This window comes from Betta splendens, chromosome 24, assembly GCF_900634795.4.
Source record: "Betta splendens chromosome 24, fBetSpl5.4, whole genome shotgun sequence".
NCBI lineage: Eukaryota > Metazoa > Chordata > Actinopteri > Anabantiformes > Osphronemidae > Betta > Betta splendens.
The window spans coordinates 5,907,857-6,471,691 of record NC_040901.2 but is presented as its reverse complement, the minus strand read 5'-3'; the positions used below and the strand labels follow the sequence as shown (position 1 = coordinate 6,471,691).

Sequence of the window (563,835 nt, the reverse complement as noted above, 5' to 3'; positions counted from 1 at the left end):
TGTACTGAAGATGGTGCGTCTCACCAAAAATCAAAAGCGCGTTTCAACGTTTCCTTCAGCTTTTCCTTTTTTTCCTTCCCGTCACTGTTAATAACTGCGTGATTAGAATTCGGCTTCCGTGATGCTGAATTTCCAGCCGTGTGTAAATCAAACCCGCTGGTTTATGAAGGAGAAGCAACAACAATTTTGAAAGCAATATGCAATATTCATTGTTCATAAATAATGGATTTGTTTGCGGGCATCTCAGCCTAAAGTGATTGTGGTCCTTTTTCATTTGGGTCCATATCTACATGTATGGCAGACCCAGTGCTGCCTAACCAGTGGCATTTGGATTTCATTCACACACTCCACCCGGACTTTGTTGCGTCTTGTCTTTGCCCCTGGCTCCGCTGTGGTTTTGGGGGAAGCGCTCTGATTCCAAACGAGGCTTTCCCAGAGAATCTGGCCCAGGATCTGCTTTGCATAAAGAAAATAATTATGCTGTAATGGTGTTTTTTCTCATGAAACACCCAATTATATGCATCTGTTTGCACACTCAGCCAGGTACAAACGCTCATTACTAATGGCCTTTAGAGTGGCAGAGGTCGCACCAGCGTGTAATTCCGTTCGCCTCCGAGGCCAGTTAGGAGCGAAACCAGTGGCAGAAGTTTACTTTTGAATGAGCATTTCCTTTGTCACACTTTACCTCCAATTTTAAGTGGAGTTACTAATGTAATTTACTGTCTGTCAAATGCAATGTGGAGTGTAATGAATGTACCTCGAATCAGATCTGTTCTCAAGATTTATTTTCCTGCTCCTGCAGCCAAGGACACGGAAGCCAACATGGGCTTCACTTTGCCTTCTTTACCGAGATAATTACATTCTCAGACACTGAGCCCAGTAGAGCTGCATACTAAACCAGGCCCCGCATTTGCTATGCAGCTGAAAGGATTGAAATTGGGAACCTGATTGTATTTGCTCAGATCACTGTATTTGAGATAAGCATTACCTCTGCCGTGCGTGAATGAAAAACACAAATCAAGGTGATTCTAGTCACCTCCCTGATTACTGTGCTTCTCTGATTGGATAATTGTGGCCGTCCAGGGTGGATGTAGTGATGTAATGCGTTCCCTAGAAACATAACGGACTAAACCTGAGACTGAAAGGTTCAATGCCGTGTGAATATGGACAGAGGGACGCTCGCGAGCGAGGCAAACCTCGCCCGGCCACGTATGATGTCGGAGATGGTGCCTTAATTAGAGCGCCACTTCAACTCTGTGCTGGCTCGCCAAAACAGCCGGGACAGAATCAATCTGGTGAGTTGGGATGAATCACTTGGGAGCCCGAGGTGATCAATAGGCCGATAGGAAGTCCTCCTGCGTTATAATGGATAGCTGCTGTGTCGCTAAATTAAAGGAGACATAAAAGGCTTTCTTAATCACCACGCAGCCAGATGGACGCATTGATTTGTGGAGATTTTACAGAAATTAAGATACTAAATCACTTAGCATGTTTAAGGGGCACAGGTGACTTTGCATCGCTTCCCTACAGATTCTGGATTCTGTCACCGTCTGGACTCCGGAGGCCATGAAGCATTGGGCCTCTCTTCACCACAGTTACACGCGTACAGTAAATAGCGCCGACAGGCCTCCCCGCTGCCTTGGGAAAACGGCGTCTGAGGGAACATTTGTGAATGGAAAAACGCATCATGCCTTGTCAGATGTGCCTTTTTGTTTTTATCTCATGCTAAGGCCACCGGGATCCCAGGCTAGACAGCTCCAAACGCGAATGGAAACGTAGCCAGCTCGTGGATTCCATTAGCGCCAAAGCTCTCGTTTGTACAGTCGGGGATCCGCAGTCTACTCATCAGGAGTAAAACTTTAATGGAGAGACATCTACAGAGGGGAAGTGAGTCATGTGTGTGAACGCTTAGCCTCCAGCTGGTAGCGAATGATCCGCACGCAAGGTCTCACTATAGACGACTGGCAGCGTGGAGAAACCACATCGCGCGCCCACCTCCAGTAGAATATTCGTCACTTCCCAGACTCTTTCCGGCAGCTTGGAGGTGACCTATTTTTCGCAGTCAAACATTTGTCAGCGGCGGCTCACAGGGCGACGCTGGCTTGTGTTTTGTGCGCGTGTGTGTGTGGAGCAGTTGAGATGCATTTGGCAGCAAGGTTTTTGAGAGCTGACCAAAACTGAACACTAACACTATCCTGAGTATTTACTCCTGCGGGTGTGTTTGATTTTGACAGGACAGCTATCGAGTCTTCTGTTGGTGAACGGATATAAATTAGACGTTTAAAGTAATGCAATGCTGACAGTAACTGAACAACCTGAACTCCCGGTTGACCCTTGCATCCAACGGTGACGTCATATTCCTCCTACTAAATGCGAGGTCCATCGTCATTTCTCAGCCCGTATCCAACACCTTACGTGTCGTATGACTGAACGCATTCAGCCAAGTATCACACAGCTCCAACTACAACAGAAGCGAGGGCATATTATATTTATGAAGCCCCCCTGATGCTAAATGGAGACTCTGTACTCACAGTGGGCTTCATAATTGCAATGCTTCCATCGCCAGCGCAGTGTTATACTATTAGACAACCTGGATATAAAAGGTTGCATTATGCTCCAGCAGCAGAGGGGACGGAGGCAGAGGGAAAAAAGGCTGAGAGCTGACTTATCCGCAGACAGATGGGGAGTTAAAGTCTAAGCTTCCTTTGTGGTCTCCCACTCCAGCCCATATTGGACGGGCGAAGCTGAGGTATAGTAATAAACAGCCTGATTAGCAGCAGGCAGATGGGGGATAAACGACAATACGCGCATCACCATATGACAAATCGGACATTCAGCTGACTTATATTCATGTCCAGCCCGTGTGACTGTTGCCAGATTGAACATGAGGTTGTTTAATGTTTGATCACATAAAAAATAAATTTAAAAAAATGCAATAACTCCGACCAACATGTTGCATCAAGCAAATCTGAGCTGAAGTGAACACTAAATATTAAATGACTTGGAGATTAGTTCGAGGATTTTTGATTTATTCATCAGTGGCAATGAAAGGACCTCGTGCTCTCACAGGACGAGAACGGAAAAGAAAGGCCACAACAGATGAAGTTAAACGCCTTGAATTAATTATAGCGCCGGCGATTCAGCACAGCCAGCAATCGGTGGGAAATAAGATCTGGAAATGCTTTTAAATAATTGCGGTTGCTATGACTTCTGCTTTGCTCTGGTGTGTCAAGGGCATCAACCGACGGCGTAGATGCACAAGATTTATCATTTAGATCGGACAATTAAATTTAGAGTAGCATTTATTAAATAATAACTTTACAGAATGCATTTTATCATCTGGCCCACTTTGAGGCCCTCAACACCGAGCTGTAAATCAATGACAACCTTAAAATCATCTTTAGTTCTATTTGAAACAGTAAGCATTCGCAGTCAAAGTTATGGTCTGGCCACAAACTGGATGTAACATTTAATGACTGCCTGCTTATGGATTCACTTTGTTGAGTCCTGTAGAGGGCACCAAACCACCCACCGGCGCCTCAGCAGCCACTTCCCCAGCTGATCCCTCAGCTGACTGCACAGAGGAGGCCTTATAAAGACCCAGTCTGTGCTGGAAATAGTATCTGTGTGCTGTCATAAATGGAATGAAGTGTTTTAGTTCGAGGGGAACAGCTACTCTTGATCATCCGATGCTGCAGTCGCCCAATGGTTTTATTATAAGCTCAAAATATGCCAGAAATCAATCAGGATGTTGTGTGTGTCGTGTGCGGCTTGCGTGTGTTTTGCGTTTTCATTCCTGCCACATTAGCCTCATTAAGAACACCGTTGCATCTGCTCAGTAACTGAAATGAATCGCTAACTGATAACTGATTCACGGCCGTGTTCAATCAGGCGTCAAAGTGTGACTCCTGACATTCATGCTCTGTTCAACTCCGACATTAACTATTTGCTTTTCCGCTGGAAATTATATACTACTTAAAAATCTCATTATAGAAATTGTGTTGCTTGGAAAGGCCCTTACTCCAGCATTTGGGTCCCGCCAGTTGTAGAACAGGGAAGTAACTCCAACCATTTGGTCTGTGTGACCATTATTTGGTATTGTTGAATGTAGTCAGTATTGTATTCACTAAATATGTGAACACTGGCTATAATGAGGTCCCTGAAGGGGCCAACAGGGCCCCCTGGGGTCCACTGTGATCTCATTGAGGAACCATTTAGTTTAACCTTTAAAAAGAACTTATGTGTTGCTAATAGGTCACCGGCACATTTGTGGACGCGTCGCAGCTGGTTGCACTTGCATAACCCAAAGGATACCTCGGCGTTTGTAATACAGCGCGGATGCTTCGGCGCTTGACAGGCGGCACTCACGCTCCCCGCGTGATAACGACGAGCGGGCTGGAGACCGGTGCGCGTGTCTGGCGTTGACCGCGAACGGTCCGCCGACGCTGGATCTGCTGAATTCCAATGGTCTCGCCCGCCCCCCCCCCCCCCCCCCCCCCCCCCCAGCATCCAGCAGCTGCACCTCTCATGCCTTTTCCTGACGCCGAGCGAAGCCTCCCATACAGATGAGCGCCGAAAGCCACGCACCTCCTGACGTAGCCACGGACCAGTTGCGGTGCCACTCGGTCTCCGTAGCACGTATTGCGCAGCGTGACTGATGCTCGACTGGCTCCACGGCGGCCACATCCGGCTCCCACCGTCGCAGGAATTCATTAGAAAGTGGTATCATAGCGGCGACGCAACGACGGACATCGCGGAGGGGGGAGGAAGCTACGGAGAAGCCGTCGACCGCTCCTCGCCGAACTGGACCCTCCCCTCGTCATTGCCACCGGGAAAGATGAGTCGCGTCGAGCGCGCGGCGTCTGGGTGCAGTCGTGATATGACTGCGTGAGCGCACGAGCCTCCGCCGAATCGGTAACCGCGACTTCACTGCCCAGAAAGGTGAACGCGGCTTCTTTTTTTTTTTTTTCCTCTTTGCGGTTTTTGCGCAAATGGCTTCGCACGGCGGCGCGCGGGCAACGTAGCAGCATCAGCGTCAGCGGAACAGCTGGAGCACAGGAGCTATGTCCGTGGCTCGCCCGCGTGCGTGTCCGTCTCCAGCGTCGCGCCTCGGGGTCTTCTAAAGTCCAGAGACTCGGATCTTCGCACGAGGAGCCGAGGCGAGGTTGCGGTGCGGTGCGGTGCGCTCCGAGGCCGGGCTTCCCGCAGCCCTGCCTCCCCGCATCCTCCGCGGCGCCTCTGCGCCGCGAGCGCTCAGCCTCTTCGACTACATGGCAGTGGACATCACAGCCGTCGCTAACCCACCCGAGTGCGTTCGCCGCCTGAAATACCGAAGCACCGAGACTGAGATAATCGACGCGTGGATCAGCGCCGTGTCTATGCACCTCACTTACGCCGCCCCGGAAAGGACTTCTTGCCATTGAGCGCTGGATATGCAGAGATTAACGTGAAGGGATGGATCTAATTATCTGTGTTGTGGGGCTTCTGGCGCTGATCGTGGAGGGCATCCGTTGCCAAGGAGTGTATGGTGAGTGTGCGCGTTGCGCTGAAACCACGTCCGACGGAGATGACCTTAACGCGGCGATCGCCCGCGAATCGCCGCGTTTTCCGGTTGGATCCACGCTGTCCCCTAATTATAAAACAAACCGGAAAAAAAAAAAACAGAGCGGCCACGTCAGTTTGCTTAAGGGCGACAGTTCAGGTGTGAATGTCACGTTTGAGTGACAGGCTCCAAATGTTCTCAGCAGCCCCGAGGTTATACAGCAAATAGCTTATGTAGCCAATCATGTGCAGCCCCCTTTTCCACCCGGGCTAAATTTAGGCGCATTCATAGGTTCTGGAATCTGTTTTACAGCCTGTGGCTCCTGATCACCTGCATGTACACACGCGTGTGTCATACGTGACCAAATGTAACGGCAGCAATCCATTAAGCAGAGTGGCTGAATATGCAAATGCTCCCCATGTGTCGTGGATCTATCTGCTCAGCCCATCCTCATGTATCTGTCAGCACCCCCCCCCCCCCATAAGAAGCACCCACTCACTCAACAACGAGCACACATTTGTGCGTCTCACCCCGTCTGCCTCTGCAACCAGTGGCACAGATGATGTCTGGTATGAGTCGTCGCCCTCGCGGCGGCGGCAGCGGCACTGGGAGGAAACAATGATTCATGCGCGCTAGCGGGCGCCGCGGCCCTGACCTGTCGGCAGGGACGCCGCCTGGCGCCAAAGCCGGGCTCTCAGAGCCGGGTCAAGCGTAGGAACGTGGCCGGCGGTGAGTTTGGGGGAAGCATTAAATCGCTGCGCGCGGATGATCGCGGGTCGTGACGCTGCACCTGCCCAATGACATAATGCGTCTTTGCTCATGGACTCACACCTGTTGCTGACATTTTGAAGAACACTTCTTGGTTTGACGTCATCCCGGCTCCCTGGGTGCTCATTAGGCAGCGCGAGCTCTCTACGTACGCGTTGTTAAGCTTGAGTAAATTCCTTCTGTTACGCTTTAGGCCCGAGGCCGTAGGCCCTCATCAAACATTAACGTCTCCAGAAATCCCTGTTGTTGCTCGATTCGAGATCCATATGTACTGAATCTGAAGCCACGGGAAGATGCTACGCACACGCGTGACGCTAGCGGTCTTAGCTCGCCGCGCGGCCGCCGGATCAAAGCCGTCCGCGCGCTAGCGTTAGCGAGGCTCATTAGAACGAATGATATCCCATAATGCTTAGTGTGCTGGTGTGTTTGGACTGCTAGGCTTCAAGCGGTAGCAGAAGAAGAAGAGGAAGAGGCGCAGACATGGAGCAGATGGAACTGTTTGGGCATTGTGCGTCTGTGTACGCTTGTGGTTGTGCACTGTGACAACATCCCTCATAAGTAACACAACACCGCAGCATTTCAGCTTTTTTTTACCAACTGTACTTCTCTGAGGATTTTTTTTCCTCTAGTACAGATGCTCATGCCCTGAAACCTGCATATACATTCTGCTGGGGTCCTGCCTACAACCCAAATGTGCGATTTACATTTGGTACAGAGCATCACACCTCCGGGGATGTGGCCCGAATGAAAACGTGTGTAAGACTCAACATGTTTTATTGATGGCGGGCGAAACATTAGCATGCGTTTAGCGCCGCCTCGCACTGTATTCAGCCGAGGCGCTTTGACGCGCGAAGCGGGGGTCAGTGAAATGGAGTGTTGTGCAGCAGAGGCGAAAAGCGGGCGGCGACGTGACTGAAGGAAGCGGACGGGCTGCAGAGTTCTACAGCAGGTTTTATTGGGGGCAAGCCTCGCATCGCTAATGTCTCTGGGAGCGGGGGCGTCGAACCCCATAATAACCTTTTCACGCCGCCAGATTCCATCGCGCTCTTTCGGTTCAACTTCACGGCTTCAACTCATCCTTTTCTCCGAGAATTCCCAAAAGTCACGCGCTGTTGGATGAATGGGACCGAGAAAAAAAAAAACAGACTTCGGATGATTATTTTTATCTGGGAGCATTAGTGTACGTCACTGGCGCCGACTAAATGGTGGAATCATGATGTAGTAATGAAGAAATTGCATACTAGTGCGTTAAGTGGTGTTGCCAGAGTCATTAAAGAGGATTGATGAAGGCTAGTCATGCCTCCATGACTCCAGGCCACAGAGGGAAGAGGAGAGACACTAGTAAAGTACAACATCTGCTCAGCTCTTTTTCTCCTCAACTCGTCCTCCTTCTTCCTCCTTCTTTCCTCCAAGTGGAAATCCCACCCCCCCACACACACCCATCGGCAGGAGATTGCTCTATTATCTCACCCCTGCTCATCTCTGAGCCGCTCTCAGGGCTCCAATAGGCCACTAGCCGTTCATCTATCATCGCGAACGGAGCTGCTCCACAACATTTCTACAAACCTGCTAACCGCTCGCTAATTTCATCTGGATGTAATACCGCCGTCAAGCGAACGGTACCCAATAAAAATATCAAACGGCCACAATGGAACACGACTCTTATATTAGCACGAAAATGCCCCCCCCCCCTCGCTTTATCTGGAGATGCACCGCCTTCAGTGTGTTCCCTTTGCATCAAAGTCAGCCGGCGACACCCTCCATGGGACGTGCAGATGTTCCCGAACTCGTTTTCTGTTATGCTGCTGATGCGGGAGAGAAGTTGCCACTGCTCTTTCCTCCCACCTCACTTCTTCCTCTCTCACTCCCTCTCGTTTGCATTGAAGTCCAAGCAATTGCTGGGGTTTCTTTTCATGAGCCCCGGTTCAGACGCTCTGGCTTCTAAGCTATGCAAATGCATTCTGCCAGTGAAACTAAAGCCGTCTTTGTTGGTTCTCAGAGGCCTCCTCCACAGAGTCCTTCATCATTCCCTTGGATCGGGACCCTCACATTTCCCACCGTAATGAGACCAAGGATAACGCTAAACCCCCCCTGGCTCTCGGCCTCCATCTTGGTACCTGTGTCCATCCTCTGCTTTTCCCTCTCCATCCAAAAGCCAATGGACGTCCAAAAGGATATATTCCCTTCAGTCAAAGCAAACTGGAATGTTCAGCGGGGTGAAGCTTAGAAGAAGTAATTTGATGTAGTGGAAGGATCCGCGTTGGGGATTGCTACGTCCCCCTGGGTGGGGCTCCGTATAGCACCAACTTAATCATACCGGATGTCAGTTCTCCTTGGACCCGGTCCTCTGAGACTGAACGTACACTATGGAGACAATGTTTGAACTTGCCCCTGTGTTCTCCCAGTACTCACTAGATAATGTTTGACACTTTTAATTTACTACTCCAATACAATGTGAAACAGATAAATGTATCTAAACCTCATGACACAAATAATAAACAGGTTGTTTTTTTATATTTGCTAATATGCTTTTTTATTATTTATTATTTTATATAATTTGTCTCATCTTAATTTGTTAAATTGTTTTATTTTTTAAGCTAAAGAACACGTCTGCTGTATCTTTTGGCTACTTTACACACATGGTGAACTACTGAACTACTGAACTACAGTGCTACTTTGCCACCCCTGCTGTGAGGATTTGGATCAGTTTAGGATCACAGTTTACCTCGGGATCATTTAGGGCCAAATCCCCACCGCGGACCAAAGAAGCTTATTGTAACCTGGCTGGCTGCTCCTACTGTTAAGCCCACATCCCCAAACCCTGAGCTACTTGTGCCGCTCTGTACGGAACGGTGGCGAGGACAGAAAGCTGCTGCTAATGATCTTGTAGTCACTCATTCATTAGGAACGGCTCTGGTGCGTGTCCAGAACCAGCCTCGTATCTGGGTTTATTTATAATTAAAAGTAATTCTGTACTTTTAATGAAGTCTAGTTTGGCCTCTGACCTGCGGGGAGGCCGGATATTTTCCCCCTTGTCTCCTGAAACTCTAATGAAAGAGTCGTTTATCATCTAGACCATTAAAAAACAAGATTGAACTCTTGGTTTTGCTAATATTGCTTTTGTGGAGTAACAAAGCTTTTATCTGTAGCAATTTAATTTCTTGTAGTGGTGTTAATTTCCTCATGTTGAAAGACACAAAGTCCAACTCTCCCTCTGCAAAGCCACACTGGTCAAGGGCGCCGGTGCAGCTATTACTCACGACAGATGTAGATTCCCGAGATAAAGCCCCCAATCGTTGTAGTGTTGTGCTTTCTTCTCATTGTCCTTCATTGTTTCCGTTTGTACTCGCTGCTCAGGCCGTTGCCCTTATGGGAGTACTTGTTCTCCCTGTGTTTGTGTGGGTGCGAGGACATTGCCTCTTTCTGTGATATGCTGGCGAACCTAATGAGGAGAGCGGGTTATGATCAAGGACGGGACCTGTTTAGACACAGTAGGCATGTTTGTAAGTGCCTTATTGAAAGACTGTCTTTCAATAAAAAAGTAAAGTTGTACAGAGATGTATGCACAACACTTACAGTACATATAGACTAGTGTTAAGGCAGGTCTACCGTTGATCACTCAGGTGTTAAACAAATTCTTTATTAATATTGCGTTAGTGTTATATAAGCTATTAATACACGCATAGATGATGAGTCAGTAGTTTTGCATATAAAACACCCTCTAAAGTGCTACAGATATCCCTTATTGAACAGGATTAGCTGTTAAGATGGATCCTTTTTATTGCCTGTGGTGTGTTTCCGTATCTGAAGTTAATCATGTCCATGACTGGCATCAAGTCAAATCACAGAGAATTATACATGCTTTCCAGCTTCAAAGTGACGCAAATGATGAAAGGCCTGCGCTGAATGCGAACGTCTCCTCCTGTCTTTCCTTGCAAATTTCAATCAGCGGAATTGTCCTTGTTAAGTCAAACTGGCAGGGCCCAACGTTTACATGCATAAAGTACAAATCACTCAGCGAGCCCGATAGGTAGCTGACAAGAGCGACGGGGCACCTTTTAGCAGCGCCGCGGAGGAGACGCGGCGAGGAAAAGCGGAGCCGGGAGAGGATTGGTACGTTGTGGCACCCACAAGAGGCTAATGCCAACCTTCAACTATGTCACTTCAGCCCACACAAGCATCCTAAGTGCTGCTCCTGTGAAGTGATGTCTGTTGTCATGGTGACAGTTTGTGAGCCTGGCATTGCACATCCTCTGACTTTCCCGTTCTCCTTCCCCTCACATGCCAGGAAATCAATCGCTGAAACAAATGTGAAGTGATTGCAGAAACGAAAGCTTCTCGCAGCAGCCTTGCAATTGTGCACGAGTGCAGATGAGATTGGCGCGATGGGAGAGGAGGAGGGCGTCGGGGAGGGGGGGGGGGGGGTGCGGCGGTGAAGGACTCGGGGAGAGGCTAAATGCGTCTCTTCAAAAATCACCACCATTTCATTGCTGTGAGGCAACTGCAGGAAAGGGGCCTACTTAGCTTTGTGGAGACTGACGCTTAAGCTCCTCCGACAAAACCCGGAGCCGCGGCGAAGCAAATGTGTTGACAAAGACACCTTTAGTAGTCTCCACCTTCAAAACCAAGAAGAGAGAGCCACGCGGCGGGGGGAGTCGCACAGATAGACGCCCCGGCATGAAGCTGCCGCCCTCCCAGCGTCGCCACATCACACACACGCGTAGCCACGCTGTGCTTTTTTTTCCGCTCCCTCTCCCTCCTCAAATCCCGTAATTTCCCTGCCGGCGAACGGAGCCGGAGCCCGTGGAGCTCGCCGTGGCACTGTGAAATTCCAGCACAGACGAACCGGCAGTTCCGCGCGAGTGTGTGCGCGTGCGAGCGAATGCGTGCAGCGATTTTCTCCCCGCCCCCTCCCATTTATCTGGGGCGGTTTTTTGCCGAGATCCTAATTTGTGAATTATCACCGCATCGGCCCGTTTCTGAGCACGGGCTCGTCATCGAGGCCCCGTTACGTTGTACGGCGCGTTCACACTAGCGTTTATGCTAGCGTTTACGCGTAGCTTCTTAAAACGGATCCCCGGCTGTCGGCTGAGCTCGCTTGCGTATTGTTTGGCTTCCTGTGTGTCTCCATAAACCTTATTCTTCTAACAGGAATCCACAGTGTAGTAGCTAATCTCTTTAGTGTCACGCTCTCTTCATCTCCCCCGCCAGACGCGGTATATCCCAGAGGCTGTTCCACTCATGGGGATAACCTCAAGCCGCGTGCTGTCAGTTAATGGTTTCCCGTGGCAAAGCAAGCAGAGTTATCTGCAGTGTCGTCGGCAAAGCGCTTCCCCAATGAGAGGAGAGAAGTCTCAGAGGGAGCCGCGATGCAGATGTTAGAGTTCTTGCCGGCTGCGGCGACTTCCTCCTCCTCTGGTCACAGTTTTTACTGGGACTGCGGCGTTTAGCGTTAGCCGCTAACGACGCATTTAAGCGGCTTAGCTCGTCCCGCGCCTTCTTCGCAGACCGCCACCAGGTCCGCGGCGCAAGGTGTGCCCACTCGCCGCACGCGGCGGAGGAACATGCCCGCGCTCGGCGCCACCGGCGAAAGCGGACTTCGTTCGGTTCATCCTCGCGAGGCCTCTTCCGATCCTCGCATCGGCTCGAGCGCCTCCCCAAATCAAGGGTTGCCGAGGCGACCGTGTCCACACGTCGGTCGGACCACGGTCCCGGGCCCGCGTGCCTTTAAATGTGCATCCGGAGAAGCGCACACTTGGCAGTGCGGACGCGTTTACTCATCTTTGCATCTGAAGATGCCTGACGCCTGAAGGGGGGCCTCCTCAAATGCCACATTCACATCTCTGACCTTCCGCCCTTTTTTTCCCCATCATTCCTCCTGCTCCCTGTTTCCCACCATTTTAACTCCCCGCTCCATTACATCGGCTTCGCTCTTCTCTCCGGGATGCGGCGTTATTACGGCTTCTTTTTCAGATGCAGCCTCTCTGAGCAGCTAGTGTCTTAATAAGGAGGCATGGGTTGCTTAGGCCTCTTCACTGACCCTTCATCACTATGATTAGAAAGAAAGTTAGAAAGTTCTTAAAATATATGTTGCAGAGTTTATGTTTGTCTGCTGCTGAGCTGTAATCAGCGCTCTCTGTGCTTCCATGGACTTTTCTTTAGCCAACATCATGCCATGCTCACAAACGAGCTCAACTGGGCGTTTGCTTGATTGTGTGAAATTTCGGGTCAATGGCCGGTCAATCCCAAACAATCACGCGACTGCATCAGATCTCAAGAAGAGCATACGTGCTTGTTAAAAGCCTATACTTTATAAGAATCAGTCGCAGAAGTTTCCAAGGATAAAATGTCTCACATGCTTCTCTAACGGTTCATTCCCACACTCACCTTTTGTGCCTAATAGCTCACATGGCAGCTAGTTATCAAATGTACCATCTCCCCTTTAATTAATATCACAGGTGATTATTGGTGATTTATCAGCTTCAATAAAGTAGCGACGGTGCTCCAGGCCGTTTCAAGACTCTCTTTACAGAAATGACGAATCGCGTATAATTAAAAAAACATGCCACAAAATTGATTTTGTTTGTGGAAACATCCGGTGAAGTGTGATTTCCCCACTGGTCGCTCACATGTTTAATGGGAGGTGGAAATATTGAAATGATCAACCTGTGAGTCTGAACGCATTAATCCCAGGTTGTTGTGTCCTGAATTAAAAGTTTGCCTTCGCCTCACAACAGAGATCTTCTAAAGAGCTTTGAAATGCAGCGAGAAAACCTCAACGTCCTCGCGGCTCCGCGGGCTCGTCACATGCAAATCCTGCAGTGGCTTATCTGAATGCATTAATAATGCGGTGGAAAGGGGTGGAAACATGATGGTGTTTTCAAATTACTGCTCATGTTTGTAGACGTATCGACACATCCTGGTAACTGCATCCTGTGCGTGTGTGTGTGTGTGTGTGTGTGTGTGTGTGTGTGTGTGTGTGTGTGTGTGTGTGTGTGTGTGTGTGTGTGTGTGTTCCCTTGGATTTCTGCCATGCTACCGAGGTAATTGGATGTGCGACGCCCACCAAAAAAAAAGAAAAAAATCCCCTTTAGCCCTGTGCAAGCGCTCTTTCAATCCCAGCATGCCTCAGTGGAAAGCGCAACCCAAAGGAAGGCTTATTCTTTCAACTGGCAAACATCAAATGGTTCCCTGTTCTCTCCATCACAGCTTCCGTGTCCGGGCTCCACTGTAGAGTCGGAGGGAAGCCCATTAACATGTAATGACGCGGTGACGGTCGCCGGGGGGCGAGGGTATTATTGTGCGCGCGCGACGACGGCGGCGGCGAAGACGCGCAGCCGAGGACGCGCAGCCGAGGACGCGCGCCCGCCCGCAGCTCGCCGCGGCTTCCCCCGTTCAACCGGGTGATTTTCCGGTGACAATTATTGTATGATTAGGATTTGAGACGAGATTGTTCTGTCATGGCGCTAATACATCTCTGAGGCAGGTGCTCAAAAGTATTAAGACTGTTAAATTATTCCTGGCGGATGAATCCTGGCGCAGCGTTGACTCTTTTCTCATCCGGAATTTAATTAGTGATTGTTCTGTTTGCGAATAACAAACAGCTTCTGTGAGCTTAGCGAACTTTTCATTATACATTAAGAATATTATATTGTCTTCTTATGATGCCAATTAGTCTCTTGTGATGTCTGCTGTGTTTTTATCTCTAAAAAGCACCTGGTGTAAACATCAAATCTGTTTTCTTCCTGGTGAAAACCTGGTGAGGTCTAGATCTAAATTTTGCTAATATACGCACTGAATAAAGACTTTTCAGGCTTCCTCACTTCCTGCGCCGCTCTTTTCTTCATCATTAATTTGATCGTCTACTTGGTGAAACATTTTATGCTCATTAGGCTAATGTGGGGCCTGTGCAGCTGGAACTGCGTGTCAGTGTAACGCCTTTTGTGCCGCATTGTGAATAAAGCTGCGGAATCGGTGTGTTTTAAAAATCTTTCCGTCCCGGGGAATTTTCTCACCACTTTAATTAGCTTCCAAAGCACGTTCAGCCTCGAAAATGCCGACTTGGCCCTTGTTTATGTAGAATTGCTGCATTAATTGTTTGAGGCCAGCTGTGGATGGAAATCCGAACCATTTCCAAATGACTCCTTGACTCGGGTCTCATTGTTGACATTGTTTTGCTGTGTCTCTGCCCCTGTTTGCTGCTTCTTACCTTCCCATCCGGGTGTTTGCGTTTTCCCCTTGATTTGCTCTGACATATGTCAGCGACGTGACTCACCGCTGAGTCTTTTAGGATGACTGCGGCAGAATTCCCCCGCGATCCACGCGCACGTGACATAAAAGCAGCACAGACGTTCTGATGGAAAATCAATCATTGTTCCTCTTGCCACGGTAATTATGAAGATTGTTTTATTCCTTGATCTTTCCTCATGGCTTTTCGGAAGCAAAATAAACTTTAAAATGTCTAAAATATTTTTACAAGGTGTCATGGAGTAGAAGTAAATCTTCCTTTGACTTTCTTCTGCTTTGTAATAGTTTGTATTGTTAATCCCTGTGCAGTGTGATGCCTGGCAGGTTTTTCTAACTGCACGCCTTATTAATAATTCATGACAAAGACAGGGTCAGAATGAGGTTTCTTACTCAAGAGGATGCCTTGTTTAGGAGATTTGATCTTAACTGCGGGTGAGTATTAGTCTTCGCAGCAAAACACCTCTCTGCATGCGTCCGGGTGACTCACGCGCTCGCACGGACGCGGGAACACGGCGGCCCGTGTCTTGTTGGAGCTATCGCGGCCTCTCCGGCTGCCAGCGTCTGGCGCGTGTGCATGTGTCAGTGTTGTGTTTGTATCGGCGCATGTGTAAATGTGTGTCTGCAGGCATTTGTATGCGTTAAATGCCGCCGGCGCTCTCATTCCAGTGGTCTGTGGTCTGACCTCCCGCTGAATCACACTCGGCGCTGGGCAGAGCCAGAGGGAGGAGGAGGAGGAGGAGGTTCCTCCTTTGCTTTTTCTTCGCCCTCTATTTTATGTGCTTTGATTCTTCGCTGGATATTTATGTGACCTTGTTTTTTTGGAGGTTGCGTAATACGCTGCTGGAGGTCTGGGTGGAGGGCAAGGGGTGTGGGATGCGGCAGGAGTCGAGGCAGGACGCTGATCTGAACAGCGGTGACAGCTGAGGCTTCCTCCTTCTAAAGCCCCCCCCCCCCCCCCCCGCTCTGTTGGGCGGAGGTGAGAATGACAGAGGCGCAAACAGCCAGGGATCTCGTCATCGCCACAAATGGAGAACCGACGGGTGCAGTTCATTCACACATGGATCGGAAGGATGCCACTTCCACGGGTTTGTAGGTTTTACTCCTCTCTCCGTCTTAGTCACCTTCACAATCACACCGCGCCTCTTGGATCTTGGTCCAGTCCAACGTACACAAGTTTCATGAGGCCTGAATGATACTGGGGACTTTCACTTTTCACCTCTTTTCACTTCAAGTACAAGTACAAGTAAGTCAGTGAAGCGGGATTCTGCTCTCCTTCTGTGATTAAAGTCTAAAACTGGGCTTCTTGTGTCAATCTGAATCAGATTAATCCTGTTTAGGTGTTTGTCAATAAGCTTGTATAAAACAACAGTAGATGATGAATGTGTCCACAAAACCCGATACAGTGGCGCTCTATTCATCCCGGGCCTGGGCCGATGTGACTGTAAGCCCTCATTAGCCTTGACTGTAGCCCTGACTGACTCACAGCAGTCTCCACAGTTGCCCCTGGAGTAAAAAAAAAAATAGGTGGTGTGTCAAAGAAGATCCATCACCGAGGTTGTGTAACGTTTGGCTGTGCTTGATTTTTCACTGTACTGTGGTGACACCTCTGGCTGATGGAGGGCATGCGACGCACTGGAGCCACCACACAGGCCATTAGCCAGCCGGCTCCGGCGGACGCTTAAGATAAATCAGATTTACTACACTATATTCTCCTTTTCAGGCCCCATTGAATATATGTAGATATTGTAGCCGCGCCTGCTGGTGGTAATAGCGCCGTTTGTGGGAGGCAGCTTCTAAGTCATTGTCTAATATTTGCAAAGCTTTCTTCATATTTTCTCAGCTGTTTTTCTTCTTTTTTTTGCCAGACTGCCAAATTGCTGTACAGACACTTTTTTTTTACCAGAAATTCATAACATACAGTTAAGTGCTGCTCTCCTCAGATATGGGACCCCCCCCCCCCCCCCCCTCCCCTCCAGATGTATTAGCACCGCCAATACAAGCTCCAAATGCTGCAAAAGGATAAAGTAGGAGAGTAATAGACTGAATTGTTAACTTGAATAAATAAGCAGCCAGTTGGTATTTTCAAGGAAACAGTGGTCGTACTGTGAAGCTTTTAAACCCTCTGAGGACACGCCTCTTCGATGGGCACTCAGGTTTACAAGTCTACTTAATGCACAGACATCATCATCATCATCATCATCACGTGTCCGGTTGCTTCACTGCATCGTATCTACGTGACGGCGGCTTCCATCGGCGATAACTCCCCTTGGAGGGAGGTTAATTGGATCTTTGTCTCCAGCAGGATGACGTTTAAGGTTGTTCCACGTCAGCTTTGGTTTTACATGGCGTCATCGGACCGCGTGGCATTTCGTGTCACGGCGGAGGTTGTTTTTTTTTTATTCTCTACGCTCGAAAAAAATGAGCATCAGCTCTTGCTTTGACGACGCGTCCCATAAACAAGTCCGGGATCCAACAATGCTCTCCTCATTTGTCGGCTCCACCGCAGGGCTCCGGCTCTGTAAAGAGAGAACGGCGTCGCTCTGCGAGATAAAGGGCACGTGGAGCTCGCTTTAAGAGCGCCCGGCCTCGTTCTGCAGGCTCACAGTGCAAGAACGGGGACAGGAGGGAAAGAAAGAGCACAGCAGGCTGGTAATTTTTAATGAGGGATGATGTTTTTTTAGCGGCGGCACATGAATCTCATCAGCTGGGAGATAATGCAGAAAGGTAAAAAGTCAACTACCCCCTTGACGACATTATTTCACCGCTCGATTTCCATGCGTAAAGAGCAGAAAAGAGACCTTCCATCAACTCTGTGTTTATCTTCCCGGCCGCGTTCTGAATCTGGGGCTCATTTCTTCCTTGTGGCTAGCCTCCCCTCCTCTGTCATTTCCTGTTTCTTCTTTGTTATTATCCTGAAGCCGAGGTGCGATGTAAATGATGGCTCCTCTGACTGCTATTCTGAGGGAAAGTATCAAGGGGGGAGGTGGGGTGGAGGCGGCTCAGTGGGGAGAAGATTAAATTATCTCCTTTGAAGGTGTGCTCTTTCATGAGACAGAGGCCATTATTAATATGCAGTGACACATGCATACATCCAAAATGATCCCGGACGCTTCGTCATGGATCATAAAATTCCCCAAGGTGCCTTTCGCTCATCGCGCACTGAGAGCCGCCACTAAAGCGCTTATGAATGGCCGGTTGGGCCGGGGAATATGGAGGCAGGGGCGGAAGACGCCGGAAGCGGGGGAGAGCGCTTCTCGTGCGTTATTAGATTGCCCCGACTAAATTCTATTAGTTGGGAGCGGTCTGAGTCGGCGGCGGGCTGCTGCGGCGCTCCGTCCACGGGTGACGGGAAGGCCTATGAACAGATTGTGGGGTTTGCGCGGAGGCTAAACGGGTCGCGGCGGCCGACGCCGGTCCAGGCCACGGCCCCCTCTTTCTGGTCCCTCTGGACCTGGTGCAGTGTATTGCTTCAGACGTCTCGGCATCTGACGAGATTCCGTGTCGTTCCCTAATGGTTCCAACCATCTAAACGTAGTCTGGGTCAACCTGCTATGTGGGATAATGAGCTTCTCACATGTGACAGCGTGATTACACCCGTCCTGTCTGCTCCATAGGAGCGTCTTCACTTACTCCCTCCTTCTGATATTACCTCTATTGATTAGGTTACACCCACAGAGAGCTTATTAGAAATCTGGATGCGCCGGCAGCAGAAGCCAGCGGCTCCACGTATGCACGGAGCAGGCGGCCATTGTTCGCGTAATTGGAATTTCTACCCTATTATTCAGTCTCCGCCGGGTTGATAGCCCGAATGAGCTGTCGTTCGGGATTGATTTTCACATTTCAGAGAGGCCGGCTCCGACTAAACACGCACCCTGTTGCGCCTGTTGTGCCTCGTGATACGCAGCCGCATCCGCGTTTCCTCGTCTCTATGCAGATTCCACCGTCGTTGACATACGTGGTGCTCTTTATGCATTCGCGTATGTCACAGCACATAGGTGACTCAGTTCCTCCAGCCTGTTCTCTCAGTAGACCCATTCCAGGCTTGATCGAGTGTGGCAGCCAATTCCTTCATTCAAATACGATTGGGTGATATTCAAACACTTCACACAATATTCGATAATTCAATTCATACAAGTCTGGAGGGAAAGGCATGTTGTTGCGATTACACATTTTGTGTCCACATATGTTGTTTCCCCCTTAAACCATCAGTCTCGACTGATTTGTCAGCCAGCAGCCACTGTAGGTTCTCAGCTTCCTTTAACTGGTAGCACAACACCAGACTTGACCTTTGACCCTTTGGTCCCACTGTGTGTTGTGGCTGAGTGATCTGGCGGAATGATTCCTGTGCGTGCGAAGCGGGAAAACGGCACGACACACAGACCCAAGCGGGCTGATGTGATGCTTGTTGTAAATAGGTAACTCGTGATTTGTGAGTGTTTTCTCCAATTAGTCAAAGTAGGTGCAACACACACACAAACACACACACACACACAGTAAATATGCGTCGCTGCCTCTGTACGTATGGGACTGTAACGCTCATCATAAATAATCTTTAACCTGGGAGAATGTCAAAGAGTCAGATCCTCCAGCTCCAGGCTACCGGCTTCCCGGAGCCCCTGCGCCTGTCATGCCCTCCAGGTCCTGTATTATAAATGCAAGAGCGGAGGTCACAGACAACGAATCGCAATTCTGCTCGCCAGCAGGGACCCCGAGGGTCCGCTTTAATGATAATGTAGTGATGGTTAGAGGCCATGAGGCAAAACCAGCTTCTGTTCGTAAGAGGTGGCGTGTGGTCCTGGGGGGGGGGGGGTGAAGGCTCAGCGATTAGCGCGTGAAGGAATATGGCCGTTCCTCAAGCACCACCTGGAGGATTTAATAAAATTAAGACCATCCTGATGACGCCCCCTTTGCTTAAAACAAATTTGTTCAGAGATGCGTCGCATATGGTTCATATCCTGCAAATTTAAATGGGTTCTGGGCTCTGATGGGTTAATTTGGCACACAAGCGATTCAGCATCCCCTCCTTGGTCTTCTGTCACTGATTTAGCTGCTCCATAAGGTCTTTGCCAGAAATAAAATGTAATTGAAGCATATGAATCATTTCAAGGTTGTGATCCTGCGTCCCTGCAAGGCCCCCCTGTCATTTGTAATACGGAGAGCCAGGTACAATGAGGGGACTGCTTTATCCTTCCCATTGTTGTTTGTCTGGAGTTCTCCATCATGTCGTTTTGCCTCTTTTTCCTGATGTTTAGATTAATAATGAATCGACACAGAGAACAATGTAGATCAGAGCTGGCTTAAGCAGATAATTACAGAGGATCTGCGTTTGTGTGGAAATGCCAACGGAAGCTTGCTATTTTCCTCTAATCACATCATGTGAGTGTAACGCAGATTTGATAGCAAATCAGATTCCCTTCCGGCTAATTATTAGCCGCATTGTGTTCAGGCGGCATTAACGGCACCTGCTGCAATCCATCGCTCACTCACACTCACCTCACTTTCTGTCACAGCTGCCAGAAATGAAACAGCTGGATGAGCGATCGCTCCCGCTACCGCTCCGTGTTGCCGCTGGACTGATGGGACTTCCGCCGGTTCTGCTTTGCACTCGGCCCGGCGAGCCGAGGTTCCCCGGGCCTGCGAGGAGACGTTATAGGTTGCTGTGCTCTGACAGGTATCTATAGACGCCATTGACTTTAAATTAAAGTGGAGTGTGAGGCGATCGATCATGGCAGCGCGCTCCGGACGCGGCCGCACCGTGATGCATGGGCTTCCCCCCTCGCCGCGCTCCACCGTGGTGCACTGCCATCAGAGCTAAATTACCCCCTGCGACCCGTTTCCTTCTCCTCTTCCCCGCCGTCCTCCCATTTTACACTCCACGGAGCAACACAGTTCACTTTGCCGTAGCACCGCGCCCCCGACGCTGCCACTTCCCAAAAACGATCAACTTCCCAATACGCCGGAGCTCCAGGAGACGTGCGCTACTTGCTGAAGAGGAGGTTTATTAGTCCGCACGGGTCCGGTTCAGGCCCGACACCAGAACGCTGCTTTAAGAGCTTCCTTCATGTTCAGATTGAAAAGGCTGCCAGAGTGTGTGACACAGGCCTCATTCAGGCCTCGGATACTGTTGCTATGCTAGTGCACGTAGCTTCTAGCCCGGCAGAGTGCAGGTTAGGAAGCTCCCTCCTTTTAAGTGTGATTGAAGGACCGCACCGATGCGTTTGATCATTTATCACACTGGCTTAGCGGTGCTGCCAAACAGCCCAACACGCGGCGCCATCAAACGCACCATAATATACCAGAGGCTGCTGGATTGGATTGGCCTTTTGGCAGACGCTCGCTTCCTCTTGTTCTGATGTGGCGTAAATCAGACGTAGGGTGGATTTGCTTCCTGGAGAAGTTACCTCCCGGTCGCGCGGTGATCTCAGACCACTTAAAACGTGTGTTCAGCACCGTCTTTTATTCAAGAAGCAGCCAAATTGTTTTTGTCACTGCATGAATTCTTTATCATTGTTTCCTTATGACAGTAGAGCAGTGTATTGCAGTGCTGAAAGTACTGTAGGACCTTGAAAGCATCATCTTTTTTGCACACTAATGATACAGTATGTGAATAAATAGCTGCTACTTGTTTTGTTACTGCAGTATGATGTGTGTTTCTCAACTCAGATGCACAAACTGTGCGACAGCTTGTTGAGGCTGCAGATCACTTTCCTCTGATCCTCTTTGCTAAGCACATGTTACCAAGTCTGTCCTTCTTTTCTTCCTCCATCTTCCTCCGTTTCCTCTGCTTTGGCTTTGCAGGTTCTCTTAACTAGTTGAGACGCTTAAATGGGGCTGACAACTATGATGGTGGGTTTCAGTGTTTGGTAATGGGCCTTGTGTGAACTTCAGGTCAAGGTGGGACTTCTCGTCTTTCCCTTTCTATTGCTTCATTTTCCTGTTTACAATTCTTCAAAATCTTATAGACAAGGTAAGGTTGCTCAATTTCACGGTCTGTTGAGCCTCTCATTGCATGAGGCTTCATACTGGCACACAACATGCCATGTTAGTTATGGGATGAGGGGTGGGAACTTCATTTCAATTAGCTCCTTGTACTAACTGGTGTGGAAGACTGCTCCCTTCAAACACTTACCTGAGGACGAGCCTCCAAAGCTGCCTGTCGCACGCTGCGGCTGTGGGCCCCTTTTATTTCGCTGTGACGCGCCACGCACGCCGTTTACCTGCTTTTAGCGAATCCCTCACTTGAGCAAACTCATCCCGGGTCATTTTCGCACGTGCACACGTGAGAACGCACATTGTGAGTAGAAGTAATCCTAATTACAACCGGTGAACTGAAGAAAGGGGCTTAATGTGGTGTTTTTCAGAGCATGGCGCGCTGGAAAGCGAAGCGTGTGCCTCACGTGCTCGCCCGCCTCCGTTTACTGCATATTTATGAAACCCCGATGTTAGACGTTGCTGGGAGAGTGGCGCAGTCCTTTGTCCCCTCCTTTCCCGGTTTGCATCAGACGCGGTGAACCGAGAGCACTGCACTTCTCTGTACACTGTTTCTTATTTTGGATTCAGTGGTTTCTGAAACAGCTCATGGCCTTTTGTGATAACAACTGGGAAACTACCCATATTATAGGAACAGGAAGCTTCTCCAGTTGCTATTAAAACTCAGTGATAAAGAGGACAGATGGCAGAACCCGTTTGCAGTCAGCATTTGCAACGTGAACTAAAAAGGAACAAAAGAGCAAACGCAATCTCTGCTGTCTTATTGTTTTCATCTCTCGCCTCTCCACGTCCTGCGCGCTCCCTGACCTTTCCGCTGATTCCCGCGTCTTCTCGGACAGTGCGGCTCTCGCTTTGTGGAGCGAGGCGCCCGGGTGGACACTGCCGCGCTCTCTCCAGCCCGTTCGCTCAACGAGAAGAAATCACATTTTGCAATTGTCTCCGCAGCGAGATGATGGAAGCGCATCAGGGGCACGGGCACGCGTGTGGAAACGCAATCAGGACAGATGAGAGGCCGCAAACGTGCCTTTGAATGAAATTCAGAGAGATCGGAAACTTCTGACCTTTGTGCTTTTATTTTGGATTTTGATCCCGGGCTGCTTATTTATCACGTTTATCATAACGTCACATTTTCCTCGAAGCACAAGCTGCTGCATTAATTACAGCTTTAATTGGATGTTATACAAGTATACGAAGTTAAAAATATCTTAAACGTGCAACACATCTCTGCGGGGACAATGTGTCCTCCCAGGAACATTATGTTGTAAACAAAGAAAAAAAGAAACATTTAGATTAAAGCGGAACATAATTTGCCATTATTGGCTGTAACCGCGAGGCGACGAGTCTAAGAGCATATTTGTTGTTCTAGTAATCATCGCGCCTTTGGGGATCGCTCTCCAATGCTGCTGGGGATTAACTCGTCATGTTGCCGACTCATCGTTTGTCCGTTTGTCTTTGAGTTGTCGCCTCAACTCCCGATGCAGCCGCGCCGTGATTAAACCACAGTTTGATTGCAACTGACGATCCAATTTATTGACTTAAAAGTAATTTGGGAGCCGTCACTGAAAACCTAATTAAGCTCATTCTCCCAAAAAAAAAAAAAAAAAAAGTATAATCAGCTGAAAATCATAAACAGCTGTTGGATGATCACAGGCTACCTGGGCTTATTGGCAAGTCCACCAAGGACAAAAAGTGTGACGAACGTCCTCAAGCTGCAGTAATTAGCGAGAAAACAGTAAGACTAGACGTCCTGCCTGTGATTAATGGCCTTAGAAGACTTCACGGGGATCGGCTGTCATCTCTTATGGAAGCCACATTCATTTAACCTGTGTAACAGCCACATGCTGTACATGTGGAGCCTGATTGCTACATATGGTCTAGTGTCTCATACGGTCTGTTCTCCTGCTCTGCTCCTGTAACTGTGTGACATCAGCACAGAAGCTGAACCTCCAGGGGCTCAAAGGCCCCAAATCTGTACCACTGTTTGAAGATATGCACCATAAAATCTCAAGTAAAAGCAGAAATGAAACCTTAGAGCACCTGTGCAATTAGTATTAAATTAATAATTAATAATGAATTCAATTTGTTTAGATTAATATGAATTTTAACCTAATTAATGTGGCCCGGGTCTGAGAGGCCCGTCGTCATCAGCCTGTTCCTACGTGTGGACACCAGAGCTGCTTCTCAGGCTGCGGCCTCCTCTGCAGGACTCTCACCGTCCCGCTGTGACGCACGGGCTCCGAGGTGAAACCATCTGCCCAGAATAAACCTGCCAGTCTCTCGGAGACTCTCGCTCCGCTCGCCGGCTCCGGGCTCCGCTTTGATTCTGCCGCCGTCCCCTGATTGCTGCGCTAGTCACTCCCCCTCGCTCCTCAGTTCATTGTCCCCTTCTCTATTTGTCTCATCTTATCTCCCCCTATCCCGTCTCCTCCCCTCCCTCCTCATCTTAACCCCTCCATCTCCTCCTCGGCCCCCCCTGCTCATCAGAGTGATGCACCAACACCATCCCTCACATCTCCAATGAGCACCTTGTTATCATCTTGTCCCCACAGCGGCTTTCTGTCTGGCTCCGTCTCAGCTTGGATTCCCTCACTAATGGGACCGCATCATTTTCGACAGCTGCAATTCCTCAGCGCTGACAAACAGAGACGCGGTGCAGTTCCGCGAACACAGCTCAGAGGGATTGTCGACTAATGCCTCGGTCTGATTTACACATTCACAAAGGCCCTTTTAAAGCATTTCTCTTTGACACAGACGTGCCGGTGCAGGATCGCTGCGTGACCTGCGCGGAGCTCAGACGCTCGTCACCTCATCTGGCTGTCGTCTAAAGTGTCCTTTTGTATTTAAAGCACTGCCAACCACGGGCTGCGCGTGGGGGAGCGGGACGCCTGCAATATTTATGAGGTTTGAGAATGCAGTGACAACAGACAGCGGCTCGTCAGCGCGCTATTCTAGGTTTAGACATCTTAGAAGTTCGGCGCGGGCTCCTCGGGCTCCTCAGATCCGCAGCGGAGGAGCTAAGTGAAACTTCATCAAAGCTTCAGCGGCGACACATGTTCCCGTCTGCGAGCGTGATCCCTCAGCCAGCTAATCGTCTCCACCGGGCCCCGCAGGGCGTCCAACAAAGCCTCCCAGAGTTTGTACGCCAATCTGTTCCCCCGTTTGATTGCGTCCCTAACTAAATTTACTTGTTCATTTCTTTCTTTCTTTTTTTTTTTTTTTTTTTTTTCGACGCGAGCGACGCTTTCATGTCGCTCGAAAAGGGGCACTTAACAGATGACACGCTCGTGACCCAGCGCAGCCTTTGAAAGCAGACGGCGAACGAATCAAACGGCCGTCTCTGCTCCTCTGTGTTATTTGTGTGCTTAATTATGTTCAAGGGGAAGCTGGCGTTTGTGTGCGTTAGCTCCGCTGCAGTCTATCCATGTCTCCTTACTTGAATTTCAGGCGCACAGGCCCTTTTTACACTTTAAGCTGCTGGTGACGTTGGCTGCAGTCGGAGGAGCCGCCGTCTCCGCTGGAGCCTTTTCAAGGCCCATGTGTAGAGTCAGCTTTAACATCACTGTCTCCAGCAGATACTGGGGATGGATGGAGGGCTCAAAGCGGAGCGCAGGACGTCGCCCTTCGTTTCAGTCACTTTGTCTTAGTGCTTTGATGAGCTACTCTTTTTGCTCGTGCAGTTGCTTTAACTGGGCTGAAATTTACAGACCGCGCAGCTCGACTTCCAAGTGGCCGTTCGACGACGGCCGACTGTTTCTAACGCGCCCATCATTCGCCGTTTAAGTTGCCTCCATGGTTGTAAGTGTCACTCAGTGGCGCCGAACCCTCAAACTGTCCAGGAGGCGGGGCCGGCCGGTGGCGGAGCATATTTGGATCCCCTCAGTGAAGCTGAGCAAGCTGTGTGTTGAGGCTTATCGTGTTTGAAGAGAGACAGGTACACTGATCTGTGTTAATACCGTTGGCGGCGGGAGCCGGCGGTTACGGGCTATCGGCGATGCTACAGTGTGTGTGTGTGTGTGTGTGTGTGTGTGTGTGTGTGTGTGTGTGTGTGTGTGTGTGTGTGTGTCACCAGACGTCCCCCTGTACGCGAGTGAGACCCCCCGGTCAATGGACACGGCCGGTGATTCTGAATGCTGTTTAATTTACAGCGTAGGCGTGAAAGTCATATTTGTTTGATTCATATTTTCGTGTTTTTACATCTTCAGTAGATCTAAAACCAAGGGAACGTCTGTGAATAATCAAAGCAAGATACAATATCATACCATCAAAGGTGCTTTGGATTGAAGTCACATTATTCCACTTCAGACAGACTCCCTGCTTTTATTTCAATCTGGGTTTGCAGAAATTCTTTAATTTATATCTGGCCAGCAGTCTCTCGGTGCTTCTTGGAGCATTAACAGAGCTGCAGCATTAAATATTTCAATAAACAAGTAGATTTTGAATAATTCATAGGCAGAACGATTGATATGAACTGAAACTGCTTTATGAAACATTTACGGCCCCGCGGTCGTCCGAACTCCACAGATTCGCCGGGTTCCTCGCGGCGCCGCTCGTGCCATGATACTGTAGCGTCAGCCGGAGAGATGCATGCGATGCTGCCGTGGATGTCAGCGCCTTCATACATCGCAGGGGGAGGCAAATTAGCCTGGTTTCTCCTTTCTCCTCTCCCCTTATCTCACCCCGGACCCCCCCCCCTCCTCCTCCTCCTCGCTACTCCTTTCTCGCTCTGTCTCGCAGGGGTGAACGCAGAAGAATAAGACTGCGTAGGATTTCAAAGGGTGAAGAAGAGAACGCATCTAACAGCGTGGGATGTGGCTACGGGGTGGGGGATGGGGGGTGGGGGTCTAATTCTGCAGGGGTGGGGAGTAGTAGGAGAAGGGTTTATCTTGCATCCTGCCGCATCTCTGCCTTTCCACAGAGACGCAGCCCTTCAAAGTTTGGCTTGCTGATAAAACATTCTCCTCTTCACTAGTGTACAAATCCCAAACTTAATTACTATGAGCAGAAATGGAAGTGAACTCAATTATGAAGATATTGCTGCATATTTGCCCTTCAGTCATTTTGTGTGTAATTAAATTTCTAGATTTTTTTTGTCTTTCCGTATATTTCTGCAGTCCCCCCCCCCACAAAGAAAATGGAGAAAGAAACCGGAAAAATACATGAATATTAGACACAAACATCCTTCATCCATTTCATTGTCTGCTCCTTTGGGAACATCGATGGGAATCAGTGGCTGTTGGCGCCGTTGTAGTTAGCGTAAGTGTGTTAGCGCTTGCTAACGCCGGATGATGCTCTGTGTACGGCTGCGGTGACAGCCCCTAATTGTCTCCAATATAACCCAGAGACAGACGGGTAATTAATGTGCAACATGTAACTTGACATTTAATTAATAAATTCATGTACATGACATTCTCAGCACCTGCGTGTACATGCGGCTATAATTAGCTTTCTGACCACGGTGCCTTTTTCTTTGCTCTGGATCGTGATCCTGCCGTAACTGCTAGGAGGCGTTCGGGGTCCCTGCAAAGTTTGGGCTTCGGTGCGTTTGGCCACAGCTGACGGGAGCGTCCGCTGCCTCCACACGGAGATAATCCCATTCTCGGGGGATTACCGCGGCCCCAGGCTGCTGTCGCCTCGCTTGGCATCAGATTTCAGATGGCCTTTTTAACCAGCAGGGGGTCCGCACATGAGATTTGGGGCTGTCCTGAAGTTTTTATTCCAAAAATAACACACGTGCCGCTTGATACAGTACAAACAATACGTTGCTTCAATTACACATTTGCAGCATTGCAGAAGTTTAAACAGCAGCAGCAATTAATACATGATTACTCATCAAACAGACTAAAGATTAAATCAGTCCTGTTCATTACCTTATCGAGGGATAAGTCCTGACTGACTGATTTGCGGCCACCAGGCACAGGAACAGGCTCCTTAAAACTCTGAAAGTCTGAGATTGCTGGTTTTGCGAGCTGAGTATTCAGATTTATTAGACGCCCCCGGTGATAAATCACCTCGTTCCGGTGGATTGTTTACAGGGGAAGCGGGCGTTGTCTGGCTCCACAGCGCCATAAAGCGCTTTAGGATCTGATCTCGCATGTCAAGGCCGACAGCTTTAACCTGAGATTCCTTCATGGCACATGTTTATAAGACGCGGACCTCCGCGGTACATCACCGTAATGTGTCATTTATTGCCAGGGAGCCGTGGTCGCGCCCATTCCCTTTGTGTGGGCGTGGACCTGGTGAAAATGCAAAGGGCTGCTCCTGCATGTATGCACAGTGGGTCCCTGAACGCCACACGGCACCTGTGTCCTGCAGTACCCTGTAACCGTAGCCCTCCGCTGCACCGGAGTCCATCTCTGACACTACGTGGGCAGCCAAGGACAACAGTCAATGAGCAATATCAATTTACGTAATGGACTATTAAACTATGTGCTTAACATTTGGAATGGCTGCGCTGGCGTTCAGTGGGAGTGTGTGCCAGGAAGCCCATCGCTAGGTTGACGACCAGCAGAAGGAGACATTCGCTTCTGTAGCAGCGTCTTCCATTACTCACATGTGCTCCACCTCCCTTCATTCTGGGTATGACGTTCCCTCGTCTCCGGCTCCTCGTAGCGCAGTCGGTCTGAGCTGGTAAACATCTTGTTCAAACTAATTGACATTCAGACAAAAAGGAACAAATATAATAAATATGAACAGCGTCTTAATTGGTGTGAATTACCCGGCTTGTAAATGCCGCGCGAACCGTAAATTAAATCAAGTGTATTGTTGTAGCAATGCAATTGATTAAGCTGCGATCCAGCTGCGCCGACCATTCGGGGAATAATTGCGCGTGATAGATGAAGTGTCAAGTGCTTTATGAGGTAGATTTGAGAGTGATACGAAGGTGGCGAGAGGAGCGGCCTGGAGGGTAGAAGACAGATTATATGTAAGTTTGACGAGGCGGAAATCTATCGCTGCCTGTGAGACGTTGGGTCTGAACCAGTGAACGTGGATCCATTCCTCACCTGCGCTCACAGACTGCTTACATTTCAACAACCCTCTCGCTCCTCGTTCTTTTTTTTTTTTTTTTATACAGTGCCCGCTGAGCCAATGTAATGGAGCAGTTGCCGGATATGCCTTGCTCAAGGGTATGTCAAAACTGATTTTGAGGGAGGGAAGTGTGTGACTCATTCATTCAGCCACCCATGATTCTCCATCCTGTCTAGAACTGATGATGTTAGAGGAACCCAGTTCCCTTCCTCCGGGCTACAGCCGCTGATATAACCGTGTTCTGCTGCCGTGCCTGTGCAGATAGAATCCAGTTTTGAAGTTGTAAACCGCTAAAAATATCAGGAATGAAAAATAATACTGAGACTGTCATTTCATATCAGTATCGTGATGCTGCCGCTCTCAGACCTTCCAGCTGCAAAAGAAGAATCCTGTTGTGTGTTTACATGTGGATGGCTTCTATTAAAAATAATAGTACATATTCAAAATGGTATTTGAGTAGGATTTCACATATATTAAAGGAGTTTCTTCTTCGTTTGTTCTTGTTATTCAACCCCAGTCACTTCACATGAGTTCTCTTTTTTAATTTTCCACCCAAATGTAGAAAATCCCCTAATGAGGCTTTAGGCGTTGCTATTTTTCATCTTCGTCGTTTTGCTGAGCTGTATTTAACATCACGTGGAACGAGCTCTTACTGTATGTGCTGAGCTAACAAGACTCTGTGGAGGAGTTCGAATGAATTAAAATCTCAAAAAAACAACAAAAAAAACGTCCTAGATCTGAATTCAAATGTGGACGAGTGTAACAGTTTGTGTTTTGTGATGCTGCAGTGGTGTGTGCTGCTGACACCGGTAGACCTGTGGCTCTGGCTTCCAGAAGCATAGCTCAGTGAGAGATCTCTAAAACCCATTTCCTGCTTGGCTTTGAATAATGAGGTGTTAGAGCCTGCTGGCACAGCTTAGCTGCACACCTCCCCAGTGAAAAAGTTATGGATGGTCCATACACACACTCACTCACGCTCGCACACAAACACCCACACACGCACACAATCAAAGACATGGACGTGTGCCCCCTGGAGGTGTTATGGATAGCTGCACGCTGCAAAGGCCGCCAGCAGGCAGCACCGTCAGCCGCTCTGCACTGTGGGCATTGATAGGACAATCAGTTCACTCTGGAGTCGCCGCAGCCAATCACGGGACAGCTTCTTGGCGGCCGGCACCCAATCTTCAGAGGCTTGCCAGATACTCTATCCTCGGTGAGCTGCTGCTGGCGCGCCGCTAGCCGCCCGTAAAGAAAGCTGCCGCCTTGCGTCAGCCAGTCGTGTGAGTGTTGGCCAGAGTTGGGCCTATCGACAGAGACCTGCTGCGCGGCTACAGCCAATCTGGGCTTTATCCTTCCCTACAGATGTCCGATTAGTGTTGTTTAGGGAAATCAAACTGCCACAACAGGGCCGCTCTGCCAGCGTGGCACCGTGGACGGGAAAAACGAGCGAAGCGCAAACGCTTATTTAACCGCGATACTCTGTGAGTCGCCGCTAAAGGTACAGTCAACTCGGTGACCTTTCTTAATAATAGCATCTGTCGACGGATGCTAAATTTAATAGCACGCATTTGTAAAGGCCAGCAAGTTTATTCTTCATAAACCTGCACTGGCTTACACGAGTCAAGGACATGTTCAATGAACTCTGGTCATGTTCGGTTTAATAGCCCTATAACACATGCCTCGCTTCGGCTTGATGCAGGCATTAGATCTAATGATAGTGCAGGGCTTTTATTACTGCCCAAGCTTTCTGTTTCCACAGAAACCTGCTTGGTGATGTACTGTAGGTGTGTGTAAGTGCACACTTGGTCGTATATTATGCTGCTGGGTAAAGCCACTATAGTAGTTTTCAGCTGAATGGACAACATTTCCATTATTTTTCTTGCTTTGCCTCAACTCTGTATTGCTTCACGGCAAATACTGATATCATGAATGTTCGCAGGCCAAATGAAACCCCAGCGCTTCGTCAGCTCGCGCTGTTCTGCCAGATGCGATGCTTGCATTGTGCGAAGGCCGCGTCCCTCGCTGTGTTTGTGCAGTGGGCTCCCCCTGCATGGCCGCAGGAACAACCGCTCAGCATTTCAGCACCACGGACAGCGGCGCAGCACCGCTCCCGCGTGGATCTCCACCATTCCACTCGGAGTGAAAGCCCGGCGTCTGCTAATCGGCTTTAAGTAATACATCAGATTGAGCCGGGCTCGTTTGTGTCACTGCTTCGAGATGGCTTGACATAAAGCCTGCGTGAACATAATGGATGCAGCTGTATGCAGTCAGGCTCCATATCCCCTGCTGCGGAGCGCCGTAATGTGGGAGCAAAGATGAATCTGTCCTCTAAATCTTCCCACCTTCACCCTCCACAGTCATCTCTCTTTCCCCTTTACATCTCAGCAGGGCTGTGGCAGGTTCACGCTGGCCTAATTTCACATGAGCCCCGTGTGTGTCAGCGTATGTGTGCACAGGCATGTGAGTTGTGTATTTATTTGTTGGCATCTCACGTCCCTTGGATGGCTGAAAGATAAACTCCCATGTTGTTTAAATGAGCTGTCATTTAAATGTGGTATAATATTACAGTACATATATTGCTTTTGATTTTAATATCCCCACCGTTTTCTTTCTGCTGAGCTGGACAAACATGCTGTTGTGTTGCCTGCGAGGCTGCAGCTGTGGTCTGAGCGTCTGAGCAAGACGCTCGGTGTGATAGATGATCTGTGCTGATAGTGTGAAGCTGGATCCATACAGAGTCTCATTTACAATAACAGTGTAGGCTGAGGAGTATGTTTGAGTGCATTACAGTGTGTAATCAATACGCTCTGACAACCCGTGATGTAATAATATGCATGTGCTGTCCACAAACCATTTCGGGGCCCTACACACATGGTTGACCTCATGTATGAGCTGCTTCTCAATTATATTGTTGGAGGGGTTGGATGTGCAAGGCGTGAGGGTGTGCATGTAAAATAATTGGATTTGTTTTGTGATACTTGGCCAGTGGGCTGCTTCTACGCGCTTTAAAGGGGGAAAATCCATCAAATTCAAACTGGTGTAATCAGGTGCAATGTTCTGCAACAACCTAGTGGAGACGCAAACATATACAGTATGAATGCATGAAATGAATCAATATATCTCCACAGACTGGTGATGTTAATTAGAATTTAGTTTAACAATAATATGGAATTGTTGCAAACAATATATATAATATAATATAATATAATATAATATAATATAATATAATATAATATAATATAATATAATATAATATAATATAATATAATATAATTATATTATATTATATTATATTATATTATATTATATTATATTATATTATATTATATTATATTATATTATATTATATTATATATATAATAATATATATCAAAAGAATCTTTCACATGATATGTTCAATTCATTATTTTTAATATATTCATAATCCCACCCATAGTTTAAGACTCTCATGTCTTTGGGGATAGAATTAGACTTTTGCTCCCCACATCTTTGATTTGCTTTACTCTCACTGCTCCCATCAACCTGCTTTGCAGCAGAGCAGCCTGTGCGAACTAAGGATCCGGAAACGTACTAGTTAAGATAAGATGCTATCAAATCTGGCCAAAAGTGCGAGAGAACTTATTTATTATTCCTTGTCAAATCTAAGAAGTAAATGTGAAAACAGTTGCTGTCATGATTCTTAATCTCACCACGAGTGGACTTTTTTTCTCCGCACTCGTTTGTCTGTCAAATTTAGAACCTTTACTATTGCCAAGAACCCCCTCTGCCACTCAGGCACTCCAGAACTGTGGTGACAGGGCTGCTTTTAGCCAAATCCAATTTAATATCCATTGGCGGTGCTGGATGAAGCTGTCTCCGTGTCTCCCAGCTGAGGCCAAAGAAGGCTGGGCACTCCCCCGGGAGCTGCCCATGCAACACACACACACACACACACACACACACACACACACACACACACACACACACACACACACACACACACACACACACACACACACACACACATGCATGATTGTGTGTTCTCCCTTTCTCTCTCTATTGTCTTCAGACTGGTACATGATGTCACTGTCACGGAAATGAGATGCTAAAATAAAAAAAGAAAAGCACAGAGGCGCATCTGAGGCTCCTGCTTTTAGCCCGAAGCGCCTCCACTTCATTTTTTTGTTTTTATTCTCTGCTATCAGGAAGCTGTTTACGTGAGTGTGCGTTTGGGTGCGATAGAATCTGCAACAACGCTTGTGAAGCTGTTGCGTCTCACCGTCCAGTGAAAACTGGCATTGATTTCCAGTTTAACATTTCTCCCATCACTGCTGCGAGTGGCAGATGTGCTTCTTATGCCAATGCTCCAAACTCCAACCAGTAAAAGCAGCTCATTAACGTCCAAATGCTCCAGCAGCAAAATCCTTCGCTTTCAGTCCAGTGCTCCCAAATGACCTCCGCATCTTGCACTGTGCATGTCCACTCAGTTAAGTTGCTGCAGCTTGTGATGACAGAGGTGTTAGAACATGTATCTCATACACCACGACCTAACGAGGCAATAAAAAGCCTGTGAATCAAAGTCAAATATGTGAACTGAAACTTTAGTTGGTCTCAGACGTTCACGTGGCTCAAATGTAAAATAATATATAAATGATTATATCTTTTTCAGTTAAGCTGCAGCGAAACAATTGTCACAATTTTATACATTGCTGCTTTTAACACCACTGGGTATTGTATGAATTCAAATCAAATCACTGAAGGGAAAAATTAAGGCTTGTAGCGTATTATTGATCCGTGAAAGGATTCGATGTACGTTCGGGGCCCAAAATAAACAAATGAGATTTTTACTTCACCATTAAATGAACAGAGTGTGTGAAGGTAGACTCCCAGCCCGCATAATGAACTCATGTGGGATGAAGCTGAGCTGTCGGGGGGTGAAGTCCCCGCTGACGTGGATTCAAAGCTCTGTCCGTCATCAGTATCCTCTGCCAGGATATCTCTGATCTCACACCTGTCAGCGCGGCGACATCTCACTTCAACCCTGATCCCCACGGGCCCCCGCGCCTCCTTCTCCCCTCTCTCATATCCGTCGTGCATTCGCTATGAGTAGTTAACGTCACCGGCGTCTGGCAGCTTCGCGGAGGCTAAACAACCAGGAAATTACGCCGTAATGGCCGCGGCTCAGCTCCGCGCTTTGGGCCAAATGATCTACAGTGGGCCGGCCTCCGCTGCCACTGCGAGGACATTACTGCGCTCATTATGCGTGTGTGCCTAAGAGAGGCTTGTTTGCTCGCGTCGCCGCGTAAAGACCGAGCGTGTGTTTGTTTGTGTGTGTGTGTGTGTGTGTGTGTGTGTGTGTGTGTGTGTGTGTGTGTGTGTGTGTGTGTGTGTGTGTGTGTGTGTGTGTGTGTGTGTGTGTGTGTGTGTTGCTGTGGCGGAAGATCATTAATTACGGGTGTTTCCCCACTTTCCTCCAGGACCGATAGCGTGCTGCAGAGATACTGGCTCATTGGAGTAAATGGCATTAGTACTTTGTTCGCCTTGTGCCCTGGGGTCTTGTTCCTAAGCCTTTTTTGTTTTAAGTGGCAGCCTTGCGTGAAGCTCCCCTACGCTGAGCCCATTTCTCAAGCCCCTTATCCTCCCCCCATGGACTGCACCAGCGACGTATGCTCCAAATGCAGAGAAGCAGAGAAGAGTAGGTTAGGCTCTCTATCGCCGCCCTTCAGTTCGTGTTGATAACGAGCCGAGCGACACAACCAGCGTGGCTGAAGATCCGCTCCCAGCGCAGCACCGGGGTGGAGCGTGGAGCGTCTCATTAGCACCGGGCCGAGGTAGAGCCGGGTCTGTGGAGACGGGCCCCACACAGGAAGCGGCGCCTGCAGCATGAATGGCGCTTCGCAGCACAGTCCTTGTGACTCCCCCCCTCCCCAATTTGTCCTCCTCCTCCTAATCAGGCCTCGCATCCGCTCTCTAAATCATCCCATCCCCAAACCTCTTGGCTAATCACGTAAGTTGGAGAGGAGTAAATGCTTAACAGATGCCAGTATTGTCAGGGGTCGGTTACACGTTACCGCGCGCTCACAGCTCAGTGCAACTGAGCGTCTCAGGCAGTTTACCTGCGCTTCCTCACTCCCTCCCCCCACGTGCGCAGACTGAGGCGTCCTCTCCGTCCGCCCGTGCCTTTTTAACACCGTGCAGCGAGTGCGTCCGCGGGGAGCGCTGAGTGCTTCTCCCCTGAACTGTGCTGCAAAAGAGTTCCTTTAATTTCCCTCCAGTCACAGTTCGGGGTATTTTTACATCCCTAATTGAATTACGGTTTTATTATGCTAAAACGGCAGCTTCTGTTCAAAAGTGATGATATCCCGCAGTTTGTAAATGCACAGAGTCCGACAAGGATAAGATTATAACTTTGTGGAACGAATACATGACAGAAGATGCTGTTACATATCTGTTTTTTGTGTGTGAGATTATTTACTAACGTGCCGTTATGTGATAAATTGTTAAGTCATTCTGATATTTTCCCACTGCAAAGACGGGAGGAGATTAAGGACGAACCCTGACTGTAATTACTTGTCTTCTGGCCGACATCAATTATTAACAGCTGGTCATCTACTTTGGGCTGCGTTTGAATCATTGCACTGTACGCCGGCTAACTTGGTTAAGACACAAGCCGGGTGTCACTTTGAAAGTGGACTAATATCGATTTGTAATTACTCCCGCTGCAATCACTGCACCAAATCTATTTCCCCCGATTCTTCTTGGAAGGTTAGCACAGCGCTGTGTCTTCTTTGGGCATCGGGGAGAGGCTGCGAGCTCCTCAGTGACTTATATCTGAAAAATAAATAATAATAGAAGCTGGAAACATAGTTCTGTTATTAGTCAACTCTGTCAACTTTCAAGGTTAATTGAAAAAGATGCGTGAAACATATTTTCAAAATTGTCTGTCTAAGAAAGAAATAATTGCTATAAAGATAAGGAATATGGCTTCATTACACAAGCGGTTTTATTCTAGGCTGCAACGCTAACGCGCTGTGTGCGCTTTTCCTCCGCAGCACCTCCGACCGTCAGGATCATACACTCAGGACATGCCTGTAACGTTGAGGAGGAGAGGCACACGGAGAGAGTCTACACCATCAGGGAGGGGGAGACGCTGGAGCTCACCTGTCTGGTGACGGGGCATCCTCGACCGCAGGTAAGGAGCCGAGGGCCCTCCCCTCACAGCGGGGGGGCTCCTCTCCGGCGCTTCATGAAGTGGCAGAGCTCAGCGCTAAACCGGCTTAAAAGTTTAATCCTTCAATTATTGATGGTTCAGGTTGCATTGTGCACCTGCATGTTGATAGTGGAGGCTTCCGGGGCTAATGAGGACGCGGGAGGAAAACAGCTGCAAACATCTGCCAGCGCCCGAACGTAATGAGCGAGGGACGGGCCGGAGCGTCGCTACGGGTCACGTCAATACACGCCGCTCCTCTGCATCCGAAATACAGCGTTTCCAAGGGATGTGATCTAGTTAATAAACCTTCGTATTGCGTCTCTCATTCAACTCCAAAAAAGAAAAAAACCCTTCTACATACTTAGGCTAAATACCGACCGTTGTACGTGTAAATGTCAGCTCTGCCATAAATTACCAAACCATCACATTTAGTCCCTGCATTAATCTGGACAGGATTTGCACGCGCTAACCTTTTGAGCATTTATCGAATGTTGTTTCGAATTTGCTTGATAACACAAATTGCGCTGGATTCAGCTCTATCTGCAGGCGGGACCCAGCTCATTTGCATTCATTACTATAATTCCCCCTTTGATTGCCAGACAGGACCACTGGTTTGTACACCTTCCCCTCTGACTTGCCAAAACCGAGGCGCGCATTGATTTGTATATTTCCCCTTGAAAAAAGGTGAGGCCTCTTAAATTAGCAAGCGGCTCGTACGCGGCGTTCAGCCCCTTCTGTCGTCAGGGGGGGGGGCAACTTTGCACTCATCATCCGCGTCGCTCCTCCTAGTTAGAATTTTCGGAAAAACAGCGCCGAGCGAGAGGGGAGAGAGCGGCGGATCAAAAGCCCCGCTCGGCAGCGGCGCGAGAGGCAGGCTCTGCTTTGAAAGCCAGTCATTACAGGAGTCACGCAGGTCCCCCGGCGCCGCGGGCCCCGGCACGCGAGCCTCTCCGGACCTGGGTCTGTCAGCCCCCCACCCACCCCCCCACTGGTGGCGGGGGGTCTGCGTGGGTGATCTCGAGTGGCACCCGGCTGCTTTCAGAAACACACAAACTTTTCTCACCTTATCAGAAAGACACTCACTGCAGCCACAACAGCTCATCTTTTCAGTGGAATTAAATATTAAACCTTCTTTATGTCTGTTTTATGCAAGAGTTCCGCATTTTAATAGAGCTGAGATTCATCTTTTCGGTGTATGTGGGAGAAAAAGTAATTAGTGTTTGCAAAGGTTATAGTGCACTTTTATATTGTTCCGTCTTGATTAATGACATGGCCAAAGGTTGGAATACAGCTCCTGTTAAATATTTTAATAATGAATATTACTTTTTCCTGTGTTTTATACAGTGTTCATAATGTGCTGATTTACCTCTACACCCATTATGGTCTCTGTTTTAACGTGGTCCTCGGCAGCGGGACCTGAAGCCACACTCACCATCTGGACAAAGGGGGGACAAGCCGCTGTAAATGGCTTCAATTAGTTCTGCGTTAGCAAATCACCAAATTGCTTTTTTCATCATCCGCCGTCCGGATTTCCATTTCCCTGCCGGAGTCTGAGATTCTACTTGCTCCCGCGATACCGCGTAGACCGCGGGCTTTTGTGCCAAGTATAACATCAGCGCCACAAAAGACCCACTGCGGAGCAACGGGGGCCACGCTGGGCAATTTTGCCACAGCTTAATTCTTTACATGTCTATCAATATGCCCACTCCTTAAATTACACAGACGCCCCCCAGGCCTTCCTGGAGAGGATGTCTCTGGATTCTTTCCAGCCAGGCAGCAGCTTCCCCACAATGGGCCAGTCTGTCAGCTCCGTGTGCACATCCACCCTTCCACCTCTGAGAAAAACACAGGCTTTCTAATAATAAAATCATACTCGCATTCAACCACGCACACACACATACTGCACTCTGCAGCAGTAACACTTGCCTGCCTGCACGTTTAATTGTCAAATAAATGTATGTTCCCGTCAGTCAGCCACACGCCATATCATGTTGGCGTGTGGCTGACGCTGCCGCCTCGTGGGTTTGGCATTTGAAGGTGTTACTAGAGGCCGCGCTGGAAAGCTGTGACTGTTGGCATCTGGCAGACCTGGAGGAAAATAAAGTCACATTCTCGTAGATGTTCGGTGCAGAGGCCGCTGAAAGGATTTGAGCGACTTGGCTCGATGTGGAGAAGGACAGGACACAAAGTCTTAGCTGCTGCCAGTCCCTTACTTTGTGCTCTTGGAAAATAATAGGAGTAATATACAATTAGAGCAAGGTCCCTCATTAAACACAGTAGCAGCTTCTTCAATGTTAGAATTGTTTTCTACTTGAATGACATAGAATGTCATGCAAGGTTTTCAGAAATGTGTGATGAGCAATTCTTCACAATATTTTCTCTATGTGATATTTTACGCTTTAAAGGACTTATAATTTCACAAATTCCAGAGAAGTTGAAACCTTGTTTTAAAAACTACAATCTCTGATTTGTCAGGATGCTAGAGCATATACTGTACAGTATTGTGTTAAAATACACAATAGTAATATTGCAATATGAAATATTACAGTATTTTATTCAGTACATCAGCTTTTGCAAGCGAACATCAGACACACCACTTTCCAGGCTTTTCCTGTGACCTGAGGTGCTCTGATGCACACAACATCTGTGAAGGTGCGGGCGCGCACCAGTGCACAGTCCACGGCCGATTTGCATGAACATATTATATTAGCAACAAATCTGTGGATTTCAACTGGATAATTCCAGGCTTTGTTCTGCACCTCCGCACCCGTGGTCAATATTAGCCTCTTTCAAAAAAGAGTGAAGCACATGATGAAGAGGTGAGTACAGTGGCCACAGACTGTTGGGTATCTAAATGGGTAAATATTGTATTTGGAGGAATGCAACAATCAGAGGCAATAAAAACATGTAATTAATTAATTAACAAATGGGTTGTAAAATTGCTTATGTCCCAATTTTAGCCGTACAGTATGCATCAAACTCACTTTGGCCTTTCAAGGTTATAATTGATTTTGGGAGAAGTCCCAACGTTTCTGGGAATTTGGTTTACAATAGAAAACTAAAAACATGTTTATGTGTAACATCGATTAAATATAAAGACTCCTAAATCCCTTCCTTCCTTCTTTGTCCCTATATCTAAACACAACACATATTCAGCTTCATCCGTTCCCACTTTTATGGTCGCTGTTGTCCGGTGTTGCTCATTGCGCTTAATGCTGTGAACGTACTTCAAAGAGTCCCTGATGATGAAGCCATCTGCCCACATCTCTCGTGCCCTGGCCCCCATCCAGTGTGTCCACACGCTATGTTTGAGTACCAGGTTCCAATAGCCAGCAACACCACTCTGCAAACACTTCTTTTTGTTTCAGTTATTGGCTGGTCAGATTCAATTCACAGCAACATAGGTCAGCGAGTACAAATGAAGCGACCTCAGGCCTTGGGACATTTTGCTTTATACAAACCAACTGGAGTATGTGATGTGTTTTGGTTGCTCTCGTGACAGTTAGCCTAGAGTGTTGGTCTTTAGCAGATGCTTTTTGAAAAAAATGATTCAACCTTCACTATCCTGTTGGTTTGTTTATACTATGTCCACACTTTGTTAATGTCTGCAGGGATATGAGTGTAGGAGACTCAATTTTCAATAACATAACCTTTCTTGATAAAATAGCTTAAATATCCTAAATTTGGAATAGTCATTGAATGCACCGTTGTTCGTGTTTCATTGCCGGTATTGGAGTAGACAGGTGTCAGTCTGGTCTTTCGGCCAATTAGTGACGGAAAGAGGCGGGTCAATAGCGAGACGGCAAAACGGTGAAACAAAAGTGCAACAGAGGTGAGAAATTAATTAGGTATAATATTTGAGGAGGCTGTAAAAAAATTACTGGCATCCACGAAGGCTTTTGCTGTTTGATAAATCGTTTAAACAAGAGCGTTATCAGTAAACCCGTGTATTTGCTACTTAGCCGTGGTGCTAGTTAGCTTTGCATGCTAGCTTGACTGTTACAGGTGGCCAGGTCAAAAGCGCATGTGACTTTTACTCAAACTGCACAGTAACGGAAAGTTTGGAGACCAAAAATAAATGAGCACAAATGTTCTGTTTATTTATTACAGTATATCAGTCTATTAAAGTGTTTATGTCTGAGTGCTGAGGGCTGCAGCGTTACATAGTGAGCAATTTAGCGGACGCCATGTTGTAAGTTTGACATTAAAAGCATCACCGTGACTTGATCGTGTGCTCATTAGTATTTTAATTGTTTTATTTGGACCTGCACTTTGCTGGCGCAGACCTGTAGAGCCGGCGCACTCTCGGCTTGTGATTCGGACTGACCCCCCGCTGCTTCTTCTGATCACTTGATTGTCATGCTCAGCCACACTTGGCTGCACCACTGAGTGGCACCGACCACCACCGGTGCCTAAAAAAGAAAACATGGCAGGCAATTAGAAACCAGTGTGTAGTTGGGGAGAGGGGAAACGCCACAGCAGGCTTTATGGGAGAATCACCAAAGATGCGTGATGCAGCATATGATTGCTGCATAACAACAGACACTGGGCGCATTTTAATTAGGTCTTGCCGTGACATCGCAGCGTGTGTGGTCTTCTACTGCTGCGGTTTTCAGTAGGATGCTAATCTAGACAAGTTCCTACTGTCCATGTAAGCAAATGTTGATCTTTATATCGGGATGTCTAATTTAGGAAGGAAGTGTGGCATTATTGTGTTGGCTTTGCATTTTTTTTTGTGGAACTAAGCGGTGGAATATGTAAAATGTGAATGTGTTGCTTTTCTTCTTACTATGCAAGGGGAAACATAAAAGCCAGACTCCATTTACATCTCATGGTAATTTAATATGCATGCAATTGCAAGTCACAAGGAGAAATAATGCATTTCTGCTTTAAAATAGCAGTTGGGTGGCACATCTTAGGTAGTTTGACTTATTCCCCGGTGTATACTTGTAAGCACTTTTACAAGTTTTAACTGAAAAATGAGCAAGCAGGAGGCAAGAAAGTAGTCTAAAACCTCAGCCAGACTGTCAGTGGGCAAGGAGGAGCAATTATCTTATCGCTCAAATCCACCAGCTCCTCTCAGATCAAGAGTATTTACATTGCACTAAGGAGAGTGAAGAGGGTCAAATTGTTCTCGCCAGGCATACTTCAGGACTCCCCCTGTGAGCACTGGTGCTCAGATGTTAAAAGAATCAGAGACGGGGAGGAATGAATACAGCTCCAGGGCACAGGACGAGTTGAAAGCTCACCGATGATGTGGTGAAACAAACAGGAGATTCCTTATGGAAATACGAGGCGTTATTTGAATACTCTCCTCTTAGTGTCACGCTGTCAATGCGTGTATTGATATTGCTCTTTCCTGAAACTCAAAGCTCTTTACACAAAAGGCAGAGGAAAAAACTTGGGGTATAGGCTGGAAGAACATTGGATTTTGCTGAGGTCGCCATGTTGCCTAACGGGATTCAGAAAACTGTGGGAGAGTGACACAGAATTCAAAACCTTTGCTTCAGCTAATTTATGCTCATAATTTATTTAAATTTAGTGCTTGTTTTGCTGAACACATGATGTCCCTAACCGTAGTAATAGCGGCCCCGGATTTTCCAGCAGTGGAGCTTGAGCATCAATTGCTGAGTTTGTTTTTTCTAATGGAGTGCTTTCTTTCAATGTTTCTTGATGCATTCGAAATGGTGCATACAAGAGCTTTTCTGGGCAGTTTATTCATTTAGAAGCATTTATTTTTAATGCTAATATATCCACTTAAAGCTTGTATAAAGGCATAGGAAGGCAGCCTGGTCGGGCTATAGACAGAGGAGCAGAGTGGTTAAAAGGCGAGGCACTGCACCCACACAGCCTTTCGGTTTCAGCTTAAGCTAATTCATTTCTGCCGCTGTGAACAGTAACGCCAGAATCGAGACAGAGAATCTGAAACTCCTCCGATAAACGTCAACTTTTTCTGCCTGCGAATTCCTCTCCTTGTCATCCTTTTGCCCCAAGCTCTGCACAAAGCCACTGGAAAACTGTGCCGTTATCAGGTTTTGGCCCACCCACCCTTCCTTTTCCTTTTTTTCCCACCCATCAGCTTCAAGCTGCCGTTCCCGTAGGCTGGAGTCATCACGGGTAAAAACCCCACAGCTAGAGCGGCACAACAGCAATCTCCCAAGGTGGCACCCAATCCCCATTCCCGCATACTGTGATATCCTTTTTCCATCTGATGCTATCTCTGTAAAATGGGATGTTATCAGTATTCAAGATGATGCTATCACCACACACTGTGGAGATATTAGTTTCTAATTCATAGCATTCCCTCCCTCGACACAGATATGTGAGGCATAGCCAGTCCATCTGTGGCTTAGGAGAGGGAGATGACAGTGTGGGAGAGCAGCTCCGTTGCACCATTCATTCCACCTCTATGCCACAGGCTAAGTAGGGCTCATCAGTTACAGAAAGGTACTGGTGCTCAGGTCAGTCTTGTGGGGAAGGACAGAAGTAAGGAGACGTTTAGCTTTTGTGTCCTCCTTTGCACAGTGACATTGCAGAATAGTAAAACAAACACAGACGAGACGCAAACTTTAAGAGGGTTTGCTGTTTTATTTGAGCCATATTGAAACAAGAGTCTCACCTGGTCAGAGATGCTGGTTGAAAGATACATGTAATAGCTTAGTTCCCAGTCTATTCTCAGCCTTTATGTTATGTTGGTATTCAGGTGGAGGCTTTAATGCCAAACTTACTGTTACTACATACTAACCTGTAACCTCTGCCCTTTTGTGCTGTTTCCAGATTCGATGGACCAAGACAGCCGGCAGCGTGTCCGATCGCTTCCAGGACTCCAGCGTGTTCAATGAAACATTGCACATAGCAAAGATCCTGAGGACCCAGGGAGGTCGCTACTACTGCAAGGCAGAGAACGGGCTTGGCTCGCCTGCCATCAAATCCATCAGGGTGGACGTGTACTGTAAGTGTGATTCCATTTTGTAGCCAGACATTTGTGAGAACTGAACATGGACCGCTGTAGCACAACTGATTGGCGCTGCTCACTGTGAACTCTCAGTAGCAACACTCCTATAAATAAATTACACTTATTCGGTGCCTGTGCTTTTTCTTAGAATAGTAATTAGGTGAAATGAGTTTAATATTCTCACAGAGACGTTGACTCTAAGTGTAGCTTCTCTATTTTTAAAGTACCTTTGCAGCAAATGGAGGAAGTTAGTATTCATCAAAGACAACAGTTGTGTATTGTTTGTTTGTACTGACTTGACATTGATTGTCCTGTTTCACCTTGTGTGGTTCTGAGCCTTGAGCCTCTATCCTTTCATCATAGGACTTTTAGTTTATCTCCATCCCACCTCTTTTCGACTGTTTGTGAAGCTGTGTTAAAGGCAGATTTTATTTATCCTATCTCTCACTGTTTTAGCTTCTCAAAATTCTCCCAAGATACATTTAAAACCGCATGTCTGAGTCTTAGAAAGGTCTCTAAGCTGCTTCTATTGCTTTAGTTTTGGCTCCCTCACGAGTACTAAATCCTTACTCTCCTTTTAATGCCAAGCTGCAGAGTAAAAAGTGCTATATCTTTGAAAATTTATGACCCTCTGTCCTTAATTTTTTGCCAAACATCCAATTTTCAGTCACAAAGGAATAAAAAAGGCAGTAGAGCAGAACATTTTTGTGCTAAATAAGATGCCCTTTCCAGTCAATAGCACCTTCTCGCTAAAACATTTTTTCGTTTGTTTTGAGGATTGGCTTCGCCACCTCTCCTCTCTCCCTCCCGGCCTCTCCCGTCTCCGTCTTATTCTTGGCCGTCAGAGTGTGAGCCTCATCCTTGTACCTGTTTATTTGCACTGACACGGGCAGAGGTTAGTGGAATTGAAACTTGTTTAGAAAGCCCGTGGAAGGCCTTAGCGGAGCAGAGTAGCCGCTGAACGCGTCTCAGCAGCTGACAGCCGGAGACTTGTTCCCTCTGTGCACCATTTCACCTTGGCTGCACTAAAGAGCTGGAGGAGCAGACGTGGAAATGAAGCCAAGATAGCGCGCAAGAGACAGAACCTGTGGGCAATCGGAGAGCCGGGTTCCTCAGCGAGCGTCATCATATGACATTTTGAGGTCACAGTTGCTGTCAAAGGCAAACTAATGTGTGCTTGGTGAATGAAGTTTCAAATGAACCATCTACATCTAGTGCAGTGTAGTTTAATGAAGAATCCACAGACCTACTGGTACATTTGAACATTTGATGAGAATCACAAAGTGATGGCAGATTGCTGTTGCTCATTGCTCTGGCAAAGCTTAATTATCATACTATTGAATATGAAACCTGTTATTTATAGACAACAAAGTAAACAACCTTTGGCTTTTCGTGCTGGCTTGGGTCAGACCACATGAAATCCTTTGGCTTTTTCTCGATGATTGTTGTTCTTAGTCGTTTTTGTTCTTCTCTGTTTGTGTTCCCTCCATTGCTAAATTGAAAATGTAGCCCATTTTATGCTGCTTGTGTTAATAATAGCAACACTGTGTTTAACCTTTGTTGCCTCCTGTCCACTATTGTGCACAGTGTGCATCAACATGTTCTAGGCTCCATTACGTCCAAATACTGTGTGTAGCTGAGTAAATATTTAAGGTTTTGCAAAGTGAGTGATTGATTTGAAAGTGAGTATGGCAGAAAAAACTATTAAAACGATTTAGTTCCCTTGGTTAAAGTAGACGGAGGATGTAGGAACATTTAAAACATGGTTGACACAATAAAACATGATTAGCAGACTTTGTTACACAGCAGCATTTCAAATCGTTATCCTGACGACGTCCTTGCATCTGGCCTCGTACCACACCATGTGTGTACTTCATTAGTTGGCATTGTGTTATGTTGCACATCCAGCAAAATCACATCATTCCTCTAGAGCAATGTTACGGCTGTCCCCTGAGGGTGAATTTAATTGATGAGCCTCTGCAGTACACGCTATTTTTAGTGGATTGCAGCCACAATTTTAATAAGTATTAAAATTGGTGTTTTAGAGCTCTACCTCTCAACAACACCACCTTGAATTACAATATGTTTGCATGTCCTATGTTTATGGTCTGTTCATGTCAAGTAGTTTAACTTTTAAGTAACACTACTGTATCACGCACTGAGGGTCGATACTGTTGCTAATCACTGGTCTTTGCATGTTTTTATTAAGTGGCCTAAACCTATCTAATTAATTTCTGTTATCAGGTTATTCTCTTAGTTATCTTTTGAGGCTTCTGCTTCCAGTAAACAAAAAGTAGTCTTTCACTTTTCTAAAATAACAAGAATTCTTATTCATATTACAAGCAGTGAGATTAAAGTGTGCTTTCCTGGCATTACCCAGTTTTAAATAAATAGCAAACTCTTACTGTAAGTAGACAAATATATTAAGAGAAGGCAGGAATAGTAAATGTTTTCCTCAGTGCTGTCTGTGCAGCCGATGAAAACAGGAAGAGATAAGTAATAACTGACCTATGTTGCCCACAGGAGCTGATGGTCGCTATATGGCCAGCTCAAAGCTAACGTATTTACAAAGCTCCGAAGTCCATCTAAGCACATTTTATACCTGCTGACACCTCAGTTGTGTTTGTCTGCAGTTAGGTCTGTGGGGGAAGGTCCTCTGCAAAGTTAATAAAGAACCTTGCCCAACTCCTACACTGATCGATTTTAAGCTTAAGATGCTACTTCTTTTTCCTACAGGGGAGATTTTTCACTGTTTTCATTTAATTTCAGCTGCATTCATTTTACTGCAGCATCTAATGTTTCTTTGAGTGACTGATCAAGGAGGACTTAAGGGTTGTTCAGGGGCAGCTTATTGCAGGTTTAAAGAATCCACTGACTGTTGCCAGCACAATATAAATGGAAGAAGAAAAGCATGCATCACTGTCCTAAAGTAAAATACAATTAGGGATACTTTACTTTAAATTTTTGAAATAAGCTTTAATAATATTTATATTAATAGAGGCCTCAGGTGAGACAAAACAGACCTTGGTCTTTCGGATTAGGCTTTTACATTAAATTCATTAAAAAGATTTGATTGGCACAGTAACTGACACTTTAATCAATGGTAAAAATAATAGCTACTGGAGCTGCACTGCACTAGAGATAAACACTCCAGTACAATAGAGTTCAAGTCAATTACCGGGACCCAAACATACAGGTTGTCAATTACGTCCAAGAGAATTGAACTAAATGATTTCACCTCACGGAAAAATGTGGAAAAATGTGTTCTGCCTTAAACCTGCTCAGCCCAGGTCAGCATTCACTGTACAGTTTGTGATAAAGGACCACTTTAAATGTCTTTAATGGAACACATTTCAAATGCGCACCGACCAAGAAAAAAGAAGCAGGCAGCCAGGATTTTAGGAGTGCTGTAATATGTGACAGGCTTCCTGCGAATGACTGAGCTATAAAATCAGCTCGTACATGGATGATATTAATGATTCAGCCAGCCTCGGTTTATCAGTGACTGTGAAATAGTATCAGGTGGGGCATATTGTGAGGAGCAAGACAGTGTACGGAAGATATCGTCTTACCAAAGCTTTCACTCACATCTTCGGTCTTGACTGATATTCCTCCCTACGTTCCTTCAAAGAGCGGATTAGAATAAGACAATGGTCTGTTTCCCTGCGTTATCTTTGGAGGGACTTATCCAGAACTTGCTCCACTGCTGGTGCACCAGACATAGGGTTTTAATGAGGCGAGTGTTTGTTTGTCTGTCAGCACATAGACAGGGGTCTGTGCTTGAATCATTCTCTGGCAACAGCAGCATTGAAGATTTGAGATGTGCGAACGCGTGTGTCTGTTTCTTTGTGTACTTATGCATGTGGGAGGAAACAAAAATAGACGCTGCCCGTTGGGTTTAAGCACATGCTTATGCATGAACACACTCGCTACCAGTTAGGTCCTGACTCAAACGCACATGTCACGGGCTTAACTTGTCTTGGCATATGCCTCCTCAGCACTGCAACTCTGTGCAGAAGTGTGCAGTGCGAGGCCAAGTTGGGGAAGTGTGTCTGGTTTATGTTTGCCTTCTATCGATAGAGTTTATAAAGGAGCTCCGAGTCCAAATAGCTCCTGATGGTGTTTACTTAGCCGCCGTACTGGCTTTGCCTCATTCAGTCAGGATAACTTCCTATCTCATCAGGTGTCCAGTTTGTGTGGCCCTGCTGAGTAAATGTATGAACACTGTCATAAAATTCAGTTCCTAATACTCAAAACGTTTATTTGCACTTAGTCTTTGTATTTTTATGCCCTAGAGGAAGTGACTAGGTAGTATTTTTGGCTGCATGGGGAGGTCAGTGCGTAGGATGGTGATCTCAGAGGAGCCTATCCATTAGTGGGTGCAGCTGGATGAAGCAGGTGCTGCGCGTCGGTTCAATAAGTTGAGTTATGACTCACACTGGAAGAAGATATGAGTATTAAATGGTGGGCTTTGCTTTGGCCTCATAGGGCTTTTATTTTGACATCCTGACGCCTGTTAAAGTTATCCTTGGTTGCTCTGTGTCTGGGATCCGTCTATTTCAAATGGCCACATTTGCATACAGTACTGTAGGGATCAGCCCTGACCTCTTATTTACTGTATGATCTCCATTAACTTTGCCATGTAGCCTTTACAGGACACTTCCAAACTCTCCCCGGTGGGGGGTGACGTGTGCTAACAGTGCTGCCTGCCGGGATGCTTTGATGCTGCAGACTGGGAGGCATCCTGTCAGCCATATGGTGAGGACAGTGATGGCCTGACAGACTGCATCACAGATTGCATCAATTTCTGTGTGGACACAGGACGTACCACCGAAAACAATCTGGTTCCTCCCAAACAAGAACCCCTGCGTCACCCAGGACATCAAAGCCATCCGGAAGGAGAAAAAGCTGGTGGCTCTTGAGTCTGTAGTCCCCAGAGTCACCTTCTATGGCGTGGTCTGCTGGACAGGCCAATCAAGGGGGCTGGTTTTGGTTTCATCAAGACGCTCAACCCGTCTGCACGTCTTGGCCGGGGGAAGATGCTGTCTAAACTTATTTCACTCCTAGATATTCCCTTCCACCCTCCACACAGTTTGCTGTCTGGACAGAGGAGCTCTCTCAGATGGAGGCTCATCAGTGATAAGTGCTCCACCGAGTGCCACAGGAGATCCTTCCTCCCAGTGTCCATTCAACTGTAGCACTCCTGCCCCCTGATGTAAAGGGGAGGTGAACTGTAATTGAAACTGGAGTAAGAACCTGTGACTGCACCTCTCACATCCTCTCATCCAGTTTAGCCTAAGTATAATGATTATTTATAGCGTCAAAGACACAATTTCAGCGCTACCAAAACTCACTTGGCATATTTGTTATAAACTTTGGAAGTATATGCCAGAAATGACAGAAGAATGCCATTTTAATATTTCAGTGTGATGTGATCTGATAATAAGTAGTGATGTATTATACAATCTTCTGAAAAGATCCTATAATGTATTGAGACAAAGATATATGTGCCGCACCTCTTAAGTGCTTTTGGATGTAAATGACCTGGCGTGATGAATGGTGCGATACACACGCTGTGAGTTATCTGAGCCTTGTTTGAATCAGGACAGAATGAATCAGCACATTATGTGTACATTATGTAAATGTTTGCTGGTGTGGTTAATGGAGGTAAAGCCGGTTCACGACTGCCCATTACTCTTTCAAGGACTTGCTTTTGGGAGGGGCCCTTTAATCAGGGTAGTGGAGTCGGCGTCATCCCCCGCCTCTGTTTTTATCACCAGGAGCAGCTTGAAACGTTTTAGTGTGTGTTTGTGTTGTGTATGCTAATGTTATTATCTCTGGTGGAGTTTCATCCTTATCTCCTCCTCAGTTTCTAACATTTTCTCTGTGGACGAGGAAAGGCCACAGATGATGTGCTGACAGCTGGTTATTATTTATCTTGTCGCCAGTATTTTTGGATATGGACAACAATATCCTCATTAAAAGACCTGAATATACAGAGTAAATTATGACAAATAATGATAATATTGATCTCAAGTTCTGCTTATTTTTAAAAACGGAAGAAAAACAATGTTTAATGACTGGCGGAGAATAAAACGTTTGAAGACGTCTCTTGAGGATAGAAGTCTTGAAATGTTCTAAGGCAAAACAGCATTTGAATAGTATTTAAACAAAAATCATGCAGCACTTTAGTCTGCGAGAAGTCAAAGAAGACAATAAGTTCTGTAGCGTAGTTATTTGCTGAATTCGAGCATCAATTCAGCTATTGTGGAGATTTTAGTAAGAATCAATAACAAATATATTAGAAAAGGCATCAGACATAAAAGAATATTAGTTATGACTGTATGCCTATGTATACACTGATGGTTAGGTTTAATTTCTAATCCTACTCATTTAGTATGAGATCATTGTTGGCAATTCACTTTTTGGCCAGATTTTTAACAGCACACAAAAAAAAAACATGGTGTGCGGTTTTACAGTACAACAGACGTTACGTCAGTGGTTAGTCAGCCAGCTGGAGGCCAGCCTGCTGTAAAGCCTCCACAACTGGAGGTCATGCACTGACACACACACACACACACACACACACACCAGTATATCCCTCATCAGCCGCTACAATGCAGCTCATTAGTTTTAGATGCTTTTAATAATAATATTGGATTAAGAACTGGAAAAAGTTTTTTGGCATCAGCGTAAATATATACAATATACTGTCGTCACCTTTTTATTGAAAACTTTAAATTGTCATTCGATAAACGTCTCCCGTCCTTTGATTCTTTTCCTCCTGGCCAAACAAAGGAGGATGTCATTAGTCTGAAACTAGAAAAGAAGTCCATCATGTCACTGGTGCTTTGCCTCCAACTCTAATGGTGGGTTTTCTTGGTGGTTTGTGTTGTTTAGATCGGTGGTGTGTGGCTGGCTTGTTTTCTAGGGAGATGAATTAGAGAGGAGATGGGCTGAGGCAGAAGACGCTGTCTAAGGGAGAGGATGAAGAGCAGCTTCATTACTCCTCACCCCCTAACTCCCTCACAAACACACACACACAGCAGACCTGGGCCTCATTATTTCCTCATCTCCATCACCAGGAGGAAGTGAGAGTTTGCAGACTGTTCTGTGAGGCTGCTGACGTCTGCCCCTCTCCCCCATTTATCACATGCGGTTGTCCACGTCTGCAAGCTCATTGGCACATTGGTCTTCTCCACACACCTACACGCGTGCAGTATTCCTCCCAAGACAGCATAATTGGAAAAGCACTGTCACTGAAGATGGAGCTGCAGCACTTTTACTGCATCTTCAGGAGCAGTTTCAGGATCTAGCTAAAGGAAGCTATTATCCACTCGGCAAACATAAACATCACCGTCATGTATTTGCATTTATGACTTTTGCATTTATTTGCATTCATAAAGAAAGAGAGCAATGAAAAGTTTATGCAGATGCACTGGAAGTTTGTTTATAGCGCTAATAAATGCACTGTTTAAATTCGGTCTAAATATCAAAATCTTTTATTTCACACATCAGTATTCAGAAGCCACTTTACTATATATATTAAAGATTCACTGCAAGAGCACTGTCCTGTATTTGTATGGACGCTACTATTAGCAACAGTGTGGCTCACTTATTGTTCAGCATCGCTCAACTGACTCCATTTTATTTCTTATTTAATTGGCAGTGATTACACATAATCTGGCCTGATGTCTGCGGCCTCGCAGAGGTACTTGGTTACCATTACCATAATGCTCTATGCATATCTTATGATAGCCCGAGAGGGAGAGGTGTGTGTGTGTGTGTGTGTGTGTGTGTGTGTGTGTGTGTGTGTGTGTGTGTGTGTGTGTGTGTGTGTGTGTGTGTGTGTGTGTGTGTGTGTGTGTGTGTGTGTGTGTGTGTGTGTGTGTGTGTGTGTGTGTTTAAGGTGCTGGGGACATCAAGTGAAGGAGATTTTATAGCGAGGGAGAGTGAAGCAGCTTTCTTCCCCCTCCCCCTTCGGAGATTCAAGTTAACTCAGGGATGTGGAAATGCCTAATGAATAATTCAGCACTTGTTACACAGTACCACGGAGGCATGCTAAGCAGCTGCTGAAGCAGGGATGGGATGCTGCCCTTTACAAGCCGTAACCCAACTCGCCCACTGTCCAACGTCCACTCTCCTCCACCCCGCTGAGTCTCCAGAAAACACCAGCCACGAGTAGCCTTCACAACCTTCACATACTGAAGGTTTGCACCTTTTACAGTAAAACATCTGGCAATTGACCCACAGGTTAAACCTCAGTTCAGGGCTTTGACTAGAGCTTGTATGTGTAGTTATGTAATAAGCTGTTAAAGAAGTACACGTACCCAGGAATTTTACCTGCAGGATTCTTTGCACTGTAAAACTCATATTCATCATTGATGCAGAAATAAATATATTGAATAAAAACATCCATGAATTTTTCAGTGTGTTATGCAGGCAGGCAACATAGTAGCTAGTAAAGTAATTTACTACACATCACACAAATGAAAAAACTCACATTAAATTAGTTCAGAACATTATTAAAACATTTAATTAAGCACACAAATTCAAAGTCTACTCTCCCAGGCAAGAATAGCCCCCTAGTGGTGAGCAGGGTTTGGTGCTCTTTCCTGGATTTTGTTGTCTCCCTCCAGCACTAAGTGAACATGAGTCCACGAAGCAGCCTGCACTCACATCACGGCATTGAGGAAGTACCATACTGTAACAGCTGACTCTATATTGATAGCTGGCAGCAGCTCATCGAGTGCAGCCACGAGTCGGAGGTCACTGTTGCCAACGGCTTGTGAAATGGAGGGAAAGGAAATGTACTAACAGTAAATTACATCCTGGCCTCATACATTCCATGAGAGGTCTTAATATGAGATGGATGTAATGCTGTATATCACCAATCTGGCTTATTAAACCTTTGACCCACATATGTATGAGATGCATTCAGCAAACTGAATTCACACGCCATATACAATTTCATGTTTTCTGTCTGATTAGTTTACAAATACACTATCCTACTAATATTAAATACAGATGCAATTTTAGGTAATATAGTACCATTCTTCACTGCCCATGATGAGGTTAAAGTCCCAACTGAAGGACTATTGGCATGATGAGACTCCTTTTGACTGACTACTGTAGCTACTGTAGCTAAAGAACCTCAATATATGTGCACATCTTATTGATTCCGGGCTTTTTGTATGGAGGTGGCTCTGCCTTTTTTAGGATTTGCTTTTAGACTCCAGCTTCTAAGAAAGAGACTTGAAGGCAAGGTCCTTCCCAGGGCAGGCTGCCAGGTAATAACTTCTTTAATCGCTTCTGCCTCATGCCCATATTTCTGTGCAAAAATTCCTCTATGAAATGAACAAGTCACCCTTTGGAATGAGTTTAGGAGACGTTGGCAGTGAAATATCATCACCTCATTAACCCAATGTCAGGATGGCAGCAGTGGGCAGTTTTCTACATACAGAAACCACACATACACTGTACTTTTAACCCTTTTTTTACTTTTATCTTACCCTGATCTTTCCCTCATGCTCTCTCTTGCTGTCCCCTGGATCCAAATAAAAACTATTTCCTTATAGTTGACATAACAGCACTGTTTCCGCTCAAAAGACCAATGTCATTCAGGGCAGCTGCTCCCGCTGGTAATCAATTCGGGACGTGATCAGTTGAAATTAATCGTGGGTCTCCGCCGCTCGTGGCTGGCAGCCTGGGAGCCCGATGAGGTGCTCTCTTTCCAGGTGATGAGGCGGCTCAGGCAGAGAGTGAAAGACATCAAAGCTGGGGAAAAAATAGAAAAACTTGCATTAGATTAACACCCGAGAGACAGGCTCCAAAAGGGGGTCTGCGCGAGGTGTCTGTGTGTGTTTGCGGGTGGGTGGCTGGTATGAAGGGAAGGGGAGGTAATGTGTGTGAGTGTTCATGCGGGTTTCTGAGGAGAGGTGGGGGTGACATGAAAAGAAGCAGCCAAGGTTTGATGTGATAATGATGCCGCTTCTTTAGTCTTCATTCTCCCTTTTATCCGAACCACTCACTCTTGCCTATTTGTCCAACAAATGTTTTCGTAGTAGACATCAGCTTTCTGCTATCCCGCAGGGAATTCTGTGATCTTCACGTTTGAATTTTTTTTTTCTCACTTGAGGAAAGAAGCAAGATTGGTGATAAACTGAATGTTATACTTTCAGTTTTTTTCTGGAACTCTTGGGAGACCTCCATCGCACACATGACGCCTCTATTGTCTTGATATCAGAGCAACCCAGAGCTTTTTGAGACCTGTCGTGCTTGGTGGGAATGAGCTGGAGCGATGCTAAGGTTAGCTCGCTGGAGCGTTTAGCTGTACACGGGCAGATTTACCGGCCTGTAAACCCATAAACCTGCAATTACAAACCCTAACAACTCTGGCGCGGGCGGCCTGTGCACCGTGGTTTTCCTCGGGGCCCGGGGATTTAAGCTTCACCATCAGTCAAGCGTGACTTCGGAAGCTAATTGCACAAGAGTGACACACACATGCACACAACATCCTTATGGGAGGAAAAAACTGATGGTGGAGGTGGAAATTTGTTTGAAATTCATCAAATTTTAATCCAGTACGTACATTTCCATATTTCCATATTTATCTCGTTGCGCTGCTAGCATCCACTTCTTCCCTGCATATCATTTCGGCCCTAATAATAGCTCACACTGCTCCTTACCTAATGCACAAACACACAGGAAGACACACTTGCACTCTTGTCACCGCAAGGAAAATTAAAAATAAGGGCTCCTCCTATCGGGCTCGGCACTCGTATCCCAAAGTAGATAGGGCTGTCAATGAATCGCTCCGTGTCTGTTATAGTTGGCAGCAAATTGACTGTAGCGTCACAGATGAGGCATTCATACTGTCCCTCTCCCCTCCGTAATGAATCGCTGTATTTACTTAGTGCAATCGGCTCCTGTAAAATGGCCCTGCAGTTGCTCTGTGGTCACTGCGGTGTTGCCCCCCCACCTCTCCAAAAAACCCCAAAAGGTAATTGCTCTTACCTGAGACACTGTAATGGATCCTGGATGAAGTATTGACCGCTGCTAGATTTTGATTAAGAGGCTGTAGGGCAGAACATGTCTTTAATGAAACTGAGGAATCAGCATTCTCTGGCTGGGATGCGGTGCACTGTGGCCCACAGCCACCTTGATTAGGACCTGATCCTCAGCAAATCCAGGAGCAGGCTACAGCTACTGAATTAAAACAGATGAATCCATCCATTAATAATACCTCGCAGGCGCGTGTAGTTTTTCTCTGGAGGCTTATAATCGTTATGGATTGGGGTCTTCATTTACTATTAGCTGTTTGTGCTCGGTCTCTCGCATTCGTTCACAAACTACTCAATCACTCAATCACCCACCTAGTTACTCGCTCACTGAGAGACCAAGTCGCATCTTAGTACACGCTCCATCACTTTCCCCTTCATATGCAAAAGGTCAGCCTTTATCAGTTTGAATTTTAGCGCGAGGGATAACTTGAATTACCCCCCCCCTTCTCCCCCTTCCTTTAAATTGCCTTTTTTGCTCATGTTAAATTGCATCTCAGACGGAGATGAAAGGGAAACAGCGAGCTGCCCACATTCTTTGAGCGTGCAAATGGACATAATCTAAAAGGCGAGTATTAGCATGCTAAAAGACACCACAGCTATGATGAACACCATTTGCCAAGGCTTAATGCGATAGCCGGGTAAGATGATTAACTCTGAATCCATTTAATCAACCACAAGCGCTTTCCGAAATAACCAACTGTCTAGCGTTGGGGTAAAACTTCCCTCAGATCTGCTGGGAAATGGATAGAGTAACAGATGTGTCAAATCAGAGCAGGGGCCAGCCAAATGTTGTGTCTTTGAAGTGATGGACATCAAACATCATTTTGTGCACAGTATTTGTCATCCTCATTCATGTTTGAAGCTCACAATAGAGTGGGACTTGGTGCACACAGCAGCCTGCTCATTGACTGTGAAGTCAATGTGCCCTTGGGCTGCATCCTATTGACTTAAGTAGTTCAAGCAGCCAGCCTCTCACCTCCTTTCAGGCATCGACCCCTACTGTACGTGCCGATAACTGGCCTTCCTTGTCCGACAAGGGCTCTGACCCCTTTGATCGGAGCCCTAACCACAACACAAGGAGCTCCTAAATTTCAGTTTGCTTATGAATTTTTTTGTACATGACTTGCCTTCACTTTCTTACTGTAGCGGCACAAATAATAGAATGTGATCAGCATGGACTGAGCCAGGAAATCATTGACGTATTTGTCATAAGTGTTAATAAATATTTTCTCCTCTGTTCCCTTTACAGACCTTGATGACCCGGTGGTGACGGTTCACCAGAGTATAGGAGAAGCTAAGGAGCAGTTCTACTATGAAAGGACGGTGTTTTTGCGCTGCGTGGCCAATTCCAACCCGCCCGTCCGCTACAGTTGGCATCGCGGGAGAGAGATCCTGACGCAGGGCTCTGATAAGGGCGTGGAGATCTACGAGCCTTTTTTCACACAGGTAACAGGCAATGTGGAGTGATACTGTATTTACTAGTGTGAAACAGCTACTGTAAATAATGAATGAATGTACTGAACTTGAATGAACTTTCCTAGTTCAAAGTTCAACAAAGCAGCTGTGGTTGGGAAGAGAATAGTATAATTAATCAAATCTAGAACTGGACTGAATGGAAATCTCAGAGAATGAGGGGGAAAAGACACGTTTGAGAGGGAAAAGAGGCTTAAGGAAGGGGGAGGAATGAAAAAGGAAGTGAAATTGATGTTTGGACAAGTGGAGGACCATGACTGGGACCTAACAAAGCAGGTTAATGGTGCTGATGAAGCCAAACAACTGGGCCTCATCAGACACTCCTCCCTCATTCATCCTCCTCTTCATACCTCTTTGCGCCGCTCCTCGCTCCTTCATCTTGCCCTCTATTAACGCTGTAATTGGGTCCGTTTCCAGAAAATTTCTAGCGCAACCCAGACCCAGAGATTAGCTTTGTGCGAGTCCAACCCCAAGTAAATCCCAACTAAACTCCTCGTAATGTGCTAATATAAATGGCTAATAGTCTTATTTTCAACAATATATGTAAATGGTCTAAAATATCCACACATAATTTCATCCAGCTTTATAACTGGTCCATATTAATCCTGCAGGGTCAAATCAAGTCCACTGGAGTCCAGTCGCTGTAGAATATGTGTTAAGACACTGCTGTTTCCCGGTTTATTATTCTTTATTCCTGTTTTATTCCACTTTGCCCTGCACCTTTTCCTGCCTACAAAATGTTTTTATATTCCCACTGATGCCCTAAAAATGCAAAGATGGCATTTCAACCTCTGTATAAAGAACTGGATCATAATTAAGCAGCCGCTGCTGCACTTTTACTGTACAGCGGGAACCCGGACCTTTCTGCTGTCTGTTGCATTCATAACAATTCCCTCAAAGAGCGTCGGAACAGCACAATTATCAGGGATACACGGGTGACAACCCTCCTTTCTCGTGACATTCTCACCTCAGTAAAATAGCTGTTACGTTCTGATGCTTATGACAGGGTGTGAGCTTGTCATTTTTTGCCTAGTGTTGTTTTTCCATACAGTAGCCAGATTAAAGGGAGGTAAACATTTAAAGCCCATTGATGAACTTAATGAGCATGCATTGCATGTACAGTATGTTAATTAGGACATTTTACACTGCAGTATCTTCTTTTGGCTTTCTCACTATAATAATTCCTGCTATTATCATTTCCATCATTGTGAAGGCTCAGCTCCAAATGGTTTGATGAGCATTTAATTCCTTCCATGAATTGAAAACATGAAACTTGATGGAGGAGAAAATATATTTTCACCTGAAAGCGACTGTGACATTAATCTATATATTTTTTGCCCTTTACCAGCAGCCGTAAGTCCCACGGCTGAAGCTTTTGTGTACTTCAGTGTTCAATCTTTCTATCAATAGGACCATCAGTCCCCTCTGTCCAATTCAGTTTTATGCGTTTGTTCTTTCCATCCGTTCCTCTGCCCTTCGCATTTTCCAAATAGATTTTCCTTCCAGGCTGCCCACCCCTGCTGGGTCTAAAGCTTGCACTCTATGGACCTCATCTCCTGATATCTGCACCAAAGCAGAGGAGGTGACGGAGAACAAAAGCGGGTGTAAAGCGGAGTGCGAGGTCCATGGCTAATCTAATACAATTAACTCATCCATAAGCCTCATTGGCTATGAAAGGTTTTCACGGATGTGAGTGATTGCCATGTTATTTCGTGGCCGCCTCGTGCCTTAATCTCCCTCCCACTCCTCCGACCCAACGCCCACACAGTGGAATGAGCCAGATCAAAGGTCCGCATCTTCGTCATATCCTTGTGAATGAGGCTCATGGCTCTGCTGGGATCAAGCACAGTGAGATAGCTGCTCCTGTGGTGGGCCCCCCCGCTGAGCCCATCCATATTTCTCAGCTGAATGGTGAAAAGCCCGCATGGCCATTGACCCGAGGGCAATTCCACATGTTGGTATTGAACAAGTTGACACATTAATTTTCCTGAAGTACACCAGCATCATTTCAGCAGTTTTGCAGTAATATTCTGAAGCTCTTTGGTTGCTTTTTACTTTTGGCTGCCTTTAAATTTGATACATATTCATACCATTGACCTTTCTTTGGAGCTTTCTGGCCTTTGTTGTCTTAGTTTTCTGCATTACTTTCCCTTGATTATGTTGATAGTTTTGCACACATTTGCATACCAGTGTTGGTTTGGTCTGAGCTGCAGGGGGAAACGAAGATATTGAAGCTGAAGAACCTGCGTCCTCAGGACTACGCCAACTACAGCTGCATTGCCTCTGTCAGGAATGTGTGTGGGATTCCCGACCGCAGCGTCATCTTTAGACTCACCAATAAGACAGGTAACCCAGGAATATTGACTTGTGAGCAAACTAAGCAGAGTTTACCCAAATTTACAGTTTTTCAGAAAGCATGTTGATTATGAAATCCACAAATATTATTAAGTACACACCGAATTGACTTGGAAACAGACAGATGAAGTGATGCACTTTCTCAGCTGAGTTATTCTGTGACTGTCATAACTGCCAAAGTCGTGGATCTGCTGCCAATCACTGTCTTCCTCCGCAGCCTCCCCATCCATCAAGCTGCTCGTGGAGGATCCCATCGTGGTGAATCCTGGCCAGACTGTCTCGTTGGTGTGCATCACTACAGGTGGGGAGCCTCCTCCCCTGCTCACCTGGGTCAGCACGAATGACAGCCTGCCTCAGAGGAGCGTGGTGAAGGGGGGCACGCTCACGCTGCCGGCCATCACCTCGGACGAGGCAGGCGTGTACAGCTGTGTGGCCAGCAACAATGTGGGAAACCCGGCTAAGAAGTCCACTACCATAGTGGTGCGAGGTGAGAGAACTTATTGTACCCGTTGCAAACATAACAGAGAAATTCTTATTTATATTGTAAAAATGTTATTGTAAGATATTCGGAATTTTATCTCCTCTTCACTTAAGCAACACAAGAGACAGAGCGTTTGATCTTCTGTAGCTCACGAAAGAAATAACAGTTGTCAAAGTGCCTCTTTTTGCACGCTTGTCATAGTGACAGTTCACTGTCAAAGGTGACACGCAGCAGGTGAATGAACCTGGCTGGCGATGAGTAAAGTGAAATGCTGGGGAAAATGACTTTGAAGGTTAATACTCAAGTCAGGCAGTTTCCACATCTGTAAAGAAAGCCTGCTGTATGGTGAGACCTGCAAAGATGCCACGTGATGCTCACTTTCATTCTCTTAAACTGACGGCTCTTACTAAGCTTGAGCTTTAAAGGATGTGGGTGACTAGTCTTTCATCTGTGACATAGCGGAGGATCCCAATGCCCTTTGTTTAAAACCGCAAGAACCTCATGCTGATACAGGTATATATACATGAATATACATTAATTAGGTTAATGGCACAGCTCCATCACCATGTTTTGTCTATGCTTGGCCTATTCGGATGCACATCTGTAGGCATGTACTCCCTGCAAGTAACACATCAAATCACTTGTGATTCTCCCTGACAGTTGGGGAATGAGTGAGATAACCACAACCAGCCTGACAGTACAGACGCAATAAATCAACAGACATTTCCTCTTACAACTGTGGAAACATTAAGTCAAGACAGTCACTTAAGAACAGGAGATTTAAAAGACTTCTAATGAACAATTAAACACTTTTCTGAGACTGGCAAACCATCACTGAGTGCCAATTCTTGATCAGCGTGCTGAAATGACATCTCAATTCAGCTTGGACAGACATTAATTATCAAAGTGAAGCAGGAAGGTAGACAAACCTAAACATCAGTATTTAATGAGAAAGCCTTGTTAGTCCAGTAAAACATCAGTGATGTCAAAATGAATTTGTACTAAGTACCACATATGCTGTAAAAGATCTAAAGCTAAAAGCATTACTGTTTTTAATTCATTTATGTGGCAGGCGGATAGACGATGAAAAACAGTCTGTTGGAAAGAAGGAGGGGACGTCACTAATTGACAGGAGATGAGTTCGGCATGTTATCACACATCTCAGGATCATTCTCCTGAGTCTGAAGAGCTGTCACTGATGCAAATGAAGCTCTGGGATCAACATGCACCTCATGATGAGGCTCGGCACAAATATGTCCGTATGCATAACATGGATTTTACTATGCATACACTATATGCATATGTATAAATTGGAGCATGCTGGTGAATTTAATGGTTTTGTAAATTGCTTCTCAACCATATTTGAATTCAAGGACTTGTTTCGTGAGGAGATGAAAACAGATTCTGCAGTGCCTCAGAATTAAACACAGGTTGTTGTATTGTGTGGAAAAACCAAACCATGTCCGTGGGGCTGGACAAACCTCAAATGGGAAAGAAATCGGGTTCTGTTTCTGTTTATCGGCTCTGAAGCGCAGAAGTGATACCCAAGCCTGTGTGTCCGTGTGAAGAAGCTGTCACTGGAATGTTTTCTCCTGCTGGCTTACGCCTTCGCTGTATGATTATGGCTCTTCCTCAGACAAATTGTGCTACTAAGTGCGCCATTGTATAAAAACAGTCCTACTGCATATTTCTGTATCATTATAGAGAAGTTGTTGAATTTCAAATAGCTTCCTATGGTTTTAGTATATAGTAGTATCTCCAGTGTATGAATCTAATTAAACCCCTTCCATATTTAAATATTTCTTTGCTTCTATTTCAAAAACAAGGATGATATCCAGATTTAGGATTATATCTACTGTAACTATAATAAAATTACAATCATACAGGGATTTAAAATAGAACGTTGTGCTTCTCTCTCTTTCTTCTTCTCTATCTCCAGTATCTATCTATCCATCCATCTATCCGTCCATCTATCCAAATATATATATATATATATATATCTATATATATATATATATATATTATATATATATATATAATATATATATATATATATATATATATATAATATATATATATATTATACCATGAGTTAGTGTTCAGACCAGACACTACAGTCGCTTTGCTGGCAAGTTATTACTGATGTGATACTTTGAAATGAGGAGAAAGGGAAAATTGAAAGAGGATAAGCCAGGCTTGAGGCTAGAGCCAGGCAGACCTTTAGATGCTCTTTGTTTGTGTGTGCAATAAAGACACACACAGAAGCAGTCTGTGTCTTCACAGCTTATTCATTTTTTTCTTTTGCTTTATTGATTTTCAGTTTCAGTCATCATAATATGCAGATATGTTTAGTATTTGACATATTTGGGGAGAAATGCTGCTCATAACCCTCTCTGTGCATGCTGTTGATTATGAGCCCACAGTAAATCATTTGTACATGAAACACCAACCATGCAGTTCCTCTACAAATAGTTCATCATGCATGTTTGCGGGATCACCCTGTGGCCTCACTGTTGCTATCTCAGCTTGTTCAAACTCCTCTCCAGTCCTTGAGAAGCCCTTTGTAACTGCTGTTGCCAAAGGGGGCTATGTGTGTGAAAACACACATCTCTCCCCAGCAGATGGTCGTTTCTCCGGCCATACTGTCCTTCCAGGGCCTGGCCATTCCCACCGCCAGCCTAGCAAGCCACTGGCATCACATCACCCCCATGACAAGATCCTTTTGTGGACTGAGGCAACATGTCGTCAAATACAGGTCAATAACCGGCTTCCTGCAACCATTCCAGTTTCTGTCTGTCGTCTGAAGAGACACCTGTTTGTGATAAATCTGCTGTGGCATAGCAAAAATACTCTGTGCTGGTTTCTTTTTTTCCCTTTGGTTATGCATCACATATGAGTAGGCAGCTATCGAACTGAGACTTGGTGAATTGAGACAGAACTGTAGACGATGTTGCCGAAATGGGCAGTCGGCCTGCCATTTTATCTTTGTGTCCCAGCGCTCGCACGGCCGACTTTTCTGTCTTCCCGTTAAAGCGAGAAGTGTTTTCCCTCCGTGTGATGCAGAGAAATGAGCATTGTTGTAGCTATCAAAGATTCACAATCAAACGCAGCTGCCTTGTTGGACGCTCTTAGCAATTCCTCCAGGAGCTACCTGACAAATTCAGGTACGAGGCTTTTTACACCCAATACATTCATCATTTCAACTTGCTAACAAAAACAAATATTTCCACCCCCACCCCCCTTTCTACCAATTCAACACTACACACACTAGCTTCCATCCACACTTTGTACCTCTGATTGGAGGCTTGCTGTTATTTACTGAGAAGCAGAAATGCCATCTTTTTCAGAGTGAGCTTCACGCTGTTTATATTTAGACTGCAGAAAACAATCATGACATGCCTTGTAAAAACCTGGCTGTCAGCATGTGAATCAACATGTGAATGACCCTTATCAAATTTGCTTTGGAATAAATTCTGGTTCGAAAGCTGAATATATTTCCATTCATGAATGCCAGATTTAATGGCTGGCCGGCCAGAGCTGGCACAGGCGCGCCAGTCTCTTGGGCTGCGGCCCTAAGGACTGTGTCTGTGTGTTTGTATGTGCCTGTACATGTGCTTGTGTCGATTTTTGTTTTCGCATTTGGCGCCTGCGTGCGAATTAAAGCCGGCGATCAGCCTGGCTGCTTCAGAGCACCATTTAAAGCGCCTTGTTTTTTTTTCTCAACAGACCTGTGAGCGTCCATGATACAGTAAGGCCTCTGCTGCGTGTGGCGCTAATGTGAAGATGCGTGTAGTGATAATGGGAAAATGGAAGGTGTTTGCATGTTGTTCCATTGTGGGTATGTGAGGACTCGTGAGCGCCGGGCGTTTTTAGCAATGCTAATGTCTGTTGTCCTGTTTTTCAATGTTTAACCTTGAGCGGAGCAGATGAGGCAGAGGAGAGCGGCGGCCAGAGACACATCCATCTGGCTTTGAGAGATGAGATCAGCCTCACACGCTGATATTCTCTGCAAGAATGAGCGTGGCGCACCGTATGATGTCCACTGATGGACGGACAGGACAGGCTATAGAATGAGACGGATCGACAGAAACGTAATGAATCACAGAACGGGACTAGAGGCAGACACGCCTGTCATTTCTAGCAGAAAGAAGGAGGATGTCTCTTCATCACTGTGCCTTAGCCATCATGCCATGCTATAAAACGTGCACATCATAGTCAGTATGTCAGACCAGTGTGCACTTTTGTCTTGTAAAGGAGATCCCCTGTGGTGGTGCTACAGTATAATCCAGCCGTGTGACACCAGCTCTCAGTGGAAGAAGGACTCAAGCAGGGCTTTTTCTCTTTTCGTGATTATCTATGCTATTCATGTACAGGCCACCCATTATTCCCACTGGCTATTAAAGCTATGGAGAATAGTACAGTGGGCAAAAGCATTTTGGTTTTAGGCAAAAAAAAGCAGGAAAGATACTGTAGCAACACTGTATGTATAGTAATAATATGAAAAGCCCAGCTTGAATGGCCACTTCTTTACCAGTGAGCTGCATGCAGTCTCTGAAGCTAAATAGGATATAGGAGACATGCAATGCAAATGTAAGCTCAAGCAGAACCTCCATTTCTTCCCTTGATATTGGGTGAGGACAGCAGCCGCTGTGAGCAGTACAGTACAGTAAGTGTCCCTGTGTTTATGCTTTGGCGTGTTTCCACAGTCAAAGTTCAATGACAGGAAGCTTTGATGATGATAAAAGGGAAGCAGCTTCCAAAATTCATTAATGATGCATGTAGCGTTTGTTTGTGTGTATGTTGGCTGGCGTTTTGTTCCCCGGTACTCGTGATACTGGCTGTGATTATTGAAATCAAGCCGGGTTTACTGCGCTGCTCCCTGAGACGTGTGTGACGTTTTACTGTACATATTACGCTCCTCGGCCACACAGGTCACATTAAAGCTGTCCCACAGTGATTCTGAGCATGTAGCTTTTAGCACAGTGGGGGCTTTTTTATTAGCCACGTCACTGATTATGTACTGATTAAATGTGGGTGTCGTTTACAATTTCTGACATGACTTGACATGGTATCGATCGTTTAATCAGTAAGGAGGAAATAATAACATTTTATTGTCATTTAATGTCTCGTACACAAACATTGAATTATGACTGAGCAGATCGATGGGACAATGGAGTAATAGACCATTATCGCAATTGTTTGTTTCAGTTCGTAGACTTTGTCTTGGTATGTGTCAAGACATTTAATCGGGAAAATAAAACCCCTACTCTGTTGCCATAGAGATTCAGAACCATCCCTATGACAACTGAGCAAGCTCAGTCCACTAATGAAGACAGTATTACACCACAGAAAGCCCTGAAAGACTGCTAGCAAGTGAACTTGAGTTGATTGTTTTTCTCAAAGGGCTTGTTCATTATTTTGTAGTGTTTTTAGTCTTGGCTGTGATTTATGTCCACCAATCAGAGCACTTACAGTATTTACACGTACATCCTGTCTCCAAATCAGACAGTAATATCTTATGTACAGTATCAGTAGTAGGGGGCAGTTCACAGAGGCCATCATTAGATTCACATGACTTTTACTGTGACTTGGTGCAAAGAAGAGTGACAGCACAGTCGCCTAATACAGTCTCTCAACTGGGCACCTCTCACCTCACACTCTCACCACAGCCCGTTTTTTAAAAAATCTCCACTTCCATATTATTTCCCATGCATAACTGAACAGGAACCATTTTAGTCCCTGCTGCTGTCCAGCAAAATTGACTACAACCTGGAGAAGTAATGCCCACTTATCTCTGTTGTCTACAAATGTAGAGGGTTTGCAGGAAGGCTATTCAATATTTAAGGTCAGATAAAATGACAGGGAAGGAAGTGTGAGCGTGGAGGAGGCAGCGAGGCGACCGATTCACAAATATGCATGAGTGCACACATGTGGCACTGCAGCTCTGTGCGGAAATGAGGGATGGCTGAGTTACCGTGACAGGATGTGTGGCAAAAGCAGGGGACAGAACAGTGAGCAGGCTTTTATTAGACGTTTCTACTCCTGGTGTGGCTTGTGGTTAAGATCTGTTGGCTGTGAAATTTGAATCTGAGGTCATTTTCAGACTTTCTATTTCTTAACTTAGCTGATATGTCTTGCGGTATGTTGCAGAGTTTTTTGACAGATTCTCCACAAATTACTTTTTAAAACAGCTTAATGTAGGTGGACATTTTATATATAACACATGAAGCATCACATGGCTTCAGATCATTTTTTTTTTCTTTCAGGGGAGGTACATAAAAAATATAATTGAAAATGCAGAGTCTATCAATAGTAATAGTAAATTTAACGGTGTAATGCTACATCCAGGTAGAGAGGTGCAGTCTGTACATTTTATTTGCCTGTTCAATCATGTCTGGATCTGGTCTGTGATAGCTGCCTATTGTGTTCCCCTCATCTCAGAAAGCATATGTTGGATGAAGCAAACGATGTGTAGTACAGTAACAACATTGATTTGTTTGACAGGAAACAAAAGGGAAAATGTTTCAGTAATATCGCTAATTATTTTAAATACAATTTATAATTATATGTAATTCAAGTAAAACTACAGTATATGTACACATGTACTCAGGAGTCAGAGGTCTTTCAAAGTTGGTCACTGAATTCTGCTGAACCAACCAATCAAGACTATAAACACAGTAGTTTATTTGTCCAAGTGTTGTATAATAGCATTTATAATAGCACACTGTTTCTAAAGATTCTGTTGTCATGGAAGAGCCCTAATTGCTGTGTAGAGCACTTTACCCAGCCTTAGAATACAAACATTTTCCCAGAGCACCTGCAGTTATTGGCTGTGACCATTCACAACATGTACTGCAGTAAGGGAGCATAATTAAGTGCAGAGACTGACCTAGGTTCAGACGTGTGAAGGACAGCTTCACGAACCAGATTAAATCTGGCCTTACAGTAGAGCTGGGTCGCCGACTGTTAAATGCCTTTTTGTGTTGGGGAAAGAATGGAAAACGGTAGAGGGCAGTTAATCCAAATGTTTATCCGCTGTCACCTGTGACAGCACGATGACTCACGCCTGTGTGTGCGTGCGTGCGTGTGTGTGTGAGATAATACTTTCTTAAGATGCAGCTACTGCCGCTGCAGAGGATGTTCAGAGACACAAAAGCCTTTTCAAACTGTCAAGATACTGCTACAAGTCTGTCTCAAGATATTTTCACTGCCTGACACATATGATTGAAAGCAATCAGCGTTTCTTTACAGATAAGCTCAGCTGAAGGCTTCCAACAGTGTCTGGGCTTGGTCTCATTAGATGCACTGTATACATACTGTACAGTAAGTTAGCTTTAGGGAAAGACACGCACTGTTTGTTTCCCCTAAGTCCCAGTTTTCCTCTCATTTCTTCTGATTTACATGCAGGATGATTGATAGGCAGTGCCTTGAAGAAAAGGAATATATAGGATGCGTCTTGCAGTGAGCGTGTTGACATGATTGTAATATTGGCATCCAGCGTGCGTCAGAAATAGGATTCTCTGCCTGCCGACACTGATTTTCAGCGCGAGGAGTAAGATCATGTCAAGGCGGCATGTGTCACCCGTCTCCGTCCTCGACGTGCACCTCGGCAAACATCACAGTGTTTTGCGCATTCAATTTCCTGTGTTTAAACGTGATACGCGGATTTTGTTTTCGTTTTCCCTTTACCAAACTGAATATGATAATGTCACTTGGGAATTGCTAGATGAAAAGATTTCCATGGTGCCGTCAGCTTTTTTTTTTTTTTTTTTTGCTGAGGAGATGAATTGAACAGTAGGCACAAGGTTTGGAACCAATACAGCATGCATTATAATGAAATCATCTTCTTTTTCCATTCAGAGGAGCTCTGCTTTGAAAATGGAGTTTGCAAACCAAATTGGATTAGAAATGGTGGATATTTTGTTAGGTGCCTCTCCAATTTCACAGTGTGTGTGTGTTTGCGCCAGTTAGTGTCTGTGCGCGTTTGTGTGAATCTGCTCGAATGCAGGAGAATTCTCCGGTCCGCAGCCATCAATATTAATGCTGCTTCAAAACTTTGGTCTTCACAGCAAACACGCGCCTTTGCTTCATGTGTTAAATTCCCTGTTTGAAGCTTCCGCTACCATAGAAGCTAATCGCTCAAAGGTTGTTTAATAAGAACAGTTGCAGCTGTCATTTCACTCTCTACTCCTCTACTTTCAGGTTCAAAGCGTGGCCTAGCCACTGACCTATCACTTCTACAGTTAGCTCTCCATTTTTAGCCCTCTGTATGAAATCAAACAAATACATGTACACACACTAAAAGTATGAATGAAAATACTGTAATGTGTTAAAAATCTTTCTTTTGAAAAGTTGATGGTTTTATTTTGTTTCATAAAAGGGGCTTATAATTCTGTTACTCCTACACAAGAATTCTGCTTGTTTACACTCAAGGGTTATTTCAGTTTAAGGTTGAGACATTAGTGCATTGAAACTGTCTGTAATGTGTGTGTAAAGACTAAGCAGGTGTAATGAATGCAGCACATTCACTGGAGATGCATAAAAGCAATTTACGGCCCGATTGTGGACAATGAGCAAAGCAAAAACACTAAAAAAATCAATTTAAAAATCCATAAAATCCCATCTTTGGGATAACATCTCAGAAGTCACATCAATACGACAAACAGAAGCCTTACATGTACCTACAGTACAGCAGATGTGTCACTTTCTGTTTTAGCAGCACATTTTAAATCAAATGGATTTTCTCTTCACAGCCTTGAAAAAGGGGCGATTCTGGATCACTCCTGACCCGTACCACAACGATGACAACATCCAGATCGGACGTGAAGTCAAAATATCTTGTCAGGTACAGAAAGGATCTGTGCACGCACGCACGCATGCACGCACGCACGCACGCACGCACGCACGCACACACACACACACACACACACACACACACACACACACACACACACACACACTCTGATCCGTACGATGCGAATTAGACTTGTGCGAAGTAGACTTGTACTTGTTCCAGGTGGAGGCGACCCCTCCGGAGGAGCTGACGTTTAGCTGGCTGAAGAATGGCCGGGCCCTGCGCAGCTCGGAGCGCATGGTCATCACCCAGACGGACCCTGACATCTCCCCCGGGACCACCAACCTGGACATCATAGACCTCAAGTTCACCGACTTCGGCACGTACACGTGTGTCGCCGCGCTCAAGGGCGGAGGGATCCCTGAGATCAGTATCGACGTCAACATCTCTTCCACAACTGGTGAGCCTCACACCCCGATGAGTCAGTGACCCATCTACACATCTTTCCCAACACACTGACCTAACCGCTAATAAGCATCTAAGACCTAGAACGGCTTCAGTGCCTGCATGTTTTATTTCCTTTTTACTGTAGGACATTAAATTCAGGGTTACTGAGAAAAGTAGATTTTATACGTGAGATTTTGTGGAGACAAAATATCTGAAAGTCCTTTTGATAGTTCTCCAACGAATAGAAACGTTTGTGCAGTAATAACTACGTTAATGTGCTCTTCACCGCCCGTGAAGCACAGTCTTCTATTCTTCTTCTGTTTCTTAAGATCGTCTTTCAGTCAACACCCCCGATATGCTGTGACTGTGAATCAAAGCTGATTCCATCAGTCCAACTAATCCAAAACTAAACATCCATCGTCCTCCCATCTAACTGGCTGCTAACGTCTGCATATTTATCCACAGCATGTTATTAACACAGCAAATCAGTCCATCTTGCTACTAGGCTGTATCGTTATAGTTTCAGTCATGGCATTTTGTGGTAACCCAGGTTTTTATTGTTGATCAGTGGGCGCTTCGATGTAGAGATTTGTAACATCAGCTGTCAAACATCTGCTTTTTGTTACTGCGGTTTGAGAATTTACCATCAATCAACCATCTGTCTGTGTTTTAGGCAACAAAAGACTCAAAAACGGTAAATTGTAGTGGCTATAGACAAACTGATAACACAAATAAAGGGGTCAAGAATGGTCTTTATCTGTAATCTCCAGCGTGGTCAATCGATAAGTGGTGTCACCATGCGTTACCTCAGAGGAATGTGTCCCAGTCATCTTCCTTCAGTGACCCCACAATTGGGAGCCTTCTGTCTTCTGCGCACTGATGCCAGATTTTGAGACAGATTCATCCCCTGTTTTGAATTGAACGGCATGCATTTGCGGCTCATAAGTAATTTTGGGGCTTTGTAATGCTTTGTGACTTGTCATTGCGAGCTTTATTTCCACTTTTCCCCGTGCACGCACGTCTGGCGAGGCCTGCGGTCACGCACCCTAACCCCCCTTTCACCGCGGCAGTGTTTCCAGTGCACAAACACCTTACTGCCACTCACAGCAGGAACATGAAAGCAGCGCGTCGACCTTGGGTGCATAATTATTGTTAGATAATCCTTTGATAATCCCTGCGCTAAAAAGCTGTGGGATCAATCATACCTGCCAAGATTGTTTCCTCATTATCTTTTAAGTAGTGCGGTCTCGTCTTTTGGAGTGCCTGGGCGATGCTAATGCATTAACACAGACCCTTTAATGTGAGGAAAAAAACGCGCTGTCAGACAAATAAGGAGGGAAATGACTGACTCTATTGTGATCATATGAAATGAAAGGTTTTCTTAAGGCTCCGATGTGATTGCTTCTTAAGCTTTTATTGTTCCAGTCAGATGTGCTGGTATGAAATACTATGAAAGTGTTGCGTTGTCATGGAGCTGTTCCTGTCATGGCAATAATAATCTGAATTTTGCCTGTGCCACTTACAATTTCTGCTGCTCTACCTGAATGTGGCTGTACTGTTTGCCTGTACAACGTGGGTTGTGTGGTGTTTGTGGCCCCCCCCCCCCCCCCCCCCCCCCCCCCCCCCCCCCCCCAATCATACAGATGCAGTGGATTTGTGGTACGGCACCCTCTGCCTGCAGCTTGTTTTGGGGTGAGCAAGACGCGTTTTTGTTCCTCTGCCTGTTCTCCTGAAGGGGGAAAGCCCAAGATGCAATTAGAAGTCGTAATAAAGGCGTTTAAAGGAGATTACCCTGCAGGTCTGCCAGGGTTTTGTGCTGGCAAAGTGGCTGGAACCCGCTTGAGCGTCGCTAGACTGAACACTTTGGCGCCTTCTGGCTCCCCCAGCATTGGCACCGGCTCCAGGTTATAAACCCGAGCTTAGGCCGAGCCTGCAGCGCATTATATAAATAAAGATTTATTACGTCCGACTCTTTAATTCTGAAGGAAATTCTGATAAACACAGCAGTAATATTAATTGAACAATGGATTCAATGCTGTTGCAAGAAAGGACTGAAAGTCACCTCTCTCTCCTTGTGATGGAGATAAATCCCTCCATGATGCCTTGTGAAATTGACATCCTGCTCACACCTGAAACTCTGGCACCACCCAGTGTTTCTGTCAATCTCAAGAATCACCGCAGTTAATGAATTAAGCAAATCAATTAAGTGCTCCGATGATTAAAAATGAGCTCGTTTGATAAACACAATATGCTATGTTCTGTTAATTAAATGGATCTGATTGGTCGAAACCTGGAGCCGGGCCTGCTTGTTTCTGTGTGTTCTCTCTTTGACCGCCCTGTTCCCGTGTGACGCTGATTCATTATGAGATGCCATCATCCGAGTGACCGTGCAACGTGTGACTCTAATGGGGACGCCATGACCGCTGGCTGTTGTGGTGATGTGCTTGTTTCAGCAGCGAAAAACCACTGACCCTGATAAAGAGGAATCTGGTCTAAATCCTGATTCACCTTCAGGGTGAGAGCTGAACCGCTGTTTGGCCACAGCGAGTGGAAACGAGTCGTTTACTGTTTTCTGCTTTGTGTCCAGAGATGTGGAGGCTTGGGGGTTTCTGTCGAGGTCTTGAGACTTGAGCTGGCTTGTTGACATGGGCTTGATGGTACAGAAACAAGATGGTCCAGGCAGGAAGTTGTTGACGTTGATATCAGCTGATGATAAATGCATGCAAACGAGCAGAATCATTGTGATAGAACATGTACAAACCTACACTACGATGCTGTAATATGTGCAAATAAGTTGCGAATTGAAAACCAGTTTCTTGCAACAATTTCTGCAATTGTAGCAGTAAATCTATAGAAGCAGGCCCAGTGCGGTGTGAACTGGGATGAAGGGGCTTAGCAGCTGTCCCACAGCTGGGATGCTGACAACAGTAGACACAACAACACACTACTTCAGAGTCATAGGCATCCAACCACCTGGCAGCATATGTCAGCGCAGCACCTGTGATGTTTACGAGGTAAGCTGTCAGGGGGAGAGCCTGGTCTACGCTCCGTGAACACAAACATATATGTGCACCTGTAGGGGTCATATGTGTAGGCAGAAGTCATACCTGCATTGGTTAAGTTCATAAAATAAAGGAGCCGATGAGCCTGCACGCTATGTCCAGCGTACCTGCATGAAGCCTCCACTGCACTGACTGCAGTCATGCTTTGTGGAGGCGGCCATCTGGGAAATCACCTCCCCTGTCCAGCTGGGAAAATCTGAATAAGAAACAGTCTCCCTCCCTCATTAAATACCATCAGTGCCTCTTGAGCAATGTACATAAACGGTGGTCCTCCAGGGGAGGCGCTCCGCCGCTAAACTGCTGAACGTCGGCGATGCAGAGGTGTATGTTTAGGCTTTCATTCTGTCTGGCTGGGTAAATGTTAAAAAACAGACGGGCGCCGTTACATTACAGAGATCGGCCCATGAGCGCGTGGCTGCTGAAGGGCTGCTGCTCTACAATCAGAGCCACGTGCACACTGAGGAGATCTGCGTGATTGATCGTGAGATACAGTAACGTCTCAGGGGAACAGTGTAACATCTCAAACACACACACACACACTAGTATTCCTGCAGTACATCAGTGCACTAAGCCAAATTTAACACATCTGTAGACATCCAGTTCACTTCAGCAGCTTCATGTCGCCTCCTGGCATGCAGTGGACCTGCGGGACTCCCGTCGCCGGCCCCGGAGGTCCGGGACCCAGAGGAGCAGAGCGTTCTGTCACACTTGTGACCAAGTCGTTGACCTGGAGCTGTAGGAACACACGCTCACGCACGCAGACACACACTCTGCAGGAGCTACAGTAGTGGAGGGCGATGTTGCTATGGTGACGGCGAGTGAAGTCACAGCACTTACCTGAAAAAGGGGGCAGCGGGATGTTGTTTATTTCTCAAAGACATTGCTGTAAGTACATGCAACATGTCAACATTTCCCTGTTTTACTGTCGCTGCACGTTTGCATCGTCTCTGCTGATTCCAGCTGATGCCCTCAGGACACATAGGATTATTTAGGCATTTAAAGAAAGTCCAGTCCTAATTTAACGCAAAGCCATACATGCAGACGTTGCTATTAGTCAGCTACCGCAGCAAGAAGCATCCCATGGTGGAACGAGGCAGGATCACAGCGCGTTGTCACCCACGGGCGAGAGGAGAAACACTACAGTATGTAGACTCGCACACAGAGACGCTACATGAGCATACGCACACAGTGGGCATGCCCTGCAGGCATCGCTGGCAATTGGACGGCTTTGGCACAATGAGAGCACAGTGACGACCCGTGGCAGGCTCTCTGCCACGCCGAGCCTCCCAGTGGTCAGCGAGCACGGAGAGATGGGCGAATGTCTGTTTGCATTGCCGCGATGGTGCAGACGGAGACAACGGCAGCTGATAGCCAGTGTTTGTGCTGCCAGGCCCAATAGGCAGACAACAGGTGCTGGCTGTGGAGAGTCCAGGTGTAATGATGGCAACTCAGCGAATGCACCTCTTCTGCACTCGCTAATGGACGGCTTGCTGCCCCCCCCCCCCCCCCCCCCCCTTCTTATCCTGCTGCTGTCAGTTCACCATTTCACTGTTTGCACCCAAGGAAATGTTGGGAAAAGTGGAGAAAATATGCTGAGGAGAAAAAAAAAAAAGAACAAATCTGTCAGTTCTTGACACCTGGCTCGCTCAGTCGAGACACCGTGCGAATACCAACCCGCAACTGTGTGAGAATGGAATGAGCGCCCGCTGTCATCGTCTCGGCGGAGATCGTTTTTGCTGCTCTTTTATTGCCAGACGGCATTGCCAAGACTGAGCTGTCAATGACCGGGCTTCATTATCCCGGGCTAATGACACCAACATGTTTATGGATTACGCCCTTGTCAAGTTCTAGATAAATGGTGAAATAGATGATGGGAAGCCAAATATGTGGTAGAATGGCTGCAAACCTGTATCTTCCTACAGTATGTTGCGACTAGTCAGAAGTCTTTACTGTTGTTTTTATATGAGCAGTGGACGCTCTGTGGGTAGAAACACATTTACTTTGGGAATATTGCACCATATCTACTGAATTTTTAAAATGGCAGCTGTTCGGTGATCAGTTGGCAATATTGACTTAAAAGGGGGGTAATCTTTACAGCACGGTGTTAGTACGTTCATAGAGAGTGAAAGATCAAGCGAAACATGCATGTTGGGCTTTCCTTCTTTTGGAGTGGGTTGTGGACTCAGGAATGCCCTCGCTGCATGGGCGTGATTGTTACCTCTCGCCCGGGCAGAAAGAGGGTCATAAGAGATGTAGCCAGACCGGCTTTCATTTTCTGGAGATTGCTGGTGATTTCATCACTGTGGAATTTCAGCGTGGCCTGACCTCATTCCAGCTGTAACATTGTTTGGGCAGTAATTCAAAAATCATCGGGGTAGTACGAGTCCGTTTCATCAGCGGTGGGAAGATTCGCTCGTCTCCAATCTCCCACTGTTGACTATTTTTGGGCGCGCTGGTGCAGAATAGCCTTGGAGTCGTCTCGCATAAAACCACACGCTAACACCAGCGCGCACACAAACACACACCGCACGCTAGGAGCTGGTGCAATTTGCCAGGTTTACTAATTAAACAAATTTACTTGGCCAGCAGGCTTGATGAGGAACCAGACTGTGTGATCCAACCTACTAGTATTTGTGCTTTCCAAACCTAAAGCGCACACACAAACACACACACAAACACACACACACCTACTGCTTATTGCACTTAGTGCACTTCTTTTATTATTCATTATTCACTTTTAGCCAGGATCTAAAATGGCCATTAAACAAAGGCGAAAAATATTTATTGGGTCATATTTTCCTACACAGCCAGTAATACTTGTATATCACCTTTGGGAGGGTTCTGTTTGCTGTGGACGAGACTAAGTAGCTGCATGAGGGGGAGGAGGAGGAGGAGGAGGGCAGGAAACCTAAAACTGTGGTGAGTCTGGGCAATGTGAGTGTTAAAAAACTATCTAAAAAAATCATTTTGTGATAAAAATGCGAGTGCAAAGAGTGATGAGCCTCTTCATTAGCTGAGAGCCAGAACAGGAAGCGGAAGTGGATCAAGTGAACCTGAGTTAGACTGAGATTTCTCTGTACAGTAGATTAGTTTTCATACACTAATAATACACAATGCACATTTGCGTTACAGTCTTGTCTTTGTGACTTCTTCCTGCCTGGATCTTTTTTTGTTGAATCATACTTGCATTGCTTCTTTTCTTGGTTGTCCCGGTCACATGATTTGCGTCTGGGCTCCTCATCGCATCGTCCTCATCGCTTGATAATACCTGACTTCTTCACCGCTGCCTGCCATGGCGGTTTTTTTCAAAGCTGTGAGCGCTGCTGATATCCGCATGGTCGTTCCATACAAAGCTGTGTGTGTGACTGAGTCAGCTCCATTGCCATTTGCAAGCTGGATGCTCCTTGGCTCCCCCCATGACCCCCCTCCACGCCACCTCCCCTCCATTCGACCATTTTCTCGTACTCGCCGGCTGACTTTCTAGAGCCCCATATCAGTCCCTCCTCTGTTTTTCTCTTTCTTAGTTCCTCCCAGCTTGACAGTCCCCCGGGGCAAGTCCCCCCTGGTGGCCCGCGAGGGTGACACAGTGGAGCTGGAGTGCCTTGTTTCAGGGAAGCCCAAGCCCATCATCCTGTGGTCACGCTCAGATAAGGAGGTGCCCATGCCGGACGGGAACATGCAGATGGAGAGCTACGACGGTGTGCTGCGTATTGTTAATGTGTCCAGGGAGATGACGGGCTCGTACCGCTGCCAGACCAGCCAGTATAACGGGTTCAACGTCAAGCCCCGGGAGGCGGTGGTGGAGCTGATTGTCCAATGTGAGTAGACATACTGTGGGTGTTTATGTATGTGTGTGTCTAATTGTCTGTTTCTTCCCACATTGCCGCAGTGACATAATGTGTGTGTTACTGTGATACGTTCACATACTGTACAGCCTAATTAATCTTTATATATTTCAGTCCGGTGTGACCACATCTTTTGACTTTATTTCTTTATTCCATGCCCATCCAATTTCTTCTAAAGGGTGTGAAATTAAACCAGTCCCCTGGTGCCCTAAGTCAGGACTGGGAGGAAGCAGCTGTAAGCTCCACCTCCTACTCTGAGGGGAGGACTTTCTCTGCTGAGCATGAACTGAGCAGAACTAATTTCACCAGAAGAACAAAGCTCTAGATACCGATGTCCACATTTGTTAGGGTCTGCATGTGTTTGCGCATGCTCAGATCAGACCTGACCCAAAGACTGTGCCACATCTCCAGGCCTTAACCACCCCCCCACCCACCACTGCTGCTCATTGAGAAACCCTTCCTCTCTGACATTCAGTGATGGCTTAACAGCTAATTAGCGAGCGCCTAATTTCTTCCCACTAGTATTCATTTTGCATTCATTTATGGAGATCTGAATGGGAGATTTCAAACGAACGATTCAAAGCGGTGTCACTCATCCCGGGCTTCGGGTCGATTTTTTTCCGCCGAATAAGAACGGAAGATGGATAGGAAGGAAATGAAAGCAATCCATGTAGGGTGCTCGCCATTCTCTGCCAAGTGATTACAGGAAATGGAAAAGCTGAGACCCATAACCACTGTTTCATTGTTTTCCTCATGGCCTACTTAGTTAATCCATATATTCTTTTTCACCCTAATCTAGAAAGAACCTGTGCAGTAGCAGAAGAAACTACTGCGAAATGGCAGTTGTCACGGCACGTGTCCTCAGCCAATCTACAAGTCCACAAAAAATATTCGACAGCCTCCTAAGTGTGACTAATAAAACAGAATAATGGATGCAACATAACCAGCGTTCGGATTCGAGGCGAACTTTCCACACCCACTACCAATCTTCCAATTGAGGCGAAGCGAGAGCGGTCCCCGTTCTGTTCTCAGTGACAGGGATTAGCACATAATGCTGCCCTCGTTTCTGAAGGAGTTTTATTGTGCTGTTTGCCATGACGTGCACGTTTCAGCTTAGCTGGAACCCACTGTGCTGTGTTAAGAGAATTAATGAAGTTTTGATGTGCTTTGAAGAAGGCTGTGTTGAATTTTTGGCTGAATTGATTATGATTACGCAGCGATGACGTCTCATATCAGAGGTTATTGGCTCCGACGTGCACGGGTGCTGACACCAAAAAGTAAACAAAGGATTTAGACTGGAAGATGTCCTTCATTAATAAGCAACGCTGTGTGGATCTGCTGTGTGTGGAGGTCATAGTTGTTGAATGCATAATGACATTGATGTTTACGGCCCTATTGGAGCCTTAAAATTTAAAAAGCCTGAAAAAATGTTGCTGGGAATTCACAAAGCACCTTCATGCTGAACATGCCCCATCGCCCTACTTTAAAACCACAGTTACACAGAAATGTCTGCAGCGTGCACTTGAAATATTAACACGCCGAGTCGGCCGCGTTGTTTAAAACCAGCTGGAGAATGAGCAGCGGCGCTTCCCCCCCCCCTCAGCGGAGGGCACTTTGCCGCCACACACAACAGTGGGTCACAGTGGGCCCGTTGTTGTTTGGAGAGTGGCAGGGGGACGTGCCGGAAGAAAAATGCACACGAATGCGGATTGTTCAGTTTGTTAAACCGCTCCAATTACAGCACCAGGTCTAAAAAGACCCCTTTTTCCTTTTTTCGTCCTGAATGTGGAGCAAAATCACATCTCAGAGCTGCCTTGCTTTATTTTGTTCCCTTTTATTTGTAATCGCTATTATATTTAAATAGCGATGCAGATGCACCTGTGATTGGTGCTGGTAAAGGCATCCAGGGCCGTCCCCACAGTGTTTACATAGACGGCGTGGCATCAGCAGAACATTAGCAAGGCAGCTATTATTATAATGGCATTAATCATATTTATTCATTGTATAAATCTACTTTTGTTCCCGTCTGCACAGCATGGTTAACAGCACTGAAATTGAAAGATCTGGCGTAACGGAAATTGCAACCAATGTGCACCAAGATGCGTCTACGAAGGAGTAGGAGTCAGGATTCACGCTCTGTCTGCTCTAATAACAGCCCAAATATACAGGGGATAAAAATACGAGTTTCGTTGCACATTTTATGGAATCAGCGAGTGCCTCATTGTCTGGTACAGCAGACGGTCTCAGAGGGGCCACGGGAGGATTAGGACCTTCAGAATATAAACTTGTGTAGCCTTAACTAGCGACTGAGGTACAGTGAATAATGACAAGTCGAAGCCAAGGATTAAAAATTCATTATGTACTTTAATTCTGTAAGTACTGTATGATATAGTGAGAAGGGGAAATCTTGTGGTGGAGCAAGAGGCTGGCGTCATAGTGACACACATGCGCTCCTGCTTTTAACACAGTTTATTACTAGGATGCACTTTTTCTGATTATTTTAAGAACGTGCGTCATCTTCAAAGCGTGCCACATTACGAAGGGACTTATGAGGGCTTTGCTATTGATGAATCAGACGTTCTCGCCTCAGAGCCAGCTCTGCTCATCAGATTTTTGTTTTCTTACTCACAGCTTTCATCAAAGCCCGTGTTTCAGAAGGCACCACTTGCTAAATCCTGTGGACACAGTTAAAGCATATTGAAGAAATAACCCGCTGGCTGATACTTTTGCCAAGTGCTCCGACGGGCCTCTCCTGAGGAATGGCTTTATTAACACGGCCTGGCCCCTGCTTTTGTCATCTGCGCCCCACACCTGTCTGCGGGCCACCCTCCCGTCCTCCCCTCGGCCCGTCTCGCGGCGCGCAGGCACACGCCGGTCCCTCGGAGACGCTTTCCTCGCCTGCATTTCCAGGCCCCAGCGTGAGCCCCATCCGCCTTTGGTGGCGAGCCATGTGCAAAGCCGCGTTTAGTAACTTGATCAAGGGACCGAGGTGCAGTCCTCTGAAGAGCATTAGAGGCGTGAAAGAACGACTCTGGCAAGTTAGCAGCTTTGATATGTAAAAACCTGCATCTGCCGGCTGACAGAGGCGACGCCAGGAGGAGAGGTAGAGGGAATGGAAGACGTCTGCCTTTAGAGGCGTCGCTCTAATAGAATTGCGCGCGCCAAATCCCAAGCTGTGACATCCTAATGTTCTTAGTGAGACTGAGTTGGCGTAGTCCACGGGCTTGAGAGAGCGAGGGAGTGAAGGAATCGAAGGAAGGAGGAGGCACAAAGTGGTCTTCTGTCCTAGATACCGCTGTCTGTCACAGTGAGACTTATCAAGCTCTACTTGAGCCCAGATGCACGGGAAGCTTTTATCCACACTTCCCTTCTGTTCCCCCTCACATCTTTCATGACACCTGCCTGATGCAACGGCGCCACTGTCCCCCTGAGCGGGCACCTCGCTATCTGATAAACATTAAAGAGACAAACCCGAATTAAAGGCTACTGCCTGGGCAGAAGTAATGAGCAGAATTACACGATTATTGTTTTTAATTAATTTTTCCTTTCTGCATCAAGCCAGGCCTGCAACGCTGGCCCCCGAGGCCCACTCTAATGTGAATCATATTAGAGCGATTTACATTAGTCCAACGCCAGTGAATTAATCTTTTACATTACAGTGGGGCTCACACACTGCATAGGGGGATAAAATTTTAATAACCTTTTTTTTTATGGAATAATATTGAATTGATCAGCCGCATCACATCCGCACCAGGAAAGGTCAGCAGAAATTTTAGTCGTAAACAAAAGCCCGCGCACGCCTTCGACAGAATAATTCATAACTTGGTCAATGACTGCGCTAAACCTATTAGTGCATCACAGCCCACTTATCACACTGTACAGTCCCCATTGATTATCATTACATGTGTATTTAGGTTCATAAATTATCCCTGCGTTTTAATAACAGTATGATAATGCGTGCAGTGCTTAAGGTTCATTGTTTGAATGCAGCGGCTGCTCACCGACGGAGGGAGGGTCTGCACTGTAGATGTGGAGCAGCACTTCCCTACATTATTCAACACAGGGACTCGTAAATCAGTGGAATCAGGCCTATCATTTCATATTCTTCTTGTATCTGTTTGACATCCTAATGAATGTTATTTTCTCTATCAAGACTCGATTATGAGGCTTATAACGCAACAAAGGTACGATTGCGACGCGGCTGTTTCTCATCCGTCCTCATGCATGATAATGTAATGAAGCGGGATCCTCTCGGAACATTTAAATAGAGGGGAATAAAATGGTTTAAAGTGGGTAAACTTCAACCACAGATGACGCTAAACTGCTGCCAACACGCTTCTGCCTCAATGTGGAACCTTCCTCTGTACTGTATTTATGCCTGTTCACAGGCAAAGCTACTAATTCCTGTTAAATCACAGTGTTGACTACAAGTGTACTGTACATGTAGGTGCAGTGTGAGTCGTGGATGCGCTACAGGTAAAAGGATGATGAAAATATAAAAATATGCCATATGGTTATTTAACCCAATTGTGTTTAAGGTTAATGGAAAGGAAAATTCAAACGTATTCATTAAAGAGAAAGGTCTTCACATCTCAAGCCTTGAGTTTAGCACTTAGAATATATTCAACCAACACATTTTAATCTCAAAGTCTCAAATATTTTTTCATTAATGTGAAGGACATTGTGTCCAACAGCTCAAGATTTCTGCCTTATACTGTAACATGGATGAGGCTTAGTTCCAGCCTCTGTCTAGGCTGCACTGAAAGTCAGAAGATTATCGAGGCTTTCTGCAGAAATCAGTCCCACTGTTTTATTCCACACCCGAGTTTATTTCTAATTCAACCTGTTCCCCAGCCTTCAAACATCATGTTTACTTGTCTTGATGACTCCCTTCAGTGCAATGAATCACGTCCTTTCTTGTGAATATTGTTGAAAGCTACCAGAGGGGGAGTTGCACTTCCCTTAATATACTGAAGTTTACTGGGAACCACTCAAGTGATTCAAGTGATATATTTTTCTTAGAAATCCAAGCGCATGCACACACGTTCTCCTCACACACACCTCTCCTCCTCAGCCACGTCCGGCTCCTCCTCCCTGTAGATGTCTCTCCATATGGACAGCGGGGAGAAGTTGTCTGTCCTCCTAAATGTTGTTTTTCCTTGCGTTACTGTCAAGGTATCCACCAGTGGCTCATGATGAATTACATCTCAGCCACTGCTCAGGGTTTTTCCCTCTTAACAACAACTCCGAGCGCCGAACAGAGAAAATCACAGCGGCCCATTTTGCTACGTTCTCCTCACGTTTGTGGAGCAACAGACTTACAGAGGGAAGAGGGGTCACATGGCCTTGTTTAAAGGATATTTTGTGTATATAGGGGTTTTGTTGTTTTTTTTTTTCTCCGACTCAAACTCTGCTGTGATTCGTCTTTCTGTCTTAATGAAAATGCACTTACTTCAATTTGGTCTTGTGCCACTCAGGGAGGCTGTGGAGATGGGCTGTAATTTAGCGCCGCACAAAAACCTACAATTTTAAAGTGATAAGTAGAGTTTCAGACCCTTCTTTTAGAGTCAGAGATAAACTATTGGGTTTGGATAAAAGCCCAGGCAAAGGCTCATTTGAAGGAGGAACTGATTGCTCTTTCATTTAGGGGAGATGAAAGCCACTTTATGCTCCACCTTGTGAAGAGCATCCATTGAAGCAGGCAAACTTTTTTTTTCCCCAATTTCTTTTCAGTGTGAAGCTCGTTTGAGAGATTTGTGTTTGCCTTTTCTCCCGTCCAGTCTGTTATGACTTACCTTTCACATTTCAGCAACTCATTATCCAATCTAAAGGTGCGTCCTTACTCCCTGTATTTGCTGCGCAGCGTCTGGTTGTGTAGCAATAAGAATCAAGAGAAATCAAATACAATCCAAGGGGTTTTCTATATTAATTTATATGTGCCAATTCCACCCTGCTCTGCTGGCTGGGCCACATTTAACTTGGTTATATTTGGAATATGGCAAAAGAAAAGTAGAAATAGAGAAGAATAGAAATGCAGCCATTTAAAAGAATTTACATTAAAACCCCAATTCCTTAAAAAGATTTAGCTTCGACCTCTTTAAAAAGTGGCTCATTAATAGATAATGCCATTAATAGTGATAGCAAATGACATGCTTTATATTTAAATAAACTGTTCATTTAATTGCATATCCTATTAAGTTATGGGGACTCAGTAATTAGATTATATTACAAAGTGTGAATAATGTGGAAGATTATGTTGCAGATTACAGTTTGAATCAGGTAATCAGTGATCTGTAACAGATTACATTTTTGAGAAGTAACAACCCCCAGTCCTGGCTTTAGCTCTCCGCCTCTCAGATGCTCTGCCAGGAATTATGCGGATGCAAATTCCAGGCAATTAAGGGGCTCTGTGTCATTCTGTCGCTTCTCCTCAGCGTTCGTGGTTGTTTCTTAAGCCCCGCTGTGACTTTTGTCAAGCGTCTGTACGAGCGTGTCAAGAGCACAGATGCTTAAGATGTGGAAATTATTCATAACTGTTGAATGCTCGCATGCACAAGCACATTTCAGCCTCGCAAGAACCTACAGACGCACTTTTGTTGCCTTGCACATAATTTAGCAAACATTTAGCATATGTTAGCTTTTTTCCCAACGTCTGGTCATATCCAGCTGTTGAGACAAGGGGTTAAATAATTCACTGCCACGTTTGTCTGTATGAGGAGAGGTGACGGCTGTCAGATACTCAAATAAGTTATTAATTTTCCATTTCGGGAGCTTGAGATGCCCTTCATCATCCTGTTTCCAATTCTTCGCGAAGCGGGACTGATTATGTTCAGGACATTGTTCAAGTTTTTCTGCAAAATTGATCTTCCTGCACCAATTTTCGCTCCCTCCGCAATTGTTTTCACTTGTCATCTTTCTTTTATCGCTGAGATGTATTGACTCCTCCAAGCTGATTGTTTCTGGTGCTTAACGTTTTCCATTTTGTCTGGTTTAGCTGTCACCACTGTACAGTATGTTTAATATTAAGCGGTCGTCTAAAATGCTCTGATTTGAATGTGTCATTGTCATTTAAGACACGGTTGTTTTCCTTCATTTTCTCTAATCCTCAGGTACATTGCTCAAACATTTTTACATTACTCCGAGTCCTTGTTTAGCTTTTATGTGTTTCTATTCACTCACCTCATACCTGCTTCATCTACACACATTCAACGTTGTGTTTTTTTTCTTCGTGAATACTTTTAGAGATCACAGACAAGCTAGTCTGACTAAGAGGATCTGCCTAGTGTTTGTACTAGCATCAATGCTCCCTCTGCCTCATTTTCTTTTGTTGCCCTCTTCATTCAACGCCTTTTTTCACAGTTTTGCGCATCATGCACTTTTCCGTCCCTGTAAATTGTCGTCTGAACTCGTCTGAGGCTTTCTGTGTCCCACTCAGACCCCCCGACAGTGGAGCCGGTGTACATGGAGAAGCGCCAGGGCCTCGGCAGGCCGGTGGTGATGACGTGCAAGGTGCTGCGGGCGCACCCGTCCCGCGTGCTGCGCTTCGAGTGGCTTCTGTCCAACAGGCTGCTTCACGCCGGGGCCTTCGACGCCCAGAGAGACGAGACGGAGTACACCATTCGCAGTCTGAACCGAGACGGCTGGGGGGAGTACACCTGCAACGTCATCAACGAGGCTGGAGCAGGCAAATGCACCTTCCAGGTCACCGGTAGGTTGAATCTAAACCTAGCGTTTAAACTTGTACAGTTATATTAGAGGACTGGGACTGTTATAGTTGCTTGTACAGCATGAGTGTCACTACCATCCGCCCATGAAGTATAAAATGGACTCTCTGTTTATTTCATCACCCTAAGGCAGCACTTGATGGCAGACATTTTGCTTTCATATTGTTTTAGGGCACATCTGCATGTCCGCGACATGTTCTTCAGGATTCTTTCCGCATGGTAATTAGAGTGTTGTTGAAAGCTGAAATTGGCTCTTCAAACACATAACAGCTCTTGTCATACTGCGTTTTAGAGGCACAGAGGCCCCAGTTTGTGATGGACAATTCATTTAAAAGTAAAGTGAAAAACACTTCATAAATAGTCAAAGTGACTGGGACACATCAGTCATCTCAGCTGTCTTTTACCACACATACAGCAGTAAGCTTAGTATTTTGTATAATACACCTACTTCCTGCTGGATTTTAGTTTGACTCCATATTTTTGTCATCAGAAGCACCCAGTGTCCATCTTCTGGGCGGCTGTTATGACAGAACGAAATTAGTTTGTCGGTGCTGAGTGACCGCAGGAACTCTGGCCAAGGTTTCAATCTCCCAGACCTCACATTAGAAACGGGAGCTGCAGGGTCACAGGAGGAGTATTTGTCACTTTGATCCTCTCCTACTTAGGTTGGTCTCTCCTTCAATATTGTCCATTACGCTCCATCTGTCGCAGTCTTTCACCTTTTCTGCAGGTTTTTTTTTTTTTTGGTTTCCTTTTGTTTCGCTCATCGTTCACTTTCTCCATCCCTCATTTTTTATTTTTCACATTTCTAATTTTTTTCCTCTATTCGCCATCTTCTCAGCTTGCCTGAAGATGGCAGGAATGGTCACCCCCCCCCCTCCCTCCTAGTGTGTCATAAATCAGTCTCCCCTAGTGAAACAGGTAGAGCGTAGAGACAGAAGCAGATCGTCCCCTCCAGCCGTTTGTTTTTCTCAACAGGGCTGGGATTTCGCCTGCTATGGCTCACGCTCCCTCCCTGCCTCTTTTTGCCTCCACCCCCCCTTCCTTCCCTTTCATCCTCGATCTCTCCTTCCCTCCCTCTCCCGCCATCACTCCATTCCTCCCGCTCAATGCTCCAGATTCCCACCATCTGGACTCGGTGGTTGCCAAAGGTATGGAGGCTCTTTTAGTAACCTCCTGAGTGCAGGAGCATGATGCAGAAAATCCGCTTTGGTTCCTCCCATCATCTATAAAATCTGCTGTGCCATAACTCCAGCTCTTTTTTTATTTTACCCCAGTACTCACTAGCTGCAATATTAGGTCTACAATACTAGCATGGTTCAAATAAATTATCTACTGGTGAGACAGTGGATATCAGCTCATCTCTACAACATGAAAGCATGTTTCAGGATAAAGCGTATGAAATATTTGTTGTAGCTTATGAAGTTAGGTTGTGTCTTTGCTTAGTTTACAGAGTGGCATATAGTCTCTTTGACTTCTCTCAGTCGGTTTTGATGCGCAATAAAAATATCAGTCGGAGGTTTTAGCCTGAAGCCAGAGCAACTGAATTAAACTTACAGATCCGTTCCAAAAAAGCATGGAAAACATGGGCCGATAAGGCAAACACATGCATACACACCAGGCAGCAGGCTGCTCAAAGGACTATATAAACGCGGTTGCCTCAAAGAATCTTGTGCCAAAGGACAGCGTGTGTGCATGTGCATGGATGCCCATGTGCCAAGCCAACGGGACATCATCAATGGGACACAGTGAGTTGGCTGTAATGACCAAGTTGGCCGTATTGTACCAGGGGAGAGGCCCCTCAGAGGGATGTAATGTGTATCATTGAGCCTTGGCTCAGCCTCTCCGAGCCCCGGGTTTAATCAAGGTGAGTGGAGATTTGGAAATTAGGGGAAAACATTCCGTGTTTGCGTCGTCAGGCTGCTTTCCTTCTTTGATTTTCTTCCAGTCTAATTCAGTCAGTGAGTTATGTGCAAGCCTGCGTTTAGTGTACTTCCTGTCCTCGGGCTGCAGATGTGTACCGATGAAACGGTGATAAGGTGAAACACAGTTCACAGGCATGAGATTTAAAGGGCTCAACCAAATAAAGGGGGGAGGGGGGGCTGATAAGCAACAAGAAAAAAATCCACCCACACATTCCTGAAATTTAACATGATGGATGTTTAGTTTATCTCCAAGATTTTCACCAGAGCCACAAACAGCGGTTCTCACAGGCTGAGCAGCGCTTTGAGGCGTATTAACCTTCATTTGTACAGTTTAATATATAATTATAATAAACCAAATCATTTACAGCTACTCCTTCCTCATATTTCTCCTCAATGAGCCATCCCCCCAAACACTGCGTATTGTAGCGTTGCTGCGATTCAGAAATTTGCAGAGAAAGAGCAAACAGTGTTTCTCATTTCTTGCTTAATCCCTGTTTTTGGCAGTTCACTGTGGACCAGAAGAAAAGAACAACACAGTTCTCTGCAGATAGTCTTTGTCTGCGTTCGTGAGTTTGCTCATGAAATCAATTCAGATTTTACATAATAATGGTTCCAGCTCCCTTTTTATTGGAGCTATTGTCCTTATGTTGCAGAAACACGTAGTGGAGCATGGTGCCCGAACTTAGCAGCATGAGATATTAGCATTTTAAGAGGAAATTTCTTTAAAAATGAATCTGCACAATGATACTTTTTAATTTTTATTATGTCATTGACATCGTTTCTGTCTGTTCCCCTTTATGTATTTCTTCTTCCTTTTTTAGTCAGTGCCTTCTGTTTTTTAGTGTTTATCTTTTAATCATGACTTTTAAACCTGCAGCCAACGCATCCGCTGTGGTCTCAAATGGAAATCTGAGCCTTATAGCTTTGAGTTGCAGGCGTGGATTTATGTAACCCAGCTATCTGCCTTTCTAGTCTGTGCCCCAATTCATCTGGCTTGAACTTCTCCTCTGTGGTAAATGGAGAATGATGTTGAATCCTTTCTGCAACTCAAAGACACACGCTGACATTGATGGATCCTGTAGGTAGTAATGACTGACATTACACGGTGAGACTAGAAAGGCTGAATAATCTTTTGTTAAGTCTGTCAGGCTTGAAGGACAGACACAACGCGTTCTCCCATGTTACTGTCCTCTCCTATCTTTATTTTTCTGACCCGTTTTTGTGGTTCTGCCTTTTTATATCAGGACAATATATCAAGATTAGTCAGAGCAGCCTCTGTTTGTGTTAACTAACAGGCCATGTAGGGGCCGAGCAAACAGAATTCACAGTGGTCCCAGTGAATCGAACTCATACTGAGGCAAGGTTCAGCATATGGTGGGACGTGCTTTCCTGAAGAAGGAACCGTGTACATAAACTGCTTTAAATGAAAGGGAAGTCTGCAAACAAGGTCAGCTTTTAGCCCGAAGGGGTTTTTACTGAGCTGTTATGAATCATTGCATTGGTTCTGCTGTTATAAACAGGACTTTGAAAAAAATCAATTAAGCTTTCTGTACTTTGTTTGATGTCTTCCACCCAGGGTTATGTGGTCCAAGCAGTGTAAGTAGGTTAGGTAATGAGCTTCACCACACATTACATGTCATTAGGAGCCAGGGCTATTTTACTTCATTACGCTGAATGTTTGAACAGGCAACAATTCATCAGTGAGTTTCTGATGGTGTTTCTGCCTCGATTGGGAAACAGTTCAGAGAATTAAGTAAGAGATACAAATTGACATCAGGAATTGGCATAAACAGCAGACTGTGCATTTGTATGAATGCATTCATCACAGTCTCTGTGGGAATCTTTAATGTCGCCCTATGACAACGCACAATGAAAGGCGTCCGTTTAATTAACCTTTGTCGGCTTTGCTCGGCTGCAAATTGCAGCCTCTTCTTTTCATTATCAGCCTCACTGTACGGCACAGAGTGCATGAACCGAGCTAACACTGTCTGGCTGGCTGCCTTATGTAACATTTGGTGTACAGTATGCTGTAAACACAGCTGCGTCTATGCAGCCAAACGCTGCCAAGCCAAGTGCAAGGCAGTAATTATCCTGGCATCTTTTTGTGTGTGGGGGAATAAATATATATATTATTCTGTCTTGCATCTTAGCAAGACAGTTTCCCTTTTTAAAATTTTTTGAGATGCATTTATCTTAAAATGGAAATACAAAATTCTGAAGTTTCAATTGTTATGGTTTTCTTGAAATATTCCATAGTTGTTCATCAAAATGAGGCCTTTAAAAGCGGTGCTGCATGAGGAGCAGGGCGGTGCAGGTTTTCCTGGCACGGAAATAGCTGAACTGCAGCTTTTAGTTAACTGTATAGAAACAGCTGCAGGTTCACACTTTACCACTGCTCTTTCCTGGTCTCATCGTGCGTCATTTGCTTTCGAATCAGCTGACAAAGCACTGAAACTGCCATTTTATTGATGCTAATAACATCATTATAATTAGCTCATGGCGTTAACTAATTTGACAGGTTTATCCAGTTGCCTGATGTACTTCAACTACTCGCTGGATCAGTGTGTGGGTACATCAAATCCCAGTGCTCTATTTGTTTGAGCTACAATAGCCGTCTATTGTTTTTTCCATGGCTATTAACAACTGCGTGCCTTGGGTATTGTCACACTTCAATAAACAAGACAAAAAGGGAGAGATACAGTACCAGCACAAGCACGTGTCACGGAGGTAAATTGTGATTCTTTGCCTGGAAGGTCGTCCCGTAAGCTCGTTTCTGCGTCTTTTAATAAAACGCACTGCTCTGCCAGTTCCGTCTTCCGCTCGCAGACATCAGCGCGTCGGCCGAGACGGCAAAGCTGAAAACTTGAAAGAGTTTCTCAGTTCGGGCCGGGATTCTCTGGAAATCAATTCCTCCGAGATCGAAGTAAAGCATGTAGAGAATTATTGTAAAGAAAAAAAAAACCTTTGAGAGGATCCGCGTTGGTCCATGCATGAAATCATTCTCACTGACAATGCAGAGCTGAGGCAGATATGATCTGCTATCGCTGGGCACATACAGCAGTTACATATAGGAGACATACTACAGCCTGGTTCATGCTATATAGTCATGTATTCAGAATCCTTGAATGGACTCTGTCCCATCAGTGAACATACACTTATCATCCTTAAAGAGAGTTGGATCACAGCAGCAATGAGGACTATCACATAGACTAGAAGCAAAACAAACACGACACTTAGGATAAGAGTTACCGTTCATCCCTTTCATGCTTATTCAGCACTCTCTTCTGCCGTAAAGAACTTGCACCCTGTTAACAAATGACACATTTAACTTGAATTTAGAGCAGGCCAGCACATTTTAGTTATATCCTGCACCTACTATAGAGCCTCTAATGTTCATTCAGATCTGCTGTACAAGTACATAGTAAGATGGGTTTAAGAATATTCCGTCCATGTGCTCTCTCTCTCTCTCTCTCTCTCTCTCTCCCTCTTCCTGTTCCCAGGCAAGGCCTACCCCCCAGAGTTCTACTATGATACCTACAACCCTCTGTGGCAGAACAGGCCCAGAGTCTACGGCTTCAAGCTCCAGTGGACCCAGATGAACCCCGGGGCCGTGGACCGCATCGTGGCCTACAGACTCGGCATCAGACAGGTGGGATGCTACATTGAAGTCCTATCGTCAATGAGCTTAAAAACGACCATTGCAGTCAGTGTGAGTTTTAAGAGTCTGAAATGTTGGTCGTAATGCAGAGTCACTGGAACGGGTCATTGTCTTTTCAACACTTCACACATGAATTAGAGGCTTCGTGCCCCAGGGCAGCGAAAGCCTTTGTTACTGCCAGTTTAAGCATGTGATAGAAGTCTTTGCTCCTCCTTGTTGTATTCCAGCCAACGGTGCCGAATCTTCCGCTCCGATTCATTGCCTGTGTTATCCTGTAGTTTTTGAGGATGTGAATGAGCCTCTGTGGGCCCGGCAAAACCACTAAGAACCTGTCAGGGGCAGTCATTTGAGCGAGTTCTGTGGTTTCCTTGAATTGCTTCTCTTTTTTTTTTTTTTCGGCTCCATCAGAAGCTCAGTCGGAGGAGTGGATGGGAATCCCGCAGAGAGACCGAGCAAGCGTAGCTCCTGTTTTCCCTGCTCCTCAAGTAAACTCCACAGATGACAGGCAGGCGGTATTGATGGATAGCATGGCTGCATTCTTCTTTCTTGGGCAATCAATGCGTCCCTCTCGCGTTCTCGCTCGCCTGGCGCCGCGCTCGCAGTTGATCGCTCCTCGCTTGCGACGGCGGGGGGGGGGGGGCGTGGAGAGCGACTTTGGAACAGCGAACTAACTCGCAGGTTAACGACGCCGGCTTTCAGGTTAATGTCGTCTTTGTGCCGCAAAACCGTGCTGCAATTCAGGGAAACAGATTAAAAAAAGAAGAATGTAGCGTGTGCCCGCAATGTTAAATCCATCTCGGTTCTGCTCCGAATTTGCCAAGCATAGCCTGACAGTTGTGTTTGCAATGAATAATATAATTTCATGTTTGTTTCACACTACACCCTCAAGGAATCGCGGCTTGGAAAAAAAAAAAACCACCCTATACCCGCCGTGTCTGTGCAGAGCAGTGATTTTTCTGTCAACTACCTCCGTTGGCCTGTTGGCTGGTAAACTGTGTTGCGCTAGCGGAGCTCGTGTTTGCGCTTGCCAGGCGTTCGTCTGAAAACTTGCCAGGTATATATATATGCATTTGCTTTTAATATTTTCAGCTCTTCCCACTTACAGATTTTCCTTATTAAAGCAACTATGACATTTGCATCCGTGCTCGAACAGACCCAGGGTAAGTTAGACATCGCGTCCACATTTCCGGCTCCTTTGCCTGTGCCTATTAAAAAAAGATCACTGCACTGGTATATTTTATGTATAAGGGATTGGCTAAATTAATTTTTTTCCAAGGGGGGACTTTGTATGACCATTACTTCTTTCCTCTGAGGCAGAACAACCAATCCTCCACTGTCTTAGATGAAAGCAGATCTTTGCTGTGGGGAAATTGGCTGCAACACTCACTCAGTAGTACACACTTTGCGATTGGTTGAATCCAGACATTATTGATTTAAATTCTAATAAGATTTCGTTGATTCAAGATGTTAAGAGCAAAGAGAAACGAGAAGAACCTGAGGCTTCCTTTGTAAATAAATAACTTTGGAGACGGGCTGTGAGAGTGGTGCAGTGAGCGAAGCGCGTGAACCGCACCGCTTTGGTCTATTTATAGATCCAGAAACCTCTCCCCTGCCAATCCCTGAGAATTATTATAATTTTCTCCCACTACTTTTAAATTACCGCTCTGTAATATATTGCTCTGTGTTATCTCACGACGCCCCTTGGAGAGACAGGCAGGCCTGGTGAGGAAGTGCGTATGGAAGTGGAGCTGTAAGGCATGCATGGGCGAGAATCGCGAAACACAAATCACTGCACCTGTCAAGAATGCTATGGAAAGGTGTGACACCTGGCCTTGTTTTGACACTGTAGCCTTCTCTGTTGTCCAGAGGCTTGATTGCCTGACTCCAACCCCTCTAAGATAACTTTTTCCAAACTCATTTTCCTATTCTTTCCTTCTTTTCCTTCTCCTCCCCTTTCGCTTTGGTCTTTTTTTCAGTTGATCTGTCAGATCGTGCAAGCGGATCAACAGGAGCCATACTAATTATACACAGGCAATCTACAGTAGACGGTCTAATGTTACACTCTCACTTTGATTATTGCCGTGTTTCCATTTGGCTCTTGCTATTGCTTTGATCACTTCTGCTGTTTTAAAGTCGCCATAAAAACCCCATGAACTGCCGTCCGCAATCAAATGAAAATAAAATCAATGTTGCGCTCTCCCTCAGTGGGGAAAAGGTGGAGAATGAAAGGTAATGGGATGTAAACAGAAACTTTAATTGGGCACGGACGCAGAGATTCATTGAACATTAATGGGAATCAAAACAAAGGGGCAAAATCCATAAGCCGATGTGTATGATTCAAAGCATTTGAAAAGTTAAATGTTTTTCTCAGTCAACATTCAAGTTGTATTTGCACATTTAAGCACAATTCCTTGTTGGTGTAGGGAACAAAAAATTCAACTATTTTGCCTTAATTTGTCCATTTGAAGTTTGAGGCAGCATTTGCCAAGAATAGCATTTAAGGGCTCCATCTGTCTGGAGCTTTGGGACACACACACACAAGGACACGGAGCAACACACCAATCCCTAATTAAATGTTTTTTAAATCTGACACAGCCCCAGAACTGATTTACAGCCACACACTTTTGTATTGATACTGTTATTTATGCTCACAGTAGTCGACAATTATCTGAACATAAGCGAACAGTGAGGTGCGTGCGAATTGGGATGTTTAATGAGCTAATGTGGAGGCCTCCGAGGCTTTGCCATCATAAAGTGAATTGACAAAGTGCCCACATTACAATCTACTATCAGATCTATTCCAAATGAAACATTTCTGAGAACTACAGTCCTTTCTGTAACAAGCTGTAGCGTTTTAATAAAATTGTAAAGTCGTTAGACTTAATTGGTTTAGTCACACAGATGCACTAGTTCACTGGCAAACGCCATATATTTCACATGTACAGTATCCTACTGTTTATACAGGCATGTTCATTTACTGTGTTGGTTTTAAATAACTGGAAACTGGCCATTTTTAAACAGGCACTAAACACAATGAGGATAAAACATTTCTTTTAAATCAATAGTTAAAAGATAACACAGGGATAAGAGTTTAATGGTGCAAGGGAGTATGTCGTTAAACTGACCAACCGAAAACAAACACACTAATGTATTATGCACAGATTATATAGGACCAACTAAGCCACTGAAAAGCAAGGCAGTGAACCTTATCTGCACAGACTGGAGTTTCACTACAGTCTAATTTATGATGTAGTAAAGGAGATTTAGGATTGTAGCTTATGCCAAAACTGATTCTCTGAATGCTGCATTTCTAAAACTTTGATGTCGCTCCTTATCCTTGACATTCACACAGTTTAGGAATGGAAGGGCACTTGATGTAATGAATTAAAGCCACATAATGTTTACTGAATGTTGACTTTTAAAACGTCTTTAAAGAACTGCTTCACGTATGAAATAATAAGTCCTTCCAGACCAAATTTGTGATTCAACATGGCCGCATCACACTTTAAAACTAATGCACCAGGTCTGTTGCTAAATACGTCTTCCACGCTGGCACATGTTGGTTTTCATGTTCAAAACAGCTTGTGGGCACAGATTGACTGCTCGGCATCAGCTGGTTCCAGTCAGGCGCGTTAGCACCCGCGCTAATGTGCTGATGTTTAATAGACAGTATATGTTTTGTCATTCGTACAAGTACCAGTTTATAGATAACTCCTTGCAACTGTCTGTCACTGCGCAGACTGTAAACTGCTCACAAACCGCCTGCAGACTTTACCCAACCTGCCAAACGCTGTCATTCTGAATGCACCTCTGTGTACACTTGTGTGCTTTTTCACAATAAAGTCTCTCTTTTCACTCTTAAAAATAGCGAATGTGAGCTCACACGCATAAATATGTGCTCTTCCCGAACACCACTATGTCATTCATAGCAATTAACCGCTTTGCTTTTTGTCCTTAAGAGAAAAGCTAAATGCTAAAAGGAAAGGACAAATGCACCATCTGCAATTACCAGTGACAGACACAACACTATTTACCTGCAAACTAATAGTGATGAAAAGTCTCTCCCTGTAATTGTGGCTCATCCAGGCTCTAAGTAATTACTTAATTGGTATTGTTTTCACACACACTGCCTCGCTGCTATCACACCTTCATTCATCGTCTCTCCCCCTCTGCTAGAAACGCACTTCCCCGTCCGCGTTGACTGAGAAGGGCACGTATAGTTGCTAATTGTGATGCAGGAGCTGCAACTTGTCTTAGTGCAAATGTTCACCTTAAACCGATTCTCAAGGATAAAGCTTAGCCCTCGTTCTCGTTTGCCCCCCAGCGAATGCAGCAACACACTCTCGTTTTGTTGCTTTGATTCTCGGGCCGGGCTGCGCGGTGTCACCAGGCGGTGAGAGCGAAACGCGGAAGGTAATTTTGATGTGATGCTCGAGCTTAGTCGGCTAAAGACGTAATCTAAACCGGGCCAAGTGAGATTTAAAAATGAGGGTTTTTAGCAAAACAAAGAGGCACTGGATTAAGGAAGGAGTCTCAAATAAATGTGCTGACTGTACAGTGCAGACTGAGGCCTACGTGTGCTGAGGAAGATGAACCTGCCACTTGTTAATAGCAGCTTTTGAATGTAGAGGATGTGAATTGCAAAGTAAATGTGACTAATGAGGAGCGAGCTGTCAACAGCTTGCAGAAGAAAAAGGTGTTTCTGTTGTATAGAGCATATTGTTAATGGATGATACAAATGCCTGTAGACAAGGTTAATTGGCAGATTAGCGGCGACATCCTTGTGAAGAGTGAGAAGTGGTCGTGCAGCGTGCTCCCACACAGCAGCGGCGTCTAAAGCGTGACCTTGGTGCTGTGCAGCCTTCTCCTCTTTGTCGCCCGCCGATAGAAGTCGCGATGAGTGCTGTACAGTATGTACAGTGTTCCTGCAAAAATGTTCTCTCTGCTTAGCGTTTCCAAGAACGGGGAGTGTGACGGAGACCGCGAAGGATTAAAGTTCGTGGCCATTTTGGTGCAGAGTTTGTGGGATCGTCGTGAGCCGGTGGGTTCGAGCCCCGAGCAACTCTGACCTACTTGAGAGATCTGAGGTGTTTTTCACAGAATCCAGATTAAAGATTCACATCTCCTCAAAACCTGAGATGCTGCCAAAACAAGAGTTGTTTTACTAACTCAAGTTCGGTTGTCTCCACTGGTTTGACCAAAAAATCCTTTTTTTAGCTGGGATTTCACTCTATGTGCTGCTGAATACCTCTTTTATTTTGCATCGTCCTCAGTGTGTTTAGTTAGTGGCAAAGAGATTTTGACTGCTGTGCTTCTTCTTGCGCGTGTTAAGATGGGGCTGCAGCGCTGGTGGGAGCAGGAGATCCCTGTGGACGGCCAAATCAACAAAGGGGAGCTGATGACGCACAACCTGACGGAGCTGATCAAGCCCGAGTCCTATGAAGTGCGCCTCACCCCCATCACGCGCTTCGGAGAGGGTGACTCCACCATCCGGATTGTCACCTACAGCGGTGAGTGCGACAGCCTGACTCCTTCTCCCGATATCATGTTTATATCTGCAGCTCAAGTCTGTGCTTCACTGTGGTATCAGTAATCATACCAATGATCACAGTGATGTATTATGTATGATATGTGTGAGGCAGAAGCAGCACAAAGCGCGTTCATTAAAATAATTTGAATTGCACCTAGCACATCTAGTCATTAGGGGACGGCTTGGAATGAGCTTGCTTTGCTTCCTTGCCAGTTTGAGGCTAACAAATGCTGATCAGCTGATTAATCATCACTTCCTCATGGCCGCGTGTTGCTCCAGTCAGGTCTGTCCTGGTCTGGGGCAGAGGCTGAGATCATCTTGACATGACTCAGTGTGCGGTTTGGTTGACGAGACCAAACAGAACTGGTCGAAGATGAGTCATGTTTTGCATCGCTCAGTTTCTTTGACATTATCTTCATAATTTTCAAAAATAAATGCAGACAAAAGTAAATATTTTGAAAGCTAGAAAGCCCCAGGATGATCCGCATGACACCAGACAACAGACTTAAACCTAACTTTAGCATCACCTAAATAGGGCAATAATGTAGATCTGGAATCAGAACTACAATGAGACAGTAGCAGCCAATAGGATAATATGAAGCTGATACGCACAATATGGCACGGCAGCCAGTGAGAATACACACCGTGTTTCGGTACAGATGAAACAGCGGCATGCAAATTGAGGCAGAGTCTTCAGCCAGGAGGGCAGAATGCTGGCTGCAGTACAAAAGCTACAGTAGTATCCACAGTTGCCCTAGCAGTGCCAGTGAACAGATGCACAGGTATTCCAGAATTTTCAGAAACAAACTGGCCAAGTGTTCTCTGTCTATCACCGGCTGCTCCGCTTCTCCTGAGTGCTGCTGCAGTTGTGAATTATTCAGTTTTACTGCGGCTCCAAAGAGAATTCTGAAAGAGAGGACGAGAGACAGGCTCACAGATAAACTTTCTCTGCTGTTATTTGGTTTTAGTCCGTGATACCCTGTGATGTCTGCTGAAGACTGAATCCAATTCAGCTGAATTGAGTCGAATTGGATCAATCAAAAGTGAAGGAAGGAGAACTGAGGCTAATTAAGAAAGAGGAAGGCACAGTGGGGAGGGATAGAGGGAATGTAGAGAGAAGGGACACGCAGAAGAACAAAGTGGGGGGAAAGGGAAGGAGGCAGCCAGTGCTGATGTGCGAATCGCTTGCTCAACGAGAGACTGGACTAATTATCACTCTAGGGCTGCTCTGTTCTTCTACACACAGCGTAGCGTCACCGTAGCAGGCTAAAATGTGGGGCTGAGCAAAACCCACCGCGCTCCCTTAAGACGGCCCGGCTGACGTGTGAAAACCAGTCTGGGACCGTCTCCATTATCCCTTTCACCCTCGCCGGGGAACTGGGACCTGTGGGATGTTTGTTTATGAGCTACAGCATCAGCTGATGCTCTCTCCATTTAATGGCAAACAGAGACGAGCATTACTGTACACAGTCTACATCTTCAACATTTGTGCCTCATATGGCGTAATATAATAATAATAATAATATAATATAATGTGTTATTTATGCAGCGTTCAATTACATTTCGCGTTTTCACTTCACAGACAAACGTCTGAGCCAGAGGCACGAAGAAAGTGAGCGTTTATAGCAAATGATAATGCAGTTATATTTATATGTGATAGAAAAAGCTGCAGCGCCCGAGGCCCCCGGGACGGTTCAGGTACACGAGCGTCACATCTTAGTGAAATAAACAATGCAATAAGCCACAGTCCAGTCAGCTGTGTGTGAGGGTGTGCTGGTCCCTGTGTTTAACGAGCAGTGGCACAGCCTTCAGTACCTGGAGCTACTGTACAGTACAATAAGTGTGACACATTATCCGTCAGGACAAACACCGCTGTTTACATTGGTCGTCCTTTTTGTTTATTTTTTTTTGTTTGTTTTTTAATAGAAGGCCTCTAAATTGCGACCGTGTTTCTCTCATCATTGCCCAATAGACCAAGCAATCATTCTTATGTACATAGAGGCGCTGGGAGCGTCTTCTCTGAGTTGGCAAGAAAGCACAAAAGCGGTTATACTGTCCCCAGATGTGAGATGAAGGATGGTTATGTCACCGGGCTCCAAAGACACACTTTCAAATTTTGCTGCAGTGACAAACTCGGCATCTGTTTGGTGCTTCTCAGCAGCCGCGTCTCCTCCTCGCTCCGGTTTGCTCCAACGCTGAGGATTTACTGTTTAAGCCTGTCACAGCGGCTCGGCGAGACTGCTGCTATTTCTTAATATTCCATTTTTATGCAGCTCATAGTGACAGCTAGATGCCTCTCCTAAAGTGAAAAACACTAAATCTTACATCAAATACATTCCCATGCTCCTGATGATTCCGGCTGCTGAGGTGTCGCGGTGTTATTATTCTGCAAGGTTGTGGCGGGTGGTGTAATCCCTGGCTGAGCTTTTTGTTCAGTCATGGTCTCATGGTCCCTGGATTCAGTGAAGCACACAGCTGGTGCAAAGTATAAATTATTTTTATAAGTTTTTAAACTGCATTCCCTTTAAAGCGAGTGGGAAATACGCTTTGAGGTGAAGATGAATGCAGAACTGCAGCTAGCACTCCATTAGTGCGGCGTAAAGACAGGAAGCAGCTGCTCAGGTGGGTTGAGTCGGGCAGCTTGGAATCTCCACATTAAGCCAGACTTACTGCTTACCGCTGCTATGGAACGCCTCACAGCGTGTTTATATGCTCTAGTCTCCATTTCAAATGACCTGACTCCAGGTTAATGTTGTGGCATCTTGAATTTCTATACTGGAACCACACCCGCGCCGCTTCCCTTCCCTGTTTTTAGCAGCAGCAGCCTTTTCTCCTTCCTGTAGCTGCAGGGCATGTTCACTGCTGCTGAACACAATGATGATGTAAATACATCAACACGTTAGAATATCATTAATATTGTGCTCTGACAAATTTCGTCACATTAAGAATGATAGCTGTATTATTGTGAGCAATATATTAGTGACACCCCACCTTTTCCCTCCCTGGGCGATTTTCCCCCTTTGTTTGTCTTTTAAGGCTTCACCCCACCATGATGATGCAAGAGGAACATAACCCAAAAGAAATCTACACGAGATCCCTACTGTACTGTATGTTTGGGTGTGTCTGGTTGGGATTTAGAATCCAGGTCTGCTGCTGCGATGTTGTCATTTTGCTAAATTACCTTCACGCAGCCTGTTGGTGACAGCTGTGATGCCATCACACGGCGTCATGGCACCGGCCCAGACCCTCTAACCATGATGAATGGGAACCAGGCAGATGAGGCACCGGCGTGGCTGCTGTGTGTAGGTTGGGGACACTTGGCTGCAGCGCGTGGAATTGTCTTCTTGCTGCGTACTACAGCCGCAGGCCAGTGAGCAGGGAGCCACGCCGAGACGAAGCCAGAGTTTGTGCCGCCAACGACCTCTGTGAACCGCCGTCCTTGAGCTCGCCGGCGCTTCAATCAACATTAAACTGTAGCGGGGGGAAGGCACTCGTGCATCCAGCAGCAGTTTATTTTGTCCCCCGAGCTGGAAAAGTAGAAACCACGAATTTCAAACACCTCACGCCCTTAATGGAAGTTGAGACTGTTTTTGGTCAAAACTATTACAATGACGCCTCACAACGTTTTTGAAGCTTTAGGGGCAAACATAGTGGTCAAACATTAAGACGTAATGTTTTTAAAGCCGTGTACTTGAGGTCTTTTCACACCTCTGCTGTAACAACAGTCCATTTAGAGAGAGCATCTGAGGTCTGCACACATTTTAACAGGCTCAAGTAGTTAAAGTAAAAGCTGTATTCTTTTATAAAAAGACTGTTGATTTATGAAGTATGTACAAAACAGACCTCAGCCTCAATTTATTTTATTCCTTGTTTGTTTTCCCATATCCAATAGAGTCATTAAAATTGGAAGTTAAATGATCTGTTATTCTGTTTGTGTATGCATGCACAGCGGTAGCGAAGTAGCCTGTGGGCCTGCGCTGTGCTCAGCTTGATTTCCTCAGTGGGGGCAGAGACAGCGCTCGAGCAGACGTATTCATTTAGACCGGAGCGCAGCGAGTCGGCCCGGGGACGCTGCAGGTGAGAGGAGGGAACCGACCAGGAAACGTGTTTTCATAACCGCGGACGCGGAGGAGGCGCCCGGGAAGGAGGAGGCTGGGAGAAAAAGGAGGCGGAGACGGGAGGAGTAGAGGGCTGTCGGAGAACGGCGCATCCGCTTCCTTTAAGGCCCGAGGCTGCGGGTTGTCATTTAAATGGCTTCTCCCGCTCCGCGGGCGCCTTCGTGGGAGCCACGCCACTTTGCGCTGCCCGGAGGAGCGTTTCCCCCAGAACGAGGGGCGCAATGAGCGTCGCAGCTCACTGGATGTTTCATTCAATTTGGAGCACAATGGGGCCGCCCTCCGTCGCGTTCGCCCTCCGCCTCCGTCTTTGTGCTCGCGTCCCGCTCTCCTCCACCACCAGCGAACAAGTGGACGTACACTTCCACGAACCATAAAGCAATAAACAGAAATCACTACTCGAGCTGGCGCTTTGAAGAAGACTAATTCCGCCATCTGCACAGTGCTTCGCCCCGTCTTCACTACATGTTTTCCTTTGTGGGGAATGATTTGTTATTACTCACTTTAATTGGCTGGATTAAAATCAATTCCCCTCATGAACAGCGCGGTTTCATAAATCACGCTGCAACATAGTTTTGTAGTAAAGCTGATGTATCGCGTCTATTCAGCCGGTCAGCAATCGATCATGAAAACGCCCATGAATCTTCTTGACAGGTTAAATGGTATTTACTCTGCAAAAAGTGAAGTGCAGACTAACTGGCTCGTTGCAACTCTGCGTGATACCCTTGACCTTTCTGTGTTTGCTGCAGCGCTAACCTCTTAAATTATCAATGAGGGAGGCACTGGACCGCGTTCAGGTGGACAGAATGCATAAGGAGCCGCGTATTTCAATGCGGCCGCCTCATCAGGGTTTGATCAGAAAAGTTCCCGTGGAAACATCCGAAAAGCGCTACGCAAACGCGATTATCAGACACGCTCGTGATTATTACTCATTTTTATAATTTATTGGCTCCTTAATGGAAGTATTAAATGGGCTTAGTGTGCAAATGGAAGTCACCTTGGACAAGAACATCAGCGATGCCTCTAAATGGCAGTAATGATAAGCAGTTGTGCTGTAAGCGTATTAATGTGGTCATGCTGCTTCTCCTAATCCCTCTGTCCTCGGCGTCTGATAACAGGCTGAGAACGACTGCTGTCACCTTTCTCTCTTCAAATGCCAGTAATGAACGTGGACTGTTCCCCTTTAAACCGCGCCGCCTAACTCTCCGCCCTCCTTCCTTTTCTGCTCCATGATACCACTGTATACTGTATGTGAGAGCTTGTATCAGCTGTGCTCCGAGACGCCAGCAGACAGCGGAGCCCAAGGTTAATAGCTACAGCTACAGCTACTGTCTACGCGCTTGTGTTCGTCCGGCGCGCAACCTGTAGCGCAGCTACACAAAACAGCCAAAGTCCATTTTAAAGTGTGACACTTAGAGTGCTTGTAGCGCTCTGCGTGCCTCCGCGCGCACAAAGGCGGAGCGGCTGAGATATTTTGTACTAATGCCTCTTTCTGGCCTTTCTCCTCCGCAGCTCCCATCAACCCTCACCTGAGTAAGTACCTCACTAAGTGTGTCTTGTCAGAGTGCGAGAGTCTGAGAACAGCGGAGCGGCTCAGAGCAAGCGCACGTCCCGCCGAGATCTGACTCTCAACATGTCACGCCGCACTGGAAGGTATTTTCCACAGGCCGACGAAGTGGAGTGGGATAAGTGGGATTGGGTGAACCTGCATCAGGCCGCTGGGCGTGTTCAGGGCTCCGGATCTCTGCAGGACACTGCGTCTTGCTGCATCTGCATAAGAGATGTGGATGTGTTTGTGTCCGTGAGTGTGTTTGCTCGCATTACTTATGTATGCTTCTGCTGCCTTTTTATATTCTTTAATGTTTAGTCCCATTTATGCTGCATTTCATTGCCGGAGCAAATTCACATTATTCACGCCTTGAGAATCCGCACGTAATCGCTGTTTGCTGTGGCGAAGTGCGCTGTTGTGGCTTATTTATTCATATGGATGCGCTGTATATATTGGTAGGTGCTGGCGCAAACATTGGCAACATAATAACAAACATCCTAATCACCGACATCATTATCCAAATCCCCGAAGGAGGCTGTCGTACCTGCACGCCCCCTCTTCCTCCCACCCTCCAAATCCTCCGTCTCTTCTGGGCTCAGGATGAGAAAACATTTAGCTGAGCTCAGAGCGGACGGGGGCGTCGGTGACTGTTGCGATCTGCATGGCTGCGGGGAGGCGATCCAGCAGCGCCTGCAACCTCCACCACCACCTCTTCCCGTCCCTCGGCCCCTCCACCCACACTTCACCTCCGCCCGTGTTACCTCCGTTACCTGAGCAAAAGCTGCAGCTTCTGCTCCTCTCAAGGTCACCACTCCAAACTGCTCCCAGCTATGTTTTAATAAATCAATGAATATTTATCAGAACACACGCCTGCATCCTGAATTTAAATGCTCTTTTTTTTTTTTTTTTGCTCTCTTTGAGGACCCCGCGTGTCCTCTGGCTAGATGTTTTGCTTTGTTTGTTACATGATTTAAATGGAGGTTTTGACACAGTCGATCTTGTCACTACCCCGCAATTTAAGTGCCGGTCACTTTCTCACTATCTGGATTGGAATGATTTATCAGTCCACTGTAGTCATTTCTACACCTTCCCCTCCAGCACACGTGACCTATTGTGACCTTTCCCTCAAAGGGTGACACCTCCCACTCAGCACGCAGTCCCTCTCTGCACACTTCGCCAGTTCAAAGTATCGCAGTCAGAGCTCAGACAGCAGCAGAGGCGAGGTGGGGGGGAGGAGGGGAGGGGAGTGCCCAATACCTCCGCCTACACCCACTACAGAGACGATGGAGAGGGATAGAGGAGGATGGAGGTGGTTCTCAATTTTAAAAACTGATTACACCGAGTCCTACAAGTGAGACAAAAAAAAAAAAACATTCAAGGACAATCACCTCATTTTTACTTTTAATCACGAAAAAGAGCATTTGAAATTATTATCACCTGAAAACACTGATGCATTCAGAAAAAAAATCACGATTCGGTTTCTAACCTTTCACATGTGATTTGTATTTAGTTTAATATTATTTTCCTGAGGTTGTGTGTTGGTGTGGGCGGGTGTTTATTGAATGCCATCCATCACACTTCAGCGGTGGGCTTGCATGGTAGCCTCTAATAGGCTGCTTTGACACATACACACACACACACACACACACACACACACGCTCTAGGGAATTTTCTATGTGTAAGTATTATCTTGATCTTTCTGTGTGAGACTTGGGTCCTGCTCTGTCGCACACCAGGAGAGTTCCACTGCAGCTTCGAGGAGGAGCCCATCTGCATGTTCACGCAGGACAAGAACGATGACTTCGACTGGACGCGGCACAGCGCCGCCACCCGTGACACCAAGTACACGCCAAACACAGGCCCCAGTGGGGACCGCAGCGGGTCCAAGCAGGGTGAGTGTGGCCAAACCCCTCTACTGAAACGTGAATCCGAATGCAGCTGTGAAAACACAGATCAAGCACACGGCATCAGCGAAGGTGCCACTTTTCACAATGCTAAAATAAGTTGGAAAGATTGAAGCGCTCCCACATGCATAATAGATGATCTCAGCTGTACTCATTGTGTCACCAGTTGCTTGATGCGGCACAGTGTAACAATACGCAGCCTTGATCATTTTATTTCAATATAATCTGGTCACTGTCTGTCGCTGTTTCCATGGGCACCGAAACCAATCTGCATAGTGTTTAGTATTCAGTATGTTACTTATTTGTGCAGGTATTTCATATTCAAGAACTTTATAAATGACAAAGTAACAAAATTGGATTTGTAGGGATCCATCTGAGGATTTTATTTGAATTCACTAATGAAAGCTATCTGTGGTGGATTATAAGTGCCTGTTATGGTGCCGCTACAGCAGCGGCAGCAGCTGAAGCAGTAAATAATGCATTGGCTTTAATCACCTAATGGTTTCAAAATGTCCAGCATTTCATTACCAGGCCCATTCCTCTTTGCGTGTAATTATCTGATATGAGATTCAGCGGAGGAAGATATTTCATTTGGTTTTGGCTACAGGGCAGCTCGCTAGCTAGCGTCCCGCTGCCTGCGGCAAGGCGGAGGCGGCCGCAGACCATTCTACTCGGCCCGGTCGGCATCGCAGCTGTCAGAGCGAGAGGCCGTGAGCGTAACCCCATTGTTATTGACTCGACTCGCCCCTGGTTACTGCCGTTAGTAAATGGAGAACTGTCCTTATCTGAGATACGGACAGTTTCTATCGCAGACGGGCTGAAAAAGCAGCTGAGCATGACCAGAGATGCACCTTCTCTGCCCAGTGTGTACAGTGACAAATGACATGTGGGTGCATCAGAAAGCAGCGAAGAACTATGTGTTTACATCACATTCATGCACACAGTGTGCGTGGCCACGTCATTCACTGCAGATTCCTCCTTGAGCGGATAACAACTCTGCGCTCACACGCCTTAATTGCAACATCTGGGAATGTGTTGACCTGGAAAACAACACAAGAAGTCAAGTAATCAGACAAACAAATAAGACAGACCTCGTTTGAAAGACAGAGCTGAGGCAAATGCAAAAACCCCAGCACGTTATATTTGCAGGGATGCATTATTACCAACACATGGAGCACTGACCTTCCTCTATACTCCTGGATAAGTCGTTTACATAATGTATTCTGTTTGTTTCTTCAATAAGGTTAAAGTTAAATTGATTGATTTAAATTGATTCCACCGCACATCCAGTAAAGAAAGCTGCTACTTCAGAATCAAATTTTTTTTATTCCCCGTTCTTCCAGGATTCTACATGTACATTGAAACCTCGAGGCCACGGAAGGAAGGGGACCAGGCGCGGCTCGTCAGCCCGTTCTTCAACGTGGCGCCCAAGAACCCCTACGGCATCACCAACCCGCCCGCCTACTGCTTCGGCTTCTTCTACCACATGTACGGGAAACACATAGGTAAGCTGCGTCCGTGCCGGCGTTTCTCGCTCATTATAACCGCGTAGTTGCTCTGATTCTTCTGAATAATTTGTCGCGGTTCTGGACTCCGCTTGCTAAAGTGAAAGCGTTTTAATGTAGCTCAAACTTGCAGCGGTTTTCTGCCAAGCGAAGTGGATGCAGTCTCATCTGTGCAGACCTAACGTGAGTCCACGAGGGGAAACCCACAAAGCAAAATTAATTTACAACAAAGAAAACATTCATCAAAGTGTCTTTGAGGCAGAAATTGAGAGATGAGAATCTAGAATGTGCTCGTCGCCACCTACATGCTTCACGGTGGGCCTTTCGTTTCGTCTGTGTTGCCGCTTGCGAAAGAAGAAATGCACCGAGAGAGCCCTGCGCTTTCTCCTATAAGCAACAGAACTTGAGTTCTTCCAAAGAGTTTGTCCCTGTGGTGGGTGAAGCGGGGAGTTTTGTGCTTTCATGCAAAAAAATTTTTTTTTTTTTTGCTGGTGCAGTTGTCAGATCTTCCAAGCGAAAGATATCTCATTTTTGCAACAACCCTCTTCAAAGGTGTGTACACAAATCCCGGGCATTAGCTCTTACGCTCCTCTCTGAATGCAGATAACAACCTTGCGTGGCCTATTTGAAGATGGCGGAGCAGCTGAAGGAGCGCTCGGTGCCGTGCGTCCTTCACCGGGGACCCAATCAGCCGACCGCGAGCGCCGCGGCTCTGCCTTCGTGTTGTTTGTAGGAAAGAAACATAAAGCGAGAGCGGCTGTGGAGCTCGCGAGCCGCGTAGTGGTGATTTCAGCAGATCATTAGGTGATGCACAGCTTCGTGAGGTCACGTGATGCAGGTTATCTTACTGGCACAGGGGAATGAGGGCAACAACATCAAAGCGCCGTGAGAAGTCACGCACTAGCGCCGCTGTCAGCATTTCACACGACCCAGCAGCTTTTAAAACCTCTGGTCTCTTCTGACACTGAAGCCTCCATTTCCGGGTGCGAAGGCCCTTGAAGGCACTGTTTCTAATGGCCACCGTTGCCAGATGTCTGGCTGTGACCTCCCCCCGGCAGGACTCCTAGCTGTCGCCATCACCTTTCACATTTGGATTTTAAAAAAAGGCCGACGGCTCTTCGGTTCTGTGTGGCTCGTACAAACAGAGTCACGACGCGCGGCCTCCGTGGTTTGTTAACATGCGAGGCAAGCGTGGACACAGATTACTGGTGCACTGGCCTTAAAGCGCAGTTCTCATGGCATTTCAGGCTGACACGCACAGTGACGGGCAAAGAGTGCCAGGAAACGTGCGTCATGATAATTCGTGGTGGAGCTTAGACACTAGAACCTCATTTTCGGAACTCCTTCATTGACTTTTAGTTCCATACAAACAGGCGGCTCCACTTTGCTAACTCAGCACTACTTACAGCATCTTCAAACACCACTGGGGTTAAATATGTGTAATTATATAATATCTGTGAGCCGACTAGTGCACAGCAGGACTCCATAGAGTTGCTGCTGAAATTAAGCCAGGCTGTGTTTCAGCTGTCCTGTAGAAAGGCAGAGTGGGGTGTCCATGGACCCAACTTCTGGAGCGGTGGAGGCGAGGGCGCCGAGGGAGGATGTAAGGATAGAGGTGTTGGAGGGCGACTCGGTTGGAGATGAGAGCTCCTCCGGCTCCCTGCCGAGGTTGAGTAGGCCGTGACATTTCCAATTTGCTCAAATTGATCGCCAGCCAGACCCTCTCTTTCCTGCCCTCCCCGTCTGTGGCGGAGCCCAGGCCCAGACTGTGGCATGTTATGATGAATGGGCTAAATGTCAAGGACTTGAAACCCGGCTCAGATCCTCTATGGCCACGCTCCATTTAGTATTCTGCCTCTCCGGTTGCGGGAGAGTTACGCCCGTGAGCTCAGGAACGCCGGTCCGGTGTCGTTCCCCCGCGTGGGGAAGTGACGGCTCGTGATGAATGCTCAAAATAACGCACGTTCAAACACTTTCTCCCAAAGAGCGTTGTGGTTCCGAGTAGGTCCTGCTGTTTGCGATGGGAAGCGGGACGCTAAGCTGAGCCTCAGTCAGGTGACTGCGCGGCAGAGCTGACGGCCGCAATCAGTCGATAAGGGGCCTCGCCTACACAGCGATGGGAACAGTGGCACAGGCTCAAAGGAACTCCTCCGTCGTTAGCTGGCGGGGGACACCTGCCACCGGGTCACGCTTAATTACTGAGGCGCACATCAAAGTTTGCCTTTGGAGCCCGTGCCGCATTTGTTTATAGGATTAAGTCTCCGGCGCGGCGCGCGGAGCGAGGCGGTTTCGAGCCTGACCTTGTGCGCGGCGCTGGAGTCGTCCTTTCATTAGCGAGGAGGGTGGCATCGCCGCTCCGTGCCGCTTCTCTCTCGCCTCTCGCCACGTAATTGAAAATTTCCAGGAGCTACTTCTCACTTTTTCGCGCGGCTTTTTCACATCCTCTCAAAGTGCACGAGTGGCCGCCGCGGGTACTGCTCGGTACCGCGGAACATATGCAGCGCGCGGCTTCGCCCGGGATGCGATGACACCGACATAAGGACCTCCGCACGCGGCGATGAGTTCAAAGAACATGGCGGTCGGCTCAGCGAGGAGCCCCCTCCGCTCGGAGCACTTGAGCGGGAGATGAGACCGCGGGTCATGTTCTGTACGAGAAGCTCATCTCTCGCTGGAGATCGTGCTGTCTGCGATGGGGGGGCGACGCTGTTGAGAGGATGCGAACGCGCGCGTGTAGTGCAGCCTCCTCGCAGAGATGCTGTTTGAAGTGGGATGGACAGTAATGAGGCACCTCGCTGAGGCGAGGATGCATCAAACGCGGCGTTGCGGCGCTTCTCGCTTCGCAGCCTCGTCGGCGCTGAAGTGCAGCTTTCCATACAGATTCTGCCTGACGCTCCGGTCCGGCTCAGATCCGCTACGGTGTCACTGCCGAGCAGATCCGGGTCTCCAGACGCTGGCCCCCGTCTCTCTCTCCTCCCCGTCTTCCCACATGACAAATACACAACTGGTGCGTTTGGTGAGGAGGCTGAAGCGGTTGCACTCGGTGTCATCATCTGACAGTTTTTTTATCAAAGCCCAGGGCCAGACAAGAGGCCTCACTGAGGGGAGTCTTCACTTCAGACCTAATACATTCTGCCTCAATAACAGCTGCTGTTTTTGTGTTATTGCGGGGTCATATATGAAAACAGTTGAAATGGATATGTCATATTGCATTTTCAAAACAATCACATCCTGTGGATTCGCTCATGCTGCTTTATTGGAAATCCAGGTGAGACGTAACGAGGAACTGGCAGAAGTCAGACAGAGTTTGGTGCAAATCATAAGTTCTGAAGAAAAATTGTTTATACTCAAAAAGAATTTCAGAATCACATATTGCCCATTGGTGATAATTATTTTGTCTTATAATGAGCTGGAGAATAATTTAGCATCACTTTCAGGACGTCTCTTTAATAAACCTATCAGTGACTTGGGTTTAACCTTTGAATGAAGAGGAATACATCAATTTAAAATGCATGGAGCTGGAGGTGATGTTAAGCCTAAGAGTGAAAACTGAATATCACTTTTAAACTTTAATCCACAGTAGTGTCATGTATTATTATTAATGCTCCGCTTAGATGTGCAGATCTCGACCTCTGGTGTTTTTTTGCCTGTGTTTCCTGCATGCACAGTGTCTCGGCGCATCCTTCGAACCACCAGGAAGCTTCGACTCGAGTCGAAGACAGCACACGGGAGAGGGAGTGGGCGAGCGCAAAAACAAGCCAAACATATGCTGGGGTTTTATTTTACTTACCGACAACTCAGTCGTACCTACGTTCACACCTCAGTGCTGAGAGTCTGTCACTCCTGGTTCACAATATCAAACAGAGCTCAGGCTGAAAACACATGCACACACTTACACAATTACCATCAAAAGTACATAGATTGAGCAGAGTGAGCTTAAAATAAACGGGGCATCAGTGTTTCATCTACATGTCATATATTTTGCCTCGTACAGAGCAATTACATTTCCTCCTTCTACCTCATGCTGGATGCATCATTTAAATATTCACGGTGTATCTGCAGCACTAGCCCCAGTCGTGGGCACCCAGCTGAGGAGAGTCACACCACATTCACCAGTCTCATCCACTCGCCCCTCCGTGCTGTACAACAGTCACATTAAGGCCGCTCTCGCTGATTTGCCCCTATTTCCGCTCTCCTCTTCCGGCGTCACGTCCTCGCAGACTTGCAGACGTGGCTGCTGATTGCTGCGAAGCGGCGACGGCTGCTTACCTTGAGTACCGGTGACCTACTTTGGTTAAACAGAAGTGCATTGTTGTTTGGGATGGGGGGGGGGCTTGCACGGCAGGGAGGGAACATGCAGGCGAGATTGCAGTTTAAAGTAATTACCATCAGCTTATATAATATAATAGCTATTCTGAGTGTTTGTGAGTGAGTGCGCTGACCCGCGTGTAATCGTCTCCTCCACGCGCAGGAACACTGAACGCCTTTCTGAAGCAGAAGGGCCAGTCAGCGTCGGAGGCGCCTGTGTGGTCGCTGAGCGGTAACCAAGGCAACCACTGGAAGCAGGCCAAAGTCAGCGTGCACCCAACGTCGTCTTTCCAGGTAGGACCGACGAGGCTCCATCAGTCCAGCGCGCGGCCGCGCTGCCCCGACTGGCCTCCATCCTCTGCGCTCTCTGTATTAGTTTCCATAGGGTGCCGCATATTGATGCACCGCTTTACAAGCCCCGATATTAAACAGAAAGGAGTTCACAGGCGTTGTTGGGCGAGGAGAGAGCAATATCACTCATGGCTCGCCATCAGGAGGCCTAATGTTTGCGAGGAGTGAATATAGACCTGCAATATTCTTCATCATTTTTATGGCCGCAGTTGTGGAAAGTAATTATAGTTTCAGCTGCACCTCTGAGTCTGGTTTTGTTCCCACTCTCTCTTCTGTCTGCTCCAACACCACGAGAACACTTGGTTTTTAAAATGTTCTGACAATAAAAACTGAAACAAGCGCTCACCACCAGCTGTTATTTTTTATTAGGGACAATTTTGCTGAATTACACTCTGTGCTTACTTCGAGATCGTATCTCGCGGCGGCGTTTCATGGTTTGCGTGGCGCGTCGCAGCTCGCAGCCAGACAGTCACGCGCAGGCGCGGCCCTTTTTCTCTTTCAGGTGGTGCTGGAAGGCGTGCGGGGATCGGGCATCGAGGGCGACATCGCCATCGATGACGTCACGCTGGAGGAAGGGGAGTGTCGAGACCCCCCGCCGGGTGAGTGGCCCCTCCGGATTCATGGGGGGGGGTCTAATCTTAGACAGTTGCCAGCACTGAACTACTGGCTCATGTGGAACGAAGCAGTTGCCATGGCAGCCGTGTTGTAATCACATAAATGATAGCTACGCTGGCTGAGTGGAGCCGTAATTGTTCTGCAGGAAAAAACAGAAGGTAAACACAGAAAAACGGGCTGCAGTTGACAAGGTTATATTGGCCGACAGACAAACGCTGCTTCTTCCATTTCACTCCTGGTATTTATTATTGGAGGATCATTATTTCAAATTAAACATCCCTTTAACGTAACATAAATGAATCATGGTAATCTAGTTCTCATTTTTCATGTCATTAGCAGAAAACACTGCGAGGCATCTACAAGACAATCAGAGTTGGGACGATCGGTCTGCAAGATGTAATCTTTTTATTACTGGAAAGTTATTACTTGGCTTATTTTTCATTTGGATGCTTTATGATTCAAAGAGACAACATTAATTCGTCTGGAGCTATAGGAGTGGCCGTCCAGGCTGAGGACGGAGTAATGTTATGAATTATGCAATTCAATCCCGCATGATGAATCTTACATGACTTTGAGTTGTAAGAGGGAGGAAAATGAGAAGTATCCCACCAGGGCCGAGCGGAGGCGACTCCTGATTGATGATTGGTCCAGAGCGGTTCCGAGTAGCTATTTATGACCCGGTCTCGCAGGTTAGTCAAGAGTCGCCCAACTTCCGGGTCGAAGCGCTCGTCCGCTTGGAGAGGAGGCGATCGATAGCGCTCTCACGTCTGTGTTTCTTGACGTTTCACCTTTTTTGTTGAAGGAGATCCGACAGAAGCCCTAAAGCGCACCAATTAGCAGCGGAGACAGTGTGTTGGCTGTTTCCCGGGTCCAAATGTCAACCAAACGTTTGTTTCACTGAGGAGCGCTTGCCTCGCAGGCTGCTGTCAAGCAAACGCGCACAGACTCCGTTGAGCGGAAATAGTCAGAACTGTCAAAAGCTTGATTCTTCCTCTGTACACCATGGTTTTGTGTCTTTGGACAGAAGCCAGGCTCCTGTTATCAGCCTTTATGCTAGGCTAAGATACCAGGAAGCCAGCTGGAGTAGTGTGTAAGCGAGGTGACATCCATTCAACGATGTAAAGAGTAAAGTAACGAGTAAAGTTTTCGAAATGTCGACTATTCATCAAGTAATGTGATTTGTGCCAATCTGTCTTTTCCTCCGGGGGCGTCTCTCGTTCCCCGTTTCTACTTCTCTCTTTCTCTCTCATCTGTTTAGATCTCCGTACCAAGGCTGCGTCCACGTCCTCCCATATATGGCTATTAAGCATCACCTTAGTGATGACCCTGCTGGAAGGTCAGAGGTGACCCTCCTCCTCACCTCAGAGGCAAACATTCAGACCCGCCGTCTGTGAGCTGTACCCTCGACATCCAATCACCAAAGATTCATGTAACCCGATGGCCGCGGCGCTCCCCTGACGAGTCGCATAGGGGCTGAGATGAACGGAAGAGAGAAAAAAATAGCAATTAAAAAAACAAAAAAGGAAACGTCATGAAGAAGTCGCGCTCCTGCTTTTTTTAAAGAGACCTCTTTTGCAGAAAACTCTCCTCGGTGCGGAACTCGGGACGTCTTCATGAGCACAAAGACAGGTGGGCGATGAACTAGCCTGGACTTTGGCAAAAGACTTCACAGGCGTCGAGGGAGGACTGTTTGTAAAGCACAAGAACTATTTTATGAAGTTCTGAAAAAAATCTTTGGGAGGCGGTGGGATATAGACACTGCTGACTTTTTGAAGATGAAATAACATTTCCCCGCGTACAAATACATGGAATCAGACCTTTCTCTGTGTAACTTTATCTTCATTTTCTTGCACCAGATGCCAATCACTGACACTCGTTTTTCACTCTAGCCCAGCCATCACACCTTGGCATTTCCTTATCTGCTTGGTGCTGTACTGTAGAAAACAAGGAACCCTGGCGACGTTTAGTTCTGTCTGCGTATTCCCCTGTAGCTGCCTATGTGTCATTTAACACTGTGCTCACGCGTCCAAGCGGCCAGCGGACGGTGCGGTGGCGCCGGCGACGGAGGTGCGGGCAGCCGGACCGGAGGGCAGACATGTTGGAGGGCTGGAAAGTGGCGGGGGGGCAGGCAGAGGGTGGAGGAAGGTCCGATTAGAATATCCAATCAGTGGTCCGTCTGTGGAACAGAAGCCACTTTACTTTCTGCCATGAAACAAAGTGCCTTCAGATTACAAACCGAACCGTGAGCCTGGGTGTTGAGCAACATCAAACACATCTGTTCATGTTTCCTCTGATGGGCTATTTTCTATGTTTCTTTTGCCCCACAAGTGCTGATGGAAGGGCAGGATGTGTTCAGGGTCAGTACGGGCTTGTGTTGATATGACTCCAGATGGGACCGTCCCCTCCGTGTGTGTGTGTGTGTGTGTGTGTGTGTGTGTGTGTGTGTGTGTGTGTGTGTGTGTGTGTGTGTGTGTGTGTGTGTGTGTGTGTGTGTGTGTTAGCTATCCCAGGCGCTGCTAGTAGACCCTGAGCACAGGTTTGGAAACAATCTGGATAAAAACAGCGGCAATGGTGAAAGTGAGTGAGGCTCTGGATGATTTTTTTTTTTCTCGCAGAGACAGTTTAAGATCACACAGGAGGATAAAGACACTTCGGAATGAATTCTCCCCGCTCTCGCTTTCCATAATTTCCCTTCCCCGTGGGCGAGTGTTTTTTTTTTGTTTGTTTGTTTTTTTTTAAACAAAAGAAAAGAACAACTGCTGAATAAAACATGGCGTTGTACAGGGAGGAGAGTAGGAACTTTGGGACTGCAGGCTCACCCTTATCCTCCACCATTTATATGGAACAATATGAGAATAAAAGATAATAATGACCATAATAATAGTCATGATATTTTATTACTCTAGCGAGAATGTTTCTCTGCTTTTACACAAACTGTGAAGACTGACTGTGGAAGATCTACCTGAGACCATAACCTTAACCAGCGGGGTTTTTAAAAAAATGTATTGTAAAAAGGAGAAAATAAGAAAATGAGAAAATTCCGTTCATTGTTGGTTATGACAAATGTTTTTGAGGAATTGTGTCTTGTTTCTTTTTTTTCTTCTGTTCAAGATGACTTAACTTCCTTTCTCTTCTTGTGTCTCCCTTTGCGTTGCTGAAGTACCACAGCTGACGGAAGCATAAGGAGTAAACCAATTTGGTAACTGTATAACTTGTAAATGTTAAAGAAGCTCTATTCAGAGGTTTATGATAAATGTTTTATGTTGGAGTACAGGAAGCACAACATACAGTATAAGGTCTCAACATATGAAATCCATTTTATATTTCTCCACACATACAGTACATGACCTACTCCCACAAAGTCAGGCTTATCCACGCTCTGAAACAAAACCACCTTTAAATGCAAGCTTTTTTTTTTTTTTTTTGTACTTATTCGTATTTATGCCGCAGCCACAGCGCGAAGGCTGAGCGCAGGCCGGTGGCGTTGTGGCCGCTCAGCAGATGTAGCCTCCTCAGCGGAAGCCTGGGTTTAGTCTCAGTGGGTCGTGTACATGCGTGAGGAGCCGACAGGGACGCCGGGCAAAGCGGAGCAGAAGCACGAGCATTTCAGGGCGTCCTCTCTAGATCATCACCAACGCTGTTGCAGAGTCTGTCGTCTCTTTCTGTTTCCCTCTTCTTCCCATCAGGCCCAGATCACAATGAATGTAAATGGAGCTCTGGGGGGGGGGTGCTTTATTACAGTCTTACTAGATGTAATATTTTACTAAACCATGTGTTTTTCGGGGTGTGTGTGTGCTTTTGATCATGACAACGTGTTATGGACACACTGAGAACATGACGTTTGTCTGGCTCTGACACAGATGTGAACACCATTTTCCAAAAATATAAGCTCAAATAAAAAACGTCTTCATTTCCTTGTTGCTATATCCTCCTGTGGTATAGTAGGTAACAATAAGTGCCCCATGTGCTCGTCACAGACACCAATTCTAGATATGAGTCAATAGCATTTAGAATTTAATATTACTTTGGTGTCGCTGTCAAAAATTTAAGATGTTTTTGCTTTTTGGTCAAAGGTTCAGTAAGAAAGTTGATACGAGTCTGTAAACAATAGGTTAATTATACGTATGAGCTGCACCTCTAAAGAAAGTTGAATCAAGCCTTTGACCTCCAAAATGTTTCAACATACTGAAAATGTTTCATACTTTCACATTCGCTTTCTTCTGCTGGTTCTATGGTGTAAATGAGCAAATACTGGGTGCATTCAGTCAATGTGATCGATCGTATGCGCTCATCAAGTCTTGTCTAATTTCCCCACTGCTTCAAGTGAAACTGGAGGAGGCACATTTCCTGGTGTCACCTCACCTCCATTTATTGATAAAAGTCCTCTAACATACTTGTACTTCATAGTACAATTGCAGGGGATTAACGCTTTTTCAATATGTTTTGTGGTCGCGTTTGCAGCCTATGACGCTGGAGCTAAATGCGTCCATGTGCAGTGTTTTATTTTTACATCAGGACATTTTGCGCGCGTACAAGTATCAGATAGTTCGAGGCTCGCTTCATCATCGCATCGTGCCGGACCGACCAGCTCCTCAATCATCGCTCCCTGATACTGATATTGCCCAGTAGCAATAACATATGAAAGCGGCGTCTTGCGTTTGATGTCACGAGCATCTTTTAGGTCATGAAAAACAAGAGAGGGATGAAAAGATGTGCATGAATGTACCCAGTGCTTAGAGCGGCACCATAGAACAGAGCCCCCTCCCCATTCACACCACGCGTGTGTGCCAGTGTATGAATGTAATGCTACACTGGACACACCCCCTTCCGGTTGGTCTCTACTAGGAACGTCCTCTTTCCGGGTGGAAACGTTCCGACTAAGAAGGGCTTTTGCCGCAGTGTGCCGTTGCGCCCCCCGTCGCACCGCCCCCTCACCCCAGCGGTGCGGCTGCAGCCGGTGGCCCTCGTTACGGCTTATTTCTGGCCTTGAGGGCGGAGAGGCTGCGTTGCGTTCAGGCGCCGCCGGTCGCATCGCCGCTTAGTGAATGTGGCAGGCGGAGGCGCCGGGGCCTCTTTCTTTAGAGCACAATCGGCGTCTTAACGCGGATGCCTGTGTTTGCTCGCGGCCCGTGGCAGTGGGGAGCGACTCCTCCGCGGGAGGCTGACTGCAGCCGCGCTAAATAACAGGGGGAAGGCAGACACGTTCCACAGATCTCATTTTACTCTGTCAGGGAAGACGCAGTGTGTCGCCTTCTGAGGGCGGCGTGTGACAACCACACCGGTGGGAAAACCGCCGCCTCTCGGTACCGACTCTGTCTGGAGTCAGAGTGAAGCGTGGCTGCTTCTCTCTCTCTCTCTCGCTCGCCCTCTCTCTCACCTGCAAGGCAGACTGCCGCCCCGGCCTCCGTTCACACTCGTCCGGTTATTTACCATCGGCGCGGCCCGACTGCGCGCGGGATGAAGCGATGTTGGGGGAAATTGCAAAACCCGCGCTCTCTGGGAAAAAAAAGACCCCTGGAAGTGATTCTATTTGATGCTGTAATACCAAGGTGGAGGAAGCTGTGTTTCAGTGATGTTATTTATCTTGTTCTGTGCCGACACCCTGTAATGATGACCTGTCACTCTTCTCTGGTTTGTGCTCTATATTTATATATGATCAGGCTTTTTTTTATCACTGTATTTCTTTGGAGTTATCACCCATTTTTGTGCCATATCTGCAACTAATGAAAAAATAAAGAAAAGGAGTATATTACCTATTGTGTCACATACAATGCCTCATGCTACAGGCTTAGTGCTGGAACACAAATCCTCTTGTTTCTGGGGCCCTGTGCTCCTCGCCTCTACTTGACACCGCTGTCCCCGTAGTGTTTCAAAAGGAAAGCAAAGTTATTCCCACAGCGGCCACCTGCCCCGACTCAAAGGGCCGGCAACAAAAGCTTTTGTGTGGTGAAAATTGTTCTTTTGGCAGCGCTCCCCAGTCCGAGGTTCTTCTGAGGAGCCCGGATTCCTGCTCTCCTCGGCGAGTCGAGAGCGCGTGAGTGATTGTAGCGAGAGGAGGACATCAGAGAGCGAGAGAGAGAGAGGAATAACAATAGGGTGTGGGGGGACTTGAAAGTCATCCAGAGGTTAGCCAGCAGGGGCTTCCTGGCTGAGAGGAGCTCGCTGAGTAACAACCGGAGCCCAAGTTACAGCGCATAGGCTGACTTCTATTTTAATTTGGCCCCAGGTTTCCATCCGTCCACTTCCTGCTGCATTATCAGGGTCCGGGTCGCGCCCGTAAAGAGCCCCAGACGTCCCGGTCTCTGGGCTGGGAACACCTTGGGATCCGGCCCGGAAGTGCAGGAGGCGCCCAGAGAGGCCAGATCTGCTGACGATGCAGAAGCAGCAACGGAAGCGGTGCGTTGGCAGCTCGTCCAGATGATGGATGTGTGATTTATGAGTGTTTATTAATATGCTCTGTCCTTGTTCTTTCCTTTAGTCTCATGCACAAGAATGATGCCATACGAGTGTATGTGGATATATTTACAGCATATGGAAAGCTATAACTACACTAAACAAGCTGCTAATAGTTACTTCTTACAACTGTATGTACAACACTCGCTCAATTACCTTGATAGCGAAAATATGAAGAAGTATGAGATTTTATCACCTAATTACCAGATCACCATCTCATAATTATGTGATAAGAAGTCATAATTACAAGAGGGTCTGCTTTATCTGGAGTTACCTCAGCATTGTTCCTAGAAGCCGTTTCCAGACTTTAAACCAACCTGCAGCCTCCTCACACTGTTGTGACGGGTCGTAATCGCCATCTTTGCTCTTCCCGTCACGTGGTGGAGGCGCGATCTTGCTAACGGCGCTAACAGTCGCTTAACAGTCGCCTCGAAGCGCCTCCGAAGTTCCCCCGCGACCTCGTTTCACTCTGCGTGCCCTCCGCGAGGCGCCACCAACCTCCCTTTTTTGTCCGCGTAATAAGTTCCGTCCATAAAAAACTGCGATTGTTTCTGCGGCCGATAACCCCGCGCAGCATTTGGCCTTTGAAATCCCCGGCGCTTTCAATTACCCCGCCGCATGTCCCGCTCGTCCGCGCTCTTATCGGCTCCCTCCTCGGTTCCAGCCGCCAGAGGTTGCCCTGCGGATCTGCATTAGAATGCGCACCTGGCGTCCCGGCCGCGGAACAATGCCATTTTACATTACGTTCTATTCCCCTTTCTCCTTGCCATGCAGCACAACAGCACTTTGTTTACAGGGCCACCGCAGCTTTGTGGATGGATGGGAAAATGTCATGGAATGCTAATGGTCCGCTAATGTTCCTCCGACAGGGCTCCCCGTGTCAGTCAAGCAATATCTATTCAGCCAGCTTTGTCAAAGTCACGGAGACGAAGACAAAGCCGACCCGAAAAAAAACAAAACAACAGAGAGAGCCTTAGATGACCACGTCTGTATCCGGCGCAGCGCTGACACGCTATCAATAAAAACACTCCTCATTTATTTTCCCGGAAGCCGCTGAGATTAAAGTTGACTGCTTGTGAGAATGAAGTACAACCGCTGAACTGAAGCTGCCACACTGTTGAGATTCGATCCGGTTTATTCGCTGCCACAATATTGGACGGTCTCCGTGCAGCTTTTTCCCGACGCAATAAACCCAACTTATTGTTTTTAAATATGATTCAGAAGTTTTCCCGCAGCAGGATAATCTGCGAAACTGAACACGTCCCATCAACAAGGACGTGGGGCAGACTCTCCACACTTTTCTCCATCGTCTGCATCTCGGATGCGTTTTGAATATCATCGTCTTACAGTAATTCTCCCACCACCACTTGCGTCCTTTTCGGGGGTCTCGCATAAACGAATCCCTCTCGCGCCGCCGTTGTCTGAGCCGCGCTGCCGTGAGACGTCAGGCTGAATAATTGATCCCCTCTGCCCTTCGGAAGCCCTCGCTCGCCCTCGCGCTCTCTCCCTCGCTCGCCCTCTCGCTCACTCCCTCACTTGCTGGGGATTCTCCTCCCAGGCCCGAGCCTGGAGTTAGACAGCTGCAGTGCATGATGGGAGCTCGCGTCAGACGTGTCCCTAATAAAGCGGCTCCACATCTGCAGCGTCCTCTCACTGTCGTCCTCCAGGCAATTTAACAATAGCTTCTCCCTTTTAAATGTTGTAACGCGGCCTCCTGCGCTTTACACAAGACATCGACTGCACCACAGGTTCAGTGTGTAGAGTGATTCAGCCATGACCTGGTATGAAGCTGCGATGGGGTGAGGATAAAGACAATGCCTCATTTTCTCACATCACGTTCATCACAGTGTTTTTTTTTTAGATCGTTCCTCCAAGAGCTAATAGACAAAGTGATTTCATAAGCTTTGTTTACTGCTGGGGTATGAGCATAATGCTCATGAGCTAGCTTAGATAATGATTACTGCTCCTGTGCATATCAAGTAGGTGATTCATTTGCTCGGTATGAATTGTGTGTTTATCCGAGCGGCATCTCGGAACCGTGAGGCTTTTCATTATCGCTCAAGTTGCTGACGCAGATCAAAAGAGCGTAAATCTGCTCCCGGGCGTCTCCGGCGCGAGCCCTAAACGATGCAGATTGCCTCCACCCCCAGGTTGTCCATCACGCGGATGAGCCCGCGCCGGGTGTGCGTCCGCCCACCCGTCGAGCCGCTCGCTTTCCTGCTCTGTGATGGAGGGCGGCGGCCGCATCCGTTTCCGCCTCAAGGTCGACCCCGGCGACCTTTGGATCGTCCATCGACGCCGGCGTCTTCCTGGCGCTGTAAGAAACGTAGCATTAGCACCGGTGACCTTATCCTCATCACCACCGCCAATCAGCATGAATTATCATTTAGAACGACTCCAAATGCGCACAAACGACTGAAATCTGGACCCACATATGAGAAGCTGTGGATGGAACCACACTACATCCACTGTACATCCGCCCAAACAGAGACCATGTGAAAAGTGTACCGTTGCCAAGTCTTTGACAAGTTCTGCTCAACAGGTCGCGCTTTTTTCCGATGCCTCGCCGAAATCCGCCCACGACACCGCTGGATACTTTTTATCGCCTGACGACTGGGATTTTTTCAATTTGTTTGTTTGTGTCACAGCTTCGGATGCCAACTACACAGACTGATTACTTTCCGACTCTTTCTCCACCTTGAGAAGAACATTTTGAGTTTTTAGTGAAATAGCCGTTATGTTTTCATCATAATGAATTGTAATAATGGTTCTCCAATATTCTCTTAAGAGCTGCAAAGCTAATGACGTGTCAGCGGTATTGACTGCTAACAAATGATAGCGTGTCATCCAACGGGTCTTTGACTCACTCTTATCCATGAATATTGATTTAGGTGAGCGATGTGTTTGCTCAGTAAAAGTAAAGTAAATAATAATCTATTGCCTCTTGTATTTCTAAAAGTCTTTGTAAGGCGTAACTTTGTTGACGTGAACGTGTTAGCTTAGCTTCTCTTTGACACATCGGCTCTCGTTCCTTCGCCGCTTTCTTTTCTTACAAGTTATTGGTCCCCTTTAACTTCATGTTTACTGCGAACTTCGCTGTTATTCATTTTCCCAATATTGACAGTCGGTGGAACGCAGTCAAGTGTGAAATTTTAATTATGCGCCGAGATCCATCTCCAGCTCCCTGGGGTGCGGGGTGGATGTAGATCTGGTTCAGCGAGGTTTTCGCCGCCCCTGTGCCTATTGATCAGAGGAGAACTGTAAATAGCGGGGCGTGTGGACAGACGCTAACCCTTTCTGCAAACACGGCCTCGCTGGTTGGGAGACGGCCTCTCGCTCGTCCCACTTTGCGAGCTGACAGCGCTTCAACCTACATTACTGAAAATCATGGTTCACTAAGAGAGAACCCAGGGAGCGCTTAAAACCAGGAGTGCGGGAAGAACGAGAGAGCGGGTGGGCGGGAGGAAGCAGCGTTCCATGGCCGGCGCTCTCACTTAAGAACAAACTATCGCTCCTCTGAAGGAATTAATCCTTGTATTGTATTAAAAATTCCCCCCGAATGAGCTGCGCTGAACCAAATTCAGGGCAAGTGGTCTGGCGCGGAAGATTTGCGCCGACGTTAGTGCGTGCTCGAGAATTTACAAAGACACCGAAAAGCACTTGTAATCCCATTTTGCTCTCAGGAACACGAGGTGGATTTGTATTTGGGCGGCGCAGAGGGGGCCGCGCGATCAGACGCGAGCCGCGAAGCAGCCTGAGCCTAACGAAGGCTAACGATGGCACTCCGGCTGTTCGCTCCTCGCTCCCGTGTAAACACCCACAGCTATTTTTTGCTGCTCCTTGGGTGCAGGTGTCCAATTATATTTCATGCTCCCGTGAAGGTGCGCCGAGAGGCTGCCGCCTCATCTTACTGCCCGGCAGCGGAGCTCGCGGCCCTGGGAAAAAATCAGGAGAGGAGGGAACGGGACGGATCCGGAAAAGAATGGAAGATTCCGGTTTTGTATTAGTCTCACTCTTGACAGCTAATACACTCCACATCTTTAGCATTAAGCTCTCTCTCTCTGCTGGTGACCTTTGACCCCTGAGGCCTCCGCATTTGCTTACAGATCCAAAAGCCACTGCTGGGGCACCTTTTGATGTGGGCCGAAGGCCGGCCCAGGGTTTAAGCGTGAGCAGAATGTCTAAGCATCTGATAACAGCTTGCTGAGACTCCAAGGTTTGTTCCTTGGTTATTTGTTTACAGCCGGTAGACATTTTCCAGTCCACATGATTTCAGATCCTCCGGGCTTCGTCTCAGGGCTTTCTTCCTCGCTGGGAGAGAAGGTGTCGGTGGGTGGAGACGGGAATTCGAGAGGTTTTGTACCTGTAGGTGCTTAAACGTGTTCCACATTTTGGAGGAAGAGCGTTCTTTAAATCAATAGGCACGTCTGCTGGAGCGCGGCTGCTCCGCCTCACAGGCGCATTTGTATGTTCGGCTGCACCACGCCTCGGCCAAGGGAGGGAAATGGAAACTTTTGCCTTGTTCTTCTTCTCCGACTTGAATCGGGGTATGACCCGAGGAGGCCGATATAATCGGAAAAGCAGCCATTCGCCGAGATGAATTGTCACATGCGGCGAAAGGCTGGAGTATATCACCCAAATAAACGCTCCTCCGGCGCCCGGGCGGTGACAAGCCCAATACCAACGGTGCTCGAAGGCATCGGCGGAGGTGACAGAACCGGCAATCAAACACCACGTGTTTCTGCTGGACTGTCCTCCATTTGTGGGTTGTACTTATTTATTGTACTTACTTACAGCAGAGGAGTAAAAGGATCATCCTGACGATTCAAACAAAGATCTCAGTGGTCGTTTATTTACACATTAGTATTTCTGTGTCAGTTTTATTCCTACAAAATAAAGTGCTCTCATCCATTGATCCCTTTTTCTGTTTCTATGTGTTGTGGTCAGAGCCAACATCAGGATGAAATAACATATATAATACATATATAATGATAAATGATTTCTATTTTTGGCTTAGTTTCAGTTCAGACTTTTATTTTTAGCTAATGTACAGTTACACAATGTGTAGAATGGGACTTTCAGGTTACAGCCCTTCTTTCGTTGACCATCCAGCAATCGAAGATTCTGAAATAGGACTTTTAAAGTAATTATTTCACCCAGTGACAGTGGATCCTGGCTCTTATTTCTGCTCTGTCAATCAATCCCCTGAAGCTGTCGGCACAATCGCTGCTTCTCTCCTCTAAACCCGGTCGCCTCGGGGCCGACTTCTCCCGTCCTTTCGCTCTGTTTTTGCCTCTTTCATTAACCTAATCACTCACCGTCTGATTTTCCAACGCCTCTCCCCTTCCCCAGTCCTCTGCCCCACCCCCACGGGGGGGGGGGAGGGGGCGTCGTGAAGGTGAGTCAGCCGATTAGTGCCCGGCTGATGTACCGTCCCCTTCCTGGAATGACCTCCGTGGCGTCCCCCCGGACCGGCCCACCGCGCCGCAGCACCATCGGTCAAAGCGGATGGATGATGCTCAGGACACAGCGCACGGAACCACTGAAATTAGGTAAAGCAAAGTAAATAGCAAATAATTAATGAATCGCTAATTAAAAGCTAAATAATACATTTGGAGGCAACTTTAATAATAAATATGTAAAGATTGTTTCTGAGACATTAATGAATCTACGTATTGACCGTTTACTTAATGAATCATCTCTGATCAGCTGACTCAGATGCTAAACTACCAACTGCAGCGTTTCTCATTACAGCTGCTGTTTTCAACCATTAGAATATGGGAACTGTTATACGTCTGCTTTCTTTACAACTTAGCATCATGCTCTATTAGACCTTTAGGATTAGGTCATCACAAGCCTGTGTAACGAATGAGCCAATCATAGAAACAGTCAACGTCGGCCCATCCTGCCTTCAGGAGACACTATAATAGATAAAATAATAATAGATTATTTATTCTCATGACATCATCAGCAAAGAGGTTACACTCCACATCTAAAATGGTTCCTAGTGAAGTGGACGAAGTGTCAGCCTGTGCTCGGTTGCCCACTTATTAGTGAGAGGCCCTCACTGGCCCTCTGTCAAAAAACAGAGGGATTAAACTTGGAACGCAGATGAAGGAATCTGTGGGCACAGGTGACTTCATTTGTGCCGTCAATTTAGTCAAATGTGCTTTCAGTTTGGTCATTTATGTTCAATTTGGTAATCGTTCTGAGCAATTAGGTGTTTTCCACCTGTGGCACCTCCCGGGTTGTTTCCTACACACTCACCCGGTCGTCTGTGGACATCTTCAACACACTTATAGGACAGGTTTAACATTACTGATGGCTGTGAACCACTGGATCAAAGTGGAAAAGAAGTCACGAGAGTCAGGGGTCTGAATGTGCAGCGACTGTTTCAGGCAAACCAGCCACTAGCATTCCTGCAGTATTTTACATTCAGCTTTGTGTAAATGCAGATCATCGCAGCTTGTATAGTCATTCGTTAACATTACAGTTACTGACTGCCATTACAGTTTCAAGATGCCGTTTCTGAACATGTGATTAGAGCGATTTTAAAGTTTGGGACGGTTCAGCTGAATTATTTAAAGTTATTCACATCAGAGTTCATCAGGGAATTGCTTTCTCTCTATTACATTATTGGTTTATGCAAAGCAGGGAGCCATTGTGTGTGTGTGTGTGTGTGTGTGTGTGTGTGTGTGTGTGTGTGTGTGTGTGTGTGTGTGTGTGTGTGTGTGTGTGTGTGTGTGTGTGTGTGTGTGCTCGCCGTAAGGTGACAAAGGCTTTTCATCGCTGCTGCTGAGCATTTGCGAGTGCGAGTAATTTTTTATGAGACCGGGAGAAACCTTGACCCGTAATGTAAAAGTGGATAAAAACAGAGAAGTGTGAAAATCCTCATGAATAAAATGACGCGCCGTGATCCATATTGATTTCTGATCGCTTTAGAGGAGACGACGCTTCGACAGACTCCACGGACTGAATGTGGGTGCGTCTTAGAGGTGCTGTTGTGTGACTGGCTCAGACCCACCGCCGTCGCTGGGATCATTATGGAATGTTTGTTCTGGAACACGTCGATAAAAAGCAACTGATTATAGTCCAGCGGTCGACGGCTGATCTGGGATCAAGCGGACTGAGTCCAGCATTGTGATATTCTGGTCCTTCACCTAAAAAATACTTCTGAATGCTTGACATTATTTTGTGCTGCGAGCTTTAGTGATTAATGCTGATATTGATGCATGGATGTGGCCTCGGGCGCTGCTTAGTGTATTAGCACATACTGGAGCCTTTTAATGCTTTAATGCTTCTGTCTCACACACTTTAATGCATGCAAACTGTAACTACATGAAATATTCGCACTGAACCGTACTCTTTGGATTTTAACCCTGGGATGTTCAGTATCTGCTGGCATTTACTCTGTGCCTATATACTGTATGTGTGACTGATGAGCAGCAGTCAAGCTGAGTGTGAAATTCATACTAATGTTTTTTTTCATTATTCTGATGCTTCTGCTGGTTTTCAGATGTTGTCTGCATAGATGTATAATGAGCAAAGGTCATGAGCTCTGTTTTCCTTTTTTTTCTTACTTCTGTCCTGTTGAATATTCTGAAAACTGTCTCGCAGTCCAAACATTTTAAACCCGATGCCCGAGTTCTGACACTTAACTTGAACTGAACCAGATTAATGACTGTGAGTTAAATTCAAAAGGAACGACGTGTGCTCCTCTCCACTTCTAGGTGAACGCGTTCTAGGGTCCTGGTGGTATTATGAATCTAGATTAAGAGCTAACGCAGCCGGAGCGCGGTGTTTACACTACATGGGCTGTGTCTTATGTGATTATGAAGTTAATCGCGTTCTAATCTCTGTTTCTGTTGTACATGTAAACTCGGGTTGTGTGACTAACGCACGTCTGGGCTCAAGATCTATGGTGTTGGTCTCTCGGCTGCAGGTTTAGGTTAACGCAGCAGCGGAGGGTGGGGCTCGACACAGCTTCCCCTTCAGCATCGCCTTATCGCCGTGACGATCGGAAGAGCCAGAGCAAAGCCACGAGGGAGCAGGGGAGAGGCGAGGGGGTGAAGTCTCTCAGAAGTCAGATAAAAAAGCCCAGACGATCCCTCAACCCCCCCTCCGCCTGGTTGTAATATCAAGAGGGGAATGTATCATGAGTTGTGTTGTCTCGGCTACGCCAGAGATGCTCTTTGAGTTATCAGCATCCATTAGCAGGCGCCTGTGTTCAAACAGAGGGGGGCGAGGCAGGAGGACGGGGACGGGGGAGGAGTGAGCGCCCGTTCAGGCTGACGCCATTGTTTCGGCGGCGGCTGCGATCGCGCGGGCTTCCTGTACTGTACCCACGCCGGCGTTGCGTCAGCGAGCCGCGACGGAGTGGCTAGAAAGAGGATCGGACGGGCGTTACGAAACAAAACCGAGAGGATGTGCTTTGATATTCATGTCTCTGTGGGGCTGCTGGTGATATAACACGTGTGCTAAATTTTTCATAGCGGATGAAACGCAATATGTAGGCTACATACCACAGTGGTGAGCCAGTGGTGCTTTGAAAGCAGAGCTGCTACTGTAGCTCAGCGCTGTAGCCTGTTTCCATGGTAAGAACGACACCATTTTGACTTTTTCGGAGCCTGTCCTTTCTCACACCCCGGCGTTACATAAGCCAGCCTGTTTGTTTGCTTTCATTCCTGGGAGCTTTTTTTCTGCAGGGCTCCTTAGATTGAGAGACATTCGAAAGCATTGATTTCACCTGCACCTGGCAGCAAACAATGCTGGCGGGTTGGCAGCAGACTGTGTGTGTGTGTGTGTGTGTGTGTGTGTGTGTGTGTGTGTGTGTGTGTGTGTGTGTGTGTGTGTGTGTGTGTGTGTGTGTGTCTGTGTGTGTGTCTGTGTCTGTGTCTGTGTGTGTGTGTGTGTCTGTGTGTGTCTGTGTGTGTGTGTTGATGCTGTAGGGAATAAAAAAATCCCTACACTATCAAGAAGCTGGTAGATAAAGTCAGTAGTGACTCAAAGATTATGCTCTTTGTTCAATGTGCTCACCATCAGATGTGGTCATTTATTTTATGCACATTTATTGACAATACAGTTCATTTTAGCAACAGAGTACAAGGTTATGATGAATTGGTGGATGGATCCATCCAGCCCTAAGTAAAAACTTGCTTTAACCTTGATGAAGTATTTATTTAACTTGTAAATGATCCAGTCCTGAATGCTGTAGTTCTCTGTTGACCGTGAGTTCTAATCTAACTCTCGCCTTTCTCTTCCTCTTGTCTGCCTGAATACCCATCATGCCTTTCAGTGCATTTCCCATACGTTGGCACAAGCTACTGACAAGGAGCTCTGTACAGTCTGACTGGGCTCAGGCCTCGTGTTCCAGCATCTCCACCCTCTTCTCCGGTGATGTGTGCCTCCAGCGCGTAGCTGCCAGGACACCTCATATCTGTGCATTACATCACCTCCGGAGCCGTGTTCTGACACACTGTTCTGCCGCTTATAGGGTTCAGTGGAACGCAGAAAATCCATTTTCCTTTGCAAAGGCGGTACAGCTCAGGTGCTGGACGTGTGGGCGGCAGTGTTGAAACCTTTAGCTCTCAGCAGTGTGTTTGCAGCAGCAGAACAACAGGTCCGGTTGGAGCTTCATAAATATTATTGCTGAGTAATGGCTGATCCCTTTTCATTGTATTGCGCTCTTATTTTGATACTCATGCCGTCTCATATGTTTGTGTTCATTGTGAAATGTTTTCTATTCAACCTCAGCCCCTCCTCTCTCAGGAGAAAGAAATCATTCATCCAAGGTTGTGACTGTAAATAAGAATGTGCTCTTCGTCGACCTGCGTGAGCTTAAATGGGGAGTTTTGTGATTCTGTGCACTGCCAGAATTTATCTTGTGATTCTCCTTGAGATTCGGAGCTGGCGAAGACGAGAGACCGAACAATCAAGGGTTCCTCTGAGTCGCTCGTGAGATCCTCCCGCAAAAAACGGACCCCCTGTCGCTAAACGGACTTTCGGTTTGTTTTTCACTCGCACGTGGAGTTGTGCGTCCCCTCCCCGTTGATTCTGAGCATTTTTTGCTCGTGTGCCCGCGCGTGGGCGAGGCTGCGCGGCGGAGATGCGCCGCAGCTGCAGCGCGTTCCCGGGCCGGCGCAGGGGGAGGGTCTCCCCCGGTGCGGAGCGGGGCCAATTCTCCGCAGCTGCGGCCCTCTGCGCGGCGACACGAGCGATCTCTGCGGGAACGAGCCACCGTGTGCCCGGGGCCCATATGGGACGTGGCGTATCTGTGTCGACCATGCGTGGCCACATCCTGTGTTTTGGAGCGGGCGCGCGAGCGGCTCCATAGTGTGAGAGTGATGATGGTATAATGGCTCACTACATACGATGACCTGCATCTTTTATTTTGGAGGGACGAATCCCATGGAAAGATAAATGACGATCTGTGGCGTTGCTACTGTTGAAAATGAGTCATTTCCGTTTTTAAACAAAGTCTTGTAAGAGTTACATATTTGGTGCATTTACAACAATAGACTTCTGTGGGTGGGGTTTAGTCATAATAAACATTCTGTGTCTGAGCTAAAACACCTCCAAGGTTTCAGCTTCTATTTTAACAATCATGTCTGATGTGATGTACTGTATAAAAGTGTGAATCTTAAAGGTGTGGGAAGATGCAGTTGTAGAAGTTAACATGATTCATGTTAACGAGGAGTGGAGTCCACGAGGAGTCGGTTTGCGCTTAATTTCAGGTTTCCGGCCGAGAAGCGCCGCTTCGCGTGCTGCATGTGCTCTTAGTCATCCGTCGCCGTGATCACAACTGGCAACGAAGGCGCGGCCCACACGTTACCTAGCCGTAACCCGCCGCCAGAGACGCTGACCGGAGAAGGCACGCGCGGGAGGAAGAGGGAAGCCGCGCGTCTCCGGAGAGCGCGCGCGCGACGGTGGAAGAGCGCCGGAAAGGAAGAGGGCACGGAATGGAGGAAGCGGCAGACGCAGACAAAGAGAATGAGTAAATTTGCTCTGACGTTTTAGAGTTTACACAAGAACGTGTCAGAACAGTTCGACCTGGTTGAGACTTTACAGGAAATGACCTCTATTACTATTCATGCGCTAAATATTTAGCACACTGGTACAGTTTGCGGATCCGCGGGCAGCGGGCGCGTTACTGTACTTCACCGCGCCTTTGAACGCATCTGTTCAGAGAAGAAGAAGAACCCCTGACTTTGCTGCGGGCTGCGCGCGCGCGAACATTCGCGTGACACAATTAGGGTTCAGTGAACGTCTCCGCGTTCGGTACCAGAGCGGCTCTGTTGTGTTGCCTGCCGTTAACTGTGCAAACACGGACCCGTCTCGTGTTCAAACTTGGTTTCTGATAATGAGACGATGTTATTACCTGAGGGGGAACAGATGGAGTGTGATTGTTGTGGTCTGGGACAATGTTCATGATGGTTTAAGGAGCAGTTTAAATAAGTAGGAGGTTAAAACTTTTATTAATGTGTCCATGTCCATAATCGTTATTAGATACTAGTGAATCTGAATGGATCCCACCTTCCATTCAGCTGCAGCCAGATATTTTTAGAGCAGCAAAGACTTTCTATTGGTCTTGTTCGCAAGCTGGTCCCTGAACGCCACCGCAGGAGGGACCGCGTGGCCGCAAAACAAGAGCTCGGCAGAAATAAAGGTGACAAAATGTTCTGTGACTCACCGCGAACACGTCGCCGTCACGGGGCCCCGGAGCATGTGGAAGCCGCGGCCGCGGCCGGAAAGAAATCAATCCAAGAATCTATGTCGCGCTTTGGAGGATACTCAGCAGAAACGTAAACAAACGGACACGAGTGTAATTAATGAGCATAATGCGCCAACTCCCCTGAGTGGTCATTTAAAATCCATCAGTTCCAGCTGAAGTCGTGTGAATGCAAACACACACACACACACACACACACACACACACACACACACACACACACACATGTGCATCCACCCCGTGCTCGCATGCACACGTCATCCGGGCTAATTCATTTCCTACGCCTGCCATTGTTCCGCGGCACAATTAGCCACGCTTTGTTTGTGCTAAGTGCATTTTCCTGACATTTTCAATTAGGAAAAATTGCAGCACAAACATAACTAATTAGGGGACAAGGATGAAGAGCACCTAGCTCTATCGCAGCAACCTAATTGGTGTAATTTACTCTGGTTTGTGTCGTGTAGCTTTGGGGTGATACAGGTAACAAATAGATTAATTGTATGATTAGCCCATCTGTTCTCATTCATGTGAGGCTGATGCTTCCTTCTTCGCTTCCAACCCCAGACCTGGATGTTTATTGCTTGCGACTGCAGCTATACTGTCTTTGTCCTCAGCTTCATGCAGGGCTTCCCCCAGTTTTGCTTCTCAGCTCTCCGTCCACCCCTCTCGTGCAATTGCTCCGCTCACACTTTTGTGAATGACATAAATATTCACGTGAGACATATGCACGTTTGAATATTCATGCCTTGCCTCATTACATAGTCCTCCTCCTCATCCTGTGAGCTGCACACTACTCCTGCAACCTTAATGAATTATTGGCACATGCTATTGTTTGTGCTTCATCTCCTCCCGCTTGTTACCACAGGCCTTTCTCTGAAGCGCGGAGTTTAGGGCCGGCCAATTTATACCCACATCCACTGACTGCACAGTTTGGCCCGCGCGCGTGTGTGTGTGTGTGTGTGTGTGTGTGTGTGTGTGTGTGTGTGTGTGTGTGTGTGTGTGTGTGTGTGTGTGTGTGTGTGTGTGTGTGTGTGTGTGGCTCAGGAGCACCGCATGCGTGGGAGAGAGCGTCTGCGTGTGCTCCCTGGGTGTTTCACAGACATGTGGAAGAAGACAGGGAATGAAAAACACGAGGCAGCCGAGAGAGACATACACAACGCCGGGGGTGAGAATAATGGCAGCGCCTGAATGAAAACATGTCAGAGCTAAGAGCGCGTCTGTCGCGTGTTCGCGCGAATGCAAATTAGAGGGGAAGGAGGAAAGAGTCGCTGGCGGAAAGTGGGAGAATCCACGTTCATACCGGGCGGGATAGTTGGATTACTAATGGATTTTCCTTATTGAGAGGCAGCCGCTAATGAGGGAGCAAGCAGAGAGAGGGCAGGCAGCGGGTCGCCGGAGTGGGTCAGAGGGAGGCGCGATTGCTATGCAGGCTGTGGGTAAGAGGGCCGGGATCAGCACTCTGGAAGGGATGGTGTAGAGGCAGTGTAATGAGCAGCACTCTGTACGTAACGCCGCCTAAATCCACGATGGTCATTTACCTGAGTGAAAGTGGGACTGAAGCCGCGTAGTGGCAAATTATAGTCTCACAGTGGCAGGTGTCGCCGGAGTCTCAACAAGTGGTGCGGGTTGAAATCCAGGCTGCCGAGCTTCGTTTGTGTCCTCCTCGGTGGGACGTGGCTCCGGTGCCGAGTCTCGGCTGCGAGATCATATCTAATAGAAGCCGTGACGCCAGCCATGAAAATGAGACCCACTTTTTTCCCGCGTGCAGCGATTCCCCCCCCCCGTTTGAGGAGGCGCGCGTCCTGGATAAGTCGCTCCGTTGCTGACAGCATTAAAAGCCGGGGCCAGAACGAGCAGCGGGAGCAGGTCTGTAACAGCAGGCGGAGGGCGGCGTGAAGCCCGGAGACCTCGTTAGCCTCCACCACCCCCCCCCCCCCACACACACACACACACACACCACCCCCCCGATCGATGGAGAACGACAATGCTGGGGGCCGCAGTCGGCCGACGCGTGCCAAACGCCCAACACACGCCGTGTCAAAGAGCAGCAGAAACACCCGGCGCCGCTCGGCCCGTCATGTTAAATCTTTGAGGTGTCGTGTTTGTGCGTCTTGCTGACTCTCGCCGGGGCTCCGCTTGTGACGGCACTCGTGTGAATTGAAGCCTCAGACATAAGAAGTTGGGATGAGGTGTCAAATAAACGGAAGGGTGCGACTGTCTTGGTGTAAAAATAGAGTGTGTGTGTGTGTGTGTGTGTGTGTGTGTGTGTGTGTGTGTGTGTGTGTGTGTGTGTGTGTGTGTGTGTGTGTGTGTGTGTGTGTGTGTGTGTGCTCTTTAAGGTAGTGAGGAACAGAGTAATGCACAGAATAACCACCAGGTTCCTCGCTCACATGCTGTGGAGCTAATACGTTAGCATGCAGGCTTGCAGCCCCATGGTTTTCTATGCTAGCTTGCCCTCTAGCTGCAGCGCCAGGGAAACGTGGACAGTAATTGATAGCGTTTTCATCTTTCACCCAAGTCATGTGAAAAGGAAAACAAATCAAAAGACTTTCAAGTGCGTCTCCCGTCTGATGGGATGCGCACGAGGGTTCGTGAGGTGATGAGCCAGGAGATGTTATTTCTAGAATCAAGCTTGACTTTCATTTCCGATCGAGATTTATTTTGGCGCTCTGATTTCTCTGACTCCGAGGTTGTGGGTCAAGTGCTGGCAAGTGATTTAGAGGAAGAACAGCTGCTTGATCCAAAGGGGACTTAAAAAAAAACACAAGGAATAAATAAATAAATCCGACTAAGTGTTTTTTATTTTTATCCATGAGGATCCTGTTAAAGATGTAGCAAAACCACAGGCGCTTGTGAACAGCTTTTGTTTGTGTGCAGAGAAAGTGGAGTGAAACCGAGGCCCGACAAATTCCTTGTTGCTTGTGACGCCCATCACGTAGTCAGAGATTGGGGAAAAAAAAGAGGATGTTGCCACTTTGTGTGTTTAAACTAATGAACTTCAGCAATTTTGCTATGAAAGGAGGATTTAAGTGCTCTGGACAAGGTCGGGACTTTTGGGTGACTGCAGCATCAAGTCGTGGTCATTAAGACACGCGGGGCTGTAACAGTCTAAGAGACACAGGTTAATTAGCGGGATTCCTCGCCACCGTTGCCCTGCACCAGCGACTAATTTAATGGCTTTATTACTGCAGCTTTCTGCCTAATTAAATTGCTCTAATCTTATTTGCAAAGTATTGGGAGGTGTAAGTTCAAGGTACTCCCACGAGGTTTGTCACAGCGCTAAGACATGCAAACTCACAGCCCGGACGCGCGCGAGCATCCATTAAATGTCCGCGCCGACCTAATTAAACTGTCAGACGAGGCTGCGGAGTTGTTTGTGACAGCGGGACGCTACTGTATGCGGTGTCATGGCGACGGTGGGACCCCCCCCCCCAAAAAAAAAAAACTAGACAGAGTGAAATTAAAAAGCAGCCAGTGGTGGGTGTTCATCCCTCCGGCAACAGGCGGGAGAGAGACTCTGCTCGGTCGGAGCGGTGACAGAGAGCCCCCGTCAGACGGACCGTCACTCACCGTAATGGTGTCACCAGCTGAACGGCGCCGCCGGTCGGAGCCCCCGGTGCCGCCTGTCACGCCAACTGGTTCCCAGTCAACACAGTCACTTAGCATCTCTGCTACAGGATGCTCAGCGTTCGGAGGCTAGTTGAGCTTTTACCGAAACGTGTTAGTTTGAGCTCGGGGGTTTTTCCACACTTGGAACCGTGATCTCCATCCGTTCCTGGGGGTCCGGGGGTCACACAGGGCAGTGGAGGCGGCTCTAATGTTTTAACCTTCTCATTTTCATTCATTCTAAACGCGGAGATCAAAGCGTTAATATAATGCGCCACAACTCAAAAGAGACGATAATGACGTGGAAGTAAAATTAAAGGCGCTAAAAGCGAGACACATGCTGTTTCTGAGCAACAAATTACAGCAGCAAACTGATGTTTGTATAAAGGTGTGAGCCCTTTCATTTCCTTCTGTTTGTCTAAAAACAAACAGCAGCGTATGTTTTTCACTGTGCCACTCTTCATTTAACCCAAATGAAGTTAAAAAAAACTCAATACTAAACACTCCTCAAGATTTATTAGCTTGTAGCATCGCTCTCAGCCCGATAACTTGATTTATTCGGCGTTGTGCCCGTTCCTCCGTATAACGCGCCGTCGCGTGCGTCTCCGCTCTCTTTTAGGATCGGGGTTTTTCCACGAACCTGCAGATGGCTGCTCATCAGCCCGCCGCCTGAAGCCACTGGGTTTATGGAGGTGCTCGCACCTGCTGATGATCAATGAATCAAGGGCTGATGATTAGCAGCATCTGGCTCCTGCAAAAACGGCCACGTGTTGTTGTTTGTCTAATGCTGAGCCCTGCTACAATTACATAGGACCTCTTTAACAAAGAAAATTTAATTGCTATATTTTATGATTAATCTTACCTGTAGGAACGTCAGCATCATCCAGACAATGATAAAACAGGCCTCGACTTGTCAGGACGAGCGTCTGTTGTTTCATCCGGGTAATTTATTGTCGGGCCGCTGAAGCTTTGCCCTTCTGAGGACATTGCCATTCACGCTGATAGGATTGGCAACAGGGTGTGACAGGTCTTATTGCTGACGGACAAGCAGTGAAACGCTGGAGACAGCCGCAACCTCCTCAAGTCACCTGGCTCCTGTTCAGAGCCAACAGCGAGAGGACGCGGTGGAGGCTCAGCCTCCAGCAGCCTGTTGACTCTATGGCTGTGGGTGGTGTTTCCTTATTTCCTTATATAACGTGATATAAAAAGCAGCCTTATTGTGGATATTGTGAGAGAAGACCATGCACGTTGGCCGAAACCTGTATTCATGGACGTATGAGAATCGGTGATTTGAAACTTAATTTAAGCCAGGGGATATTTTGATGCAGCGGCATACGGCTGCATCTCCATCCTCAGTTTATTGCATTTCCATCCATCGCCCATTGTTTGCTCCCTCCTCGGGATCGATAAAGTTAATCTTACTTTAACACTCGACCTCCTCTCTCACCACACACACACACACACACACACATTCGCACACATACACGCACTGTTTATTGACGTACACATCGGTACTGGGGAGACAGAAGGACACGCGCCCATGAACACAGGCACGCAAACACATCCCATAGCCAAACATATGTCTCATCCTGGTAAACAAACATAGACACACACACACACACACACATTGCAGACTTTTAAAGAGAAGAGAGAAGCCTCTTAAGTTCCAGCACATTGCATTTGCGATGAGACCAGCGGGCAATCATCGCCCATCTCCGCCAGTGAAATGAGCCCAAAATTGTGAAGAGAAGAAGGCCGTTTTGACAGGCGGGGTACAAATACAAGGCGATAGAATCTCAATGAGGCCTGAAAGAGAGAATGCATAAATAGATTAGATTGAAGGGACTGGCGCCACACAGAAAGCAAATCTAATTATGAGGCGTCTGTGTCTCCTGATTTTCGAATAGGGGAAGCTCATCTCTACTCAGCGGAACCTGCTGGATCCACTCGGACAGCAGAAGCTGTTGATGGAGGACGAGAGAGAGAGAAAGAGAGACAGAGATGCATATATTTCATCTTCAAACAGGGAAAATGTCATAGTGAGCAACCCAGACAATGGAGCCGGCGTCATTTGAAAGGAGAAATAGGCATCCAGCTGTAATAAATATGGCAGATGTTTAGGCTGCGGCGGAACCTGTAATGTTCCTGACCGAGCTCGCATGGAGAAACAGCACGGCCAATTAGGATTTGTCTGATGTCGGGAAAACAAAAGGTTGCGAGTCCTCCTTTATTCTCTCCGCAGTGCGACTTCCCCCTCGGTGATGAGATTTCCACTGGGCTAAACTCTGCAGCAAAGTGGGTTAATGGAGCACTTACTGTCTCCATGCTTTTGCTTAAACCAACTTATCTGGACGGACTCCATTTTCTTAATTTAGCCAAATATAGTCTGATTGCCACGTTTAAGCCTAAATGAAAAGCCACCTCACTGCGGGGAGTGTAGAATGTGTGGCGATTTGAGGATTCTATATAGCAATTAAAATACATTTTAGAGTAATTATTCCGAATCGAGCTGCTCCTCCAAGGGAAGTGTAATGCATGTATGTAATTGAAGTATCCCAGCATCGTAATGGCTCAAATAATTAAATATGCATTAGAGGAGCGGGGTCGCTATCAGTCAGTAATAGTGGGTTCTACTGCTCCGGGTCACAGCTCGTCTGGGCTGCGTTGAAAGTCTCTTTTAGATTTAGTCCATCGCAGTGTTTCCCTAAAAACACAGAGGCTAATTTACTGAGCAGACAAAAAACACTGGAGTGTCACTGTGAGTGCGGTGAGTAACTCCGGGGTTCATTATGATTATGTGTATTATGCCGCATCCATCAGGGGATCCCTGCATCCAGCAGGGATGTGGATGACTCAAAGGCAAAAGGGGGGGATTCTGGAGCTCCGCTGCCTTCATGCAGCAGATCTAAGATATATATATAGATATAAACGCTTACAGCGCAGCGCTAACAACTCAATTAAAGGGTGAATTGAATTAAAACGCAGGCGGTCTCCATATGTTTCTTTTTGGAGGCTCACCTGTTGAGGCGCTCGTTGGGCCGGGCCCGTCCTGGCGGTGCCGGTGACCCAGCGGCCCCCCTGCGGTGATGGACGACCCCTCAGCGCTTTGAATAATGAGAAAGAAACTCGTGCACACAGCAAAAGAAATAATCACAGCAGAACCAGCTCTGTTCTATTAACTTCTGCTCGCTACTTCAAGGATATTATATATAATTCACTCTGAAGCAGAAGAGGGTAAAATGAAAAATTGATTTGCGGGATGTATCGTTTTTTTTTTTTTTTTCTATCAAACACACAGCTGCCATTTTTGTTTCAGCGATGAGAGGCTTGAGGAAGAAAGACTCAAACGAGGGTTTAATTGGACAGCATGCGGCCACAACTGCTGCGTCCTTTGTGTTAATATAGTCGTCACATCAACATACGCACAGCTGTAGAATTCCTAATGTTCATAAAACGCTCTCGCCGGCACGTTGGCATCTAGTCAGTCATTCCAAACTTCCCCGTGACCTCTGACCTCCCCGCTGCCCCCCAGGTGGAACATTCGTGCCGCGCTCTTGCCGGTGACCTCCACCGCCGCCTCCCGCCCACGCTCCCGCCACCGCTGTCCGCGGTGATGGAGTGGCTGGCTGGGAGGTGTAGTCCGGTCACCCAGGGTGCAGCTGTCCGCCGGGTGGGTGAGTGATAGCTAGCCAAGGGGGTCCTCCGGGCACCAGGTGGAGCCGGTGACTCCGTTGCTTGGTCAGTGTTGCAGCTCTGACCTTCAAACTTGTGTCCGAGCGTCCAAAAACACTCTTTCTGCCGTAGTTATTGTTTCAAGGCCCGAGCCGTATTCACAGAGTTAACATTCTGATGAATTATGGGTAAAACCAAATACGTCACAGTCCTTCAGCCGGGACCCTGTGGGCTGTTGAGCACTATTACAGTCGTCATGAGCTGTGAAATCCAAATTCACATCAGGCTCCGGTGCATTATTGAATTCAATAAAGTCTACTCAAACTTCATCAGCGATCCCACTGATATTGACAAGGACTCTTGACGGTCCTAACATATATTCATCACAGAATCCATCAATAGCGGCCCCACAGTGCTGCCTTTGTTTACAAAAATAGCTTGCATGTTTCTGTCTCACAAAAAGACCCCATGAGTGTTGTTTGACTTATTACGCCTCGAACCATATTTCACCTCGGCACTGGCAGCTGTAAACACTCGCTTCGCACACTCTGTTTCTCGGAGTGAACCCAAAGCTTTCATAACAACTTTCCTCTGCGCTGTTTTTTTTTGTTTTGTTTTTTTTTTCGTCCAAAATACGGACGGATTCTAAAGCTGATTTTCATGAATTAAAAACGCTCCAGCGTGAATCCGGCAAGTGGATGAGAAACTCGGGGTGGGGAGAGTGATTAGGCAGAGCTCTCTCCCTGCTCATCTCTACAATTAATTATGATAAGCCCTCAAGCAAGGCACTTAAACCTGTTTATGTTTAGGTTTAAGACTCTGGTTATCCTATTATCCTGCCTCGTGTTAATATGTGCGATGTAGCCATAGGAAGCCCGGTGCTGCTGGAAAAAAAAGGCATGCGTGGTCAGCAAACCGTTGTCGAACAAATAAAAAGGGAAGGGAGGGAGAGGGAGGAAGAACGTTATCTCAGATCAAGGATAAGCCGAGCCGCCTGTGCCCGCTCCTCTCCAGCCCGATGCTGAAATCCAACACCAGCTCGCCAAATAAGCCTTGAGCCCGCGCGCTATTTCCCTGAGCCGCAGACCTTGACCCCGAGCGCCACGGGCCCAAACACACCCGCTCCGCCTCGGTATCGCGGCCGGCGCCGAGGAAGCCCGAGCAGATAAGACATGATGAATGCAGATTGTTTGTGGTGTGACAGACTCATTCGTTTACAGTGGGATGGTGCCTTCAAGAGGGCCGACGCGGTACAATCCCGAGTCTCCGGGAGGATGAAAGAGTGTGGGGGGGGGGGGTAGGAAAGGGTAAGAAGGAGAATTGTGAAGTGTCACAGAAACAGAGGGAAGGAGACACGGAGGAGTGTGTGTGGAAATAGCGCTCAGACTAGAGGACAAGGTGACACCGAAAAACACAGATATCACAGTAGCGGCGAGAAAAGTCCATTTTTCCCTTCGGGCAGGTAGTAAGCAGAAAGAAATTGAAATAAGAGGCGCGAGAAACACAGAGTGAGCCGAGAACAAAGGGGAGATAGAGATAGTAAGATGCATCCAGCACGTTCTCGTGTTTATAATCTGGTGGCTTTTATCGCCGGGCTGCAGGATTTATGCCTTTTCCCCGACACACAGACAAAGCCCCGTCTGATACTCTCCATGGCAACGGAGCGCGGTGACTAATTTTAGGGTTGCGCTTTGGATAACACTTCAGTTATTAAATACCCGCCCGACAGCTCCCATGCTGCGCCCGCTCCGAGCGGCAGCCTCGGCCGACGGCTCCGTATCGTCCGCCTGCTACGCTGTTGCCGCTTAAAGCCGCCCCTCGTATTCACGTGTAGCATTAGCGCCGCGCTAATCGACCAGACGCTGGATGGTGTGCGTTCAGCGTGAGGGTTTGTGGTGACAAACACAAACATGGATGGCGGGTGGAGAGTTAGCCTGTGGCTAATGTGGCTAATGTGGCTACTTTACCCTTATTAGAATGATGCAAACTGAAAACAAACAGGGACTTGACTTCATCAAGGTGACAATCACCCATGTAAAGCAAAGACAGTTATTGAGCCCTTTTGTTTCTACTGGTGGTAAATGAGCCACATTTACACCCGACCAATGGAAGGTCTGTCCAGCTGGATGTGGTTCCACTCACACCGCATGACATCGTGGTGTTGACGTGTCCAGCGGAGGAACCCACGCGCCAATTAGCAGCTCTGTGATCAGCCGTGACAAACGACTTAGCTTGACTCTCGCCTAGCGGTGTGTTAATTAGAGGCGTGGAGCTGGTTCGCGGCGCTCATGAGGAGTAATATCCTGATACACGGAGCAGGAAGACGCCTCCGTTGCCGCCGCCGCCGCCTGAAAAGGTCACGGCGTGTTTACGCCAGGTTACATGAGGACGAGCGACGCGGCTTCAAAGTGATCGTGAGCGGTCGTAGCACTGCAGGTTTCAGGTGTCGGGACGATCAGGTGAAGAACTGGGGGAATAATTGTAGGTTTAAAACGTTTGGTGCCTCATGTCACTGCCATGACAAAAGTAGAACATGAGGACAACGCTGCTGTTAATTGGGGGGAGTGAGAACTTACAGCTTCCTCTTTCTATCCGTCTTGTCAGGATCACATTTTGGCATTTTTTTTCCGTCTCACATATGGTAATTAATCGTGTAAGGTGACTCATGCCTCCATCAGAGAGCTTCCTCCACTATATTTACAGCACATAGAAATATACCTGATCAGAGTAATTTGTAGTTTTGGTACGTAATTAATATAGGTTCTCTTATTTAAGGCCTAATGAACTGTGAAAAAGATGAATCTCCCTTTCCATTACACATATCTTCCATAACACCAGCCTTTTAATGCTCAGCTTACGTAAAGCACCATCGCAACGATCGACAGGTAAATTGATACCTTCAGCCCAGCAACCCGCAATTGTTGACGCATTACCATGTCATCAATATTTAAAGTTTCCTCTCGCGGGTTAACCAAAAACAGACGGGTTATAATGGGCTGCAGTCTGTGAAATATTCAGACAGCGGCCGTCGGAGGCCGGGTGGTGATTTAGGCAAACGCTCCGCGGCAGTGGCATCTATTCCTCCACCACCGGGAGGGCACACGTCCCCACTGACTCCAGACCCGCAGAAGAGTCAGACATTATGAAGGACAATTGGCAACTAGTGAAAATTTAACTAGAGCCATGAATTAATCAATAAAAGAGGGAGGATAAATGAAGCAGGCCAGGCACCTAAATGATGGCGGGGGAGGCCCCGTGGCCCGCTGCTACACTTACCTGAATAAATCATTTCCTGTGAAGGCCTGACGTGTCCTGAGGAGGAGCAAGTGCTCCCAGACTCCCAATCTTTTCCCCGCAGGTCTTTGCTGTGTCTACTTCAAGGCCACGGCAGAGTGCGGGAAGCTGAGTCTGTATTTTCACCTTTTCCAAAATAGACTCACTTGGAATATTTATGATGCGCAGAACGGGTTCATTCCTTATGGGAGCCAATTTGGGGAACACTCTGCATGTCAATGTCATGCAATTAGCTCCTCCATCTGATTGCTATGTACGCTGGCATGTTGGGACTTTGTTAAGGTCTTTGTTAGTTGTAATTGTTAGGGTCTCAACTTTCACGAGGAGCGAGTTTGATATTTCTTATTCCCGCAGGCACCTCGAGTCATACTTACACTGTGCCTTGACTATAATTACAGCTTATACCAGTGCTTAATACGCTGGCGTGGAATCACAGGAGGTTGCTGGGCCTCCAACTCTCAGCGTTTGGGGTTATTATGCAGTTTGAGGCACTTAATTACTAGCCTGCACACCAAGATTGTTACAGTGTTGAGACTAGGCAGACTAGTAGCCAATAGCATCATGTTAGCATATATTAGCAATAGCATGTGTTTTGATAGGTCTGGTCACTCAGAAAACCCGGCAAACCCACAAACTACTTCCTGTGTTGGAGGTTGACCGGCCCTGAACCCCCCCCCACGTCAACGCCTGCATCCAGAATCATCCAGATTTTCGTCTACGTCGCGCACCCGCTCGCGTTCGTGCTTGCTTTTTTGGCCAAGCGAATGTGAAAATCGAAACTCTGAAGGCACCTGGCGTGGTAATTGGCAACTCGAAGCCCTGGCAGGGATGGATCTGCGGGAACTAAGTCCTCGTCGAATTGAAAGCGCATGCTTGTGGAAAGGGTTGCGGCGGGGGGAGGACGGCACAGACAGAAATGCAGTACTTTGGACATGTGCCTAAGAGAAGATGTAGCTGTTTAGAGAACAAAGCGGAGGTGAGAAGGTCCAGAGAGTCCACCACAGGCCTGAGAGTCATGCTAATAGAGGCTTGAAACGAGTCAAGCCTACCTCTGCTTTCGGAGCCGGGTCTCGGTCTACGTAGCGGGTCGTGGCAGCACAGCACAGAACCTCCTGGGCATTGTTCTCTTCTATCTAATCCTCAGCGCTCAGCGGAGCACGGCAATCGCTCCTCTCCACACCCTGCCACAGATCTCCACCCGCGATTACGCCCTAAATCAAATGAGTCCAGGGCTGGGAGACGGAGGGGGGGGGGCAGTTAAAGCAGGAGGAGCGGGAGGAGACAGGGACGGCTTGGCAGATGTGCATACAGATTCATCATGCCGGCGCTGGATGCGAGACGTCTGACAGGAAGAGAGAGAGAGGAGCACATTGAGTGATTTAGAATTCATCTAAAGCCTGTTGGTTTAGAAAGGGCATTCATGCAGAGAAATGACTTGAGCATTTTTGCAGAGATTGGGTGTGAACAATAGTGCACGTACAAAAGATACATCCCTTGGAGCTGAAGCAACAATTTTTTTTTTTACCTTTTTCATGCAAATGGCCCGCTGAGATCTACATTTCAGCCGCACAGAGGAGAAAACTAGGATGATACCCCGCGAAGACAGACAAAGAGGAGAGGTTAGGAATTGAAATGGTAAATGATAGATCACACGCGGACGGCGGATTAGCGGCGGGAACGGCGGCGGCAGCGGAACAAAAGGGGCCGGAGGAGAAACCGTAAACCATTTACCGTCCTGCAGATTTCTAGACAGGAGATTTAGTTGTTTCAGCTGCAAACAAGCTGCTGTGGGTTTGTAAAAAAGTGCCACTGGTGTATTGACGCACTTTCTATTACACCGTCAGTCTCACAATTAGCAGTTTATGGAGTTCCAGCATTTTTGCACATGTTCATTCTATCCTACTGTAAAATGAGTATAGAATGCAGCAGCTCTGGACTCAGAGACGCACGAGTTAAAGCCCAGGTTCTCGTCTGTATCAGTCCCACGTGTGGATCTGTTCCCACAGCCCACATCTGTGGGACGGATCTCGTCTGAGTCCACAATCCTTCTGTGATGAAACGTGCCGAAGCCGGCGAGAGGCTTCAATTGGCTGAGTTGATCAAATCGAACGGGTAACGTCTGAAGTTGGAGTCTTTTGACTATAAAGTTCCCTTTCTGCGTTTCCCTGGGCAGCGCTTCCCCCGTTGAGCGCCAGTGGACCGATGCTAACAAAAGAGGGAACGTTGGACTACAAAGGCAGCAACTTTGGGAGACATCCGCTTAATATGAGTAATTCAGAAGCTGAAGACTTTTATTGTTATAGGAAAAAAAACTTTATTTTATGACTGGGCGCACGGGGACGAGTGTGGATTTTGCTTCCCGTCGCTAACGCTGGAGCCCACTCTCTCGATCCAACTGGGTTGAGATGGTTAAACCTGGCGGGGGACGACGGGGTGAGTGCCCGCGGGCGCCCCCCTCCCCCCGGCTCCCGTGGGGGGAGGGGGGAGACGGAATGAAGAGATGGGTAGTGAGAGGAGATAAGGTTCATTAGAGGAGGAGCGCCGGCACAAAGCCTAATCTCCATTTTAACCTTACCTTTAGAGGAAGGCCACAGTTGCCGCGGCGATAAAGAACTAGTGCAGCCCTCAGGTACGCGCGGCATACTGATTAATCCGCCGGCGCGGCTATCGGCTAACGCCGCGGCGGTGAATCACGCTGGGCCGCCTGCTCTCCCGTCCCGCGCTCCCGTCCAGTCTTTGGGTCCATCCGTCTCTCCCTTCATGAGGGCAGAATAGGTGCCTGGGGCCCGTGATGACACAGGGGGGCGTTAGTGTTTTGATAAGTATTGACATCAATCATATAAATCTGGTTTTAATGACCAAGCGGCCTGGACTGCGGACGTTTGTCAGAGAATCCAGAGGGTGTGAGGGACCGAACTAAATACTGTGAGCGTGTTGGATTCACACTGACTCATCGAGGGGAGTTCGCTGGTGTTGTGTTGTGTTGTCTCCTGTTTTCTTGATGAAACTAAACGGAGGTGAGACCCACGGAAAGGAGCACCCCCCCCACACACACACACACACACACACACACACCCGTCTGGCTTGATGTATGGTCCCATCGGCTCCATATAATTAGGACGAGCTGTGGTCTTGTCTTGCCGTGGAGCCAGGCAGCGGGGTCAGGCGTGGAACCCGCGTTTCCACCTGGCTCCTGAAGGCACCGCTTCCCCGGGTTCACTCATTATTATGGAGAGAGTCGCCCACTGTTCAGCAGATGCGCTCGCTGCCGCTCACTGGTGATTACATCCCTTGTTGTACCACTCAAGTGTTTACTATTTATTCAAATCAAACACTGAATCAAGACTAAAGAATAGGATTAGTAATGCAGTCACTTAAAGGCTACATAACACAAGCAACACAAGCAAATAGCTTCGCCTGCACAACTGTTATCAAGAGGATGTTGCTGTTTGGGTATAAACAGTCAGGCTGAAAACCACTTAGGACTGAAATGTGAAGCTGCAGCAAATGTCCAAGGAAACAGAGTGAACCTGAACGCATCACAACTGGCAGAAAGGACAGGAAAGACATGGATGTGGCTTATAGATGAATATAATCTGTCTTATTATCATTAACTTTTTTAATTTCTCTAACTCCTGCTTTAATGTGGACAGAACTCATCGCTCACCTCCCCAGAGGCGGCGACTGCCTCATCCATTGCACTGAAGGGGCCCGTCTGTCACCTTGGAACGTCTCACCGTCTTTGCCGTGGCCTCCCCTCGGTGTCCTTTACGCTGATGAGCCCTGAGCCTCGTCGGCCGACTCACCCGTCTCACCCGTCTCAACCGTCTCACCCATCCAGATAATGGCTTTTCTGTCAGCAGAGTCTCATCATGCTCTGATGCCGGACTACATCACAGCTGAACCACCCTCAACCACCACCATCGCCCTCTTTGTGCTTCTTTTATTTCTCCTATTGACATATTCTATATGTTGAGAGGAGGAAGGTATAAATATTTGTTCTGTTCCTGTATGTGCTCCCTGTTGCATTTTTGAGCCCTTTAGAGTGAATATTCCAGCGTGTCTCTGACAGACACTGAACTTGAGGCCGCTGAAAGGAATTCACCAAACCTCAGACGGACGCAGGTGCTGCACTTCATTCCCCGCATCGATTCATTATTCAGACGTGACCTTTTTTATTTTTATTTTTTTTCCTCTTTAAAAGTGGCCCCGTCGCACATTTTGCCAGCGAGCCAGATTGGTTGACGCCTTCAAAAAAATGCAAGGCGCAATAGACAATTCCGCAAGTGGCACTCTCCATTTCTGCGTTATTGAAGGGGAATAGGATCTACGGTGTGTGTGTGTGTGTGTGTGTGTGTGTGTGTGTGTGTGTGTGTGTGTGTGTGTGTGTGTGTGTGTGTGTGTGTGTGTGTGTCCAGGCTGAACCTTTCATGTGCTCTGCATGGAGGCCTCGCCCCACGTCAGGTGTCACGCGCCGGTCGACCTCCGAGCTCGAGCGGCTCAGCTGGACCTTAAAACCCGTCCCGTCGCCTCGCTCGTGGCCGTCGCACACAAAAGTTGCGTGGCTTTGCACCAGGTGCACGCCCAGGAGCATGTGCAGGCTTCTAAGCACACAACACTTGATCCCTCAAACGCTCCCGCCCCCGGTTCCTATTTCATTTCCCCCAGAGTGCATTTATTTCAGCACGCACATGTTTACTCAGATGAAAGTGATAAAGGGCCATTCCGGAGCTTTTGCTGCATCTAACGCACAACAATGTGTTTTATTAAAGGAGCGGCTGCACCATAGAAACAACCTCCAGTATGTGTTTCATAAATACTAAGTATAAAAAGCGCCTTCTGTTATCAATAAGCTTTTTTCTCTCTGCGGTCATGATGTTTTTTTTAACTCGGCAGACGCCGTAAACCTGCTTCATCCCAGCAGATTGAACCGCGGGGAGGAAGATGGAATTCCATCTACTGAACGTAAACCCATTTTCAATTACACAAAAAACCCCTCAACTAGCGTGTTTGCTCTCTTTCCCCCCGTGCGTGTTTGTGTCCTTGTAAAGGAAAGGGATTGCTCTAAAATGCAATCCGCTGTTTGGACAAATGGGGGGAGAAATTGTTACATCCCGACACGTTCGGCTCAGTGAAAGTCAGACGGGATCGCTCAGTGTTTTACTCCATGTCCTGATGAGGTGAGGGGTGCCGTCCATTCCGATTCCATTCTGAAAAACAGTCTCGCTCCAGTTCCACATGACGCTTTGAGTGCAACAGGGAATTAGTGGCAGATATGGATGAAACAGTAGCTAACGATTTGCTACACACAGAACTAGATAATATAGAATTTGTCAACATGTCTGAGTCAGTTTGCATCAGTGAAGTGAGTAAGCTGCAAAACTGGGCTTGTCAAGTAAACACTCTCTGATGTCAGATGTGAACAACAAGTCATTAATACTAAAATGCATGTTATTATTATTATTTATTATTTATAATCATTTCTCCTGCTCGTATGTATGTTTCACTCTTCCACTTCTTCGGCGGCTTTTCCTCCACTTGCCTGCACGTAAATCTTGAGCTAAGTCTCTTTGCGTTCTTAGATCGTCCGCACTCTAATTGTCTCGTCTGTGCTGTTGGTGCAACGCCGCCCTGCTCTCTCCCATTGCATTGGGTTGAGAGACGTTCAAGGACCCATCCACCCGTAGACGTTGAGGCTTCAAGGAACAAATGTGGAGCCCGTTCCGGTGCGAGGGAACGTAGAGAGTTAAGCGATGGCCAGAGTCGTTAGGGAGAATGACGGTCTGGGTGACATTTTGCAGAATTCCATCCAATAGTTCTGAGGATATTTCAGTCTGGCCCCAAAATGATGGCTGGAGTGAAATAGAGGACAGATTGCCACCAGCACAGCGAAAATAACCCAGACGTCCCTACTTTGCTTTGAAATCACGACTCTTCTATTGAAAACGCGCGGAATATAAATTGGCTGGAAACATAACTGTTCACGCTGTTACACGTCGGTTTCTGCCTTAAGGGAGAGACAGACTACGTGTCAGAATAACAGAAGAAACCGTTCGTTTCGTTTGAACCGCACTGTATTTTTAAAGCCGTCTTTTAGACGATGAGTCACAGACGCGCAGACAGATTATGGGATGGAATCGATCAAACGATCGACGATCTTATTGTTTGGGGGGAAAACGCGCGCGCGCGCCTCACAAGTCTGTCCCTTCGAGCCCCGTGCGACGTCATACTGGGAGCGGCTCCAATTGAAACTTCAAATCCATCTTTTCCCTTTGGTTTCTAATTAGCAGCTAACAGATGATGCGTCCCGGAGACAGAAGGCGCAGCGCGTGGCGCGGTGCACAGCAAAGCCTCTGGTGACTGAGATCCACCCCTTCTGCCACCCACTTCTCATGATTTCCAGATTTTTCAGGTGAGCGATCCCCCCCCTCCCCCCCGCGCGCGCGCGCGCGCAGATCAGGGTCAGGCTGATCTCGGTTAAACTCCTAATAAGCCCCATTTCACGGCATGCGGCCAAGAGATTAGATCTGGCAGGGCGGGCGAGGACCAGTGCTGAGGCTACGGATCTGCAGGCTAAGCTGGGAATTGGACACGGGACACTGGGAATTGGACACGCTTCCGGTGTCCACGCGTCGGCGAGGGCCTCGCCGCGCGTGGACACCGGAAGCGTGACTGCAGGGATCCCCAACTGCGGCACCGCACCGCGGACCGAGCGTTTACGTTTATAGAAAGACGCGCGTCGCCACGTGTTGCTGGACTTTACACCGGCGCCGCGTCGTGCGAGGTGTGATTTTCCGGCTGGAGCTGCGGCGGCGCATGAATCGTATTCCACACGAAGCCAAAGGCGCGTTCTCACCGCCCAGAGCACAGGGGCAGGTGACTTGACATATGGCTTTGAGGGAGCTTAATAGGCTCTGAGCAGAAAACACATTATCCACAGTGGACCAAGTCCACTGAGGGATGATTTCCATTATGAAAGCCTTTAATTCCGCTGATATGAGTAGGAGGGATGGGGGGGTGGAATTTGGAAAAATGCTTCAAGAGCAGAGCAGCGCACTCGCTGCCTGGCTCGCGTCGAGGCGGATGATGTGTTCGAGGCTCGACTACGCCTGACTGGCACCGAAGGGGGAATGTGATTGTGTTCCGTTCCCTGAATACAGCTCTGTGAGTGAATACATTATTCAAATGGCTGACCATCTGACCTGACTGACTTTTGTCTGTCTCTCCGCCTGTTGCTCACTTTCTGCTAAATGCGTGCACTTTACCCTCAGCGCCACTCTTAAAGTCTGCAAATTAATGCATTTGCAAAGTGAGAGTTATTGGGAAAGGATGACATCGGTGTTTTGGCTTCAACATTACAACTATATTAGGATAATTTTAAGGTGATCTTGTTCGCGCTAAACACACACACACACACACACACACACACACACACACACACACACACACACACACACACACACACACACACACACACACAGAGCACGGCAGCACATTAACAGTGAGTGTTTGTTTTTATTCTACTCATCAATAATAACAGATAAACGCTGAGTGGATTTACCATAAACACTAAATTAACACCATCCACCCAGGCAATAAATTGTCGACTCTGTCCCTGAGAAGCATTGCAAACCTTTTTCCCCTCACAATGCACCTGTAATTTATTTACCCAGTTTATTGTTGTGCTCTTCAGCGGAATGAGTCGTGGCCATTTTCACTGCCGTCAAGCTGTATTGTGAACGTCATATTTAAAAAATCGATCTTTTGTGAACGTGCAGCAGCATCCCTATTAACTGTGTGTACATACTACCCCCTAGCGGCCAGGGGGTGTAACTGCAGTCAGGCTAAATTAAATTAAATAATTCAATTGATTGACAGACAGGAAGGCAGAAGAAAATGCATTTCCCGCTATATATACCATAAAATACTCTACAGATCAAAATCACTTCTTTTTAAATCTATTATAAATTCATGTACTCATCACTGAAACTAATTTAAGGGCATCTTACCTGTAATATGAATATGTTGCCCAAAATATATTTCTAACAACCTTTTGACTGACAGTGGTTGTGTGTGTTTAACCAAGTAACTAAAAATGTGCCTCTGCAAACATGACCTGAGGATTATGTTGTTTGTGATCTCTCAAGAGAGGCACATCTCAAAGCCTGTGTATTGTTTGCTTGTGCAACCTGTAGATGTGAAGGGCCCTTATGAGCTGAAACAGATTAGACCCCCCCCCTCCCAATATGTGAGCTCATTTAAGCTCCTCAGCTTTGCATTTCTAAGAAATACTTCAGACCCACTAGACATGGTCCTCAATTGACTTTTCCTTTCTGCTGAAAATGTCTGTGATGCAGGTTCCACTAAAACGCCCATCAGCAGTTGCGGGAGGCTCTTTCCTCTCAAAGTACAAAAGCAAACATTATGCTGGTGGAATATGAGCAGAGGAGGAAACCAAAGAGGTAGGTTTTATGAGGACCTAGAACTTTTTGAGCTATACACAGATACAGTTGCATAAACATATATCAAAACATCACAATATCTAAAAGTGTCACTAGCTTTGATTCACGGGCGGCTGAAGAGGCAAAATGAGACCTGAGAATTTTTTTCTAAGGAAATAATTAGTTTTCTCCTCTTCCTCATATGCTTCTCACCCAGTGTCTCTGTTGTTGCCTAGTAACCAGCCAGGGTGAAAACTCTGTGAACTTGTTTTACAGCTAGGTATAGTGGTGCCAACATCGTCGTCACTATCACCATCATCTCTCTCTCTCTCTCTCTCTCTCTCTCTCTCTCTCTCTCTCTCTCTCTCTCTCTCTCTCTCTCTCTCTCTCTCTGCTTTTGAAGGTTATTGATGACAAGAAGCAAGCGAGGCCCGTTTTGAGACATGTGAGGCTTTTTGAGGCTTTACCTCAGTGCATGGATCCAAGAGTCTCAGTCCAGCAGCAGCACCTGGCTGATGATACAGAAATGAGATTGACATAGTAACTATGAGTAAAGCAGTAAGACACAAGTCCCTTTCTATCATACTCACATTTATAACCACGTGCCACATGCCTGTTTAGGAAACATATACAGACACATTAAAAATGTTGCATGTAGCGATAGTGTCATAGTCTTGTATGCGGTGACACTTTTTTCACCACATACTATAACACTATTTTCAATTACATACTAAAAATAAAGGAGGAAACCAGTTAAGTGCTATAAGTTTATGAACACAATACTAGGCATGCAATTGCAATCAAGTTATTGTGTTTTTTACTATGATGCTTTTTTTACCACACACTATACTATGAAACTTTTTTATCACGTTATACTATTAAACTTTTTTATCACATACGATACTATGATACTTGTTTTAACCATATCCTATATTATGACCTTTTTTAACCATATACTATGCACTTTTTTATTAAATGTGTTTACGTTCTCTTCCTCCTGGTGGAATTAATGCACCAAATCCAGGCAGTAGCGGGTCCTTTACGCTGAGACCCGCAGAGATAAAGATATTCCAATGAAAGAATTCCGCTGTCCACAAGGTTGCGCTAATGCACATGATGCCATTTGCTGGGCAGCAGCGGCAAAATCATTACAGGTGCACAAAGGATGTAGGTCTAATACAAAATTTACATATTGCTGTTTCAATATATACGGACAATGCCAATAAGGACAACAAAGGAATAATAGAGGTTTTTGATTTGCATTTGTCATTTATCTTCATTTATCTTATTTAGATGTGTTAGAAAACGATCTTATTTGGTAGTAATATATGTGATTTATGGATTTGTTTTGTTTTCAACCATAATGAGCCAGTATTTATAGCTATTAAGACAGACTATCGGTAATTGGTTATTTATTAGAGTATCTGCTCAAGAGGTACTAATTTCTTTAATTAACTTTAGATGCACTAACTAAAACGTCCTTGTTTTATTTTTCAGCGTTCAGTTTGTCCTCTACCTAATTGTATTTATACGTGTTTTTTTATTGACCATAAACAATAAGGAATATTTAGGAAACACGGGTCAGGGCATCGTTTATACGCCATCGGGGTCAAAGTTCAGTTCGCCTCTCAAAATGGCGGCTGAACCAACACGGGAGTGGACTGATGAGCAGCTGAAAAGTGATGATTTTTCCAAAAAAGACATTATACAGTTTATTCAGGATAATGCAACCCATTCGGTACGTTCGCCTCATAAATGTCGTCGTGTTTCCAATGTGAATATATGCGGTTGTTGTGTTTGGACTGCAATATGCTGCATTGTTAGCAAAGCGGAGCGACATGAGAAACGCAGCTTTAGCATGTGAGAAGTCAGTGGACCAGAAACAGAGGGAACGTTATGCAGCGTGCACCCAATGCATGTTTATGACAGCTGAAAAAGACGCATTTACGACTTTAAAAAAGTGTCTTGGCTGAAATGTGTCATTGTCGTGAGCACAAAATTCTAACTTTCCTGTTGTAATTGCATCTTTCCTTGCAGTTCCTCAACGAGCACAAGTTGCTGGGAAACATGAAAAACGTTGCAAAAACAGCGAAGAAAGAACAACTGGTCATTGCCTACAATCAGCTGTTTGAGAGCAAAGTAAGTGATGGTTGATTTTCCAGCACAATGTGGTGCTTACTGGTTTGATTGACAGCCGCGTGCAGATGAACAAGTGCTACTGTTTGTTGTGTATCGTTTTGATTGCAGAGTTTTAAAGGCACGGAACCGGTAGAGAACGTGACTGAACAGATAAAAGCTGTGAAAATCGAAGAGAAGCCCCAAGAAGTCAAAGCAGAAGTTGTGGATGAGGTCCGGCTTCAGCATTGTATAGGAACAGGTTTTTTAACTTTATAATATTATACATCACATCTTTATGTCTTCTTTTCTAGGGTCCACCCAAGTACACAAAGTCGGTGCTGAAGAAAGGCGACAAGACCAACTTCCCAAAGAAAGGGGACACTGTGAGCTGTTGGTACACTGGTACCCTGGAAGACGGCACTGTATTTGACACCAATATTCCCACAGGTGTGAATGTTCTACACTTCACTAGCGCTAATTGTGAAGGGCATATAGTAACTTCTCATAGTCTTAAAATGTGTATATGAATACAGATTTTTTAAAACTGCTCTTTCTCTCAGCTGCCAGAAAGAAGAAGCAAGCAAAACCACTGAGCTTCAAAGTTGGCATGGGCAAAGTCATCAAAGGAGTGAGTTGTTTTTTTTCTGCTTTGTGCATGTAAGCTGTTTAGTTTTTCTTTGTATGACACAAGTTATATTTTACTTTCTCAGTGGGACATGGCCCTGCTAACAATGAGCAAGGGTGAAACCGCTCGGTTGGAGATAGAACCAGAGTGGGCCTACGGAAAGAAAGGAGTCCCAGAGTCGAAGTATCCTTTTCTATGCCTGATGAAGTACATGTGTAAAATGATCCTTTTAATTTGATTTTTGTTTAATTTTTTGTACGAAGCTTATTCAGCATTAGCTCCTCCTTAACTTAAGCTCCCCCAGAATTCCTCCGAATGCAAAACTGATTTTTGAAGTTGAACTGGTGTCTGTGGATTAACAAAGATGCTGGTTAGCAAGTATCATTACAAAGAACACCTTGCTGTAAATAAAGTTAGGATATAAGGTTCTTTTCTTTTTCAGTGACACATCAAGACAATGACACCGTTACAATGTTTGGACTAGAATGGGCCTGTCAGTATTGTATAACCCAGTAATTTTGATCTTTGCATGTACAGAGACAAATAAAGCCATATCAGTTCTCCTCTAAATGAGTGGTTTCGTTTTTTTATGCCTATCAAATTGTTGCCATTACTACCAAACAACTTTACACATTTGTAATTTAGTGTAACTAAGCAGGGTTTGTAAAAATCACTTAATACCACACATGCACTTATTCCAAGCCAAACCTTTTATTCTGTACAGGATAACATTTAACTTGGTGAAAAATGATGGGTGGTGGCCTCGTTTCTCCTTTTGGCTAAAAAAGCACTTAGGAGTTAGCGTTGGGTCCCTTCTTCTTTCCAAAAGTGGGCACAACGTTCACAAAGCGTCTGTTGTACTGGATGCGACGCTTGGCACGGCCAGTCTTCTTTTTCTTTTTCTCCTGCTTGTCAACCTGCACAAATGTTTACAGGAAACATTGATTCTTTGATGTTGCAGTCCACACTATCCCAACATTACTCAAATACATACTCATTCAAAAACAAGTCAGTTACATTCCTAGGACAATACAAAGGGTGTACACTTGTCTAAAACCAGGTGACAATGTATCAAGATCTAGTTTTGTTTTTTTTGTTTTTTACCTTGGGTGTCTGTCCCCTGACCTTTCCGGCACGGGCAAGAGATCCGTGGACCTTACCTAATGGGTGGAACAGAAATAATTAGTATACTGCTGAGGAAAACTGAATGTTAAACATATTGCATTAGTGGATTAAAATACTTGTGCAGGGTTGTCTTCAGAAATCTATAAAATAGTTAAAGAGCATATACACTATACAAACTCCAATGTGGTATTACTAAACAGGGTTTGTGACAAACTTTACAAGCGTTTACAGTATGTCTAACTTTGTGTTGGGTGTGGATACTGACCTCCCAGCAGCCTGCCAGCTACCTCCAAGGTGCAGTGCTCGGACACACCACAGGATGCCAGGGAAGCATCATTCTCCAGCGGGCACCCAGAGAGCAGAAGTACCTGATCCTCAACCAGGAGACCCTCTAGAGCCTGGACATGGGCCTGGAACGATAGGAGAAACCTATTCTCGTCAGTTTCCACATTAACGCAATACACTTCAGCCGATTCCATTTTACTACTAATCCCAACATAAACACTTTACCTTGATCTGTCCAACGGTCTCCTCACCGGTCACCTCAAGAGTGTGAGTGTTCTGCGCACGCAAAAACAGCTGCATTTTGATGCTGGGGGAAACGCGAGAGACAAAAGTTCAGTCGTTATGCGGAAACCGCTTAGATAATGTGAAAGCTAACACGGGCATAAAGCCCGCCATGTTTTCCAGACGTCTACTAGATAATTCAACGTTATGTTAACCACAGTTTGTACTATCTTGTGAAGGAGGGGTTGAAAACTAAAGAGAACTGATCGAAAGCAACGTGTCGGGATCTTGAACTCTTTCCGATGACTGGTATGTAGCTAATGCTACGCTAGCTAAACTAGCCACATGGGACACGCGTTTCATAATGTGGGATAAAAACCACATTATATAGCCCGTAACGGCCAAAATGAAGGCTAACCGGTGACAGAAGATGATGCTAGTGCTCGACCCGCTTGCCAGAGTCTGTTAGGTTACCAAGTAATTGAGATATTTTAATAAAACGCACAGGCCTTACCTCGTTTGATGCTAGTCGTCCAACGCTAGGCATAAAAAGGACTGATTCCACGCCCACACTGCGCATGTGCGGATTTACGTAGCAAACGAAGGACTGTGGCCACGCCCGTTGTACCTTAGTCGATATCAGTTATGGGCCATTGCGTCGTAGAACACCAATAATGTGATGCAATTTATTTCAATAATATTAAACAAAGTATTACAAACCTGCGCTTAGTTCTTTTAATTATCCAGCATGAGTTGACCAATTAAGTTTTCATCGTTTGGCTCATTTGGCCCTTATTCAGCAGGAAACACTACGTAGTCAGTCTGCATTAACTAAATGAGCGTCATGTGCTATTTTATACACATATTGACTGAAAATTAGCATAAACTTCTTAAAAATGCTTGAAGTGGTGTCATGTGTCTACAACACCATACAATAAGGAATACTTGAAGACTTAAAATTGGACAGACACTGCAGGATATCATTCTCTTTATTATGAAATCAAGTCAAAATAAAAAACGAGGAAATCTTCATTTCTTTTTGTGGAAACAACCATGAAATATGAAAAATCTTTCAGCTTGGGAAGGAGAAACACAAATCAGTGTTACATTAATGAATGCCACCTTAGTTGCAGTTCTAATCCTAAACACTAAGAAAGAGAACAAACTAAGTCCCATCTAAAATGAAAAAGCCTTCACACAATGAAAAAGTTAATTTTGTCTTCACAATTAACATGCATTAAAAAGAACCCAGAAAAGCAGCCAGTGTTGAGAGATGAATGTAGCAATTTGTTTTCAAAATAACAAGTAAATGGTCGACATGACTGCCAGGGAGGACAGCATGTTCTGTATTCCAACCAATGGCTACAAAGTGTAATTTAACTGATCAGCACACATTAACTCAGAAAAAGAAACATTTGTCTATATTGCAGTCTGTTGCTGGGTCAAAGTAGCCCTGTTCAGAAATCTAGGCAAGTCAAAGAAAGGATGATTTCCTCAGTCTTGATCTTCAGGTTGGGATTTTGTCTATTATGTAGGAGGAGGGGGGTAGTACTGGTTATACTGGGCATATTGGTTGTACTGCCCCCAGGAATTCTGTCCCCATCCGCCGTATTGTTGCTAAAAAAAACAAAAAGGAAAAAAAAAAACAAAAAGGTAAGTTTCTTTCACACCACTGAAATCGCATCTCAAACTAATTTAGCTTTAAAAATTAAAAATTTAGTGTTACCAAGCAATAAACCTTATTTTTGATTTATAATTTAACAACCCAGAATTTGACCTACCTGGTACCAGTTATAGTTGTATGCAGAGTTATTAGCTTGCATGTCTGTCATTGAATTTGCTGCAGCTAGACTGTCGTCCACACGCTGTCTCTTGGCATCAGGTTCTTGAGAGCTGGAGGAAAAAAAATAAAAAAAAAAATAAAAATAAAAATATGATCAAATACAGTATCCTTCATTCCAAGTTCAGGGTATGCCCACCTTTAAAATTCAACATACATTATACATGCCATACATTTGTGATGCAGTCAATACTTGCAGAAGCATTAAGTACATATTAAACATTTTCGGCAGGTTACTCTGAATAAAACATTTTGAAATTGGTGTTACCCAGTGCCTGTCCCGCTACGCACCTGTCATATCCATTCTCAGCCTTCCTCTTTGAGGACTCAATTTCTTTCTGTAGTTTCTGTTGTTCTTCATGTGCAGCCACAAGCCTAAGAGATTGTAAAAAATATAATTCAATACAACACATGGTAAAAATATTTATTATAGAGTCTTTCTATGGAAAAAAAAACCCTTACACATTGATGTCACTGCCAAAGTCCTCAAGGAATTCCACCTTTCGCTGCGAGAAAAGGAGCCGGGACTCCACAGGCATTGGGCTCATCAAGGCTCGATCAAAACAAGCCAAGATCTCCGCCTCGTTCTGTGTCACATCCCCACTGTATTCCAGCTCAAGCAAGTTCAGATAAAGTTTTGAACTTGTCTGTAAAAATCACAGTAATAATGTATTTGTGTATTTTATTTTTATTTTACACATCGGCAGTGAGCTCTATTGCCTAAAGATAAATTTCTCAGTTCAAGTCTCACCTGGTCCTTTTCAATAGCATCCAGCAGCACCTTCTTGGCCTTGCTAAGACTTTTTTGCACTTTCATCAGCTGCCTTGCCAGCTTCACAGCATAGAACGATGTGTCAGTAGCACTGCTCGCACACTCCATTGCCTCCCTTAACAATGCCTCTGCTTCCTCCAAGTTACCAAGGCGACGTTCCATGCCGACTCTCCGAAGGCGCACCATGGCTAGACCTGGGATAACCACTTCCAGAGACTTCAGGATTCTACGAGCCTCTTCAATGTCACCTGGACAAAGACAAACAGAATACTGTCAAAAGGACAAACTTTGCAATAAAAGGTAAGTATTTAGTTCCTCTTGCTCATTTGTTTAATTTGCATGTTTTAATAAAGTGTCAATCACCTTGCTGCTCCTCAAAGGCTGCCCACAGTAGGTGAATGGTTGGTTTCTTGGGTAAATGGATGGTGCACGCCTTCCTGTAGATATGCCTCACACCTTCAGTACTGTAGCCCTCTAGATATTTTGCATACTTCAGAGTGAAAGAGAGAAAGCAAGTCGGAAGAAATGCAGGAGAGGACAGAGATAAAGGAGAGAGGAAAGAGAAATGAAAAAGACAGTACATTTTAAATCCAAAGTCTTTCGAGGCGACACAAGCAGTGAATTCTTCATTGACAAGATCGTTTTTAGAAATTTTCTGTGTAAACCCATCAGCACCTTCATGGAACCAATTAGATAAGTTTCTGTAAGGTAGTGGGAGACGAAGAAGATGCAACGTAGTAGTTGGCAAATGCTGCAGTCAAATCTTGTGTGGCAAGCTGGCCATCTCCTAATACAACAGATACAGTCACATATCAACGTTACACGCAAAGAGAGTGCAGGACGATTTACTGTGGCGATGTGATATCATCGTTGATGGGGGGAAGTGCAGGGAAGTAGCAGGAGTGCGAGAGCGGTCAGCGGTCACATTACCTTTATCCAGAATTCTTCGTAGAGAGCACAGGCGATGAGGCATCTTTCAAAGAGAACGACCACACGCTCAGGAGTCCCGTTTTCGATCTCAAAGTCCAGGTATTCCTTCCAGTTGTTCAGCTGGGTCTTCTCCAAGGCTTTGGTGTGGAAGTATGGTCGCTTAATCTAAAAGACATACAATAATGTTTATTTAAGAGTGTCTGTGTATATGAAAAGGAACAGTAAACAATCACCATTGCCATAGATACAAAATACATACCCCTTCTTCAAAGGTCCAGCGCTTGCTGACTTCATGCTCATTGTGGTTGAAGACTTCCTGGCGAGCCTCGATCACTTTGTGGCGCATGTTCTCAATCTCAGTCACTCTCTAAATAAGAACACAAAACAAACATGATCAACACATTTGTTTGCATTATCATATCACATTCTCCACTTGATGGAAAAACTGCTGGACCTGCAGCCAAGGATTTACATCACCATGGGCTTGGCAGAGACAAGCAGCATGTAGAGGGGGAGGCATGTATACACACTGCTTATCAGCCTCTGGGTGCAGGTGCCTCAGGCGATCCTTTAAGTTTTAGGGCAAGTCCCTGACTGGATGCCAACTTGAATCCCACATGGTATTCAGTGGCTTAGCTGCTGACATAAAGACACTTTTCTTTAAACCTGAACGAATCTTTTGATTCCATTTTATCGAGAACAGGTTCCAGATAAACCCTGCAAACAGTAATTACGTCCCTGCTATAAGAAGTGAGTTGTATTTATACCTTAGCCGGATCTGCAAGATCCTCGGTACCAGGTGGCAACTCCTCCTGAACAGCAGGCGTCTCGTCATTGTCCCCAACCATCGCCGATAGACTGGCTTTGGAGAGCTCCACCCTCAGCTGAACGAACTCCTCCTCTGACAAGAAGTGTTTGGGGTGGTTGCCCTGTACATGGTCCTTGAACCTGCACAGACATAAAGTTATTTCCCCACCTAGAGAACACCAATGTACATCAGCAATCAAAGTCATTTAAAGACTGATTTTATTCCATACCTCTGGAAGTGCTGTGAATAAAGCTGGGTTGGGATGCCCAAGATGCGGTCATAGACTGCCGTGACATTAGCCAGCTTCTGCTGTTCTGTCTCCCAGTTAATGAAGGACTCCCACAGACGATCCGAGCGAAAATCTGTGCCTGCTGCAAGTACTGCATGTTCATAGGTACTAAATGTAGAAAAGAAAAAGCTTGTTTTTTTTATGCAATTACATGTCAACTGATTAATACAGACTGTTGAGTAAATTAAAGGAATTTAGACATCAACTTGACCAAATACTGATCTTTGGTTAAATTATAACCGAGTATAGAGTATAAATCTTGCACTCACGCTCGAATGCGTCCTTCAGTCTCTGGGTCGGTATTGTCAGAGTTCTCTTTGATGAAGGTCAGGTAGTGCAGCCACAGGTCAACACTCAGAGGAATAGCCTGCAATCCTCTTCTGTAGACCTTGGGAGCAAAGCAAGCAAGAAAGCATGTCAACAACCATTTACCACAATCACGAGTATTTGTTACTCTATATTAAAAAACATCTGTAAGCAGCATCTAATCAACATAGCATTTCAGACTTACACATCTCACATCTTTAGAAAACATCTGCTAAAGCTGTAATCTAGGGGAGGTAGGTCCAAATTATATTACCTCTTCTGCAACTTGTATATGGCCATGTTTTTTCTCAATGTCTGCATACTTCTTCCAGTAGCCATAACAGTAGGGATAATGTAAGAAGAAAACATCAAATGCTTGTCTCACAGATGTAAGGACATTCTGAAAAGCAGAAAAGAGAAACACATTGGTTTTACATTACTCTGTTCAATTTTAGGATTCAAACAAATTAGGCATATTTCAAAAATGCATGTCCGCCCTTACCTCTTGCTCCACATACTGCAGCAGGTAGACCCAGCCATTAAAATCTTCTGGGTTGTCTTCACAGACTTTAAAAAGTCTTTCAAACTCACTGGGCACTTCTGGCTCCAGAGAAACAGGTTCTTGAGCGATCTCTTTGGATGGGTCTTCAAGCTCCATGCCATCCTCTGCCATCTGTGTCACCCCATCTAGAGAAATGAACAGGAAAATACTTGTTACGAATCTGTATGGTTGCTGCCTTTTCCAGGGCCAAAATGAACTTATCAACTGAATCGGTAGCCAATCATGAGCCACCCTAAACATTATAAATTTCCACTTATTTGGCATGAGTTAACAATTCCTCTAAAGGATAATTCATGTTTACATAAAGGGTGACAAAAACCTGGACACTGTGATTACCTTGAGTGCTATCATATATATTAGCCTCTGGGTCTGCACCATGTTCAGACGCTGGCTCTGTATTCTCTTCTGATGGCTCTTCTGCGGGCTGAGGTGGAGGTGGTGGCGGCGGCGGAGGTGGAGGGTGCTCTTCTTGGAAGAGCTGGGCAGTGGCAAGCTGACACTGCTCAACTGCCTTCTCCACAGACCCCAGTTCTGTGGAATTCATCTGCTGATCTGGTTGCTGCTGCCCAGGAACATCCTGGGATGCATCAGACTCCCCGGGCAAGATGTTAGCGAACGGCTCTGGAGCCACTTGGTCTAGTGACCACTCTGCAGGTTGACCAGAAGCTGGAAGGTACGGAAGAAAGGCATCCCCATTGCTCTCCATGGCAGGGGACTCAGTGTTCAGCATTCCAGTAACAGTAGCTTCTGAAGGGTGAAGGTCTGTTAAAAAGAACATCAAATTGATGGTGTTTAAAGTGGAATAACTTTAGAAATAATCCTGTGTATCAATATGTATCACCTGGTTTTAACTTACAGCAACGAAAAGTGAAGTATCAACACCTCAAAGAGCAAATTTTGGAAATTTTGTAAAAAAAAATTAAAATTAGTCTGGTAAATTTATTTCACCATTTAATAAAATTGCCGAACTTTAGCTACAAATGTTAAGTCGCAATTATAGTTTTTACAGGCCAACAACATTTCTAACTAATCGATCGACTGAGTAAAAGTGCAACGATTCACTTCCTTGTTCGGGTGCCAGCATTAGCTCAATATCCAACTTAGCTAAAGTTACTGAAAATAGCGTATACACGTGACCATTAGCGTTAAAAGCCGCCGAGCTTAACAGCTTCTTACTCCTTTAAAAGCAAAGGCCGATTAAGCGCTACCTCACTAATGATTAATGTTTGCAAGTTAGCTTTGGCCTTCTTCGGTGCCCGAGGCCATGCGGCGCCAAGAAGGTTGTTTGCACGGCTAAAGTTCAACCTGAAGTTGGGCCTCGGCCCATTCTATTTCCTGGGTATTGTGCAACTAAAAAGGCTTCGACGCTAGCTTGACATCGTCGCATATGAACATAAAACGCTCAACTATAAGCGTCCATCTTGAATTTTCGGTTCGGCGCGGACGTACATTGTAATTTAATAAAGTGAAATCCAATGTTAGAAAATATAAAATCCTCGTCGCCTTACATATTAAAAAACGCAACGAGCTAGGTACAGGCCTCCGTCTCCAGTAAATAGTCGGTCCCAGCAGATCCACCATGTTAGCTAGCTAGCACCGACACCAGCTAGCGACACCATCGCTAGCTGCTACGCTTGTTAGCAGGATGTCGAATTTCCACATTTCTACTCGCACTGTAAAAAATTGTGACTAATTTTACATTCTTTGCGATCTTACCACTGTCTTCCATCAAACACGACCGCTCTTGTAAACTTGTGTGCAGCTTCCGAAGTCACTTTATCTACCTCACAACAGCCAGGCGCGCATCGACTATCATTCTCGACAACTTAGAGGAAGTAAAGAGACCGCGTAGGCGCATGCGCAGGACAATAAAACCGTCCCCACCTTTTTTTTAAACAACCGCCTAAAGACCAATGCTAGATGAACGCGTGTGGAAGCTGAAATCAGTATTTTTTACATGGAAATTGCAGTGATCCGTTTTAGAGAAGTAAATAAAGACGCCTGGTATGCACATTACATTTAACTGAGCTTATACTGATGTATAAACTGTAACCTAAATAAGTAATATATAAAAAACAGTTCAACAGTTTTTACTTTTATGTATGTGTTTTGTTGTTAATACTACATTTCTATAACTTAACTCAGCGTTTAATTTGGGTAATTTATTTTAAAAAATTGTGTTAAATAACTAATATGAGTATGATAATATATTATTTCTTTTACTTTGAAATTACTAGGCTTATTACCAGAATTTTACATATTTAGGATGAGGTAATAAGAATACACAATGTGTATTCATCTATTTTGAAATGAAAGCTGCACTTTGTTTAACTACACTTACAGTTATAATCCAGGGTACAAAACGCAGACAGGAAGGTTATTGTACATCGCACAATCTCCGGTAAATATTTGAACGGGGTGAAGTTTAAAGATCTTGACCTACACTGTTGAAAGGCCTGTGTCAGGAAATTAGTACTCTTTAAAACGAATGTTCTGCTACAGAACATTAGTACATTATTTGCTTTAGGTGTTTGGTAATTATAGTGTGGGTAATATTAAGTCAATGTGTTTTTAGTCCGTGTTAATAGGCAGGTGTTCAGTACAAATAGCTCTCGCCCATGAAGTCCTGCTGTTCCGGCCGCCCTGCTCAGCATCCACGTCACAGACTAATCATAGTGGAACCGCTTTGAATGAATGACAAGATATGTCGGGAAAAAGCCCCTCTTGAGGTCATCTACCTGCTAAAGCTTTGGATCCCTTTCATGTGAACCGGCCCACGCGTAATTCTTGTGACGGACTTTACATTTAGGGGTGATTAAATGCAGAACTTAACCTTAAATGGCGTCAACAGTGACTGTGGGGAACGCTTACGAACCGGTCTGCTGCTCTGATCAGTTTTTTTATAAGGCGCGCATGCGAAATGGCGCATAGTGCCTTCAGGGACAGTCGGAAATGCTACACTTTCAGTAAAATGTTCCTTAGATCCTTACTGTGATTATTTTTAATAAATTATATGTTACCAATATGATCTAGTGTTCAACGTATTTGGATTTTGTATATTTGGAATATATATGGATATATTTAAAAACATAGCTAAGTCTATTCTTACTCTTATTTTGTTATTAATTACCTATTTACAATCCAGCTGTAGCTTGAGAGCTTATAGCTTTCAGTTGAAGAAATGTGTAGGTTCAGACCTCGTCATATTACTGCTACAACTCTGTGGAGCTTATGATGATATTTATTTCTATAAATTTTCATTGGGACATAATGGTTTAGAAGTGTGTATTACTTCTACATGATTTTTTGACCTAACCAACTTCATCAACTTTAGCAGAAAAACTTGTGTGCAAAACATGGTGTTATGTATATTTCATGTCTGTAGGTCAGTTAGTGACGATTTTTTTATGATTTTAAAAGTCAACAAAGATAATTGTAGTTACTGTGTCTACAGGGGTCCTAGGTATGTTGTTCTGTATGTCTTCAGGGGCCCATTTTTGAGTGTGGGCTAAATAGTACATGTCATTATTAAGAAACATTATATATAAAAAGAAAAACATAGATAAGATAAAGCACCATACGGTAATAAAAGTACGGGGATGGGGGATTATTCAAAGGAATACAGTATACCGTGAAGCCCCTCTAAATGTTATTTTGTGTTTTATGCTTTCGCATTTCAGACCTCGTGGGGAGCCCCTGAACGCAGCACCAGTGTGTGTGAGCGCTGTAGAGGAAGTGGCGGCTGATCTGGGTCCGCACCTTTTCCGGTAACACAGCACCGCCACCGCTGTGACTGAACGGCTGGAGAGAGAGGGAGGAAGAGAGACGGAGAGCGGCAAGAGCGGGGAGAAACGGCCCGGGGAGACTGGGGGATGATAGCCGCACACGTAGGTATTTACCCCCGTGTCCGCGTCGCGTGTTTCCGCGTGGCTCCTTCCGTGCGCGGAGGGAATATTTTTCGGATCTAAACTTGTCCTCTGTTCTAACACCCCTCCCTTCTCCGGACCGCTCTTGTGTCACAGGGGGAAGAGAAGAAAGTCGGGTGAATCAATGACCTTTTGAGGGCTCTTCCTCTGGATGTCCCGTCGCAGAACCGGAGCGGAGCGGGCGCATTTCGGCGTGTTCTGATCGGAAAAACGCCGCGCGGCGAAACCCATCGACTGCAACTGGCTGAGGGCAAGTGTGGACAGCCGGTAGCCAAGGAGGAAGTGGGAACCCCGGGCTTGGACAGGGCCTGATTCGTGTAGTAGGCTTTTGTTTCATAATAATATATACATTTTTAAAAGCTGCAGCTGTTCCACCTCCTCTGGGGCCGAGCGGATTTTAAAGGCGAAAGAGAACTTGAGATGTGGATTTTTGAAGGAAGTCGGCGCTTAACGGCTAATTTCAAATAAGGGGATGTAATTTTTTCTTCATACATCGGAGGGCAGTGGATCATGAAAATACATCCCCACCCAATTCTGCGAGAGCTCCACATGTAATTGCTCCCAGCGAATGATCCAAATCTCCAGCTCAGGTCAGATCCTCACAGTCCAGTTAATCGTACGCCTCTGCTCGTTCTTTTGAATATTGACTCTGCTGTCACTCCACCTACTGTCACGTGGAGGGCCCTCAACACTGAAACTTTCCTTTCCTCTCCTTTTGAGATAAAACTTTCCCATTTCTCTTCCCACAAAGTATTTATGCACATCAAACAAAATGGGGAAAATGCTCTCAAAGATCTTTGGCAACAAAGAAATGAGAATATTGATGCTTGGACTTGATGCTGCTGGTAAAACGACCATCTTGTACAAGCTGAAGCTGGGACAGTCGGTCACCACCATCCCCACGGTCGGATTCAACGTGGAGACCGTCACCTATAAGAATGTGAAGTTCAACGTGTGGGACGTGGGAGGGCAGGACAAGATCAGGCCGCTCTGGAGACATTACTACACGGGCACCCAGGGCCTCATTTTCGTGGTGGACTGTGCCGACAGAGACAGGATCGACGAAGCGAGGCAGGAGCTCCACCGGATCATCAACGACCGGGAGATGAGGGACGCCATCATCCTGATCTTCGCCAACAAACAGGACCTCCCCGATGCCATGAAACCCCACGAGATCCAGGAGAAGCTGGGCCTGACCCGGATCAGGGATAGGAATTGGTACGTTCAGCCCTCATGTGCGACCACGGGGGATGGACTATATGAGGGCCTGACCTGGCTTACCTCAAATTACAAATCTTAATAATGTTCCTCCCCCTCACCAGCCTGGACACTTAGAGGCAAAAAAAGTAGCTGAGAATAAAAAAGGTTAGTTAAAAATAAAAGCTCGTTCTGAAGCAATTAATACCACAACCTCTCTGCTATGTATTAAAGAGAGTAGCAATTATATTTTGTTTAATTTTTTGTTTTGGTAATGATAAATTCACAGTAATCTCAGATTTCATTTAAACAAGAAGCAACTCTTTATGATTTTCTGATTTATTTCTTTGTTCTTTGCTTCACTTCCTGTATAATCAGTACTGTTTAAGTATACAATACACTTTTACCGCTTTCTTGCGAGTTCCTACTTTTTTTGTTCTTTTCTATAACGTCTTTGAAGGGATATTGTGGGACACTTGTAGTTTTTGCCCCCGACTCCGCTCACGTTCAGTATTGTCATGACCCAGCTACATATCCAAAGGATGGGACGAGTCGGGAAGCCATCGCCGAGCATCAGCATATCACTTTTATGGTTCAAACTGCCTTTGTAACTTGTAAGAATGTGTATTATGGTTATGTTGGGACAGAAAAAAAATCATTTTCATAACTGATTGTACTGGAATGAATGCGGAAGTGTGTCAGTACTTATTTCCTGTGCAGTGATTACATCCATAATGTCTGCTATTTCTATGAAAGACACTATGTGGACCCTGGATACTCACACTGTGATATGGATATATATTTTTGTTGTTTCAAGGTCTGAATCTGTTACCACCAATAATATCGTTGCTATTATTTTTATTATTGTAATTAGAGCTTTTTTTTTTCCTCCCAGAGCTTCCGTTACTGTTGAGTATTTGTATTTTCAGCCGCCTTAGCTGGGGTTAAAGGCTCCCAGTTTAGGTACTCATGACCGCTGAATATGCACTTTGGGAGGGGGACTTACAGATTAGCTGGATGTGCACATTCTGCTTCTCTGTGTCTGACTTTTGGACCCCAGCGAGTGTTTACGGATCCCCAACCCCCGACCATCTGAAGTATCGGTGCTACAGCAACTGCAGCTCTCCTCCTCCTTTCTTTTTTTAACTCGTCATCACCTGTCTGTATGCTAAAGGTCCTTCAGACAGACCAGCTTTGTGCTAACAGTTAATACACACTGTTCTGTTTTATTTTTGTTCCCTTTTTTTGGCCTATGCTGATGGAAATAATAAAAAAATATATCCAGATCAGTACGGAAGTGATGCCTTTTCAGTAAGCAGCTGCAGCCGTTACAATAAAGGAAAAGTGCTTTTTTTTCTGTTACTAAGTTAGAAAGTTGAGTTCAGAGAAGAGGAAGTGAGAGTTTAGGGCGTGATAATGGTTGAAAGAGGGACTAGAAAGAACTGTGAAGTGAGTCTCAGCTTATTTCCTTTCTGCCCCTGCATGTGTGAGTCACTGGCTGTGAATAAATGATGAGATCTCTCGTTTCGGGGGAGTGATTGTCAGGTAAACCGTGCTCCGGCAAAGCTCTTTGAGTATCACTGTCCGTCAGAGTCCGGCTGACACCACAAAGGGCATGCGGTGAAGTTGAAACAACCCCTCCGGGGGAACTTTATATTTGTCTAATTGCAGACAAAGGCCCTCGGATTGTTACTGAATCAGGAAATGACTGTTCTCACAAACCAAGATTTGCGTTGACATCACATTTGAGTGCATGATTAATACCTTTTACTGCTGAGTCTCTGTCCATACGCAGATGGTTTTGAGTTGCCGGGCTACGGACAGGCCCAGTGTCTTACCTCATTCTTGTGTAACTACAGAGGTTAGGGTGACAAGGAAACAAGGCCTCAGCCAGTCTGACATTTAGCCCAGAGCTTCAGCGTTACCCTGAGGCTCAGGCCAGCGTTTCGCTCTACATCACTCGTGTTCGAGACGTTCTCCTGAGCCGGCTGCACGCGTTACCGAGGCCCTTCAGAGTAACCCGCCTGTGTGAAATCACACGTCCAAGGAGGAGGGTGCGAACTGTGGCCAGTGATGTCACCGGGCGCGAAGGAAAGCGCATGCAACCCGTTGTCATGGAAACCCGCAGCCTGGGAGTGTCCTGTCGGCAGGATGTGACCGCTCGACAGGTTAAAAGGCAGGTGGAAGTCAAATTCCTCCGCCGGGGGTTCATCGGGGAGTTGTGTATTAATTTTAGGGCTTTCGTCCAATGCGTGGCTGCAGCAGGAGAGGCCCGGCCTGTGCAGGAATGCCGGCCTTGTCCCTGTTTACTCGCGTGGTGTTTGCTCTGCAGCTGCTGATGTGAAGTTTGACCTGTTGCTGCTCCGGCTGCTGCGCAAACGCACGTGAAGAGACCCAGATAGACTCTTATCTGCCCTCGAAACAGGACTTTTGGAACTGAGGGCGCTGCTCGCAGGGATTTTCCGGTCCTGTCAGGCGGTGTACAGCATTTGAATGTGTGTCACGAGCACTAGCTGGGTCTTCTGTGAAGCACCCGTTGCAGCCGCCCGGCGTTGCATCAGGCTCCGCCCTTCGCACAGCTGTCAGTTCACACGCCGGCCTCTGGAGCAGGTTTCGCGGCGTCGTCCTGTTCGGCGGAGACCGCCATCGACGCTCCTCTCGCTTCCTCCTCCGGCTTCGGACGCGATTCGCTCACAATCGCGCGTCCCGCGACCGCTCGCCCGGCGAAAGCTGCAGAGGAAGTGTTGGATTGGACTGAAAGCGGTTGTAGCTGAGGACTCGGCCGCTGCATGGGTGGGGACCGGGCCATTGTACGCCTTTGAAGGGCCCGGGTTGGAACAATGAACTAAATAGAAGCTCGTTGGCAGTTCCTCTGTCACTTGTTTACACAGGCGTTCCTCTTTGATTTTAATCTCGCCTCACTTCTTCATTCAGCAGAACAGGAAACCATCAAATGCAGACAAAAAGCCTTTCAACATAAAGGGTGAAAGGTTCAGTTTGCTCATAGAAGCAGAAAACAGGAAAATAATAATAATGTTGATAAGCAGCTATAAATCCTCTGCTTCCTAAATGCAGGTGAAGGACTCAGACTCATTACTTCCATCTCCACCTCAGGCGGTCTGTGTCTGTCCAACGCCGTCTCCATAGAACCGGCCACTTTAGCGATGGCACGCTCAATTTACCTAAGGAGTCAAAGGCTGAGTCGAATCAAGTTTGGCCTCAGGCTTTTTCACAAATGTGCACCAATGCGACAGTGTCATGCAGATTCATTCACACATTTTGACAGTATTTAAAACACAATTACAGAGTGTGGCTCTACAGCTCAGGTTTCCTTTTGCAGCTTTTGTAACTTTGGATCTTATCATCTAACCTTTAGCCACAAAACCTTGTTTACTGCGTGCCTCTAAAGAAGATGAAATGGATTTATAATATTCTGTTTGTATTTATCAGCCATCTGTTGGGGTAAAGTGTGCAATGTATTTATCTCTGCTGATAAATGTTTATCACATATAAGGTCATAAAAAATGTAGCAGTAAATAATTACTAGTAGGTGTTCTAGGAATTGTGCCACAGGCACTTCTGATGTTCATTCCAGACATTTTTGTTGTCACATCCCCACTTCCCATACATCGTGGGCCTTCCTTACCCAGGGCAGTGCATCCTTGGGTTGTCATGGGCAACAGGGCAGTAATATGCAGCCTTGCAGTCCTCAAACACGCCCCTCTGACTGCTTTATTATCCAGTTCAGCTTATCAAGTGGAAGATTCGTCCTTGGAGACGTTCTGTTTTCGTTGCGGCGTGAACCGCTGTCATTTGATTGAATGACTGTCCACAGTTGTCATGCAGGCATTTCCTGTCGAACAACATCCACCGCAGACGCCCACCGAGGGACTTTGGGGACTGGCTGGACTGGGCCGAGGTTGCAGCCCCAGACAGCTTCAGCGTCTGTTGTCATGGGGCCCGTTTAAACAGAACCATGAAGCGCCGCCTGCAGAGTGACATTCAGCTCGTTCAAAGCTCCTCAGACTCTGTTGCATATTTCCCTTTGCCTCGGACAATGTGCTAATAATTACAGGGAGCCGGAGGCCCGTGTGTGCATTTGGTGCAAAGAGCGGTGGGGGAGGTGGGAGAGCAGCAGCAGAAGCAGCGGCAGCTATAATGCAGATGTAATTAACGGAGGCGGTGCGTTCAATAAACAGCTGGAGAATCCAGCTGAACACACTGAATAGTCAATTAGAGAGATTTTAACTTTAATGTAAGCTTTTAAATTCACTGACGTGGTTGTTTAATATTTTCTAACACCTGACTTTGTTTTTTTTCGTCGGTGGGTTAATGACGAGTTCACGTGACAGGAAGTGACATATACCTTCCTGTGCGAGTCTCTGCACGCCATAAAGGAAACGCACACAACAGCTAGGATGCATGTGTCTGTCTGGGGGTTCAAGTCTGGTTGATTTGAAGTAAATTGTGTGTTTGTTGCACAGCGCTGTAATTACCGGGGTAGGATTTCTACTGCGAAATGGAAAACGGTGCACTCTGAGGAAAGGCCAGAGCGTTTAGTGCCTAATTTTACCTCTTGTTAATTTGCTGCCGCTCGCGTTGAGTGGTGATAAACCCGGCAATCAAGTCAACAGGCCTCAACACCTTCTATAAAGAAAGGTGCTGTTTTAAGGGCTGGTGTTCACGTTTTGTCTAATCATTAGCAGTAGTGTCAAACTGAGCAGAGTGTGTAAATGTCTCTCTCTCTCTCTCTCTCCTGTTCTCACAGAACCAGACACTAAAACAACACTCATCCCTAAATAACACACACCAAACTGAATCCAGAAATAACCCAGCACACACACACACACACACAGGCTCCCCACTTGCTCTCATTAATGCCCCGTCTGAGGAGCCATCTGCTTTGGTGTAAAGCTCGGGCCGGCAGCTGTGCACGGGGCCCGCGTGCACGGGTCATGCACGTGGATGGCAGGTGCATCCCAGTCCCAAAGACGAGACCCCTAGGATCTCTCTCTGGGAGGGTTGATGTTTGCTGTTGAGCTGGGAAATAATCTATAATTCATTCTCAGCTGCAGCACTTCCTGACCAGCTGACTGCAGACGTTGCTCTTCTCTGGCGCGCAACAAGTTTATTTGGCCTGTGGTTTGATTCAAAGCGTTTTCTGAGGGCGTCAAGTGACTTCCTGCTCTCCTGCTTCTCACATGATCTCACAAAATAGTTTATTGTGCCGAGATCGGCCTCCCCCGGCGCGTTACACGCGGCGAGCGTGCGCGTCGGTGCGTCGGGGCCGCACATCGTCCTTCTCCACCCGTCGGGTTTGACTGCCTCGCGACAAAGCCGCCTGTGTGTGCGATTGGTTCCCCCCGCGGGGCGCCTACGGCCGCCGAGGGAGCCCGTGGTGTCCGAGGCCTCGCAGAGAACGGGGAGAATATGCTGCGCCATCTGCGCCGCGGTGCGCGCTCCACGCGGGCGACAGCTTCTGCCACGGGCACGCGCTCAGGCGTCGCATCACAGGTAGGACGACCGCAGCGCGTGAGATCGTACCATGACTCGGTTCAGTGTCACATCTCTGCTTTAATACCAGTTTGCATTGTGTTTGGAAGTCTTAGCTCCAGCTACAAAAGCCCATTTAAGCTTTAACTACGACGACGCCTTCGCTAAATTGCAGGGATACGTCTGCTTTGTTTGCGCCTGTCTCTATGGCAACGCTGGAAAGACTCGCCGGCAGACGGCTGTGGCACGTCCACGCGGTCTCGATTGACTGCGTCGATCCCTCTTCCCTCCTCGCCGATCCTCCGCCGAGTATCTGTTTCCATCTTTTCGAGTGAGCTTCGGCTGAATCCAGACTGACCTTTACAATATAAACCGCACGGACATCCCAGAAGTCACATTCAGCACGAACTGGGTTTGATGCGCTCGCTAGAATGTGTGACAGGCCCAAATACCAAAGCACCAGCTGTGTCCTCTGACAATGTTTATATCATGTCTATGTCGTATTCATGTCTATACAGTTAACATTAACGTGAACTCCTCTCCGATTCATGATTTGCATAAAGTCTGACATGTGCACAATCACACGCACAATCTGATGTGTGATTTGCCTACCAAAACTGGTTTCTAGCAGCAGGGCTGTTCACCACTACACAGTGTGGTACAGACATAATAGTTTCCTTTTTAATTTGGTTAGTTGCATCATTTGTGAGATAAAATGTCAAAGCAATTTGGCATAAATGTGGGTTTTATTTGCAGCTGCTGGCCCAGTTCAGCAGCCACGTGCACAGCTGCAGTAAAAACAGGTTGACGCTGACGAGCCAACACATCCATGTCCAGCTTTTTGGTTAATTAAAGACATCTAGATGATACCAGCTCACACCAACGAGGGGCGGCCTCAGTCGAAGCAGCTCCCTTGTCTATTTGTGCTGCTATGTTGTCAGAGAGAAAACATTCTATTAACAAAGGAGTCCTGTTCAGGCCTCCGTCGATGCGCAGCATCTGTTCTGCTCAAATGTCTTGGCAGGTTGCTGAGTCCATCCCCAGATGAAGCCGAGCTATGACCTCGGTGACATGCGAAAAGCCAAAGTCTCCTGCAAGGATTACTGTAGCATTGAACACCTATTGAGTATTTATGCCCAAAACAGCTGATTACCTGACAAAAACTGACTGCTTATTCACTCGGAGCGTCTGAGTGAATAAGACAAACAATCCCCACAGTCCAAATGGGATCCTCGCCCTCCAGATTGATTATTACGGCCGTCCACTGTGCAAATTAATGGGAGCGATGGGGATTCATTCTGCGTGAAGGAGGCGAAACATTTTCTTTTTTTCATGCTGGATTTCAGCCAGAGACAAGGGGCAGACAGATAAGGAAGAGAAAAGAGATAAGGAGATGGCAAGCATGAAAGAGAGAAGCAGAATGAAGGAGGGTGTGACCTTAATCCTGGAGTGGAAAAGAAACTACGCTGACTGTAGTTTCACTCACACACACACACACACACACACACACACACACACACACACACACACACACACACACACACACACACACACACACACACATCTGGTCCGTCCAGTTTCTGGTCTATATCTCATATGAAAAGTATGCTGGATGTTGTGATAGAGAAAGTGAATACAGCGTACTACTGCCTAACTCCATTATGCACAAAGTGACTGCAGTGGCCCAACGAGGGAGTGGTTCCTTCATTTGTGAAGCTCATTCATGAGTCACCAACCATTGCAGTTTCCTCCACAGCACTAGGCGAACGGGTGATCGTCTCACGTATGACAGCTGTGCATGTTATGCTGATTCAGATATATCCAAAAACAAGGGATAACCTCACCACAAACAACACTCCTAAACCTGAGCACAAGCCACTACACGCTCCACCACCTCACCCACATAATGTGTTTATTGTTCAATAATACCATGGGTGTGGGTCCAGCCCAAATTCTTCCCACAGAATGTACTTTCTGTCTCACCGAGTACCAGCGAGCAACACCCAAGTCGTTGGAGGACACTGTGACAGGTACTGTATGCCAGCAAGGCAGCGACCCATGCATTCCTGTCAGCTGGATCACTGCTACAAAAACTCACGTGGTAAAAAGCAGTGGGTGTTTTTTTTTTTTTTTTTTTGGAGCAATCCACGAGCAGATTTACGTTCAGACCTACGCATCTGGTCAAACAGCTACACTCGACTAACTTCATACACTCGTTGCCAACTGATGCACTGCCCTCATGTGGCCACAGCCTTAGTAGGTTTGCACCCCGGACGCTTTATGCTCGTGTGCGCGTGACGGAGAGAGATATGGAATGAATGGGGGAGAGAGAGAGAGTACGGGAGGGAGGGAGGGGGGTGCAGCCGGCCTACATCCGCCCCCCAACTCTAGTCTGGGGCGCAATGGTGACCCACATCCCAGCGACACCACACCCCCGACGCATCACATTACGTCAGACTTCATAATAACCCACGAGAGCGGACCTTTATGATTATTAAATTCAAAATCGGAGGCTGTGGGCTTGTAATTTAAATCCGCCTCTTCGTGGCAGCGGACGTGGGCACTTCCTCGGGATTTTTAAGTACCTCATTTTATTCACTCACAGGGAGAGAGTCGGCGTCTCATGAAGGTTCCACCTATTGCTCCTTCTAGAGGGGGGTTTATGTATATTTGTTTTGTATTTCTAAATAATAAACATACGCCTGGTCATCATATTGTTAATCTGATATTTATCGACCTTTATAACCACAACAGGCATTAATAAATGTTTTTAAAGACAATTATCTTAAAATATTGTTGGATATTTTCGGACCCCCCCCCCTGCGTCAGGTGGTACGCTCCACTCCCTGCCGTTAGCCGTTGTTGTATTCAATGCTACTGGAGAGATTTGTCGCGATACAAACTAGCTACACACTGGCCCCAAAGCTACGAAAAGATGCTAAATCACGGGATTGAATCAATAAAACAAGCAGCAAGAAGTCTGGAAAAACTTTGTCCAACTGTGCACAAACTTTAATAGACCACCAGCCGAAGCGCTCCCCTACAATTCGGAGAGTGTTAGCCTTGTTTTATCTCGCCACTCTCCCCAGTTGGACGCGCTTCTCCCTCCTGGATCCGTCCAGTCTGATGAATTCGCCGAAAAAGGACGGGGACGACGACGAGCCCGTTAAAGACCCGGTGAAATACGGCGAGCTGGTCATTTTGGGGTAAGTCTCCAGAAACCCGCCGCCGTAGTAGAACGCGTGTGGAACGGGGAAACGCTCCAGCGGCAAATTACCGTTAAGCGTGTAGCGGCGGCGTCGGCACAATAAGCCACGAGTCGACGTGAGAGTTCGGCTTCAATCGGGTCCTTTTTATAGAACGTACGGGACGGGAGATTCATCACGATGACGTTTATGAGCCGATCTTTAGGTTTGTCGTTTACAACCGGTCCACGGCTGTGTAGTAATGTCACAAAGTAACTTCGCGGACGCGATAAAAGCACGTTTTCTGCAGCCATGTCGGCGTGTTCGCGTTTGAGCGTCGTGCGGGCTCGGTTCGCGTGTAAATGGGCCGAAGCGCACACTACTACGGATGGAATCGCGTTTTCATCAATGGTTGTAGTGGGGGGCAAGCACCGCCGGCTTGCACGGGCTGAAAACCCCCCAATGATGTCATACTACGCTGGGTCTGCTAAAAGTAGGGCTGGGGATGATATCATTGTCTGAAAAATGCATGCGTCCTGCTGAGGCTCCTGAGTCATGAAGCCTTTTTGCTGTGATATTACTGTGTAATAGCGTGTGGCTGGCAGATGACCATCAAAGCTACGGATGGAGGAGGAGGAGAAAAGCCCTTTTACATCACCAGCACCCCCCCCCCCCCCCCCCCCCCCACACACACACACACCAGCACACAGTAGGCAGGATGTGCTGACAGCCACCAGCTTCCACAGCATTTCCACCCCTCCAGCCTCCAGCTCACCGCACACTGTGCAGGGTCCGCAGGGGCCGCGTCCGTGTGCACGGTCACATCCCGGCCCCCGCAGAGCTTCCCGTGCACGCCAAAGATAACTGACCCCGCGGCCCGCCTCTTCCTCCCCGGCTGAACACGGCGTGAGGAGGCTGCAGCCTGCCCGCATCAGAATGCTGATGAGTCGCCCTCCGCGTCATCTGACTCTTTGAACAGAGGGGCCTTGTGCATCCTCAGGAAACGGCACTGAGGTCCTCGGGCCTCGCGCGTCGCACGGCATAATGCTGTTTGAGGGTAGAAAATGCATTTAAACCCTGTAATGACTGAGGGTGGGTCGGGTCTCGCCCTCACAGGGTGAGAGCCCCAGGCTACAGGCTGTTGTCGGCATCATCTCTGTGGTTCTCTGATCCGCGCACGTACAGCGGACACAGCACCGGTACAGTTGTTTACTTCTTCCTGTCAGATGTCACGTTTTCTCACCCTGTGAGGTGCAAAAGCGTGATCGGCTGATCACATGACTTGTGTGGTCGATGCCTGCTTCGTTGCGGCCCGTGTGATGTTTGCGCTGGCTGCCTGCCATCGCTCGTTACCTTGGTTGGCCTGGACGGCATGTTCCGTGCTGGTCCGGCCTCGCTTCTACCCCACAGCTCCCACATCCACGCCGCCTCTCGTCTCCCCTGCTCTCCCCCACACCTCTTTATCTTTAGCCCCTCTTAACATGTCATTCTGGTGCATTTCTCCGCCCTGCCCCGTGTTTTGCTGAGTGCTGGCTTTCACAGAAGCCCTCCTCCTTGGTGGCATGCCCTCAACGAAAATAAACCCGGTGTCGGGGGGCAGAAGGAGTGAATATTTCATATCGTGCTTTATGATGCATACATACGGGTGATCCAAGCCAGGACTGCCCGGCAAATGATTCCTGGCGGAGCTGCTCGTCCTCACGGCTTTTCTTTCCTCTCTCCTCTGGCTTCGAGTCACTTTCTCGTAGTTTTGTGTCTCTAAGAGCGCCTGACTGCTTTTATTTCTGCCAAAGACACTGCCCACAGGTCTCTCGCACCTAAGCTGATTTTCTCTCCTGTGCCCTATTTCCATTGGCACCGTTTCATATCTGGTATGACTCTCACGTGCTGTCGTTGCTGTCTTCTTTTCCCTGACCCTGTGCTTCTATTGCCGGGCAAGGCTCAGATTGAAGTGACAGGTAGTGCAGGTGAGTCATCTGTAGTGACTGGATGAAAAAACAGCTGAACATAACACTGATGCTCATAATTTTGAGCTCATATTCAGAGTCCTGACTAATGCTAGTTGTCCCTTTTCAGCTTAATGTGACTCATAAATGCCCAAAGTGTGCTTTTTATCTATGTGAATAGAATCAGGGGTTGTAGAGCGGCAGAGATGTAGGAAATCAACCGAGCTTGAACTCTAATTGCAGGAATTGCGGCAGACATCTCTGGCAACATCTGGAGCGTCTTATTTATAGGTTTAGTTTTCCCACAAGTGATGACAGATTTTAAATACAGCGAGTAAATACGATAACGGCGTTTTTCCCACCATGAGGCTTCCTCCATGAAGTGAGATGAACTGCAGCCAACGAGTGTGAAATTGTTTGCACAAGTCTCTGAGGTGAATTCTCGTCACGAGGCTTGTTCCAATATTTTTTTGTTATGTTTGCTTGTCGTTTGTCGTCACTCCAGGTACAATGGCTCTCTTCCCAGTGGAGACCGCGGGCGCAGAAAGAGCCGCTTTGCTCTGTACCGAAGGGCCAAGGCCAACGGTGTCAAACCAAGCGCCGTGCACATCCTCAACACGCCCCAGGACAGCAAGGTGTGTGTGTGTGTGTGTGTGTGTGTGTGTGTGTGTGTGTGTGTGTGTGTGTGTGTGTGTGTGTGTGTGTGTGTGTGTGTGTGTGTGTGTGTGTGTGTGTGGGGGATGATCCAGGGTGTGAGGGTAACTCATCATGCTTATCGCCGGTGTTGTTTCAGGCCGTGCACAGCAGGGGGCAGCACAGCATCTCCTTCACTCTGTCCCGTAACCAGACCGTGGTGGTGGAGTACTGCCACGACAATAACACAGACATGTTCCAGGTAATACACCGAGGACATCAACACAACGGGTTGCCTCGTGTCCTCAGACTCATTAAAGGCTGGCCTTAAATGTTACCAAAATAGTCCCAGAATAATGACCATGGACTGTTTCCGCTCGCCAAATATGCTGTTAAGTAATGTCCTCAAAGCAAAACCTGCAGTTGGTAAAACATATTTAATAAAACTGTGCCCATTAGGTGTTAAATAGGAAGCCTTGTGATAAAGCTACAGGACCGTCTATTTTTACACAAAGACCTGCTCTCAAAATAGTATCACAGCTGATTTTTGAATCTTTCCACCAAGTTGCCTTTGGCAACACATAATTTAACCGTACAAGATAAAAGTGTTGCTTTGATTACTTACTACATTTGTTTTGACTCCCGCAGATCGGACGCTCCACAGAAAGTCCCATTGATTTTGTGGTGACGGACACATCTGGAGGGGGGAAGGAGGCTGAGGACCCGTCCATCGCCCCCAGCACCATCTCACGGTTTGCCTGCAGAGTGGTGTGTGAACGCAACCCCCCCTACACCGCCCGCATTTACGCTGCAGGCTTCGACTCCTCCAAAAACATTTTTCTGGGGGTGAGTGTCCTAGACTCAAAACCCCTTACATCAAAGCTGAATCTTTAGTTTTACATTGAGGTTGGTAGAGGCTTTATGCACTGTATCATGCGTTTGTGCTGCCACAGGAGAAAGCAACCAAATGGAAAAACCCTGATGGACACATGGACGGGCTGACCACCAATGGGGTGCTAGTGATGCACCCTGAAGGATTCCCAGAGGATCCCAAGCAGGGGCTGTGGAGGGAAATCTCAGTGTGTGGGGACGTGTACGCCCTGCGGGAGACGCGCTCTGGGCCGAGCCGCGGCAAACTGGTGAGTCACCCGCTGGCCTTTCTCTGTGGCGGCCTCACGGGGCAACGTTAACGTTACCGTGCGCCCCTTTCTGCAGGCCGAGGGTGAGAGCAGTGCGCTGCGTGACGGCTCCCTGGTCGACCTGTGTGGGGCCACCCTGCTGTGGCGTACAGGCGAGGGGCTCATGCGCGCGCCCACTCTGCGTCACCTGGAGGCCCTTCGCCAGGAGCTCAACGCGTCCCGGCCCCAGTGTCCCGTCGGCCTGAGCACCCTGGCCTTCCCCAGCCTGCCACGCAGCCACAGGTGGGGGCAGCGGACAGTGGAGTGATGTCAGACGAGGCCAGGAGTTTACAGCTTTAAAAGCTTGACCGTCTCTTTGTGTTTCTCAGCCTGGAGGAACGTCAGCCGTGGGTCTACCTCGCCTGTGGCCACGTCCACGGACGCCACGACTGGGGCCAGAGGTCCGAGGGGCAGCAAGCGCCCGTGGAAGGTGAGGGCTCCACAACACGCAGAGAATGTCCCCTGTGCAGGAGCGTGGGGCCCTACGTGCCCCTGTGGCTGGGCAGTGAGCCTGCGGTGTACGTGGACGCCGGGGCTCCCACTCACGGCTTCGTGCCGTGCGGCCACGTCTGCTCGGAGAGGACAGCCAGGTACTGGGCCGAGACCCCTCTGCCGCACGGGACTCACGCGTTCAGGCCCATCTGCCCCTTCTGTTCCACTGCTCTCAGCTCTCCTGGCTGGACTCGGCTCATCTTCCAGGGCCCCATCGACTAGATGCTACAACACAACAACCACCGTCACAGCAACAAGAAAATACCTGAGCTTCATTCAAGTAGCAAGAGTTGACCAGTAGGGAAAAAAATCCTGATTATTAAAGCGTTTTCACCCTTTGGGTGTGGGACAAACGCCAGCATTGCTACTGAATGCAGCTGAGGCCTGAGTATTCCTTCCCCTTGTTTATCCTTGGATGCTTGCTGATTAGTTTAAAGTCAGGACAGAGTGATCAGCAGTTCTCAGAAGTAACGTTGTACTGTATATACACAGGGGCTTCAATGCTGCTCCTTCACATACCGCAGACAGGTTCCCTCTATTGTCACAACCTTCCATTTCTGGTATATTTGTCTGATGACACATTTATGCTCACTTTGTGGTCTCAGCAGGTTGATCGGCGGCAGTGGGAGGTTAAACGGTGAGAGCAGACTCGTGCTTCCATGCTGCTTTTCAAGCCCCTAGTGATTCATCAGGGCAAATGTGTTAACTACTGTTTAAATCAGGCTGTTTTGGGTATATGCAGTTTTCATCCGTTCACTTCCCACATCATTTCCATGCTAATCTATGCAGAGAGATCCCCCAAATGAGGCCCCTGGTGTAGTATTAGATAGGAACGGTGCCCAGCAGGCTCTTTTATTAGCACTGATGCTCCAAAGGTGAGATTAAATCATACATGAATTAACCTGATCATCATACAGTCAGAAGATAAACAAGGGCGAGGAATAAACCTGGGAAAACACACTTCATAACTCTTTTAAAGCAATAATAGCACTCCCCTAAATAAGCTAGATGTTGTGCTGTGTTTGGTCAGTGGTCACTTTAAACAAGACTATAATGGTTTCCAGGTTAAGGGCTCAACCAGAGGCGTATTCAATAGAGTTCTTTCCCATTCACGGTCCCAGACCAGTGGTCTACGTGTGTGTGACGTAACCAAAGCATTAGAATTTAGAGATGTACAACTGAATGAGCAACTAAATATCTTCAAGTATCTTAAACATGTATTCACAGGGTCGTGCTGAGAGACATCAGCAGGTTAGGACCGCAGAGGGACATGAAGGCGTTGGTTTGAACACACTTCTGGTTACCGAATTATGCTAAACAGGGTCCGTTAGCACCATGGCGTGTCAAGAAGAATTAACGTTGCGTAACCTCAACAGAAAAAACACTTTTGTTTCAAAGAAGACTATTTTGTTAGAAAATGGGTCGTGGGGTTATTTACGGGAGGGGGGGTTCTTTTAGATGTTCAGTGTTTAAAAAAAAAAACAGACTATTTTTCTAACTAACCATTGGTTTTAGTTAACTGTTGTTACTCAGTGTAAGCGAGTTCTGTATGTTCCTGAATATCCTCGTGTGGTAGATGTAGGAGAGCTTGTGGGTGAGAACAACGTTGCCAACACTGTGTCCAACAAACACACTTAACACACAGCTACCGTAAAGCATTGCCCAGACAATGAATGTAGCCAAATACTCGGGCTATATTTAGCCTTCCCTGGTGCTCATATTGAATGGTCTATATTGTGATACTATTTTTGTAACTAAATATTATGGTGTAGCTTGGTAAAGTAGCTTGAAGAAGTGATCGTTTCGATAATAGCCTCAAATACGGAAGCTGTATAACTGACAACACACTCACTCGCTCACTCGCGCGGAACCTGCGTCTGGCTTGCATGTGCCGAACGTACACATCCAGTATCCACACTACACACACGCACACACTTATGCTAAGCGTTTGCACGGTGGATCAATTGCCAACCTGCTACTACTCGTACTCAGAGCGTTTGCCGCAGACCAAAATGTCTTCCGAGTCCTCAGCTGCAGTGTTTTTTTCAGTTTTCTCTACAAAGGAAAAAAAAAAAACTCATGCTTGATAGATGTGTGATGTTTGTGAATGAGAACTAACAAATCCCACTTTGTACTGCTATGCTAATGATTTCCACCAGACTACGCCACTTATTTAGTTAGTAATGCTAACTAAAGCATAATTATCCGTCTAAATACGCTCCCCTGACAGTGACGGGTTGTTGACGACGCAGTGTTGATAATTACTGTAGCTCAGGATCAGTGGAGCCAGATCCACGGCTCGCAAGCGAAGGAACACCGCAGGAGAGACCTCCAGTCAAACGTTGGGGTAGGTCGCCACAGGTCTAGGATCAGTCACATACGGGTCTTACTGTAAAGGGAAGAGGCGCAACCAGGCTGCAAACACATGTCGCTCAGCTGCCCTTCGCTAAGCCACCAAATCCAGAGATTCATGCTTTTGAAGAGAATATATACAACAACTAATATACCACCATTGGCATGTGGATGGAAGAACTGTTGCAGCACCATCACTGGCATCAACCTGACGTGTTTAAGTCTGTTTTCTGTTCTTCACTATTTGTTTTCTGTTTTATTGGAGCCTTTGGGTTTTAGTTGTTCACAAGCGATTTCCTCTTTTTGTTTAGTTAGTGTTGTTGTACGTTCAGGCCAACATCAGTAGCTCTTTCTTAACTTTATTGTTTTATTACATGTATTAGAACCAGATGGCAAAACCTCAAGAACTCATCACAATATAGGTGAGTGAGTAGCAGACATATAGTTTATGTTACAGCGCAGAGCCTCACAATAAACCATGCATTCCTTTAAAAAGCATCAGTGTTATGTACAGCTGTTTTGTATTATTTTATATCATATTCCTCTGTAATTGTCCGGTGCACAGACAATCGCTATACACATGTCAATAAACCAGTTAAAAAGTAAACTCGTATCTGTCTTATTGCACAAAACGCTGTCATATCTGAGAACGGAAGCCTTTCTGCGGTCGTCCAGCAGAGGGCGCTCTCCGCCCGCCGTGACACCGTGCCGCTCGTGAGGAGGTTGCTCCCAGTTGCATCACCTCTTCAAAACAATCAGCTGCTTTAATGAGCAGTTTTGGCAGTTGTGTTGATCACCACGCAAATGTGATAAGAGACCAAAAGTGTTCGGGCAATTGCAGAACGCCAGGTTTAAAATAGCAATTCAAAGGACTTGAAGTTTGTTCCTGTTGCGTCGCATTCAGGACGTGTGCTGACGACCTGCTGAGACTGGTCCCTCTCCCTTCTCTGGGAGTTTGTTCAAATATAACCGTAGAGTAGAAGCTTTTTTCCCTGTAAAGACTGCGAAGCCTATTTCATGGGTTTCTCTGTGCCACACTGCATTTAATCTTTTTCAGTGCGAAGGAAGCAGCACGTCAGCTGAAATGCTATAGAACCAGACTACATGTGTAAAGTAAGTTATATACCACAGTATGTTTGGGTATATATAATGTGTATATATAAACATATGTATACTATAAGCATGTACTATATATTACTTTGTAAGGCCATGAAGAAAAAGTACATTATATGTATAAAGTATAGTACACAATGTGTAGAATGCAAAGAACCTGGAGTTAGGGGTGTGTGTGTGTGTGTGTGTGTGTGTGTGTGTGTGTGTGTGTGTGTGTGTGTGTGTGTCAGGGGACGTAGCGCAGATGATGGAGGCCGCGTTTCGCACTGCAGCAGAATTCTCTGTGGAGGGATTCTGATCTCGACTAATTAACGTGAAACCCTCGATGGGAGTAATGGGGATCTGTGACTGGGAAGCTTGAAGGGGAACGGTGACTTTCGTGTTTGTGTGTGTGATAGTGCACACGGGTCTGCGTGTGCATACAAACATGGTGCGTAACTGCACGTAGGAGGGGACCTGGTCTGCGCGTTAACCGGGGACTCGCTGCGGAGGCAGCAGAGGGAATTCACTCCATTGTTCCATCATTCCACCCGTTAACTACAAACACTGGGAAACCTTAATTAAACTGGGGCCATGGATGATTAATTAACTTTAAGACTTCGTTTTGTCTTTCCCTCTCCTCATTCCACTAAGTCACCGCAAAGAAAGTGTTAATTTAGCCACCTCAATTTACAAATCCAATTAATAACGTGGAGGTATTCTCCCGTCTGCAGAACGGCTGCTCCCGAACCCGTAAGCTGAGGAAAATGTATTAAACAGGGTTTAAGAGTTGTAATAGGTCAGATTAGTTCATGGCTTTAATTGTGCTGTGTTATCCAGTTAGGGTTCCGTCATCCAGATCGTCTGTTTTGGAAGGAGAGGCCCGACCTGGATGAGCCTGGATGGGAATATAAGTGTGTTTTCCTTTGCAGGTTTGCGTGCTGCTGGACACAAGCGCGCGCTCTTTTCCGCGCGCGCCTCATCCCAAACCTTCCCCTTCCGCTCGCTGCTCGCTCCCGGCGTGACCAGCGGCGGCCCGGAGGACGCGGCGCGGTAATTCCCCGTAAACGGCAGCTAATGAAGTCGGCGCTTCCTCTCATTACGTCGCGTCTGTGAGGCAGCGCGGGTGCTGTCAGCTGATGCCTCGCGCTCTACCACAAAATAAGTCTCCCTCTATTTTTTCTCCCTCCTCAGCACTTTCGCCGGTCCGGGATGATTGCTCTCTTCTTCGCCCCTATCAAACACTTGCTCAATTAGCATCACATGGTAGGTGAGAGACATTTTGAAAGCGGGTCTCGTTACACCTTATCGCCGGGGCACAGAGGGGGGCAGCGAGAGGCAAATTAGAGGGGTGAATGAGCGAAGGATGGAGGGAGGGCTGTAGACATCAAAGTGTCTATTTAAATTGAGTGGTCTTGTGTGAGAGATCCCCACTACATAAAGATTAACCCCACCCCCCTCCCACACACAGCTAATATCGCACACCCGCATACCGTTGGATTTATATGTCAGGGGTTAATAACTGTGGGGATCAGGGCACGAGGGGGTTCATGCGGGGCACTTGTGTGCGTCTGAGGGTGTTTATGCACAAAGTGTTGACGCTCGCGCGCGCGCAAGCCCACAGGGGCGTCCTCGCGTGCGCGCGAGCGTCAACGCTTTCTTACAGTGAGAGAGCCTCACTGTAAGAAAGCAGGGAGGTGGAGATCACGCGACGCGCGCGAGAGGGTCTCTGTTTCATCTCCGGGACGCCGACACGCTGACACGTTACAAATCCGCGCGGCGGCGCCGAGCGGACCTGCCAGCGCTCAGCAGAACCACTGACGCTCAGCAGAGGCAGAGTTGATCTGCCGCCTGTTTCCCACCGGTTTCATCATGTGCTTTAGCTACATTCTAATTTTGGTCCCTTTCATTGCGCTGCACAACGCTGCGGCTGTGTGTGTGTGTGTGTGTGTGTGTGTGTGTGTGTGTGTGTGTGTGTGTGTGTGTGTGTGTGTGTGTGTGTGTGTGTGCGCGCGCCTCTTGTCTCTACTGTACGCGCGGCGTCTTCCCCATCTTCCGCAGCGCGCGCGCGCGCGGCTGCCTGTTCCTTCCCGCCTGCTGGATTAGTGACGTCGGCGGAGCTCACCCTCTCCCTCTGATAAGGGCGCGCGCCGCCGCCTCCCGCTCGCTGCTCCCCGCGCTCAATTTCAGATAGCGCTAATGGAATCTGTCCTGCGCGATTGTAAAGCAAGCGAGAGTCATTTTCCATGGAGCTTGGAGCTGTCAGCTTGGCAGGGCCGCCGCGCGGGGGTTGCGCACGGGAGGAGACGAGCCAGCGACGGAGAGAGGGTTGATGGGAGGACGAGAGAGTACGGGATGGATGATGATGGGGAGGGTGTGTGCGCGCGTGCGCGCGCGCGCGTGTGACATGCGTAGTAGTTGGCCTCCTCCCTCCTGTCAGGGAGCTGTAGTGCTGCTTCCCACTCGCTGCCCATCATAGAAAGTACCTACACAGCATCCAGGCGAAAATACGCACACTTGCAGCTTGACTTTAAATTAAAGGAACCACATTTCCACGTTCATTTCATAAAAGTCATGGAAGTTATACTAGACGAAACTATTTCGGAGAGCCATTGAGGTTAGAAAAGGGAAACACGCGCTCTCAAGCTTGACAGGTTTATTCCTAATCCTGGAAATAGGAGTGATGAACAATTCCAAAGTGTTTTTTGTTTGTGTGTTTTGGTGTTCAAACTTTTAACTGTCACTTGGCATAACATCCTTTTCTTCATTTCGTGTGCACGTGCGTTTTGGGGCCTTACGCTCAGGCTGCGCGTCGAAGCGCGGCCTGCAGGGGGCAGTGTTGTCACGGTTTGACCGCTGACCAGTCCTCCGTGAACTTTCTTCTCCTCCGCTGCTCACCATCGTTTGTCTGATAATAACTTTATTGTCTTTTCATCACATTCATTATTATTCATCCAAAGAAATGGCACCACGGTCAAATATCGGCACATTTCTGGGGAGCTTTTTCTATTCTTTGTGTGAGCATGAAATTCCTGAATATTTTTTGGTGACGATGCTTGGCAAGAACAGTGTTTGTGCAGAATTCGGTGAGACAGTTTGTCCGGTATGAACGCGAGGACAAGGATTTCAGTCGGCTCAGGCCATATGTGTGTATGTGATGCTCTGTCCCAGTCTCTGCTCATTCAGCACCAGTCAGTTCAGCAAAGGGAAGCGAAGGAAATACCAATTTGGCAGCATTACAGGGATTACCCCTGGTGGTGGGCAGCTTTAATCTGGGACACACTGTGGCATTTGTCTGCACTTAAACTGTCATCAGGCCTGTCCTGTTCCATCCTGTTAAAAAAACAACATTGCTGGAGCTGATTAGACTAAAATAAATAAATAAACAACCTCAGCCTCACAGATTGGGTTTTACACACTCCCCATCACTGCACTCGACCCCCTGGGAGGCCTTTAGTGTCAACAGACCTTCCTACAGGAGGAGGAGGGCGTCCATCGTGGACGACTGAAAGGCAGTCAACCAGTATCACTGAATGAAGAAACCTGGTACTAGTATTTATTCATTATCATAACAAAAATGTTGGTTTCAACATTTCCATTTAATTTTAATGGGCTCAGATTCAGCGTTGTGCCATTTGTATCAGGGGGCATATATAGTGTGTTTGCTCCTGCACTCATATGGGAAATAAGCATATGCTTAATCACCACTGGAGTTTCCCAGGAATTAAAAAGCCCTCTCAGGATTAAGTCCTTCGAGCCGAACATTAGAGAAGTGCAGAGTTCAGCTCTTACAGGAAAAAAAGGCGAACCATTATCTCGCAGCGAGAGGGGAAGAATCAGGGGTTGGAGGCGGCAGACAGGAAGAGGAAAGGGGATAATGGAACGAAAGCGTCGGCAGAGGAAGAGGAGAACGGGCCCCGCGAACTGGCAGAGGGAAGTCAGGGTCTCTCCGCTTTGCATTTCATTTACATGGCTGGCCGTATCGACCAATCGGATTGGGAGCAGAGCCCGTGGCTTAGGAAGGCGAATAAAGACTCCAAATGCCTTCACTGCTCTCATCCCTCGCTCTCATAATACCCTGTCTGCCCTTCTTTTCTCCCGCTCTCTCTCTTCTCTCTCCTCACTGTCATAATACCCATTCTCTCCCCATTCTGTGCTCTCTGGCGTGGAACTATAAGTAGACCCTGTCTGATGTGATAGTGGGATGAGGAGAGAAGGAGAAGAGAAGTTAGGATCAAGAAATAGATGATAATCAAATTAGACATCCTTTTAATTAATGTCAGTACTGTAATTATATACTGTATTACACATATGAATGACAATTAACAGTGAGATATTTCACACACACACGCACATACACACACACACACACACACACACACACACACACACACACACACACACACACACACACACACACACACACACACACTAACTCATTTCAATAATGATATGTAGATATGTACACGCACATTTAAACGCCCATTAATGACCGCAGGCATTTTTCTCATAAGACATGCAACCACTTAGCGATTTAGCACGCAACACACACACACACACACACACACACACACACACACACACACACACACACACACACACACACACACACACACTCACACTCACACACACACACACACACACGCACACACACACACACACACACACACACACACACACACACACGCACACACACCTCTTCAGGGCATCATTTTGTGCCATATTACAAGCCTAATATTTCATCTTCTATCCACGCAATGCTAAATCTCCATACTTTTTCTGGAGGTGGAGGGTGAGACTTTTCTCAGTATTATTACTGAATTACTTTTCAGCAATTATTATGCTGAGACGTTTGTTTATTACGATTTTGTAGAGCTCAGTTGTATTTTGATGGTTTCTGCTTCCTGCTCTGACCATATTTGGTGTGATCACTGCTCAGTCTGACCCCCCCTCGTGGGCTAATGACCCGTCCAGTTTAGTCCATGCACCGATGGCATTTATTAGGCTTACCACTGCAACACAAGCACATTCACCTGATTTTGAGTCCGTTAGAGGCACAGCCTTCATTTTTCACCAGCCAACCCACAAATCCAAATACATGATGATCCTGAACATGTAGATCTTTTGCACACGTTCCTTATTTCCATCATTTCCTTCGGCCTATCAGCTGAGACAAAGCCAAGAGAAGAGTTTATGCAGATGAAAAGGAGTAAAATGAACTTAATACCATGATTTTCATTGGTTGTTCTCTACTTGTTTACATTTGGGCTCTGAGGCCTTTGTTGTGAATTGACAATAACCTGTGAAATCACTCATGAACTACATGATCCTCATTAAACTATTCCTTCCCCAAAATACACACTCACACACACACACACACACACACACACACACACACACACACACACACACACACACACACACACACACACACACACACACACACACACTCATGCAAGCTCCGCCCCTTCACTACAGTTAGTCATCAATAACAATACCTTATTTGTTGGGGGGGAATGTTTACAATAGGATGTCCCCCTTAAGGCGTGTGGGACCCTCCCCCAGCGCTGCTGCGTGTCAGTGTGCCACCATTTACCCAGCGCTAACTGAATAAGGTCATAACAGGATGAGGTCATTAGCAAAACAAACCCTCGGACCCCCGTGGGACAAAAGGAGGTGAGAGATAGACAGTGAGAGGGAATAGAGAAATGTAGAGGTAGTGACTGTGACTGGGATGTGAACGGGAACAGGACCAGTTTCATGGCATTTCAGAGTGTGAGGCCTTTAAATGACACACAAGAAGGAGAGTTTGAAGCTGTTGTTTATAGAGACGTTCTCTCTGTGCGTGGTTTCCCAGTGTTTTGTGTGGGGGGTCCCAGCAAACCTGACACTGAGCATCTCATACACACCTGCAAAACTAAACCTTCTCTGTAGTCAGTCAGCATCATTCAGCGCTGACAGCATCTCGTCATAACTTCCCAAACGGCAAAAATAATTAAAGGTGCTAAAAGCGCTGAGCGGTGAGTCTGTCCGGTGCGTATGTGTGTGTGTGTGTGTGTGCGCCTTTTGTTGGCCGAAGGCATATTTGTGTCTGTGTATCTCCATTGTGACGCGTGTAATCCACATGCTCTCTAATCCCAGAGCAGGTGGCCAGGCGTGTGGCGGCGGTGGGGGTGCAGCGAGGGCACACTCCTCCCGCTCCACACACGCGCGCACACACACACACACACACACACACACACACACACACACACACACACACACACACACACACGATTGATCAACAAACCTGTCGTCAATGTGCTGCTTTGTTGCTTCCTTTTACCAAAGGGAAGAGCAAACGTCAAGTAGCACCTCACACCTAACGCACACACACACACACACACACACAGACACACAGACACACAGACACACACACACACACACACACACACACACACACACACACACACACACACACACCACCTGGTGATAATGAAATGACGAGAGGTGTCCACAGGGAAGCACACGCCTGCATTTCTCAGCCGGCCCCTCCCCAGACACGCTTGCCTCATCGCGGCCCTTAACAGGTGGGCCGAGAGGATGCAGGGCAAGAGGCATCTGTCAACAAACTCCGCATCCGCCTTTCTTCACTCTACTTTCTCTCCATCTGCCCGAAGAGCGACAGACTAAAGAAGGTCAACAAAGCGGTGCACGTTGGGCCTCTCCGATGCTCAACGGTCGCATTTCTCTCCTCTGACTGTGTCCCACTTCTTCTGTATGAAACCTGTATGTGGTTTCGTAGTGTTGGAGGCCTCTCGACCTTTGACCTCTGCATTGTAACAACTGTACAGGGGATAATTGGGAGTTGGTGTCTCTGTGTGTGACCTCACTACGAGTTCTTCAACTTTTCACATGTACAGACAGCTTTAAACAAAATCGGCGTCCATGTGCCCAAACAGCTCACGTTCAGACTTATCAGGAAGTTAAAGTACCTTTAAACCTCATTGTCATTGTCATTGGCAATGGTTTTCTTGGACGTTAACCTCGAAGCTTAGCATGGTGAACAGCCCTGGTCTCCCTGAGACATCAAGTCCACAAGAGGCCAGATTGGCCACAGTCCTCCTGGCAGAGATCTGGGATTCTTCCCCTGCGGATCACACTGCTTTTTGCTACTACTTGCTTCCCAAGATTTATTTCAGACAATATTTATCTCCTTTTATTTTGTAGTGATGCTAACTAGAAAATGTTCTATACACTTTGAGACAGCCTGGACTGAAATGAGGGTCCATTGGTTTCTTTCTGAGCCTCAGACTGATGTATTTTTGGCATGTTGCAAAGGGTTTAATGCCCCTCGCTTTCCTGGTCAGAAAACACAGAATCACGTGTGTAATTTGAGTATCGCTAAACAAAACAGCCGTCGTTGTTCATCAGCAGCCTTTGATTAACAGCCCAGCAATAGTTTCCTCCGACGGAGGGCGTCCCACTGCTCCTTGCTGATGTTTACTTGTCCCACAGTAGCTTAATCAAGGACGCTCCTCTCAGTCCAATCACTTTGCATCAACTGTTTTTATCTTCAGCTTATGGATGTAAATTTGTCCATTAAATGCATTTAATCTGTTATTTCCACGTCTCCGTTTATAAGTAGATTTGTGGGGCTTTTATCCTGCTAATGGTCTGTACTCATAGGGGCAGAAGTGCTTTGTTGGCTCCACGTCCACTGTCGCCGTAATCCTGGCTTCTGAAGCTAAACGGATGCTTTTAAAAAATAAGAAAGGAAGAAACATTAACTAGGCATTAACTTTGAGTGAAGCCCTGATTCTCTAATGGCGCTTCAGTTTTTACATATGCTGGATTTGATTTAAATCTGTAATAGGCTTTTTGCTTGATGTCTGCGCCTGTGCATGAAGGGAAACCGTCACAGCGTTCATATTCTTTGCTCCTTTGGCCTACCTCTATAACTGCAGCCATATGGTGGAGACTCCCAGCTGAGAACCACCACAACCAGCATCTGATCAATGATTTATTTTTATCTGTATTTCCTCCATTTATAATAGGATCAAGTCTCAAGAATAGCAATACAATACGTTCTTTGCTTAATGTTCTAGTCATTTTAGGTTTGTGTCAGTGTTCTGCTGTGACACACTCATATGAACAGAAGGTGGAAGCAGCTATTTTCATTGAAGCCACTGAGGAGGCAGGTTAGCGAACAACTTCTGCAGCAGTTTCCATCACAAGCTGGACAAGAGCCAGGCAAACCTCATAATAAACACACTTCCTCTGACCTGACCGAAGCTGGCAACGAGTCTAAATAACAATATAAGAAAAAAATTATATATTTTAATTAAAGTGACATTGTTCCTGTTAAAGTGTGCATTGGGTAGTTTTCCTCCTCATCCGAGTGAGGAAATGAAACATTGCAGGGCTTAACGCGGTTCCAGCGGGTCAGATGGTGTCAACGCTCGCTGCTTGAGCCCTTCACCACACGCCTTAACCGCCGCCCCGCCACCGGCACAGAAACACTATTGTTTCAGTCATTCAAATGAGATTCCTTGACTGTTGTTGTTGCAGATGAATTATGTATGTGCTCCTGTGTTGATATGTAATAGACGTGGTCTCTCCGGGAATGTAGGACACATGCTTATGCATGACAATAGTCTTCAGCTGTATTCTCACCCATGTTGTCTCCTTCGTCAAACAGTCTATTCAGTTTATCACCTGCTTTTTTTGATGCAACTGCTGTCGAGAAATCAGGCCCACGTCACCAAACGGCCGTTATACTGTATTCAAATGTGGTGGAGTGTTGACCTGTTAGCCCAGAACCATCAGTAATGGCTCATGCTTAAAAAGCAAAATCATTATGTTATTGTACAGCTGATAAAAGTGGGTTAATTAAATGGGCATGTTCTTAAAAATATGATAAAATTCATCATAAATATTTGTTTATGTTGTATATCTGACCTTTGCTCCTCAGTGGCATAAGTGACTCTTATTTCTCAGGCATTAATAAAGCATAATATTTCAATCTAGAAATACATTTCTGTTGAGGTCTTCTTCTGGGTGGAGACGCTCCTCCAGCGTCTGTCACTTCCGCTTCTGGCGGACCTGGGAAAACCTGAAGTGCCTGGTGCTTGAGGAAAGCCCTGCCTCGGGGGCGACGTCCGACATAATGTGCGTTCGCCACGGCCAGGAAGAGGCTTTCGAGGCTCTTTATATTGTTTAACATCTTCAAATGCGATGAGAGGATTAATGAAGCGCGTCTGCCGGACCCATATGTCCTCTTTGGTGGCGCTTGTACTTAATTAAAACCGAATGGATACTCGGGGGTGGGGGTGGGGGTGTATGAGGACTGACTTACTGCTCTCTGCTGACATTTATTACTGAGGCCGCAGAGGAAAAACGTTCCAGACTTAGTTTAACGCTAAGAGATAATAAAAAAATGCGATGTGTGCTTGACACATTTATATTTTAAATATTTTACTATGTCTTTTGAAAAATATATTTACACACAACCTGAATAAACGCAACTCGTTTTTCCTTTTTAACTGAAAAACTTTATTTCTCTCACAAGTTCTTTACATTTTCATGCGTTTCCTTCGTGTAGTGTAACTTTTGGTCGGCTTATCTTTTTCTCACGTGTTTGTAGCTTGTAGTTTCCATCGTGATGCGCTCTATTGTGGGCGTGGCCACCAAAGTTTACCTGCAGAGCAGTTGCGAGTTCAAAATGGGTCCCGATGTCAGCAACTCAATAAAAATATGTTACACATTTGCTTTATGTTTAGGGGAAAAGAGACACGCAACAAAAAATCAACGTGGATAATGATGTTTTGATGATGTTTCTCCAGGTCATGTTTCTTTTTTCCAGAAATGTGAGATGAAGCCAATAAGAACCCAGACGCCTTTCTACATTAAGTAAATGAATATGAGGCATAAACCAAACATATGTCACACATCTCTGAACATGTTTGTTGAATTGAGACACCTAATAAACGCAAAGCTGGTTTATCACCATCTTTGTGAACTTTATTCACGTTTACCTAAAGCACTTTGGCCCTAAAATCGACCAATTAGCTTATTCTTCATATGTGTTAGTTATTGTGCAGTGATTTTAAGCCATTATACTTTAAGTGTAATAAGATTTTTTTCTTATTAAACTGCAGTCGCATGACCTCATTTTCAGGGTGGCTGTTGTTTTGTAGAATTTTTCTTTGTTTCTTTACTTTATTTTTATTTTTTGTACTTGTGTTCGTAATGATTGGGGATCAATTAATATATAGTCCCACCAATAAAAAGTTGTCACATCTTGATTAAATCGATAAAACGGGTCCTTGAGCCGCTCTTGAGGAGGACGCCAGGGTTCAACTTGAATTTAGAGACAGTTTGTGTTTTCCTTCATGTGTTGTCTTTAGACAAATGTTTAAGTCTACACTTTTTTGGCACCAGCGCTCATTTTCGATCTCCACGTAAACTGCAATGCGGCCCTAAATAGCAAGCATCAATAAAAATGTTGGATAATCTTCGGTATGAGACGGGATTAACATAACTCTCCCCGACCTCACATTCCTCTCAGTCCGTGAGACTTCACTTAGTCAGTCGACATTCTAATGTGGAGAACCAAACCCCTGAAAGTGTGTCAAATCTAAATAAAACCTGTGATCCTGTGATTGTGTTATGTACAGAAACCAACAAACAAAAGACAATGTAGATTAAGTCACACATGCAAAGGAGTCGCTTCAAGATGTTTTTATTGTCTCCTCGTCTCACGTTACAGCTCAGAAGGTTCTGATGGACCCCGAGCCACCTCCATTTGCGCCAGCCAATACTCCATATAATCATTTGTCATTTTACACATAGGAGAAAATCTACCAAATGCATCACTGGCTTTGTCGCGCGCGTGCTCCTGCTGCGCGGAGCAAGCTCGCGATACAGGGAGCGAGGGATCACAATAATAAAAAGAGTAACACGGGGGAAATAATAATTCAGAAACACATAAGGGACATTTATGAGCACACGCAAGCTGACTGATTGTCTCTTCTAACTAGCCTTCAACAAATATTTCTCATAAATTAAGTAGTGCATCCGGGTCCGCGTCGGAGCCGCTCGCTCGCGCGCGCGCGCGCGCTTTCTGACAACACGCGCACGCACTTCACGCTTTGATCAAAGTGGCTGTTCAGCGTGCCAACAAAATCAAAAAAGACAAGAGAGGGGAGCCTTTAAGGAGCTTAAAAGAAACCCTGACCTATTCCTCAAACTCATCCAAGTAGGGCTCGGATCTCTCGCTCTCTTGATCCTTTTTCCTTTTGGTCAACAAATTTGTTCCGCGTCTTTGATCAAAGTTGGGGAGAAGTCGGTCTTAGTTTTCAATAAGTTAACCCAACAAGTGGGACATCCGGCGTTAAGTCCGGCTCTGCTCTGTTCTGCTCTGCCCGAGGTAGAATTTGGGGCCTGTCGCCGATCCCAACTGGGTTTTTCATTCGCCTGTAAAGTCTGTAGTTGCTGATAACCGTCTCTTCGACTCTCGCCCCTCATAACACTTGGAACTTCCACGCCGCTTGGTCCTTGTAATCCAAACAGTCCGCGTTGAAATTGAGCTTCCACGACGAGGCCGTTTGGTCCTTATAGTCCAGGCAGTCGGCGGCGCCGCCGAAGCCGAGCCCCGCCGCGCCGTACGCCGACGAGGGGAGCGACGACGCGGGGCTGAGGTGGCTGGACACGCCGCTGGCGCCCATCGGGCTCATGGCGGCGCCGGCGCTGGACAGCTGGTGGTGCATAGGTGAAAGGTAGGAGCCGCAGTCCATGCCGGTGAAGTAGGACGAGGATCCGGTGTAGCCCTGGTTGTAGCCCGACGCCTGGGTGTAGGTCATGGGGTAGGAGCGCTGCATGCAGGAGGAGGAGGAGGTGGACAGCGGGTCGGAGAGCGGGGAGATGGAGGCCGGGCTCCAGATGGACACGGGCGCGGCGCTGCCGCCGCCGCCGCCGCCGCCGCCGCCGCTGCTCGCGGGCGGGAGAGGGGTGCTCGTGGGCGGCGTGAACTGGCCGCTGGCTCCGCTCTCGGAGCTCGCCTCGCGGACCGGGGAGCCCTTCTTCTTCACGGGCCTGCTGACGCTCTTGTTTTGCACTCCGCTCTGGTTCTGCTGGGCCTGCTGGCGATGTTTGGCTCGTCGGTTTTTGAACCAGACCTGAGAAAAAAAATTGAATTTAATTTGGCCGTAGGACATTTGCAAATAAGTGTAGTGCGCAACGACTGCGATGTAGCGAGTTTGTCTTCGTGTAGACAGTACAATAAATGAGTGTTAATCAAAGCCTTTGTGTTGGAAACTCACCTGCACGCGGGATTCGGGCAGGTTGATCTTCAAGGCGACCTCCTCTCTCATGAAGATGTCCGGGTACCTGGTTTTGGCGAACAGATTCTCCAACACGTCGAGCTGGGCCCGAGTGAAGGTTGTCCTCTCCCTCCTCTGTTTGCGAGGAGTTGCTGATAAGAATATATATATATTTATATTAGTATGACAAAATAGAAGCTAGTAACAACTGAACGTGCAATGATAACATATAAAATTATTTAAAACAGGTAAGAAAAAAAGACACTAGGTCAATTTTTCAGGCTTTAATTCAAGGACTGAGTCTGGAAATATAATAAGCGGAGGCTTCACGGAATTGTCAGATTTTATATTATGACACACGTTAGGATGGATTACCTTGGTATCCCACTGAAGGGTGCAGCAGGTCCACGCCTGAGGTAGATAAGCTCAGTCCGTTTACCGTGTACGGAGGTTGCTTCAAATAGGACATCATACTGGCGGCCGAACCGAGGAGAAGTTAATAAAAAGGCAGATAATATGTCTTAATCCTCTTGTGTCTCCGTTCGGTAACGATAGTAAACAGCCTGATGAACGATACAGGATGAAAAAAAAAATGTTGCTTAATGATCTAAGGTGTTGTTCGTCTCTGGCTGCGGAGTTTTACGCGCAGCCTTTACGCACCGCGGTCGGTTTTGAAAAAAAGTGGGCGTCCTCGCACTCGCAGGGCTCTTAAAGGCGAGCGGAGACCCCCAGCTGTCCCTGCTGGACTGAGGATGCTCTGTGAGGCTGACAGGCGTTTACGCCATCGACCCCCCCCCCCCCCCCCCCCCGTTAAACGCCACCACGGCTGCTACACACACACACACACATACACACACACACACACACACACACACACACACACTCTAACTGCTTCTTTAAACCCGCCTCTTCTTACACCCCTCCTGCCCCCCCCCCCCCAAACACACTCCTCTCCTCTCATACTACCACCAAAACAAAACATTGTCGTTAAAACTCGCTGGGCCCCAACCAGGCCCTCAATTAGCATATACCCACAGGTTAGACGAAGCTAAATAGACAGCTGATTGGGGGGCCATTTGCAGAAACAAAGCCCACTGTTGACCGATAAGTAATGCTGATAACAAAAGACTTTAGGAGACAAACAAAGAAGCCAATTCTGCAAACTGAGCTCTCATTCAAATACAACTGAGCATCTTCATTTCTAGATCTTGGGCCCATTGTTAGTTTCCGCAAAAAAATCTTTGTACATTCAAATGAAACGCAACCAAATAATAATAATTGCCAAATAATTAGAAACGCGCAAAATGTCCCCAACCTGAAGGGTTTTACTGAGATATATTTATTGAGACTCCTCGAGGCGATTCCCCCTCCTTCACTAATGAATTGCTCCCGGTAATTAGATTTGGAAGGTGAGACTAACGAAAAGTGTTGATTAGAGAGCGGTGCTTAGTGTTAAACTAAACAAACAAGGAGATGACCAACTGCACGTCTTCTCGGGTGTCGCGGCAAAAATAACAGGAAAAGTCGACTTTACAATTCTAGAATTCACGTTAAATTAATCGAGCAGCAATTTAGGTGACACAAAAATATAAATACGCACGTCAATATAGGACAACATTAACATTTAAAATGAAAAACAATTTGTGAGAAATAATTTATCATAGGAATTATTATAAATTAGGAAACTTTTATCGAGACGCCGTAAATACTATATTTTATAAACTACCTAATTTGCTGATATGCTGTTGTCTGAGGCCTCAACGTGACACCTACCTGTAGAATAAAGTTCCCAGCGCTCTCCGTTCGGACAGTCAATAACGGCCACTCCTACACTCAATCTGTCACTTTTTTCACCCGTGGCGACCGGTTGCTCGACATCCGTTCAATAAAAAAAAAAAACTGCCCAGCCATTAATTATTATTGGCTACCAGATTTTTTCCCCTTCTTCTTTCTGTAAGAAATTAACGAGATAATCCGGACGGCACGCGCTGGCCTGATTACAGGACGCCAGCCAGGACTCCGCATTCAGGCCGCCTTAATTTTCTGCGTCACGAAAATTAAACAAAGACTGGCATTGTATTTATCAAACCAGCTGACTGGCAGCCCCCCCCCCCCATCACCCACTCTGCAACCAACCTTATAACACACTTTCCCAAACGGACGATTTATTATTATTACTATTATTACTATTATTATTATTATTATTATTATTATTATTATTATTATTATTATTATTATTATTATTATTATTATTATTATTATTATTATTATTATTATTATTTACATTTATATTATGCGTGTACATTTTGACACCCTGGGTAGTATAAAATATATATAAATGATAATAGTAATGGCGGTAATAATAAACTGAACTGTCAACCACAACTTGACTTTATGAGGGTCAGCTTTCCTCCCACACGCCCGAGCAGACCAGCAGTGTATTATGTGAAATAGTGGACTGCTCCACTGTTCTGCTATTAATCGGATGAATGCCCCTTTGCTCCACGGCGCAGCCAACGGGGACAGGAGGGAGAAAAGTTTAAACACGCCCCCCCAATTACCCCAGCGCAGCTCTTTTAATCGCAGCTCTCGGAACCTTTCACCTTCAATCCAAAAAATGAAATAAAACTTCTCTCATAATTGACGTGGAAACGAGCCAAACATGCTTAAATCACTTACTTCAGACGTTAGACGCGGGGTCTTAAAGGCGTTTACTAAATGGTCTTTCTTCTGCAAGGGTTATCAAGAGACTTTGATTTGTTTCCTCCCGGGTAAGTGTGTTGGATGCGCATAATACGAAAGATGCTCCGTATTTATGGGGAGAGAGAGCGAGAGAAACTGAGGAATTTTAGCGGCCAATGAAAAAAGAGAGAGAAGAGGATGGGCAGAGGTGTAAAAAGAGATGGAGCAGCAAAGTGGCCCGCCGGTAGTAACATCAGCTGCTGAGTTACCACGGACACTTCCGATTATAATAGCGACCCCAAAATATTATTCATGATAACTCCCTTATATGGATCATTAAGGTATATATTTTAAGTTGTGATATTTAGTACAGATGTGTTTCTGCAGTAAATCACATCCAGTGATTTATTATTATTATTATTATTATTATTATTATTATTATTATTATTATTATTATTATTATTATTATTATTATTATTATTATTATTATTATTATTATTATTATATTATTATTATTATATTATTATTATTATTATTATTATTATTATTATTATTATTATTATTATTATTACGAGGTGTTTGTTATCAGTTAAATTTGCATCACTGTCAGGCTATAACTCAATGGTCTGACTGAAGCAGATTTAGGAGACAGTGTCTCAATTATGTGTAGTTTGTCAAATTTTCTGCGTGACAGAAGGGACCAGTTGAAAACAAACCTATTTGTGTGTAGATGCCAATCTTCCTCACACCTTACGTCCAGGACTTGAACCAATCTAACCCAAGCCGATCCGTGGAACAATTAATTAATTTCCGTCCCATTCTCACAAACCTCATCCTGCGGAGGTTCTGATTGGTGCCTCCGCAGCAGCCGCAGATTAGAGAACTAATTAGGAGTCTACATGCCAGACGAACAGAGAGTGTGCTTGTTAGACACGCCTGAAATCAATACGACCTATGGACTATAGCGAATCGTTTACAGTGTTTAGGAAGCATCCTACTGCCTGTGATGAAGTGCGATGACGGCGAGCGCTTCTGTCGGTTCATAAAAGGCCCGAATATGACCGATTTAATGACTCCCATTAAAGGAGTTATTGAGGTCCTTCTTATTCAATTCTCTGCAGTTGGAGTTTTCCCGTTTTCCCTCAGCGATCATAAAAACACACACAGCCTAACGGGCCCTGACTATCTGCGCTCCTTGTTGTCCCGCAGCTATGTTCTTGGCTCACGCAGCCTCCTTTCATCTTCAGCTCTGATATATAATTCATCGGGAAATATCTAATAGCCCTGGGGAGCGTTTCAGCTAAACGGGGCCGCGGTTGTAAAAAAGGTGAAGTCGCTTGTTAATGTCTGTGGCAATATGCCCTCCCCCTGTCTGCGGGCCAATTGACGGAGTCACGGTTTCTCCTGCTGTTAGGGAGACGAATTGAAGGCTAAGAATCGTGGGACTGAGATCCTCTCTCACAGTGCACGGGATAATGCAGACTGCCACAGAGAAAGTGTGGTGCACTGCCTCTCTCCTCCTTTTCTCTGAGCCCTTTGTTTGCTTCCTACAGGGTAATACCGCTGAAGCTGGAGACCATACATTTAGGATGCCTGTCTGTCTGTCTGTCTGTCTGTCTGTCTGTCTGTCTGTCTGTCTGTCTGTCTGTCTGTCTGTCTGTCTGTCTGTCTGTCTGTCTGTCTGTCTGTCTGTCTGTCTGTCTGTCTGTCTATCTATCTATCTATCTATCTATCTATCTATCTATCTATCTATCTATCTATCTATCTATCTATCTATCTATCTATCTATCTATCTATCTATCTATCTATCTATCTATCTATCTATCTATCATTTCAAGTGTACATCTCAAGGTCAGATCAATGTTCTTGGCCCACTCCACTAACCCCATCTGTTCCCCTCGGGCCACGCTTGCAAACACACTCTGCACTGTGCTGGACATTGATGACAGTGACATAGTTTTATTGATAGGCGTGCTGGAAGACGCGACGCGTGTATAAACAAAGCGAGCGTTCATTGGTATTGAATGTTTTATCAAGAGTCTGAATGAGCTGGACAGCAGGTGTTTGTGAGCAACAAAGCCGACTGTAGGTATAGTAAGACGTCAGAATTCATTATAACTATTTTATTTTGCCTGTTAGTCTGGATTCTAGATGGAGAGCTACTGCTTTTCTGCATTAAAAGCAGCCAGATGAGTAGTAAGACATCATGGTGCTGATCCAGAACACATCATTTAGGCCTAATATGGATTCTGATGGATGAATATAACACTAGTGAGTCACAAAACTCCCTTTACAACTTATGATTGTCTTATCTTATCTTAAACTTTCTGCTGTTAACAAAGTAGTATTTTAACCCCTTACTCGTGATTTAGGGCTCAGTCTGGCTCTTACAGTAATCCCCTCAATGATTTGGTTTATAAGTGTCAGTGTAAGGTATATGTAACACACCCACAGCAGTGTTATACTGTTACTGCATTTAATTTGCCTCTCGGCTTCCAGCACATCATATTCATGCCCTTCATTGACATACATCAGCCACTTGTGGTTTGCCCATGGGAGGGTTGAATGTCTTGTCCCTGCTGGTACCTCGTTAACCTCCCACGGCCTGCGGCTAGTGTTAGCCAAACTGAGAAGCCTCCTACCTGGGTATTGGTCAGCAGGGACCAGCCCCAGGAGCCCTGGGCCCCCCGCTGGTCGAGGGGAGGGAGGCAGGCGGGACAGAGGAGGGCCAAACAAAAACACAACCTGGCAACCCCACTGCAAACAGCCCACCTACTGTCAGCCAGCATCTGGGGCACAGCACAAGCCTCTCCATTCACATTCTGATAATGGTCGAATACTGAGCAGCACGCACTCACTCACACACACACACACACACACACACACACACACACACACACACACACACACACACACACACACACACACACGCACACACACACGCACACACACGCACACACACGCAGGGACGCATACGGCAACAAGTAGCACACAAATGCACTGAAACAAAAAACTAGAACCTGCAAAACTACAATGAAAAGTTCTGTAGGTTTTGGTTTCTTCCATTAAGTAAAAGGATGTGCGCCTCGTCCTTTGTCCAGCTTTGAATGCACTGTTTAACTGTACGTTAAAGGGGATAAATTGCCCTCAGAGACCAAAGTTTGTAAATTGCTCGATAGAAATAATGACTAAAAGAGACCGAGGGAATGAGTGGCAGGAAAAATAAAGGAAATCAGGGAGGAGGAGTGTAAAGTTAATCCAGTCTGAATCAATGGGCTCGGCTTCAGGAGTGACACTGAAAACAGTTTTTCTTTTCTCTCTGTTCTCTGTGAGTTTGCTCTCCCCTCTCCCTCTCTCTTTGCTTCCTCCCGTGCCTCGCTATTTTTCTGCCTTCTTATCCTTTTTAATTAGAGGGGCTATTCTGCTGCACAGAGGACCTTAATCCCCAACTGACCAACAATGCAAGAAACCAGCCTTTGAACAGCCGACCTGCACCAGCCTCAGCCCCGGAGCTCCCCCGCCGCCGCCGCCTCCAGTCGCCGCTGCTCAAACACTCCAGTGCTCCCACCATTAGCAGAACCAGGCTCCTCCGTCGATTCCAGCGTCCCGGACAAAGCGCCCGGGGGAGAAAACGTCTGAAAGAGCATTTCAATATCCTCGACGGTTCTTGAAAAGCTTTTGGTTTTGTCGTCAGGACAAGGCCGGGGTCAAACGGCAGGTGACTCGCACTGAAGAGAAGTTACTAAAGTAACCGCCTCGGCGCTGAATTGTGCGGAGGAGCGGCGGGGATTAGGGAGTTATAAGACGGCAAATTTTCCATTGAAATGGAGAAAAGATCAGCAAAAGTTAGATAACACTCAAAAAAAGAGCCGTGCACGAGGCGTGCACGCTGCGAGCTCCCCCACTGGGCCTCATTTCCATACATATGTGCGTCTCAAGATGGCGTCTATTAGGACAAACACATGTTGTCTTGTTAAATGATTGTGCAGCCATTATTAGCAAATTACCTACAGATTGAGATCATAATTGAGGGTTTAAAGTCACAAATAGCACTTGTAATAATCCATTAATCAGTTCGATGAAACACCCTCCTTGTACTTTTGACTGGCGTTGACAGCTGAGTCAAAATAACTCAACTAATTTGCCTGTAATTTGGTTGGAGCGGCCTCCGTATCAGGACTTTGCCAACACCACTGTCTGACAAATTGCCACCGGAGCACAATGACAGTCCTCGCACACACTCGCAAAATGAATTCCCGCTCACCGGCGGCCGCCCTGGCTCCGCGCTCCCCCGTTCGGGCGGGGGGGGGGGCGAGCGCGGCCCGGCCAAGCCTCCCCGCCTGGCTTATCGCGGGCCCAATATTTCCATAGCAGGCAATTAGCATCTCGCTTTTATGTGCGAAAGTGGCGGCGGCGCGGCGACGGAGCGCGTCGGAGAGAGAGAGTCGCGGCGAAACGGGGAGAGAATAAAAGAGCAATTAAGACGTTGGGTGAGCAGAGGACGGAGACAGGCAGTCTGCTGCCGTGTGATTTGAGGCTTGCAGGCCCCGTAATTAGCCCTTCATTGTGAGATAATGGACTTGGCCGGTCCTCCCGGTTCCCCGAGCCGACCAGCCCCGACTCGACCCACGAAAGGTCAAAGGGCACAATGTGCAGACTGGCTCCTATACGTGCGTGGCTTCCCTGCAAGGCACTTTTCACGAGTCGCCCAATCGAATTTTAAACGTCGAGCGCAAAAAAAAAAAGCTGAGAAAACTTCGAAGAGTCCCAGTAAACTATTCATCTCTCAATCTGCGCAGCTTAGCGGGCTCAAAGGGACGAGCGTGCCGGAGTCACCGCTCTCCTGGCCTTTCGCTCCTTTCTCCCGCCATCTTTAGAAGCGCGGTAATCTGTGAACCCCGAATCATAAGCTGTGGGTAAATCTATGTAATACGGGTAATTCGATGAAGCAGTATTTTTCCTGGTGAGAGGCAAAATCCTGTTGACTATTCAAGGATTGACTCATCCAACAGTAATGCCATTAGACCACTGCCACGGATTCCTCGGTAAAAATGCTGTTTAATTGCCAGTACCCGGCCATTGTTTGGTGATGGGTAAACACTAGCGCCGGAGTGGGGGCTGCTGTGGAAGCCTGTGAAAACGATGGCCCCTTTGGCTCCAGCCAATCGCCATTGAGCGACGGATTTACTCAGCCTGGATGAAGCCCGAGCTGCAAAGTGGCGGCGGCACTGGCTTAAGAAAAGTCTTCAAGAATATAAATGCACAGTAACTCTTCTCCGCTAAATACGGGATTTGTCCAACAATGTGATTTAGTTGTGGGGGGGGGGGGTCTATTCAGAATAGACATTTTTTTTTTTTGAGCCGTGAGGTTTTGGAGGATCAAGCCTTGTTGCTCACGTTTATTAACGCAGCTCAGGGATTGTTGGTCGTTGTAATCGTGGAGCGGTTGATCCATGTTTGTGTTTGGCTTTACGTGCGCACACCCTGACACTAAGTCCCATTCTCTCCACCTGCGCTGAACCGTCTTTAAGGACCAAAAAAAAAAAAAAAAAACACCCCGGCCCCCGAATGCACGCAGCCAAGGTTAACTGATATTAACTATGAACTGGTCCAAAGGGACGTGAGGACCGCTCTTTACTTTTTTTTTTTTTTTTTTTTGCCACACAAGGATGTTTTATGAGAGTTTTCCAACCTTTGGGGTGCATTGCCCCCCCCCCCCCCCCCCTCCAATGCTCTCAGGCCCGTCCTGGAGGACGCAGATTGGAAGTGAGAGGTGTGGCGGCCGAGGCTCGCCTCCATTGTTCGCCGGTGCCTGGGAGACGATCGGCGCTGCCAAGCCAGACACTGATTTGGTTTGACACTACGTCCAGGAGGCGAGAAGCAGCTTTTCTTTTGCTCTTTTTATCCATACGTAAAAAAAGAGCCTTTTTGTGTGAAAGGCTCACTCCTCTCCTCTGTCCTCTAACTCCCCCTGGTTCTGTTGTGCTACTTGGCCTCCTCCATCCTCTCTTTCACTCCTCTCTTATGTTCCTATATTGACTCCCTCATTTTTTTTTTTTTTTTATTCTCAGATTATAACCAGCGGACTTCTGTTTCTTTTGTGCTACTCTCTTTATTGTCCAGCTCATGTAGTGGTTGGATTCTGCAAACCTGAGCCTCAGCATCACAACATTAAAGATGCTTTTGTCCTAAGTCCCTTTATAAACAACCAGCTCCGTAAGTCGGACACTCAGCCAAATATATGAGAAGTAAAGTAGAAGAATGTGGAGGTTTTTTAAAAAAGTTCTTTGGTGTTGATTAATCTTCCGTGATGATCAGTGAAGAAGAGCACAGACCTCTCAATCCACTTATTAGAGGCTCTAATGACAGGCTCCATTACTTTAATATGTGCTTTTATCACCGTGCCCTTAGATGACTGTAGCGTTTCATTAGACATGTCTGCCTCATATCTCACTTTGCACCCAGAGGAAACTGTGAAGGGATTAATTTTATGATGGACCCCCTGCCTCCGCCCGCACTCCCCTCCCCTCCCTCCTCTCCTCCGCTGCAGCCCTCAGCCACAGCCAGGGGACCCGGGAGGAATAGTGTCTTTGTCGTCCTGCCGTTTTTTTCGGAGTTGAGGAACAAGAGGAGTTTAATCCTCATTGTCCAGGAGACTGCAGAGGGTTGAAGAGGGGGGGGGGGGTCGGGGGTGTGGGGGTCCTCCGGCTGTAAAATGATCCAACTGGCATCGGCTAATCCCCTCCTAACCCCCCACCCCCAGGCCTGACCCCCCTCACGGCCTTAATTCACACCCCTGTACCACCACCGTATCACGCTCTAAACGCACATCCATGCATGTATAGCTGGGCTTAAAGCGATGAGGCAGAGCTCACGGTGCCTCACCTGTGAACCGCCGGCTCACTCGGACTCTCCTTCAGGCCTCCCTCCAGACCTAAAATGTCATTCGCAGCTGTGCAGCTAATGGCTTATAGGTGTGTTAAAGTGGGATTTAACTAAATCACCTGCACATGAGCTTGATCAGCTATTAACCCACCGTCCACTGCAGCATCCTGTTCATCGCAGGCGTCCGATATGCAGAGACAAAACAGCCTAGAGCTGAATGTGTGTGTGTGTGCGCGCGCGTGTGTGTGTATGTGTGTGTGTGTGTGTGTGTGTGTGTGTGTGTGTGTGTGTGTGTGTGTGTGTGTGTGTACTTGTTTTTCCGTTCATATGGGGACTTTGACCTGATTACACACATACACGTGAGGACTCATTTTACCGTGGGGACCTCAAATTTGGTCCCCACCGGCACAACCCTACCAACAGCTCCAAAACAGTATTTGACACTGCCCCTGCAAATATCTCAGAAGTCCCCAAGTGGACAACTTCCAGACGGGAAATGTGTGACTGTGTGTCCTTAGGCGCCCCTTGTGGTCACACAAGGTATGGCAGTCCCCATTATGTTCACTGTTCTGGAAGTGTGTATTGCCACTTCCCCACTCGCTAGCGCCCCCTATTGGTCATAAGTAACAAATCTATTTTAAACTTTTTTTTTAAAGACAGGTATTACTATAATAAGATTTGTCTATAGTACTATTAAAGAAGTATTTTAAAGTTTTTCAATACAGGTATTATTATATAAAAAGGGATGACTATCATATATTATTAAAGACATGTAATTAAGTTTTTTTTAAGACTGGTATTGCTATATAATAAAAACTATGTATATCATATTAAAAAAATATACTGTGGTAACTGAACAAATCTCATCTGTTTAATTTTGTTGAAATACCTGCTTCTTACTCCTATTTAGTAATGGACTACTTACATTTATCAGTACTAGCAGTAAAATGTAATTAGTTTCTCCCCTGTTAGAAGAGATATTTGTAGGTTAGACCTAGCACTAGCTTTTCTCTAAATGGAGCCATACATGGAGCAGAGTTTAATTCAATCCACCATATCAGCTCTGTCAATAGATTCTGCAAGTATGCGTAATATCACCAGTAGTAGACCACTCTGCTTCACCACCCTGGATGGATGGATGGATGGATTAATCGAATTAATCGAAAAGCCTGGGTTTTCAAACAAGTTAGCATAAGATAAGATAAGAAAAACTTTAATAGTCCCGCAGTGGGGAAATTACTTCTCACAACAGCAGTACAAATAGGTGAGAATACAGCTACAAACCAGTTTGTGTTGGCACAGTACAAAGGAGTACAGTACAGTTGGAGTGAGTATGAGGTCATTGCAGGGTTATTGCACAGTAAAGGGTATAAGATTTGTACCGGTAACAATATACATGATTGTTCACAGATTTACACAAATATTGTGCAGAGCAGGTTGCTATATAAACCACTGATGCAGTGGGTGAGTGACTGTAGTGAGACGTGGTCAACAGTTCTGATTATACAGTCTGACAGCAGCAGGTAGGAAGGATCTACAATATCTCTCCTTCACACAGCGAGGGTGGATCAGTCTGCTACTGAAGCTGCTCTCCAGAGCAGACAGTGAGTCCTCCAGTGGGTGAGAGTCCTGGTCCATGATGGATGTCAGTTTAGCCAGGACCCTTCTCTCACTGTCTCCTGCACCGTGTCCAGAGTGCAGCCCAGTACAGAGCTGGACTTCTTGATGATCCTGTCGAGTCTCTTCCTGTCCCTCACTGTGATGCTGCTGCTCCAGCAGACCACACGTACAGGATGGCTGATGCCACCACAGAGTCATAGAAGATCTTCAGGAGTGGCCCCCTCACTCCAAAAGACTCAGTGTCCTCAGCAGGTAGAGTCTGCTCTGACCCTTCCTGTACAGTGCATCTGTGTTATGAGTCCAGTCCAGTTTATTGTTCAGATGCACAACCCAGGTACTTGTAAGAGACTTGTCCTTTCCCTGGATGTGCATCGGTGGGATGACAGCAGGCTGCTGTCTGCGGAAATCCACCACCATCTCCTTCGTTTTCCCAGCATTGATCAGGAGGTGGTTCCGCTGGCACCAGTCCACAAAGTTCTGAGTGAGTCCTCTGTACTCTGCATCGTCATCATCAGTGATCAGTCCGACGATCGCAGAGTCATCAGAGAACCTCTGCAGAACGCAGCTGTCCGTGTTGTGTCTGAAGTCTGACGTGTAGAGGGTGAAAAGGAAGGGGGCCAGGACAGTCCCCTGTGGGGCCCCCACACTGCAGGTCAGAGTGTCAGACACACAGTCCCTGGCTCTCACAAACCGAGGCCTGTTTGTGAGATAGTCCATAATCAACTCCGTCAGGTGAAGGTCCACACCAGGCTTCTCCAGTTTGTGTTTCAGAAGCACCGGCTGGATGGTGTAGAAGGCACTGGAGTTGTTGCAGAGGCGGTCAACACCCAGATGGTAGTGGGCCTCAAAACTCAGTTGACACAGATGAAATATTGTCACTAACCAATCACAATGTCAAAGGAATGGAATTAATTCTCAGTATTCAGTTGCACTAATTCAGTTGCTCTTGCTTTTGGTTTGAAAAGTTTTTTTGTAAATGTGTTTGGTCATTACTAAACAATCAAACACTAGTTAAATAATTAGCTAACCAGTAATATACATGGAGCCGCTGTGTAGACATCATTGTCAACATCAAGAGTTTGACCTGTCATTCAGACCTTGGTTAATGCAGCTGTGCTGTTTCATGGAGACTGTTGGTTTTTGGCGGGAAACTCAGTTTTCAGCTACCCTAGTGGAAGTTGATTTGCACCCCTGCTAAAAAAGCTTGTTCCAGCAAAACCAAAAAGGTTGTCACAAAAATCACAATTTACTGCATGAAAGTCAAGACTTTTATGAGCTGGAATGACCACAATTTTCAGTGATAAAACTGTGTGTCCTTCTGCTTTTCTCTCAATTAATTCAAGATATCACTTTTAAAATGAAGAAAAATCTGGCCCTCCTGACCAGCTTTAAGCAAAGACACAAACTAAAACTGAATAGATGTAGCACTGTATACTGTACACAAATCAGATTTAAACTGAACTGATTTAGGTAAATTGTGTGAGAGCTGCAGTAAAAAGATGTAAAGTAGTTGTCAAGGGAATGTCAAAGTTTATCATGGCTAAGGAGCAGTTAAATAAAAGTCTCCCTCATTATTTGATATAACACAATCAGTCGTCCAGCCATTGATCTGTGCACAGGTGTCGAGGTAACAAAGTAGGGTTTGTTTTATTAGCACTTTTATTAGTATAAATAAGCAGGGCAGTGAATGAGACAAGCCGTGTATGAGTACAGTGGCCTGTTGGTGAGGTAAGCTACTGCCTACGCAGCGATGTGCCCACCCAGTCCTGCTCCTTACAGATTTCCTCGCAATAGTACTGGCTGGATGGTGTTGACTGAGCTGGAGAAGTAAAAAAACATGACCCCCACAGCAGCTTCCAGTATGAGTCTGCGCACAGTACAGCAGATAGAAGACAAGACCATCCATCTCAATGTTTGACTACTAAGCAAACAGGTCCAGGTCCAGCAATGTTTTAAAATAAGTAGCCGAGGATAAGCCTCTGCATAGTCTTTATCAGGTGGGAGGTCAAAGCTACCAGTGTGTAAGGGTTTTGCAACTTAGCATCTGTGGTCTTAAAAAACAAAACAACACAGAAAGTCCTCCACAGAGTGTATGTGACCACGTCACAGAGCTGGTCAGTACAGGTTCTGAGCAGTCCGTGTCTGATCCCCTCTGGTCCATCATTTCCATTCATACTTGGTCAGATGAGGTGAGGGAACTAATAAAGGAATGGTGGTTGTGGCTGCTGTATCTGAGATGTGTGAAGGGGGGTTGTAAAGGAAGTTTAGCTGTAGCCAAATTTATTAATCCTAAACAACTTTGCTATAGCCACCCTCAGGGCCCTTCAATCATATTTTAATTTTTTATGCATTGAAAGCTCCTTCAACTTCTTTCAGATAGTAGTTCTCTGAAACTTTGCTTCAGTTAACTCTGCACCGTCCTCTGCTCCTATCTGTCCACTGAAGACCTGTTCAGGGGTGGTCTCTTCTCAACCGGGGTGTCTATTGTACCGTGTTGTGATCAGTGTGGTCATACTGTAGTGGGGTTATACTGTAGATGTGTGCAAACCTTAACACTTGCATAAGGTTGGTAAAGTACTTGGTGAAGGCTGAAAGGGCAGCAGAGAGTAAGGCATTATAATTATAATTCCCAGTAATGAGATAAAGAGCGTCTGGATTCTGTGTCTCTACGTGCCTGACTGTGTCGTGAAGTAGCTCACATGCTGTTGTGGCATCAGGTTGGAGAAAGAATATGCACAATAAAAACAATAGGCAGAATAGTGAGTCTGGCAAGAGTGCTTGTGGGAGAGAACAAGAAACACAAGGCCAGACAGGGGGGACAAGGGACAAAACCAGAACCCGAACTGAAACAAGAATACTGTCTTGACTTCTTGTGATCAAAGGGTTAGTTCAGTAAGTTTATCCCTGAGTCAAAAATTGGGTGGGGTCAAGTTTGCAAAAAACAGCACATTTGTAGCACATTTGCAAGAATGGACCAAAAGAACTACATAAAATGTGAAATCACTGAGACCCTGACCTGTCATTTGCAATCACAAAAACTATATAAACAATGCTACTTATTATTTAGTATTCAGTTTTACTTGGCTACAAAACATGCCCAGACATGTCTAAGTCCCCACCTTGACCATGCCATTTATGGCTTTGTGTAACAGCAGATTTTGCACTGATCCTGACATTTCAAGTCCCCACCTTGGCCGTGCCCCTCCCCCACATTACTGTCTACTGTTGTTCATGGATCTGCCTGATCCTTCCAACAGCAATAATAAAGAGGCAACAATAAAGTGACTGTCATGTCCTGCTTCAGCAGTGAATTTCAGTTTGATCTGAGTTATTTCTGTGTCCCTGTACTTTCTCTGTTCTCTTGTCTGTCGATCTGGCCTCGGTTTATGTACTGAGTATGTCTACTAAATGTTAAAATTTCCCTATTGGGGGTTTGGGCCAGTCTGTCAGCCATTAGCAACAGCTTCAATACATGTCCTGCTTCAGCAGTGAATTTCAGTTTGATCTGAGTTATTCCTGTGTCCCTGTACTTTCTCTGTTCTCTTGTCTGTCGATCTGGCCTCGGTTTATGTACTGAGTATGTCTACTAAATGTTAAAATTTCCCTATTGGGGGTTTGGGCCAGTCTGTCAGCCATTAGCAACAGCTTCAATACATTCACATCTCTAAATTAAGGTGGCATTAATATAAAGTTTATTTAGTGAAGTTAATACTTTTTCCCTGTAAGGAATTTGGTCTGCTCAGTTTTCCTGCCACTTAGTGGGCTCCCTTTCAGTCTAGTGGGTGTGTACAGTGTAGCCTTTTGTATTAGAGTTCAGTGGACATTTAGTATTTTGAAGCTAAAAATATCTGTATTCATGCAAACATAATTTTTATATAAGGATTTTTAAAATCTACATTCTGTTTATTTGTTTTTTCAACTGTAGTTCAGTTAGGTAATATTGTTTTCAGTTAGCAAAATATATATATATATAGTGCTTTCAGTCACTCTCAGTAACAGTAGATATTACACTGATCCTGACATTTTAAGTCCCCACCTTCACCATGTCCCCCCTATTAACTACTGCGCGGGAAACTGCCCACTAATCTTGCAGTTTGTTCTTTGACACCTCTGAGCCGTTGGTTTCTGTTGTGCTATTTATAACTGTGTGCGGAGTTAATCTGGTGTGCGCCATATAACAAATCAAGCGCTCCCTTTTGATTGCCACGCCTGCTCCCTTGGAGCGGAGAGACAGCATTCATGCGACACAGAAGAGTGGAGCTGCTTGCCGAGCATCGACAGAAATGGTAAGCTTTGAGTTATTAAACTAAACTCCCATTATAATATTGTGCTGTTTAATTCACTTGTATGTGGTTTGCACATTATATTAACTCGAGTAAGGTGTTCTGAAACTCTACTACTGTAGCTTCAATGGCCATCTTAGCCAACAGCAATGTTAGCTAGCTAGCTAGTCTGCACATGCTGTAGTGTCACACAACCAGGTTTGACCTTGCTTCTTTTGACACTAATTTTCATGCAAAATTCTAATTTAAATAATAAAATAATGCAGTAACCGAAAAAAAAACCATTGTCACATATAAAACGTCATCTAGTAGCAGTGAAAAGATATTCAGTAGTTGTGGATGGTGAATGATTCAGTCAGCTGCAGGTGACTCACTGGTGAGGAGGGGATAAACTCAAGTCTCCCTCATTATCTTAATAAGACCCCAAATAGAAGTGAAATGTACCTAGAGGACAGATTTGAGATCTCCCACTAACTGATACTGAAAAAGCTACTTGTGTAGTATAAATGTATATTATTCCATTGTACTGTATGCAATATTGATTACTTAATCTTGTGTATGTGCTGTGTTAATATTTGCTTTGTGTTTTCCACAGAATCTAGCTGTGGACTGTGATGCAATTGACACAGATGAGGATGACACAGGTGTCACAGATGCTGCGTCATGAATTTCACTTTCATCTACACAATCATCAGGTGTGTGGCTAAGTTGTGAATTGCTAGACGGTTGTAGTACTGGGATCAACATAAGAGCATTTGCAAATAAATGACAAGGAGGGAAATATATAGTCAGGTCCATAAATATTGGGACATCAACACAATTCCAACATTTTTGGCTGTATACACCACTGCAATGGATTTGAAATGCAAGGACAAAGATGTGCTTCAACTGCAGACTGTCAGCTTTAATTTGAAGGTATTTACATTAAAATCAGGTGAACGGTGTAGGAATTATTATTATTTACAGTTTGCATATATGCCCCCCACTTTTTAAGTGAGTAATGCACAAGTAATGGGACAATAATAATAATTATAAATCAAACTTTCTCTTTTTAACACTGGATTACAAATCCTTCGCAGTCTGTAATTGACTGCGTTCCTTCTTTTTAAGAATGTTCCAAATAGTTTTTTTGGCCACGCCTAATATTTTTTGCTATCTCTCTGATGTTTTTTTAATTGAATCACCCTTAAACTAAGGCTGACAGTCTGCAGTTGAAGCACATCTTGTTTATTTCATTTCAAATCCATTGTGGTGGTGTATAGTGCCAAACATGTTGGAATTGTATCGATGTCACAATATGTATGGACATGACTGTATACTGTATTACACTTTGCGTGTGTGGGTTATCAAAACAACAGTAACAAACACTCCATGTCTCTTGGTATTTTGATGGGGGATCACACTTTAATAACATCCTAGTGCTCTCAGACTGTGTACTATTTGCCAGACATTAGATATGTTTTCTCGTCAATAGCAGACCTACTGCACAGCATGGCCATTACTTAAAGTAGTAGAACTAGTGAGGCATTCAACGACAGAACAGAATAATCTCCTATATCTGTTTAGCTGTAATTTGCAATTATTCTTCTTTCTCTTTCTGCTTTTCTCATCGGGTCGCCACAGTGAATCATCTTTTTCCATCTCATTCTATCCTGGGCATTTTCTACACTCACACCAGCCAACATCATGTCCTCTGTTAGCACATCCATATATCTCCTCCTTGGTCGTCCTCTCACCCTCTTGCCTGGCAGCTCCATCTCTAGTATCCTTCTACCAATATATTTACTCTCCCTCCTCTGCACATGTCCAAACCACCTCAGTCTGGCCTCTCTGAATTTGTTTTCTAACGCAGGCAACGTGAGCTGTCCCTCTGATGAGCTGGTTCCTGATTCTGTCTAACCTCTTCACTCCTAAGGAGAACCTCAACATCTTCATTTCTGCTGCCCCCATCTCTGCCTCTTTTCTCTTTCTCATTGCTAACGTCTCTAACCCATAGAGCAGAGCTGCTCTCACCACTGTCTTGTAAACCTTGCCTTTGAGTCTTGCTGACATTCTTCTGTCACACAACGCTCCTGACACTTTCCTGCACCCGCTCCAACCCACCTGCACTCTCTTCACCTCTTTTCCACACTCTCCAACATACTGAACTGTTGACTCCAGGTACTAAAACTCCCACACCTTCTTCACCTTAGCCCCCTGTAACCTCACTTTTCTACCCATTTAGACATATGCATTCTGTCTTACTACGACTGACTTTCATGCCTCCTCTTTCCTCTTTTGGAGCAAACCTCCACCTCTCAAGCTGTTCCTCCAGCTGCTTTCTACTGTCACTGCAGATCACAATGTCATCCGCAAACATCATTGTCCAGGGAGATTCCTGTCTGACCTCTTCTGTCAGCCTGTCCATCAGCATAGCAAACAATAAGGGACTCAAAGCTGATCCTTGGTGTAGTCCCACCTCCACCTTGAACTCCTCTGTCTGACCTACAGCACATCTCACCACCATCATACTCCTCTCATTCATGACCGGGACTACTCTGACGTACTTCTGTGCCACTCCCGACAACCTCAAACAGTACCACAGCTCCTCCCTCGGCACCCTGTCATACGCCTTCTCTAAATCCAGACACAATACAACTCCTACATCTCTGTACTTTTCCATCAACATTCTCAAAGCAAAAATGGCATCATTGGTGCTCTTACAGGGCATAAAACCATACTGCTGCTCACAAATCTCCACCTTCTTCCTAAGCCTGGCTTCCACTGCTCTTTCCCACAGCTCATCAACTTTATTCCTCTGCATGTCACCCTTGTTCTTGAAGATTGGCAAAAGAACGCTTCTGCTTAATTCTTCTCACCCTCTGTTGAACAAGCTGGTTAGAAACGCCACTGCTGTCTCTCCTAGACACTTCCACACCTCCACAGGTACGTCATCAGGACCAACAGCCTTTCCACTCTTCATCCTTTTCAGACCCTTCCTCACCTCATCCTTTCTAATCTTTGCTATTTCCTGCTCTGCAACAGCCAAATCTTCCTCCCTTCTTTTCCTGTCATTTTCCTCATTCATCAGCTCCTCAAAATCCTCCTTCCATCTTCTCTGCACACTCTCCTGCGTTGTTAGCACCTTTCCATCTCTGTCTTTAATCACCCTTATCTGTTGCACATCCTTCCCATCTCCCACAGGTCTAGCGAACCTGTCCGTCTCTCTTTCCTTCATGTCTAACCTGACATAAAGCTCACCATAAGCTTTCTGTTCAGCCTTTTCCACCTCCCTCTTCACTCTGTGCTGCGCTTCCTTCTACTCCTTTATACTTTCCTCAGTCTTTTCTACATCCCACTTCCTTTTAGCCAACCTCTTCCTCTGGATGCAGTATTGTACTTCCTCATTCCACCACCAAGTGTCTTTCTCTCCTTCCTACTTTCAGATGACACACCCAGCACCTTTCTACCTGTTTCCCTGATAACCTCTGCTATAGTTTCATTTGGAAGCTCATCCTGACCACCCAGAACCTGTCTCAACTTCTGCCTAGTAGCTTTAGACTCAATACCCTGTCTAAGACTTTTTTTCACCCCTAGGACATTGTTCACAAACTCTACCTTCAAGATCACTCCTACCCCATTTTCCTTCCAATCTACACCATGGTAGAATCCTCCTTGTACCCTCCTCGAATACTACTTGCTTTTCTGCCCTTCCATCTCATCTCCTGCACACACAGTACATCTACCTTCCTTCTCTCCATGTCTGCCAGCTCTCTGCCTTTCCCTGTCATTGTCCCTATTCTCAGATCTATGCTCCTACCTTTTTTCTCTCTGTCCACAAACTCTTTTGCCTCCTCTCCATCTTTGACTAACTGTAGTCCAATTTCCACTGGCACCCTGTAGGTTAACAGCATCGGTGGTGGTCATTTTTAACCCAGGCCTTGACTGATTTGGTATTAAATTCTTATGGAGAATTCGCATTTCTCAACCCTCTCTAATTATCCGGGCTTGGGATCGGCACAGAAGTCACTGACTTGCAACCCTTGTGGCTAGATTGTAAATTGCAATCATAAATTTATATTTTATGTGATGTAAAATTGCATTTGTAGTACTTCACTCCTTTTTTTGGCCCCACCACCACACATAAATTATTCATTTTTTGTGATAAATGGTATTCCTGTCACCTTTTCTGAATTTAGTCTCTTTGTGGATCATGTTTCTGCACATTAACATTTTATGCTCTTATTTTTGTCTACTCTGCAGGGTTATCACAACAAAGAAAGTGGACTTAAGATGAAGTCCGAAGAGATTACGCTGACGGACTACATTGCTTTATGCACTCTGAGACAACCCCCGAGACAACCCCTGTAGCATTAATAGGAACATCTAGGGAGGGAGTTAAATTTTATGTAAAATTGCACTCTAGACAAGACTGTGAAAAGAAGGTAAGTGTTTACATTTCTGCAATTCTGCTGAGAGATGGATTGAACAGGGAGTTTTTTTGCAGTTCTACATGAGTACCTGTAGCCTTTTTGTTGTATTATATCTTGCACTTCTTACTAATAAATTGTTTTCCTTTTTCATAACTGTCACCCCATTGAATTTGTCCTTTTAAAGACTCATTGACTAGATTTAGGCATATGTCACCAGCAAGTAATTTTATATTGGTTAAATTAGTATTAGTAGTAGTACTTGAAGTATATTGTACATTTTGTCAAATACAGGTATGCATAAATACGTACTATATGTACTGTATTATTTTTAGCCAAATAAAAAGGGATTATGCACACTTTTAATGTTTTAAACTCTCATACATTAATCCCCTGCAGGTAAATACACACCGTTGCCCCCTGGTGGTTGTTCGTGATAACAAATAATAGTAGTGTCCCCACATGGATGGAAAAACCTGACAAAAAGTCAGCATTGTAAAGTTGACATATTTTGGTACCAAAGTTGATTTTCTGTATTTAAAAAAATTGTAGATTATGACTATGCTTTTATAATGCCTTTATTACATCTAGAAACATGACGTCCCCATGTGTAACCTGTTAGTCTGGTGGTCCTCACGTGGGAGGAAAAACGTGTATGTGTGTGTGTGTGTGTGTGTGCAGACACACACACACACACACGCAGCAAACAGCAAAAATGAAAAATATCCCTGTTTAATTGTTCTCCCCATTAACTGACAGAGCATTCCCAGATTAGGCCTGGACATCTATTTGACATTAAGTCCTTCTCTAACGAGACAGTCGCTCGCACGTCGCCTTTGAATCTTCCCTACCTTGCGCGGACCCTCCCTCCTTCCCGACTGATCTCCCTGCCTGCGTTCACTCTTTATTTCTCCTCGCTTTCTCTCTCCTCTCCTCTCTTTCTTTTCCGGCACACCTCCCTGAGTGACAGCTCAATAGCCAGCTCTCCCAGGCTTATCTAGCCTCAGCAGATGGTTGACTTGGATCACTGTTCATACGCCACGATCTGGGCTGATGATAAAGACTGCTACAGCGAGAGCGTATGATATCATTCTCTTTCTTCGCCCGACTCCTTCTCTGCTGCCGTTCTCTCCCTCTCCCTCGAACTCCTTTCAACTCTTTTATTCCCACCTGGGCGTTTGTTCTTGTCTCCTTGTCACGTCCTCCACCTTTCTTAAAAGTGCTCTTTGTCCCAGCACCTACTCCCCCTCAATCCTCCCCTCTGTGTCTCCTCGTCCTCATCCATCCCTCCATCTCTGCGCATTGAATCTGGTGCTGCGTGATTGTCTCTGCCTCCCCGCTGGGTTGGCGCCTGTCTAAAGGGCCCCAGGACCCTCACGCGCCGAGGGGGCTCCATCCATGCCAGCGATGCCCTCTCCTCCTCATCTATCCTCTCCTCTCAGGCTCGTGTCAGTTTATCTAGACTGTCTTCATCTCCACAGGGTATATGAAAAGGTCAGGTTCGCTCTGGTTCTCCCTTTCTCTCATCTTTCTCGTCAAAGTTACGCAAATAGTCCGTATCTTTGTAAAAAGCTAATTTAGCCCGTAAAGTAAACAGGTAGCCTTCACACGGCCGCTGCCTGAAGCTGTTTTAGACCCATCCACTGTTTTATTTATGTGATCACTACATTCAAGCAACTGATGTTCACTTCACAGGCTGGTGCTGCCCATTTTATGTTTACTTCACTTGTCTCAATGGGTCATTTGATGTCCTGCTCGGTTTATTCTACAGACTGGTCCGACAAAGCAAAGGGAGAGAGTATAGCTGCCACTTGTAGATGAAACAGAGGAGCGAGTGCCGGCAGCGATATGAATGAGGGAAATGCAGCACAGCACCTCGTATGGTTGAGATGAACGGACTGGCAGCGACTTCACTGCACCAGCGCTGTGTTACATGAGAGTAAATACATGTAAGGAAGGCCTACTGTGTGAATATAATGCTGTTTACTGAAACTGAACAAATAATAACTCCAACGATGCCAGAGCCCACATATAAAGTGCTGCCGTCCCATATGTGCCTCACATTCACCCGCTTCGACACTCCGGACAGTTTGCAGCCGTCTTAATCTGAACGGTGGAATCTGGCAACTGTTCCACGACACCTGCATCCGTCCCGCCTGACCCGCTTTTGTTCTGGTCCGACCCCCTAACATTAGCCCCTAATTAACCCGACAGAAAGTAATTAAATGCAGCTCTAGTGGACCACATGCCAGACGAATAACGGGAAAGATGGAGGACACAGGGAAGGGAGCACATGAGCGAGCCAAAGTGACAGGCAGGAGCAGGAGAGAGAGAGAGAGAGAGGGGGAAAGATGGAGATCCAGACTTGGACTCCAGCCCCTGAGTCCAGGTCAGACAGACAGAAACAGGAAGAGGGATTCAGAGGAACAGGGTATTTGAGTTTGAACCTGCCTGTCCCGAACATCTTCATTTCTCCTGAGCTCCTTACTGACCTTATACTTTACATTCTGTCTTTTTCAAGGTATTTCTGGCGCTTTTGCGTAGATGAGCACGCGTGCCAACTGCTGTAATCACAAGCGCACCAGTCACATGATGCAACGGACGCCCTGGAGATATTTGGAAAAGGGTAGAGACAAGAAGGAGAGAGCCGCGGAGAGGCGAGAGCGGCGTACAATGAATGCAGGAGGGAGAAAGAGGGGGAGGAGGAGGAGGAGGAGGAGGGGGAGAGAAAAGGTATGGCACGGGATTGTGAGAAAGAAGATATATAAATGTGGGTTCAAATGAGCCAAGTGTCTCTGGCAAGACGCTGCTGCATCCAGTCCCAGGCCCAGTTTGCTAAGTGATAGAAAAAGTAATTAAGACAAGGCTGCTCAAGTAGATAGGCCTGTAAAGGAGATTTGAAGAGGGGAACTGATTGTGCATGTATGATTCCGCTTCTTCAGAGGGTTCTCAGCCCCAAGGCTTAGCTTTCAAGGGCCGCCTCTCTCTCTTTCTCCATCTATCGATCTGTCTCCTGCTTTAGAAACCGTCAGACACAGTGATAGCTGAATGTAGGACTGGAAACAATCAATTTATCCATCAATCAAGTCAATCTATCTATCTAGTTGCTTAATTTTCATTTCACAAATAACTTGAAGGCAGACGTTTTCATTTTACATAACATATATTAGATGCACTATGATTTCTGCAGCTATGAAACATATTTTTGCAATTAATAATTTCGTCTTAACAGTTCTCTGGCAGTGTGGGTATATGTTACGATTTTAATCAATTTAAAACAAGTGCGACTTATTTTATCCGCTTGCGACATCCACCGGAGAAACTGGAGCGTTGGTATTGCAAGTTACAAAAAGAAATTCTGTCTCCAACCCTCAACGACTTCACCAGCGACCCCTGCTGGTCGGAAACGGAACCACTATCTGGGATGAATGTGCATAACTTCATACAGATATTAACTTAATCTGGTATACTTTTTGTGGCAATGCAAAACATTTAGGCCCACTTTAATTCTGTAAATGAGAAATAAACAAACTGTAGACAATAGGAATATGTTATGGTGGAAATATAGTCTATACATGACAATCACAACAGTCAGTTACGACAGTTTTATCTCAATCGGTACACATTAAAATCTGTCATACATATCTTATTAAAAATGTTACTGTAACTACTTGACCCTGCGGTCTGAGAAAACCCGCATCTGTCACGCGTTCCTTCGCTGTCGTAAAGCGTGTCTTTCTGCTGTTGCAATGGCGTTTGCTGCGACAGCACTTTGCGGCAGCAGGGAAATCGAGGAGAAAGCAGCGAAAAACGTCGCCAGCGGAGACCTTATTGCCTCACAAATCCCTGGATTTATGTAATATTCGCCGAACTACCCTGTATACTGCTCGTATACTCATTCGCCTTGTGGATGAGATTGTGTTCAACGTTTTCCAAGCGTAAATCTCCACCTTAATGCGGTGGGATGGCCACAGTGCCGCCTGGGCCTAGTAGCGCACTGCCTGCATCCCCGGCTGAAATTCCTCCTTTCCCCGGGGCTGGGAGCGCGGAGCCGGCGGGGCAAGACGGGGAGCCGGCCTGCCACGGCGAGGACAGTGCACCTGACCTCCCGGGGAAGACGTCTCAGCCCGTAAGCGCAGTCAAAGCGTCGGTGAAGAAGAAGCAGAAAAACATGCTAGCGCGAGCTAGCCCGGCGCCGCTTCACCTCAAAATGCAAGCCCGAGAGCAGCAGCTGAACGGCTTGGCCAGCCCCTCGGAGGACACCGACGGCCACCAGCACGCAGGAAGCCGGCCCGGCGACCCGAGAGCGTCCGTAGACAACTGTGACAGCAGCGGCAGCAACGAGGGGGACCTGGCCAGCAACAATAGTGAGCATTGTCAACACGAAGGCCACAGCCCCTTCTCCAAAAACGGCAGCCACTCGCCCCTGGTTAACAATAGCATGAACGGGATGCCGGGTTTCACGCGGACTGAAGCCGCCCACGGTCACCTCGAGGAGGAAGGGAAAGCGGGGTTCGACCACACGGAACCGCCGAGGCCACCGAGCGACGAGCCGCCGGACGGGGCCGGGCCCGGCGTGGAGGACGGACCCGCCGACCCGCGGCAGCCGCCGGCCGCGGAGCTGGCCCGGCTGGATCTAAGCAGGTCGCCCGGCCGAGCGGGGGAGGAGAGCTACGGGATCCGATATGTGCGCTACGAGTCCGAGCTGCAGATGCCGTGGATCATGAGACTGATCACCAAGGACTTGTCTGAGCCTTATTCAATTTATACGTACAGGTACTTCATCCACAACTGGCCACAGCTCTGCTTTCTGGTGAGTGTCCCACTCTTGCGTGGTGTAAAAACAGGTGCATGTGTTTTACTGAACGTGCAGGTCGCAAACCACTCGTGTGTCAGAACTTCGTGGGATTTATGCATTTTAGTCTCCGTGAAATGATCAGCTGATCTGTCAACTGTGATGTAACTGTGATTTATCTGCTCAGAGGAATGTGTGTTTTAACACCGTTTTTGGTCTCGGTAGACAGAAATATGTTGAGTGCGGTTCTGTTTATAGAAAGAAAGGTCAGATCTGCAAATGTGGCAGGAAGACAGATGCTGCAGAATCAGTGTTGCTAGGCTGTCAGCTGCCATCCCAGTATACTCAGTACCTGTGTGTGTGTGTGTGTGTGTGTGTGTGTGTGTGTGTCGTAGGCCATGGTGGAGCAGGAGTGCGTCGGAGCCATTGTGTGTAAGCTTGACATGCACAAGAAGATGTTCCGTCGCGGCTACATTGCCATGCTGGCCGTGGACTCGAAGCACAGAAGGAAAAGCATCGGTGAGCCCTTCCTGCCAAATGACTTCCACAGGCTCATCAGAGAGCCAGTCCCCTCACACGGCAGGGCAAAGATCACGTTGGGCGACAGAGTCTCTGGCCCTTTCTTTTTATTCAAATATGACATTCAGATCAGTCATACGCCCTGAGATAAGGCGCTACATCACCCTTGATCATTTACATATACAGTACTACCAGGCAGAGTTGACTTTCTTAAGTGAATGCTGCCATTACATCAAATTCCCTTGTTCCAGGTACCAATCTGGTGAAAAAGGCCATCTACGCCATGGTGGAGGGGGACTGTGATGAGGTGAGAGAGGGGAGAGATTTAAAAGATGTGTATTTTTAGAATTAACACAACTTCATATATATACTCTATATATCTATATGGATATGATTTGACCAGATCATAACTTGCTTCAAACGTTCTATTAGTGATACACAATGCATAAATCATTGTGTTTCTGTATGCTAGCTTTTGCCATTCGGCTCTTTGTTGTTATTTTAGGTTTGTGTTGTTGGCCCTTCTCCAGTGCTGCAGAATATTCTTTTCTGCTCAGCCTCTTTTGTTGACATAAAACCAGATGAAGAATCACTTAAAAATTCTTTTTAGGTTTGCTGCAAATGCTTCTGTCTCAGTAGCCACATAGTCATTTATCAGTGTCCCACAAATATACACTGATATACTACTCAGATGCTTCCTGCTATTATCAGTGTGTGAAAGCTACATGTTAGTTGTCAGTTTTAAACATAGTTTAGATCCTTTTTAGGATCAAGGTTAGCAAAAGATGCAAATGACTGGTTTAGCTCTGTCAAGATTAAAATACACTGAGGTTTCATTTTTCTCTGTGCGTTTAACACATTTAACCAACAGAAATAGAACATTAGACTCTGGTGTCACCAGCAGCTAGTTCACCCAGTCAGACTATTCTGGACCAACAACAGCTGAGCCTTCTAGATAGAAATAAACACAACATCTATGAAGTCAGTTCCCCTAAAGCTGTTGCTGCGTTGCTCATTTTTGTAAGTATGTAAGGAATTTCTTTAGTTCAGTCTATTTTTCTTAGGTTTCGACAGCTTTCACAGCCCTGTGGATCACTTCTTCTGTGAAATCCTGCAAAACAAAAGGCTGACTTGCCCGTCTCTGTCCCCAGGTCGTATTGGAGACTGAAATCACCAACAAATCAGCCCTGAAACTGTACGAGAACTTGGGTTTTGTCAGAGACAAGCGGCTGTTCAGATACTACCTGAACGGAGTGGACGCGTTGCGGCTCAAACTGTGGCTCCGCTAGAGGAAAGAAGAGGGAACCGGGAGGACGGGACAGCAGGTGCTGTTCACCTCGAACACTGTCGGCCTGACAGCCACAGCTCTGCCCTGCTCATTTCACTCTTCATTATTCAGAAACACACACTCACACAGTACAAACACACACCTGTGTACAAACAGTTGGACTATGCACATAGGTATGCATAGACAAACAAACACACACCCTTTTTGTCTTTGACCTCTGAACAACTGTTGCTTAGGCAGAAAGACTGAACCCCCACCCGACCCGATGTTTTCACGAAGGGGCCCTCCATGGTTTGTGTGCTGAGAAAGTGGTGAGTGAGGGTGGTCTCTAGGATGACCTTGACTGGGGACTAGATGACCTTTTGACCTTCAAGCTAGAATGCTGCATCACCCTAGACCTGAGGTGTGAGGCAGCTCAGGTGAGGACGTGCTTTGAAAGCCAAGAGGACACAGAACCACATGTCCTGCTCCAGAACCTGGGACAAACAGGACTAAAGTTATCACAATGTTAAACAAGGAAGTGGCTCTAAAAACAGACTGGGAAGTAAATATTTGTGTAGTTTATTTTTGTGTTTCTTTTTTAACCTTGTAAGTTGGATGGAGGTTGGAAAAAGCTATAGTATGGCTGCGTGTCTGTGCCGCCTCATGTTTCATCTTATTTTTTTTTCTGTCTGTCTGTTGTTGTTTTTTTTACCACAAGGACTTGGCTTGTTTTCGTGTGCACGTGTCCGTGGCGTGGTCGGTCCCGCTTTGAAGCGTCACGTCTGCGCGAGTGCGTGAGCGCATGCTTCGGCAGGATTCGCTGTGTTTTTCTCTCCCCGTCCTGTCCGGCAGGTGCGGCGGCCGCCCCGCTGCTCGTTCCCCATCGCCTGCCTCCGCCTCCAGGACTGAAGCCTGTAAAGATATGCATGCATGGTTTTAATGCGAGCGCTAGCGAGTGTGCCGAGAACCCGGCGAGGCCGACGCCTGGGGCCGACCCTCCAACCACTTCACTCTGATTGTCATGAGCAGTTAATCCAAACAGTCACTTTAATATCACCTCAATCTTTGCCCAACTGCAGTATGTGCCACTTTTTTGTTTTTTTGCTAAGTCCATCATCAAAGCCTGACACAGTGTAGTTGAAGACTTTATTATTTTTATTTTTTTTTTAATTCCTGGTTTTGCAGATCAGAACCTTTCCCTAAATGCACTGCCAACTGCTGCAAACCTCCTAAAAAGGAGGAAATGGAGTCTCTCGGAGCGACTCTTTGCCAATTATGGTGCAGTCACGTGTACTAATTGTCTCAGTTTACTCCTCGACATCTCTCTCTCTGCCATGACTGCAGTGACATACGGCAACAGGCCAGAGGCAAAGTGTTCAATATGCTGGATTCCTGTTTGTGTGTGCGAGTGTGTGTTTATCTCACGATAAAAAAAAGAGAAAATAGACAAATATTCTTAGCAGATTATATTTTATTCTTTTGTTTGCTTTCAGTTTCTTTAGTTCTGCTATACTGTATGTCTTCATGCTGCTAAAAGCGGCTGAGTTCACAGTGCACTTCCCAGGTGCCCAGCTCAATGCACAACCGACTCTGGTACCACATCATAGATGCGCCCAGACATTCTCAATCCACACTAATTCTGGCGAAACGCAATGTTGCTTCAGTTTTTGCTTTTTTTTCCCCCATCAGAGTATAAATGATCAAAATGTCACTTGTTTGGAAACGACTGCAGCGTGTGTGTGTTTGTGTGTGTGTCCTGTTGTTTTGGCAGTTTTGTGCATATGGTCAGACCGATTTCCCTGCTGTCAGAGGGCCCACATGGGAGAATCAGAAGCTTTATGATGCTGTGTTCTGTTCCACTTTAATAAGAAGCAAAGGTCTTATTAGTAATAGGAAGAAACGAAAGCACACTTTCTTTCAAGCTTCCCAGGTTTTAAGTTGGTGGATAATGCGCAGATTAGAGCGAGTATTGAGTCAGCTTGATTTATCCAATTGGAATCCGACAACAATCCCCCCTCACAGGCTGTAAATGCCTTTTTTTTGTTTTCTAGTAGCATTTCAACTTATGCAATCCTACATCTGCATGCGTTCATCCCGCCTACAGTATTCTCCGCTCGGAAGCGCCGCTGGAGCCTCACCGCAGTAACATCTGCTGCACCTGTAGAACAACCGAACGTCTCCAGCTTCGGGCGTTGTAAGGATTTAATGCTTGTTTGGTTCTTTTCACCCTTTTCACCAGACGCATTTCAGGACTGGAAGGGAGAGTAGATGTTTACAGAGTTATCACCCACAAAACAGCCTGTGTATGCAAGTCTCTGTGTGCATTTGGAACAATGGATCAGATACTGTTGTTGTTGTTGTTGTTGTTTGAATGTTTTTTTTTGTTTTTTGTTTTTTTTTTCTTTTCAGATTTGTATAAGAGTGTTGTTCTACTTCGCATACATTGAGAGCATGTTTTTCTTTTATTGAATCACCTGTTGGTAACGGGGGCGGTTTAGGTTGATTTGAATTCAAAACGTTTAATTTCTGTGCTACTTAAGCCCATCCAGAGGTGAAACTAAACGGCAGCATACGAAAACTCTAGACCCTGAAATGTCCGCCATCGTCTCTGCTGTTCATAGAATACAATTATCATCCATTTGAGGTTTAGACCGTCTGTCCTTGTTTTGGACGCTAATCTCCCCCATTTCTGTGCCCCTTGCTTTGTCCAGGCCTTTTGTATTAGTTTGTACACTCTCCAATGAGTGGATTGGACGTTTACATCACCACTAAATAACCTGACTCGTTCGTTTTAAAACCAGTCGCCACCAGGAGAAGTCGTTGGACTGAAGGAGAAGGTTTGGGATCTTACGTTTACTTTGCATCCTGTGAAACTCAGCTCCATTAGGTGTATGACCACAGACCGAAGGGCTCCGTCATCAGTACCAGTTATTCCGCGACCCGACCTGCCAGTTTAGTGTTCAGACGTCCGTGTTCTGGGCGACCGCTGTGCAATCCAGGTAGCTCCAACTTCACCCCCCCCCCCCCCCCCTTATCCGACACTCATGATTTCCCACAGACGCTGGCTTGCTGGTCAGATACCCAACATTTATTGTGGCTGCGGCCCCTGATCTGATCTAACGAGCATGCCAACCGCTGACACCCCCCCCATCGTTGGGTCGGCAGACACCGCCTCCAGCACCATCCACGAACACGAAGTGTCCAAAGGGGCGAGCAAAAGGACTTTTTGCATGTCAGAATTCTATTTCCCCTTGTTCCTCTTCCTTGTCCCCTCTCTTGATTTTGATCTGGAAATGTCCAAATAGCTTTTATTTAATGTGGAAAAAGAACACAGAAATAAATTATTTGATTTTTTTAATGCTGTAAACCGGGTTCTCTTGTCTCCTGCCTCACAGGTTTCCACTCGAAGCTCATTTCCCAGTAAGTTGACAATATGAGGACACAATCAGACTAAAACTTGTTTATTTGAAGACATTCTGTATCTACACAAATCACCCTAGCGTCATTATTTTACCTAACACTGTAAAACACTGTTATTGCATATAAACAGAGTTGGGACAACAACCACATCAGATGGCCCATAGAGTTACAGAAAATATATTTTCCCTAAACAAAACCACAATGGTATGTTAATACTAGAAGTTAAAAACATTGCTTAAGTGACCAGCGTTTGTTGCACCCATTCTGTCAGAACTCCAGATTTCACATTCTCTGTTGAAACACGTTGAACGGAATCTCTCCTCTCAGCCCTTTTCTAAAATCACTTGTGTGCAAACGTGATGGAGGAGGGAAAAAAGGTCTTGTCTGCAAAGGAAAAACACATGCAGGTAGGAGGAGGTCTGGTATCTGCTACATACTTATAGAGGATCATGATCATTTGACATCAACAATAATGCGAGACTGGTTTGACAGTAATGTCCTATGCAGACACTGTTTCACAGAAGAAGCTAAAGGTACAGGCCATGGTAACGTACTGCTTTATTTTAGGTGTAGTGATAATCAAGCTTTATCTACAGTAACACAACCAACCCATGGTCAGCTACATATACAGTCCATATTCTACAGCCCTTTCCTTATTTTCACCCCCTCTGCTCCGAAATGGCAGGATTTGACCAGCGACGCCTCCTTTCTGCCAAAACCCCACGACTGCGTTTAGTTTGTTTTTGACACTTTCAAAGGCTGCGGGCCTCACGCCAGCCCTGCTGGGTCTGCTACAGTCAACATCACCTGACAACGCTCAGAGACGCGCTCCTGTTGGTCGGAAAGAGGGGGAATACAAAGCTGACCATTGTGCAGCCTGTGCAAATGGGGTCCTATACTCTGTCACACAGCGTGGATCAGATGAGTCATGGCCAAACGGGCCCCGGGTGACTGGAGATGCAGTAGTCATAGCGATGGTGATGGCCGCCAAGCCTCCGCTGCAGGAACCAATGGCCGCTGGTCACAGACGGGAGGAGCCCAGAGGAGTGCGGTCAGAACTCGTCCTCGGAGCTGTCGGCCAGCAGCATGGCCTGGTCCTGGCGGCTGGTGCTGGCCTCCCGAGGTTGCTGGAAATGAACGAGAAACCGCTGAGCTCAGTCCACGCGAGGCCGACGGTGAAAGCTGGTAATGGGATATTTGAAACGGTTAATACGAGTGAAGTATTGACCTCTGGCTGCCTGACCTTCCGCCTCTGGTGCTTGAAGCTGTTCCTCCTCTTGCGGTGAATCATCCGGATGCTGTAGAGGGCGCCGACGATGAGCAGGGCCCCTGTGATACCGATGCCCACAGGGGCCAGCATCCCAGACACGTACCCTGCCTGAAAGGGCACAGGTCAGACTGGAGCCCAGTGTGAACGGGGCTCATGCTCATGAACCCAACTCAAAAGCAGTGGATGGTTTATCAGGGAGAGTTTCGACCCGATCTTACTGAAGCTGGTGGAGGACAGCAGGGGGCAGTCTTACCTTTTCTCTGATCAGCTCCACCCAGCTGCGCACTGGAAGAAAAGGGTCATAGATTTAGCAGGAGAACATCATGTAAAACATTTTCTCTGTGAATGAGTGAAGGATGGCAGAAATGGTCTGGAGGCCATGTTGCCGTACTCAGGCCCTGGTTGCGCTGAACCCAGACGGGGGGTGGAGGGATGAAGCTGTACGGAGGCTGCGTCGAGGACGTTTTAGGTGCTTCCGTGAGGTCCTCCTCGCTTTCCTCCTCCACAGATTCCTCAGAGTTCTCATCGTCGTCATCATCGTCATCATCATCCTCGTCTGGTTCCTCTGTGGGGAACAACGTGATCCGTTGTCTGGACAAGGCTCACGCTGAAGACCCTATTAATTGAATTGATTCATCTCACCCTCAGATTCCATCGTCGCCAAACCCAGTCTGGATTTGTGCGCGGGCCTGCTGGTTGCCGTGGCAACCGTTGTCATCCTATGCTGGAGGGATGAGAGGGAGGAGCCGGTGGTGGGCAAGAGATTTGGTTTCCTCACAGCAACTACATGTCAAACAAACACAAAACAAATGCAGGGCAGATTTAGTTTTGACCTTTGGTCTTCATAGACAGTCGCTCATCTACAAATCTTAACAAATGTGTAAAACCGGCCGACCTGGAGGGCTCCTCGAGTCCAGGAGATCAGGATGAGTCCAGTCTGGCGTCAGCAGGGGCTGGGCGTGCGACGGACCGTCGCTGTCTGTCTCCACGGTGACCAGCTGCTCCAGGTCTGTCTCTGACGAAGGCATTCCTTTGGTTGCCATGGCAGCGGGAGGCCGTGCGCCGCCGGGCACCGGCGTGACCGCCGCTGCCGCCTCTGGGGTGACGTCCTCAAATATGAGAGGGAGCGCCTCTGATGACATGGTGCCCTCGGTGGCTTCGTCCTGGGAGAGCGGCACCGCGGTGTCGGCTGCAATGTGTGTCAACAAACATGGAGACAGGAGGTCATGATAGGAAAAACTATAAGTCAGTAGACTAGAACAAATAAATCATGACGAGATGCATTTTCCTTATGCACATTTCTGTTAAGAGCTACAATGAAAATGTGGGATTTTCTAGCAAAGCAGCTCGTTCTGTAGCTTATTTAGTATTTATAACGACATGCAGCTTTTTGAACCTTTTGGGTCACAGTTGCTCATAACAAGACATTTCACTCTGTCAGAGCCAAGTTCACAATGGTTCAATGAGAGGTTCTTTTGAGATAAGAGGCAACCACAGAGGGGCTGTCACAAGATAAACTGTTACTGCATATCTCAAACACTTCTTTTGGTCCAAAGCATTTCGAAAGTGGGCTGAAAAAACATAATCCTTTTACATAACGCTATTTCGGGAATTGAGAATTTTTTCCGATTCTTCTCTCCTGGGAGGAAGCTTCATCAAACAGACAGTCCCCATACGGACGTCAGGAACACATATTGGCTCAGGCAGACTCCTTTAATCCATTTCCCCGTCCTGCTTCACTGAATAATATCCTGCTTTGTGTTTCACAATAGTTTCAATGGGGAGTTTGAAGTGTGGGGAAATGAAATGGAGAGGTCTGGTTTGAGGAGGGGGTGTATAGATAGAGAGAGGCTTTCATAAGGCGCCCCGCCACCAGCCTTCTCCTGGCAATGTTATCCTCTAAAAGAAGAAAAATATTCAAGTCAGGAATAGAAAGTAATTAGACCGTCACCGGTCCCAACTGGGGTTGAAAGTGGCGTGTGGGAAAGCGGACGCCTCCTCTGACGATCATCAAAGGCCATCTCTGCCGCTAGACATGTCGTTTTCATTTCCACAGCACGTTTTAATGAAGCCCCGCAAAACCCGCTGAGAAGAAACTTCCGTTTGTTGTAGAGGGAATTTGTTCAAGCTAAAACTAGTGGCTCTTAAACTGCCCATAGGTGATAATTAACCCCGGTAACAATGTATGTGCGTTAGGTCTCATTTCTAATTTCAATATTACCACGCATTGGGGTTTTTTCTCGCTTACCTCCACCAGGTCTCGCTGCTTCGGTCCACAGGCTTTCTGGTCCGTCCTCTTTTGGCATCAGGTTTGGGCCCATTTCAGGTAACAGTGGGTCTGAGAGGGGAGACGCCGCAGGGCCCTCACTGCCCCACATGGTCAAAGGCGTGGAGGCGAAGGGCGAGGTCGGCCTGTGGGACGTCAGTCCGTGGACGCGGGGTTCTGAGGATGAGGGTGAGCTCGCATCCGGGTCCCTGTCCTGGCGGGAGCCGCCTTCCTGGATCTCTGCAGCTGAGATGCTCAGCGGCGGCACCGCTGGTGAGAAAGCGGCCCTCATGTCTGTTTTCAGCTGCGTTTTAGAAGTGGACTCCTCTGACGCCCACCCCGCAGCCCGCACTGAGCCGAGCGCCTGTCTCTCAGCATGTCCGGTCTCAGACGTGCTCTCGACCTTCTTTAACTCGCCAGCCTCGCTCGGCCCAGATATTCCATCAAGGCCGTCCCCGTTTTCCGCCTGCGTCACTGGATCTGCTCCCTCGGGTCGTCCATGTGGGCCAGCCGTCGCCCCCACACCTACATTCAATTCCAGGCCAATCACGCGTTCAGCGCCCGAGGGCTCGGTCTTCGGTCCAACAGCTGTTAATGAGCTGGCGCACGGCCCGTCACAGTCGCCGTCCTGCGTCTGGATGGCGTTTGGGGGACGGACAGGGGTTCCGCGGACGCAGAAGCAGATCCCAGCCAGGAGGACGAGCCGGAGCTTCAGCATTTCTGTCTGGCGTCAGTGCCTGCTGAAAGTGAATGCAAATAGGTGTAAACAGTGCCTGTCTGGAACTTCTACACTTCATCACTAAGCTGACAAGTGGGCAGAGAGACGTTGTAAAGATGCTTAGCTGCAGATTTTAGGGCTGTGGTGAGGAACTCTGCCTGCTTTTGCTATGAGGCAAGTCAATCAGATGCACCGTTTTGAATAATCTGTTCATTTTGTATTAACAGAAGGAAAGGCTGAGCACCCACACGCACAGAGGGAACGTGACAGAGAGAGAGAGTGTGTGAATCTGACACAGCAATTCTTAGCACCCCTCTGCACCTCACCTATAAATAGCGCGAGGTCTATCATCCCATGAGCATCCACCAACCATGATTCACGCATGTTGCGTTATCACATTAGCCGCACTATTTTGCAGGCGAAGATGTAAAAGCCACGCTAAACCGCGGTAATCGCCGCTGGAGATAAGGAGAAACGCACGCAGCCCACTTCTCCGCCCGCGCCCCTCCCCTGCGATCAATACAGTTAATTCACCCAGGACGCACGCCGATGCAGGCCACGACCCGACGCCCGAACTGTAAACACAATCACACCGCGTCGTGGAGTCCCGCTCGTGCGCCCCGGCTGCGTGCAGTCGCCGTGCCTGCGCTCGTCGCGCGCGCCGAAAAAAAAAAGCCCGTGCCCCAAATTCCCACCGCGCGTCGTACGCCGACACCGAGGGGCGAAATGAAAGTCGCACGACGAACCGGACCGCCAAGCCGCCGTTACCTTCCAGAGTTCATGACGGGGAGTTGTGCGTGGAGGACGCGGAGCTGCCGGAGTTGGTGCGGACGGGCATGCGGACCAGACCGGTGTGGGAAGCAAGCTGATGGAGAGGCTTGTTGTTGTGCAGCTCAACGTCACTGACTGAAAGTGTCGGTGCTCTCTGCGTCTGTCCGCCTGATGTGCTGCAACTGTTTTTCTAATCTGCAGGACTCATTAAAAACAGCACTCCAGTGAACTGGTTATAATGCCATTTAAAGGATGCAGTGTCTAGTTATATTTATTTATTTTTTGTATAACGTGTTGATAATATTCTTTTTTGACGGTGGTGCTGAACGGACAGCTCCTCATGGTAAAGGTCGCGTGCTGCCCCTAGACGATAAAGGAGTAAATAAAGGGGATAGTTCTAGGATATGGCTATTACTGAGGTCACTGGGGTGAGTAACATAATGGGGTTCCAGTGTTCCACAATATTTAAATAAACGAGGACCAAAACATTAGAACCATCTCATAACTTTATTAAATTAACCTTACCTTAAGTATAATATATGTTTTGACGCAGCATTTCTGACCTGTGCATTACTGCTTGACTACATACAGCAACAGTATATGCGTCTAAGTATTAATCAATAGCGTGTCGTTCTCTATAGGATATAGTAAAGTTTGACCACTGACAAAACTCCAGTGACCTCCTGTGGCGCTTCAGTAAACCTTCCCTCCCATAGAATACGCTACAATAGTTTTCAATATTTAACAGATGATATTCAAACACATTATAGCAACATTTTGTCTACGTAAATATAATAAAAAAATAATTAGACTATAAACATGTATCTTTTTGTGTCTGTGGCTAATCAGAAATGGTTATTTGTTTTTTTATCAGGCCATTTTTGATGACGTCATCGCCTTTCTGAGGACCCACCCTAGCTCGCAAGGAAACAACTGATTTCTCCTCCTTTTGATACGATGCAAATTTGGGACTGTCACCGCTAATTCCAGATATTTCTTTCGCCCAGCGGCGAATATTTTGATAAAATGCCCTTGTTCGATGGTTTGGGAAGTGGAGGAGAGAAGACCGCGATAGTGATCGATTTAGGGGCAGCATACACAAAGTGAGTATTATGTTATGCAGTTTAGTAACGAAGCAGTGGCTTTGGTCCAATATTTAAGTATTTATTTGATTCATTAACTCTCATTTAACAAACACCATGTGTAAATGCACAACTGTTGTTAGCTAGTTAACTAAGCCGATGCTAATGCTGTTGATTTGGCACTGTCCAGCTAGCTTTGGCTAGGTTAGCTAGGTTAATGCCAAATTAGAGTTAAGAGAAAAGCCAATAAGGGAGGAAAACAACTGGCCTCAGAAACAATAACATTAAAGCCACGTTTACCAGAGGTTTGGGCACCTTGCGCGTCAATTTTGGGCAAGTTGATGACAGCTTGTTTAATGCTAAACTCGGATCCTAACAACATAGGTGCTGTAAAGCTATAACTTCGTTTTTAACATTGTGAGATTGAAAATTCGTCCTCGTTTGACTACTGCTGGCTAAAATTGTGAAAACGCCTTTGGATCTTAAGGCAGGTAGACGAATCTAACTTCACGTAACATCTCTAAACTCTAGAAAAGAGTATAAAAAGAGCTTAGGTCTTCAGGTTCACTGTGACGAGAGAAAACATTCTGTGGCAAGTCACATGAAGATAGAGAGGTCTGTCCTTCTCATAGTAATGTCTTTGTCTGCAGTTGCTGTCCAGAAATGTACTAAAAATGCTTTTGGTGTAACTCTTGTTTGGGTCTTTTAATTGTAGATTGTGTAGTAATAACATCACAACACCACACGCCAATAATTGTAATTATTATAATTATATATTATTGTTAATATTTATTTATTGTTTTGCAGATGTGGCTTTGCAGGGGAAACGGGGCCCAGGTTCATAATTCCGAGCGAGATCCGGAAGCCCGGACAGCAACAGGTGAAATACTCACCTACTTACAGGACGCCTCATATTATAATGATATAAACGTGAAAAACGCTGACTGTTTTAAACTTTGGTATGTCTCCCTCTCAGGCCATCAAAGTGGTTCAGTACAACATCAACACAGAAGAGCTTTATGTCATCCTCAAAGAGTTTATCCATATACTGTACTTCAGGTAAGATCATGCTACATTAGCTATGAATTGTTCACTAATAAATAGCTCAGTAAATACTACAAAGAATAAATTGATTACTCTTTGATAAAACTAATGTATAAGGGTGAATATTAATTTCTTCCATGCAAATTTGATAACTGTGGTAAATAGGCACCTGCTGGTGAACCCTCGCGACCGAAGAGTGGTCATCATCGAGTCCATCCTCTGCCCATCTCACTTTAGGGAGACTCTCACCAAGGTTTTCTTCAAACAGTTTGAGGTACCAGTTTCCAAGCAAAACAGTGTTTTCAGACATGTATTTATCCTTTTATTGGCTTTATAATTATTAAAGTAGTTTCTGATTAATTGTGTTTTTGAAGGTGAAGTCTTTTTGATGGTTTGTTTACAGGTGCCTTCTGTGCTGTTTGCTTCGAGTCACCTCATGGCCATCATGACCTTAGGCATCAACTCTGCTTTGGTGATGGACTGTGGATACACAGAGACACTGGTGCTGCCTGTATCCTTTCCTATTGTTTTTGTAGTCTGTGATACTTATAAAGAGAAGCAGTTTTATCACAAAAAATGGATGCTGAAGCCCACAAGCATGTTTTTCACCCTTGATGGATGTCTTGTTTAGTTTACAATTAATAGTAATAGTATTATTAATAGTAACATTTATGTATTGAAGCAGCTCAGTTATTTTAGGAAAATTGTATATTTTACTATTTATACTACCTTAACAGTGAAATCAGGTTTATGAGTGCACTCCTATTCTGCCGACTTGGGAGGCTTTGCCTTTGGGAGGGAAAGCCATCCATAAGTAAGTAGCTCTAATGGACTTAGACAGCGTGGGTGTGTCTGCATGTCCTATTTTGTGCACATGTAACTGTAACTTCGATTTCACACTTTGCTGCATCATGATTAAAAATCTTATGATACTATAATAAGAAACATTTATGAATGTGTTTGTTGGATCTGTTATAGAGAGTTAGATGGACTTCTGGTGGAGCAGTGCACTGTGGACACAGACACCACCACTGGACAGAGCGTACAGGCTGCTATTGGTAACTACAGAATAATACACCGAGGGTTTTTCACACTCTGCTTTCTATTGTGTCTTCACTGTTTTTTAGAAGAAGCACATTTAATCATAGTGTTGAGCTGTGCTGCATACACTGTCCCCAAAAGGGACATTCAGCCTAATCATAAATCTGGTTTATCCCTCAACTTGAAAGATGGATGATTAGTTCACAAGGGAAACAAAGGAAAGAAATATTTGCTTCTTTACTTTTAATCTTTCTTCTTTAATCAGGGACCATCCCAGAGGAGACTGTGGAGGATATAAAGGGTACGTTTGCATGTAAAATATACGCCTATCTGAACAATTTAACAAATAATATCTGTAGTGGTCTTTGGCTGCACTGTTTCACTGGCCCTTTTGAAACTTTTGATTAAAATCTTTATCCTTAGTAACAAGTGTGTTTTTTTGCAGTAAGAACATGCTTTGTCAGTGACCTGCAGAGAGGCCTCCAAATCCAGGAAGCCAAATTTAACCTGGGTGGAACAGCAGAGGTGAGTGACTCGTTTGTATAAAGGTTAACTTGGTCATTTTTAGTCTGTAAACCTGTGATAAAAATGTCCCTGTGTATTTAAAAAAACAATCTTCTTCTCATTATTATGACTCTAGCGGCCAGCCCCTCCCCCAGATGTTGATTATCCTCTGGATGGTGAGAAGATTCTCCATGTCAAAGGCTCAATCAGGTATTTTATCAGAATAAGTTTGGTCTTCTATGGCACAGTGTTTTTTTTAATTTGTTTGAATTCATGGATCGTGTATTAGAATGGTAATTTATAGAGAAATGGAATTGTAATGCATTTTTCTCTTTTTGTTTTCCAGAGACTCTGTGATGGAGATCTTATTTGAACAAGACAACGAGGAGAAGAGTGTAGCCTCTCTGATTCTTGACTGTCTGGTCAAGGTAGAGTAATAATAAATTGTGGTACATACAACGTGAAGGCAATGTGAAAAAAAGGGTGGCGAATGACATAATAGTTCAATATGCAGTTATTTGACAGGACTAAATGTAACTCACAAAGAGTACGCAAGATATTATGCTTTAAAAGGAATACTGTGATCATTCATCAAATAGGTCTGTCCCTAAACCTAAAGTAACATGGTTTCATGAAGGGACATTCTAAAATAATTATTAAATAAATATTAAATAAATGAACATCAAAAACAAACAAAAGAAACTAGATTTCAGTTTTCAAATAAGCAGGTTCTTTGCTATAAGCCTCCATAAAATGAGAAGCTAGATGTTTCTGCAAAAACCACCTACAAAACACACTGACATCTAATCTATCACATGGCTGAAGTGTGTGAATGTGTGTGTTTGTTCTTAGTGCCCCATTGACACGCGTAAAGTGCTGTCTGAGAACCTGGTGGTGATCGGAGGCACAGCCATGCTGCCCGGTTTCCTGCATCGCCTGCTGGCAGAGATTCGCCTCCTGGTGGAGAAGCCAAAGTACAGCAGCGTGCTGGCCAGCAAGAGCTTCCGTATACACGCCCCGCCTGCCAAACCCAACTGCACTGCCTGGCTGGGAGGTCAGACATGAGAACTTATTCAAAACCTCACCTTCTTTTCATCACTCCCCCCACGTTCTACCTTCATATTGCCCTTCTCCTCCACAGGCGCCATCTTCGGGGCTCTGCAGGACATCCTCGGCAGTAGATCAGTGTCACGGGACTACTACAACCAGACAGGTCGCATCCCTGACTGGTGCTGCTTGAGCTCTCCTCCTCCTGAGTCTTTGTATGAAGCAGGGAAGACCCCTCCTCCCCTAATGAAGAGGGCCTTCTCCACTGAGAAGTAGAAAGTGCTGTAATATAATCCTAGAATTTTGTTTTGTTCCTCTAATATAGTTAATATAGGTAGTCATCTGAAACAGGAACCAAATCTACCAACACAGGTGTCTAATATGTATGAATGTTTGTTGTGATGACGTGCTTTCTGACCTATATTGTACATGATGATGGTTTGGAATATTTTACAGCAGAATAGTTCAGCAGAAATGTTTCCTGTAAAGGAGCTGAGTTTGTCAAAATAATGTTACTAAGCCTGAGTCACAATTAGTCCTTGTGACAACCAGGGTCTCTCAGTAACACACAAACACACACAAACAAACACACGCTTATGTCTAACTAGCCTTGTAGATACATTAAACACACAGTGTTGGCTTTTTGTTCATGGCAATTTGCATCTTCTCATCTTCTTGACACTGAGTTGATCAGAAATTCTGATGTTGCTGCTGTTGGTATGATAACTTTAGCTTGAAATGAAATTTCCTATCAGCCAACATTAGTCTCAGCTTTGCACTGTCTGTTATTGCCAGATTATCAGTAAAGAGGCAGGAGTGCTTAAAGCTGTCTATCTATGTTAAAGCCAGTGTGTGTGTGTGGCTCGGAGGCTGCTCTGATGGTGATAGAGAGGTTTATAAATAGTGAAAAACATCCTGAAGGAGAAGCAGTGATGTTGCACCAGACTTATTTATGACATGCACAAAGAATCTGGAGCAACTGTCAAGGACCAGGCTAAATATTTATATAAAATTGAATCAAAAGGGGAACACTCAACTGTTACCTTATGACCCCCCCCCAAGTCAGTTGAGCCCCAGGGGCATTGAATCAGCTTCACGTCCTTTGGTTTCATGTGTGGTGGTATTCATTCACAGATGACAAGGCACAAGAATCTTCACCGTGTTCTGCCCCAAAGTCACACGTGCACGGAGGAGATATGTCTCCTGGTCTCTGCTCCCTCAAAAGAAGCAAGAGAAGTGAAAGACTCCCGCATAAATAGTTTGAATGCTTCTTGGATATTTGATGGTGCAGGGAGCTGGCTTACCATTATAACCCATGTAGTACGTGCTTACATTCATCGTGTTGTGGATTTCAAACCCATTACGGCCAATGAAAATGAAGTTTAGGAAGATGTGTCATTTAGATGTTGGGAAATAAAAAAAGCCGATTTCACATTTTTGCGATAAATGATGTTTGCTGTTACATTTATGTAATATTAAAAATGTCAAACCTGTCACAGACTCCATCACCCGCGCTCCAAGTTCAGCTGTGTCCACCTCAACAGAGAACATGAGATTTATCACCCGCACTGTCGGTGTCTAAGCGAATTCAAGCTGAGCACATGTGACAGGTGGGGAACAGTCGGGAGATTCCATTGTGAACATTAAGCTGCTTGTAAAAGCGTGACTGCTGTGAGGTACTGGATCAAATCCTCAGACTATCACACTATCTTGGCTGGGCCCAATGTTTAGTCTGACCGTAGAATGAAAACTCTACAATCAGTACAACTAGCACAATTCATATTAATACATTTATTTTACAGGGTGACATTGAAAACCATTTTTACATTAGCCGCTCCTGTATTACTAGTTAACAGTAAGAGGTAAATCCGTGCTGCTTACCTCCACTATTACTCATCTTACAACAGTGCAATAGTCCCGTACATTACCCTCACATCACAAATAAATGGAAGGACACCTGTAGAATTGGAAAACAAGTGTAATTTATCTGGTGTTGCTGCACCTGTATGTAAATTTGGGAGTTAAACATACTGAGGAATCAGTCACATCTGCCACAGTAACACTAATAAACGGTGTTACGTGTTGCGTTTACTGCACCCATTAATACTACAGGTGGGCCAACCTGCTTAGACTAGGAACCAGGACGTGATTCTGAGTTCCATTTAAATGTGGATGACGTGGGAACATAATCTCTTAATGATGAGAACGCCAGTTACTTAGAATGAATAATTCGTTTGTTAAATTCGTGGTGAGTGTACGAATAGGGAAATGCGAGTTTCCGGTCCAAACAAAACAAGAGTCGTGCTAGTTTGCTCGTGTGTAAGTGGTTGTGGCGAAATAAATTCTTCCCCGTGAAACGTATGATGCATCGCAATAACGTCATCGTCCTCATCATATTATATAAATTAGGCCACTGGCGCGCGCTCTGTACCACGCAGCACGACACGCGCACGGCGGAAGGACGATCCTCATCCGAGCTCCATCCATGGCGTCTCTCTCACTTTTTCTTTTAACTTTTACTTTTGCTCCGGCGACCAGTTGGACACTCCCGGCAGCAAATATGCAAAGTTTCATCGGAATCTCGCATCTTTTATTCATGCTGCAGCTGGTACCTGCGCAGGTAATGATGCCAGAAACTATTTATAAGGCACGATTTCCTCGACATTTTATCACAATGTTTATTATTTATATTTTAAAACTGAATTGATCTTGTATACAACAGTAAGGTCTTCATTTCTCTGGGAGTTGTCGTTTTGTTCAGTCACATACTACAGCATAGAGCTGGAGGCTTAATCTCCACCACTATCCACTCTTACAGGTGCTTCCTCTGGGCAAACAGCAACTAACTCACATTCTGCAGGATGCTGACTGCTCAGTGTTTACGCTCAGACAAGGGATTTGAATTTATTGGCTAAGGTCTCCCTCAGAAACCAAATGCATTTGGTTTTAATAACTTACCACAAAGAGGTGATTTGCACACAATGTGTAGAATATTTGTCTTGTTTGAGCACATCTGGATCATTGTAGATGTCCATGGAGATCTGAAACATCAAACATACAAGTATATACAACAAGTATAATGTCCTGTTCTTCATTGCAGCAGTTGTATCCACCTGGTTCTGTTGTTAGTTCTCATTGTGTTTTTGGGCTGGATTCATGTTGCGCTTGGCAAAACTATAAACTCTTTCACAGCGACCATAAAAATCCCACACTGAAACTCAAAGCAAGCTGCCTTCAACAGTGTTCTCAGAGAGCGCAAGGCAGCGGAGAGGTGAAGAGTCAGAAAGAGATTGTTGATACTCAAAAGAGAAACAAAGCCAGGATCAACTTAAAATTTGGAGCCTGTGCTTAACAATATTAATTCTGTGTCTTGATACTTTTGAGCACTGCTTTTAGTGAGACTCCTATCAGACAGGGCGGCTATTCTTTGCTGTTATTCTTCACATACTATAAATAATTTAGTACTTGTGAAAATAGATCTTCTAGTTTAAATTAAATGCCTGTTTGTTGCTGAACAAATAATGTTTTCACATCTTCAAACAGCTGCACAGCGGTAAAGTCCCAAAACCAAGCAGTCATTGTTTACACTGGGTCAAAGTCATTGCATTACCTACTCTCTGCCGCTAGAGGGCGCGTTGAAGCTTAATAAGCCCACTATCACTGCAACCACTTACAGTAGGCTTATTTTTCAGAGGAGTCAGAGTCCACAGTGTTATCACTTACACAAAATAAAGTATAAAGGCCTGTAGATGTATATGTTCACATGTGTTCTATGTAATTTTCAGATTGCACCTACTACAGAGGCTGGTCCCAGAGGTCAGAGCTCTGCTTGTCATCATTCACACTAAATAATCCTTTTGCCAATAAATTAAAGATTCATTTTACTACTCATCCTGTAGTAATTACATTCTTGGAGCTGTGGGCAAAGAGCACGTGTCAGCCTATGGAACAGTTAGTGGATGTGGAGCAGGAGTTCCCAGGAGAAACAGAGTACATCTACCACCCTTCTTGTGTCCCACTTCATCGGTGCTCTGGTTGCTGTGGGGATGAAAGCAAGGAGTGCCGTCCTACCATTATACACAATGTCACTATAGAGGTAATAACTGATCAGGCACTGATTACTAAGGCAGATGTAAATATAATATGTTTCAGTTTTAGTCTCTCGTTTTCTTTGTTCATCAGCTTATGAGGATATCTCCATTACAAATTACAAAAAAAAACAACAAAGTGCCACTCACATTTGTTGAGCATCTGGGATGTGAATGCAGGTAAATACTAAAACACCTGATTCAATTTTAGATCTTTGAAGCACTTCTAACAGTACTTGTGTTATTTTATGTTTTCAGAGCTATTATACAGGAACCTCCAAAAAAGAAAAGGTCAGTAGAGGTCATGATCTTTTATTCTGAAGACTTGAACATATTAGCCTCTTCATTGGACTTTGCTTTTCCTCCACAATGGCAACAGATCTACCAAGAGCAGACCTCAGAAAAAAAACAAAACAGCAAACAGATGTGGACGGTAAAGATGCATTATTTGTTCCTCCTCTTGAATTGTTCTTATTACACAGGTTTTGTGAAACCAGTATAGAAAATCATGTTAATTAATAAATCTAAAATATTGAATATCATCTGAGTTATTTTTAGGCAACTAAAATATTTTAACAGGAAAAGACGCAGATGTAGCATAACTGAAGGTTTGCAAACCAGGACAGAAAAACTCACTAAATTTAAATACAAAAATAAAGTTACCAGACTTAAGGTCATTCTAAGGGAAGGTTGTGTTTTGGTGTTTGTCACTGTTGTAGGAGCCAGTGTTGTCTCGCAAAGAGTTAACACTAAACTATTTTTTAGAGCACTGAGCTCATTATCTCATAACATCTGCACCTTATAATTAGCGGCCAAGAGACCACACAGATTCATCGGCGCTTTAATTTTTTACAGAGCCTCAATTATATGATGCTATAAACAACGATTTGCCTTTTTTGTTGCTGCAACCTGATGAAGGAAGACTGGCTTGTAATAAACAACAACTGTGGAACTGTGCTCTGCTGCATTTGAGCTGGGTCTCAAAACCTGAAATTGAAATTGCATAGGATAAAATAGATACATAGAGATAAAACAGTCAGAAGTAACCTACTCCGTGCACAGTGTAATTGTAATTACTTTATAGTTATTATTGTCTTTCCAGGTGCCGGCTTACACGGGACAAGATAAGCCTTCACTGAGTAACACATCTGTTCAATGTTTAATTTAAAGGTGTGGTGGTGGGGTGACAGACATGCAAATGAGTAGCATCATATGACTTATAACCTCGATTTTTTTGGATATCATTGCTATTTTAATGGGCCCACTTCCATGTAAATGTTGGTGTGAGGTTAAGAACAAGTCATTGGATGCAATGGTCCAACTACAGTTGGAAAGGATAAGAAGTAAAGCCTCTATTCTATAGTGAAGCGACTGATTATTAACTGACTGTTAACCTGCAACATTCACAGTCACATTTTGCAAAGGGGCTCATAAATGTTGTGAAATTGTTATTATGCTGCAAAGCTACAGGCACTGAGCACAAAAGGAACCAAAGATTCACGTGTGTTTAAGTATGCAAAGTGCCACCCTTGTAGTAGAGCGCATTAAACCTGCTTTGTCTAATTATGTGTATGATAAACTCAAGAAATTAAATAAAATCTCAAATTACAATGAACCGTTGTAGTGTCCACGTTTGCATTTCTGGGAGTCACTGACGAGGCTTTGTAATGGTAAGGAAACTGTTAAAGCACAAAGAGCTTCTTGTTTGCCACTGATTTTACTGCATTTGCATCACATCAGACGCACGTGAGATCTTGGAGGTGTGCTTGAGTTTGGATTTCATTTTTGCAGAACATGATCTGCATTAGGTCGAATATTTAAACGCATGCTACCAATATTACAATTTTCACTCCCGCCCTAGAATTGTGTTGACTTTGTCGCCGCATGCAGCTCCTGTGTCCGATGGCATGTAACAGGGTAAATGTCACGTAGTGAAGGACAGACGTTTGTTTACCTTCCCACACGCAGCGGAGCAACTTGTTCAGCTTAGGCGAGCTGCAGGACAGCCAGGCCATTATGTAATACGGCAGAGCATCGCACTCATACCTCAGTGGAGTCCCTGACGGTACATCTGAGATGTCTGCACTGTACTGTAACGTACACTACGCTTGCTCGTCGCATCGTGAACACAATGTCCTCAACTTGCCACACATTTGGCAGCAGTCACGTTTTTCAGCTGCTGGCTGCGCCGACCAATCAGGGGACAGGGAGTGCACAAAGTAGGCGGGCGCGACTGTGTGACGTATGTGTTACTCCAAATAAGACCACGCCCCTTAAATACCAAATATGGCAGATTGTCCCAAATGAACATCGTTTCTGCTGCTTTTTTGCTGCCTAAGAAGACGTGTTAGTAGAGGAGTGTTAGAAACCTTCGTCGCCGAGCGTTTATTTTTGTTTTTTCGCCGCAGAGGACGGTTGAACTGTGACGGCTGCTGCCACGGTGATCCGCATGTGACCGGGCAGACTGGGCGGGGCACGCGGTCTCGTGTGTAGTACCGTGGAACACTGAGTTCCAGTCAGCGTAGTCGTAGCGGCGGAGCGGCAGCGGTCGCACCCTTACACGGTCTGCAAAGTCCCCCAGAACGGACAACTGCCTCCTCGGAACAGCGCCCAGGACAAAGTAGGCTTCATTTTGTGTCTTTCTCACTGGCGTTGTTGTGTTTTTGCAACGCTAACTGCGTTTTCACTGTCGCTACGCTGTTAGCCCCCGTTGAGCTGTCATTAAGTTAACGTTAGCACGGCTAGCCAACAAAGTGCTAACTGCAGCACTCGGGCAGGCGTGCGTCTTGTTTGTGTGCGTGCTCGTTTGCTCTTCACTAGTTGGATCAGCAGGTGTTGTAGCTCGTATACTAGAATATTAACTCAATCTCAATGCATTTTTGTCAAGGTACATTTCCCTTAATGGTAATTTGGTTTGAATTAAAATGATGAAAAGCTGAAATATTAATATTATAATTTAAGCTAATTTGTACCTGAGCATTGGTTTCTAGTAAATACGGATGACTTTTAGACTCTTTGGTTGATTAAGTTAATGATAATAGATTGAAAAGAAATGGGAAGGAGACAAAATGGGTAATAATAATAATAATTTAAGGCCTTCTATGTTTACGATTCTTTTAAAGTCAGGAAAAACTCAGCATCGACCCTGTTGGATAATTTTTCTACACCACAAGGCATTCGTGTTACTTCACCCTTAGTGTTGTTTGATTCCCAGATCCAACCTTTCGATATACCGATTTAGTTGTGACGAGACCTTGTCAGCCAAGGACATTGTCAGTAACTCACAGCAGGTACGATGAGCACCAAGAGGAAGGTGGAGATTCATTCAAAGGCAGCGAACAGACCTCACATGCTGAAGTCTGGAAACTCGCGGGCCGAATCGGAAAGGGACTCTGGATTCTCAGGTATATGACCTTGATCTCGCCACAGTATTCCAGGCTTTGTGTATGGTGCAGATATCTCTTGCTTGAACCCCATATGCATTTTTTCATGGCCTATAGACGCAAGCTCAGAGCACATGAGCACAATGGACACCACTGACTCGGAGGATTCACCACACCCTGCACCGCAACAGGTATCTACTGGTACAGGGTCCCAGTCCTCTCAGCTTGCTGTGGTGGGAGGTTCCTACTCCAGTCTCTCTCCCATGATCATCATGAACAATGTCGTCCTTAAGCAGGTACTGTACAGTTGAAATCCTAAATGTTAAACCTAAGCCTATATCGTCTGTCTTTTGATTCTCATGTTTTGTTTATCCAGTCTTTTCTAGTCTTTCAGTCATATTACTAGTTGTGGGGCAGTTTTATGGTGCCTGTGTCTAGTCACAGGTGACTGGGATGCATCACCAAAGAACACTGACTGATCAATTGCTTTGGTGATCAATTAAACTAAAATCATACATCAGCATTCTTAAATCTAATTTATTTGAATTGATTCAGTGAAATAACCAGTTGTTGTGGTGGTGTCTATATAAACAGGTGCTGCTAATCGGTGCATGTCGTCCATTCCGCCTCCAGACATTGGACAAACCCTGCTTGGCTTCATTGGCCACCTCTGTTAGGAATGAAAATAAACGTCAATTTTCCATCCATGTGGCTTCAGAGACACATGGAGTAATTTGAGTAACATGCACATGTGGCATGCACATGGCAAGCAAGAGTGTGAACAAGATACAATAATAAGTGCGAAAGCAAACCTTTATAAAATAATGTAATTCTTTAAATTACAGTACGTGTGGAGTTTCTGATGGGTGTTCATTTTAATATTCTGTTCACGTTTTTCTTTCTTTGCTTTTCCAATTATGTTTCTGCTTTTAGCCTGGGGACAATCCACCTGCTTTAAAACCCTGGGGGTTTAGTCCCACAGTGGAGGTGGTTCAGCCTGTGGTCCAGCAGCCTCAGGTGGTCTTCATTCAGCCAGTGGTCTCTCGTCAAGCTTCCTCTGCTTCCAAAGACACTACCTCCAGACACAGACGTCCTAAAAAATTTCTTCCCATCCTGAAATCTTATCCCAAGATTGCTCCACATCCTGGAGACGGCTCCAACTCTAGTTCAGGGAGAGGAACTGCTTCTTTGTCTTCCTCCGCATCCTTCTCCTCGTCCTCCTCCTCTTCTTCTTCTTCAGGGTCAGACAGAGGTAGCAGTCTGACTTCCAACCACGTGGAACCCTGCCAGAGAGCAAAGCGGCCAAGAGCTCTGTGTGGTAGTGTAAGTAACTCTGCTTCAGCTGCTCCCAGTCTTCCGAATACACCTAGCGCCGGGTCTCCTCTGCCTCAGAGTAGACTTTCTCTGTCTACACCTGACACTAGCTGCAGCAGTAGTCCTGCCAGAGAAAGGCCTTTATCAACTGGCAGCCAGTCGGAGTTTACCACCTCCCTTTCTTGCACTCACAGCAGTAGCTTCAAAATGCAGACAGCCCCTGTGCCCCAGGTAATTTCCCTGGATAATATTTCCCCAGAAGAACATGACCACAGTGACAGTGATGCTGATATAAAGAGGAAACGCTTCTGCAACACCTACAACATCTTGAGCAAATCTGGCCTGCTAGATATAACTCTCCGCACGAAGGAGCTCCTCAGGCAAAACCGACGCACCCAGAATGACTTGGACCAGTTAAAGGAACATACAGACCTTTTCCTCCAGGCTTTAAAGAGCGGTGACACTTGTGTTTTGGTTAAGCTACAGTCTAGGCTTCAGGAGGAAGACAAAGAGAAAGAGGGAAAGACCAGATCAGAGCAGCTTAACAGCAGATTAGACCTAGACTAGTGCTAGACAGAAATGGGGGAAAGGGAGCCTGGGGTAGGGGGTTGTAGCATATAAAGACAGATGGACCGAAAGTAATGCGCTCCATAGCGCACACCCTCTCTCAGACTTTGAGACACAGTGCGGTGGCCTACATTTTGTCTTTCATCTGCCCGAGGGCCCTGACACACCAAGCCAGCCTCAGACAGTTAGTGTTTTTGATTGTCTCATGTTTTGTGAGCAGTTGTAAGACGATAGCTGAAGGCCAGCTCACCTCTAACGTACAGTACACATGTTCTGTATTTCAATTAGGGGAAACATTTTCGTCGGCCATCCTTTGTCAATTTTTCCCAAAGAATTTGATTTTATGCAATGTGTTTGGGAATCACCCTTTACCTCTCACTGTAGATGGTATTTGGTTATATGTAATGCCATTATATTGTTTTCTTCCCCAAGACCTACACTCTAGACCAACATGGTGGCAGTGGCCTGTTTATTCTGTCCTCATTAGTAGAGTCAACATTAGTTAGTGACAGCTGATCTGTGCTGATGTTCAACATTTGAGGCAGCAAGCAGGTTACTCACAGACACATTAGAGGGCGAGAGTCCTGTAGTTAATTCATTACGAATGGCCTTGATTCTCATAGACGGTTTAAAAAAAAATGTGGACAAATGCATTTAACCAGAGACTATTTATAAAACGTATCTATAAAAGCAAGTAACTTGTTAACTTGTTTAACAAGCCTGTCTCTCTAGCATCAGATATTTGAAATGCTGCCTGTCTAGCTGTTGGATTGGTGTGTCATGCACCAAAGGTCAGAAAAGACCAGAGCCAGTGTACTTCTCTGCCGTACTGAGCCAGACTGGATCGCTTCCACTTCTGATGAATGCACAATGCAGCGTCACAATCTAAATAGGAAATCTTGTACCGCCTCATCACGAGGCGTCGCCTCCAACGAGTTAATCAATCTGACAACAGAGTGTGCCAGTACATTATTTAATTATGTTACCATTTTGTTAAACTATATCACCGCAAAGCTGTGTCTGATCAGATTGGTGAAATATGAAAGATTACACACAGGCTGTTTGATGGTCGCGGCTCCTATCATATTGATGGCAGCTGTAATGCAAGTTAAACTAAAAGTAAATCTCTTCCTCAATAATGTTAATGTAAAATTCTTCCTTTAGTTGATCATATTTATCAGCAACAGCCATACTATTTGTCTGTTTTTTTTCCACGCATATGTCATTTTATTTGTTCCATATTCTTTTGCTCTTTCAAGTCTGTGTTTAAAGAAATATTGATAAGCCTAACGAGTTTTTTTGCTGATCTGTAGTTCTGCAACGTATTTTGACCTCTTGTTTTGTAAAGATTTAACAACTGCATCTAATTTGGGAACAACTGTGTAGTTTAGCGATGCTTTATTTTCGCCTTTTTGTATTGTTTTTTTTAATAAATTATGGCCTTATACAAACTCAATGCAGGTTACAGAGCATTGTATTTGCACTAAAATAACCTAAAATGACTCTGAAGCAATTTCTTGGCAGCGTTAAATGGCAGCTACAGTAGCACATATGAGGTAAACATCTTTTTTTTTAAAAGGTTACTTGACATGCAATTACTTTCAAGTGCATTGTGAGTTGTCATAATCGCACTACTAGTGTAAACATACTGTTCCTATGGTACAGTCATGCTTAACATTTAGAGTGTCAGATTGATATTAATAGACATTAATATTAGCTGTGTATTTATTTTTGGCATATTTTGTATTTTATTACAGACTCTCATGTAATATACTTGCTGTGCTCATGCTGACTTAAAATCTCGTACAGAACATACTGTATGCACTTGTCATCATACTTGTACTATTCCCTTCCTAACATGTTCAACCTTTAATATAGGTGATGTTAAACATTTACAGAACGGTAAGATCCTGTGGCAGAACTTTGTGAAACATTGAAGCTTTTGTGTGTGTGTGTGGGGGTTTTTTTTTTTTCTGAATGAGTTCTGGGAGTTCTCTGCATTTGGTTGCCTTCTTTCTTTTGTGGAGACTGGAGAACACTAATTAACTTGCAGCCTTTATTTTGTAAACGGACTCGGAACAGTTTCTTTCAAACTTAATGTGCATTTATCGTTAACAGTCCTGCTGCAAAACCTTGTATCTAACATTAAGCCCTGTAATTGGTAGTTTGGGCTTGAGCTGAAGACATATGACACCATCTGACACACTCTGCCGAGCTAAACATAAATGCACAGTAGAGTCATTGTTTTGAGGCTAAATGGTCTAAATTTTGTTTGATAAAACAGAACTGTCGACCTTTTTTCTACTTTTTTAGCATGTCCTCAGCTCAGGGACTTCATGGTCTGGTGGTCATGGCATTGACAGATTCACACATGTGAACCATTCAGTGCTGGGCCTTTATTTCTAAGACATTGTAAGATTTTTCTAAACTACCATTATCTTTGTATCATACTGTACAAAGACGTTGACCCACTGCTGTTCAGAAGACCCACAATACATTCCATCAAAATGTTTTGTTAGTTTTTATACTAATGATTCATATTTTCAAACTGGCAAACCAGAGACAAATCTGACTTTTGATGTGGCCATGGTCACAGCAATTGTGTGATTACAACAGCAACACTACTGGCAGTGTTTTGTGTTCAGCCTTTGTTACTGAGCTCTTTTTAGTTCTGCCTAATAATCCAAAATCTTTATTTCAGTGAGTGATTGCTGAGAAAAGCTAATTTACATAACTAAACCCTAAAAATTTATTTGAACTTTGTTGTGAACAAGTTCCATCAAATCCTGATTTACTCTTTGTATATTAAATGTACTGATATCCAAAGGGTAAATAAAGCTTTAACTGAAAATTGTATATTTAATTATAGAGTGGTGGTCATTAATGTCACAATACGTTGTTAATTAAACATCTAATTTTACCTGTACAGGACATTTGTAATTTTGTGACACTGGTTATTTTTTAACCACATGTACATGGTGGCAGCTTTGTACTTCTTATTACTGCCTTTTCATTTTCAAGATGCTCAAGCTTATGTTGAAACCTTTTTTTTACTCTATGTAGTATTAGTGCACCAGCAGCAGTGATGGGACAGAATATTGGTGTTGAGTATGTTAAACAGAAACATGAACAGTTGCCCAAAAAGGAATCATGCAGACTGAATGTAGTTTGTCTGTCTTTCCTCTTTTCTTCAAATGTAAATTCAGAAAGTTGTAAAGGTCTTTTTGAGACCTCTTACTGTTGAATACCTACCAAAACATCAGCTGTGCATTTTTGTCCATAAAACCTCTTATCAAGTTTTCTTATCAGTAACAACGGCTACACCAATCAGATACTGGTAAACTGAGGTACATAAATGAGATTGATGTAACATACTTTTGTACAATTTTAAAAACTGCTCATTGCCTGTCTAATAAATGTCTTTCTAAAGAAGTATGTATGTACCTCATTCTTTCAGTATGATCTGAACCACTGATGGTTTCATGAAAAAAATGGTAAGAAGCAGAAGTTTATCACGAGGAAAAACTGAACAATTTGCTCCTATATCATAAATGTCTGAAACAGAATGTCCATCGTACATATCATATTAAAAGCATTACATAATATCTGCATTTGCTTCAAAATATGGATGCTTATTTTGACTCACTGTTTTAATGGTGTTACTATATACCATGCTGAATGTGGACTCCTGTTAATTGTTTTTCTTTTTATGGGTATTCAGCTTTTAGTTTTGTGTTCATTATCGTGTGACTTTTTGCGATCCTGTGTACTTCACAGGTTTGTCCACTGGATGGTGTCGATGATACGGGATCGTTTTGTGGAAAACGCGGAAGTATTCTAACTTTGTCCCATCAGCGTTTCCGTAGAACAAAGCTGCTACTCTGCTTTGAAACAATTATCAAGCTCCTGTCAAACCCTCACCTCAATTTAACAACTACAAGAAGGTAAACGAACATGTCTCTTGATACTTGATATTCATTGATTTTAAGCACCAGTAAGGCTTTCTGAATTTGGCACCGGTCGGCTAACATCTGATTACTAGCCCCGGTTGCTAGTTTTGGTAAATGCTAACCCTGCTAGCTAAGTTAACAAGTGTGACATTTAGTTTGTCTCTCCACCACAATTTTGACTGACAGCAATTATTTTGACAACTTTAAAAGTAGCTACGTATTTGTGAATATTTGATTCTGTTTCACGATTAGACTTTTTACTCGTTGATGGTCAGCTAGCACAGATGAGGTGTTCACTGAACGTTATTTTTACGATTTTTCCTGTTGTTTCACGACACAGTGAATGTGATGGTTTTGGCTCAAAGATGACAAGCTGCCTGAACTTATGACCGACCGAGAATCCTAAATTTACCAGGTCAAAGTCGAGGTAAATTGTTGTTTTCAAGCCACTCTAATCAGTTGTAACCAGTGAGGGTGCGTTTGATGGATCCGTGTTACCTTGTTACTGTGCAGGTTCCACACAGGGTGACCCATGCTTTCTGATGAGCTAGAGTCCAAACCAGAGGTAAACGTGTACCGTGATTTAAAATAGCACATGACAGCGGTAAGATGTGCGTTTCTCATCCTGATGCTTGTATTTCTCCTCTAAGCTGCTGGTGCAGTTTGTGCAGAACGCCTCCATCCCGTTGGTGCAGGGTTTGGAGGATTCAGAGTCCAAACACTCCTGCCTGCCTCTGCTGGCTCCGGCTGAGAGCTCGCTGTGCAGCCACCTTGAGCTCACAGGTCAGCGGACACGTACTGCTCTTGTCACGTCTAAAACATTGGGGGTGCTGCAGTAGTTACAGTTGATGCATAATAAATAATAAATGGAAAACTTGTTACACACACAAACACAAACACACACACACATACACACACTTGTGTGTTTCTAATAAACATCTTCTAATTATTTGAAAACCGATTTGCAAATAATCTGCTTTGTTTCCGGCCTCAGATGCAGGGCTGAGCCATGAACCCGGCAATTCTCCTTCATTGCCAGAGTTTGGAGGGGTATCAGAGCAAAGCCCTTTAGTGGCCCAGACCCATCCTCACCCGCAGGCCTCACCGAGCTCCCCACCCATCCTCCATGACCTACAGCAGTCAGACAGCACTTCCTATGTGCTGCTAAACCTTACAAAAGGTAAAGGAAGGGCGACCTGCTAAAACAGAAGCATGCTATAGTTTGACATTTCATTTCCAGAGCACAGGGTCCTTTGCAGTATAGCCATGACTTCACATTTGTCTGTTCTGATCATTTTTAAAGTAGCAGAATTTACGGTGATACTGATTTAGCATCTATATTTTAAAATAAATACTGACAATCTGTTAACGGTAAAAAACAAATTCCCATTTAATCTGTAATTCGTCTTCCATAGTTGAAGAAAGACCGAGACTGTGGTAGATTAAAGCTCTGTCTGTGCTTTGTGTATCATGCATCTCAGGACACAAAGCGCTAGAAAGAAATGAGGTGACACATTTTCATAAAAAAAGTGTGAATTATTTCAGCAGGAAAAAATGATCCTTGGCAGGCATATTCGCTTGGTTCATCAGCTTTTGGCAGGAGAGCCAAAAAATTAATTTTGGTCTGATATGCACCTTTTGTGTGGTGTGCAATGTTCTGTTTGGGCCTCAACGAGAAATGTGAAGGATAGAATGAGACTAGACTCCTCAGCAGACTGATCCACTCTCACTTCTATTCTTACATTTTTACTGAAATTCTAAAAAAAAGTGGGAGCTGTTTTTGTTTGACTGCTCACCAGCATCGTCTTACAGAATAAAGCCAGAACATTATTATATGAATAATGAGGTCATGGTGATGTTGATAATATTTGCTTTAGTGATATTTATTTCCTCCTCCAGGCATCACTGCTTCTTCAGAGTCCCTGATCTTCACCGCAGATGGCGCTGGTGAGGATGATGATGAGGGGGTCTCATCAGGGGACTACGGGATAGATGGCAGTGCTCCCTGGTATCTGCGAGTGCAGGAACTGGCACACGACAGTCTGATTGCGGCCACGCGGGCACAGATTGCGAGAGATGCCAAGGCCAGCCAGGATGCCAGAGTCGCAAGTGTCAGTAATGGTAAAGTCTCTTTGTTTTATTAAAACCGACAGAAATGTCTCGGCGGGGACTGGCGGAGTCAAACTGTGCCGTGTTTATGGGCGTGTGCAATCTGCCTCCAGCTGCCTGTGATGTAATGTCAAACTAAAATTAGTAAAGGAAAAATAAGCCGCTGCACAGGAAGCAGCATGTTTTTCTGCTAAGATAACATCAACTGGTCTATTTATGAAAGGCATCAAAGACAGAACAGAAACGAGGTCGCTGATGAGACGTAGCATAATCAGCACTGACTCGAACCCTGCTAAACATTACTTATCATAACTCTACAAATCAAAGTAAGTTTGTAGCTTTGCTTAGATTAATGTACAGTACACGTCTGCTTGCAAATAAGTTGAGTTGTATCTGCCACATGAGATCGTGAGGCATTGATCGTACTACAGTACAGGTTGAATGCTGATGTAATAAGCTTTCAGCAATATGGCTAATGCCTGCAGGACAGAGAAGAGGACACACAGGTGAGTTCGCTAATCTAGACTCACTAATTTGTGCTGAGGATGATTGCGTTAAGAGGCCCCTTGTTTAATGCAGCCAGGCGTTACACACTTAACTCATAACAGGTTGTTGCCTTCTAAACCTTGCTTTGATTGTCAGGCGCTGTTTATGTTGTCGTCTTAATCTGTTGCCTGCGCAGTGATATATAGCCACCTTTTCATCTGATGCTGCTCCAAAGCCTCTAGTCTGATCCAAGACACAGCTGTGTCCTGCAGCACAGGGTGCTGTAGCAGCCTGTTGACCCACACCAGGAGGCAGGACTATAATCACAGCCCATTTTAACTTCCCTCCACAGGCAGCCTTGCAGATAGAGAATTTCCCCATGACATTCGAAGCATTAGGACTCCTAGCTCCATCTCTGATCTCGGAACCCCTTCTGCATCGAATTGCAGCTTGAGGTCATGGTTAAAACATAATACAGGAGTCGAGTTTTCTACCTTACTATCCTGCTATCTGGATTTTTCCAAATCCCAGCATGCGCCAATTGTCGTCCCTGGTTATTTACCTAATGTGTAATAAAAACTGTCTAACCCTGGTTTAAGCTCAGCTCATTTATCCATGACCTTCATGAGTAAAAGCATGAAAATGACACTTTATCCTGCTTGATTCGATCTGTGAGCGCTGACGAAACTGCTTTGAATAGTTTATACAGTGTTGGATGAAATCTTTGCAGCTTCCAGGAACAGGTTTCAGGGTTGCACTAATACCCCTCTTACTGAGCCACTGTAATTGCCGCCTTTCCACTAACTTGCCTTAGATTAGACAAGTTTCCTTAAGCAGTGGGACATCAGTTATAGGTGCATTACTGTTGCCATGCTTCAAGCTAAATTGGAGCTGTTAAAGACATTCCAAGCGGGGAGTCCAAGCACGTCCAAAGGGAGTGATTGCATTCAGCTTTGGGTTGTTTTCTCTCGGCTGCGCTTGTTCATCAGGTCCCAGTCAGTACCTGATGATTAGCTTTTATACAGCCGGGCTCCAGAGGCCGACCACCTGACACTCCTGAATAGTTTTCTTTCTCCACACATCCGTGCTCACTCCTCCTCCTCCTTCTCGTTGCCTAGGCGACCACACACACGGTTTGACAGCAGACGCAGACAAGCGAGAGCTGCCATCTCGGACCGGCCGCCCCCTCGCCAAGCAGGTCCTGCGCTGCTCGTTCGAGGGATGCTGCAGGACTTTCACTTGGCCAGCTCATCTCAAATACCATCTGAAAACCCACCGGTAAGACAGACGCAGCAGTGGACGATACTGGAATCGGGCAACTGTCCCGAAGATGATGCCAAAGCATTAGCATTCATCCCTGTGCAAATCTGGGCTAATGTGGGTGACTTTAAAAAATTTAAAATATTTAAATAAGTTTGCAGGCTAATCCTGTATCCAACTTTAAATACCAGTTATGAGATATTGTAGCCATATATAGAGTATGTGCCTTATCCAGTCTTGGCTTCTGACTGAAATTCAAACCGTCAAACGTTTTCATTCAAAATGCAGCACAGATGTTTAGATTTATGTTCAATATGCATTAAAGTAGGTCCTGGCACATAATCCCAGCTGGTTTTGAGACTTTGGTCATCTACAAGTACCACTTGAGAAACCAGGTTTAATTATGCATCTGTAGATCATCGTGTATTCTTTTTAATAAGGCTTTTTTGGACTCTACTGGTTTAACTGAAGTGATCACAGCACCAACGGTGTTTCCAACTGGTCGTGTGTAGTGGAGGCAGAGAGTAGGCAAACACAGCTGACTTAGAAGTGTGCAGTTGTACTGTATGAGTTCTGTTAACATCGGTGTAGGGAATCTATTTGCGGTCGCCCTGTCTGACCTGGTGGTGGGCTGTTGCAAATGAAATATGTGCGCAGGAGACACCGAGGCTTGTTTCTTTGGTTTTCTCGGCACCCAGGAATGACCGCATGTTCAGGTGCGGCGCGGAGGGCTGCGGGAAGAGCTTCTACGTGCTGCAGAGGCTGCAGGTTCACATGAGGACGCACAACGGCGAGAAGCCCTTCATCTGCAAGGAGAAGAACTGTGGCAAGAAGTTCACCACGGCTGGAAACTTGAAGAACCACAGACGCATACACACAGGTGGGTGAGGTGTGGGCGGCGCCAGGAGACACCTGTGTATGAAACCCAGAACCTGCTGGGAGCATGAACTGCCTCAGGCCATTGGACTCTGCTCATTTAATGCTTCTTGGTGCAGTCAAGGCTGGCGATTTGAAGCGTCAGCAGGAACCGGGCCTCCGTTCCCCCGCTGCAATGAGTAACACTACTGTCATATTTTATTTAGGGTGACATTAAGATTTTTGATGGCCTGCTCCACAGTCGGCTCCTTCTATTTTAGGACCAGTTAGAAGATCACAGTATTCAGTGGTTCCGGAAGGACAACGTTCTGTGGGGTGTAATATCCACACCATAAAGTTCTGACATTTTAATTTATACTCCCGTGCTTTGTGATCGGTCAACTGTAAACAACACTAACAGTTCTACAGACTTTGGGATTTTTTCACTTGTGAAACATTCAGTGAAATCTCGCAGTTGGACAGTTTTACTACTTCAGGTCCGTTTGTTTGTGGAGTTTAACAATATGTACATGTGGGTGGCTGCGTACAGGAGAGAAGCCCTTCCTGTGTGAAGCAGATGGTTGCGGGCGATCATTCGCAGAGTATTCCAGTCTACGAAAGCATATGTTGGTGCATTCTGGTGAGTGGGTCAGAGTTTACAGCTGCACTTACAGCTCAGCACTTTTGTTATTGTTGTACGTATATAGGATATGAACGATGATGTTTCAGTTTAGAAAAGCTTACAGGATTGCGTGCGTGCGTGCGTGCGTGCGTGCGTGCGTGCGTGCGTGCGTGTGTGTGTTTCTCCCAGGTGAGAAGCCCCATCACTGTGGGATTTGTGGGAAGACATTCTCTCAGTCAGGCAGCAGAAATGTCCACATGAGGAAGCGACACGGAGAAGAAAGTCTCAGCAGTGACAGCAGAGAAACAGGTCTGTCTGTCTGACTCTCTCTCTCTCACATTACCCTTTTCCTCACACATCCAGTCTCTGTGGTGGGTTTGACAATTCTTAGAATATGTGGCTTACACATTTTAAAATGTACATATTTGGTTTACAGTATATTTTAGAAAACATTCTAAATTATTAATGACTTTTAGCACTTAAAAACATATCATTAAACTTTTATTTTGATACCAGTAACTAACAGTTTGATGGTGTATAAAAAGCAGTCTCGTTCTGTAGAAACTAGTTTCATTCATTCTAACGGTCTTATTCTGTCTTCGACTTAAAATGTATTTTTTTCTTATCGAACATAAACAAGTGAATACTTGAATAACTTTCACTGCAGCTGTAGGAATCACACTCTGTCACAGCTTTTAGTTTGGGCTGCGACACAGATTTATAAATACATACTATACTATGACATGTTGTATAAACCCGAATAGGGTTGGGGTTTTCTTTCAGCATGAAACAATCAGTGCAGTCAGCACATTTGCGTCGTTGTTGCTCGTCGGTAGCAGTCGGGAAGCACCACAACTTCAACACCACAGAGGAAACGCTCTAATTATAAACAGCAGTTTTATTTGGGTCATCCTCCCCAAAGAGCCTGGTCTTTTGTAAAAGCTGAGCAAAAGAAGATGCTGCTTTTCAATAGAGGGGTAGTTCTTAGTTATTTATACATAAAAGTGACTAGATAAAATATTTAATAACTGTGTTAGGACAGTCCCTAAAACGAAACAGAAAATAAACACAAAGGTCAAAAGGTAACTTGGAAGTTTGTAATAAGGATCAGAGTAATTAGAAAATTGATTATTGGCTCCTGTGAATGCTGTCCATTTCATACAGGAGAGGCTCTGACCCAGAGCAGCCTGCTGGAGGCCGATGGTGAGAACGGCAACGGGATGGTCACCATGACAACAGCTGTGGAACCCATGAATCTGGATCACGCCATGCTGCGGTCACCAGGTAGATGTCTGGACATGCAGCTCACAGCACTCGAGTTACGCAGTAAACACTAACTTAGTGAAGCCCATAATGTTCTGCTGTCAGAGGTGCTGAGTCAGCTTGTGGCGTTTCTATTGTTTTGTTTTCAATTACAGTTCAGGACACTCAGTTCAGTTTTTCTGTTTGGCATTTGAGACATGTTCTGTTAAACTTTTCTTCATTACTAAGAGTATGAGAACGGCTAAATCACCACAGGAATGAGCTCTATGAGAATCGACTATTCAGACATTGTCAGTGCTGTTTTGTACTCTTAGTAGTGATTGGAACATTTTTTTTTACCCTGCTTTAACTTTGGATACCATTACAGCGGTTTCTTTTCTAAGTTGCCCTCTCCAAGGACAAATGAGTTATTGTAGGGCTTTGATGGTTCCATCATACAATGCATTTAAGCCTAAACTTACTTTAGTTGCATGTGGATTGAGTGAGCAATCTTATTAAGCAGCAGTCATGTCACCAGCTCCACTGATCTCTGTTGACCTGCTTGTGTGTTGTGCATTTCTTTCCCTCAAGGCTCCGCAGACTCAGTGGTAGTTCTCTCTCAGCCACATGAACTGGTGACCATGACGACTGAAGGCCATGCATATGGAGAAGATGTGGTGGCACTGCTGTAGTCTGCCTTGACAAACACCACACAGTGTATTTCAGCAGTGCTAGGCTTAGTCACAGTGGATTAAACATACTATCTGTATATAGATTAATTATGGACTTTAACCTCTGTAGATATTTGTAAATTAGCAACCGATGGTTTTATTTTAACAAGCGTGAAATGGCAGAGTTTGTACAAACAGCTTTTTCCCTCAAGTTTTTCAAAACAAGTAGTCCCAAAGAAACAATGACACGGGTTTAAAGGTTTGTAAAAAGTATTGTACATCACTGTAAACACAGGTTGAAATCCAGTGACTGTCTCAAATGAAAACAACTCAACTTCATCTTAAACTACAATGGCTGATGAGGTTGACTGTCAAATTAACTGGATTCACATTCATAACATATCCTTAACAATCACATTGATGCATGTAAACACTGATCTTGCCCAGCACAACCAGTCAGACTTGATGTTCAGCAGTAGAAAATACAATATCTGTCATTTAATCCAGAAATGCCCCAAATGCATTAACTGAGTTGTTAACATTGTCTACTCAAATGTCAACCTCCAGTGCTTCACATGCTTTGCGCAAGGCAATGCATTGCTTATTTACAGCTCAATATATTAACACTTGTGAATAAGAGCTTTTTAAAAAAGAAAATTACTTATGAGGTTAGTTGTGCCCTCAAGAGACAGTAGATGTCTGGGGCTCTTAGATAAGGTGCTGCGCATTGCCATTTGTTCTTGAGCACCACCTAAACCAGCAGTTTTTGTTTCAAGCTTCTCCTCAGTGGATCTTCAGGTGGTGGAAATGGTCCAACGTAGCACCCAGAGCCCAGCTTGCCTCGACGTTATTCACTTTCTTGGTCAACTAGGAGGGAGAAAACCCCCAAAACAAATGTCAAATGCCTTTTATATTTATTAAAATAAAATGGAAACAACTTGGGTAAAGGTTTGTTTTATTGTTGCCTAATACATCATTTGACAGACAAGGTCAGGCATCGTAGTAGTTACTCATGTCAGTCTCCATATCTACGGTTGAATTGAGTTATTAGCTTAATTAAGAACAAGCTGCAGGGACCTTTGGACCATGTATGACGTGTTTTGTTTCCCATTGATTCTATTACATTGAGGTTGATCGAGTTATGTAATGTCCCCTCACCTGCAGCACTGTGCGCTCCTTGAACCCGAACCCATCCTTGAGCAGACAAGTTATGTAGGTCATGTCCATACACAGGAAAGGACTGATGAGCAGGTACTTGCTCATCTTATTGCACACTGAGCAGAGAAAAGGAAATCATGTTAGGTTAGGTTGGATAATCAGTCATCTGTATTCTGCAGAGAGGATGGAGGCAGGATTTCAGATAGGAGTGAGGACACTACGCTGTTCTATTGAGATTCACATTGCGTCTCAAGTACAGGGTGCTGCATTATCTGTCATAGGAACGATGCATTGCTTTGCCCATCTCACCCTCTTTAGCCCTCTTCTTGAAGTCCCTGACCTCCAACATCCCTCCTTGGACTCCATCTGCAACAATGCGTGAATGGGGTCGTCTCACTCACATTTAAAATGCTATACCATTCATTACAAGAGGAGATCTACATATTTCCATAATACTGATAATAGCGCTTGCGGCCTTTCAGCGCTGGCTGACCGAGGATAGCAATTTCCCTAATAACTACACACCAATAGATTGTCAAAGCCGCTGAGACAGGTTCAGATGACTCAAGTTATTCTGAATCTGTCTAGTACTGGAATAACCTCCTGCTGGAGCTGTATAATTATGTAAGGTGTGTGCATGTGCTCACCGATAAGGCCTGCTTCCACAGCTCTGTCAAAGTAATAGGAGAATGCATAGAAAACATTGCTGTCTTCGAGCTCAAACGGCTGATGAATAATCCCCTTCACCACCTTAAGTACTTCCTGATAACACAGCTTGTATCCCGAATAACCTGGGGAAGAGTGATACAGTGGTGGAAATTATACATTCTACAGAGGAGTAACATAATATAATGATGTGTAATTCAACTAAGGCTTCTTTACACAATCTTACCATCTGGGTCCCCGCTCACATGATAGGTTAGTCCCCCAAAGCTCCATTCATCCCTGAACTTCTTTGGCAGACAGGAACTTTTAAAAACCTGCCATTGTAATCCTATGAGAGAATAACAGCATGACTGTCTCAACAGCCTCAAACCTGGTCGAGGTGCGAGACTGAGTCAAGAACTCAGACAATCCCTAACACAATATTCTCTGAAGTCCTTCTGTGATTCATCTTAGGGTCTTGCTTGAAATGTTTATTGGAAAGAGGACTTCAAAAGTACATCCTGTTACCGCTCTCCTCGCCGTTTTGAGAAATAGGCAGAAATGAGAGAAAAACAGCAGCTGCAGAACTGACCCACTTTGCTTTGTCTTAATATCATTCAGAGACATGCTCAGTGGAAAACATTGACCAACAACTCATGGCAACACCAGCACAGTACCTTCTGCGCCCAAAGCACCTAGTGTCGCCAGTCGAGCTGCCATCAATCCATTTCCCAAGTAGCTGGAACAAGTAAATGTGTTGTCATTTAAAACCAGACACTTTTAACAAATAAGCTAATTACTCCTGAGGTTTTTTTTAAAGTAAAGACCTAATTGTAGCATAAATACGTAATATAAGAAAATTAACTTAAATAAAGATTGAATTAGAAAATGTAATGCAATCACACAGTTTTAGAATTTCTGTTTTATAAAAGGCCAAAGACCAAAGCTGTTACCTGTAAGTGTACAACTGAAACGTTGAGTTCAAAATGCCAAATTTGGCAACGTAATCACTAACAGGAACACTTTCAATGGTTTTCTGTAATATGAAAGAGAAATGATTAGTAAACACTATTTTTAACATTTAAAGCTTCTTGAAAGATAAAGTAATTCACAGACCCTGAGTTTTGGTAGGAAAGTGATCTGAGTGGATCCTCCACCCAAATCCAATATTCCCACTGTCTTCTGGGTTTGTGCATTCAGGTGACCTGAAAACATTCCCCACTTTAATCCAGCAGCCACAACAAAGAAGTGCTAATCAGCTATACCTCAGATAATATCTTCAAAAGGCCTGTCTGGCACACGTGCAGCCCAAAAGCATAAAACCCTAACGCTGAGCTCGATAAAGATCAGAGCAATCCCCTCCAGGCAAAGAAATTGTAGCGGTGAACATTGAGCCTCTATTTGTGTACACGGTTCTGTAATAAAACCCTGTGACAGTTTCAGACAATGAGTACAATTTGGATAATCTCAAAACAATGTAATCAGGAAACGTATTCAGTGTTATGCTGCAGATAGTACTTACCGGTTAGAAAGTTCACAGATATCCAAGCCAGGATCCCTGCATTTATGAAATAACCAAACAAGTTTATTTTACAAAATAATTAAGACAAAGCATCTCAGAGATTACTATTGTTACAGGATACACACAGAACTGTGAGTGTGAGCTGTAGTCCCACAAACAAGGTTAAAATGCTGACAAATTAATTACACTGTGGCACAAACATTTCTCACCATGTAATTACAGGCCCTAAAAACTGTTTGCAGAGAGAAGTAATTTTATTTTTGTAGGTGTCATCATAATAGACAGCTGTACTCCACTGCAACTTAGGTAAACGTCTGCAGTAAACAAAGATGTCTTATTGAAACAGTGCTGCGCATTCAAACTAGGCCAGAAGCATCACAGATGACACCTACAAAGTACTGCGGCGAGAACATGAGTGGCTGTGATAACTGACGGATGTGTTGCTTGTCAGGGCAGAGGGTTGGCAGACGCTACCTTCATTTGTGCCGTTCATTATGCTGACGCTGTTGTCTGGGACCAAAAAAGGAGATTCATCAAACACGTGTTGAACCTGGGAGGGAACAGGGGGAGAAGCGGGAGAGAGGGAGGCAGAATGGGAAGTGGGACAGCACAAAGGTGTCTAGGAAAGCAGCAGAGAAATGGCTGGAATGTTATCTACTGTAATGGTAGCTCTTCCCGAGGTGCCCTCCGCTAGAAGGGATTAATTATTTCCCTCAGGGGGATTAATAAAGTATCGTTTATCTTCCAAGGTGCCCCAGGACATCCATTACTATTTTATCCCCTCTACAAAAGCTGTCCTCACTAAGCTCACACTACTCTGATAACAATACCTTTCCTCTTGTCTCTGTACCACCTGTCACAGCACTGAAAAGGTTCTCTCTTTCCCGCCTGCTCCCTCACTGGATAAGAGGCTGCACTTTCCTTGGAAAGCATCAGACAATGTAGCACCTACCAGCTTCCCTATTGTTAAGAACTGTACTCTACAGAATATTGGTATTTTCACGAACAATTTTCTTAACATCTCAATTGGATCTCGTGTCTTCGTCTCGTTCCACTGTACCTGGTCCAAAAGAGCCTGAGCTTTCTCCGCCTCCAGCAGCCGAAGACCGGCTGTGGCTCTAAGGATCACTGGAGTTCTCTTCCACTCCAGGCGAGGCACTGTCTTCTTGGCCACTTTTAACAACATCCTCACTGTGTGTCCTGCCTTTAAAACAGATAATGGTCACTATGGAGCAGCATTTGACAACCTGGTGACTGGTCAGTGCTGAGGAATCATCAAGAATATTCACTTGTTTGTCATGTTGCGTGTCTCACTTCCTACTTACTTTCATTAGGAAAATAAATTCCCACAGAGAAATACTATTGGCAGTAATACTGACTACAATGTACAGCCAGCAGACACTTTTTCATTGGCTGTATATAATTGATTAGATTTGACAATGAACTCACCATTTCAGGGGAGTCAGCATATGCCGACAACCCAGGCTTTGTGGAATGGAACATCTCATTGTCCAACACAGGCAGCTCCTCTAAAACGATACAACATCCACCCACATCAAATTGCAGCAGCTATTAAAAGCATTAAGAGGCCTAAATCTGCTTAGCATACATATGCAGAACATATCCCCTTATTCAGGAGGCATGCCGACTTGAATCTGACAAAAATAGGATTATTACTGCAAACGTAAATGAAGCCAAGTATAACCTATGTCCCCTGAAGTGAGAATTTACAAGTTTACACAAGTGTCGAGCTTTGAGCATAGTGGGTAAAGCCAAAGACAGAAGAGCTTGCAGAACAGCTTGTTAGTCTGCTGTTTGCATTATGACTCAATTTCTTTTTCTTAAGTTCTTCATATAATGTTAATACACCATGACATCCCTGTTCCAATACTTGTTCACATAACAAGATTACATGATAAGATTCTACCACTGGATATAATAGAATACCTATATATAGAAGAGAAAAACAGCAGACAAGCACCTCACAGTGACCCTGAGACAGTGCCCAGCCTTGATCGGCATTACCTGAGAGACTCTGGATGAAGGTATAAACATGAATACGCGTCCCTGTGCTCCCAGCATCAAACATCACTGCATAGAAGATGCGGCTGTGGTTTGCTGGCCGGCTCAGACTGGGAAGGATGCTCCTGACGCTGTTGGTCAAATCCAAAATTGAGCTCTTGACCTGGGCCTGGCTTTGTCCTGCTACAGTAAGCAGGACCAGAAGTACAAGCGGCACAGTGGGCTTCATCTTCACTCTGGAAATCAGAGCTCTGTAAAGGTATTATACAATTAAGCTTTTTAACTGTTCAACATCAGCTCAAAGTGTTGCGTCCTCGTACTGGAACGTGTTAAACTGCAGCATGGCAAGAAGCAGGAGAAAGAATCAATTAAGTTTTTTACGCCAGGTAATTTTGGCCACACCCTGACAGACGTTTTAACCAACCACAGCAACACATCCCATCACCTCTCACTGCCATGTCAGCTCCTGAACACCATTTCGAAAACATGCCACTTACAAAGGAGTGAGTCAAAAACCTTTGTCCTATAGGTTTGATGAATACATGCAACTTCATTTCTTAACATCTTTCCCCCACAACACTTTGAATGAGCACTGATCAGTGCCTTACCTCTACTGGGCCACTGTCATTCTGCTCACATGAAACATAAGGGGAATAAATGCATTTGACTTCATTTTATTTTATGCTGAATTGTTAAATTGTTAAAAAGGAGTTAGATTACTGTAGGACTGCAGATTAATTCTTTTTGGCTGAGTGTGACTGGAGAAAAACACATTCAAGTCCATCTTCCAAAGTTTTTTTTTTTTTAAGTTGCCTCCAGGTCTTCAATAACCTACATCTAACTTTTGAATACAAACAAGGCACAGTCACTACTACTACTATAACGTGTATTCCTGCTTGACTTAAATGGTTCACATTGCTGCAGGGTTATACTACAAATGTTTTTAATAGGTTTTTCAGCTTTCTCGACGTTGTGTAATGTGTGCTCAAATGTGTAGAATGCCAATTTAGATAAATGTTGTGAAAATTAACAACAGTTTAAACGTGTTAGAGCGGTTTACGTCTGCAAATACAAAACTATAATGTCTGTACTGTAAGTGTGCTGTTGCTAACTCGTACAGCCTGACTTTAACAAGTGATAACAGTATTAACTACCTTTAAGTTTTGAGATAAAATACAGTGACTAAGTGAACACGTTTAACATCTCTACATACAAACCGTAACATTCCTTCATAGAACCACGTAACGCTAAACTCGGAGTTAAAGTGTAGCTTAGCATATCAACATGACATTTATCAAGTTAGCGTTAGCTACTGTTGAGGGTAACGCTGGTTGTGGTGCAGCAGGCTCCTCTTGGAGCATATAAATACAAAACAGCGAAAACAAGCGACCAAACAGAATACTGCACGACAGCAGAAGCGGACCTGGCAGAGCATTTGAACGCTAAAGCTAGCGGAGGCTCACCATGGTGTCCAGCTAGCAGCGCTCGCGGCAGGCTCCTCGTGACGTCACACGCCGGCTCTGTCGGAATAAAACACGCTGACCGCGAACACAAGTCGCCAGTCCCGCTGCAAGATGCGACCCCTGAACGGAAAAACGTCCGGTTCAAACGCAATCCTCTCATTACGTTAACATTTTATAAACGCGAACAGTGACCTAGAACGTCAGAACCAGAACATTTCATAACTAATCCCAATTCAACTGAGTCACATTGCGAAGCATTTATTTATAAGTCCATTACAGGCTCAAATATTCTTGTGTCTCCAGAGAGAAGATGAGAAGGTGAGTGAGGCAGTTCAAATGCTCTTATGGACCACTATTTCACTTGTTCAAGCTCTGACAGTGATGACACACTTATCCTGACCACAAGACAGTATATGGAGCGTTACACTATACATGTGAAACACAGGAGCAGCGGTCCTCATTTCAGTTTTTAAGTGGCAAAGTAACAGTATTAATGTGTTAAAAAAGAGGATTCAGGTGGAAGACAAGCGCTGAGGGGTCAAACTCCTAACCCTTCTCATTCCTCCTCCAGGTTTTAATGCTTTATACAAGCACACTGAGGAATATAAACATGATTAACCGTCATAGGTTATGATCCACTAGCTCAGTCCAGGAAATTAACATGAAAAATAACAGGCACAAAAATATGAACCTATAAAGAGACTCACAGCAACCATTCATTGTATCAGTTCAATTCATCACAGCCAAATGAGGTGTACTTTGCATTGCATCTGTGCAACAGTGTCCAGTATGTTCAAAGCTTAATCGGCAACTACTAATAGTAGTCAAGACGTTTTTTCCAAAGTTGGTAAAACACATGTGACCGTCTCTTGTTTATCACTTGTGCTGCTTCTAAGGTGGTTTGAGTAGTCAGTGATCGTTGTAAATGATGGGCTTAGCGTCCCATGGTCGGCATAGTAACGGCTGGACTGGTCACGGTAGCGTCCTCAGCCTTCCACTGTGACGTCACTGTCTTGATCTGAGTGTAGAACTGGATGCCCTAGTGGTAAAGATGTAACAGCTAGTCATACATTTTCAATACATACAGTAGTATTACAATTGTTTGTTTGTATTGCATTACACGTTTACATTTGGTTGAACTACATTTGGCTTGCGTTGCTTACCTGCTTGCCATAGAAGTTGGTGTCTCCTCTGAATGAAGCTCTAGAGCCAGTGAAGGAGAACATGGGGAGAGGCACAGGGATGGGAACATTCACACCAATCTGTAAAAACACAAAGCTGATCAAACGTGTGTCACCTACTTTCACCTGTCTTGGGTAGAACTTCTATTATGCTGTTTTACTGCATAATCCATTGTCTTTCAAACAGTTACTGCTTGCAGTTTGGACTTGCATGCAATCTGATCAATTGTAAATCAAGCATCACTATGTTGGCTGGCCTAATTCTAGAATCACTCAAAATGCTATTATACTGGACGTTCTCTGAATTCCGTTTATACATCAGTATTGGGAAAAAAAACAGACAATAATTCAGTTAAAATAAATTGTTTTTCCATCTGAATATCATTTGTTTTTAAAGATTAAAACAGTAAATTGACTTTAGATGACAAAAACTCATGATTACAGACCCAGACTGTTGTTTGCGCTACAAAAACTGGATTATTTTTCACTCTACAAACTGATCTAAAACAGTTTATGAGATCACTTAACATTTTTTCACTGACTGCTTTACTTAAGTAATATTCCTGCTTCACATAAACAGTGTGCGTTTGTGTCTCTACTTTAAACCTCCCACACAGAGCTGTTCACTCATCACATGGATGACTCACCGGGGACTAAAATAACACTTTACATGATCAATTTGAAAACTATCCCCAACTACTAGAACACAGCCCTTTAATCAGCCACTGTAAAAGAATTAATCACCTGGCCTACGTCCACCTCGTGTGTGTATTTGCGTGCTGTGGCTCCATTGGTGGTGAAGATGGCGGTGCCGTTGCCATAGGGATTTTTATTGACAATAGAAATGGCTTCATCGAGACTGTCAGCCTCCAGGACGACAAGAACAGGTCCAAAGATCTCTTCTGTGTAACACTTCATATCCGGCTAGAAAGAGCAGGAGTGATCAATGGAGTTTCAGAACTTCACAAGACAAATATACATTTAGTATCACAGCGTAGACTATGTTACTGTATGTATGTTACACTCTCTAAATACAACCAAAGGGTGATTCATTTGCACTTACAGCTATTTTCTATATTTAGATGTAACATGTCTGACACTCCATACCTCTAACAGGTAAATGTTACACCTTTTGTCTCAGCCAAATTTCAGTTCTCATCTCACCGTAACATTGCCAAGGATGGTGGGTCCTACAAAGTTTCCATTTTCATATCCTTTGACGTTGACATTTCTCCCATCCAGCAGCAGCTTGGCACCTTCATCCATCCCACTCTGGATCAAAGAGTGAACTCTGGCTTTGGCTTCAGGGGAGATCAGGGGACCTACATCCGCCCCAGGCTGATCACCTTCAGGACACATGCATGTAAATTTTACTCCAAGAGGACAATTTATTCCAAAATACATGAAAACTATTGGGTTTTCCTCCATATTCATGTACTAATGAAGTTACCTGCATTTACACGTAGCGATTTGGAGCGTTCCACCAGCTCTGGAAGCCATTCACGAGATTCCCCTACAAAAACAGCAGTGGAGAGGGCCATACAGCGCTGGCCAGCTGCTCCAAAGGCAGCGCCCACCAGCTGGTTGATGGTATTCTCCCTATTGGCATCAGGCATCACCACACCATGGTTCTTGGCACCCTAAAATACAAAATGTACAACAGGATAGTGTGGGGTTCATCTGCAGTAGACTCGAAGACATCAGGGGCAGCAACGCGCTAATCATATGCTACAAATCTCAATGACTGACAGCTAAGCACAGAGTTGTTTTCATGGCAACAGTAAATATTTTGCACCATATATCTCTGCGAGTAACAGTAGAATTAGTGTTAAATATGTGGGTTATTACAAAAATAACAAGTACACATGAAATTGGTAAAAAAATCTGTAAATGATGCTGAGACAAGCACTTAGAGATGCCGTGTACCATGTTGGACTGCACTCTCTTGCCGTTCTTGGAGCCCCGCTCATAGATGTACTCCCCAGCCTGGTTGGAGCCCACAAAGCTTATGGCCTTGATAGCGGGATGGTCACAGATGAAGTTCACCGCTATACAGAGATACAAACGGATAACGTAAGCACTCTCTTCATCTGTGCTTGCCTTAAGGCTACACATAAAAGCACAATGGCCTTGGATACAGATAATCAAATCTGTCCACCCCAAACAGTCATGAATTCCTTCCTAATATAAGCTGCACATTATGTAAATTCCCCATCTACACATTACCGGGGGATATATGATTAGGGTTTGAATCGTCCTTGGACTTTTCCACATCACTTATCACGTGCATCTCAATGGAAAAAGAAAACACGCACACACCTGCATGCTGGCCGTGGATTATGTTGAGTGTACCATCTGGTGCCCCAGCATCCTGAAACATTTTAGCCAACAGCATGGTGCACCCTGGGACGCGTTCAGAGGGCTTCATCAGGTAGGTGTTGCCGCACACCATACCAATAGGGAACATCCACAGTGGAATCATGGCGGGGAAGTTAAAGGGGGCGATACCAGCACACACGCCAATGGGCAGCCGGTAGGTGTAAGTGTCCATGTCCTTGGTGATGGATGGTAACGTCTCACCCAACATGAGAGATGTGATGCTGCAGGCATGTTCAACCACCTCTGAGGCAGAAGATTGGGGAAAAACGAGGTCACCCAATTAAAAAGTGAAAAGATAAACAGACCTGAGATACTGGAAGCACCTGGGTGGAACTAGAAGTTATTTAAGATAGGACAATATAATTCCTATATTAAGATGTATCTGCACGCAGAATTTAAGCCTCTTACCTAATTAAAAAAAGGTTAACTGATTTCCTTTCCCTAAAAATAAACTGCAACATAACTTGTGAAAACTTCAAACATCACGGGTTCCACTGGTAGAAAATCTCTACAGCTGGCAGCCCACCTACAGTTGCAGCCCGTCTTTGAGCTAAGTTGGAAGTTGGCAGAATAATATAGGCATGGCAAAAACTGGGAAGAGCATCAAATACAAAAAGGTACTTAGAAGCACAGTCAACAATAATCAAAATATAACTTAGATTATTGGCTCTTTGACATCTCTGGGCAGAATTAATGTTTATGCATGTCTGCCAATGAACTTAAGCTGGATATATTTATGTAGAAAGCACCTACAGTAAGAGCATAAAAAAAATAAAGGTAGTAATGCTTGAAATGTAACATTAAGACTCATAAAAAGCACTCTTGGGTTCAATGTGGCAATATTGTGAAACCCAGGTCCCAATATTAATCTAAAATCTGAAGTCACTTTTGCAGAGTGTCTGTTTATGCTGAAATTACGGACACTTAGCGCCTAACTTTTATCCATGCTTTGTTATAAAGGATTGTCAAAGGGAAACGTTTAATCTGTAGTAAATACAAAAGACTGTTTGAACAGGCAAATACAGTCCAGCTTTATGTTCAGGGGCACTATAAAAATATCAAAAGCCTAAAATGCAGGTGGAGTCAAGGGTATTACTTACGCAGTCCTCTAAATACATCTCCTTCTGCATCAGCAAGAGTTTTGCCCTGCTCCAAGGTGATTATTTTAGCCAGTTCTTTCTAAAGTATAAGAGAATAAATAACAGAGGACAAATCAGACATTTGCAGAGAGTTATTTTTAAAGCAAAAACCCAAGCAAGCTTCAGCTTGAGCTCATTCCTCTGACGCAAACATGGCAGCAGGCGGGCGATCTCCTTACAATGTTGTCCTTGATCAGCTGCTGGTAGCGCAAGAAGATCTGCTGTCTGCTTAGGATGGAGGTGTCGGACCAGGACTGGAAGGCTCTGGAGCAGGAGTCCACAGCTGACAACATCTCCTCCTGGGTTGCTTTGGGCACACGGCCCACCACCTCATTAGTGGCCTGGAAGACATAATCAGGAAAAATAACTGCTTTGTATGACTGCATGTAAATATATACTATTTGACTTTTCTGTCATTTTTAAGGTCTGAAATGATGAAAAATGACATATACACTACAATCACACATGTGTTGATGTGAAATTACAGTTGATGAGCTACACAGCCTTAGAAAAAGACTTTTGGAAGATATAACACAAATCTGGCGGTGGAGACTTGGCCCGCACTTGTCTCACTTTCCAAATTAGGCCATTAGAAATAGATAAATTACATCTTATCCCTCTCTCCAGTGTTCCAATTGTTATTATTACTAAGTTGCGCTGGTTATGTGCAGCCAGCTTTTAGTGCAAATCTTATTACTGCAGTCTCTGTCCTGGCTGGGTCTAATGTACTGTATCTGTGAGTACTTACGGGATTGTGAATGTCAAGCCATTCAGACGAGCTGGACTCGACAAACTTGCCATCAATGAACAGCTTGGTGGTGGGCTAGAGGATCACAGAAGCATATGATTAAATGTCCTTCTCCCTGGTAACGTCATTAGTAAGTTCACAGAGGGCATCTATCGCCACAACATTTATTGCAGAGTGGCTTTATTGGCCTTTTTTCAATTCTTGCTGATTCAAAACATTGCTGTGTAAAATTAATTGTGTCCCAATTCTCTACACTTAAACAGGGTTTGCATTTTCACAATTTAAGCACTGGAACAGCAATGTTTAAGTGAAACTCTATGGCCATTAATATACATTAATAAGTAAATTAATTGACCAGGGACAATTACGTTCATGATGAACTAAAGGTTTAATTTTTTTTTCAAAGACTTTTGAATTATTTGTTCGCCTGGCTGGAAACCGTCACAGCCCAAACAAGTACATCAAGGTGTGTGGCATTCTTTTGGAATATGTTCATCTGAAATCCAGTTCACTGAGCGACTGCCTGGGAGCTCTTACGACTGAGGAGGAGTAACTCATGCGACCCAGCTGGAGGGCAACCTGCAAGAAACGAAACACCACAGCTATTTTCATTCAACTCACTGGCCAAGGTCTAATGAATGAGAGCCAGTTCTGGTCGCTGCATTGTCCACGTGATGCAGAAAATACCTGCCCTTGCAAGTTAAATTGCCACGTTCATATTAAATACTTGCAGAAAGGAGGAGCGAGTGTCACTCTGTTAGCAGGCACACGGCTAGCTACACGAGCTGCACTAGTGTCAAACAATGCTAAATGCTCGATAAAAAGTTAGCATGAACTCGCTTTACCTTCCTGTTTAGTAGGGACCGTCGGAGGATCGCTGCCATTCTGAACAATAAAGTTTGCCTTTCAACCGACCCACACGGTTCTAACGTGCAAAGAGACTTAAGCTAGCTTAAATGTTGCACACACGCAGCGTAACTGACGGCTGCGCTTTACATGGCTCTACAAAACATCATCAATATGGATTCCGGTGACTAGCTGCTATGCAGATGGTTTGGTAATCTGTGGAAAGCGTTTAACGTGCAGTTAGGCGTAATCGTCCATTATGGGCGGGACCTACAGGACTACAAAGCCAATCACATTGCGTAATAAGCCAGCCGCCCTAAAGCACAACAATATGATTGGCTATGCCTAAAAACAGTTCTTTCAGCAACTTGATTAAGCTTTTGGTGAGTTTTTTTTATCACAATGTTGCCATTTTTAACAAGTCCTGATTAACTGTTATGACACATAGTTTACGAATTTACCAAATTTAGCGTTCGTTTGATGAAAAAAAAAACATTAACGTCCTGCAGGTAACAGTTTCCATGGCAACATGGTTACAGGAAACATGGCGTTCCTACAGTGGAGTTGTCATGATGTTGCAGAATGGATCGAGTCTTTAGGATTTCCACAATACAAAGTAGGTCACCGTGCAGCTGGCTAAACAGAGATACCAGTGAACGTCACAGGGCAGGTGTCCTTCAGCCCCAAAGTCATATCTCACCTTAAGTCTCGGCTCTTGTTGTTGTCAGGCATGTTTCACGGACAACCTCATTACTGGAAGGAGGCTCATTTATATCAACTGTGTCAACTTACCAAGACTGGGAGTCACAGATTTTAAAGACATGCAGGTCAGACGTTTATTCTGCTCTTCAGATGTTTTGCTGAAACATTCTCTTTTAAGTGACTTGGCTGTAAACATTTCATAACTAATTCCCCCAATTTCCTAATAGTGAAAATACACCAAACATTTTTGAACATTATTTAAGACACTACTTAGTTCAGTAACCCTTGTCATAGAAAATCTAGCTCTTGTTATGATTAAAGTTAAAAACAGCCACATGGTTAATCTATAACAGAGACTTGTATCTTTAATTGTATTCTAAGTGCGTCCCCACAACATTTTAAGTGGAGTGTAAACACCAGAAAACTGGTATCTAGCCTGTACCCTCTCAATTACACATCCCATTTGAAACTTGCACACTTTCTCTTTGAACAGTGTGACATCCAATTAAAGTGGTGCTTTGTAACCTGCCAGCAAACACCTCAGATCAGCTGTATCACAAACACGCCGTAGCAGCCGTAGCAGCTGTTTTCCTTATCTTTCCCTGAGGTCAGAACTAAATTGGCTAAAAGCGCTTTTATGTATTTGGTTCTGCTCTATTACAGAAACATCAAACTATAAAAAAAGGAACTGGTTTCTCTTGGTGAACTTAAATTCAGAGCCTCAGTAAAGAGCTGGTTTAAGTCCTTTTGTTGCACTTACTTGTGTAGAGTGTGACTCTTGAAACTTTCCATATCACAAATCATATCATATCCTGAAAGTCTATAGACTCTCCTTCAAAATGAAGGTAAGAGAGTTTAAACATACCTTTTTATCAAAGACACAACCCTGCTGTGCACCCTGCAGGTCATCTCTGCTCAGGTGCGTGAGCTACTGGGGATCACAGAGCCGCCGTGGAGCCGCAGCATCGCAGAACCGCGCCGGGACGACGTGGGCCTGTTCTTGGAGAGGAAGAGTCGCACAGGCCGACGGGCGGACGGCCTCACCTGCCGCCGCTTCCTGGGTGACGCGCGGGGACAGAGATCCTAACGTGAGGAGTAATGGAGGAAAACTTGTGATTTCATATCGCCGGCTGTCTGGTCACGATGACTCAGATGAGACACTCAGCAGGTCACATGCAGGCAGTGACATTAACACTTCCCACCAGCGAAATGATTGTGCGTTGCTGTGGTAGCTGCTGAATATTAGTTTTTTCCTGCAGGTTCCCAAAATGGGAAGCCGAAAATGAGGTAAAATGAATACAAGACAAAGATTTTTCATAAAGGGAATATTAGAAACATCTGCCAGTGCCATAAAGAGCTTAAAGACCTGAACCCGTGTCGCTTCTAGACAAGTATTGGTGCTTAAACCACTTTAGCGCTTAGTGAGTTGTGATATAAGTGGGTAGAGCTGTCGCTCCGACGTGAAAACGATGATCCTCTGTATGGAAACAATTACAAAAAAACTGTTTTCAAAGTGCCAGGAGGCCCCGGGAAGCAGTGGAGGTGACGCTTCCACAGCCGCGCTCCACTCTAATAGACTTATGCACATTTAGGCTACTTTGCCAACGTGCACAAAAGGCCACAGGATCGCTGCATCGGGCTGTGGCGGCGCGGGTGCCAAGCAGACCCACGGGGAGCCGGGGCTTTCAGGTTCTGCCAACTCCACACTTTCTTGCTGGTAATCTATGTAATACATGCAGGAATATAAAGCAGGTACTGCCTGTGCTAAAATCGGCTCCATCTCTTGGATGAAAGATTTATCTTAACAACTTGGATGGACTTTCAATAGGAGTCTAGTTTTAGAATGTCCGGTTCCTTTTTTTTTTTTTTTTGATCAGATCAGATTCTGCAAATCCCTCTCTTTTTAATTGAATTTGATTTCCAGAGAATATTATACCCGTGCTGCATTTTCTCATGCAGTGGAGTTCAACCTACATGAATAAATTATGATGCCTGCCCGTGAGATAGGCTGGGAGGCACTGCATCTGTCTATGCACACAAATGGTCTCTGTGCAGCTCGGAGCGCACCGATTACCATTCCGTGCACAGCACCTCTGGTCAGAAATGGAGCCGGGTCGGTGGCTGACAGCAGTGCAGGGGCAGAAGGGGGGGCTGTATTGTGGCAGCAGCCTATCAGTCAATCTGGATTAACTCGCGCTGAGCCTCGCGTCGCCGACAAAAGCCCGTGAAAGCGACGCGAACATCTGGCCGGATTCAGCGCGTGCAGCCACCAGCCGCTCAGCGCGCCGTAGATATTAAAGCCGCCCGTCGCTACAAAGGCGTTTTCTCCTCTGGAGGTGCACGCGGGCGGATGCGCAGTAGCGGCGATCCCTCACAGCTGCAGCTCCCGAGCCACGCTGGGACCCTTCAGCCTGCGTTTTCCAGCCCGTTTTTTTTTCCGCTAAAGGAGACTTCCGTCGCTCGGATGCGAGCGGATCGCGGATGCGCCGTCCGTCGGTCCATCCGCCGGTTATGGGTTTCTTGAAGGACATCGCTGGCTTCGCAGGCCGTCACATGCTGTAGGAGCCAAGACGCGTGCTTCGGGACACCTGAATATTTCCAGGAGGCACCGTCGGTCCCATTTTATGAGAGCCACTCTCAGGATGCTCTCAGCCGTCCTCGGAGGAAATAAGCTCAAGCCCACACTCCTTTGACTTGACTTGATGTTTCATCTGCAAGGTAAATTTAATATTTCATAGGCAGAATTTTTAGCCCTAGAACTCTGGAAGGGGGGGGGGCTGCTTTTCAGGAGACGCAATATTGACTTGAAGTAGTTCTCTGAGGACACATCTGAAAGGGTTCAGATTTTCCCCACGGTGACAGGTCTCGTGGCTGAGACCCATCAGCCCTGAAACTGCACCGCAAGGTCAAAAAAAAATCCCATCTCTCGCTCAGGAACGCCACCAGATAGCGATTTTATTTTTAGTGTCCACTCGACTGCATTCTGTGATGTGTGTCTTTCTCCTACAGGTGAAGCTGAGCCTGCTGCCTAATGTGGCCCGTATTCAGTCCGCTCTCACGTATGTGCAGGATGTTATACAGTGGTTCTTATCAGCACAGCGAAGGGTTATCTGCTGCTCCGTGCTGCGATCACATCCAAATTAGCCTAATAACAAAACTGATAATAGGACAAGTGAGTGGGCAGGGGGACGTGTTGACTGATGGAGGCAGGTGAAAATGTGTCTTAATGTTGTTTTATAAAGGATTAGCCATAATGGTCCTGTGTTAGTTATCACATATCTTATTATTCATGAGTGCCTGAGGCTCCATTGTAACTGCTACACCAGTGCAACCAGGCCCACGCCTCATTTTGCTGCTTCTGTTTGCTCTTGCTGCTGTGTTTATGCGCCCAGCGATGGGGACTTACGGGCTGGTACGTTCCGCCGCCAGCCGCCAGCCGAGCGGCGATATGTGGCTCCTCGGCGCCGAGGTCGCGCCGCTCGCCAGCCGCACACTCGCTGACCCAATTTCCCTTTTATTCGCCGCGAAATAAGCTTTTGTTTTCGCTGAGGAAGTGCTTCCATTAGGACGTTAGACACTGAGGCGCGTTGACACGCGTGTGCACCTGGACCACATGTGTTGTGTGTGTGTGTGTGTGTGTGTGTGTGTGTGTGTGTGTGTGTGTGACTGCTCCTTTTTTGATTACACAACACAATAAGGAGAGATTATGTGTAATTTAGCCATTTTGTTGCCTTGTAAGGTGAAAATCTCATCCACCAGAGGGTCTTTGATTATGCAGGTAATGTTTCTTTCAACACATTTAGATATTAAGAAGAAGAAACCCTCCTGTAATAGAGAGCATACAGGCAGGGAGTTTGCTTTTTTGTACTTCCTGTGCACCTGAGATTCCACCTGGGAATCAACATATTTAAGGATGTACAGACCTGTGTGCCCCATGCTGTGGGAGGAGGCCATATTGATATTCAGGGATGGTGTTCTGCATCTCCTCCTTCCGGGAGAAAATCCCAGGTCATAAGCCTCTCACATCAGGGCACATCACAACAGCGTTGGAATAAAGATCCAAAGTCAGTGATCAGCATTTAAATTTCTGAGGCAGCAGCTTCTGTGGACTCTTCTATGTGTGTGTGTGTGTGTGTGTGTGTGTGTGTTCATTTGCTGAACCTGGTTCTGGGGTATCTTCCATATTAAGGTAGTCGGTAGTCCTTAAGTCCTTAGGTAAAGGAGTGTGAAGTTGTAAATGCTGATGAACAGCGCTTCTATTGATGCACTATACTTAGTATGCTATTCCCCTCTGGCTCGCATGTACGCGCTCACATTCGCACAAAGGCCTTTCTGGCCAAAGAAATATCACTCGGCTTTTATTAGATGGAAAACCGAATCCAATTCAGGAGAAGCTGATCACTCCAGTGTCGTAACCGCCGCGGTGGCTCGGCTCCGGCCTTCAACCGGCACCTCGGCTCTCAGCGGCCTGCGTTTCAGAGAGCACTCTGTTCTAAATATTAGGTGATCTGAAAACGAGCTGCTTGTTACATCTCGCCCAAATCTGACGTTTCCTGTGTTGCCATGGCATCGAGGCTGTCACCCGAGAGCTATCGCACTCTAACATTGGCAGACTGCACGCGCGGGGTGTCACAGCGCGTAGCCGCGTTCGCAAACACAGATGTGTCGGCGAAACGCTGCGCGGCCGCGCCGGCGTTTGGTCGGGACGTTCGGGCTCGGGCCGCGCGCCACAATTCCCACCGGCTCAGTCAAAATATGAGCCACTCCAGCAGCTCCGGCTGCGGCAGCTCCATTTGGTCCCATAAAGCGGAGCGGAGCCGAGGACCCATTTCGCCGTCTCGTCGATTGCATTTTACCGTCACGTTGCAGCATCAGTTCACCTCCTTGACGGAGCGGAGCTCGTTTCTGGCACTGGCATGCGTCCGGCCGCCTCCCAGGTGAGATGTGAGCCACGCCACGCACACTTTGGCTCATTGACCTCATCTCGTCCATTATACCCGAAGCAGGCGCGGACTGCGGAGGCTTCCTCGCACGGGCCGCAGCATAAGTTAGACCATCTGAAAACACATCCCCCATGACCTCACTGGCCGATTGGCATGCAGTGTGCTGCATAAGGCTTTTCTTGGCGAATGCTGCCCTGGGGACGCCACAGATATCCTCTGCTACAGTATACTGCTGCTGCTGCTGCTGCTGCTGCTGCTGCCGCACATGAACGTCTGTCTCAGTAGCTGGGGGTTGTTGTGTAGCGTGGTCCCTCTATTAGGCACAAATCCACCCACTGGTGCGCGTGCGTGGGCGTGCGCTGTCAGTCTGCTCCGCTCTCTGAGGGCAAAAAGACCTGCTCAGGGGCAGTAAATGAACGTTTGATTGACTAAGAAGAGGATTGTGGTTCATGCGTCGGTAGAAGCTGATTTCCTGTTTATTCGCGGCCCTCCCGAGTCACCTCGCCATAATGAACAGCCCGACCTGGAGGATAATGATTTTCTGGAGGTGTGACATTTAAAGATGAAGAGCGTGATTGATGAGCGCATTGATTGATTATCTACTTATTTGTTCGTGTACCTGATGAGTGCAACCTGTTATGCAAATCTCCGTGGAACACCCATAATTAAATGCAAATTAGGGAGACGGCGACAGATATTTCCTGCCCCCGTGTCGGCGGCGAGGGGCCGCGCTTTTGTCCTGGCAGAAGGAATTCTGTAGGGATTACCGTTGCGACCATTCTCTTCACGTTCGGCTGAGTTTTCAGCAATGGGGGACAAAAAAAAAAGCCCAATCTCCACAGAGTGAATCAATAACATGTCTTTAGTGCCATTGGAGTGTGGTGGGAGCAGGTCCTCTCCACATCGCTGCACATCCAGAAGCCGTCCGCTCAGACTGGGAACAGAAGGCGCATCTGCGTTTCGAGGCTTTCCTCACATGTGCACGCATGCAATGTAAATGTATAGGCAGCATTCGTCACAGTCACTTGGGAGCCACACACCGCTTCTAACCGCTGCTTGACATCATCTGCTATTCTGCAGCGGATCTCGACATCGTTACGCCGCAGACGACCGTACACAAATCGGCGGCTCTCGTGCTTTCCGCTCTTAAAGTGGGGCAATAGAGACGTTGATGCATAGCCGCTTGATCAGCAACATTTTTTTTTTTTTTTTTGAAAATGTCACACCCCGCGTGCTCCTTCCAATAATATCACCCGCTCCCCTCGCTCGCGCGCGTCACTTTCAGGCGACCCCCGCGTGACACGTTTCCACCCGGCTGTCAAAACGGAACCGGTGCCAGCCGGTCGCCACCCGCTCCCGGTCTCACGTGAACGCCGCGCACCCCCCCACGCGGCAGAGTCTCGTGTGACGTTCGCCTCGTACTCCAGCTGTCGGGGGTACTTAAAGGTTGGCCTTTGGAGTTCTACTGCAGCGGCGGGATTGGACCTCCTGTTCTCTGTGTTCGATTGGTTCGGTGCTCCTTTCTGTGTGCGGTAACGGGACACCCAGAAGAGAGAACGTCGCATGTTCCACCAGAATGAAACCAAGTTTGCCTTCTAAATATAATCTGAGCTAATGTCGCTCCTGCTGCGGAGCCGTGCGCCGGCACAACTGTGATTTGATCTCCCGCTTTCTTAGTTTTATGACATGCTATATCCCTGACAAGGTCTCAGGATTCATCAAATGGATCCTTCTTTATCCCCCCATCTCAGTTGTGTCATAAGTAAGAGTAGCAGCCGAGGGAGCGGAGAGAAAATCGATAACAAGGAATAGCACATCCTCACTGAGGCACTGCGCCCAATCATCCCTTCCTGTTGGCGGTGTGATCCTGGGAGATATCAGTCTAATTCTGATGAGGCCACGGACCGCCAGTCTAGACTTTCATCCTTCTGTACACAAACATAAAAGGAGCGGCATTATCATATCAGAAAAGATGGAGCCGGGGAGCAGGGGCTAAGACGGAGAGCTGTCACACAAATCACAGGATTATGGGAGTGTTTAACTCTCGAGTCTGCAGGTGACTAATTAGTTTCATGTCTAATTGCACAGCATTTACTGTTTGTTCAGGCATTTGCTCGTTGAGAGTTCGGACTCTTTGTAATTCTCAGCTGTGAGCTGCGAATGGGAGAGCTTTAACTTTTACAGAAAAGCGGAGCATCTGTGAGTTCATGTGTAAAAATTCAGGACGAAGATTAAATTATAAAAGCAGATCGTGCTTTGTGTTCTTTCATGGCGTCATGAATGGTCTTTCCCCCCCTTTGTGTTTTTCAGGGGTGTGGACCTGACGGAGATCCCCATGGAGTCGCTCCTGGTTTACCTGATGGTGCTCGGTGTGGCTGTGAAGGCCCACAAGGTCCAAATCTGCCCCAAACGCTGCGTCTGCCAGGTGCTCAACCCCAACCTGGCAACGCTGTGCGACAAGAAGGGGCTCCTGTTCGTGCCCCCCAACATCGACAGGCACACGGTGGAGATGCGCCTCGGGGACAACTTTGTGACTAGCATCAAACGGAAAGACTTTGCTAACATGACCAAGCTGGTGGACCTGACCCTTTCCAGGAACACCATCGGCGCCATCGCGCCCCACGCCTTTAAAGACCTGGAGAACCTCCGGGCGTTACACCTCGACAGCAACCGGCTGACCCACATCACCAACGACACCTTCAGCGGCATGTCCAAGCTGCACCACCTCATCCTCAACAACAACCAGCTCACGCACATCCAGATCGGCGCCTTCAACGACCTGACGGCCCTGGAGGAGCTGGACCTGTCCTATAACAACCTGGAAAGCGCCCCGTGGGTGGCCATCCAGAGGATGCCCAACCTCCACACCCTCAACCTGGACCACAACATGCTCAGCTACATTCCGGAGGGCACCTTTTCCGGACTGCAGAAGCTGAAGAGGCTGGACGTGACCTCCAACAAGCTGCAGAAGCTGCCGCCGGACCCTGTTTTCCAACGAGCGGGGGTCCTGGCCACCTCTGGGATAATGGGGCCCACGTCCTTCGCGCTGAGCTTCGGGGGGAACCCCCTGCGGTGCAACTGCGAGCTGCTGTGGCTGCGGCGGCTGCGCAGGGAGGACGACCTGGAGACCTGCGCCTCACCGCAGCACCTCTCCGGACGCTACTTCTGGACCGTTTCAGAGGAGGAGTTCCTGTGCGAGCCTCCTCTCATCACCAGGCACTCGCAGGTAGACGCTCCGCATCCCAGACTTGACGCTCTCTAGTGCTACACCGTCTGAGCCAGACATTGGATTCTGCCTCGGCTAATCCAAGGTGGCACTCCGCGCTCTCTTTGACTGTCACACCAAATATTAGCTTTGCAAGCCAGAGGAGTCTCGCCAGACTCACGGGGCTCATCTGGGCCACACGGCGAAGGGAAAATGGTGAAATATATGAGGCTTACTTAAAAAAAAGGCTAATCAAACTGTAGCCTGTGGAGAGTTTTTAGTGAAGTTCTTTAGCAGGGTTTCCTGTTATCATTTTAATAAAGCTATTTGCAGGTTTTGGATGGATCTCCGGTGAAGCTCTTATTACACAGCGAGGGCTTAGTGATTTAGCCCTTGATTCATGCATCAAAACAAAATTATCTGATCAAATCCTCACCAAATAACTACAGCTATATCATCTCATTCATATTCCGCACACCCCTTTTGCATAATTGCAGAGAAAATTATCTTTCACTTGGACTCCATCATGTACACGGCGTAGAGTGTCATATTGGTTCCGTTGCCTCCGTAACTGTGCTAATATAGAAATTTGACAGTGATCAATTGTGGATTATATTTACAAGGGATGAAGCCTGATAAAACAAATCATCAAGAAGGCTGTTGAGTACAATGTTTCCGTTATTCACACCGTCTTGTCTGATGGATGTATATCTTGGACCTGCGTTTCACAGATGTCCTCGTGCTGACTTTTTTTACCTCTTTCCGCCCCAGGAGCTCCGAGCGCTGGAGGGTCAGAGTGTGACGCTGCGCTGCAAAGCCAGGGGCGACCCCGAGCCCATTATCCACTGGATCGCCCCCGACGGACGCCTCATGTCCAACTCCTCCAGGGCGGCGGTCCACGCGGACGGCACGCTGGACATCCTCATCAGCACCGTCAAGGACTCGGGTCTGTTTACAGCCCCGGCGGCCGCGCTTTGTGCTGTTGACTGAACGAAATTAGCTGTTTGCTCGCGCGCGGGCAGAGGCCTGTAGGACTGAAGTATTTACCAGGACAAGGTGATAAAAGTTTAGAGCGGCGAGGAGTGCGGGCTTTCACGTCAGTAGAGGTCACAGAATGAAAAATGATTTTTCTTTCATTTGGATAGAGTCTTTGTCATATATATATATATATACATCCTTATGATCTGGTGATTAATATATCACACAGAGTACTTCCAATTAGACGGAGCCGTATGACATTCTTCCTAATGCAGCATCTCTAAAGTTCACACTGTTGATCTGGTTTGTTTAAAGTGTCCACTGTTCTCTTACTCTCTGTTTTAAGGGGAACTACATGAGACTCCGGCGTTTGTTTTTGTTGTTTTTGCTCTGTGCTGCTAAAACAAATGAGCTACAACATGTTAATTGCTGTGCTTTAGAGACGCTGTTGTGATACCTCCTTGGACACACCTAACTACTGTAGCTGAGCTAATTGGCTGCTTTCTCCATCTAAATACAGTGCTGAGCGTACAGACATGAGAGCGGTATCAATCTTCCCCTTTAAATGTTAGCACCAAAGCAGATACTTCTCTTGATGAGTGAATTTAATTACATGTTTGATTTACATTGTAACGCATTCCCTGTAGCGCGTAGCTGAAACTCCACCGAGGAAAATAATCCCATTGTCTTGTCTTCCAGGCTCCTTCACCTGTGTGGCCTCCAACCCGGCCGGCGAAGCCCAGCAGACGGTGGACCTGGTCATCGCGAAGCTCCCCCACATCACCAACGGCACCGTCACCGAGCAGGAGCCGGACCCCGGCTCGTCTGATATCGCCACGGTGACCAAGACGGGGGTGGAGCCGGGAGGGGTGCCCCTGGGGAACGCCAAGACGAGCCAGGAGAAGAAAGTGATCATCGCCGAGGCCACGTCCACGTCGGCTATGGTCAAGTTTAACTTCCAGAGGAGCATACCTGGAATACGCATGTTCCAGATCCAGTATAATGGGACCTATGACGACTCACTGGTGTACAGGTGAGTGTCTGAATACTTAAACCCCCTCAGATATTCAGTCAGGAAGAAGTGGACCTGCCCGTCCGCTCGATTATTCGTGGTGCCTTTTAATCCAATCAGGAAGACACGCTAATGCACTGCATCTGACTTCTCATTCTGCGACTCCTAATCCCCTCTTACCGGAGTGAATCGTTTACTATGTGCAAAACCTTGATAGTGCTTAATCAACAAAATCAAATGCAGAGTCGGTGTCAGCACCAAGCTGTGGACTGATGGGGAGATGAAAGCGCAGGCATCAGACGCAGCGCTCGTGCCCGTGCGAGGAAGCGGCGCACGCGGCCTCCTTTCATGTCCGCCTCCCCCTCGCGCCGCCTTCCGAGCCGAAGTCCACGGCGCACGCGGCGCAGGAGCCGCTTCACGCACCGACGTGGGGGAGTTGAGTCCGCGAAGCCTTTGAACGCCAGCATCCAGCCACCGAGAGCAACCTTTTATAAGTAATGACACCGGGGAGAATAAATCAAATGTCACCAAACATTATGCCCAGACAGATCTTAAATAGCCCCCTGAGAGATAAATGATTCTCATGTCATTTCATCTCCGCACAACAATACGTTGGATAATCTGATTTGCTCCAGTCTCCTCTGGTTTTAACCCTTTCTGGTCTGCGTCGCCGCTCGCACTCACGGAGCTCAACTTTTCCCCTTTTTATGTTTGGCAGAATGATCCCGCCGACCAGTAAGAGCATCCTGGTGAACAACCTGGCGGCCGGCACGCACTACGACCTGTGCGTGCTGGCCATCTACGACGACCAGGTGACGGCGCTGACCGCCACCCGGGTCATCGGCTGCGTCCACTTTACCACCGAGCCGCAGTACCTCCGGTGCCACTTCATGCAGTCCCAGTTTCTCGGCGGCACCATCGTGGTTATCATCGGGGGGATTATCGTGGCCTCCGTGCTCGCTTTTATCATCTTCCTCATTGTGCGGTACCGGGTGTGTAACCAGGGAGATGCAGATAAGGTCAGTTTGGCACGTCTTCCTCTGCTTTGTTCTTGTTCTGCTCCTTATCGTCGCTCGTATTCTTCCAGGAGCGTCTAATAGAATCAGTTTCCCCTCTTCTCTCTTTGTGTCGCGCTTGTCCGACGTCGTGTCAGGCCCTAGAGATGGGGGATATTCGCTCGCTGAGCAGCGATGGGCAGCTACAGGGCTGTGGGATTCCCAAGTCGCTTTCCAAGCAGGTCCTTCGCCCGGAGAAGAACGACAAGGAGTGTCTGAGAGTGGCCCTGCCGCCGCCGGAGCCGGCCAAGCATCGGGCCGCGGTCGTCGCGGCGACCACCAAGCCGTCCGTCCCCGACTGCACCGTCTCTACCTCTCCGGCCAGCCACAGCTGGCACCCGGCCTCCCCGGGCGCCCCGAGGCCCAAGCGCTCCGGCGCTCCACCAAAACCCGCCGAGGCGCCGCGAGCCGAGGCCCGGGCGGACGTGGAGCTGGAGAACATGAACAGGAATAACTCGTCGGAGGTGAAAATGGCCGCCGCCGTCGCCCCGGCTGTGCCCGGCCAGCCCGCCAAGTGGACTTCGGGCCCCCGGGGTCCGCGGCCTCACCAGGCCCCGCGGCATTACATGACTGTGCCTTCGGGGGCAACGAGGGTGAACCGCAGGCACTCCCTCAACGCGGACTCGTACCGCGAGCGCTGCTACGTGGCCTACCCCAAACCCGGGGCCAGCCTGCGCTCCAAGCGCAGCCTGTCCATGAGCGGGGAGCTGCCGCAGCTCGAGAGCACGACAAACATTCGCCGAGCCAGGGACAAGCTCTCCAGGTCTGAGTGGCTGCTGGAGAGCACTTTATGATTTGGAGTTTATGACCTGCGTTTCTTTGTTTTCTTGGATTGGATTTGTGGCCCAGTGTGGAGCCGACGGGGGTTTTATGCCTTGTTCTGGGCGTTTGCGCTCCCTGTCGAGGGACTCGTGAGCTGATCACATATATTTAGAAGCAAAGCAGGCGTACAGGGTTATGGAAAACAGCTCACCTTATATTTGGTTTCTACCTTATAACCTAGTCTTCTTTATAATGACATTCGACCAAACTTTGATAAAAGGCACAACAATGTATAAAACAACTTCCTGTACAAAACGTTGAGTTGTGAGATACTGTACATCTCAACACAACCATAAGTATTTACGGTACGAACGCAGTTACCTGGACTCACTGATGGCAGAAGGGGGCGTGGCTAACACACCTGTCTGTCAAAGGGATACAACATAAACTTCAAACATGGTTCCTCGCAGACAAGCGACTCGTCTTGATTGCCATGGCGACGGTTTGGAGCGTTTACGAATGTGCTTTACATCCCAGAGGCGTTGGAGGAGAATGTAGACAGACGGCCCTCCGTCTCCCCACCACTGACACTCCCAGCCCAGCACAATGCAGCATTTTTGTGGCACACGTCGACTCAGCCTAATACTGCCCTCCGGTTTGAATCGATACATTTTTATCACATAATTACATAAAGACTCCGCTCCGACAGGATTCCTGTCGCGGCTGATCCGAGCGACGATTGAACCGACACCCACAGCAGGACGGATTCAGTAACGTGATCGCACGTGCGGGTGAGAGCGCGAGGAGCGGTTCATTTGCGTATTTTTTACTTACCGACATTATCGTGTGGCGCCAATGACGACCATTGTAAATTAACTTGTCGATGTAACAGAAATGATAATCACAAGTGTGGGAGGACGTCAGCTCTTGATTTCGCTGTTGTTTCTGTTTGATGTTTACCAGTATAAATAAACCAGTGATAAAAGGGACGAACTCCCGTGTACCTTATTTTGAGCCTCGCCTGTGTAAAGCACGGGCGGAGGAAGCAGCGTCTCTGCTCTGACGTCCTTTTTCTTGCCTCCTGGACGTCTGCGGGCTCCGCTGGCCCCGCGTGTTAATGAATTTTAGCTGTCTCGCTACAACATAATCCTCGCCTCTCAGCGAGGGGTGGACCTCCGACGGATCCTGGCCCTGAGCCCTCGGTGTTTGCTCAAAGGGGGGGCGTGTGATGAAAGGAGGCCACGCCGGCCACCGGGGAGGCCTCCGCCTGCGCCTCCGCCTGCGCCTGCACCTGTGCCTCCGCCTGCGCCTGCGCCTCCGCCTGCGCCTGCGCTGCTCTGACGGCACAAACGCGCCGTAGGACCGGTTCAAGACGACCCCTGCACTGGGAACGCACGGACGGCTGCTTCTACGGTTACACAGAAGGCCTGACATGATATACATTACCTGCAGGAATAGGATCTCCTATTCATGGTGTATATTGGTGGCCCCATTGATTTTTGAACATGATATATCTATAAAGGATAGAGCACGACATTAGGAGGGAAAAGCTTTTAAGATCAGCTGCAAATTCTGAATAAGACTGACATTAATTGCTGTCACCCAAACAAGCTGGATTCCAGCGCTTTCATTTATTATGCCTTGCTCATTACGGGTGATTAAAATGCTGAGGAGCTTGGCTTGAACCTTGGTTTAGTATTTGGCGAGAGAGCCAGAGGTGTGTGTTAATAATAGATGCATTTCTGGGGAGAGAGAGAGAGAGAGACGTAGAAGGAGGGAGGGGGTGGAGGAGACGAGGCAGAGCGGGATAGTTGGAAGGTTTTGTGAAACAAATTCGTGGAGGCCGGGGCGAGGATGAAGGAGCGGGGGGCGAGAGGTGCGGCGAGGAAAGCGAGACAGCTCAGCGGCTGAGGAAGGGAGACGGGAGGAAGAGTGGAAAAACAATGTAGAGCGAGGCGGCGGAATGAGGAGAGCAGGGGGAGATGGGGAATAGAGCATCCTTTGTAAGCAAGCCATGCAGCCTCTGGCTCTTAGTATTCAGTGCACCTTCACAAGGGGTGGGGGGGTGGGGGGGGGGGGGGGGGGGGGGGGGGGGCTCGGCTGGAGGTCTGGCAACAAGCAGAGTGCAGTGAGTCCCGCGGCCGGATCAGAACCACGCGAGCCTGACCCACTTCCCAAACCCGCTAGCGCGTGGTTCCAGGCCCAGGTTTAGTTGCCACCATCTAAACACACACACACACACACACACACACACACACACACACACACACACACACACACGTCCTAGCATCTGACGCTGACTCACTCCACCGTGCTCCCCGGCCGCCCTCCAACTCCAGCACGTCCCACACATCCTTGACAACGGCACCCGTCTGACCCAAAGCTCCACAGACAGAACCGGGGCCGATTTGAAATGCTGATCAAACACCGCCGGAGCGAGGATGATTGTCAGAATCGTTCCGGCTGAACTCCCGCCCCTCGGTGTCAGCGTCGGTGTTTCACGGATCAATTTCATTTTCGGCCGTCGCTGCTAATGTGCTATTCATCTCTCCACGCGTTTAACTGGCTTTCAGCCGAAGTCCCTGCTCGTGCCTGTGCTTTAATGGCAGTCACAATGCAGCAAAATCACATTGGAGCATCGATGTATCCAATTTGTGGTCAATTATCTTATTAAAAGACCCCTCAGGGCCCATTTCAACTAACCAAGAGGCTGTTGGAACCACAGTTAGAGGACAGTAATAGGACGGCTTAATGAAAGAAGATCGAGGTCCTTCAACACGTGTTAGTACCTTTTGCTCTACGCACTGCAGCTCTGTGTTTCATGGTCTTCCCACACCATGGAGCCTTAGTCAGAGTCACACATGAGACAACGGCTCCCTGGCAAGCCTCGTCCCTGGCAGCAGAAGTGGAGGGAGCCAAGAGCCAGATAGCAAATGTGACCGCTGGTATCCATCTCGGGGGGAGCAAACAGAGGGGGAGGTGGCGCGGTGTAAAATATGCACAGGCAATTCCAAAGGGTATGCATTATTGAGAGGAGTAAATGGGTCCTGGATGAACATCATGGCTCATTAATAGTGAATGTGATCACTGTTTCTGGGAAAACATCAGTCTGGGCACGGGGGGAGATAATTGAAATGGTCAAATGTAAACTAAAGACCTCCGTGTTTACTCAGCACCAACTGTTACTGTCTAGTCAAACTCATGACTAAGGCCGATAACTAATGATGCCAAGGCTTCTGTCACAACCATAATTGCACACGCTGGAGGATAAAGGATTCCTCCTCTGACTTTGACAGTTCACGGGGTTCGCTGACGGGCCGCAGTCATTCATTTTTTATGATCTAAGCTCTTGAGTCAACTGCGCTGAGCGCGAATGAGCATTTTTGGGAATCCCATTAGGACGCGGGCGAGCCGGCCGACTGAAGGTCGCGCAGCGGGAGCCGCTTCCACTGTTTGACACGCAGACTCATTAGGTGACGCGGCGTCCTCCTGCAGCAGAGACACCGGATTCTGTCTGACGTGAGCCCAGATTACCGCGGCGCCCGCCCCCCCGGGGGGGTTCCCACGCTGAACGAGCAGATGCTCCTTCCTCCTCCTGCTGCCTCCTTGCTCTCGGTTACACATGCTCCGGGGTGATGGACGACAAAGAGGCTGGCTGCAGCTTCCACCAGACACACCAGGCACCATTAGGGACCATTTTCTGCCCATTTGCCTGATAGCTGCTATTGCTTATAGGAGTGATTTGCTCCCTGTCTGCACACTGAGCATCCCCAATGATGGGTCCGTGATTGATTCGCCAGTGTCGGAGATCAGTGAGGGAACAGCGCGGGAACCGGGCAGATGTGCCAGTCAGCTCTCAACTATCTATCAGCTGCTAGTAAAGGGGGGGCAGTTTAAGCCTCTTTAAGGATCCCATTCACAGAGACTTAATAAAAGTGCTTATGCTAATCTTGTTATCGCTTCGGGCTTCTGGTAATGGAGGGTAGGAAGCTGCTGGGAGGTCGTGGGCCATTATTTGGACAGACACTTCCCAAAGCGGCCAGTCCACGTCCCAAACTATTAAACGTTCCTGCACGTGCGCCAGCTTCTCGCTTGGCGAGCGTTTTCTCCCCACACTGCGTAGCTTCAGGGCTTCCATGGCCAGTTCACGCTAGGATTATGAACGGCCTGTGTTTCTGAGCGCTAATCTTATTTATGGCTCACAGCAATCTCATCTACTCGTGCTTGTTAGGTTGAGATATCCAGCCACGGTGTCATGTTTACCACAGGAATTTCATGCTAATTGAGCACTCTAAGCCTACATGCTAACACCCATGGATATGGGCAGACCATTAACAGTACAGTGGCCCTAAAGCTGCAGGGTTTGATCTGTCAGCCGCTGCAGCTGATACAAAAGCACTGCACATGAAAGTGAGTGTCATGTTGCTTACTCCTCTAACTGGCCAGTGACATGGGCCCTGGATCCCTATTAGAAATGTAGATATCAACTATAGTTATGGTATAAAATCCCACATTGAGGTCGATTCATGGTTGACATTTGGTCGATGGATGAGAGAATCCACGGGGGAAGAGAAATTAGTAAGATGAAAAACTTACTGTATGGACCAATCAAATAACAGCGAATGGGGAAAACAACAGAACATCAACGGTTTGGACGTCTGCCACAAAACGCTGAAGTGAACCCAGAGCTACCGTAAACACTGAACAGACAACAGACTAGAGCGGATTATCTGGGGACCGTAAGCGATCCAGAGTGAATGATCCCAACCTGGATACTAAGACTCTGGCAAAACCTGGCAACATAAAGCAAACAGACAAACAGTGTCTGTCTGCCAAAAACAAGATGCAGGGACAGAGCTTTGCAGTGACTGTAAAGATACGGGAGACCTGTGTTTCAAGATAACATCCAGCTACTAAGAATCATGACTGGCATTAAAATGTATCTGCATGTTAGGTATGAGTATTTGCATTGTGGTTCACTTATTAATAGTAAGTGATAGGATTGCAAGAGCTCCCATTGGGCACAGATCTCAGCAACCGGTCTCATGCAATTGCCTTTTTTCAGAATTTTTTATAACAATACGTGCATATTGTCTCTGTGACATAAATCGTGCAGATGTAATCTCTGACTTCCCTAATAATTATACCTGTGCGACAAACCTTCTACAGGCTGCTGTGACAAAAGCGGAGATAATTATGGCCTTCCTAATAAAACGGAATTAAGCTTGACAGACGTGGAAAGAGGACGAGATACTAGACAGATGTGCGAGCAGAGAGTGATGAAGCTGAGGAAGAGGAGGAAGGCAATCTATATATAGCCGGAGACAGACTGGAGGAGTAAAGGAGCCGATAAGAGGAGCAGAGGTGAGAAAGAGTGAGAGGCAGAAGGAGCAGAAAACTGAAGATGATTTACAACCCGTCCTCTGTTTGCCATTGTGACACTTTAGATAATAAAGAGGGAAGCAAAACTCGGCAGTCCTGCCCTTTCAAGTCGTTCAGTGACAGCCTTCAGATGTGTAATGGGTATTGTATGCAGGTTGGAAATCTGCTCTAGCGGTGTTGACAGGGTGGAGCATTGAGCTCCATGTCTGCAGCAGCAGTCCTGGCATTCAGGGATATCTCAGCTTCTCTCTCTCTCTCTTTCTTACTCACACACTCTCCCTCTCTTCTCTGTTACCTTGGCAACATATTTTCTGCATGGAAATAGCATCCCTCGCTGTGCCCATCGCAAAAAGAAGGTACTTCAGGAGATTTAAACATGACGAGAACGGGTTTAAGTTCAGACCTACGGACCGGGAGGAATTGCGCTGTACTGTGCTGTTCTGCATGCCTTACCATCAAATTGACTGTGTGACGGAGCAATGGATGGAGCAATAACACCCACTGACAGGCCTTCACTATATGAAACTCAGGATATGCTGACTTCAAGATTTAGATTTTAGAAAGCTGAGAAAAATCTAAACATGTTCAATTTACAAAAATATAATAATAATGTACAGAATTATAATAAACACATCGTACAGATAATTGTGTTGACTGTGGTTCACATTTGCCTTAGAATTTATTTATGTGTAATACAAGACTAAAAATGCAGCTCTTGACAAGCAAGACAACATCCTGGCTGGAGTCTTATTAAAAAGTGTGAAATAAAAAAATACACAGAGCGCTGAAGGTTGAACTGTACGAATTCCCAGATTTGGTCTCCAGTCACAGATGAAAGGGTTTACTGTAGCAACTCTGGGTATCTTCCTGTTCAGACTGCCTAGTATGCTCCACTGCGATAAACCTTTGTTTGCTTACTGCCAGAGATGCACGGAGAGACAGACAGCAAGAGTGGGGGACAGGCTAATGAAAGAAAATCCAGCAGACGTTGAGATTGTAGCTGAGATTACATTTAGCTGCAGAAAAAGCCAAGACTTGGCCGAGGCACATAGAGAAAGAGAGAAAGGGATAATATGCAGGTAAACATGCGGCTCAGGATTAAAAAAAGAAAAAAAACACAAGTGCCTTGACTCCTGGGTGAGAGAAGCCATAATGAAATAAGCATCTGAAAGAGAGCAGGTGTTGGAGGCTTGACAGACTTCAGCTGCATAACAAGTAGCGCATTTACTCTCTGCCTTTGTCGATCACAACAACCAATCCTGTGAATAAATGCTCCTCTTAGAAAAAACAGACAGACATCCAAGTGGAATCATGCCTGAATCGGCCCTTACATCGTCTGACTCTCTATCCCCCCCCCTCACACACACACACACACACATCAATCCATTCAGAGTTGGTCTCAGGTATAGTACGCCTGGTTGCGAATTTCAAGCAGGAGGTCTAAGCCGGAGTGTAAAAAAAGCCAATGAGACATCAAGAATGTGCTCAATCTATTTCAATTTAGTTCAACAGAAATGTGAAGCAGTTCGGTTCGGTTTTCTTTTCCTCTCTGAATTTCTTTCGCAAACATCTTACTGATGTTTAAACAAGGAAAAGCCTAAAGGAGATCTGTTTACAATGGCACATAACTACATTAGCGCACAAAGGCTTGATGATGTGGAGCCACGCTCTATGAATCAGCACCATGGACAGCACCAGTACTTGCCTGAGGGCTACTACCGAACGTCGCCAGCGGAGGGCGCCGCATAAGCAGCGCCTGATTCTGCAGCAGGACGAGGAGCAGGGATGAGGATCAAGTTAAGACCACGGCAGGATGCTGAGGTAGACAATTGTGCTAATCCTGCTGGCTGAGCAGGAGCGAAATCTCAAGACCAAAGGAGGAAGGACAGAAACCCAAGTGAGCTCAAGCAGGTTTTCTGCCATCCATCATGTATTATGGTCAGTTGAGTGAAAGTTCAGTTCCTGTATTAAATGCTCTCTGTCCTGGTGTACGTTGTTTTTTTACATTAGTCTACTACAATGTAAAATACTGTTCTACTCATTTGAGGAATTATGTGAACATGTGATAAATGAATCATAACTGACAACCAGCAAAGTCTGATTATATGCTCACCACTACAGGAACCTTTAGGAAGTCAGGCCCAATGACAACAAACGGCATCCATCAATAATCTACACTTGGTAAACTTGTATTTTGAAAGGGTTTGAATGACCCGTTTTATTGTGGGCAGTTGAGATACATGAGTGTAAATATCAACAAAAAGAAAGTTAATGGTTGACATCTGTACATTACATTCTAAGTAAAGTAAAGTGATGGTCTCGCAGCCAATGAGCTGTACTCTGCAGATACTTTTAACCGAGACAGGCTCCAAGTTTATATTACTCGTTCAACTGTGTAAAGACGGTTCATAGAAAATATAAAGCAATGCATGACTAAAAGTTTAACTGGTTAACACTTTAAATCACACCTCTGTCTATGTCTACGTAATTTCAATACAGCCATACAGTACAAGTATACAAGGTTATTTTGTGGTTAGAGAAAAATACAACCAAAGAGGGTATGGAAATGCAAACAGACAGCGTTTTTTAAACTTCTCAAACATGTGAAAGGAGGTCACACAAGGCCTTTTGTATCATAAGTACGATTTCATAATGCAGAAGGAAAATTCAACACAATTAGACTAATCATAGCCTGAGTCAAGTGTACAATATGCACACTTGAAGAAAATAAAAGCTATGTGAGAAAATAAAAATGCTAGTAGACTGCTGTCATCTGTGTTCAATCTGGTAAAAATAAGTCCGATTTTTATCCGTGGGTTCCATCTCCTGGCAACTGAGTGCCACTGGAGCAAGGAAGGGACTGTGTTGGCCCAGGATGTGGGAAAAAGTGGCGTGTTCCTCATCCAGTATGACAACAGAAGAAAGGGGACGCAGGGAAACGAGCTGAATTTCAGTGTCTTTTTTAAGTCTTTCAATCATTCCGATTTTTGATATAAATCAATAAGTCTCAAGCTTTTCATTCTGTCTTCAAGAGAGGTTTTCTGTGTGCCACTGGGGTGCTTGTTGTCTGTGGGTTGACACTGGTGGGTGGGTTCTCATTGGTTATTTTTGGCTTTGGCGTGTGTGAGAATGTGAGACTTTAGGTTGGTTGACTGGGCAAACTTTTTATTGCAGCCGTCGAAAGGGCAGACGTAGGGTCGGTCTCCAGTGTGGATCCGCACGTGTGTACGCAGGTTGAAGTCCAGAGAAAACCTTTTCCCACAGCCCTCAAACGTACACTGAAAGATAGGAGCAGAGGATTTAGCTTAATGTTTAGCCTGCGGTAGTAGCTTTGGGGCCATAACTCTCTCAAATACATCTTTGGATTGGTCCACATCGCTTGTTTTTGATGCAAGTTCTTAAATGCATTCAGATTACACAAGAGAATGTAGTGTTAAAAGTGGTGAATGCTACCAGTTAGTGTGGTGGGTGACCTTTGATTTATCCAACAGGACAGTAAGTAGGTGTTAGCACCCAAAATGTGTGAGTGAGCATTTACTTATTATCCCATTCTCCTTAGCCTGAATTTGACTTCAAACTGTGAAGAGCTTAAGTGCTTAAAAAGGTAAAAATAGAGTAAGTATATGTGTGTGTGGGCCATGTGGGTGAATTCATTCCAGATTCCAACCTGAAAGGGCTTCTCCCCCGTGTGAACAAGTTGGTGGCGCTTGAGTTTGGAGCTTTCGACAAAGGCCTTGCCACACTCTGCGCAGACGTGGACACGGGGCCCATGGGTGTGGAGGTGCTTCCTCATGGCAGAGTTATCCCTGAACATCTTTGTGCAGCCCTGAAGGCCGATAAAAGAGTGTGGAGAGACAATAAGTAGAGCTTCATGTTGGTGCGACAAAAACAATATCACCCTTATTGTTGTACAGATTATTTTAGTTAAAGTCTGAAAAGGAGCAGAGCCTCCCTCTGCTTGTCAGAAGTGGTAATGAACAACCTCTCATGCAAATAGAGAACCACTAAATAAAAGCTTTTACATTAACTAAATACAGCATATTGAGTTTAAAAAAAGAGATCGCGGAAATCAAAACTTCTAATAAACAGCTGAAACTAAGTGGGAATATTAAACGCCATGTAAGTAAACCGATGGCAAGGTTTCTAAGGGACAGTATTATTAAGACTCACTTTATGAGGGCAAGCTATTGTCCTGGGAGCATCGTCCTCTTTGACTTTCCTGGGTTTCATTCTGTTCAGGGGGAAAACAGACATGGTTTGAAGTTTTTGACAAACAACAAAAAACACATGCAGCAATCCCACCGCTTCATAAAAATGTGCATGTTTAATGTTGAATTTTTTTTAAAGTTAATCAATAACCAATCTCAGTAAGAGGCTGTCGGTTTCCCCTAGAACCATTCCCACTTGGCATTTCACCTTCAAACTGCACATGTTTACGGGGAGCTGAAACATTGTGAAAAGATTGAGTCATGTTTTTATGGGGCTGGTACTGGTATGCTCAGCTAGCTTGCTTAAATGGAAAACTGCCAAACATGCACTTACAAGTCCACATTTATAACAATTGGCTGAACTTTCAGAAACCACTTTAATAGTCACTTAGGTTTTTGCCAAGAGTTCAAAGTCTCACTGGTTTGTCTTTGATGGTTTTCTCTGTTATTATTGACAAGCATTTCACAGATTCAGGCACCACAATTATTGCTGGCGACTGCATTTCTGCTATTTTTCATTTCACTCCACATCTCATCGTCCTAATCTATGTTCTACATATTCTAGAGATGGAACATGTCTCCAGGGATCCTGACACACTCACCTGGCAAATTCAGCCAGCTGTTTGGGGTCTGAAAGGTCGATGCCCGGGATGCCACCAGGCGGCAACTTCTTCCCCGTCATGTATTCAGAGTAGTCTGGAGGCGAGTTATCCCCGACAATCTGCTCCTCCACCACTGACTCATGGTCAATGTCTTTATTGTCATCTAGAAATACATTACAGAGACTGAACTGACAACAGATTGGCTTTGCCCTAGCTACAAGCTTGAGGGGGCTTAAAAACATCTGCAGCTGCCTTAAAATCACACACTCTGTAATTAGATTAACACAAACAAGGATGCCAGTCCTCATTTGCACATAGATTTGTATGATAGTTTTTTTTTTAATTTTAGATGCCACTGATACAAGTGCCAAAGAGAAACACAAGCATCACGCACAAACCATAAGCCTTTAACAAACCATTAAAATCACTCCTACTCAGCCAACCAGCAGAGAGCACTAAAAATAGCAGCAGTGTCCTGTAATACCACACGGAATAATTCATTTCAAGCAAACCGCATGTCAACTAAACCGATAAAATAAATAAAATGTGTAGAAAAATAATGTCTATTTAATTAAGCGATCTTCATACTGGCATCGGTAACGACCGACGCGCGTCCCCGCGCTGCGTCTCGGCGCACGGGGGCAGAAGCTAGCCTGCTGCAGACGCTAGCTTCATGCTAGCTAACTACCCCGAGCAGCAACACGAGCTAACGGCCAAACGGTTTATAAGCCCCAACCTCTTCTCACTCCAAATCCCACGAGTGTGACTCTTTTGCCACATAAATTACTCCCTGGCGCTACCCTGGCTGCTACTAGGAGCCAAATCCGCCACGGTTTTGCGGCCTGCGTGTCTCCCGAACCCAGCTGTCTGCCTCCGCTCCAAGCACCGCCGCCATCTCTCCCTGGCCGCGACTATCGCCATTTTTTCGGGGCCGCCGCCATACTTACTAGTCTCGGGGAATATGGCGGCGCCCAGCAACACCTAAAACATGGCCTCCCTTCAAAACAAAAACATTTCCATATGACAGAGTTGGGTTTTGCAGCGAAAACCAGCATTATTTGCCGCTTTTCACGCCAATGTGACGGAGCACTCCAGGAAATAGTCTGGTGCAGAAGGACAACGCCCTGGCAACGAGGCCTCATGCAACAGCTAACAGCGGAGCTGACAGACACGCACCGGATAACGTTGACGTTACTTACCCGATGCCCACATCGTCACAGAAAATTCCCCCTCCAGTGTCTTTATTTGCACCTGCTTCTGTTCCCATTTTCTTCCGCCAGCTTCTGCGCCGCTTAAATAGCTCTTTTTGCCCGATTTCTTCCCACCGGTGCCGCCTCCCCGTTTCACCCGACCCACCGAGCTCTTTCCACCCACAGTTACCAAAGTCTGCTCGATGTACTCGTCCTCCACCCCCGGAGCCGGTACCGGGATGAGGATCTGGTCTTCGAACCCGCCGCCGCCGTCCGTGTGTAGGTCCGAGTCATCCCCACCGACCACCTCCTCCCGTGTCTGGACTAGAATCACCTCCTGGTGGTGGTGGATAGAGCTGGGGTCGTCCGTGACCAGCGGCTGGAGCGCGATCATGGGCTGCCCGTCGTCGTCGTCGTCGTCGTCCTCGTCGTCGTCGTCGTCGTCCCCACCGACCACCGTGGTCTCGATAGTCTCCACCGGTATCGTCTCCACTTCTATCTCGTGCAGCTCCACGATCTCGGCCGGCATCTCCGAGCCGTCTGTCTCAATGTACAGCGTATCTCCGGATGCCATGTTGTAGTCCGCCAGCTTGCCTCTCTCATTCACGCCGTGTTGTGCTCCTTTAGGACCTCGCAAACAGTCACACACCCCCTGTTCTGCTCCTGCCTCGCTCTGCACTCCCTCTTCTTCGATAACAACTCTCTTCACTCCGGCCCACACTAGATCTCGTTGCCACTATGCTCGCGCATACGGAAGTATCGCGAGAGTTAACGAACCTAACCAGCGTTGATTCTTGTTCGTTGGTGTTTAGACCAATAGCCAACGTTTGAACAAAATCACGTTTTTTATATTTGTTTCACAGTGTAACTCGACATGATTTAAAATATATACGATTAAACGTACATATATAATGTTATATGTAACAATATTTATTACGTTTCTTTATTAAGTATTTAATATGATTACAGATTTACTCTGTGTCACTTGATTCCTCAAACTAAAATTCATTCAACAATAATCAGAAAATGCTGCTTCATTTTTATTACCTCTTGATGGTTCTAAAGATATTGCACCTGTGATCACACTTGTGATGTCACAGCAGGTGTTTTGCAATCATCTGGAAAGTGTAAAACACCTGCTGAGACATCACTGTTAAAGGCTGTAAATAGCGTGTTGCATTTGATGCCATGTATCTTTGAATTATAGGTCCACAAATATGTAAGATCAGAAAAAATAAACCTGAGACTTACATCTACATAGTTCATAAGGATGCTGACATCTAAAGATACACGTTTACCATTGTTTTAATCTATTTACAGTTTTTTTACACTTAGTACAACATCCTCTCGACTGTAATGCAACACTTAACAAGTAAATAAGGCTGCACAGAAAGAGCTCAGATTTTTTGTTGTGTTTCACCAGCTGCAATTCTTGACACTTAATCACGAAGCAAAAAAATCAACTATAAATAAAAACAACTATAAATAATTAATCAGAAACATTTAGTCAGAGATTCAAATGTCAAGCAAAAAAGGAAAGGAGACGTCCTCATTTATCCAAGACATTGTTCACAGTTTTATTTCAATTCATTTTAAACTTAGTGTTTTTCTTTTTTTGTTGTTGTAGTCCAGGAAGCACTTTGTCAGAAAAGGAGAGAATAAAATGAACAATACTTCACCATACCCTTGCAGCCAATAAACATTTTATGAACAACATGATCACAAATACTCTGGTGTTTTATTAATATTATTATTATTATTATTATTATTATTATTATTTTGTTTACAAGATTGCAATATCCAAAGAGGTTTAAACATCCCCGGTTTCAGGTCAAAGCCTGTTTTTTTTTAGCCGTGGTTCCACACATACCTGTACTGGTGAAAAGGATAAAACAATGAAAACTGGAATTAAATAATCACAAAAATGGATGTGCTTGCAATCCAAAATACAACCAAATGAAAACAAACAATATAAAATATAAAAGGCTGAAATAAAACAATGCAATAATATTAATAACGTTATATTTACTATCATATTCTCTTTATCATTTCTTCATTATTAACATTATGTGCACTAATGTACTAATACTCAACATTACATTAAAAACAATAGTAAAAATAATGAAAATGATAAAACAAATACAAAAGTTTAAAACAAACTTGTGAAAAAAACTGAGCAAATTAAATTATATGAATTGTATCCATTTTCCTTTAGGCTAAGGATTCAGGGGTGAACTGGGCGAACAAACAGACAAAATGTTATGAAATCAGAGTAATCAGTGCGAGAGTGTTGCCCCATTCCCATCTCTCTCTCCAAACAAACAAATCGAATGTTAACACAGACATGTCTGAGGTGTTACAGCAACGGTGCTGTGTTGCTTCAACACCACAGCTGAACAGTATGAGTACATGTCACAGTTTGGGCCTCTGTCCCGACTCCTCCTCCTCCTCAGGGCCACAGCAGCTGCTTCAGGGGCAATGGTTCGAAAAGGTTTTTCATGTCAGGCTCTGAAAGATTATGTTGTGCTAACGCGACTGAGTTCGTTTCTAATGGCTGTGATGGAAAGGAGAGAAAACACAGACACAAAGACACATTACGATATATGATACTGTAGATTAATCACAGTCCTAGAACTGTATCCCATACAATATTGTATATCACAGGAATACAGGCTCTGGTTTATGAACCTTCTCTGGCTTTTAGTGCAACCTAGTGGCTGCAGCTCTGCACAACTTTCCAATTAAACACTTTTAGGTTTCAGCGCTAAATTGTGACTGATCAAAGAACCAAAGCAAACAAACCATCAATGATGTCATCCTTCACTTTGTGCAATTCACGAAACACCTCGTCCAAGATTTCCTAATAAAGCACAAACAAACCGATAAAGCACAGTAGGTTTCATCAAGCCTCATGTGTTATTTGTACACTGGAGGCTGCCTCGCTCACATTTTGGGTCTTTTTCAGTGTCTCCACGTGTGCATGTTTTATTTACCTGTTTCATTCTGTCCAAGTCTGAGTCTGTGTCACTGCCACTTCCCACAGGTCGTACCCTGGGCAATAAAAAAAGATTTTCTATTAAACGTGATGCTTCACAAGCCACAACTGATGAAATGCTGCCCTTTCACCTCTCACCTTGAGACCATCGACCTGTCTGCAGAGTTAGCTCGTTCCCATGGCTTCTTTGCACCATCTGCTAAACAAAAGAGGAGGATTACACTAAATATTCAGCAGGACATCACTGATCGATGTTTATTGCACATCTGAATTGATCTTGGCATATTTTTCTCTCTGGCTGAACAATACTTGAATGTGAATGCATCTGTATGTGATGCATATTATTTCATCTTCATATTTCTTATAGCATTGAGATGGTCATTGGCGTCGAACATTCCATTAAACTGCTCAGTTTCCCGACCTGAGGCGTTCTGTCCACCCCTGGTGCTGGGTGATGGAGAGTTTGGGTCGTCCTATAAAAAAAGCGCAGAACTCAGAACTCAGCGTAATTTGAAATGGGACATTTTGCATTTTCATATTCACTCACATTTTGGCCGTCCTCAGGCTTCTCTGAAGCCGCTTTCCTTCTGGGGGGAAAGAAGAGGCCTCAGTTACAAACAGAGCAACAAAGCCTTAGATGTTAACAGTAGCTTGTGTGATGGTCATCATGTATGGCCTATAATAGCACTGACCTTCGTGCCAGTAGAGCATTCATCTCCTCCATCAGTCCCCCACTGCCTCCACTGGTTCGGTTGGCTTCGGTTTTGGCGCCTGAAGAGCCGTCGTCCGTCTGAGGAGAGAAGTGGAAAGTTAGAAATGACTTTTCTGATGCGCTCTAAATCTAAACTTTAAGTATGTTAGTCAGGTTCGGCGGAGATAATCCACTTATATCCTTCACGACTTAATGAGGTTTCATCAAGACTTCAAAGCCACAAAGAGAAAGCTGTGTCTCACTTTCTGAACACGGCGCAGTTTGGCTCCAGCAATCATCGCTGCGAGTCCTGTAGGTGCTGGGGCCTCGTCGCCGTGGCCGCCTCCGCCCAGGGGCAGCGGAGGGGGGAGGGGCGGCTGAGGCGCCCCCGCCGAGGGTGGCGGCGGTCCCGGCGGCGGTGGGGGGGGAGGGGGGCCGCCCATGTGCATTGGTGGAGGTACTACTGGCGGGGCCACGGAGAGCACAGCAGGGTGGCCTTGGAAAGGAGAACCTGGAGTGAAGCATGATGGGAAGTCTGAATAGAACTGAATAGCACGTTGAAAGCACGTTTTGCCGTGAATGGAACATTGTTTGGTGAATGAACCTTAGTGGAGCCGCGGCCTCGACTCACGTACCTGAGTTGGACGACCGCCGCTCTCGCTCCATGTGCATCTGCTGCATCTGCTGCTGCTGCTGCTCCATCATCTGCCTGAGGGGACGGGAGCGGGACAGCTGATCACTTAATGTCACCAATGTCACGTCTCGTCCAGTCACTCGCGGCAGAAGCTAACGGCGCGAGGAAACATTAGAAGGTTGTGGCCGAAACAGACCTCAGTGTAGCAGATTCTAGACATTTATGCAGTTAGAATTAAAGTACAGTTGATACTGTACTTGGACTCACTCAACAGCTTCCCACAAACCAAAGGCGAGAGGCGCATACGTGTGTCATAGCTCCAGAGTGATGGAAATGAGGCGGCTACTGGGGAATATGTGGAAATTTCCAGCTGTGTGTTGCACAGGAGAAGTGCTGAGCAAGCAGCCTCCCTGATGTGACGGGGAGCCCGCGCAGCAGTACCCCCTCGCCGCCACTGGAGAGAGCTCCCTCAGACCGATTTGGATCCGCCGACGCGAGCGCGCCCGACAAACCCCAACGCATGAGCGCACAATCTCCCCCCGCGATCACAGCTGTAATCCGTCGTGCCGGAGGTGCAGTTCAGCAGACGCGGCATCAGATAGAGTCTTAACTCATCGTCATATTTGCGCTCTTAAGCCCTGGCTTTCGGATGAACCCATAGGCGGTGATGAAATGGGTTTAAGGGCAGTAACAAAGGCCCGGCTGTGCTCGGGTCTGTGGCCGGGGGGGTTGTGACAGGAATAGTGGCCGCGCTGGAAGAGACGCTGCCTTGTACGTCTGGGACATTGGCTCCGGCATCAGTTTAAATACTGCTCATGCGTTATTTCTGGATTCTTCAACTGAGCTTGTGAAAAATGTTTTTTTTTAGAGCTCATTGTCTTTATCTCACCGTAACCATGCCGACTAGTCATGTGAAGGAGAGGAAGGAGCCGGTCCTGAGGGGAGGACGGGCACAAAAGAGACCTAAGAGCATCTGTCCGCGTGTCTCTGCTAGAGGTCACGACCTCTACGTCATCAGGCACACGGGACTAGACTTACTGCTCTAATCTAAAGCACTTGGACCGAATATAGCTGAATATCCTGGTGCCTTATCCGTCGATGTGTACAGGTTTGACGGGGGGGGGGGTCTGGGAAGCAGCAACGCTTTCCCGCCAGCAGCGTTTATCAGCGTTTGATTCATAATCTTTTTCTGGCCGCTGTCAATCAATCTGGATCAAGAGGATCAGGCGACTGTTAGATTCCTGACGTATCGCTGCATCAAACCTTCACTGATGCTTCGGTCAATGTGTGAATGTTGCTTATGGTTCATATTCAATGAACATTTAGCTGCTGTGATCAAGGTTTTTATATTCAGATGAGCCAACCACTTCCTGTATGAGAACGCAGGAGCTCCTGCAGCTCCGTGGGCTCTTTCAGTTCCTTCCAGTTGAACGCTTGAGGTTCTTGGTTCACCTTCATCTCGTACAGCTTTCAGAACGAATGCCAGCTTCGTGCTTAAAAGGGTTTACCTCGCTCTCTGAGCTTCTATCTCATCTGACGTCGGCCCGTTCTGGACCTGGCGCTGAACAGCTGGACCTGAGGAAAACCAAAACAAAAGGGGGAGCAGCAGATGAAGTGACTTTAATAATCCATTACAAGCTTTACGATGTTAATTAACATTAGTGCCAGTCAAGACAATTAAGTGCTAAATGACAGGGAATTAAACAGCAGTTGATCATTACATCCTCTTTCTTCTCTAATGAGTAATGTGCAATGAAAAGCATATTAATCCCGCACTCTAGGTAAATGAACATAAATTGGTTCACCCACTTGTACAGTTGGAGGGAAGCAGAGATAATCCAAGAGCTACTGCACCGAGACAGAGCTGTCACATTACTCCTGTTACCCACATAGCTCTATTAGGGGTGTATGTGATTATCAGCCAGATCCTTGATGCTGTTTGGGAGTAAACGCATTACATAAACACACCACTGGGCTTCTATGAGTTAGAAGTTGTGGTGTAATCAGTTGAACAGAGCGCTGCAGATTAAAGGCCACCTACAGAATGTAAATCATTTAAAACACAATGGGATGAAGACAGGTGGACGTAAAAAAAAGGGAGTCCTAACAAATGAGCTGAGTCAGTGGTTGTAAATGAACATTTTCACATCGATGAGACAATATTAAACTTCAACGTTCCGCCCAAGAACAGCCACACAGCTCAGGGTTTGGGATTTACGCTCCCGCGGTGTCCTGGCATTAACCTTCCTCCAGGACGGAAGACTTGCTTTAATTTATTATCTCTGACTGGGACGCGCTCCTGTTGAGTGGAAGGTTTCCCTTACGTAAGAGTTTCACAGCTGCGCCGGGTCAGAGCGGTTTCAGGGTCAGCAACCCTCCGCTGGTCACATCTCTAATGGAAGCCTCTCTGGCAGGACAGCGGCGCTAATGGCCTCCATTGATCAAGTAACACAACCGGCAGGATGACACCAGGCTACAAAGACCTGACTCATGCCCAGTATCAGATGCAACACACCAACACACCAACGCGGGATGGGACAAACACAACGTGCGACCAGAGACGTGGCAACAACTCATTTACTGGATTTTCATCAATTATACAGTCGCCTCCAACAAGTTTTTCTTTCCTTTTGTTTTTTTTTAAAGCAAAACTTTGCACTTCATGATTTGTAATATATTAAGTCCAACAAAAACCTTTAACTGAAGCTTCCTGGGCAGTAAATGGAGCTATGTACAAATATAATACATATATATAGGCAATGTGCACGTTTAACCTCTGCATTTCTAAAGCATCACTCATCTACAAAAACAGACACACGCAGTAAAAAGTGTTGCTACCTACAGGACATGCTGAAGAGGAGGAACCAGTCGTAGCAGACGCAGAGGCACTCACAGACCCACTCCCTGCTGACCATGTCTCACCTGTGGCCACTCTTCCTCCTCCTCTTCCTCCTCGTCCTCCTCCTCCCCTTCCTCCTCCTCTACCACCCTCCTCTCCATCTCTGACTGCTCACCTGCGTGCACCCCCCCCCCAAGCCCCGTCACAGGATCATCTGTCATCTTCATGTAATCCACACCTGCACGCAGCAGCAGCAGGGCAGAGAGCATCTCTGGCTAATGTTTCAGGGGGTGGCGCTGAATTCAGACAGTTTTGTCACAGGACTGTTTATAACATTTAGAAAATGAACCACTATACGCAGCGCAGGGACTAAAGGTCAAGCGTTGACCTCCTTGCCACTAGAGGGTGCAGCCACACCTGCTTATATCACAAGGAACGTCACACATGATCTTGATATTATCTTCTCATTAGCAAGTGTTACACAGTGAGTATGAGTCAGACTGAAACGAAGGCAGGAGGAACAACATTACACGAATTCAATCCCTCTCAGTCCTCACAAGTGTGTTTGAGAGTATTATTACATCTATGATTGTATCTGCCCTTGCAGCTGGGATCAGCTGCTAATACTGAGTCTCCCAGTGTGTGTGTGTGTGTGTGTTTGTCCCTCTCGTGTATTTGTGCGCTTGTGTTTTGGCTGCTGTCACTCGAGCCTCTTTGTTCCACATGCCGTGTTATTAAGCTGATGAAATGATCTGCTCTCTAGCATGAGACCCAGGGGGGATCGTCTCAGTGACTCATTCTAATTAAGAGGCTGGAGGGGGCTGCGGGGGGAAACGCTGCCACCGCTGCTGCTGCTGCTGCTGCCGGAGTGAGTGACAAGCCAGCGTATGCCTCTAATATCTAGTCAAAATATCCCACTGTGTGTCAAATGGAACAGCGGACAGCAATGCTAAAAAAGGACAAGAGCAGCTGTTTCACGAATGTCTCCATGACTCCATGAAGTGAGAAATGAAACCCACCTCCATCCTGAGCGCTAAGGACGTTGAGTGCGAAGAGCATAGCGTTGGAGAAGGTGGTGGCCTCCTCCTTGCTGGCGAAGTTGAGGCCATAGACCTGCCTGGCGTCCCTCCACTGGTGGAAGGTCGGGGTGGCCTGGTTGTACTTGAGGCCCTTCACTATAGAGTAGTTGATGACCACCTGTGAGGAATGAGGAGGGACGATCGGATTAGCATGGCGCTAATATGAAGTCACAAATGTGTGTGTCATGGACGCTACCTGCTGGTCCTGCAGTTTGACGCCCACCACTCTGAAGGTGTTGTTGGCAGTGTTGTGGTAGATGTTGATGCGGCTGAATCCCTGCTGTCCAGGCTTGATGGGCACCCACTTCTTACTGGTGTCATCGTAGACCATGACCGAGGCCCGCGCCTGGCAGATACTCTGCTCGCTGGGGGGGGGAGGGCGGAGACGTTTGGTTTAGACAGAATTAATCAGGTCAGCGGTGACATATCGCATCCGTGTGTGTGTAAAAATCCGGCGTGATACTACAGCATCTCACGTCATCAATTTATGATCTTCATGTTTATTCTTTTGTCCATTTTAAATCACAAATTCTGTCTCAGAGGATGGATTTCACATTCTCTTGGTTATGGACTGCACTGATGCTGACCTTGAACTCCACACAGTTGCATAATTTATATTTTTTTATTAATAAATTATTAATGACATTCTGAATAATTCGTAAGCTTTATTAGTCAAATACATCTATCAATATGAGCAGTATTGGCACAAAGAGAACACAACATGTGTGAATGTTGCAGGTGCATGAAACTGTAGGTTGGGGTTGAAATATGAACTGATGCTTCAATAGCTTATTTAATGGCAATTATCAATATAATCACATGTATTTGGGATGTAAGTGAAACAATCACAGAGAGAGACAAGAAGACTCTCAGTCTCCTAAGCCTGTGCTAAACTAATGGTGTAATCCAAATGCAATCAAGCACTTGCCCAGCATCTGTTGATGCTCTTCATGAGACACATACACACCATGACTGTGTGTGTGTGTGTGTGTGTGTGTGTGTGTGTGTGTGTGTGTGTGTGTGTGTGTGTGTGTGTGTGTGTGTGTGTGTGTGTGCGTGCGGCCTCTAGTGTTTGTCCTTTGCCATCTGACTGCATTTGTCACAGTCTACTGAGACTAGTGCTCTCTCCACTTGTCCTCACTGTAACACACACACACACACACACACACACTGGACTGTAAGCAGAAGCAGCCGTGACCTCGTATGTGTGCTCACAGACAAAAAGTGAAGTCGCAGCAAAGTGATGAAGGGGAAAGCGGGGGGTCAAGGTGCATTAAGGTAAAGTGGAGGAAAAGCACAGGGAAAGAACAGGGAAAGGATTTTGACTTGCAAATGAGATTATGAAGAAGAGTCCCCATCTGTGGTTTCGCTCCTTTGCCAATCTAAAATTAGTGGATCGACCCCGGAGGCTTACGAAAGAGTTGCGTCAGCGACCAGGGGGAAAAAGGGGGGGGGGGTTTGGCTTAGAGAGTGAAACAAGTACGAGAGAAATAGTGATGTGCAATGTTATTTGCCTTGAATCAGCTTATGTCTGTGCACTAAATACAAAACTGGGACTTTGCGAAACAATGGAAGCTGTAAAAAAATAGACTTCAGCACATGAAATATAGAAGGATTTATCACGAAAACTCTGAGGGTACTGCGCTGCAGGAACACTTGAACTGAGATTCATTAGTGCAGAAGTCAGTGAGCTGCGGCATTCACTTCACACCAGGGTATAAATAACCTTTTCCCAGCTTGCGTACTCTCCTCACCCATGTTATCCTGCACTAGCAAATTTGACGTACACACGCTTGAAACCAGCGGAGCAATGTGTTTAATTCATCTTCCTTAACTTGTCAACTCTGTTAATTTTTAAAAAGTACTTCTTGGCAAGTAGCTGGAAGTGGCATTGAAGGCCCAGAAGCATGAATAAATGAAGTTCCTGCGCTGAAAGAGACTCAAACAAGAAGAACAGAGGAGACAGGGAGAAGGAGACGGAGCGGCGGAGAAGCTGAGGCAACGAAACAAGCCTTCTGACTGACAGTTAAAGGATGCAAGTGTGTGTGTGTGTGTGTGTGTGTGTGTGTGTGTGTGTGTGTGTGTGTGTGTGTGTGTGTGTGTGTGTGTGTGTGTGTGTTTAGAAATTCAGTAGATCGCTCCACACCCAGCTCGCCCCGCTGAAAAATTAACAATTGCTTCACAGGTCATGAATAAACCAAATTCTAAATTTATCCTGACGCACACTCGTGCACGGAGGCCCGGACAGACGCACACTTTAAATGCCAGCCCGTCTGAGCTGCACTAGATCGGTCCTGACAGGAGCCGGAGGAGAAATCTCAGAGAGCTGTTCAGGAATACTTTGCTCCAGTCACTTCACCGGAATCGGACCAATGAGTGTGAGTGATGCAGGGGATTTATCTGCGAGTGCAAATCGGGCTCATTCTGGATAAAAGCTCTGTTCCACCAGTGTTGATGGTCGTTTCAGTCCAGAATCCCTCTGCGCTGTTGAACATCGGCAATGTGACCTTGAAGGTCGCTATGTGTGCAGCACATTGAGCAACAGGAGATGCATGCTGGGTAATATACTGTTTGCAAGGTTGAAAAGCAGTTATTGTTCAATCGTGCCTCTATTAACAGGCTCTGCTTGTTCAGTCGCGCGTCACCACCTGCACCTCATTCCAGGCTGCACCAATGCGCCGCTCTTCCACTTTAACCAGGAGCGTCGGGGGCGCTCACTTCCTGTTTCTATTTCTGACGCCAAACTTCCTGTCTGCCTCACGTAAATTCACCCCCCGATCCGGGATGATCAGCACAACCACGCGCTGTCAGAACAGAGGGACACGCTCCTGACTGCGATAACAGCGCACACTCTACGCAAGAGAGAGAAATATGAACGCAAACACGCACAAAAACCCCCAAGCGTGAAACATAACTAGCTCCTTCATCGTCTATGCTGATAAACTGCCCGAAACAGATGGAGGTAGGATTTAAATTTAGCACAGTAACTGCTTGGTAATGACATTTTGCATAGGAGAACAGACTCATCATTAGTCTCCCAGAGATGGTGGAGGCCTTAATAATAGAACATTCTGTAGAACAGTGTAACACTGTCAGTGCAGTCACTCATGGACACTGGCGCGGCTCGAGACTGGCTGCACGCGTCACTCTCTCTTTTACACTAATCTGTGTTGTCGGGGAGGAGGGGGGGGGGGGGGGGGGGGGGGTCCACTACAGCAGCCAGTGCTGCTTCACTCATGTCTTAGGGGCCCCTGCACTAAAGCGGTGAGATAATAATACCGTTCATGTAGAGAATCAATAGAAATGGATAAAAGCCCAGCATATATAATAAACCTTCAAGATATAATTAGACCATAACAGAAAAAGAGGAATGTCAGAGAATCTGAAATGTAATTTAAGGACGAATGTGCTGAGTCCTCAGTGAGCATGGTTTAAGGTCAGTGTCTGCAGGTTGACATCCAGTGTGATGTTTCCACAGGTCAGTGCTGAGACAGAACAGTCTTTGGTCTCCTGCAGATTCACTGAGCTCGGAGCAATAAGGTTGCATTTGTGGTTCTGTGATTGTGGCGCGCGCACACAGTGTCTCTGTGTCCCGCAGCCAGCTGCTTGGAGGGAGCAGACAAACCCCCAGAGTTAGCCGGCGGAACAATCGCCGCCGCAAAATGTCTGTGGTTTTGTGCTAACTGCTTTACAAAATGCTCCCTGTTCACACAGACTGGGGGAAAATGGTGGCGAATCCTCGGCCTGGACACCGGCCAAGGAGGAACTTCCAGTGTGTGTGTGTGTGTGTGTGTGTGTGTGTGTGTCTGAGCATCTGCATAAAATATCAAAGCCGCATAACGCAGAAAGAAGAACAGCTGACAGCTTAAACATTTATGAGTGTGCCAGAGCAGCGCTACATTAGATGAGACTAAGCCCGAGCCACACCACAGCGTTCACACAAAACGGGCTCAATTGCACCAAACCGTCGCCGTAATCCAATTGCAGGCGTTGATAAAATGCCGGTAATTTCCGCTCACCTACTGTACTGTCAGCCAGCGCCTCAGGGAAGATGCACAGTCACAGCCTGGAGCAGTTCGACCCAGATGCTGCCGCTGATATAAACTGTGCTGCTTTGGATGCCGGCCATGTTTGCGCTGCAAAACTGCTCTGGCAGCTCGTTCTCTGGAAACTTTTTAGATGATCAGAAAGTTGTGACGCACAAAGTACCGCGTGCACACAAAAAGCTCTGCGGCAGAGGCGAGTCGGCCACAAGCAGCAGCAGCAGCAGCAAGAAAATGAACCGGAGCCAACTTTTATCGGAGTGAACGGAACGATGCCCCGGTCAACAGCCACGCGCCCCTCTGTTTATCTCCGCATCTGGCTGTAAATAACACGCGCTGATTGGAGGATGAGACGCGGTGCAAAAATCTGCGTTTAGGATGAATTAAAGCGAAAAGCATGAAGGGTGGAATTAATCTCATCAGAGCAAAGCGGGAATCGGCTGAAACAAACAAGCGTCTGTGATAATGTAAAAATGACACTAAGCTTTACTGTTAATAATCACGTGTCTGTGAGAAGGTGTGAGGCTGCAGGACGGTTACGTGAGCAGCGGGTCTGTTGCGTATGTGAGGTCGTGTGAAAAAGCGGCAGGTGGGAAAAAAAAACAGAAGCAGGAAGAGTAAAAAAGAGCCCGAAGACTCAGAGGAGAGGAAAATGGGTGTGCGCTGACAGCGAACTGCCGCTTCGTATAAAACAAACCACACAACGGCAACGTCTAAAAATAACGCGCGGCTGAATGAGGCTGCGTGTCGCGCGGAAGCGACACTCGCGCCGTGTGCTGGTGCGTTCAATGTGGAGGCGACCCTCGGCCTTCGCACCGGATGCGATGCTCGGCGGCGATTCACGCGGAACGAGACGCGACGACGAGAACACTGACGGACGTGACGCCGCAAATTAGACGCGAAACGGAAGCGCGCTCTTTAAACCTCATCTCCGCGGACCTTGGGTTTTATATCATCTCCGTCCGTGGCCCAGTTTTTGCAGCCGGATGCAGAGTAATCCAGGAAGTGTGCGTCGCTTCACACCTGGCAGACATTTCTCACCTGCTACAGTGGGGTTCACCCAATTTAATACAAAATGCATGGAAGTGTCTATGGAGAAAAGAAAGGTGGATTTTAAATGATTGGGGACCTAAAGGGTCACAGGTGGTTGGTAGAACACACACACACACACACACACACACACACACACACACACACACACACACACACACCCTCCGGTGTTGATTGCTGAGACTGTGCACGCTAATCTGTTGGCATGACAACTGGAGTGGAATAGAAAACTTGGCTGTGAAGGAAGGATGAATGAGCTGGAAGGCTCCAGACGGTCTGCGCTTTAATTACAGCCCTCACTGTCTCCACGACAGCGCGTCAACGTGTTGGACGGTCCCTGAGTATTAGCACGGGTGTTCAGATCCATGCGTCTCATGGCCTCAAAGCCAGAAACAAAGGTGTGCTTCTAATTAGCTTAACAGTTGCTTTGTGTACTGTGCAGGTCTTGCTTTGGGGGATGTGTTGTACACTGTTCAACAAACCCCTCCATCAATTTACGGCCTCATTTTAGCTAAAAGCCTGCAGTGTTACCGTACGTTTGACCAATACCTGCATTATTAAGTGTGATGAATGAAAAAGTCTTGTTCCGGAGTTCGCCGTTTCTCCGCATCCACCAATCACTGAGAGAAGACGCAGCCACAACAAAAGAAATGACAGACCCGACCGTTCGACCCCGCTTGACTCGTGCACAGAGTGGAAAATAACTCTTAGCCTCGGCGGCGGCGGATTTGGATTTAGGATGGTCCTTTATGTCTCTGTAAAGACAGTCAAATCCTCTGACATAACAGAGGCATCTCCAACAGATCCCTGATGAGTTGACTCAATCTGCTGTGAGCTCAGCGCAACCTGGAACACGGTGGGAATAAACAGGGGACGCGGCACGAGGGCCAGGGGTCAGATATAGTTTGAATTCTGTCAAATGCGCGGATTCACTGTGGAGCTGAGGAGAGTTTCACCACTCACGAGCTGTAATAAAGACTCTTGGCCGTTTCTGGGAATCTTGATCTTTGTGAACAGAGAAGAGACACGGATGAGGAGATGAAGGAGAGCGAGGGCGGCGAGGGCGGCTCTGAAAAATGCATGCCTCGACCGGGCAGAGAGGAAAGACGTCCCAGCAGAGAAGAGAGAGCATCACTGGGAGCTCAGGTTGGCTAAAATAAGCGCTTCCTCGCTCATCGAGGGAGGAGGAAAGACATGTTTACATGCGATCCGTCCTGCGACCGGCTGCTGTGAAGCACGCGAAGCGGTACGCGGCCCGTGCCGCTGCTCATGCGTCAGTGGATCCCGTGACCCAGAACGCTGGGCTCAGTTCCAGCCGCGCCGCCTCACGTCGGACTCGCGCGTCTCTAATCTGTCAGAGCGCGGCGCCGAGGGCGCGACACGGACACGCGGCTTCTTCTGGGAATCCTGGAAAAACAGAGAGCCCCTCCATCGTCCCAAGACGTAATCCTCAAGCAATAACGCACATTACAGCAGCTCTTGGACCTAAGTCAAAGGCTTTTAAGGTGATTCGAGTGAGCAAGCTCACGGCGGTACCAGTGAAAGCTAGACGCTGGTCAAACTGACAGGAAACCACTGGGTGATGGTTATGAATGGATCAAAAGAAGCAAACAAATGGTAGAAAATAGAAATGTTGAACTTTACTTCCATCAAAAAAAAATTATAATGAATAACTATAGTAATGCTGTTTTATCTTAATAGAGACATGTCCATAGGCGCTGCTGCTCCCTGACAGGTAAACCATTAAAAGCTGCTGTACTGGTTGTCATGGTTATCTGGCGAAGCTGTGGTTGCCACGGTCACCATGGAGCTCACTGACATCTCAACAGGAAGCCAACAGAACCCCCTCCAAACAACCTCCAGTCGCACCAGCTCCTCCTTCTCCTCTGATTCCACTTTGCCTGGTCTCCCTCACATCCACCATCCACTCTGCTCTGCTTTTATGACCCCCCCCCCCCCCTCCCTCTCTCCCCCCTCCTCTTTTCTCTGCCTCTCGTCTCCGCTCCCTTATCGCCCGCTCTCTTCCCTCTGGTGCCTCCTGCTTTATCAGTCCTCTCCTCTTTCTACCTTCTCCCTCAATCCAGATGTAATAGACTCACCTTATTAATAATAATAACATGGATATTGATGCTGCTGTGTAACTGAGTTGCACACACACACAGGGCTGTATTTGTTGGATATGTGGATATTTGATTTTGTTTAAGTGGGTATTCATTGCACAAAATCAGATTTGTGAAACATTAATATTGCTTAACAGCTTGAATTTGTTTTGTGGGAGCACATCACACTTTAAATCTCTTTAATCTCTGTGAGAGCACACAGTGCGTGTGTGTGTGTGTTTATTGTGACTTAGTTACGTGCTCCTTTTGAAGTGTGAGCTGCCGCCACAAATGTGTGAGACTGTGTTTATAATTCGTTTCACATCATCTAGGCTGTAGTCCAACCACACACACACACACACACACACACACACACACACACACACACACACACACACACACACACACACACACACACGCGCCTAATGCTGATGCTGATGTAGTCATTTCTCAGGCGACTGGAGTGAGGCTGCCGTGGTGCAAACACAGGTCTAATAGTAAACACTGACTAATACTATGTTCTTTGTGACCCTTATCTTTTACCCATGATGCATCGCTGCTATGATTGTCCTCAGAACGCCACGGCGCCATCAGGGAGCGCAGCCAGGCTGTGATAGTGACACACTGCAGCCTTACAAAGCTGCTCCAGCCTGGAGCGTTGACCAAAGTAAAAGCTGCTTAGTGGCGCAAAACTCTGGCTGAGTCCCTTAAAGCTGCACTAATCAGAGCTGTTAGAGGAGGAATCGTCAAACATATCACATGAGATTACAAGGACATCTCAAGATATGCGTGCAAAGACGTATGTATGGATGGATGGAGGGCAAAAATCACATCTGTGCATCACTGCCATGTCAAAAAAGGTCTGACTTCTCTTAATGCAACAGTTCCACCCATCACAATCACATCCCGACCAGACAAAGAGCAGGGAAGCTGTTGCGCATCTGAGCATGCGTCCTCCGAGCGCTCCGTCGCCACGGCAGCAGGCGTCGGCCGGGGACGCAACAAGCCGCTTTCGAGCGCTGATTGGAAAAGGAGGAGCGGGAGGCGCAGAAAGGGAGAGCGAGAGAACAAAAGAGCCCCGGAGGCGGCGGGCGAGCGAGGCCGCCGCGACCGCGGGCCGTGGATGGTGGATGCAGGACGCGCGAGGACGCCGCCCCCCCCTCGCTCCCCACGCCCGCCGCCGCTTCTCCACACAGCCAGCTTACACATCAGCACCAGCCCCCATCCCCCTGCAGCGGCCGCTGCAGCAGACGCAGCAGTCACAACACAAGGCCGCCGGTGCCGACGCCTACCTGACTTTGAACTCCGTGACCTGCGGCTGGCTCCCCGGGTCGGCGCAGTAGATCTGCGGGAAGTAAAAGCGGTGCGACTGCATGTTGACGTCCATGGCGTCCGGCGGTCGGGGGAAAAGGTCCCGTATCGGCGGCGTCGGGTCGCGTCACTTCTTCGTCTCCTGTCTTTGTCCTGAATTGCGTCGCTGACAGCGGCGCTAAAGGTCGGAGTTCAGCGCGAGCATCCTCGTAGGGCTACAGAGGCACCCCCCTCCTCGTCATCGCCTCCTCCTCAGCATTCACTCACCTCCGCTGCCTGCGATCAAACAGGCACACTAACCTATTTCCCCACTAGCAGCCGGCGCACACTCAGCTGTGAGCACGGGAACAAAGATGAGTCCAGGGTCGGAGCGAAAAAGAGCCCGGTATCGGTCACCGAGTCATCCTTTCGCCGAGAAATGCAGGAGAACTGTTGAACTCTGTGGCGGAAGCTTGGAGCGAGCACTCAGTCATATAGAAGTGAGACTGAACGGGAGATGAAATTCCGTTGGTTTTTTACGCTTCACAGACAGAGGAAGGGGGAGAATGAGAGAGCGATGGAGATGGAGAGAGAGATTCCCGGTGCTGTGAGGCGTTGCCCTCGCACCGCCTCTCCTCTCAGTGTCTCATTGGATTACCTCCTTCCTCTGAACCCCCCCCCCCCCCCTCCCTCCCTCCCTCCCTCCACCCTTCACATCCTCCCCTCCCAGTTGTGACGAAAGCAATGGGCCGTCTGCCCCCCCGAGGCTGCTGGTCCTGCCCCTCCTCCTCCTCCTCTTCATCCTCCTCTCCCACCCCCCTCCTCTCCCTCCCGCTCTCCCCTCCCAGCTGCTGGATTGGCCGAGGTGAAGATGCGTAAGAGAGAGGGGGGGGGGGGCGAGGCGAGGAGGTGGGGCGGCGCATTTTAATTCATCGGATGCTCCCCGTCTCTTCCTCGCGTATGATTTGAGATGACATGGGTGGAGCTCCGGATCGCTGCACACACACACACACACACACACACACACACACACACTGGAGGTTCATTGAGGGAGTCGAGGGAAAAAATAAATAAATCTTCATATCTTTCTGTTGAAACTGGCTGAATTAATTGCGGACATGAACGTGAATTACCTGCAAAATTAATGCAAACATTGCATTTTCTGAATGTGGGTCAAAGAAATGCGAGACGACACCCCTTCACCAGGATGTATCCAGACGTTCATACACACAGGAGGCGTCATGTACTGTATGTGGCCTCTAATCTTCCTGCTATCTCCACATAATCCCTGCCATATTTATTGCATCCTCTGACATTCCAACAAATATCCCACCCATGGTCTCTTTCTAGTGCAGCTCACCATGCTCGCGTCGCCCACATCTGTCCTGCTGTGTTTTGCCAGCAGGCAATTTTATTGATTGCACTGACTGTTGGATGACATAGTTTGCTCTGTAATCACTTGGAGAGCAGCGGGCATCGCAATTGCACAGCAATTTTGCACACTTTGTTCGCCTCTTAGCAATTTGTTTGGGCCACAAATCTTCATGCCAATAATTGCACCCTGGTAGTTCTATCTGTGTGACATCAGTGCACGGATTGGCAGGATGCTAAAAAAAACAAAAACGTATCGCTTCCAGTTTGACGCAAAAGGCTGCTTGCAATGAGTTGCCTCACTTAGACGTCTGACAGAAGCGGGGCATCGCTGCAGCTCCAGGGATTTGTCTGCAGATGTAAAACCGTCAGTCTAGCAATTTAGAACTGTAAAGTAAGTGTGTGTGAGTGTCCTTAGTCTCATCTGAGCAGTCAATAGACTGATGCAAGTAGCTATAGATGGAGAAGACGGGGAGACTATTTGCACAATTTATGAATATGAATGAAGTTGCAGAAATATTCTGGGGAGAAAACAGGAAGGCTGAAGTGAAAGCGTTTTGCAGTATGTGGATGGAGTGAAATGCCTGCTGGGATGGAGATGGGCTGGACGGGAGGAGAGAGAAAGCAAAGAGGAGGGGAGTGTGAAAGCACTTACACTATAAACCCACCCCCCACTCCCTCAGGTTGGACCCTAATCTGATGATCTAATCCTCACACCTCCATTTCCACTGAGAGGGAGAGAGAGCATGAAGCAGCCAAGTGCTGCTGTAACCTGGACATGAGCGTTCAGCAGGAGGGACGGCCTTCTGTCTGACACACTGTCTGTGTGTGTGTGTGTGTGTGTGTGTGTGTGTGTGTGTGTGTGTGTGTGTGTGTGTGTGTGTGTGTGTGTGTGTGTGTGTGTGTGTGTGTGTGTGTGTGTGTCTCATTAGAACTCTTCGGGTAAGAATAGGGCCACTTGTGATGCTTAGGATTCCAGCGATGGGTTAGGATGCGTATTATATCAAAGGACGTAGGCGGCGGCAGGGCGAAGCAGGGAGCAGAAGGAGGGATGAGGAAAAGAAACGATGCTGCTGATGAGAACCTCCAGGAAAAGAGCGACACCAAAGCTGCGGCGCTAACGCAGCTTCAGCTCTTTATCGGGGTCAGACCGGAAAAACACGGGCTGCTGGAAGCTGCCTGAACACTAACACACTGTGACTGAGCATGCATGTGACACGCATGGAAATATTATGGTATGTGGACAGACTCAAGCTGCCTGGGTACATAACTACACTCACTGAAAATACAGTGTGACACGGCACCACATATGCTGGAAATGTGTCTTTTGGCAGATTTTCTAGCCTTATGTTGCTAATTTACTAACACGTGCAATGATCCTTTAAATTTAAAGACTAACAAATTAAACACATTCGCTCATTTGGGGTTAAACAGGGTTGCGATGCCGACATTCTATCATATTAAAACTGAGTGAGGGACCTTTGACCTCATTGTCGGTGTTTCATTTCTAATCCCATGTCGCCAGTGCTGAGCTAAGAACCAAACAAAAAATGTGTCACTGCGCAAATACATACAGATTACACTGTATGTCGGTCCCAGTCACATGTTCTGTATAATCCAATCTGACTTCAAAGTCTTTTCATCCCCTCAACACCCACAATCCACCTGTATGCAGTCACGCTACAAAAGGTGATGTGAGCCAGAGGAAAATGAGGGATTACCGGAGGTGAGAGGTGGGACAGAGGGGGGGGTCAAAGGTCACCGACGCTTCCTGTCGCCTCCGTTAACTCAGGCAATCCACTCAGGCCTGAGCATTGAATTCCAGCTGCAAACGAACGCAGGCGCACACTGTCTGTTTCACATGAGCTGATCATTTTAATTAAGCCACACACCAATAGGAGCTGGCGGAGGAGGAACGGAGGGGGAAGGGAGTCGGAAAACGGGGGAGGGAGGGGGGAGCGACTCCCCACTCATTCACAAAGATTTGATTACCTCGCTGTCTCTTAAACACACACACACACACACACACACACACACACACACACACACACACACACACACACACACACACACACGGACGTCTGTGTAGATCAGCCTCAGTGCTTTGCCTCCTGACGCCTCAGCGCGCATAAATATGAGTCAAATATGAGTCATAAACCGCACCGCTGTCACCCAGATTGAACTGTGTTATAGTCCAGATTGAGACACGACACGTGACCTCATGTCCGACAAAAAAAAACTCCTCTGTTTTTCTGTACAGTTGTTACATTGAGTATTGAGTATTTGTCATATTGCACTTGGATGAAACCCCTGGTGCAGAAATATCCAGCGTCTTAGCAAACAGTTATTCACTTACACATCCAGCTGCTCCATCGTGAGCAGCCCTCTGAGCATCTACCTCCACCAAACACATTACAGATACAACAATATTTATTACAGCACCCGTAACGGCTCAGCAGACGGCGTCCTAGGGGGCAGTAAACCTGTAAGACTGAAAACTGTCTGTTTGTGGGACCATAAATAATGCAGTGCAGCGTTTATCGATGACTACATCCTCTCCTACAACCTTTTATTTAGAATTAGTCCGATTTTCCAACATCTTTAGAATTGTAAAAATGCCTCAGCTATGATTCTTCCACCGTGGGTGCAATGAAGAGAAAACACCTGTGCAGCTTCAAAGCTCACAGCTGCACACTGATCCGAACCTCCACCAACATATGCTCATAAAACAGGTTTCAGGTCAGCCACCAGATGCACCAGCACCAGAGTATTGATGAGTGTTGGTGTGTAATATACACACAGTGTCTGTAAAAGCTTTCAAACCTGCACAGCAGTCACACATGCATGTACTACACACCTGTGCGTTGCCACGATGGAGCTTTTAGCAGAGTTTAGCTTTACATGTTTGCCCTTGTCCTGAAGGAATTGAACACACAACTACTGTTAAGGCTGATATTCATACAGGTCACACAAACACACACACAAACCACCAACTGGTCCTGTCAATACACATCAGGCAACGCTCATGATGCTGGATCAATAGAGGCTGCACTTTACTCTCAGAGCATGCAATGGAAGAGGTGGCCTAGTCACAAACAACCCGTGGCTTCATTATCACAGTCCAAAAAGTCCATTTTATTTTTTATTTTTAAAATGTCTATAATAATAATTTCCACTCATTTCAGCAATCCGTCCTATTAAACCTTTCTCCTCAAATGCGTGTCTTCTTTCAGTAGTCAGACACAACAATCACAGCTTCAAACTGTGCTTCTCCTGATAAGATGGAGCGGCAGCGCAGACACACACACACTCAGCTCAAGTGTCACATCAAACCAACAGGGTCACGCTCACAATCAACAAAACCTGCTCAGTTTGTGCACACGCACACAGACGGACACTGCTGTGGAGTCGAGTCTGTGTTGCCACCTAGAGAGCAGCTCCATAAAGCACAGACGCTGCTCCCCCTAAATCAAGTGTGCCAGCAGACACCACCCACAGAATGAGCTAAACAACACACAGTCTCCATGGTTACGTCTTTATTTTACTGATGTTATGGCCCAGACCTCTTCAAAGGTCGCACAGGTGCTTGACCACACAGCAGACCACAAAAAAACATGCTTCAATATGAAGAACAGGTCAAAGCAACTTTGAATCTTCAGGAAAAGACTAATAGAATAGAATAGAATAGAATAGAATAGAATAGAATAGAATAGAATAGAATAGAAAAATAGCACAAAATGATGGCAACAATAGGCTGCAAACAGAACAGTGACACTGAGGGAAAGTGTGAAACTGTGACTGTGACGCTGCCTGACCTTGAAAACATGCACTCACTCTCACACATCTTTCAGTATCATTTAGCGTGAGCTCAGGTTGCCTCTTCGTAGTGCTGGTGCCCCACCCACTCATTGGAGGAGCAGGCTCGAAGCTGATTGGCTGTAAGCCTGGGCCTGACACCAACACGTCACCTGATTGGCTCTTCTCCGTCTGCCACCAAACCCAGCGCGAGCGTCACCGAGACAACCACGTAGGGCTCTAACGAATACTCGCGTCCGATTGGTCGCCGGCCGGGAAGGTGTGCGAGCGTGCACGCGCGTGCACGTTCCGACTGGTTGGGTGCGCATCCACAACATAGAGGTGGCGTAAAAGGAGGCGTAGCACACGCCTGTTTGTTTCAATAAGTTAATTAAGTTTCGTCAAGCTGTGACCAATTCCACACGTGTCGACTGGTTTCCATGACAACACCCCCTTTTCTCCGCAGACAGCCTCCACGTGACACATCACAGAGCAACCTGGAGTTACAGATGTTAGCTGCTTTCATGTCAAAGCAAAGTATTAATAGCTGCAGGAGCGGGCCGACTCAACAAAGGTCCATGTGTGTGTGTGTGTGTGTGTGTCTGTGTGTGATCCACCATTTGTGTAACTGACATGCACAACACACGCCCGTGAATGAAAGAGCGCCAGTAAAACCAGCATACTGCCCGATAATAGGATATCTTGTCTTATCTCCTCATATCCTCCAGTGTCATAATAATGCGCATCAGCCTGCGCCTTTTGAGCAACGCGTGCTCCCGCTTACCTCATCTTCCTTCCTCCGTTTCAATGAGATCAATACTGTTTTGATCGTCCTTGAGTTCAGCTGTGGTGGAAACGTTCAGGCAGAAATATAAATATATATATGTAAAAAAAAAAAGAGCGAGGCGGCCAGCGGAGCCTGCAGCCAGCTGGATGTGCAGATGTTGAGGAGGGCTGAAAAGGCGACAGGGTGCGGAAACTGCTACAACGGATGCCCACAGTGATCGGGTCTGTCCCGCGGAGGCGGCGGAGGTGGTCGTCGGTGTGCGGTCAGGAGGCCGGGGGCTCCGACGAGGCCATCTCACCAGGCAGCACGCCGCTGTCCAAAGGACGACAAGCCGGGCGGAGTGGCTGACAGCGGCTTCGGAGGTGCCATCTTTTTCTCCCTTCAACCACTGGGAGGCTGGATGGAGAGAGGGAGGGGGTGAGGGAGGGGGGATTCCTAATATTTTGACTGCACAGTGGCGCCCTCACCCTCCGAGCATCTGGCGATGCAGCTGCTGCGCACGCAGGTACGGGCCGGGGCGGAACAAGCAAAAACGGTACCGAATGTAAAAAAAATACTTTATTAACGATTAATGTAAATAAAGGGCATGTTTCATTAGACGAATAACGGCGGAACACAGTGGCCTGTAAACACACTGGTACCAGGGAGGAGCAACCAGCTGTAACATCTGGCTCTGTGGGACTCTGCCAGCTGCTGCGTCCCGGCGCACGACAGACTCGGGGGGAACTCCGCTACAGGACATTAGACTCGGCTGGATATTCGCTTGTCCAGCGGCCCATCGTTTGGATGTTCACGAACCGCGTGTGTGACGTTTGCAAGTGGTTTTGCCAGTCTTACCACCAGAGGGCCTCCTCATTTCCATTCCGCCGCGTGGAGCAACTCGTGGTGAGGATGAACTTCCAGTTCATACCAGACGCACAGTGGCTCAGTCATCAAAAAATCGACAGGATTATTAAATTTATTGGAATATTTTTTACAAATAAAGAACATCCAGTTGAAGGTTCTAGAGTTGCAGGGTTCATGATTCTGCTGCTTATGTAACTGGACGTCACGGAACCAGACGTGATTTCAGCCACTTCCTGCTAATCAGTGTGTGTATTTATTTGTGCCCTGGAGCCACTGTTCATTTTGGTAAAATTAAGGTGAATGCACTTTTCTTACTCTACATTGGACTCAACCACACCAGAAAAACAGTGGGAAAGTAGGTGTTATAAAGACAAGCATCCTATTAGTGATCATCATCATTTTTTTATTATTTGATTCAAACGATTCTGGTACATTCTGGCATTCTGGTACATTGTGTGTGTGTGTGTGTGTGTGTGTGTGTGTGTGTGTGTGTGTGTGTGTGTGTGTGTGTGTGTGTGTGTGTGTGTGTGTGTTACCTACGATGAAACAACAACTGGAAAAAGAGCAGGAAACATGACAGACACTCACACACTCCAGGAGACAAACTACGTTGAGCTTTAACAATAAACACAAACATGAGCTGAGTGGAATAACAATATGCAGGTTGTAGCATATGGAAGATGCACAAGACTGAGCCTTTAGACTACCTTTGAATATAAATTACACATATTCACATAATAAAATACTTTTGTTTAAAATGCTGCATTTCATCGTGGAAATCGTGGAATTGGAAAATTATGTCGGCGTGATCTAAGAGGTGTACTTTAAAATGTAGGTTACAATTAATTTTAACCTTGGAAAAATATTTTTGATTCAAAATTTCAAAATTTGATCAGGTTTATAAAATTCATTGGCATGGACACGGTTATGGTAAATATAGATATATCTCCTCAATAATGTCTTTAATAACAAATTTGGAAGTACTGGCTGGGTGATTTGATGGGGCTCTTGTAGCTGCACGTGTCGTCCAGCGCGTTCTGGCCGCCGGCGCTTTTCTGCAGGTTCAGGGTGAAGGACGGGCTGCGCTTCCTCGTCTCCGCCTTGCCGCCCCTCTTCGCCCGGGCGCCGCCGGGCGGGGACGCGGCGCCGCCGCCGGCGGCCACCGCCGCCGCAGCCGGGGCCGTCTCAGAAGATCCAGTCTTTCTTGCGTGGGGGCTCAGATAGATCTGCATAGTCACTAAGTGAAGTGGTGACATGAGGTGAGGAGGGTGAGGGTTGGATGTTGGAGGAAGAGATGGGTGGATGGAGTGGGTGGAAGGTGCAAAGGACATGGTGAGATGTGTAAAAATGAAAGACGAGCATAAAATAGCAGCTCTTTTATGATATTAGACTTATTTCTTAGTTCAGGGGCGAAACCTACCTTTGCAGTGTGTCACGCGTCTGGTCCCTGCGTTAAGTAAACACAACGTTGTAGAGACTTAGTCGTGTCACAGTCTGATTACGAGGCTGTTACCATTGCAGCGTTCTCTTACCTGCGCCTGCTGCGGCCTCCTTGGACTTTCCGCTGCTAAATGAGAAGGAGACACAAGCGGGTGATGACGCGGTGCAGACAGAATGGTGAATAGAGACGTCGTCTATTCAGAGGGCTGAGTCCTAACACGAGCACTTTTCGGGCTGATGAAACGGTTGCTCCGCGCGCGCTCTGAGGATGCCACGTTCTTCCGTGGCGCGAGACGTGTTCACGTCAAACAGGATGTCGGGGTTGAAAATACCTTTGCTTTGATCTCAGACGCGACGCGATCGGGCAGGAATGTTAAGGCGGCGGTAAGATCACGGGGAAGATGCGCGCACGCTGGTGTGCGGGAGGTGCTCGCGGAGGTGTGAGGAGGAGGGAGGCCTCGCGGTAAACGTGCTGGTGTCTCACCCGTCCTGGAGCTTCTTGCAGGTGGAGGCTGCAGGCGCCGGCCTGGGCCTGGTGCTCCTGCACGGACTGTCCTTCACGCTACCCTGCGGGCTCTTCCCACCACTGGAGGGAGACAAACGGAGAGGTCATTTGGTCTACATGCATCCAGCTTAACAATCCTGCAGCATCCTCATATCATGTTTCTCTGTGCCTAATACAGCCTAACGACAGCATCATCTGAAAGGCGACGAAGAGGAAGGTATTAATATTTACTGAGCATCCATGAGCGGCGCTTCTTTGATAATGGAGACTTTCAGTTCTGCTGATTGCTTTTGCACATAAGATAATTAGAAGTGAAGAGATCTAAGGCCAGAGCTTCGCTGGGAGCGTCTTCATTAACAGTTTTGCATTAATATTGCATGTAGACACGCTCTCATAGCGCCGAATGTCACAGAGATGAGAGCGAAGCCATTATGATTTCCTCTCATTGTGAAATCAATCAACGAATATATTTCACTAGATACAAATATAGTTATCTTTCAGTATCATTAATATTATAAGCATATTAATTAAGCATACAAGTACAAACCGCTTTTTCTGATTAAATGTTATAGTATATGAAAGCCCAGTCAGACAGAGCAGCAGCGTTTCACCTGCGGGGCGGTGTGGGGCTGTAGTTCCTGCTGGTGGCGCTAGAGGGCAGCGTTGAGCTCTTCTTCAGGGAGGCAGCGCTTGAAGTAATCAGAGGCGGCCTGGAGGGCAGAGCCAGCGATACTGGTCTAGCTGTGGCCACACACACACACACACACACACACACACACACACACACACACACACACACACACACACACACACACACACACACACACACAGAAAAAGTTGCAACAAAAAAATTAAAATAAATATATAAATAAATCAAAAATGTCCAAAATGAAAAACAAAAATTCACTACGAGCTTTGCCCTTTAGAGATCACAGAGATGAAATATACTGTACAGTAAACTCTAAGATAAAAGCTGTTGACAGTCCTCAGATCTGAGCTCACCTTTAGCTCCAGGAGTTCTCCGGCCAGCAGCAGCAGCCTGGTGCTCCTCAGAGATGTTGAGCCTCTTGAGGACATCAGCCAGAGCCATCTTCAACATCTGGATTTCATCTTCCTGCATCTGCATCCTCTGCTCCAGGTAGGTGAGCCGGTCTGACACGTCTAGGCCGCTGGCTGCTGAGCTGCGGTCGTCTTAGACAGAGAGATGAATAACATAACATCATGGCATGTTTCTCACACACACACACACACACACACACACACACACACACACACACACACACACACACACACACACACACACACACACACACACACACACACACACACACACACACACACACACACGCTCAATGGACAACCCTCCATCCAAAAATGGTAAAATGAGAGCTTGTTTTTCTTTCTCTACGAAAACACGCTAAGTATAAAACAAAGCTTCTATTTGTGTCTTCATAGCGTAAATCAGGTCAACGAGGTCACAGCACAGCTGGACACAGCAGATCAGCCCCTCTGTCATCACGGGGCCACATGTAAACAAAGCCACGATCAGCAGTCGTTCCTGTGTCTAGTTACTTTTTCTGTGCAAGGATTTCAAGTGACAGTAAATACCGTCTGAGACACTGGGCACTGAGGAGCCCTCAGGGAGCCTCTGCTGCCCAGATGAGCCGTCCCCCACCACCCCGGACGTCTTCCGCCTCTTCCTCTCCTCTCGCGAGCACAGTCTCTCGCTCCTCTTGCCTCCTCTCGCTCCCGTCGGATAGGCCGGCTCTCCCTCCATCATCTTGTGATCCACTGGCCGGTTTCCACTAAGATCTCATCTCCTCTGCTCGTATCGCGCGCGCAGACACTCACGTCCACCTCGGTTCACAGCATCCAGTCGTCTGCAGCAGGGGAGGGTTTAATCCTTCCCTCGGTGGTCTCCTGGCGCGCTGGGATGAAGCGATGTATATGACAAAGCCTAAAGCTCCTTTGCTCAGCGTGCGGGTGAGTGTAAAGGTGGGGGAGGAGTTCACAGTGCTTAAAAAAGTCAACAGTTGCCTCATTCAGGCAAAATTGTGTGTGTGTGTGTGTGTGTGTGTGTGTGTGTGTGTGTGTGTGTGTGTGTGTGTGTGTGTGTGTGTGTGTGTGTGTGTGTGTGTGTGTGTGTGTGTGTGTGTGTGTGTGTGTCTCTGTTGGTTGGGGGGGGGCGGGTCTGTGCAGAGTACAATATTAATCTCTCAGACTGATCTGCTTTGGCCCCACCCACATAAGCCTCATGTCACTATGAGGGATTTAGACACAGAGGAAACAGCACAAATGAGGTTTGTTCTTATATTTAGGTTGAACACCCTCTGTTCATCCGCCCTCACAGTGGCTTCAGTGTGTGAGTGCATTTTCCTGCTCGACCAACTGCTAAACTGCGAAACGTGCACGAACCGTGCATTTCCTCCCTTCCTTCTTCTAATCCATTAATTTCTCCTGCACAGATGACAGCGATGAGCTCATGTGGGCGCGTGATAGCGCAGCCGGCCGCAATCTGCCTCTGGTGGAGCCCCGTCAGCGCAGGCCCGTGATTTCTGTCCCTCCGCTCGTCTTGGCCGTGACATCATCCTCGTGCCACCTCCACACACCCCATATGGGATTGGGATTAGAATAGCACATAATCCCAGTGCTGTAAAAGGGAATTAGCAGCCCGGAGCTCAATCTCGGCGCTAACCCAGCTACGGGGACAACACGCAGGCTCCTCCAACACACATCCAGCCTAACCTGGCGCTACGTGCGCGCACACACCTTCACACGTGCGCAAACCGCCACAAAAACGCAATCATCTCAAATCGACTGTGATGCATTAAACAATGCAAATCCGTTAGGGCGTAACTGCGGTGCACAGCAGCGGCGGAGTGTTTTAATCTCTGCTCGCAGATGGTGTTTCTTGAATGGAGACGCAGCATCTGTGCGCTCATATCAGAGCTGAGACACACACACACACATACACACACAGGCCACGTGTTCACGATGGAGCCTTGGTTTACTGTACGGCTGCACTGATACTAACTCACCCACTGTTTTATAGTGTGACATGCAGGTGCTAGCGCTAAAGGGCAACAAGTAGCACAGGAAGCGCCTGTTGGGCCTCAAACGCTCACGGTAAAGGCTCCGCTTACGCAGACTAAGGCGTCTACCTGTCATGAAGTCGGCGTCGGGTGCCAGCAGCGAGTCGCTGTGGTAGCTCTCCTTCATGGAGGGCCTCCTCAGGAGGTCGTGGGCCGTCTCCTCCATGCCCAGGCCGTGGTCCACCAGCTCCTCCATGTGCGTGTCTTCCTGTGGTGTGCCCGCTGCCATAGCCTCCTATGCTCTGGTGCCGGGCTAATTCACCTTCCCTAAACCTCCCGCGGCCACGGCTCCTCGCCCCCCCCCCCCTCTCCTCCACTGTCCTTTAAGACGCGTGTGGGAGAGGCCGGTGTCATTCAGAGGACAGATTAAAGACCTGCTAAGCCATCTGAAGCCCTTGTAAGGGGAGGACAACCCTGTAAGAGTGTGTCAAGGAGGCCCCGGACAAGACAGCTTTATTTTGAAGGTCCAAAACGGCTTCCTGTGGGATGCGTTGCATAACATCTGTTTGAAACACAGGAGTCGTGCTGCAGCACAGAAGCAGGCGAGCGACGGATGATGACCCGCGCGGCGAGAACTCACCCGTCCCGACAGGAACGCACAGCAGGCCGGGTCCACGCGGGTCGGCGCCGCACGCAAACTCACAATTACATTTCCCTAAAAGAGCTTACGTCAGGCGGCCATCCGCCGTGGTCAGCCCCGGTGCAGCGTGAGGATGATGAGATGCAGAGATTAGGGAGCAGAACTTGATTAATTACACACATCAAGGGGACAATAGGCCGGACGTGGTAATTAGACTAATAGAACAAAACAACAGGAGCAGATGAAGAGCCAGTTAGGGGAGCGAACGGGGGTCTCTGCATGTGCAAGATGGCTTCTGTCTGTTCTGCATTCATTGGATTTAGTCTTTCTCTGCCATATGGTGCCACTTGCTGACCAGTCAGAGCTTTCTGACGACATGGAGTCGTCCAATGTTTTACAAAACCACGTGTGGTGCTTTTAAAGCTGTTGTAATGTTGTAAAATGACATTAGTCCTTGTTTCTCAAGAAATAGGTGAAAGTAAATCATTTATACATAGTAATTCTTGATTTTGTATCTTCTGAATTCAGATTTTTTCTTTTCAAACAACTATGATTACTAAAGTAAATAATAATAATGAATTGCAATGGCATGTACATATTGGTTTCAGAGTTAATGTGTGAGGAGCAACTGTTCCAGATCCTGATCCTAAACCCCAGCGTGCAGCAGTGTGGAGCAGACAGGTGTATCTGAGATGCCTCTGAGGTCATCGTGTGCAGTTATGTTATTATGAGATACTTATCGCACCCGGCTGCTGTTATCCCTGTGTAACAAACACTAAGGCCCTGCAGCATGTGTGTGTGTGTGTGTGTGTGTGTGTGTGTGTGTGTTGAACATTCCTAATGCCTTGAGACCTGAACAGAGATAAAGGCCAGGCAGATAATGACTCTGCTGACAGAGGAGATGCTGCTCGAGTTTGAAACCTGTTTACTGCTGATTAAAGTTAACAGATGATCATCCAGCGTCTGCCTGAGGTCACGGAGGCTCTGACCTGAGCATGCTGTCTCACTGCTGACCCTCTGTGGAGAGTCAAGAGCATTTTCTCTTTTACATGGTATTTTGCTAATGATCACCTGGACATAGAATGTATTGATGGTTATAAACAATTAACATTTGACAGAGTATACAATATCTGAGCAAAACTACTGAAATAAAACTCCCACACAGGTTCACAAAGAACTTAATATTTATAAATATTCTTTCAATTGAACATGAAGTCAGTAGGGATTTTATATAATTTGTTGAAAAAAATCCAAGAGATTTTTCAGAGAGCATGACAAAGTGACAATATTCTGATACACATTGTTTTCATCTACTCCAAAAATATCTAGACTTTTAACGTAATATCCCCCGTTTCTCCAAATATATCAAAATATATGTTGACACTGAGCATCAATACAGACCACACAGAAAGCAGAATCTCAAGGGTTGGTCAGGTGCTTTAGTCTCGACTCATGAAGTGAACATACATCCAGTGTGGCATCAGTAAAAAGATCACAGTGTTTGACCCCTGCCACTGTGAGCCCTGTATGCACACAGAAACGGACTTCTCTAACGTGCTGGCCCTTTCTCGTTGTCACGGCAACAGAGGATGCGACTGTGTCCATGCAAAGCTGCTAGGAAATGAGGTGCACATAAATGCTAGCATACAATCTAATCAATGCGTTTAACAGGGCTGGCCAGCACTAGCGAGAATAACTCATGGCGGCTTCCTTCCCCCTCCATTTCCTCCCGCATCCCTTTTCAGCAGCCGCAAGGTAATGTCGCAAGGAGAGGGGGCATGGGGAGGAAGCTGTTGAATAGCATCAGGATGCGACCATGAGTTTGTCCTGCACACATAAGATTTCGGATTTCTGCCCTCTAGGGGACAAACACCATTAGTGCACATCTGGGAGAAAGGCAGTGGTGGTCACCTGATTTGGATGGTGGGAGAAGCTGGTTGTCAAGGCCCTAATTTTATCTACTCTACTAATCATATCAAAATTCCTAAAGTTCCTAAATTTCTAACCTTAGCTTCCATAACTTCAGTAAGGGACTACGTGAAAATTATTTATGGTTCAAAAATGGGAGGAAAAGAAACCTGTCCTCTCTCCATCCTGCTCCCCAATACAAAGACTCAATACCAGCTCAGGTGACCAGGTTGCCGTGACGTCCCAAACGTCACACTTAAGGTCAGTAAGGTTCTGCAGGGGAGCTAGAAGTTCTCTTCTGCCACAGGTCCCAGGTCAGATCTGATCCAGTCTGCGCCTGCGACCCGTGGCCACTTCGGTCGCTCTCCCCGTCTGCCAGGGTGTGCAGGGTCTGGTCTCCACCCCCTGACAGCTAAATCACACAAACTAAACAACATTTACATCTCTGGCAACAACCGCTACTCAATCATTTAAATCTATGAACTTATAAGTTACAAATAAACAGAAACCACTTTGATCCTGAAGCACGAAGAAACAGGATATAGTTAATCAATTAGACACAGTATTTCCAAATAAGTTAAATTGAAATCTTAATATATTTGTTTTGTTTATTCCATTTAAATATTTTTTCTTCGTTTAAATATAGTTATTACAGATCTTGCAAAAAATACTATGCTGTGCATTGGCTGTCTGCTTGTTTAAAGAGTGCCCGGTGCTTCCTGGATTTAGATATGTACACTTCATCAGAAACAACCGTAAGTCTTACGACGGCATCAAATCCCTTCATTCTTTCTTTCATTTGGTCAAATCCCCCAGAAGAACATTTTTGAAAACCGATTTCAAATAAAGTTAGAAAATAACGCGTCCTTTCTTCTTGATTAGGTAAGTTCATTTTCCAAAAATAGTAAGTCTAAAAATATATTGCATATGCCATCATAGGAAACCGACTTAATAAAATATTTTCAATAAGGAGACACTGCAAAGTAGGAGAATATATATTACCTCTTTGAAGACTTAGGGTATTAATAAAAATAAAAAAAACTATGATCACAATTAGATTTTGTTCTGAATCGTGCTGCTCAAATTGAGAAGACTTAAAGGTGGCGTTTACTCGTCCAATGTTGAAAAGCGGGGCGTCGGCTGTGCAGGAAAGCGCTCGGGTACTCTTTGTGTCTTTAAAGGTACACACACACTCCAACTCATTACTACCTCAGCGACAGTAAAACACTTGCAGGTTCAAAGGCAACAAATGAGCGCGGCTCAACGTGGGCCGCGGCTCCGTGAAGTGTCAGACAACACCCCCACACACAGACACACACACCGACACACAAGCGCCGCCACGTCGTCCATACACACATTGCACATGGTGTTACGTGAGGCAGGCCTTCATCCATGTGTATGCGTTTGCCTGTAAATCAGAGTCGATTGAGAAATCTAATGGAATGAATCTAGCATCATATATTCATACTGCATATGTTCCATGTATTCAACAGGTTGTGCGTGTGAGAACACAATGAGCCAACTCCTCTCTATACAGTTTGACAAATGCAGTGATGTCTCCTTCTTTGCGACATTCACACATAGAAGCGAAGTGACACACAGAACGTTCCCCCCCGGTAAGATTCTAGGAGCTGGAAAAGAATGTTAAACGTGTTTGTTGTAATTAAGGAATGGATTAGTGCAATATAATAAGGTGACGAGGGCAGAAGTGCTTCGGGGGAGGAGGAGTGCGAGGGAGGAGAAGGGGGACTCCGGCTTGTGTGACATCCTTTGGTTTATCTTGTGCGGAACGAGGAGGAGGAGGAGAAAGAAAATGGTGCGGGTGTAGAATTAGAAGAGGCAGAACAGACGCGCCCCGGATTTTTCAGGACGCGAGCGCGCAGACTGACCAAATCAAACATGCACAGATTGCAACCGGTGCAGAGCTGCGACGTGTAATCAGCTCGCACTAAAGACATTTTTGGAAATCTAGTCCAGGTTTCAGTCACATTTAAAGCACAAGATGCAGGAAATACAGTGTGAATGTATCACTTCCTGTGTGGCAGGAAGCTGGAGATTTAAACTGTTGCTAAGACAAAAGATATTTAAAAATGCATAACTGTCTTTTCAGAATTTAGAATGCTCATTTCCTGACATAACAGGCAAAATGATTGACCAATAATGAAAGTAACTGGTTGCAGCCATAAACTGTGCATCTCCAGTGGTCAAGTCACAGCTGATCCGCAACTGAATCCTAGTTCTTTCTACAGTACACGCGATAGTGTTGTCCAGCTGTACGTGGTTGTACTAGCTGCCTGAAGCTCTACCTGCCAAGCGTAAGGCAAGAACACGACGACGGTGAAATAATATGAGAAGAACCAGCCCCCCCCCTCGCTTCATCAGACTCCACAGGGCTCTGAGTCCCCGGCCAAGGCTCGCTCACTGAAACCGCCAGCGCAGCCTGAGATGAAAGCTTGTTTGACAATCCAGCCGAGTATTTGTCAAGTGTCATTAATAAAGTCAGTCTAGGGACCTGAAGTTGAAGAAGCCCTGCTCTGGAGTCGAGTGGAGCAGAGTCCTCCACCGGGTCGAGCAAATGATGCAAGGAACATGAAAACTGAATCAGCACTAAAACTATAGATGCACTTTCAAAACACACTTGTGCGATTAATTCTAACTACGTCCCATTAACTTTCACCGTTAACGACCGCGCGTTTTAATTCACCGTCATGAATGACGAGCGGCCAGGTGATTGAAAGTCGCCGGTCTTTGAGTCACTTCGCGCTGGATCGACAACAAGTGGGAGCTGACGGGGCGAGTTCACGCACCGCTTAATGGGACAGTGGAGAGAAAGACTGGCTGTCACGCAAGCCCTTGGGTGGAGTGGCTGCAGCGCCCCGCGCTCCATTTTTAATGGGACCCGGTCAGGACTCTGCTGAAAACCCCCTTCCCGGTACAGTTCCTCAGTTTGAGTGGAGGATCCCTAAAGAAGAACGCGTGTCTGTGCTCTGTGGCACACGGGCGCGGGGACGGGGAGCGTCGGCTCCACTTCCTGTAAAGCTGTTTGTTTGGTTTGATTGCCTGAAAGCCTCCTGAAAAAAAAAAAACACATCCCACATACCCACATTCATCCATTTATCCACAGTGACAACGCTCGCTCGCACTCACACACGCACACGCACCACCAGACAAACTCAAATCAGGAGAAATAAGACGACACACTCCATTAGCTGCTCCTTCACCCTGGCTGCTTGAGCGCCGTTAACATTAAGCTGACAGTGCAGCGCCCGCGTTCCCCCGGAAGCACCTCAGCGCCGGACCGTTCCTGAGCCGCTGGCTTACAAATGGAACAAACATGATTGTTGTGCTGAGACGCTTTGGGGGGAAGTGCACTCCTGCAGCCCAGCTCAGCGGAGTGTTGGGCATTCGTGGCGCTCACGCCTCCACGTCGGGCCCAAAAACCCAACTTGATTAATGAATTGTCACTTTCCCCCTTTTCCAAACCAGGAGATATCGGTTCTCTGACTGAGATGGAGTCTCGAATCACACTGTGACCCCTTCTGAAGGTAACTAAAGGGATCTGTGCTTCTTAATGTGCCTCCCAACACGTTTTGGTCCGTGACTCTCCAGCCCCACCCTGTTGCCCCTGCAGAACCCCCCCCCTCGGGGCCGCCACCTCCGTGCAGGACAGGGGGCCGTGACCGTTCACTGACAGGTTCGCGCCTTCTCCCCGTCTACTGCAGGTTCTTCAGGATGCGCCCGTAGCGGAAGTCGTAGACGTGCCGGCAGAGGTACACCAGCTCGGGGTCGACGTCCGTGGGCACGCAGCGGTGGGAGGGGGGGGCGAAGTCGGGACGGCAGGGCACCACGCTGGCACTGCCAGGCGGGGCGCCTTCAGCCCGCTGCTTCACCAAGGCACAAAATCTGAGGGGAGACGGAGAAGACGGCTGAGTGGAGCCTCCCTTCCAGCCTTTAGTAAACAGCAAGCGACTGGGCTCAACAAGGGTATTTACAAATGTCCGTGGCCTAGTGTTCCCTCGAATTCATTAACAGCTACAGCGTCGCTTACGCGTTGCAAGAAAGTCCGAAAATCAGGCTTCCGCATGAGCTGGAGTGTTAATGAGCAGCAATGGCTTCAGTGCTTTCTGTTAACGATTACAGTGGAGCTCTATTTCTGCATGTGTGTGTGTGTGGGTACCTACCTACAGTACTGGGCCAGTGGGAGAACGTAGCATCTGTCTTCTATGCAGGCCACGCTATTCTCATCCTGATGCCGAGAGGCGAAAATCTCATTCTGCAAGCAACAGTGGGTGTTCAGAGTCACGTCAGCGCGGGCGCTTCCCATTGTGCCGGGTGACACCGCGTTTGTCACCGTGAACTGTAATTGTTCAGGCGCTGCAGCTTTACCAAGTTCACGACACGCGCACACACACGCGCGCACACACACGCGCGCACACACACGCGCGCACACACACGCGCACACACACACACACACACACACACACGCGCTCTATGGCTGCGTTCGGCGCCTGATTTGACTCCCCTCTCTCTCTATTCGCGGTGTTGGCGTTGTGGTCGCACCAGAGCGCTAACCGACTATCAACAGTTTCAGGGCTGCTGGGGGAAAGATAATGATGTCTCCAGCAGCAGCCACTCGCCACACGTTTGTGCAGACAGGCAGTGTGTTCACCACTCCACCCACAATAGCTTCCTATTTATATACGAACACTTTATAATAACAAATTCCAAACTTAATAGAGCAAATTAGGGCCTAGAATGTCACAGCAGAGATTGTCAGTTTCACTTGTATTTATCTAATAATGGTTGTACAAGTGTTTTGTATGAAATAAATAAATAACATTGAGATCAGTAACATGGATATAACTCCAGTAAAATGTAGTGTTTCATTTGACATTGCTGCTTCTACCAGTGACACTATTCTTCTTTTAGACCGTTGTGTCTGTGACTCATTCAGTCACACACACACTAACTGCCCAGTGTCAAAAGCAAAGACCTGAAATAAATAAAGCCACTGAGGAAAAATGGAGAAGTGAAATGGATTTTTCAAATCACAACTTCGACTGAATCCTTGTTTGCGCAGCTTCCCCACTACGCGTCTGTTTACTCAGGTTATTCGTGCTAAAGGGATTGAGGTTTCTCAGGACGGTTCCGGTTCCTCCCGACCTCACCTCACAGTGTGTGCTGGGATCTCGGCCTCCCTGGGTGTGCTCGGGTCGGTAGTACCAGAAAAGACTCATCATCAGCTCTCCTGAGACACACAGACAAGTACAGGTGAGAACCCCCACACACAAAGAAACCCTCCATCTTTCCAACGTGTCCTCTACCTGTTTTGGGATCCTCCCACAGCGCTGATATCTTGGCGACATAAGGGAGGGATTTCTTCCTGGGTCCTGATCGCAGCAGCACGGTGTCTCTGACGCGTATCACTTCACCGTCCCTCTCGACTCCTTCGTAACACTGCCGCAGGGCCGACTCATCCTCTCCCTGAGACGCGCACGCACACACAGGCGAGGACAGTTGTAATTCTCATTATAGAGACAAAAAGGAATCTGTCACATGAAGCTGCGTGGTAAAAACACAATTATCCTTTCCCCAGGAGCTGATTTTCTTCCCTTCTGCCAGGCAGCCGTGTGGATGCCCAGGCCTCTACTAGCTTATTTATTATCAGGTAGTGGTATATGAGAAGACAAGTCTAACGAGAGACAACCAGACAAGAAGCTCTTTAATCTCTCGCTTATCTTCACTGTACACAGATGCTCTGACGAAAAAAAAAACCTACCGCAATAAAGATCTCCCTCTCTGTGGGCATTCCCACGGGCCGCCAGCCATTAGTCGCTCGTCTGCGGCTGACTTTCTTTTGTTTGGTGCTGCCGAGGCTCGGCAGCGGCGGCGGCTGCTTCTGGGGTAGCCGGGTGCGGCCCATGGACAGGGAGCCATTGGAAGGCTTGGTGGACTTGGGGCACTCCCTGGCCAGCTTCAACCGGGCCGGGGTCTGGTCTTGCCCTGATACGGGGGTCAGCAGGTGGGGGTTGGTCTGAGTAGAGGTGGGCACGCTGGAGAGAGGGCAGCTCGACATGGGAAGGGACGACGAAGCCAGAAGAGATGGGCTGTGGTCACCCTGAGGGGAGGAGTAGCCCTCTGAAAAAGCAGGGGGAAAAGCAGTACACTGAAATCTGTTGACTGGTGTCTCCAAGGAGATCACCTCAGTAGCCAAGAGCCGACGGAGCGGCTTCAAAAGGTTAGACTAACTTGGTTCCAGTGTTCTAACTTAATTATCAAGCACCTATATACACAAACCCATTTGTTGTGGAAAGCACAGCGGGCCTAGAGATCCTATCAAGCAACATCCAAGGCAGAGCCCTAAGCCATGACTTTGAAAGCTGGAGCAGAAAAACAAGAAAGGGAAGCAGAAATGTTTGCACTTGTTGGGCCACACAACTAGCTTGGGGCACCCGCTGCACAACAAATGCCTCTTCAGTTCTGTAGGTAATAACTCTCACAGTTTATATCTACCAGTGTATTGGAATTTTGTGTTTTGTAAACTCAGCTTTTTAGCTAGGCCTAGGTTCCGTTACCACTCACCTGTCTTGATGTTGTGTGTGCACCCGGTGCATCCTGTGCTGAAGGAGCAGGGCCTGCTGTTGACAGGGGGCATTGTCCTGTATGTGTAGCCGCTGATCCCACAGGCATCGCCGTAACAGGGCGACGCCACGGAGTTGCAGTAGGCGGGGTGGGCGAGCCCCGAGCCGTGCGACACCCGCGGACTCAGCAGCTTCGAGCCCGTCATCTGATTAGGGCACAAGCTGGAAGGAGGGTAGTTCAGAGGGCGCGGGTTGAGAGTTGGGGACGTGGCTCTGGTGTGCGTTGGATGGGCGATGTGGACGTAGTAGCCGGGGAAGCAGTGGTCGGCGGTGCAGAGGCAGGGGTGTGGGCTCAGCGCGAGGGCGGCGTGTGGGTGCGAGTGGGTCAAGGACGGCGAGGTGACGAGGCACTCGCGCTTCACGGGCGTCAAAGCTGAGTTGAGGGACTGGTCGTCCGAGTCTTTGAAGGGCTGCTGGCCCAGAAAGAAGGCCAGGCGGTGGCAGTATTCCACGGAGCCGTCTGTGGGACAGCAGTAGTAGGGGCTCAGTTCCGTCTCCAGCTGCTCCTCCTTCACCTGTTTTAGCGGGTATGCTAACATGCTGCGCGACTGGTAGCCTGGCTTCGTGAGTCTGTGGGTGCAGCCGCCGGTCTCCCACTCCACCTTGGGCTCAAAGTCCACCTTCTTCCTGCAGGCGGTGCAGCCACTGTGCTGGACCCGTTTGCCCTTCTGCTTTCGACATCGCCCCTTGTGTTTGACTCTGGCGGGCTGTTTCGGGGCTGAGACCGTGGCAGGAGCTTTGCAGTCTGACGCGGCAGCTGCCGCCGGTGCCGCCTTTATTCTCTGTTTACTGGTCGCCGAAGAGCTGGTCAACTTCAGCAGGGCGGCAGCGTTGAGTCCAGCCAGTCGTCTGGGAGCCGGAGCGTCCAGAATCTCCCGACTCATACTGCTACTGTCGTTGCTGCGCTTGACTTTGGCCTTCTTGACTGGCTTAGAGCTTTGGGACAGTTCAAGTTTGTGAGGAGTCAAGGCTTTGCTGTGGTTTCCCCGCGAAGGCTTCGGACCTCCAGGGACAGCGCTTCTGGCGGGATCTGCGTCCAGGGGAGCCCCTCCACTCGGGGGCTCCTCCTGCCTCCTGGCCTGTTTAGCTGCAGGCTGAGGGTCAGTAGCTCTCTCAAGCAGCAGACTGTTCACCGCCTCAGCATTGAGGGACGCCAGTCTGCGCTTGCGTGGTTGCAGGACATGGACCCACTCACCATCACTTGGGCCGTTCGCCTTTGATTTGTTTTTTGGTGATGACTTTGCCACTTTCCGTTGGCAGCTTTTTCCCTTTTTGGGCTTGGGTTTCAGAACCCGTTTTTGCTGTCTCTCAGAACTATCTTGGTTCTGCATGCTCTCTTCTAGCCTTGTGAGGAGCACATGGCAACTAAGGCCCTCCTCATCTGAAACCCCAGTCCTCCCCCGCAAAGGATACAACTTCCTGTCCCGTTTCTTGTCACGCCTCCGGCCCATTTTTCCCTTCGGATCAGATTTTTCTGTCTTCCCTCTCTTGCCGGTCATCATCTTGACCGTGTCCTTCCTCTGTTTGAAAACTTCATTTATCTTCTTAGTCCTGCCATATCGCAGCGAGCGCTCAGGCCAGGCGCCATCCATACTACCACCATGTGGCCACGGAGAACAGTTGTCCCAGCACTCTGCACTACCGTGGCTCTGCCTGAGGGAACCCTTCTGCCTTGCCTGAGTCATCACATGCTTCTCCACAGGGCCTGGAGACAGGAGGCCGACATGGGGTCAATTAGCAAGAAAGCCCTAGTTTAAATCTACAAAAAAAATCTGCATCAACAATGTGTGATCTATACAGAGGATGACGTTACTTGGACGTTAATTGGATCCATAGAGAGCTGGTTCTGCTCTGCTCATGCTCAACATCTTAAACATCTTAAAACTTTTTTCCTCTTGGGTGGGCATCACAGTTGTTGCCAGTGTCTCATCAAAGCCGCATTTGGGTCACGATGCAAAGTCAGGTGGAGTATTAGGTGTTTTAATAATCAAGTGAAGAGCATTAACACTAATTTTATCGTCATGACTGGACAAACTGCTTATACTTGACGAAGCTGAACAATAAACGGGCACAAAAGAAATGAAAAGAGGCCACAGCCGACACAAAACGTGTGTATATTAGCTATTTAAAATGATTTAAACACATCATCTGATTGTACACGTAAAGTAAATTAATGACACGTAACGTCAGCGTGATGGTTTTGTGATCATGCTGAATTGATTTGCTCGTACACTGAGCTCCAGTGATTATAGGCCTGTTTGGGATCCTCCGTGTGTGTGTGTGTGTGTGTGTGTGATGTACTCTGTCATTCATTCACTGCTCCTGCTGCCTTATCACCTAGTGCGCACACAGCATGCAAATAACAGCTTGTTAAGGCCAGTTGTTTAGTCTGAAACGCGCCGTCTGACAGGGAAGTGTCAGGAAGGCCTCGCAGCAACGTTAAGCTCCGCTGAGGATAAAAGACCAACATGCTGACTAAATGTTTATTTAAACTTCGTGACACTTTTATCACTTTAATTTTAAGGCTTCAAATGACTTATTGTCTCAGTTGCTGTGTAATGTAGAAAGGGAATCTTGTGCATATATCTGCATATACTCGAGGACATACATATTTATTGTCTTCCTAATGAGACGGGTAAACTTGTAAAGACTAAGATTTGCACCATATCACATACACACACTTTGTGCACCACAAAGGAAACTCTTGTAAATGTTTGCTTGTTTTGATGTCTGCTTCTCTATAGTGATGTACTTCACCAACTGCCAGCCGGAGAAGCAAGCGTGATGGATGATGCACATTACTGTGCAGCGTGAACACATTCGAGCTGGAAATTTTGGCCCGACTGATGACTAGTTTAATGACGCAGCCCCGACGTGCAATTCCAAACATGTTTGATTTTCTTGGCCCCCAGTGTCGTTTGTCTTGTGCAAGTGTGCAAAGACGGCCCAAGACTGGAACGTGCGCGGGAACATGACGGTGGCCAGAATGGGCTTAACTCACAGTAAAAGCTGACAATGTCCTGGTTTAAGTATTGCGATTTCTTTTACAAGGGCCCAAAAAGGGGTTGGACAATTAAATCAGAGCCACAAACTTAGTGATAGAAATGTCCGCGTGTTTAGCGGTGACAGTATCTCTGTGACTCCTGTAATGCGGCTCCAGAAACACGACGATGAGGCAGATTTAAACGGAACTTTTGAGGAATCAGCCTTTCATCCGCTTGGGAACAACGGGAGCGTGTTGCTCAATGACAAAACCAGGTATTATGTGATGCCTCATCCCGTTTTTGCCTATCAAAGGACAGATGACTCCAGACTGCTTCTCGGACAAAATCTAATCACTTTTGTAGTGTGACCTTGCTGACTAGGAGTGAAATTCAACACTGAATGAGCTACTACGCTAAAGCTAATATTCACACGCTTTACTTTTCATTTAATATCAAAACACTGCATTCTTATGTCCATTTAAATCATTTTCCATCACCATTTCAATTATTTCATCATTTCCTAGCTAACACTGACCCAGTTAAAAAGCCTTGAAACTTATCTTTCATCGCAGCTTTTTCTTTTGTAAACCATGAAAGACAATCACCCAGCAGCCGATACGGGTCACCGATGAGAAGGTGCAGGTGAGGAAACACTGGAAGGAATAACCTCCCAGATATTATCTCACACGGCAGCGCTGTGGCCAAACACCAATTTGGCTCTTTAAACACGGTTAGCGCTGGCGATCCTCAGGAAGCAATTTCACATTTACGGGAAGATCAATGACCCCGCGCTCGGTCTCTAATTGGTAAGAAAACAGATCATCAGTTCCTCCCAGGGCATCAAACAGCCGGCGCACCAGGATGCTTTTTTATCATAAAAGGCGGAAGATTTCTCAAGGCTCTCGTGAATACGTGTAACACACAACCCCATGAAGCGCTTAAGCCGCGACACATCATGAGGACTCGCGCTTCTATTCTAAATTTTCATCCTATAAAGTTAAGGCCATTTTAAAAAATGCACCTGATGCACAATACAGTATGAAGCAGTGGCTCCAAACGCAGAAACAAATATAGACTCACTCTACAAACATTGCACAAACACATATTTGTAATAACACACGCCTGGTGTGTCTGTCTCCCAACCTGTGGCCTGTGGGACCGAAGACACGCCCAAACAGACATAAAATAATAATATAAGCAACTCCAAGAAGCTACTGGGTATATTTATATTTAAATCATTACCGTGTCTTTATGATTTTTTATGTTTTTATCTTATTGTTCAAGACACATCTTTGATGGGCAAAATATTCACTGTTCACACCTGGTGCCCACAATTAGGCCACAATCGCAGTAAAAGGATCAGAGAGCTTCATTTTACCCGGTTAGGTGGTTCAGGAAACGCTGCATATGTCCATCAACGAGCAAACTCAATCATCACCCACCATCGGCTGTAACACCTGCGAGCAGTAAATCACCCGCTGGGCTCCGCGTGCAACTTTCAGGTAGCGCCACGGCACGTATCAGAAATGAATGCGGGGGTCTCAGGAATGAGACCCCCGGAGAGTCTCATTGTGACGGTCCCCGTGTCACAGGTGGGGACGGGCGGCCCGCAATAGACGAACCGCCGCGAGGGCTTCAAACGTTATGTCACCGGTGTTGTTCTCCTCTCAGACTCGCACCGCAGCTTTGAGCTTGACCCGCCACGCCATCCGATCGGATGTCTGGGCTCCGCGCGGATGCGCACCTACGGCGTGCACGCGCGGACCCCGTGCGCGAGCACACAGGCTGCCGTGGCAGAGGAATACGGCAGGACGGGATACGGTGCCGCTTGACGTACTGTAGCTTGCCCATCTGAAGTAGCCAGGCTCTAAATGTGGGCTGGGGAGGGGAGGGGGGCTAACGAACACGCGCGCGCGCGCGCGCACACACACGCACACACACCGAGCAAAATAAAGGGCAGCCAGTCCCCTGATAACATTTTCCAACCGGATCGCTTATTACCGACGCGGACGCTGTTGCGATCGGAGTCCTGGTTGAGCCCCGCGAGGATCTGGCACGTAGCAGCAGCGCTGCGAGAATCGCTTCTGGTGCACGAAGCGAAAAATGGGCTCTGCGCTCGTCTCTGGACGGCTGGCCGGTCTATGAGCAACTTCAGACGTTCGCGGCGAAATAGCGAGAGGGAGGAACAAAAATCGAGGTGTTAACTTACGGCTCGCCGACGCGCTTCCTCCTGCCGAGCCAGGAACCGTCGAACAATCTGCGGGGCGAAGGGGAGCGTGTGTGCGTGTGTGTGTGCGTGTGTGTGTGTGTGTGTGCGGGGGGAGGCGAGCGGGGGGCGCGCGGGGAGCCAGCCGGACTGGTGCGATGGCAGAGCTCGGTAACTGGGAGCGCTGGGGAGGAGTGGAGAGAGGACGGTCGGTGGCGCTGCCTGCGAGATGTGCGAGCTCTTCCTGGTTGGGCTTTGCAACCGATTTGCAGCAAACTTAATCTGAACCAATTGCCATACGGACAAGCCTCGCTTGACACCGGCGTCCTCCAATGACGGACACACAGCTGTTTATTGTAAAGGGGGAGAGGGAACTAGATATCGGCAGTATCCTGGGTAACTTAGTGCATGAAACGCACGGGCGATGGATGTGACTGCCCCCCTACTGGACCGACCGACAGACAGACAGACAGACAGACAGACAGACAGACAGCCTCACCCTGTCATTAATCGTGAGCAAACCACGCCGACAGAAATTTACATGGAGGTGCAGTAAGAAGGATGTTACTGAAACACGTCAACGCTGCCCCACGGTGCCCGAGCGATGGGAGGGTCTATGGTCCAAACTTCTGCCGAGTTATGGGATGTGAAGGAAGACAAACCAAACCGAACTCAGTCTAAGTCTAAACATTTGTAAACAACAGCAAACAAATTTGTCAATTCCGCTTCACTGTCTGCTGAGGAAGAAGCCAATTAGAAACAAGATAAATGAGAATTAGGGGGCGTATTTCCACTAACATGGCCCAACAGTATAGTGGAGTATATGATATATAACTATGACAATACGTGTGTGTGGAGTATGTATTTGTGCATATATATATATATATATATATATATATATATATATACACACACACACACACACACAAAATGCTGTGTTTGTCATAATTATTTGCATCTGTAAAGAGCAGCAACTGCCACAATGCTTTTCACTTCACTGAGACTCCACACTGATTTAAGAGACATTTTCTTGTCAGCTGTTGTTTAAGCTGAAAGCACCAGAACTTATCGCCACTGAAAGCAGCCGCTAACTCCAAATCCCTCCGACTTGTTTTATGGTAAGAAGTGCAAGTCATAGAAGCTGGGAAGGCTGAATTATGCACTTCCTTCTATGAAAGAGTTGAATACACACTTAACACGTCAATTCAGAAGGTGTCTGTTACCAGCCGAGCTTTTTGATCGTCTACTCCGCTAAAGCTACTCAAGAGCAATGTAGAATTATCAATACAACTCACGTTTCAGAGACGCTGCTCAAATCAGGCCTATTGTTACTTTGGAAATGAACACAGTGTTTCAAACGAGATCAAAATTTTTATATCAACAAGAAATCAAAAGCAACTTGTCCAGCGGCACAAGGCAAACACAGAGGGGCATTTAACAACTAAATGAGGCTGATTTTTCGCGTAGAACGCCACACAAAAGGCGCACGAAAGGCGAACGCTGGGTTTAAATTTGTCAAGAACGCAGACGCGCGACTCCGAACAAGCTAATGTCAGCATCACTCGCGCACATCATTATCCCTATAGAAACATGGAGCACGGCTAAGTAGATTGGCTTTAGTCAAAACATGGTGAAAGAAACAAAAGTCATGGTGGATAAAGCTGCTGTGAGCCTGCATTGGGTTTAGGAGAGGGTGGACTTTAGTCTTGTGTTTTATAAAATGTTCCTGTGGACAGTTTCATACGTTCGGTGCTACAGGAGTTAACTATTCCATGTTGAAAGCCCTATGATTAAATTACAGAGGGTCCGTTTGTGGACTCATCAATTTACTGCAAAGATTACAATATAAGAGACTGTGACAGAGGCAAATTGGCCTTCATGAGCAGCAGCTGTTTCACAACAGCTCTTGAAACTTTCAACAGGCATATGCAATGTCAGGGCGTATAAAGAATCTATCTGCTCATATAAATACATTTAAATGAGCAAAATACACATGTATTGGCTGAGTATAAGAGTCATAAGACAATTACTGTGTGATAAACCTGGAGAGTCAAAAGGAAAAGTCCACCGATAATTCATCACTTCACACTCGTCTTATTTACCAGTGTGTATAGGAGGAGTGTGAATATGGAAGAGGTGTCTGCATCCGTACCTTTAGCACATACTGTGCAAAAACGAGCCATTTTTCTAGTTTCTTTACAGAAAGGCAGGACGGCTCATATACATGAGGCTGACACAGCAAAGCAATTAAATCTCCACTGCGAGAATCCGAGTCCCGCTGCCACACAGCTCCGAAACCCATATTCCCGCTTGCATTCGCTCACTAACTTGTTCCTTTATTTGACTTTTCCACACAAAAGTATTAAAGTAACTGTGGACGTGTGGCGTTGATTAAATAATCATTACAGCTTCTCTATTTAAAGGAGCGTTATGGGTTAGATATTAGGTTACACACGTAAGGAGACAACGTCACACAGATCAGGATTTGAGGTTATTTACAAGGTCGCTTACGCCACAAAGCCCTGTAAAATGTTAAGAGCAAAGCTCGGGCTGCATCTCAGATAATTAAACTAATACCTGCGGTACCTGTACGCGCTTCCTTTATGACGATGACAGTAAATGAACATAACAAACAAGCCTCCTCCAATGAAACCAAGCAACCATGACACTAATCTCGCGTCTCATCACGAGGCGCTGCTCTCAAATGACACACACACACACACACACACACACACACACACACACACACACACACACACACACACACACACACACACACACACACACACACACACACACACACACACACACACACAGATGTGTTTGACTAAATGTTATCATATAAACATAATTACATTTATAGTCATACAGTACAAACTGGCCCAAAGACAAATTTGTGAAGTTGCACATCTTGACAAACACAATTGATAAAAACAAAAACTAATTTATTAATAAATGGCCATGAATCCAAAAACAACAGCAGTGATCCATGTTCCATAGACTTTGGTTTGTATATTGGCAGTGGATCGCCTGTACAGTAATGGCTCAGATATTAGTCGCACATGACTATTTAATGATGGTCTGGGTGTGAGTCATTACAGCACTTTTACATTAGGTTTTATGACATTTATGATGGTTTAGTGAGGTGTGCTCTGCGAGATCAAAGACAGAATATGGCGAAGGGGTGCAGCGTGGGTAAACTGCAACTGATTAATGTTCAACCACAATAAACTACAGTGTCAAACAGTGAAGCGGCAGGTCAGTGTTTTACGTTCACACTTCACATGATGATAGATTAAACAAGAATGAGGACATATCCAGTGTAAGGAGTTGCTGAATATCGTATCCTATATCCTATTTTAATGTAAAGCTTACTATGTAATGACATCTGAGTCATGTGGATTTGTTTCCTTTTAACCTAGTATTACTTCATGTAGTTTGCTGGTTTTCCTAAGGATTATATTTGTGTATGATTTAGCAGAAGTTATAACACATGACTAAGTAGGTTTGATAATTTATTGCCGCATTACTTGGAGACGCTTCGTAGTATTGTACATAAACATAGAGGGGCTCTCAGCCCAGTCAGGTTAAATATCTGTAAAATGATGGAGTCATTAACGCACCTGCTGCTTAACCACTTTCCTCTTCAAGTTCTTAATCAAGTGTGCAGGCTGAGCATCGTTGAGACAGCCCACGCCTCGGGAGGTTTATCTATGATGTCATAATGGCATCATCCCTTATGAGCTCATTGCCTTTATGACCTTATTGGCAAATTGAGATGGGGGTTAATTGCTCTGGCATTTGTGGAGCCTCTTCATTTACCTGCCACTGAATTAAAGCAGTGGCAGCTTTACGCGGCGTCCCGATTTGATGATTTATTCGGTCCCACTCAGCGCCTAACAGGCACCGATATGAGCGAATTAGAGCCGCACGAAACGCACACGGTCGTACCGTAAAGTTTGTAAGCTCGCGTGCGCACCGCAAAACACGCACGGCCACGCGCAGGTGAACGCATCGCGCGCCTACCCAGTCCGTAATAGCGCCAGGGAGCTCGCGGGCTGCCGTGTCCCTGTCGTTGACCTTGTTTGAGTGGGTGCCGCGGACGGAGCGCTATCGTCGCGTCGCGGTTCCACTTTGGTGGCTGCTGGTGCCGGTGGCGTGGAGGAGGGGGGGGGGTGGGGGGTCAAGGGGGAGTGGGGTGGGGAGGGGGGTTATAGTGCTGGGGAGGCAGCCACGATAACACGTTCGCACGGCCAGTCCAGAGCACCACTCCCTGGGAATCTCCTTCATCACCATGGCCATTATCTGCCTCCGCAACGTCCTCCACGCATGACTTAAAAGCACGCACGGACGAGGAAAGCTGCCCGTGCAACCTCAGCTCCGCCTGATTAAAAACACACACACACACACACACACACACACACACACACACACACACACACACACACCTCATGGGGGGCACGTAATGTGGAGCAGCCAGTACTCACCGTGGCGTGGATCTCCGTGGCAGGCACTGTCTCGTGTAATGGTGTGAGGAGCCAGTCGAGGCACCTTGTTTTGCGAACGGCTCGGCGAGGCAAGTTAGCCTCGTTCGACTGGTTAACCGAAGCAGCGCAACAAGAGGAAATCAGCCCGAATGTTGCCGTGTTTCGCTACTTCACTCGAAAGACCCCCCCCCCCCCCCTCTTTTTTAGACCTTTCGTCGAGAGGAAAGAGGAGAGAAGAGACGGAGCGAACAACTCTCTTCTCCCAACACTCCTCCGAGCGGCGTCCGTCCAGGCTGGGTGGGTTTTTTTTTTTTGTCTATCCCATCCGCTCCTCTCTCTCACGGCGATCACGACCGCGAGCCTCCGGAGCGCTGCCTGCGGGGATCCAGTCGGCGCAGCCCCGCACACACGTCGCGTATATCCGTCACTTGGCATTAACCGTGTACGCAGCTTTCAGCTCGCGCACCAGTCCCCGTGTGCTGCTACTGAACAACAACTAGCAGCGCGGCGCGGCGCGGCGCGGCGGATGACTGGCTGCCTGGCTGCAGCCCTGACAGGCGGGGTGGGCTCAGCCCCTCCTGCCGTGCGAAGTCACAGGAACCCTCGGCAGAACTCCCACGGAAGACCCTTTCAAAAATGCGTGGAAGCGGCGCGTTTTACATAACGAGAAGAAGAACATCCTCATCCGACTTCTGCGCTGAAGCATGTGATGGCAACATGGTGAGCCTTTTAAAGTGGTATCCACGCGCGACCGCGTGCGGCCGCCGCCTCGTCGGAGCCGCGACGCAAACTTTCTTGGAGGGATGCGCCGCGTCGTTAATTAGACACGGCGACGACGGTCGGAAGCGTGCACGCACCTGTGTACCGGAGAATGCGACTCCGCCGAGGCTCGTAGGAGCAAAGCTCGTAGGAGCCCGGTCTCCAAGGCTGCGAGGAGAGTCCCAGTAAAATGATCGCTATTTATCGATTTATTAGTGGATTTCTTAAAACTGTGCATTTAAATGTACAACAAAGTGGCCACATCGTTTGTTAGATCCATCTATTTATCCCTTGTTAGTGCGAACGGAAGGGTGTTTAGTGTGTTCGTCTGAGAGTAGGAGGAGCAAGAGCATAAAAACTTTATAGCTATATGAGACTAGCGTTTTTGAAATGGACACAATTAATCAAATGCATCTAATTATATTGATCTATAAGAATACGTATTGGTTTATTAAAAAGAGAATGTATAGGCTTTGGTGTTACGCCAACAGGCTTTTGTTTTTTTCTATGAAGTCAAGGCTGTGTAATGAGCAGCACAATGTGCCCACAACCAAGCACCTCATATATTCTCCAGTTCACTGTTTGTCATATATTTCCTGCATTGTTTCACTACTTTAAAGACACAGTGTATAAACTGGGACGATGCTTAAAGATAGAGGTGATCCCCAAACTCATTGTTTCTCCCTTTTAACCATCAGAGACTTTCTTTTATTTCTTCTTAATTAGTGAGTCGTGGAGCGCTGGGCGGAGTGTTGCAGAGCACAGGGGAGCGTGGAGAGAAAAAGGCTGGGGGAAGCAGAGAGTATTGATTTTGAATCTCATGTAAGTGCTAGCTTAGTTGCATATTGTAAATTTCCTGTAAGTGCATCTTCAATTAAGACAGAACCTGCATTATTAACCAACTCCCTGCCACAATCCTTTAGCTGTATCTTCTACATTGACAAAAAGACAGAGTTAACTCTTATTTAAAGGTTTTATTCATTGGTTCCATCCATGTGTATGGTGATATCAGGCTTTAAAGGTGAGGTTGGAGGTTTTTGGGTGTGGTTGTGCTCATTTGCCAGTGGATAATAGCCAAATGATAGTGACGTGACTTTATTGCCCTCCATAAAAATTAACTTCCTGTACTAATGTTGTATGAAAGTTCAGAGCTACTGTATAAAGTCTTTCAGCGGGTTGAAATAAATTGGTTGATGAAGTTTTAGTGCATGATGTTTGGATGTTGGCAAATTGAACCTGAATGGTGGTGCTACTAGAAGCATGTAGGTTATTTTCACCTGTGCTTTAGGATACAAGACAAGGTAAAATCACATGCATATACCAATATGTGCAGTACTGAGTATGCACATCGTATAGAGTGTCTGTACCTTATACTGCTGTCCTCTCTATGTATGTCTTTATTGACAGGGCAGACATGTTTAATGTGCAGGAGACCAGACAGCGGGGGAGGAGCGTCAATGGCAACTGTGCCATTGTCAGTCTCCCTGGGCAGCGCGGAGGAAATGTCACCGTGTGTGCTGCTATTGGCCAACGTGGGGTCCTACATCACCATCACCATCACCATCCCCAGTTCGGCTCTTTAATAGTCCCAGTTCAGTTATGGTCAAAAATGTCCTCTTATGTAGGTTTGCAACAGGCTTCACTGGTCCAGGACTGGTCTACGTGTTATAGTATCAACACTGTACTCAACACTGGCATATGCGTTTGATGAAACATTAATGCCAGTGACGTGTGGTAAAAGTAAAGTAAAAGTAAAAATTAATTTCTGTCTATTTATCTGTGTTATACATGTAAAAATTTCTGTTCTATAATTTCGATTATGTTAACATTTTCCTGAGTAAAACTCGCTAAATGTGCGCATTTCCTGATCTAATATGGCGAGTAACCGGAAGTGAGGCACCAACGATGGGAGCCTCAGCCCCGATGCTGAAGCTGTCAGTAAATGGGCTGATACAAGGCATAAACCATTTCTATTTCACATCTTGTCTCCGGTATAATGATGGCAGCCTTCAGACAGATTTATTCTACGCCATGACTTTGTACAACCTGCCTAATGTGTTTATCTGTGTTTTGTGACATAATTACTTTTCTGATCGCGCTAAAACTGACAAAAAACTGCGGTGAGGCTGGACAGGTCTGCATCTCATCCAGAAGGGGGCGCTGTTAACGCCCTTTACGCAAGGTGTTCACACAAATGGGTTTCAATTTTCTAAAAAGACTTACTGAATGACACTAAGTAAAACAATTCAAGCGCTTGAAAAGTAAATTTGAACCTTGAGTGAAATATTCTGTTCCTAATGAAGAGCAGACCTGTAAAACTGATTAAAGCAGTGTTTAAAGTTTTAAAAAGAACATAAAACTTCACTGCGGGTCAAAATTTTACATTTACACCTCAATATTTTAGAATGAGTATGAATTGTGAAAAATACATGGAGGCTACAGGTCAGCTCTGTTACTGCTATAAAAAAACATGTTTCTTCACGACCTAATATGTTCCTTTAGGTGAGATAGTAATTATGATATATTGGGAAATGTGGCCATGAATATGATCGTAAAATCTGACTCCACAGCCATGAACCTCATCGCGCGCCACTGATTAATGCCATGGATGGATTCACCATTCCAATCTAGGCCTTCTTTGTCCCTACTGTTCTTGTCTGGAGGAACATTGCATCTGACATGAATGAGGTCCCCTGCCTGACCGGCAACAGATGTGGGATACAGAATAATGTGTCAGATTACTGTACATTGTTTCACTTTTACCATTGTTTGAGTTTTGCAAACTAACATTTGTACCCAACCTCTCACCCAAAATGGCGTTCACAAGGATACTACACTATGACAATTATTATTTTCTAGAGATCTGTCATTTATGTCATTGCAAGACAGTGGGTTGTGATAACTAGTTATATGTCACAGTGCTTGTCATTTTTAAATTGTATTTAAATAATATGTATAAAGCAACTGTTAACCATCACAACTAAAACTACTATATGCCAACCAATCAGTTCATTGATTGAAAATGACTAAAACAGCACGATGTGAGCTTATTAGGGATAACACACACACACACACACACACACACACACACACACACACACACACACACACACACACACACACACACACACACAGGATTCACAATTAAGCTGAATCAGGATACAGGAGGCCTGAAGAAAAGCTCTGCTAACTGTGCCCTTAAAAAGGAAAGAGACAAGCTGGAACATGAACTGTTGCCGTGTCAACAGCGGGGTCCAGGAGCCCGGGGCCTGAGTCCCATACAGTACATCCAGAGAAAGATGTCAGAGATGGATGCTGCGTTTTTCTTAATTCACTTTACTAAATTAAATGCTAACTATAGCAATTTAACTGCTCACCTTTTGTGAAATGGGTTCTAGTACTGCTAATAAAGTAAAGTATGTTTAGCTTCCATTCAAACCTTGATTATATCGGTTTGCCTGCCCACATTAGCAGAGAGGATTAAATTATCTCTTCTCGTGTGTTCTAGTACAGTTCTAGTTCTGTATTTGAAGACATAGATGCATAATCAGAGATATATAGGAAAGATGTTGTATGTTTTTCATACTTTTTTGGGGTGTAGTGCCAGTCAAACCACATAAGACATAACTAATATGAGCAAGAAATAATAGAGATGTGTGATGTTAGCTTGTGGAAAATCACGTCACTGTTTCAGAACTCTTCTGGTCTCAGGATGAAGCTTCGAAAAGCTCAGAGGTAAAACCTTAATGACTCCCAGTCCCAGTTTCCAGCAACCTCTTGTTTTCCTGACTGTATAATGAGCACAGCCAATCACCAATCAACATCTGAGAGCGCGATAACAAGGGTGTGTGGTCAGCGATGCAGCAAATCATATCTGTGCCTCCTTCTGAGGCAAGAACACACAAGTGGTACAGCTGCTGTGCCGGGGTCCCCACTTTAATAATGGAGCATACTTTTGTTGTTCTGCTGAGCATAAGAATCCTCATTTCGTGCTTAGGACTTGTGGGTAACGTGCTACTCATCGCTGCCGTCGCTCTGACCAAGCATTCTCCAGTCAAGTCTTTTGAGCTGTTTCTCCTGGGACTGGCTACCGCCAACTTGGAAGAAATCCTCATTGTGAGCATCTATGACGTTATCCTCCTGAAGATGTTTCACTCGCTGGGCACTTGGTGGTGTGGGTCCTTCAGGTTCCTGACTATGTTTGGGGAAGAGGCCAGCATCTATTTCAGCGTCCTCATCAGCTTCTTCCGCTATGAAAAGATGAGAGACGCCAGCAAGAGGGCCAACGTGCCAGTCTATCTGGACAGCCTGAAGTCAGCCTGGATGGTGAGTGGGATCTGTGTGATGCTCTCCACGCTACTGAGTTTCCCTATGTTTTTTATAAGCCTGCAAAGCCCAGCGGAAAACATCACAACAGACCGCAGCACCTGCCCCCCAGACTTCTTTCAGTGTCAGAGGTTTCGCCCCCAAATCAACTGCTTCTACAAATACTTGTTCGTCGTGATGTGCAACCTGCTGCCTTTGATTATCATCACAGCCACCAGCTGCCTCACCCTCCAGGCACTCGTCAGCCAGGGAAAGACAGTGACACCAGAGCTGGGTCTGCACGGATCCAGCCACAGCGGCAAAGGTCCGTGGTTTCAGCGAAGCACCATAGATGTACTGGCCGCTATGATTTTGTTCCAGGTAGTCTGGATTTTCTACCTGGTTCTCCAGCTCACTTCCGATTTCTCTGATCTTCATTTTAAGTCTGAAATAAAATTCTTTATTGCCATTTGCTACACATCCATCTGTCCCTATGTGTATGGGATCGGGGGTCACTTATTCTCTCTTAAGATCTTCATAAAGAGATGAGGTTTATCTTGAATCACGTTAAAATGTGAAACATGTCTTGAAACTGTGATGTGATCATTTCACAAACCAACATGACCTGTGTTAGTAAAACAGCCAGAGAGAATAAGCCATTCTGTTTTTCAAACTCTCTTACACTGAGAACATGCAGAGTAATAGTCTGACTTGGTCTCCTTTCACTATCTGCTACTGGCCTCTCACTGGAATGTAAATATGCTTGTTTTATATTTGTGGACACTCATCACTGAACCCTGAAGGACCATTTCTCTCCTGCTGAATGTATTTGTGACGTAAACTTTGATATCATTTAAGTACCAAAATGTACTTGTATATGAGTTAAGTAGTCTATAAAGGTGTCCTTGGGTTTTATATCAATGAAAAGATTAACTTGCTCCTGTTAAGAGCAAAACTTATTATACATAGGTCATATATTAGTCATGGTGACTTTATGAGTCTGTGAAAATTATGTGGGTGTTCATAGGTTGAAATCTGTGTTAATACAGGGTTAACTGTGCCTTTAAAATGCAAAATAAAACACCTACACTGAATTTGTAAAAAGGTTTCACTGGCATGCTTAACATAAACCACAGCAGCCCTGCAGATGGCTGTTTAGAATCATAACTCAACCCAACATACACTAAGCAGTTTGAGCTACAATAAGATCATGATGAGAATAAACCGTGAGCGTGTGACATACTTTTTCTCTGTCTTGACATCTTAATGTCAGCATTATAAGTAAACCTAACAAGAGGTGGATCATTGTTAAACTGCACTGTATATAATGGCCACAGTGTAATTTCGAAAGCAGTCTTAGTAACGATAGACTGCATATTATGCCTGTTCATGGTTCACACAGAATCCACAAAGGCCATACAAAGTCTGGGTATTAATCCATTGTCTGTGCTGCCACTCTTGATTTTCAGTGACATCAGTTGTACATACAGTATTATCTATTGTGGAAGTTAAAAGAAAAGCTCCAGCACACTTAATAAGGAAGCTTGTATTGGCATCATATATAGAATTGATCATCTAAATTATAAAAATAAGCTTGATTATGATGACAAAGACTTTTGCAAATACCAACATAAATGTGATTAAACAATAAAAATGTATTTTATTTTCTGTTGCTTTTCTATTTAATCATTTGAATTTTCCCTACATCTAAAATGGAAATTGAAAATATAGCCTGTGAATCTTCCAGCTATGTTCCTATGAGTAAATGGCAGCAATATATTGGTCATATATTGCATATACATCTTACAGTCGCTGCCAACAATATTTATCTTGTGTAGAATTTGTAATAATCGCACGTGCTGCACTGCGCGTCTGAGCGTGCATGTTTGCATGTCTCGAGCTCTCCACGTGGGAAACAAAGGAGGAGTAGATTCATGTGGCACTTCCTCTCTCGCTAAACCCCGCCCCTGTGTCCTAATAACGTGTGCGCTACTAAAGTGATTTATTCAGTTTTTAATAATCTGCATAATAATCTCTAGTTTATAAAATACGGCAATGGCTATTAAAGTTTTTGTTTTTGTTTGCATGCTACAGGAAATACAACAGCCTCCAGTGAGTAATAAAATAAAAAAATCATCTTGCAAATCTACAGTGCCATCGATATGACATGGATGGACTGTGTTATGTAAATAATGTAATATTTCTCCGTAAATATTTACTGCTTTATAAATAATTAGAAAATAATTAGTCTTGGCTAATGGTTAGAACATGACCGACCCCTCCCCCATGAGTGAAACTCAAAAGAACATTACTCCCTGCCCCTTGTGATTTCACTTTACAAAAAAATATTATTCTCAAACACATATCCCAACACTAATTAATTTTAGGACGAGCTGACAACAATCTAACTCGTGGGTGACTAAGGGGTTTTGGCCATGCTTTGCAGAAAATTTTGAAATTATATTTTAGAACACTCTTACACTTCAATTCGCAATTGCTTATAATATAATCGTCTTAAACATGGGTCTAATTTAGGCGAAGCAACAGTGCATTTATGGGCCCGTTGCGTTTTTATGATGACTTCTCAGCTCGAACCGCAGTAACTGCAGCCCATGTGATTACTGCCGAGGAAGCCACCTTCTCTGTCTACAGATTGTCAGCCACACGGTGGAAAACAACGAGATTTTATAAATAGCCTTTTTGAGTAACTGAATTACGTTACAGTTTTATTTTACAAATATTCTTAAACTGTTGCGACTCGCCGCCATCTTTTCTCACTCACAAAGCCAATGTTGTGTTGCGGGGTGTAGCAGTTGTAGAAAAGGTAATGAGGAAGTATAATGATTTTATACTGTACATACTTATAAATTATCACAATATAATACACCCAAGTGGATTTATTGTAGAATAGCGTGTCTTTATAACGTGGGTCTGTCTAGGGTAAATTGTGTGTTCACTAGCTTCATGACGATACAACTGGCCGGTAAAATCCTCCGGATGGAGCTTGCGCATTGGCTGCTGGAGCTCTACCGCCATGGTGAACGTGTTACGTCACAGCCCGAGACCACGGATGTGTGTGTGTGTGAGTGAGAGAGAGAGGGGGTAGAAAAGAGAGATAGTGTGCGCGCGCCTCTGAGAGGGTGAGAATAGAAACGTGATCGAAAAGGTAGGAGAAGTGAAGGAAATACAAAAGAAGAAAGAGAAAGTCTCCGCCGTCCTGCTCCTCGCTCGGGAAACACACGTTCGAAACATCTCCGCGCAAAGTTGCTGAGAGTTGCCCTTACCGGCGCGTGGACGGAGCTCGAGGTGGGAAGCGAGAGGGAAAAAAAAACATTGTGGATTGTAGACTCCCGCTTCTCTCACTCCCAGCGGCCCGGGAATCACGCGCTGCTGGCGGGGGGTGCTGGAGTGCATGCGCTTAGGCTCTGCCGCGTGCACGCTCGGGTCGGTCGATGCGAGCACACTGGCGTGGCTCTCGGCCTCCATTTGCCAGTTTGTGTTTATGTTCGAGGGATTCGCCGAGGCCCGTTTCGGCCGCGACGACGACGCGCAACAGTTGGAGCTTCGCCGTTAACGTCGTCGCCGAGGCGCTCGCGCGGGCCACGAGGCGTTCGACCGACGGTTGGAGGCAGAGGCGTTAGTGGAACCTGCAACTTTTCCAACTTGGTGAGTGGTGGAGCGGCGGCCTTCGTCTCCGCGGTGTGTGAGGAAGAGGGGGCTGTTGCCAAACAACTAAATCCTTATCGTGATGTTGTATTTTTGGATTAAAAATAATAGTAGGGGAATACACGGGAGTATGTTCGAAGAGTATCGATAATAATCAGCGTGATGCAGCCGTTTGGCCGATTAACACCTTTTAGAGCGAGGCATTTGCGTGTTGGTGTGAGTAGTAAACTGACCAGGGCCACGACACACGCGTTGTCTTTGTTGCTCGTGTTACTTGATCGACGAAACTGACGTCGAAATTGAAGTGATCTCGCTCTGTGCGTAGCCTTGATTGCGTTCGATGTACTTAAACACGCCGTCCTCCACCGAGCACTTCAGCCATGTCCTCAGCTGGATGATGCCACGCAGGCTATTGGTCAGTGGCGCAGCCCAGTTCACCAAGGCAAAGTCCACGTTCCCCAGTGTGCCAAAAGACGCTATTAATCAGTGGGTGGTTATAGATTTATTATTAACTTATGTAAAATATATGAATTTTAATGTTAGTCTTGGTGTCAGAGGTGTAGTCAGCTTTTCCTACTGCTATTTTCTCCAGGGACAGGTGTTTTAGTTCTAGCTTATAGATATAATATTTTATTATGTGTGTTTGGATATTTTAATTCAAACAAGGTATTTTTTTTACCAGAGACCACACTTAAGGTCAGATTTGGTAACTAAGCATCCGAGTCTCACCTTGAATGTCGTTGGATAAATACATACTTGCAATATATGGAGCCACAAGGTGTAGTGTCTGATTTTGTCTCATCACTGACTAAATACCCAACGTGCATTAGCTCTAGAGTGTGTTTTTATTATAAATTCTAGTCACCATGTGCGATTATTGTTTATTTATATAGAAAATGTCTGATTTGTTGTGTATTTTTATAGCTACTTATTTCAACAAACAAATATTAATTTCAGTGTTTTAGGGGCTCTAGTTTTGTGGAATAGATCTGTTTATTTACATTTTTGATGCATGCTTTATAGCTTGTTTCTTTAAGGTTAGTACTTAAATCAACTATAATAGTATTCTGTCTGCCCTTGCTCAGATCAGCTTTGGACACTAGTGTACTATATAAATAACGTTGTTTTGTGTTTGTATATTTTGTGTAGATCAAATGAAGTGACACATCAAAAGGCATTTGTGATGCCTGCTACTGATTCTCCGCTCACAGCCATGAAGGACCACCACCATGAAGGAGTGGAGGAAGATGAGAAGGGCCTGTCCAACATTTCCCCTTCACCTACCGCGTCCCTTTTGTCAAGTCCTCCTTTTCAAACCACTACAGGACCCAATTGCGCTGGTGAGACGGTCATCGAAAACAAAGCTGTGTCCATGGCAAATGGCGACTGCAGCTCGGCCCTCTCCTCGCCCGCTGAAGCCAGCCCCGCCAAGCCTGCTGCTACACCTACCAAAATAGAAGGGACTGATGAAAACAGCTCCTCCACCTCATGTGTCGCACCTGCACCAGACTTCTTAACACGCGAAGGAACAAGCCATGTAAACGTATCGGAACCAGACTCGCCGCTATCGTGTGTGTTGCCATCTAAAACGTTTGGCAAACCGGGGAATGAATTACCTGCTGTGCTGACCTTCAAAGGTGTCAGTGTCACCCTGGAGAATAACAGTGTGTGGAAGCAGTTCCACCAGTGTGGGACCGAGATGATTCTGACCAAACAGGGGCGCCGCATGTTCCCGTACTGCCGCTATCGCCTGGCAGGCCTGGATCCTGAACAGCTATACAGCCTGGTTTTGTCCATTGTACCGTCTGACCAAAAAAGGTACCGTTGGGGTACATCCAAATGGGAGGTCACTGGACCAGCGGAGCACCAGGGTGCCCAGGGTGTGATCCGTGCTTACTCGCACCATTACTCTCCCTGCAGAGGCGCCGACTGGATGGGTGGCTTGGTGTCCTTCTACAAACTCAAGCTGACCAACAATACCCAAGACGTGGATGGTCATATAATACTACACTCCTTGCACCGTTACATTCCAAGATTACATGTGATACCTGTGCCAGATGGGGTTGCCCCCACGTATGGCCAGCCTGTGGCCATGGGACCAGAGAGCATGACCTTTACTTTTCCACAAACTGAATTTATGGCTGTAACAACTTATCAGAACTTCCGGATCACCCAGCTAAAAATCAACCACAATCCGTTTGCAAAGGGGTTCCGAGAGGACTCGAGCAACTCCCGCCTGAACAAGGCAAATGCAGGGGCTCAGCAGTTGATAAACATGGAAGCTCCGCCGTCTGTCATTAAGTCACCTGAACTCGACGAAAGCAAAGAATGGGCTATTGATCTCAGGTAAGATCGTTTGTTTACTTTGCAGCTCATTTATATTTATCTTTATTTATTTCAATTTGAATAAAATAACATGTATTACCTAAATATTATACAAGATGCAGCCCAAAGCAGTGACATTTAGTAAACATTATATAACAGTGTGTTTTTCTATTTGATTACTGGTGTTTGTATTCATTTAAGCAAACACCTTTTTGAAAAACTTGATATGTGAGATCCCACAAACATAATGAAATGAGCTTTTGCATCTGTGGTGTATTAGATTGCATTATCTAGTGATGCCTGTGTAGCTTTGCTGGTGGTGTCATGATCTCACACACCTTAAATGAGGCTTTTATTTTTTACCTGAAGTGTTATTCAAACGTGGGTTTTCATCAACATCATCGTTAGACAGTATGACTTATACAATAATGCCTACAATTCCTTCTTGTGTCTTGCAGCATGAAGAACAACGCAGTCTCTGCTTCTGTCTCACCTGTGCAAGAGACCAGACTGGTCCTGAAGCCTATAATGTCTGCCTCTGCCCATAATGATGAACCTTATGTCCCCTGTTTAAGAGGCAAGCATTCTCTTGGCGAACTTGTGCTTGTAGAAAAAAGCCCACGCGTGGAACCCAACGAAGAAAATCCCGCTGTTAGTCCAACCCCTGAATTGCAGCAAGATTTTAAATCCAAAGAAACATTTATATCTCCTACTCGCTCAACGTCTACCCCAAAATCATCACTGGGGTACCGTAGGAGAAGGAAGAGAATCAACAGACGCTGGGGAAATGCTCATGGAAGGGAATGGAAAGCTCCGTCTGCCTCCCCCACCGTACTTCACAGTCCATCGTTGACTGCTTCTATGCAGCCAGAGTTGGATGATGTAGAAGGCCTGCTGTTTGTGTCATTCAGCACAAAGGTAAATGATGACGCTTCAAGTGTTGTTTTTCCCCAAATACAATAGTTGTATTACGTTAGTGGTACTTGATGTCAAATAAGTGCATCCAGCACATTCTCTGTAGTCATATATCAGAATAATTTGTGGTTGTTTGACTTGTGTGAAGTGTTTTTATTTTACTGTTTTGTTACAGGAAGCTTTAGAGGTTCACGTTGGAGATAAGCCAGTCAATAGTTTGTCATCTATATCCCCGGTTGCCCAAGCATCTCCAATGCCATTAAAAGAAACAGGTGGGGATGTAATTATTGTGCATTTTTCATAGTAACCTGATTGTGAATAACACCTCACTCAATTCTATATTATCTTTGTGGTCTTTCAGTGGAAGTGAACCCAGAGACTGATGAAGAGAAGATCGCCCGCTTGGAGACTCTCCTGATACAAGACCTCAAATCTTTCAAACACAGACAGGTCATCCACCCTGTTTTACAGGAGGGTGAGTTTAGTAGAACCTACATAAACAAACCTGTGGTTTAATAGGATATATACCAAGGTGAGAAATGTGAATGTGATCTGATTTTTCTTTTACTTAGTGGGTTTGAAGCTAAGCTCCCTTGACCCCACCAAGTCAATAGACCTGCAGTATCTTGGGGTTCGTTTACCACTACCTCCACCGGACCTGCCAGAAAAGGACACCACAGCGCAGCCTGGTGAGTTGAACTTAACTTTAAAAGTTTTCACATAGTTAAAGTAACAAACTTACAACAAATTTTGGATGATTTATTTTTAAATCTGTTACATAAACCAAAACTGCAACCAACAGCCTCCTTTTTGTGTGTTTGATTATGTCAAAACCGAGTAACCGAGAAACCAATATCCGAGAACCACTCCCACCCTATATCACTCTGTTTGTGAGATACAGGGTGGAATGTGATGCATGGGAGTTGGTTGTTACTATGTAATGTGTAATTTCACAACAACATTAGGTACTGACAGTAAATTTCTCTCCAGATACAGGACTACCCTTTACCTCCAGGACTGGAAAGACAAGTGACATGACAAAAATTAAAGGATGGAGAAACAAGTTTATAAGAAAAAAAGATACATCTTCTAACTGTGATGGTATGGTTTACAAATCACTTTGTAGCGCCAGTGTTCTTTTTTGAAGTGACGCTTGTGTCTAATTTTCATTAGTCGTCTTTGATAAAATAATGTTTCTTCGTTCTTGCTCTCTAGGACAGCAAAAGAACCTTTCTGCATTTTGCAGTAACAGGTTAGATGAGTATTTGGAAAGTGAAGCCCAGCAAATCAGTGAGCGTGCTGCTGCCTTCTCAACAAGCCCAGAAGCCTCAGTGGCCTATCAGCTGCCAGCTAAAGGCTCCAGCTATGTCAAAACCCTGGACAGCATACTCAAGGAGCGAAAGCCCATTCCTCGATTCCCAGTGGGAGCCAACCGGCCTTGTCCACTCTCCTACAAGCCCCTTCTCTACTCTGCACTAGCAGCACCACCTCCTCCTCTGCGCAGCCCTGCTGATCAAGCAGAAGCCCGGTCCATGCAGCAGTCGGCATCGTCATATACACAAGCAGACACTGAAAGAGCTCCTTCTGAGAGTGGCAACGCTCGATCTGTTTCACTGAAGTAAGAACAGGATTTTTTTAATTTATTTTAGATTCTGCACTTTAGAAACAGAATTCTCAGTGTTTTCTAGTTTTCTGTAATGTTTTTGAACCAATTCAAAGAATCTGGTGTATAAGATATTCTAAATTTCTGTATGCAACAACCGCAAGGAAGGAAAATAGCAAAGCCGATATGTAAAATATGTGAATAAGTACAATAACAGTACTTTGTTGTGACTATAGTAATGATAGTGTGGCCATGTTTACCACAATCATTTAAAGACCGACAGTGCTGGTTAAATTTTCTTGTCACTTTTAATTTCATGTGGCTTGACTGTTCACAAACTGTAAATCCATGATTGCAGGACAAATGAATTTGCTTACTTTGAAGAGATGTGGATTAACAGTAATTTCCATACAAGGCTTAAGAGCATTTGCTTTGAATGTACATTTAAATGGTGAACGACAATGTGCACATTTCTTCCTATCGCTTCAGATTACCTAAATGCCACCAAGGGATCAGCCAGAAACCAGCCTTTCTGCAGAACCAAGGAATGGCAAACAAACCTTCAAATCTCACTAAGTTCCAGCTTAAACTGCAGCAGATGGAGATAGAAACACAGAACCAGGGTCTGAGCAGAACACAGCTAACGCCTGACAGACTGTCTGTGGCCCTGTCTGTGATGCTGACAAAAGAGGTACAGTATGCATCCAGGAGCGCAGGCATTTCCTTATATTGAAGGCTGTTACTGCTTTTGTGATGTATGTGAAAAAGGCATTGACTGTTTTCTACTCTGCTTAAATCAGATGCTTCCCAATCAGGTCTTAAAAGTAGCTCAGTATCAAAAACATGACGCCGACGGACTTGAATGTGGTCAGGAGTTCTGCAGACTGGGCTGTGTGTGTTCCAGTCTCAACCATTCAAACAGATTCCTCCACTGCCAACGTCCTGCATGCATGTTTGGCTGTGCCTGCTTTAAAAGCAGGATTACCAAGCAGATGTCTGTGGGGGAGACTGAATATGAGGGCCAGCCTGTTTACAGTAAGATCAACTTATTTGTATATGTTATTATTCTAACGAACTTTTCCTTTATTTATTATTATTTTGAGAAGTGCTAATCAGATGGTTTTATCTCCCCTCAGCTATGACTAAATTGGATCATGAAGTGCAGCCTCGTCTAGGCTATTCTACTAAACTATGGAATCGTAATGTTCACAATGCAGATCCAGAGCCCCTCTTCATCCCCAATCGTCCACAGACCTTGGTTGTTTCAAAAGTCGTAAAGCGCTGCGGTGTGCCTCATCCAACCCAACCGGTAAACTAATGTCTCCTAATGAATTTACTTTTATATACTTATATGTAAAAAGTGATTTTATGAAAGATAGTGTGTGTATATAAATATTAACATTTTCGTGATGATTCCTGTTTTCAGATGCGAGAAGAGGACAAGGATCCAGTTTATAGATACTTGGAGAGCATGATGACATGTGCACGTGTTAGACAGTTCAACAGCAAGCCTCCTCCAGTAGTTAACATACCAAATATACCTGATGCTCCTACAGAACCCACCACAACCACTGACAACCCTCCAAAGCAGTATTACAGAACAGTGACAACTGTTAAGAAAACAGGTAACTGAATATATAAATAAATTAATGAATGAATGAATGATCGCACCATGCAGTCTTCACCCATCACGCTGGGCAAGCGTTAGACTACAGTCTACAGTAAACAAATGTTTACTTGTAGTTTGTTTCCTAGTCCTTGCAGATTGTTAGCCTTATACGTGAACTGGCTACATGTCTTGAAGATTTGCAATTTTATATTTTCAAATTGTTTTTGAGCAGAAAACACTACAGAAGATTCAACTGATAGTGAAAGTGAAGCAAGAACACAAATCCAAATTCAGTCCGCGTGTGACTGGACCAAAGACCGGAAAATGGTGATCGACGCATTATGTCGACGCATGAGTCAAAAAAAGCTGTCTCAGCGCTTTTATGCAGGACCATATCGCATCCGCCCAATCACGAAGATCTTCATGCGGAAACCCAGTGGTTCCATCGTCACCTACAGGGTAGGTGTTGTGTGATGCATCTTCCAGATAATAGTTGGTTTTCTTTTTTTAATGATTTAGTTGTTCTGGTTTGTCCTTATAATATAAATGAAACTATTAAATCTTGTGCTTGACTCACACAGGTACAAATCAGTAAACAATCAAAGGACAGTGATAGTGATGTGGATGAATTCAAAGACAGTGATGAGGAAAAGCATACAAACAAAAACTTGAATGCAGAGGAGAAGGACGACCAAACAGAAGACTCTGAAATGTTGTTTGGGGTCATGCCATTGCTGAGTCGAGTTTTACCTGCTGGGAAACTAATAGCCTTGACAAAACCTTCAAACTGCCAGGCTCAAGGACTTATACAGGTGAAGCCCAAGGAAATACAATTTATCTCTAATAGCTTATATGTAGCAATACTTTGAATGGGGTCCTTTGCTTTGTTTTACAGGTAAATGGCAAGTCCTACAATCAAGCCAGACTGTTGCTCGGTAACATTGGCTCTCTACATCCAGCTAACCGCCTTGCAGCATACGTCACAGGCCGAATCCATGGTCCAGGCCATGTTATGTATAAAAATTTCCAGAAACCAGACCCTCTACAAAAAAGCAACGCTGAAAGTGCTGTGCGCATAAAAGCTGCAGGCACTGTAGTTCCACCAGTAATTACTGCCAGGAAGACCACCGAGCCAAAGATACCACACCAAGAACCAGGTAAGATTGTCTCTAAACACAAGCACTTAGTTTTGAACTGGTTGCTTCCCCAAGGAGAGAAAAGCAATCACCTAGAGGACACATGCCAGCAGCTGCTACAATATTGAGATCATCAAACTACCCCCCATATATACTGTAGATGAACAGACTTCTTTTGCCAAGGATATATTTGTGTTTTAAGGACTGGCATTCTTTTTGAAAACACACAAACACAAAGAAATCGCAAATGAGCAGTTAAGTTAAATAGGATATTTTTGTCTCATCACTTTTACTTTCTTGTTCCTTCAGCTCAATTGTTCCAGCTTGACTCTGTGAAAAGAGAAAGCACTGCATTTTCACAGCATTCACAAAATTCCACCATGTTTTTCTCAAACCAACGTAACCCAGTCAGTCCCTTCCAGAACAGATCCTCAACTTCTCCAGTGTCTCTCACCGTATCCCCCTCACTGAAAACACCCAGCTTTTTGGCACAGAGTGGGACTTACTCATTCAGGATCTGCCCACCTTCCAACCAGAGCACCAAAGGCCAAACCCTTCCTGGGGTTTCTCTGCCTGGGGGCTTTACCCTAATTCAACTCCCCAAACCTGTAGCTGGTGAAGCAGAAAAACAATCAGACAGTGTTAACCTCACTAACATAAGTGGTGTAGATGAAGACCAGGCACAAAAATGTTCTTTGCTTAATTTTGACCAGTCAGCTAACACAGCTAACACAAGTTGGCTTGGTTCAGGCACCTATAATGCAGTCAAAGAAGATGTGGAGGACACTCCGGTGGAGCGTGGCTCCTCTTTTGACCTGACTCACAAAGAGAAGACTTCGTCAGATAAGAGCAGACAGTCAAACCTGGACGTGGCTTCTGAAGCCTCAAGCTCCAACTCATCAGACTACAGTGGAGATGATGATGATGTAAGATGTTTGTTTTTCATGTTAGACATATTGAGTTTAGAAATAGGTTTACCTTAATCACAAAGATTGAATGGAATTTCTTACAAAACTCTTGATGTTTGATGATCCTCGTTTTCATTCAGGATGAGATGGTGGATGTGGAGACTGTAGAGGACATTAAACAAGCTTCTGCCATTACGAAAATGAAACAAGCCGTTGCCAAGGTGTCACAGAAGTCACGGTAATATTTGTTATTGTTAATGAATGGAACACGGACATGCAGATTTCTTGGTATGAAGTATGTTAATGTTTGAAGTTGAATCTAAATCTTTGCTTATTTTACATTCCTCTCTATCTTCAGAAATGTTTTGAGATCAGTAAAAGAACACAGCGTCCAGGTATGAGTTTATTTTATATGGTTAACTTTGACCGGAATTTTTATCCTGTTATTGCTTAGTAAAGCTGGAGAGCACCATTGATTTATTGCGTGATAAAACTAAAGAATGGTGGTTACTCATCTCAACTGTCTCAGGATCAAGTCGACAGTGACGAGTCATTGGAAAGCACAAGGCGAAGGAACCATGTGGCACTAGAAAGGCTACGGCGATCTGAACAGCGCAGTCTCTTTGACAAACTCCAGACTGTTCTTCAGACTGACCCCAGGTCCCCCAGGCTCCGCCTCCTCTCGATGGTCAGTTCTACGTTATGTTCATCCACATTTGTATGAAAACTCAATTTGTATGAAAGCTCAATCACACCAATCAACCAAGGTCAGAAAGCATGAGATAAGCATTGCACAGATCTGCATACAGATAATAACAATTATTATATTATTACATTAATTATAATTAATAATTTTAATTAATTGATTATTAAAATTCCCTAAGTGTGTGTGTGGGGTCAATTTCTGTTTAGCTAAGGTTTTGTGTTTGTCTGCAGGCTGTGAAGGAAATCCGAAATCTGGTTGCAACCTCCAAATACTTGGAGGATCAGAAGAAGCGCCTGATGCAGGTACAGGCGCTGTATATCAAGCGGCTGTCTCTTCTATCTGGTATGTACAATTATTATTATTATTATTTTATGTATTTAATTTTCTAACAGCATTAAATCACTATTCTCTTGATTTGATGACATATTAAACTGTGAATATGATGCAATGTAAAATATTGTTGTGAATGTCCGTATTCCAAACATTATTGCAACTACTGGATGTTGATTCATGTCATCTAAATATATAACCATTTTAGGGAAGTCATCGAAGCTGATTGAACACAAACTGAAAGAGATTTGCGAGAGGCAGAAGGTGAGAGAGAAGACGATGAAATGGAAGCCTTACTTTTCCCAACTTCTTCAGTCCAGAGCTGTTCTCCTGCAAGCCATTAGTTCCCAGGATAAGCTGAAGTCTCCGCCCCTGTTGCAACCTGACTTTGTCACAGCTTCACCTCAGACTGTTCCACTCCCATCTGCATCTATTAACAGTGACTCCCAAACGAGGCCTCAGCCCCAGCTCAACCTGCACGCGACCTTTGCTCAATCCAGTGCACAAACCAATGAAACCCTGCCGCAATCTCCAAAAGCGGTGTCTAGTCCGTCCCAGACCGCTGTTACTGCAGCCCCAGAGCAGTTGCAGAATCAGCCAAGTGAACCTGTTGCCTCATTCCACGTTGATCAACTTTGGTCAACTTTTAAGGGCCAGGAAGTATCCGGACCTCCAGCCCAGATCACCACATCTGATTCCCAGTCTAAACCCTCCAGAGATCCAGAGAGAGATGCAGCCTCATCTAAGGATTCAACACCCATATCAACCAGTCCTTCAAAGTCTGTTACCCTTCCTCTGATACGCTCAAAGACCGGTAGAATTATACTTCCCTCATCTCTAAAACCAAGTAAGTTTCTTTATTTTTTTTTGTTTTGTCCCCCCCTTATTACTTAATTATTTTTTATTTAAATGTGCTTTACTTATATTGTTTTACATTGCAGGTGGTCAAGGTATTTATACATTAATGGTCGTTAAAGCAAAGAAAAAAGGCGAAGTAGATGAGATGAACTCTTCCACGAACGCGCCACCTTCTTATATGGACCCATCCAAGAACCTTGGAAAAGAAGAGAGGAGCTTATCAACAGGGGAACAACCTTTAGACTCAGAAAGTTGCAGTACGTTAGTGAAGGTCAAGACTGGATCAGAATTGAAACGAAAACAATCAGAGAAAAGCCCGGAGAGCAGCTCAGAGGCAGATTTAAAACAAACTTTGTCAACTGCGTGCTTAAAATTCAAGCTTCTGCCTGCTGAAGTCAGGGATGAGCCCGAACCCAAGTCTGCTGAAGTCCCGCGCAGCAGAGGTCGACCCCCGAAGAGACTGATTCTTCCTGATGACAAGAAAGAACAGGTAGCGACCGGGAAAGATACCAGTACCCAAGCTGTAAAGAGCCCTGCAACAGTTAGCGGAGATGTTAGCGCAGACAGCCCTGTACCAGTAAAACGGAAAAGAGGGAGGCCCCCAAAGAGTGCATCGTCTAAAGCTTCAGCTAAAAAAGAGCATTGTGCATCTAAATCCACAGTCGTCCAATCGTACCGTAACATAAAACCCAAACCAAGCTTTGCAGAAAAGGACTTGCTGGGCAGTAGTACATCGCGGCCCCTGACCCGCGGTGCTCTAGGAAAAGACTTCCCCAGTGCTAAGAGGCGCTCCTGGATAGACGTGGAGAAGGAACTGGAAGCAGAGAATGTATTTGAATAGTCCTCGTAGCGTTTCGCCTCTGCAACGATCAATGCACCTCGGTTAGTCTCTCACTGAACCCTCACGATGAGATGAGATGAGATGAGATGGCAGAACTCTTCATCTCTTCGTCTCTGCTGCGCCTTGTTTGTGTTGATGTGTCGCGTAGCCTCGCCAAACGTGCCTGTGTGTGAATCCAAAGGACCAGAGACAACGTTGAATACTCAATGCTGCTTTTTTAGGTATTTGTTACCACGCAACTCAGTGGACCTATTTCATACTCTGGACGATGAGATAAAGCATTAATTTATGAAAAGTTATGTCGTGAATATTGCTCCTAAAATTTGTTTTGGTTTCCTTGTACTTATACTCACAGACGGTCATGGATTTGAGTGGTTTATTTAAATAATGTCAAATCAATGGGTATGGTATCTTACCACCCACAGTTAAGTTCAACAAACCCCTCGCTCCTTTATTTAAGCAGAGTTTTACCATCGCGTGTGTTGAGCTAGTTGTTTAATGCATATTTGTGTCATTAGCTAAAATTCTCCATAGTAGCACTTTATGTTTGTGGTAGAGAAGTGTTTCCTGTATTTGGTTTGTAACAGAATTGTTCAATATTTTAAGGAATTGTTTCAGTAATCTGTGTCTAATTCTGAAAAATATTATTTACATACTGTATCTAGGAGAGAGAACTTGTACATATTGTTTTTTTTTTTTAATTGCAATACCTTCCTTTATGGACTATTTTGAAACACTGGATGTCCTTGTACTTCAGATGATTTGAAAATGTGAAACATCAAGTGGCCTTTACGATTAATAAAATACAGATCCGTTAACTTTTAGTCACTGCAGATTTAGTACAGATGTTTTGTTTTTGCTTTTGTTCTTTTGCTTTGTCGTTTTTAACTGTCTTTAGGAACACCACAGTTTGACCTTGCACTAAAAATTGTGTATTTGCAAAGGTTCCAAGTCACTAAAAACATTTTATTTGAATTCAAAACCAAATGCTCTCCATCTTTTGATTGTGTCACCAGCATGAAGAGTTGTTCTATCTCTGTCATGTACTGGTATTGCTTCCCTGAAGGTCAGGTCAAGGTGAGTGTTGTATCTTGGTTGTTCTTCTACATAGCTTAATTCTTCTTATTGAGACTCAAAATACTTCATCTGTGTGCTCTGATCTGCAGCTGGATGTTAATGGACCCTGAGTGCAGGATGATAACATCAATAGGGGTGATCACCTATCAGGACCTCAAATAATGCTTTGGGCCTAACAGCCGTAGATCAAAACCTGTGACTCTGCCAATAATTAATGACTCATCAGTCCATCCTCTGGCTCCAACCTCCAGGCATATTAAACTGCCCCAACATACAGTTGATCTGCTCTATCCTCCAGCAGGAGAGCAATTAATGATGTGATTGGCCTCAGCAGACACTCAATTCACTGGTCAAATGTCCAACACAGCGTGTTGCCTTTTAGGTGATAATGGAGTTGTTACCACTCGACACAACAATTATTCCACTGTGTGTTGACGGTGGGAGGCTTGTACAGCTCACTGGCTGTTAGATAAAGTGGCAAAGCCTAATGCTTTTAGAAATTAGATTGTCATTCTATGTAATAATTAGGACTTTTTCAACGCTCGTGTGTGTGATTTTTTCTAAAGGTGGTGTTTAGTGGCAGCTGCACCGTTGGGCAGAAGCAGTGATCGCCTAATCAGCAGCCGAACAGTTCCGCCATTGAACTTTGCGGTTGGCCTCTAATCCTATTAAATCAATTAGCGATAACCAACAAAAACACGCGCTGATGTAATCACGGAGCAGCGACGTCAGCCGCGCGAACAGCTGATCGCCGGCTTACTTGCGTCGCCGGCGCTGAGCCCAACCGCATCAGTCGAAACGCGCGCGTGTCGGTGACGCTGCGGCGAACACGCTCCCGGAGATCAGCGAGCACATGTCAGCGGCGCTGTCCCGCTTCGTAGAGCTCCGCACTCGGTCCGCGGCGGAGGTTCCGCGCAGCAACGATGCCCGCAGATGGATTCACGATCAAGAGTCGCATCAGGAACCTGCTGCGCTCTCCCTCGGTCAGGCACAAGAAGAACAGTAGCACCAGCAAGGTAACGATGCACCCCGCTCTACCTGTGTTTGAGTAGAGCAGAAAAAAAGAAAATGGGCTCTACTTTGCATAATGTGCATATTGAAAGTCCCATTAACACATTTAAGGCCAATTTAAAATAGAATAGAATATGGAACCTTATGGATGCTTTTATTAAGTCATTGAAAAAGAAAACTTTGCATGATTGTAAACTGGTTTAATGCTAAATCTGTTGACATGCTCTATAAAATATTTAAAAATACTTATAATCGTGATGGTTAAAACTCATGCAAACATTATTTTTCAGGCATTAAGTTCCTAAATGAAATCTCTGCTTCCTTCAATTGTTTGTGCTTTGTATTCTTTGCTACTAATGTGACGCATAAAATACTTAGTCAGGTCCATGATCCCACCAGAACATCAATGACTCCAACAGCCTCTTAATAATTATTATTAATTATGAAGCTGTGGGTTCTAGTATTTTCTTTTTATCCAGCTGTTCTTGGTAAAATGAAAAATGGCCGAGCTGAACTGTTTCCTTGCTTTTTCGCGTACAGGTGACTCTGGAGAAGGTGCTGGGAATCACCGCGTCAGGAAACAGTGGCCTGGCCTGTGACCCCCGGTCGGGCCTTGTGGCCTATCCTGCAGGGTAAGTCCTCATAAGAAAGGCCTTGTCGCCACTGTTATCGCAGCATCTGACCTTTGACTGCGTATCAATATTCCATCCGAGCGCAGCCTCCTTATCATATCTACCTCGCAGACACGTTCAGTGTGCAAATGATCTGCGTGTGTGTGTGTGTGTGTGTTATCCTGCTCCGGCACCTGAGGAGAACGGCTCTGTGGTCCTCACGCTTCCTTTGTCAAAGACACAGTAATATACCTGCATGGAGCATTGGGTGTTACCATTCATTTGGAAGTATTAAAAATTGGGCATGTGACCTTGACGTCATTAGAGTTCAAACAAGCACAGAGCGTCCGCTTTTGTCTTGCTTTAAAATCTTCTGTGACAAAGCTGTGTTAATTCAGTGTCCTTCACACTGTTGTTGTGTTATTAAGCATTTATGAATGTTCTGGGTGAAGAAAAGCCTCAGGTGTATGGATGCGAGCTCCATTTTCCCCCACATGATAAACGGTGTGTATATTTCCAGCCTGGTGGCTGAAGAGCTGCTTCAGTAACAGACGGAGTGTTGATCGGTGCACTGATCTGAAACAGGATGTAAAGAGAAACTTAATCAGCAGGAAACAATGTGGCTTTTTGAATATGGAAATACAGCACGTAGGTGGGAATCAACCTCATGGAGCAGGACCCTGACTGTGAAACTGCTGGGTCAAGCGGGGATTCGACACACAAGTGCACGCGATTTCCATCATGTCCTGTTCTTTCCTGATGTAGGTGTGTGGTGGTCCTGCTGAACCCCAAGAAGAACAGACAGCACCACATTATCAACACCTCCAGGTAAGTCGAGCACAAACGCTGCCTGCATTTAAACAGGACATTAAAGTCAAAGTCGGAGTCAGATGGAGCTGTCCTCCTTCGCGTCTCTCTCGCAGGAAAACCATCACGGCCTTGTCGTTTTCCCCCGATGGCAAATTCTTGGTCACAGGAGAGGTGAGTTTTCTCACGGCTGTCTTTTTATTTCTTGATATTATCTCTGCATCTTTTTTCAATTCACCTCCGAATCAAGTTAATAATACCGTGGCAGTGCACGCCTCCGTGTCCTCGCCGCTCAGCGCGTCTCCCGTCGTTCCAGCGTCTCGGCTCGGCTTTGTTGTAGTTACGTGTGCCTCGACACAACACACGCCTTAATCCCCCTCCAGCCAATCAAAGCCGATTAAAGACTTCTCCGCGTTAGTGGATGTGCAGGCAGCCGCTGCCATGACAACACGGAGCAAAGTTCAAAGGACCAAATACTCAGAGGAGGAGATGCTGTTCTGTGGCTCTGCCGCCACTTAAAATCAACCAAATGGCGTCTTTAAGATTATTAAATTTTACTGGTTAATCTCTCAATGCAGATGTTTTTTAGTGATCTACCAATATTTTAAGGTTAATATGGAGAAATATTGAAGGTCGTTTTAAATTAATAAAATAAAATGTTACCCAAATACGCTCTTGACCTTTGATCCCTCACTGTAAAATAACGTGACAGGTGAAGGGACAGGTAACTGTGCACAGTTAACACAGGGCAGGAGGGATAATCTCTGGAGAGACGCTAAACCGACGTGACAGGTGACGACCGTGTCTCCTCCACCAGTGGATTAAGAACGTCGTGAAACGCTACCACTGCGCTCTCGTCACAATGGCCGCGTCCCCGTTTGCTTTTCCTCCAGAGCGGCCACCTACCGGCAGTGAGGCTGTGGGACGTGGCGGAGCGGAAGCAGGTGGCCGAGCTCCAGAAGCACAAATACGGCGTCTCGTGCGTGGCCTTCTCGCCCAACGGCAAATACGTCGTGAGCGTGGGAAACCAACACGACATGATGGTCAACGTCTGGGCGTGGAAGGTAATTTTTATCCCCTCGTGCGAAATTATTTTAAAAATCAGGCTTGTTCCACATAAACCTAAAACAGTCTGAGTTTCCTACAGTAAATGTGGGAAAAAAATATTTTTTTCAGTCAAATGAAACCTAATTCATCTCATATTGTTAATTTTCGTCTCCTGCAGAAAGACGTTGTCGTAGCGGCCAACAAGGTGTCCAGCAAAGTGACGGGCGTGTCCTTCTCTGAGGACAGCTCCTACTTTGTCACCGTGGGCAACAGACACGTCAGGTTCTGGTATCTGGATCACTGCAAGAGCAACAAGGTATCGGACGAATGAGCGGTTCTAGAACGTTGGTGTTTTTTTGAGTTCTGTGCACCGCTCCCTCTTCTGTCCCTTTTTTTGCTGCAAAAAAACAAAAGCACAAGTGTAGTTGTGTGAAAAACGTCGCGTTACGTCTCGCTTTCACACCATCGGCCATTTGACAAGTAGAAACGGCCAACAGCAAGATTTCGCAGCTGCGCGCGCCGAGGCGACGCCGGCCCGTGACGTCACCCGCGTCGGCCTCGTGAGATGAGCTCCGCTGTCCTCCCGTTGCAGGCCAGCGCCCCCGTCCCGCTGCTGGGCCGCTCGGGGCTGCTCGGAGAGCTGCGGAACAACTTCTTCTGCGACGTGGCCTGCGGCGTCGGCTCCAAGTCCGACTCCACCTTCTGCGTCACCTCGTCCGGCCTGCTGTGTGAGTTTGACGGCAAGAGGATGCTGGACAAGTGGGTGGATCTGCAGGTGAGCGACACCGGGGGCGAGGGGGGGGGCAGACCGGAAGGCATCACCGGCGTCGTGAGCTGATTTTGACGTCGCGCCGTGTCTGGCTTCGCAGACGACCACGGCCCAGTCTCTGGCTCTGTCCGAGGACGCGATCTTCTGCGCATGCGCGGACGGAGCCGTGCGCGCCTTCAGCCCCGCCGACCTGAGCTTCGTCGGCACGCTGCCGCGGCCGCACCGCCTCGGCCGCGACGCGTCGGACAGGTGAGGAAGAGGAAGAGGAAGAGGACCTCTGAACCACGTGCTGCTTATAGCGCGTCTGTTGAAACACTGATCTCTCTTTTCCAGTGAGCCCTTTTCAAAGACGGAGCCGCGTCACCCAGACGCCATAGCCGTGACCTACGACCCGGCCGCCCACTGGCTCAGCTGCGTGTACCATGACCACAGCCTCTACGTGTGGGATGTGAGGGACGTCCGGCGGGTGGGGAGGGTGCACTCCGCCCTGTTCCACGCGGCCTGTGTCTGGGACCTGGAGGTGAATAGACATAAATGAACACTGAGTCAAATGAGCCCAGAATCGCGTTGCTCCCAGCTCACGCCAGGCCTCGTCTCCCGCCGTCCAGGTGTTCCCAGATGCTCCCGCGGACACGGAGGCCGGCCCGTCGCCCGGCCCGTCGCCCGGCGCCTTCGTCAGCTGCTCGGCCGACAGCACCGTCCGCGTGTGGCACGCCGAGGAGCAGAACCCAGGGTCCGCGCATTCCCGCGTGAGTTTTTCATGGCCGTGCCTTGAGCTCTTCCCTCCACGTTAAGCGGGAGATTCCCGCAGATTAGTACTTGTCATTGTTGCTCCGCAGGATCTGCTGGATATCATCCACATAGATAAAAACACGGGTTCTTCACTGGATCAAGAAGGTAAGTCCGCTGGGAGTGACGGGCAGACGGCAGAGACCAGGACGGGCATCAGAACCGTGTGCATCAGCCCAGACGGCAAACACCTGGCGTCGGGGGACCGCAGTGGGATTCTGAGGTGGGCTCAAAGGGCGGAGAGATGAGTGGGGCTCAGTTCAGGTCACCTCCTAACCCGTTACGCGCCTTTTGTCGCCGACAGGATCCACGACCTCGGCACCATGAAGGAGATCCTCAGAGTGGAGGCCCACGACGCCGAGATCCTGTGTCTGGAGTACAGCAAGCCGGAAACGGGTCAGGCGCCGGACGCTCGGACGCTCCGCTCAGTCGGCGCCGGAGCCCGTGTGACGCGCGTGTCTCTGTCCCGCTCGCAGGTCTGAAGCTGCTGGCCACGGCGAGCAGGGACCGCCTCATCCACGTGCTGGACGCGGCGGACGGCTACGGCGCCGTGCAGACGCTGGACGACCACTCCTCGTCCATAACGGCCGTCCGCTTCGCCGGTGAGACACGGACGACAGCCGGCAGCTAATCTGCGCTTAATCCCTCTTTTGGTCTCCATTCAATCCAACACAGAGCCTATATTTTACTTCAGTAGCAGCAGCGCTCATATACAGAATACAAGGACTTTTTTAAAATTCCTTCAGCACTAAAATGCCCTATAATAATATTGCTTTTTTATTATTATGTTTGTTTATTAGCCAACGACAACAAGGTGAGGATGATCAGCTGTGGGGCAGATAAGAGCGTCTACTTCCGCACTGCGCACAAGGTAAAATCCACGTGAGCACAATTCAGCGCCGTCACAGGGCTTTTAGTCTCACGTATAATAGTCTATAATCTGTATAATAGTGAAGAACAGTTCTAGTGATTAGACTTCCTGCTGTGTTTTGGGGTTAGTGGGCCACTTTCCTGTTTAGTCCCAGTTGCATAAGCTACAACGTTCCTCTTAAGACAGGATTGAGGCCGCTGAACATTACGTTTTATGGAACACAATAAACAATGGCTTGTTAGTCACAGGTGCAACGTCTCAGCATCCACAGGTTTATGGAGCGTTCGTTTTCTCTTATTGTGTTTTCAAACACCCCTAAACTTGAGTTAACTACATTTCTGTCTTTCTGCATGCGTAAATCCCAGCTTCAGTTTCACTACCTAGATTTTCCGTCCGTTTCGCAGACCGACAGCGGCGCCGAGTTCCGGCGCTCCCACCACGTAGCGCGGAAGTGCACGCTCTACGACATGGGCGTGGACCCCACCTGCAAGTACGCCGCCGTGGGCTGCCAGGACCGCTGCGTCAGGTGAGTGGGCGGAGCCGCGGCGCCGACCTCTGCCCTCGGCCGGGCGCTCGAGTCACCGGTCGCCGCTGTTTGTTTCCCGCAGGATCTTCGACATCGGCAGCGGCGAGCAGAAGAAGCTGTACAAGGGTTCGCTGAGCGAGGACGGCAGCCTGCTCAGGGTAACGCCCCCCCCCCCCCCCCCCCCCCCCCCCCCCCCCCCCCCCCCCCCCCACCCCCCTGTCCTGCTGCACACAGCTCAGTAACGCCCTGCGTTTGGTCTCGCAGGTGCAGGTGGATCCTTCGGGTCAGTACGTGGCCACGAGCTGCTCCGATAAAAACATCAGCATGGTCGACTTCTACACCGGAGAGTGCGTCGCCACCGTGTTTGGGCACTCGGGTAACGGGACTCGCACCCGAGCTGACGCGCACATGCTGTAGGGAGCAGCATTCGCAGGGTCTCACTCCTTCTGTCTCCGTTTTGCAGAGGTTGTCACTGCCATGAAGTTCACCAATGACTGCAGACGGCTGATTTCAGCGTCAGGTGACAGGTGAGACGTTACCTATTTATTATAATAATAATAACATTTTATGAAAGATATGATTAATTATAAGCAGTCACGTCATATTGTCTTCATCATATGAACAATCACACGCATCAGCTCACCTAAAACCGTCCTCCCGTGCTGCAGGAAACGAGTGGAGAGACGTGTGTTTGCAGACGGTTTCCTCAACAGGCGCGCTTGAAATGAAACGTTGAATTTTTAATGCGCGGGCGCTTTTATCTCCTAGCTGTGTCTTCGTGTGGCGACTGGCTCCCGAGCTGACGCTCGGCATGAGGGAGCGGCTGTGCCACCTCCGCCGGAGCCCCGGCACCCCGCTGTGCGAGACCTTCTGCCTCCGGTGAGCCCCGCTGCACGCTCGCCGTCTGTACAGAATGTGCCAGTCACTCGTTCTGACCCGCGTCGCCCGCCGGCGCTTCAGGCAGGAGCCGTGCGGCGCCTCCACGCTGCCCGGCTTGTCCTCAGACAGCGACCGCGAGCTCGAGGAGGAGGAGGAGGAGGAAGGAGCGGAGAACAACGACGCCAGCGACAGGGGTGACACTGGAAGCGGCCCTACGTCCTCTGACGGCAGCCACGACGAGGACGACACAGGTACGCGTGCGTATGGGAACAACTGTCCTGCTCCTCGGTGCCTGACATTCACCACAGTGTCATGAATTCATAATTATTCTTGTACTTATTGTGGGCCTTCGCACAACAGGAGGCTCAGATGAAGGACAGGACTGGGAGATGACAAAGGTAGAGGTTTTTATTAAACGGACAAACAGCCATAGTCATACAATTAAATGATGTAATCAGAAGCTTATATTCCAGAATGGAGCCGTCGCTCAGGTCACCCCCAACGCTGCGAAGCGCCCCCGGAGGCGCTGGTCTCATCGCATGTGCTCCCTGGAGCTGGTGGTCAAGTCGCTGCTGGACGTGAGGCAGCCGGAGTCCTTCGGTCAGAAGGAGAAGCCGCGGCGCCTCCCGCGACTGAGCACCGGCAGCCTCCAGGAGGTAGCGCCCAGAGAAAAGTCACGGGTCGCTGCAGAGCGCCGCCCACTCACGCCTTGTGTTGTCTGTCGTAGCAGCAGGCGGAGGGTGGAGCGGAGAAGCGCTGGGCCTGGGCTCACTCGCTCCCACCCAGGAGCCACCAGGGGCCCGAAGGAGCCGCTCCGTGCCCCGAGGCAGACAAGGAGGACTCCGGTCTGCGGGACGGGTAAATCCCTGCCTGTCACACAGCTTCACCCGCAGTTTTCACAAGGACATTGACACGGACAAAAGAGCGTCCCCGTCCTTTTAATATTTCACTGACAAGCGCTGTCCCTCATTGTTTCCGCCCCCACCCGCACGCTTCCTTCCATACGCCAGCGATTGCGCGGGGAAGGAGCAGGCCTGCAGGAGGCACGGGCGGGCGATCCGCAGTGAGAGAGAGAGTCCGGACAGCGCCTGCTCCCTGGGCTACGGCAGCAGGGAGGCCAGCCCGGACCACGTCCTGGACGGTGAGGGCGGGAGCAGAACCGCAGCACCGAGACGGCCGGGAGCTGTGTGGTGACATGGAGTCCATTTAATAATTCATGTGCCTGGGGAAAAAAAGCCACAACAAATGAAAATTAGCGTTCGGGTCCTGTTTTAGCGCCTCCTAGTGTTAGTTTCAGGAATTGCAGCCAACCGGACACACGAGGCCTTATGGTGTTCATTCATACAGAAAATGATGACGTGTATAGAAAAATCTAAAGTATACACAAAAGCCGATATGTCTCTTGATATTCAGTAAAGCTGAGGGGGGATTTGAATCTGGGATTTTCCATTTTCAGGCCTGATGGAAGTAAATCAGATAATACTAGCACATAAGCTGGTTTCTGACTGGTCATTTGTTCAGGATTATCTGGTCCCTACCTGCTCAGCGCAGCGGTTGTACCCGTGTCAAGGAGGGAGCTCGGAGGGAGGATTTGGTTCTGCCTCAGCCCTGAGCCTCGAGGCCTCGCTCTTCCTTTTGCTTTCAGATTCCGCAGATGTGGAGTCGCTGAGCCCGGACAGCTCTGATGAAGAGGAGGAAGGGACCGATGATGAAGAGGAGCACAAGGCAGAAGTGACAAGTATGGATGAGGCTCTGAGGACGGTAACTGACACTGGTGACTGCAGTCAAGAAGACTTTCTCAAGCAGAACTTTGAGACTCTGGCAGAAAGCGGCAGCATGGGTAGGAAAGCACACACACACACACACACACACACACACACACATTGATTAGTCTGGCAAAGCAGCAGAGTTTCAGTTTCTTTTTCTGAGCGTAAGTGTTTTTCTTCTTTCTCTGTCTCCGTTTTCTCTTTTTTTTCCTGAATCATGATGTGCATCCACAGCTGAGCAGAGCAGACTCCCCAGGCTCAGTATGTCTTCACGCTTCCTGGCCAGAGGACATAATAACAGGTACCTCTGACCACTTCAAAGTAGTAGTAGTCGCTTTAACCTGCTGTTATTATTCTTACTGTGCCGCTGATGAGCAGCCTTCTCTTTGACACTTCCTCACCCGTTTTTCTAACGTTGTTGTTTGTAGGGAGGTGACTCCATTTGCCAGAGTGCTTGGGAGGGGGCACGGTGCCCACTTTGCTAAACCCCCGGTGTCAAAGGTGCGGCCCCTGATGGAAGACGACCACAGCAGGAACGCAGACGGCGCCACCGCGTCCCCGAGAAAGACCGAGGCTCTGAAGTAAGATGGAAACACGGACCAACGGAGGCTGCCAGCACTTTATTTTTAGACACGCAGCCTTGGATTAATGAATCATAAATGCAAAAGTTCCAAAAGCACAAAAGCTTTCCCCAGGTTGTATGAATAAATAAAACTCTGATAAGTACACACAGCAAGGCTGCGATGGACAGAAGAGGCGTTCAGGGGTCAAGCATTTCATTGTGCGGTTGCTTCCAGATTAAAAGTGTGTGTGTGTGTGTGTGTGTGTGTGTGTGTGTATGATGTTTACCTTGATGGGTAAGACTGATGCGTGTGTTGCATGTTAGCAGGGCCGATGCCCCAGAGAGCGACTCCACCCCCACACACAGACCTCAGAGGACTCAGACGTCGTGGCCTAACCTGTGGAGGACGTGCAGCCCTCCGTCTAGAACCTCGCTGCTGCTGGACAGAGAGACGAGTTTACAGAAGTCCCACTCTGCCCTGAACCTGTCCTCACCCTGTAAGGCTCATTGCAAACACACAGCATTTAGTTGTTTAGTTGTGTCATAACACGCATTAATCCCTGCTTCCTCATCCTTTCCTCAGCTCCTTTCTCCCCTGCGTCCTGTAGTGACCAAAGGGAGTTGAGCAACAGATCCCAGTCGCTATTTTTAGATTGTGACGCTCCCAGATCTGCCTACCAGTCTTCGTCACTCTCCTCCGGGTCCCCGCAGTCCCCCCAGGCGCCTCTGCCGTGGGGGAGCCCTAAACTCAAGCCCCAGCACTCATACATGAACCCCACAGCCAGCTCCATGGCCAAAAGCAGCCGCTCCTCCTCCCTGGGGGACGGCATCCATGCAGGCACTCCCCCCGGCTCCCCGTCGGCCCCAAGTCGCAGGGTCTCATCCAGCGAGCTGGAAATCGAGCTGGCGTCGCCCGCGTCGACGTCGCCCCCGTCACACGGTCCACCCACCGCCCCCCACCCCCGCGCGGCCGCGGTCTCGCCCGTCCCTTTCGCCGCGAGCGCGCCGCCCTCTCGCATCCCGCTCCCCAAGCAGCCCCTGAGCTCCCGCCGCAGCCTCTGCCTGGAGGTGAGGCCCAGCTCCAGTTGGTGTGGAGGAGGAGGAGGGGGGGCTGCACCTGCCACAGAGCCGGGGTGCGGGGCGTCAGGAGGCAGACAAGGTTAGACAGCCAGCGATGGGTGAGGCCACGCCTCCATGAGTGAACTCTGCCACTAACCGCCTTGTTTCCTTCAGTACTGAGCAGACACCTGTCTCTGAGTCTGGATACGGCCTTACTGAGCTCAGCGCAGGCGCGGGATAAAAGATGCTCCGTTTCAGAGAGGTACCGCTTCCTGTCGCTCACATCGCTGCGTTTTAGTGTGACATCAGTGCAGGTTCCACCGTGCCTGCTATCCCTAGTCGCCTTTCTAATCTGCTACATCGCAATCTGCCCAGCGCAGCCACTGACACACACGTCTGACCTTTCTTCCCAGTGACAAGGAGAGAGGACACGTGGCTGCGACGAAGGAGCGCCCCCTGGTGGCGGAGCAGCCCCGCGCATCGAACGCTGACCCCAGGCCAGGTCTGATTGCTCACCACGATGCTACAGCCTCTCCCGCTGCCTGACATTTCTACTAGAACTTATGACCTAATCCTACAGAGAAATTACACATGAATGTAATAAATGCATCATCGCTTCCGTTTGACAATAGTACTTTTAAAGCCCATTATTTGTAATAGCGCCACAAGCAACCGAGGTGCCGGTGCAGATTGTTTGTCTCCCATTATAATATAAAGGTATCTAATAGGCGTGAAGACGCTGAGGTGAATCCAAAAATAGCTTCTTCATCCTGTTCTTCACGCTTCCGTGCCTGCACTTTCGCGGATGATAGCTGCATCGCGGAGGCAACAGATTTGATTTCACTTTGAAAACACCGTAAACCATCAATGCCATTAAGCGATGCCCGGTCCGCATTTCTTCCTGCAACTGTGTTTTGCCGGGGGATACAAACTGTGAAATCAGTTTTCTCCCGGCTCCGTGGCTCAGCCCCGACTCGCTGGCTTTGTGCGTCAGGCAGCATGTGCATATTTTTTACCAAGCTACCAAGTTTTCCTATTATACCTTCTGTTCAATATTTACTGCACCTTCTTTGCTTGACCCATGGTGTTTGTGCCTATGCACTCATTTTCTCTCTCTCTCTCTCTCTCTCTGTCTCTCTGCAGATCCCTCTATCACCTTGGAAACTTGTAGGCAGGCTGTTGCCGAGCTTCACAGCAGTCTGAGGAAAACCGTCATGCTGTACACTACGGTGAGTGCGTGTGTGTCCCAAAAACTCCAGAGGAGTTCGGTGGTTTAGAGAGCATGATGGGAGAATACAGCGTTCTGTCTGCTGCTTACGCGTAATCTGATGAACAGGTAAAGCAGGTAAAGACAATCCGTCTGCCGGCCCGTCTCGCTCAAATCCCTGCTTCCGTGCGTATTTAAACCAGGTTCTGCAGAGCGACCGGCAGCCCAGCCGAGATCAGGAACAGATGAGGGGAATCTTGTCCGAGGCCCTGTTCGAAATTAGGACCGATCTGGAGCGCCTGCCCCCGGCCACGGCACAGCACGGAGGGCCTCCAGTGGCGCTCAGAGACGAGGGAGACAAGGCCCTGGCTCTGCTGGAGCAGTACGCTGAGCTGCTGCTGAAGTCCGTGGAGAGACGGCTCGATACCAAGAGCTGAGGACATGGACTCGGGTCCAAGAGGCCAGACACACACATCCACAGCACTGATGAACGCTCTGACTCAAGCCAAGGCTGCAAACATGAATGTTGAGTAACGTTGCCTTAATTCTTATGTTTCCACAGCTTTTTTTTGTCTGTTTTCTACTTTTTAAAATGCTAAAAAATGCTAAACTGCATTTAGAAAACAGGACAGATGATGTTATCTGTACTTCATGACTGTATTTGGGCAACAATATATATATGAAGTAGAGCCCTAACAGTCATGTGATTGTAAAGCATTTCAGGACATTCAGTCATTATGCTCGTTATGGTGAGTCACCAGGAAAGAGAATGTTTAGGATGTGGGGGTGTGTGTTAAGGGTCATACGGTTGCAGTTGGTATTGTTTCATTGTATCAAACACTGATTTATTTTTGTAAATCTGTCATTTTTAGTACATTGTACAGTTTTTATAGTTCTACTTTTTAATTGTCTTGCTATTGATCAGATGCACTGCTCTTCTTTAAGGTCCCAAAATTAAACATTTGAGACAATGAATATAATCATTTATTTCTGACTCATATTTTTGGTTTACATGTGTTGTTCGTTATTAGTAGTCATTTTAATTTCGTACACAATAAATAGCAGTAGTGAAAAACTCAAACCATGTATAATGTATTACTCTATGTAAGGTTAGTGGTGAGCTCAGCTCATGATTATTATTATATTACTGACTTATGAATCTATTAGCACCACTTAAACAGTGTGTGGTACATTTTTTTATATGTGACTACACGTGTCTGTTCTTTATGCAGTCATAAATAATACAAATGCTGCACGAGCAGCGGCGTGACGTCTACGGAAGTGTCTCCACATTGACGAAGGTGAGGACGACGTCGTGCAGGATGTTGATCCGGTCGATCTGGTTGAGCTCTCGCACGCGGTGCCGGAACTCGAACAGCGGGATGTTGTTCACCGCCACCCTGAACGTCTCAGGAGTGCAGAGGATCTTCATCTAGAACGGGAGAGAGCGCCAACAGTGGGTTGTAGGCGATCAGACATTCAGAGACCGATAGAAATAAAATGAAATGAATAGATGTAGTTTGGGGTTTTGGAAATGCTCATGCTTTTGAATGAAAAGCAAATTTTGCAACAGAGATCGTGATTTCAAGGCTGTAAATGCATTAAGAGGAGAAAATTTGCTATTTTGCAGGAATTTCCAGCAAATTTCACAATTACTCAATACAACAATCAACAATAAGGAGAAATATTCCTAATTAGATTATTAGATGATACCATTACCTATCAGCTAATGATCAGGACAGCGGTTCCCTTTTCTAGGACTCACCTGAACAAACGACTTTCCAACCTTTTCCATCTTTTCCAAAGGTTAGCCTGATGTTAACCATGAGAAAGTGACCTAGAGTCAGTTAAAGGCCCCACGTGTAGCATCAGTGAACATCAGCACATCAATGAACCAAAAGACAGTGGTTACAAATATTAGTAGCCTCTGTTTAGATGCTGTTTTATTAGTGCTGCATCAGCAGATTCCTTGATGTTAGTAAGCTACACATTCTGTAGCATCTTTAAGGTCAGGTCCCCACAGGCTGCTCACCTCAAAAGGGCTCCCAAGGGCGAATGGGAACGGCCCCTTCAGGTCCCGCTCCTCGGCACCCCAGCGCTCCCCCACTTTGTGGTTACGGACCACCACCTGTTTCCCCCCGTCGTTGAACCGAGGGTTGATGTGAAAGGCGATGTCGTTACCTCGCAGGAAATTGATTGTGAACCTGGGAAAGACCAGAGCTAAATATATAAGACGCAAAACACAATGCTGTAGGTAATAGATGTATTTAAATATATTATCTGCTGTTTTTGTTTGTCACAACCCTTGTTTCCTTTTTCCATATATATATATATATATATATATATATATATATTCAAGCTTACATCTTAGCGTTAGGTTTCACTTGGGCCAAGATGGTCATCATCATCTTGTCATAGACTCCACGGGCCAGGTTCAGGTTGTATGGGACACTCTATACAGTGGAGGCGAGAACAGTTAGAGTCTGACAACCCACCAAACCCATCAAAGTCTCTGCTTTTGACCCACCAGTGGTCCAGATGTAGGGGGCAGCCAGTGTGGAGGGATGATGGAGGGATTCTGTCCAGGCCACCCTGACTGTCCCGGGTTGTAGGGCCAGCCGGGGTGGGCTGGCCAACCCGGGACGTTTGGATGCATGCTTGCAGCAGGACCAGTAGGGACTGGAAGTTGAGCTGGAACCTGAGTGGGGACTTGAACTGGAACCTGGGCTGGAACTTGAGCCGGGACCTGATAGGGGACTTGGGTTGGAGTCTGATAGGGGACTTGGGTTGGAGTCTGATAGGGGACTTGAGCTTGCATGGGGGCTGGTGGCTGCAGAGGCTGGTACTGGGTGCCGGGCCAGCACGGTTGGCAGGGCTGCACCGGAGCAGGAGCTGGGGCCTGAACCGGTGCTGGAGCGGGGACCATAGTCGTAGTTAGCGCGGGGGCTGGTGTCACGGCTTGAGCTGGCGCTGGGACTGAAATAGGCGCGGGGACGGACACTGGGGCTGTTTGCGTCCCGGGCCAGCAGGGAGAGCTGGGCTGTCCGGGCCAGCATGGTGCAGACTGGACGGCTTGCCCCGACCACGTGGGGAAACCCGGTCCAGACTGCGGGAGGCTGGGCCAGAGGCCGTTAGGCTGTGGGGCAGAACCAGAGGGCGTGCAGCTGCCACACAGAGCATCAGAATGCTGAGAGGGAGGGGGAGAAGGGGGAGATGGAGAGACAGGAGCATCAGCGGCCAGGATGGAGATACGGGGGAGAGAGAGAGTGGACAGGACAGAGGACACCAACTTGCAAAATGCGAACATGGCCGTTTGACAGAAGCGCAGATGTGGACGTTTATTTTGAGTGTAAAACAACAGTGATCTGTTTATTTCTTACCAACGTTGACATCTGAGGATTTAAAGTGGTACTCACGTCCATGTTGCCTGTCAAAATAAGATTAAGTTCCCTGTTATTCATTTCACTGCTTTTCACGCAAATGTTAGAAGATTGTACAGAGAAACACAAGATAGACTGGAGTGAAAACACAACTTAAAACTACGAAGGAAACTAAGCTAAGTTTTTGAATTTGTGTAAAACAAGGAGTTGATTCATCTTAAAGCACAGTGAGCTAGTTCTCCAGGTGACCACCAGAGGGCTCCACAGCTGTTCAACACGTCAAAGCATCAGCCAAATCCTGTAAATTCAGCGTGGACGCCCTGAGTCATGCGGAAACATAACAGCTCACTGATAATAGTGTGGGTAGAGGACAATAATTCTCTAGCGTCACATCACAAACAAACCTAATGCTTATAAATGATGGATTTGCTCTATTTGTGTACTTAGGGCGCTTTAGGTTTTAATTTAGGAATCAGTTGTTTTTGATTGTATATTAAATTTCCTTGTTTTGGCCACACAACAATATCGACACCAGAATGAACAGTAAAAACCTAAAGGAATTCTCAGGTGTAGATGTTTACGTTACGTTACCACACATTTGTTGTAGCTTTTTAGTAAAACATCTAGTAACGAATGGTAGGACCCTTGTTTATTTTGAGCTATAAAAATACGAATCATTTGTAAGTTACCTTATTTCTGCCTTTAGTCCTCAGGTGCAGACAGGAGCGGATGGTGCGATGTGGCGTGGCAGTCGGACCACGTCCCTTTATAACCCGGACCCTTTCACCACTTGGCCCCTCCTCATCATCACTCCACTGCCGTTCTCTACATCTTAAAATACACGTGAGCTAAATAAAATGGGTTACCCCACTATTATCATCACCATTATATATTTTATTTGATAAAATATATAATTTTAGCATGCTGCACTGGGAATTCACACCATTTACAGTTTGCTAAAATAAAACTTATTTTAAAACATGAAATAGATTTAAGAGGAGGGAGAGGAAATAAAGAAATTGACACATTCTACATGATGCAAAGTTGCAGTAATATGTGCAAATGAGGTAAAATGTTGTTACAGTGTTCAGTAAATGGCGATTCCTCACTTTACCTTGACTAGAACCACTGTCAACACAATGACCTGCTTTTGTGTTGACGCCGTCTCCAGTCATGGGACGGAGCGACAATGAACCCGTATCAGTCTAGTTCTCACACACTAACACAATCACACCAGTGAGACACAGATGTCAGGACGCGCTGTTGTTTCCTCTGCGGCCAAACATCTCAGGCATTATCAGCTGACGGGTCTGACCTCGTCGGAGAAAACGACGGATTGTGTGCGTTTTTAAGTGGAGAACTGCTGGGTCGAATTTCAGCCAAATTACTCTCCAGGGCGACGACTTGATAACAAACAGGACTCGCGCACGTGGACGCACACAACTGCACTGCTTGTCCTCATGCTCGTTCCAACAATGTCCACTCTTACATCAATAATAATAAAGGGGAAAATAATGAGTGTATGTCTCGTATGCTTTGGGTTTATTAATAATTTGAGATCATCTGGTTCGTATAAGTAGAAAACTCTAGTGGATGGTCATCAATCATGCATGTGCACCCACACTAACTGCACTGCACGTTCACTAACTCATCATGAGTACATGAGAGCACTCGGGGCCCAGATGTGGCTCTCGGTGCAACACATTATAGGCCACGGTGGACAATTTGGGGAGTCGGGGCTTCTGGCGTTGTTTGTGCTTGTGTTTGTGGGAGCACTTGAATCTGCTGTATTGAGCAGCTGGGATAATTAGATCCAAGTGCATAATCACCCCCTACGAGGCACATTTCTGCTGTTGTTGTTTTGTTCATATATTTTTGCGATTCCTTTAAGACATAAATAATAAACGGAAAAATGGGTACGAAAATGCATGAATGTTTTTACACAAGCAGATCAGATGTGTTCGTGGAGGAAATCATCCATTTAGATGGAATAAATAACCTATTTATAGGGAAGATCATGGTTTAGTACTGGTACAGGTTTAAATCTTTACTGGTGAGCCATTGTAGAAAAAACAGCCTTGCTGCACTTGCCGCCACAACAGGCCTATTGCATTTACAAATGGATTTTATTTTAATAATGCATTCATGCACAGTAACCATGAGCACAAAACAAAGCTTCCTGTGAGGATCGCGGGGAGCTGCTTTGCGTGGGCTGCGTATTGTCTGAGGAGATGCTCAACACAGAGCATTTGCTTGGTTTTAGATGGTTAAGCCTGACTAGTTTCCTCAACCCAACTTTAATTGCATTGCAACAAATGAACAACAAACGCGGCTCAATCAGACTCCGCGGTGTGTTTGTTTGAGCGTGTGTGTCCTCCACGTGCTCTAACACATGTTGCCTGACAGGAGCGCGAGTAATGATGTCACTGGCAGGAGATCCGCTCGGTAGCGGCGACCAATGAGGGCGCCGGGGGGGGGTACGCTGCTGTTGGGCAGAAGAGAGCGTTCTGGCAGGAGCAGGTCTTTCCAGAGCGGCATTAGCCTCTGATAAGCTGCGGGGCCCGCTCCAACGTTCAACGGCGGCTGCCTCCGTTCCTCCCTTTCTCCCCGTTTACCCTCCTCCGTTGCACTGTGAAAGGCACCACGGTTCTCAGCGTTTACACGCGGGTGAGGAAAAGTGAAGGCGAGGGTCTGTTTCTGGCGAGTAAGTGGAAGTTAGAGTGAGGGAGTTGGGTTGAGAGATTATTATTATGTTGCTACGGTTGCCATGGGGACAGCAGCTCATCTTTGTAAGGACCCAAGGCTGTTTATGTGTGTGTTTCTGCGTATCTGAGCCATTAGGACATGAATTTATGGCCATACAGGATGACGACTACATGGTGCGGCTTGTTTCTCAGACACTAAGCTGCAGTTGGATGCCCTGCAGTTACCTGCGTGGCCCCCGATCCACCGCTAGATGGAGATGTCAAATTCCTCCGCGAGGCAGTGCGTGGACATGTGCTCAGTGGAGCCCACTGGGTTTGTACGGCTGTGATACTAATTCATAAATCGTATCAACTGACTCTCAGTGACATCACATCAAATCACACAGCGCCGGGTTGTTATGCGTAAAAACAAAGACTTCTCTCATTCCCTTCAGGGATATTAATAAAAAACTACACTCCCTAGATATTAATAACGCATCGTCCAATGACGTGTTGTAGCCGCTGCCTCGCTGATATTAACAACAACATAGTAGCATAGTGGCCACTGGGCGGCTACGTAGGCAGCAGCGAGGCGCAAGGACTCCCCTGTCACAGTGGGAGAAAGCGGCTCGCGCCCTCGCACGTTCACTTGTGTAGTCTGGGGAGGATGTCGCGAGCGCAGATGGCAGATCAATGACACTGAGAGCTGCGTCACACTGTGAGTACCCCACCCACACCCCCTCGTGCTCTGGGGCTACAACCCGTCCCGCTTCGCTCAAGCCACACTTACTTATACACTCGTGCCTAACGTGGTCCAACAGAAAACGACAACCTGATGTCAACAGTATTCAGTACTGAGCCTTAGCAACAACAATACACACATACTTCAGGTATTATTACTACTAGCTCAACTTCAGACCCTGTCAAGGAGCTGCTCTGCAAAACATCTGATATTCAAAACAGAAAAATGCAAAGGTTTGTAATAATTTTAGCTCTATTTTATTTCAACCAATTATTTATAATTTTAAGCAATTTGTGAAACTAGTTATATTACTTAGCTATTAATCTTTAGGTTATATTGTGACGACTATTAGCTAATTATTCAATTACAAACAGTTACTCGTGCCTTTTAAACCATTCATATAACCTATTTACTTAACTGTATAATGTAACAGCCTACATTCACCTGTCAAGCTAACGCTGTTAGCACGTTGAGTTAGCCAGTATATGTGCTTCATATCAATTACAGTTCTAGCCGCGTTTCGTCCCGTGTGTGGTTGCTTGGTTAACTCCATAGCAACCGTTGTTAGCGCAGTCATTTCGGCGCGTGCACCCGTCTGACTTGAACTCTCTCTCTCTCTCTCTCTCTCTCTCTCTCTCTCTCTCTATTAGTTGACCTACTCCACAATAACCTCTACGCGGCCGGCGACTCGAGGCTACCGGGACGCTGAGGTCCGCGGCTACGTGGACGTGACCGAGCGTCGGCGCCGCTTTGCTGCACAGGTGCTCTCCGCCCTCCTCGCCGCCACGAGCCGCGCTCATTCGCTCCCCTCCGCAGCCCGGATGTAGCGCACAGGACCGCACAGTCCTCCACTCAGCGAGAATAACATGGCGCTGGCGGACACATAACGGTGCCCACCACCACAATAATAACAATAACAACCATCCACGACGACGGAGCGAAATAAACGACGGGACATGTGAGCTGCTCGACCCCGGCGCAGGCAGGTACGCGTTTCGCTCGACAAACGGGTCCTCGCGCCGCGAATTCGGCTCGAAAGCGTGTGGCGGCTGCTTCTGCGTCTGCAGGGGGGCAACGCGGAGCCGCCGCGGGGAAGAGAAATGCTTGTGGTGAGCTCTCGGCTGATGCCTCCGGGTCTGGCTGAAACAGCAGTGTCATTCGGGGCAGCGTCGCGTCCGCCGCTCTACGGTGCCGCCGCGCGGAGGAGGAATCTGTCATTTTGTGAGCGCGTGTGTTGTCATGGCTGTCAGGCGGCGCGCGCGCGTCGACCGCTGTCCTTGGTGTTGAACTGGGTGGGCATCACACCTATGCGTGCTGCGAATAGATTATAAAGGCCAGATTATTTCGCCCCTCTCGTGTCATTGTCGCTGAAACGAGGAGGGATTGGAGGCGATGGTTTGTGGTCGAGGGGAAAATCTCTGTAATGCGCCCGGAGCCTGTGCTCAGTGTGGCGCTCAGTTAATGGACTTTTAGCTCTGGTGTTGCTATGTTTCCCAATTTGTATTGTGACAGCATCCCCTTCTGTCGTAGCAGTGCCCTTCATGACAGTGCAAGACATTTATTTGCAGTGCCTGTGTTTCATTATTTAATTTCTTGCAGCCAGTCAGAGTTCCAATGGGCTCAGGCTAATGTAGGCCAGGTAGGGGCAGGAACAGATGGCATGTTTTCAACTTCAGCGTGGCTCTCGGATTAGATTGTGTAGACGAAAATTAAAAGTGGTGGCTGGGCCTCATGAGCTGGGGTCCTCCTCTTAATCTCATGTTTACCCATTCAAGTAAAAAACCTTGTTAAGACAGGTAGTAATAACATTTAAGAGACATATTCTAGGCATGGATTTTGACAATATTTGTGGATATGTTATATGTTGTGTGGAATTGTGTAAAGCAAAGGTTATCAAAGACATTTTACACTACAAATTGATCATTAGTTTGCAACGCTCCCTTACTAAGAATAACAAAGGAGAATTCTAGCAATTTAGAAATTTAGTGCAGACTTTGGAGAGACTGAAATCAATGGACAGAACAGAAGAGATATTCAGGGTGATTGAGTCCAATTTTTATAACTTCAGGACCTAGGATTTTGCATTTCAACACCCACAATCCCTGCTTTTTTGCAGTTTTTTTATAACTGGACTCCAGTATTAAGCTGACATAACAGTGATGATGTCATTATTTTCTCAGACTTGACACCACTCCAGACTCAAAATAGACATTATACAACTGTTTTCAGAGTCTGAGTGGTACTCTTTTATTACTACTCGACTGATCTTTATGTACTTTTACTCATTTAATGGCTGTTAAACCCGTGTTTGTATCCAGGTCACACATCAAGGTGAGACTTGCGCTCTGTCGATGAAGGGATGTGTGTAATTTTAAAATGAGAAGTAGGAGCTGAGTCTGTGTGTTTGTCCATGTACAGTAGCTTGCACACTGCCTGGTTATACAGGTTGTAAGTTATTCAGTGTCAGCACTGAGCACAACAGCTTTACATAATGATCAAAGCTTCAGGGATGCCAGAGCATGGCTTCAACCTGCCATAATAATAATAATAATATGCTTTGAAGTTATCACAATCCCACAACCTCTTTGCCGTCATAGCCTGCCTTATTATGTTTCCACATCTTTTTCTGTCTCTCACATGAACACACAAATATGACTGTAAACATGTACGGACCCATTTAAATGTCCTCTTGTGATTAACATTTCTGGGGTGTGCACTTGGAAGAGGATGGTGATAATGAACACATGACTAACTATTTTAGTCCATGCATCTCTGCACTAGATTGCGTTTGCTGTCTACGAGGAGGCAGCCTTGCTCGCTCACACATGCACAATTATGTAAGAGTCCGAGGGAGTTGTACATTAAATAATTTGAACAGAAGTGTTACAGTATGTGTGCCTTCTTCACTAGTCCTAGTTCCAATTCAAGATGAATCTATGTGTGTCAATGGACAGCATCTCTCTTCCTTAACTGTAATTAAATGGCTCCTAGTTAACACTGTCACATTTACACTAAGGTTGAATAATGTGCAATAACAGAAAATAGGAAAAATAGATTCAAATTCATATAGGAGCCTTGCTAAAGTCTTATTTTAGCAAAGTGTCTGGCAGGCTTGTGTTGGTCGATCTTGCTAATCAAGAGGCAGGCTTAGCATGCAAATAAGGACATGAGAGAGGAAGGATGAAGAGCAAAGTAGGGTGGGGGGGTGAAAAAGATGATAGCGCTAGGAAAACTGGAGGAAGGACAGGGCAGGTAACGTAGCGGATGGAGATGATGTAGCAGGAGGATGTCGTCTAACGGGAAGCAATGATTGAGATGAAAAATACAGATAGAACAAAAATTGGGGCCTAGAGGGAGGCATGATGGATGCAGATGAGAGAAAAGGAGGAAGAATATGCCAGAAATTAGCAGAAAGACTAGAGCGTGTCAGAAGGGATCTGTCTGCACAGGGGTCTTTCTTTCTCTCAACCTGTCATTTGTGTTCGTTTCAGCTGCAATTGAGCAGTGGCTCTGAATGCCAGACTCATCTTCAGATGTCAGCACTTTTGTCCCAGGTTATTGCATTTTGCTGTTTTTGTCCCAGGATTTGAAAAAAAAGAAAAAAAAAGCTCCCCTTGTGTTTTCTGCATGACTTGGTATGTCAGGAACAAAATGTTGTGCTTGTATGTGTGTGAGAGAGGTTGAGGAAGACAGAGGGAGAGATTGAGCATATGAAAGAGACATCAAGTGGAGAGACAGACATAAGCAAAGCAGACATAGATGTTATGTACAGTACTGTATGATTATAAACGACACAGTCATTATATATGTATGTTTATGTAAAAGTAAATCTGTATAACATCTGGTGTCACCTGATCAATCAGTCAAAATTGTGTTGTTGTGGATCATCTTTAGCTGCCTCGCAACTGCATCCTTAGCTTGACACCAGTAGGAGTTGTCCAGCTACTCCCCTAGAACCAGAATTAGTAGAAGAGACACGATCAACCTTAACCCACATCGTGTTCGGTTTTCTCAGTGTAATTTGCATTCAGTGAGACTGTTCCAATTCTTTCCCGGTCCCCCCTATTGTCCAAAAGGCTGAAAAGGCCTGGCTGGTGTGTGTGTGCGTGCGTGTGTGTGTGTGTGCCAGTGGTCAGGGGGCACTGATGATGATGCGCACTGGAGCTTGAACACCCAGCGATGCCCTCGGGCTGCCGTAGCTGCTGGCTAGCACAGCGCTGGCCCTTATCGCTCCGTCACCCACCCTTCCCTTGGACTATTTCTGTGGAAGTGTGTGTATTTGTGCTATAGAATGTTTAAGACGTGTCAATATGCCCCAGCGTCTCTGTCTGTACAGAAACTAGGCTAATTTAAGGTGTGTGTGTGTTTGTGTCCTAGCACACTGCTGTGGTGACAGTGGACTAAGTCCAGTGTAATCACTATAGTGATACATGTTTAGAATGGACAGCCTAACAAAGCCAGGTGTGTGTCTTCAAACACACAACCTTTTTACAATGTGTTGTTAGACCACAGATGCTTTAGTTCTCCTTGTTTGTGTTGATGCATGAATTAGCTACTGTAAACAGGTGTGTGTTATGCTGAGCTACAGTAGAAATCACCCACTTTAGAAGTGGCAGCAGTCATCTTGATCATAGAGATTATGCATATTTTATGCATATTTTTATTGCTGAGTGTGTACTGGAGTAAGGTAAAAGCCTGTTGCACACCCCACTCTATGATTATGCTCCTCTTTTGTTACCCCTCGCTGTCTTTTCTATGCATTTTGAATTCTGCATAATCCCCCAGACCTCCTCAAACGCAGAACAGGAAATGGCGAAATTCTCTGCCTGGTGTTCAGATGTAAACAGCCGCATGCGTTGTGTGTTGGAGAGGCATGACAACCATCTAGGAGAGAATTCTTTGACTTAAGATTAGCACAACTATATACACTGTCATCTTCTTTCATCCCACTCGGTGATCACAGAGGAAGGAAGGGAAGCGATGAGGCAAAGTGGAGGAGCAGGAGCAGATGAAAGTATTTAAAGTAGCTTAACGCTCTTCGTCGTATTGCCGGATAGTGCAGCTTTCACAACACTTGTCAGCAAGCGCTCCCTGTTTTGTTCTGTGATTTGAGATCAGTCAGGTGGTATTTCATCAAAGCAGACCTGAAAAAGGACATTCATTATGGCTCCGCTTGCTTCATTACCAGCCCCTTGCTTCCACGCCCCCGTGGGGAGGCTTCAAAGGAGGCGGAGAGGTTGAAGATGCTTACGTTATAGCACCCTGGTCACCTTCCACACCGCCTCACCTGTCTGGGAGGTGGCGTCACAGTGGCCCATATCGCCACTTCTGTCACTGAACCTGTTGTCCAACTCCTTTCCAAAGGGTGACCATCACTTCCCCCTCCTGCACTAATTGAGTTAACTTTAAAAACACTCTTACAGGTCGACTCTTAATGTCTCCAGCTGAATAATTCAGAGGCTCCTTGGCACCCGACTAAGTGGACGTGGCTACTACCACCTGATGTTGTGCTCAGTCAGAGCCAAAAACCACTAAGTGATTCATGGATTAGGCATAAAATAAAGGAACAGTGTTATTGTTGCAATGCAGGTGCAACCATGTACACCACCTCTGTAGCATTACATCTTAAAAGTTCTAATCTTTTAGGATCTAATATAAAGCTAAACATGTGTAACTGGACAACTGGAGCAAACACATAACCAACATACAATAATGACAAACTAGTATTGATACTGTGTTTCGGGTTAAGCTTTCAGGCTTATCCTCCTCTCCTCTCCTCTCCTCACCATCTCTCCTCCCTCCTCTTCATTTGACTGTGAGGACTGCTGTTTTTTCCTCGTCACTCAAAAGCAGCAGTGCACACTAAATTTAGCACGGCTTGGAAACTTGACCATCACATAGATTAGAGTCTGTGATGTGATGTCTTAACATGGCCTTCATTTGGGAACCCAACACAACTTCGGGCATAAAAAAGATCCTCATTATCCTTCATGCCATGGTGTGTGTGTGTGTGTGTAAGTGTGTTAGTCAGTGTGTACAGTATATTATAATTGTATATTGTTTAATGCTGCATGAGAGCACATGTACCCATGTTTGCATGACTGAATGCATATGCGCTCCCCATGCATGCACACACAAATAAAGCTATGTTCGGACGCAAATACACATTAAGGCAGGAGGCTAATGACGTAGACATGCAGATGCACTGGCTGAATAGATTAAAGCGATGACACAGCTGTGCTCTCTTTGATGCCTGGCCATGAAACCGCAGGAAATTTCAACAAAAGGGGGATGCGGGGAGTTTACTGACATAGAAAAGGGATCCACGCTGACGTGTGGGGCTTGTTAACACAGTGCAACCTGTCAGAGCAGCAGCTGTTGGCTAATACCTGTGTGTTTCTTTTAGATGCACTGATGTCTGATACTGCACTTGATTATTTTCAGCGTACCTGTAATGCCCGTTGATTATATGTAATTGCTGGTTATAACGATTTGCGATTCATCTGCAGCCTTGCAGGGCTTCGGTTGTGCAGCAATCGCAGCACTGGCTCTAATTAATCCAGGCACGGGTTTCTTTTAACCCCCCCTGTGAGTTTAAGATAAAAAAACAACTCCCCAAGTCAGCTGTGAGATGCAGGAAGAAGAGGAGGAGGAGGAGGAGGAGGAGGAGGGGGAAGCTGCATGCTGCTGAAATATAAATGGGCTTCACGTCTGTTTGTTGTAGATTTTGGTGCAAAACAGCTACAAACAAAGTGGCGCACCTCAATAATGGCGACACTTAATCCCAGATCTCTAATTAGTTAACAAAAGGATGATGCAGGGGTTGTTGTATAGGTTTGAATGGCTTATAGGCAGTTGTGTTGCTGCCCTTGTGTCTTGTCATGTAGCAACACACTGTTGCTTTTGTTTACTTTATCTCCTCCAGCACCTTTTCAATACAGAATGGGATGAAAGTAGCAGTTGTCATCATGTCCTTTCTATCATTCCCTTCTCCTGATTGTGCTGTTATTCAGCGTGTGACGTTGCATTATGATTTATTTGGCTTAGTTTTCCCCCTGTCGTTCTGTTATCCTTCCAGCTAAGCCTCTTCATTTCCTCCACTCTGCTTTGCTGGGCCGCTGTGCATTTCCCTCCCAGTAATTTATCCATCTGCAGAAATGGACCATTCATGACGTGCGTGTGTGTGTGTGTGTGTGTGTGTGTGTGTGTGTGTGTGTGTGTGTGTGTGTGTGTGTGTGTGTGTGTGTACCAAGTAAAAGGAAACACATTTAAGGGCGAATGATTGCTTCAGCCCTCATGGTTTACAAGCAGACAAGTCAGTTCTCCTGAAGTGAGTTTGTCTGTCAATCATTGTGGGAGTTAGTGCATCTGTGTGAAATGTGTGTAGATGGTTTCAAGACTATCAATGTATGTTTATATGGAAATGTGCTACAAATACTTGTGTTTCACATGACGACAAAACATTTTGACATTATCATTTAGGGAACTTTAGGGAAGATAAAGAGATAACAGGGTGTGTTGAACATTTTCTGACAGCATCACTTCCTTTTCTTACACACGATCAGCCCATTACTACATAAATACAGGCAAAAACAGAACGAGTGGTAAAAAAAGGCAAACTCTTGTGTACTGATATTCATCCAGTGGTCATTTAGATTTATGTTGTCACCCTTTAGGCAGGTCCAAACCACTGGACTGGGAACAGAAACCACAGCCACAGGAACTCACTGGAATGTGGAGACACACGAGCTGTTGCTGGGAGCGACCGGTAGGAATTAGCGGGTGTCATTGGTTGTGCATATCTGTGGCTTTTCCAAGAATCTTGGGGCTGAGAACAGCACGCAAACACACACGTTTGTGTACACACCGACAAATGGACACACAGTTGCCCTAATCCTGGTATCTTATCAGTGATCATCAGTGTGTTAAGTCATGTGGACTGGTATGGGGCTGAGCCTCAGAAACTGGGTGGATAAGATTTGCTGATGGGAGCATCTCCACTGGACTCATGTCATCCCTTCACAGCACTAGCAGCCCACATTATCTCAGAAGCTGCTTGGTGCAGGGAGAAGATGGACTATATTTAGAATTACGTGTAGTCAAGAGACTCCGTAGTCAAGAGACCAGTCAGAAGTCATATGTAGTCAAAATTCCTACTTTTGCTACTGCACATATGCATTTGGTTTATCTTTCAGAATACAAATAGGTCCGGCCTAATGCTGTAAAGACTGTAGATAGTGAATAGATCCCCAAATGCTTGTTCCCGCTGCTCCGCAACTTCATATCACTGAAATGAACCAGAAACTGTGTATGTGTGTACAAAATCATCATGTTGTTATCACTGCAGAGGATTTGTTCCACGCTGGAGTTCCTGTGGAGCACCCTATGTTGTCAAAATGGGGCACAATAGAATAAATCTGACCTCTTTTTGTAAGTCCGGAGCTTAAAAGCAGATGGCAGCGTTCAACTTTAAATTTTGGTTTGTAGTCAACAAGTAAATTCTAAGAAGGAAAAAAAAAGCAGCGCTTCCTTTTTAGCAATCACCAATTACAAATTCATAATCATTCATACTTATGAATTCATAAAAGCAGTTGCCATCAAGGTTAAAGATTTTTAAAATCTTTTGCATTAGGTGTGTTCAGAGGATGAGTGAGTGTTTGCTCTGCATTCTATTATCCAATTATTTCTATGCAGATGTCTTATATTAAAACCAAGACGTCACTTTTATTTGAAAAAGCCTAGAAATACACACATGGGTTGGTTATTATACAGCAATCAGTATGTCTCTGTCTGTCCTCAGTCCTTTCAGCTGTCTGTTGTGAGCTTAATATTTCTATTTGTTAGGGAAACTCGGTCACCCTGTGCAGGTTCAGCTTCCAATAATCGACTGTCTAATAAGCGATATGGTACATTCACATTTTGCTGCATTTCATTTTATAAGACATTTATGTAACACAATAGTGTGCCAACCCCTCCCAGTTCATCCAAGTGCCTACACAAAGTGTAACGGCGGTTACATGAAATTCAGGAGCCGAAGCTCTTTTCAGGAAAAGTGAGAGTGCTTACTGTGAATGACGGGCAACATATCAAAGAGCAAACTTAAAGGGAGCATCAGCAGGACTGAGATGAAAGCGGACGGAGGAGCGACGCAGATGTCTGTTACTGCTCCTGACACTGGGGCTTGTTTCTGGACTGCTGGGGTTTGGTATGTGTTGTTAGCTGAAGCATCTATTGAACAGTTACTGTATATTGTTTTTGGGCCACTGCCTGCATTGAACTGCTGCTTGTTAGATCAATAGAGCTGATACCTTTAAGCACTGTTTTTTCAATGTCAGTGTTTACCTTTTTCTTTTTTTTTTGCTAATATCATATCAAGTGAAATCCACAGTATGTTTACTGAACGTGATGATGATGATGAGATCTTAAAGTTTTTGTTGACTGTCAGTTTCGTTGACACTGCACTGTGTAAAAGGTGTCAGGCAGCCAGTGTCATTACTGGTCTGACAGGAACGATTAAAGCTCAGTATCAGGATGATGATTAACGATGATTCTCTCTAAATGTCCTAACCTCAGGCATTTTCATCCCTCACGGCTGTTTGTGAGTGTGCTGAGAAGCCACCACCTCTCCTCAGCCGGCAGTGGTGATGTAGGTCAACAGGTGTAAACTTCCATTTGCTGAGATAAAGACAAATAGAGTGGAAGGGGCGCTTGAGTGGGATCTAAGCCCCATATATAGTGAATGGATGGCGGAGGGGTGGGAGATGATGTACGAGAGGTCGGCACGCTGACTGGAGCGATGGTCTGATCAATGTTTTATAGGTATCACTCCCCTGTAGCTTAGACTGATCGCGCCTCTGCCATGTGTGGAGTGATTCATTCTCCGTGGAGCTGTGAGTCTGTGTGAAATGACCCACATTGAAATATTAGGCTGTTTTTTCCAGTGCAAACAAGTAACAATTTAATCATTTTATCAGATTTATCAGCCTTTTAGTTATAATGCTGCGTGTTTGTCACTGGTTCTCGTCAGCGAGGCGTGTCTGGGCCGCGTGCGTGTGTCTGCCCCAGGATTAATAGTGATTCTACAAATGGCTGGAAGAAGCGGCGTGAACCCGCTAGTTGTCCGGCGTGACGGCGGAAAGCTCACGCGGCGCCATCTATCACAGCTGATGCATCGCTCGGTGTCCTTGGCTGAAACGTGAGGGATTGATGTGCTGTCAGGGCCATGCTATCCAGCTCATAAACAACCCCCCCGCAGGCATCATGTACCAGCTTCATACGCGTAAATTCTCCTGCTGACAGAAAAGGTGCTTTAAACAGTAAAGCACAGTTTTCAGCTGGAGATCATACAGGCACAACAAGATGCCCGTCACATAAACACAAACCATTGTTCGGCCCGGCGGCGCGTGCAGCGTCTGACTCCACCGATCTTTAACTTACAGCTTTTACATCTCAGCCTTAACCATTTTCCCATAGCACCGGGAGGGAAGGCTCCATGCAGAGCTATCAATAATGAACGATTAAGTCAAGGGTTTAACATGCTTGTGTAGATAATGGGGTGGAAAGGAGGAGTGCTTTTAGCCCAGATAACCATCAGCAGGAAGTACACAGGTTTTAATGGCCAGAGGCTGCAGGCTGTGGGTTACTTTTCAAGCATCATTTGTTACAGATACTGTAGATAATTACCTACTCTAACCATTAACAGTGAGGTACAGGATTAATACAATATACTTAAATCTGTTTCAATTATTGTCTAATTATCATACAATAACCATGAGTTATTTTTAGAACATCTAATTGGATTATATTTGAAGCGAGTGTACTGTGGATAAAGATGATTACTTTATATTAAAAGAAGCAAGGACACATGAGACACCCCTTCACAGAAGACTTATCTGGACAGACATGCATTGTAAACCTGCCGCTGATCACACTGTTTTGAAATTGCATCGCAGAACAGATTTATTCTGAATTATACCGGCCACATGTTTGATTTTAGTCATATTTATCTTAGCTTTAAGGATGCTTTCGTTTTCAGATCGCTAAATTGTAGACACCTGGTGAGTGGGACAAAGTCAAAAACAACAACGCATTGTCTCTTCAGTCTGGATGTGGATGGGGTCTGAATACAGAATACAGTGACGCTAATACCACATGGCACAACCTTTCTCTGTGTGTTTGGTAGATTGGGTTGACAGCAGGATTCATCCAAAGCTTTTTGGAAATTAAACCTGTGGTCAGGTTAATTGAGATTTGGCATTTTCTGTGTAATTAAATCATCTTACTCTTGAGCCTTGGAGGCCGACCCAGAACATTCCAGATCTAGGTCCCATCTATGTTAGGAAAACCTCAGGAGGAGCCGGAAAGAAATGTGTGCTATGGTATTTGTGGATGTTTTTTTGTCAGTCAGCAACTACTCAGCTGATCCCTGATCCCTCAAGTAACATAAAAAAGTTCATTACACAGTTCTCCAAAGGGCAAAAATACTAAAACACAGTTTCCAGTGAGATTCCATCTTAGACGAAACTGAAACTCAGTGAAGAGACACTTTCAGACTTTTCTTTCAGGTCACCTTTTGCTTTAATTTTCACATGTGCACACACTTTCAGAAACAGTGACACACACACACACACACACACACACACACACACACACACACACACACACACACACACACACACACACACACACACACACACACACACTTGTCCTCAGGACTGCAGAGATCTCATTTAGATAACTTTCCTGATCGCTCACCACCTCCCAGTAGTTGCCCTTTCCTGCTATATTCATCTATAAGGTCACCGCGTGGGGAGATAACAACAACTTGAACCGATCCCTTTGCTCGATAGACAGTGAGAAACTTGAACGAGGTGTGATGCTAAATATTACACTGGCGAGGAAAAGTTACCACTTTACAGGATTATGATATATCTCACAAACAAGTGTTGGCCATGTGGAAGGTGCTGTAATGCTGCTTTGTGTGTGGTCAGTGTTAGCTGTCATAATTCTGGAGTCTCCTTCTGTATTTAGTCTGCAGCCCTGCACATTACTCCCCTGCATGTGTGTCAGAGATGAGACCTTTGAAAGGTGGCGTGTGTATTTATATCCAGTGCTTCCTAACTCTGCTGCAAGTTGTTAACCATTAAACACATTCTTTTGCTATAATGGTGAAGCAGCTTTGGGAGCATGGCCAACACATACTGTACAGTGTTAGGCTTTTTCTTCATCCCTGTGATGATGTCAGATTTCATTTATTCATGCTAATTAATTAATTGATTTGGTTGAGCAAGAAAGAGAGAGAAACCTGAGAGATATATTATTATTATGCAAATAAATACACACACTAGAGTATATGTCCAAAAATACATTGTGCTACACAGGTTTACAGTAATTCACCAAACAAAGTGTAGGAGGCCTTTTTGAAAATGAAACAATGTGCACTGGTCAAGGCTCTACACTGTCAGACCACTGATGATTTAATAAGTTTGTGTCTCTCTAAATGGTCAGTTTAATTACTACATTTCAATTTGGCCCTCATCCTCTTAGAGAGGCCCTGTGAAATCTCCCCGACCGTGACTGTGGCTGACTGCGCTCCCGCTCTCTCTCCGTCTGACAGAAGAGACTGTACGCTGTGATCCTGACAGCGCTGCGGCGCCCGTGCGAGCGCGTGCGGTCCAGAGCCCGTCCGCGGCTGCCACCGCTGAATGTCTGCTCAGCATCGGCAAACGGCCGGACTCTGTCCCCCGGCCGCCGACTGGACCGCCTGCTTTTTTTTTCTTTGCCTCTCTTCCATTTTATCTCCTCTGTCACACTCTCTGCCTCCTTCTCCTATGATTCGCCTCGCGAAGGAGGTACAGCAGCGATCGGGCGCCTGGCGGTGCAGCTCTTGACACCAGAGTTGATGCATCCGCACACGCTGGGACCAGTGGGACGCAGCTTAGTATGTGCGTGTCTGACAGAACAAGCGGGACACAAACATCATCCTGCGGATTGTGGGAACACAGAAGACACTCACGCTCTCTGTTGTTTCTGCGCTTCCGCTGACAGGCCGACAAGTGGGAGGAGGACGCTGAAGGTCAGGGGGTGCTCAGATTGGGACGTGGCGGTCAAATTCAGTTAGACAAACAATGAAAGTGAAATGGGACGGGTCTGGGCTTAAGCTGTCTGGCCGTGCCTTGGCTCGGGCTGCTGGCGTAGGCACTTTTCAGCGCCCTGTGCATCTCACTTTGGGAGTTATCAGAGCGTGCAGGCAGGGAGAGTCATACAGTAGCAGCAGCACACTGGCTGTAGTAGTGGGAGCTTGCTGGGGGCTGCAGAAGGTCCTGGATCTGACCTGATTTGTCACTTCAGTGATTACACTTGAGTGTCAAGCTTCCAGGGAATGATTGGAATGATTATTCAGCAATCATGATTTGGGCATGAGCCTCACCACTTAATGTTCTGTTAAAAGGAATTGAAGGTGCACAATGGACTGAGCTGCACGTCTGAAGAGGCCACGGTTGTTCTGACATGTCTTATCCAGAGCACCTTGATTGGTTGAAAGATAGCATCAGTTTGGTCCCAGGTAAGATTTATTCTGTTTACTTTAAAAAAATGAATGAAACAACATACTCCAACAGAAAAGCCGTTCTGGAACATGGTGAAGTGTCCTGATTATTCCAGGTCCGTCAGTGTGATTCGAGTAAGAAATGTTACAAACTTCCTAATGTGCTGCAAATGGTGTAAACGTCTTCTTTAGCTGGAGTTGCTTTACAGATACACGTACGGGTAATTGTAGGTGGATTCATGTTTTAGCCAATTAAATCGTCTGAACAGGGCCTGGAAAGAGCAAGTGGATGCAAATTGGACAAGAAAAAGGAGAAATGGGAGGAGAGCAGCGTTGATGGAGATGTTTGATCAGACTAACTGTAGCCCAGTGTGTGTCAGTCTAACTAAGTAAAGCTGCACTGTGTCGGGTCAACGCCTTCTACAAAAACATACCATCAGGTTTTTACTCTTTGCCTCTGAGACATTTGACCTTTTAATTAGAGTCAAGATTCCTCCTCTTCCCTGTTGCTGCAAATGAGGAAGAGCATATTTCCCTCCTTCAGCTTGTTTATCAGAATGAAGTGTCCTTTTCATGCTGTAATTTAAATTATGTATGACATGTATTAGCATATTTGTGCCTGGGTGTATGTTTTGCTTGTTGATTCCAAATTGTCTGCAAAATTAACACTAAAATACACCAATAATGCTGTAGTCCCCATAATGTGAGCCAAGAATAGACACGTTATGTATAAGACATAATTACAAACGCGAACACACATACGTCACACGACAGGTTCCAGCAAAATCGTGTGCTTGTGTGCGTTAAAGTGTTGCTGTATGAGGGGAAATGCCTGTGGAGGCTCAGATGGTGACAGATGGTTTAAAGACAAATCAGCCTGGGTGTCAGGATCTCTGCTCTGGGACCAGTCAGTCTGTTTGTACTGTCTGTGTGTGTGTGTGGACTCCAGGTCAGCTTCCAACATCCATATTGTGTGTGTCTGACTCTGAAGTTTAAACCCCTCGTACAGAATGTGACAAAAGAGAAGCCTTGGTTTTCGAGTAGACCATTGTGCCTTTCAGTATTGAGCTTGGCCTAGACAACTTAAGCCCAATAGCCTCTAATAATCTCATACAATCTCCAGACACCCCTGACCTACATGGGCCCTTCACTACTTAGCTAAACAGGCCCTTTATATCGTCATATTCTGACAAAACCCTGATTATGCTTCTTTAAAAATGATGCTGTGAAGCAGCACATTGTTGACATTAGTGGTTTAAGTGAAAATAATTTCCCCGTGTGCGTGTCTATAATTAAAGGCGTTAATAGCTGGAGCGTTTCCAACTGTGCTGTATATCTGTGTCGCAGTTTGATTCAGCAAGACAAGATATGTTTTTGTTGTTGTGTGTACGTTGCTCTGCGGTAACTTCAGCCACTGCGTGTGTCAGCTGATGATTCATCGCGAGGCTTCGATCGAGCCCCGTTTAGTCACTGGCGCACTGTGACCTCCTGTCAGACTCTTCCTCACCCGGTAGCAGTTTTTTTTTAATCTTTGACCTTGTATGATTTCACTTTATTTAGCGATTTTCTACTTCCTTTTTCAATCGGTAACATTTATTTAATCTTGCACAATCCAAAAATAGTAACAAGGTTATACAGTACGTAGGTTTAGGTGGACACCAGCCAATATATTTTCATCTAATCAGAGGTCTGTCGTCTAGAAGCACTATATGATGAAGGTTGTTATGTTTATATAATGTGTTTTCTGGTTTATGTAAAATAAGATCATGATCCTAAATAAATCATGTTTCTGTGTATATCTCTTTACCATTTCTAAAGTGTAGGTGGCTCTAACAGTTTGTTGAGTATGTAGCTCAGTGTAAGGTCATTACAGTTGCAAATATTTCCCTAATATTTTAATATAATAATATGTTTTTCTCTTCAGGGGTTTTAATAATATGTGACTACTTTTTAAATATTTCAGTTAAACTTGAGTATTTTGTGTAGTTTTGGTAAATATTCATAAACCCTTTGTTTTTTCCATACATGTAGGTCATGTGCATCCTTAGATACAGTCTTAACCCAGAACATTGACTGTGTAAAGTTGCGTAAACCCATTGCAAGAGGCTTATATCTGTTTGAATTGACACCTACTGTATCCAGTGGCGTGTGTGCTGCTTTATAATCTGTTGTGTTGTTATTGTGCTGCTTCTGTCACCTGTTCACGACTCAACATTTTTCTCCCTTCTCCCTCTCCCTCCTCCATCTGTTTCTTCCTAGACATCTCCTGAGTCACGTCCCTTCCCCTGCTCTATTTCTGTTCCACCTTCGCTTCCCCCCCATGCTGCTTTTCTCCTACAAATCTACTCCTCCATCTTTTCTGTTTGAGACACTAATTTAGTCTGTCTAAGTGTCCTGCAGGGTAGCGAAGGAAATAATTGAGGAAGATTTCATGTTGATTACATGATTACATTTCACATTCAGGGCCACATTTTGTCTTATCTGCTTAAGTTCTGTTTAGAAATAAAGTCTTTGGAGACTTTTTTCAATGCATTTGTTTAGGAGATAATGCAAACTTTGAAGGCTTTTTCATTTAAAAAAACTAAAATAGATGCAGTAAGATAGAGATCCTGTAGAACTGTACTATACGGATTATTGGATTTTACACAGTAAACCATTAGAACCACTTTAAAAAGCTCCATTGAGCTTTGTGGGACAACTGAAGAATGCAGGAACAAAGCTTGACAAACTAAAATGAGTCTGAAATCAATCTTTATAATTCATACTCAAATGAAAGTATGGTCGCTATGCACAGCTAACATTCTGCATTCTGGGGTGGGAGCGACGGGACAAAGGCTTCTAGATAGAACGACACAATAGACTCATTCACAGCCACAACAACAACGCCATGACATTTGTTCCTATGACTGGACCTCATGCATCCGCCCCAACCACCAATACCACAAACAGTGGAGTAGAGCCTCTGCCGCTGCTATGAATGATGTCCTTCTGACCAGAGCTGCAAACTGCACAGAGAGCACTCCTATCGAACCTTACATAAAAATCCCACATTCTTAACTTGGCATGTTTTTTCTTCTTCTCTTTTTTGCCACTGTGCATCAGCTATTTATTTCTTCGGATGTTTATGTTACATAACCAAAGTGGTCACTTAGTTTTTCTAGCATGTTTGGACATTTATACCTATTTCCTGTTGCTATTCACTTACACTCTAAACCTGTGCTTAACAAGCAACAGGGTTGTACAACACTGCAATATAGACCATTATCAAATATTCTGTATGTAACTAATAAACAGTCTGTTGTTGGGTGTTGGTTGTTAATCTACACCTCTTCTCTCTGGGCTTCCAGGTTTGCCAGGTTTTCCAGGGTTTTCCAGCATGTTTGGGAAGAAGAAGAAGCGGCTGGAGATCTCAGCCCCGTCTAACTTTGAGCACCGGGTCCACACAGGCTTCGACCCGCGGGAGCAGAAGTTCACCGGGCTGCCGCAGCAATGGCAGAGCCTGCTAGCGGACACTGCCAACCGGCCCAAGCCCATGGTGGACCCGTCCTGCATCACCCCCATCCAGCTGGCGCCAATGAAGGTAGAATGTGGATGAACGAGGGCTGCCGGGCCTGAGCACTGGGGTCACATTCCGATCATTTTCTGCCTATTGCTCACATGGCCCTGTTTCACCTTGGTGACTGTTTTGCTCTTTATTTCTGTTTCTTCTTCATTCTCAGCCACATCTTTCCTCACACCCTTTAACTTTTCCTCACACTCCCCCAACTGTCATATATGGACTTTTATTTATACTTCTGCAAACAAGCATTAAGCAATTGTGTGACTTTAAAACAACAGTGAAAGTTCTCATATTACTAAAACAGATCTAGACGCCTTGATAAGAATAATTAACACAATCCACCTTTTAAAAAACACCTTGTCACCTTTTTTTCTGATGACTTGAAACCTAATCAGAGGTCAGTAAATTTGATTTACATATTAATGACAGAGTTGGACTACACATGTTAGTGAATGTTCCTTGTCTGTGTATGTGTGAGCAGGCAGATTTCAGCCATAGACACATACTGTACTAAACCCATTAAGCTTCTGCCCCCTGCTGGTCACTAATTGCATAATGCAACTTCTAACTCACTATCCTATTAAATTTGCTATATTTCCACATCTTTATATTTAAATAATGTCTCAGTCACCCACAATTATAACACAAGCATTTCTTTTTTCATCTGGTTATGTGATTTCTCCTCCTTACTTCCCATGTGACTGTCACTGTGTGTCTCTTGTCTCCAACCCTTCTGAGTGTCTCCTCTGATGTGTTGTTGTTCATTGATTTTTCTTAACATATCACATCGACACATTTGATTAAGTAGAGTTAATGATAGGCATTTAATTCCCCCTTGCATACACAGGATTGTATTAGGCCTGAGTCTGGACAGGGTTAACGCTTTTCTCCTTTGTACTGCAAATTCTGACCTTTTAGAGGGTCACTGTTCTTTGGCTATGCAATTTTGGACCTTTCCTTCTGTATTACACCTGCTTCTGGGAATAAATAAACAAATGTGAGTATCACTCATTAGGCTAACCTTTGATTTTATCTCTGTGGAAGCAGTCACACGTCCTGAGAACAATGTGATCAGAGATCTACTCAAGTCCTGTAACAGAGAACAGCAATGTGCCACAGGAGATATCTCTGAAGAGGGGGAAACAAGAAAATAATTCTCTTGCTCTCTTCACAGATATCTCCCAAGAAAGTGCGGTCGTCTGAAACGCCGTTGCCCAAAGTATGACTTTCTCTTCCCTTCTTTTTTTTAACCCCACTCTTTTTTGTTTTGGGCCTCTCTCACCCAGTCACCACTCCACTGTTCTGTTTCCCCATCTGTCCTCTGCTGCCTGCTGCCATGCATTCAGGTGGAGTTGATGTGTCAGCAGGAACATGGAGAAACGCGTCCACACATAATATAACTACATCGTCCACATCTCCACTGCCTTTTTATTTCATGCGCATGAGCCTCCCTCAACAAGACTAAATTATCTGTAGAGGCATGTTCCCTTGTTCTTCCCCTTGTCATGGCGTGCCGTTGATAATGATGATGGTGATATTCATAATGATGGGGATGATGATGGGTGCTGGGATGTGAAGTGCATGCTGTCATGACAGTTGATTGTGCTCTGCTATGGGCCACGACTCTGTGGAAAATAGGTCATAAATGGTTTGCATGTATGAGTAGATCCGTCATGTTCACACCTTTATCCAAAACAATGCAGATTGTAGCCATTCTAAGGAAGTTTGCAAAACCCACCTCATATTGTCTCACCTGACTTCATCTGACCTTTCATATATATTTACAGTGACATTATGGGGGAGTAATTCCATGAATCATGAATACCATGAATAGATTAAAGAGAGTGAAGACTTAGTTTAAAATGAGCATTTCATTCAAATGAGTACAAATGCAAGGATTAAACAGGGAGTGGTTGCTAAATTGTAAGTGAATCATTGTCAACGCAATAGGCCCTTAAGCGCGTGTGTGTGTGACCCTGACTCCCAAGGTGGGCTGGATTATTTATAGTGTCGCACCCATGCCCTGATATCCTTCCCCCTTGGCCGCCCTGGCACTTGATTGACATAAGGCTTCGTCCTCTTGACACATTCCCAGAGCTCCATCTACTAATTGCATGTGTGTGTGTGTGTGTGTGTGTGTGTGTGTGTGTGTGTGTGTGTGTGTGTGTGTGTGTGTGTGTGTGTGTGTGTGTGTGTGTGTGTGTTTAGTACACACCAGGTGGGTATGAGTGACTCTTGCAGACCTCCACCGCTGTCCTCACTCCATGGTTAGATGCAGAAACAGAGTACAGTAACAGTGACATTTCCCTGTCTCTACATATGTCTTGGTGCGTGCATGCGCGTTAGCAGTCACACAGGTCGGTGCAGCCGTCATGCTGCGCCCTCTGCCTCTTGGCCTCTGCCTCTCGGCGTGTTCTCTCATTGTATATGCACAAGGCTCGTGGCCTTGTTGTCAGACTGCTCATCTCAGATGAACCAAAGTTTAGCTTTAAGGTTTGTCTCTCATCTCTATTGCCCCCCTTCCTCCTCCACCAGCTCACAGTAAACATGCTGATTTATACACACCAGACCAGTGTTGAACTAATGCTTCTACATTAATTGGTCTGTGTGGTGGTGTGTAAGTAAGTATACTACTATATACCAACATCTGAGCTAAAGATCCACATTTTTATGTTTTAGGTTCTGATGTTACAGGATCTAATGTGTAGACATATGTGGTTTTGCATGTGATAATGTTGCACTCATTAGCATTAGCAGGGACAGCGCTGCAGCTATTATTATGGGCTGTCTCAAGTTGCATCTGGACATCTCAGTGTCTCCACGCGTGTGGATGCGTAGTCATGTACAGTAAGTGCTGATGCCAAATCCTTATTCCCGTTTGCTCACGTTTCTTGTACTGTAAATGAGACACAGACCTGTGTGGGAATTGTATTTCTCCTAAAAGTAAAGGTTTTATTCATTTAGTGCGGCATTTCTCCTTAATAACTCCTCTTTTCAATAACATGTTCCTCTGGAATGTCATTGAATCCACATTTTTTCTCTTTTTAATTAAAATTATTACTCTTAAAGTATTACTTTAATATTATTACTTAGGGCCTTGACAGCAAATACAGCTGAGCATTAAATGGTGATTTTCTACAACTAAAAGTAGGTATCCTGAATTTTCACTTGGATGGTCTGTCTTAGATTGATATTATGGCAGAAGCACTGTATGGCTTATAATAATATCAATTTCAGCTGCATGTGTGGGAAGTTAAAGTAAGATTCAGCTTATATATATATATATATTTCTTTCTGCAGGGCAATAATATAAATTCAGACTGAAAAATGTTAATAAAACCATGTAACCAGTAAGTGAACCTCATAGCACAGTAGCTGTAATATGTGGTTATAAATACTAAAACACGATGGAACATCTATGTAGTGTAATGAATTGGGATTTAATTTGAGTGTGCTTTTCAGTGTGATTGCTGCAGAGCCTTGCTGAGTGACAGGTCAAACCCATGGAAACTGGGTATGTGTCATACTGGCCCTTGATGAACAGTGAATTAGAAATTAGATTAGATATATGGGAGGTACTTTACACACACTTTACTGTAGATGTCCATGTTTCCTTGAGCTCGCTTTGCTTTATTTCCCAAAATGACTGTAGACAAACCTCCACAGCTTGCACCCTAACTGTGGGTTACATGTACTGGAGTTAGTGTAGTGTAGGTGGTGAGCGTGTCAGTGATATTTTAGGAAAGTGAACATCTCTACTGTCAAAACCCATTATAGCCGCACTAAAGATATCCTGACTTTACATCTCACAGGCGAACCAAAATTCATCCAGAACTGTAAGGAACATTTTGAACGTGTTCATTAATATGGGAAAATAAGTAACTTATGGTCTTAACACACTGGCTAATAACAGGTGCAGTCAGACTGTGAGTGGGTCACAGATACTGTAGCAAAACACAGCCTCCACCCCCACCAGGATAGATTATAGAGTGGGAAACTTGATCATTGGGTCTCTAGTGAAACACACAGCCGGACTTGCAGCCACTTACTGTATTATGGCGGGGGGGAGAGCAGCACGAAACGGGGCCGGAGCGCGTCAGGGGACCGAGGAGTTGAGAGATCCAGGGAAGAGGAGGCGTCTGTGGCCCGAGCGGAGGCAGGTGGTGGGAGCGTTGGAGAGTGATGAGGCCCCGTCAGCTCAGGAACACGTACAGGTGGCGTGTTGGGTGTTCTTCTATCCACTGAGCCAAGGCTGCATGTTGGGTCGCTGGCTGTGCAGATGTGTGTGTGCAACAGGTCCAAGTCTTGCGCTGTGTGTCCGTAGTGAAGGCTAAACACTGATAGTAACGGACCCAGGTGTTCAAAGGTTCGCATACATGAATGCCGCTTCTATCCGTGGTGCATTTCTAACACATTCCATGAATCACAGCTGTGCTGAGAGCGTGTTGTTTCCCCATGTTTCTCGCCAGGAGGCAGGTTTACGAGCGAAGCACCGCGCGGTGGGATATTTCCGTCGCTTTCCAGAGTTCGCTCATACACGGAAACACAGCTCGGAGACATGGAGACATAATGTTTCTGATTTAAGAGGGTCAAGCAGCTTCAGCACAAATGCAAACATGTGTCTTCATTGGATACGGAAGCAGAGGATTATGGCTCCGACATGTGCAGGCAGACAGTTGCTAATTTGAGGAGACAGCTTTCTTGCAGAGTGTATTAATGATACTGGATGAAGTCCATGGCACTGGACTCCAGACTGAGAATGAATGTCTAGACAAGGACGTGAGGTGCTTCCTCCCTTTCAACATAAAACCAGGTCAGTGTTCAGATTTATTATTGTGAAAACACCTAGACACACATACATATACAAACAATGTTTTGGATTCTCCCACATTATTATTATATGGAAGAATCAATTACACACACACACACACACACACACACACACACACACACACACACACACACACACACACACACACACACACACACACACACACACACACACACACACACAGATAGAGCATCTGTCTTTCTTGGCACTGGGCTGAAGAGGATGGCATTGATTTAGACCGCTCTCGTTCCTTCCTCCTCTCCGCTCCTCCTCCTCTGCGTTCCCGCTTTGTCTTCTCTCGTGGCTGCCACTCGCAGTCACACTCTGCAGATCACTTCTCGCTGAGGCCTGGAGGTCGGGAAGACAATTTTGGCTTTGGGCTCTCGGCTTCCTGCGACGTGCAGCGTGCTTGCCAGGGCGGCTCAGAATGTTCTGGCGTCGGCTATAGAACTTCTAAATGTGGGTCCTTTTTGAAGGACATGTCAGAGCTTTGTTACATACAATATATGAGTTGATTAGTTTGTCAAATCGCATGAGTCTCATGCGATGAAAGCAACTTACTGTTCATATTGTGTCATAAACTGAATTCATAAGTCAGATGTGGCTCCAAATTAAATATGAAGTGACTAAGTGAATTGTAGTGAATAAGCTGTGTGTCACAGTCTCTGAAATATTAAAAGGACAATATTATAACACCTTCATTGTTCGTATCGAGACACCGTGTGCACCCAGTGTGAGAAACTACACGAGTGAGCACTAAATGTAGTAGCGACCGGTTGTTGAAGGATGAGGATCGTCACAGGGGCCTGTAACTGGCTGACGGGCCTCAGATTAACGACTGCTGGTGTGTAATTAATCTGTAGCCGGCAGCTGTCTGTTTATCTGTCTCCGACTTGACACAAAGATAACGGAGAGACGGCTAATTGATTCCCTCTCCTCTGCCCTCGCCTGCTTTAGATCAGAAAGTTTCCCTGACAGTGACAGATTCAGTTGGAAACTCCTCAGGAAGCAGTCCCCACAGTGAAAACCATTTGGCTCACTAAATGAATCATGCTGGCATAGAGCACCGTCAAGGCAGTTTATTGGCTTTATTCATGTTTTTTTAAAGCATTATATCCTATATACATTTCTGTTCTGTTCTGTCCAGGCCCTATCGCGATAACTCTGTTTTTCTGAGGTTGGGGGATTTAGTCTGACTTGTTTGTTTTTCATTATGCCTCCACCGCTAATCCACTTAGTTGAACATCATCCCTCCGTTCCATGTGTTTCCCCCCCGTGTGACTCATGGATCCTGCATCTTGTAGTTGAGGCTCTACCCAGCTGAGGTGAAAGGGGACTGGGTCACACTCCTCTGAGCAGCTGCCCGTGGTGCCGCGGGGGTCGCATCAGAGGGGGGGGGGGGGGGGGGGGGGGGGGGGGGGGCGGTGTGTGTGTGTGTGGGGGGGGGGGGGGGGCGCTCAGCAGCTTGTTTTAGGGTCTGCACAGTCTGCCTGCAGCAGGTGTATACAGATAAACCAACTAAGTACCCTGGAAGTCCTTGATGCTGCCTTTTAGTAGAAGTAGTCAGTAGTTTTTGTTTTAATTACAGTAGTATACTGTATAATAAGTGACGTTATCCAGTTAGTTAATAAACAACCAGTGCACTGCCTCAGTTTAGCATCAGATGATGGTTATTAGCTCCTGTAAGTAACAGGCAGCAGGATGGCCTGAGGAAACAGGTCAACTCACAGTCTATTAATCATGGAAATGCTCCATAATCCACTCCTTGGATAATCCTGTTCACGTTTGCTAAGACCTTCCCTGTAGTTTGGCTAATAACATGTCAAGAACTCGAAAGCGTTGAGTGAAATCCTCGGCTAAATGGCACAGGTGGGTCAATCTGTCAGCCCGCATAGTGATCTGAGGTCACAATCGACCGTGTTTCGGGGTCAGGATTAGTCATTCTAATTATTAACGAGCTGCGTGCCGCGGGGAATCTTATTACCAGGAGCCTCGCTGTGCTTTGTTCTTTTATCACTCAAATTAACATCCACATCATTTTATTGCACGCTCCTTTAATTCTCAGCGAATGACTCGGAGTTGACGGGCTGAGTCTTACCAGCAGAGAGCAGCACAGCATCCACTTCAGACACTTGTACAAGAAAAACATGATGACGTGACTTAACTTAGGTATTCACTGTTTGAACTTCTTTTTACCATAGCATGAATTTGGAATTTTGTTCACAATTGTCTTTAGATTTTTAACAATATATTTTACACATAGATGTTATTTTCTAAAGGAGATGATAGAAAATTGCAAAACATACAGATCAATAGAAAGAACAATATAACTAAGTAGCGAATAGAGATTGTTTTATGAAAATAAATGTACGTAGTAAAATGGAGATGAGGACTAAAATGCACAATGAATGAGAATTTACTATGGAATAAGGAGAACTTTTTAGTTTTCAAAGGTCCTGATAAATTATAAATAGTGCAATATGGCATCATGTGAGGATTTTTGTGAAAATTGTAATATCCTGACTTGCACAGCACAGTAACGTTTCAGCGCCTTGTTGCTTTTACAGGTTTTGTCCAGTAGATGGAGCCAGAGGATAAAACACCATAATCACTGTACTTCTCTGAATTGATGGATGCTTCTTATACAAATAATGTCTTAACTCATTGTTCATGCACAACTAGTTGTTTTGGTTTGATCATCTTTTAATCAGCACCGATGATCATTTTTGGTCTTTATCGAGACACTAAAAAGAGAATCGTGAGTAGTCTCTTTGTCTGATGTCTCAAGGGCTTTTTGATATTATCTTCCTCAGACAGCAGTGAATAAGCTTTTGTTCACAAATTGGTCACTGATACGAGGGGATGCTGCACGTCACGAGCTGCAGCGACTGTAGCAGTAGTAGTGGGGGTGTGCGCTCATCCTGGTTTTGTGTGGCTCGATACCCATGTGTGCTCGTTCTCTGCAGTGTGAGTCGTGACAGAGGTTCACTGAGTACAGATGGTGACTGGGATTTATTATGAAAAGAGGGGGAGTAAGAGGGAATTATGAGATGTGGACACAAAAAAAATGTGTGTGGTGCATGTTCACCGTTTGTACATTTCAGTTCTGTATATTTACTTGGAAATAAGACAAAGAAATAACTGCTTTAAATTGAGTAGTATTGTAGGAAGTGTGTTTGAAATATAATAGTGTTTTTACATAATGTGAAGTCTAGGCTGCTTGATGAAGTTTCAGGGGGTTTCACATGAAGAGGTGGCAATAAGATTGAAATGTAGTTGTCTGTCAATTTAAAGGGAAAAGAGGGAACGATGCAAATGATGGAGATAATTAAGGCTTGCAGCAATCTGTCACAGAGATATGAAAGATAGAGGATGGATGCTTTTTTGTTCAAATGAACATGTGGGTGTAACGCTGGTCAAAAAAGCAGGTGCGCACTAGAAATAAAAAATGACAATAAAAACACGTACATGCCCTTTACTAAGACATGTTTACAACATACTATACTGTGACGTGAAACATTTAGGGAACAGATTAGTTCAACTGTCTCACATACAGTATGTCTGTCAAATACTACAGTTTTTAATGGAGTGCATTCACATATTTCCTTCATCCGCACACTAGCGCTTACTGCTGCCAGCACCCCCCCCCCCCTCCCCCATCTGGCCCCTCACTCATCCCGGGACCCTGCTGGCCAGCCGAGTGCAGCCAAAGCCGGGTTCTCGCTGGGAGAGTCACAGGAAGGGCAAGCTCATTAATTATCGCCGCCTCTCTCCCTCCCGCTCTCCTCCCATCACACCCTCCCTTCATTACCAGCAAGGTTAATCCCCACTTATCTCCCAACGAGCCTCATTTTTCACGGCTCCCTTTTTTACGACAGTCCCACTCCAAGTGTCTCCTCTTTTCTTCCAGTGAATCTTCTTTCTTTCCTCTTCACAGCTTTTACTAAGTTTCTTCTGGTTTTATGTGACCAGCGTGCGCCATCCCATCTCATTTTCTGGTCTCCTCTCCTCTCCTTTCATCACCTCTCTCCTGTGCTTACCTTGAACAGGCTGTGGTGAGTGGAGAGAGTAGATCTATTACAGCTTATCACTAAAGGACAGGCCAACGCCGCACGCCGGTGAAATATGGCTGCTGTCACAGCCAGTGCTGAACACGACCTATGCACAAGGCTCGCGGAGCTGTAAGAAGGGGGTGAAGTGAGGAGAGAAGGGGCCTAGGAGGGTATCAGCTCTCTAATTCAAATTAATGGAATGATTTTTATGCCTGATACCGACCATTTGACATTGATTTGACACACAATTAACCTCGGCCTCTCTCCCTTCTACAGCCTTGTCATCGCCTCACTTTGGTTAACTGCTTTGTTCCCTCCGACTCCCTCTGTCCTCTGTAGCCGCCGCGCACATGACACAGTCTTATTGATTATGAACAAATGAAAATAATGATTCCTAATTTCCTCCTACTGCCGCGTGCCAATTGCATTAGGTCAGAATCACCAGGATCCGTGTAGCACATCATCATGTGCCTCAGAATTCACATAAACCACACTGAAATGCAAACATTCACGTCACACGTTGTTTTTTATTTTATAATAATACGTTGGTTAAAAATACATAAATGAATATTATTTTTCTGAAAAATACTACTCTCTACTCCCTGTGGACTGCAGCATCTGTCCAAGGCATGATGGACTCACCGTCTACAGCCTTGAACTCACAGATAGACTTTATTCATTGCTTTTACACAACATTTCACCTTGGGTGCCAGTTCACAGCCACAAACAGCCCATAGGACTCACACAGAGGAACGCATCTGGAGTGTTTAAGAGGAGGAGGGGAAGGTGTAGCAAATAAGAAAATGGAAGAGGGAAGTGAACTGTGAAAGGCTTGGAATCAGCAAAGAGGAGAAACAACTGCGTTGAACCATAAAATAGACAGCCAAGAAACAAAAACATGAAGCTGCATCTAGACCATCATCACAACAGGCTAGTTTTATTATTGTAATATTCTTTGTATGTTTGCACACGTGACTGGACTTTAGAGCACAGTGCATTTGTTAGCTCCGAGTTGATGATCATCCCAGTTTTCCGACGCTGCCTCAGCACATGTGACAAACCACAGCATGGAGTGTGAAAGGTGTGTGGCAGAGAGTGAGAGCTGCCAAAGAAGCTGCTGGAGTGACACTGTTACAGTGGGTTCAACACAGGAGAAGCACGTGTGGTACAGTACTCACTGTATGTACAGTGATCGGTGGAAAATGCTGTCGAAAAAAGTACTGGATGCGAAACTGAAGCAATAAGGATGAATTACACTCTGCTTCTACGTACGTGAGTGAAGCACGAATCGGACGAGAACTGAGATTGTGTATTTTAAGAGCTAAACAGACGCTGATGGATTTGATGCTTGAGGTACTTAGAGGCTGTAACGCAGGGGAAACATGACTGAGACAGTGAAGTATGAGAAAATAAAACCTTGCAGTTGTGCGATCATCTCCGAGCACTCGGAAATAGATCACGTAAGATTTTGAGATTCAGATAATCCGCTGTGCTTCCACTCAGCAGTCGCAGGGCGTGTTCCCGTCGCGGCCGCGTCCGAGCGGCGGCGACGACCACGGTCGGCATCACAAAGGCAGCATATGTGCCCGGCGTAGTTCAGTGACTACTACTGTAAGCAGCCGTTCCCCATGACTCACCATTCAGCCATGTAAGGGGCTTAACACAAGGTGGGTGGGGATAAGCAGCACCCCTGAGCTTTAAGCTGCCGCTCCTTTGAAGCAGATGTGAGCCTGTGTGTTCAGTCGCTCCCCCCCCCCCCCCCTCTCTCCTCATTTGCGTGGACGAGCTCGCACTGGTGTGCTCACGCGCCTCACGACCGCTAAACCAAACCCTCACGACTCTTAATATGCTGCGATCAGCCCCCTGAAAATGAAGCTCATCCGTTGTGAGGGAAATGGGGCAGGAAGGACCTACTTGAAGCCACCGCTGGTTTCCTTTAAACATCTACGACGTCCGACCATTTATCTCCCTGCTTCTTGTAGCTGCATCCAAAGTCACATGTAGTGGTTGTGTAGACAAACGCCTGCCATATAATCAGACGATGCCAGTATTCATTTAATACAAGTAATGATTCATTTCATACTTGTCTCGAAGCCCTGATACACATGAATTGAAATTTAAGTCCACCAGAGAATTTCAATTCATCTCATTCAGCTTTCAGTGGAGAATGATTACACTGAAATTGAATGTACTGCGGCCCATTGTATCAGAGCTGCCTCCATCAGATGTAAAGCCTCTAGACCCTCTCCTATATTAACCCTGAGTTCCTCTGTTCTTGTTCTTAGACCATCGTACGAGGGAACCGGCCTCCCAAAGACGCCTCCATCAACGGCCTCCTCGAGGAATTCGACAACATCTCGGTGACGCGCTCCAACTCCTTGCGCAAAGAGAGCCCCCCGGGTCCGCACCAGGCCGGCTGCAGCTCCAAACCCCCCGGCAGCGCTCACCCCAACGCCCCGGAGGAGAACGGATTCAGCCACTACTACTCCCGCTACTCCTGTGACCTCGACACCTCCAGCAGGGACTTCTCTCAGGATCCCAGCAAGCCGGGCTTCTCCATCGACGGGGACTGGGCCGTGGGCCGGCACTACAGATTCACCAAACAGAATGGCCACTCCCACCCCATACGCAGCCCCTTCTACCCAGACGCCATGCCCCAGAAGTCGGACTACGGCAAGCTGCCCCCAGACTACCACACGTACCTGGAGAGCAAGGGGCGCTCGGCCGACGAGGTGGCGTCCACGGTGGGGAGCGGGGTGGGCTCCAGCGGCTACTACAGAGCGTCCGTGGGGGGCTCGTCCAGCCAGGACTACCGGGACACCTCGGTGGGCACGCCGTCTCGCGCCTCGCTGCACAGCGAGCAGATCAACTACCCCGACAGCGAGTGGAGCTACGGCGGCCTCCGGGACGAGTACGAGAAGCGGCCCAAGAGCTCCTACGTGACGCAGACCAGCCCCACGCCCGCGATCAGGCAGCGGTCCCGGTCGGGGTCCGGGCTGCAGGAGCCCAACGTTCCGTACGCGGCCGGCGGGGGGTTCAAGAACCCCCCGCAGGCGCATCCGTACAGCTCCTACACTTACCCGCGGCTCTCGGAAAGTCTCACCAACTCACAGACGTTAGCTAAGGTAACTACGTAGCAGAAGGAAGCACGCTAGTCATTAGCTAGCGTTAGCTGCTGTACACATACAGCTACAGGAGGTGTGTTGGGTGCTTGTGATGAGCACTTGGAGGGAATGAGACAGTCCACATTTATCCACATCCCTTCTGCTTTATTGTCTGTGTAATGTAAGTACACACTTGGCTTCCAGTGGGGTTTTTTTCAATATCAATATCATCACACGGTTAGCAGGGGGCACGCGATGCTACCGGCCGGGCTCACCATCCAGCCTTTAGAGCCGGAGCAGCTCTCCATCATCTCCCCTTCACACGCAGCGAGTCCAGCAGCTGAGAGGGAAACTGGGTTTGCTGATGTAGATCCCAGGGTGCCTTGATGAAAAGCCATTTAACCTGCACGCTTCAGTAAATAGCAACTCAGAAAAACAGCCAAGGAGAATGCAAAGGGAGCAGCGGCTGGAAATAATCCTGCAGAAGGTCACTTTTCTTATTGGAAATGTATAGTATGTGCAGGTAATTTAAGATTCTAGACTTCGTTTAAATCAGACTAATAGTCATCAATCAGAAAGAATTAGTCTTCTCTTGTTAGAGTTTGCAGCCGGAGCAGTTACTATTATTCTTCTGGGCTCCTGCACCTTGTAACAAAGACACCTTCTCCACACTCCTATTCTCATTTCCTTCCTTTTCTTGGCTCAGCCTGCTCACCACTGAAGTAAATCCTTCTTTTTCACTGCTGTTGTTGGGAGCCAGTGGGGACGTAACAGTAGACAGCGCAAAGATTTGGTCTCGCACACGCGCGCATCCACACGAATGCTCCCTCTCCTCCTTCCTCTCTCTCCTCCCCTCAGTGTTTGGAGGCGAGCGCGAGCTCAGTACTGCAGCTCTGTGACAAATTGATGTTGCGGCACTTTCCCTTTCTGCAGCCTTAGCATAAAACTGGCCGAACGATGTTCCACCGCGGAATTCAATTTCACAGTTGAGTTAGGTTGTTGATTACCCTGCCAAACTCAGATTAATGCGCGTTTAACCAACATGGATCAGAAGACCCTTGGCTGACAGCCAGCTCGTGGTGCCGGCCAACGATAGGGAGGCGCCCCCACACACACACACACACACACACACACACACACACACACGCGCACACTCACACGAACACACACACACACACACACACACACACACACACACACACACACACACACACACTCACACGAACACACACACACACACACACACACACACACACACACACACACACACCTGCCTGGGAGTGATTGATTAAAAGAGTTCACACCATGTAATTATACAGCGTCCCAACACATCGGGGCTCCTCCTCCTGCCCTATCTCTGGTGTGAAGGTGTGTGTGCGCTCCTTTGTGTGACTGTGAAAGAAAGAGTGATGGAGACAGAGAAACCAATAAAAGAAAAAGACACAGGAGAGGACATTTTCAATTATACTCTCTATCTCCTGAGATTTTAAGTTGGACAGTCAAGCAAAGATGAATCATCAGATTCAAGAACTTTGTCTTTTACTTTCATCATTTGTAATTTACATTTAACACTAACATATTTTTAGTATATATTTTTTTAAATGGCTGTGTTTGGTTTTACACATAAGGCTTCAGTTTTGTGGGTTTAGAATCACTAGTGGTGTGTTCAGTTTTCGTATGTGTGCACTTTATGAGTCAGCTCATTTAAGTCATTAAAGGACACTTTTATTAGACCTGAGTTTTAGTGTGTGTGTACACTAATGTCCATGCATAGACATAGCTGTGAAACTGGGATGGTGAGGAAAAGGTGTCCCAGATCTGGATGCTCCCTGGGCTCCTGTGCGTGATGAATGGAGCATAGTTGAGAAGCATTGTTGGGGGCTAATGGTGAAATATGGTCTCTGTCCCGTGGACTAAGTGTCCTCCATTAGTTCTGTCCACGGCTCATACACATATTCGCAGCATAGAGCTAATATCATAAGGACAGCGTGTGTGGTCAGGCCTTTACGCTGACGCCTGCTCCCTCTCTTCCCCAGGGGGACTACGATCGCCCATCTCGTGACGGCAGCCCCCAGGTTGCGGGTGGCGACACCTACCCCCGAGGACCTCTTAAGCTACCTCAGAGCCACACCAAGCCCCCGGGGTACCCCCCCATGCATCTGCCCTACCCGCCTGTGTTTCACCATTACAAACCCTCACCCTACCACCACCCCCCCTCCCAGCCCAGCCCGCCGTACACCCCCCAGGTATCAGCATTTAACCGGTTTCACATGAAATAATGCCTCAGTCAATCCTATTTATCAGTGTGGAATTACGTCAGTAACTCTGGTGTGTGTGTTCTCTGCAGGGGGCCTATTCCCAGCCCTCATCCCCCTACATCCCCCCTGGGGCCTACCCGCCCCCTTCCTGGGGGTCCAGCTCTGACACTCAACCCTCCCGAGTCTCCCATGAACAGTTTAGAGCTGCACTTCAGCTGGTCGTCAACCCAGGTGAGAAAATGATCATCAAATAATCTAAATGGCTGCCGCATGTTTTGAACTGGGCTGCTTTTCACACAGGTGACCCCCGGGAATACCTGGATAGCTTTATTAAGATCGGCGAGGGCTCCACGGGCATCGTGTGCATTGCTAGTGAGAAGCACAGCGGCAAGCAGGTGGCGGTGAAGAAGATGGACCTCAGGAAACAGCAGAGGAGAGAGCTGCTCTTCAATGAGGCAAGGACCGTCAGAGTGAAACGCTTCTGTTGTTACGTATTACAACAACATGTCATGTTCTGCTTTTGGATGCGTTAATTAATTCAGCGGTTCAGTGTTAGATGCTTATGTATGAACCATGTAGATCAAAGAGCATGTATGAGATCAGACCTGTCAGTCATTGTTTCTGACGTGGAGCAGGGGCCATGAAAAAAATGGAAATGTGTGTTATTTTGTGCCAGATAAAAATAAATCCCAGCGTTCGGTTCAGCTCACATCTGTCTTCCCTGACATAACACCCGCTAACACATTTTCATAGCTGCATGTATTTACTTAACATTAAGTAGAACCCAAGGCAAGAAATTTATTCATAGCCGTTTCTATTCACGGCGCTCTAACTGTTGAAAAATGAACCCCTATCATTTGTTCTTACACTGACATAAATCACATTCGCTCACGATTGCTCGGGCAGGAGAAAAATGTGAATTGAATAAAGGGAGAACCTTGAATTTCCTTTCTCAAGCAAAAATTGCTATTTTGGGCCTGTGTGTGTGTGTGTGTGTGTGTGTGTGTGTGTGTGTGTGTGTGTGTGTGTGTGTGTGTGTGTGTGTGTGTGTGTGTGTGCACGGTGCGTCACAGATGTGAAGTAGTGGGGGCTCTGCTAAACTAATTAGCCATGTGTAATCCTATTAATTTCTATATGTAATCCTATTATGGTTAAGCTTCCAGAACATGTTCACATTAGACAAAGGAAAGTGAAATTAATAAATAATTCATAGTATATGAATACATTAATGTAAAAGTGGGTGATTGCCTTGTAACATTTGTAACATACAGCATTTACAGTAATTCTGTATATTGATGCAAAGGTCAAGTTAAATCTAGTGAATAATTATACAAAAGTGTTAAATGATAACTTAATCTTTATATTATTCATATATAGGAGTTACATCATTTGTTCTCGTCCTGTTCGTTTCTTCTTCAGGTGGTGATCATGAGGGACTACCACCACGAGAATGTGGTGGACATGTACAACAGCTACCTGGTGGGAGACGAGCTGTGGGTGGTGATGGAGTTTCTGGAGGGCGGGGCGCTCACCGACATCGTGACGCACACCAGGTACTGTAGCTGCAACGTGGGCACAATGGAGCGGTACAGCGGAATCTGGGCATTGTTTGAAATGACTCAAATAACCATTAGAAGAAACAAGTTCAGGGAACTTTTCCAAATCGCGTCCTCGCCGTTGAGGTCTCTGAGCGCTGCATCTCTTTGTTTTCTGCTAACTTTGTGCTTGGTGTTTAATTACAGTCATTTGCATAGAGTGTCAGCATTAGCGCTATGTAGCGCTGGATTTTAATAACACGCTTTGGTGAGGCTGTGGCCTGCTGCTGCTGCTGTGAAGTATTCTGAACAGTCTCCCACACAGATGTTTGCCCGTTTGCAGGCATGAGTGCTTTTAGTGGAAAAGCTCAGTGAGCAGGACGTTACTGGGTTCATTTTCTCTTTAACTCTTTCTTTGGTCATCATTTTCCATTATTTGTAGGGAGTTTGTTGAATTTTAAGTGGAAATGAATGTAAACACCTTTAAATATTCAGTTACAGACCCTAAGAAACGAGGCAGCAGATCCGTTTGCTTGTAGATGTGTTCTAGGTGAGGGCTTTGTTGTGGAGGTAACAGCTGCCTCTCATTGTTCAAGCCTCATCAGCTCACACACGTCCAACACACACAGCGGCAGAGCGGCTCCGAGCTCCGGTCACGTTCCAGTTGCAGTTGTACTTGTAGGTTCAGCTAATGAGCTGCGATGCGGAGTGTGTGTGTGTGTGTGTGTGTGTGTGTGTGTGTGTGTGTGTGTGTGTGTGTGTGTGTGTGTGTGTGTGTGTGTGTGTGTGTGTGACAAAAGCCTTGACAACTTTTAAATGCTCATTAAAATCATTAATTTCTGTGTGAAACAATTTTCTATTTCAGCGATCCTGTTTTCCATTTAAGTCTGTATATGTGAAGGACAAGGGGGGGGTGCAGCAGTAGGTGAATTGTTTCTGCATGCGCCCCATACACTGTGAGTTACAGTAGCCAGTTGTTTTCCCTCCAGCAGAACGCTCATTTATTCGACTTGATTGTGGATTCAGACATGTGTGACAATAAAATCTGCTCCAATCTGTGGCCTGGAGCTGCTTCCTTTTATCACGACGCTTGTGAAGGTGTGTGTGTGTGTGTGTGTGTGTGTGTGTGTGTGTGTGTGTGTGTGTGTGTGTGTGTGTGTGTGTGTGTGTGTGTGTGTGCTCAGAGGTGTCCAACACACCTACGAGCCGTCCAGGGTGTAGCCTGCCTTTCCTGCAGGAAAGGTGGGCAACAGCTGGATGATGACTGGGACAGTCTGAACTCATCTATGCTCGTGTTCATCTCCTGTGTGTGATGGCGGCTCAGAGTGCACGCTGTACAAAAAGCACAGCACGGCCCGGCCAGCTGGGGCTACACGTAATGTTCAGTTCAGTGGAGCTGCGAGTTCAGGCACACACACACACACACACACACACACACACACACACACACACACACACACACTCCGCATCGCCTCGTCTCTCCATATGGGGCCCTGCTCCTCACATCACGGCTCCAGCCGCTGCAGGCTACAGGGGATATTTCTTTTTTTTATATTTTCAAACTGGATTTCTGCTCGACATCAGCTGTGTTGAACTGTAGCCTCTTTACAATGACAGGGAGTCTGTGCTGTAGCCCAGTCAGCAACTGTACGCTCCTAAAACTCCAATAAGCTGTATAGAGAGAGAACAAAATAGCTGATCAGAATATTAACTCCGTCTTACCCCTCGTGTGTGTGTTTGCTCGTCCTCCCAGGATGAACGAGGAGCAGATCGCTACCGTTTGCCTGTCGGTGCTCAGGGCTCTGTCCTACCTGCACACGCAGGGCGTCATCCACCGCGACATAAAGAGCGACTCCATTCTCCTGACCAGCGACGGCAGGGTACGTCCTTAAATCAGAAGATCCCTGTTGCCTAACTCTCTGTATTACTAAGCTCCATTGTGGCACTGAGTCGCACAACGCCTTCACACACTGATCTCATCCACTGCTGCTCCAGTCATCACTCACAGGTCACACCCCACTAATTAAATTCCGCCTAATGTCCTCCAACCTGCTGATAAGACAGGATTAATTAGAGGAGAATTAACCGCTAATACAGGAGATTATTGCGCGGGTCAGAGTCAAGTACTTGAAATCGAACACAGATGTTCTGGACTAATACAAGGCAGAGTCGAAGCTGACGGCGGGTTGTGTGTTTTAGATCAAGCTATCAGACTTCGGCTTCTGTGCCCAAGTTTCCAAAGAGGTGCCTAAGAGGAAGTCCCTGGTGGGAACGCCCTACTGGATGGCACCGGAGGTCATCTCTAGACTGCCTTACGGGACTGAGGTGAGCAGGACGCATGCAGCACACGTGCTCCGGCCCGCGGCGCTGACTCACCGGACCGGGCGTTCTGCCGCAGGTTGACATCTGGTCTCTGGGGATCATGGTGATCGAGATGGTGGACGGAGAGCCGCCCTACTTCAACGAGCCCCCTCTGCAGGCCATGAGGCGGATACGGGACAACCTGCCGCCGCGGCTAAAGGAGTCGCACAAGGTACGTGTGGCGCCACGGCAGCGCGCAGCGGCGGCTAACGCAGCACCGCTCATGGGCTTCTCTCCACCCGCAGGTGTCCTCGGTGCTGCGCTCCTTCCTGGACCTGATGCTGGTGCGGGAGCCGTCGCAGCGGGCCACGGCCCAGGAGCTGCTGCAGCACCCCTTCCTCAAGCTGTCGGGGCCGCCTTCCTGCATCGTGCCCCTCATGAGACACTACCGGCACCGCTGAGCCGCCGGCGCCGCCCGGCCCACCCCACTCTGAGAACACGCCTCACTGCACACACGCCACCAGGGCGGCCGCCGTCGCCCAGCCAGAGCGGCCCCGGCGCCCGGGGCCGGGCCACTAACACTCACCTGTAATTGTGACGTAGATTACATAGAGGAATATCTAAGAAAGACACTTTAAAACGAAAAAAAAAAAAAAAACAAGCTACTGTTTCACAACCCGAGAGCTGACGTAGCGCACGGCGCCAGGATCGACTGGACGCCCGCTCCCCGTTCGTTCTGCTGCAGTCACGTCTCTTCCCCAGAGCCTCCGGCTCCGCAGGGAGCCGCGGCCCAGAGGCGGCGCCCGCCTCCGGGCCGGATCCGACGGCTGCTCCATCGGATCGCTCGCCTCGCGCACTAACGGTGAAAATGTATTTTAGAGAAACTTGTAAGTTTTTCTGTACAGTTTTGGTAATTTGCAGTATTTTATTGTGTCGTAACCATTGTGATATGAGCAGTATTAAATAGTTTCTGCAGAGATCTTTCCTACTGTTTATAATCCGATTTTTGCTTAAAAAATAATGAGAGAAATCCCAAATAAACCCCCTAAACCTACCTGTTACTAGAAATACTAAATATATTTATTATCTTACATTTGTAGACAGAACTTCCATTAAATGTTGGGGAAAAGGGTAACGTCAGAATTTTGTATGTTTAAAGTATTTATTTATTTATTTATTGCAACGTTTGCTTTTCTGGGGGTAGCGTGGCCTTTTTCTGTTCATTTCTATCTGTTGGCTTTTCGTTAAGGGTTCTAATAAGCGCAGCGGCAAACAGTGATATGAGCTGATGTCTCATCCCAGCTTTACCCTCCTCCTATTTATAAGGTCGCCATGCCCTGTATTTATGACACTGTAACTACACCATGCATTTAAATGTAGCACACACTGAGTGGACTTGACCAAAAAAGAAAAGTTCTTCTACACAAACCTGTTTTCTTTTCTATTAGGAGCCTCGTCCCTATTCATAGCTTCGTATCTGAGTCTCCCGCCTAGATGTACCACACAGATTTCAGGATGCTGATAAAAGGTCTTGTTTTCTTCTCACATCCTCACCGTCTCAGTCAGACACACACTCGCGATCACCCGAAACCATGCTGTCACCCCCATGTCTGGTCGGACCGGGACAACAGTGTAATCCTCCTCCTCCCTGCATCGTTTTGACTCATCACTCACTGTGATATGTAAATATGACTGTGCGTATGTCAGAGTGTGTCTGTGTGTTTAGAAGAGGTGCATCAGTGTGTGTGTGTGTGTGTGTGTGTGTGTGTGTGTGTGTGCGTGCGTAGCCCGTGACAACGTGTCGGGACCTGAATGAGTAACACTTATCTGTGGTGTTGGACAGTACAGTGATATTGCATGTTTGTTATCAGTGGAGCTGGTTTCAATTAAAAAACGCCCATAAAAACATTGAGATGTGTTGCATGTATTTTTCCTTCATCTCTCTCTACAGTCTCCTCTCCTCCTCTCTCAGTGTCTCATATCAAGCAGAGATTTTGTTTTCAAGCAGCGCACCGTCAGATTATTCAAAGGACGTCCTCTCAGCCATCAGCACTTTCTTTTTCTGTGTTTTTTGGGTCTTCCATATTCTAAGCTCAGCTGTACTCATTCCCACTGTCTCACCCCAACGCCACCTCGGAACAGAGACGCACCAAGACACGCTCATGGATCAGTGTTGCTATAATATATGAGGTTATTTCTCCCTCCTCCCTTTAAGCCATTTCCCTCTGAAACACTATAATGGGATATTGATTTAGCTCGGACGGAGAATGGAGCTTCTTTCTCAGAGAGACATACTTCTGCCAATGGCCCAGTAAATAAAAGCACAAATACGGGCGGTGGAGGCGCGGGGCATCAATGAAGAGTCACTGAGTTACTATTAATGACGGTCACTAAACGCCACAGTCACGAATGAAGAGTGTGTACATGTCGACTGAAAAAGACACGAGTATTCTAATTATTTATTTTTACCACAACAATAAAAGCACAGGTATAATTAAAAGCAGTGTTTAAAATTTGGAGCATTTAAATGTGTTTATTGTGCATTTTCATTATCTTACGGTTAAACATATAAAAACGCTGTTTCACCGCGAAACAAACATACGCTTTATGAAATTTAATTTAATTCATTTCAGAGTTCAGCTGTTGCTGCTGAGGATCATCAGCAGCATTGGTTTCACCTGTGACGCGTTTGAGTGTTCGACGCTCGACGCTGCGTTGTTTTACTCACGGCGGTGGTTTTACTCACTTTTACTCACTTTGCGTTGTTTTACTCACTTTCTACTAATTAAACAAGGACATTTGTATCCGAACGTGTTTTGAAAAAAAAAGAAAAAGAGCAGCGGAACAAACGACGCGGAGGCTTCGCGGAACTCGGCAGCGGGTGAGTTGTTTGTTCATTTAGTTGTTTGTTTATTTGTTTTAACCTGTTAGTGTGTTGTTGCGCTGTTGACTTCACGTCATTTTTACCTCCGCTTAGTCGTTAGTCGCTGCCTCTGACCCCTTGGGCCTGTGCAGGGTTGACGGCATCACTTGTCAGGTTTCATTCGGAGCCGACGTGTATCTGTTGTCACTAATACGTTTGTCCCGGTCCGTGTTTGTTCTGCTGCTGATTCTGCATCACCATGACAACATCAACATCAGTATGTGTAGAAGTGCAGGAAACCTCTGTGGTTTGATGTCTGAGAGACTAGTGATGCGCAGCTTCGTTTGACATAAAAGGAAATGAATCAGAGAAGTTGAGTGTGTTTCTCCCGTAGATTCAGTGTAAAGAAGGAATCATTTGCAGCACTGATGGAATAAGGAGGGTTTGTGTGTCATATTGTAAATCATAGACTTACTGTGGAGCTGGGTTGGATTTTTTCGTGAATTCCAGCTGTTAAAAAGATAATTTCAATTTCATTTCCTCAATGTTGTATTTTACAACTTTCTCGAAGTTCAGCAGTGTTCTCAGAAGATTCTCCGCCTTCTCTCTTTCACTGCTGTCTCTTTAAACCAGTGTTTTATTATAGAGTGTCCTGCAGGAAAGTGACGGATAATAAATTAATGCCAGGAGTGAGTCCAACAGTTTATTTCGGGGGAGCACAGCACGAGATTGCATCAGCAGAGGTTTATGCATAGACTTTGTTTCTGAAAATATTCCACACGTCACCTCTCCGTTCTCCCGTGAACACGCGCGGTGCTCTGGTGAACGTCAGGATGCAGCTTAGAGCTTCAGTCGGACGTCGACGTGCCGCTTTCCTTCCTTTTTTTTTTGACTCTGAATGCCACAGCACAGGACACACTACAAGACACTGGCACCACTATGGCTGCATTCAAAAATCTAAAGCCAAAGGAAATTTGAACAGAAATGGTTTAGTGGCTGTAGCTGACAGGGATTGAGACGATGTACTGCAGCAGCACTTCGTTGGCAGAAGCTCAGGCAATATCTGAATCCTCATTCAGAAACAAGCTGGATAGAGTTAGAAATGACAAGAAAAAAGGTGAAGTGCTGCCGTCGCTGAGCCCAGTGTGAGTGAGACTTAAATATATAGTCAGAAAAACATAATCGGTTATTGAAAGTACAGTAATCGAGATCAAATACAGGATTTATGGCACAAAGTGTGGACTCAGCAGTCCCCTCCCTCCAGCTACATCCACGCTAGGCCCCGACTGTCCCATAAACCTGTCTCGGAGCTGTTCCGGCTCCAGCGGCGGCGGCGGCTGCGCGGCCGGGGCTCCTTCCTGTGAGCGATCAGGTCGTGGGACAACGAGGAGGCGGGTCTTTGATCACGGCGGCGGCGGAGAGCGGGCGCGGCTACATGTTCTTGTACATGGAGCGGTCCCTGGGGAGCTGCGGCTGCGTCGCCGTCAGCTTGAGGTGGAAGTGGTAGATGGTGAGCGTGATGACGATGATGAGGCCCAGGATGAAGCCCAGGATGAGGGGGAGGGTCTCCTCCAGGCGCTCCCGCTGGTCGGTGATGCACTTATAGGCTGTGGACAGAGCAAAAATCGGGAGATTTCCCCAGAATTAAAGCAAAGCTGTATTTCTATTAGCATGATATTGTTTAATTTTTAGAAAATGGTTTATGTTACTCAAATAGAAAAAATACCATAAATATCAAACAATGAGTTTTAAGTTGTTCTGTTGATCAAAGCATCATTATCCTAATGGTTTGAGAATGGTGACCTCCTGCCCCCGTGAGCGGTGATGTTTCGCTGGCTGTGCGCTGTGTGGACAGCGGTGTGAGCGCGTGCACCGGGAGCAAGGCAGCGCAGCGCAGCGCAGTGTAGTTTACGGCGGCCCAGAGCAAATGGTTCCTCCAAGGTGACGCTTCAGAGGACGGCCAGGTACATTAAGTATGTCTATAAAAGCTGCATTGAGGGCAAAGCTATGACTGCACCCCTCTCTCTCTCTCTCTCTCTCTCTCTCGCTCTCTCTCTTCCATCCTTCCTGGATCTCCACTCACTTCCTTTGTTATCCTGCCTCTCTTTGCAGGCCTGTGTATTGTTCCTACTGCAGCAGTAACCCCCAGAGAGCTGTGTGTGTGTGTGGGGGGGGGGGTGCGATGCCTCATCATTTCCTCTGTCTGTCGTCTGTTGCCGTGGGACTAAATGCAGTGGTCGGGCTGCTCTTACGTTCGCTGAACATGAAGTCGGAGGCGATGTCGAAGGGCTGGATCTGGACGTCGTACATGGAGACGGTGACGCCCTTCTGGTGGTCACTGGAGATGAGGGTGAGGGTCTGCTGAGCTGCGCACACGTAGGAGCGCCCCGTGGGGGTCACCAGGGCCGAGAGGCGGTGCGTGCTGGCTGTGTGCTTCCCAGCTGGAGGGGGGGGGGGGGGGGGGGTACGTAGAAAGCAACATGTTAGTGTGTGTGCGTGTCTCACATAGCATAGTCTAACATAATAACAATGATACGTCTAAATAACGAAATTATTCATGGCGGCTATATAACACAATCCCCTGTTTGAATAAACCGTTGTTTTTCCGAGGAGCCACTGAACTCACGGTTGTACGCGTTTATGAAGTGCGACGTCTCCGAGGTGTCGTAGACGAACTGGACCTTGCTGACCTTCCACACCTCGGTGCCTTTGTCACGAACCTCCTACAACACGCAGAGAGACGCGTCAGACCTGTCGCGGTGTGAGAGCGCGCGCTTACTCAGCAAAACGCCGCCATGGAATCACTCGTGTAGTTGTTCGTGTTAGTAAAACGTTTGCACATTATCCGGGACTCGAATGCGCTGATCGCGCTCTGCAGCCGCTCTGTTTCTCGCCCACCTCAGAGAAGTAGATGCGGAGGGTGTAGGCGTTGTTCTTCCAGGATATGTGGATCTCTGACTCCGTGCTCCCGCATTTGCCCTCGATTTCAGCGCTGCGAGGCAAAGTGAAGGAAGCCTGTTCCGTGATCAGCTGCAACAAAGAAAACGAGGAGAGAAAATGCGGTGAAAAACGGAATAGATCACCGACTAAAAGTTAGGAGCGCTCCGTGTTACGCACGAACTTAAACTGTCATTAATAATAATGAAAATGAGCTGATTATTAAAATTGATTGTTCTTCCGGACTGAAGCGAAAGAGATAATAACATGTCAGTTATTTTACGCATGACGGCGCAAAAAGGGTCCAAATCCAGAGCAAATATCATCAAAGTACTGAACCAAATTAGACTTGTGAATAAATAATTAATTTCCGGTCCATTAACCACATTTCCATGTTCTTCTACACGGGGATTCCTTACGTCTATCCCGTTGAGCGCGAGCACGTCATACGGCACCAGGAATTTCACGGCGAACTCGACCATCAGGCACGTCGTTCCGTTCTCCCGGACCGCGAATATGGCTTTGTCCGGGTTGTTGGAGAGGCCGGACAGGTTCTCCCCCTCCTGCTCGGCCAGCACCACGGACAGCGCCAGCACACCTGGGAGCAATGGATATGAATAGAATGCTGAAGAGGTGGAGGTGGGAGCGTAACCCAGTAGCGCGCGCGCGCGCACGCGCACTAAAACTTACAGAATCAGCAAAAGCAAACTCCCGTTTTTTATTAAAGGCGAAGTCGAAACCAGGTTAAAACTCTGGTGACTGAAATCATCGTCAGCTGCTGCAGCAGTGTTAACATGCCAACGCACGCTGGCGTGACCAAATGCGTGCACACACCTCCACACTGCAACGAGGAGTCACGACAGACACGCGCACGGACTCACCAAACAGGCTGATCAGCACAAGTCGGGCGCTGTTCGTGGTCCTGAAAGCGACTCGTCCCATTTCTATCAGTTTCCCCCGGCGCTGATGCGAGACACTGACTGACTGACTGACTGACTGACTGACTGACTGACTGACTGGGCAACCGGTGCTGAGCCCGCCAAAAGAAGAGAGAGGAAGAGCAGGGAGGCGGGATGCAATAAGAGTAAGGAGAGGAAGAGGAGGGATTCCTGTGGTCGGCGCCCAGAAGTCACGCTCAGATCAAATCGAATGCACCAAAAAAAAGCCCAGCTCTGTCGGACGTCGTGAGATCCGGTTCGCTCTGCAGAAGCAGCCGGCACCGAAGTGTTCTGGCAGCCCAAGGCGACCCTGCCTCTCCAAGGTTTAACCCACTGACAGCTGCAGAACGGACTTTCCTAGAAACGGAACCGGGGTCCAACTTGGCAGGAAAAAGTCCGGTCCAATGAAATTAGCCTCGTCCGGTCGCCGTTAATCCCGCAATGCTGTAGACGCCGAGCTCTGTGCGCGCGGCTGCAGGTTGGGCTGAAGTGTCTGGAGGGAAACGCCGACCCCCCCACCCCCCCCCCCTCCCTCCCTCCCTCCCCCCAACTCATCCAAGGTTGCAGTTGAGAGTGAGGATGAAACGAACGCAAGCCTGCGTCACCGTGGGCGGATTTCAGCGTGTGCATCTGCGGATGAACGTCGTTCCCGTCTGCGCCGCTTCAGAGACGGTGGCAGAATTCGACTTTTAGGCATTTCACCCACTCTTAGAACTGCCGAGCCTCATCTCAGCACGTATACGCTATTCAGACGCTTTCCCGTCAGAGTCGACCCGTTTAGCAGATGTCCATCAGCCACCGACGGGCTGAAAAACACAAGTAGAGAAAACGAATGCTCTGAATGAGTCTGTCGCACTCAACCCCCACGTTACTTTAACGCGACCCCTCCCACTGCAAAAGGAGCGGCTGCTGCACCCACGGGAGCCACTCGCACAGAAACTTCCACACCGCGCGTCACTCTGCGTGAACTGTCCAACTGTTAAACACGCGCCACACGCTGACGAGTTACTTCAGCGGAGCCTCTGCTCTGGTTTGGATGTAAAATAGAGGAGCGTGTGTGATGGCTCGGTTACGTGCGCGTGAAGGCTTTAATGGCTGAGGCTGAATTTAGAAAAGTGCACAAACCGGCGCTTCGATGGAACCAGACTCTGGTGCGTTTAACTGTACGAACCTTTTACGCACGGCGCCAAGAGCTTCGTTCACTTTTGGATTCGGGCGAGAAAGTCGAACTCGCACTTTACGGAGCTGACGCGGTCGATGGGTTCGCCGCCAACCTTTGGACGCTCGAAGCCCCGAGGAAACGTCTCTGGTCGCGGATCTCGTGTCCTCCTCCGACTCTTGTGCGTCTTTTTTAAACTCCTGGGAAGTAAAGCGGCGCAGGAGTTTGTTGCTGAACGCAGAGAAGCTCGTGCTTGTGACGACGTGCGGTCCGGAGGAGGATGGAATTGAGGTTCGTCGCTCTGTGTCAGTGGAGGAGTCCGTGGAGTGGGTTTAGGATCCCCGAGACCGCATCACACGCGTTTCTATGGAGTCCATCAGTGGAAACCGGCTCCGCTTTGACCGAGACCTCAGCTGCAAACTGTGTATTTGAGCGCAATCTGCATCACTGCACCTTTTGAACGACTCCAGGTTCGTTCAATAACTGTGCAACCTTCCTCTCTAGCGCGTCATTTACGTCCTCCCCGTGGAGTCACTGAGGGCAGACATGCGTTCCGTTCGACCCAGAAACTTTTCCACCTCCACTGCGGAGTTGCCAACTTTTTTCTGCCTGTGAATTTGGGGACCAAGCCGCTTAAAGGCTCTCATAAACCCCCCAACAGAGGAGTGACCGGCCACCGCTGCGCACATCCGCGCAGTGCTTCCGGTCCACATTCTCCGCATTGGGTCGAACCAGGCTCTGTACAGCATCCAGGAAGCCTTTCTCACGCGCAGCTGAGCGCCGTGCTGGCCGTTCACCAGGGCCCATTTCTGCAGCGGCACCTCTACGGACCGGCACCGGGAGTGTCCGTCGGGCAGCAGGACGGAGGACACGAGGGCACTTCCGCATCCAGGACAAACTTCACTTTTGTCCTTGGACATCGCCTCCAGGAGGATCTCGTTGACTGTTCGTCCGTCAGACTTCCCGGGAGTTGGATCAGTACTTATTGAAGTTATTTATCTTTTGAGGTTGAGTTTGACGAGGCCTCCACCAAGCGACTGCTGACATGGCATCAGACGGTTTAGTTTTATATATACACTGTAGCTGGTGAAGGGAAGCCATGCAGTTGCCAGGGCAACACGAACAGCATCACCGCGCCTTTCTAACGGAAATACTTCGCTTATAATGACGAGTATAATGAATAATGAGGAGGGAGATCGGCCTGTGTTCTCTGGCCCAGGAATATGAATTCATCCACTGGCGAATGTGATGATCACCATTCGGACCGTGACTACAAAGACACTGATCAGAGAATTGACTAACAATAGTAACAATAAGAAATGAGCCGCATGTCCCATTTTACACTGTTATTTATTGGTACACGGACTATAAAACAGTATTAAAGGAGCTGAATAACAACAGTATTTTCATATAAGTTCAACAATACAATATAAATAAAAAAAACGCACAGAATGGTTTGACAGGCTACAGATCCAATAGAAAACCGAGGAGATACAGTAAAAACACAAACTCAAATCAGTTACGTTGCTCTGCAAAAATAATTTGCTTTTTGACCAACTAGAGCCAAAGGTTACATGTAATCACACAACAGAAACATTCAACTAGTGCAAAAAAGCCTAACAAACATAATAATCTTAAACTACACATTATATCTAATATATATATTCATTTATTTATGTTTTATATAAATAACCCCTTAATTTGGCATTTAATCATTAATAAAATAATTTAAACGTCCTAACAGACACAGAGTGGCACGTTTGAAAGCGATGGAGTAGCATATAAAAGCACTTGAACTCGTTTACCTCTGCACTAGATATGTAGTGAGCGTCGTGTGTGTTGTGTGGTGCAGTGAGGGCAGACTGGAATACAGAACAGAAATGCAAACGGGAGAACCAGCGGTTGACGCGCATCTTTCCCCAACATCCGACTGACATCCTCTGTCCCAGAGCCCTTGTATGACACAACACCATTAGTCCAAAGGAAATAAACATACATTCCAGTATATACAAGAACATCCCGTCTACGCCCATTACAGTAGAATAAACCTAGATGTTGTATAAAAGGCAAAAGTAGCTCGCCGCGTCCCCACGTTGTTTCTACTCAGTCAATATTACACAACTGACCTACAGTAATGCTGATTGTGGTTCTTATGCCATTTCTCTCAGTGCAGTGGCTTTTCGTCCGGCATAGTTTTCAGGGCTGATTTGTGGTTCCTCAGGCGTCTTCCCCATGAACAGTTACATGTACTGTCTGCGGAATACGTCTGAGTCATCCAAGGATTCAGGTCTCGTCTGCCATCCAGTCGCGCTGCAGGCTAATTTCCCCCGACCAGAGGGCCACAACGTGAGGTCGCCAAGGTGAAGTCAAAAAGATATTAAAGAAACCCTTCAATGTCTTTTTGATGGGGAAACTGACCAGACTGGCTAGATGAGGTTCTGTGTAATGCTGCAGGGCTTGTGTTCTACGGGTTCTTTTTATTAGCACAGCTTTGCCTCAGTTTCCAGAGTTTAATTGCAAAACCCAATAATGCAACATGTAGATAATTTAGTTTTCAGTGCCTCATTGTTAGAAGGCACACACTGAAACATTTAGGTTATTATTACTATAATTAGTTACTGGTTTGGTTTGGTTACATTTTTAATTCTCCTGAGAATTTCTTACACCTTAAGCTTTGAGGGAATCATGTGTTTGTCTTTTTTTGCATAGTAGACATGATTTGGAGCCTCAAATTAGGAGTATAATGTTACACCATACTGTATTAAAGAGTTTTGCAATTTTATGCTTGTGGAAATTGAGCATAAGCCATTTTATAACTTAAATCACTGTCATGGCATTTTTAAGTGCAAGTGAAACGGACATTACATGTTTTTCCTTGTAGTAAAAACAAAGATGTGGACATCTATCCCTTGTGATCCATTTATTGTCTTGACCTAGCAAGATAAAGTCTGTGTAGTTGGCTGGAATATCAAATACCAGATGTCAGTAACACGTATGTACAGTCAAACAGCTTGCATCGTGGCTTTACGGCGAGTAACGAGAGACGACGCCACTTTTTCATACAGTGATGCTTTTTTCGATACATTCTTAGTGAAATACAGGAAACCTACAGTAGTGCACTGCTACATTTTCCACATTATGATGGCCGATCACATACAAAGTGCTCAGGACAGTAATGATGTGTAGTCTACAGTGTCTTTCAGTGAGTTAAATTGTCGGTGCTGAAGCGACGGACCTTACACATATTCTCTCCTCTTCGAGTGGGTTGATAAGGTACAGAGGAACAGAGAGTCAGAGGGCACTGATGCACCATCATCCCACCCACAACCAGATGTGTTTGTGCATGTGTTGTATGGTTGTGCCCACCAGTACAGTAGCTGCAGTTGTGTTGCCCATAGGATGATGGTGAGAGGATTTACACACAGTTGAGAAGGCATGTGTCTTACTCTCTGCCGCTTCCCCTCAATCAGTGGTTAAATCCCCTGTCAAACAGTGGTAAGCACCAATGGCTCAATAAGAAGTTAGTGGGCGGATAGAGAGGACAGGAAGTAAAGGTAAATGAACAGAAGCCTCGCTACTGTGTGTGCACGTGACAGTGATATAGGCAGAGTTCTTGAGGGCTTTCCCATAGTGGTGTCTCAGTCTCAGTCGCTCACACCAGTGTGGCAGGTCTTCGGTCCATCTCCTCCTCCAACTTCACCATCTGCTGCATGTCCTTGGCCTTGGAGGAGAAACAGAAGCTAAACATCACACTGGATTGTGAAGGTTACATGTGCAAGTCTGATCCTCATATTGAAGTAATGAACATGGCGTGTACATATAGTTTAAAAAGTGAGAATACTCTTTCTATGGTAACAATAACTGTTTGTTAATGATCCTTCAGTATCTTGCAGATATTCTTAATGAAAGGCTTAGGAGAGTTGCGTATAGTGTCACCGACTATGAGCCGAAGGCAGAATGTGAGCTGGCAGTTTTTCCTTAGTAATAGCTGGTGAGTCATAGTGAGAAATGACTCAAGCTGGCAGTTAGCACAGCTAAAGCTATGGATTCTGCAAACTAAACAGGAAGCAATGACTTCTAGTAATGAGGCAAATGAGTCTGGTTAAACCTTGAACTTGAACAATGAAGTAACATGACAGAGGCTGGAAGTTCAAGGGGTGGAAGGAAAGATGAGACGAAGGTGGAGGAGGAGGTGTCAGAGGTAGAGTCAGATGGAAATGCCTACCTTGAACCTGTTTGTTTGCATGGTGTGATTTCAAAAGCTGTGCCGAAAGAAGCAAATCATATTAACAACGAATATGTGCATCCATGTAAAACATGTAGACAAAGCAATGTTTGTGAATAACGTGCACAAATGGAGACGGAACCTACAGTCTGAACTGGGAAATAGCCACGTCCAGTAACCTTCTACAGTATATGATGTAAATTGCTGTCTATTTCAGGTTTTTGGGGCCGTACCTGCTCATTGAACTTCTCCAGTTTCTCCAGCTGTTCTCTCTGGTTTTTCTCTAGCTGCTCCATCTCCTTCTGATGCTTCATGGCTAACTGCAGACAGCAGACAAAGGCAGTACAATGAGGTGTGTTGTAGAAATCGACGAAAAGATAAGACTTGGTGATCATATAATTTAGAATTAGAAATAGAAATAAGGAAAGAATGTTGTTTCAGGTGAAAATGCTAATTGTGGGAATCGTCTGTAAGCTTGTGATGCCGGAAGTCTGTGGTGTAATCACCCAGAGTAGCTGTTGCTTAAAGAGGGTTATTCTAATTTGCATATTCCCCTTTGAATTTATATAATTTTGCATCCCCGTAGGAAAAATATAAACCCTAGTCTAAGCATTGTGTTTATGTAAGACGAGAAGATGAGATTTCCTACTGTATAGTTTAGATAAATATTTTAAGTCATAAGTCAGAAAGTTACCCTCTTCCTCTCATCCAGGAATTTCTTTGTATTGCTGCTGTTTAATTCTCGCACTCTCCTAAAAAGAGCAAAAGAGAGAAGGCCATTGTTTGACAAGTATCACACAACCATCACGCTACAGCAGCAGAGGCAACAGCACGTTAGTCCGAGTACTCTGTGTGTGTGTGTGTGTGTGTGTGACCCACCTCTCTCTCTCTGCCTTGTTTTTGATTGTCTTGTCCTGGCTGATAGCTTTACTGTTTTCCATGGACATCTTGGCCTGGTTGGCACGCATTTCTTTGCTTTGCCTAGAATTGTGACACGTGTACTGTGAAGAAACTGGCTGCACCCAACAACTACAGCTACTTGTAGCTGTGAACTGTCACTTATGTGATAGCGGCTTCAGTTTAGCAGTGAAGCCTTGGGCCCTCCAGGTCTGGTCACCTGCAATGAATGGGGGTCAGAGAGTCACTCACCGCTCATGGATGAGTTTAAGCTGCATGGTCTGCTGCTCCTGGACAGTGGCCAGGAGTTTCTTGAGGTGCTCGCACTGCTGAGTGACGTGGCCGTCCTTCATCTCCTGCTCCTCGCTGCTGTGACTGCTGATTAGCTCGGACCACTCTTTAGTGTGTTGTGCTGTGATGTCTTTTACCTGCACACACATCCACACGCACACTTCAACCGGGGGGGTGGAGGGAGGATGCTAGTCTATGCTAGGCTTCGTTAAGTTATGGTGTCTTACTTTGGTTTTGTGATCAGCAACTAGTGTTTGGATTTTATCTTCCGTCTCCTTCTTCAGCTCTTGGCAGTTGTTTTCTCTGTAGGAAAATCACATTAAAGTCAGTAAAGTGCCTGGTATCAAAAGAAAAGAAGTGGGTGAGGGAGGCAGAAGGTAAATCTCTCTCTCTCAGGTTCACAATTGCTTCTTTAGGTGGAAATATACCTTTAAAGTGGATTCTCCATATGTGCATAACACTCAGCAAACGCAGCCAGTGTAATGCATCAGTGCCAGTCATTGTTCTTTCTACTCACCCTCGTTTCTTGATGGCTTTCTCCAGCAGTTTCTCCAGGGACGTCTTCTCCTTCTCATGTGAAGACACCATCTTGTCCACCTGTGTGCAGTGTGCTTTTTGCATTATATTTTGATCCTAAAAAAAGAAAAACACACATCACCACTTATTAATAAAGACTAAGTGCAGTTTTACCTTTACTGTACCTCCTCCACATAAGAGTTGAGCCTAAAATAACGTTTGAAAACAAGCAACTGCTCATTTTTTTATGCATGATTTATTGCTCGAGTAGTGAGACAGACATCTTCATTCAGTTTACAGATGGGTCTTGATTATTCATATGTTCTGTTAATTTCTTGATAATTAATAAGCCACTTTGAATGAGCTGAACCCCACCATGATCTGTGCGGTGAGTGCTTGTCAAAGGAAGTTTAGCAAGTCTAATGTCTTACAAAACATTAATTATGTGGTTGGATCTGTGCGTCTTTGCAGTAGCTATTGTAGATCAAGTGTCTGTGTGTGCAGATGACTACAGTGTAGCAATTGTCAGTGGAAGATGAAAGGCGATGCCACCCTTTGCCTCTGTTTCTGTTGCTCTAGGCATCAATGACTGTCCAGGATGAACAGCAGCCTCTTTAAATCAGTGCAGACTGGTGCTGATGAATCAACCACCCACCTTTGAGTGTTTCTTCTTTAACGTGTTGAGCTCCTTCTGTTGCTTTTTGATCAATTTAAGGTAAGTCTGCAGTGGGAGAGAAAGATATTTGGATATATTACATAGATTATTATTTCAATACAGTGAACTGCATAAGGTCTGTTACCAACCTTCATTTGTTTTAGGTCATCGATGCTGACATTAGGCACAAGAGCAGTGTCTGAAAAGCAGGCAACAAAAAATGATTCTGTGTTTGTGTGCATGCTTAGTGAATTTTAAACGTGTTTAAGTCGGTTTATACCTTTCTTGGTCTCTGCTGTGTTATTCTGGGCAGCGTTGGAGGTCTGGGCCATGTCGGAGCTGGCCTGAGGTGTCACACTGGCTTTCACCGTGTCTCCTTTACCCTTTCCCTTCTTGTCGTTCTTTGAGCTTCCACTGGGGACGTCCGCTATGTCATTCTACAGCAGAGGCAGGAGGGCATTAAAATGTTTTATTAAATGACTGCAGGGCAACACAGGAGTAGCGTTAGATGGTTAGGGAGTTAACACTGGCCATGCCAGTTTGCAAGTCATTAAAGCTTGAAGTGCGTGTGTGTTCTAGTAGTGTACCGTGTCAATTCCCAATGCTTTCATCTGATCAGCTCTCTTCTCTGCTATGGTCAGGAACTTCTTTGGGTCTGACAGCGCATCCACGATGGCTGAAAATACAAAGTGTACAGTATTTTAAGGTTGCCTTTTGAACGTTGCCTTCAATCACATCATGGTTTCTCCTGTTTTCTTTTTGCACAATGCTACAAGGCTGTGTCTAGGAGATGACTGCAGTAGAATAAGGAAGCTAATGGTTACAGTAATGGGTCCTCAGAACAGGCCCTTGGCTTTATTTAATGGCACCTCCAGTACACTGCTCATGTGTTTGCTTATGCTTCCTTTTAAACAGACTATTACTGCAGATTCACTGTCATCTGTGCCACGCCATTACTCTGAACACCCCAACCAACCCAAGGCGGGGAGTAAGTGAGCTGCATTGCGTTCCATTTCTCCCCTCTTCCTACAGGCTACAGAAGGTACTTAATTATCATCACTGAATAAAACAAGGCAGTAGAATGAATGTCTGGCATGAACATATGCATTTAAACACTGAGCAATATATTGAAAAGTTTGCGTGTGAATGTTCCTGTTGTCCTCACCTCCAAAGCCGTCGGGCACGTAGGTCTTGAGGATTATTTGGCAGAAAATGGTGGGCAACGACAGAGGCTTGTTGCCCTCGTTCCTCAGCGAGATGTGCCGGTAGCCGGCCTGCAGGCCGTCCAGAGGCAGAATGCGTTGGCCGATCAGCTTGTTGTTGTCGTCGTAGACGGCGATGCGCAGTACGGCCAGATCTGGCAAGATTACCTAGAGGGAGGGGTGTGTGAGGTAATAGGAGGGTGGGAACGGGAAAAGCAAAAAGTGGATTAGGAAAATATCACAGAATTCTTCAGCCTTAGGAAAGTGTGGCGTGTGTGGTTGACTTCATTAGGTGTGAAGATGGTGCAGTTGTCTATCTTTGCATTAAAGCAGAAGCAGCATCATTAAGGTAAGGTCAATATGAAACACTATCAGGGGATGGTCATGCACGATAGTATCTCTGACTACTGACAAGGCCATAGTGAAGTACCTCTTGCATATAAGCATGTGTGTGCCTGTGTTTCAGTGTGTAAACCCTTGAGGCGCAGGAGTGAGTGTTAACTGGCCTTGTGTGTGAAGATAAGTGAACAGAGGAAGGAGGATGATTAATACCTAGAAGAAGGGGGAAGGTAAGAGATAAGGCTGAAGAATACTCAGTATTAATGAATAGGTGGAAGCAGCCGTGTTTACGCTTTTGCAAATGCAGCCTTGCTCATGTGCTGTTGCTGGTCTGCATTGTTTGCTCTGAGTCGTCTTGACAGTGCTCTGTAAGCAAGCGTCCAAAGTGTGTGGCTGTATTTGGAGCATTTGTCTCTGTATTGTCTGTACAGTGTATTTGTGTGTAAATGTGGCAAGCAAGTCGTGCAAGTAGCTCTGCTTATGATGCCCCTCACTGATAGCACTGTGCGTGTGTGTGAGGAAAGCAGCACTGCGGCAGGCTGTGATTGATGGTGTGTTAGGAAGCTGGAGTCACAGTCATGGCTGAGAGACTCCTCAATTTGCTGAGAGCAGCAGATTTTCCTTTTACATCCCACATCTCTCCTGGTTTCTCGATTTCCTTTTATGTAATCATTTGTTTCTTAGGTCTATTTTATTACAGTGAACTTAAACACGGGCTCATCTCTACTGTACCTTCCTAAAGACGAAGGGCTCTTCATTGTAGGCAGGGTTCAGTCCGTTGTTCATCACCATGCGTGTCCGAAACTCCTTCCTGATGGTGTCGGTGGGCAGGCCGTACATGTCCACCTCAACATACGTGCCGATTTTCTTGTCAGATAAGAATTGTCCAGAGAAAACCTGAAGTGAAAAGGGAGAAATCGGTGCTTGTTAAGCATTAGACACGTCTTGCTCGTTACTGTCAGTATTTTAGGGTTTTATATTTTAACTACGTTTTTAATTTTGTAATAAAACAAATTTTGTTGAAATGGAAGAGCATAGGAAATAATGTCCTAAACCCCTGAAAGTGTGTACACACAAAGTTGTGAGGTGTAATATGTATTTCTCCCTTTTTTATTTCCGAGCCATGTGACCTGACCTGTACACTGCAGGTTGCAGCGATGACACCGTCCACTGGCGTCTCTGAGAATGGGTCAAACATCCGATCTGAACGCCGCATGAAGTCAGGCTTCTGCAGGTATCTGAAAATATACATAGAAGAGTGAAAATAAAAACACATACAGGAAAATGAATCTACCTTTAAGAGAAAATGCAGAAATGTGTAGAGTAAAATGCTTATATGTAGATTAAATTAAGCTACTCAGACTTGTATGTGTATGGAAGCATGTACAGTATGCATGTTAGCTGTGGGACCCATCAGAGTGGCATTAGTGATGATGAGGACCATGATCTCCTCATAAGATTTTCAGCATTAGCAGTAAAATCTCTGCCCTGTGGGACAAAGACAGCGATGAAGAGCAGAAGAGATGGATGACTGCAGAAAGCCTCGGAGGCAAGTGAAGGGGAACTCACTTCACCAAAGCCCTCATCTGCTCTCGGGGCAGACAGTAGCTATGTTGCTGCTGGCAACGAGTAATGAGATGTGACGAGCTTTAATTGATGAGCCTCAGACAGAGGCAGAGAAGAACAGGAGAACGCATGGGAATGAGCTAAAGACATGAGTGAGGAAGTGTACTTACCCGCAGGACCCATTGTATTCAAACTTTCCCTGGTTTAACTGCATCGCCAGGTCTAAGCGAGAGAGAGAGAAAATGAGGCATCCAGGAACACTGACATCAGTCAAGTCAATTTTTTTCTGTAAAGACTTGAGGATCATATTCCCCACAAATGTCTCTCTTCCCTTAACCCCACCCCACCCCCTGCCTCCTAGCAGGCCATATGGTCTGGCCGACCTCTCCTGCCTCTGGCTGTGGGACAGCAGCTGTCTTACAACTGGCATTACACATGTTTAGGTGTGTGTGTGGATTATTTTTCCGGGGTTCAACCATAATATGTACAGTTTATCAAGCCATTAAGTCACTATATGAATTTACCAGCTTTAATCCAGATGGATCTCTATTAAATCAAAATATTGTTCTTGTCCAACATGTAAGCTCATAATGTGTGATTATATATATTATATATTATTATTATCAGACTGTCCATCACTATTGAGTGCCTGCATTTGCATGTAATTGTGTTATTTTAACATAACATGCATATTCTCTGTTTAGCGTTTGTATAGGTGTGTACGAGGTCAGAGGTCTTATGTTGCGTGCCGCGGTACCTGGGGTCTGGAAGTTGAGCGAGACCATCTGGCAGCCTGCGTTCCAGAAGATCTGAGGCATGTAATTACTGGAGTCCACCCGGCCTCCTTTGGGGTAGATTCGGCTCATCTGACGCTTATTGTAGCTGCGCTGATGCTCAGGAAAATTAAAAAAATAAAAAGAGGGAGCCCATGTGTGTTCTAATGCATGTGTGTGGATTCCGGTGCATACATCAAACAGACTGCAGGACTATTTTTAGTGTGAACAGCTTGGGTCAAGCACTCCCGCTGGGTAGAGGAGGGCACAAAAGTGTATGTGAATTTTAGACTAAGTCCACACAGTCCAAGTGAACTCAGCATCAGCTCTGGGTTGTCACAAAGCCCTTATTTAGGTGACCCTATTAACTTTATATTGACATTATTATCGTTAATAGGTTAGGTATGTTAAGGTTAAGGTTAAAAAAATGTAATGTGCTCAAATACTTTGCTTTTTATGTGTAGAATAGAACAGCTGCCATTCAAAGTTATTGCACAAATAGGTTTGTTTGCAGGCTGTTATTGTACAGCAACTTTAGATGTTTGGCTTTCACAATATTGGCAATGTGTTTTGTACCTCCTATTGCCTACCACAGGTACTGAATGTTGCCAATAACAATCTACAATGTCTATTGTTATTACTTTCTTTCAGATATTAATTATAAAAGTATATTTACATTAAAACATATCTTAGAAAATGTAGTTTGCCTGATTAGCCAGTGTAAAGGATACTTGACAAATTCTATGGCGTTGGTCTTAAGATAACCCAGGCCAACAGACTCGTTAAAAGATGACATGTTATGGTGGATGTTCCTTTCTAGAGACGGAGGAAAAAGAAATTTGTTTAGTCTTGAATGTAGAGAATTTGTTTGACCAACAAAATAAAAATTAACAAGCAAGACCGCAAAGAATGTAAGGTTATCTTCAGGTCAATCTAGTTAGTTTGTGCTCCTTCACAATGTTATGAAAAATGTGCTTGCATTGTCATACCTTAGAAAGTAAAAATCAATGCTTACCCTCTGCCACGTCAAAGCTCTGGAACTTGACAGGCTGCGCGTAGTTGACCATAGCTGACAGATATGGATGGATGTTGGTAGTGGCCCCTACATACGTGTACTGAGCTATCAGAGCTTCTTCAGAGTCTTCTGCCACATCCCCACCCTGTGCAGCACAAATACAAAGAGAACCTGTTTTACCAATTCATTAAAGAGTGTATGTGTGCAGTAGTAAGTTGGGGCCCATGTGTTCTTACCTTCTTGTTATTGTCTTGGTCAGACGCTTCAGAGATGTCGGTTTGATCTGTTGCTTCAGAAATCTCTGTAACTTCATCATCAGGTACCTGGAAACACAAACATTAAATGGAACATTCTCTCTGCACAGTATCTAGCCTGCATTATTTGATTTAAAGCAGAATTAGTCTATGGAAATACTACAGTACATGTTTGTATTTTCAAAGGTCACTTCATTTTCACCTTCTTGATGCCGTTGCTTGGTTCTTCCTCTTTGCTTGAGCAGATAGTGTTACTCTGGGACACACTCACACTGTTAGCTTCTTTCTCACTAGTTGCCTCTGATAGACTGGGGGCCTCTGAGTTCAAATCCTTATCCTCAGCCTCTTTTTCTCCTACATTCATGAACAGAAAAATGTATACTAGCATATATAATGTACTTTTTTCAAAATGCATTACAAGCTGTAACACAAAGCAGACTAACTTTAAGCTGTGCAGCTAATAAAAAAGTGCCTTTTTGTATTTTTCATTATGGTGCCATGTTGCTCACCTTTTGTATGTCCTACTATTCATGCAGCTATTTGGGAAACTTGGCTACTGTACAGATACATTGTGGTCCACAGTGTACAGCAATTTCAAAATTTCACTTACATATACATAAACAACAAGTCAAATAGCTGACCGTTCTCTGTGTCGTCTTCATTCTCTTCTCCCATAATTATGGCAGGGGTGTTGGTTTCTCCTGCTTCCATGTGTTTCTTGAAAGCCTCTAGCTGCTCTATATCACACACAAAATACACACATTTAAGCTTTAAAAAAGGTACAAATAACTATTTAACAGTTCGAGAGTACAGGGTGTACATACTCTGTTCAACTTCAGGTTTCAGTCGTTTGTTTTTGATGAGGATTTTACGTTTGAGGTCATTTGGGGAAGGTAAAGGTCGTCCAGATTCGATCTGTCAAAAGCATACGTTTAACTGTGGCTCATTTTTATCCACTGTTATTAAAGTTGTTATAGATCAGAAGCACATTAATCACCGGGTAGTTCTCCAGAGGCTGTCTGAGAAGGAGGTCACCAAATATCTCTTCACAATATTTGGCCATCTTGTACTGCTGCGGTTTACTAGGAAAAAATACACATACATGTCACTACACGGTATATCGGAATGAGCTTTTACACAAATAATGACAAAAGTAACCCATTAAGCTTTAAACACATACCCTGCTGGATTGTATTTACCTGCAATGGTTTTCAAAGGACAATATAACAGGGTACTCCGAAGTGACAAAAGCCGTTTCCTTGATGGCTTGGACAACATCCTGTAAGAAAGGGGGTAAAAAAGATTAAGCATGGAAAAGACAAGAATAAAAAAGTTGCACTATTATACTTACAACACAAGGGGGCAGACACACATTTTGAAATAGTTGAGTAATGAAGAATGAGAGACCAGTGTTGTACTATAGCGTGTGTTCACCTTAAACAGGATGTCTGTACACATGGCTTTGCCATGAGTGATTATGGGCTCCTGGTCCTCTCCTTTACCATCCCAGCAGTCCAGTTCCACACATCTGAGAGGATGAAAGCATGAAGGCTCATTAGCGTGATCAAAAGCATGCATCCTGACTGTGTTTCCAGGAACCTAACGAGGTCCACGTGCTTCTACACAGTCATGTGTGTATCTTAATAGGCCATGATTACAGACTTATGTACCTGCATCCAGAGAGAAGAACCTGGCGGTACATCTCTACTGAAGATTTCCCTCCAAACTGTCGGCCTGTCAGATAGGTGTTGTGGGAGGAACTAATGAAGTAGTGGGCTAGTGGTTGATCCATGTCCTGGTACAGCTCCAGGCGGTCCAAGAATACTGGAGCATTTTCATCTGACATCAGGTATCGACAGAACCCGTCACTGGACATGTGACCTGTAGTAGAGGGGATTCAGGAGGTTCTCAGGTTCTCTTGCAAACACCCAAACAGAGTTTTCTTGCCTCAGCTTTCAAAATGCTGAATGAGTAAAAACATGTGGTAATCTGTAAATGTTACACTAATAACAATGGTAAAAAAAAAAAGTTAAATCTAACCAAGTTAGCTGAGAACCAAAAATCTGGCTGTACAGTAGCTTCAGCGTTAGACAGGTAGATGGCAGCACAGCTACATTATCTTTTACCCTTCTTTTTCAGCTCTTCGTCTCGCTCGTATTTCTCGATGATCTGCATCGCTCTCTTGGGGTCGTAGAACGGGAACAGAATCTCATTTAACCGCGGGTCACGCTGGTTCTGTGGAGCAACACATGAACACACAGTGTCACCCACACAAACAGTTGTTTATAACAAAGGCCAGAACTAACACAACAAGCATTTTGCACTGACACAGGAGTGGAATCGACAAATGCAACATGGGACAGAGTATCACCAGAAGCCATCTCCAGAACTGTAACTGAGGTTTGGTCTTTATGTGGCCTTCTAGTGAGCACTGAACTCTATGATGGACAAAACAAAATTTCACTACAGGAGGTTCACAACAAACTGACCCAAATAAGAGATGCAAATTTCTGATTTAAATCAGTAAGATCATGCACTGGATCTGTTTAAGGCTGGTACTGTATACCATAGCAAAAGAACAGCATCAAATAATCATTACTCTGCTGTTCCACAGCTGGATCAGCTGCATGTTAACATAACCTGGTGGTTCCTGAACATACAGAATTGGGCATGAAGCAACACACATGAAACTGCACAGTGGCGGCACTAAACAGGTATTCAGCCACACAGAGGAGCATGGCCACGGACATAAACAAGCGGAAAACAACAGGATAGAAACCTCTACCCTTCTCCGTTGTCACGGCAACACCAATCAGAGATGAAGAGGCAAGCCGCGGCAGGAAAACATGGGGAATTAGGATGAGAAATGGACATGCAGAATGGGGGGGGGGTTGGTTGAAGTTGCCCTTGCAAGCTGACTGGAAGTTAAATGTTGTGTCTGTCTGATCAATGGAGTCTTGATTACAGTCGGCTGATGTGCAGTCTGGGCTGGAGGGCAACTTCTACCCACAGTAGGATGGGGGTGAAGCAGGGGAGCTGCATGGGCAAGCCAAATACACAAAAAAGTTAATGATAAAGAGCTTACTTCATTCAGAAAGCTGACTAACTGGTCTACAGTTAAATAATCAGTTTTGTTCCCATTGCTGCAAAGGAATTAATTAGAAAGAAAAAAAAACAACACGTTATGCTTCTTTAAATAGACAGCCTCACAGGCATTCACATAGTCAGTCTTTGAAAGGGATCATTCCTAAATGTTACACTTTTAGTAACAAACTGTTAATCGTCACTTTCTACAATGTTGTCACTGGGCTGAACATAATTAATGATGAACTGTGGAAGCAGGTTAGGCTACCCAGACATAGTTAGTGCAGCAGGCGCAGAAACATTTTGTCCTGATTATTTCAAAGAAGATGTAGTAGCCCACAGAACATATTACAGTAAATATCATTGTTCTATATTCTTTAGGTACAGGATTCCACACAGTGGGTACACTGCAATGTTACAAGTGTAAGATAGAGCTTTTATTACATTTTATTGTATATTTACATGTGAATAGGAGTTAATGAAAAACTCACATGTTCTTGAAAAGTTCCTCTATGTCGGTGCGAGGGCAGATCTTCTGTGTCAGCGCGTAGAAAATGTCAAAGGTAAAATCTGACGGCTCGATTTCGTCGTTCTGCAGATGACACACAGCCCAGTCAGTTGTTAAAATGACAGCTGCCATTTACAGTTTCAACAGTATTAAACAAGACGCAGTTGATGCGTCGAAGCAGTAGAGATAGGACTGACCTTTCCACTAGGAAGGCCCAAATCCTTTAGAGCCTGAAAGATCCCTTTCTCCGTCTTTCCTGACGCAAATGTCCGTGTAATGCTATAAAGGAAGAGAGTGCGTCATTCAGTGTTAAATCATTTGGATAGAAAACTGTTCAAAATGTCTCAGTTGACTCACCCCCTCACAGGTATCTTTCCATTTACATTGGTCAGGAAGCACATTCTCATCCAACTAAAAATAAAAATAATTATTTATAATTTTCATTTTCAAGACAGGGAATCAAAGTAATTAACACAGGTCAAGAGGGTGTAGCAAAATACACTTACTGTTTCTTCAGGCAGGTCATCGGACAAACGTTGTTGGCCTTAAAGTTGTGAATCACTGACCTCAAACCCTCGATCCACTTCTGCAAACAAACAAGAGGACGCACTGTGAATGCACAGCAGCCAAGAGGGCTGTGCTGAATTTACACAGCAATAATAACAAGCAACACATGGACACACACATTAAAAACATGCACAGCAATAAATAGAGTGAGCAGCTCAGAGCTGCATCCAGTGGCACTAAACAAATAACTAAAGGAGGCTCTGTGTGTTTACATCACTGAGTGCAGCAACAGAACTGTCACTGGGGATGATAATCTGAGCATCTGAGCCATTCTGACCTTCCTGACTCCAGCTTTGCCTCGTTACGCTCCGTATCTCCTCCACTTACATGACACTTGACATTGTTATAAAACATTAAACAAGAATAACAGGTTCAGCAGGGGTCGCCTGTTTGAGCATGTGTTGTCTTTATGGTCGTGTGTGTGTGTCTGCCTATATAAATAACACAGTCAGCTCCTGACGGTCTTCTGAGAGGTGCTCCTGGTGTAAACTGGAGTACTACGATCATGGAGTGTCCCTACATCGGTAAGTATGCATTTCAAGCTTCAGGGCTCTTGCATGAAAACCGCTGTCAGCCCTGTGGTGAGGCACTCTCCCAAACACAATCACAAACTCAGCAGTCATCACAAAAACACCCTTTTATGGAAAATACATAAAGATGATCTCTGCGGTGGCAAACAACAAGTGATGGCGATGGCACAAAACAGGCATTCAAACAGTTTTGAATTCTGAGCACAGTTTTGACAGAAGTGACATATTTTACTGCACTGATAATAATAATCATAGGGTTATGTTGTTATTCATGGTCTCCGAGTGCTTATATTGCCTTTCTAGCCAAATAATAGAGTTGTGAATTACAGGCATGTACAAGTTCACATAATTATTTATAATTATTTAATTCATAGAAAGGTAAGCATAGTAAATGCTGTAAGAGTAACCTGTAGAAAAATTATTTTAGTCACTGAAAAGTTATTAGCCACAAAAACAAACTATTATTGATTCTGATCTTGATATAACAAAAAAATGAAATAACACCCGCCTCATCTCTTAAAGAGTAGCTTTATTAGCTTTATATATTTATGTGACTATTGATTCATTTTGTTTTTGTCCACCCTTAAAATACAATTAAGTGCTTTGTAAGCTTTTCCAGAATATGTACAATCTCTGGTGCTAACAGGGTGAGCACAAAGATAAGAGAAATGCATCCATCTGAGCCTAAAATGAAGGAGACAAAGACAGAAAAAGCAAGTGACATAGACTCAGACAGCCACTGACTGTTTTTCCTCTCACTCATTTAAAAAAAAGACACAAGATGGAGAAGTGAGAGAAAAAAGTGTTTAGAGCAAAAAGGACTGAAGCAGTGCAGGAGACATGGAGATGGAGATGAGGTGAAGCAGGAAAAAATGAGTCATTCCAAATGTGTCTGTTTATCAACGTGAACCAAAGCCACATATGCCTGCCTTGTATCAGTTTGCACCTAACTAATTAAATATTTGCTGTGTCACAGTACTTTTATGTTTGGATTATTTACGAATATTGAATGAACTGAGAATGTGGCCCAGACACAGACCATCAAGAACACATCTAAATGTCAGCTATAACTGCACAACATAGCCAGGCGCTGCAGAGTTCTGATGAGGTTGCACCATACAGTATGTGTGTGAAAAGCTAAGTGGTGTATGTGTACAACAATAAATAAATAAAGATCTAATTGCTGCAGTGTAAAAACTGCACTTGAAGACAACAAGACGTGCATACAGCATATTATCATCATCCATTTTGAGTCAAAGCACAGAGCTGCAGAGGTGTATTTACCTTGGCCGTGTCTGGATTCTCCGCCACCATAAACATAAAGTTCAGGTTAACCAAGTCCGTGCCGCTGCAGATGCAGATGATGCAGCCCTCCAGGTCTGACTCAGTTTTTCCAGCGGCTTCGAATGATGACAAGATCTTAGGATCCTAAAAAAAGAGGCAACGCACTTTATTAGACACAGAAAGTGAGTGGAAGCAAAGCTTCATTCTGTCCAGTTGTCAAATAATGAGTATGGGTAAAGTGTGTTATTGTTGCAGTATATGGTAATCGAAAAGAACATACAGGGTTTGAAGAGGTTAAAGCATTGCTCTGAATTTAATTCTGAGGTAAACTAAAGAACAGTAGATAATACTGCACCTATTTAATTACACCCATTATGAAGGTAATTAAACAATCAATATTTAACAGAAACCTCAAATCCCAAGCGTTTTGTGACACAACACAAAAGTTTTGTACCCTGTAGTTACAGAGTTTGTCAAAGATCAAAGTTATAGAAAGTGACAAAAACAGAAAACATTTACTCACGATTAACAACACAGAACAACTCCTCCCTCTCATCTTTCCAATTAGATTTTAGTCTGCTATCATTGCCACCATGGAACATAGTAATGCAGTTTTGTAATATGATTAAATTAACAGCAACAGGCAACAGGCTGTGTCATTTTAAAGCCCCAGCCAGAAATCAGCCAATGCCATTCATCTTTTGTTGTTCATTGGATTATCTGGAATAGCTCTCAGGGTTTGTGTAACCACGTTAGCCGCGGAGGAGAAGCCCTGCCATCAGTTGTTCCTAGCCTGCTACAAACAGAACAGCACGTAGCATTTAAAGGAGGGGTTATCAGCCTGCAGTATCTGTATACGTGCTCTTATACATGTATATACACAAGGCCACACAGAGGACCAAACAAACAGACCTCCTGCTGTCAGCATGACATACAACAATCTAGTACTGTTTACAGTACAGCAGTGTGCCCTGTTGGGGCTCTGACGTCTAGCGGTTTGACAGATTTTAATCTGTATGTTTAAATTGGACGTGGTTAATCCTGTAACAACAAACATAATTCATTTTGTCTGCACAATGCCAAATCATATCATACCATATGTTACTGTCAACCAACAAATTTGTATTTGACAAACAAAAAGCTATATTGAATGAATTATGTGTATGGCAGGTTCCAAATGTGCTAAATACATAAGACAGTTGCACAAGGAATATAAAAAATGTCAGCATGAAAAATAACACAGAAGGGAAAAGTCATACTGACAAGAGAGAAAACATGTTATAGAAAGAGGTTTTGAAATAGAGACACACCCCATCCAGACTTATATAAACATTAAAAAACTAGAAGATAGCTCCTAAGACACGAGTGGTTAGACGATATTACATATTCATGTTCTGGCCCTTGTGAAATCAGCATTTGTCATTAAAGGCAAGCATTAAGAACTCAAGTGAGAGTTCAATCTGTTGCACATGCTTACTGCACTTACTCTGCTCCCTTAAGCGTGAATAATGTTTTTGATTTGACAGTCTCACCGGAATTCAACAGAAATGTCACAGTGAGAGTGGGGGAGTGGGGTGGGCAGAGAGGAAATTGTTTTTCCTGGAGGTCTCACCTTTGGGACGGCACCGACGCGGATACTGTTGATGAGGGAACACTCAAGAACCTGGCCTTCCTGCAGGAGAGAATGAGACAATGCAGGAGAACAGCTCATACCACAATCAGTGATTTTTGCACATATTTTTAGTATTCAGTAAAGTGGAATTAAACAAATTTTGTCTAAATCAGTAGCTGTCTAGAGATTGTAGATTATTTGTAGCTGTCCATTTGTTTTGTCATGTTGATCAAACAGCAATAAGCCAATAATACTCTGGGTTTAAGTGCTAAAACAAACGTTTAGTCATAAAAAACACAAAAATTTGTACCTTTCCTTCACTCTTCCAGGTGATGAAAAAGCCATACTCATCCACCTTCATCTGACAGTTTGGATCAAAAATGTAGGGGTCCTGCAGTGAGGTAATCAGAGGGTTAATTGACATCAACAGGCAACCTGTTTACCAGACACATGACTTTTGTAACCAGACAAACAGACGTCTGTACTGGACCAGGCAAATACATTCTGTATATATATATATATGCATATATGATGTGCGCAGGGCTCAGTAATTCAAACACAAAGATAAATGTCACTACCATGAACTTTTATGAACAAACATAGAGCGCTATTCATTACAGGCAGAGAATAACTCTGGGTGAAATATACATGAAGTGTATACAGTGCTGTATATCTGTGTGTGTATGTCACAATAGGGGAGGTCTGCTGGGGCCATACTCTAATATTAGCAACAGCGAATGATGTGACACACATAATTTAGCATGTTGATGAACTGAGGAATACTACTGAAAATACAATAAAGCAGATTTTCTATATTTTATTCTTTCCTGTGATGTAATTTAAAACCTCCATAAAACCAATAAGAACAATCCTATTTCCATTTAGGAAATAAACTCGAGTGCTGTTAAATGCCTGACAATCCTTCATGAGAATCAGACCTATTACATATAGTAAGTAGAGTAGTAAAGCCAACTTTATGAGTAAGGTTGTCCCAAATAGCACTGACTCTAAGAACAGACAGCTGACAATGGTTAACATGTCACCATCCGTCTGTGGAGGTACATGGATAATGACAGTAGTTCTCCCACTCAACATGCGTTATTATTCCCGGGCAAGTGTATCTGTGTCTGTCTGTTTTTTCCCCCTCCTCCATCTTATGATAAAAAGCAATCACACACACACACCTGGAAACACACACAGATACTCTGTTTCCTACAAAATATTCTTTACCAAGTGATGAAAGCTCATTGAGTGACAGGCGACAGAGACGACTGCGCTTTCAAATTTCCTACGCAGTAAGAGCATAAAAAGGAATTTTCCCAACACAGTGAGCCTGTTATGGGGAAGTAAGGACATTTTGATCAGTCCTCAAACCTTATAATGGCTTTCTGGGAGTTAAGCCCAAAGTTTAGGCTTAAATGAGGCTTAAGTAATTGATATAAAGCCCTTCTAATGATTTTTTTTTCTGTTTTTAAAAAGGACTTTATTTTTCGCATTTGCATTTTTTTGAGAAAAGGTTGCACTCACTTTATACTGTAATACACATAGAATGGCAATAAAGACACTGTGTTCTGTTCTGTCTGATCCATGTTGGACTGTTAGAGGACTTTTCCAACGTCATTTAAATCATTAGGATGTCCCCTGCAGGCTCTGTGTTTGCCAGGCAGAAACACGACTCACTCATGTAGACGATGAAAGACAGGAGTAAAGCGAATACATTTACTACTTAGCAGTAATAATATTTTAGCTTGAGTTGTTTATACAAGATGTTAACTAAGTATTAGAAATTATTTAGTTTTCTTGTAATACTGTTATACAGTATGTCCCAGATGTGTGTGTGCATGCATTGTTTAAGCATTTTGGACCAGTTTATACTGTAGCTTACTTTAGTACATGACAGGGTTCCCCTTTCCTACCACTGGCCATACAAACTAAGGGGACTGAGGGGATTTCCAAAGCTGCATGTCCTTTGTGTCTCCAAGCACTGACGTGTATGTGACACACTTTGCCTCTGCTCGGAAAATGTACTAGCGGAGTGTCCTGATTAAATTAGTTAGAGGAAATGTGGGCAAAGAGACGGGAAGATACACACAAGGTCATGTACTGTATACAGACAAACACAGCAGGACATGCATATTATATGCTGAGGTTATTGGTGAATATTTCTACTGTATATTTTACAGAAACAAGCAAATTTTCTTATTCAATGACCAATAATTAATTAGTTTAGGTTTGTCCATTTCTCTGCACATATTTACATTTTACCTTCTTTTTTGCTGATGTTCTTCGTCATGCTCTCCAAAGATATATTTTAAATGATTTTAATTATAACCAGACCAAATGAAAATCAAAATAACAAAGATTGTGAAAAAAAAATCAGAGTGCACATGTAGAGAATCTTTTCTGCCATGAACCTCTTAACAAGCGTGATCAATGTGGTCTGCCTACAGCCATAGCTACAGCAATGACACAGCAGCTGATGCAGGAGGCTCTTCTGTGTAGTGTGTGTGTGTGTGTGTGTGTGTGTGTGTGTTACAGTAATGACTGACCCGGGGACAATCATTACTTTGAAGGATGGTAATAGGTCAAAGCAAATAACCCATATCAGTATGAGCCTTGCTATTGACAAACTCATACAGTTTGCAATACAGGCTATGCTGTCATTTGCACCACAGAAATATAAATAATTTTTCTGTATAGATTTATTTGTAAAACCTACGTGAATACCTAACAGGATAGAATATAACCTTCTTACTGTACCTCATCAAACCTGTCGAAGGATGCACCTTCCTGCATAAACTCAGGCAGGTGCTTTTGCCAGTTGAACTCGTAGGATTTAGTCATGGCTGCTCACAAACCTGGCACAAATATATAAATTAAGAGAGACAGAAACAGAGAGGAGAACAAATCAAGGTTAGTTTACAGAAAGGCAAGTTCACAAAACAGGCTATAGGAATATACAAACAACACTGAAGGTACTTTTATCTGGTCACAGTGGCATGGTGAGTTCACAGATAATAGCTACTGTAAATAATTCTAAACCTGTTTTTTGTCTTACAAAGAAAAATGCTGATTTTGAATTCAAAACGTTCAACATACTGTATGAATTTAATCTACGTTTTACACTTGCACAAGTCAATGTTCAATTTTTATAAAGAAATATTATAGATGACATTTCCTAAATGTCAAATGTAACATATTTAGCATATTAAACTCAGACTAATACATCCAGTTAAATGCCATGGTTTACTGTACCTGATGGAAAACCTCACTGACTAATAGCTGTTAATGTACTTTACATGGTCTTGGTTCTAATACTAAATAAGGTGAACAATAACTATTCCTAAAGCCTAGCGTTTCCCACATTTTATCTTTAAAACCTCTTAGTACAGTATATACAGCTGGATGACAAGTCAAAGAAAAGAAACCCTCTATGTTTGACAGGTAAAGCAAATGACCACCCTGAGCTGTCAAAACTATTTTACTGCACCCTGGCATTGCTACTACGAGTCTACACAATTCTTCTAAAGGGTATTCCATCATTTGCTGTTTAGATCATAGTGGTGGAGACTAGAGCCATTTTACAATAGAAAAACCGTCTAAAATCACCTATGGATGTTCAACTGGATAAAGATCTGATGCAACCTTTTACTTATTTGCAGTGGCTGTTTTTTTTTTTTTTTAATCTTTTTGAGTTTTTGCATTTGGCAGCGTGTGAAGTAAAAGGCTATGTATAGTAATAAGTCATAAGAGTAGCCTTAGATTTGACAAGCAATGAACTACTACAGTCATAAAATCCAAATATTCAATTCAATTTTATTTATACAGTATAGCGCCAAATCACAACATCACGGCACTTTACAAGGTAAGGTTTAAGACCTTACACAATTAAGCCTAACAAATCCCACATAAAGCAAGCCTTTAGTTGCAGTTATTACAATTTGACCAGGTTAAATGGGGGTGGCCATCTGCCTCGACGGGTTGGGGTGAGGGTACAGATAGACATATAAATATGCCACATGAATAATGTGTACACATAATCCTGGTGAAATTTTACAGGTGCAAAAATAAGGGAAAGAAAAATGACAAACTCCAAGTACTGTATAATGAATAATTTAGCAGACACCACCAATGTCGTCTACATCATAAGCAGTCAAGCAGAAGAGGAGAAGCTGTGATGGAGAGCACCACATTATTATTACTGTATGTATAACCATGAGATGTGAATCAAGAACTGAGAATCCGTCCCTTTAACCGGCTGAATGTGCGTTGTACTTGAATTCAAGTCTTGAAGCCAAGCCTTGATTCATGTGACACACCTGCACGTGTATAATTGTGCGAGGTATCAAGCTCCGGGACGGGAGGAGGGTCCTGACAGGAAGCTGTAATATTGTTGATGACACCCAAATATAGGCCTTGCGAAGTCTCAAATGTGTCAGGCAAAGCTGAGAGGGAGAAGCACACTGCTGTATGTATAGTCTAAGGTGTGAATAAATCAGGAGGCTAATATTTTTTTAAGATGTTATGGATATGACTAATTCTTTTAAAAATACTTCCATACAAAGTTCTAATGGTGTCAATAAGCAGAGTGAATGTTAGTGTGTAAGAACCCCCCCCCCACACACACACACACAGTGCAGAGAACAAGATTCCACATTTCATGCAAACCACCCGTTTTCCTCCCCGGGCCAGACAGCGGTGAACTCAATGTTGATGTGCCCTCCTGGAACTGAAGGTGTGTGGGCTCCCTGGCTGCTAGGATTCCTTCCTCTGCTTGCTGGATGGGCGTAGTGGCGGAGCCCCTCACATCACCCTGGCTTCCACAAGTGGCATTGTTCATGCACCAACGTCTGCCTCACCCTTTGGGTGAATAATGATAAGCTACAGCCTTACTAACCTTGTAGTGGGACACTTTCCAAATCCAACTGTAAGTATTATTGATACTTATCACTACCGATATGAATAATGTGTGAATATGGAATTTGTGGTGTTGTATGTCATGACTTTTATTAAGTAGTATGGGATATGTATAATAATGCACATATGTATGTATATTGTATGTATATGTTTGTATTAGTATGTGCACATACCTTAGCACTATTATTGGTATTAGTATTAATCTCCAAGGTAAACCACAGTACAAAAATTGTTTAGTTATGAATGTGTTAGCCTAAGGTACATCCATGCTTCTTATTTATTTATTTTTTTGCTCCGATTGTTTACTTAACAGATTTGCTTGGTTTCAGCAGCTGGTTGCACCCCTTATCCCCCCTCCCCCCCACCCTCCCGCATACACACCCTAAAGCAGAAACCTAACCTGTCCACCAACACAGCAACATCACACACATTTTGGATTAGCTAAATAAACCATTAAATAAACCATAAATCAGGAAGAGTATATATATTCTATATATACTCTTCTTGTTAAAGCAAAGCTGTCCATCACAATATGGCATTCAGCGTAATATATGCTGCTTGCTTAACTGCTGGACAGAACAAAAAAAAAAAAAAAAAAAAAAAAAAAAAAAAAAAAAATGTTGATGTGCGAGATGGTGGAAGAAGGGCAATACAGAAAAAAACAACAGCGTAAACATTAGAAAGAAATGGGAGCAGAAAAAAACAAGATAAAGCACAGGGGAGGAAGGAGAGAGGATGTAGAAAGGCAAGAATAAAGTAGTGAGTTCAAAGCATAGCCATAAAAAGACAAGAAAAGGTAGCATGAAGTGAAGGAGAGGACACAGAGAAGAGAGTGACACAAAAAGCACAGACGTATAAAGAACGGTGGCCTTCAGGACTAGAGGGACAAATGAAACAGTTGTCTGTGACAGAGGCTGGCTGGAGAGGCCAGAGGACAGTGTGGTGAGAATAGCAGAGGAAGTCTGCTTTTGATGGGAGGAAAATGGATCAAAGACAACACCAGCGGGCTGCTGTCTGGGTGAGCTTCAGTTTACCTCCTACACGACAAATGCAGATGATGTGATTCGATTCTCGAGGAACCCAACAGAAAATCTAAACATGAACAAATTAAATATTAACACTAATTTTAGAGCAGAGATTAGCCATTTGCAAATCTCAAAATAAATTTGGAAGTCAGGCCAGGCCAATGCACCAAGTACAGAAAAGGAGCCAACTTCATCAAACCCAGACCTCCACCATCTGTGGTGTCACACACACACACACACACACACACACACACACACACACACACACACACACACACACACACACACACACACACACACACACACACACACACACACACACACACACACACACACACACAGTCAGCAGAATTGAGAAAAAAAAAAGATGCACAATTCCTATGAAGTTAAAGAACTAAGGGCAACCAGGGAGCTAATACTGTAACTCGTGACTGTAAAGAGAGAGGGTGTCTGTAAATACCCTGTCCCACTTACTCAACACTGGACCAAACATAAAACCGATTGTAAATATTTCTATATCAAATTTGAAATTGAGTGAGATGAAACAAATCACATCCAACGTGGACTAAGTGGGTTGTGCAGTGCCGTCTGATGTTAGCCTAGATCTCAACTGTATGCGTTAGGTAACATTTTCCTCAGTGGGATGAAATCTGTCCAATAGCAGCGCGGCACACTGAGGTTCTATAAGGCCATGCCAGCCCGCACACCGGGACTCTGAGCCCCTGGACGTATGAATGTGCACGTGAGGAGCTCAGGGACGCTGAAAGAAGCGAGTGAGGTCTGAGCCCCTTGTCCAAACCACAATGAGATAATTACAATAGATAGAAACCCCATGAGGGACACTGTTCCCAGCCTCTTCATCTAAAATGGCAGCTAGAGTAACACCCAGCAGTCCCAAAACTCATAAACTAAAATTAGGTGCAGCTACCAGCCAGCCAGCAGTGGAAAGGTTGACTGGGGACACAGCAAAATGGACAGAACTGAACAACACACACTGGACCAGACATGGCACAATGACGAAAGCCCTGTCCTGTAATGCATAATCCACAACAGGTAACAAGTAAAGGGCCCTGCACATTCTGCAGCTCAGTCTAACCAAGTGAAATCAGAGACAGAGGGGAAAAAAGAGCCTGCAAAGCCTGTTGTATGCCTCATTTAATCTAAAATCACCTGATGTCCTGGATTATACCATCATGCATTCAGTTAAAAGACGCCTCAAGCTAACTGAACTGAATAATCATCACCAGATCTTTTCTTCTCTACCTTGTAACATATTCTGCATTGTTGATGAGTATATTTAAATTGATATAAAAATCAAAGCAACATTCATTTAAAATAATAAAACTATTAATACTGATTTAGAAAGTCCTTGAACACCAGTGGCCCTTCATTATATACGATTTAACGACATGAACATGAACATTTCCTGCAAGGAATGTCCATCTCATTTCACGGACTATTAGGAGCCTGAGAATACGAACATATCGTGTTACTTCACTCGCACTAGTCTCTAGCAAGCTAACAGCGCGCGTACACACATGTGTAGCAGGCGCACACACGTGTAGCATCCATGGGCAGGATGAACAAGGTGAGGTTAGCATGAATCAAGCAAAATCCAGAGGCAGCAAACATCTGCAGACAGCATCCTACACACAGATGTTCATGCATCTCACTCAATTCTACTATAAACAGTCTATGACACTGCATCTATGACACTGCGCCATTTTTACAGTATTCACAAGTAAGAAAGGTAAACGCAGCTAAGGTCTTGCCAAAAGGTCATACATTTAGAACATCAGGATACAAATGAAACAGGATACTCACATGATAAAATCCTGGAGCAAACTACAGTACAGATATTCATTTAACATTGTAGACTCAATATTACATTCTGACAGGTGTGTTCAACTGCATTATTGTAAAGTGGATTAAACCTTGTCTTATCAAACAGAATCTAGTTAGCAGGAGGGTTTATTATTCATGCACACATCATTTAAATAGCTCTCATACCGTGAGCTGCTAAGCAATATTACACAATAATGCTGTTTATATTGGATACACGTAATCTTTCATTTAATGACAGCCCTCAACAGGGTTTACACCAACTAGACTGCTGCTCTTTCAGCAAATATGTAACTCAAGGCTATATTCACTTATACAATATCTGTTTCTATATTGAAGGGTTATCAGTAAGTAAACATGAACAAGGATGAAGATCCTGTGTGTGTTTCCTTAAGACCTCTGCTTTTGCAGTCACACCTACTTGTGCTCCACTGAAACCTAATGAAGCATGCTAACCTGCAAGCTAGACATCCCTACACACAGCCTGGCGTTCAGTGAGCAATTCTGAAATTAATCTGAGATAGGGGAACTGAGGAGGAGTGAGCGCTACAGTGAAGATAACTGCTCATATGCTTTGTTTTAGCTGTTTTGCAGTTGGGATTCACTTACTGACAATTACATGTGAACTGAGGTCCTGCTTTGCCTCAAGCACTTGGCTTTGCACAGTATGCATTTAGCAGCTTATGTCCATGTCTGTGTACAGTACAGTGTACATAGCGTGTCTCCATGTTTGTTTATGTCCAGTTTTGCTTTTGTTTCTAAGTAAGTTTGCATTTGTTGTTTGTTGACCTGTGTTTTAAAAAGTAGGTTCACACTTGAGGCAAAGTACATCCTAAAACAATGGTCTGATGCTAATTTTAATATTGAACTGTGTTTTGCTGTAATAGTTAAACAGGCCATGAAGCCATTTTTAACATATTATATTGTGTGTTTCAGACTTTGGTGACAAATTTCAGTGGAATTGACCAATAAACAAACACAATTCTTATTTTTTATTTCTAGGAAAGAATTTGCAATGAAAAGTAAAAGTACTGGTACCTTATACTTTACTGTCCTATTACTCATCAAGGCAAAAACTGTTGATACTGTGATACCACAGATTATGTTTGTGATAAAACTGAGAGCTCCTTTCACCCCAAGACTTGCCTAGCAGTCTTCTGACCTCCAGTCAATACGCTCAATCTTTAACACAAACACAAGCAGTAAAAATTCCCTTGAGCTTGTCACACAAGTCATGCTAAACAAGTGCTGCAGTGGAGCCGGTGATTGGCAGTCGATTGTGTCGGTGTCCGTGTCGGGTCCTGTCTTTGAAAGTGTCAACATGACAGGAAACCAGTGGCAGCATACAGCGCAGCTCACATCGCAACACGATGTTGAAAGAAATTACAAAACAAGGACGTGGCACTGTCCACATGAAGGCTTCTGACAATGCCAGTACACTTATGGCATTCATATCAGACATCTGCAGTTAGCGCGTCTACAGTATGTGGCAATTTACGTACTTTTACAGCGTACAATGCAATGCAAAAAATCTCTAATCACCATTATTTTCCTCAGTAGAAAAATTTTTATCTGTTGAGAAGAAGAAGAATGTGTTTTTCCAGGCTGAATCATGCTCTTCTACTGTCTACTCCTTTTATAGTTGGAGGATCATCCTGCTTACTTACACCCCCTTGCTTTGGGGTTACATTATTATTAACATCAACCGGGCAGTGGAACTGTATATTTGACTCTATGTGTGTGTATGTGTGTGTGTGTGTGTGTGTGTGTGTGTGTGTGTGTGTGTGTGTGTGTGTGTGTGTGTGTGTCTATTTAAAAACACACTTAGTCAGGGAGTTCCCTAAATGTAATAATGCAGAAGGGCCATGCTGACGCATTAGCACACTTAAACCCAACTCTGACTGGGACACAGTCGTCTAGTCAAAAACACTCATGCTTCTGTATTTGCTGACAGATCATATATACTGTATAAATATCTGACGGAACAGATAAACTATAGAGAATGAAACAAAGCCAGTCTATAAAAGGCAGAATTCACATTGAGACAAAAAGAAAAAAAGAAATATCACAATGTGTAGACAGGAGTCCAGATTTTTGTTTTGACAGACTGACGTTGAGTAGTTTTCGCCATCTCTGTCTAAATATCATTTCATCTTCTCCTCCTTTGTAGAGCCCTTAGCAAAATCAGATCTATTTGACATTCCTGTTATGATTTTCCTAAAGGTATGTGAAGACACAGCCAAAACCCTACTCAAGTCCTTCTCTGTTCTTGACATAAACGGATGAGGTTTCCCTTGGAGATGGTGAGGGTACTGTATGTGCAGGACTGTTAATTTGGGCATGGAAGTTAGATAACTGGCCTTTGCAGAGTTACGCTTGCAGAGTGAAAATACTAAATTATCCCCAAATTACTTTGTTACATCACACACACTGCACTGTGCTTTGTGCCACGGTGCAGTGTGTGCGATAGTCTCATTTAGAACAGATTAGAAGGTCAAAGGTTTAGTTTGCCCAGCTACACGTAGCCTGAAAGACTCTCCTACATGAGGTTTGCCCAAAAATGGTCAAAAACACAAAGGATACATATACACAAAAAACATTTAGGCTGACCCACAGAAGTGCCTGGGAAGCTTCCAAAAGTCCTCAGGCTTTCTAGAGGTTCATATTGATCATAAAGCCTGCTTGCAAAACAGCACAATGGGAAACCTGGGACAGTGCCTTTAAAAACCCTAAGGGAAATAAAATATTCCAAAATAATGGATGCTCAAAAGGAAGAAACTCAATTTGTAGACTACACCATCACATCTGGATCGAGTAGATGCACCTCTCTGACCACACTCTATATTTCAAAATGAGGCACAATAAAATGAGAGATAGCCTAGCAAGTGAAATTTTATAGGGGGGTTGAGATGAAGAGACCTAAGCTGGAGGAGGACATGGGGACGGGTGGGGGAGTTCACTCAGAAATATGAGATTTCTCACATTGCCCAAATATGTACCTATTAAAATAGAATTAGTGCCCTGCTGAGCTACAGATAAGGCAGCAGGAGACAGGAGCTGTGGAAATAGAACATGTCCATATAGAGAGGAAAGCTGTGGAGAGAGGGAACAGGACGGGGCAGGGGTTAAATGCTTCCACAGAATGCAAGCTTTCCACTGGCGTAAACCCAGTAAAGAGTCCCCAAGTCCCTGCAGACTGACAGAGCCTGAGCGCTGAGTGCAGGCCACTTCATTTTAAAGTGTCATGTTTACTGATGTTAGAAAACACTAATGAATTCTAATCAGCTTCCTGGAACATCACACAAGAGGGGTTTTGGGCTGCAAGGCTAACGGGAGGGGAGAGACGAAAGAGACAGTAGAAGGAAAACCTGTCTTGACAAACAAATACCCCACAGATGTTGCTCCTCTCCAACACCACTGGTCTCCATAGCAACCCTGCTGGCCAGTAATAGCCTCTGGCTCGCCTGGCTGCAGCGGCGTCATGCAGACGCACACACATAGACACACCAAAAAAAACGCCACACACACAAACAAACAGGCACTTTTCAAATCCTGAATAGGATTCCCAGTGTTTATTTATACAGACACAGGGATGCTCCTGCTCACCCAACCCAAACACTCCCTCGGGCCTTGGCAAAGAACACCCATCTTTAAACAGAGACCATCCACCCCAATCATTAAGAGCCCACACACACCCAGATGCACAGAGTCTCTCGGTTCTAGTAAACAAGCCCAGTAATTGGTGATAACAGATAGCTAGGAATTATACATTAGGTCTGGCCTGTGTTGATGTTTTCCTGGGTACATGCAAAAAAGGACTGGCTGAATTGTCCAGTTAATATTAAGCTGTGTGTCCATTATAACGAGGCTAAATTGAGCTGTTCTTGGCATGGTGAGGCAATGTTGCAACTCTTAGTAGTGTGTTCTGCACAACACTTTTCCTATTAAAGTCTGAAGGAAGCATTCAAAAGAAATGACAATCAACTGTGGTCAGATGAATCTGAGTTAATATTTGTTTAGAAAAAATGGCCACCATAGACTCTAGACAGAAGAGGACAGAGCCCTTCCAGCTTGTGTGTATTTAAAGATGCTATTCAAATAATAAGATGAATTTACTATTGTTCTTTTTCTATACTGTCCAATAAGAACATACGTAGGTTCTGCTCTATAAAAGGTGATGGCAATTTGTTCAATATTCAGTAAGCGCTAAGGTGATAATTAGGTAAAGTCTTTATATTGCATAAAGCACTATACATTATGTGGGAGGGGAGCTTCGATGTACTCACCAGGTGTCAGAGAGTGGGACAGAGACCTGAGGGGAGGGGAAACAATGGAGCACACGGCTGGACCACTCTAAAAAAGAGGCAGACATTTTAATTAACACAAGTATAATACAGGGTGCTGCTGAAGGAATTATTGTACACTTACTGTAACAAGTGATGGTTACAGACTAACATACAATACCTGCATTAGTATTCATGTATACTACAGATATGATTATCCCTTCATTCTGCTTTTCTTACTGGGCTTGTGGACAGTTTTAATTATTCCTTCAACTGCTGTTGAATTAACTTAAAACAGAAAAGGTGCTTCCTTTAAGAAAGCCCGTTTTCATCAGAGAGTGGTGGAAATGAGAAAAACAGCTCCACCTCCGCAACTGCTCGGCTGGCTTTTGAGTGTTCGCTATGTCACTGAGGATAACAGAGCCTGCTGAAAGCTTTGAATGTAAATGAAATGTAGAGATGGGTCAAAAGGGACAGAAAGTGGAGGAGAGCAACAGGAATGAAAGCAGAAATGGAGCGGGGGATAATCCTTCGACTGACAGACTGTCTGATAGCCTAATGCTTGGACCAAAGAGAGAAGATGTATTTCTTAACATTTCCTGTACTCGCGGTGACTGCGATTTGACTTTGTCTGACGGAGTCGTTTCTCCGGTGCGGGACAGGAACTGTGGCAGTAATACTGTAGCTTCTTTATACAATCACCTCGCAATATAAACTTTTCCAGATAAGCATGACGAAACAGTTTCAACAAGTGAGGACAAGTTTCTGTTCTGCAGACTGAATTTCACCCTGGGATCGTCCTCGCTGATGAATGTTAATTTTTGTATAGCCCATAAAAATGTATCCTGTGACTGGCCCTTGTTCGTTTTAGCAGAGGGCTCATTACACAAAACATGTATTGGCTTCATTTTAAATAAGATGAAGACGAGCAACAATTAGACATCCCACTGCTTCAAAATACATGACACCTGAATGCTATAACTTCAAATAATGTGGCCATTTTGTCCTTGGCTATTACATTACACCTGTATTGCGGTTACCTACACAAATCAATATTTCTTTGCCACTTGATCTGCTCAATATTGATCCAATTGATGCAAAGGTTCAGCCTGAATAGCTACGATGTCTCTGTGCAGACCTCTAAGGTGTCTTGCATGAACCCAGTCTAATGGCACAAATATGTGTGTGTAATAGATCATTTCCTGCCCTCTTCTTTTTGGGTACATTTAATGGACGGGGGCTGTCTATTTTTGGGGGCTGCTATTCCAAGTAGCCCCCAAAATGCAGTAATAATTCCTTTGAATTTGAAGAGGCCAGTAATCTCACCCCTGCCTGCCAGAGGGTTTAAATGTTTTAAACAGTCGCAGCCCTGCCATCATTTCTCAGCCAGAGACAGCTCTACAGGGGAAACACACAGGGGTGCTGATTAAAAGGACAGCGGTGTTAACACAGCCAACCACACACACTCCCACAGGTATCACACAATAGGAAATGGCAGGGGAAGTGGCATGATCCATGTCACCTGGATTAGGCGATTCTAAAAATAACACACATGCACCGTGCCCACACAGTCCTTTACACAGACACACGTTAACTATAAAACTAAAACAATAATATTAAACATTCATACAGCATTTCATGTCCAATTGTGTGTTCATTGCACATTGGCCTAATACACAGAGATGTTTAGAGACACAAGATGTGTCCTATAATGTAGCATACGTACAGTAGATCCTGAGAGATCAGACAGATCAAATGCTAACAAGCATATGCGTCCACCACAGGACATCGACCCGACCCATAGCTTAACACGCTGTTCTCTGTGTAGGGACTCAGTGTTGGCTTCTTTGATGCCATAAACAGCACCTGTCAGGGTATTCATAGAATAAATCCTTTGGGGCCTTTTATTAGACATCCTCCAATTCTATGCTACTTTTATAAGAGTCACTATCACAAGGACGTCAAACAAAACCATCTCTTTAAAGGAAAGAGCACTCTGAGAAAACCCGGCCCTCTGTTTACAGTATGATACAGATGTGACCCATAAAGAGAGGACTTCTGAGAGCGTCAACATATCGGAAAGTAATTTGTTGGGTAGAAATAATGTGGGAACAAATCTGGAAGTTCACAATGTCTCACACAAATTTTGGGTATATTTCTAAATATATTAAAAAAGAAAACGTCTTCGCATTTTTCCCACTAACATTAGTGAGTGAGTGGAAGGAACAAAAAGAGGCAGGCTTAGAGTAGAGAATAGTGAAGGGCGACAGAATAGGAGTCAGACAAAGATAGCTACACACAAACATTTCACATACACTTTGGCTTTTCAATTGCTTCCGTTCTATGTGATGCTGTCAGGAGGCAGCCCCCCGGGGGCCAGAGAGAGAGAGTAAAACACAGGCAGAGAGAAAAGGTGAGAGGTAGAATTTTTCTACTTAGTGAGTCAGAGACAGAACACAGAGAACATCACTCCTTTGCTTTAGAAAATGACGAATGAATGCAGTTAACAGGGGCAAAATTAGCTCTGAGCCTCTCTGCACACGTGCATTACACTGAGGGAGAGCACCTCTTCCCTCGCTGCTATGCGCTAGCTAATTAGTGGATTGCATTAACAGCGTGGGATCCAGGATCCATGACCACTGTGACGAGACATGACTCCCACTACCAATGACAGGAAACCTCAGTGTAACATAACTGCATTACCCGTCGCATCCGTACTGTTCTCAAACCTTTCTTACTAAAACTATTTCATCCTGATTCTAAGGATTATCCAATTATCAGCCAAATCAATCCCCTTCCACTTCCCTTTAGACTCCTTCAGAAATTCTCCCCCAAATTCATGTTAATAGTAGCGACTAGGGAAAAATCTGTACGTTAAATGAAAACACCATTATCAAACCTTTCAGACACAAATAGCCCATAGTCTGTACTGCCCCTAAAGTCACTAAACACATGGTGCAGAGAGGTGCTAAAGACCAACATTAATGCTACAATAAAGTGTCTCTCCTGTAAAGTAGTCCCAAGATTATTTCTAAAGCTGTGTTGCTGCATTAACAGTTCTCTAGGTCGATTCAGTTTTATAATAAGCTATATATAAGCTCACAGAACACCACTTTAGCAGATCACTGCTGAAAAAGGCCCAAACTTCTTATTATTACAACAACAACAACAACAACAACGATGACAACAGATGACAACAACCATGACTGGGAGTAGGAACTGTTCTAATTAGTGATGAATGTTAACACTAATACATCAATAGATACACACAAACCAAACAGTAGACCAAGTTCTTGTTAAGTTTCATACAGCATAAAATCAGTTTATTCCACGTGCAAGGTGCATTTCAACTGAGCCAAGACATTTGTAAAACAACCACCTCTGTGTTTTGCGCCTGATCATTTAAACGAATGCTAGTTTGGATGTTGCTCTAGAGTTCAGATAATGCTCTAGAAACTCACACACTATATATTGTACATAAAAAATAGCAGATGAAGTCATGGCAGCAGGGAAGTAAAGAGGTATGTGGTACACAGAAAAAGCAGTCTGCAAGAGGATTTTTTCCTCCCAAAGCAATGACTAATGAGTAACTGTTATAGCATGAACTAAGCACAGCTTGGATCAGTGTATATATGTGATATATAAACTACAATGTCTGTAATTTAGAGAAAAAAAAGAGGCTCCTTGCATTTGCCAAAGGAAGATTTACAACACTCCTCTTAGGAAATCCTTTGATTGTGACGATTCTCTAAACTTCACATTACTTGTACGGTTTGTTATGATAGCCATCTAATGGATTTATGTGCTAAGCCTAGAGGTTTGTTTAAATGACACGTGAGAAGTGGCTGATGAATAATGGCTTGGAGCCTTTGACAAATATTTGGCACTGGTCAGTAATCCACTTGAGGGAACTGTGTGTTTCATTGTGTAATTATATTATGTTTGTTACCCTCAGTACAGGTGTTTAGGGAGTGTTTGGTATTAAATGAATTGTAAACTCATAAGAAAAGACACCAAAAATTGAATAAAAGCTCACTGTTTTCCCAAATACCAAAATTATTAAATATTAAATTAAATATTTACACATTTTTACCTGGAAAATCTAAATAACACTCACTCTCATATAGAATATGCAAATCAATTATAAAGAAGAGGCAGTTGTGACATGCTCCACATTCTGTATCCACATTCTGTATGGTAAGCTCCACTATTTAATGTTACATAACTTATTATCATGTACAGTAGCGGTACAGATTAAAGATGCTCTTTTGGCACACACACACACACACACACACACACACACACACACACACACACACACACACACACACACACACACACACACACACACACACACACACACACACACACACACACACACACACACACACACACACACACACACAGTGCTTTGGAGAGGAAGAGGCAACATTCTTGCTGTTTATCTAGTCATCTGATCCAGCCAGCGAGTCATGTGTTGAAGCTCTGTTAGAGGCAGCATGCTGTAGGCTAACCCTTTCCTAACGTGCTCTGCTAGGGATTCAGCGTTTTCTTTTATTCTTTTAGTGTTTTTATACTAATACAAATTAATAGCACTCTTTGGAAAAATAATAATGTTGCAGTTCTGTTTAGAAACAGTCATAACTAACAATCTTAATCTTTGTTGACACATTTGTGATTTACTAGTTCAATGACACGTGTATCTGAAAACAAATTTCTCATCAAGCAACTGCTTCTTCTTCGTAAGCATCCTATACTAGAGGTGGTATAGGATTTCTGGTGAGCTCGTTCTTACTGTATGGCATCCCAACAAATCAATTAGTACATAAATAGACCAAATCAATTACTGACTTTTTAAAGGGCTCTCAAATTTCCACATGTACTGTAAATATTAAGAACATGATGAATGGAGTAATTGTTTAGCTGACGTTAGTGATCCTCGTCAGCGTGTTGTAAATCCATTTTCTCGCTATTATTGTGCTGGCTGAGTAATAATAGCTATTCAGGGGAGGGTGGTACAAAAGTTTTGCATTCTGGGGCGAAGGTCGACAGTTTAATTGGAAGTGCAGATTGCATTCACATGTATCCCCACGGTGGATCGAGCCACTGGTAAAGTGAACATGCACAGTGTGAGCGTGTGTGCACTGAAATACACAGAAAGGTGCATGAACAGAACCATTCGGTTCCAGTGTATTTTTAGAGCTACCCATGATGCTGAGCTACAACTATTATCACCGAAGTGTTGTTTTTACTCCTCAAAGCCTCTCACAAATCATGATGCTCCTTCTGCCTGCTACTAAATCAGCTAAGCTAATGCTGCCAATTTTTTGTTAAGAAAAAGTAAATATTGACTTGATGACTACAGCTCCCATCTGTTGGTGTGAGAGTAAACAGTTCCCTCTTTTTCTGTCCGCTTTGCTTTCTCTCTCTATTTATCTCTCTCTGGCGGAGAGTCTACAGAGAATACCCCTGTCATTATAGCCACCCTCTAGCCGTATTTACCCTTGTAGTGAACACATACTCTCTCATCATTGACCTCTCGCTTTCCTTGAGCAGCCAATAGTGCACTTGCATATTAATCTACAACATCTGGACCACTGAGGGTTAAAGCTATAGGATTTGATCGGCTATGCTGTGTTTGATCAGAGGAGAGTGCAGAGTGTGCTGCTCCAGGATTAACTGACCCTTTAGCTGGGTTACAGTCCAGTGGAACTTCACATCCATGACATAAAAGTCTTTCATGTTGTATCTTTAACTTAGGCTGCTCACCCTGTAAAGTGCTTACCCAGAATGACAGTATGAACTAAGCATCAATTCAAAAACCTGAAAAGCATTACGTTACAATACGATACACAAGATGTAATGCTACTGATAATATTTGCTGCTAGTACTGCTTCATGTATTCACCCTATTGAAGGATCTGCCGTGGGGCTTGATTGTTAGATTGTTCCATCTCTGATCAAATGATTCGGATTGAGAAAACAAATCTCGTACACCTAAAATTAGCTTTTTTGAGAATGCTATATTACTGAAAAAAATACTGCAATAGATATTTTTCCTGCAAGTTAAAAGGTATTTACAATTAACTGTTCGGTCACTACATTTGTTATAATATTTTAAAGATGTTGATGATACTATCAGTTTACAGTAATGTACAGTAGTTCCATCACAGGGCTCTTACGAGTGGTAGCTTATACATTTACTGTACTGTGCTTGAATATCTAAAATGTACTTGCAATCAAGGAAACGCAATTCGGGGATAATAAAAATGCATTTTTGCCTTTTATATAAAGACACAGTATATGAACATTATTAGGGCAGAGCCTTCACACAGCACACATAGTATAAAGCATATTATAGAGAGCAATCACCTCTCGTTCCTATGCAGTTTCAGCAACAGCGGCAGCTGCCATCCAACCTGCTTATAAATGACCGATGCATAGCCGTGAATGCAGCATTAGTCTTGTATAAAAGATACAGCAAAAAATATGGTCTCTTGCCTTCATTATTTAATAGAAGTGCAATGACCTGTCATTTCCAAGTCTCCAAATTGTTTGCGAAACACACAGGAAAAAGACGAGAGAAAAGCATTTGTATTCCCAACAAAGCAGTGTGAAAAAGATAAGAGTCAGATATCTACGGACAATAAACTTCAGGAAAAATCCCCAGAACGTCTCACCTTACTGTTTACTGTTGTGTTTTTGTTTGCCGCTATTTTATGAACCAGCAATATGTTAGATTACACACAGAGATATCAGGATTATATAACCTCAGTCAGGTACTGTAAGCTTGCAAAAGAAATGAGGCCGTTTGTTTCCCATATATTATGCATTAACTTTAATCAATCAACTTGATGCACACCAGGTTATTAATAAGCATTAACGAACTGGAGGATCTGGAAACAAGGAATTAAAAAAGCATTCTAGCCGTTCTAAATTCTGGGAAAACACTTTTTTCTTTCATCGCTTCCAAATGCTATTAGGTGATACTGCTTCATGGTAGAAGATAACTGGTAGTGAATAACAATAACACAAGATCATGCCTCCAACTCACCAGTTCAGCATCAATAACATTCAGCGGGAGAAGTTCATGTCTTGGCCTGCACAGACAAAAAAGGACATACGGTAAGAAGACAATTTCATAAATCAAAGAGGCCTGAATCTGGACTTATTTGGCTGAAGTCTAAAACCCCGCTGTACACCAGGATGAGCAGGAGCTGAGATGGAACCACAGAGAGACAAGTACATACCACATCTCACTACTCCCCTGCCAAGGAAAACAAAGTAATTCACAGTACAGTTTTACAACAGCCTTAGCTTGTCACACTTTAATAATAATGACAGGTGCTATGATTCAAAATGCTTATTACATACTACAGATTCACAAATCTGTCTCTGGGGCCCCCAACTTCCTTGCATTTTTGTCTAGGCTGCTGCAAGAAGATATTGTGCTGTGCTAAAAAACTGATGGGCTCAAATGAAGTCAAAGATGGAACTAAAGACCACTAGCAAATCAAGACCAGATCAAATTTAAAAAGCAGTAAAAGTGAAAAAAACAGATGTACAGTAAATTGGCAGACAGGGTGGATTCCGAACTTGATAAAACCTTCAACCTTCCAGCCATTTAATATAATGCTGGCAAGCGAGTCACTATGAAAATATACAAACAACAAAAGGAGATTTCCTCAGTTCTCTGCCCCGCAGCTACCGTATTTTCAATACTAATAAAGAAATAAAGCATCACAAAAGGCAACACTACATGTACACGTACTGTAACGTGCATCTCTCATAGCCTAATTGCCCTATTACTGTATCTATGACTGAAAAACAGTCACATTTGCAAGCTGCATAGCAAAGCTGAGCTCAGCAGTCGTGCCTGTAATGTGAGAAGCATCACCAGTACCTCTTACTTTATTACAGGCTGCCATTTTAGGCAACAATGGAGATTTTGTTTTGTTCTCTGCAGCTCAACAAAAATCATTTGTCCCGTCAGGCTAAATCCACACAAACAATGAGAAAGAATCAAGCAACCGTAAATACCAAGATGATTACCCCCACTTTAATACGAAAAAAGAAACAGAGGTATGTGGCTACACCTGTGAGATACAAAAGGGGCAGGCAGGAAATGAACTGGAAGTGTATAATGATTGTTTTCCAACAGGAAAGAAAAATGCACCATAGGATGCAAAAGGTAAAGTCAGTGCAATTAACAGGTTTTACTAATGACAGCAGGTCATAATTGCAATTACAGTGCAGTGTTTATGCAAAACAATAGGGATTATCATTAGAACCCCAATGATGCCGTCATCCTATTACCAAATATCAGCACACATTCAGGACGGTGATGTGCAATGCAGCGCTGAAAACAAGCACACGTTCCTGTTGAACCCATTGTCTGAGTCCTGACAATTACTTTGTGAGCCTGTCAAAAAATAAAAAAAATAAAAACAAAACACGCACCTCCTCAGTTGACTTTTAAGCTTCTTAGTCCAGGTCTATTCATCAAAATGCCTCCCAGCGTGAGTCTAAGCCAAAGGTAAAGGATTGTTATTAGGTGAGAGCGGGCGGTGTTTGCCTCTGTAATCACCAGTGAAATGTTTCTGCGGTTATGTCAATAAACCAGACCAGAATTTTCTTTTTCTTTACATAAGGGTGGCTCTCCCTCAGCCGAGGACACACTTGGAAAGGACGATTGGGAGACAACCTTGTCTCCCAATCCCACTTTTTTTTTTTTTTACAGCGCACTATTTAATGCGTCATTTATTTTACAAGACAAAAAAGGTACACGACTACAGTATATTATATGATTCAGTGACAGGATGTGAACGGGTGAAACGCTGCCATGTGTTTTTAAAAATTATGCCCAAACCTAAAGAAAACCAACCGAGACACATGATATATTACAGAGTCTAGAGGTTATTCCTGAACAAACAGCACTTACTTCCTCCAGGGTGTGTGCAAGATAAGGTGGGTTTGAAATTACAGTAGAAAACCTGCTCTCTGGCTTTATCTCAATAAATATAATAAACTGACATTGATTTCACCTACAATCAATGTCAAGGTAACGACTCCCAAAGTCTACTATTCAGCATCATTTTTCCTGATTGTCGCAGACCAACACAGAAGCAACGCTATATCTGCGGGGGAACCAGGACTCCGTGGCGGCAGCGTTCAATGAGAGACACCTGGTCGCGTGCGTGCCAGCTGCAGCCCCCACGCGAATCAGGCTGCACAAGTCTCGGGACGAATCGGATGCAAGTGAACTCTCTGGCGGCTCCGGGGGGATGTGAACGTCACCGTGCGTCCGATCAACCCGTGTAAACACGACGCCCGGCGCCAACAAGCCGCTTCGCCCGTTGACTTTTATGGCCACCGTGCAGCGCGCCTGTCATCGGCCGGGGCTGCCTCCCGCTGCGGCTAGCAGCGCTGGCTAGCCTCCCGGCCGCCTGCCGGGGGGAGCGCGCGACACCTGCGGCTCGTCAAGTTTGAGAGCCGCGGCGGCTCTTGTCGCTGCGCCCCGAATGCCTGGAACACGAGCCGCGACCGCCCGGGCAACGGCGAAGTCGGCTCTCCCTAAAGCCGCTAGCGGTCCGTTGGTAGCGCACCTAGCTAGCTACTGTGGCTAGCAGACGCCGCCGTCTCCAGCTGTGTGTGTGTGTGTGTGTGTGTGTGTGTGTGTGTGTGTGTGCGCGCGCGCGAGGGAGTCGGACTCGGAGCGAGGCGGGGAGGATGTGATATGTGAATGATGCGAGCAGGGTTCGGAGTAAGCCGCTAGCGTGCCGCGGATAAACCCGAGGTCCCGCTTCCACCGCGAGGCGACACCGTCACCGCCGTCCGCGTCTAGCGGGAGATTCCGTTCACAGCTACGAGTGACACCCAGAAACCGCGTTTTTAGTTGTTTTTTTTTCTTTCTTACGTGGTTTATGTTGTTAATCCGACGGCGGAGAGAAATGACGCTTTGAAGCGGTCCGGGCGGAGGTTCTCTCTGCGTGCTCCCAGCTCCTGCTGCTCTATCCCGTCTCTCTGCCGCCGGAGTGTCCCGGTGCTCTGGTACCACAGCCCCTGATGCGCTTTGATTAGAAACAACTCTTCGGCTCTGCTGCGCGCGCCCCCCACCACCCCCCTCCCTCTCTCTCTCTCTCTCTCTCTCTCTCTCTCTCTCTCTCTCTCCACCACAACCCGTCCGCCGAAACGTGCCTGCGCGCGAATTGCCGACGTGCGTGCGCGCGCGCGCGCGCGTGTGTGTATAAAGCGTGTGCGCCGGCGAGTGAATGAGTGCGCCCCGGGTTGACAGAGTGAGTCATCCAGCAGCAGCACCACGCGCAGCTCCTCCCTGCTCTCCGAACAGCTGACTGCCGCTGCCGCCATGCGCCGATCGAGGCGAGCGTCGCCTCGCGTAACACTGTTATAGAAGCCGCCATGTGACTGACTGGGGGCGCTCAGTGCTGAACCTTTTGTTTTTTTTTCCCCTATTACACATATACTGTAGCAGAGTTGGACATAAACCTGTTGCTTTCATTTAACTGTAAATTGATTAAATGATCTAATAACACGTTCTGTATCAGCAGATGCATCGGGGCTAGAATTTAGGGCAAGGCTTGAAAATGAGATTAAGGATATAGCTCTGGTGTTAACATTAAAGTGATATCGTGGATTAGGACATTTGAGGCAACATGAGGTGGGCTCGGATTAACTTCAAACAGCCAGTGACGACCCCCCCCCGTCTGTGCTGTGTACCTTCCACGCAGCGCCCTGCGGTCCGCGCCTCTTCCGCCGTCCTGGTGCGCCTCATTAAAGCGCACTTACGCGACTCCTCCTCGTCCCCGCAGCAGATGGACAGACGCTGGGTGATGATATTGCAGGGAGTTCGGAGGGGCGTCGCTGTTTATGTAACCCGGAGAATCTCATTAAAACGCCACCCTCCTTCCGCCCTGAACTCGGGGGTTAATTAGCTCACTTCCTAGTTGCCGGCGTGCGTGGAGGGCTTCTCTCTGGTCACGGTGGTTGTTATGGGCGACCAGGCCTGTCTTATCTCCTGTTGCCTGCCGGGACCCGGCTCTGCTGAGGAGCAGAGACTGAGAAGGACATGATGTTTATGTAAGCTGGAAAACACACACACATACACACACACACACACACACACACACACACACACACACACGATCACAGACATCCACTGCACTCGCCCATTGAGCAATAAGCTATTTTTAAGAATATGGTAAGTCAAAAATGTGTTGATCACTGCGATTACAGTGAGCTCAGTGCACACACAGGGACTCCCTTTAACCGTCTGATGCCTTTCAGTATGAAATGCAGTATAAACAGTCTAAATACTACAATTCATTTGACTTTTTGGTCATTGAAAGTCAACGAGGCTCATAAAGGTGACACAAACATGAACATGCACATGCACATAGTCCTATTTGTTTCATTATGACAGAGGTGGTCTTGCATATACTCAAGCTCTTGCTCCTCTCAGTTATTTCAAAGACATTGTTACCTAGGAGATGAAAGGAAGTAGGTCATCAAGGCATTTCCCCGCATCCCTCTGAGTGAGACACAAATACCCACCTACATACACACTTACCTACATACAAATATAGTATATACACAGGTAGACATCATTCTATCATATTCAGTGCATTTTGCATCTTATTCTATCTTTACTCTAACTAATATCTTTGCCTTGTTAAAAAAATGTGGAGTAAATATAAACTAAAAACGACACGTTTGAAGACAGACAACATGAAATAAAGAAGAAGAATAAAAAGAAATTACAATTAGGGAGCAGATGAAAACTTATCAGACCTACATTTACAGCGCAGCAGGTACTGATTATATGAAGGGATTTAAAATGATGAATGACTGGCATTCATTTAAAACGATCAGCACGACCACCACAGACAAATCAAGATACACAAATCCACTCCAGCAAAGTACAATAATAGCCACATTTATTTTAATTACAGGCAAATTCCCTTTACACTATATATTTTTTTCCATCAACTTCATGTTTTAGCCTTTATGTCATACACACATTTACATTTCCAGAGTGCATACACTTAAGTTGATGAGTAAGGGGGGTGGGTAGGGGTCTGTTAAATTAAATGGTTCAAGACATAAACGAAGGGTGTCTGGCATTTGTTAAGAGACATAGTCAAAAACTGCTCATCACAAGCATTACTCAGTAGTGGTACTGTACTAAAAGTGCACACGGCCTATTAAATATCAGACAGCTTCATATAATATATTATAATGGCAATTGGAAACAATGGTGCATTTCACACATTCAACATCAAACGAGGCAGACCTATTCAAAGGCACAGGACTCTCACATCAATATCTTCTTTTTTAAAAGCGGTTTGTACTTACATGTCGCGTAATCCTTCGCTCTCAGTTATCTTTTTTTTTTTAAAGGAAAGCCAGCTGAGACATGGCTCCGCATCGAATGACACACCTTGGAGTTAAATGGCACTGGACAGTTAGGAAGTAAAAAGCGCTTCCTCAATGTTACTGATGCAAACAGGTGAACTATTAAAGAGGAAATGGTGCAGTTACATAAACGCTAGTCTCTGCTGGAGGTTCAGATTTAATATTTAGGTTCGATTTACAATAACTGAACTGTTTCCTCTTCTCAAACTACTGCTACCAGTTATGTTAGCGTTTCCTGTGGTCCCAGTTTGTGCACTGGGGAACTGCACACATATTCCCCTCTAGGTACACAATGAACCAGTTAAGAGGAAGACCAGTCTATAAAACTACAGGATCCTCTTTTGTGCTTGAATGTCCTGTTTTACTTGAATGTGATCAAGATAAGGAGGACGACAAGCTAAGTGGCCAGATCATTTACTCAGAAGGTGTTGTCACCTACTCTGACCTGACTCTGGTTGAGCTCACGCCGAGTTCACTGTTCTGGAGGATCTGAGGAAACCCTTAATAAACACCTCTGCTACAGAGCTACCGTAACATTTACAGTTACATGCATGATATTGTGAAGCACACTTTCCCTCCACGCCCTCTGACGTGTTAAAAAAAAAACAATAGTCAAACCAAGTGCTGCATAATATTACCATGCAAAAACATCGTACGAACCAAACATCGGTTAGAAAAAAAAGATGGGTTCTAAAACAAAATAGCAGCAAACACATAGGCTTAGTTCTGTGAGAACAAAATGAGGAACCAGCAAGCCACCAGTGCCTCTGGGTTAAAGTAAAAGAGTGGTATAGTCACATAGAGAGCCTTCAGTGCAAATATGAGGGTGAACCTACAGTAAGTCCTGTGAAGATGGAAGCGTTAAAGGCTAAACGTGTGGCGGTGGCTCTACAGTACATGGTGACTCCACTTGGATACACAACGTCCCGAAGCTCGACACCACACACACCTCGCTGTGTCCACCACAGCCGTCCACGACGCTAGAAGAGTTACATCGACAAACTACTCTCTCTGTGCAATGGTTCAAGTAAGGTATTTCCTGCGAATAGTGCTTCGTAACACATCCTGTGGCCGTACCGAAAGAGACGACAACATACAGGTAACATACAAATACACAAAGTTCAGTATTTACATGACACATTTCTCTGGACAGGACTGCACTCGATACGCACAGAGGACCTCTACTCACCACTGCAGGCTCAGATTTCACCTACTCCTCCCCATCGTTAAACTCAGGACCAAAGGAGGGACAGTCTCATCCCACATCTGTGGTGACAGACACCTCCAGCGGTCACTGTCCCAGCGCGGGGGCAAAAACGCCGCGGCGGAGCCTCTAAAGGGGCGTGTCGTAGACTTGCTCCGACGAGGCCTCCTCCATGTCGTCCTCCGACTGGGAGGCTTTGTGGTTGAGCCTCTCGGCCGTGGAGGAGGCCACGAGGCTCCCGCCGCCGCCGCCGCCGCCGTCGATCAGCTTGGCCCTGTCGCTGTCCTGCACGAACTCCTGGATCTCCACCGGGAGCCGACGGAACTTGTCCTGGTATTCCTGGTCCAGGTCGCTCTGCAGCTGCAAAGGAGGAGAAGCCTTTATCGTACGGCGCGCGTCCACGGAAGCTGCAAGGGCGCGTGTGAAGGTCACAAAGGCAAAAACACTGAGATTAAATGCACCGAAGCGCTAAAGGTGGCTGCGGAGTTAGGTAATAACTCTGAGCGTCCCCTTTTCACAACACACGCAATCAGCTGAGGCATTAGAAGCTTTACAGATTTCACCCTTCAGCCTTATTACCACTTATTGTGCATGTGCTTGTGTTTCAGAAGCTCCGTCTCCCGTACGCTCCCCACCTTCACTGCAACACGGCAACGCTGTTTTCTCCCAGGCATAGTCTCCCCCAATGATTACAGATGACAGGATTGTATTCATTTCATCGTGAGCCAATAATTGCTGTAATGCTGATTTCCCTGTTTAACTACTCGACTGGCTCCCATGGGAGAGCGGTAATTAAAAGAAAAGCCTCTAAGATGAATGGTGTCAGAGTCTCATGCAGCTCAATACCGGCACGTCAGCGTTATGAAAGATCCAAAATACCTGCGAGTTACATCACACATCCATAACGTCTGAGAGGCCCGTCCTCATTAAGTCCAGGCTCTCTTTACTGTAGATTGACACGTTAACAGATAAGAGCTTGGTTGTGTGACTCAGAGGCACCCAGACAGAAAAGGCTAATAAACACGTGGCTGGTTCCTCCCACGCGCTCTCACCTCCACCTACGGTGCATCTCCTCCAGCCAACGCGGCGGCCAAAAGCTGCACAGTGGGCAGCGAGCGGGTGAGGAGCGGGTGAGGAGCGGGTGAGGAGCGGAGGAAGGGCGAGGACCCACTCCCTGCTCAACTGCCTTTCCAATTTTCTGCCGTCGCCCCCCTTCACTTCATGACATAGTGCATCTATTAAAGCGGGAGCGTTGCATAGAAGAGCGAGCAAATGGAAAGTGCCGACACCGGAGAGTAAATAAGAACATTTGCTTCAGTGCAGCATGAATATTTACTGCTTCTTCAGACAGCAGCAAAACAAACTGTGGCTTCACGACTGTAGATAGTCATTTGCGGGATTCAAATGAATAATACAGCACAAATGATTGTGTAATTATAAGACTTGACAGAATCTGAAATATTTAAAATGCTAAATATTACATTTACTCATGACAGTACACGACACTGTGGCTACTGTGTGTGTGTAATTAGTAGATTCCGAGGCTCCACCCCTCTTGCTGGTGTTTGGAGTGGTACAGCCAAGCCTGCCGAAGCCCCAGAAAGCACAGCGTCTCAAGGTCACCTTCTCCGAAACAACCCTTCCCTCCGTCGTCTCCTCGTCCTCCCCCTCTCTCCCTCTCCGCGCTCCTCTCATTCTCTGTCACTCTCTCGGCGGGTCTCACCGAGCGGACGTCGCGGCCAGATGGCTAAAGATGCGCCGGCGCTCATCTCTCTTCCCGCTCTGCGCTGCGTGTGACCTACTTACACGCAGGGGCGGGGCAGCGTGCGCGCGTGCACGTGCGCGGGCGGGCGAGCGGGCGGGCGGCTGCCGGAGCACAAAAACCCCCTGATTAAAGCTGTCATCTTCCTACCATCCGACGGCGCCCTGGCGCATGAGAAGGAGGTGGGAGCAGAGGGCAGAGTGGCACCGGCTCATGAAAACGTGTGTGTGTGTGTGTGTGTGTGTGTGTGTGTGTGTCCTGTGAGTGTAATCAACTGCCAAGAAGCGAGCGGCGACGGCTGCCTGTTAGAGTTTGGCTGCTGAGGACTTTGGTTCCATCAAGGGACTGCACGGATTTTTAAAAATATCCAGAAATGCTCCAGAAAAATGGATTCATAGTGTGTTAGAGCTGGTGCTCCATCATCGTCACCTCCTGATGATAGGAGGAGCTGGGGCTACAGCTTGGTTAACTTCTGTCTGGCTTAAATTAACTGAACTAAATTCTGACTTGAAGCATTAGAAGTGTCACATTTCTGAACTATTTTGGGCCCAAATGTGTTGTGTGCTGGTTAAAAGCCATAGTCCTTTAAAACCACCACAGGAAAAAGACTTTTGTGGAGTGTTTCTGCTGCATTAACACAATATGTACAGTTCAGTGTGTGTGTGTGTGTGTGTGTGTGTGTGTGTGTGTGTGTGTGTGTGTGTGTGCGTGATCCACTTTGTGTTTGGACGCCAACCACCAGCAGCGCTTTTCCAGCCAGCTTTTAAATCTGTCCCTCATCTCTGAAGACCTGTCATCTGTCAACAAAACCGCGGCGCCACGCACGCACGCACGTTTCCGCCTTTCTTAAAATACAGTGACCTTCTTCACCAGCTGTCCTCGTTTTGAGAAGCTATCCAGGGAAGCGGAGAGGGCCTCCGAAGAGCCAGATTAATTCTTCGCTTCGAGCCGTGACATAACGCCCGCCGCGGCACCGACCGCGCCTCATCGCCACGGCAACAATAAACCAGCCTACAGGATGAAGCCACTTTTTGGCCTTTACCGTTTCAGTGAAGCTGAGCCGTCGGACAGGTGTGTGTGTGTGTGTGTGTGTGTGTGTGTGTGTGTGTGTGCGTGTGTGCGCGCGCTGACCTTGAGAGAGCAACGCATATCTGAACACAGCCCAATTAGGCCAAAGCCAACATGCCAGGTCCGTGAGATAAGACGGGGTCGCCACCCTGTCGGCAGAACGGGCTCCGTGAAGAACCGCGGTTCACCGTGAAACGCTGTCATGTGCACAGTGCAAGAGGAGGAAGAACACCGGCAGAACGGCCTCTTTCATCTAACGATGCCTCTCTCAGCCTTACTCTGACAATCGCTCCTCTATTGTGTGTTGGGGTTTGTCTTGGATTCTTCTCCTCAGGCCCAGGAATGTTAAAAAAACCCACTCCAGCATACCTCACCCATGCATGAACAGCACCGTGAGCTCCATTTCCCCTAAAAGGCCTGGTTCATCGGCTGCCGTACTGTATGTGCTACAGTGTTAAAAGTAAGCCCTTCATCATACACTGACACAGATCACAGCGTTCGTTTTAAGCGTGATCGCACAGTGAATGTCTCAAACCAAACCCTTTGCAGCAGTGTCTGAGAACTCAGAGAATTCTGCTGAGCACTCTCACATCTTCCGCCCTAACGTCCCCCCAGGCCCCGTGGAGCATTCCCTCACGGTCTGCTGTGCTGGTAGACAGTGTTCCCGACCTCTGCGGTCAAGCTTTTCCTACACCACCACCACCACGGGGCTCAGATCTGGTGCGTCGTCACAGACAGCGTTCCAGAGGGAGCGACACGGCGTCCAGGGACCATCACGTTCTCACTCCATCATTGTGTCACAGGTTCTGCCTCTAAACACTGTTTTGAGGGGTTTTTACTTCTACTCAATAGTCCTTACTTATTTAGTACTGTATATTATAACACGTGGGCCCTGATCTAGAAACGCTGAACATCTAGAACAGCAGTGTGTGTGTGTGTGTGTGTGTGTGTGTGTGTGTGTGTGTGTGTGTGTGTACAGCATGGGCACAAGTGTGTTATTGATGAAAGCCCAACAGGCCGAGGAGGACGCAGATCAAAGTCTGTGATGAGGGAACATAGTGGCTACAGTAACACGAGCCACATACAGTAGAGGCTTTGCTTTGTTCTTCCTGATCCCCCCCCCCCTCGCCCATCCCACCCTCTGCTACTGTACCTCCAATTCCGAATGAACACGCTGCACGGGACTCATGCAGGATAGAGGCGTACTGTGTGAGAGGCGAGAGGTGGGGAGGAGCAGAGTGGGAGACCCGCGTTTCCATGACGACCGCACAGGACTCCTGCTCGTGGAGCGAATCAGCGTGTGCACGTGCGGCTCCGCGTGGCGACTCGGGGCCCGCGCGGTGGGGAGACACCGGCAGATTCCTCATCTTCCTTCTCATTTAACTGAGAATGGATTTGTACAGTATATGCCCCGTAATAAGACTCACACCACACGCTCACACACCAACGCACGCTGCTGGGGAACATATTGCCTCATCACTATTTCATACAGCCTTCGCAGCCAAAAGCAGTGTGACGACGGTGACTAATGGAGCCCACGACCAGCTTTCAGACTAGTCCAATCATAAAACCTTCAATGGGGCTGGAGTATGTTTCACAGGAATTCCATCTACAGCATCACTGCTATTATAATTTGGGTTGTTTTGACAAAGGCTACAAACTTTAAATTATCCTAACGGCCTCATAATTAGCGGAAGCCGTATGGAAATGAGAGCCTAACTACATGCCCAGTGGAGAAGCAACAGGGCAGGATCTGCGTTTCCCATCATGCCGTGCGCCGCTGACTCCTGGAGGGCGCTTTGATTGGATCATTAGCAGGACAGTGACACCTGAGAGAACACGCTGGGTGTGATCTCGCCATCTCTCCCTCTCTCTCTCTCCCTTTTCACTATAACTTAGGATGTGGCCCTCACACTATCAATCAACACAGTGGACGTCGCTTCACATCCTCTTCCACGCGTCCTGGGGGCATCTACTGTATGGGCCTGTACTAAAGAGCTGCCCCTGAGACCTAGAACATACTACAGTAGAGATACGGCTGTTTTTGGGCTATTACACGTGAGTACACACATGTACACAGGCTCAGGGTCAAGCTCAGGGTCCTCCGCCAGAGATGGATATAGCCATTAGTAGCAGCTCTGAGCCCAGATGAGAAATAGGTCAGAACTGTATGAGAAAAAGTTCAGTATGTTGTATCACACACACACACGCACGCACGCACGCACGCACGCACGCACGCACGCACGCACGCACGCACGCACGCACGCACGCACGCACACACACACACACACACACACACACACACACACACACCATGGTTATTTAGGCCCACATCCATTATCTCTATTGTTTATGACAATGTTTCCCCTTTGGCCTAAATATAATTTTGGAGGAATTTAAACTACTTTTAACTTTGGGGGGGAATCAACTTCATTGCATAACAGCTTTGTTATGAGCCAAGCATTAATGATTTGTATTCATGCACGCACGCACTCACACATTTATAAGCAGATGGTGTCAGGGCTCTTGTCCATGGCCAATGACCTGCTTACTTGGAGCAGTTTGGGGTTTAGTGACTTGCTCAAGGACACTTCCACTTTTAAAGTCAACACCATAGTGGAAAAAAAACCCCACTGCAATAATTTCAGTTTGATTTCACACAATCTTGGGCCTCTGCTGATCCTAGGTTCAATAACATCATCGGGGGAAACAACATATTTGCGACAACCTTGAAAAGCTTTTATGCAACATATACAAACAGCACTGAACTGCCCAACACCAATTATTATTTATGCCAATGTCAGGGTATCAATATTTAATATATAATTAGCTACAATATTGTGGGACCCCCTAAATGCTAATAGCATAAACTGTAATATTTGTACCAGTAATCAGGAAAGAACAACACGAGCAGCAGCTCCCTCTTTCAGTGCTCACTGATAATTACACCCTGATGATTCTATTCAGCTCATACGGAGGCGGCGCTGGCTTATGAAATCACCGTAATCAGGGCATTACTGGTACAAGGATCCTCTCGCAGTCCAATTAGGAGAAGATGACAATCAGCAGCAGCCACGGTGACAGGAGAGCACTTTGATGAGTGATCCTGCCTGTCTGTGCGTCTACCCTCCAAACAGCATGTTTGTGTCACCACCACCTACTGTACCTTGGTGGAAAACTAAAGGTGTTGTCACCTCCTACACCCACCTCCAGATGACACGAGAATCTGTTGCTCTGAGAGTGGGGAAATATGGACCTGATCTATGCCTGGCTGCTTTATGACATATATTAATTATACCTGATCATCCCTACACAGTCATAGTAGGACCACAGATAATATTAATCATGGTGAACCACGATTTGTATCTGATTATAATTATATTTGTTCTTTAGAATGAAAGCATTGAGGCTAATCAACATGCCACCACGCAATTTTTTTAACTGTTCTGCTTAGTTGATGATGTGGTTGATGAAAAATGATCTGTCTGTGTCTTGGTGAGACAGCTATACATCTGTTGGTGACATACTGTATCAGTGAATGGGAATAAATCCGACGACTCCAACAGCAGTGTTCAACAGCATCTCTTACATTAATGTCTGTTTTATGCTAAATCCCAGTAATAAAGCAACCGGGTACAGGCAGGAGTCTGTGCCACCCTTGGAACCTGTGCAATAAGAGCACGGAAGGATCCACTTCACAATAAAAGCACATCGCGAATATGTGGCATGATTTCATGGCCGATGGTAGATGCAGTCGCAGCAGCAGTGTCAGGTAACGAGGCAGATGTGACGAAACAAACAAATATTGTGTATTTTGTAGGGAACCGTGTCACGTATTGGAATCATGCACTGTACATAATGAAGATTTGTATTTGAGCATGGAACATAATGCTCAGTGCCACAGGACTGAATCGCAGCCAACCTGTCCCAGGTTGCCACCTAGTGGCTGAAATCAACTGTAAAAACATCTGGGTCAAAAGTGATTTGGTTAGAAAACATCCACTACTGTGTGTATTTTGGCAGAAGCCATAAAATGCAGCTCTACATGTTTATTCACCTTGCTTTAAAACCTGCTGCTGGTTTGCTCAGTTGTAGCCATATTTAGGCAACAGGTTGAAGTAAAGCGTATTAGCAATAATATGATTCAAGTTCAATTAAACTTTTCATACCTTGGGCCTTTCGTCCAAGATTTGCTGTCGAATGTCCTTGTGCTTCTCCAGTAGCCTCTCCTGCCGTTTACTCTGAGCATCTTCCAGCTGAACACACGCACACACACACAATGAGAGCTTAGCAGCATCAGTGTACAGACAGTGATGTGTTGACCGTGTCCTCGTCTTCTTACCCGTTTGATGTACTGCACCACCTCATTGACAAACGATCTGTTGATCTCCAGCTTCTCTCTGAGGGAAGAGTGCGAGTTGAACCAGTGGAAGTCAACCTTTGCAGCTACTGACACCTAGTGGCCGTACGACGTAACAGCCCACCAAGTCAAAAGAACCCAAGCACTCACTCCTCCGTCACGTTCTTGTCCTTGGCTTTGGCCTCGTTGATCTTCTCCTGCCTCTTCTTGTCCATTTTCTTCTTCAGCTCCTTCTTCTCTCTGAGGCGACAGCGAGAGTCATGCAGTGAATATGGAGCGACAGGCGACGTGGCGTTTTTTCCCGCAGCGCTGCTGAACCGGCTTACTTCTCACAGAGGTCCCTGAGCTTCTTGAGCTGGGCGTTCTGGCACTCCTCCGCTATGGAGGTCAGCTTCTCCACCAGCTTCGAGAGGAGCAACAGGTGAAGCGTGTGAGACAAGGGGCTCTTATTATTATCCTCCTTATATTAAGCCAACACATATTTTACAGCTACTATCTGCTGGTTCTGTCCTGCTCAATTAAACCTGCCTGACACCTGAGCTGGACTCGTGTACCGGAGCGGAACAAACTGCTCACAACACGCAATCAGTTCCATTCCTCCCATGCGGCTCATCGTGCGCTCATCAGCATTTCGGGGATTTCGGGGCGCTCACCTGCTTGATGTGCTCCTTCTTCTGGTACTTCTCGCTGTAGTACTGCTCCTTGCGCAGCGCGAGCAGCTGCTGCTGCTGCTGCTCGCGCAGCTCGGCGAGCCTCTGGCCGCACTCCCGCTCCAGGTCGCACAGCTCCTGGTCCAGGGCCGAGAGCGAGTGCTCGGAGCGGCTGCGGACAGAGCATTGGAAACGATGACGGCGCCGCGGGGGTCTCTGGAGACGCTCTCCATCCCCTGAGTGGGCCCACGGTGGGGCGGCAGCAGGACGAGCGGAGGGCCACCTACCTCTTCTTACCATCGCGTTTGTGCGTCTTCTGCAGGGCGCCGCGCCGGCGCTGGTGCTGACTCTGCAGCTCGGACACGCGCGCCGCGTGCTCCTTGATCAGCTCGCCGGTCTTGCGGTGGTGCTTGCGGACCAGCTCCTTCATCTCCTTGTACTGCTTGCGCTGCTCGCGAACGAAGCCCTTCTGCTGCTTCAGCTCCTCGGGCGTCTGAGCCTCCAGTTCTGGGGAGGATGCATTAAAAATAAATGTACTTCGCTGCGGTCGAAACCACTTTCGCATCATCGGCATGAGCACAAAACGCATTTTACCATTGAGAACGCTCTGGATGATATCTTCAGTCTTCATTGATGGTTTTGGACCTTGTTCCCGAAAACAAGTGAGTTAGTTGTAATATATCATATGTGTATGTAGCACTGCAGTACTGCATATCTACATTATAGTGTAGTATAGTACCTGGAGGCTGGTTCTGACCCGCGTGCGAAGGGGGTTTGGGTGCGATAATGGGTGTGTGGCTCAGCCCGTTCTCTGCAGGCGCCGTCCCCCTCTGGTCCAGCTTAGACTCTGACGGGGCGTCGCTCCCCGTCTCCACCTGCACACAACACGCACAAACGCTCACGTCCCCGTCTTTGCGCGTTCCCACCGACATCCTGCAGAGCGGCCTGTACACATAGCTCTGATGACCCGTGGCAGATCCCTAATTTCCCGCAGGCTCAGCTGAATCTCGAAGCACACGCCCCCCCTCTCTGAGAGGTTAACGCAATTTTAAGCAATCTGTGTTCGAGTGGGCGGCCGTGCGTCCACACTCACCTCCACATACTGGGCTCTGCCTTTACGTGCGCTCTCTGCGTCCTCTGGTGACTGTTGCCATGGTCACAGCATGATATAGCTCTCTGACGGCCATCCTCGTGGGTAATTATATCAGCTGGCACATCACATAAAACAAGGCCCCCAGGAGCAAGGCTTCTTGCCTCCTGCTCACTTTCTTCAACCGTCCGTGATGACCCCGGGTTCCGCCTCGCTTCTAACCCTGAATGTATGTAATATTTTGCCTTTGGCACTTTAATGTTGATGCCTAGGCCGGCGTATTTACATATGCAGCTCGCGCGGTTGTTAGCATTCAACTGGAGTTTTGCTTCTAGTCATCTGGTGAATCTAAGTCCAATTTTCACTTTGTCTCAGTTTCCTGAAGGCCCTCAGGGAAGCGTCGGGCTCATTAGCTGTGCAGAATGTTCAGCAGTTGGTTGCTGTCTAGTCTTCGGAGGTGGGCAGGAGGCGGCTTACAGCACAGCTGGGTGATCAGGGCTAAAGAAGCTGCTTAAAAACAAGGTCTTAAAGGGATTGTTTTGTTTGTATTGTTTCAATCCAAGTGCAGTAGGAATGAGCAGCTCTACAGATGGATGCTAGAACAGCTACAATCAAAAACCCAGAGTGTGTGAGTAATAGAGTCGGTGTTGGAAACAAGCTGTGGTCAATCTGTCCTCTCTCATAGGCGGCTGTGGGCTTTCGAGTGGTTTGCAATCGCGTTAATTCATTCACCCCCTCGTCCACATAGATTTGCCCACAAACGGGTAAACACGCACCTCTTTGTCGCCCTCGTCCTCGCCGCCCTCCTCCAGCGTGAGAGCAGCCAGCTGATTGGCTCGCTGCTCCATTAGGTTGACATAGCGAATGGGATTGGACAGGGCCTCAATTACATCTGAGGAAGAGGAATGAAGCGGGTGGGAATCTGCAGGCGCCTTGATTTAGTTTCATTGAAAGACATTCACGCAAATTGAACCCACCTGCAAATGTGTCTGGGACGTAGTCCTTCACTTCCACATAAACAAACAGGGCGGGCAGCGTCAGGGACTGGTTCTTCTCATTCCTTAGGCCGATGTAGTGATAACCTGCAGAGGTTGAGATTAGTGTTGTTTACAGCATCAGTCTACAAACTGTACAAATGAACGACGCTTTTTCTTTTTTTAAAGCCCATATTGTCTAATGTGCTGTCACCTGGGCGGATGGCTGACACGGGGATTATACGGTGACCTATGAACTTCCCTCCTTCCTCAAACACTGCTATCCTCAAAGAAGCAAGTGTGGGAAGAACGACCTTAGGGAAACAGAATACACCCATTACAGTTGTTATTGGGGCCAGGAGTAATCTCACAGTGATGTGACCCCATGGCTCACCTTCTTGAACACAATGGCCTCCTCCTCCCAGACGGGGTTGATGGCGTTGCCCTGAGACGTCTTGGTCTTGAACGCTTTCCTCTTGGTGTCCACCGGCAGGCCGAACATGTCGATCTCCACGTACGTGCCCACCTTCTTATCCGACAGGAACTGGCCCGAGATGATCTGGCGAGAGGGAACGGGCGAAATAGAAGAATAAACACGGAAAACGCGTGGAACCGCCGCCACGGGGCCAGTAACAATACAGTGCACACACACCTTCACAGACAAGGTGTTGGCGACGATCCCGTCCACGGTGCTCTCAGTGAACGGGTCAAAGTGCTTGTCCGGCCGCCTCATGAACTCCGGTTTGAGCCTGAAGCCGCACTTCCCGTTGTACTCGTACATGCCCAGGTTCAGCTGCATGGACAGATCTGGGGCGTGGCCACACAACGACGGGTTCATGAGTTCGGGTCGAAAAACACCAAACACAAACAGACACATTGAGTGCGGTAGCCGGCGTCACCGATGGTTTGGAAGTTGAGCGCCACCAGCTGGCAGCCGGCGTTCCAGAAGAGCTGCGGGTTGTAGTTGGACGAGTCCACTCGCGTGCCTTTGGGGTAGATCCTGCTCAGCTGCAGCTTGTTGTATCTTAGAGGAGCTGCGTTAAGGACCAGGCCGAGTGACGCAAATATAAACTGCCGGAGCACACTTTACAGGACGACATGTGTGGAAGTGCTTCATTTCTGGCGGATGAGGATACTCGACGAACTCTACGGGAGATTTGGTGAGCTGCTCCAAAGCTTTGGTCTCCACGAAGGACGACATCTGGTAGCTGCGGTTGATCTCTGCAGGCGGATATGGGAATAGGCGGATTATCTAATGGCCACTCAAACTGTCAAGGTCTCAGTTTGTCTTTACTACCATAGAAACAGACATTCTACTGATTGTTACGTACTCTTGGAGCTCTCGAAGCTGTTAAACTTGACCGGCTGGATGTAGATGACCAGGTTGGACATCTCCTCGGTTGCGAACGCTTCACTTCCCGCTGTGCCCTGTAGGTGGCGACACAGTGCAATGCAGAATGCCGTTCAGTCCACTAGGGGGCAGCATCAGCACGTGGCGTTTAAATAACACACCAGATTGACACAAACCTCATCCATTGAGCCCTTTTTACAGTCATCATCATCATCATCTTCATCTTCGCTTTCTGCCTCCACCTCACCTGAAACACGAGTCACGGTTGCTCACCGAAATACAGGATTATACTAATATAAAGTGTAACATATTGTTCAGGTGACCTTCAGCTTCAGCACCAGCCTAATGAGGCCTCTACTACAGAGTCTGACGCGGTTTACTGTGACTCACCAATAGACTTTCGGCCCTGCGGCCTCAAGCTGAGCTCGGCTCCCTCCGAGGGCTGCGACGAGTCTGCCGTATCCTCTTTGGTCGAACCTGCGCGGAACAAACAGATGGAGAGCAACAGGGAAATAAAACAACTGCACCAACGCGTTGTTGCAAATCTGTATGTATTAGTGATTAATATTTTCATGAAACACTGCAGAACTTTTTAATTACGCTCCGGCTAATTGCCAGATGCAGCCAGACAATGAAAAACAATCAAGAACAACGTCAACATTGTTTGTTCTCGACAATGAGAGGACAATTAAGGCTGATGCACTGATCTCAGTCACAGATATTACTTGTGTTGATGAGGAGAGATTGGTTAATACTTTTCTGTCCTAAGACTTAATTGCTCTGCAGACACTGATTTCTTTTTCCCCACTTATTCATGATTGTATTTTTATATTTATAATTTTCACCCACTGACTTTTACAGTGTATTTAATGTTCTGAACAAACAGCACTGCATGAAATCTGCACACAGCAGCTTGTCTGTTGTACTTCCTGTTTGTGTCTTCACCACGCAGTGAAACCAAACCCCTGTTTCGCCCTGACGTTCCCCGGATGTGCCCGCACAGATTGACCGGCTCAAGTTCCCTGGGCTCAACCTTTTGTCGCTCGCGCTACCTGAGACTACTCTGACACCAGAGGGCAGTGTGTGGTCGTTTAAGAATGAGGCCTGAACACCATGACTAACTAAACTTGATGGATCAATAATGTAATTTGGACCAGGCTGATAAACAACATACACAGACGTAAAAGATCAAGGGCTTCACAAAATGCTCAGCAGGACTGTGAACACATATATGAAGCGTAACAGGCTTTATATGAACAGAAGAGTTGATATAAATATGTCCACAAAAGGAAAATTTAAGCCATAGTCTGCTTTCCACAAAACAGCCTGGACTGGCCAGTATTTAAGACGCCCCAGTGACCAGCAGTGTGCACGGCTGACAGAGAGCGTATGCAGCAGTCAATAACACCTTCAGCTGATGGAGAGGGCCATGAAAATGATGAATGATAAACAATAGCGCGGTTTCAATCCACTGATTCAGCTCCTGGATGCCGGTCGGTCGCGCTGATGGATGCGGACAGTTACAGACTCCACTTTACAACCGGGCCTCTCATGGCTCAAGTGTCCCGGGGGGACGTGGCGCCCCCGTCAGCGGGAGCCGGGTACCTGCACTGGGGGAGGACGGCTCGCACACGCTGGACGAGTCGCTGCAGGTGTTGGACACCTGCTCCGACAGCTTCTTCTTGGTGCTGCCGTCCGTCTTGTGGTGCTTCTTCTTGTTCTTCACCAGGATTTTGCCCATCAGCTCCATGGGGCTGGGCAGGGGCACGGCGGACTCCAGCTGGAGGGGAGGCAGATACAAAAGCAAACGTATTGAGAATCCGAGAGGCGTGAGGAAGGGGACGCTGACTTTCAAGGAGCGAGTCACTAAACATAGTGGATTCAAAAAAAATAAACTTGTTCCGTCGTGGCGAGGAAGGGCTCAGCGATGAGCATTACAGAGTCTGTTGATGTAACAACTTTGGCGTTTACACTTTCAACAGTAAAGCCGGCTTCACGCACACGCTCTCAGGAGAGCTGGCTAGAAATAGGCGGATCTGACTTATTTATGGGGCGCACACGCTCCTGGATCTCGGTGTTTAGGGATATTAATAATGCACCGGCAGAGTCCGCGGTGAGGTTGAACACACAGGCAACGGCGTTCGCAGCTCATCGGCGATGAAGCAAATCACGACTTGACTCGGACTCCTTTCAAGCGCAGAACAGTGACTCCATACAGCCGGCTGAGGCCCAGCGTTTCCCAGCTGCCATCTAATCTTTCCACTGCTGGCATTAGTAAGTGATAAAATCCAGATTAGACGTCCTGTTTGCCCCGGCGTCCCTCACACTATTCTACCCAAGTGGAAACAGTTCCACGGTGCCACAGGATGCCAGGACATCTTGCTTGGACGGACGCGGTAAAGGTGTCAAGAGTCTCACACAAGCAAATACACAACACGCATTGTCACCAACGACGCTGACAGCGTCGCGGAGACATGAAACAGCGGGAGCCGGAGTCCCTCGGAACGACCGTAATCCTCTTTATTCTCACCCCAGGCCCAGCTGGAACCAATCTAGCCATATTACCCTATCTCCCCCCGCCCCCGCGGGCTAACGAAGCTGATATCCCATTTGATATGCTGTGTACACGGCCGTCTGAGCGCCGGAGGGGAGTGGCTGTCATTGCACTCACCTTTCCCACGTATTACACAGAAATCGGAGTCCTCAATGGCTCCTTCTGGCTCCCTCGTTCTAACTTGGTGTCTGTCTCCTCACCCCCCACCCCCACTTCATTTGAAAGGCGTCTCCCTGATAATGCTTCAATGTCAAACCCAGTCAGAAGGCTGTAATTCTCAGCGGGCCGTGTCTTTGGCAGGCAGCGGTGCTGGAGGAGCTCCCTGAACGCGCGAGATAACGCCGCGTCTGACTGTCGGGCACTCGGGCCGCTCCGCAGCGCGATGCGGCACCAGCAGGAACGCGGCATCCCTCGTGAAGGAGGCAGGAGGACTAGGCGTGCGTGCGCCGTGTGTTTTTCAGAAAAAAAAAAAAAAAAACGCAGCGCGACGAATGTCTACTTCGGCCTCACGTAAGCGTCTGCGTCATTACACACAAAGACGCGGCTGGGGGAGGTGGGGGTGTGGGGGGGGGTGGGGGGAGAGAATGGAGTTTGGCCACAAAAGGGACAAAGCAAGCTTTTGAGTGGTCGTCATGACAACAGAGGAGAGACGGATAAAGGGCTGCCAAGAAAAGCCACATTTAGATTACGGCGTAAAACACTTCAATTTAATGGCGCGCGGCCGCCGCTCGCGGTGTCTCCCCCGCCACGACCGAGGGGTGATGCAGGGGAATAGAAACGAGGCGAATCATTACAGGCCGGCTCCGCTGGCACGTAAACAGCCACAGGTACGTGTGCGCCTGTGACTGGGAATGAGGAGAGAGAGAGAGAGAGAGTGATGTGAAAAAGTGGAGGAGCTCGCAAGGGTTCACGCTTCGAGTGACAGGAGGGGAAAAGACAGTGACAGCACGTTTGGCCCTGAGCTACAGGTCAAGATGCTGCTGGATGTGAGAGCACTTATTTGTAGGGACAGTAAGAGTTCAAAAGTCGTATCGTCTATTATGAAAGTGTCATATATTACAGTATGTTTTGTAAAAAAGGGTCAAAATAAAGCCCCAATGTGTGTGTGTGTGTGTGTGTGTGCGTGTGCGTGTGTGTGTGTGTGTGTGTATAAGCATCTCGTACTCACGGGATATTTCTCCAGAGGTTCTGTCAGTAATGCGTCTCCAAATATTGACCGGCAGTACTCTGCCATCTTAGCCTGCTGCTTTGGTCTGGAAGGTATCACACACACACACACACACACACACACACACACACACACACACACACACACACACACACACACACACACACACACACACACACACACACACACACACACACACACACACCATCTCACCACTGGGCATCAACACACGCCTGCATATGGATTTGACTCCTCTATTAAACGTCACATTCACTGAGACCCTGGAGCCTCGCGGGTCTGGAACCGCTCAGCACCGATCAGCGGCGCTGACAGTCACACGGTGCCATTTGCAATCCTAATGAAGTGACCCGCTGACTTACGAGTCCACGTGGTTCTCAAAGGACAGGATGACGGGGAAGGGAGAGGTCTTGAAGGCACACTCTGCGATAGCCTCAATCACCTCCTGAAAGACAGAGGAAAGAGGGATTATAATAAGTCAGACGGATGTCGACATGAATTTACTGTAACACTTTCATCCGTCACCCTGTCATGATTCCACATCCCCTACATTTCCTAGAATCCCTGAATCCTCCCCCAGTCAACAGGCTTAGATCCATTTGAAATCAATAATTAATTATATACATGGAGGGGGATCTATTCCAAAGCCAGCGGGGCTCTTCTAGCATCAGCGTAGCAGAATATGACGCTAAAGATCCATAACCTGAGATAACTTGTTTACGGAAACGGGAGCCGAGCCGCGCCGCCGCCGCCGCCGCCGCCGCCGCCGCCGCCGCCGAGGACGGTTTCACATCAGCAGACGCTTTCTAAGCCAACGATTGTTTAAGTCAATTACGGCGTCATTAACAACGGTGTCAGTTCGGTTAATGCCTTCATTTCCACTTGCTCCATCTCCTCCAATAAAAGTCTTTGTAAGTCAACCCTCTCCATCTGCGCCTCCTTTGCCTCCCGTCTCCCGCCGCTCTCCTCCTTCTGTGCTTCGCGCTCACACTAATTCCATTAAGCTCGCTCAACTTCTTCTGTTCCTCTCATTAGATTCAAATTCTCTCTATCAATCAATCCACCCACGTCTTTCTTCTTTCCCTCCCGACACGTTCTCTGCCCTGAGACTTTCCCTCTCTTTCCCTCATGAAACACTTTTCCTTTCCCCCTTCGCATCTTTTGAGACTTCAATTAGACGCCCCTTAGCGCTTCTCTTCAGGGCTATTCACTGTGTCCCAATCCCTGACAGTTTGCCATCTGCTGCCCCACTTTTTGCTTTTCCCACTTCTTCTCTGACTCTGTTTCACTTCCATGTTTGCTTTGCCTTCGAATCGTTTACACTGAGAATATTGAACATTTTCATCATCTGCTCTTTGTTTTTATTTTATTTGATCCAACTCCAATAATCTCTGCTTCAATGAGCTGCTGAAACGTCGAGAGGCTTTTATTGTGAAGGAGCAAGAAAGAGTAAGTGTTCCCCAGACCCTCCCTGCGTTACCTTGAAGGAGATCTCAGTTGTCATGGTGAAGCCGTGCGTGATGACGGGCTCCTCCTCCGTGGTGCGGCCCTTCCAGCAGTCCAGCTCGATGCAGCGGCAGCCCGACAGGAGCACCTGCTTGTACATCTCCACCGAGGAGTTCCCCGCCAGCTGTCCGGCTGCGCGACAAAACACCCGATGACGCCGCCGCTCGAGACCTCGCCCCGGGGTCGGAACGAGTGGCAAAACAATTTATCCGCCACCATCAATTGTTTCCTCAAGCAGGCAAATCGCATCACCTAGTCAACATTAGCGCGGCAATTATCGCTTCAGATTCGTCGCCGGGATTTCCGTCGGCGGCGTCGCTCGTTCCATTCTAGCTATTTCATCACTTCCTCTCTTTTCTTGTTGAAAGCAGCTCCGTCTACATGCCTCCGCTGCTCAGCGCAACACCATAATGAGTCACGGACAGCATCAATAACCTGATGTTTGTTTTCATCATCGGCTCATATCAGCAGCTACAGTACAAGCCTGGCTTGCTACACAAACGCAATCCACAATATGGACGGAGACATTTTATCCACTTGAAAGATTCAATGCCCCCCCAGAATAGATTTGAATAGATGAATTCTAATATCTATTGAAGGGAAAAAGGCTTGTTCACTGCCGGGAGCCAGTTACTGTGACTACCAGTCTAAAGAAATGTTTAACTCATGAATATCAATGAATTGTGTCTCATGGCTCGACTTGATTGGATCACCTCTTGAGAGGAGACGCGGAGAAGCGCGGCCGCCACGCGCCGCCGCGTTTGATCGACTGAGCCGCCGGCCGGAAAGCCAGGCGTACCCGCCGGCGAGGCCTTAATTGTGTCTGTAAACGAGCGAGACGCGGAACGAGCGCTTTATGAAAACGCAAAGAGCTGCCCGTCGCGCGCGCGGTACCTGTGAGGTACGTGTTGTGTGAGGAGTTGATGAAATAATGAGACAGGGGAAAGGTCATGTCTTCGCTCTGGTCCAGCTTCTCGGGGGGCATGATGCTGTTCTCCTCCCCGCTCAGGTACCGGGCGAAGCCTTCCACCGAGATCTGACCTGCACACACACAAGGCAGAGGGTAAAAATGGCTGGATGTGACTGACAAGAGCCGTCTGAAGTCTTTATATTTAATTCACCACTGGTTAATGTTTAAAGCCTCGGTGTTTCCTCAAACCTACATTTGACTGCAGGTGGAATCGTTGCATCATTCACTACATTTCAGGCTTTTGTGGCATCCATAAAAATAGCTTCTGTCCATGAGTCATTTAAAAATATTAAAATAAGGCCGATCTGTCAAGGTCGAAGTAATTAAGCGTCGCCTCAGCGCTGCGGCCGCTGAGCTCATGTCCTCACACGCGCTGCAAGAAGTGGAAGGAGCTCAATGCACCGGCTCGCGGTCCCAAGCATCCAGAATCGGGCCTCGCATTTCCCTACGCATTAACATACCCATCACACACAGCACCTGCACAGATTCTGCTTTGTATAACACACTGTACAGCGAGCGCTCAAGGCGCCGCCCGGGTACGTTCGGAGGCCTCGCACGCACACAGTCACTCGCGTTATGCAAAATATGCTAAGCGATGCGAGCTCGGCGGGCGCCGCAGGTCCCTCCGGCCACTTTATGCTAATTAATGCGGCGCCGCCCTCTGCAGAGTCACTGGACTAATTAACGCTGGCTGCTGTCTGTGACATCTCCTACTCCCCGCTGACTACAAGGACCGTGAGTGCCGGGCGGAGGCCTGACCTCCGCTCCACACACAATCACTCAGACGTACGCTATGTACGGCGTTCCCCGGGCTTCTGTGGGTTCAACAGGGGAAAATGGCGCTAACGCAGCTGGAAGTTGAAGTCGGTTCCGGAGGAAGAGAGAAGAAAAGGCCAAATAAAGATCTGGCGTTTGGACAAGAAGGATTCTGTTGCCCTGGAAATGCAATCTGACTTAATCATAAAGAGAAGCTTTACGTTCTACAATAAAAAATAAATATGCAATGACAAAGTTCTGCACTGGCTGAATGCAAAAGACATAACAGGTGAAGCATTTATTCATTAAATTATGGGAGAGGGGGATAAAGAGGCTGGACTTGTCCTGGATGACTCCTGTCCCCACTGGTTGCAAGAGTCTGGTCACGTTCAGCTTTTAACTCCAGTCATAAAACAATGTTGGAATGTTTGAATGAGATAAAATTCATCGTTGCGACTGTTAAAGGGACGAAAGAGGCAGTGACAAGGGGAAAGAACAGAACAAGCAGCATTATCTCTTATAGATGCATTCCCATAATGCTTGGGTGTAATGCAGAGGCACATGTTTAGTGAGCACATAGCCTCTAATAAATGGCTCATGTGTCCTTGAAAGAGGGACCGCGCGCGTGTGTGTGTGTGTGTGTGTGTGTGTGTGTGTGTGTGTGTGTGTGTGTGTGTGTGTGTGTGTGTGTGTGAAGGTAGCATGTTGAACCCCAGGACCCCTCTGCAGAGCAGATGGCAGCACTTCCTCCGGCTAGATAAATACTTCACACGGGGAGAATCTGTCAGTGGGACAGAGAAGGGCAGGCGTCCAGATAGCCTGGGACAGGATGAGCGCAGCACATCAGAGGACGCTCGCAGCGCTCTGATCACGCTGGGCAGCCGCACAGAATATCTGAACGAGGTTTTAAAAGTCATTGGAGCTAATTAGGGGACCTTTGATTCACTCTGTCGCACGTTTGAAACAAGGTAAAGTGGGCACTTTGCTCAGAGGGGAGCATTATTCATGTGCTCGGCTTGAGCCACTTTGGGTCAAATGTGCGTAAAATGCACAAATGTGGCTGCAAAGCCACACACGTAATCGAATGGAGGAAAACGACCCGCGCTGTTGTGTACAACAACCCACTTTGGCAACGAGCGCTCCAGCACAAATAGTTCCATTTGGCGCGTGCCCGACCTGGATGTGCGGCACCTGCAGCGGGACGTTCTCCCAAACCGTTCCTTCACGTGTCCATGCGGCTGTTTCCGGCTGTTTTCAAATGTTGTCAGATATAAGTGAGTTGAATTAAATGCCTGACGTTCGGCGTCGAGGTGTGATAGACAGATGCTGCGGATGCTTTGCATAGACACTGACTGGGAGGTAATGGATCCCACAATGCAGCGACTGTGACACATGCAAATGCACACACACACACACACACACACACACACACACACACACACACACACACACACACACACACACACACACACACACACACACACACACACACACACACACACACACACACACACCATGTGCTGCTTATGCAGCATTTACTTATTCAAGACACAATGAAGAGCGCGTCAATGCACAACACAACAACAACAGGAATGTCACAAGTTGCTAAACTACTACTAGTTGCCTGGCAACTGCTCTTGGAAAGAGACCTGCTCACAAGCTGCCTCAGAGCAGCAGTTAATAAGTTAGCTTTACAGGTGCTGACAGCCACAGTCTGTTACCTTTGGACAGGCCGGTCCACCACCACTCTCACTTATCCTGCAGGAGCTGCTGCAGCTGGATTAAGCAAACAGATGTGGGAACGCTGTCCAGCTGCTCTAGTGCTCGTTTACTCCTGGGACATTTCTACTGATTAAAAATGCATTTACAGTCACCCTAGTTCTACAAGACAAGGCAAATATGTGTTTTGTAAGATAATAAGTAAAGAGGAGGAAAGAAAAAGGACAGCTCCCTGATGGAATATATGCATATGAGCATATCTTGCCAGATCTCTAAATATTGAGCATTAAGTTCTGCTGCACTGCACTTGTAACGCTATTTGTTCTGCAGGAGCCCTGGTGCTCAGCAACCAGCCTCCTTCCCTCCTTCTCTATTCACTTTGGCTTTTTTCACAAGCTCTCTCTCTCTCTCTCTCTCTCTCTCTCTCTCTCTCTCTCTCTCTCTCTCTCTCTCTCCACTCAAGGATTCTACTCATGTGAAGCAAGACTTGTAAATAAAATGTGAGAGAATATCCTCAGTTAAGTTCAGCAGTGAAAGACTTTGGTGTGTGTGTGTGTGTGTGTGTGTGTGTGTGTGTGTGTGTCTGTGTGTGTGTGTGTGTGTGTGTGTGTGTGCTTGTGTTTAGTACAGACTTCTAACATTCTGTTCTTTGCTCCCTGCCACGTCCCCTCACTTTCTGAGCTCTTCAACAACAGGCAGCAGGGCCGTCGCCATGGTAACTCTCCTGCCAAACGTACGAGTGGTAGGGGTTCCAGTGGAGGGGGGGGGGGGGGGGGGGGGGGGGGGGGGGGGGGGCTGGAGCAGGTGGAGGTTGCCGAAGCACACTGTGCAGTGCACGTGATGAAATGAGCTTTTTCTAATCCCTCCTAAAAGACGACTGGCTGTAAAAAGGTGCTGCTCGTGAGCATTTCTGTGCGTTTCTTTGAGCCACTGACCTTTCTGCGCCAACATGGCGGTGGGTTCATACTTGTCCACCAGCATCTGGACCTGTTCGGGCTTGAGAGGCGGGTAGAGGATCTCGTTGAGCCGAGGGTCTCGCTGCTTATTGTTAATGAACTCCGTCATCTGTTCCACCGTGAGGTAGGGGCGACTCTTAGCCCCACTGAGGAGGAGAGAGGAAAAGTGGAGGAGCAGAATTAGAAAAGGGAGGAGATGATGGTGGGGATGGGTGGTAATTAAAGCAGAGAGGAGAGATGGAGGGAGAGGAATAGGCAGCGGAGGATTAAATGTTGTGTTGAGTAAATTATGAGATTTGATTAAAACGTCTTTCATATCTGGGCCCGGTTCACTAAATTACCATCTCCATATCCTACTGGCTCTCGTGCCTCCTCACATAACTGTGATTAAAATCTAGATTTATGACTGGGGAGCGCCCCTGGTCACGCTGGCCCGCTGCCTCGGCTGCTGGCCTGCGCCTCCCTGGACTGGAGGGGCGGAAAGCGGGCCGGGCTCCAGAACCGGCGCCATTACGCCACGCATTTACGTCCTAGTGACCAGTGGATCAGGCTGAAGCAGGTGCTGGGGTTGAGTTATGGAGCTGCTTTTAACATTCTTACACGTCAGAGAAGATGTGGTCCAGCTCCGGCCGGGGGCAGATGTTGCTCAGGAACATGTAATACACATCTGGGGTGAAGTCCTCCTGGGGGATGGAGTCGTTCTGCAGCAGACGACAGTAATATGGTCAAGAATATGGCAAATACAAACATGGATGGTGACAGTAGGTATTAGATTATTACTGATCAGATCAGATCCAAACAGTGTGAGGAGGAAAGACAGAGAACGGTGACCGCGTGTGTGTGTGTGTGTGTGTGTGTGTGTGTGTGTGTGTGCGCGTGTGTGTGTGAGGGATTAACAGCATTACCGTTTAGCTGTAATTACTTGCACGTTAGAACAACAACTAATCCCACCGGACCCTCACACAGCAGCACGTCTTTACCTCCTGCCCTCCCTCCCGCGCCTAATTACCCAGCGTGTAACTTGTTCTGTGGGCGTTAAACGCATTCATCTCTGTTTGCATATTCATTGGTGTGTTCTCTCCGTGGTTGCGTTGCCATTCGGTGAAATGCAGCAAAGCTTAACGTGCATATGCACCAGCATGTGTCGGCGCCAAGTGCGTCTTCACGCCTTACGCACGAAGGGGGCGGGGCTCTCCGTCAGCAGGGGGTCTCTAATGCTCCCAGTGGGTCTATTTGTTGATCGGTTCCGGGTGGGAGGTCAGAAAGTGAGCAAACCCAACCAAAATGAGCCCAGCAGCAATCGGCTGTTTGGAGGACAGACTCGTGTGGATGGAGAGAGAGAGAGAGAGAGAGAGAGAGAGAGAGAGCGAGAGAGAGAGAGAGAGAGAGAGAGAGAGAGAGAGAGAGAGAGGAGAAGGTTAAAACAGTTTGTGAGTCTCACTCTGCCACAGGGGAGGTTGCAGTTTTCCAGGGCCGTCTCCACTCGCTTCCTGTCTGCTGAGAACATCCTGAAGATACTGCGGAGACACAAACACGCACGTTCTGAGTGATCACAGTCCACCGCACACAAAAGGAGCAGTTTGTACTATGAGCAGGCAGGTTTACACTCATTACTTGATGATCCTGTGCGAAAAAATCCCGTGCGAGTTTTCAGGTACTTCTCCAGCTTTTTAAATGATTTGCTTTACGTTATTGACCGAACAGTGTCCTGACCCATCCGTCACTCTGAGTGTATGGAGACAGGCCTGCAGTGTGTTTGGGCTGCAGCTCTTTGTTTTATTCCGGCGCGTGTGGATAATAAATATGATTTAGAGCAGTGAACGCCAGCGCGGGCTGTTTGGGTCTGGTCCTGCCGGCCGCAGCCCTTATTAATTACACACGGAGGTGCTGAGCGCTGCGTGGGACGGCGCAGTGGGCCTGACATCAGTCAAGCTGACGCGTCCTCGCAGCCACCAGGTTAATTCCCTAAACGCCGGCCGCTGTCTCTCCGTGTTGACACCCACTGTTTCCCTCCGCGGCGCCGAGGGAGGTTATCGCACAAGTTCGCCGCCGCCTGCCTGAAAACTCAACTTGACTAATGGAGAGAGAGAGAGCAAGCGAGCGAGCGAGCGAGACTTGGGTTTCAAACGAGCCGATGACAAACTAACAGATAAGTGAGAGAGAAAGGGAAAGTTGAAGACTGAAAAGCCCTGAGGGGGGAAATATGGCACATTGTGAGCTGAAGACATCAGTGACAGTTATAAATGGGGAGACAGAGAGGTGCACACACACACACACACACACACACACACACACACACACACACATGAAGAGTGTGTTTATATTGAAGCCAGAGGAGGTAATGCATTGATCAAAGGAGCACGGAGGGAGAGCATGACTCATAGAGACTTACTTCTTGACGGGAATTCTCCCCTCGGGGTTGAGCTGCAGCTTCAGCCGAGTATATCTGCATTGGACAGAGCACAAGCTTTACAAACCTCCAAATCAGCACTTTTCCTCTCTGAGCAATGCACTCGCTCACGTTTCATCCCTGTGTTCGCTTCAGTTCACGTGGGGCGGTTTCTGACGCACGCAGTCGTGCTCCGCACACAAACGAGAGCCCGACGGCGAGCGCGTCCGCTGCATGGTCGCCGTCGACCTCGAGCGCCGGCGCTGATCGTCAGACGTGCACGCTTCATGAATAACCTGTGCCTGTGTTTACAGGACGGGTACGAAGTGCAGCTCGTCCCTGGAAGACGCTCGCAGCTGCAGCCGGCGCTAAAAATAGCACCGCTGCAACACGAGCCGCCGTTACAGGCTGGCCTTTAAGTGGCTACGGGCTCATAATTAATATCAGCTCCACTGTCCACATAGGGTGAGTCAGCACATGCCACTGTAAAGCCACCAATTACTGTAATGGTTAACGGGGCTGGACCAGCACCCGTTCCTCCATGAAGCCTGCACACGGAGGAGGATAAAAGAGACTTAGGGAGGGAGGGAAGGTACGGGACTGAGGAACGCTTCCCATCTGGCCTCTTCTGCCTCACAAGTGTTTGTATTATTCATTAAGATGAGTGGGGAAAACAGATTAATTACATCTGTCTCCGTTTGTGTGCATCTGTGCCTCCCTCATCCTCTTCCTGTCGTCACTATAGTCTCGCTATTATTATATTTTAAATAATAAGACAGTTCAAGGTCCTGAGGCTCACACTGAAGACACGCTGCGTTCCGTGTTATTTCCCGCCGCCCGTCCCGTCCTCCCGGAATCCATCATCGCCGGGAGAGGCAGCGGCGAGAATTAGCCACATGCGGAGCGACATCAACATCACCTCAGGGACGAAGGGCCCTCGCGCTGCAGCCGCAGCACGACAGAGGACGGCCTTATGGGTAAGCGAGCGGTGACACCAGCCGCCGCTGTGAGCAGGCAGCGCCACGGGCTGAACCCGCGGTCAGCGGCGGCGCCGATCACCCGCCAGCAGGCTCCAAAACACCCCTTACAATCGCACAAACTCATATTTGAGAGCACGCTGGGGCTCATGCTGCACTGAGTCACCGGCGCGTGTGACGCAATCAGAAGTCAATGTGAAAGTGGAGCCGTCAGACGCGGCTCTGACGCAAAGGCACATGTTTATATAACCGGCGGACCGGGACAGACGCCGGCGTGACACCAGGCCCGGGTCGCCGGCTCACGTCCTTCCTGACTGATCAGCAGCGCTAAAAGCAGCACACACAGTATGAGCGCACACCTTCGCATGCACACGCAGTGTTTTTGTTCATCCACCTCCTCCTCTTTACTCTCACGTGACCTTTATATCGTTTTATAGTAAATATATCTTGCTCTTTCCTACAGTTTCTGTTCATATAAAATGAAGCATATACTGTAACTGATGTCACGCTGGTTATTAACGTAATATTAAAAATATAACAGATTTTGTATATTTATCTTCAATATCGGGCTCTTACGCTTTCTCTAAGCAGGCCTCTCTGGACATGTTCTGCACCAAGAGGTTGGACGCCAGGCTGAAGAGTTCTTCAGCCCATTCCTGCCAAAAACAGAGAGCGAGCGAGAGAGAGAGAGAGCGAGAGCGAGCGAGAGAGAGAGAGAGAGAGAGCGAGCGAGAGAGAGAGAGAGAGAGAGCGATTACAGCTAACAGCTCAGAAGTTACCGCTGTCATGTAACCACTGTCACACATCTAACAAACCTCTGAACAGAAAATAAATGGGAACTTGACTTTGAGTAATGTGTATTTATCGCCTCTAGAACATTTTATGCAGCTGCTTTATGGTTTTAATTAGGCCTTGTGATTTTATTTAAACATCTACACTATTCAAGCTGCACCAAGAAAGGTTTTCCTCCCACAGTAATGCGTATTCGTTGCATTCACTCGTGTTCCCGCGTGTGCTGCTGTGTTTTTTTACCTTGGCCGTCTCCTCCTGGAAAGCCATGAAGTTCAGGTAGGTGATGTTGACCATGTCGGGGCCACTCACCACCGTCAGCATCCTGTTCTCCAGCTTCCCCACCAGCGTGCTGACGTCCAGCAGCTCACGCAGCTTGGCATCCTGAGCAAACGAACAAACAGGGGTGAAGCCTCCGAACCATCTGATCTGCACAACTGTGGACGAAAGGTTCGGTCAAACGTCCAGATCTTTGCAGCATAAACGGAACGTGGCCGCTGATTTGTGTGATTAATGCAACGTGTGAAGCTACAGCCACAGTCGAGTCAAGTTATGTATATCTTAGAGTTGATAAAAAGCACAAGTAGCAGCTTTGAGATTCACAAATACCACAATGCAATGGTAAAACTGCACAAGGCTTTAAATGCTCCTCAACAACCTTCATCCATCCCACAAAGTCGACAGGTTAAATGACTCTGTTTTAGGAAGTCTGTCGTAACACGAGCGCTGCTGCCGTGCGTCCAGTTCTCAGACGGGAGGCGAATACACATTTAAAGCTACTCATATTTGGTGAAAATCACATAAAAACACAGACTTTAATGCCTCTGAGGGAAAAGAGAGGAAAAACAATAATCTCTCCCCCACTTTCCTCTGCGACCCAGAATACAAGCAGCATACAAAACGATTGCTCCAGCTTAATTAACACAACAAGGAAAAAGCCCTGTAAAGGATTTCGCAGTGAAAGCAAATGAGCTCCCGCTAATTTAAGCAATCAAACAAAGAGTATTGTGTCCTGTGTCACGCTGATAAATGTCCTCTACACGTCCCTCACGCCCACCAATCAAAATGTGCAGCTCAGTGGCACCAATTATTTTTTACGCGCAACTTTTACAAGGCAATGAATGCATTTGTGCTATTTAGGAAGTTGTGGCTCTAACAGTGTGTGAGTTCCCTCTTTAAAAAAACTACTGAAGAAATAAGAAATACATAAATGTGATGATGCCACGTCTGCAAGGCTGCTGCAGGCACACGAATACACATCAACTGGAGGAGCATCAGCAGTTGGGAACGGGCTTAGTCAGAGACAAATGAGCTGATGTCAGGAAGGGGGGCCCTGCCGGACAAGACCGGAGGACGAGGAGAGACGGAGAGACAGGAAAAGAAGGAGACATGAAACGAAAAGGGGCTCAACCATGTGAGCGAAATGTAATTTGTGCTGGTGCTCTGTGGCAGCTCTCGGAGGCGTGTCTGAGGCCGCGAACATGGGAAACACTGAGGCAAACAAGCCGAGGACGGGCCTCGGAACCACGCCGTGGTTGAGGCCAAAGCACGTTTCACCGCAGCCCCGGCAAAACATGGACAGATGTGAGTCCTGCACGACGTGTGTGTGTGTGTGTGTGTGTGTGTGTGTGTGTGTGTGTGTGTGTGTGTGTGTGTGTGTGTGTGTGTGTGCGTGTGTATGTGTGTGTGTGTAGCAGCTGCATTCTGTCGCTGTGGGAGCTCCTACTTAGCATTCAGGCTGCAGACTTCCCCTCCCCGCTTTACAGTTTGTCACAAGGCCTCAGCCGTCCACCAGCCGCGCACTCAGATGCCGCCTAACGCTGCTGTCAGGCGTGCGGGGACGGACAGGAGTTGGCAAAGGGACGTCAGACACACCTCGGGCCATTAAACATGCAGCACGGCACCTGTCGAAAGCAGCGCACTCACGCGGGGGCGCGGATGTGCCGAGGACACGCTCTGTGTGTGTGTGTGTGTGTGTGTGTGTGTGTGTGTGTGTGTGTGTGTGTGTGTGTGGTGGGGGGACATCATAGGAAATGTCAATATGAATGATTGATGACGACCCAGCTTCCTTTAACGTAGCACCACACACGCTCTCTAAATCACAGGCAGCGTCACCCACTAATTCTATTACAGTAGCAACCAAACCAATGGTTGATCTATACTGCAGCAGTGCATTGTACTGGAGGAATTGATCAATTGATTGATTAATAAACATTTGAGGCATGTGTGATTCTTCAGTGTTTGTTATTATTATAACTGACTCCAAACGTCCCAAAGTCCACTTACATTATTGTTATTTGTCAGGAACTCACAGATAATCTGCACACACTCCATTGTTTAATACCGTTAAGACTCTGCAATGCGGGATTCTTTCATTTCCGCCCACATCTGTCACGTCCACTGATCCTGTGCCAACCTGCGGCCGCCATCGGAGGAGCCGCCTGACCTTTCTCCATCCTTTGGTCACGCTCACCCTCGCCCATAATCCTGTCAGAAAACCTCTGAGGCCGCGGGATTCGTCGGACGTGGAGCTAATAGAGCGCAGCGCACGAACAGACCGGATGATGCTTCACAATAGAAGCACCGCGATGAGTAGTGCTGGCGATAATTCATCTTTATAAAGTGCCCCGCTTCAAAAATGCGTTGGGAGATTTGAAAACAAGGAGAGAGGCTTGAATACGAGACGAGGGCCCTATCGAAGGAAGGTGCTGCCAGTGCACAAATCAGTCGTACGTAGAAGTAAAAGTACTTCTTCCACTCAGTTGGTCTCATAACATTGCTGTATTTACACTTTGATGATGTTGGAAAACACATATTTCATGTATGAATGAACAGCACATAGAAAATGAATGGACATTTTATTATATGAATCTCTAAGTCACACACAAGTCATCACGACAGCACCAACACACACGATGGTTGACATCAGGAGTCGGCGCCGCGGTTGTGCTGCTACCGCACAGCCTCATTAACTAACAGAGCGGCAAGATATCGCTGCCAGGGCCGTACGAAGCCTGGAGCTGCTGGAAGGCTACAAAAGTGTGTGTGTGTGTGTGTGTGTGTGTGTGTGTGTGTGTGTGTGTGTGTGTGTGTGTGTGTGTGTGTGTGTGTGTGTGTGTGTGTGCGCGCGCTGGGGGCGTCTGATGTGCTCATTCTGCCACACTGGGAATGTGCAGGCAGGCGCTTTGTTGTTTACATGCAGCCATAAGAGGAAAACCGTATGTAATGGTGGCTAAATGATGATCTGCCCTGAGTCAATTACCCTGATGTGCCGGCCTGCGGTTGAGAGGGTGCTTTCTGCGGCACGGCACCAGTCAAGGAGCGCACGGAGCCTTTCACCTGCTGCACGCCGCCGCTAATCCTGAGACGACGCTCTCCCCCGGAGACGCAGTCATTTACTTAAGAGGGTCGCGCCGCATCTGCGGAGCATGTTTTAAACATTAGCCACATCATAACGCGCAGCACACGCAGAAAGCGCTGGAACGTTGATCCCATTAGAAGAAGGAGCCCGCTCTCACCGAGCTACAGCTACTTCCCACAAATGACCTCTCTGGTGCCGTCACATTCAGTCTGCACAGACACATCCTGTACAAAATGTAAATGCTCCACGCTTTCTATGGAACAATGTAGAGAATGAGCACAACTATGTTTCATCTATGTCACATGATGCTGCAGCTAAATGTAAGCTGCATGTACTGTAATCACACACACACACACACACACACACACACACACACACACACACACACACACACACACACACACACACACACACACACACACACACACACACACACACACACACACTGCTTTTGCTGCAGAGGGCTGAGCTTTAAAGTTTTTCTGCTGATCCTGAGTCTGTTTGATTCTGCCGCACATCTGAGGACAGTTCACTGCCTCCATTACCGCTCTGCACTTTCACACCTCGGCATAAACTTCCTCTGCTAATTTTGGTCCCTCTCATCCTCCTGTTGGTGAAGCTTCTTCCCCCTTTTTACTTCCTGTCTCACACGGTCATCGCTTATTCGAGCACTCCAGCGTCAGTGGACGGAGACCAGTGCAGCTTCATGAGGCGGAGAATGGAGTGAAAGGTCAGCACTTCACCAGTCACTTGTCAGGTGATGCATCGCTAAACACAGTATGGACTCAAGTGTAGGTCCATTTGTGTTGTGCGTCTTCATTTTCCCGTGTGGTCAAAGAGCTTCTTTCAGGCTGTGACGCTCAGGGTTCTGCACCTCTTTCTAAAATCTTGGCGAAGGATTTATGCCAAAACCGCGATTTCCTGAGATGATCCCTTTTTGCCTTGAAGCCATCTGGCTGCTGCTTGTTGTCGGTAAACACAGTTTGTAAACTCAAGCCTGCGGAAGAGCTAAAAATAAGGCGATTACGCTCCCTTTCATGAAGACGCCGCTAACTCCCCTCCGCTGAACGTCCCCTCTATGCGTCTCAGGTGCAGCGCGGAGGGTCTGAGCGGCTGAACCGACGACGGGGGGGACGAGCGATGACGAAAATGGAGGATGAGCAGCAGCATCATTACTGCACCTTTCCACTGGAATGCATCAGCGCCGGTGGAGGCGGCGCGGGGGAGGAGGCCGGACTTAGCCATCCTTCACTCCTGCTCTTCAGGAGGAGCGTTTCATTAACCCGCGACGCGGCGGCGCGTGAAGGGAGAGACGGGGGGAGACGGGGGTGAGCGCGCATCCAAATGCCAGCGCTCCAGTGCCGGCGCTGACAGGCGGCCATTTTCGCGTCTGCGTGAAGTGGCCCCGACATTCACACCTAATGCTAATCATCCCATGGCGCATAGTGAAACAGAGCATCACAGATTTGAGGGGACTGTGAAAAATGAATATTTGAAAAGAGCAGTTACACAACCACGGCCATGAATAATATAATCACAGGCTTCTTATTCCTCTAATTCCTCTCACTGATCAGCCTTCGTTTGACTGCACAGCCCGGTTCTGTTCTGGGGGCCGCTGGACTCCAGTCTGCAGGCAGGAATGGATCACTTATACCTGGAACATTTCCTGAAAGATGTTGGTGCTGACGTACGAGCGCTCGTGCTTATGTAAGACCCGCCCCAAGTCTAAGATTCTGCAATGCCGAACAAATGTTTTCCCTGTTTTACTGTCGGCGCGTCGTTCCAGAAACAAATAGGAGTCTCCGTTGAGTGCACGCGATCGCGGAGGGCCTTTGAAGAGAACAATGCCGGGGAATTGGGAAGGAAATTGGACAATCTGAGCAATCAAAGCTGAGAAATCTGTTAAAAAAAAAAACAACACAAGGAGCATAGACGATGTGAGTATAATGAAACATCACAGCTGGAGTGATACAAGCAGAATGAAGCAGAACGTCCACATCAGCCGCATATGTATTGGAATAAATACACATTTGTGCCCGTGAATGACATTAAGCAGCTGTTTGGGTCCTGACACGCGTGTCCACAGGAGCCACAAAGTCCCACAAACACCTGGACAAGACGCCGGAGATTAAAAGATTACGTCGAAACGAATGAGAAAAAAACAAGACTATGGGAGTAGATGTCTGGAAATGAGAGACCTGTGGGGAGGGAGAAGGCTGGTGTGGATTAGGAAGGGAGATAAAAGCTTGGGGGTAGGAGGGGGTAATTATGCAGGCTCACTGGTGTCACAGAGCGTCCCTTTGCACCTCTGTTTCTGGGAATGAAACCAGCCTAATAATCTTTTACAAGAGCACATGTTCGGTACGCGGCCGCAGAGCGAGCTGGTGGATTTTACATGGGCTCATGGACTCACGCACTGGACCCGAGCGTCTCGGGGGGGACACGACGCGGCACCAGCCCCGAACCCGGCGCCACGACTCAGCTGCCCTCATTGAACCGGGCGCCCGGCGAAACCGGGAACCCGACGCGAAGGCCGCTCCGAGTGCGTTACGCCGCCGAGAACAAAGACGAAGGATGTCACACACTGTTGCCTGTCAAATACTGAGGAATGTTCTTTAAACACAACAACGTTTGTTCGAGCCAAGCTAAAATTAACACTTAACGAAAAGATCCAAGAATAAAAACCTCTCTCTCTCTCTCTCTCTCTCTCCTTCTCCAGGTATTCTGGTCATGACTCCCACCCACTCTCTGTGACTCACTGGTATCACTTGGGGAGGTGGAGGAACCCCCTTCTCTCGCTCTGTCCATCAAGTGGCAGCTTTCTGGCATCAGCCACTAAAATAACGCTCCCGACCACCAGGAACCTGCAGGTTTACAGCAATTATCCAGGAGCTGAACAAAAGATTACGTTGGTGCGGGTTTCGGGATAAAAAACAATCGCGGCCGTGAGTCACACACGTGCGCTGGCATGTAAAGCACACCCACACAAAGACTAATGAATAGGACATAAATATCGAGACTGTTGGGAGTTCTGAGCTCCAGACTCAAATCTACCTGCTGCCTCCATGTTGTCCTCATTAGTCCCTGGAAGACAAAACTACAAATGGATGCTTACGTTACTGCTTTTAATATTTACAGATGGACAGTGGAGATGACTTTGGCTGCTCCTAACGTGAGACTAATCCAATTTCACTTCGTGCCCTTCACCTCTTCCCCCAAAGAAACAGCCTGTGAAGACTCACAGCGCAGGCTGTTTGGCGAAGGGAACATTTCCAGCCTTCAGACTCCCTTCTGGCATCTCGCCTGATCTGTCCCAAAGCCAGCGGCCCCACGGAGGCGGAGACGGAGCCCGCGGGGGAAACAATGTCCACAGCGAGGGTCCGGGGGTAAATAATTCATACGGAGGCACAGCGTGGCCTCCGTATGAATTTCACTTCACCCCCCTCCTAAAAAAACACTCCAATCTGCCGCACAGAGGACACTAAGCAGCTCCCGGACCGGGCGACATCCTTAATAATCCTGACCAGAACCAATTGGGTTTATTGGGGGACATTCCTGCAGGACTGAACGGGGAGAGCTGTGCAGCATCAGTGGCGGTGGAACGGTGACGCTGAAGAGACGGGGCTGCGTTTCGTCCTTCGGCCGATGACTTACAGGAGCCTGGTTTTACTCGTCACACAGAGTCGTTAACTTACTATGAATGACGCACCGGTGTTGAACAAATACATAAAGCATCACACACACACGTGATAATCAGAGATAGGCCCAATTTATAAGGTGAGTGAAACGAATCCCACCAACACGTCGCTGTTTGCTGCATGAAGAGCATCATTTGCCCGGTGACATACCATTGTGCACAAACAGCACTAATTGGGCCCCCAGATCCCTGTGCAAACAGTCAAGGATGCTCGGTGAGCGCCGTGCCGCGATAATTGTGATTTATCCTCGTCTTCATTTAGCCTTTCGCCATCATTAGCTCCGCTGTGACACAGGCAGCCTGCTGTTTCGACATCCCCGGACCATCTGCCAGGGCCCGGCCACGCCAGTCGGCAGCCGAGCAGCCGCACGGCGCCCCGTTTGGTCCGGCATCTGCGTGCGGAATCGGAAGATTAATAAATGTTTAAACAAGCCTTTGGGTGTTTTACGATAGCGAAGCAGCCGTTTAATTCCGCTCATGATGCTCGGGATGAAGAGCTGAGCCGGCGGAGATCCGGGGGACGGCCCGGCTCCAAGACGCGTGAGGAGAACCGGCGCTCGATGCGGAACCGGCGCTGCGTCGGACCGACCTTTCTCTGATGAAGAGATAATCTCCTACAGTGCAGGAGCAGCAGCACGATAAAAGAAGATGAATCAAGTCATGTCTGAATCCAGTGTAGGTTTTCTATCGACGGAATGGGATTTCATGAAGTGAGTCGGAATTCTTGTCAAGTGGCTGCGTTTCTTCCTCTGCGCTCCTGGGGAGTGTTACACTGGTGAAGCGGCACCTGCAGTCTGTCAGCTAGTAAAGCATGCGGCGTCCAGAATGGAAGCCTTCCTGTGGAAACAAACAGCCAGAAAATAACAACCATCGGAGAAGAAAAACTCCTCCGGCCGCTCTCTGGTCCCAGGAGCAGCAGCATTTTCTCCACCAGCTCCCCTGAGATTTGCTATTGAAAACCAATTAAGCTTTTGGCTCGAAAGCAGTTGTTGGAAGGAGCCAGAAAGGTCACTGGTCGCTCCCTAAACACACATGCATTGACTTCCACACACACAGAGCAGCGACAGCCAGACGAGCAGATCCGAGCACGCGACGCCTCACCTAGTTCATTAACGGCGGTTACGGAGCCGGCCGCCGTGACTGAGGAGGCAATTAAGAGAATGGTGAAGAGCCTGCGTCTCGTTTCATCCATCGGCTGTGATCTGGAGGCCACATACATACGTACGTAGACTGACGATTAGAGAGCATTGGAAGCTGGGAGAACATGGGCCCAATTAAATCCAAAGGAATTAGTGAAGGAAGAGGAGAAGCCGGAGTGTCTGGATGTTTGTTGAGCTTCGCGCTCGTGGCTCTTTCTGTTATGAGGAGGAGATACCGACAATTTCGAAACAATCAGTGATCAGTTGATTAACGCAGCTTCGTTAAGATGATGCCGATTAAAATGTCTGCTTCCAGGATAATGACCTTCTAAAAAATGGTGGGTTCGCTTCTCTAAAAAACCTGTGCAGGAAACAGAAACCCGAAAGTGGATCCGAGGCTGCGCCTGTGGCTGGAGCCTCACGGGCGTTTGCAGAGGCAGAAAAGTTTAACTCAAAGCAGACGCTGTGAAAAGTCTGGCGCGTGGATGAAACGCAATCGCGAGCTCAGTCCGACAGAACGCCTTTTAAACTCCCTCAATCACTCCGAGGAAGCGAATGTCTGGAGCGGCCGGCAGATCTGAGCCAGCGTTGCTCCAATTAGTGCTGCACAAAGTCCCCAACGCTGTGCAAACCTCTGCTTTTAGCAAAACTAATGGAGAAGAGATGTGAGGGGAGATAATTAGCGCTTGATGCGATCGTGGCGCTCCCGTCAAATGGAACGACACTATGTGTCAGTGCTCCTCTCCCTGCTCTTGTTAGCTCACTGCTCATCCTCCACGTCTTATGGTTTCTATGGTAACGGGCCCCATCAGACTGCTCGGCGCTTATATTTCATATTCACCTTCAAGGTGGTCAGTCTGGATGGATTGTGTGTGTGTGTGTGTGTGTGTGTGTGTGTGTGTGTGTGTGTCTGTGTGTTTACAGGCGCCTTTTTTTGGTGTCGTCTCATCAGGTTCATCAGGTTCAAACACACATGTGCATGTACGTATGTGCAACCATTCACACATGCTCAGTGAGCGTTAGTCATCCACTGTAGTCAGCATGATAAATATTGATTAGGATTCCTGCATGACGGGAAAGAGCAACTGGTTCCTATAACAGCTCTGCACCCAACCAGTCGGCCCAGTGTCTGTCTGCTCTTTTCTCTCTCTCTTTACTTTTCACTCACCCCATCTGACCCCTGACCCTGAGCCCTGAGGCATGTATTACGTAAAGAGTTAAACTACTTATTACAGTACATTCAGTGTAACATTCAATGGATAAAGTTAGTGGATTACAACTGCACTGACCTTCTCTTGTCTCCAGTCACTAAAATGTGAGATGGCGACTTTTCCTCCAAACCTAAAATGCTGAGTCAGCTGGCAGCGGGCCTGCGTTGTGAGCCGAGAGCTGCCGTCCTATCGGATCAGCTCCTGCTCCACTGGGACGACCTTTGCCGGGTTAACGAAATGCAAAACGTCACAAGCGATTCCACCGAGGCCGTCGAGCTCTGTCCAGCACCACTCCGTCGCTTGTGATTAGCTTAGTTACTGTTTTAATCCCTCCTGCACTGTCACTGCTGCTTCTCGTTGTGTCCTCCTCTCTTAACTCAGTTCAATAACAGGACAAATAAGTAAAAAGGGAGAGAAAAGCCAAGTTCCTCCCCTTCAAGTCGGAATGAGAAAAAATAACTAACGAACACAGACTTGAGGATAACTGGATGGCTTCCTTTACCTGGGTTAAACTATTTGAGACGTCCCATTAAACACATGGGACAGGTGCACCACTGTAGTCCTTCTGACTCTTTCATGACGATAGTGATCTCGCCCAGGTGACTCCCCCTCCGCGCCGACACAGGCGGCATTGTTCGTCGGCAGAGTCTCGATTTCGCCAGTTTCATTCATCCGCTCGCTCATCCCGGTCCGGCGGCTCGCTCTCGTGTTAGCTGGGAACAGAGGCAGCCTGTGCGGCGGAGGCGGGCGCCGCGTCCCGCTTCTCTTCGTTCAGTAACGGTATGTGCCCGCTCCACTGCGAGAATGCACAGGAGGGGAGTTCATCGGTGTGTATGAGATCAGGATGATCAAGAGTCAGTTTGTTAGACCCCATAACAAGACTATGAGGTTATATTATATTATATATGTATAATATTTAACAGTCGAAGCCAAAGAAACTATTGACCATGACTTTGTTAATCAGTCAAGGTTGGAGAAAGAACTAAAGATGCATTCAAGCCCCTTCAAACGCTACTGTAGATGTTTAATAATACCTCCCTCTCATATTACTGAGCTTTTTAAAGCTAAGGGTTCCCCTGGTTCTATTTATGTCCTTCTGCCCAAGTTCTGCTAATGTGGTTCTTCCCCTTTATTTAACTCACAAAGCGGACGTACAGTAATAAGGCAAAGCACGTTCCCTCTGGAATTAATGGAGCTTTTTGAATCAGAGAGAGAAGCAGCTATTGCTTTTGACCACTCCATGCTGTTAGTGCAGAGTCCCAGCGACTGGGATGTTAAACAGGGTCAGACCTGGTGTCTGGATTATTTATATATTGCATTCATTTCTAATTGGCATTCACCTACTGTACTATGCAGGTTAACGGGACCCGGGCAGGTTGTATTTCTCAGCTAGAGCTGCTAAAGCAGCTGAGCATCCCAATGTGCGGCACGCCACCTGTCAGGTGCGTCTGAACATATGACAGCATTGTTGTCAGGTCGTATATGGGGAGAGCCTTTAAAGCTAAATTTAGCTTTTAACACTCGTGTGCTGCTGTAATGCATCGCGTCGAGCGGCCTCCGTCCCGTTACGCACCGGATACTTTAAGCGCAATAAACCCATGGAAGCTAATGTTTCCAAGCTATGTCCGCTTTTCATCTCGTGTCCAGAAGCAGATAAAAAGGCCTCGGCAGCTCCTCAGCACGTTTGAATGGCCGCGACCGTCAGAGAGGGAGGACATTTATGCAACGGATAAAATAAAGCACATCTTCACCAACATGATGTAAAGAAACCAAGCCGATAACATCTGACTACGTGGAAAATAAATGCACCAAAGAGTCGACACCTAAAGCCTTCAGCTACTTGCTGTTGAGCACTCAGCTTTGGGAGATGGAGCTTTAACCTACTTTGGACGGCGAGACTGGGCTATGGTGATAATGGCCTGCTGGCCTCTCTCAGATCCTGTTACACTGCTGGGGACACGCAAGCTGCTCTGTATTTAGCAGAGGGCCTCCCCGCCGCACTGCAACTGAGCCGCCGAAGGTCCGAACCCAAACCGACACCCACTCCGGTTCTGCTGCCGCTCGCTGTTAATCATTCTGCCGATGGAATGCGATTCAAAAACCACTGCAGTACAGACGCTCCACCTTTGTAAATCTATACGCTCCGCTCTCAGCTGACTGGAATTAACTGTGAGGTCGTATGCACAGTATTCACCAATGCTAGAGCTAAAAAGTAAATGATCAGATCGTGATAAAATTCCCCAACAGGGCATCAGTGACCGTGCTTGATGCTCTGCTTCCACTCTGAAAAGATGTCGAGGCCCGGTTTTCCGTTTCTCAGACGTATATTACAGCCTGTGCTCCGAGGCTGCGGGTACAAGCCGTACGTTTCACACAGACATCTGCTCGGCTCTCAAAGAGACGCAGAGAAAGCATGTAATTCTGTCCATCAGACGCTCACTGTGAGCGGCATGGTGCGAAGCCGATTACATTTTCCTTTTGCCAGTTCTGTTAAGGAAAAAAAAAATACTAATTCTGACAGAATAACACTTCCACAAAGCAGAAGGACGGAAACGGCTGCACAATATGCCCCTCGCAGCGGGAACGGAGGCCGGAGGAGGCGAAGGGGAGGTGGAAGTTACCCGGACACGGCTGCTGTACATGGAGGTGGAGGTGGAGGTCCGGTGGATGGAGAGGTGGCAGATGTGATTGGTTTTAGCCGTTCGCTTGGTGCGGAGGAAAAGGAACAGGCTGTGCAGGAACAAGCTAATCTGCTAATTTAATCAATTCAACGATGTGAATAGATGCTTTGGAAAACCTGAGCCGTGACCAGCGCATACAGTACTGTGCAACACCATAAACCCGCTCACATGAGTGCAGGCTAGTTTGGTTTTCACTCCCCCTCAGGTCCATCAAACCTGATAATGGATGAAATGAATCCATGATTTGTCAAGTAACTGCCTACAACCACATGGAGAGGGAACGTGTGGAGCGGTGAATCACTTTTTAAGCACTTTAGACAGATATATATTCATATTTAGAAAATGAATTTAGTTAACCTATTTAGTGTGTAAGATGTGGGTCAGAGCAACCTGTTCTGTCCAGATGTGTGCGTCTATAGCAAGTGAGCGGTTATTAATGCTGCGCTTTGCTCAACGAACCTAAGGGTGTGATTTGCTTCCAGAGCCGCCCGTCAAGCAAAGGTCGCCTCTTGTCATTCCGACAGGCGGCCGATCTAATTGGCGTGAATGACGGCGGGGCGGACACATGCTAATTAGCGCTAGCGTCCTGACCGCGGCGGAACAAAGGACGCTGTCGCTGTACCCGGATCATTAGCGCTCGTGTTTTGGCGCCTAAGTGTCATGGATGGAAAACTCCGGGGAGACGCCGCGAATCGCAGCCGGTCGTCTGGAGCCCCTGGAAAGGGCGGCTCGGGGTCAGGAGGGGTCATTCTCCGGAAGCCGCTCCGAGACGACGCGGCAGAAAGACGAGCTCGCAGGAGGTGAGCCGGGGCGGCCTCTCCATCTGGAGCCCATTTCCAGCCAGCGTGTCCGTAAGTGTGTTGCTTCCCTGAAATTTGCATGAATGGCTGCCACTGAAGGGGCCCTGGAGGGACGGCAGAAAGAGCCCGCAGCACCGCGGGGCTTGTAAATATGGAACCGGCGCTGCGCTAAAGGCAGCTGAAAGGCTTGCGAGTCGTGCATATTGCACGTGCACGTGAAGCTGCGTCTGCTGACAGTGGTGCACGTCTGATGTGACGCCGCCATGATGCATCCGCAGAGCTGATTATAGCGACGCGTCGCTAACATTGACCCGTTTCATGGATTTTCATGGTTCGGCAGCATGTTTAACCAGATTAAAGCGTTCATTAAGAGCTTTCTTGGAACGACATCGATGGTGACCTTGTTTTCACCTGCAAGCTGTCAAAGCCGCGGCAGCAGGATGATCGCGAACCGGCCCTAACGTCTGTGACTTTCAACATTTGAAAGTCGGCTCCTTCGGTGGTTCCTAAGACACACAACATGGTTTGTGTTGGGTTCGTCTCCGTTTGAAGCAGCATCGTCCCTGGAGACGTGTTGAACGGACGGGGCTAATAGTGGTCAAAACGCACATAAACACACTGCAGGGATAAGTGAGTTAGCTTTAAATGGAGCAGGTCTCCCAGAGGACGAGTACATGTAAGACAAAATGTAGTTGTTTCAGCTGAGCTACTGTAACAACATCTAATTAACCAGGATCAGCAGCATATTTATTATTTATTTTTTTATTATGGGTTTTATTACCCGTCATTACATTAAGCGTTGTCCTTCGTAGCTTGTATAGCTCATATGCATAAATACCTAATCACACTATGCAAATTCCTCCTCGGTTCCGAAGGCAGATTTCTATTTTTGCTCTGTATTTTCTTATTCATGCTGCAACATGTGAGTAATAATCTGGCTCCGCTGACTCCAGCCGAGCGTCGGGGAGATTTTGTGCCCAGGCTGACGACGGTGCGTTTCTAGCACATTTGTCAGTTTAAAGGACATTCTGCCTGCTCTTTATTGGCCTTCTCTCAGACTTGCATTTCTTTAGGCTGGAGGTGAGAGCACAGTGAGTCCTGTACAGTCCTGACGGGAGCAAGGTGTGTGAAAGCCGAGTGCTGTCCACTTCTCAGGCCTCATATCTCATCTCTCCTCCTCATCAGATCTATGTAAATAACCTCCAGACACTTTCCTTCTGCTCTCTTCATGACGCCCCCCCCCTCTCCTTTCCTCTCGTCCTCTCATCTCATCAGCTCCCGCAGACACTGTGTCTCACTGCTTCTCCCATTACAATGCCCGGGATGCATCGCAGCTCCATCACCCAGTAATGCATTTCCAGTGCATTTCTTCGACCGTCTTGTCCTGTGGTCAACCCTCCTTCCTGGGAAGCGTCGATCTGTGAGCTCTTTAGAGATGCACGGATCCTCTGCGCGTTATGGTAGTCGCTCCATCGTTAGTCACTCCCCAGAAGAGCAACAGTTCACAACCCCCCCACCGATCAGAGTGGGACTGATAAATGCTGCCGCCACAGTACGTAACACAGGTCTAATAATAAAACTATAACCAACCAGCAACAAGAGAATGGATATGAGGTTTCACTGCTCAATCAACATTTTAATTAACTTGGTAACAGTTAATTGACCAGTCTGCATCAGTGTGTTTGAATTGAGCAGCATCTCTCACTTACCTTTGGCATTTTGGTACACTTTCCATTCCTGGCATCTTTAATGTAGGCTATATCCAGTAGATCTGTGTCCTGCAGGCAAGAGGAAGCACAGCTCCATTAGCATCAGCATCAGAGTCAGCCAGCTGTTACAGTACCTTGACTATAATGGTAAGGTTTTCACAGTCAAAGTCACATGTCATGTGTTTGTGCATTGTTTGTGTTTAGGGACACATTAGTCTCAATCCTGGCTGTTCACGTGGGCGTTATTCAAATAGACACTGGCCAAATGACACTGTCTTTTCCAAATGTGTCATTGCTGTGTTGTGCATGAAATTAGGACAGAAGTCTGAAGCCGCCGTGTTGACTGATGGCCGGACTGAATAAGCACATGCTCTTCATCCTCGGGGGTTTGGGTGAATTTCCCCGTCCGATTCAGTGATACGCCAGAAACATTACGTTTTCTGTAGCAGGTTTGTACTCAAGGAAAATGTTTTGTGAATAAACTAAACAGCACAAGACTAAAAAGCCAACGGGTAGGATTGATTTGCCGGTAAAGTCTCAGCAAAGCAGCCTTTGAATTCATTTCTCACAACTGGAGGGTGGAAGCTTTGTCACAGCCTGAATGAGGATACGGCCGTACATCTGTCTGAATGAGAAAGCGAAGTCTCGTGATTTGGGATATTGAGGGCCCAGCAAGAACATCATGCATCTCTGCTGTTTCCAGGCTACGCAGTCATACAGTGCGACTGTTGTGGACACAGCCATTAGGAGTGCGACCGTGCTTATTTAGAATGCGGAGCCAGATCATCTTCAGACAAATGGCCCCTCTCCCCAGGTCAGACAGGTCTCTATGAAGGGCAGATTAACCGCTAAAGCCTTAATGGACTGGGTCAAATGCTAAGCAAGTTGAAGGGGGATCAGGTGTGATGCTGTGTTGTGGAGAGGCTAAGCTTAAGGTGCTGCTTGACCAGAGTCTTGGAGCACTTCATTACCGTAGCTTTGTGTGGGTCACAGAACAAAAGCACGGCTCCCCCCAAAAAGGATAGTTACACTCAAAGACTGGAGCGTTCGCGTTTCATCAGGCGGCGCAAACGGCCTTTCATTTATTTTTCATTTCCTCAGGTCATTTGCCCTTCATGGCTCCAGGCCAAAGGCTCAATAAGTGGCAAATCAACAGTGCTACAATTGTTAGAGGATTCTAAAACAACTTCATCAAAAACGTGTCGAAAAACATTTTGAAATAACATGAAGGGAGAAGACATTAAGCGTCTTCGTAACCTGGGAATCTGCATAGATCTGGTGCTTTGGGGGAATTCAACCCGGACAGAGTCTTTCTCACAATGGATAAAATTATAATTAATTACACACCTGGCCACAGACTGGAAAGCTTGAACCTGTGCTGCTATAATGCTATAATGGAGTCGGATTAGAATGAACTGTAGCACAGGGAATATCGCAGACATGATTTAACCCGGGGGTTAAGTGAAAAAGTCTGTAGTCATATTGTCAGAGTCAGGCTTAATCTAAAATCTTATGTCATTCATCTATTATTAATGCCTCAGTGTGGAATACTGATGTTTCATTCATACAGATCCAACTATTCAAAGGAAACTGAGAGTTCATAGCGCTGAGACACTGACGGCATGAAACAATGTTCATGTTTAACCTTCCTTCACTCTGCAGCCAGATAAATTATATGTTAAATGTTATTAAAGAGCTTCACGATCTCTGCCTGGTCGCTGCCACGGCGTCTCCTTCAGTCACTCCGTCTCTTTATCACTCTGGGTGATTCCTCTCCCCAATTATCTGAGAGGGAGCCAGAACGTGAGGAGGGAAATGAAGCAGAGTGAGCTGTGCTCAGCGTTATCTGTGGAGACAAAGGTGCTTGACTCAGTCTCCAGCTGCGAAATGCCAGTATCTGACGTATCTGAAGGCCATGACCATAAGGACTGTGGGAAATTGCATGATTGTTACATTATGTATTGTATGAATTTGTGAAGGAAGGAAGGAATTAATTCTTTCATCTTGAATAGAATTTTGCTATTAAGTGCAGTAAGAGGTCGAAATTAAAGCCAAACGATTCCTCCTCTAGCAGGTAGCGTAGCATCAATTAGGCTGCTCCTGTTTGCCCAGAAGCCTCTGAGTCAAAGGTTAACGCCTGCGCCGGGTCTGCAAATGCCTGGCTTTGAAGTCCTTTCAGAGAGATGGAGCTCCGTATGGGGGCCTGGTGGAACAGTGGGGCTCCAGGAAGCGCCGTGCTGACGGGCTGCTCTCTTGTGCCCTCTGGCCCTGCACTGTTAGAGCGGCTCAGCGTCATCCCCTAGGTGTCGACCTGCAGACTGGACTCATTAGGGGTAAAGCGGGCCGTGCACGCGGGCGGCAATCAGGCAGAACTCGGCTTTTACGCTTCCTGTTTACTGTCTCTCATCCATATGAGTCCACATACAGGACGCGGGGAGCCCTGCTCATTTATAACCTGCTCGTATCTTTTAATCACACTTGTGCTTGTTCGGCTCTCCGTCTTATTCCCCTTCCTCTCCCGGGGCATTTCTGTGTGCATCCAAACAGCGAGCGGGCCTCCAGAGCCTATTAAGATCCGCGGCACGTCCAGGAAGCAAGCAGGGCCGGCGGGAGAGAAACTGCTGAAATTAATGAACATGCTTAACCTGAACTGGCCCCGGGCGCTGTTTTGTGCACCTTTCTGCTGCGGAGCTGCTGTTCACGTATCTGCAGCGTGCTGCCTTCCCTCCTTAAAGTGAAACCCGCTCCTTTTTTCCGAGCACACAGTAAGGAAAGCGTCAGGGAATCCATGGCTGATCCGCGAGTCAGTTGGTGTGTGAGCGCCTTCGCTTCTGGCTCAGTCAGAGCGTCTAAAAACAAAAGGCATCATTCTCTAAGTTTAAGATCTGACTGCACAATATATGCAGACGGAGGCCAGGTAGGCTGGTTTCATAATAATGGGCTGCGTCGCCCTTTCACAGGTTTAATGGCACAAGAAAAGGGTGAGCAGAGGAAAAGAGGGCGGCAGAAAACGCACCGGCAGCCACAGGTTAGATGCTCATTTACTAAAGGCACGCTCCACAGCCTCCGCGTCCAGGTCGGATGAACGGGCGATGGCTGAGACGCTGGAGACAACACGCGCGTGGACCTCATCACCGTCGATAACGACAGCGCATATAAAGCATTCAAGTCTATTCTATTTATTAATTAAATTAATTGATTAATGTTCATTTTAAGATGAAACTGAACAACTGGTTACACTGGCGCCGTCGGCTCATAACAGCCCACTGACTCGGTGTCAGACAATTGCGGCCGTGGATGCAGCCCCTCGTTATAAAAAGAGCCACTCTTCACGCGCAGCAAAACACAGTGGAGCCGCGCAGGTGCCGCGACCGCCCCCGGTGAGAGGCCTCTCCGGCGCCACTCGGCTGCCGGCGAACACACAGCGCACTGTCGTGAGTGAGAATGGTTCGTGGAGAGCCGGTCCTGGGCTCCTATAGAGCCACTCCAACGGCCCGGCCGTCGGCGAGGGAACGAGGCTCCTCACATGAAGAGGCCGAAGGGACGGCCAGAAGGCCCCAGAGCAGCCCAGCAGCAGCAGAGGCTGAACGCCGTCTGCAAAGCATCCTGCGTGGAGCATCTCCTCCTCCAGTTTTACCTGTCCTGAGTTTTACTGTCACATTTAAAAGACCTGGAGATGCTGAATGCATCAACACCATGGGCCTTCGGACCTCTAAGCTTGGTTTGGGGTAAAACGCATACACTCTATGTGAGGATGCAAGGGGGAAAGGAGTCAAGGAAGGAAGGAAAGGTGTCAAGGAGGGAGGGAAGGAAGGAAGGAAGGAAGGAAGGAAGGAAGGAAGGAAGGAAGGAAGGAAGGAAGGAAGGAAGGGCGACGTAGGAGGAACAGCGGTGAGGCCGAGCGATGCCGGAGCGCGGCTGCGGCTGATAGCGGCTATCAGCAGCTGGCAGGTTCCACAGAACCTGCTGAGATAAACGCTGCAGGAAGCTTTTGTTCCCCACACACACACACACACACACACACACACACACACACACACACACACACACTCTATTATTAACATATAAGGAGCCCGACTCATTGCTCTCTTTGATCTCCAACCCCTCCTGTGACGTCGTGCCCGGCTCTCCGGCTCACACCGGTCGCCGCGTTCCGCGGCGCGTGCCGGGGCGATCAAAGCGAGCGAGATGCTCCCCCGCGCACGCAGTGACGGATGGAGTGCGGCGAGGGAGACTGGAGGGAGCGCGCCGCTCCCTGATAGATGGCAGAACTGAGTGGGATGACAGAGGGAGCAGAGCCGCTTCCCTCATCTGTCCATCAACCTCTGTTGTTCTCTCTCCCAATCTCTACATCTGAGATTCTCACACACACACCGCACACACACACACACACACACACACACCGCACACACACACACACACACACACACACACACACACACACACACACACACACACACACACACACACACACACACACAGCCATAAAGGACAAACTGAGGCAATGGAAAGATGAACACAGACGCATCCACACACTATAAGGCTCACATTCCAGTAAACACACTATTTTAACATCCTGGCACTTCAGCCCACACGACACACACTTTGAGTGTCAGGACCTTCCACCGTCGCTGCAGCTCTGTTGCTCATCTGTCACATCAGCTCATTTAGACGCCTCCTAAGTGCAATCTGTGAGCCCTTTGAAGTCAGGACGAAGCAGAGACATTCGTGGCTTTTACTTTCTACTGCAGGCGAAGCTCCATGGCTCCTAGTTTCTGTCCCCTTCTCTCCTACATCCTTCCTCGAGCCCTTCATCATTTCCCTCCACACTTGTCCATGGATGATGAACAATTTAATAACAGGTTTACAAATCAATGTGATTTGGATTTGCGGCGTTCCATAAATTTAGAATCTGAATCTCATCTATGGGTGTCATCACTTCTTTAAAATACAAACGCTAACCCACAGAGCTACTGTATATGTGGACTGTCTGCACCAGATGCTTCAAATATTTAACTAGATTGTGAGCGCGCAGACAGCAAGAAACCCGTCCGTCTGAAACGGGCAGACGTTTCTGATTGGATTCACGAGCACCGAGCCCGAGGAGGGTGGACCTTGGCTGCAGTGAACCTAACCCGAGGGCAGAGACGTGGACCCATGAGAGCAGCGTGCGGCCGCTTCAGAGCCAAGCCAGATATGACGCATAATAAACAACATCCTTCACCTCTCGAAGGTTTTATGGTCGGAGGCTGCGGGCGATAAAGCACAAAGAGGCATCGTTTTATTGTGCATTTCCTCACACGCCCGTCGTCGGCTCGTTAACAAAGTCGACTTTCTTCCTCCTTGCGAATTCGACCATGCAGCGACTCGCGGCCGCTCGAGCCGCGGCACCGCTCTAATGGCATCGTTGTCAGAGAACAAAACACATAAATCGGCGCCCGCTATCTGAAGCCGAGTGCCGCTTTATCCTCTTTCCTGTCAAAGAAACCACAGGACACTACTCCACGCGTGCTCGTCAACAGGTCCTGAAAGCTTTTGATCCCGATAAAGAGCAGGCCCACGACGAGCGTAAGGGTGAGGACAGCGCCAGCGCCGCCCTGCTGCTCCCTGCCTCCTAATGGGCCCGGCGCTGCTGCGAGGAGGACCCCGGATGAATGCGAGACCTGCCTTTGATTCCACCGAGCTCAGTCCACCTTAGTTGGGGCCTGGCCCACATTTGCGACGAGGCGTGAAGAGGAGTCTGAGGGAAAGTTGGGGCTTGACAGCAGCACAGAGACATGAACGTCAGGGGGTTGTTTGTGTTACATTATTGCATTGCATTGTTTGAAATTATGAAGAAGTTTTATTATGGTGACGAAAACTAAAGGCACTGAACCAGGTAACAAATCATAAACACAGCAACGAGTGGAATCCATTGGTTCACAAATTTCTGTTTTTGATTAAAGTGTGCACTTTGAAAAGCAATTGTTTATCATTTTGCACATGCTGTATTTTTGTTATACTGTACCCTCTTCAAGTTTATGTTGGTAATGTTTATGTCGGTTTGGATTCATATCTTTTACATTTACCTTCTGGATGATTTAACAATTGTACTAAATCCCAAATCACCTGCTTTGACTGAAGCACTTTATTAATAGTCAGGTAAAGTTATTTGAGTTGTATTTATTTAACCTAAACCAACATAAGCATAGATTATCTATCAGATTCATTCAAACTTCATTCTAACAAGAAAACAAGATTCTATTCTCTATGACGAACATAAGATTATCTTCATCATTAAATTAGGTTAAAGTAACATCCCCTACTGTACATACACTGAATACAATAATATCATGTTAACTGAATATAATTGTATAATGTAGCAATTCATTACTGTAATGTTGAGTTACAATAACTTAAGAACATGTTGTTGGATTTACCTTTATATTCTTATTTCTATTTAATCAACTGCATTGTGTTGGACCGGTTGACATAACTACATGAAGTACTGTAAATACAGCAAATCATTTCTTTGAGTCAGTGATTAGGCAGAATCTGTTGGATGTCTATGTCTAACCTGTTGGGAGTTTATATACAGTAGGAGTCCAGGACCACATGTTAATAATCTACAAGAAGGCAAAAGAGAATTTTGGTCAAAATGAAGAGCTTAGAGTGAAAACGCAGCCGGGCGGCATAAAAACCTAGAAACCCCGACCAGGGGGAATTAGCGGCCTCTCGAACATCACAAGCTGATTTAATACAAATATTTTGTTTAGTCTGCATCAAAGCATGAGAATGTAAAGTAAAGGAGAGAGCAAATCCAAGCCAGCGTGTCCTAGAGTGAACACAAGATATGCAGCTCTGTCACACACGCTTGTGAATGATTAACACGACCAGAGGCTGAAAGAACCACGCTCGCTGCTTTCTGTGATTATCTCTGCTTCGCTATCGCACGGATCGCTCTGCTCCACGTCCGGCTTTTGCAAGCGGGAGCTAAACCCCCCCCCCCTCCTCCTTCCAGTCGCCCACTTGAGCAAGCGGTCACTCGTACACGTGCAGGAAGCAGTGGGAACAGTTCGAAAGCAAAAAGAAAAAAAAAAAAAAAAAAAAAAGCTCGTAATTGCCTTATTAGCAAATGGGGCTTGAGTGTAAGCCATCCACCGCTCAGCAAAATGAATTAGGCAGAATGAACTGAGGCCTTTCAATGAATATGGAGAAAACAGGCTGGAGCATTAGAGAGAAGGAGACGCGGGAGGAAGGGGAGATGAATGACGGCTCCTTATACAGAGAGAGGGAGTTCAAATTGAATTCAGCCTCTTCAGGTGCAGCATTATGACAACAAAGGAGAACGATACGCAGTGATGAAAACGCGAGGCCGGAGGAGGCTTATCGTCCTGATCGGTGCTCCAACCCCGAGACATTAAAAGCCTAAGGGATTTCTTTAGAAAGTCGCGAGCCACTCCGCGTCCCTTTCAGCATTCCTCAACAGGCGACTGATAATCTCGCCGGCCCCTCGGATAGAAATGCACGGCGATAAAGTGCGCCGCGGGGTCCGTGACTGGCAGCGAAACAGCACGACGGCGGCGCCGCGCCGCGATAAAAGCCACTGTCAGACACGTGGCTCCGTAACGCTTCAAAAGCCCTGTCGCACCGCTAGAAACACATATTCCTGATTTTACTGAGAGAAAATAAATGGTCTCGCTTTAAGGAGTAAAGAAACGATTTGAAGCTGAACATATTCCACACAACAATAATATTTGATATCACTGTTCTCTCTCTGGGGTAAAAGGGAATAATTTAAGACATCCAAACCTCATTTAAATATTATTTTAATTTCAGTTCTTATCTCCTCTCTTCTCTCCGGCAGTGTCACATGAAAGAGGAGAGAATGAGAAGCGAGTTACTGATTGAGCTTCTGACCTACTGTACCCGGCTCAGGCTCAAACCCAAAATTAAAGTGTAAGGAAATTGCCTGAACAAAAGAGGTGAGCCTCGCTCCCTTTCTGTGCCCACCGTGGTCAGAACCCAGAATCAAAGGCAGATTAAGATGCTTCGTCTCTGCTTTGATGCACAACAATATAATTCCGTGCTAATTTAGTGCTTCTAAATAGTTGTCACACATGATAAAATACTAATATTTGCTGTGCTGGAATTATTATTTTCATTAGCAAAGAGCAGCGGGGCATAATGTAACAGCAAACATTATTATTATTTTCTGCAGCATTAGTGCTGGAAGCAGCCTGATCCGCGCGGCTCCTCTGTCAAAGCCCGGGATGCCACAGGAAGGAAGTGTGTTCTCGCATTGAGAGCTTGTCTACAGCGAGACTTCAAAGTCTTTTGGCTGAATGCCTTTATTTGAAAGGGCTCCCCGAGAAAAGGAGCCACCTGGTTGGCACAGCGGTGGCAGTGGAATCACAGCGACGGGGTTCGGAGTTTTTCGCAGCATCAAAAAAAACAAAAAAAAAAACAAAAACAGAAAAGAAACAGGCAGCATGGATTGGATTGTCATGGCAACTGGGCTGGGTTAGCATTTGAAGTGGAAGGGAAAGACTAGAAGAAGAGAGAGAGAGAGAGAACGAGAGAGAGAGAGAGAGAGAGTTGACTCATAATAAAAACACCCAAATTTCAAATGCCACCATTAACTGAACGCATCTGGGCATAAATGTCTGAGCTATAAATTTTCGTCTGTAATCAATTTAGTGCGACGACAACTCATAGAGCAAATCAATGCCTGAGAGACTGAACTGATCCCTCCTGACCTGAGACGGCAGCACTGACAGACACATGTTAGACACTGAAGTGATGGAGCAGTAACCTGTAACCACAGCCGCCCACGCAGCTCCACATTCAGGGATGAAGCTACACAAAGACAGAGAGCGGCACCATTAAAGGCTCCGTTCGCTTCCTCGCACACTGCTGAGTGTCTGGCGTCTCATCGCATCATCTTCTGTGAAGCTGCGCACGTCACGGGCGCAGTCAGAGCGGAGGTAGGAATAAATTTAATGCTTACGCCGCTCACTGCTGCGGTCACCGCTTCACAAAAAAAAAAAAAAAAAAGCTGACGGTGACTGATTTAGCCTGTGATGCGGAGCTCAATCAACAGCTCAGCTCTGTCTCGGCTACACAAATATCTAACAGACAGCTACAACGCCGCTGCACATTTAAATCTATTCAAATCATCATCATGTCGGCGGAGCATCTCCGACTATGAAAAAAGCAAAGCGTCCGCCCGAGGGCCGAGGCCTCGGCCATGTCGTTTCACGTTATCACTTCAGCCTTTCACCATTCAACTCTGATCAGCTGATTCAACTCCCAGTTGATTCGAGTTATGTCACATAACGTGTGCTGCTTTCCAGTGCCTACTGTACTTCCACGTTGGGTATCGGGAGGTTGTCATTAGATTTTCTCCCACTTGAATAAGAGCCCAGCTCTTCATTCACTCCTCATTTACTCCGGTGACTGCGTCGGGCTAATCCTGAGGCCCGACGACGAACGGCATCAACGCAATAGAGAGCGTTCGGTGACTGAGCGGCACAGAAACGGGCCGGCATGAATGTTATAAATACCTGGACCCGTGAGACAATAAGAAGCCTAATCGTCCCCTTCGCTCCGCAGTCGTATTTTAAACAGGCAGCACCTTGATTGGGCCAAACGGAGCGGCGTCTGCTAACATTAGGCCCGACTTCACCCAGAACTCAGTACATGGAACTATTTCCGGCCCCACTCTTCCAAACTTCCAGGCCCTTGAACTGAGCATACATTAAAGATGTTCCTATTATTTCGTCCAATCCCACCAACCTGACAGCAGCACCATCATGATTATTTACAGGACGCGTGATTGGTTAAGCTTATCGCCGGAGTCCAGAAGGTGTTAGCGTCTTTTCGGCACTGCCCACTTCGTTCGGCTCGGGCTCGGCTGATTCGCGCTGGAGGTGCCCGACACAGCCTTTAATCAGCCAGAAGCCTGTGAATGGACGGAGAAAAGCCTGCTCCTGTTGCTCAGGGAAGGAAATGAACAGAGCCATGTCATTCCTTTATCTCCTCTCCAGTGTGTGTGTGTGTGTGTGTGTGCGTGTGTGTGTGTGTGCGCTCGCCTCTTGCGTGAAGTTGTTTACCCATACAAGAGCTCAAAGAGGAAAAACAAGGCGAAGTCGAGTGGAAACAAAGCCGTGTGAAACCATTCAGGAAGTGCTAATCCTAAAGAGTCCGGCCCGGCTTTTTCTCCTTTTAACCGTTTCTTTAGCCGCCGTCGACTCTCAGCTCTAATAAATATCAACTTCAAGTCCACGCACACACACACTCACACTCGGACCATTGTGTTCCTACATTAGGACTCTGCTCTGTTCAACAGTTTACATTCAGCTCTTTCGGGACGGCTGCTCGGAGCCAAGCCGCTGCTCGTGCCACCTAATAAAAAGTGGAAGATGGAAAAAAACCCTTGTTTTACATTTTGTTGCCGTTCCCAAATAACATCTCACAGCATGGAGTTTCGCTGTCATAATATTTAACGGTGGCTTTCTGTGCCTCTCCTCAAAGCCACTAAATAACCTCTATAAAAGATCCGCGGTGACACATCTGAGGCGGATTATCAATAACCCAGCGCTGACCTTTCTCTGAGGGCCCCGGTGTTGATGGTAGCGCCTAATCCTCTGTTCAGTGGCTAACGCAGGTGAACGCAGCGCCTCCACACCTTATATGAGCAATTTCACAATGCGACTGGCGGCATTGTTGGCAGCCGCTCTGGACGAACGATGGGTCCTGAAGGACATGAAGAGGACGATAAAGAAAAAAACTGAACTCTCACTCTCAGCCAATCACAAGGAGATTTCTCTCTAAATGATATCTCCAAATTCCCAACTCATTAGGCCAATGAGCTGACACCGCGCCACGGTTGACACCCTGGGATTTGTCCTTTATTACGACCAGACGTCCCACACACGCCTTTGTGCACCTTTTTTGTCATCACAAAAACGCGCGCTCACACAAAGAGGGAACCAATGATATCACCTTCAAAGCGGCAGCGTTTCTCCACCATGCGAGCGGGCGCCCGAAGACAATGTGACATTTCCGAGGTGTGCGCTGTCGCCCGGCAACCATGGCAACGCAACCAGAAGCCCTGGTAATTTGACTGAGTCCGTCCACCTCTAGTCGCAGAGCTCTTCCCCCTGAAATCGGGCTCAACCAGTAGGAGGACAATTATTTTTAACCAACCGGAGCAGCACCTGTTCCTGGAGGAATGTGTGCGACTGTGCGTCCGCTAAATCTCACAGAGTCCAGCGAAGTGGACTCGGACCAAAACACGTACAGACGCGGAGAGAGCGATGACGGCGCTGTTTAAAAATATAGGCGAAATGGAGACAGGGCTCGTGACACGCTAGCATTCACACCTGTTTCCATCCACGCTGGACCAGGGGAGGTTTTGTAAAAGTAGATCAGACTCCATTAACCGTCTTTAACAATAGCAGCTCTGTCCAAGCTCCTGTTCTGGCAGGAGTCCAGTAGCAGAGAGGAGGAAATGAAAAATCAAACGAGTCCCCCATTCCTTGGGCCTTAGCTTTATCTCCCAGGTCCCCGCCAGCATTAATTCCGTTCAATTCATCTGACAGCTTCCATCAAGAACCATTAAATCTCTCAGACTGTCAGCGCGACTTACTGTGATCAACAAAGGTGTCAGGATCAAAACAGAGGAATCCTTGAGACATCAACTAAAGCCAGAAAGAAAAGGACTTCACGGCCAATCACATCTGAGCATCATTTGCCTTCTTGATCTTAAACATCCACCTGTGGATCAGACTCCATCACTAAATGGAGACGAGAATCATTGGAATCAGCAGCACCTGAAGAAACATTCATTCATTCAGTCATTAAGAAAAAACATTCACTTTTCACTCATTCACTTCCTTCACTATTTGCATCTGTTTAGCTTGAGTTAAATCTTTAACAATAGGACACGTACAGTAATTAGCTGAAGGAAAACTCTGTCACTATGAATATCACCTCATGCTCCTACGTTTATATTACAGCTGCAAGATATGAAGTCAGTGCTAAAATCAGAGCTTTATTAAGTTCACACTGTGAGGAATGCCTCAGGTTTTACCCTCTAATTACTTTAAAAACTTAGCTCATATGGCATTTACAGTACTAGTACTGCATTGCCCTGTATGTGTGAGTCTCCCTGCGTTTCTATGTCTGCTGACTCATATTTCTGCAGTTTAAAGGGCCCCTATTATGCAAAATCCACTTTTTATACATGCTGGTACATTATATGACTCATGGGTATGTCAGAAGTGCACTTCCTCCGTTTATCACCGATCCACTCCCAGGAGGCTTCGTTCAGACTTCTTTACTAGGATCTGTCATCACAGCGAGCACTTCAGGCTCGGCCCAAAACTGGAATCGCTACCGAGCTCGATACACAATGTACTGGCCACTGTTGGTTTGTGAGACTGTGTTTGATATACTGTATGTCTGCGTTACCGGGGCGACGAGGGCACTGGGACCTGTACTCCCCAGTACAGTACCCAGTGTCCCCAGTAGATCTACATGTTTATTATTAAAACATTACTAAATACAAGGTCTCTGTAAATCCATGATCAAGTTTTCCATGCGACGTCTGAACAGCAGCATTTTTGCTTATATATTATATTCTCATTTTGTCAGGTCCAGACTAATCAGAGCCACAGCGGAGTTTGACTTGGTTCCCTGCTGCACGACTGAACTCCATCCTCTGGCACTCGACATCTCCCAAACATGTTTTGAATAGAAAACATGCAAGTGGCGTACGCATAGTTGAAGTTCTACAGGAAATAGTAAACTAGAAATACAGGAAATAGTAAAAAACTGTTTCCATGAGTGGGAAGATAAACACAATGGGCACAGTGAATACGGTTCTGCTTTGCTTCTGAAGAATCTGAGGAATGCTTTTACTCTGCAGGCCATCAAGCTGAGTCTCAACACACACACACACACACATACACACACACACACACACACACACACACACACACTGGACAGAGCATCATAGTTTGTTTAAAATGGGCCTGTTGAACAGATGTGCAATATCATCATGAATAAACGTGAGTGAAAACACGAGGCATGGCATCTTCATAAACACACACACACACACACACACACACACACACACACACACACACACACACACACACACACACACACACACACACACACACACACTGTTCGTCCTGACTGTAACACAGAGAAATATAGCATGTGCCCTGTCTTTATGCCCTAATAGAGTTTTGCCCAGGCTGTACTTGGTATCAATTTGACTTATTGTGTGTGTGGCGGGACTGTTCTCAACGCTGAGAGACAGAACAGGCACCCACACACGTAAACACACACACAAAGCCTCATCACTCAAAATCCTTGCCTCATAACAGAGGCACAGGAAATAATGACGAATTGATGCCAAAGAGGCTCTTTCAATTCTCTTGGAGGAGAAACACTCTCAGTTCCTGTTATCTCTGACCACAGACACAGACTTCCCCACATGAACAAGGACGCCAGACATCAAAAGTGGTCCTTCAAATGTTTGGTTCTGTCTCAAAAACCCAGTGGTTCCTCATTAATTGTTCCACGGCACCGTATAGTCTATACGTTAAAGACATCCTCTTTTTCCCTGAATGTAGTGTATTCACTGCCAACGTGATGGGCTCCTCCCTCTGTGTGTGTGTGTGTGTGTGTGTGTGTGTGTACAGGGGTAAAGTCCCGGTCAGCACTCCTGTCTATGCTCTGCTACGGATGCAGTGAAATACTATTATCTGGGCAAACATAAAATCAATGCTAGCTATTAATTAGTCTACCTCTGACTGGCCTTGCTGATACACTTACATACACAAATAGAACAGGCGCGCGCTGCTGTACGTCCGGGGAGCTGCCCACAGCTGAGAGCATCTGAACCAAATAGGACGCGTCGTACCCAAACACGACGCCTGAACGGGAAACGCTTCAGCAAATGATGGCACACCTTCGAGATGAAACCGAAAGGAAGTGTTCGATTCGAGTGGCGCCGGCTGATATTGTAAGAGCCCATTTCTTAAATTTCACAACTCCTTCCTGGTTGTTATGAAAACCGCAAACAAAAGCAACAATTGGCTCCATGTGCCGTGGAATATTCTCACAGGTGTCACGTTAAGCACTGCAGGCGCGGCAGTTCGGGTGTCTGTCTGTGTGTTTGCCTTCCTTCCCAGTGAACGAGCACAGCTCCTGACTGGAAGGAAACAGCAAACCTCATCGGCTGGCCCTGTCTATTCCACAACATCGACAATGTGGCGGAGGCTAGTTCTACACAGAGACACCTCCCAGGTGGGAGTTAGTGCGACGCCTCACCTTGTTCTGGTCGGTCCAATACAGGAAGTAACCCTTGGGGTCCACTGTTAAAGTCACCGGGGTCACAGTGGTGGAATCCTGTGTGAAGCCGAAAGATAAAAAGAAGACAGGCAGACGTCAATGTGTGGGTCCCAACATTTGTGTGTGTGGCAAAACACGGCAGAACAAGGAAATGAACTCATTTTCGAAAGCAAAGTGTAGGTTTTGTAATAACACATTCGTACCAGGACGTGTAATGACATTAGAGGAGCTGTTTGTTGTAAGCATTCACACAATCCTTTCCTTCTACGGTTCTCTCCCCACCATGACCCGGCTTCACTTCAGTGTCCAAGCAGACTAGTGTGGGTGTGTGTGTGTGTGTGTGTGTGTGTGTGTGTGTGTGTATTGAGACAACTGTAATCATGAGCTGCTGATTCTTTTGCTGCTGACGCCCCCCCCCCCCCTTTTTGTAACAGACAAATCCATTCCCACAGTCCCCACACACGGACAGCTCCAAGTGGCACACGTTCAAGCACGCACGCACACACACACACACACACGCACACACACACACACACACACACACACACACACACACACACACACACACACACACACACACACACACACACACACACACACACACACACACACAGCACACGGCGAGCCAGGTATTATTGGGTGCTTCTATATAAAGACACAGCCTTTGCTTCTTTTCCTATGCACGGCGGCTGTGGCGGAGCCCAACAGTAACACACTGTCCTCTCCGGTCCATCAGCCGGTGCCTGATCAGAGAGGCAGGAAGCGCGTTCTCTGCGCAGAGCGAAGCAAAATCTTCAAAGTGTCTTCATGCGGCTTCTAATGATGTCCCTGCATGTCACAGCGCTGGGACGCGGAGCTAATGGTCTGCATCTGCTACACACTCGTCATGTGTACACACATGCGACAACCACGCCATAAACCTAACCTCAAATTTTTAAAAAAAGCATAATGTGACTAAAACAGAATTAAACCAGCGACACGTTTCACGCAGGACGCGCTGAACTGGCGCATGAGAGGCTTTTGCGACACTATTTACTGTGGCAACCTGCAATTCCCATGAAATCTATTAGGGACTCGAGAGGAATCGCTTTGGCTCCGTTCACATGATCGCACAATCTTTGCAGGCTTGACTGACTGACAAAAGGCACAGTTCATACCGCTGCACGCGCACACACACACACACACACACACACACACACACACACACACACACACACACACACACACACACAAAACACTTTATTTACAGCCCAAGGCAGGAAAACGCCTTCTTCTTGCAGTTTTCAGACACAGAATCTAATTCCATTTACACGTTGCACCTCTGCTCTGCACTCATGTTCAAATCCACAGGACGACTTCGCCCATTTATTTCTGCCGACCGTCTATTTCCCGTCCCCCCTGCGACTCGACAGCACGAACAACATTTGGGCAAAGTGTTTATACTTCCCGTAAACCAAGTCAAGAATCCACTCAGTGGACAAAACGCGGCAATTGATGAATTATCCATGATGACGGAGACAAAGGGAGAAAATGGCTTGGAAGTAGTGGGATTCTGCCTAATGATGTGAGAGCAGTCATTTTCACCAGCTTCCCGCTTAATGTCCTCGCTCTCCGTGGCCACCACTACAAACAAACGAAGCCATTACGGACTCTTAGAGAAAGAGTCTGCACATTTATGGAAAACACAAGTATTTACAAGGTGGCGGGTGAGGCTGCGGAGTGATTTGCTGCTTCCTGCGCTTATTGCTGCCGTTTGGCCAGTTTGAGGATTTGAGACCACATTAAACAGGAGGACCTGTTATTTCCTGGAGTACGATGACATTAGTAGCTGCACAAACACCCTGAGGGAACAAACTGTGAGCATCATAATTTTAAGTGAAGGCTGTGTATTACCCATCACCTGTGCTAATGGTGCATCTTACTACCTTTAAGGTACATCTGTGCAAAATGATGTTGTCTCTATTTAACACACGCTGAGAGAAAAGTGCCTGAAACCACTGTAAATTATAATAAATGTGTTTACAAGGATCTGACATATTTCAGATGGCGCCTGTCACTGTCAGTGGTCTTTAATGGGAAGACGAATGTCTCCGTCGGGGAGGATTTGGAGCTCTGCTGATTTCCCACGTCCTCTTAACAGTAGGAGAAAGCATCAGCCGGCGCTGAAGGCACCGATGAAGCCCGCTTTCGAAAAACAACACAAGCGACAGTTTCCACCGCTCCCGTTGCGGCGCAATCTGCAATTTTATCTTGTGGCCCGTGTGCCGTTTCTTAGGGAGAGGGAGGGATTAGCGTTGAGCCCGGAGACAATTCCCGATAAGACTCTTTCCATGAAACAACACGGGGAGGAAGGAGGAAGGAAAGCGTGGATGAGGAATGACATGGAGACACATGTGTGCGTTGGGGTGCGTGTTTTCACAGGAAAGGCCTGGTGAGCGCGTGGGCCCACAGATACGGACCTTGTGCAGCTGGGGGGAAAGAGACACACGGCGCTTCTCACAACCTTTCCAAGTAGTGACAAGTTAACAAAACACACAGGTTCAAGAGTGATGAGGGACGAGCGGGCGCCGTTTCCTCCAGTGCCATCTGTGCTGCAGCGCCTCTCATGATCCGCGGTACCATTGGTGCTGTGCTTAGATCCCCTGGGACCGCTCAGCATTAATACGTCACATATAAGACGCATGAATCGTCAGCTGATTCTCCTTCCACATACTGTTAGCAGTTACAGGTGGGCACGTCTCAAACAGAGCGGCCCCATTCCTCTGAAACGAAGGCATAAACTGTCCTGTGTATTTAAATGCTGACATAATAAATATGAAGCGAGGGAGAGCGAGGCTGCTGGAATGCAAACAGTTATTCAAATGAGATGGGTCCCGACTACTGTATCACAGAAAGTCCCGCTTGGAATACAAAGAGCTATTATACTGAGTCATTACGCCGATAAGGCCGCACTAATAAAGCTCTGTTTTAAAAGCCTCCGCTGTGTGTTTGCTCCTCTTTAGGTTGTGTTGGTTTGCTGCCGGGAGAAGACGCAGTGCAGCCATCGCTGTCTGTTAAAAGCCCCACTGTTGTGTTTTACCGGCTGCTCAACGTCAGCCGCGCAATCAATTTTAATCAAGGTCATTTCTGTACAGCTGCAGCCAGTACTGTGGTGAAATCATAGCAATATATATATATACACACATATACATATATATATACTGTATATACATACATACAAGTTTTGCGTGCAATCAGTGTGTTGAGCCCTGACGCACAAATTAATTGCAGCTAATTGATAAAACGCCCGACTGGGAGGGAGCGACCTTAGTTCAAACGGTTGATTTGATTATTTGATTCAGAGAACCAGGCATTCTCACACACAACCCCCCCGCGCGCGCACACGCACGCACGCGCCCACACGCCCGCAAGCACATACTGTACACCCTGTCTGTCGGATATCGGAACATGTAAACAAAGTACTATAAACTGCAGCCGCCGCTCTCTCCCGACCGCAATTCAATCCACCGGCTACTGTCGCACGCGCGAGCCGGTGCTGAATCCACGCGCACGCACGCGAATCGGCGGCCACGCAGCGAGAAGATTCAGTGGGCTCCTTGGCGTTACTTACATCGTCCCATTTCATGAATTTGTTGCCCCTTCGCAGGCTCTCGGCCACGGACACGGGCTTGAGCTGCAGCGCGTGGACTCCCGGCTGTGCCCCTGCCATTGACTCATCGACGCTGCTCAGACGCGCGGCTGGAATTGGAATGAGTCCGTTTCCCGTCTCTTCTAGCCTTGCGCGTCTCTCCCTCCCGCGGCGCTCGGGAGCCGGCTGGAGCCCACTACTGCTGCCCGTGTGTCATGCCCACGGTGACGGCGGCGCGTCTCGGCTGTGGAGAGCTGTGGAGGCGGACGCAGGCGCGGCGGACTGTGGACCGTGCGCCGACTGCCCGAGTGAGCGACACGCAGCTAACGCGAAGACAAGGAGAGAGAGAACGGCGGGGGGGAGGATGGGGGAGGAGGGGGATCTGAATGAGTTGCGCGTCTGGTTTCGAATTGTACAAGTCCAAGGCAGGGAGACGGGATCGACGCGCGAACGGGTCTAGCGCCTCCGTGCGTCCGCGGCGACAGGATGGACGCAGGTCGATTCAGACGCCACCGGCTCCGATTGTTGAAGTGGTTCTGTAGGTGTGAATAGAGTGACGCGGATAATAAGATGCTGGGAACAAACATGGCTTTTATGCTTTTGCTGCAGAACAGAAAGGGAAGCCAGTGCCCACCGTGTCCAGCATTACAAATACACCATTAGAGAAAGTATTAGTATTATTATTTTTATTTGTATAATAAATACATAATAAATAGACAATGTCATGTAGCATATACAGTATAAGGACTCCTGTGCCCACACTTCATGACTAAACTTCTTTAAAGTTCTGTGATTCACCGCCTTTAGGACTTTAACTTTCTCATTAAATAAAACATGAAACTCCTCTGGGCTTTGTTCCACCCACACTATTTATTCTCTGCCGCTTCCAAAAACGGCCCGTGCAGACAAAGCCGATGTGTTCGAGGCCCCGATTTCGCCTCCGTGCGTTCCTGCGGTCAGTCGCCGGCCGCCGTCGACCGTCGCACGCGCGTCAAACCTGTCAAAATGTGACGGGCGCTTTTTATGTCGGCTGAAGGAGTTGTTGGTTTTGGGCTCGTTTCCTGTCATTAATGATTGATTAGCAGTGACAGATTAGGGGCTGAGCTCTGAACAGGCAGAAAGTGAGAGTGAGATCACTAAAAAAAATCCAGTTTAAGCACAGTATTTTTAAAATTATGAGTCATAATACCAGAAAAAACCTAATGTAGAGGACACAAATGTTTAAACACACAAAATGATAACTTGTTGAGGTCTATGTCTCTGTATCTGTCATGCGTCTTCCTATCAGCCCTGCAGTTTCAGGCAGCACTAAAAACAGCACCAGCACTCTGAAGGCCTGCAGTAAAGATAATCATTAGATTGATCAGTGCTGCCCCCAGATAAAGAAGGTAATAAATGAAGTTATTTATTAAAAACCCACACCCCATTCATACACGTGCTTACTGTATGTGTATTGTTCATTGTTCTTGCACTGTCCTTGATCCTAGAAGGTCTCTCAGACCTGTTATGGCAGCGATTCACTGCCGCACTCAAGATGATAAATCATAGGGTGAAGAACTAAGAAACAAACAGCAACAGGGAATTCACCATGAATTGGAAACCAACCAAATCTGTGCTTGGGTTTATTGAGGATTGCATTTTATGAACCTCATATGTGAATATATTGTAAAACGTTATAGAGGCAACAGGTGCATCACCTTTGACCTTGTATCATTAACAACCTCAGGGGACAAAGTTGAGTCTAACCAGGAATCTATTACTGACGACAGGAATTCATCATGAATTCATAGGCCTGTGCCGGCGCGGCTTTATGTAAATACAATGCAGTCAAATAAATATGAGACTGTTTCAATACTGTTGTTTTTCAAACCGGTTTACGGCACGTTTGAGACATGACGGGGAAAAAGGAAAAGCCGAGGCCTTTGGTGCATTAATGTGTAAACAAAACCGGTGGGGATGACGAAGGCGTGATGAAGGTGATGCCTGCACTGTCCTCTGTGTGAACCCAAACAGAACCGGGCCGCACGAGCGCAGTCCTTCAGCAGCACCTTCAGGACCTCATACGTCAGTGCACCTTCTGACGCGGGCGTCAAACTCTTCACACAGATCTACTGTTTTAAAGCCATACTGTCTGATCATCACTGACAAAAATATCAAATGAAGCAAAATTTATATGCATTAATTCTTATAATAATAACCAGCAGTCTTTTACAGTGCTGAGCAGCTTGTTCCTGTGCAGGGGAAAGCGTGCAGCAGCGCTTCGCAGGCACCCCTGCTAATTTCCTCACCACACTCTTTGTACTTCAGAACTCTAAACGGGTCCAGTTCAAAGGGAGCCCATAAAACCGTGAGTAAGTCCTGGCGAGCCTAAACTACTACTTAGCGAATGCAGGCGCTTCAGAGACGCCAGGGACGCGGTTTGCTGCCTATAAAAAGACCGTGCGCCGGGCGATGCGGCGAGTCGGCCAACAGAGAGTGCTGTGGCGTAACTTTACCCTGCTCTGCTCGCCGTTAGGCGCGATCCTGCTCGGTTCAGGAACTCCATTGTGCATTCAATCCAAATTCCTGGTAACTAGCATAACGCGGAACATGTGCAGTGAAAAGCGATATGTTAAAAACTTAACAGCTTGCAGAGGGGGCCCAGGGACGCACGGTCGGGTCAAATCACGGGTTGGAGGAGAATTGCTGCCCCCAACCTGAATCGCCTCTATTTTATTCACTATTATTCACACCTGGAGATTTGCAGAGGCCTTGTGGGCACGACAGGGGAGGTTTAATATGTCTCTGAATATGTTTCACTGTGTTTCAGCGTAACTGAACACCTCTTCTGCCTCCATTGTCTTACCTGAGATTGTGGAGCGAAAGAACTGGCAGGTGTTCGTAGCCTCGGGCTACAAATGTCAGAATTCGAAGGAGTAAATAGAGGGCGGTAGTTGAAATGAAAGGGAACACGCATGCACGTATGCAAAGGCACACACGCACACGGAGCCGAAAACACACGCCTGTGCTGTGAGCAGCAAGATCACACAGCCAGTGCTGTTCCATATAGTGTAAACACGTCTGAGGGTGTGTATTAAATGCTCATTACAGAGGACTGGGTAAGCTCTGGGAGAGACTGGGGGATAAACAAACAAACCCCACGGGGTGGCTCAGAGGGATGATGAGGGGCCGGGGGAGGCCTCTCCCAGCGTAATTCAAGTTCAATAACTGACCCTTAACCTCCGTCTAACTCAGGTTACACAGTTCTGGTGAGACAGATTATAGGCACAGTTACCTCACAGCTGTGGAGGCTGTATAGCTCAACAGAAGCCACACACACACACACACACACACACACACACACACACACACACATGGGACTAAAGACACAAAAAGGTCAGTTGGCAATGTCAACAATCAGCTGTGTATTGAATATCAAATGGCAAAGTGGATGACGGGCTCCCAATCTGTGCACCTTTTGGGATGATGTAAAGAAACTGGGACCACACAGGGCCCTTTCACGGCGAGGAAGCGGGCGACATCATTCACCTGCGCGGCTCCAGCTGGCGGAGTTTCAGTCTGTCAGAAAGAACTCATTAACTGCACGTCACAATGATCATAGAGGGAAAACAGAGCGACTTCAAAGGGCAGACAAATACTAGTAATTGTGGAGTTTACACCAGTTGAGATAAGGAGCGACCATCAGTCTTTTGCTGGAGTGGAGGCCCTGCAGTAAAACAGCACTGGCCTGGTTTGAAGGGGGAAAAATAATAAAGATGATGTTCATACAGTAAGTGCTTGTAAGTTAAGAAACTAAAAATCATAAAAGTTATTAAATTCTCAACCTTGCAAAGAAAGTTTCAATTAATATCTATGTGAACACATCCATCTGCCAGATGAGTCCGGAGTTTGAAACCTCCGGATGAGGCCCCGCGGAAGGGCTGCAGATGCCATGACTGTGGCCGCAGCCTAAAAATGGTTCCCGACCCATGCTGTGTTAGCATAACCACCGTCACATGGCTGGGCGCGTGGAGCGGGATGAGGGAAGGAGGCGCAGCCACCGGAGCCCCCTTTTTTTACAGCAAACAACAACAACAAACCAGGGCGAACAAAAAGAGAGCGACCGCCGCTCGCTCCGACCACCTCGGCGGCAGCCGGGCACCGGCCCGGAGACGGGCTCAGCCCAGACATCTGCCTCTGGGCCCTGGCTCCTATTGTGTGACGGGACAGTAGATGGGGCTGCAGGTCTGTGACAGTGCCGCGCTTTAATGCAACCTCAACGTTTCTCCTGCCGTTCATCTCGTCTTCCGTTTTGCACCTGTCCCCGTGGCCTCCATATTTATGGATTGTTAAAACCAACACGGAACAGGGAGTCGACCAACATATCAAGCGTCAAGGTCTTGTCAGAAACGTCCTAAATTTGTATCATTACGTCTTATCCTCTGGGGAAACGATGGGGCCAATGCAAACCATCGCCTCACAGCTGGAAGGGATTTTCTGGAGTAAAATGAAATGGGAAGAACAATGTTTTATGTCTCTTCAGCCCTTATGCTGTCCTATCTCGCCCATACGGCATTCCCCTAATCATCCTTAAAGTACACATTGCCCAAGTGTCATCTCAACCTTAAAGGCATCAGTGTCTAAATGAAAACCAGCATTCATCAGACTCCTGCGCCCCCCACTGTGACTTTACTGTTTGGTGTGTTTGTTATGAGTAGATCTGTAGCAATGCACAAAGAGGCTGTTGTCCATTCGCCGCTCAGTGTGGCACAATTCCAAGGAGGACGTGAAACTCCTGTCTGCTCTGATAGCGATCTGCTGCTCCCAATCCCTACATGCAGCAATAACCCGGCACTAACTAAGCCCGGCCCGCGCTGAGATGCTGATCTAAGGTCAGCCGTGCGCCCCGCAAATGGTTTTAAATGGAGGATTACGTGGCGGTAAAGCAGGCATGGGTCCGTGCCTCGGGCCAGGTGTGGGGCTTTTTCCCTTCAAGTGGGCCTAAATCCTTTTCAGAAAGAAAATGTTGATGTTTACATCCTAGCCGTGACCCCCTCTTGGCCCCTGCGCTCAAGCATTCCTGCCATAGCTGTGACATCTAGCTAAGCTTTAGGACACCAGAGGGATAGGGGAAAACAACGCTTAATCACAGCCACAGGGCAGCTCCAAGATAACAAAGCAACCCCTTAAACCTCCCATAATGCGTGGACCCAAGTGTGTGTCTGTGCGTGTGTGTGCGTGCGTGTGTGTGCGTGTGTGTGTGTGTGTGTTTATTAAGATGCCATGCCTCGTGTTTTCACTCACGTTTATTCGTGATGATATTGCACATCTGTTCAACAGGCCCATTTTAAAACAAACTATGATGCTCTGTCGGGTGTGGGTGTGATCTGCATCATCAGCTACTCGGGCATTTGGGGTCCACAGCGTGTTAAATCAGAGTCACTTTATTTTCTCAGACTGCCCTAAGATGCAAATTCTACACAGATCAGATACTGTATACTTAGTGTACACCAACACAATGTATGTCTCATTAAAAAAGGAAGACCAGGGTGTTGTGTATGATCACCCATCCACATTCTGTCAGGTATAGAAAAGCATCCCCTTGGGTAAATGCTGTCCTTCGTGTAGTGGATGCTGATTGCTTGGTGGGACGGCTGTGGTTGCAAGGCTCTGGCTGTGGACTGCTGAGCTTGGAGAGACAGGTCAACACGGGTCAAGCGAGTCCAGCTAAACAAACACGCGCTATCAAAGAGGAAATTTCCTCTACAATCTCTTCGCAGCCAGCGCACATTCGCCAGATGATCCCGTGGGACGAGCCGCCGGCTCAGTGCGAGTGGCTTTCAGGGCGACGGGCTTGGACTGGAGGGGAGTGGGGTCACCTTAATGCATGTGAAGCAACTGGGTCCAGATCAGCGGAGAGGATAAAAGTTGTGACAAGGTGCTAAATCCCAGTTTGACTGCTTCACAGGAACCCTAGGAGTTTCTGGTGCTGTACCCGACCTGCCATGTTGCATTTCAAACAAGCAATCACAGACACCCAACATGTTCACTTCATGCTAAGTTGGACCCAGTGACTGCGCTGCACACAGCAAACCACCAGTTACGGTTTGGCCCCAAAGCCTCGCATCGCTTCGAATCGCTTCCCAGCCAAAATTCCTCCGTCCTCGACTCAATTACCTGTCACCTCACCAGACAAAGGACACGCTAGGAGGGCTGCTTCCTATGCATGTACGTATACACTGTATGCACACACACACACACCCATCAGTGTCTTTGCACTGGCTGGATGAGTCATTATGTAAAGAATAGCTTAAGTGAGCAATGAGGCAAACTGTCTGGACTTATTGGAATTTTGAAAGGATTTTAATAAAAGCTCCCCAAACGTAGGATCGTCTGCACAGAAACCCAAAGGATACGCCAACGCAGTGCTTGTGTGCGCTTGCATGCCTGCGTAAGTACAGGACGCATGTGCACATCAAGCGCTCGTGCTGTGGTAACGCACGCATCACGGGACAGACCTCCGTTGCCGCACGGCGGAGATTTTTTAATCACATAAAAGCCAACAGGGGGTGGTATGAATGCAGGCCCAGTCGCTTCCATCTGCCCTGTCCACTTAAATTAGTGGGGCCTCGCATCCAGCAGCATCTGGTTCCAATATGGAGCCAGGCGGAAGGGTGGGTGCCTCACTGTGCGGCGGAAAATACAGCCTACTGTACCTTTAAATAGCCCTCAGGAGGCTAGGGACGGATGCTGGCCCTATCGCCCTACCCCAGGACTCTTTGTATCTGGCCTAACACTTCTCCCCTTTGAAAAAACAAGACAAATGTACAATTAGCCAGGAATGCCTGCGACGCCGTTCTCCAAGTGTGCGTTCGCGGAGCCGGCCGGAGCGAGCGGCTCGCGAGTCCTCGGCCTCCCCCGCCGCCTCGCGGTGACACGCACCGCGTGACCCGGCCCAGGCTGGGCCTCCAGTTCTGCACGGACCGTGTTCGGGTTAGCCTCTGGTCGCTCTGGTTCGGCTGCCGCTGGCGGAGCCAGGCCTCTGTCAGCGCTGCTCTGTGGCACAAGTCTGCAGAGATGTCTCCTCCGCCTCCTCCTTTTCTTTTTCCCTGGATGAGAGGCACTTCAGAGCTCACCCATAATTCAAAGGTTTCCATCTTAACCATAATTCACACTGCGCTCTACCCTAACTAAAGGGGCTGTCTGTAACTACGGTGATTGCATGTTTGTCAAACGAATTGTCAGTGCAGCAGAATCAGGAGGAGGAAGGCAGCCCGGCCAGAAACATGATGATGACACGCTTACACACAGGACCGTGGACACTAGAATCCTCCTATAGTATTACTTGATCTGTAGGAGGAACCTAAAACAACAATAAAGGCACCGCTGTCTGAATAAATGCATACACATACTACAAAGATGTTAGGTGTTGTTGGATGGGTGGTAATTAACTGGTCACGGAGTTTTTAGGATGTTGAGGAAGCTACAGTTTTGTGACTCACACTATTACTATTATAGTCCAGGTTATGCATATATAATAAAGAGCAATGGTTCTGACCCAAAGGAGAAGAACAGTCTATGTCATCCAGTAGTATCTACCCTAAAATGGGCATTCTATCATTTTATTATAGCAAGATTTTAAGTGAATGCACTATACGGGAAGCCACAAACGTTCGGAGGCCCTGCCTTGAATTTCCTGAGTACGCAGACAGTTTCCCTGAGCCCGTGAGGGAGCAGAACGCGGAGTGAGAAACACAGTGCAATCAGATAAGGCTGATGACAAGGCAGAGCAAATCGATGACAAACGTTTGACAGCTCTGGCCCAGGTCTTCAGACCGAGCCTGCCTGCTGAAATACAGATCACAGCGCGCCTCCGGTGCACACTCACGCGGGGCTGTCGGGGCTGCAGGTCCTGGTGTAATACTGCGCGTGAGTGATCGGACAGACAAGCCTCGATGGCAGGCTCTGGCACGGGCACCGACGGATCTGGATTTGTGTTTTTGAGGCGCGGGGACGTGTGAACTATCGCCCCTGTGTATGTCAGGGCTCACACCCGCTGCCATGGTTCCAACGTCTCTGCCCTTTGACCCTTACGCCACTAGGATGGCGTTGCTCAAACAGTCCACCTACTACAGGCAGACAGCACCCAAACAGCGCTAAACACCGGGTCATTTCATTAAGTTGCGACTTCCTTTCTTTTCCTTCCTTACATCAGCAGTTCAGAGGTCAAGAGGATCTGTCAGCAGTGACAGAGAGGATTATGGGTGTAGGCATTCCATTGGCAGTCATTACTGCCCTCAGTCAGCACCTGGTACTCTCTCTCTCCCCCTTTTTCCTCATCCTCTTGTCTTCCTGTCTCTTCTCCTGCTGATCCTCTGACAGACTAAGAAGCAATTAGTGTCACATTAGGCACATCCACGCTGTAATTCTTATTCGTGCCAAAGCTGCTGCCGGGCTTCATCCATTTCTCAAAATGTTTTATCTTTAAAAATCCATATTTCTGGAATGTGCCAGGCCTCCTGGCCGCTGCAAGGGGGAAGCTTCGGCTTAGTCAGCAGCCACCCCCTGAACCGCCGCTCCGCATTCCCGCCGCATCGCAGTCACCTATCCAAATACAAAACAATACGCGTAAGGAAAAACGAGTGCGAACAGCAACGTGAGGTTTGGACCCCTGCACAAGAACCCCAGCCCAGTAGGATTCCTCGCATTCCAGCCCGCTCCGGAGCCGGAGCCGGTAATGGAGCCGAGCAGGCCTGCTGGGCCCAGCGCGCCGTTGGCCTCGGCATCCTGCACTCTGCACTCTCCGGACCCAGACGGCGGGCACCTTCCCCAGAACGGCCGCAGGTACCGACCTCCCCTCCGTCTGTCGGCAAAAAAAAAACAAAACACCCACACGCGAGTGCACGTCTCCCCTTTCTCCCCGCCGTCATTCCAGTTTTCCCCTCACGCATCTGCAGCTGAGACCTGAGCCCACGGTGGAGAGAGGGGAAGGGGTTTTTTGACAGTAATGCAAGGGACACTTGTTTACCTAACCTTACGGGTCAGCGTGCAGTTTAGCAGGGAATGAATGACTTCATTTTAGGGTTTAAATTAAAGGGTTCCTCCGCTCCTTGAGCACACTACACACTTGTGCGCGCTCTGGTACGAACAAGGTCCTCGCTCCTTTCTTCTCTGCGAGTGTAACACGAAAACAGTCCACAGTGACTGTAAGGTCGCCACCATTTGCATACAGTTATTACATTTTCTCAGATCTCAGATCTAATGCTTCATACATGTCGTAAGAAATCCTTCACTCGCCCTGACATGGTGTCAGTTACTTCAACAGTTATTGGGCTATGCCATATTTGAGGGAAATTGCTACCTTATGCGCCTTAAAAAAAAAAAACCACTGGGTTTTGAATGGGACCTTTTAAACAGGGGGTAGTGTTTCATTTAGAGTCGGCGGTCATTTTGGCGATGTGATGTTACCACCGGGGAACCTTGGAGCCATTTACACTCACACATGGCATCAAGGCCTACTGTGGTGGTGATCAAGTGCTTTGGAGATGCCTGGACACCATGGGAACACAAATTAGAGCCCATCTCTCGCATATCCCCCCCCACACACACGCACCAAAATGTTCAGAGCTATCGGAGCGGGCTCTCGCTCTCTCACTGCAGCCTTTCATGCCGCTCGCTCGTCAAAGCAGAATTGATTAAAGGCCCGTTCAAATGACTTCCTCTTCGGAGCTATTATTTCCCAATAACCAAAGGAGAGCAGATTGAGATCAGTAGTCTAATCTGTTGTTTCACTCTGCTCCTTATTGGTGTTTTTGTTAGAGACCAGCAAAAGAGCTCACCCCATTTTTCCTGTCAGTCATCAGGTTGTAATACCGGGGCTCACGGCTGTAACTTTAGACCTCTCCAGGACCCGCGCGCTGGGCCTTTTTCAGGGCACGGAGCGAAACGAGCCGCTCTCCAAACCCTCTGACAAATAACCCGTGCCACAAAGAGCCTGTAACTCTGCCGCCCAGGGAAAAATGCTTTGAAGCAGCAACAGAAAGGAGGGCTTCTTCGCTGCGGCCAGCGCAGCGCCGAGTGCGGCGGCTGAGCTTCATAAGAAGAGGAGGCGACAGCGATCGCTAGAACAATAGAGATCCTTGAAGTCTTTATCCTGCAAACAGAAATGCAATGAGCGACCTGGAGTGTGATGGATTCAATCCCAGGAGGCAAATAGCAGCTATTCTGCTGTCACCGGTACAGTAGTATTGAAGAAGTAGCTACAGAATCTAATATGTCAGTGCCAAATTGAGTTAAAAGTCAAGTTTCAATGAAAAGATATGAAGGGATGAGGACGGTTGAGTCAGTGTCAGCAGAGGCACCAACAGTGTCTGTCGTCCACCGGGGCTCCAATCGGAGCACACCATCTCCTTTTAACTTCAAACATTCCTGTAAACACCTGCTTGTATCTCACCTCTGCATCAGTGTGGGTAAATACCACCCATTCTTGTGCGCCTGTGTACAGACAGGACCTCCGCTAGTTACCGTCGGACACTCGTTTCTTCTGTAGTCATGCGTCGCGTCTCCTCTCGAGATGAAGCGCTAACGGAGATAAAAAGCAGTGTGTGTGTGTGTGTGTGTGTGTGTGTGTGTGTGTGTGTGTGTGTGTGTGGAGGTACCTTCAGGTGAGAAATGTGCGGTTTTGGCAAACAGCAGTTCGATTCACCCAGGTGGTCCCAGACGCCCCATCCACATAGAGGTCTTGGTTTGCGCCACATCAGGATCATATAAAAACAATGCTCATATCTCTGACTTCAATGATTAATCTGATGGAGTCAGCGTTTCATCTGTCGACGCCAATGTTGCCGGGGATCCTTTGACTTGTCACCTGGGCAAGTATTAACAAGACGTGTTGTGTCTCACGTCGGCTCACAATTACCTTTGTGAGGCGCCTGCATCTCAGACAGTTCTAATATACTGTACGGCACCACATTAATGGGGAATCTAGACGGGATCTAGACACAATCTAAAGCATCATCAGGAGGTGCTTGGTGCTCGACACGTGACAAAATCACTGGAGCGGTGAGGTTTAAAGTCTGCGTACTGTTGCTTTAAGGTGCTATGCTGCGAGTCAGGCCAGACCGTTTCAAGCATTCAGGTCACAGATCCAAGAAGTGCCTCTAATACACTGCATTTGTAACACACACTCCTTCATTATGGCTTGGATTGGCGGCTTAGCACTCACTTCTCGCTCATTCCTGAGCGGGCTCCGTGCCGGCTCCCGCTCTCTCTCACCTTTGTCTGCTCTGTGCGAGTCCCCCACTGACCGAATGCACACACTAACCCTTGCCGGATGGAGATATACTGCTTTTCCCACAAATGCGTGGATTTCGCACAATAAACCGCTTTCGATCGGGACGTTTCTAATAGTGAAACAAAGCTGGCTTTTGTGCTTAGGTTCTGAGAGGCCGCTCGCTCTTGTCATGTACATGTGAAATTAATTAGGAGGAAATACTAAAACACTTGGCTGGAAATTGCTTTTGACCAGATGTTCCACATATGAGGATCATTTCAGTATTCTTTGTATAGCAAAATGACTATATAACCTATTTGCTTGTCTTTTTGATGAAAGTCGATCCATCTCAGTCTTAAATGTCACTGTTTGTTTCATATTATGGGTAAGAGAATTACTTCACTGGGTTAGCAAAATTTTAACCTAATCTTAATCACTATGACAAGGTATCCAATGCTTTTCAATGGTCCACGCATAAACTAAAATGAGTGACCTTTACTCTGGTCCCTGCTCCAAATGGAGAGAGGCCAAATAAGCAACGAACGGCTGCCAAATGCGAAATAGCCGTCATCGCCGAGGCGTTAGAGCAAGTCGGCAGCTAACAAATCATATGTCGCGCATGTGTTCCTAGCGTGTCTTGGAAATAAACCAGCCTCCGCGCGTCTGTCTGTGTTGTTGTGGCAAAACTCCTTGATACGGATGTGAAAAGGCACGGCCATGCACTGAACCGGCTGCTCCTCTGTGAGGCGGGCGGATGTACAGTAGCTCACTAGACTGACAGACGGACAACTTTACACATCAAGAAAGAAGCCGAACGCCTTTTAAATGTTCAGGTCTGTTTCACATTATGGATTGTATATATATATATATATATATATATATATATATATATATATATATATATATATATATATATATATATAGATATATATATATATATATATATATATATATATATATATATATATATATATATATATATATATATATAGTATATGTAGGTTCTTCAGGTATGAACACACCAGCCACTGCAGGAGAGCTAGCTTCTGTGTATCTCCTGTAAATCTAAACCATCTGGAGTCTGTTTATTGTATTACAAATGACACATAATCGTAATCTGGCATGTGATGAGAGACTCTGAATTAAAGACGGGGGGCACGAAGCGGGCATTAACCTTCATCTGATTTCCTTCATGGACGACGTTTAATTTGAGGCTTGGTTCTATCTACCTGATTATTCATTACTGTAAGCGCGCCCATAACCATATGCAACGGGGTAAACTGAGGAAACCGCCAATTAAATCACATTCCAGGGAAGATTGTGGAGTTCAGTGTATACAGAACAGTTAGTTTAGCGACGTAAATATTTACACAAACTGCCACGAATTAAGACAAATGCTACCAGGAAATAGGCTGCATTGTGAGAGGCCAGCGCTTGGGTTTGTCTAAATTTATTGGCCTCTGTTGAGTCCCGAACTTTTCTGAAAGCTGTTTCCCAGTTTTCGCAAAGTGAATGAAACAAGACAACAGCCACAGCCCTGCACAAGCGCACGCAGTAAATCATCCCGATAAGCCCGTTCTCCTTTGCTCCTCTTTCATACGCTGAAAGCTTAATGTGATGCGAACATTCATTTTCTCATCGGCGTTCACAGCAAACGCTCACATAGATCATGTGTCTCAAGCAGCCTGGGAGTCGGGGCGCGATAGTTGCGTCAGACGGGCCCTAGTAGAAGTTAAAGATACATACAGTGCAGTACTGCAATACCAGGGAGTGGATGTCAGTTAAATGTTTATACAGCTGCCCTGAAGCTTATTATTATCATGAAACCACACAGCTATAATGTCATTCTGTGGATGCCAGAGTACAATCAGGTCCTCTCCAGCCGACAGACTGGCCTGCTGTTCTGCTCTGCTCCGGCCTGTGCGACTGGGATCACAATCAGCAGGACGGCGAGATAATGAAATGGGTTGGTTCCAGACTAACTTCGATTTCTGTGCAAAGTGAATAGGGATGTTCTTTGTTTGTTTTACCAAAACAAAGTTCGATCATTCAAAGCTTTTCAACTAATATGGATTCAAATTTATACATTTTCTGTTCTATCTGTAAATTATCTTCTATAAAATAAGACTGCACTTCCACTAAAGTCGCCCCTAAATCTAATTATACACTAATGCTATAAAACTCCTAATATATAAGTGCCGCTCTTTCATTTTGACCAGTGAGTGATTAAAATGCTGTCACGTTGTGTTTGGCTTTGAAGGTCACACCACTTCAGGATGTTTCTATTTATCCTCATGGTTTCCTGAACCTTTAAAGGACGTGCAGGGGAAAAGGCTGCCGTTTGAGCTCAGCACATTGGCGCGTTCGAAAAGCAGAAGCCGTGGCGCTGACTACACAAAAAAGGCAATCAACTGTCCCTAGCAAGTATTACAGTAGACCTCCATAAACAAGTATTAATGAAAAGCTTCTTTGCTGGAGATGTGTCAGGTCCTGATTCCCCTCAGATACTCGCTAAGTGTTTTCCTTCCTCCCTTGGCCTGTAAACAGCTGCTTGTGCTTAAGCGGTAAAATGTAAATCTTGACGCTGGCTGTTTACGTAGCCCAAGCTTCTAATCATGCAGACGTATAATTGAGTGACGTGTGGTGTTTATGAGTTTATGAGTGGAGCTGCATTCAAAGGGCAGATCCCTGTATTTATGTCTCTCTCTGTCTAAAATGGAAGTCGCTGCCTCTCATCTCAACTACTTTACTAAATGGAGCATGTGTTTATATGATTCCTATTGTAAGTTGTTAAAGTGTGAGGTCTGCGAGGGCTAAATGTTTCTCATTGGTGCTCTGGTTTTCCAGCACGAGGCGTTTTACTGTTTTATAGTTAAAGAAGAACTGTTCGCACTGTTCCTTTTACATCGGGAACAATGAAACACCATGCGTGGATCAAAGTCAATTATTCTCTTTTAATAAAACGCCAAACAAAGATGATTTGAATGGATAAAAGCCTCTGGCGGGATCAAAGCTCCCTCATTTGCTATTTACACAGGCAAATAAAAGACAAACAAATCAAACGTGTGCCAGTTTGAGAAATGATGTGCAGCTTCTAGTCAACAACTAACCTCAACGTGCTGCTCGATATTTGAAACATGCATGCAAGATCTGGACCCTCTCCTGTGATCTCTAAGAGGCCATATAATCTGGAGGTGGACTTGTTGCTCAAATTAGTGGGTAGAGAAGTGTGCCACATGTTCAGTATCCATAAATATTGAATCTGGCTTTCTAGCATGCTGCCTCTGACCTTGGTGGGTTTCCATTTCAGGAGCGACCTATTCGCAATGTGTCCCCGTTTCCCCCCGCAATCCCTTTCATGCGCCATGTGCACGCGCTCGCCGTCGCCAGCGGCCGTGCTTCTGCTGTCACCCACATGTGGATTAATGAAGACTTTTATTGGTTTTCCAAATTAAAAACCACGCTGGGTGCGAGTCACGGCGGCAGGTCGTCCTCCGGGTTCCGGGTCTTTGCGGACCTAAGACGACCGCTCGCTCAGTACTGAGGAATGCGGGGCCCGCGTCCGGCCAAGTTGCTGTTAACAGCGGGTGAAGGGCTAATAGTTGGATCTGCCGTGTCATCTCGGGGTTCGTCTGCCCCCTGACTCCTGGAATGTACGTGATGACAAGAGAATCCAGCATAACATGTGTAAATGGGCCCACATAGCGTACAGCGCACATACTATGGTGAGCAAAGCACAATAAACGGTGCCTTCTTCTCTTTCTCAGGACAACAAGACTCATTCTATCCCAATCTACCTCGAATAACCTCAAACATCCCCCCTTGAATGCACTCATTATATTTTTGCTGTAAGAAGGGGGTTTCCATGCGGGGAAAAGGCACATCCATTAGCAAAAGCAAAAGTACATGTTACATATTATTCTTTTGGTCGCTGAGGATGATTTCCCCAAATGTGATGGATAATATAAACAGTATTCTGGAGTTCGAAAAAGAAATAATGATAATATGTGGGTACGAGCATTTCCCAACACGAAAACGACTATATGACGTGCTTTTGTTGAGGTGTTGCTGAAGTTTGGAAGCCTCGGGGGTCGAATCAGACACCAGCCATATTAGTCCTCCCCACTGGGACAATAGGATTTACAAAACCTCCCGTTTAAGCTGATAACTACAGTCTACAGCCAAACAACTGTTATGACGACGTACAGATGCTCCGTCGCCTCGTATTTTAACCCGCTTCTGGGTCACGACGGGTTTTAAACGAGAGAGCGCAAAACACAGTGTTTACGCTGCGTCGGGTGAAACGTCTCTCTATATATTTGACTATCTGCTTCCTTCCTGCAGCCAGGAGAGGTAAGCGATCACTGACTGATTGCTTCCTTTTACTGTAGGCTGGAGTGTAGCATTTGGACATACTGAGGAGACCGGACCGGAGCTCAGTGTAAACCGAGCTGCGCTCCGGTTTGATAAACTGGCCAGATACAGCGAACAACTCCGTCTTGACCTTCAGCCCACACTTTTGCACTGCAAACTATTTACTACTATCACGAACAAACAAATGTGCGCTACGGGGACATAACGGGTGGAGGGGTGACTGAGCCGACGGGCTGAGTCAGAGTTTAGCCTCTCCGAGGCCTCCCCGGCAGCTCGTTCATTTGGTTCTCAGATAGCATATCCCACTTTCCCTCCTCGGCTGCCAGGGTTTCACTCTGTGATGTTGTCCTTTCAATCAGCATGTAATTGGATCAGCGGTGGCGATTAGATAAGCATGATGTAGCTGGCTTGAAACAATGACATATACGGTATCAAATAGGCGTGATCTTCTCAAACCACTCTGGGCATCACTGACGAAGTCCTCTTCATGGACACATGTTTCAACACTGGCCTCAGACAAGACACATACCTGTACAAAATAATGAATAAACAAGACACATGCTGTCCACTGCCCACTGGTTCTAACTGCACACAGCTTCTATACACACAGAAAAGGGGGAGAAGGCCTCAGATAAAGCCCTCTGTTTCTAATCCCCTCACCTGAGTAATTACTTGTGGCTTACTGTGTAGGGCCTTATCCACCAATCTACAGCATCTAAACGCTGAGCAGGTTTAACTGACTTTAAAGCTGGTTTGGAGCGACGGCTGTTTTGGCAACAGGAGCTAACCCCCAACTATCACGACTTGTGATTTAAAACGACAATGGAGCAAATCTAAGAATAGGAATGAATTAGCATGGGCCATTACCTGCCTTCATGAATGAAAAGATGAATGGATGAATACTAATAAAAATACAATAAAGAAGAAATCAGAAAGGGTGTGCAAGGCCAAGGAACAGTGTACAGTACATGCTCTCAGGTATCGGCATGCACCTACAGGGCTCTCTGTATTTTAATTGCTAAGTGGATGATCTGGGATTATCCCTCATAAAATGTTATTGTCCTGAAAGGAGACAAAGATATCTTGTGATCTCTGTGGGATTTAATCTAATGCCATCTCTGTGAAAAAAAAAAACCCAAGCCCCGTGCTTTGGCCAAAACACAGCCGCCTGCCTCAATATCATCACCTAATGGCACTAGAGGGAATCAATGGGGGCTTTTCTTATGGAGATGACCCACACGTTAGCGCCGGCTACACCCTACAACATCAAACCAGCACAGCACAGGTTTCGCTCACCTGCGTGTACCGCACTGTCCTGAAGAACCAGAGACTGTTAAAAAAATAACACACCGGCTTTTTGCAGCACACTGCAGCTTCTCTAAGACCCTGTTTTGTGTAAACACAAAAGTTTCAAGCTACGGAGTTTATACCTTGAGTCTCCAGTTCTGGGGCTCTTGAAACTTGAGGTAGCGACACACGGATTTACTGACAAACTGATATGAAACGGACTCAAATAAAAAGATTATTCCAACCAGGAGAAAGTGAGTATAAATCTGCACTGGTGATTTATAACACCCCCCCCCACACACAGACACACACACACACACACACACTCACACACACACTCACTGAAGTTGAGCAGCAGGAGGATGGTCTCTCTGCAGGCTCTAATCCTTTAAAACCACAAAATCACACCGTGTGATGCCATTATCTGACAACCAAACCTATTTGATCCTCCTATTAACGCCTACTGATAAATGATCTATTTAATACATGTGCTTAGTCAAAGCGGATGACTAAGTCATCTTCATGTAATCTAATAAGGAAAAGGGATCACTGCTAAGACGTCCAACTCAGAGCAACAGCGCATTTTAATAAACGCTATTTTATGCAGATTTCCAGAATACAGTATGTAAAATAAAAATGTAAGTGCCAACACTATAAAGAGAGTAAAAGAGCAGACACCCCCTGGCTCTCTGCCAGCATTTTAATTGCATTCATTTTCACTATACTGGGAAATAAAACTGAATTATTCATAGTGGAAAGTAATACAAGTTACTTTTCCAAGTCAAAACCAAAACCGAATCATCCCGGGGGGGTTTCCACGACCAGCTCTTATTAAAAGCCCCCAACTTGCTTTATTGTTGCATTGTCAGGCGTGAAAAGGGTTCGGCGTACGCTAATAGTGGACAAATTACTCATGGTGACATCACTGCACGACAAACGACGACGCACCAATCAATAGAACCATTGCACTGTGGCACGGGGGGGAAAAAGACGCTCCTGGACTCGCAGCAACAGGGTCCAAAGGAGCAGCACTCGAGTGAGCTTATCTCACCGAACAGTCCGCTCTGCTCGGCTCGGCTCGGCTCGGCATCAGTGGGTCAACTGCGCTCGTTGTAAGATGTTCAGCCGGGATGCTTCACACTTAGATCGAGCCTGCCTTCGCGAAGCAGCTTCCTCCTAGACTTATTCTTTACTTTTCCTTTTTCCTTTTTACCGACCCAAGACCCAACTCGAACCGCAGCAGAGAGTATGTGCGACGCGCGACCGGCGGAGGGCACGGGTTGTCTCTGGTCCCTCGAGAAAACGCCGTGTGGATTAAACGCGAATTAATGTGGAATTTATCGGAGCCCAAAGGTGGAACGACGACCGGACACAGCGCTTCCTCGTCAGGTAAAAACGCCGCCGCCTGCTCCGAAAAAGCCCCAGAAACGCAACCTGAATAATGTCAACACCTTTAAATTAGCGTGCTTCGAGGGGGAAACCTTTAAGGTCCAGCTGCGGATCCTCCGCTATATGTGCGCAAAAGTTAGCGCGGTTTCCCTTTGAACCTGGGGGGAAAACGCCGTGAAAGGGGAACTTGGGTGAAAATGTCACTTCTTTGGAGGCTGCCGTGCTCAGATACGGGGTTTTAATGTTTTTGATGTTGGCGTCCAGGGCTACATCTGGTCCTGGGACGCACGTCAGATCTAACACCTGCGAGCCTCTTGAAGTAACTCTATCCCTTATGATTATATGACAGTCAAAGCCTCCGCAAATAGACGCTTTTAGCGCCGTCTGACTGCCTCTCCTGCTGCTGTCTATCCTCCTGTCCTCGCGCCTCTCTCGGGCGCTTCTTCCAGGATTGCGTTTCTTCTCCTTTCATCTCGCATTACTAAACGTGATTCCTTATCTTTTCTAATTGGAGCCCTCGTGTCTGCCGCCACCCCGCGCCTATCTTTGATTAGTTTCTCGTGCCGTTTTCTTCTGTCATTACTTCCTCACCTTCTGATTTTTTGATGTTGCTGCCCACGTCGAGATCAAGTCTTCTGTTTCACTTAGACGCGCTGTTTCGCCGGTGGGCTTGTTATCAACACCCTTTTTGTTCTACTTCAATGTAAGGACGCGTCGGCCCCTTTTATCCTGCGCTCATTCACTCCTTCCTACTGTGTGGGGGGATCACACGCGCTTTGGGGAATGCTGCAGTGAAGCCCCTGCTGCGTCCACCTTATGTCAATACCTCCGCGCCAGCGTATTGACAGAACCTAACTTTCTCCACAGGGACTGACTGATCATGGTCGCCGTGGTCCGCTCTTTCATGGTACTGCTGCTCGCTCAGGTGTTGCTGGAAGGTGCTGCGGGACTCATCCCGGAGGTCGGCCGGAGGAAGTACAGCGCATCCGGGAAGCAGGCGCCGGAGCAGTCGGAGAGCTTCCTCAAGGAGTTCGAGCTTCGGCTTCTCAACATGTTCGGCATGAAGCGCAGGCCGACGCCGAGCAAGCAGGAGGTGCCGCAGTATATGGTGGACCTTTACCACATGCACTCAGCGAACGGGGACCACAGCGCTAAACGGCCCAAGAGCATGGGGAAACACGCAGAGAGAGCCGCCAGCAAGGCCAACACGATTAGAAGCTTTCACCATGAAGGTATGTATTAGTGACATACCTTTACTTGTCAGCCGAGCAGCACCTCTGCTTTCTCGGACGACCAAAACATATATTTAAACATGACTCAGTGCGTCAAAACTCAACTTCAGAGTCTCCACTCTTTTATGGCGGGTTAGTCATTTACTGTACAGATGACACGCGTCCCGGTTATTTCTGACTCTGAAACAAGTTCGAGAATACTCAGGAACTCGCTTTCCAAACAGGCGTCAATTAAACGGACTGTCATTTAGTGATGCATCCGTCCCCCGGCGCAGCTGTCGCTGGTTTCAAAAGACATCAACGGGTGGCGGCGTCCCCGGGGTCATTTGTTTCTTAATAATTGATGGTGTTTGCGTGCGCTCCGAAAACAGTTTTTCCAGACACGCACCAACGGCGCAGGATAAAAGGCGGCGCGGCCTCGCGCGGGTCGCAGTCATCGAGGACCTGCGTCAATCACGCACGACGTGACATTGGACTATGACAAAGTCATCGTGTCAGACCGAGTTGTGACTCATTTTAACGGGACTGCAATCAGTCCCCGGTTCTTTCCATTTCAGCCTCTCGCCGCGTCGTGCGCCATTACGCACGTTCCAATAACACCATAATTGCTCACTTACTTTATATATTGGTTACGGGCTGACTCTTGTATATGGTGTTTCAGTTCTGTTCCATTTTACTTCCAAGGCAACATGTGCTGGTCAGATGAATAACGCTCACACAGCTGTACTGTATGTGGACTGCATGTGTTTATACCAAGTTCCTGATTAAATCCATTATTCTAAATTACCAAGGCAATAAAAAAGTAAAATGTCAAGATACTCAATGCTTCTTATACATCTTCTTAAACTAATCAGCCTAATGTGCCACCTGCAGTAATTATAATATTTGAATAATATATGTATGATAAAAAATAATTCCAAAGTTAATGTCAAACTCTGTATCAGCCAATTAATTTCCTATTGCCCATGTTTTAGTTTTACAACATGCAAGTTACTGAGTCCATAGGGGCTGCACACACAGAGTCCTAAGTGTTGGAGTTTCCATCAGGGGTGAGTCAGAGGGGTGGTTGAGTGGTTGCTTGGGTGCTCTCCAGAGGCCTAGTGCAATGACACCCAGTGGCTACACTGACACACTACAAACAAGCCTGGCTTGGGCAGCCAAGCTGAGTGACTGTTCTCTGCCCACTGGAAACCTCTGTGCCCGGCCAGCACACACCTTGACACCGCCGGCCATTACGAATGTGTTCAGACTCTGTTTACACGCGCTCCCCTGGCTCTTTCGCCCTATGCTAACAGAGCTGTCGGGTTATTAGTCTTCCCACGTCAAGAGATGTGGAATTGATGGCTACTCCATATAAAAAGCATGTATCTACAGATGTTAGCGCCGTACATCAAAGCAAACAGCTGTAGTCATTCATCACATCTGCCTGCTGATATTAATTTCACTAGGATAAATAGTTTCACAGCTATCGGTTTTCAAAAATAACCATTTTCATTGCCAAATAGAACATTTCCAGTGTTACACCGGAAGTGGTGCGAGAGACAGGTCTGTGATGAATGACCCAACATTAGCCTTTATCTTTTTGTTTTGGCATGCGACTCTAAAAGAAATTAGGAATGTTGATACACTCATATCTGCGGTTCACACGTTTTTGACAAGTCCCGACTTGTTCACACAGTTGTTCCACCAAAAAGAGAGACGGGCTGGGATAGAGCGGGAGCAGAAAAGCGGCCTAGGAAAAGTGGCAGAAGGAGAGAGGACGAAAAGAGGATTTGAGAACAGAGAGAGAAGGGGATTTGGGAGTCGAAAAAGAAAAGAAAGAGGAGGATTGGGGACAGGGGAGAGGGAACAAGAGACAGGGGGCTTTCCCACATTAAATAAGGAGTGATAGGCCTAATTGAGGTCTTTGTGCCTCTGGTGGGAGGTTTAGGATGAGATGGTGGAATTTCCTAAATGCCTCCTTTGAAAAAGCACAGAGTTCAAAGTTTGTGTTTATTTTACCACAACAAACAGTTTTAAAAGTGTGTCCATCCACGAGTATCATAAAGCAAGGGTTCAAAGTGGGACTACATCAAAGTAAATGACAGCTTTTACTAAACATAACCATTAACTTCAACTTAAGTGAAACATTTAAGTCATTTAACGTTTACATTGAAGAAGTAGCTCATGTAACTTTTTTATTCCTGCTTTTTTCGTCATGACTCTTGAATATAGGTTAGAATTATTTTGTCATGGGAACTGATACCAGTTGCACAAGTAATTCTCAAAAGGCAAAAGTGGCATTTGAAGCCAGCGATTAACATGTTTGATCTTATCCATAGACAGAAGTCCACCGCTTTTAACTGAACGTATGACTTCAATGCTATTATTACATCATTCCGGGAAGCTGCCTGCTATTACATGCAAAGAGTTGATGTATGTGTTATGCATGTGTGACAAAGGCCCACACCCACTCACTATAACCACGTGGCATCTTGGACGGCTGCACAGAAACACAGGCAGCATAAGGCTGCAAGTTGTCAGTGACAGAGAGCAGCAGAAGTCATCCTCAGTTACTCACAGTGTTTGGATAAACATGCACTAGGCGTGACTTCTTTATTTTATCGTAGCCGTGCATTTTTCACCTGAATCACCTGCGTTCGTTTCTCCGGTGTGTCTCTTAGAGTCCATGGAGGCGCTGGCCAGCCTGAAGGGCAAAACAACCCAGCAGTTCTACTTCAACATCACTTCCATCCCTGCTGAGGAGCTCATCACCTCCGCAGAGCTTCGCATCTACAGGCATCAGGTCATGGACGCGGCAGCTCCCAACAACAGCTCCAGAAACAGCAGCACTAGTGCGAATGCTGGCAGCTTCCACCGCATCAACATTTATGAGCTATTTGGAGTTCCTGCCACTCACGGCGGGGAGCCTCTGGTGCGTCTACTGGACACTCGGCTGGTGCAGGACTCTTTGAGCCGCTGGGAGAGCTTTGACGTCAGCCCGGCCATATCGCAATGGACCTCTGGAAAAAGCCACAATCATGGCTTTATGGTGGAGGTGCTTCACCCAGACGCAGCAAAGACAGACGAGGCGCGCGCCCAGGTGCATGGCAAGCATGTGCGGGTGAGCCGGTCCCTGCACCAGGATCGGGACTCGTGGCCTCAGGCTCGACCCTTGCTGGTGACGTACGGCCACGACGGCCGCGGGGACTCGGTTCTCCACACGCGGGAAAAACGCCAAGCGGCGCTACGCAAGCCCCGCCGGAAGCACATACACAAGAGCTGCAAGAGGCACGCCTTGTACGTGGACTTCAGCGACGTGGGCTGGAACGAGTGGATAGTGGCGCCCCCCGGCTACCACGCCTATTACTGCCACGGGGAATGCCCGTTCCCGCTCGCAGACCACCTCAATTCGACCAATCACGCCATTGTGCAGACGCTGGTCAACTCGGTCAACGCGAACATCCCCAGAGCCTGCTGCGTGCCCACTGACCTCAGCCCCATCTCCCTGCTCTACCTAGATGAATATGAGAAGGTCATCCTGAAAAACTACCAGGACATGGTAGTGGAGGGATGCGGCTGCCGGTGAGGAGCTGACAGCGGGGTGCATAGAAAGACAAAGGGGGCATCAAAGACTGATAAAGACATTCAATGTTATTATGAACACCCGGTTTCCCAATGAAGACGTTTATTTATATGGAAAAAGACAAAACAGAGCTATTGTGGAAGAAGAAAAAAACTATATACAAATATATTTATGTCTACGTAAAGTTGGGAAAAATAAATATTTTAATCAGAGGAATATTCCTTTACTGGTTTTCAAAATGTATTTCTGATATACATTTCGAAATGGGTGCAATACCACATGAAGTATATTGCTCAGATTTTTATTTTGTATTTATTTCTATTATAACCACTTTATTTGTAAATAAATAATGTATATTTATCGTGGACAAAACCTGGTTCCTCCACTTTTCAACCACCAGCTGCCGCGACCCAGCTGTTGTTGTCGTATCTGTTTCTGAGGCCAAGGCGAGTGGCTTGACACGAAAGCTTCAGATTCGGGCAGAAATTAGCTGCGAAAATACACACGACAAGCGCTCACACCGCGCTGATTGCAAACCAAGCACCGAGCTGTTGGGGTGTATGTAACTGGAAACCAACAACAATAGAAGCGTAGCGAGGAAAGTGACAGCAATAGGTCAGAGTGCCACTGGTGTAATGAACTGTAGGAGGGTGTAGGGTCACGGGACGGGAGTGACAAGTTACAAGCTGGCAAATATGATAGGCTCCTGAGGGAGGACTAGAAAAACACCAGAGCATTACATGTCACTACAAAGATCCCTGGGAAGTGTTGTTTTGTTTCTAAGCAATATTACAGATAATGGAGGAAAGGATGATGCAATTGGAACTTAATGAGGAATAAAATAACACACATCTGCACCTGTCCACATACTGCGTATGCTTGGACATATTGGGCCCCACGTCACATTTTGGCTTCCCTGAGTCACAAAACGCAGCAATAGAGTTAAAAAGAAACAGGTTTCACCAAGTGAGTCAGGAGCAACAGATAATGAATAGCAACAGAGGCAATATTGTGTATCGACACCAAAAAGTCAACCCAAACAAACCAAAGGTTGAAATAAGGCTATTCAGTATGATCACCTGGATCAATATTGTCATTCTGCAGGATGTTTACCGTGGGAATGATAAATTAATCTACAGTCCAACGCAAATTGACTAAAGCTCCCCCCAGAAACACACGGATGAAAATTTATAGTGTCGCCACAATAGCAGATCACATAATAACAGGGAGAGGAGGAACAGAGGGAGAGTTCTGTGGAGTTTGACTGACTGCACTTTCTGCTGCGTTCGCATTAGAAAGGGTTGGGAGGGATCGCAAGGCAGCTCGAAATGCTCTAAATAGAATGTTTTTTATGTGAGTGCACATTGGGACCGTGGAATGTTGGTTTTCAATCTCAGACACATGTGCGCGCTTGCATGGAAAACCAACGGGGTTGTTTTTTCAATCATCTATTCAAGGGTTTCCTGGTGGGCTTTTTCTCTTCGAAAAACAAATGAAACGGCGAACAAAGCGGAGTTTGTTGCCGACGCGGTGAATCGGAGCGCTCAGACCGAGCGGACAGGTTTTTCACGGGCAGCGAAGTGACCCAGGTGTCGCCCTTTCGTGGCTCTCGGATCATGTCCGATGGCTCATTCCTACCCTTCAAGGCTTTACTGCAACCCAGTACTTCCATATCCTCCCTACATTTCCCCACACATTTCCTTCTCCTCCCACCGCGGTTCAGTTCCAGTCCTCTGCATGTGTTGTGTTATGTTACCTACCATCTCCACCCCCCAGTCCCATCTGGTGGCCATTGCTCCTCCGTGGACCCCCTCCGCACCACAACCCCTCACATGGGCCGCACATACCCCACCTCAGCCAGTAGCAGCACTCTTTTAATGGACTTCAGGAGGAAGCCCTTACACGGGCACATTCAATGAACGTTTGATAAAAATCAACACTAAAAACATTAACCCTCCAAAAAAAAAGCTGCTGCCTAGAGTTTCAGAAGTAATGTCAGGAGAGGGATGTGGGGAGTTTTAGTGTTAAAAACGTGTGAGATTTAGTGGCCTGCCTTTATAGTTCAAGTCCATAAACCTTTCATTGGGTTAGGTGGAAATACTGCTCCCAGGATGGGTGACACATGTGTAGCACTCCTGAAACCACCCCCCATTCCACCCTCAACTGGGTTTCAGTGGCACTGAAGTTGGCCACTCTGCTCCAGCGTCTCAGGCCTCTTGTTTAAGAGCTAAGTTAGTATCAGACTGCTCCTCTGGGAACCGCTCCTAAAGCTCTCGCTAAGAACAGGGGTCAGGGGTCAAAGTAATAAGGACCTATTATCTGCATCATTACTGACTGACTTCCAGGCTCATCATGTCATCATGGGCTAGTCAGCCACCGGTTGGGACTGAAAACATGTTTGCCTTTCAGAATCCATTCTTTTTCTTAAATGATACAATAACTGTTAGATAATGTGATAAAAAATGATCCATTATTTAGATATGTGTTCTTGGCAAGAATCTGTTCACCTGCTACACAGACCTCTGAAAAGTCACGGTCTGAAAACAGATTTTTCTATTTTCTTTCCTTCCTCATGAACATCTGCTAAACCAGTTAAAGGTGTCCTTGTGTCTTTGTACACCGCATAACACATCAGCCACACAACTTAAGTGCATGACACTGCTCTGTGGGACTCGCCAGCATCACAGGGCTTATGCATTTCGTTTTGTAGCAAATCGCAACTATCTCTAGTTCTAAACAACCCAATTTTCATAAGGGTTTATGTTTTCTGGCTGGCGCAGAATCGGAAAGTATGCGGCGTGCTGCGAAAAAGACGGCTCAATCACTATGGGAGATCTCACCTGGCCCTGAGCCAAAGTGGGACACGACAACTTAGCGAAGCGGGGGGTGGGGAGGGGGATAGCACCCACTTTAGAGTCTTTTCTAACTTCGGATCGTTTCTCCTTCATGTGTTGCACACGCTAATTTTAGAGCCGGTGTTTTTTCTGTGTTCCGAGAACAGCCAGCGAGATGACGTCCAACATAGCTGAGACTGTGGCATCTGTGCTGCAGCTCTGAACACATCAAACAGACGGGCGTCCACAGATTCAGGAGCGGAGGAAACAGGGGAATTACTTTTCCAGAATGACTGCACTAATGATAGTACTTTTACATATATACAGCCTTTGCCTTTTATCATTCCACATCCTCGAACTAACGCATCAATTAAAGCATATATGTGAGCAAATGACACAAATGCTCCTGGAAATGCTACGTAATTATTACAAAAGGCAACTTATGGCATCAAACCATCACTAAGTTGCTTCTATAATACATTGTGCTGCTACCATTACTGTAAGAGCTAATCATCCATGCAATCACAGCAGAGCTGGCCTGGAGTGACATGCTGAAGTCATTATAGTGCCTCTTACCTCTGGCTGGGACTCAGTGGAAGAAACTATTATATAGCCCTATACTCACAGCAGACCAGTCTTACAGTTAGGCTATAATAAAGAGTTAAATGGCTGTTTGCTATTATAATACACCAGAGAACAAGGCAATGAAATCTTAGTGGAACCAGCCAAAGAACCAACCTCATTAAAATCAGAGATTTTAATGTGTCACCCACAGACTTTGATTAACTCACAAAACCACGACATATAAACATCGTGTGCAGTGTTTTCAACTGCTCTATTTATGATATGAAGCTGAGTGAGAAAAAATTGAGTTTTAATAGGATAATTAATTACAATAGTTATTCTTTGAAGAAATAGGAATGGACTTCAGGATGTGTATGATGCAATTTGTGGACTAACATTTCCTCAGAGGACACAGGAAGGAGTTCCATATGGACCACATGTGGGCTCCAGGACTGGGCTCGAAGATGGATTTGCCGCCAGACACTGATCTAAGGTCAGTTTCGCCATTTACTCCTCTGATGGTTACAGTTGGGTTTTGGAGGGAGGGTGACTGATCCTGGACGCTTGCCGAAGGGCGTCTCCTACACCCCGAGCTTAAAAGGGCTGGTGCGGTTACGGGAGTGGCCTCCATCTTTGTAGCAGGAAGTGAAGAGATCAATCAGAGGAAGCGACATGACATCGCCCAGCATGCCTGTTAAATACATGTCAATCTTAGACACAATAAATCTTGTGCCTTTCCACATGCACTACTTCAAATAAATGACCTTCGTTCGGAGCCGACTGTGACAAAGCAGCTCTGAACTCATCTGTTTTGTCTCACCAGTAGCAGAACACAGACTACATATTAGTCTTAAAACAGAGACCATTCACTTCACTTCCAATAAACTTTCATAGCATTTATACACTAGTATGAAAATGTCTATAACTACAAACCATTTAATTTATCATTAGCCAGCAGATGGCAACAACCTATCTCCAATGTCATCACAGTGACACCACAGATTCTCCCCCTCCCTTCTCTGTGTGCTTAGCAGCAATGAGGGTATAGCAGACGATGCAAGCGCCTTCTTTGAAGTCGTATTTCATGTCTTTATCGCTCACGAGCACAGAACGCTCAAACTGAAGTGACTGTTACAGGCTGCAGAGTGTCAGTGTGGCACCGTGAGGAGCTCCAGGTCTGGAGCCTGGTCCACCGAGCATCCATGGATCACTGGCTGATGTAAGGAGAACCGTTGTGAAGGTTGGGGCCTCGCTCGGTGGTCTGCGAGAACAGGCCGGTCCCGAACCTTCTGTGCTTAGACAGATTACCAAGAGGCCGCTTCCAGATGCAGTGCGCGGAGGAAAACAGGCTCTCCTCCTCTGGGTGGTATGGGAAAAATCCAATCCCCACACTTTTCTCATTAGTGTAATAAGCTTTATATAAACCACTGCCATTGTTAAGAACACACGCACCATCTCGATCCATCTGTCTGTACACCGGCTCTGTTGCACATCTGCGTAACGCAAGTCGGAAAATGTTCAAAACAAAAACCTTGCGAGCGAGTTGAACGCGACCCAACTTGTAAATTTACAATTACCTACCCTCAGTTGTTGCTGTGTAGCATCAGAATTAGCAGAATTACAGATTCCTCATTTCATTACCCCAATCCTTTTATTTTGAAGGGGAGATTCATCAGTATAATCGCAGAAGGGAATGAGAAAAGCCTGTTTACGCAAAGAGCAGGGCAGCGACCCGAGTGGCCCGGCCAAGTCAGTTACGAGGTGTAACTCACACGCCTCCACGCCGCTCTCCCACAGCCTGTCAGCGGCATGGCAAAGTCTGCCTCACCAAGCTTCCTGTGACTCACTTCCTGTCCCGGCCCTGCACCTGCACTCCCCTGGGTGATGTCATGGCAGGTTTTGCTCCTGGGAAATGCTCCCCATCTGGTATAATGCTTGTAATGCAGCGCGTGTGTTTATGTGCGTAACATCCATCAGCGCGCAGAGCACCCGCGTTCAATACGGCGCTTCGTAGCTTGAGCGACGACCGTTTTCTGTGAGCCTTTGGCAAAGACGTGTTGGACAGACAGGGAAGGAATAGTACAGTGGGTAGATGGAACATGGATTCTGTCCCAACGCTTGATTAATGGGATTTTTTTTCCTTTCTTCTTCTCTAATGTCCGCTTACTGCTTCTTGTGCCTGCGCATTCAATTGCATGTAAGACTCTTTAGCTTCACGTAATGAAAACTTCACCTCAGTGAGAACAGAGCACTTCTACTTTCCAATAAGGAGAAACAACCTCTAGATGTCCTCAATATCTGTAGGAATAATTACAGTAGGCCTCTCTACCATCGGTAACCGCAGTGAAAATGATAGATTGAGGGGAACACACTAGTTGGACAGGCCCATGAGTAAATGGAAATATTCTATGTGAATGAGTGCGTTTTTTTCCCTTATCCTGGGCTGCAAGATGATGGTTTCTACTAAACCAACATTTTTTTGCCCTTTCCTCCCTCAGATTGAATGAGTATGTATGCGGACGGGTGGAAATGCCATTTACCTATCGTCAGCGAGGAGAAATCCTTCCAAGGGTCAAGGGTAGCCGGCGTATATCAATATTCATTTCCTTTTCCGGTACATTCACAGGGCCTTTGCTAGTTTCACTCCTGCATAGGGCATAGTGTGCCTCATTAGTTCATGCTAAAAGCCTTCTGACGACATTAGCTGCTCTAATGGTCAGCTGTGGGAAAATCACAACTGTGTTCTCGCTTTTGATGTGCGCGTGGACGTCACGTCCATCTGGATCCAGCGTCGATGGCTGTTATAGAGCAGAAAGAGGTCAAGGAAAATTCAGACGTTCCCTATCAGCTGTTTGGGACAAAACAGCATCCAAATTTGGGACTGGTGAAATGTGAAATGCATACGTAGAAATATCTTTTCCTCATTAGAATGATCCGCATTTAGAGAACCGCAGTTTACTAACATTCGGGGGTTGACGTTGGACTGAATCTCTGTACTGTCACTGTGCAAACAGCGAGCGTTCTGTTGACTGGGACATAAAATAGTGCTGTTGGGTTTTGGGTTTCCAGAGTGGGATCAGGGCTGCAGTATATTGAGTCCATGTGGAGAGTGCGTTTTTAATCTGAGCCTTACCCACAGTCCTTCCTGTTTCTAATTTGGCGCTGCAGTGGTTTTGTCCTGCGGCCAAGAGCCTCTCTTCCACAGAGTGTCTATTTCCTCTGAAGTGAATAGTAGCAGGTGTGCTGGCCCGAGATCCCATGGAGACGTCCGCTTATGAATGGCCCACATCTCAGTCCTTCTTACTTGTCTTTGTTTTCCTTTTTGCGCCTTTATTCTTATTTTTCATTGTCCCACATTTTTTTTCCTCCTTCACGTTTTCTCTTCCTTCGGTGTTATGTCTTCACCAGCCTGTGGTTCCTCCTTTGTCTCTCTCGTCTCTTCTGATTTCCTTTTATTCTTTCTTTGTTCTTTTTTTCCCCTCGAGTTCAAGGTGTAGTGATAAAGTAACTCATAAAGCAGCAGCTTGTGCTAATGAAAAACAATAAAAAAGGAGCAGCGGGAACAAGGGCAGTATAAACCAGGGCAGACAATGGACACAATAAATCACGTAAAAACACGAGATTGGTGGGCGATAAATTGTCCTAACAGACAATACCACAAAACCTTTAGCAGGTACCACCAATAAACAAGTTCACATGGTCCAAATGTCCCAAATGATCTAAATACATTGATTATTTGATAAAAAAGATTCACTGGTGCACGCGCTGTCATGATGCCAGCCTGACAGCGACACCCTCATCCAATCTGTAAGCAGAGGAGACATGTTGTCATGCTGTTTCAAGGAGGCACTGCAATTGGAATTAACCTCTAGTGACCTTCACTTCTCCTCCCCTGCTTCCCCAAAACACACTCCCTAATGAGCCGGGCTAGAAGGGATACAGATTTTGCTTTAAGGCACATAAATCTTATCAAGCCAAAGTCGAAACCAAACCAAAAAAAAACAAAAACAAAGCGTTAAAAAATGCGCTGGCTGCCTAAGATCTGTGACTTTATATAGGGGTGAAATATAGTTGCAAAGCTATTAAGAAAATGAGGGTCTAACCAAAGGGTTGTTTAACTGGAACATATGAACCCTTAATGATGTTTGTGTTTATTCAATTTTGCTGCAACAGCATTTGCCAAAGTAGAATTTGTTGTAAACCTCATGAGATTCTGTTCCCAGAGGTTGTGAGTCTAATGCTCTACAGTACATTTCCAAGCACTCTGGGTATAGTTTATAGTAATAGGACATACACTCAGTGTTTTATGTTCATGAACAAGCTGCACTTATCCCTTTACCCTTTGTCATAATGTAACCTATATTAAATGTATACAACTTAACACTATTAGCTACACTGAAGTAGCCTTTGACCCCCACTAACAATGGAAGTTGTCCAACCCTGTTCAGCCCCATTCCCCCTTTTGCTCCTCTGACTTAGTGCCAAAGTCAACCACGGGCATTTACGTTTGCAGCCGTGGCGTTTCCGGCATCTGCACACGCTTGTGTTTACACAGGATGTTCAAACTTGATGCAGATTAAACAAATCCAATTTGGGGGCTGAGTTCAATCACCTCCTTTATTTCAACATTAAGAAGACGAAGCTGGGTTCCAGATCACCACTGCCATTTCCAAGAGAATAGGGTGGGGGGAATGATCTGTACACCAGTAAGTCCAGAAAGTATTTTGAGAGTCTTTATATGCGGATAGATGTCATCCGCTAGTTCCCACAGGCCTGCATGTGGTTGGACTTGCTCAGTGTGGTGTAGGGTATTTCTTTAAAAATCTCCGACTCTCCCTGGCAGAGTGTTATGGGGCTTCGAAGAACCCATGGGTATATTGGCATTGGTTCTGTTCCCACACTCATGGTGTAAACAGAGGCCTGGCTTAGTGCTCGCATGCCTTGACCAGACACACGTAGCACGATTCAGTGTTGTGAACATCGAAATTTGCCAGGACTTAGTTAATTTTGCATCAGATACAGTAATTGCTGATTGCTTAAACTCAGGAAACACGGTGCAGGTCAGATGCCAATTGTGCCAAGTTCACTTTCATCAAACAGCTTCCATGTTTGGCTAAGGGTCCTAAGCCCAATCTTCTGTTTGAGCCAAGCTATAGCTCCAAGGGTTCAGGATTCGGCATGGGAAAGTCTCCAGAAGCCTGGGTTGTCGGGTAAACAGGTCTGTCTCTACTGTATATTCATGAGAGCAGTCATTAGTTCAACAAGTAATTTAATTGCTGCTCGCTCCAAATGAAGCTTTGAGCTTGGCTGGTGTTCGTGTCCTCACCTGGGCACTCAGATTTAGGAGACCTTCCACAGCACCTGTTTGGCTAGAGTCCGGCTGTCCATCTGGTCCTTAGCTAATGCAGCCATTTCATTACGATGGAGCAGCTCCATTCAGAATGGCTAGCTGTCCATCTAATTGTATCACATTCTACAGGCTTTGTCACAGCATTCTTCCACCGGCTAAAGATTGCCGAAATCTCATCTGTCACATCAGAGGGGCCCTATTAACCCCTGACCCCTGGTTGGTGTGTGTGGACAAGGCCACTCCTCACACCCAACGCAGGGCCCATTAACACGTCGCCCCACTGTAGAAAAACTATTTTGACGGGCTGTAATTGGCGCTAAGTGATCGTGGACAAAGACTCCCTCTGTGCTGCCTGCTGGACTGAGAGGTACTGACCACTCTCTGAGCTTCACGCTTGACATTTCCTTTCTGAGTCCGATGTGAGAGGAACTAGAGAATCCCCTTCCTACACCGCCACCTCCTCCTTCATTTTGCCGTCCCTTTAGGCCACGGTGCGCCTTTGAAAACGTGAGATAATGAGGTTCTAGTGGGGAGAGCAGGCTGCATGGTCCAGATCTGTAGAAGGTGATTAATCCAATGGCAGGTCATTCCTTTCAGAGCCAGCCTAATTAGTTTATGTTAGCTGGAGAAGGTCAGGGGGCGTGTTTGACTGAGGCCTTTTCTGTAAATGCCACAATGGTGTGATGATCTGTAGGTGCAGGTGTAGCAGTCGGCTTCTTTAATGCTGCTTAACTTCGTTCAGGTCTGGTTCTAGACTACAATGTATAATATGAAAGTTTAAAAGCAGTATTACACATTCTAGACACTTTTGAGTTTATTACTGAAATAACAAAAACTCAAATGTTAGAATGTTCTCCAAATGACCTCAATAACACAACATAATAATAGGGGGAAAACCCTCAGTATCGTACTGTACTGTATGTGGAACAGTGGTAAAACCAACAAAAAAGGATGTACAAATAACTACAGACTATGAGGAATCATTTTATTGGCCTGCATTATTACACTGCTAACCCAGAGTTCACCCAGTGCTGCAAGCCACAGAATAAGTCCCTATGTAAGTATATGTCAGTGCCTTCTAATCCCATTTTATCATTTACCTTGCCTGAGTTCATATTGACAGCAGTCAGGGATGTAAATCCCTCTAATGTTTGAGTGTTATACAAAATGCCTTATTGCTGTATACAGCTTGTATCCTTAGCAACACTCCAGTGGAACCAAGCCCAGTTTCTCTTACAAAGCTGTATATTTAAGACAGGTCTAACTCCTTTCCGCATTGGCCATGCCATGCTCTCATCCCCCGTATTTAACAGCCTGACGTCAGACAGGAGAAGAGAAGGCAGTAGTGGAGACTTTAATACTAAATCTCTATCCCTGTCATTACCGGCGTGTGTGACCGCCTATCAGAGGCCCTTGAGTGATGTGGGAAACCCTGGGCCCTGTCCTCCCAACCCCTGTTGGCCGCCTGTTCTATCCAAACCAAACTAAAAGCTACAGACACAGCCAGGACTGACATCAATGAGATACCGAGCTCTTTATGCCGAACCCTTCTCACCACGCAAGCCATATTTCTGGATTCTCCATCCCATTAAGGCTAAATCAAAGGAAAGCATAGACTGTTCCTTTTGATAGCTGTTGCAATTGGCATTGCAGCTGGAGGGAGCATCCTCGCAAACTGACACTGTGGACGGTAGTAGGAAGAAATTAATGATCTGACCTTAGGCCACAAATGATGTATAGCAGCAGCAGCTTTTCTTATGTTCATCTCTACATTAATAATTGCTTGGACCGTTTTGCTTTAACAAGAATAAATCAACCACACCTTCCTTGACATGCAAGACCACTGAAGCCACGCACATTCTTTTTTGTGAATCCACACAAAGTTCACTGAGGTAAAATGGTACTATAAACAATTTAACATTAGAACAGGGCCAATAAATTACGTACTAACTGGTATATATACTATATATAGCATATAAATATTTATACAATGTACTATCATTGTGGGAAAAAATATTCCTCATGTTTTGTTTATTTGAACAAAAAGTGGCATTTTCTAAAGAAAAAATCAATAGAAGGCATTATTTTCCACTTACAGCAATCAAACACTACCTATAATTGCTAAACAGCTTTCTGCATGTTTTCACTTGTATTTCTGTCCATTCATCTTTAGCAATGAGCTCCAACCCTTTCAGGTTGGAGGGTCCTAAATAAAACATGAGGAATTGTTCTTTTTTTAACAATGAGGCCTCGTACATCATCATATTTTGGTTGAATAAAAGTAACTTAGTAACAATAATTTGCCGGGGGGGTTTTGAACTGGGCTTGACTGTAGCAAAAAGCAATCCAAACACTCATGTGCCCATGTGACGAGGCTCTTTATGAGAGGACACCTGCATCACCCAGTTGGCTCTGTGAAAGCTTCGTGAGGGAAAGCGGAGTGAGCACGAGGAGCCGACACAGGTTTGGTCCCAAGGGCTTTAAACCATCACTCCAGCCCATGGGTTGCCTTTGGCCCTGCTAACTGTTCCATGAAATGGGCCCCAGGAACAGTGCAAACCTCCCAGAAACAGGCTGCTCACTGTTAGCCAACAGTGCTGCCTTTGTGTGAAAATTGTCAAAGCTGGCTCTTTTCTACGCTGCTCCTGCCTTTCTTTTGAGTCTCAGCTGTGAGCAAACAAAGCTGGCTTAAAGGTTTGCATGATGGTTAGCTTGCTAGCTGGCCAGCCAGCCTGCGTTACTGTTTATGTCGGTGACAGCAATGGCGTTTGTGTTCCTGGGTCCTGCAGGTGGGGCTTCAATGGCTATTGAGAGAGACGACACAGTCAATGCACAAACCACTAATGAGGCCATCGTTAAGAAATAACACTAGGTTTTGGTGTTCGTGGGTAGTGGAGCTCAAGTTTTCATAAATGTGACCCAAATTAAATCATTTATGAGACTTAAATTTAAGCCTAAAATTTACTAAATTAAACATTTATGGGACTTGTATGCCATCATACTGCTGTTCTCCATTTACTGATCTGTAATAACTATGAATGATGAAAAGCAATGAACTCTTTACCACACAGATAATTCTTCCTAATATTTCTATTACAGTCACAGGCATGATTGCTGTTTATCTCAAGTAATATTTATTGTCTTGTCAGTGCATAAAATGCTTTTATCAGCTATTTGTTATAGTGATCGTTTCTGTGGTCCCGAGTCACCACAGCTTTGGGTTTGCATGAATGCTTTCTAGAAAATGTGTTCACTTTTAAAGCTGTGGGTAAAAACCAAGAAGCTATACAACACTGCAAAAATGAGCTATAGCTCCAGCTGCCATGGCACGGACAAATGCCTCAGCTTTTTATTAAGGGAGATAAACTTTGCTAAAGCAGCCCGCTCCTTTTTTTTCCCTTTTGGGTGGAAAGGAAAACCAGTAGCACTGGGTTTAACCATGTTTCACTTTGCATAATTGCTCCCAAGGTTGCTGTTTTTTATTTCTATGTTTTCTGTACCAATATAATTCATTTTCAGTGGCCAAACCAAATATTTGCAGCATGGCTAACACTGCTAAACTGAGATGTAGTTTGGGTAAAGAGACGTTTGCTTTGCCAGCTGCCCTGCAGAGACAAGGAAATAAACAAGTTCACTGTTCATCAACGGCTGCGCTTCTGATCGCGCCGTCACCCTCATTACCTCGCTGTGCAATAAATTCTTCAGAAAGTGTAGTGATAAACACACAATCATCCTAGGCACTGATGTTTAATTACACCTCGGGCCCACGCTCTGCATCGCACTTAGCTACGTGCTGCATGGTTTGATGGTAGACCAACTGTTTACTACTTCTTAGGAACAGATGACACAATCTGGAGGAAGACAGAGTCATTTACAGTAGTTAAACTCCCTGCTGAGAGGCCCTGCTGAAGGCTTCTTCCACAGACCTTTGCTGGGAAATATTTGCAATGGTTTCCATCCAGATCTGGGTCACTCGTTCCACATTCACTGCACAGGTGAGTTGGAGCAGGTTTGTTTGGCATTGGCCACTGGCTGTCCTTTCCTTTCCACAGGGCTGGGAAAGCAGCAGCCACAAACAGCCTGCGGCAACAAGACGCGCTTTTGTCCACAGCTCACCATGGCAAAACGACACCTCCGAGCCGCCTGCTGCCAATGTTGTCCAGGTCTCCCAGGACAGTCCCCGGGGACGACAGGACCTGCTGCGGGCCGGTCCAACAGAGGCAGAAGGAGAGTGAGAGCCCTCGGGAGAATAGGTAACTCTGTCAGCCAGCCGCGCTGCTGCAGCACGCACATGAAAACAACCTCTTTCACATGAAGTGTGTTTTGGCTTTCAAGGCTGTAATCATGGATGATTAGCCTAAGAACTCAATTCCGAGCCGAGGACTATTCCTTATTCCTGTCACACTGTCAGAAATTATATTTACCTACCACTTTTCCCAACTGTCCTAGAACGTAAAGGCCAACTTGACACATCTGTTAGTGTTAGTCAAGTCCAAATGCTAATATAAAGTAAATGCATCATGTCCTGAGACATGCAGGTGATTTTCTCTATAAGAAATATTTGCATGTTTTGTTTATTTAAAGACAGCTATTTCAAATATTAGATACCTCTGTCACCTCACATTAAAACTAAATGCATGTTTTCTTTTAATTTCCATATTAATTTTAAGCAAACTGGTAACATATTGTGCAATACATACAAAGGGCATTCACTGGCTTGTAGCTGGTTAATGACTCAAGCAGCATGACGCATTACGATGACTGATGTCACCCGCGGACAGATCATCACCCCATAACAGGTGCAGCCCTCTCTCCTTCCTCTCCTCACACTCTTGTTGCTGCATCTTGTTTTCCTCCACCATCTGAAAAACATCTGCACTCCTTCCTTCTCCCCCAGCCCAACTAATTTACTTCCACCCCTCTGTCCCGTCTCCCTGACTCTTTATGTCTTTCTCATTTTGGGCCAAAAATGGAAGCGCTGATTGTAAATATGTTGAGGTGTCAGCACCAGTAGAAAAGAGCCGCGTATTTCTGGATCCAAGCTGTGAGGTTGACCAAAGCATATTTTTATCATGAAAAGCCAACATGGAATGGGACGGCCATGTGCAGCTGCTGGTCTAATTTACTCTAAGCATGTACAAATAGGACGGCCCACACAGACCATAAAAGTGGAGTGGAGGTTTTGCTCAACGCGGCACTTTTGTCTGACCAGAGGCACAGGGACGCGTTCCAAAAAACAAACAGATCACAAAAGAAAAGAAAAGAGAAAACACACAGGCACACTCACATAATAGTTTGAATACAGTAGAGCAGCTCACAGAAGGATACATAAACAGTTTTTGCAGCACTGTTTACTAACAAAAATGTCTTACAAAGTAGATTAAATGACGTAACATTAATCATATGGCTCCTGAGTTCAATGTAGCATGAATGGGCTTGGTTTAACGAGGTCAGGGGCCAACTTTCCAAAAACTGTTTGTATAATTGGCATAAAACATCCCTATGTATATTTATGTATAGATTTTTTCAACACATCCTAAAGGAAGGTTTCGACCTTCAGGGTTCCACCAACATCCCTTCTGTTCATTTTCCATACATTTTATTATACCATGGAAAGTTTTATTTGCTCTAGAGCAATTTGCTCGGAAAACCCCCCTGTAGCTCTCGTGACATCTGTACGTTTGAAGACGTAAGCACAACATGCCCACGCATGAACACACACACACATATACATTTACATATGTCTGAATGGGGTTCCCCTTTAGACACCAGATAACTTCAAACAGCAAACTAGGTGCTAATGAACTGGATCCTGACAGGGTTTGCTTTCCATGAGCGGAGACCCGCCCAACAATGGACCCATTCACAGCATCTCAGCCATGGAAAGTGTTGGTAAAGTAATCCCACTAGAGTTTATGTGACCTTTTCTAACTCTCAATACGTCCTTCTCCCCACAGGTCTTTAAGTCTCAGCCAAAAACAACACTGACCTGCATCAGCTGATACAGGCAGAGGCTACCTACATTTGCATGCTTCAAAATGGCACCCATTCACAAACCAGTTGGCAAACTGATGTGGGGAGGAAAGGAGCACAACGCCCCGCTTCCTCCTACACTGTACCTGTGAGATCAGTCATGGCGACTTCAAGGGCACTGTCAAGGTCTGTTACCTTCACTCTGTCAGCATGCAGCGCAGGACGCGATCACGTGGCATCTCAGCTTCGCTCTGCACGAGTAGCGGAATCACCCGGCATCCTCTGCAGACAGTATGTGCAAGGAAAGGTGTTAGTTTGGCTAATCTTCTTATGCTTCTGGGGCAGCAAAGGGCTGAAACACTGCCAGCGAAAGGTAAAGGGATACTCTGCAGTGGGCCGTGTGTTACAGTAGCCGCTTTTCAGAAAGAAGTGCAATATTTAAACATGTGATATCCTGTTTCAAACCACAGTTCGGAACAGCCTCTCCTCTGGATGTGAGGGCCATACTGCACTGACAAACTGTATTTATGGCTATCTGACCTGACACCATGACAGGTTTTATTTCTATCAGATGTTTCCACACAAGAAGAGGTGGGCAGTGAAAAGGAATATCGGTCCTGGCCTGGTCAACTTCTTTGGATTTTGCTTTGCTTTAGCAACATAAAATGCTATTTACTACCAACATAAATTAATAAATCACTCATCTTTAATATAAAAGAGCATTTATACCTGACTAAACGATTACACAGTCTATTTAGAACAAGGTCGTGTCTAAGCAAATGAAGGAGCTTTCAATCAACACATAATCTATATTTGCTGGTCCCTCTGCATTGTGCACCTCTACACTATTACCGACTATTACACCTGGGTATGCCTGACTCTCATCACAACACAATTTAACACGATACTGACATTTGTAAAACAAATAACCTGCCAGGTGCAGGTTTGCCTCGGGTCTTCGTTTTGATTTGTACAGGACTGGAATGTAAGAATAAATCTGCTCCCATGAACACGGAGTGAGAACCAGGACAAAGACATGACTCTGACAGCCTTGAAGATCAGACCTGTAATTCTCTACAGGTCATTAGGCAGTGTAGCCTTTACTCCCCAGGGCCCAGCGCTGTCAAGAGACCCTCTTCACTGTGTTGTTTCTCGAGCCTCCTGACCCCCAGAAGATTAGACCTGTGCTTGCACTGGGTGGCGGAGGTGGGAGCGCCCGAGGGGAGGTAAAGACAATGTGGAATACGGCAAAGTGAACAGTTAGTCAGGCAGTAACCTTGTAAAAACAACTCCTTTGAACACTGTTTACTTCTAAACTTGCATTAAGTCATGAATGGGACCTCCAGCGGCATGTCAAAGGAGGCGGTGAGGTCAGTTACTTCTTGTTACGTTCATTACTCCCCCTTGCTTATCCCATCTCCTCACTACATCCCTGCAAGATCAGCCCCCCTCACCTCGGCCCGAAAGCATGGGCCTCGGCAGCATGAATGGGGCATTGTGATGCGTCTCCGTCACGGCAGTGAATGTTTTCACTTCCATTTGATCCGTCGGCGAGGCTGCTAATTGGGTAAGCGTGTTCCCAGGTCACCGGGAGGTTTCTCTTTCCATAAATACAGAAAGCCGGCAAAGGCTTCTACAGATGTTGTTTCCCACCCGCTTCCAAGTAGGTTCAGACCAGCTTCAGGCAGTAGATGTAATTTATTGTGTCTAAAACCACAGTCCAAAATGTTTCCTTCTCCTTCTCCCCATCACTCTAAACACTGCATTTTATCATTCCCTCAGGCTCGGTAGAAAGGTTTATATTTGTCCTTTCTTAGCGTGGTCTGTGTGTTATGTGTTGTTATAAAACCACAGGTGTCATGATGACATGACTTGGTGTTACTTTGTCTGTACTCTATCCAGTACATCCAGGCCTGACAGGTCCAAATGATGTTATTTTCCATGTTTTTGTCCACCAGTGACATAGTTTATGATGCTCAGGGTTTATTTGTTTGTTTCTGTCATGGAATTTACATTTCCTCTCTTACACAAGGAGTCAAGATGACCTCATGTGCCAGCACCGAAAATTCAGCACTAACACAGAGTTTAAACAGACTCGCAGGGATGTTTGCTGCAGTACACTTCATCTGTAGGGTGTGGTCAACATGGTCAAGTGGTCGAAGTAACTGTCCTTCAGCTGAAGCGCCCAGATTTAAGGCAAAAACCCACAACGTTGGAGTGTCCTTGAACACTTGGCAATTCCAGGACTGTGCCTCGGTGGCTGACTCTGACATCTGCCGTCCCTGAGTGGGACAAATTCCTCCCGTAGATGTAACATGTTTTTCATGGTTCATGGTTTTGCATTTTATGTCTTGATGAAAAATCTGTGATTTTTTTATCTTAAGTGTGTAAAAAAAAATCACAATTAGCTACTTACTTGTTTAACTAATAGGTGGGTTACTCAGAAGTAACTGCTGGTTACTGCTATAGGAAGCACTCATCCTAGAAGATTCAGCTGTTTCCTTGTGATAGAAACATTATGAGATAAAGGGAGTGATATATGTCTTTAAATTAAGAGTGCAGTTTAAGTTTCAGCTTGCATAGTTTCATCCATATCTAAATGTTAAGCTGGAAAACAAACTTGCTCAATATGTTAGGTGATAGTGCCACACTGTGGCAGCAACTGAAAATGTCCTGAAGGGCTACCTAGGCAGAAAGGACATCTCAGTCCATGAATACCCCAAACACACCTTCATCTAACCAATTACTCAGTTTTCACCAAATATGTCAAATAACTTAAATAACTTGTAGAAACATCCATGAAAATCTTATAATAACGTATTAAAACATACAAGGTAATATATAGGGGTACACTATCTAATTAAACCCAGAAAAGTTAATTGAATGATTTTTCTAATTTGAATCCATAAAAAGGGTAAGTCATGTAGTCATTGTTTGCATTTGCTGAAACGGCTCTTTTTATTGTACTTACCAATGAATCTGGTCTTACTGCAGGACAGCACGGGGGGCGTCACACCTCCTAACGTAGTCACTGTAACATTATGCACGAGCAGACAAATAAACACACCTACATATTAAAAGCTGGAGGACTGCATACAGTAGCTGGCTATCTGTAGGATGTCCCCCGTTTACAGTAGCAGAAACGCTCATTTCATTACTTTTACTGTAGTGCTTTTGTAGTTTGACAAACTGGCAATAATATGTGGAAAAGACATACTGTGGTGATTCATCTTGATTGAATCATTGGACAGGATGTGGGCACGAAGGAGGGAGGCTGATTCATCTGAGGTAAACCATTATTCATCGTGCTGTAGCCATCTGTGAAACTTACTCCACCTAAACCCAAGCAGCAAGATATATTATATGTTTACCTAACCTATTCAGATGATTTTAAAAATTACTAAACATTTGTTTGTGTGCTCAATGTGCCCAACATAAGAGGGTACAATACAAATAATATATATAGAATATTATCGACGCTGGAGTTAAGTTTGCTCATTTTTCAAAGTAAAGTTACCCCATTCTGCTACTTGTGGTTCTCCTTTATAGTCTAGGCTGTTTTTACTTTGCTAAACGCTTACTTACATCTATGTTTGCTTCACTAACTGAATAGCATCCTGAAAGGTTTTGCAGCTATGCTAAACACGTCTTTTTTAATAATATGCTATTATGATACGTTTACGTTAGCTTATTTTGAGGCACGCATGTTGCTATAGAGTCTACGTCATATTTAATATTTAAATAAACCAAAGCTTTACAGGCAGAGAAATTTTGTTAGAAATATTTCTTTACATTAATGTTGTGGCGTCTGCGCTCTGAACTTACCTTTGATGACGCTACCTTTCCTTCCCGCTTACGCATGACGTCACGTCAGCGCCCTCGCGTACCTGGCTGAAAGGGGCGGGGTTCAAATTTCGACACGAGCCTCGTTCGTTCATTCGAGATCGAGATTTCCAGGAATAGTTCAGGAGCAGAAAACTTGGAATCCAGGTAGGACTGATTTTAGATGTTGGGTTTTTGCGCAACTGCAGTAGGAGAAGGGTTAGTTCTAGTTTTACTTATTTTATAACCACTGTACTTTCAAAATAAATTACATTACATGATGAGGAAAGGTCCAGTTGGGCCTGAGCGTCTGTGTTGTACCTTTACTGCTATTGTACTATTAATATCGGTCTAAAACAGTAGCATATGTGTTTATATTTATGTGAAGTTAGCAGAATAAATATTTATAAAATAGATTTATAATAATATAATACACATTTATTTATTCATAATAAATAACTATAATAATAATAACCCTTATTATGTTTACAGACAGTGTGTTTTATTGAAAAACATTAAATAAACTAAATATGCATAATGCTTGTGAACTAGTGAACTAGTTACACACTAGCTATGTGCTAGTGTGTAACTGTATTGTTATTCCCAATGTGGAGGTCTTCATTCAGTGCTTATCACACAAAGAAAAAAAGAATGGATTTTCTCTTGTTTGCATTTGATAAGCCCCAACTTACACTATAGCACCATCCATTACTTATTGTTGTTTTTGTGCAAAGCAGTGTAATATTTTGAAACTCGGTTCACACCGACACGTCTCAGCAGACTCGACTTTTTAAACGTACCCTGCAGCTGCATGAGGAGGGAGCAGCAGCCAGAAAGCAGATTTTGTTCATTAAACCTAGACTCCCGGCTGCATAATTTCACAGCTCAGGCTTCGCTGGGCTGCTCACGGCTACTGGACAATTGAAACAGGTAATTCTGTTGATGGCCTCAGTCCATAGCGCGTGTGCCGTTGTGCATGGTGCTGCTGTGAAATGAAAGGAGCTTGGTCCGATGTGTGAGGAGGCTGTTGTTTTGCATGGTCATGAGATTCGTGTCCGTGCTCGTCACACATTCCAGAGCTCTACTCTCGCTGCCCCTCCTCTACTCTCCTCGTTCATACCTGCCTGATTCCGTTCATCTTCCCTGCTCTCCTGTTCAAATCAAGCCCCCAGTGTACTGGTGCAGCGCGCAGAGCTGTACAGATGTGAATAATGTTGTCGGTCTTTGTGTTTACTGATGTGTTGTGAGGGATGTACTTCGGGGGAAGCGGCATCATTGCAGAGATGCTGCAGGAGAAGTGAGGTCAAAGTCTTTGGCACCTTAAGAACAGGAAAGGTGAAGAATGAATGTGTCTGCTAGCTGGAAAACTATTCATTCTTAATCATGGTTTAATCCTTAAAGGAACTAAAGACATAAACATATTTTGTAGGATGCATTCATCATTCATCTCATCAGCGGAAGCAGTTGTTCCCTGTTAATATATATATCTGTGTACTGTATGTCTACAATTTGGGCATTGTCTCTTCCATCTTTTTTTAAAAAACAGAGCCATGATCAGAGCTCCAGAACACGCAGACACATCATGGGAACTGGTCGTGAAGGTGGATCAAAAAGACGGTGAAGAACCTGAAGCAGTGAAGCTGAGGGTGAAGGGAGACCTGCACGTCGGAGGCCTCATGTTAAAGTTGGTGGAAAAGATCAGTAAGTGTCTTTGATTAGTTAACATCTGCATTCAACAGTAGAGAGAAAATATATTTTACTGCATTTCAAACAAGTAGATTGAGTTTCATTATCCCGTAAATTTCCCGTGTCGCTCTTGCATTGGTCCTACAAACGCTGCTTGGATCTCTGCTGCTGCAACAACAGGACTGTTCAAGCCACACCCTTGTTTGCACTTTTCTAGGCTGCAGGGCCATTGTTGAGTCACAGTGCATTGGTTTTTGCAGCCCTATAGGGGACAAGGTTCAACTAGATTGGACCTGATAGCTCTGTTAGCTCTGTTTCCTTCACAATAAACAGAGCCGATTGTTGCATGATGGCAGCATCAGATTTAGAGGTTTAAGGAACATTAAACCCAACAGATGACTAAGTAGGTTTTCATCAGTGGAGGGATTTCCACACCTCGCCATAAGATGACAGCGAGTAGACTCATAATAGTACACCATACTTTAATCATGTGAGAGTTACCCTTTTAACTTGATCTGACAGTATTATGGTAATAACAAAAGCAGTGGCCTGTTGTACTCACTGTGTGTGTCTGCAGAGGTTCACCAGGACTGGTCAGACCACGCGCTGTGGTGGGACAAGAGGCAATCCTGGCTGCTGAAGACTCACTGGACGTTGGATAAGTATGGAATCCAGGTAACACCTAAGATGGCGAAGCGATGCAATCAGCATGTAGAGTGGTGCCCATTCCAGTCATGGCAGGAATAATCCTGCCGGTGGTTGTGTGCAGCCGAAACCGATATCTAAGATGTGAAGTGTTGCCACACAGGCTGACGCCGACCTGCTCTACACGCCGCAGCACAAATTTCTGCTGCTGCAGCTTCCCAATATGAAAACCATCAAATTGCCCGTTAGTTTCTCCAGCGTGGTCTTCAAGACAGTAACAGAGATCTGCCGGATACTCAGTGAGCTTTTGAGTTTTTTGATTGCAATACAAACTTGTATTATTTGAGTGGGTGTCTCTGTATAATCAAAACCTCCCCCATTTCAGACATCAGAAGACCAGAGGAGCTCTCGTTGTTGAAGCGCCCGGATGATACGTGCAAGAAGAAAAAGAAGAAGGACATGAGCTCACAGCAGGAGGAGATCTGGGACATTGACTTGCTCAGTGGGGGGCAGGGAGGCTCAGGTACTGGGACACAAAGTCTTAAAAGGGCTCAACAGGTTTTTTTTAGCATTGAACCAAGTTCTATGGTTTCACCATCTATCTTGATTCTTTACTTCTCCCAAAGGTCCAATGTATAGTAAGACCATGACAGCAACCTATGACCCAGAGAACGGGATGCCGGTATCTGCCACCAGTGTCTGGTTTGGAGAAAACCCTCTAGCTGACTGTCAGCCCAACCTGCCACCTGCTGAACTGGCCAAGATGTTTCAGTCCCTCTCGCTAACGGATAAAGCGACCCTCAGTTCAGGGTAGAATCCCAAACCCATGATCTTCCCCCCACAACTAGTGCTATATTCATTTAATGATTTTTATATGTATAACCGATCTGAGTTTTTATTGCGATTATTACGATTGACAGGTGGTTGGACTCGTCTCGTTCCCTCATGGAGCAGGGCATTCAGGAAAATGACAAGCTGTCGCTTCGCTTTAAATACAACGTCTTCTTTGACCTCAATCCTAAAGTAAGTACAGTCTGAAACAAGAGCAGATTCGGTTTGAAGCTGTTGCACTAACCGAATCTCTTTTAGTACGATGCTGTCAGAATCACGCAGCTCTACGAACAGGCTCGCTGGGCCATTCTGCTGGAGGAGATCGACTGCACCGATGAGGAAATGCTGATGTTCGCTTCACTACAGGTGAACTACATGACATCCCTGCTATGAAAGTGATGCAAGAGGCTATATTCACTGAAGAAAGCAACAAAAAGTCACCAGAGACTAAATCAAAGTGCACAGAATATGTGAACCTGATGACACAGGCAGTCCTAATTTCTAAAGGACACAGTAAAGTGTTACTTTGAGTATTAGTAGCTCTATTATCTACCCATGAGGGGCAAACAGTGTTTAGAGCCA

General features: G+C 46.3%; 30 protein-coding genes and 3 long non-coding RNA genes across 87 annotated transcripts in view; 19 read left to right on the top strand and 14 right to left on the bottom strand.

Moving 5' to 3' along the window:
- The first annotated feature begins 4,524 nt into the window (after nt 1-4,524).
- Nucleotides 4,525-110,151, top strand: LOC114850186 (MAM domain-containing glycosylphosphatidylinositol anchor protein 2-like). Of its 9 annotated transcripts, none has more exons than XM_029142214.3 (18): nt 4,528-5,527; nt 35,605-35,744; nt 42,540-42,714; nt 55,030-55,226; nt 57,464-57,599; nt 57,826-58,095; nt 66,843-66,934; nt 67,106-67,343; nt 73,890-74,210; nt 81,673-81,945; nt 87,387-87,535; nt 92,877-93,054; nt 98,702-98,722; nt 100,475-100,630; nt 101,986-102,147; nt 106,616-106,746; nt 107,306-107,402; nt 108,677-110,151. In XM_029142214.3, exons 1-18 carry the CDS (start codon nt 5,455-5,457, stop codon nt 108,763-108,765), a joined length of 2,898 nt encoding a protein of 965 aa, XP_028998047.1. In that variant the 5' UTR covers nt 4,528-5,454; the 3' UTR covers nt 108,766-110,151. The 9 variants fall into 9 exon arrangements, with proteins under 9 accessions (XP_028998043.1, XP_028998044.1, XP_028998045.1 ...); XM_029142215.3 differs by having other exon boundaries at nt 4,529-5,527; nt 57,467-57,599; XM_029142217.3 differs by having other exon boundaries at nt 4,530-5,527; nt 57,467-57,599; nt 73,917-74,210.
- A 31,397-nt stretch (nt 110,152-141,548) lies between these two features.
- Nucleotides 141,549-145,770, top strand: LOC114849734 (uncharacterized). Of its 2 annotated transcripts, none has more exons than XR_008693849.1 (3): nt 141,549-142,583; nt 144,529-144,633; nt 145,016-145,770. It is a non-coding gene; the product is annotated as an uncharacterized LOC114849734 (long non-coding RNA). The 2 variants fall into 2 exon arrangements; XR_003784673.3 differs by lacking the exon at nt 141,549-142,583 and adding an exon at nt 142,618-143,335.
- Nucleotides 145,771-146,196: 426 nt separating this feature from the next.
- fkbp3 (FKBP prolyl isomerase 3) lies at nt 146,197-147,925 on the top strand. Its single transcript, XM_029141133.1, has 7 exons — nt 146,197-146,350; nt 146,650-146,751; nt 146,860-146,961; nt 147,042-147,177; nt 147,291-147,358; nt 147,441-147,538; nt 147,660-147,925. The coding sequence occupies exons 1-7, from the start codon at nt 146,246-146,248 to the stop codon at nt 147,712-147,714; spliced, it is 666 nt and encodes a 221-aa protein (XP_028996966.1). The 5' UTR covers nt 146,197-146,245; the 3' UTR covers nt 147,715-147,925.
- Nucleotides 147,926-148,046: 121 nt separating this feature from the next.
- On the bottom strand, nt 148,047-149,625 carry faua (FAU ubiquitin like and ribosomal protein S30 fusion a). Its single transcript, XM_029141134.3, has 5 exons — nt 149,502-149,625; nt 148,991-149,072; nt 148,746-148,890; nt 148,460-148,515; nt 148,047-148,272 (listed from the first exon to the last, which is right to left on the bottom strand). Exons 2-5 carry the CDS (start codon nt 149,063-149,065, stop codon nt 148,147-148,149), a joined length of 402 nt encoding a protein of 133 aa, XP_028996967.1. The 5' UTR covers nt 149,066-149,072; nt 149,502-149,625; the 3' UTR covers nt 148,047-148,146.
- A 333-nt stretch (nt 149,626-149,958) lies between these two features.
- prpf39 (PRP39 pre-mRNA processing factor 39 homolog (yeast)) lies at nt 149,959-156,369 on the bottom strand. Its single transcript, XM_029141131.3, has 15 exons — nt 156,211-156,369; nt 154,831-155,256; nt 154,435-154,619; nt 154,207-154,332; nt 153,896-154,014; nt 153,567-153,734; nt 153,297-153,477; nt 152,789-152,896; nt 152,530-152,694; nt 151,963-152,089; nt 151,579-151,847; nt 151,290-151,474; nt 151,119-151,202; nt 150,769-150,880; nt 149,959-150,604 (listed from the first exon to the last, which is right to left on the bottom strand). The coding sequence occupies exons 1-15, from the start codon at nt 156,221-156,223 to the stop codon at nt 150,515-150,517; spliced, it is 2,358 nt and encodes a 785-aa protein (XP_028996964.1). The 5' UTR covers nt 156,224-156,369; the 3' UTR covers nt 149,959-150,514.
- A 1,854-nt stretch (nt 156,370-158,223) lies between these two features.
- On the top strand, nt 158,224-160,906 carry arf6a (ADP-ribosylation factor 6a). Of its 2 annotated transcripts, none has more exons than XM_029141545.3 (2): nt 158,224-158,381; nt 158,517-160,906. In XM_029141545.3, exon 2 carries the CDS (start codon nt 159,193-159,195, stop codon nt 159,718-159,720), a length of 528 nt encoding a protein of 175 aa, XP_028997378.1. In that variant the 5' UTR covers nt 158,224-158,381; nt 158,517-159,192; the 3' UTR covers nt 159,721-160,906. The 2 variants fall into 2 exon arrangements, with proteins under 2 accessions (XP_028997378.1, XP_028997377.1); XM_029141544.3 differs by having other exon boundaries at nt 158,227-158,385.
- Nucleotides 160,907-167,509: 6,603 nt separating this feature from the next.
- On the top strand, nt 167,510-175,503 carry LOC114849720 (E3 ubiquitin-protein ligase pellino homolog 2). Its single transcript, XM_029141420.3, has 7 exons — nt 167,510-168,316; nt 170,747-170,876; nt 171,035-171,136; nt 171,523-171,720; nt 171,828-172,013; nt 172,090-172,295; nt 172,382-175,503. Exons 1-7 carry the CDS (start codon nt 168,237-168,239, stop codon nt 172,764-172,766), a joined length of 1,287 nt encoding a protein of 428 aa, XP_028997253.1. The 5' UTR covers nt 167,510-168,236; the 3' UTR covers nt 172,767-175,503.
- An 11,192-nt stretch (nt 175,504-186,695) lies between these two features.
- Nucleotides 186,696-191,278, bottom strand: LOC114849938 (homeobox protein OTX2-like). Of its 3 annotated transcripts, none has more exons than XM_029141760.3 (4): nt 190,970-191,278; nt 188,666-188,763; nt 188,291-188,442; nt 186,696-188,146 (listed from the first exon to the last, which is right to left on the bottom strand). In XM_029141760.3, the coding sequence occupies exons 2-4, from the start codon at nt 188,760-188,762 to the stop codon at nt 187,493-187,495; spliced, it is 903 nt and encodes a 300-aa protein (XP_028997593.1). In that variant the 5' UTR covers nt 188,763; nt 190,970-191,278; the 3' UTR covers nt 186,696-187,492. The 3 variants fall into 3 exon arrangements, with proteins under 3 accessions (XP_028997593.1, XP_055362542.1, XP_028997592.1); XM_055506567.1 differs by lacking the exon at nt 190,970-191,278 and adding an exon at nt 190,064-190,403; XM_029141759.3 differs by lacking the exon at nt 190,970-191,278 and having other exon boundaries at nt 188,666-189,080.
- Nucleotides 191,279-210,949: 19,671 nt separating this feature from the next.
- naa30 (N-alpha-acetyltransferase 30, NatC catalytic subunit) lies at nt 210,950-218,120 on the top strand. Its single transcript, XM_029140818.3, has 4 exons — nt 210,950-212,982; nt 213,360-213,483; nt 213,735-213,790; nt 214,635-218,120. The coding sequence occupies exons 1-4, from the start codon at nt 212,134-212,136 to the stop codon at nt 214,770-214,772; spliced, it is 1,167 nt and encodes a 388-aa protein (XP_028996651.1). The 5' UTR covers nt 210,950-212,133; the 3' UTR covers nt 214,773-218,120.
- Nucleotides 218,121-218,198: 78 nt separating this feature from the next.
- LOC114849397 (armadillo-like helical domain-containing protein 4) lies at nt 218,199-223,916 on the bottom strand. Of its 5 annotated transcripts, none has more exons than XM_029140812.3 (8): nt 223,196-223,916; nt 221,692-222,449; nt 220,339-220,632; nt 220,086-220,226; nt 219,835-220,008; nt 219,697-219,728; nt 219,402-219,551; nt 218,199-219,300 (listed from the first exon to the last, which is right to left on the bottom strand). In XM_029140812.3, exons 2-8 carry the CDS (start codon nt 222,425-222,427, stop codon nt 219,226-219,228), a joined length of 1,602 nt encoding a protein of 533 aa, XP_028996645.1. In that variant the 5' UTR covers nt 222,428-222,449; nt 223,196-223,916; the 3' UTR covers nt 218,199-219,225. The 5 variants fall into 5 exon arrangements, with proteins under 5 accessions (XP_028996645.1, XP_028996649.1, XP_028996646.1 ...); XM_029140816.3 differs by having other exon boundaries at nt 219,417-219,551; XM_029140813.3 differs by having other exon boundaries at nt 221,692-222,446.
- Nucleotides 223,917-224,090: 174 nt separating this feature from the next.
- Nucleotides 224,091-229,409, top strand: actr10 (actin related protein 10). The gene is made up of 13 exons (XM_029140817.3): nt 224,091-224,301; nt 225,088-225,160; nt 225,257-225,339; nt 225,490-225,598; nt 225,728-225,835; nt 226,071-226,138; nt 226,303-226,382; nt 226,631-226,666; nt 226,811-226,890; nt 227,006-227,079; nt 227,216-227,297; nt 227,722-227,923; nt 228,011-229,409. Exons 1-13 carry the CDS (start codon nt 224,225-224,227, stop codon nt 228,190-228,192), a joined length of 1,254 nt encoding a protein of 417 aa, XP_028996650.1. The 5' UTR covers nt 224,091-224,224; the 3' UTR covers nt 228,193-229,409.
- A 1,023-nt stretch (nt 229,410-230,432) lies between these two features.
- Nucleotides 230,433-233,245, top strand: pgfa (placental growth factor a). Of its 3 annotated transcripts, XM_029140821.3 has the most exons (7): nt 230,433-230,536; nt 231,702-231,732; nt 231,816-232,012; nt 232,099-232,184; nt 232,263-232,295; nt 232,384-232,437; nt 233,107-233,245. In XM_029140821.3, the coding sequence occupies exons 1-7, from the start codon at nt 230,477-230,479 to the stop codon at nt 233,141-233,143; spliced, it is 498 nt and encodes a 165-aa protein (XP_028996654.1). In that variant the 5' UTR covers nt 230,433-230,476; the 3' UTR covers nt 233,144-233,245. The 3 variants fall into 3 exon arrangements, with proteins under 3 accessions (XP_028996654.1, XP_028996653.1, XP_028996652.1); XM_029140820.3 differs by having other exon boundaries at nt 232,263-232,437; XM_029140819.3 differs by lacking the exon at nt 233,107-233,245 and having other exon boundaries at nt 232,263-232,506.
- A 1,073-nt stretch (nt 233,246-234,318) lies between these two features.
- cipcb (CLOCK-interacting pacemaker b) lies at nt 234,319-240,700 on the top strand. The gene is made up of 4 exons (XM_029141421.3): nt 234,319-234,624; nt 235,219-235,408; nt 235,505-235,683; nt 236,321-240,700. The coding sequence occupies exons 2-4, from the start codon at nt 235,300-235,302 to the stop codon at nt 237,266-237,268; spliced, it is 1,236 nt and encodes a 411-aa protein (XP_028997254.1). The 5' UTR covers nt 234,319-234,624; nt 235,219-235,299; the 3' UTR covers nt 237,269-240,700.
- Nucleotides 240,701-241,055: 355 nt separating this feature from the next.
- znf410 (zinc finger protein 410) lies at nt 241,056-249,400 on the top strand. The gene is made up of 12 exons (XM_029140657.3): nt 241,056-241,212; nt 241,559-241,645; nt 241,732-241,783; nt 241,869-242,001; nt 242,213-242,398; nt 243,118-243,339; nt 244,932-245,091; nt 245,772-245,953; nt 246,479-246,568; nt 246,740-246,859; nt 247,715-247,834; nt 248,384-249,400. Exons 3-12 carry the CDS (start codon nt 241,751-241,753, stop codon nt 248,482-248,484), a joined length of 1,347 nt encoding a protein of 448 aa, XP_028996490.1. The 5' UTR covers nt 241,056-241,212; nt 241,559-241,645; nt 241,732-241,750; the 3' UTR covers nt 248,485-249,400.
- LOC114849339 (ectonucleoside triphosphate diphosphohydrolase 5-like) lies at nt 248,593-255,454 on the bottom strand. Of its 4 annotated transcripts, none has more exons than XM_055506571.1 (14): nt 255,234-255,454; nt 253,814-253,941; nt 253,238-253,317; nt 252,849-252,992; nt 252,263-252,338; nt 251,789-251,824; nt 251,383-251,471; nt 251,220-251,302; nt 250,944-251,005; nt 250,514-250,615; nt 250,269-250,412; nt 249,931-249,987; nt 249,622-249,737; nt 248,593-249,330 (listed from the first exon to the last, which is right to left on the bottom strand). In XM_055506571.1, the coding sequence occupies exons 1-14, from the start codon at nt 255,431-255,433 to the stop codon at nt 249,247-249,249; spliced, it is 1,401 nt and encodes a 466-aa protein (XP_055362546.1). In that variant the 5' UTR covers nt 255,434-255,454; the 3' UTR covers nt 248,593-249,246. The 4 variants fall into 4 exon arrangements, with proteins under 4 accessions (XP_055362546.1, XP_028996492.1, XP_055362547.1 ...); XM_029140659.3 differs by having other exon boundaries at nt 253,814-254,061; nt 255,274-255,406; XM_055506572.1 differs by having other exon boundaries at nt 255,274-255,394.
- Nucleotides 255,455-255,515: 61 nt separating this feature from the next.
- Nucleotides 255,516-261,774, bottom strand: LOC114849337 (methylmalonate-semialdehyde dehydrogenase [acylating], mitochondrial-like). The gene is made up of 12 exons (XM_029140656.2): nt 261,566-261,774; nt 261,258-261,299; nt 260,721-260,795; nt 260,152-260,313; nt 259,934-260,012; nt 258,774-259,076; nt 258,381-258,502; nt 257,905-258,094; nt 257,619-257,800; nt 257,199-257,378; nt 256,437-256,535; nt 255,516-256,312 (listed from the first exon to the last, which is right to left on the bottom strand). Exons 1-12 carry the CDS (start codon nt 261,602-261,604, stop codon nt 256,208-256,210), a joined length of 1,578 nt encoding a protein of 525 aa, XP_028996489.1. The 5' UTR covers nt 261,605-261,774; the 3' UTR covers nt 255,516-256,207.
- Nucleotides 261,775-261,811: 37 nt separating this feature from the next.
- lrfn5b (leucine rich repeat and fibronectin type III domain containing 5b) lies at nt 261,812-275,212 on the top strand. The gene is made up of 9 exons (XM_029140655.3): nt 261,812-261,949; nt 262,076-262,182; nt 262,295-262,393; nt 263,173-264,986; nt 269,522-270,437; nt 271,188-271,362; nt 272,094-272,427; nt 273,125-273,425; nt 273,560-275,212. Exons 5-9 carry the CDS (start codon nt 269,547-269,549, stop codon nt 274,253-274,255), a joined length of 2,397 nt encoding a protein of 798 aa, XP_028996488.1. The 5' UTR covers nt 261,812-261,949; nt 262,076-262,182; nt 262,295-262,393; nt 263,173-264,986; nt 269,522-269,546; the 3' UTR covers nt 274,256-275,212.
- Nucleotides 275,213-281,792: 6,580 nt separating this feature from the next.
- On the bottom strand, nt 281,793-286,350 carry yy1b (YY1 transcription factor b). 2 transcript variants are annotated; one of them, XM_029141537.3, is made up of 5 exons: nt 285,615-286,350; nt 284,416-284,578; nt 283,776-283,836; nt 283,273-283,431; nt 281,793-282,883 (listed from the first exon to the last, which is right to left on the bottom strand). In XM_029141537.3, exons 1-5 carry the CDS (start codon nt 286,177-286,179, stop codon nt 282,701-282,703), a joined length of 1,131 nt encoding a protein of 376 aa, XP_028997370.1. In that variant the 5' UTR covers nt 286,180-286,350; the 3' UTR covers nt 281,793-282,700. The 2 variants fall into 2 exon arrangements, with proteins under 2 accessions (XP_028997370.1, XP_028997371.1); XM_029141538.3 differs by having other exon boundaries at nt 284,416-284,566; nt 285,615-286,348.
- An 804-nt stretch (nt 286,351-287,154) lies between these two features.
- On the bottom strand, nt 287,155-308,653 carry evlb (Enah/Vasp-like b). Of its 4 annotated transcripts, none has more exons than XM_029141201.3 (13): nt 308,276-308,653; nt 294,040-294,208; nt 293,784-293,961; nt 291,434-291,500; nt 289,927-290,000; nt 289,555-289,802; nt 289,293-289,390; nt 289,148-289,187; nt 289,022-289,073; nt 288,739-288,796; nt 288,599-288,656; nt 288,408-288,465; nt 287,155-288,159 (listed from the first exon to the last, which is right to left on the bottom strand). In XM_029141201.3, exons 1-13 carry the CDS (start codon nt 308,278-308,280, stop codon nt 288,122-288,124), a joined length of 1,143 nt encoding a protein of 380 aa, XP_028997034.1. In that variant the 5' UTR covers nt 308,281-308,653; the 3' UTR covers nt 287,155-288,121. The 4 variants fall into 4 exon arrangements, with proteins under 4 accessions (XP_028997034.1, XP_028997033.1, XP_028997032.1 ...); XM_029141200.3 differs by lacking the exon at nt 308,276-308,653 and adding an exon at nt 302,328-302,974 and having other exon boundaries at nt 289,148-289,184; XM_029141199.3 differs by lacking the exon at nt 308,276-308,653 and adding an exon at nt 302,328-302,972.
- A 33-nt stretch (nt 308,654-308,686) lies between these two features.
- On the top strand, nt 308,687-309,282 carry LOC121202008 (uncharacterized). The gene is made up of 2 exons (XR_005897313.2): nt 308,687-308,783; nt 308,877-309,282. It is a non-coding gene; the product is annotated as an uncharacterized LOC121202008 (long non-coding RNA).
- Nucleotides 309,283-309,602: 320 nt separating this feature from the next.
- LOC114849603 (echinoderm microtubule-associated protein-like 1) lies at nt 309,603-315,453 on the bottom strand. Of its 2 annotated transcripts, none has more exons than XM_029141205.3 (7): nt 314,231-315,453; nt 312,072-312,260; nt 311,681-311,810; nt 311,049-311,150; nt 310,657-310,691; nt 310,545-310,571; nt 309,603-310,361 (listed from the first exon to the last, which is right to left on the bottom strand). In XM_029141205.3, exons 1-7 carry the CDS (start codon nt 314,388-314,390, stop codon nt 310,087-310,089), a joined length of 918 nt encoding a protein of 305 aa, XP_028997038.1. In that variant the 5' UTR covers nt 314,391-315,453; the 3' UTR covers nt 309,603-310,086. The 2 variants fall into 2 exon arrangements, with proteins under 2 accessions (XP_028997038.1, XP_028997037.1); XM_029141204.3 differs by lacking the exon at nt 314,231-315,453 and adding an exon at nt 312,678-313,171.
- Nucleotides 315,454-315,907: 454 nt separating this feature from the next.
- LOC114849474 (bromo adjacent homology domain-containing 1 protein-like) lies at nt 315,908-333,984 on the bottom strand. 5 transcript variants are annotated; one of them, XM_029140962.3, is made up of 7 exons: nt 333,825-333,984; nt 323,232-324,995; nt 322,429-322,787; nt 321,974-322,133; nt 321,818-321,897; nt 320,831-320,922; nt 315,908-320,552 (listed from the first exon to the last, which is right to left on the bottom strand). In XM_029140962.3, exons 2-7 carry the CDS (start codon nt 324,973-324,975, stop codon nt 320,363-320,365), a joined length of 2,625 nt encoding a protein of 874 aa, XP_028996795.1. In that variant the 5' UTR covers nt 324,976-324,995; nt 333,825-333,984; the 3' UTR covers nt 315,908-320,362. The 5 variants fall into 5 exon arrangements, with proteins under 5 accessions (XP_028996795.1, XP_028996794.1, XP_028996796.1 ...); XM_029140961.3 differs by lacking the exon at nt 333,825-333,984 and adding an exon at nt 332,968-333,671; XM_029140963.3 differs by lacking the exon at nt 333,825-333,984 and adding an exon at nt 328,484-328,737.
- LOC114849475 (uncharacterized) lies at nt 333,130-339,637 on the top strand. Of its 3 annotated transcripts, none has more exons than XM_029140966.3 (3): nt 333,130-333,264; nt 334,453-334,548; nt 335,134-339,637. In XM_029140966.3, the coding sequence occupies exon 3, from the start codon at nt 337,585-337,587 to the stop codon at nt 338,578-338,580; it is 996 nt and encodes a 331-aa protein (XP_028996799.1). In that variant the 5' UTR covers nt 333,130-333,264; nt 334,453-334,548; nt 335,134-337,584; the 3' UTR covers nt 338,581-339,637. The 3 variants fall into 3 exon arrangements, with proteins under 3 accessions (XP_028996799.1, XP_028996798.1, XP_028996801.1); XM_029140965.3 differs by lacking the exon at nt 333,130-333,264 and adding an exon at nt 333,547-333,687; XM_029140968.3 differs by lacking the exons at nt 333,130-333,264; nt 334,453-334,548 and adding an exon at nt 333,551-333,687.
- Nucleotides 339,638-341,097: 1,460 nt separating this feature from the next.
- Nucleotides 341,098-353,752, top strand: LOC114849727 (MAX gene-associated protein-like). 4 transcript variants are annotated; one of them, XM_029141437.3, is made up of 22 exons: nt 341,098-341,337; nt 342,847-344,043; nt 344,481-344,940; nt 345,113-345,209; nt 345,299-345,412; nt 345,510-345,626; nt 345,928-346,038; nt 346,153-346,555; nt 347,030-347,231; nt 347,341-347,575; nt 347,677-347,849; nt 347,967-348,165; nt 348,382-348,608; nt 348,731-348,961; nt 349,045-349,306; nt 349,595-350,211; nt 350,334-350,431; nt 350,552-350,588; nt 350,723-350,881; nt 351,130-351,241; nt 351,438-352,076; nt 352,171-353,752. In XM_029141437.3, exons 2-22 carry the CDS (start codon nt 342,881-342,883, stop codon nt 352,926-352,928), a joined length of 6,414 nt encoding a protein of 2,137 aa, XP_028997270.1. In that variant the 5' UTR covers nt 341,098-341,337; nt 342,847-342,880; the 3' UTR covers nt 352,929-353,752. The 4 variants fall into 4 exon arrangements, with proteins under 4 accessions (XP_028997270.1, XP_028997269.1, XP_028997271.1 ...); XM_029141436.3 differs by having other exon boundaries at nt 341,098-341,697; XM_029141438.3 differs by lacking the exon at nt 341,098-341,337 and adding an exon at nt 341,728-342,183 and having other exon boundaries at nt 350,036-350,211.
- An 832-nt stretch (nt 353,753-354,584) lies between these two features.
- On the top strand, nt 354,585-366,889 carry LOC114849423 (mitogen-activated protein kinase-binding protein 1-like). The gene is made up of 33 exons (XM_029140863.3): nt 354,585-355,021; nt 355,557-355,648; nt 356,393-356,455; nt 356,551-356,608; nt 357,328-357,498; nt 357,660-357,797; nt 358,074-358,256; nt 358,351-358,499; nt 358,584-358,770; nt 358,859-358,999; nt 359,090-359,262; nt 359,344-359,435; nt 359,516-359,641; nt 359,840-359,910; nt 360,315-360,436; nt 360,519-360,594; nt 360,701-360,812; nt 360,900-360,963; nt 361,205-361,315; nt 361,397-361,566; nt 361,676-361,713; nt 361,789-361,971; nt 362,043-362,173; nt 362,326-362,456; nt 362,961-363,155; nt 363,316-363,382; nt 363,510-363,662; nt 363,944-364,140; nt 364,227-364,802; nt 364,877-364,964; nt 365,116-365,204; nt 365,846-365,931; nt 366,113-366,889. Exons 1-33 carry the CDS (start codon nt 354,929-354,931, stop codon nt 366,344-366,346), a joined length of 4,560 nt encoding a protein of 1,519 aa, XP_028996696.1. The 5' UTR covers nt 354,585-354,928; the 3' UTR covers nt 366,347-366,889.
- LOC114849428 (galectin-3) lies at nt 366,871-370,120 on the bottom strand. Of its 4 annotated transcripts, XM_029140884.3 has the most exons (6): nt 369,979-370,120; nt 369,290-369,336; nt 368,437-369,096; nt 368,274-368,362; nt 367,942-368,113; nt 366,871-367,341 (listed from the first exon to the last, which is right to left on the bottom strand). In XM_029140884.3, the coding sequence occupies exons 2-6, from the start codon at nt 369,329-369,331 to the stop codon at nt 367,183-367,185; spliced, it is 1,122 nt and encodes a 373-aa protein (XP_028996717.1). In that variant the 5' UTR covers nt 369,332-369,336; nt 369,979-370,120; the 3' UTR covers nt 366,871-367,182. The 4 variants fall into 4 exon arrangements, with proteins under 4 accessions (XP_028996717.1, XP_028996719.1, XP_028996716.2 ...); XM_029140886.3 differs by lacking the exon at nt 369,979-370,120 and having other exon boundaries at nt 369,326-369,332; XM_055506426.1 differs by lacking the exons at nt 369,290-369,336; nt 369,979-370,120 and adding an exon at nt 367,675-367,721 and having other exon boundaries at nt 367,203-367,341; nt 368,437-369,283.
- Nucleotides 370,121-372,676: 2,556 nt separating this feature from the next.
- pak5 (p21 protein (Cdc42/Rac)-activated kinase 5) lies at nt 372,677-409,809 on the top strand. 9 transcript variants are annotated; one of them, XM_055506421.1, is made up of 13 exons: nt 372,677-372,691; nt 373,366-373,476; nt 389,609-389,841; nt 390,995-391,039; nt 400,989-401,828; nt 403,844-404,053; nt 404,155-404,296; nt 404,366-404,520; nt 405,485-405,618; nt 407,354-407,480; nt 407,800-407,925; nt 407,999-408,133; nt 408,207-409,809. In XM_055506421.1, the coding sequence occupies exons 3-13, from the start codon at nt 389,638-389,640 to the stop codon at nt 408,360-408,362; spliced, it is 2,274 nt and encodes a 757-aa protein (XP_055362396.1). In that variant the 5' UTR covers nt 372,677-372,691; nt 373,366-373,476; nt 389,609-389,637; the 3' UTR covers nt 408,363-409,809. The 9 variants fall into 9 exon arrangements, with proteins under 9 accessions (XP_055362396.1, XP_028996707.1, XP_028996709.1 ...); XM_029140874.3 differs by lacking the exon at nt 372,677-372,691 and adding an exon at nt 372,765-372,948; XM_029140876.3 differs by lacking the exon at nt 372,677-372,691 and adding an exon at nt 372,765-372,948 and having other exon boundaries at nt 373,366-373,697.
- A 997-nt stretch (nt 409,810-410,806) lies between these two features.
- On the top strand, nt 410,807-426,465 carry LOC114849430 (uncharacterized). Of its 2 annotated transcripts, none has more exons than XR_003784622.3 (6): nt 410,807-411,041; nt 422,307-422,442; nt 423,298-423,424; nt 424,051-424,153; nt 425,045-425,157; nt 426,194-426,465. It is a non-coding gene; the product is annotated as an uncharacterized LOC114849430 (long non-coding RNA). The 2 variants fall into 2 exon arrangements; XR_005897287.2 differs by lacking the exon at nt 410,807-411,041 and adding an exon at nt 420,251-420,375.
- Nucleotides 411,455-415,147, bottom strand: lamp5 (lysosomal associated membrane protein family member 5). Its single transcript, XM_029140887.3, has 6 exons — nt 414,583-415,147; nt 414,121-414,299; nt 413,663-413,794; nt 413,391-413,487; nt 413,017-413,205; nt 411,455-412,371 (listed from the first exon to the last, which is right to left on the bottom strand). The coding sequence occupies exons 1-6, from the start codon at nt 414,641-414,643 to the stop codon at nt 412,196-412,198; spliced, it is 834 nt and encodes a 277-aa protein (XP_028996720.1). The 5' UTR covers nt 414,644-415,147; the 3' UTR covers nt 411,455-412,195.
- LOC114849425 (1-phosphatidylinositol 4,5-bisphosphate phosphodiesterase beta-4-like) lies at nt 417,130-457,294 on the bottom strand. Of its 3 annotated transcripts, XM_029140868.3 has the most exons (41): nt 457,099-457,294; nt 455,643-455,707; nt 454,237-454,282; nt 447,187-447,253; nt 437,877-437,974; nt 435,427-435,507; nt 435,117-435,176; nt 433,505-433,648; nt 431,630-431,709; nt 431,481-431,534; nt 431,321-431,402; nt 431,107-431,207; nt 430,617-430,674; nt 429,658-429,766; nt 429,202-429,412; nt 428,966-429,059; nt 428,731-428,810; nt 428,529-428,613; nt 428,356-428,446; nt 428,173-428,268; nt 427,734-427,885; nt 427,514-427,600; nt 427,278-427,422; nt 426,994-427,078; nt 426,247-426,371; nt 425,660-425,711; nt 425,059-425,161; nt 424,656-424,820; nt 423,548-423,752; nt 422,970-423,058; nt 422,663-422,819; nt 422,532-422,581; nt 422,383-422,448; nt 421,729-421,844; nt 421,439-421,514; nt 421,173-421,348; nt 420,903-421,004; nt 420,718-420,775; nt 420,257-420,343; nt 420,024-420,060; nt 417,130-419,519 (listed from the first exon to the last, which is right to left on the bottom strand). In XM_029140868.3, exons 5-41 carry the CDS (start codon nt 437,958-437,960, stop codon nt 419,443-419,445), a joined length of 3,720 nt encoding a protein of 1,239 aa, XP_028996701.1. In that variant the 5' UTR covers nt 437,961-437,974; nt 447,187-447,253; nt 454,237-454,282; nt 455,643-455,707; nt 457,099-457,294; the 3' UTR covers nt 417,130-419,442. The 3 variants fall into 3 exon arrangements, with proteins under 3 accessions (XP_028996701.1, XP_028996700.1, XP_028996703.1); XM_029140867.3 differs by lacking the exon at nt 455,643-455,707; XM_029140870.3 differs by lacking the exons at nt 420,024-420,060; nt 455,643-455,707.
- A 1,825-nt stretch (nt 457,295-459,119) lies between these two features.
- Nucleotides 459,120-560,109, bottom strand: LOC114849424 (1-phosphatidylinositol 4,5-bisphosphate phosphodiesterase beta-1-like). Of its 5 annotated transcripts, none has more exons than XM_055506418.1 (37): nt 560,095-560,109; nt 559,487-559,605; nt 559,241-559,300; nt 558,686-558,770; nt 556,465-556,551; nt 514,802-514,879; nt 500,474-500,542; nt 486,119-486,259; nt 485,663-485,742; nt 484,113-484,166; nt 483,162-483,237; nt 482,321-482,421; nt 481,700-481,866; nt 478,214-478,360; nt 477,294-477,451; nt 476,176-476,258; nt 475,796-475,880; nt 473,679-473,853; nt 472,464-472,550; nt 472,250-472,320; nt 472,054-472,150; nt 471,859-471,943; nt 471,622-471,746; nt 471,375-471,529; nt 471,117-471,281; nt 470,937-471,036; nt 470,726-470,830; nt 470,525-470,640; nt 469,398-469,533; nt 469,253-469,303; nt 468,946-469,165; nt 468,662-468,830; nt 468,335-468,411; nt 468,159-468,248; nt 467,991-468,048; nt 467,818-467,904; nt 459,120-461,178 (listed from the first exon to the last, which is right to left on the bottom strand). In XM_055506418.1, the coding sequence occupies exons 7-37, from the start codon at nt 500,480-500,482 to the stop codon at nt 460,948-460,950; spliced, it is 3,501 nt and encodes a 1,166-aa protein (XP_055362393.1). In that variant the 5' UTR covers nt 500,483-500,542; nt 514,802-514,879; nt 556,465-556,551; nt 558,686-558,770; nt 559,241-559,300; nt 559,487-559,605; nt 560,095-560,109; the 3' UTR covers nt 459,120-460,947. The 5 variants fall into 5 exon arrangements, 4 of the variants coding, with proteins under 4 accessions (XP_055362393.1, XP_055362394.1, XP_040925351.1 ...); XM_055506419.1 differs by lacking the exon at nt 558,686-558,770 and adding an exon at nt 493,085-493,770; XM_041069417.2 differs by lacking the exon at nt 558,686-558,770.
- bmp2b (bone morphogenetic protein 2b) lies at nt 536,271-541,898 on the top strand. Its single transcript, XM_055506424.1, has 4 exons — nt 536,271-536,474; nt 536,585-536,751; nt 537,619-537,983; nt 540,647-541,898. The coding sequence occupies exons 3-4, from the start codon at nt 537,632-537,634 to the stop codon at nt 541,549-541,551; spliced, it is 1,257 nt and encodes a 418-aa protein (XP_055362399.1). The 5' UTR covers nt 536,271-536,474; nt 536,585-536,751; nt 537,619-537,631; the 3' UTR covers nt 541,552-541,898.
- A 31-nt stretch (nt 560,110-560,140) lies between the features above and the next one.
- fermt1 (FERM domain containing kindlin 1) overlaps nt 560,141-563,835 on the top strand; it is a 6,247-nt gene continuing 2,552 nt past the window's right edge. The window contains exons 1-8 of one of the 2 annotated variants that reach the window (XM_029141578.3): nt 560,141-560,259; nt 561,638-561,792; nt 562,355-562,452; nt 562,586-562,721; nt 562,808-562,945; nt 563,049-563,232; nt 563,343-563,445; nt 563,512-563,619. In XM_029141578.3, the coding sequence (XP_028997411.1) occupies nt 561,642-561,792; nt 562,355-562,452; nt 562,586-562,721; nt 562,808-562,945; nt 563,049-563,232; nt 563,343-563,445; nt 563,512-563,619 (918 nt within the window). In that variant the 5' untranslated portion in view covers nt 560,141-560,259; nt 561,638-561,641. Of the gene's footprint in view, nt 560,260-560,725; nt 561,427-561,637; nt 561,793-562,354; nt 562,453-562,585; nt 562,722-562,807; nt 562,946-563,048; nt 563,233-563,342; nt 563,446-563,511; nt 563,620-563,835 lie in introns of those variants that run through there. The other variant, XM_029141579.3, reaches the window with a different exon arrangement.

What these genes read in the sequence shown, in the direction of transcription:
- LOC114850186 (XM_029142210.3), top strand. Translation starts at nt 5,455, where the DNA reads ATGGATCTAATTATCTGTGTTGTGGGGCTTCTGGCGCTGATCGTGGAG. An exon ending in CATCAGGGTGGACGTGTACT is followed by an intron (nt 42,715 to 55,029) that starts GTAAGTGTGATT and finishes TTCCCTTTACAG; the next exon opens with ACCTTGATGACCCGGTGGTG. An exon ending in GGTGGAGCTGATTGTCCAAT is followed by an intron (nt 74,211 to 81,672) that starts GTGAGTAGACAT and finishes TGTCCCACTCAG; the next exon opens with ACCCCCCGACAGTGGAGCCG.
- fkbp3 (XM_029141133.1), top strand. Translation starts at nt 146,246, where the DNA reads ATGGCGGCTGAACCAACACGGGAGTGGACTGATGAGCAGCTGAAAAGT. An exon ending in ATCAGCTGTTTGAGAGCAAA is followed by an intron (nt 146,752 to 146,859) that starts GTAAGTGATGGT and finishes TTTTGATTGCAG; the next exon opens with AGTTTTAAAGGCACGGAACC. An exon ending in AAAGGAGTCCCAGAGTCGAA is followed by an intron (nt 147,539 to 147,659) that starts GTATCCTTTTCT and finishes AAGCTCCCCCAG; the next exon opens with AATTCCTCCGAATGCAAAAC.
- faua (XM_029141134.3), bottom strand. Translation starts at nt 149,065, where the DNA reads ATGCAGCTGTTTTTGCGTGCGCAGAACACTCACACTCTTGAGGTGACC. An exon ending in AGCTGGCAGGCTGCTGGGAG is followed by an intron (nt 148,516 to 148,745) that starts GTCAGTATCCAC and finishes TCCACCCATTAG; the next exon opens with GTAAGGTCCACGGATCTCTT. An exon ending in TCAGGGGACAGACACCCAAG is followed by an intron (nt 148,273 to 148,459) that starts GTAAAAAACAAA and finishes ACATTTGTGCAG; the next exon opens with GTTGACAAGCAGGAGAAAAA.
- prpf39 (XM_029141131.3), bottom strand. An exon ending in TGCAGTATGTGGAGCAAGAG is followed by an intron (nt 154,333 to 154,434) that starts GTAAGGGCGGAC and finishes TCTGCTTTTCAG; the next exon opens with AATGTCCTTACATCTGTGAG. An exon ending in TATTCACAGCACTTCCAGAG is followed by an intron (nt 153,478 to 153,566) that starts GTATGGAATAAA and finishes ATGTCTGTGCAG; the next exon opens with GTTCAAGGACCATGTACAGG.
- arf6a (XM_029141545.3), top strand. Translation starts at nt 159,193, where the DNA reads ATGGGGAAAATGCTCTCAAAGATCTTTGGCAACAAAGAAATGAGAATA.
- LOC114849720 (XM_029141420.3), top strand. Translation starts at nt 168,237, where the DNA reads ATGAATTCGCCGAAAAAGGACGGGGACGACGACGAGCCCGTTAAAGAC. An exon ending in GGCCGAGCCGCGGCAAACTG is followed by an intron (nt 172,014 to 172,089) that starts GTGAGTCACCCG and finishes CCCTTTCTGCAG; the next exon opens with GCCGAGGGTGAGAGCAGTGC. An exon ending in AGCCTGCCACGCAGCCACAG is followed by an intron (nt 172,296 to 172,381) that starts GTGGGGGCAGCG and finishes TGTGTTTCTCAG; the next exon opens with CCTGGAGGAACGTCAGCCGT.
- LOC114849938 (XM_029141760.3), bottom strand. Translation starts at nt 188,762, where the DNA reads ATGATGTCCTATTTGAAGCAACCTCCGTACACGGTAAACGGACTGAGC. An exon ending in CCCTTCAGTGGGATACCAAG is followed by an intron (nt 188,443 to 188,665) that starts GTAATCCATCCT and finishes TATTCTTATCAG; the next exon opens with CAACTCCTCGCAAACAGAGG. An exon ending in TGCCCGAATCCCGCGTGCAG is followed by an intron (nt 188,147 to 188,290) that starts GTGAGTTTCCAA and finishes TTTTTTTCTCAG; the next exon opens with GTCTGGTTCAAAAACCGACG.
- naa30 (XM_029140818.3), top strand. Translation starts at nt 212,134, where the DNA reads ATGGCCACAGTGCCGCCTGGGCCTAGTAGCGCACTGCCTGCATCCCCG. An exon ending in GCACAGAAGGAAAAGCATCG is followed by an intron (nt 213,484 to 213,734) that starts GTGAGCCCTTCC and finishes CCCTTGTTCCAG; the next exon opens with GTACCAATCTGGTGAAAAAG. An exon ending in TGGAGGGGGACTGTGATGAG is followed by an intron (nt 213,791 to 214,634) that starts GTGAGAGAGGGG and finishes CTCTGTCCCCAG; the next exon opens with GTCGTATTGGAGACTGAAAT.
- LOC114849397 (XM_029140812.3), bottom strand. Translation starts at nt 222,427, where the DNA reads ATGCTGAAGCTCCGGCTCGTCCTCCTGGCTGGGATCTGCTTCTGCGTC. An exon ending in TCAGCGCAACCAGGGCCTGA is followed by an intron (nt 219,729 to 219,834) that starts GTACGGCAACAT and finishes CTTTTCTTCCAG; the next exon opens with TGCGCAGCTGGGTGGAGCTG. An exon ending in TGGAGCTGATCAGAGAAAAG is followed by an intron (nt 219,552 to 219,696) that starts GTAAGACTGCCC and finishes GTGCCCTTTCAG; the next exon opens with GCAGGGTACGTGTCTGGGAT.
- actr10 (XM_029140817.3), top strand. Translation starts at nt 224,225, where the DNA reads ATGCCCTTGTTCGATGGTTTGGGAAGTGGAGGAGAGAAGACCGCGATA. An exon ending in ATCCATATACTGTACTTCAG is followed by an intron (nt 225,340 to 225,489) that starts GTAAGATCATGC and finishes TGTGGTAAATAG; the next exon opens with GCACCTGCTGGTGAACCCTC. An exon ending in TTCTTGACTGTCTGGTCAAG is followed by an intron (nt 227,298 to 227,721) that starts GTAGAGTAATAA and finishes GTTTGTTCTTAG; the next exon opens with TGCCCCATTGACACGCGTAA.
- pgfa (XM_029140819.3), top strand. Translation starts at nt 230,477, where the DNA reads ATGCAAAGTTTCATCGGAATCTCGCATCTTTTATTCATGCTGCAGCTG. An exon ending in TACACAATGTCACTATAGAG is followed by an intron (nt 232,013 to 232,098) that starts GTAATAACTGAT and finishes TTTGTTCATCAG; the next exon opens with CTTATGAGGATATCTCCATT. An exon ending in CATCTGGGATGTGAATGCAG is followed by an intron (nt 232,185 to 232,262) that starts GTAAATACTAAA and finishes TTATGTTTTCAG; the next exon opens with AGCTATTATACAGGAACCTC.
- cipcb (XM_029141421.3), top strand. Translation starts at nt 235,300, where the DNA reads ATGAGCACCAAGAGGAAGGTGGAGATTCATTCAAAGGCAGCGAACAGA. An exon ending in AAGGGACTCTGGATTCTCAG is followed by an intron (nt 235,409 to 235,504) that starts GTATATGACCTT and finishes CATGGCCTATAG; the next exon opens with ACGCAAGCTCAGAGCACATG. An exon ending in ACAATGTCGTCCTTAAGCAG is followed by an intron (nt 235,684 to 236,320) that starts GTACTGTACAGT and finishes TTCTGCTTTTAG; the next exon opens with CCTGGGGACAATCCACCTGC.
- znf410 (XM_029140657.3), top strand. Translation starts at nt 241,751, where the DNA reads ATGCTTTCTGATGAGCTAGAGTCCAAACCAGAG. An exon ending in GCATATGTTGGTGCATTCTG is followed by an intron (nt 246,569 to 246,739) that starts GTGAGTGGGTCA and finishes TGTTTCTCCCAG; the next exon opens with GTGAGAAGCCCCATCACTGT. An exon ending in CGCCATGCTGCGGTCACCAG is followed by an intron (nt 247,835 to 248,383) that starts GTAGATGTCTGG and finishes CTTTCCCTCAAG; the next exon opens with GCTCCGCAGACTCAGTGGTA.
- LOC114849339 (XM_055506571.1), bottom strand. Translation starts at nt 255,433, where the DNA reads ATGAGAGGATTGCGTTTGAACCGGACGTTTTTCCGTTCAGGGGTCGCA. An exon ending in TGTGGAAGCAGGCCTTATCG is followed by an intron (nt 249,988 to 250,268) that starts GTGAGCACATGC and finishes GCATTGTTGCAG; the next exon opens with ATGGAGTCCAAGGAGGGATG. An exon ending in AGGAGCGCACAGTGCTGCAG is followed by an intron (nt 249,331 to 249,621) that starts GTGAGGGGACAT and finishes TCTCCCTCCTAG; the next exon opens with TTGACCAAGAAAGTGAATAA.
- LOC114849337 (XM_029140656.2), bottom strand. Translation starts at nt 261,604, where the DNA reads ATGGCAGCGATCCTCCGACGGTCCCTACTAAACAGGAAG. An exon ending in GGTCCCTACTAAACAGGAAG is followed by an intron (nt 261,300 to 261,565) that starts GTAAAGCGAGTT and finishes CGTTTCTTGCAG; the next exon opens with GTTGCCCTCCAGCTGGGTCG. An exon ending in GGCTTGACATTCACAATCCC is followed by an intron (nt 260,314 to 260,720) that starts GTAAGTACTCAC and finishes TATGTCTTCCAG; the next exon opens with GCCACTAATGAGGTGGTGGG.
- lrfn5b (XM_029140655.3), top strand. Translation starts at nt 269,547, where the DNA reads ATGGAGTCGCTCCTGGTTTACCTGATGGTGCTCGGTGTGGCTGTGAAG. An exon ending in TCATCACCAGGCACTCGCAG is followed by an intron (nt 270,438 to 271,187) that starts GTAGACGCTCCG and finishes TTTCCGCCCCAG; the next exon opens with GAGCTCCGAGCGCTGGAGGG. An exon ending in ACCAGGGAGATGCAGATAAG is followed by an intron (nt 273,426 to 273,559) that starts GTCAGTTTGGCA and finishes ACGTCGTGTCAG; the next exon opens with GCCCTAGAGATGGGGGATAT.
- yy1b (XM_029141537.3), bottom strand. Translation starts at nt 286,179, where the DNA reads ATGGCATCCGGAGATACGCTGTACATTGAGACAGACGGCTCGGAGATG. An exon ending in TGTGACGATGTGGGCATCGG is followed by an intron (nt 284,579 to 285,614) that starts GTAAGTAACGTC and finishes ATGTATTTCTAG; the next exon opens with ATGACAATAAAGACATTGAC. An exon ending in CGGGGGAGAAGCCCTTTCAG is followed by an intron (nt 282,884 to 283,272) that starts GTTGGAATCTGG and finishes CCTATCTTTCAG; the next exon opens with TGTACGTTTGAGGGCTGTGG.
- evlb (XM_029141199.3), bottom strand. Translation starts at nt 302,422, where the DNA reads ATGGACGTCAACATGCAGTCGCACCGCTTTTACTTCCCGCAGATCTAC. An exon ending in AACTGCGCCGTGTTCAGAAA is followed by an intron (nt 289,391 to 289,554) that starts GTGAGACACAGC and finishes TTCTCTCCTCAG; the next exon opens with ACGGACGACGGCTCTTCAGG. An exon ending in GAAGGATGACATCATTGATG is followed by an intron (nt 288,160 to 288,407) that starts GTTTGTTTGCTT and finishes TTTCCATCACAG; the next exon opens with CCATTAGAAACGAACTCAGT.
- LOC114849603 (XM_029141204.3), bottom strand. Translation starts at nt 312,849, where the DNA reads ATGATGGAGGGAGAGCCGGCCTATCCGACGGGAGCGAGAGGAGGCAAG. An exon ending in AGCCCCACACCGCCCCGCAG is followed by an intron (nt 311,151 to 311,680) that starts GTGAAACGCTGC and finishes GTCTCCCTCCAG; the next exon opens with TGGTGGGAAGAGCCCGCAGG. An exon ending in TGCAAGAAGCTCCAGGACGG is followed by an intron (nt 310,692 to 311,048) that starts GTGAGACACCAG and finishes CTTCTCATTTAG; the next exon opens with CAGCGGAAAGTCCAAGGAGG.
- LOC114849474 (XM_029140962.3), bottom strand. Translation starts at nt 324,975, where the DNA reads ATGACTCAGGCAAGGCAGAAGGGTTCCCTCAGGCAGAGCCACGGTAGT. An exon ending in GTGGGAGGATCCCAAAACAG is followed by an intron (nt 321,898 to 321,973) that starts GTAGAGGACACG and finishes TGTGTGTCTCAG; the next exon opens with GAGAGCTGATGATGAGTCTT. An exon ending in ATCCCAGCACACACTGTGAG is followed by an intron (nt 320,923 to 321,817) that starts GTGAGGTCGGGA and finishes TGTTGCTTGCAG; the next exon opens with AATGAGATTTTCGCCTCTCG.
- LOC114849475 (XM_029140966.3), top strand. Translation starts at nt 337,585, where the DNA reads ATGCAGCAAATCATATCTGTGCCTCCTTCTGAGGCAAGAACACACAAG.
- LOC114849727 (XM_055506416.1), top strand. Translation starts at nt 342,038, where the DNA reads ATGTACTTAAACACGCCGTCCTCCACCGAGCACTTCAGCCATGTCCTC. An exon ending in CCACCCTGTTTTACAGGAGG is followed by an intron (nt 345,413 to 345,509) that starts GTGAGTTTAGTA and finishes TCTTTTACTTAG; the next exon opens with TGGGTTTGAAGCTAAGCTCC. An exon ending in TAAAAGAACACAGCGTCCAG is followed by an intron (nt 350,589 to 350,722) that starts GTATGAGTTTAT and finishes CAACTGTCTCAG; the next exon opens with GATCAAGTCGACAGTGACGA.
- LOC114849423 (XM_029140863.3), top strand. Translation starts at nt 354,929, where the DNA reads ATGCCCGCAGATGGATTCACGATCAAGAGTCGCATCAGGAACCTGCTG. An exon ending in AATTCTTGGTCACAGGAGAG is followed by an intron (nt 356,609 to 357,327) that starts GTGAGTTTTCTC and finishes CTTTTCCTCCAG; the next exon opens with AGCGGCCACCTACCGGCAGT. An exon ending in ACTTCCGCACTGCGCACAAG is followed by an intron (nt 359,911 to 360,314) that starts GTAAAATCCACG and finishes TCCGTTTCGCAG; the next exon opens with ACCGACAGCGGCGCCGAGTT.
- LOC114849428 (XM_029140883.3), bottom strand. Translation starts at nt 369,216, where the DNA reads ATGTTCGCATTTTGCAAGTTGGTGTCCTCTGTCCTGTCCACTCTCTCT. An exon ending in CCCCTACATCTGGACCACTG is followed by an intron (nt 368,363 to 368,436) that starts GTGGGTCAAAAG and finishes TCCACTGTATAG; the next exon opens with AGTGTCCCATACAACCTGAA. An exon ending in CCCTTGGGAGCCCTTTTGAG is followed by an intron (nt 367,342 to 367,941) that starts GTGAGCAGCCTG and finishes CTCCCGTTCTAG; the next exon opens with ATGAAGATCCTCTGCACTCC.
- pak5 (XM_029140872.3), top strand. Translation starts at nt 386,225, where the DNA reads ATGTCTTATCCAGAGCACCTTGATTGGTTGAAAGATAGCATCAGTTTG. An exon ending in TAGCATCAGTTTGGTCCCAG is followed by an intron (nt 386,280 to 389,608) that starts GTAAGATTTATT and finishes CTGGGCTTCCAG; the next exon opens with GTTTGCCAGGTTTTCCAGGG. An exon ending in GACATCGTGACGCACACCAG is followed by an intron (nt 405,619 to 407,353) that starts GTACTGTAGCTG and finishes TCGTCCTCCCAG; the next exon opens with GATGAACGAGGAGCAGATCG.
- lamp5 (XM_029140887.3), bottom strand. Translation starts at nt 414,643, where the DNA reads ATGGGACGAGTCGCTTTCAGGACCACGAACAGCGCCCGACTTGTGCTG. An exon ending in TCGCGCTCAACGGGATAGAC is followed by an intron (nt 413,795 to 414,120) that starts GTAAGGAATCCC and finishes TCTTTGTTGCAG; the next exon opens with CTGATCACGGAACAGGCTTC. An exon ending in TCCGCATCTACTTCTCTGAG is followed by an intron (nt 413,488 to 413,662) that starts GTGGGCGAGAAA and finishes TGCGTGTTGTAG; the next exon opens with GAGGTTCGTGACAAAGGCAC.
- LOC114849425 (XM_029140868.3), bottom strand. Translation starts at nt 437,960, where the DNA reads ATGACTAAATCCTACGAGTTCAACTGGCAAAAGCACCTGCCTGAGTTT. An exon ending in ACCAAGACAATAACAAGAAG is followed by an intron (nt 427,423 to 427,513) that starts GTAAGAACACAT and finishes TGTGCTGCACAG; the next exon opens with GGTGGGGATGTGGCAGAAGA. An exon ending in TCCTGGATGAGAGGAAGAGG is followed by an intron (nt 420,344 to 420,717) that starts GTAACTTTCTGA and finishes TGCTGTCTGCAG; the next exon opens with TTAGCCATGAAGCATCAGAA.
- LOC114849424 (XM_029140864.3), bottom strand. Translation starts at nt 518,531, where the DNA reads ATGGCAGGGGCACAGCCGGGAGTCCACGCGCTGCAGCTCAAGCCCGTG. An exon ending in AGTGTACCAAAATGCCAAAG is followed by an intron (nt 486,260 to 500,473) that starts GTAAGTGAGAGA and finishes TCGTTTGCTCAG; the next exon opens with GATGCCAAGCTGCGTGAGCT. An exon ending in TCCAGGAGGAGACGGCCAAG is followed by an intron (nt 485,743 to 486,118) that starts GTAAAAAAACAC and finishes TGTTTTTGGCAG; the next exon opens with GAATGGGCTGAAGAACTCTT.
- bmp2b (XM_055506424.1), top strand. Translation starts at nt 537,632, where the DNA reads ATGGTCGCCGTGGTCCGCTCTTTCATGGTACTGCTGCTCGCTCAGGTG. An exon ending in TAGAAGCTTTCACCATGAAG is followed by an intron (nt 537,984 to 540,646) that starts GTATGTATTAGT and finishes TGTGTCTCTTAG; the next exon opens with AGTCCATGGAGGCGCTGGCC.